The following is a 574,321-nucleotide window of genomic DNA, read 5'->3' as shown; positions in this document are numbered from 1 at the left end:
ACCCAAGCGCTCACACCCTGCAAGCCCCTCGGGGCAGCCAGCAGCAAAGCCTGCCCCAAGCGCTCACACCCTGCAAGCCCCTCGGGGGCAGCCAGCAGCAAAGCCTGCCCCAAGCGCTCACACCCTGCAAGCCCCTCGGGGGCAGCCAGCAGCAAAGCCTGCCCCAAGCGTTCACACCCCTGCAAGCCCCTCGGGGCAGCCAGCAGCAAAGCCTGCCCCAAGCGTTCACACCCCTGCAAGCCCCTCGGGGCAGCCAGCAGCAAAGCCTGCCCCAAGCGCTCACACCCTGCAAGCCCCTCGGGGCAGCCAGCAGCAAAGCCTGCCCCAAGCGCTCACACCCTGCAAGCCCCTCGGGGGCAGCCAGCAGCAAAGCCTGCCCCAAGCGCTCACACCCTGCAAGCCCCTCGGGGCAGCCAGCAGCAAAGCCTGCCCCAAGCGCTCACACCCCTGCAAGCCCCTCGGGGCAGCCAGCAGCAAAGCCTGCCCCAAGCGCTCACACCCTGCAAGCCCCTCGGGGGCAGCCAGCAGCAAAGCCTGCCCCAAGCGCTCACACCCTGCAAGCCCCTCGGGGCAGCCAGCAGCAAAGCCTGCCCCAAGCGCTCACACCCCTGCAAGCCCCTCGGGGGCAGCCAGCAGCAAAGCCTGCCCCAAGCGCTCACACCCTGCAAGCCCCTCGGGGCAGCCAGCAGCAAAGCCTGCCCCAAGCGCTCACACCCCTGCAAGCCCCTCGGGGCAGCCAGCAGCAAAGCCTGCCCCAAGCGCTCACACCCTGCAAGCCCCTCGGGGCAGCCAGCAGCAAAGCCTGCCCCAAGCGCTCACACCCCTGCAAGCCCCTCGGGGGCAGCCAGCAGCAAAGCCTGCCCCAAGCGCTCACACCCCTGCAAGCCCCTCGGGGCAGCCAGCAGCAAAGCCTGCCCCAAGCGCTCACACCCTGCAAGCCCCTCGGGGAAGCCAGCAGCAAAGCCTGCCCCAAGCGCTCACACCCCTGCAAGCCCCTCGGGGGCAGCCAGCAGCAAAGCCTGCCCCAAGCGCTCACACCCTGCAAGCCCCTCAGGGGCAGCCAGCAGCAAAGCCTGCCCCAAGCGCTCACACCCTGCAAGCCCCTCGGGGGCAGCCAGCAGCAAAGCCTGCCCCAAGCGCTCACACCCTGCAAGCCCCTCGGGGCAGCCAGCAGCAAAGCCTGCCCCAAGCGCTCACACCCTGCAAGCCCCTCGGGGGCAGCCAGCAGCAAAGCCTGCCCCAAGCGCTCACACCCCTGCAAGCCCCTCGGGGGCAGCCAGCAGCAAAGCCTGCCCCAAGCGTTCACACCCTGCAAGCCCCTCGGGGGCAGCCAGCAGCAAAGCCTGCCCCAAGCGCTCACACCCTGCAAGCCCCTCGGGGCAGCCAGCAGCAAAGCCTGCCCCAAGCGCTCACACCCCTGCAAGCCCCTCGGGGGCAGCCAGCAGCAAAGCCTGCCCCAAGCGTTCACACCCTGCAAGCCCCTCGGGGGCAGCCAGCAGCAAAGCCTGCCCCAAGCGCTCACACCCTGCAAGCCCCTCGGGGGCAGCCAGCAGCAAAGCCTGCCCCAAGCGTTCACACCCTGCAAGCCCCTCGGGGGCAGCCAGCAGCAAAGCCTGCCCCAAGCGCTCACACCCTGCAAGCCCCTCGGGGCAGCCAGCAGCAAAGCCTGCCCCAAGCGCTCACACCCCTGCAAGCCCCTCGGGGCAGCCAGCAGCAAAGCCTGCCCCAAGCGCTCACACCCTGCAAGCCCCTCGGGGGCAGCCAGCAGCAAAGCCTGCCCCAAGCGCTCACACCCTGCAAGCCCCTCGGGGCAGCCAGCAGCAAAGCCTGCCCCAAGCGCTCACACCCTGCAAGCCCCTCGGGGCAGCCAGCAGGAAAGCCTGCCCCAAGCGCTCACACCCTGCAAGCCCCTCGGGGCAGCCAGCAGCAAAGCCTGCCCCAAGCGCTCACACCCCTGCAAGCCCCTCGGGGGCAGCCAGCAGCAAAGCCTGCCCCAAGCGCTCACACCCTGCAAGCCCCTCGGGGCAGCCAGCAGCAAAGCCTGCCCCAAGCGCTCACACCCCTGCAAGCCCCTCGGGGCAGCCAGCAGCAAAGCCTGCCCCAAGCGCTCACACCCTGCAAGCCCCTCGGGGCAGCCAGCAGCAAAGCCTGCCCCAAGCGCTCACACCCCTGCAAGCCCCTCGGGGGCAGCCAGCAGCAAAGCCTGCCCCAAGCGCTCACACCCCTGCAAGCCCCTCGGGGCAGCCAGCAGCAAAGCCTGCCCCAAGCGCTCACACCCTGCAAGCCCCTCGGGGCAGCCAGCAGCAAAGCCTGCCCCAAGCGCTCACACCCCTGCAAGCCCCTCGGGGGCAGCCAGCAGCAAAGCCTGCCCCAAGCGCTCACACCCTGCAAGCCCCTCGGGGGCAGCCAGCAGCAAAGCCTGCCCCAAGCGCTCACACCCTGCAAGCCCCTCGGGGCAGCCAGCAGCAAAGCCTGCCCCAAGCGCTCACACCCTGCAAGCCCCTCGGGGCAGCCAGCAGCAAAGCCTGCCCCAAGCGCTCACACCCTGCAAGCCCCTCGGGGCAGCCAGCAGCAAAGCCTGCCCCAAGCGCTCACACCCTGCAAGCCCCTCGGGGGCAGCCAGCAGTAAAGCCTGCCCCAAGCGCTCACACCCTGCAAGCCCCTCGGGGGCAGCCAGCAGCAAAGCCTGCCCCAAGCGCTCACACCCTGCAAGCCCCTCGGGGCAGCCAGCAGCAAAGCCTGCCCCTGTCACGTTGCTGAATTGGAGGGAAGCAGCCAGATCGCTGCTGCACCCCTAGGTGGGGGTGTTGGCCCCAGAAATTGGTGTGGGAGGAGCCATGTGGGGTATTGAATGGGAGATTATTGTTTGTTGATCTTATGTACACTATTTATGTGAGTGTATAATGTCTGTGTGTGTAGGTAGGAATCTGTAATCTGTGTGGAAGCTGAATATTTCTGTGAATGTCGTTAAGCATTGCTATGGACAGGCTGAGTAGCAAAGCCCTGTGGAACAATGACTCTCAATTGGGTGTGTCCATAGCCTAAGAATGGGATTTGTCACCTGAGGGCAGCCAGCAGGAAACATAGAGATTGGCCTCTGACCAGGTGACTTGCTGCATACAAGAAGAGGCCAGGAAGGAGTATAAAGAGGCCATGTGGTCAATGCCATTTTGTTCTCAGCTCAGCACTTCATCCCAGAGGCAGCATTGCAGGGATTGAAGAGCCCGGAAGACCTGTGAACCCATCCTGATCGTAGGATGTGCAATAAGAACTTTTAAACCAGCAGCTGCAACATCTCTGCTAGAGCCTGCATCGAGAACTGGGAGATTCGGTGCATGTAACGTACTGTACTTTAATAACCTTACTCTCAGGCTTTTCTTTCTTGTCATAATAAACCTTTAGATATAGATTCTAAAGGATTGGCCCAGCGTGATTTGTGGGTAAGGTCCAGAGGGTAAATTGACCAGGGATCTGTGGCTGGTTTCTTGGAACCGGACAGAACTTGTTCGGGGTAGGTGGGATTGGGTGCTAGGACCCCCCACCTGTGTATAGGCCCGGGGCCATCTGGGGCACGGATATTGCTGGGGTGTCGGAGGGGTTTTGCTCGGGAGGCTTCAGGCAGGCAGCTGAAGCGCTCTGTGAGACTGGTTTGTGGCCTGTGTGGAGAGGTCGCCAGTCAGGGGGACTGTAAAGAGCCCCGGATTTGAGCAATTCGCCCTGAGCGGACGCCCTAAGCTGTGCCCAGACACGGCCGGTCTGTCACACCCAAGCGCTCACACCCTGCAAGCCCCTCGGGGCAGCCAGCAGCAAAGCCTGCCCCAAGCGCTCACACCCTGCAAGCCCCTCGGGGGCAGCCAGCAGCAAAGCCTGCCCCAAGCGCTCACACCCTGCAAGCCCCTCGGGGCAGCCAGCAGCAAAGCCTGCCCCAAGCGCTCACACCCCTGCAAGCCCCTCGGGGGCAGCCAGCAGCAAAGCCTGCCCCAAGCGCTCACACCCCTGCAAGCCCCTCGGGGGCAGCCAGCAGCAAAGCCTGCCCCAAGCGCTCACACCCTGCAAGCCCCTCGGGGCAGCCAGCAGCAAAGCCTGCCCCAAGCGCTCACACCCTGCAAGCCCCTCGGGGGCAGCCAGCAGCAAAGCCTGCCCCAAGCGCTCACACCCTGCAAGCCCCTCAGGGCAGCCAGCAGCAAAGCCTGCCCCAAGCGCTCACACCCTGCAAGCCCCTCAGGGCAGCCAGCAGCAAAGCCTGCCCCAAGCGCTCACACCCTGCAAGCCCCTCGGGGGCAGCCAGCAGCAAAGCCTGCCCCAAGCGCTCACACCCTGCAAGCCCCTCGGGGCAGCCAGCAGCAAAGCCTGCCCCAAGCGTTCACACCCTGCAAGCCCCTCGGGGCAGCCAGCAGCAAAGCCTGCCCCAAGCGTTCACACCCCTGCAAGCCCCTCGGGGCAGCCAGCAGCAAAGCCTGCCCCAAGCGCTCACACCCTGCAAGCCCCTCGGGGGCAGCCAGCAGCAAAGCCTGCCCCAAGCGCTCACACCCTGCAAGCCCCTCGGGGGCAGCCAGCAGCAAAGCCTGCCCCAAGCGCTCACACCCTGCAAGCCCCTCGGGGCAGCCAGCAGCAAAGCCTGCCCCAAGCGCTCACACCCCTGCAAGCCCCTCGGGGGCAGCCAGCAGCAAAGCCTGCCCCAAGCGCTCACACCCCTGCAAGCCCCTCGGGGCAGCCAGCAGCAAAGCCTGCCCCAAGCGCTCACACCCTGCAAGCCCCTCGGGGCAGCCAGCAGCAAAGCCTGCCCCAAGCGCTCACACCCTGCAAGCCCCTCGGGGGCAGCCAGCAGCAAAGCCTGCCCCAAGCGCTCACACCCTGCAAGCCCCTCGGGGGCAGCCAGCAGCAAAGCCTGCCCCAAGCGCTCACACCCCTGCAAGCCCCTCGGGGGCAGCCAGCAGCAAAGCCTGCCCCAAGCGCTCACACCCCTGCAAGCCCCTCGGGGGCAGCCAGCAGCAAAGCCTGCCCCAAGCGCTCACACCCCTGCAAGCCCCTCGGGGCAGCCAGCAGCAAAGCCTGCCCCAAGCGCTCACACCCTGCAAGCCCCTCGGGGGCAGCCAGCAGCAAAGCCTGCCCCAAGCGCTCACACCCTGCAAGCCCCTCGGGGCAGCCAGCAGCAAAGCCTGCCCCAAGCGCTCACACCCTGCAAGCCCCTCGGGGCAGCCAGCAGCAAAGCCTGCCCCAAGCGCTCACACCCTGCAAGCCCCTCGGGGCAGCCAGCAGCAAAGCCTGCCCCAAGCGCTCACACCCTGCAAGCCCCTCGGGGCAGCCAGCAGCAAAGCCTGCCCCAAGCGCTCACACCCTGCAAGCCCCTCAGGGCAGCCAGCAGCAAAGGGCCTGGACTTAGGAGCAGACCAGCAAGTTCTTCCTCTTGTCCGTCATTTCTTACCATCCCCTGGGCCTCTGCTGCCTTCATGAGCTGGCTGCCTCTCCCAGCAGCCCTGCGGGGGCTAGGCAGCCTGGGACACGTCCCTCCAGCCACAGCTCTGCAGGATGGACTGTGCCAACCCAGGCCAGGCAGGGAGCCCTTAGGCAGCCAGCCACTAGATCCCTGCTGAGCGGCAGCGGGTTCCCATCCGGCTGGCATGACCCTCAGAACAGCCCTAGGGGGAGTGCCCTGCTGGAGCACACAGAGGCTGGGAGATGGTTCTAGAGGTCAGACGAATCTGCCTGGCAAGGTGGGACCAAGGCTCGCTGGTTTCTCCCGGCCGGGGCTCAGAGGTCGTGGTGCACAGGAACCGCAATGGGAAGGTGCTAAGGAGAGCAGGTGGCTCTTTGGTCTTGTCGGCACAGGCAGGGTGGAGCCAAATTCCAACTAGAAAGAAGGTTCCGATTATTCGGAGTTTTTCATTAACCCTGGGACCAGTTCACTGGGGCTGAGACGGAGTCTCCGTGACGTGACGTCTGCCATCAGCTCAGGCAGCAGGTGGGAGAGCTTCAAGGGGAGGTGGCCAGGCTGAGGAGCATTCGAAGCCATGAGGAATTCCTGGACAGTATTCCTGTGGAGTCCACGGAGGTCACTGTCCTAGGATGTGGGACTGTTGACCAGCCACTTATGGAGGAGGCAGTGGTGCAGGGTGAGCACTGGCAGCTGGTTACTTCCGGCGGCGGGCAGTGTTCCACCCCTGCTCCTAACCCTCCCACTGTGTTGTTACATGACCGTTACACTTTACTTTCTGCAGGAGACAAGGAGTCACCCCCCACAGTGGAGGAGACCAGGCCTTGCACCACCAAGGCTGAGCAGTCTCCTGCCACCACTGCGAGGAGGAAACGTAGGGTAATGGTGGTTGGAGACTCTCTTCTGAGGGGAACGGAGGCACCCATCTGTCGCCCTGACAGCTCATCTCGAGAGGTATGCTGTCTGCCAGGGGCCCGTATCCGAGATGTTACGGAGGCATTGTCGAGGATTATCCGGCCCTCTGACTACTACCCCATGCTACTCATCCACGTGGGCACAAATGATACTGCCAGGTGTGACACTGAGTGGATCAAGCGTGACTACAGGGCTTTGGGAGTACGGGTGAAGGAGTTTGGAGCGCAGGTGGTATTCTCTTCTATCCTTCCTGTCAAAGGTAGGGGCCCGGGCAGAGAGAGGTGCATCCTGGAGGTGAATGCCTGGCTGCGACGATGGTGTCGCCAGGAGGGATTCGGCTTCCTTGATCACGGGGGGCTCTTCCAGGAAGGACTGCTTGGCGGAGATGGAGTTCATCTTTCCAGGAGCGGGAAGGCCTTGTTTGGACACAGACTGGCTAACCTTGTGAGGAGGACTTTAAACTAGGTTTGACGGGGACAGCTGAGCAAAGCCCACAGGTAAGTGCTGCATGTGCGGGACTGGGAGATGGGTTGGAAATGGGGGGGACTACGGCCTATAATGGGAAGGAGAAAGGAGGGTCAGGGCACAACAGGGAGGCAAGATCAAATCAGTATCTTAGATGCCTATATACAACTGCAAGAAGTATGGGTAATAAGCAGGAAGAACTGGAATTGCTAACCAATAAATACAACTATGATATCATTGGTATTACAGAAACCTGGTGGGATGGGACACATGATTGGAATGTTGGTATGGAAGGGTACGGCTTGCTCAGGAAGGACAGACAGGGAAAAAAGGGAGGAGGGGTTGCCTTGTATATTAAAAATCTACACACTTGGACTGAAGTGGAGATGAACGTAGGAGATAGCTGTGTAGAGAATCTCTGGGTTAAGCTAAAAGGGGTAAAAAATGAGGGTGATGTCATGCTAGGAGTCTACTACAGGCCACCTAGCCAGGTGGAAGAGGTGGATGAGGCCTTTTTTAAACAATTAACAAAACTATCCAAAGCCCAAGATTTGGTGGTGATGGGGGACTTCAACTATCCAGACATATGTTGGGAAACTAACACAGCGAGGCACAGGCTATCCAATAAGTTTCTGGACTGCATTGGAGACAACTTTCTGTTTCAGAAGGTTGAAAAAGCTACCAGAGGAGAAGCTGTTCTGGATTTGGTTTTAACAAATAGGGAGGAACTAGTTGAGAACTTGAAAGTGGAAGACAGTATAGGGGACAGTGATCACGAAATAATAGAGTTCATGATCTTAAGGAAAGGTAGGAGGGAGACCAGCATAATTGAGGGAATGGATTTCAGGAAGGCAGATTTTGATAAGCTCAGAGAACTTGTAGGTAAGGTCCCATGGGAAGCAAGACTGAAGGGAAAAACAACTGAGGAGAGTTGGAAGTATTTCAAAGGGACGTTGTTAAGGGCCCAAAAGCAAACAATTCCGCTGTGCAGGAAAGACAGAAAATATGGCAAAAGACCAGCTTGGCTTAACAAGGAGATCTTGCATGATCTCAAAATAAAAAAGGAGTCATATAAAAAATGGAAACTAGGGCTATGTCTAGACTGCAGGCTTCTTTCGAAAGAGGCTCTTTCGAAAGCATCTTTCGAAAGAGCCTCTTTCGAAAGAGAGCGTCTAGACTGCACGGAGAAATTTCGAAAAAGCGGCTTGCTTTTTCGAAAGAAAGCATCCAGTGAATCTGGATGCTGTCTTTCGAAGAAGCCCTATTTACATTGAAGAACGCCTTCTTTCGAAAGAGGAACTTTCGAAAGAAGGCGTTCTTCCTCGTAAATTGAGGTTTACCGCCATCGAAAGAAAAGCCGCGTTCTTTCGAATTAATTTCGAAAGAACGCGGCTTGAGTCTGGACGCAGGGGAAGTTTTTTCGAAAAAGGGCTACTTTTTTCGAAAAAACCCCTGAGTCTGGACACAGCCTAGGACAACTAACAAAGGATGAATATAGGCAAGCAACACGGGAATGCAGGGGCAAGATTAGAAAGGCAAAGGCACAAAATGAGATCAAACTAGCTACAGGCATAAAGGGAAACAAGAAGACCTTTTATAAATACAATAGAAGCAAGAGGAAGACCAAGGACAGGGTAGGCCCACTGCTCAGTGAGGAGGGAGAAGCAGTAACAGGAAACTTGGAAATAGCAGAGATGCTCAATGACTTCTTTGTTTCGGTCTTCACCGAGAAGTCTGGAGGTGTGCCTAACGTAGTGAATACAAGCAGAGAGAGGGTAAGTTTAGAAGATAGGATACACAAAGAACAAGTTAAAAATCACTTAGGAAAGTTAGATGTCGGCAAGTCACCAGGTCCTGATGAAATGCATCCCAGGATACTCAAGGAGCTGATAGAAGAGGTATCTGAGCCTTTAGCTATGATCTTTGAAAAATCATGGCAGACAGGGGAGATTCCAGAAGACTGGAAAAGGGCAAATATTGTGCCCATCTATAAAAAGGGGAATAAGAACGACCCAGGAAACTACAGACCGGTCAGTTTAACGTCTGTCCCAGGGAAGATAATGGAGCAGGTAATTAAGGAAATCATATGCAAACACTTGGAAGGTAATAAAGTGATAGGGAATAGCCAGCATGGGTTTGTGAAGAACAAGTCATGCCAAACTAATCTGATAGCTTTCTTTGATAGGATAACGAGCCTTGTGGATAAGGGAGAAGCGGTGGATGTCGTATACCTAGACTTTAGTAAGGCATTTGATACGGTCTCGCATGATATTCTTATTGATAAACTAGGCAAATATAACTTAGATAGGGCCACGATAAGGTGGGTGCATAATTGGCTGGATAACCATAGTCAGAGAGTTGTTGTTAACAGTGCTAAATCCTGCTGGAAAGGGATAACAAGTGGAGTTCCGCAAGGGTCTGTTTTGGGACCCGTACTGTTCAATATCTTCATCAATGATGTAGATATTGGGATAGAGAGTACGCTTATTAAGTTTGCAGATGAAATGCAAAGTGCTCCACTTAGGAAGGAACAATCAGTTCCATACATACAAGATGGGAAGCGACTGTCTAGGAAGGAGCGTGGCGGAAAGGGATCTAGGGGTCATAGTGGACCACAAGTTGAATATGAGTCAACAGTGTGATGCTGTTGCAAAAAAAGCAAATATGATTCTAGGTTGTATCAACAGGTGTGTTGTAAGCAAAACTCGTGAAGTCATTCTGCCGCTCTACTCTGCACTAGTTAGGCCTCAGCTGGAGTACTGTGTCCAGTTCTGGGCGCCACATTTCAAGAAAGATGTGGAGAAATTGGAAAGGGTACAGAGAAGAGCGACAAGAATGATTAAAGGTTTAGAGAACATGACGTATGAAGCCAGGCTTCATGAACTGGGCTTGTTTAGTTTGGAAAAAAGAAGATTAAGGGGGGACATGATAGCGGTTTTCAAATATCTAAAAGGGTGTCACAAGGAGGAAGGAGAAAATTTGTTCCTCTTGGTTTCTAAGGACAGGACAAGGAGTAATGGGCTTAAAGTGCAGCAGGGGAGGTTTAGATTGGACATTAGGAAAAAATTCCTAACTGTCAGGGTGGTCAAATATTGGAATAAATTGCCAAGGGAGGTGGTGGAATCTCCCTCTCTGGAGATATTTAAGAACAGGTTAGATAGACATCTGTCAGGGATGGTGTAGACGGAGCTTGGTCCTGCCTTGAGGGCGGGGGGCAGGACTCGATGACCTCTCGAGGTCCCTTCCAGTCCTATTATTCTATGATTCTATGATTCTAATATTCTAAGAGGGATTTAAAAATGGCGGCCGGATGGGACCATGCAAATAAAGCCCAGGATATTTAAATCCCGGGCTTCATTTGCAACCCCGGTTCCCTGATTTGCCTACCTATCTTGAATTAACGAGCTAGTGTAGACATACTCTTAGAGAGGAATTGAAGGTAGCTGTAAATATATATATATATATATATGACAAATGAAAGAGGAGAGTTTGCTAGTAATTAATATCAATAAGAAGTTAGGAATTATAGAAAATTGATAAGGGAAGCCAAAGAACACAAGACAACGTCTATAGTCAGCAGAGTTAGGACGACCATATGAAAGAGTTTTTAAAATATATTAGAAAGAAAAAGAACCCTGACAGTGATATTGAATCATAGAACCACAGGGACCACAAGGGTCATATAGTCTAACCCTCAAATAAGATGCAGAATTTGTTGTGTCTAGACCATCCAAGAAGGATGGCTATTCATCAATGAGCTGGAAGAAAACTTTTCTAAAGTAACACTGAAAGTTTGCAGGTGACACAACATTTGGGGGAGTGGTAATTAATTAAAAGGACAGGGTGATTTGGACCACTTAGTAAACTGGGTGTAGGCAAGCAATAAATGTTTGAATGTGGCTATACACAAAAGCACACATGTAGGAACGAAGACCGGAGGGCACACTTACAGGAGAGGGGCGCTCTATCCTGAGAATCAACGACTCTGAAACAGATATGGGAGTTAGCTGAAGGTGAGTTTGCAGTGTAATGCAGTGGCCAAAAGGGTGTAGAACATGGGGGGATCTCGTGTTGAAGAAGAGAAGTTATGTTACCCATATATTTGGCACAGGAATCCTGTGTCCCGTTCTGGTGCCCACAGCTGAAGAAGGATGTTGATGATAAATTGAAGATAGCTCAGAGAAGAGCCAAGAAAATGACTAAATGAGGAACCTGCCTATAGTGCTAGCCCCAAGCACTCAAGGGATTTAACTCACCAAAGAAGCTGTGAAGCAGTGATGATTCCTGTCCATGAGGCTTGGTCTACACTAAAAACTTAACTGCCTTGTCCAGGGAGTGGCAAGTCCACACCCCTGAGCAGTAAGTGAAGCGCCTGAGCCCAGTACAGACAGCACTGGGTTGGCGGAAGAATTCTTCCATCCACCTGTCACATTACCGAATTGGAGGGAAGCAGCCAGATCGCTGCTGCACCCCTAGGTGGGGGTGTTGGCCCCAGAAATTGGTATAAAAGGGAGCCATGTGGGGTATTGAATGGGAGCTTATTGTTTGTTAATCTTATGTACGCTATTTATGTGAGTGTATAATGTCTGTGTGTGTAGGTAGGAATCTGTAATCTGTGTGGAAGCTGAATATTTCTCTGAATGTGGTTAAGCATTGCTATGGACAGGCTGATTAGCCAGGCCCTGTGGGACAATGGCCCTTGATGGGCCAAAGACACACCTAAAGAATGGGGGCTGTCACCTGAGAGTAGCCAGCAGGAAACATAGAGATTGGCCTCTGTCTAGGTGACTTGCTGCATACAAGAAGAGGCCAGGAAGGGGTATAAAGAGGCCATGTGGTCGATGCCATTTTGGTTCTCAGCTCAGCACTTCATCCCAGAGGCAGCACTGCAGGGATTGAAGAGCCCGGAAGACCTGTGAACCCATCCTGGTCGTAGGATGTGCAATAAGAACTTTTAAACCAGCAGCTGCAACACCTCTGCTAGAGCCTGCATCGAGGACTGGGAGATTCGGTGCATGTATTGTACTATAATAACCTCACTGTCAGGCTTTTCTTTCTTGTGATAATAAACCTTTAGATATAGATTCTAAAGGATTGGCCCAGCGTGATTTGTGGGTAAGGTCCAGAGGGTAAATTGACCAGGGATCTGTGGCTGGTTTCTTGGAACCGGACAGGACTTGTTCGGGGTAGGTGGGATTGGGTGCTAGGACCCCCCCCCCCCACCCGTGTATGGGCCCGGGGCCATCTGGGGCACGGATATTGGTGGGGTGTCGGAGGGGTTTTGCTCGGGAGGCTTCAGGCAGGCAGCTGAAGCACTCTGTGAGACTGGTTAGTGGCCTGTTCGGAGAGGTCACCAGTCTGGGGGCTGTAAGGAGCCCCGGATTTGAGCAATTCACCCTGAGCGGACGCCCTCAGCTGTGCCCAGACACGGCCCGGTCCCTCACACCCGGTCTGTCACACCACCTAACTCAGTGCGCTGGGTTATCCACACTGAGTGGAGAACCCCTTCTGCTGGCTGGGCCGCTGGGCCACTGGGGAAACGGGGTGGGGAAGGAGGGCTGGCCCGCCCGACAGGAGCTGCTGCAGTGAAGGGGGTTGGGGTGCAAGGGCTTTCCCTGCCCATCCAGGGCCAGAGGGTGGGACCATCCCCCAGAAGGAGCACTGGGCGGGCAGAGTGGGGCGGGGCACGGGGATGCCCATTATTCCAGGGACCCCCCCATTGGTCCCAGTGGCTGCTCCACCACTGTGCGGTGCAGGATGGTCAGATGGGACCGTCTGGCCTAGGAATCTGCAAAACCCCGGCAGTCCCTGGGCCAAATGGCCCAGCAGTTGAAGGAACGTCCAAAGAGCATGAGCCATGATCCCGTTGTTCTAACTACCCAGTAGCATCTTTCGTCTTCCCTGTGACAGGGCCATGCCAATTTTCCTGCCTCGAATGCTAAAGTACCAAGGGAGTCTCCCTGGGCAGCCCAGCAAGCCACCGGGCAGCTGCTCTGCCAGCCAGTGGCTGCTGAGAGAGACCCAGGCTCACTGCCCGCGTGCGTGTCACTCTCTGGTGTGTCACTCGCTCCAGCGGACAAGAAGCAACGAAGTTTCCCTCCAAGGAGCTTTTCCAACAGTGCCCCCCCGGCGGGCAGCAGGAGGCAAATCCGGAGCGAAGGGAGGGGCCGAGTGTCCAGTTGAGCCCAAATTAGCGTATGGATTTCTGAGCACTTGGAATACTCAACTTTTAACCCGCACACAAGTCCCAGACTTCCCTCCAGCGGAGCTGCTGCGGTGCTATAATTAAACCTGGCTCAGGAGCACGGACATGTGACCCCAGGCACGCTCTCGGAGCTGCACAAGCCCCAGTGAAGCCGAGCACTCTCCTGGAACAGACAGAGGCATGACTAGCTGGGCTCCCGCTGCACCCCACAAACTACCCCAGGCCCAGCATAAAACCCCTCCCCCACAAAACACCCTGGCTAAACTGCCAGCAGCGCCAGACGGCCTTCGCCAAGGGCCATGGCGTGTGGCTGGCTCGGCCACGAAGGCCCCAAATGCCCAGAGAAGTAGGCTCCATCAGCCACTGTGTCACATGGGGCCTTCCCAGTCCTCGGCGCACAGAGGCCATGGCCCATCTGACCTGTACCGGGAGGAGCCAGTGGCCCGTGGCTGCTTCATGCCAGGCAGCAGCTGGGCAGCGAACATGCTTCACACAAAGAGGGACGGTCAGGCATTTTTGAATCAGTCGGGCTGAATGGCAGGAGGCCTCTGCCAAGGGAGGACAGGCAGCAGCCCCCAGTGCAAAAGGACACAGCATTTATTGCAAAATCACCTCCATGTTACAATGCAGGGCCAGTGACACGGTGCCACCACAGGGTACCACTATACAGCCTGTGGAGCAGGCCGGCCAGGCTGGCAAGGGTGGGATGGCGGGCGTGGGGTGGCAGGGCGCAGAAGGGCTGGCTTTGGCTCAGGTGAGTGTGAAAGGCAAAGCTGTCATGGGCTGGGGCAGGAAGGGATGGCACCAGCATGGATGTGATGGGCAGGCCCATCACGCACAGGGCAGGGCTGTCACAGGAGAGGCTGTCACAGGCAGAGCAGAGCTGTCACAGGTGCGGCTGTCACGGGCAGGGCAGGGCTGTCACAGGAGGGGCTGTTACAGGCAGGGCAGAGCTGTCGCAGGCAGGGCAGGGCTGTCACAGGAGCGGCTGTTGCAGGCAGGGCAGAGCTGTCACATGAGCGGCTGTTGCAGGCAGGGCAGGGCTGTCACAGGAGCGACTGTCACAGGCAGAGCAGGGCTGTCACAGGAGCAACTGTCACAGGAAGGGCAGGGCTGTCACAGGCAGGGCAGAGCTGTCACAGGAGCGACTGTCACAGGCAGGGCAGGGCTGTCACAGAAGAGGCAGTCGCAGGCAGAGCAGGGCTGTCACAGGAGTGACTGTCACAGGCAGGGCAGAGCTGTCACAGGAGCGACTGTCACAGGCAGAGCAGGGATGTCAGAGGAGCGACTGTCGCAGGCAGGGCAGGGCTGTCACAGGAGCGACTGTCACAGGCAGAGCAGGGATGTCAGAGGAGCAGCTGTCACAGGCAGAGCAGGGATGTCACAGGAGCGACTGTCACAGGCAGGGCAGGGCTGTCACAGGCAGGGCAGAGCTGTCACAGGAGCGGCTGTTGCAGGCAGGGCAGAGCTGTCACAGGCAGGGCAGGGCTGTCACAGGAGAGGCAGTCACAGGCAGAGCAGGGCTGTCACAGGAGCGACTGTCACAGGCAGAGCAGGGCTGTCACAGGAGAGGCCAGTCACAGGAAAGCAGGGCTGTTACAGGTGCAGCTGTCACAGGCAGGGCAGTCACAGGAGAGGCTGTCACAGGTGCGGCTGTCACAGGCAGAGCAGGGCTGTCATAGGAGCAGCTGTCGCAGGCAGGGCAGAGCTGTCACAGGAGCGACTGTCACAGACAGGGCAGAGCTGTCACAGGAGCGACTGTCACAGGAAGGGCAGGGCTGTCATAGGCAGAGCAGGGCTGTCACAGGAGCGACTGTCACAGGAAGGGCAGGGCTGTCACAGGCAGGGCAGAGCTGTCACAGGAGCGACTGTCACAGGCAGGGCAGGGCTGTCACAGAAGAGGCAGTCGCAGGCACAGAGCAGGGCTGTCACAGGAGCGACTGTCACAGGCAGGGCAGGAGCTGTCACAGGAGCGACTGTCACAGGCAGAGCAGGGATGTCAGAGGAGCGACTGTCGCAGGCAGGGCAGGGCTGTCACAGGAGCGACTGTCACAGGCAGAGCAGGGATGTCAGAGGAGCAGCTGTCACAGGCAGAGCAGGGATGTCACAGGAGCGACTGTCACAGGCAGGGCAGAGCTGTCACAGGTGCGGCTGTCACAGGCAGGGCAGAGCTTGTCACAGGTGCGGTTGTCACAGGGCAGGGCAGGGCTGTCACAGGAGCGGCTGTTGCAGGCAGGGCAGAGCTGTCGCAGGCAGGGCAGGGCAGGGCTGTCACAGGTGCGGTTGTCACAGGCAGGGCAGAGCTGTCATAGGAGCAGCTGTCGCAGGCAGGGCAGGGCTGTCACAGGAGAGGCTGTCACAGGAGAGGCTGTCACAGGCAGGGCAGGGCTGTCACAGGTGCGACTGTCACAGGAAGGGCAGGGCTGTCACAGGCAGAGCAGGGCTGTCACAGGTGTTGCTGTCACAGCTAGGGCAGGGCTGTCACAGGTGCGGCTGTCACAGGCAGAGCAGGGCTGTCACAGGTGCGGCTGTCACAGGCAGAGCAGGGCTGTCACAGGTGCGGTTGTCACAGGCAGGGCAGAGCTGTCATAGGAGCAGCTGTCGCAGGCAGGGTAGGGCTGTCACAGGCAGAGCAGGGCTGTCACAGGTGCGGCTGTCACAGGCAGGGCAGGGCTGCCACAGGTGCGACTGTCACAGACAGGGCAGAGCTGTCACAGGTGCGGCTGTCACAGCTAGGGCAGGGCTGTCACAGGCAGAGCAGGGCTGTCACAGGTGTGGCTGTCACAGGCAGGGCAGGGCTGTCACAGGTGCGACTGTCACAGACAGGGCAGAGCTGTCACAGGTGCGGCTGTCACAGGAAGGGCAGGGCTGTCACAGGCAGAGCAGGGCTGTCACAGGAGCGACTGTCACAGGAGGGCAGGGCTGTCACAGGCAGAGCAAGGGCTGTCACAGGAGCGACTGTCACAGGCAGGGCAGAGCTGTCCACAGGAGCAACCGTCACAGGCAGAGCAGCGATGTCAGAGGAGCAGCTGTCGCAGGCAGGGCAGGGCTGTCACAGGAGCGACTGTCAGACAGGGCAGAGCTGTCACTGGCAGGGCAGAGCTGTCACAGGTGCGGTTGTCCACAGGAAGGGCAGGGCTGTCGCAGGCAGGGCAGGGCTGTCACAGGAGCGACTGTTCACAGGCAGAGCCGGGCTGTCACAGGAGCGACTGTCACAGGCAGGGCAGGGCTGTCACAGGAGCGACTGTCACAGCAGAGCCGGGGCTGTCACAGGAGCGACTGTCACAGGCAGAGCCGGGCTGTCACAGGTGCGACTGTCACTGCAGGGCAGAGCTGTCACAGGTGCGTTTGTCACAGGCAGGGCAGAGCTGTCACAGGAGCGACTGTCACAGGCAGGGCAGGGCTGTCACAGGAGCGACTGTCACAGGCAGGGCAGGGCTGTCACAGGAGCGCCTGTCACAGGCAGAGCCGGGCTGTCACAGGAGCGACTGTCACAGGCAGGGGCAGGGCTGTCACAGGAGTGCCTGTCACAGGCAGAGCCGGGCTGTCACAGGAGCGCCTGTCACAGGCAGAGCCGGGCTGTCACAGGCAGAGCATAAGAAGTCAAAGAAATAAAGAAGAGGCTGCAGAGGTTTGCCAATCCGGAGCTCCGGGCTCTAGTACACAGCGTCCTGGAAGCTGAGCAGCAGGAACTGGCGCAGGGAGGACGGCAGGGGCAGGGCAGGTAAGGCCTGCAGCAGGCGGCCCTCCAGGCAGTTTCGGAGCACACAGCGGGCCAGGTGCTGCAGGCTGCGGGGCCCCTGCCCCAGGGAGAAGAGCGACTTATAGAAATCTGGGTGCTTCTGTTGGGAGAGAGGCGAGAGGTCAGCTGGGCCGGCGCCCTGACCCCGTGGCATGTGGCAATAGCAAGTCACGGGCAGAGAACCGGGCCCCTGTTAGCACAAAGATCACGGGCGTCTCAGGCAGCTGCTTGGAGCTTCTCCCCAGCCCCTTCCGGCCCCCTTGGCTCTTCAGAGGGTCCTTCCGGGACCTGCCCAGCCCGCCAGGCCCTGAAGGCTCTGGGTTCTCTCACCTGCACGATCTCCGCCGGCACGGCCTCTGCCCACTCCTCAGTGACGCGCACGCGTTCGTAGCTGTTGAGCAGCACCTCGATGGTGCGAGGCGAGGAGCAGCAGTAGCGCAGCACCTGCAGCCGAGGGGACGGGAGAACGGTTGCATGCACCAGACACCGCACACTGCCTCTGGATTCTCTGCTCTGCTACTGCCTCCCAGTGGCCCTGGCCAAGTCCTGTAACTTGTGTCTTGCCCAGTCTGGGTACCCCAGGGGGCGGACAGAGGAGCTGTGCTGCGTAGAGCTGCGGGAGGTTGCATGGGGGTGGATTTCCTTCCCATCCCTTGACTCCCACTCCCAGGGCCCAGGCCATCAGTAGCTGTCAGAGCCTATTCCAGCTGCACTGAGCCTCATTATCTGGTGTTAATAGGAGATTAATTAGTGTTAATTGTTGATTTTCCTGTATTTTCCCAAAGGGGAGAGCAATCTGCCGATCTCCAGGCTGGGTAATTATTGCACTGCTCGGAATTGAGGCAGATCGTTAACCCTGCGCTTGCTGGGACTCGCGCAGGGATGTGGCAGGCGTTACGGCCCAAGGCCTGTGACCGGTGCCTCCTATGGCCAGCGACAGAGGGCGCTGACCCCGAAGAGGGGCAGAGCCTGGTGGGAGGGGCTGAGTGCTCAGCCCCTGGGAGGGCAAGAGACCCCTACGGAGAAATATCACGTCAACCCCCTCTATACACTCCCCTCTACAGCTCGCCCGGCCGCCCGGCCATGCCTACCCTCAGCGCCCCCCCCCCCCCCCGGCAATCTCTGTGCATCTGGCTTGCTGCAGGCCCCCCCCACCCTCAGCGCCCCCCCCCCGGCAATCTCTGTGCATCTGGCTTGCTGCAGGCCCCCCCCCGCCCTCAGCGCCCCCCCCGGCAATCTCTGTGCATCTGGCTTGCTGCAGGCCCCCCCCCCGCCCTCAGCGCCCCCCCCCGGCAATCTCTGTGCATCTGGCTTGCTGCAGGCCCCCCCCCCCGCCCTCAGCGCCCCCCCCCCCGGCAATCTCTGTGCATCTGGCTTGCTGCAGGCCCCCCCCCCCCCGCCCTCAGCGCCCCCCCCGGCAATCTCTGTGCATCTGGCTTGCTGCAGGCCCCCCCCCCCGCCCTCAGCGCCCCCCCCGGCAATCTCTGTGCATCTGGCTTGCTGCAGGCCCCCCCCCGCCCTCAGCGCCCCCCCCGGCAATCTCTGTGCATCTGGCTTGCTGCAGGCCCCCCCCCGCCCTCAGCGCCCCCCCCCCGGCAATCTCTGTGCATCTGGCTTGCTGCAGGCCCCCCCCCCGCCCTCAGCGCCCCCCCCCCCCGGCAATCTCTGTGCATCTGGCTTGCTGCAGGCCCCCCCCCCCGCCCTCAGCGCCCTCCCCCGGCAATCTCTGTGCATCTGGCTTGCTGCAGGCCCCCCCCCGCCCTCAGCGCCCCCCCCCGGCAATCTCTGTGCATCTGGCTTGCTGCAGGCCCGCCCCCCCCCGCCCTCAGCGCCCCCCCCCCCCCGGCAATCTCTGTGCATCTGGCTTGCTGCAGGCCCCCCCCGCCCTCAGCGCCCCCCCCCGGCAATCTCTGTGCATCTGGCTTGCTGCAGGCCCCCCCCCCGCCCTCAGCGCCCCGCCCCCCCGGCAATCTCTGTGCATCTGGCTTGCTGCAGGCCCCCCCCCCGCCCTCAGCGCCCCCCCCCCCCCGGCAATCTCTGTGCATCTGGCTTGCTGCAGGCCCCCCCGCCCTCAGCGCCCCCCCCCCGGCAATCTCTGTGCATCTGGCTTGCTGCAGGCCCCCCCCCGCCCTCAGCGCCCCCCCGGCAATCTCTGTGCATCTGGCTTGCTGCATGCCCCCCCCCCGCCCTCAGCGCCCCCCCCCCCCCGGCAATCTCTGTGCATCTGGCTTGCTGCAGGCCCCCCCGCCCTCAGCGCCCCCCCCCGGCAATCTCTGTGCATCTGGCTTGCTGCAGGCCCCCCCCCCCCCGCCCTCAGCGCCCCCCCCGGCAATCTCTGTGCATCTGGCTTGCTGCAGGCCCCCCCCCCCGCCCTCAGCGCCCCCCCCGGCAATCTCTGTGCATCTGGCTTGCTGCAGGCCCCCCTGCCCTCAGCGCCCCCCCCCCCCGGCAATCTCTGTGCATCTGGCTTGCTGCATGCCCCCCCCCCCGCCCTCAGTGCCCCCCCCGGCAATCTCTGTGCATCTGCTTGCTGCATGCCCCCCCGGCCCTCAGCGCCCCCCCCGGCAATCTCTGTGCATCTGGCTTGCTGCAGGCCCCCCCCCCCGCCCTCAGCGCCCTCCCCGGCAATCTCTGTATGTCTAGCCTGCTGCAGCCCCCTCGGAGACGGAGAGCATCTGCACGGCAGGGTGTGCCGTAGTGGGGGTACCTGGCTGGTTTCTATGCGGGCTCTCTGGTAACCCCACTGGCTGCTGTCGGTACCACGGCCCAGCAGGGCAGGGGTGAGTCATTATGCAAAGGGGGGCTCCAAACCTGTCTGACCAGCTACCCCCCAAGGAGAGAAACAAAGGAAGGTGGATGCTGCCCTGGCCGGGGCGGGGCGGGGGGGGGGGGGAGCAGGGCTGGAGGAGAGTGAGTTAGTTAGTTTCTGTCTGGGAGCATGAAGGAGACAGCCTAGGGAGGGGGCTGGAATTTAGGGACCCAGTCTCCAGATATCAAGGGGGGCTGAGGCATCCTAGGCCCTGGAACCAAATTCCCTCTGTGCTGGGCTGTGTCCTGGAGAAGCAATAAACTCCCTCTGTTCTACTGGCTGGGGGAGTCCGTTCGTGCCACTGCGGGGTGCAGGAGTCGGGGGAACCCCAACGCGCTGTCACACAGGTGCCTGAGAGTCATGGGCACTGTCCCTCCCCAGTGCTGACGGTGGCAGGGCTCGGAGCTCCCACCTTCACAGCCCCTCAGCAACCTCCCTGTGGCACGAAAGGCACAGCCTGGGCCCCTCAGCCAGCAGCCCAGCCCAGGGGAAGGCATCTGGGGCCAGCAGGGCGCCAAGAGCTGGGCAGCAAGAGGGAACACAAGCCCTGAGCCAGCAGGACGCCCTTGTAGCCAAGCAGGCTAACGGCGCATTAGGAGGCATTAGGCGGAGCATTGCCGGCAGCTCTAGGACAGTGATTAATCCCCTTTATTCCGCACTGGGGAGGCCCTGTCTGGAGTTCTGGGCCCCGCCCCACAGGACGGATGTGGGCGCAGTGGGGAGGGACTAGCGGGGGGCGACCGAAATGCTGAGGAGAGGCTGAGGGAGCTGGGTCGGTTCAGTCTGTGGAAGAGGCAGAGCGGGGGGGGGGGGGATTTGAGAGCAGCCTGCACCTCCCTGCAGGGGTTCCAGAGAGGACGGAGAGGCTGAGGGAGCTGGGTCGGTTCAGTCTGTGGAAGAGCAGAGCGGGGGGGGGGGGGGGGGATTTGAGAGCAGCCTGCACCTCCCTGCAGGGGTTCCAGAGAGGACGGAGAGGCTGAGGGAGCTGGGTCGGTTCAGTCTGTGGAAGAGCAGAGCGGGGGGGGGGGGGATTTGAGAGCAGCCTGCACCTCCCTGCAGGGGTTCCAGAGAGGACGGAGAGGCTGAGGGAGCTGGGTCGGTTCAGTCTGTGGAAGAGCAGAGCGGGGGGGGGGGGGGGAATTTGAGAGCAGCCTGCACCTCCCTGCAGGGGTTCCAGAGAGGACGGAGAGGCTGAGGGAGCTGGGTCGGTTCAGTCTATGGAAGAGCAGAGCGGGGGGGGGGGGGGATTTGAGAGCAGCCTGCACCTCCCTGCAGGGTTCCAGAGAGGACGGAGAGGCTGAGGGGAGCTGGGTCGGTTCAGTCTGCGGAAGAGCAGAGCGGGGGGGGGGGGGGTTGAGAGCAGCCTGCACCTCCCTGCAGGGTTCCAGAGAGGACGGAGAGGCTGAGGGAGCTGGGTCGGTTCAGTCTGCGGAAGAGCAGAGCGAGGGGGGTGGGGGTTTGAGAGCAGCCTGCACCTCCCTGCAGGGTTCCAGAGAGGACGGAGAGGCTGAGGGAGCTGGGTCGGTCAGTCTGCGGAAGAGCAGAGCGAGGGGGGGGGGGATTTGAGAGCAGCCTGCACCTCCCTGCAGGGGTTCCAGAGAGGACGGAGAGGCTGAGGGAGCTGGGTCGGTTCAGTCTGTGGAAGAGCAGAGCGAGGGGGGGGATTTGAGAGCAGCCTGCACCTCCCTGCAGGGGTTCCAGAGAGGACGGAGAGGCTGAGGGAGCTGGGTCGGTTCAGTCTAGGAAGAGCAGAGCGGGGGGGGGGGGGGATTTGAGAGCAGCCTGCACCTCCCTGCAGGGTTCCAGAGAGGACGGAGAGGCTGAGGGAGCTGGGTCGGTACAGTCTGTGGAAGAGCAGAGCGGGGGGGGGGGGGGGGGGATTTGAGAGCAGCCTGCACCTCCCTGCAGGGGTTCCAGAGAGGACGGAGAGGCTGAGGGAGCTGGGTCGGTTCAGTCTGCGGAAGAGCAGAGCGGGGGGGGGGAGATTTGAGAGCAGCCTGCACCTCCCTGCAGGGGGTTCCAGAGAGGACGGAGAGGCTGAGGAGCTGGGTCGGTTCAGTCTATGGAGGAGCAGAGCGGGGGGGGGGGGGATTTGAGAGCAGCCTGCACCTCCCTGCAGGGGGTTCCAGAGAGGACGGAGAGGCTGAGGGAGCTGGGTCGGTTCAGTCTGCGGAAGAGCAGAGCTGGGGGGGGGGGGATTTGAGAGCAGCCTGCACCTCCCTGCAGGGGTTCCAGAGAGGACGGAGAGGCTGAGGGAGCTGGGTCGGTTCAGTCTGCGGAAGAGCAGAGCGAGGGGGGGGGGGAGATTTGAGAGCAGCCTGCACCTCCTGCAGGGGTTCCAGAGAGGACGGAGAGGCTGAGGAGCTGGGTCGGTTCAGTCTGCGGAAGAGCAGAGAGAGGGGGGGGGGGTTTGAGAGCAGCCTGCACCTCCCTGCAGGGGTTCCAGAGAGGACGGAGAGGCTGAGGGAGCTGGGTCGGTTCAGTCTGTGGAAGAGCAGAGCGAGGGGGGGGGGGGAGATTTGAGAGCAGCCTGCACCTCCCTGCAGGGGTTTCCAGAGAGGACGGAGAGGCTGAGGGAGCTGGGTTGGTTCAGTCTGCGGAAGAGGAGAGCGAGGGGGGGGGGGGATTTGAGAGCAGCCTGCACCTCCCTGCAGGGGTCCAGAGAGGACGGAGAGGCTGAGGGAGCTGGGTCGGTTCAGTCTGTGGAAGAGCAGAGCGAGTGGGGGGGGAGATTTGAGAGCAGCCTGCACCTCCCTGCAGGGGTTCCAGAGAGGACGGAGAGGCTGAGGGAGCTGGTTGGTTCAGTCTATGGAAGAGCAGAGCGGGAGGGGGGGGGGAGATTTGAGAGCAGCCTGCACCTCCCTGCAGGGGGTTCCAGAGAGGACGGAGAGGCTGAGGGAGCTGGGTCGGTTCAGTCTATGAAGAGCAGAGCGGGGGGCGGGGGGGATTTGAGAGCAGCCTGCACCTCCCTGAAGGGGGTTCCAGAGAGGACGGAGAGGCTGAGGGAGCTGGGGTCGGTTCAGTCTGCGGAAGAGCAGAGCGGGGGGGGGGGGGGTTGAGAGCAGCCTGCACCTCCCTGCAGGGGGTCCCAGAGAGGACGGAGAGGCTGAGGGAGCTGGGTCGGTTCAGTCTGCGGAAGAGCAGAGCGGGGGGGTGGGGGGGATTTGAGAGCAGCCTGCACCTCCCTGCAGGGGTTCCCAGAGAGGACGGAGAGGCTGAGGGGAGCTGGGGTTGGTTCAGTCTGTGGAAGAGCAGAGCGAGGGGGGGGATTTGAGAGCAGCCTGCACCTCCCTGCAGGGGTTCCAGAGAGGACGGAGAGGCTGAGGGAGCTGGGTCGGTTCAGTCTGTGGAAGAGCAGAGCGAGGGGGGGGATTTGAGAGCCAGCCTGCACCTCCCTGCAGGGGTTCCAGAGAGGACGGAGAGGCTGAGGAGCCTGGGTCGGTTCAGTCTGTGGAAGAGCAGAGCGAGGGGGGGGATTTGAGAGCAGCCTGCACCTCCCTGCAGGGGTTCCAGAGAGGATGGAGAGGCTGAGGGAGCTGGGTCGTTCAGTCTGTGGAAGAGCAGAGCGAGGGGGGGGATTTGAGAGCAGCCTGCACCTCCCTGCAGGGGTTCCAGAGAGGACGGAGAGGCTGAGGGAGCTGGGTCGGTTCAGTCTGCGGAAGAGCAGAGCGAGGGGGGGGGGGATTTGAGAGCAGCCTGCACCTCCCTGCAGGGGTTCCAGAGAGGACGGAGAGGCTGAGGGAGCTGGGTCGGTTCAGTCTGCGAAGAGCAGAGCGAGGGGGGGGGGGGATTGAGAGCAGCCTGCACCTCCCTGCAGGGGTTCCAGAGAGGACGGAGAGGCTGAGGGAGCTGGGTCGGTTCAGTCTGTGGAAGAGCAGAGCGAGGGGGGGGATTTGAGAGCAGCCTGCACCTCCCTGCAGGGGTTCCAGAGAGGACGGAGAGGCTGAGGGAGCTGGGTCGGTTCAGTCTGTGGGAAGAGCAGAGCGAGGGGGGGGATTTGAGAGCAGCCTGCACCTCCCTGCAGGGGTTCCAGAGAGGACGGAGAGGCTGAGGGAGCTGGGGTCGGTTCAGTCTGCGGAAGAGCAGAGCGAGGGGGGGGGGGATTTGAGAGCAGCCTGCACCTCCCTGCAGGGGGTTCCAGAGAGGACGGAGAGGGTGAGGGAGCTGGGTCGGTTCAGTCTGCGGAAGAGGAGAGCGAGGGGGGGGGGGATTTGAGAGCAGCCTGCACCTCCCTGCAGGGGGTTCCAGAGAGGACGGAGAGGGTGAGGGAGCTGGGTTGGTTCAGTCTGCGGAAGAGGAGAGCGAGGGGGGGGGATTTGAGAGCAGCCTGCACCTCCCTGCAGGGGGTTCCAGAGAGACGGAGAGGCTGAGGGAGCTGGGTCGGTTCAGTCTATGGAAGAGCAGAGCGGGGGGCGGGGGGGATTTTGAGAGCAGCCTGCACCTCCCTGCAGGGGGTTCCAGAGAGGACGGAGAGGCTGAGGGAGCTGGGTCGGTTCAGTCTGCGAAAGAGCAGAGCGAGGGGGGGGGGGATTTGAGAGCAGCCTGCACCTCCCTGCAGGGGTTCCAGAGAGGACGGAGAGGCTGAGGGAGCTGGGTTGGTTCAGTCTGCGGAAGAGGAGAGCGAGGGGGGGGGGATTTGAGAGCAGCCTGCACCTCCCTGCAGGGGGTTCCAGAGAGGACGGAGAGGCTGAGGGAGCTGGGTCGGTTCAGTCTATGGAAGAGCAGAGCGGGGGGCGGGGGGGATTTGAGAGCAGCCTGCACCTCCCTGCAGGGGGTTCCAGAGAGGACGGAGAGGCTGAGGGAGCTGGGTCGGTTCAGTCTGCGAAAGAGCAGAGCGAGGGGGGGGGGGAATTGAGAGCAGCCTGCACCTCCCTGCAGGGGTTCCAGAGAGGACGGAGAGGCTGAGGGAGCTGGTCGGTCAGTCTGTGGAAGAGCAGAGCGGCGGGGGGGGGGATTTGAGAGCAGCCTGCACCTCCCTGCAGGGGTCCCAGAGAGGACGGAGAGGCTGAGGGAGCTGGGTCGGTTCAGTCTGCGGAAGAGCAGAGCGAGGGGGGGGTGGGGATTTGAGAGCAGCCTGCACCTCCCTGCAGGGGTTCCAGAGAGGACGGAGAGGCTGAGGGAGCAGGGTCGGTTCAGTCTGCGGAAGAGCAGAGCGAGGGGGGGGGGGATTTGAGAGCAGCCTGCACCTCCCTGCAGGGGTTCCAGAGAGGACGGAGAGGCTGAGGGAGCTGGGTCGGTTCAGTCTATGGAAGAGCAGAGCGAGGGGGGGGGGTTTGAGAGCAGCCTGCACCTCCCTGCAGGGGTTCCAGAGAGGACGGAGAGGCTGAGGGAGCTGGGTCGGTTCAGTCTGCGGAAGAGCAGAGCGAGGGGGGGGGGATTTGAGAGCAGCCTGCACCTCCCTGCAGGGTTCCAGAGAGGACGGAGAGGCTGAGGGAAGCTGGGTCGGTTCAGTCTGCGGAAGAGCAGAGTGAGGGGGGGGGGATTTGAGAGCAGCCTGCACCTCCCTGCAGGGTTCCAGAGAGGACGGAGAGGCTGGTCTCGTGGGGGCGGGTGCAGAACGAGGAGCAAGGGGCTCCCGTTGCAGGGGGGTGTCTAGGGCTGGAGATTAGGGAAACTCTTTCCCTAGGGGGGTGGGACGTGCTGGGCTGGGTTCCCTGGGGAGTAGGCGGAATCGCCATCCATCAAGGTGGTAAGGTCTAGGCCTGGCCAAGCCCTCGCTGGGCTGGTGGAGTCAGGGCTGGTCCTGCTTGGGCAGGGGGCCAGGACCTCGGTGTCTCCTGCGCTCTCTGCCCGCCCTGGGCTTCTAGGATTCTCGGTGCTTGTCTGGGGGTCCCTGTCTGCCGGCGAGGAGCTAACTCTTGGGGGGGGGGCACTCAACACAGCCACGCAGCTTCCACATAGCCACACCTTGACGAGGGCCCCAGGCCAGACGCGTATGGAGCCGTGGTTGAGCAGCGCCTGCACCACACGCTCCGGCCGGTGCCCCAGCTTGTAGGCCGCCACCTGCAGGATGTTGTGCATGGCCGTGTTTGCCGCTGTAGGCTCATGACGTTGACGTTGGGCGCCATGGGCCAGCAGCAGCTCCACCACGTGGCGTTGGCGTTCCTGCAGGCGTGGTGCAGCGGGCGCTGCTGGTCTCGGTCGGCAGCGTCGACGCTGGCACCGCCCTGCACCAGCTGCTGGCAGACGCGGTAGTAGCGCTCCATGTCCTGGGCGGGGTGCGCCTGGGCGCAGGCGCTGACCAGCGGGGTCTGCCCCTCCTCGTTCTCGGCCTCCAGCGCCGCGCCACGGAGCAGGAACAGCTGGACATGCTCTTCCAGGCCGTTCCGGGCCGCCACGTGCAGCGCCGTGTCCTGCTCCTCCTCCGTCCGGCTGTTCACGCTGGCGCCATGCTCCAGCAGCAACCGGCACACCTGCACGGCACAGGGGACCACGGTAACGCGCACCACCGCCCCGCCCCACACACCCCCCCACGGTACAGGGCACCTCGGTAACGCGCACCCCGCCCCGCCCCACGCACACTCCCATGGCACAGGGCACCTCGGTAACGCGCACCGCCCCCGTCCCACACACACCCCCACGGCACAGGGCACCTCGGTAACGCGCACCCGCCCCGCCCCACACACACCCCCCACGGCACAGGGCACCTCGGTAACTCGCACCCGCCCCGCCCCACACACACCCCCACGGCACAGGGCACCTCGGTAACGCGCACCCGCCCCGCCCCACACACACCCCCACGGCACAGGGCACCTCGGTAACTCGCACCCGCCCCGCCCCGCCCACACACTACACCCCCACGGCACAGGGCACCTCGGTAACTCGCACCCGCCCCGCCCCGCCCCACACACACCCCCACGGCACAGGGCACCTCGGTAACGCGCACCCAGCCCCACCCACACACACCCCCACGGCACAGGGCACCTCGGTAACTCGCACCCGCCCGCCCCACACACACCCCCACGGCACAGGGCACCTCGGTAACTCGCACCCGCCCCGCCCCACTCACACCCCCACGGCACAGGGCACCTCGGTAACTCGCACCCGCCCCGCCCCGCCCCAAACACACCCCCACGGCACAGGGCACCTCGGTAACTCGCACCCGCCCCGCCCCGCCCCACGCACACCCCCATGGCACAGAGCACCTCGGTAACACGCACCTGCCCGCCCCGCCCACACACACACCCCCATGGCACAGGGCACCTCGGTAACTCGCACACCGCCCCGCCCCACGCACACCCCCACGGCACAGAGCACCTCGGTAACGCGCACCGCCCTGCCCCACACACACCCCCATGGTACAGGGGCACCTCGGTAATGCGCAGCCGCCCCGCCCCACACACCACCCCCACGGCACAGGGCACCTCGGTAACCACGCACCCCGCCCCGCCCCACCCCCACACACCCCCACGGCACAGGGACCCTCGGTAACGCGCCCCCGCCCCGCCCCCACACACCCCACCGCACAGGGCATGTCGGTAACGAGCACCCGCCCCGCCCGCCCTGCCCCACTACCCACCGCCATGGCACAGGGCATCTCGGTAACGAGCACCCACCCGCCCCACCCCCACCCCCACAGCACAGCACACTTCGGTAACGCGCACCCTCCCCGCCCCACACACACCCCCACGGTACAGGGCACCTCGGTAACGAGCACCCACCCCCACCCCAGACCCACCCCCACAGCACAGGGCACTTCGGTAACGAGCACCCTCCCCCACCCCAGACCCACCCCCACAGCACAGGCACTTCGGTAACGAGCACCCTCCCCGCCCCACACCCACCCCGATGACACGAAGCGGACAGGGGACTGCAGACAGGAGAGTTGAAGAGGGAGTTGAGCAGAGGGAGTGACTGATGGTGATGAAGACCCGAAGCGCGTGTGCCAGTACTTCTCCTGTCTCCTCCACCTGTGCCTGTATCCAGACGGAGAACCTGAGCATGGATGCCTCTACCCAGGTCCTGGTGTGGTCTTGCTGTATTTGTGGCTTGCAATTCCCACTGAGTGATCTCCAGGCTGAGGGAGACAACCGTTGTGAAAGGTGCCTGCTGGTGGAATCTCTCAGGCAGCAGGTGGGAGAGCTACAGGAGGAGGTGGCCAGGCTGAGGAGCATTCGAAGCCATGAGGAATTCCTGGACAGTATTCCTGTGGAGTCCACGGAGGTCACTGTCCTAGGATGTGGGACTGTTGACCAGCCACTTATGGAGGAGGCAGTGGTGCAGGGTGAGCACTGGCAGCTGGTTACTTCCGGCAGCAGGCAGTGTTCCACCCCTGCTCCTAACCCTCCCACTGTGTTGTCACATAACCGTTACACTTTACTTTCAGCAGGAGACAAGGAGTCACCCCCCACAGTGGAGGAGACCAGGCCTTGCACCACCAAGGTTGAGCAGTCTCCTGCCACCACTGCGAGGAGGAAACGTAGGGTAATGGTGGTTGGAGACTCTCTTCTGAGGGGAACGGAGGCACCCATCTGTCGCCCTGACAGCTCATCTCGAGAGGTATGCTGTCTGCCAGGGGCCCGTATCCGAGATGTTACGGAGGCATTGTCGAGGATTATCCGGCCCTCTGACTACTACCCCATGCTACTCATCCACGTGGGCACAAATGATACTGCCAGGTGTGACACTGAGCGGATCAAGTGTGACTACAGGGCTTTGGGAGTACGGGTGAGGGAGTTTGGGGGCGCAGGTGGTATTCTCTTCTATCCTTCCTGTCAAAGGTAGGGGCCCGGGCAGAGAGAGGTGCATCCTGGAGGTGAATGCCTGGCTGCGAGGATGGTGTCGCCAGGACGGCTTTGGCTTCCTTGATCACGGGGGGCTCTTCCAGGAAGGACTGCTTGGCGGAGATGGAGTTCACCTTTCCAGGAGCAGGAAGGCCTTGTTTGGACACAGACTGGCTAACCTTGTGAGGAGGGCTTTAAACTAGGTTTGACGGGGACAGCTGAGCAAAGCCCACAGGTAAGTGCTGCATGTGCGGGACTGGGAGATGGGTTGGAAATGGGGGGGACTACGGCCTATAATGGCAAGGAGAAAGGAGGGTCAGGGCACAACAGGGAGGCAAGATCAAATCAGTATCTTAGATGCCTATATACAAATGCGAGAAGTATGGGTAATAAGCAGGAAGAACTGGAATTGCTAACCAATAAATACAACTATGATATCATTGGTATTACAGAAACCTGGTGGGATGGGACACATGATTGGAATGTTGGTATGGAAGGGTACGGCTTGCTCAGGAAGGACAGACAGGGAAAAAAGGGAGGAGGGGTTGCCTTGTATATTAAAAATGTACACGCTTGAACTGAAGTGGAGATGAACGTAGGAGATAGCTGTGTAGAGAGTCTCTGGGTTAAGCTAAAAGGGGTAAAAAACGAGGGTGATATCATGCTAGGAGTCTACTACAGGCCACCTAGCCAGGTGGAAGAGGTGGATGAGGCCTTTTTTAAACAATTAACAAAACTATCTGTCACGTTGCTGAATTGGAGGGAAGCAGCCAGATCGCTGCTGCACCCCTAGGTGGGGGTGCTGGCCCCAGAAATTGGTGTGGGGGGAGCCATGTGGGGTATTGAATGGGAGATTATTGTTTGTTGATCTTATGTACGCTATTTACGTGAGTGTATAATGTCTGTGTGTGTAGGTAGGAATCTGTAATCTGTGTGGAAGCTGAATATTTCTGTGAATGTGGTTAAGCATGGCTATGGACAGGCTGAGTAGCAAAGCCTTGTGGAACAATGGCTCTCAATAGGCTATGGACACACCCAAAGAATGGGATTTGTCACCTGAGGGCAGCCAGCAGGAAATATAGAGATTGGCCTATGACCAGGTGACTTGCTGCAGACTAGAAGAGGCCAGGAAGGAGTATAAAGAGGCCATGTGGTCGATGCCATTTTGTTCTCAGCTCAGCACTTCATCCCAGAGGCAGCACTGCAGGGATTGAAGAGCCCAGAAGACCTGGGAACCCATCCTGATCGTAGGATGTGCAATAAGGACTTTTAACCAGCAGCTGCAACATCTCTGCTAGAGCCTGCATCGAGAACTGGGAGATTCGGTGCATGTAACATACTGCACTTTAATAACCTTACTCTCAGGCTTTTCTTTCTTGTAATAATAAACCTTTAGATATAGATTCTAAAGGATTGGCCCAGCGTGATTTGTGGTAAGGTCCAGAGGGTAAATTGACCAGGGATCTGTGGCTGGTTTCTTGGAACCGGACAGAACTTGTTCGGGGTAGGTGGGATTGGGTGCTAGGACCCCCCACCTGTGTATAGGCCCGGGGCCATCTGGGGCACGGATATTGCTGGGGGTGTCGGAGGGGTTTTGCTCGGGAGGCTTCAGGCAGGCTGCTGAAGCGCTCTGTGAGGCTGGTTTGTGGCCTGTTTGGAGAGGTCGCCGGTCAGGGGGACTGTAAAGAGCCCCGGATTTGAGCAATTCGCCCTGAGCGGACGCCCTAAGCTGTGCCCAGACACGGCCCGGTCTGTCACACTATCCAAAGCCCAAGATTTGGTAGTGATGGGGGACTTCAACTATCCAGACATATGTTGGGAAACTAACACAGCGAGGCACAGGCTATCCAATAAGTTTCTGGACTGCATTGGAGACAACTTTCTGTTTCAGAAGGTTGAAAAAGCTACCAGAGGAGAAGCTGTTCTGGATTTGGTTTTAACAAATAGGGAGGAACTAGTTGAGAACTTGAAAGTGGAAGACAGTATAGGGGACAGTGATCACGAAATAATAGAGTTCATGATCTTAAGGAAAGGTAGGAGGGAGACCAGCACAATTGAGGGAATGGATTTCAGGAAGGCAGATTTTGATAAGCTCAGAGAACTTGTAGGTAAGGTCCCATGGGAAGCAAGACTGAAGGGAAAAACAACTGAGGAGAGTTGGAAGTATTTCAAAGGGACGTTGTTAAGGGCCCAAAAGCAAACAATTCCGCTGTGTAGGAAAGACAGAAAATATGGCAAAAGACCAGCTTGGCTTAACAAGGAGATCTTGCATGATCTCAAAATAAAAAAGGAGTCATATAAAAAATGGAAACTAGGGCTATGTCTAGACTGCAGGCTTCTTTCGAAAGAGGCTCTTTCGAAAGCATCTTTCGAAAGAGCCTCTTTCGAAAGAGAGCGTCTAGACTGCACGGAGAAATTTCGAAAAAGCGGCTTGCTTTTTCGAAAGAAAGCATCCAGTGAGTCTGGATGCTCTCTTTCGAAGAAGCCCTATTTACATTGAAGAACGCCTTCTTTCGAAAGAGGAACTTTCGAAAGAAGGCGTTCTTCCTCGTAAATTGAGGTTTACCGCCATCGAAAGAAAAGCCGCGTTCTTTCGAATTAATTTCGAAAGAACGCGGCTTGAGTCTGGACGCAGGGGAAGTTTTTTCGAAAAAGGGCTACTTTTTTCGAAAAAACCCCTGAGTCTGGACACAGCCTAGGACAACTAACAAAGGATGAATATAGGCAAGCAACACGGGAATGCAGGGGCAAGATTAGAAAGGCAAAGGCACAAAATGAGATCAAACTAGCTACAGGCATAAAGGGAAACAAGAAGACCTTTTATAAATACAATAGAAGCAAGAGGAAGACCAAGGACAGGGTAGGCCCACTGCTTAGTGAGGAGGGAGAAGCAGTAACAGGAAACTTGGAAATGGCGGAGATGCTCAATGACTTCTTTGTTTCGGTCTTCACCGAGAAGTCTGGAGGTGTGCCTAACGTAGTGAATACAAGCAGAGAGAGGGTAAGTTTAGAAGATAGGATACACAAAGAACAAGTTAAAAATCACTTAGGAAAGTTAGATGTCGGCAAGTCACCAGGTCCTGATGAAATGCATCCCAGGATACTCAAGGAGCTGATAGAGGAGGTATCTGAGCCTTTAGCTATGATCTTTGAAAAATCATGGCAGACAGGGGAGATTCCAGAAGACTGGAAAAGGGCAAATATTGTGCCCATCTATAAAAAGGGGATAAGAACAACCCAGGAAACTACAGACCAGTCAGTTTAACGTCTGTCCCAGGGAAGATAATGGAGCAGGTAATTAAGGAAATCATATGCAAACACTTGGAAGGTAATAAAGTGATAGGGAATAGCCAGCATGGGTTTGTGAAGAACAAGTCATGCCAAACTAATCTGATAGCTTTCTTTGATAGGATAACGAGCCTTGTGGATAAGGGAGAAGCGGTGGATGTCGTATACCTAGACTTTAGTAAGGCATTTGATACGGTCTCGCATGATATTCTTATTGATAAACTAGGCAAATATAACTTAGATAGGGCCACGATAAGGTGGGTGCATAATTGGCTGGATAACCGTAGTCAGAGAGGAGTTGTTAACGGTGCTAAATCCTGCTGGAAAGGGATAACAAGTGGAGTTCCTCAAGGGTCTGTTTTGGGACCCGTACTGTTCAATATCTTCATCAATGATGTAGATATTGGGATAGAGAGTACGCTTATTAAGTTTGCAGATGATACCAAACTGGGTGGGGTTGCGACTTCTTTGGAGGATAGGGACATAATTCAAAATGACCTTAGCAAGTTAGAGAAATGGTCAGAGGTAAACAGGATGAGGTTTAATAAAGAGAAATGCAAAGTGCTCCACTTAGGAAGGAACAATCAGTTCCATACATACAAGATGGGAAGCGACTGTCTAGGAAGGAGCATGGCAGAAAGGGATCTAGGGGTCATAGTGGACCACAAGTTGAATATGAGTCAACAGTGTGATGCTGTTGCAAAAAAAGCAAATATGATTCTAGGTTGTATCAACAGGTGTGTTGTAAGCAAAACTCGTGAAGTCATTCTGCCGCTCTACTCTGCACTAGTTAGGCCTCAGCTGGAGTACTGTGTCCAGTTCTGGGCGCCACATTTCAAGAAAGATGTGGAGAAATTGGAAAGGGTACAGAGAAGAGCGACAAGAATGATTAAAGGTCTAGAGAACATGACGTATGAAGCCAGGCTTCATGAACTGGGCTTGTTTAGTTTGGAAAAAAGAAGATTAAGGGGGGACATGATAGCGGTTTTCAAATATCTAAAAGGGTGTCACAAGGAGGAAGGAGAAAATTTGTTCCTCTTGGTTTCTGAGGACAGGACAAGGAGTAATGGGCTTAAAGTGCAGCAGGGGAGGTTTAGATTGGACATTAGGAAAAAATTCCTAACTGTCAGGGGTGGTCAAATATTGGAATAAATTGCCAAGGGAGGTGGTGGAATCTCCCTCTCTGGAGATATTTAAGAACAGGTTGGATAGACATCTGTCAGGGATGGTGTAGACGGAGCTTGGTCCTGCCTTAAGGGCGGGGGGCTGGACTGGATGACCTCTCGAGGTCCCTTCCAGTCCTATGATTCTATGACACAGGGCACCTCGGTAACGAGCACCCACCCCCACCCCAGACCCACCCCCACAGCACAGGGCACTTCGGTAATGAGCACCCACCCCCACCCCAGACCCACCCCCACAGCACAGGGCACTTCGGTAACGAGCACCCCCCCCCGCCCCACACCCACCCCCACGGCAAAGAGCACCTTGGTAAAGAGCACCCACCCCGCCCCACACCCAACCCCATGGCACAGGGCACCTTGGTAAAGAGCACCCACCCCGCCCCACACCCACCCCAACGGCACAGCGCACTTCGGTAATGAGCACCCACCCCACACCCACCCCCACGGCACAGGGCACCTCGGTAACGAGCACCCTCCCCCGCCCCACCCCCACCTCCACAGCACAGGCACCTCAGTAACGAGCACCCTCCCCGCCCCACACCCACACCCCACGGCACAGCGCACTATGGTAATGAGCACCCACCCCGCCCTATCCCCACCCCCACGGCACAGGGTACTTCGGTAACGAGCACCCAATCCCACCCCACACCCACCCCCACGGCACAGGGCAACTCGGTAAAGAGCACCCGCCCCACCCCACACACCCACCCCCACGGCACAGGTACCTCGGTAACGAGCACCCTCCCCCGCCCCACCCCCACCCCCACGGCACAGGCACCTCGGTAACGAGCACCCTCCCCGGCCCACCCCCACAGCACAGGCACCTCGGTAACGAGCACCCTCCCCCGCCCCACACCCACTCGCAGGACACAGGGCACTTTGGTAACGAGCACCCACCCCGCCCCACCCCCACCCCCACCCCCACGGCACAGGGCATCTCGGTAACGAGCACCCGTCCCGCCCCACACCCACCCCCACGGCACAGGGCATCTCGGTAACGAGCACCCTCCCCGCCCCACACACCACCCCCACGACACAGGGCACCTCGGTAAAGTGAACCCTCCCCCGCCCCACACCCACTCGCATGACACAGGGCACTTCGGTAACGAGCACCCTCCCCGCCCCACACCCACCCCCACGACACAGGGCACCTTGGTAAAGTGAACCCTCCCCCGCCCCACACCCACTCGCATGACACAGGGCACTTCGGTAACGAGCACCCTCCCCGCCCCACACACACCCCCACGACAGAGGGTACTTCGGTAACGAGCACCCACCCCCGCCCCACACCCACCCCATGACACAGGGCACCTTGGTAATGAGCACCCTCCCTCGCCCCACACCCGCCCCCATTGCATAGGGCACCTCAGTAACGAGCAGCCTTCCCCGCCCCACACCCACCCCCACGGCACAGGGCACCTCGGCAACGAGCACCCTCCCCTGCCCCACCCCCATCCCCTCGGCCCCTTCCTCATCTGCCATTCCATCCACCTGCTGCGTGCTGCCCATACGTCCGCCTGTCCCTCAGCCATAACCCCCCCACCCCTCAGCCGGCCCCCACACATCCACCACCCACCCCTCAGCCATAACCCCCCCACCCCTCAGCCGGCCCCCACACATCCACCACCCACCCCTCAGCCATAACCCCCCACCCCTCAGCCCACCCCCACACATCCACCGCCCACCCCTCAGCCGTAACCCCCCCACCCCTCAGCCCACCCCCACACATCCACCACCCACCCCTAACCCCTCATCCGGCCCCCACACATCCACCACCCACCCCTCAGCCCTAACCCCCCACCCCTCAGCCCACCCCCACACATCCATCACCCACCCCTAACCCCTCATCCGGCCCCCACACATCCACCACCCACCCCTCAGCCCTAACCCCCCCACCCCTCAGCCCACCCCCACACATCCATCACCCACCCCTAACCCCTCATCCGGCCCCCACACATCCACCACCCACCCCTCAGCCATAACCCCCCCACCCCTCAGCCCACCCCCACACATCCATCACCCACCTCTAACCCCTCATCCGGCCCCCACACATCCACCACCCGCCCCTCAGCCCTAACCCCCCCACCCCTCAGCCGGCCCCCACACATCTGTCACCCACACCTAACTCCTCAGCTGGCCCCCACACATCCACCACCCACCCGTCAGCCATAACCCCCCCACCCCTCAGCCCACCCCCACACATCCATCACCCACCCCTAACCCCTCATCCGGCCCCCACACATCCACCGCCTACCCCTTAGCCATAACCCCCCCACCCCTCAGCCGGCCCCCACACATCCATCGCCCACCCCTCAGCCATAACCCCCCCACCCCTCAGCCGGCCCCCACACATCCACCGCCTACCCCTTAGCCATAACCCCCCCACCCCTCAGCTGGCCCCCCCACATCCACTGCCTACCCCTCAGCTGTAACCCCCCCACCCCACAGCTGGCCCCCCCACATCCACTGCCTACCCCTCAGCCATAACCCCCTGTCACGTTACCGGAGTTTAAGGGAAGCAGCCAGGTCACTGCTGCACCCATGGGGTGTGTTCGCCCCAAAAGTTGGTACGAAGGGGGCATGTGAGGTGTCAAACAAAAGTGTCTATTGTTTCTGTGTCTGCCCTTCATATGCCTGTGTAATGTCGGGGTGTGGAGTTCTGAATACGGACTCTCTGTGGAGACTGGAAGTGTCTCTGTATGTGGTTGAGCGATGGGCTCGGCCTATGGACATGCCAATTAGCAAGGCTCCAGGGACAGTAGGTTTCCTAAGTACCAGAGACCCACCTGGGCAGGGATCTAGGTGCCTGGTCAGAGACCATGTGACTCTCTCCAGCTTGGAAGAAGCCGGGGTGGGAGATAAATAGGCCATGTGGCCGACTCCACCTTGGTCTTCAGATCTGTCCCTGACCCCGGATGCAGCCTTGCAGGGATCAACGAACCAGGAAGAACTGTGGACCCATCCTGACATGGGATGTGACCAAGGACTTTTAAGCCAGCGGCTGTAACACCTCTGCTAGAGCCTGCACCGAGGACTGGGAGATTCGGTGCATGTAACGTATGATACTTTAACAACCTCACTCTCAGGCTTCTGCTTCTTGTAGTAATAAACCTTTAGATTTTAGATTCTAAACTCTTGTGGGTGCAATCCAGAGTGTAAAGTGACCTGGGGTCTGTGGCTGGTTTCTTGGAATCGGACAGAACTTGTTTGAGGTAGGTGAGATTGGGCTCTAAGATCCCCCACCTGTGGGCAGCCCCAGGGCTGATCGGGGCACAGGGAGAGCTGGGGTGTCCGAGGGGTTTTGCTCGTGAGGTTTCTGGCTGGCCAGGCCTCTGGAGCGCTCGGTGCGGCTGGTTTGTGGCCTGTTTGGGAAGGTCTCCAGTCTGGGGCTGTAAGGAGCCCCGAGTGTGAGCGATTCGCCCTGAGCGGACGCTCTCAGCTGTGCCCAGACACGGCCTGGCCCGTCACATCCCCCCACCCCTCAGCCATCACCCCCGCTCCATTGCCACACCCCCAACCCTCAGCCAGCTCCAGTCCCACCCCCCTAGTGTCCAGTAGCCCCTGAGTCCCCCACCTGCCTGTCATTCACCCCCTATGCCTCCACCCTGCTGTTCCCCCACCTCCCCCGTGGCCCCAGGCTCCCAGGGCCCTGTGCAGCGCTGTGCAGAGACCAGTGGGTTCCAGCAAACAGGACAGGGCTGGGCAGCAGGACTCGTGGATGCCTGCAGCTCTGCCCGGCCTTGCTGCGTGCCTGGGCCTGCCCCAGAGCCTGTGACAAGCCCGTCTGAGCCGGCCCCATGCTCAGCAGCTGCAGCCTTGGGACTGGAGCCTGCAACCAGCTCCCAGAGTCTGCGCACGCCAGCCGGCCGGGCAGACACTTGCCGGGGCAGCCCCAGCGGCCGGGGTGAAAGCAGCCTCTGCCCAGGCGGGCTGGGCGCGGCGGAGGTGACTCACTGGATGGAGGCTGTGCTCTGGCAGAGGTGCAGGGGCTGGTGGCCAGCCTCAGAGACCGCCGCGGGGTCGGCCCCGAAGGAGAGCAGCAGGCGCACGCAGCCTGTCCTGGCTGCCGCGCAGGCCTCGTGCAGGGCCGTCTTGCCGCCAGGCGCCAAGTCCACGGCCGCTCCCCGGAGCAGCAGGTGCCGGAGGCAGTCCAGGTAGCCCCGCCCGGCTGTGATGTGCAAGGGGGTGGTGAGCTCCTGCTCGTAGGCCAGCGACCAGAGTCCTGCCGCGGGAGAAGGGCCGTGAGCGCCAAACGTACATGCAGCTGCAGCCCGCCCCGCCCGCCCCTGAACAGCCTCCCCCCTCTCGCCCCCCCATGGCTCCCCTGGCCCCCCGGGCCCTCGCCCCCCCTTCTCCCCACCCAGCCATCTCCCACAGAGCAGGCCCCCCCACGGCTCCCCTGCCCCCCCGGGCCCTCGCCCCCCCTTCTCCCCACCCAGCCATCTCCCACAGAGCAGGCCCCCCCCACGGCTCCCTTGCCCCCCCTGTGGCCCTCGCCCCCCTTCTCCCCACCCAGCCATCTCCCACAGAGCAGGCCCCCCCACGGCTCCCCTGTCCCCCCGGGCCCTCGCCCCCCCTTCTCCCCACCCAGGCATCTCCCAAAGAGCAGGCCCCCCCCCACGGCTCCCCTGCCCCCCCTTCTCCCCACCCAGGCATCTCCCACAGAGCAGGCCCCCCCACGGCTCCCCTGCCCCCCCGGGCCCCTCGCCCCCCCTTCTCCCCACCCAGCCATCTCCCACAGAGCAGGCCCCCCCACGGCTCCCCGCCCCCCCGGGCCCTCGCCCCCCCTTCTCCCCACCCAGCCATCTCCCACAGAGCAGGCCCCCCCCACGGCTCCCTTGCCCCCCCTGTGGCCCTCGCCCCCCTTCTCCCCACCCAGCCATCTCCCACAGAGCAGGCCCCCCCACGGCTCCCCTGTCCCCCCGGGCCCTCGCCCCCCCTTCTCCCCACCCAGGCATCTCCCACAGAGCAGGCCCCCCCCACGGCTCCCCTGCCCCCCCGGGCCCTCGCCCCCCCTTCTCCCCACCCAGGCATCTCCCAAAGAGCAGGCCCCCCCCCACGGCTCCCCTGCCCCCCCTTCTCCCCACCCAGGCATCTCCCACAGAGCAGGCCCCCCCCACGGCTCCCCTGCCCCCCCGGGCCCTCGCCCCCCCTTCTCCCCACCCAGGCATCTCCCAAAGAGCAGGCCCCCCCCCACGGCTCCCCTGCCCCCCCTTCTCCCCACCCAGGCATCTCCCACAGAGCAGGCCCCCCCCACGGCTCCCCTGCCCCCCCGGGCCCTCGCCCCCCCTTCTCCCCACCCAGCCATCTCCCACAGAGCAGGCCCCCCCACGGCTCCCCGCCCCCCCGGGCCCTCGCCCCCCCCTTCTCCCCACCCAGCCATCTCCCACAGAGCAGGCCCCCCCACGGCTCCTCTGCCCCCCCGGGCCCTCGCCCCCCCTTCTCCCCACCCAGGCATCTCCCACAGAGCAGGCACCCCCCACGGCTCCCCTGCCCCCCCGGGCCCTCGCCCCCCCTTCTCCCCACCCAGCCATCTCCCACAGAGCAGGCCCCCCCCCACGGCTCCCTTGCCCCCCCTGTGGCCCTCGCCCCCCTTCTTGCCACCCAGCCATCTCCCACAGAGCAGGCCCCCCCCCACGGCTCCCCTGTCCCCCCGGGCCCTCGCCCCCCCTTCTCCCCACCCAGCCATCTCCCACAGAGCAGGCCCCCCCCACGGCTCCCCGCCCCCCCACGGCTCCCCTGCCCCCCCTTCTCCCCACCCAGGCATCTCCCACAGAGCAGGCCCCCCCCACGGCTCCCCTGTCCCCCCGGGCCCTCGCCCCCCCTTCTCCCCACCCAGACATCTCCCACAGAGCAGGCCCCCCCCAGGGCTCCCCTGCCCCCCGGGCCCTCGCCCCCCCTTCTCTCCACCCAGGCATCTCCCACAGAGCAGGCCCCCCCCACGGCTCCCCTGCCCCCCCGGGCCCTCGCCCCCCCTTCTCCCCACCCAGGCATCTCCCAAAGAGCAGCCCCCCCCCAAGGCTCCCCTGCCCCCCCCAGGCCCTCGCCCCCCCTTCTCCCCACCCAGGCATCTCCCACAGAGCAGGCCCACCCCACGGCTCCCCTGCCCCCCCGGGCCCTCGCCCCCCCTTCTCCCCACCCAGCCATCTCCCACAGAGCAGGCCCACCCCACGGCTCCCCTGCCCCCCCGGGCCCTCGCCCCCCCTTCTCCCCACCCAGGCATCTCCCAAAGAGCAGCCCCCCCCCCAAGGCTCCCCTGCCCCCCCCAGGCCCTCGCCCCCCCTTCTCCCCACCCAGGCATCTCCCACAGAGCAGGCCCACCCCACGGCTCCCCTGCCCCCCCGGGCCCTCGCCCCCCCTTCTCCCCACCCAGGCATCTCCCACAGAGCAGGCCCCCCCCACGGCTCCCCTGCCCCCCCGGGCCCTCGCCCCCCCTTCTCCCCACCCAGGCATCTCCCACAGAGCAGACCCCCCCCACGGCTCCCCTGTCCCCCCGGGCCCTCGCCCCCCCTTCTCCCCACCCAGGCATCTCCCACAGAGCAGGCCCCCCCCACGGCTCCCCTGCCCCCCCCGGGCCCTCGCCCCCCCTTCTCCCCACCCAGCCATCTCCCACAGAGCAGGCCCCCCCCACGGCTCCTCTGCCCCCCCGGGCCCTCGCCCCCCCTTCTCCCCACCCAGGCATCTCCCACAGAGCAGGCCCCCCCCACGGCTCCCCTGCCCCCCCGGGCCCTCGCCCCCCCTTCTCCCCACCCAGGCATCTCCCACAGAGCAGGCCCCCCCCACGGCTCCCCTGTCCCCCCGGGCCCTCGCCCCCCCTTCTCCCCACCCAGCCATCTCCCACAGAGCAGGCCCCCCCCACGGCTCCCCTGCCCCCCCGGGCCCTCGCCCCCCCTTCTCCCCACCCAGGCATTTCCCACAGAGCAGGCCCCCCCCACGGCTCCCCTGCCCCCCCGGGCCCTCGCCCCCCCTTCTCCCCACCCAGGCATCTCCCACAGAGCAGGCCCCCCCCACGGCTCCCCTGCCCCCCCGGGCCCTCGCCCCCCCTTCTCCCCACCCAGCCATCTCCCACAGAGCAGGCCCCCCCCACGGCTCCCCTGCCCCCCCGGGCCCTCGCCCCCCCTTCTCCCACCCAGGCATCTCCCACAGAGCAGGCCCCCCCCACGGCTCCCCTGCCCCCCTGGGCCCTCGCCCCCCCTTCTCCCCACCCAGGCATCTCCCACAGAGCAGGCCCCCCCCCACGGCTCCCCTGCCCCCCCTTCTCCCCACCCAGCCATCTCCCACAGAGCAGGCCCCCGCCACGGCTCCCCTGCCCCCCCGTGGCCCTCGCCCCCCCTTCTCCCCACCCAGCCATCTCCCACAGAGGAGGCCCCCGCCACGGCTCCCCTGCCCCCCCCGTGGCCCTCGCCCCCCCTTCTCCCCACCCAGCCATCTCCCACAGAGCAGGCCCCCCCCACGGCTCCCCTGCCCCCCCGTGGCCCTCGCCCCCCCTTCTCCCCACCCAGGCATCTCCCACAGAGCAGGCCCCCCCACGGCTCCCCTGCCCCCCGGGCCCTCGCCCCCCCTTCTCCCCACCCAGGCATCTCCCACAGAGCAGGCCCCCCCCCACGGCTCCCCTGCCCCACCCAGGCCCTCGCCCCCCCTTCTCCCCACCCAGGCATCTCCCACAGAGCAGGCCCCCCCCACGGCTCCCCTGCCCCCCCGGGCCCTCGCCCCCCCTTCTCCCCACCCAGGCATCTCCCACAGAGCAGGCCCCCCCCACGGCTCCCCTGCCCCCCCCGGGCCCTCGCCCCCCTTCTCCCCACCCAGCCATCTCCCACAGAGCAGGCCCCCCCCACGGCTCCCCTGCCCCCGCCGGGCCCTCGCCCCCCCTTCTCCCCACCCAGCCATCTCCCACAGAGCAGGCCCCCCCCACGGCTCCCCTGCCCCCGCCGGGCCCTCGCCCCCCCTTCTCCCCACCCAGCCATCTCCCACAGAGCAGGCCCCCCCCCACGGCTCCCCTGCCCCCCCGGGCCCTCGCCCCCCCTTCTCCCCACCCAGCCATCTCCCACAGAGCAGGCCCCCCCCCACGGCTCCCCTGCCCCCGCGGGCCCTCGCCCCCCTTCTCCCCACCCAGCCATCTCCCACAGAGCAGGCCCCCCCCCATGGCTCCCCTGCCCCCCCTTCTCCCCACCCAGCCATCTCCCACAGAGCAGGCCCCCGCCACGGCTCCCCTGCCCCCCCGTGGCCCTCGCCCCCCTTCTCCCCCACCCAGCCATCTCCCACAGAGCAGGCCCCCGCCACCGGCTCCCCTGCCCCCCCGTGGCCCTCGCCCCCCTTCTCCCCACCCAGCCATCTCCCACAGAGCAGGCCCCCCCCATGGCTCCCCTGCCCCCCCTTCTCCCCACCCAGGCATCTCCCACAGAGCAGGCCCCCCCCACGGCTCCCCTGTCCCCCCGGGCCCTCGCCCCCCCTTCTCCCCACCCAGCCATCTCCCACAGAGCAGGCCCCCCCCACGGCTCCCCTGCCCCCCCGGGCCCTCGCCCCCCCTTCTCCCCACCCAGGCATTTCCCACAGAGCAGGCCCCCCCCACGGCTCCCCTGCCCCCCCGGGCCCTCGCCCCCCCTTCTCCCCACCCAGGCATCTCCCACAGAGCAGGCCCCCCCCACGGCTCCCCTGCCCCCCCGGGCCCTCGCCCCCCCCTTCTCCCCACCCAGCCATCTCCCACAGAGCAGGCCCCCCCCACGGCTCCCCTGCCCCCCCGGGCCCTCGCCCCCCCTTCTCCCCACCCAGGCATCTCCCACAGAGCAGGCCCCCCCCACGGCTCCCCTGCCCCCCCGGGCCCTCGCCCCCCCTTCTCCCACACCCAGGCATCTCCACAGAGCAGGCCCCCCCCACGGCTCCCCTGCCCCCCCTTCTCCCCACCCAGCCATCTCCCACAGAGCAGGCCCCCGCCACGGCTCCCCTGCCCCCCGTGGCCCTCGCCCCCCCTTCTCCCCACCCAGCCATCTCCCACAGAGGAGGCCCCCGCCACGGCTCCCCTGCCCCCCCGTGGCCCTCGCCCCCCCTTCTCCCCACCCAGCCATCTCCCACAGAGCAGGCCCCCCCCACGGCTCCCCTGCCCCCCCGTGGCCCTCGCCCCCCCTTCTCCCCACCCAGGCATCTCCCACAGAGCAGGCCCCCCCCACGGCTCCCCTGCCCCCCGGGCCCTCGCCCCCCCTTCTCCCCACCCAGGCATCTCCCACAGAGCAGGCCCCCCCCCACGGCTCCCCTGCCCCACCCAGGCCCTCGCCCCCCCTTCTCCCCACCCAGGCATCTCCCACAGAGCAGGCCCCCCCCACGGCTCCCCTGCCCCCCCGGGCCCTCGCCCCCCCTTCTCCCCACCCAGGCATCTCCCACAGAGCAGGCCCCCCCCACGGCTCCCCTGCCCCCCCCGGGCCCTCGCCCCCCCTTCTCCCCACCCAGCCATCTCCCACAGAGCAGGCCCCCCCACACGGCTCCCCTGCCCCCGCCGGGCCCTCGCCCCCCCTTCTCCCCACCCAGCCATCTCCCACAGAGCAGGCCCCCCCCCACGGCTCCCCTGCCCCCGCCGGGCCCTCGCCCCCCCTTCTCCCCACCCAGCCATCTCCCACAGAGCAGGCCCCCCCCCACGGCTCCCCTGCCCCCCCGGGCCCTCGCCCCCCCTTCTCCCCACCCAGCCATCTCCCACAGAGCAGGCCCCCCCCACGGCTCCCCTGCCCCCGCGGGCCCTCGCCCCCCTTCTCCCCACCCAGCCATCTCCCACAGAGCAGGCCCCCCCCCCATGGCTCCCCTGCCCCCCCCTTCTCCCCACCCAGCCATCTCCCACAGAGCAGGCCCCCGCCACGGCTCCCCTGCCCCCCCCGTGGCCCTCGCCCCCCTTCTCCCCACCCAGCCATCTCCCACAGAGCAGGCCCCCGCCACGGCTCCCCTGCCCCCCCGTGGCCCTCGCCCCCCCTTCTCCCCACCCAGCCATCTCCCACAGAGCAGGCCCCCCCCCATGGCTCCCCTGCCCCCCCCTTCTCCCCACCCAGCCATCTCCCACAGAGCAGGCCCCCCCCACGGCTCCCCTGCCCCCCCCAGGCCCTCACCCCCCCCTTCTCCCCACCCAGCCATCTCCCACAGAGCAGACCCCCCCCACGGATCCCCTGCCCCCCCGTGGCCCTCGCCCCCCTTCTTGCCACCCAGCCATCTCCCACAGAGCAGGCCCCCCCCACGGCTCCCCTGCCCCCCCCTTCTCCCCACCCAGCCATCTCCCACAGAGCAGGCCCCCCCTCACGGCTCCCCTGCCCCCCCGGGCCCTTGCCCCCCCTTCTCCCCACCCAGCCATCTCCCACAGAGCAGGCCCCCCCCACGGCTCCCTTGCCCCCCCTGTGGCCCTCACCCCCCTTCTTGCCACCCAGCCATCTCCCACAGAGCAGGCCCCCCCACGGCTCCCCTGCCCCCCCGTGGCCCTCGCCCCCCCTTCTCCCCACCCAGCCATCTCCCACAGAGCAGTCCCCCCCCCCACGGGTCCCCTGCCCCCCCGTGGCCCTCGCCCCCCCTTCTCCCCACCCAGCCATCTCCCACAGAGCAGGCCCCCCCCCACGGCTCCCCTGCCCCCCCGTAGCCCTCGCCCCCCCTTCTCCCCACCCAGCCATCTCCCACAGAGCAGGCCCCCCCCCATAGCTCCCCTGCCCCCCCGTGGCCCTCACCCCCCTTTTTGCCACCCAGCCATCTCCCAGAGAACAGGCCCCCCCCCCATAGCTCCCCTGCCCCCCGCCCTCCCTGCGGCTCTCGCCCCCCCTTCTCCCCATCCAGAGATGGGCAGCTGGAGAGCAGCATCTGCTGAGTGAGCCCAGCGGGTAGCAATACCATACCAGGCCATCCTTCGGCTGCCTTCAGACCGGCTCCCGGCCAGCAGCCCCTGCTCCCTGGCTGCCCGGCTCCAAGGCAGTGCCAGCCACCAGCAGCAGCGCAGAAGGAAGGGTAGCAATACCGTACCAGGCCATCCTTCGGCTGCCTTCAGACCGGCTCCCGGCCAGCAGCCCCTGCTCCCTGGCTGCCCGGCTCCAAGGCAGTGCCAGCCACCAGCAGCAGCGCAGGAGGAAGGGTAGCAGTGCTACAATTGCCTTTATGATAAACTTGAGACACCCCCACAACAGCTTTCTGGGTCAGGACCCTACAATTACACCACCCCGACATTTCAGATTGAAATAGCTGCAATCATGAAAACGAGGATTATTGTAACATCCCGTAATGGTGAACTTAACCAATATGGACTGACGTTGGTAGGGCCCTACGTAGAGTCTGTTAAGCCCCTCTCCGAAAGGTGCTGGCTTTTCATTCTGTTGCTGGGTGTCCCACACCAGCTCCACCCCTGCCCTCAGGCCCTGCCCCCTCTCTGCCCCAGAGCTCTGCCCCCATTCCATCTCTTCCAGCCCGCACTTCCCACGCAAGGTTCTCCCTGGTTAAGGAATGAGCGGGAGGGCAGAGGGAGCCCCACAGAACCGCTGAAGGATGGAGCTGCCCCTGCAGAGCTGCTGGGAGTGTGGGGACAGTCACTGAAAAGGGAAAAGGGGATTTTTGCCAGCTCCAGGGGTGCCCCTGCGCTCCTAGGACCTCCACCCCCACCAGCCCTTGAGTGGCTTCTCTCAGAGCACAATAGCACTGGGCACACTGGGCACCAGCGCAATGACCAGGAACGTAAGCGGGGTCGGAACCCAGGCCCACCCAGCCCAGGGTCCTGTCTGCCCAGTGGCCAGGGCTGGGTGCCCCACAGGGACTGAACAGAGCAGGGAACCATCCCCTGTGACCCAGCCCCTGAGACACAGGCCAGGGACCCACCCCTGCCCAGCCTGGCTACCCGCCACTGATGGACCAGCCCCATGGATGTATCTAGCCCTGCCCAGCCTGGCTACCCGCCACTGATGGACCAGCCCCATGGATGTATCTAGCCCTGCCCAGCCTGGCTACCCGCCACTGATGGACCAGCCCCATGGATGTATCTAGCCCTGCCCAGCCTGGCTACCTGCCACTGATGGACCAGCCCCATGGATGTATCTAGCCCTGCCCAGCCTGGCTACCTGCCACTGATAGACCAGCCCCATGGATGTATCTAGCCCTGCCCAGCCTGGCTACCCACCATTGATAGACCAGCCCCATGGATGTATCTAGCCCTGCCCAGCCTGGCTACCCGCAATTGATGGACCAGCCCCATGGATGTATCTAGCCCTGCCCAGCCTGGCTACCCGCCATTGATAGACCAGCCCCATGGATATATCTAGCCCTGCCCAGCCTGGCTACCCGCCATTGATGGACCAGCCCCATGGATGTATCTAGCCCTGCCCAGCCTGGCTACCCGCCACTGATAGACCAGCCCCATGGATGTATCTAGCCCTGCCCAGCCTGGCTACCCGCAATTGATGGACCAGCCCCATGGATGTATCTAGCCCTGCCCAGCCTGGCTACCCGCCATTGATAGACCAGCCCCATGGATATATCTAGCCCTGCCCAGCCTGGCTACCCGCCATTGATGGACCAGCCCCATGGATGTATCTAGCCCTGCCCAGCCTGGCTACCTGCCACTGATGGACCAGCCCCATGGAGGTATCTAGCCCTGCCCAGCCTGGCTACCCGCCATTGATAGACCAGCCCCATGGAGGTATCTAGCCCTGCCCAGCCTGGCTACCCGCCATTGATAGACCAGCCCCATGGATGTATCTAGCCCTGCCCAGCCTGGCTACCCGCCATTGATGGACCAGCCCCATGGATGTATCTAGCCCTGCCCAGCCTGGCTACCCGCCATTGATGGACCAGCCCCATGGATGTATCTAGCCCTGCCCAGCCTGGCTACCTGCCACTGATGGACCAGCCCCATGGATGTATCTAGCCCTGCCCAGCCTGGCTACCCGGCATTCATGGACCAGCCCCATGGATGTATCTAGCCCTGCCCAGCCTGGCTACCCGTCATTGATGGACCAGCCCCATGGATGTATCTAGCCCTGCCCAGCCTGGCTACCCGCCACTGATGGACCAGCCCCATGGATGTATCTAGCCCTGCCCAGCCTGGCTACCCGCAATTGATGGACCAGCCCCATGGATGTATCTAGCCCTGCCCAGCCTGGCTACCCGCCATTGATAGAACAGCCCCATGGATATATCTAGCCCTGCCCAGCCTGGCTACCCGCCATTGATAGACCAGCCCCATGGATGTATCTAGCCCTGCCCAGCCTGGCTACCCGCCATTGATGGACCAGCCACATGGATGTATCTAGCCCTGCCCAGCCTGGCTACCTGCCACTGATGGGCCAGCCACATGGATGTATCTAGCCCTGCCCAGCCTGGCTACCCACCACTGATAGACCAGCCCCATGGATGTATCTAGCCCTGCCCAGCCTGGCTACCCACCATTGATGGACCAGCCCCATGGATGTATCTAGCCCTGCCCAGCCTGGCTACCCGCCACTGATAGACCAGCCCCATGGATGTATCTAGCCCTGCCCAGCCTGGCTACCCGCCATTGATGGACCAGCCCCATGGATGTATCTAGCCCTGTCCAGCCTGGCTACCCGCCATTGATGGACCAGCCCCATGGATGTATCTAGCCCTGCCCAGCCTGGCTACCCGCCATTGATGGACCAGCCCCATAGATGTATCTAACCCTGCCCAGCCTGGCTACCCGCCATTGATGGACCAGCCCCATGGATGTATCTAGCCCTGCCCAGCCTGGCTACCCGCCATTGATGGACCAGCCCCATGGATGTATCTAGCCCTGCCCAGCCTGGCTACCCGCCATTGATGGACCAGCCCCATGGATGTATCTAGCCCTGCCCAGCCTGGCTACCCGCCACTGATAGACCAGCCCCATGGATGTATCTAGCCCTGCCCAGCCTCATGGATGTATCTAGCCCTGCCCAGCCTGGCTACCCGCCATTGATGGACCAGCCCCATGGATGTATCTAGCCCTGCCAAGGCTGAGCTGTGCCCAGTATGAACCTGAGACTGCTGGGCACCTCTCAGCAAGGCTCATGCAGGCCTGGGCTGCCGCCCGCCCTGCCCCCCACAGCAACTGGCACGACGCAGCTACGGGTGGGCGCTCACAGGCAGGGAGCTGGCGCCTGCCCTGTGGCATGGAGCCCGGCCCGCAGGCTGGATGTGAAACTCCCCAGAACTCCCTCCTCACCCACTTGCAAATGAAGCCCGGGATTTGAATTTCCCGGGCTTCATTTGCATAAGCCGGGCGCTGCCATTTTTAAGTCCCGGCTTGTTCGAACCCCGTGTCGCGCGGCTACACACGGCACCGAGTAGCTAGTTCGGATTAGGCTTCCTAATCCAAACTAGCTGTACTCCTCATTCCACGAGACATACAGCTAGTTCGGATTAGGAAGCCTAATCCGAACTAGCTACTCCGTGCCGCGTGTAGCCGCGCGGCACGGGGTTCGAACTAGCTGGGATTTAAAAATGACGGCGCCCGGCTTATGCAAATGAAGCCCGGGAAATTCAAATCCCGGGCTTCATTTGCAAGTGCGGTATGCCTACATTACCCTCCTAGTTCGAATTAGCGGGGTAGTGTAGACATACCCACAGAGAGAGCTGCAAGGGGGGAACTGAGGTACCCCCACACACACTACAGCACCCCCCACGTCATCACATCTCTCCCCCCCTCAAGAGCAAACTGAGTGGGATGACTCTGGTTGGACCCCTGGTCTGTGAGGACTCCTGGGGAATCCCACCCTGCTGAAAAGGGCCAGCAGCGCGTCTGCCACTGTGTCTGCCTCGCTAGAGGGGAGCCACGGCCCCAGGGCAGCGGGTAGCCAAATCCACCACTACCAGGATGTATTTGTTCCCAGTCTGGGTCGCCCAGCCGACAGCCCCCACTGCCTCTATTGCTGCCTTCCGGAACGGCTCCTCCACGATGGGCCGGCGCCCAAGGCAGCTTTTCCCCCCTCTTGGACTTTCCGTGCCCCCTGGCAGGAGTCACAGGCCCAGTGGTATCGCTGCACGGCCACAAATATCCCCGGCCAGTAAAAGGCCTGAAGCAGCCTCAGCCGGGTGCACCGGATCCCCCAGTGCCCCGTGAATGGGATGTCATGGGCCAGGTACAGCAGCTCGGGCGATATTTCTGGGGAACCACCAGCTGCCGCTGGAGCCCCCACGTCCCCCCTCCCCTACGGGGAACCATTCCTGGTACAGGAATCCCCTTTCCCACAGGAATCTCTCCCAGCAGCCTCTCCCCGGGGCTGAGCTGCACTTGGGTCAGCCCAGTCCCTTAGGGTCTGCAAGGAGGGATCTGCCTGCATCTCTGCCTGGAATTCAGCCGCTGGGGCAGGGATCAGGACCTGTTCCCCCCACCTGCCCGGGTCCGGAGTCCCAGGCCTGCTGGGCCCCGTGTCCACTGGGATGGGGCCCTGCGTCTCCTGCAGGGAGCCCTCCCCTGGCTCTGGCTACAGGTGGTGACCAGGGCTCTGTGGGATCCGTCTGCCCTCGCCTCTAGGTTCCCCCTGTGACGTAGTGAGGGCGTGCTGTCTGCTCTAGAGCCCAGTGTGGTATGGGGGGTCCTTGCTGGTTGCTGGGCTTGGGCTGCGGGTGACCTCCCCTGGCAAAGGGAGGAAGGCAGAGACCAACCCTGGTTGGGGGGCAGGGCTGGAAGTGGGGCAGTTTCTGTCTGGGAGCATGGAGGAGACAGCCTAGGGAAGGGGCTGGGATTTAGGGGCCCAGTCTCCCCCATCTCAAAGGGGGCTGAGGCATCCTAGGCCTGCCCTGGACCCAGATTGCATCTGTGCTGGGCTGTATCCTGGAGAAGCAATAAACTCCCCTGTTCTACTGGTTGGGGGAGTCTGTCTATGCCACTATGGGGGGTACAGGAGTCGGGGAACACCGATGTGCCATCACACCTCCCCATCAGCACCTCTGTAGGCAAGTGCTGGTGCACCCCCACTTCCTTGGGGCCCTCCTTAGCCCCCCCATTTCAGAGGCTCCCTGGCTACTGGCACCTTGAATGCGGTCCCATCTATGTCCCTCGGGGTCAGCTGGGTGTTGGGCACCATACGGTCTGGGGACACGACCTCGGGCTGGGCCAGCGTCACCTCCGCCCCGGCGTCCCAGAAGCCAGTCATGGGGCACGAGGCTCTCACTCCCTGCCCCCACCCAGTACATGGAGAGACCTGCCTCCGGAGCATCAGGTCTTCTGGAGGAGCTGGCCCGAACGGACCCCAGGAAGTCTCAGGTTGTGGGGCCTGTCCTGGTACCTGGGGCACTGAGCCTGTTTGTGGCCCTTTTGCCCACAGCAACGGCAGGTCAGGTTCAGCGGGTCCCCTTGGGCCAGCTCCGTCCAGGCCCTGGCTGTTTCTCTGGGGGGCGGATGGCTGGCCCCTGTGTCTTGGGCTCACCCTGTAGGTGACTCCATCGCTCAGCCGAGGTCCCGTCTCTCCGGGACTCCCGCTCTCTCCGGGACTCCCGCTCTCTCCGGGACTCCCTTTCACACTTGGACTGGCTGTCTGTGAACTCATCCGCCAGCCTCCCCACACTATGGGGGCTCTCTGGCCTCCGGTCCTTGAGCCACAGTGTCAGGCTGGGTGTGCAAGCTTCATAGAACTGCTCCAGCATCAGCAGCTTAAGCAGGTCCTCTGCGGTCTGGGCCCCCACCCCGAGCACCCACTTGTGGCACGATTGCGCCAGGCAGGAGCCAGATCCACATAGATCTCCCCCAGTCCCTTCAGCACCCCCCAGAACTTCTTCCTGTACGTCTTGGGGGTCAGCTTGAACTTGTGCAGCTGGGCCTCTTTGACCAGTTCGTAGTTCCCTGGCTGCAGCTTCTCCAGCTGGCTGAGTACCCTTGCAGCCTTGTGATCCAGCAAGGGGGTGAGCTGCTGGAGCCAGTCGGCTGGGGGGACCTGGTACAGCTCGCAGGCTCACTCAAAGGAACTAAGAAACCCGTCCATGTCCCCTTCGTCCTTACATTAGGGCTGTGTCTACACTGGTGCTCTCTTGCGCAAAAACATGCCGCCTGTCTACACTGGCCGCGCGTTCTTGTGCAAGTAAAGTGACATTGTACTGTAGAAAATCACGGCTTCTTGCACGAGAACTCTGACGCTCCCCCTCAGGAAGAAGCCCTCTTGTGCAAGAGCTCTTCCAGCAGAGGCCACTGTAGACAGGCACCAGGAATTTCTTGTGCAAGAAGCCCCGGTGGTTAAAACGGCCATGGGAGCTTTCTTGCGTAAGAGCACGTCCACAGTATCATGGGTGCTCTTGCGCAATACAGTGGCCAGTGTAGACGCTCTCTTGTGGAGGAGTTTCTGTGCAAGAAGCTGCCAGTGTGGGATCGATGCTAACACAGGAGCCAGGGCAAACAGCCTAGTCCTCTTGGGAGAAAGGGGTTCACAGGCCCCTGAAGCCCCCTGTACTGGACTTAGTCTGCGCCCTTCATACTTCCCTCCTCCAAGACTAAAGCAAGTGGCCCCTGAGCCCCCAGGGCACTCCGCCTCCTCCATTGTCCTGGTCCCAGACCAAAGGGGAATCTTCTGTCACCTGGGCCCAGGAGCTGAGAGACTGACACACTTCCCCAGTGAGTCCTGCCTGGCCTCTTCCCCTCATGCAGAGAGAGCTGCAAGGGGGAGGGGAAACAGAGGTACACCCCCCCCACACACACTACAACACCCCCCACTATGTCACACCCTGCCCCTCGACTCCCCTGCCCCGCACTTCCCTCTTGCACCCTCTCAACTTCCCCCCCAATTAGTACTCCCAGCACTTCCTCCTGGATTCCCCCCACCTGTACCCCCCTCGAGTTCTCCCCAATTAGTACCCCCAGCACTTCCTCCTGGATTCCCCCCACCTGTACCCCCGAGTTCTCCCCAATTAGTACCCCCAGCACTTCCTCCTGGATTCCCCCCACCTGTACCCCTCTCGAGTTCTCCCCAATTAGTACCCCCAGCACTTCCCCCTGGATTCCCCCCACCTGTACCCCTCTCGAGTTCTCCCCAATTAGTACCCCCAGCACTTCCCCCTGGATTCCCCCCACCTGTACCCCCCTCGAGTTCTCCCCATTTGGCACCCCAAGCACTGCCCCCCCACCTGTGCCCTCCTTGACTCCCTCCCTTTTAGCACCCCCCACCCCCCGTGCTCGCCCTCACCAAACTTCTGGCTGGTCCACCGCAGCTCATCCCCCTTGGACTCGATGACGAGGTTGACGGCCGCGCTCTCCGTGAAATGCTTCCGCACGGCCTCCAGGTCCCCGGTGAAGAGCGCGTTCTGCACCAGCACATCCCGGCACTCGATGGGCTCCACGCGGCTGCTGCGGAAGCCAGGTACCCCAGGCATCGGGGCTGCCCAGCCTGGGGCTGGGCGCCTGGTGTGCATCCAGCTGCCCGACAGCTCCGCACTGGGCTGCAGGGCAGGGCTGCAGGGGCAGCGGTAGGGGGGCAACGGCCACAGAGAGGGGCAGCTGGCTGCTGCAGCCCCCAAGCTCCTAGCACAGTGACATGCCCTTGGGGGCTGCTCCCGGGCACAGGCCTTACTCAGCCTCTATAAATAGCACCTTGGCAGCGTCCAGCGCCAGCGGCTGTTTACCCTGCACGGCTGGGTGGCGGATCACTCCTGCTCCTGGCTGGCATGGGGCAGTGTGCTCTCTGCCCTAGGGGCCTGCCCGTGGCTCCAGACACGGCACCCAGAGCAGGGCCGGGAGAAATCTGCTCTTCGGCACCCACCACCCACGGGGCCGGGGGTGCCAGCGGGGGCAGGGGGTGAGTGACAAGGCCGGGGGCACCTAGTGAGAGACGCCCCCGCAGGAAATACCAGGGCAAGTGCTGTGAAAGCACCTCCCCCACCGAGGGGCGTGGGGCTGGGCAGGAAACACAGGGACTGTGGAAGGCAGCAGAGGGACCCTCGTGTCACGTTACTGGATTTTAAGGGGAGCAGCCGGATCACTGCTGCACCCATGGGGGGGTTGCCCCAAAAGCGGCACAAAGGGGGTCGTGGGAGGTGGCACACGAAAGCTTCTGTCCTACTGGTTCTGTGTGTGCGATTCGTGGAATTGTACGAGTGCAAGGGGTGCTCAGCCAGTGGCCATGCTCATTAGCATGACTCCAGGGACAAAAGATCTCTAAGGGCCAGAGACACACCTGAGGAATGGCTGATACCTGCAAGCAGGCCAGGGTAATGGTTACTGACGGGGACACAAGGATAGGTTGATGGACCATGTGACCGTCTATGGCCAGGACTCCATTTTTGTTGTCAGTTCTGCTCCGAATCCCAGCTGCAGCCTTGCAGGGAACAATGAGCCAGGAACAACCGTGGACCCGTCCTGACATGGGATGTAACCAGAGACTGTTAAGCCAGCGGCTGTAACATCTCTGCTAGAGCCTGCATCGAGAACGGGGAGATTCAATGCATGTCTGGGCTGTAGTGGGGGGGGGGGGTCTGCTCTGTGCCCGGGTCCCCCTGGGCTGGGCTGTGCGATTCCCACTGACTCACTGGGCCGTAGTGTGTGGGAGGGGAAGGGGGGGGGGGCTGTTCTGTACCCGGGTCCCCCTGGGCTGGGCTGTGCGATTCCCACTGACTCACTGGGCCGTAGTGGGGGGGGGTCTGCTCTGTACCTGGGTCCCCCTGGGCTGGGCTGTGCGATTCCCACTGACTCACTGGGCCGTAGTGTGTGGGAGGGGGAGGGGGGGCTGCTCTGTACCCGGGTCCCCCTGGGCTGGGCTGTGCGATTCCCACTGACTCACTGGGCCGTGGGGGGGGGGGGGTGACGTAGTGGGGGGTAACCTGCTAACTCTCTGGCTGCTGTCTGTAGTTCCATGGAGCAGACAAGCGATGAGTCACTATGCAAAGAGGGTATCCCAACTGGTTTGGCCAGCTGACCCCATGGAGAGGAACAAAGGGAGGTGGATGCTGCCCTGGCTGGGGGGCAGGGCTGGTGGAGGGTTAGTTAGTTGCTGGCTGGAAGGCAGGGAATAAGGAGCTGGGGAGGGGGCTGGGATTCCCCTATCTCAAGGGGGGGGCACTGAGGCCTCTTAGCCCCCAGTTCCTGTAACCAGATTACATCTGTGCTGCACTGTGCTGGAGGAGCAATAAACCACCCTCAGTTCTACTGGCTGGTGCAGTCTGTTTGTGCCATTTCGGGGTGCAGGAGACGGGGGACCCCAACGCGCCGTCACACTGGTGTCAGGGGTGGGATCCACTGCACCCCGTGGATGGAGCTCCCAGCGGCAAGCGACAAGGCGCCGTAGAAGAAAGGTCCCTGGAGCCAGGCGTGCTGGAGACAGAGCAAAGTGGTTCCTGGGAATCGTGGGACGCTGCAGCACTAGACTGGTGAGTCTGCACTGAGGGGCCCAACGGGCGGATGGCCTACGCCCGACTCTTGAAGGCAGAGCTGGTGGGGCTGTGCAGAGAGAGGGGCTTGCCTGTGCAGAAAGCAACCAAGGCCCAGCTGATTGCCCAGCTGGAAGAGAATGACCAGCCATAGGGCCAGGATCTTGTCCCCAGGGGGAGCAGCCAGACCCCTCCTGAGAGTGTGTCAGGCTCAGAGAGGGGGAGGAGCGCTGGAACCCAACGGAGAGATGAGACAGCGTCTCCCGGGAGGCCTGCAAGCCGAAGCCCATCTAGGGCAGGGGCCAGCCCAGCGGAGCTGCGGCGGCTGGAGATCCAGCTGCGGATAAAGGAATTGGAAGCAGAGGACCGAGAGAGGGACCGCCTGGACTGAGAGAAGGAACGCCAAGATCGAGAAAGGGACCGCCAGGACCGAGAGAGGCAGCGACAGCATGAGCTGGCCATGGCAGAGCGGAGAACCGGCGGGGCACCGGCTGCGCCAAGTGCGGATGGGCCCCAGGGTCCCAGGACTGCCAGATGTTTGGAGAGGCTCGTGGTGGCCCAATTGAAGGACATGGGCGACATAGACGGGTTCCTCAGCTCCTTTGAGAGGGCCTGTGGACTGCAACGGGTCCCCCCAGCTGACTGGCTGCAGGAGCTCGTCCCCGCAGTGATCCAGGAAGCGGCCGGAGTGCTCAGTCAACTGGAGGACCTACAGCCAGGGGATTACAACCGAGTCAAGGAGGCCCTGCTGCACAAGTTCGGGCTGACCCCCGAGATGTACAGGAAGAAGTTCCGGGGGGGGGGGGGTACAGAAAGGGCCACGGGAGACCTATGTGGATCTGGCCTCCCGCCTGGCGCAATACTGCCGCAAGTGGTGTCTGGAGTCGGAGCCCAGACCACAGAGGAGCTACTCAAGCTGGTCATGATGGAACAGTTCTATGAAGCATGCCCACCCAAACTGAGGCTGTGGCTCAAGGACCGGAGACCAGAGAACCCCCAGGAGGCCGGGAGGCTGGCAGATGAGTTCACGGAGAGCTGGTCCGGGTATGAACGGGAATCCCGGAGAGAAAGGGAATCGCGCAGAGACCGGATCTCGGCTGAGCGATGGAGGGAGTCAACTACGGGGCGAGACCAAGGAACAGGTCGTCTGCGCCCCATAGAACCAGCCAGGGCCTGGACAGAGACAGCCCAAAGCCTAACTTGCCATCGCTGTGGGCAAAAAGGCCACAAGAGGACTCAGTGCACCAGGTCCCAGGACCGGGGACTTTCCAGGGTTAACTGGCTGGGGCGGGAGGAAGGGCAGGCTGCCCCAGAGGCAGGGGCTGGCAGGCAACCCTCAGCTCAGAGAGAAGGGAAGGATGCTCAGTGCATCCCCCCGGGAGGTCTGACCCTCGGGAGGCGGATTTCTCCGTGTACCAGGTGGGGGCAGGACGGCCCCTGCGGAGTGAGTGCCTCATACCCCTGGAGGTGGATGGTAGGAAGAGAATGGTAGGAGGTTTCTGGGACACGGGGGCGGAGGTGACGCTGGCCCGATCCGATATACTGGCCCCAGACTGGATACTACCCCACACGCAGCTGACCCTGAAGGGCATAGACGGGTCCCCGTTTAAGGTGCCTGTAGCCAGGGTGCATCTGAAATGGGGGGCGAAGGAAGGTGTCAAGGAACTGGGGGTGCACCCGCACTTGCCCACCGAGGTGCTGATGGGGAATGACCTAGAGGAATGGCCCCATGAATCCCAGCGGGCTCTAGTCACTACCCGGAGCCAGAACCAGCGGGGGGCCGGCAACCTGGATCCAGGGAAGGACTCCCGGCAGAGTCCTCATGGTCCCATCCCAGCGGACACGGGGTCCAACCAGGCTGGGACTCTAGACCTAGGTAGAGGTGGGAAACAGGTCCCGATCCCTGCCTCAGCAGCTGAATTCCAGGCTGAGGTGCAGGCAGACCCCTCCTTGCAGAGGCTGAGGGACCAGGCTGGCCTCCGTGCAGCTCAGCCCCTGGGGAGAGGTGGCCAGCAGAGATTCCTGTGGGAGCATGGACTCCTGTTCCGGGAATGGCTTCCCCCCAGGAAGGTGAGGGCATGGGGGGTCCAGCGGCAGCTGGTCGTCCCCCGAAAGTATCGCCTCAAGCTGCTGTATTTGGCCCACGACGTCCCCGTGGCGGTCCACCAGGGGATCCGGAGCACCCGGCTGAGGCTGCTCCAACAATTCTACTGTCCGGGGATGTTTGCGGCGGTGCAGCGGTACTGCCAGTCCTGTGACTCCTGCCAGAGGGGCGGGAAGGCCCAAGACAGGAGGAAAGCAGCTTGGGGGTCTCTACCCCAGATAGAGGACCCCCTGGGCTCGCTGAGAGAGTTATGGGAGGGGAAGACCCCCCTGGATGGAGCGTCGGGGGTGGAAGCCGCCCTGGCTGTCCAGAGAAGGCTCGCTGGGCTCATGGCCCCGGCCCGAGAGATCCTGGCCAGAGATCAAGGCCAGCGGAAGGGCCTTGCCAGTCCCCCCGGAGCGGTGCGGCGAGTGGACAGAGGGAAGCCAATTCATGTGGGGCCTCACCGCGGCCGGCATGAGTCAAGGGGAGCACCCATGTCCCCAGGGCGGGTTCCCACGCAGAGGACCCGAACTTCCCTAGGTCACGAGCGGAGTGACCCTGCTCAGTTCGCTCTCGGAGCGGGGAGAACTGTGACGTAGTGGGGGGTAACCTGCTAACTCTCTGGCTGCTGTCTGTAGTTCCACCGAGCAGACAAGCGATGAGTCACTATGCAAAGAGGGTATCCCAACTGGTTTGGCCAGCTGACCCCCATGGAGAGGAACAAAGGGAGGTGGATGCTGCCCTGGCTGGGGGGCAGGGCTGGAGGAGAGGGAGAGAGTTCCTGGCTGGAAAGCAGGAGAGAAGGAGCTGGGGAGGGGGCTGGGATCCCCCCATCTCAAAGGGGGCACTGAGGCCTCTTAGCCCCAGTTCCTGTAACCTGATGACATCTGTGCTATGCTGTATCCTGGAGGAGCAATAAACCACCCTCAATTCTACTGGCTGGTGCAGTCTGTTTGTGCCATTTTGGGGTGCAGGAGACGGGGGACCCCCAACGCGCCGTCACAGGGGGTCTGCTCTGTACCCGGGTCCCCTGCGCTGGGCTGTGCGATTCCCACGGACTCACTGGGCCGTAGTGGGGGAGGAGGGGGGCTGCTCTGTGCCTGGGTCCCCCTGCGCTGGGCTGTGCGATTCCCACTGACTCACTGGGCCGTAGTGGGGGGGGGTGTCTGCTCTGTACGCGGGTCCCCCTGGGCTGGGCTGTGTGATTCCCACTGACTCACTGGGCCATAGTGGGGGGGTGGGGGGGTGGCTGCTCTGTACCCGGGTCTCCCTGGGCTGGGCTGGGCTGTGCGATTCCCACTGACTCACTGGGCCGTAGTGGGGGGGGGCTGCTCTGTACCCGGGTCCCCCTGGGCTGGGCTGTGCGATTCCCACTGACTCACTGGGCCGTAGTGGGGGAGGGGGGGTCTGCTCTGTACCCGGGTCCCCCTGGGCTGGGCGATTCCAACTGACTCACTGGGCCGTAGTGGGGGAGGGGGGGTCTGCTCTGTGCCCGGGTCCCCCTGGGCTGGGCTGAGCGATTCCCACTGACTCACTGGGCCGGGGGGGGGGGGTCTGCTCTGTACCCGGGTCCCCTGCGCTGGGCTGTGCGATTCCCACGGACTCACTGGGCCGGGGGGGGGGGGTCTGCTCTGTACCCGGGTCCCCTGCGCTGGGCTGTGCGATTCCCATGGACTCACTGGGCCGGGGGGGGGGGTCTGCTCTGTACCCAGGTCCCCCTGTGCTGGGCTGTGCGATTCCCACGGACTCACTGGGCCGGGGGGGGGGTCTGCTCTGTACCCGGGTCCCCTGCGCTGGGCTGTGCGATTCCCACTGACTCACTGGGCCGTAGGGGGGGGGGGGTCTGCTCTGTACCCGGGTCCCCTGCGCTGGGCTGTGCGATTCCCACAGACTCACTGGGCCGTAGTGGGGGGGGGGGGGGGGGGGTCTGCTCTGTATCCGGGTCCCCTGTGCTGGGCTGTGCGATTCCCAGGGACTCACTGGGCTGGGGCGGGGGGGGGGGGGTCTGCTCTGTACCCGGGTCCCCTGCGCTGGGCTGTGCGATTCCCACTGACTCACTGGGCCGTAGGGGGGGGGGGTCTGCTCTGTACCCGGGTCCCCTGCGCTGGGCTGTGCGATTCCCACGGACTCACTGGGCCGGGGGGGGGGGGGGGTCTGCTCTGTATCCGGGTCCCCTGTGCTGGGCTGTGCGATTCCCACGGACTCACTGGGCCGTAGTGGGGGGGGGTCTGCTCTGTATCCGGGTCCCCTGTGCTGGGCTGTGCGATTCCCACGGACTCACTGGGCCGGGGGGGGGGGGGGGTCTGCTCTGTACCCGGGTCCCCTGCGCTGGGCTGTGCGATTCCCACGGACTCACCCACACGGGGATTGGCCCAGACACCCCGTCCCAGCCTGGGGTTCCCCCTCCTCCTGCACCCCCGCAGTGGCATGCACAGACTCCCCCAGCCGGTAGAACAGAGGAAGTTTATTGCCTCTCCAGGATATAGCACAGCACAGATGCAATCTGGTCACAGGAACTGGGGCTAAGAGGCCTCAGTGCCCCCCTAGAGATGGGGGTGGCTGGGCCCTACAATCGCAGCCCCCTCCCCAGCTCCTTCTCTCCTGCTTCCCAGACAGAAACTAACTAATCCTTCTCCAGCCCTGCCCCCACCCAGGGCGGCATTCCCTTCCTTTGTTTCTCTCCCTGGGGGGTGGCTGGTCAGACAGGTTTGGAGCCCCCTTTGCATAGTGACTCCCCCCCTGCCCTGCTGGGTGGTGCTACAGACAGCAAAGGTCGCCCACAGACCCAGCAAGGAACCCCCACTACGTCACAGCAGGGAACAAGGCTCTTCCCGGGGCAGACAAAGGGAGGGAGGGGGACGGCCCCTGGCTGGGGGGCAGGGTCGGAGAGCGAGGCAGTGGCTGGCTGGAAACCATGAAGGGAAGAGCCTAAGCTGAGACCTGAGGGTCATAGAATCATAGAATAATAGGACTGGAAGGGACCTCGAGAGGTCATCGAGTCCAGCCCCCCGCCCTCAAGGCAGGATCAAGCTCCGTCTACACCATCCCTGACAGATGTCTATCTAACCTGTTCTTAAATATCTCCAGAGAGGGAGATTCCACCACCTCCCTTGGCAATTTATTCCAATATTTGACCACCCTGACAGTTAGGAATTTTTTCCTAATGTCCAATCTAAACCTCCCCTGATGCACTTTAAGCCCATTACTCCTTGTCCTGTCCTCAGAAACCAAGAGGAACAAATTTTCGCCTTCCTCCTTGTGACACCCTTTTAGATATTTGAAAACCGCTATCATGTCCCCCCTTAATCTTCTTTTTTCCAAACTAAACAAGCCCAGTTCATGAAGCCTGGCTTCATAGGTCATGTTCTCTAAACCTTTAATCATTCTTGTCGCTCTTCTCTGTACCCTTTCCAATTTCTCCACATCTTTCTTGAAATGTGGCGCCCAGAACTGGACACAGTACTCCAGCTGAGGCCTAACTAGTGCAGAGTAGAGCGGCAGAATGACTTCACGAGTTTTGCTTATAACACACCTGTTGATACAACCTAGAATCATATTTGCTTTTTTTGCAACAGCATCACACTGTTGACTCATATTCAACTTGTGGTCCACTATGACCCCTAGATCCCTTTCCGCCATGCTCCTTCCTAGACAGTCGCTTCCCATCTTGTATGTATGGAACTGATTGTTCCTTCCTAAGTGGAGCACTTCGCATTTCTCTTTATTAAACCTCATCCTGTTTACCTCTGACCATTTCTCTAACTTGCTAAGGTCATTTTGAATTATGTCCCTATCCTCCAAAGAAGTTGCAACCCCACCCAGTTTGGTATCATCTGCAAACTTAATAAGCGTACTCTCTATCCCAATATCTACATCGTTGATGAAGATATTGAACAGTACGGGTCCCAAAACAGACCCTTGAGGAACTCCACTTGTTATCCCTTTCCAGCAGGATTTAAAACAGTTAACAACAACTCTCTGACTACGGTTATCCAGCCAATTATGCACCCACCTTATCGTGGCCCTATCTAAGTTATATTTGCCTAGTTTATCAATAAGAATATCATGCGAGACCGTATCAAATGCCTTACTAAAGTCTAGGTATATAACATCCACCGCTTCTCCCTTATCCACAAGGCTCGTTATCTTATCAAAGAAAGCTATCAGATTAGTTTGGCATGACTTGTTCTTCACAAACCCATGCTGGCTATTCCCTATCACTTTATTACCTTCCAAGTGTTTGCATATGATTTCCTTAATTACCTGCTCCATTATCTTCCCTGGGACAGACGTTAAACTGACCGGTCTGGAGTTTCCTGGGTTGTTCTTATTCCCCTTTTTATAGATGGGCACAATATTTGCCCTTTTCCAGTCTTCTGGAATCTCCCCTGTCTGCCATGATTTTTCAAGGATCATAGCTAAAGGCTCAGATACCTCCTCTATCAGCTCCTTGAGTATCCTGGGATGCATTTCATCAGGACCTGGTGACTTGCTGACATCTAACTTTCCTAAGTGATTTTTAACTTGTTCTTTGTGTATCCTATCTTCTAAACTTACCCTCTCTCTGCTTGTATTCACTACGTTAGGCACACCTCCAGACTTCTCGGTGAAGACCGAAACAAAAAAGTCATTGAGCATCTCCGCCATTTCCAAGTTCCCTGTTACTGCTTCTCCCTCCTCACTAACCAGTGGGCCTACCCTGTCCTTGGTCTTCCTCTTGCTTTTAATGTATTTATAAAAGGTCTTCTTGTTTCCCTTTATGCCTGTAGCTAGTTTGAGCTCATTTTGTGCCTTTGCCTTTCTAATCTTGCCCCTGCATTCCCGTGTTGCTTGCCTATATTCATCCTTTGTTAGTTGCCCTAGTTTCCATTTTTTATATGACTCCTTTTTTATTTTGAGATCATGCAAGATCTCCTTGTTAAGCCAAGCTGGTCTTTTGCCATATTTTCTATCTTTCCTACACAGCGGAATTGTTTGCTTTTGGGCCCTTAACAACGTCCCTTTGAAATACTTCCAACTCTCCTCAGTTGTTTTTCCCTTCAGTCTTGCTTCCCATGGGACCTTACCTACAAGTTCTCTGAGCTTATCAAAATCTGCCTTCCTGAAATCCATTCCCTCAATTGTGCTGGTCTCCCTCCTACCTTTCCTTAAGATCATGAACTCTATTATTTCGTGATCACTGTCCCCTATACTGTCTTCCACTTTCAAGTTCTCAACTAGTTCCTCCCTAGTTGTTAAAACCAAATCCAGAACAGCTTCTCCTCTGGTAGCTTTTTCAACCTTCTGAAACAGAAAGTTGTCTCCAATGCAGTCCAGAAACTTATTGGATAGCCTGTGCCTCGCTGTGTTAGTTTCCCAACATATGTCTGGATAGTTGAAGTCCCCCATCACCACCAAATCTTGGGCTTTGGCTAGTTTTGTTAATTGTTTAAAAAAGGCCTCATCCACCTCTTCCACCTGGCTAGGTGGCCTGTAGTAGACTCCTAGCATGATATCACCCTCGTTTTTTACCCCTTTTAGCTTAACCCAGAGACTCTCTACACAGCTATCTCCTACGTTCATCTCCACTTCAGTCCAAGTGTGCACATTTTTAATATACAAGGCAACTCCTCCTCCCTTTTTTCCCTGTCTGTCCTTCCTGAGCAAGCCGTACCCTTCCATACCAATATTCCAATCATGCGTCCCATCCCACCAGGTTTCTGTAATACCAATGATATCATAGTTGTATTTATTGGTTAGCAATTCCAGTTCTTCCTGCTTATTACCCATACTTCTCGCATTTGTATATAGGCATCTAAGATACTGATTTGATCTTGCCTCTCTGTTGTGCCCTGACCCTCCTTTCTCCTTGCCATTATAGGCCGTAGTCCCCCCCATTTCCAACCCATCTCCCAGTCCCGCACATGCAGCACTTACCTGTGGGCTTTGCTCACCTGCCCCCGACAAACCTAGTTTAAAGCCCTCCTCACAAGGTTAGCCAGTCTGTGTCCAAACAAGGCCTTCCCGCTCCTGGAAAGGTGAACTCCATCTCCGCCAAGCAGTCCTTCCTGGAAGAGCACCCCGTGATCAAGGAAGCCGAATCCCTCCTGGTGACACCATCGTCGCAGCCAGGCATTCACCTCCAGGATGCACCTCTCTCTGCCCGGGCCCCTACCTTTGACAGGAAGGATAGAAGAGAATACCACCTGCGCTCCAAACTCCTTCACCCGTACTCCCAAAGCCCTGTAGTCACACTTGATCCGCTCAGTGTCACACCTGGCAGTATCATTTGTGCCCACGTGGATGAGTAGCATGGGGTAGTAGTCAGAGGGCCGGATAATCATGGGGGGATCCCCCTTCCCCAAGGGGCCTGAGGATCCTGCCCCTGACTCCTGGAGCCACACACGTCTGTGCTGGGCTGTACCCGGAGGAGCGATAAACCCCCCTGTTCTACCGGCCGGCGGGGTCTGTTCTGGCTGCTCCGGGGGTGCAGGATTGGGGGGACCCCAACGCACAGCCCCCCTCAGCACAGAGCCTCCTCGCCAGCCCTGCCGCGTGCCCACAGCACTGAAAGCGAGACTGGCCCGAACACTCCCCCTGTGCAGAAGGGCCCGGTGTGGCCTGGAAGCCTCTCTCCCCACCAAAACTGCACCCATGAAAAGACAGCCCTGCCCCCCTGAAGCCCACGGAAAAGACTCTGCCAGGCGGGTATGAGCCGGCGACATGGAGCGGCGCTCACAAGCCCAGCGCTCCTGCTGCCCGAGCGCCGCGCCGTCCCTGCTGTGGACCGGAGTGAGCTCAAGCAGATTTCTGGAGGATGAGCTGATTTTACCCAAACTTGAACAAATCAGGGCTCACCAAGGGGCGGTGAGCCCCGCTCACCAGCCGCGCGGTTTCCCGCGGTTCTGCGCTCTGTGCATGCGCGGATCGCTCTGCGCCGGCTCCTCCGGGCCGTACCCTGCTCGCCATGGGCACGCAGATTACATTATTTGTCGAGTCCTGAACAGAATACTAATGAAAAATGCACCGTGGGGCCACTCTCTGGCTGGCACAGCCGAGCGCAAGGGGAGCAGGCTGGGAACAACTGCAGAGAGCCAGGGAAAGTGCGGCAGATAGACGCTGACCTCACTGGGCACTGCCCCGCAGGCCTGGAGACACCGGGTCTCCACCCGGCTCCCTCCCTGCTGCTCCCTGGGCAGTGCCGGCAGGGGGCCAAGGCGCAAGCCACCGCCCTGCAGAGAGCGTGCTGAGCCCTCCTTGCATGCTGCTGTGGCTGGGATTTGGCCAGAAGAGGCCTCTGACCCCCTATTTCCTGCAAATCCCAAGCTACCCGGGACTGGGCAGAGCAACGGGGCTGCCCCCATGGCCTATGGTGCAAGCCAGTGACCAGCAGGGCCTGCCGTTTCCCCTTTTCCCGGTCAGAGCCCCTGGGCTATACTAAGCTCCCTTTGGACCTTACCCACAAATCACGCTGGGCCAATCCTTTAGCATCTAACAACTAAAGGTTTATTATTACAATAAAGAAAAGCATGAGAGTGAGGTTGTTAAAGGATAGTACGTTACATGCACCGAATCTCCCAGTCCTCGATGCAGGCTCTAGCAGAGATGTTACAGCTGCTGGTTTAAAAGTTCTTATTGCACATCCTAGGATCAGGATGGGTTCACAGGTCTTCCGGGCTCTTCGATCCCTGTATTGCTGCCTCTGGGATGAAGTGCTGAGCTGAGAACAAAATGGCATCGACCACATGGCCTCTGTATACCTCCTGCCTGGCCTCTCCTTGGCCGTAGCCGGTCACCTGGCCCTCAGCCTCTCTCTGCTGGCAGCTCTTAGGTCTCCGCCCTCATGCTTTAGGTGTGTCCTTGGCCCATTGAGTGCCATTGTCCCACAGGGCCTCGCTAATTAGCATGTCCATAGGTCAGGCTCTGCCCAATGCTCAACCACATGCAGAGAAATATTCAGCTTCCACACAGATTACAGATTCCTACCTACTCACACAGACATTATACACTCACATAAATAGCGTACACAGGATTAGCAGACAGTAAGCTTCTATTCAATACCTCACATGGCCCCCTTCTATACCATTTTTGGGGCCAACACCCTCACCTATGGGTGCATCAGTGATCTGGCTGCTCCCCTCAAGATCCAGTAACGTGACACACCCAACGCAAAATTGATGCAGGAAGTGATGTTAGCAACATCACTGAGGGCATCACAGGTCTCCCCATGCTTTGGCTCTGTGTCATCACGTATTCTAACCCAATGTTAGAAACAACAGTACAGAGCTAGATCAGTGTATGAGAACCCAGTTCGCCAAAAATAGGCTTCATTACTGCAAGGTCTGTCATAGCGACAACCACATCCTTGCATTGTGTTAGAATCCCAAGGTAAAACTTGGTAAGACCCAGAATTAATTGGATCTGCCTTTGTAGCATGATCCCCATGTATGTCAGGTGATTTTGCCCAGAGCTGAAGAAAGTAGTGAATTTATCCGGGCCAGCTCTGGCAACTCTCTGAACCACAATTAACATTGTGTGAATGCAGGTATTCTCATCCCAAATAGTGTAGGCATTTTTGCACTTATCCACGAAAACAAAATGGTGGCGTGCCTCAGTTTCCCTTTTCACACAGGACCTTCTGGCTGGAACCTTTTTGTCCTGTAAGAAGTTCCTGGACCAGTTACAATCATTAACCATGAAATATCAACATCACAATGTCCTTTTATGTACATTCTGTCACTGGGCACATTCCCTGACAAGTTACAAGGTATTTCCATAAGATCATGCACATTGTATATCTTTACGATTCTCTGCAACAATAATACATTGGTTACAAGAATTAACATCAGTAACAAGAACAATCCTATCTCAGGTGTATATTGACATTCTCCATCAGGCCCCTTCTCTGGCCCCACACCATTGCAGTTTTGGCCCTTCAGGTTTAAACTGCAAATCTTCTTGGCCAAAGCAAGTCCTGCCCCTCCTCCTTGTCCTGTGGGCTCCAGGCCTGAAACCTCTGGCCAGACTAAGACAAAGGGCTGGCTGGGTGTGACTCCCTGACTCACAATGGCCCTGGAGTTCTCCCCCTTCCCCCACTCAGGGTATGTCTACACTACCCTCCTAATTCGAACTAGGAGGGTAATGTAGGCATACCGCAATTGCAAATGAAGCCTGGGATTTGAATTTCCCGGGCTTCATTTGCATAAGCGGGGAGCCGCCATTTTTAAATCCCCGCTCGTTCGAACCCTGTGCCGTGCGGCTACACGGGGCACGAACTAGGTAGTTCAAACTAGGCTTCCTAGTTCGAACTACCGTTACTCCTCATTCCACGAGGAGTAACGGTAGTTCGAACTAGGAAGCCTACTTCGAACTACCTAGTTTGTGCCCCGTGTAGCCGCACGGCACAGGGTTCGAACGAGCGGGGATTTTAAAATGGCGGCTCCCCGCTTATGCAAATGAAGCCCGGGAAATTCAAATCCCGGGCTTCATTTGCAATTGCGGTATGCCTACATTACCCTCCTAGTTCGAATTAGGAGGGTAGTGTAGACATACCCTGAGTGGGGTAACAGCAGTGAGCTGTAGACTCCCAAGTCTCTCCTCTGTCCACCTCCAACCTCTGTTTCCACATGGAACCAGATATCAAACTCCCTGATTGATTATGAGTGTCCACCGTGTCCAGAGATGGGAGCGTAACTGCCATCTCCTGCATCCTAGGGAGAGTGACCACACAGCCGTTCTGCTCTGCATACTTAGCTACACAGTCCTTCTCCTGAATCTGAGACACTAACTTCCCACTCTCCTCATCCACCTGGGAACAATCCTGTCCCACACACACTGACTTCCCAGCAAGCTGGTCACATACAGTCACTGGGTTAGCAGCCTGCTCCAATTCTCTGGAAGTTCCTGCCTCATCTGGAACAACCCTCAGTCCCTCCGAGACTTCTCCAACACCATCCACACTGGGTTTCCCTAAACCCAAGTGTGACGGCGGGTTGGGGGTCCCCCGTCTCCTGCACCCCAAAATGGCACAAACAGACTGCACCAGCCGGTGGAATAGAGGAAGTTTATTGCCTCTCCAGGATACAGCACAGCACAGATGGAATCTGGTCACAGAGCTGGGCTAGGATGCCTCAGGCCCCCTTGAGATGGGGGAGACTGGGCCCCTAAACTCCAGCCTCTGTCCCTAGGCTGTCTCCTCCATGCTCTCAGACAGCAACTCTAACTCTCTTCCAGCCCTGCCCCCCAGCCAGGGCAGCATCCACCTTCCTTTGTTCCTCTCCATGGGGGGTGTCTAGCCACTGGTTTGCATAGTGACTCATCCTGTTTTGCTGGGTCGTGGTACCCACGGCAGCCAGTGGGGATTACCCCAGAGCCAGCAGCATAGAAACCAGCCAGGTACCCCACTACATCACACCAAGTCAGTGGAGTCACTGTTAACAGACAAGTTCTGTCCGTCAGGCACCACAACAAGTGCTTCACACAAGAGGCTGCTGCCTTTTCAGGCAGAGCTTTCCCCTGAATGCCTCCTCCAAGCCAGGCATCGTCACATCTCCCTGTTACTGCAAACTGCTTGCTACAAGCACTGCCAGGACTCCCCTCCTTATGAGCTTCCTTAAGCAGCAGTTCACCCTCCTCTGGCTCCACAGCAGCATTACCCTGCTGAACCCCAACCAACTCCTCCTGCAATCCCCTTACTCCCTGAGGGTATGTCTACACTACCCCCCTAGTTCGAACTAGGGGGGTAGTGTAGACATACCCTGAGTTCTCTGGCCCCTCAGGCGGATTCACAGACAATCCCCTCTCAGGCACACAGACAGACTCACAAGATACAGGGTCAGAGGCACCTTCTCTCCCTTTGCAGCCCTCCAGATGGCTGTAAACTTCCTCACCATCATTAGGCTCCAGAGTTATCATAGCCTCATTCTCTCCTTGTGCCCGGGCTAAGGGGTCTCCCTGCTCCCACAGAGTCGCTCCCCCCTCTTCCAGCAACACAGCAGCATCAGGCACAACATCGGGGTCGCCACTGTCTGGTCTCTGGGGTTCTGGCAAGACACTGCCTGGATCTACCCAAGTCACAGCATCCTCCTCCCCAGCAGACACAAACTTAGAGACACCTCCTTTCTGGGCCTTCTTTGTACCCAGACCCAACTCTGGGACAACAGCCCTGCTCTCAGCCAACACAGGCTGTGGGGCACCTTCCTTAGACAAAGGAAGAAACTCTTCCCCACACACAGACAGACAACCAGAGACAGCTTCTCCCTTGTCCCAACACCCCTGGCTAATTTCAGGCATACAGCTAGCCACTGGGACAGCTTCCTTTACTGCCCCACTGCTACTTCCACCTGCCAAATTGCCAGCTTGCACACACTGTGCTTCACACAACTCATTCCCAGCTTGTGCCGGTCCAATTTCACAAACCTCACCAGCCAACAACTCCTGAACTAAAACTCCTCTCTGGCCAGCCACTCCAGGCTGCCCCAGAGAAACATTTCCCTGACTTCTGGGCCCTTCTTGCCCTGTTTCTGATTCCAGCCTCACCTCTGAGGCATCGGACAGGCCCTTGGATCCCTCACCCACAGGCTCACTGCCCCCCTGCACAGACACACAGCCATCTGCCACAGGCACACATGTAGAGACACTTTCCCCTTGGTCACAGTAAAACTGGCCAGCCCCAGAAAACTCTCTCTGATTTCTGGGCTTTTTCCGCCCTGGTGTTGATTTCAGCCTCGCCTCTGAGGCACTAGACAGGCCCTTGGAAGCCTCACTCACAGATTCATGGCTACCTGCCACAGGCAAACATTTAGAGACACTTTTCTTTCGGTTACAATAAGGTTGACTAGCCCCAGAAAGCTTCCCAGAGTTACCTGTACCCCCCTCACAAGCCCCACACATGCTTCAGGGCTGGGCTACAACATTACCCCACATGCCCACACACCGAACTTTCAGGAGGACACAGTTCCTTTTGATCTTTGCCCTCTTAAGCTGAAGTTCAAGGCTTGCCATTCTCTTTGCGTGTTCTGCCATTCTCTCTGCGTGCTCTCGGTCTCGCCTCTGTAGTCTCTGTTGTGATAGCAGACGAAACTCCTCCACTTCTCGTTTACTTCTAAGTTGCATTCTCCTTACTGGATCCTGCTGTCTTAGGGTATGTCTACACTACCCCCCTAGTTCGAACTAGGGGGGGGTAATGTAGTCACACAGAGTTGCAAATGAAGCCCGGGATTTGAATTTCCCAGGCTTCATATGCATAAAGCCAGCCGGCGCCATTTTTAAATGCCGGCTAGTTCGGACTGCGTGCCGCTCATGGGCCGTCTCTCCGGCTGCAGCCCCGCTCCCCCCAGGGCCCCGCTGCCGGGCCGTGTCTCCGGCTGCAGCCCCGCTCCCCCCAGGGCCCCGCTCCTGCCCGCTCCCCCCAGGGCCCCGCTGCCGGGCCGCCTCTCCGGCTGCAGCCCCGCTCCCCCCGGGGCCCCGCTGCCGGGCCGCCTCTCCGGCTGCAGCCCCGCTCCCCCCGGGGCCCCGCTGCCGGGCCGCCTCTCCGGCTGCAGCCCCGCTCCCCCCGGGGCCCCGCTCCTGGGCCGTCTCTCCGGCTGCAGCCCCGCTCCCCCCGGGGCCCCGCTGCCGGGCCGCCTCTCCGGCTGCAGCCCCGCTCCCGGGCCGTCTCTCCGGCTGCAGCCCCGCTCCCCCCGGGGCCCCGCTCCCGGGCCGTCTCTCCGGCTGCAGCCCCGCTCCCCCCAGGGCCCCGCTCCCGGGCCGTCTCTCCGGCTGCAGCCCCGCTCCCCCCGGGGCCCCGCTCCTGGGCCGTCTCTCCGGCTGCAGCCCCGCTCCCCCCAGGGCCCCGCTCCCGGGCCGCCTCTCCGGCTGCAGCCCCGCTCCCCCCGGGGCCCCGCTCCTGGGCCGTCTCTCCGGCTGCAGCCCCGCTCCCCCCGGGGCCCCGCTGCCGGGCCGCCTCTCCGGCTGCAGCCCCGCTCCCCCCGGGGCCCCGCTCCTGGGCCGTCTCTCCGGCTGCAGCCCCGCTCCCCCCGGGGCCCCGCTGCCGGGCCGCCTCTCCGGCTGCAGCCCCGCTCCCCCCGGGGCCCCGCTCCTGGGCCGTCTCTCCGGCTGCAGCCCCGCTCCCCCCGGGGCCCCGCTGCCGGGCCGCCTCTCCGGCTGCAGCCCCGCTCCCGGGCCGTCTCTCCGGCTGCAGCCCCGCTCCCCCCAGGGCCCCGGTGCCGGGCCGCCTCTCCGGCTGCAGCCCCGCTCCCCCCGGGGCCCCGCTCCTGCCCGCTCCCCCCAGGGCCCCGCTCCCCCCGGGGCCCCGCTGCCGGGCCGCCTCTCCGGCTGCAGCCCCGCTCCCCCCGGGGCCCCGCTCCCGGGCCGTCTCTCCGGCTGCAGCCCCGCTCCCCCCGGGGCCCCGCTCCCGGGCCGTGTCTCCGGCTGCAGCCCCGCTCCCCCCGGGGCCCCGCTGCCGGGCCGTCTCTCCGGCTGCAGCCCCGCTCCCCCCGGGGCCCCGCTGCCGGGCCGCCTCTCCGGCTGCAGCCCCGCTCCCCCCGGGGCCCCGCTCCCGGGCCGTCTCTCCGGCTGCAGCCCCGCTCCCCCCAGGGCCCCGCTCCTGCCCGCTCCCCCCAGGGCCCCGCTCCTGGGCCGTCTCTCCGGCTGCAGCCCCGCTCCCCCCGGGGCCCCGCTGCCGGGCCGTCTCTCCGGCTGCAGCCCCGCTCCCCCCGGGGCCCCGCTGCCGGGCCGTCTCTCCGGCTGCAGCCCCGCTCCCCCCAGGGCCCCGCTGCCGGGCCGTCTCTCCGGCTGCAGCCCCGCTCCCCCCAGGGCCCCGCTCCCGGGCCGTCTCTCCGGCTGCAGCCCCGCTCCCCCCAGGGCCCCGCTCCCGGGCCGTCTCTCCGGCTGCAGTGGCCCCTCCCAGGTCAGCCCAGGCCCATCTTGTCTCCTTAGCTCGCCCCCTTCCCTGGCCTGACCCAGCCACCCCAGCTCACACAGGAGCACAGAGGATGGGACTCGCTCCAGCCTCCTTGCTCCCTCATTGGCCTGCCTCTCTGTCAATCAGGCTCACTCGGGTTCCCTCTCAGGGCTGCAGGGGGGCCAGGCCCCACGCCGGCCAGCTGCCCCCTGTGTGCCGCTTGCCCTTCTAGGGGTGTTGGGAGCATGGCCCCTTGGCTCTGCCACAACCCACATGCAACCCTCCCGCTCACCCTGTGTGCATGCACAACCCCCAGCGCACAGCCACATGTGCCTACACACACACACACACAGACATTCACAGTGTCCCAGGCTCTCCCCCCCACACACAGACATTCACAGTGTCCCAGGCTCTCCCCCCCACACAGACATTCACAGTGTCCCAGGCTCTCCCCCCCACACAGACATTCACAGTGTCCCAGGCTCTCCCCCCGCCACACAGACATTCACAGTGTCCCAGGCTCTCCCCCCCCACACAGACATTCACAGTGTCCCAGGCTCTCCCCCCCCACACAGACATTCAGTGTCCCAGGCACTCCCCCCCCACACAGACATTCACAGTGTCCCAGGCTCTCCCCCCCCACACAGACATTCAGTGTCCCAGGCACTCCCCCCCCACACAGACATTCACAGTGTCCCAGGCTCTCCCCCCCCCACAGACATTCACAGTGTCCCAGGCTCTCCCCCCCCCCCACACACAGACATTCACAGTGTCCCAGGCTCTCCCCCCCCACACACACACAGACATTCACAGTGTCCCAGGCTCTCCCCCCCACATACACACAGACATTCACAGTGTCCCAGGCTCTCCCCCCCCACACACACACATTCACAGTGTCCCAGGCTCTCCCCCCCCACACACACACATTCACAGTGTCCCAGGCTCTCCCCCCCCTACACACACAGACATTCACAGTGTCCCAGGCTCTCCCCCCCCCACACACACATTCACAGTGTCCCAGGCTCTCCCCCCCCACACACACACATTCACAGTATCCCAGGCTCTCCCCCCCCACACAGACATTCACAGTGTCCCAGGTTCTCCCCCCCACACACACACAGACATTCACAATGCCCCAGGCTTACCCCCCCCCCACACACACACAGTCACAGTACCGCAGGCTCACTCCACATGCATACACACAGGACATACATTCACAATGCTCCAGGCTTACCCCCCCCCCACACACACATTCACAGTACCGCAGGCTCACCCCACATGCATACACACAGGACATACATTCACAATGCCCCAGGCTTACCCCCCCCCCCCCACACACACACTCACAGTACCACAGGCTCACCCCACATGCATACACACAGGACACACATTCACAATGCCCCAGGCTTACCCCCCTCACACACACAGTCACAGTACCGCAGGCTCACCCCACATGCATACACACAGGACACACATTCACAATGCCCCAGGCTTACCCCCCCACACACACATTCACAGTACCGCAGGCTCACCCCACATGCATACACACAGGACATACATTCACAATGCCCCAGGCTTACCCCCCCACACACACACATTCACAGTACCGCAGGCTCACCCCACATGCATACACACAGGACATACATTCACAATGCCCCATGCTTACTCCCCCCACACACACATTCACAGTACTGCAGGCTCACCCCACATGCATACACACAGGACATACTTTCACAATGCCCCAGGCTTACCCCCCTCACACACACATTCACAATACCGCAGGCTCACCCCACATGCATACACACAGGACATACATTCACAATGCCCCAGGCTTACCCCCCCACACACACATACATTCACAGTACCGCAGGCTCACCCCACATGCATACACACAGGACATACATTCACAATGCCCCAGGCTTACCCCCCCCCACACACACATTCACAGTACCGCAGGCTCACCCCACATGCATACACACAGGACACACATTCACAATGCCCCAGGCTTACCCCCCTCACACACACAGTCACAGTACCGCAGGCTCACCCTACATGCATACACACAGGACATACATTCACAATGCCCCAGGTTTACCCCCCCACACACACACACATTCACAGTATCGCAGGCTCACTCCACATGCATACACACAGGACATACATTCACAATGCCCCAGGCTTACCCCCCCACACACACACACATTCACAGTACCGCAGGCTCACCCCACATGCATACACACAGGACACACATTCACAATGCCCCAGGCTTACCCCCCAGACACACACACATTCACAGTACCGCAGGCTCACCCCACATGCATACACACAGGACATACATTCACAATGCCCCAGGCTTACCCCCCTCACACACACACATTCACAGTACCGCAGGCTCACCCCACATGCATACACACAGGACATACATTCACAATGCCCCAGGCTTACCCCTCCCACACACATTCACAGTACCGCAGGCTCACCCCACATGCATACACACAGGACACACATTCACAATGCCCCAGGCTTACCCCCCAGACACACACACATTCACAGTACCGCAGGCTCACCCCACATGCATACACACAGGACATACATTCACAATGCCCCAGGCTTACCCCCCTCACACACACACATTCACAGTACCGCAGGCTCACCCCACATGCATACACACAGGACATACATTCACAATGCCCCAGGCTTACCCCTCCCACACACATTCACAGTACCGCAGGCTCACCCCACATGCATACACACAGGACATACATTCACAATGCCCCAGGCTTACCCCCCCACACACACATTCACAGTACCGCAGGCTCACCCCACATGCATACACACAGGACATACATTCACAATGCCCCAGGCTTACCCCCCCACACACACATTCACAGTACCGCAGGCTCACCCCACATGCATACACACAGGACATACATTCACAATGCCCCAGGCTGACCCCCACACACACACATTCACAGTACCACAGGCTCACCCCACATGCATACACACAGGACATACATTCACAATGCCCCAGGCTGACCCCCACACACACACATTCACAGTACCGCAGGCTCACCCTACATGCATACACACAGGACATACATTCACAATGCCCCAGGCTTACCCCCCCACACACACATACATTCACAGTACCGCAGGCTCACCCCACATGCATACACACAGGACATACATTCACAATGCCCCAGGCTGACCCCCCCACACACACATTCACAATGCCCCAGGCTTACCCCCCCACACACACACATTCACAGTACCACAGGCTCACCCCACATGCATACACACAGGACATACATTCACAATGCCCCAGGCTGACCCCCACACACACACATTCACAATGCCCCAGGCTTACCCCCCCACACACACACATTCACAGTACCACAGGCTCACCCCACATGCATACACACAGGACATACATTCACAATGCCCCAGGCTGACCCCCCCACACACACATTCACAGTACCGCAGGCTCACCCTACATGCATACACACAGGACATACATTCACAATGCCCCAGGCTTACCCCCCCACACACACATTCACAGTACCACAGGCTCACCCCACATGCATACACACAGGACATACATTCACAATGCCCCAGGCTGACCCCCCCACACACACATTCACAGTACCGCAGGCTCACCCTACATGCATACACACAGGACATACATTCACAATGCCCCAGGCTTACCCCCACACACACACATTCACAGTACCACAGGCTCACCCCACATGCATACACACAGGACATACATTCACAATGCCCCAGGCTGACCCCCCCACACACACATTCACAGTACCGCAGGCTCACCCCACATGCATACACACAGGACATACATTCACAATGCCCCAGGCTTACCCCCCCACACACACATTCACAGTACCGCAGGCTCACCCTACATGCATACACACAGGACATACATTCACAATGCCCCAGGCTTACCCCCCCACACACACATTCACAGTACCGCAGGCTCACCCCACATGCATACACACAGGACATACATTCACAATGCCCCAGGCTGACCCCCTGTGACGTAGTGGGGGTACTTGCTGGGCTGTGGTGACCCCTGCTGTCTGGAGCAAGACCCAGCAGGGAAAACCTCGCTAGGCAGAGGTAAGGCCAAACTGGTTGAACCAGTGGCCAGACACCCCCCATGGAGAGGAACAAAGGAAGGTGGAATGCTGCCCTGACTGGGGGGGCAGGGCTGCAAGGGAATTTAGTTAGTTGGTTGGTGGCTGTCTGTGAGGATGGATGAGACAGCCTAGGGAGAGGAGCTGGAGTTTTAGGGGCCCAGTCTCCCCCATCTCAAGGGGGCCTGAGGCATCCTAGCCCAGTTCCTGTAACCAGATTACATCTGTGCTGCGCTGTGCTGGAGGAGCAATAAACCACCCTCAATTCCACTGGCTGGTACAGTCTGTTTGTGCCATTTCGGGGTGCAGGAGACGGGGAACCCCCAACGTGCCGTCACACCCCCCCACACACACATTCACAGTACCGCAGGCTCACCCTACATGCATACACACAGGACATACATTCACAATGCCCCAGGCTGACCCCCCCACACACACATTCACAGTACCGCAGGCTCACCCCACATGCATACACACAGGACATACATTCACAATGCCCCAGGCTGACCCCCCCACACACACATTCACAGTACCGCAGGCTCACCCCACATGCATACACACAGGACATACATTCACAATGCCCCAGGCTTACCCCCACACACACACATTCACAGTGCCGCAGGCTCACCCCACATGCATACACACAGGACATACATTCACAATGCCCCAGGCTTACCCCCACACACACACATTCACAGTGCCGCAGGCTCACCCCACATGCATACACACAGGACATACATTCACAATGCCCCAGGCTTACCCCCACACACACACATTCACAGTGCCGCAGGCTCACCCCACATGCATACACACAGGACATACATTCACAATGCCCCAGGCTTACCCCCACACACACACATTCACAGTGCCGCAGGCTCACCCCACATGTGTGCACGCACACACAACACACACCATATATTCACAATGCCTCAGGTTCACGCCCCAACACACAGACAGAAGCGGGACATACGTGCACCACGCCCCCCAGCTCACACCCAGCTGAGCATACCCCATTCTTTCTGCAAGAATAAGCCAGTTTATGGGGCTGACGAGCACAGAGGCGGGGGGACGACACAGGGCCCGTCAGCTGAACTATTTCTTCCCTTTCTTCCCTTTCTTGTCCTTCCCCTTCGCCTCCTTCCCTTCTTCTCTCTCTTGTGCTGCCTTCAGTCGCTTCTTGCCCAGCGGCGTCTTTGTGTACCAGTCCTGCCAGGCGGGTGCAGAGCAGCAGGTGAGCTCGGTGCAGAGCTGAGGCAGGGGTGGGTGGGCATCAGTCTGCCCACAGCAGTGACACTAACATGGAGGGCAGGGACCATGTGGTGGGGTAGGGAGCTGGGGAATGGGCCACCTCTGCCTGCCCCTAGGGGTGACAGTAGCAGGGGGCCCACGGGCCAGGCTGGCACGGGGGGAGGATCGGCCGCCTGTGCCTGCCCCTAGGGGTGACAGTAGCACGGGGGCCATGGGGCAGGCTGGCGCGGGGGGAGGACCGGCCGCCTGTGCCTGCCCCTAGGGGTGACAGTAGCACGGGGGCCATGGGGCAGGCTGGCGCGGGGGGAGGACCGGCCGCCTGTGCCTGCCCCTACGGGTGACAGTAGCAGGGGGCCATGGGGCAGGCTGGCGCGGGGGGAGGACCGGCCGCCTGTGCCTGCCCCTAGGGGTGACAGTAGCAGGGGGCCCACGGGCCAGGCTGGCGCGGGGGGAGGACCGGCCGCCTGTGCCTGCCCCTAGGGGTGACAGTAGCACGGGGGGCCACGGGCCAGGCTGGCATGGGGGGAGGACCGGCCGCCTGTGCCTGCCCCTAGGGGTGACAGTAGCACGGGGGGCCACGGGCCAGGCTGGCATGGGGGGAGGACCGGCCGCCTGTGCCTGCCCCTAGGGGTGACAGTAGCAGGGGGCCACGGCCCAGGCTGGCGCGGGGGGAGGACCGGCCGCCTGTGCCTGCCCCTAGGGGTGACAGTAGCAGGGGGGCCACGGGCCAGGCTGGCGCGGGGGGAGGACCGGCCGCCTGTGCCTGCCCCTAGGGGTGACAGTAGCAGGGGGCCACGGGCCAGGCTGGCGCGGGGGGAGGACCAGCCGCCTGTGCCTGCCCCTACGGGTGACAGTAGCACGGGGGCCATGGGGCAGGCTGGCGCGGGGGGAGGACCGGCCGCCTGTGCCTGCCCCTAGGGGTGACAGTAGCAGGGGGCCACGGCCCAGGCTGGCGCGGGGGGGAGGACCGGCCGCCTGTGCCTGCCCCTAGGGGTGACAGTAGCAGGGGATCACGGCCCAGGCTGGCGCGGGGGGAGGACCGGCCGCCTGTGCCTGCCCCTAGGGGTGACAGTAGCAGGGGGGCCACGGGCCAGGCTGGCGCGGGGGGAGGACCAGCCGCCTGTGCCTGCCCCTAGGGGTGACAGTAGCAGGGGGCCACGGGCCAGGCTGGCGCGGGGGGAGGACCGGCCGCCTGTGCCTGCCCCTAGGGGTGACAGTAGCACGGGGGCCACGGGCCAGGCTGGCGCGGGGGGAGGACCGGCCGCCTGTGCCTGCCCCTAGGGGTGACAGTAGCAGGGGGTCACGGCCCAGGCTGGCGCGGGGGGAGGACCGGCCGCCTGTGCCTGCCCCTAGGGGTGACAGTAGCAGGGGGCCACGGGCCAGGCTGGCGCGGGGGGAGGACCGGCCGCCTGTGCCTGCCCCTAGGGGTGACAGTAGCAGGGGGCCACGGGCCAGGCTGGCGCGGGGGGAGGACCGGCCGCCTGTGCCTGCCCCTAGGGGTGACAGTAGCAGGGGGCCACGGGCCAGGCTGGCGCGGGGGGAGGACCGGCCGCCTGTGCCTGCCCCTAGGGGTGACAGTAGCAGGGGGCCACGGGCCAGGCTGGCGCGGGGGGAGGACCGGCCGCCTGTGCCTGCCCCTAGGGGTGACAGTAGCAGGGGGCCACGGGCCAGGCTGGCGCGGGGGGAGGACCAGCCGCCTGTGCCTGCCCCTAGGGGTGACAGTAGCAGGGGGCCACGGGCCAGGCTGGCGCGGGGGGAGGACCAGCCGCCTGTGCCTGCCCCTACGGGTGACAGTAGCACGGGGGCCACGGGCCAGGCTGGCGTGGGGGGAGGACCGGCCGCCCCTGCCTGCCCCAGAAATGTTGTATCCCAGGGGCTTGGCCGGGCACCTGCAGGGTCTTCTCCTCCTCGCTGTAAATGGGATCGGCCTTGGCCAGCACCTGCAGGAACTCGCCTGCCCTCAGCGGTTTCTTGGGCATCTGCAGGAGGCGCCGCTCGGTCAGCACCAGCTGCACGGCCTGTGCGATGCACCCCTGGCTGTAGCCGTCCGAGAGCTTGGCCAGGGCGCTGGCGTCCAGGGCAGGGCTGATGGTGCCGCCGTGTTTCTTGATCAGGCGCTGCCAGGTCACTGCGGGGCAAAGGGGCCATTGCGGGCAGTGAGGCAGCCTGGGGGCTCGGGGAGGGGAAGTAAAAGGGAATTCCACCAATCCCCTCGTTCCGGACCCCCCCTCCGCGAGGCCATGGCCGGGGACGTGTGCGCGCTGGACCGTGTGCCTGGTGCTGGGCTCCGCTAGCTCACGCGCCGCGGCTCCTTGTGGCAGCTGGCAGGGGTGCTGGAGGCAAGTCCTTGTCCCTGTCTTACCTGGACTGCATGTGCTGATTTCAGAGCGACTCGGGCGCGCCACCTCGCCTTGCCCTCCCAAGCGCCTGCCCTGCCCCTCTGTTAACCAAGCCAGACCCGGGGCCCCCCAGGTGCCGCCTCCTAGGCTGCCAGCAGCCATGGACAACAGCTCTGTGACCCCAGCCAGCGGTGCACCCCTGGCAACGGCTCCGGTGGCGTGCGGGGCTGTGGCAAAGCCTGGGCGGTCGGGATGGCTCAGGCCCCCGGCGTGGCCAGTACGCGGACGGACGCCATTGCCTGGCTGCAGTCTGGCCGGCTGCTGGAGCCCCGCTCCCCCGGGAACAAGTCCCCAGAGCCCCGGAACATGAACCCCCAGCGCCGGCAGCACGGCGCCTGAGGGCTGGAGCACCTCCGGGGGCTGGAGAGCCTTCGCCCCCAGGGCGCTTCCCCCAGGCACGGGCCCGAGGGCAAGGCCAGCCCCGCTTGCTGGGCCGCCGGCTTGGCCCTACCGTAGCGGGACGCATAGTCGGGCCGGGGGACGAGGAGGATCCGCTCGTAGGCCTTGCACAGCGTCTTCACGTCGGCCTCGTAGGGCTTGTCCGACGTGCCCAGCAGCAGCACCCGGTCCTCAGGCTTCAGCAGCTTCAGGGCTTTGGGCAAGTCCCTCTTCAGCCTCTTGGGGTCAGCCTGGGGGGGCCGCAAAGGGCATCATGGGCTCAGGCCCCTCCGGTGGGGGGGGAGTTACAGGAGTCAGGCCGAGCCCGCGGGTGGGGGGAGGGGTCACTGGGGTCGGGTGGGGCCCACGGGTGGCGGGCAGAGTCTCGGGGAGCAGAGCAAGGGGCCTGGCACAGGTCAGGGCACTACCAGCTCCTGGGGCACATTCCCAGTTGCCCTGCCCCTAGGCATGAGCTGGGGCCCGGGCTATGTGGCTCATGCGTGTGGCTGGGGCGGAGCTGCGGTACACAGGTGCCCTGCTGTGCGGTTCATGCGTGTGGCTCATGTGGAGCTGCGGTACACAGGTGCCCTGCTGTGCGGTTCATGCGTGTGGCTCATGTGGAGCTGCGGTACACAGGTGCCCTGCTGTGTGGTTCATGCGTGTGGCTGGTGCGGAGCTGCGGTACACAGGTGCCCTGCTGTGTGGTTCATGCGTGTGGCTGGTGCGGAGCTGCGGTACACAGGTGCCCTGCTGTGCGGTTCGTGCGTGCGGCTCATGTGGAGCTGCGGTACATGGGTGTCCTGTTGTGTGGTTCGTGCGTGCAGCTCATGTGGAGCTGCGGTACATGGGTGTCCTGTTGTGTGGTTCGTGCGTGCAGCTCGTGTGGAGCTGCGGTACACGGGTGTCCTGTTGTGTGGTTCGTGCGTGCGGCTCATGTGGAGCTGCGGTACACAGGTGCCCTGTTGTGTGGTTCGTGCGTGCAGCTCGTGTGGAGCTGTGGTACACGGGTGTCCTGTTGTGTGGTTCGTGCGTGCGGCTCATGTGGAGCTGCGGTACACGGGTGTCCTGTTGTGTGGTTCGTGCGTGTGGCTCATGTGGAGCTGCGGTACACTGGTGCCCCGCTGTGTGGTTCATGCGTGTGGCTGGTGCGGAGCTGCGGTACACAGGTGCCCTGCTGTGTGGTTCGTGCGTGTGGCTCGTGTGGAGCTGCGGTACACAGGTGCCCTGCTGTGTGGTTCATGCGTGTGGCTGGTGCGGAGCTGCGGTACACAGGTGCCCTGCTGTGTGGTTCATGCGTGTGGCTGGTGCGGAGCTGCGGTACACAGGTGCCCTGCTGTGCGGTTCGTGCGTGTGGCTCATGTGGAGCTGCGGTACACGGGTGTCCTGTTGTGTGGTTCGTGCGTGCGGCTCATGTGGAGCTGCGGTACACTGGTGCCCTGCTGTGCGGTTCGTGCGTGTGGCTCGTGTGGAGCTGCGGTACACGGGTGTCCTGTTGTGTGGTTCGTGCGTGTGGCTCGTGTGGAGCTGCGGTACACGGGTGTCCTGTTGTGTGGTTCGTGCGTGTGGCTCGTGCGGAGCTGTGTACACAGGTGTCCTGTTGTGTGGTTCGTGCGGAGCTGTGTACACGGGTGTCCTGTTGTGCGGTTCGTGCGTGTGGCTCGTGCGGAGCTGCGGTACACGGGTGTCCTGTTGTGCGGTTCGTGCGTGCAGCTCGTGTGGAGCTGCGATACACGGGTGCCCCGCTGTGTGGTTCGTGCGTGCGGTTCGTGCGTGTAGCTCATGTGGAGCTGCGGTACACGGGTGCCCCGCTATGTGGTTCGTGCGTGTGGCTCGTGCGGAGCTGCGTACACGGGTGTCCTGTTGTGCGGTTCGTGCGTGCAGCTCGTGTGGAGCTGCGATACACGGGTGCCCTGCTGTGTGGTTCGTGCATGCGGTTCCTGCGGAGCTGCGGTACACTGGTGCCCCGCTGTGTGGTTCGTGCGTGTGGCTCGTGCGGAGCTGCGGTACACAGGTGCCCCGCTGTGTGGTTCGTGCGTTCGGCTCGTGCAGAGCTGCGGTACACGGGTGCCGTGCTGCGCGGTTCATGCATGCGGTTCGTGCATGCGGCTCGTGCGGAGCTGCAGTACAGGGGTGCTCTGCTGCGTGGTTCGTGTGTGCGGTTCGTGCGGAGCTGCAGTACAGGGGTGCTCTGCTGCGTGGTTCGTGCATGCGGCTCGTGCGGAGCTGCAGTACAGGGGTGCTCTGCTGCGTGGTTCGTGTGTGCGGTTCGTGCGGAGCTGCAGTACAGGGGTGCTCTGCTGCGTGGTTCGTGCGTGCGGTTCGTGCGGAGCTGCAGTACAGGGGTGCTCTGCTGCGTGGTTCGTGTGTGCGGTTCGTGCGGAGCTGCAGTACAGGGGTGCTCTGCTGCGTGGTTCGTGCGTGCGGTTCGTGCGGAGCTGCAGTACAGGGGTGCTCTGCTGTGTGGTTCGTGTGTGCGGCTCGTGCGGAGCTGCGGTACACGGGTGCCATGCTGCATGGCTCGTGCGTGCGGTTCGTGCATGCGGCTCGTGCGGAGCTGCAGTACAGGGGTGCTCTGCTGCGTGGTTCGTGTGTGCGGTTCGTGCGGAGCTGCGGTACACGGGTGCCATGCTGCATGGTTCGTGCGTGCGGTTCGTGCATGCGGCTCGTGTGGAGCTGCAGTACAGGGGTGCTCTGCTGCGTGGTTCGTGCGTGCGGTTCGTGCGGAGCTGCAGTACAGGGGTGCTCTGCTGCGTGGTTCGTGCGTGCGGTTCGTGCGGAGCTGCAGTAGAGGGGTGCTCTGCTGCGTGGTTCGTGCGTGCGGTTCGTGCGGAGCTGCAGTACAGGGGTGCTCTGCTGCGTGGTTCGTGCGTGTGGCTCGTGCGGAGCTGCGGTACACGGGTGCCCCGCTGTGTGGTTCGTGCGTGTGGCTCATGCGGAGCTGCGGTGCACGGGTGCCCCGCTGTGTGGTTCGTGCGTGTGGCTCATGTGGAGCTGCGGTACACGGGTGCCCCGCTGTGTGGTTCGTGCGTGTGGCTCGTGTGGAGCTGCGGTACACAGGTGCCCCGCTGTGTGGTTCGTGCGTGTGGCTCGTGCAGAGCTGCGGTACACGGGTGCCCACACGACTGTATAGTTCGTGCGTTCGGCTCGTGCAGAGCTGCGGTACACGGGTGCCACGCTGCATGGTTTGTGCGTGCGGTTCGTGTGTGCGGTTCGTGCGGAGCTGCAGTACAGGGGTGCTCTGCTGCGTGGTTCGTGCATGCGGCTCGTGCGGAGCTGCAGTACAGGGGTGCTCTGCTGCGTGGTTCGTGCGTGCGGTTCGTGCGGAGCTGCAGTACAGGGGTGCTCTGCTGCGTGGTTCGTGCGTGCGGTTCGTGCGGAGCTGCAGTACAGGGGTGCTCTGCTGCATGGTTCGTGTGTGCGGTTCGTGCGGAGCTGCAGTACAGGGGTGCTCTGCTGCGTGGTTCGTGTGTGCGGTTCGTGCGGAGCTGCAGTACAGGAGTGCTCTGCTGCGTGGTTCGTGCATGCGGCTCGTGCCCGCACGGCTGTGAGGAAGTGCTGCCCGGGAGGACACACCGGAAGGATGCCGTTTTGGCGCTTTTGAAGTAACGACCCAGCTCGGGGACAAACCCTGGGGACCACGGAGCAGGCATAGCCCCAGCACACACCTCTGGGGAAGGGGGAGCCGAGCTGCATTCAGAACTACGGATGCCGGGGTTTTCGGGAGTGAGGCGCACAACAGAGTGGGGCCAGGGGAAACCAAGTCACGGCCTCGGTAGCAGCCGATGGGGCGGGGCCAGTACACGCTTCCCGGCGCCTGCGTGGGCCAGGGCTGGCACAGCCCCTGGGTGCCGATGCCCCGGGTGTTGCTTGTACTCTCCTGTGCTCCGCACGGGCACGCAGAAGAGCTGTAGCTTGCTGAGCTCCGTGCCTTGCGGCTGTGCGTGGCCCGGGCGCCCAGCGCCAGCAGGCGTGGGGCTCTCGTCCCGAGGGTCTGCGCTGTGCTTGGCTGCACAGCGGCATCTACCACTCCAGGGCGGCGGGGGGCAGGAGCCCCTGCCCTGCGCCGTCCAGGCCCCCAGGCCACGGGCTGCGGACCAGGATGCCCTGCCCGCAGCCCTAGCGTGTGGGCATCCTCCCCCTGCTGCTAGCCCCGGCCCCTCCCAACAGCTCCCAGGCCCCTCTCACCTGCTTCTCTTCTTTCGGCACCTTCTTGTAAAACGTCTTCTCCGCGTTGCCAACCCAGATCACCGACGGCTGCATCAGCCTGGCCACCTAGAGCGGCCGGAGAGGGGCTCAGCGCCTCCCCCAGCCACGGGTACCCGCCAGCCCCCCCCACCATGCTGCCCTGGGCCCTGCCCCGTCCCGTCGCTGCCCAGCGCCCTGGCCCGGCCAGTACCTTGAACACCAAGTGTATCAGCATGCTGAGGCCAGCCTTGCCCGGGTACTTGCCCACCAGGTTGTCTGGGGACAGGTCGAAGAGGTTGGCGCCCGTCTCGGTGCACACAGCATGGACCAGCAGCTTCTTCCCCGTTCCGGCCGGCCCGGCGAGCAGGACCGACTTCACCAGCGGGGCCAGCTCGTGCAGCGTGGGTGAGCCTGGGGCAGCGGGGGGAGAAGGTTCCTGCACCAACCGCCCAGCCAGCAGAGCCTCCCACGGAGATGAACTCCCCACAGGCATGTCCGTCCCCTCCCCACAGGAACACGGGGCCCTGCCCGACCCCCGAGGGACTGCTGGGACACGCCTGACCCCCCACAGGCATGTCCGTCCCCTCCCCACAGGAACACGGGGCCCTGCCCGACCCCCGAGGGATTGCTGGGACACGCCTGACCCCCACCTCCCCACAGGCATGTCCGTCCCGTCCCCACAGGAACACGGGGCCCTGCCCGACCCCCGAGGGACTGCTGGGACACGCCTGACCCCCCACAGGCATGTCCGTCCCCTCCCCACAGGAACACGGGGCCCTGCCCGACCCCCGAGGGACTGCTGGGACACACCTGACCCCCCACAGGCATGTCCGTCCCGTCCCCACAGGAACACGGGGCCCTGCCAGACCCCCGAGGGACTGCTGGGACACGCCTGACCCCCCACAGGCATGTCCATCCCCTCCCCACAGGAACACGGGGCCCTCCCCAACCCCCGAGGGACTGCTGGGACACGCCTGACCCCCCACAGGCATGTCCGTCCCGTCCCCACAGGAACACGGGGCCCTGCCCGACCCCCGAGGGACTGCTGGGACACGCCTGACCCCCACCTCCCCACAGGCATGTCCGTCCCGTCCCCACAGGAACACGGGGCCCTGCCCGACCCCCGAGGGACTGCTGGGACACGCCTGACCCCCACCTCCCCACAGGCATGTCCGTCCCCTCCCCACAGGAACACGGGGCCCTGCCCGACCCCCGAGGGACTGCTGGGACACGCCTGACCCCCACCTCCCCACAGGCATGTCCGTCCCGTCCCCACAGGAACACGGGGCCCTGCCCGACCCCCGAGGGACTGCTGGGACACACCTGACCCCCACCTCCCCACAGGCATGTCCGTCCCGTCCCCACAGGAACACGGGGCCCTGCCCGACCCCCGAGGGACTGCTGGGACACACCTGACCCCCCACAGGCATGTCCGTCCCGTCCCCACAGGAACACGGCGCCCTGCCCGACCCCCGAGGGACTGCTGGGACACGCCTGACCCCCACCTCCCCACAGGCATGTCCGTCCCGTCCCCACAGGAACACGGGGCCCTGCCCAACCCCCGAGGGACTGCTGGGACACACCTGACCCCCACCTCCCCACAGGCATGTCCGTCCCCTCCCCACAGGAACACGGGGCCCTGCCCGACCCCCGAGGGAATGCTGGGACACACCTGACCCCCACCTCCCCACAGGCATGTCCGTCCCGTCCCCACAGGAACACGGGGCCCTGCCCGACCCCCGAGGGACTGCTGGGACACACCTGACCCCCACCTCCCCACAGGCATGTCCGTCCCGTCCCCACAGGAACACGGGGCCCTGCCCGACCCCCGAGGGACTGCTGGGACACGCCTGACCCCCCACCTCCCCACAGGCATGTCCGTCCCCTCCCCACAGGAACACGGGGCCCTGCCCGACCCCCGAGGGACTGCTGGGACACGCCTGACCCCCACCTCCCCACAGGCATGTCCGTCCCGTCCCCACAGGAACACAGGGCCCTGCCCGACCCCCGAGGGACTGCTGGGACACGCCTGACCCCCACCTCCCCACAGGCATGTCCGTCCCGTCCCCACAGGAACACGGGGCCCTGCCCGACCCCCGAGGGACTGCTGGGACACACCTGACCCCCACCTCCCCACAGGCATGTCCGTCCCGTCCCCACAGGAACACGGGGCCCTGCCCGACCCCCGAGGGACTGCTGGGACACGCCTGACCCCCCACCTCCCCACAGGCATGTCCGTCCCCTCCCCACAGGAACACGGGGCCCTGCCCGACCCCCGAGGGACTGCTGGGACACGCCTGACCCCCACCTCCCCACAGGCATGTCCGTCCCGTCCCCACAGGAACACAGGGCCCTGCCCGACCCCCGAGGGACTGCTGGGACACGCCTGACCCCCACCTCCCCACAGGCATGTCCGTCCCGTCCCCACAGGAACACGGGGCCCTGCCTGAACCCCGAGGGACTGCTGGGACATGCCTGACCCCCACCTCCCCACAGGCATGTCCGTCCCGTCCCCACAGGAACACGGGGCCCTGCCCGACCCCCGAGGGACTGTTGGGACACACCTGACCCCCCACAGGCATGTCCGTCCCCTCCCAACAGGAACACGGGGCCCTCCCCAACCCCCGAGGGACTGCTGGGACACGCCTGACCCCCCACAGGCATGTCCGTCCCCTCCCAACAGGAACACGGGGCCCTCCTCAACCGCCGAGGGACTGCTGGGACACGCCTGACCCCCCACAGGCATGTCCGTCCCCTCCCCACAGGAACACGGGGCCCTGCCCGACCCCCGAGGGACTGCTGGGACACGCCTGACCCCCACCTTCCCACAGGCATGTCCGTCCCCTCCCGACAGGAACACGGGGCCCTGCCAGACCCCCGAGGGAATGCTGGGACACGTCTGACCCCCCACAGGCATGTCCGTCCCCTCCCCACAGGAACACGGGGCCCTGCCCGACCCCCGAGGGACTGCTGGGACACGCCTGACCCCCCACAGGCATGTCCGTCCCCTCCCCACAGGAACACGGGGCCCTCCCCAACCCCCGAGGGACTGCTGGGACACGCCTGACCCGCCACAGGCATGTCCGTCCCCTCCCCACAGGAACACGGGGCCCTGTCCGACCCCCGAGGGAATGCTGGGACACGCCTGACCCCCACCTCCCCACAGGCATGTCCGTCCCCTCCCCACAGGAACACGGGGCCCTGCCCGACCCCCGAGGGACTGCTGGGACACGCCTGACCCCTACCTCCCCACAGGCATGTCCGTCCCCTCCCCACAGGAACATGGGGCCCTGCCCGACCCCCAACCTCCAAGGGAATGCTGGGACACACCTGACCCCCCACCATCCAACAGGCATGTCCGTCCCCTCCCCTGCCCAACCCCCTTCCTCACCAATGTTCCCTCTAATCTTTTCCAGCTGTTTGTGAACTTTTCCAATCCATCTGCAGACTAAATTTTTTACATGCACCGATCCATGTACACTGTGCACCACCAATAGAAATGCAACCCAAGGCTATGCGGATCAGCATTTCCAACTTTCCAGAGCGACTGCACAAGCACCCAGCTTGCAGAAACATGGTTATCTGCCATTGAGAAACTGACCCATGCCCGACCCCACCACAGGAACGCCATGCCGTACCCTTCGCTCTTCTCCCCGCAAGAATGCCAGGCCGTGTTGTTCCCCTCTTCTCCCCACAGGAACGCCAGGCCGTACCCTTCCCCTCTTCTCCCCACAGGAACGCCAGGCCGTACCCTTCCCCTCTTCTCCCCACAGGAACGCCAGGCCGTACCCTTCCCCTCTTCTCCCCACAGGAACGCCAGGCCGTACCCTTCCCCTCTACTCCCGACAGGAATGCCAGGCCGTGTCCATCCCTCTTCTCCCCACAGGAACGCCAGACCGTACCCTTCCCCTCTTCTCCCCACAGGAACGCCAGGCCGTACCCTTCCCCTCTTCTCCCCACAGGAACGCCAGGCCGTGTCCTTCCCTCTTCTCCCCACAGGAACGCCAGGCCGTACCCTTCCCTCTTCTCCCCACAGGAACGCCAGGCCGTACCCTTCCCCTCTTCTCCCCACAGGAACGCCATGCCGTACCCTTCGCTCTTCTCCCCACAGGAACGCCAGACCGTGTCCTTCCCCTCTACTCCCCACAGGAACGCCAGGCCGTACCCTTCCCCTCTTCTCCCCACAGGAACGCCAGACCGTGTCCTTCCCCTCTACTCCCCACAGGAACGCCAGGCCGTACCCTTCCCCTCTTCTCCCCACAGGAACGCCATGCCGTACCCTTCGCTCTTCTCCCCACAGGAACGCCAGACCGTGTCCTTCCCCTCTACTCCCCACAGGAACGCCAGGCCGTACCCTTCCCCTCTTCTCCCCACAGGAACGCCAGGCCGTACCCTTCCCCTCTTCTCCCCACAGGAACGCCAGGCCGTGTCCTTCCCTCTTCTCCCCACAGGAACGCCAGGCCGTGTCCTTCCTCTCTTCTCCCCAAAGGAACGCCAGGCCGTACCCTTCCCCTCTTCTCCCCACAGGAACGCCAGGCCGTACCCTTCCCCTCTACTCCCGACAGGAATGCCAGGCCGTGTCCATCCCTCTTCTCCCCACAGGAACGCCAGGCCGTACCCTTCCCTCTTCTCCCCACAGGAACGCCAGGCCGTACCCTTCCCCTCTTCTCCCCACAGGAACGCCAGGCCGTACCCTTCCTCTCTTCTCCCCACAGGAACGCCAGGCCGTACCCTTCCCCTCTTCTCCCCACAGGAACGCCAGGCCGTACCCTTCGCTCTTCTCCCCACAGGAACGCCAGGCCGTACCCTTCCCCTCTTCTCCCCACAGGAACGCCAGGCCATACCCTTCCCCTCTTCTCCCCACAGGAACGCCAGGCCGTACCCTTCCCCTCTACTCCCCACAGGAATGCCAGGCCGTGTCCATCCCTCTTCTCCCCACAGGAACGCCAGGCCGTACCCTTCCCCTCTTCTCCCCACAGGAACGCCAGGCCGTACCCTTCCCCTCTTCTCCACACAGGAACGCCATGCCGTACCCTTCGCTCTTCTCCCCACAGGAACGCCAGACCGTGTCCTTCCCCTCTACTCCCCACAGGAACGCCAGGCCGTACCCTTCCCCTCTTCTCCCCACAGGAACGCCATGCCGTACCCTTCGCTCTTCTCCCCACAGGAACGCCAGACCGTGTCCTTCCCCTCTACTCCCCACAGGAACGCCAGGCCGTACCCTTCCCCTCTTCTCCCCACAGGAACGCCAGGCCGTACCCTTCCCCTCTTCTCCCCACAGGAACGCCAGGCCGTGTCCTTCCCTCTTCTCCCCACAGGAACGCCAGGCCGTGTCCTTCCTCTCTTCTCCCCAAAGGAACGCCAGGCCGTACCCTTCCCCTCTTCTCCCCACAGGAACACCAGGCCGTACCCTTCCCCTCTTCTCCCCACAGGAACGCCAGGCCGGACCCTTCCCCTCTACTCCCGACAGGAATGCCAGGCCGTGTCCATCCCTCTTCTCCCCACAGGAACGCCAGGCCGTACCCTTCCCTCTTCTCCCCACAGGAACGCCAGGCCGTACCCTTCCCCTCTTCTCCCCACAGGAACGCCAGGCCGTACCCTTCCTCTCTTCTCCCCACAGGAACGCCAGGCCGTACCCTTCCCCTCTTCTCCCCACAGGAACGCCAGGCCGTACCCTTCGCTCTTCTCCCCACAGGAACGCCAGGCCGTACCCTTCCCCTCTTCTCCCCACAGGAACGCCAGGCCATACCCTTCCCCTCTTCTCCCCACAGGAACGCCAGGCCGTACCCTTCCCCTCTACTCCCCACAGGAATGCCAGGCCGTGTCCATCCCTCTTCTCCCCACAGGAACGCCAGGCCGTACCCTTCCCCTCTTCTCCCCACAGGAACGCCAGGCCGTACCCTTCCCCTCTTCTCCACACAGGAAGGCCAGACCGTACCCTTCCCCTCTTCTCCCCACAGGAACGCCAGGCCGTACCCTTCCCCTCTTCTCCCCACAGGAACGCCAGGCCGTACCCTTCCCCTCTTCTCCCCACAGGAACGCCATGCCGTACCCTTCGCTCTTCTCCCCACAGGAACGCCAGGCCTGTCCTTCCCTCTTCTCCCCACAGGAACGCCAGGCCGTACCCTTCCTCTCTTCTCCCCACAGGAACGCCAGACCGTACCCTTCCCCTCTTCTCCCCACAGGAACGCCAGGCCGTACCCTTCCCCTCTTCTCCCCACAGGAACGCCAGGCCGTACCCTTCCCCTCTACTCCCCACAGGAACGCCAGGCCGTGTCCTTCCCTCTTCTCCCCACAGGAACGCCAGGCCGTACCCTTCCCCTCTACTCCCCACAGGAATGCCAGGCCGTGTCCATCCCTCTTCTCCCCACAGGAACGCCAGGCCGTACCCTTCCCCTCTTCTCCCCACAGGAACGCCAGGCCGTACCCTTCCCCTCTTCTCCCCACAGGAACGCCAGACCGTACCCTTCCCCTCTTCTCCCCACAGGAACGCCAGGCCGTACCCTTCCCCTCTTCTCCCCACAGGAACGCCAGGCCGTACCCTTCCCCTCTTCTCCCCACAGGAACGCCATGCCGTACCCTTCGCTCTTCTCCCCACAGGAACGCCAGGCCGTGTCCTTCCCCTCTACTCCCCACAGGAACGCCAGGCCGTGTCCTTCCCTCTTCTCCCCACAGGAACGCCAGGCCGTACCCTTCCCCTCTTCTCCCCACAGGAACGCCAGGCCGTACCCTTCCCCTCTTCTCCCCACAGGAACGCCAGGCCGTGTCCTTCCCTCTTCTCCCCACAGGAACGCCAGGCCGTACCCTTCCTCTCTTCTCCCCACAGGAACGCCAGACCGTACCCTTCCCCTCTTCTCCCCACAGGAACGCCAGGCCGTACCCTTCCCCTCTACTCCCCACAGGAACGCCAGGCCGTGTCCTTCCCTCTTCTCCCCACAGGAACGCCAGGCCGTGTCCTTCCCTCTTCTCCCCACAGGAACGCCAGGCCGTACCCTTCCCCTCTTCTCCCCACAGGAACGCCAGGCCGTACCCTTCCCCTCTTCTCCCCACATGAACGCCAGGCCGTGTCCTTCCCTCTTCTCCCCACAGGAACGCCAGGCCGTGTCCTTCCTCTCTTCTCCCCACAGGAACGCCAGACCGTACCCTTCCCCTCTTCTCCCCACAGGAACGCCAGGCCGTACCCTTCCCCTCTTCTCCCCACAGGAATGCTATGCCGTACCCTTCCCTCTTCTCCCCACAGGAACGCCATGCCGTACCCTTCCCCTCTACTCCCCACAGGAACGCCAGGCCGTACCCTTCCCCTCTTCTCCCCACAGGAACGCCAGGCCGTACCCTTCCCCTCTTCTCCCCACAGGAACGCCATGCCGTACCCTTCGCTCTTCTCCCCACAGGAACGCCAGGCCGTGTCCTTCCCCTCTACTCCCCACAGGAACGCCAGGCCGTGTCCTTCCCCTCTTCTCCCCACAGGAACGCCATGCCGTACCCTTCCTTCTTCTCCCCACAGGAACACCAGGCCGTACCCTTCCCCTCTTCTCCCCACAGGAAGACCAGGCCTTACCCTTCCCCTCTACTCCCCACAGGAACGCCAGGCCGTACCCTTCCCCTGTTATCCCCACAGGAACACCAGACCGTACCCTTCCCCTCTTCTCCCCACAGGAACGCCAGGCCGTGTCCTTCCCTCTTCTCCCCACAGGAACGCCAGGCCGTACCCTTCCCTCTTCTCCCCACAGGAATGCCAGGCCGTACTCTTCCCCTGTTATCCCCACAGGAACACCAGACCGTACCCTTCCCCTCTTATCCCCACAGGAACGCCAGGCCGTACCCTTCCCTCTTCTCCCCGCAGGAACGCCATGCTGTATCCTTCCCTCTTCTCCCCACAGGAACGCCAGGCCGTACCCTTCCCCTCTTCTCCCCACAGGAACGCCATGCCGTACCCTTCCCCTCTACTCCCCACAGGAACGCCAGGCCGTACCCTTCCCCTCTTCTCCCCACAGGAACGCCATGCCGTACCCTTCCCTCTTCTCCCCACAGGAACACCAGGCCGTACCCTTCCCCTCTTCTCCCCACAGGAAGACCAGGCCGTACCCTTCCCCTCTTCTCCCCACAGGAACGCCAGGCCGTACCCTTCCCCTGTTATCCCCACAGGAACACCAGACCGTACCCTTCCCCTCTTCTCCCCACAGGAACGCCAGGCCGTGTCCTTCCCTCTTCTCCCCACAGGAACGCCATGCCGTACCCTTCCCTCTTCTCCCCACAGGAATTCCAGGCCGTACTCTTCCCCTGTTATCCCCACAGGAACACCAGACCGTACCCTTCCCCTCTTATCCCCACAGGAACGCCAGGCCGTACCCTTCCCTCTTCTCCCCGTAGGAACGCCATGCCGTACCCTTCCCTCTTCTCCCCACAGGAACGCCATGCCGTACCCTTCCCTCTTCTCCCCACAGGAATGCCAGGCCGTACCCTTCCCCTCTTCTCCCCACAGGAACGCCAGGCCGTGTCCTTCCCCTCTTCTCCCCACAGGAACGCCAGGCCATACCCTACCCCTCTTATCCCCACAGGAACACCAGACCGTACCCTTCCCCTCTTATCCCCACAGGAATGCCAGGCCGTACCCTTCCCCTCTTCTCTCCACAGGAACGCCAGGCCGTACCCTTCCCTCTTCTCCCCACAGGAAAGCCAGGCCGTACCCTTCCCCTCTTCTCCCCACAGGAACGCCAGGCCGTGTCCTTCCCTCTTCTCCCCACAGGAACGCCATGCCGTGTCCTTCCTCTCTTTTCCCCACAGGAACGCCATGCCGTGTCCTTCCTCTCTTCTCCCCACAGGAACGCCAGGCCGTACCCTTCCCTCTTCTCCCCACAGGAACGCCAGGCCGTACCCTTCCCCTCTTCTCCCCACAGGAACGCCATGCCGTACCCTTCCCCTCTTCTCCCCACAGGAACGCCAGGCCGTACCCTTCCCCTCTTCTCCCCACAGGAACGCCAGGCCGTACCCTTCCCCTCTTCTCCCCACAGGAACGCCAGGCCGTACCCTTCCCCTCTTCTCCCCACAGGAACGCCAGGCCGTGTCCTTCCTCTCTTTTCCCCACAGGAACGCCAGGCCGTACCCTTCCCTCTTCTCCCCACAGGAACGCCAGGCCGTACTCTTCCCCTCTTCTCCCCACAGGAACGCCATGCCGTACCCTTCCCCTCTTCTCCCCACAGGAACGCCAGGCCGTGTCCTTCCCTCTTCTCCCCACAGGAACGCCAGGCCGTGTCCTTCCCTCTTCTCCCCACAGGAATGCCAGGCCGTACCCTTCCCCTCTTCTCCCCACAGGAACGCCAGGCTGTGTCCTTCCCTCTTCTCCCCACAGGAACGCCATGCCGTACCCTTCCCCACTTCTCCCCTCAGGAACGCCAGGCCGTGTCCTTCCCTCTTCTCCCCACAGGAACGCCATGCCGTGTCCTTCCTCTCTTTTCCCCACAGGAACACCAGGCCGTACCCTTCCCCTCTTCTCCCCACAGGAACGCCAGGCCGTACCCTTCCCCTCTTCTCCCCACAGGAACGCCAGGCCGTGTCCTTCCCTCTTCTCCCCAGAGGAACGCCAGGCCGTACCCTTCCTCTCTTCTCCCCACAGGAACGCCAGGCCGTACCCTTCCCCTCTTCTCCCCACAGGAACGCCAGGCCGTACCCTTCCCCTCTTCTCCCCACAGGAACGCCAGGCCGTGTCCTTCCCTCTTCTCCCCACAGGAACGCCAGGCCGTACCCTTCCCCTCTTCTCCCCACAGGAACGCCAGGCCGTGTCCTTCCCTCTTCTCCCCACAGGAACGCCAGGCCGTACCCTTCCCCTCTTCTCCCCACAGGAACGCCAGGCCGTACCCTTCCCTCTTCTCCCCACAGGAACACCAGGCCGTACCCTTCCCCTCTTCTCCCCACAGGAACGCCAGGCCGTACCCTTCCCATCTTCTCCCCACAGGAACACCAAGCCGTACCCTTCCCCTCTTCTCCCCACAGGAACACCATGCCGTACCCTTCCCTCTTCTCCCCACAGGAACACCAGGCCGTACCCTTCCCCTCTTCTCCCCACAGGAACACCAGGCCGTACCCTTCCCCTCTTCTCCCCACAGGAACGCCATGCCGTACCCTTCCCTCTTCTCCCCACAGGAACACCAGGCCGTACCCTTCCCCTCTTCTCCCCACAGGAAGACCAGGCCTTACCCTTCCCCTCTACTCCCCACAGGAACGCCAGGCCGTACCCTTCCCCTGTTATCCCCACAGGAACACCAGACCGTACCCTTCCCCTCTTCTCCCCACAGGAACGCCAGGCCGTGTCCTTCCCTCTTCTCCCCACAGGAACGCCAGGCCGTACCCTTCCCTCTTCTCCCCACAGGAATGCCAGGCCGTACTCTTCCCCTGTTATCCCCACAGGAACACCAGACCGTACCCTTCCCCTCTTATCCCCACAGGAACGCCAGGCCGTACCCTTCCCTCTTCTCCCCGCAGGAACGCCATGCTGTATCATTCCCTCTTCTCCCCACAGGAACGCCAGGCCGTACCCTTCCCCTCTTCTCCCCACAGGAACGCCATGCCGTACCCTTCCCCTCTACTCCCCACAGGAACGCCAGGCCGTACCCTTCCCCTCTTCTCCCCACAGGAACGCCATGCCGTACCCTTCCCTCTTCTCCCCACAGGAACACCAGGCCGTACCCTTCCCCTCTTCTCCCCACAGGAAGACCAGGCCGTACCCTTCCCCTCTTCTCCCCACAGGAACGCCAGGCCGTACCCTTCCCCTGTTATCCCCACAGGAACACCAGACCGTACCCTTCCCCTCTTCTCCCCACAGGAACGCCAGGCCGTGTCCTTCCCTCTTCTCCCCACAGGAACGCCATGCCGTACCCTTCCCTCTTCTCCCCACAGGAATGCCAGGCCGTACTCTTCCCCTGTTATCCCCACAGGAACACCAGACCGTACCCTTCCCCTCTTATCCCCACAGGAACGCCAGGCCGTACCCTTCCCTCTTCTCCCCGTAGGAACGCCATGCCGTACCCTTCCCTCTTCTCCCCACAGGAACGCCATGCCGTACCCTTCCCTCTTCTCCCCACAGGAACGCCAGGCCGTACCCTTCCCCTCTTCTCCCCACAGGAACGCCAGGCCGTACCCTTCCCTCTTCTCCCCACAGGAACGCCAGGCCGTACTCTTCCCCTCTTCTCCCCACAGGAACGCCATGCCGTACCCTTCCCCTCTTCTCCCCACAGGAACGCCAGGCCGTGTCCTTCCCTCTTCTCCCCACAGGAACGCCAGGCCGTGTCCTTCCCTCTTCTCCCCACAGGAACGCCAGGCCGTACCCTTCCCCTCTTCTCCCCACAGGAACGCCAGGCTGTGTCCTTCCCTCTTCTCCCCACAGGAACGCCATGCCGTGCCCTTCCCCACTTCTCCCCTCAGGAACGCCAGGCCGTGTCCTTCCCTCTTCTCCCCACAGGAACGCCATGCCGTGTCCTTCCTCTCTTTTCCCCACAGGAACGCCAGGCCGTACCCTTCCCCTCTTCTCCCCACAGGAACGCCAGGCCGTACCCTTCCCCTCTTCTCCCCACAGGAACGCCAGGCCGTGTCCTTCCCTCTTCTCCCCAGAGGAACGCCAGGCCGTACCCTTCCTCTCTTCTCCCCACAGGAACGCCAGGCCGTACCCTTCCCCTCTTCTCCCCACAGGAACGCCAGGCCGTACCCTTCCCCTCTTCTCCCCACAGGAACGCCAGGCCGTGTCCTTCCCTCTTCTCCCCACAGGAACGCCAGGCCGTACCCTTCCCCTCTTCTCCCCACAGGAACGCCAGGCCGTGTCCTTCCCTCTTCTCCCCACAGGAACGCCAGGCCGTACCCTTCCCCTCTTCTCCCCACAGGAACGCCAGGCCGTACCCTTCCCTCTTCTCCCCACAGGAACACCAGGCCGTACCCTTCCCCTCTTCTCCCCACAGGAACGCCAGGCCGTACCCTTCCCATCTTCTCCCCACAGGAACACCAAGCCGTACCCTTCCCCTCTTCTCCCCACAGGAACACCATGCCGTACCCTTCCCTCTTCTCCCCACAGGAACACCAGGCCGTACCCTTCCCCTCTTCTCCCCACAGGAACACCAGGCCGTACCCTTCCCCTCTTCTCCCCACAGGAACACCAGGCCGTACCCTTCCCCTCTTCTCCCCACAGGAACACCAGGCCGTACCCTTCCCCTCTTCTCCCCACAGGAACACCAGGCCGTGTCCTTCCCTCTTCTCCCCAGAGGAACACCAGGCCGTACCCTTCCCCTCTTCTCCCCACAGGAACGCCAGACCGTACCCTTCCCCTCTTCTCCCCACAGGAACACCAGGCCGTACCCTTCCCCTCTTCTCCCCACAGGAACGCCAGGCCGTACCCTTCCCTCTTCTCCCCACAGGAACGCCAGGCCGTACCCTTCCCCTCTTCTCCCCACAGGAACGCCAGGCTGTACCCTTCCCCTCTTCTCCCCACAGGAACACCAGGCCGTACCCTTCCCCTCTTCTCCCCACAGGAACACCAGGCCGTACCCTTCCCCTCTTCTCCCCACAGGATCGCCAGGCCGTGTCCTTCCCTCTTCTCCCCACAGGAACACGAGACCGTGTCCTTCCCCTCTTCTCCCCACAGGAACACCAGGCCGTACCCTTCCCCTCTTCTCTCCACAGGTGGTTCCCCAGTTCCAGGGGCGGCGGGCGCTTTCCCAGGCGCAGGGGTGGCGGCCACTTCCCCAGGCGCAGGGGCGGCGGGCGCTTCCCCAGGCGCAGGGGCGGCGGGCGTTTCCCCAGGCGCAGGGGCGGCGGGCGTTTCCCCAGGCGCAGGGGCGACGGGCGCTTCCCCAGGCGCAGGGGCGGCGGGCGTTTCCCCAGGCGCAGGGGCGGCGGGCGCTTCCCCAGGCCCAGGGGCGGCGGGCGCTTCCCCAGGCGCAGGGGGTGGCGGGCGTTTCCCCAGGCGCAGGGGCGGCGGGCGCTTCCCCGGGCGCAGGGGTGGCGGGCGTTTCCCCAGGCGCAGGGGAGGCGGGCGCTTCCCCAGGCGCAGGGGCGGCGGGCGTTTCCCCAGGCGCAGGGGAGGCGGGCGTTTCCCCAGGCGCAGGGGCGGCGGGCGCTTCCCCAGGCGCAGGGGCGACGGGCACTTCCCCGGGCCCAGGGGCGGCGGGCGTTTCCCCAGGCGCAGGGGCGGCGGGCGCTTCCCCGGTCCCAGGTCGGTGGCCACTTCCCCAGACCCAGGGGCGGCGGGCGCTTCCCCAGACCCAGGTCGGTGGCCACTTCCCCGGGCCCAGGGGCAGCGGGCGTTTCCCCAGGCGCAGGGGCGGCGGGCGCTTCCCCAGGCGCAGGGGCGGCGGGCGCTTCCCCGGTCCCAGGTCGGTGGCCACTTCCCCAGACCCAGGGGCTGTGGGCGCTTCCCCGGTCCCAGGTCGGTGGCCACTTCCCCAGACCCAGGGACGGCGGGCGCTTCCCCAGGTGCAGGGGCGGCGGGCGCTTCCCCAGGCGCAGGGGCGGCGGGCGCTTCCCCAGACCCAGGGGCGGCGGGCGCTTCCCCAGGTGCAGGGGCGATGGGCGTTTCCCCAGGCGCAGGGTCGGCGGGCGCTTCCCCAGACCCAGGGGCGGCGGGCGCTTCCCCATGCGTAGGGGCGGCGGGCGCTTCCCCAGGCGCAGGGGAGGCGGGCGCTTCCCCAGGCGCAGGGGCGGCGGGCGCTTCCCCAGGCGCAGGGGCGGCGGGCGCTTCCCCAGGCGCAGGGGCGGCGGGCGCTTCCCCAGGCGCAGGGGCGGCGGGCGCTTCCCCGGTCCCAGGTCGGCGGCCACTTCCCCGGGCCCAGGGGCGGCGGGCACTTCCCCGGGCCCAGGGGCGGCGGGCACTTCCCCGGGCCCAGGGGCGACGGGCGCTTCCCCGGTCCCAGGTCGGTGGCCGCTTCCCCAGACCCAGGGGCGGCGGGTGCTTCCCCAGACCCAGGGGCGGCGGGCGCTTCCCCAGGCGCAGGGGCGGCGGGCGCTTCCCCAGGCGCAGGGGCGGCGGGCGCTTCCCCAGGCGCAGGGGCGGCGGGCGCTTCCCCAGACCCAGGGGCGATGGGCGTTTCCCCAGGCGCAGGGGCGGCGGGCGCTTCCCCAGACCCAGGGGCGGCGGGCGCTTCCCCAGGCGCAGGGGCGGCGGGCGCTTCCCCAGGCGCAGGGGAGGCGGGCGCTTCCCCAGGCGCAGGGGCGGCGGGCGCTTCCCCAGGCGCAGGGGCGGCGGGCGCTTCCCCAGGCGCAGGGGCGGCGGGCGCTTCCCCAGGCGCAGGGGCGGCGGGCGCTTCCCCAGGCGCAGGGGCGGCGGGCGCTTCCCCGGTCCCAGGTCGGCGGCCACTTCCCCGGGCCCAGGGGCGGCGGGCACTTCCCCGGGCCCAGGGGCGGCGGGCACTTCCCCGGGCCCAGGGGCGACGGGCGCTTCCCCGGTCCCAGGTCGGTGGCCACTTCCCCAGACCCAGGGGCGGCGGGTGCTTCCCCAGACCCAGGGGCGGCGGGCGCTTCCCCAGGCGCAGGGGCGGCGGGCGCTTCCCCAGGCGCAGGGGAGGCGGGCGCTTCCCCAGGCCCAGGGGCGGCGGGCGCTTCCCCAGGCGCAGGGGCGGCGGGCGCTTCCCCAGGCGCAGGGGAGGCGGGCGCTTCCCCAGGCGCAGGGGCGGCGGGCGCTTCCCCAGACCCAGGGATGGCGGGCGCTTCCCCGGGCCCAGGGGCGGCGGGCACTTCCCCGGGCCCAGGGGCGGCTGGCGCTTCCCCAGGCCCAGGGGCGGCAGGCACTTACCCAGACGCAGGATGGCATACAGGGCGATGTTCTGCCTGATGTCCGTCACCGAGGGCGTGGGTTCGATGCCCGCCATGCGCAAGGCAGAGCCCAGGTAACAGAAATCGCCTGCCAGAGAGTCAGGCGTGAGTGGCAGGGAAGAGGGGGACAGCGTCAGTCTCCCTCCCATCCCCCCCAGTGATGAGACCCCGGCTGAGCTAGGCCTCCACCTCCCCCTCTCGACCTCCTCTGCCTATGGGGGCATGAAGCGAGGTCTCCTGCCCCCTTTGCAGCCCGTGCCCCACCCCCGAGAGCCCTTCCTACGCCTGGGGCCCTGGCAGACTCACCCGTGTAGTCAGCCAGCTGGACGTGCGGCGCCTGCTTGAGGATTCCCTGCAGCACCAGCTCCTCGTACAGAGAATCCAGGGTCCTGGGGGGGAGCAGGGCTGAGGAGCCCGGTCCTGGCCATGCTTCCCCCCACAGGGCTGGGGCCCGTGCACTCTGTGCAGACAGGGATGTTCCCTGGGCCAGGCTGGCAGGGACTGGACAGGGCACGTGGGGGCCTGGAGAGGTCAGGCCATACCGGGGTGCTGGGGGCCTGGAGAGGTCAGGCCATACCAGGGTGCTGGGGGCCTGGAGAGGTCAGGCCATACCGGGGTGCTGGGGGCCTGGAGAGGTCAGGCCATACCAGGGTGCTGGGGGCCTGGAGACGTCAGGCCATACCAGGGTGCTGGGGGCCTGGAGAGATCAGGCCATACCAGGGTGCTGGGGGCCTGGAGAGGTCAGGCCATACCGGGGTGCTGGGGGCCTGGAGAGGTCAGGCCATACCGGGGTGCTGGGGGCCTGGAGAGGTCAGGCCATACCGGGGTGCTGGGGGCCTGGAGAGGTCAGGCCATACCGGGGTGCTGGGGGCCTGGAGAGGTCAGGCCATACCGGGGTGCTGGGGGCCTGGAGAGGTCAGGCCATACCGGGGTGCTGGGGGCCTGGAGAGGTCAGGCCATACCGGGGTGCTGGGAGCCTGGAGAGGTCAGACCATACCGGGGTGCTGGGGGCCTGGAGAGGTCAGGCCATACCAGGGTGCTGGGGGCCTGGAGAGGTCAGGCCATACCGGGGTGCTGGGGGCTCCCCCACAGGGAGGGGAGTCATGGGGAGCAGGAGCAGGGTGTGCCCAGCCCATGGGAGCGCATGCGGGGTCAGGGCAGCCGGGAGGGGCTCGCCACGTGCAGGGGGTCTGGGCCGGTACCTGTCCGGGGTTAAATCTTTCTCCTTCTTTTTCCCACCTTTCTTCCCCTTCGGCTGCTTGGAAAAAACAACAAACCTTCATCTCAGAGCAGAAATCCAGCAGCCCCAGCCCCCAGGCCCCTCCCGTCTCTGTCTCCAGGGCCAGCTCCCCCCCCTTGGATCCAGGAACAGCGCTCTCCCCACTCACTGCGGTGCCCCTGGGCTGTCCCTGGCCGGGCGCCCCTTTGCCTGCAGGAGGCCTGGGGTGCAGAATGTCTCTGACCTTGCTGCTCTTCTTTGCCTTGAGAGATTTCCCCTCCTCGCGATCCACAGCCAGCTTCAGTCGCTGCAATTCCTCTCGCATCAGCTCATCCACCTGAGTGGGGAGTGCCCCCAAAACAGCAGCTGGGGCCAGGCAACATCCCTCTGCCCCACATCTTCTCTCCTCTCAGGCTCCCGCTCCCCCCCCCCACCTTCTGCTTGGGATGCATGGGGACCAGCAGCCGGTCAGCCTCGACCGCTTCTGTCCCACTGCGCATGAGGGGAACCAACGCTGGCCTCTCTAGGGGCAGCCCCACAGCCCCCACAAGGGCTACCGGGGCCTGGCTGCCATCTTGAGCAAGAGCAGCCTTGGGCCTCAGTCCACAGCAATTCTAAAAACCCACCCAACCTTGAGCCAGCGCCCAGCTCGCGCTGGAGCCCGGGGAGCCCCTGGACAACAGGCAATAATTACCCGTCAGCCCGGGCACCCTCAGCGCCCCTGAACCAGGCAAGCTCAGAACCCTGGCTCCCCTAAAGCAGACAGCTCCCCGCCCCCTGGACAACAGGCAATTACCCCTCAGACCGGGGAGCCCCCCGCACCCTCAGCACCCAACCCAGGTGAGCTCAGAACCCTGGCTCCCCTAAAGCAGACAGCTCCCCGCCCCCTGGACAACAGGCAATTACCCCTCAGACCAGGGAGCCCCCCACACCCTCACCTCCCGACCCAGGCGAGCTCAGAACCCCCCCCCCAGGAGGGGTCCCTGGGCAGTGACTGCTCAGACACCGAGGCTCCTGGTGCCCCAGCATGGCTGGGCTCCTGCTCCTCACTTGCAGGCGCAGCTCCGTCTCAACCTCCTTCCTCTGCTGGGCTTTCATCAGCTCTAGCTCGTAATGAGGCTCCAAGTTGTCCAACTCATCCTGATTGCCCCAGACAGCTGCAGAGAAGGAGGCAGGTCAGGCGCTGCTTTTGCCCCTCCCAGATCTGCTGGCCTGTCTCTCCCCCTGGGGAACTGGGGGCTTTCCCAGAAGGCTCCCTCGTCTCACAGAGTAGACCATGTTATCACAGAGAGTCTCTCGCAGAGCAACTTTAAAAAGAGCTCTAGCGGGGACCCTGGCAATTACAGTCCGGTCAGGCTGTACAGTAACGTCAGTACTGGGCAAAGTGGCTGAAACGATAGGAAAGAATAAAATTGCCAGTCACATGGATGAACACAATTTGTCGGGGGAAAGTCGACATGGTTTCGAAATCCTGCCTTACAAATCTGCTCGAGTTCTTTGAGGGGATCAACACACATGTGGACAAGGGGGATCCAGTGACTTAGAAGTCTAGCAAGCCTTTCACAAGGTCCTTCACCAAAGGCTCTTAAGCAAAATAAGGTGTCATGGGATAAGAGGGAAGGTCCTTTCATGGACTGGTACCTGGTTAAAAGACAGGAAACAAAGGGTAGGAATAAATGGTCAGTTTTCAGAGTGGAGAGAGGTAACTAGTGGGGTCCCTCAAGGGTCTGTCCTGGGACCAATCCTATAAACTTATTTATAAATGATGAGGAAAAAGGGGTAAACAGGGAGGTGGCAAAATTTGCCAATGATACCAAACTGCTCAAGATAGTTCAGACCAAAGCAGACTGTGAAGAGCTTCAAACAGATCTCACAAAACTGAGTGATTGGGCAACAAAATGGCAAATTAAATTGAATGTTGATAAATGTGAAGTAATGCAAATTGGAAAAAATAAACCCAACTATACATACAATATGATGGGGACTAATTTACTATAACTACTTGTGACGGCACGTTGGGGGTCCCCCGTCTCCTGCACCCCGAAATGGCACAAACAGACTGCACCAGCCAGCGGAATAGAGGAAGTTTATTGCCTCTCCAGGATACAGCACAGCACAGATGTAATCTGGTCACAGAGCTGGGCTAGGATGCCTCAGGCCCCCTTGAGATGGGGGAGACTGGGCCCCTAAACTCCAGCCCCTTTCCCTAGGCTGTCTCCTCCATGCTCCCAGCCAGCAACTAAACTCACTCTCTTCCAGCCCTGCCCCCCAGCCAGGGTAGCCTCTACCTTCCTTTGTTCCTCTCCATGGGGGGTGTCTGGCCACTGGTTTGCATAGTGACTCATCCTGTTTTGCTGGGTCCTGGTACCCACGGCAGCCAGTGGGGGTTACCCCAGAGCCAGCAGCATAGAAACCAGCCAGGTACCCCCACTACGTCACACTACTCAAGAGAGAGATCTTGGAGCAATTGTGGATAATTCCCTGAAAACATCCACTTGGTGTGCAGTGGAAATCAAAAAACCAACAGAATGTTAGGAATCATTTGAAAAGGGACAGAGAATAAAACAGAAAACATCTTATTGCCCCTGTATAAAACCATGGGACGCCCACATCCTGAATACTGGGTACAGATGTGGTCTTCTTACCTCAAAAAAGATCTATGGGCACAGGAAAAGGTTCAGAAAAGGGCAACAGAAATGATGAGGGGTCTGGAACAGGTCCCATATGAAGAGAGATTAAAAAGACTAGGAGATAGAGAACCCTAAAACACTAGAACTGGAAGGGATCTTGAGAGGTCGTCAAGTCCAATCCCTTGCCCACATGGCAGGACCAAGCACCATCTAGATCAGGGGTGGGCAATAATTTTTGGCCAGAGGCCACTTCAAAAATGGTAAGTTTTTAATAATTTTTGGCTGGGGGCCACCCCAGAAGGGGCACGGCCTAAACCAGAAGGGGCGGGTCCAGGATGCTTCTGGGCTACCCCACCCCCAGACCATGATTGGTCGGGGGTAGGGAGCCCCTTTGCCCCCCCTTCCCACTAGGCACCCATTCCCCTGGCAGGGCAGGAAGAGGCTTCTCACGCTCCTCCACCCCAGGCCCTGAGGGCACGAGGAGCCTCCTCCTGCCCTGTGAGGAGCACATGGCGCTTCAAAGTATGACACACCCCTTGCAGGGCAGGAGGAGACCTTACAGGCTCCCCACCCGCAAGCCGACTGGCCTCTGGGCAGGGGGAGCACGCGAAGCCTCCCACCCTGCAAGGAGCATGTGGCACTTTGAAGTGCTGGGTGCACCTCACAAGGAAGGAGGAAGTTTTGAGCTGTCCCCTGCCCCCAGGCCTTAATTGAGCAGCAGGGCCTCCGTGGGCCGGATCAATCCTCTTGGTGGGCCGAATCCAGCCTGCAGAGGCCCTTTTGCCCACCCCTGGTCTAGACCATCCCGGATAAGTGTCTGTCTGACCTGCAATTAAATATCTCCAGAGACGGAGCTTCCACAACCTCCCTGGGCAATTTATTCCAGTGTCTGACCACCCTGACAGGCAGGAACTTTTTCCTAATGTCCAACCTGAACCTCCATTGCTGCAGTTTAAGCCCATTGCTGCTTGTTCTATCCTCAGAGGCCAAGGACAACAATTTGTCTCCCTCCTCTTTGTGACACCCTTTTAGATACTTGAAAACGACTCTCATGTCCCCTCTCAGTCTTCTCCTTTCTAAACTAAACAAGCCCGATTCTTTCAGCCTTCCTCATAGCTCATGTTTTCTAGACCTTCAGTCATTCTTGTTGCTCTTCTCTGGACCTTCTCCAGTTTCTCCACATCTTTCGTGAAATGTGGTGCTCAGAACTGGACACAATATTCCAACTGAGGCCTAACCAGCGCAGAGTAGAGCGGAAGAATGACTTTTCGCATTTTGCTCATGACACACCTGTTAATGCATCCCAGAATCATGTTTGCTTTTCTTGCCACAGTGTGACAAGGAGTCCTGTGGCACCTTAGGGTACGTCTAAACTACATGACTGTGTCGACGGAGCCATGTAGATTTGTTGTTTGGCAAAAGTAAATGAAGCCGCAATTTCAATGATCGCGGCTTCATTTACATTTACATGGCTGCCGTGCTGAGCCGACAAAGAGCTGATCAGCTGTTTGTCCACTCAGCGCGCTAGTCTGGACGCTCCCCTGCCGACATCAAAGCCCTTTGTCGGCAGCCCCGGTAAACCTCATCCCATGAGGAATAACAGGGCTGCCGACAAAGGGCTTTGATGTCGGCAGGGGAGCGTCCAGACTAGCGCGCTGAGCGGACAAACAGCTGATCAGCTGTTTGTCGGCTCAGCGCAGCAGCCATGTAAATGTAAATGAAGCCGCGATCATTTAAATCGCGGCTTCATTTGCCTTTGCCTATGTGTCTAATCTACATGCCTCTGACGACAGAGGCATGTAGTCTAGACACAGCCTTATAGCCTAACAGATGCATTGGAGCATAAGGTTTCGTGGGTAAAGACCCACTTCATCAGATGCAAAAACCCACTTCACCAGACTAACACAGCTACCCCTCTGATACTTGCCACAGTGTGACACTGTTGACTCATATTTAGCTTGTGGTCCACTCTGACCCCTAGATCCCTTTCTGCCGTACTCCTTTCTAGACAGTCGCTTCCCATTCTGTGTGTGTGAGACTGATTGTTCCTTCCTAAGTGGAGCACTTTGCATTGGTCCTTATCGAACTTCGTCCTGTTTACCTCAGCCAATTTCTCCCGATCATTTTGAATTCTGCCCCTCTCCTCTAAAGCACTCGCAGCCCCTCCCAGCTTGGGATCATCCGGAAACTTAAGAAGCGTCCTCTCTGTGCTGATATCTAAATCGCTGATGAAGACACTGAACAGCTGGTCCCAGAACAGACCCCCGTGGAACCCCACTTGTGCCTGTCTAGCACGCCTGTGAACCGTTAATAACTACTCTCTGGCTACATCTAAACTACACCCCTCTGTTTTGAATGTGCAAATGAAGTGGGGATTTAAATATCCCGTGCTTCATTTGCATAATCGCGTTCTGGCACCATTTCGAAACTGAAACAGCAGTTTAGGAGAAGTATAGGATCTTTCAATAAAGCGCCCTGTTTTAAAAAAAAAATGTGTCTAAAAAAACTGTATAAAAAAACCCGCGTCTAAACTGTGGTTTCAGTTTCGAAATGGCACTTGTTTGAAACAGCTCCAGAACACGATTATACAAATGAAGCGTGGGATATTTAAATCCCCGCTTCACTTGCATTTTCAAAACGTCTAATTTACATCCCTCTGCTGACAGAGGGGCAGTAGTTTAGACAAGGCCTCTGAGAACGGTTATCCAGCCAGTTATGCACCCACCTTATAGTAGCCCCATCTAAGTTGTAGTTGCCTAGTGTATTGATAAAACTATCATGCGAGACCGTTTCAAATGCCTTGCTAAAGTGTAGGTATCCCACGACCACTGCTTCTCCCTTATTCACAAGACTCATTAGCCTATCAAAGAAAGCTAGCAGATTGGTTTGACGTGATTTGTTCTTTACAAATCCATGTTGGCTGATACCTAACACCTTATTATCTTCCAAGTGTTTGCAGATGATTCCTTAATTATTTGCTCCATTATCTTTCCTGGCATAAAAGTTAAACTGACTGCTCTATAGTTTCTTGGGTTGTTCTTATTTCCCTTTTTATAGATGGGCACTAGATTTGCCCTTTTCCAGTCTTCTGGAATCTCTCCCAACTTCCATGATTTTTCAAATATGATAGCTAAAGGCTCAGATACCTCCTCTATCATTCTAGATGAGTTTTCAGCTTAGAAAAGAGGAGACTAAGGAGGGATAAGATAGAGGTCTATAAAAGCATGATGGGGGTGGAAAAAGTGAATAAGTAAACGTTATTTACTTGTTCTCATAACATAGGAACTAGGGCTCATCAAATGAAATTAATAGGCAGCAGGTTTAAAAAAAAACAAAGGAAATTTTTCTTCATTCAGTGCGCAGTCAACCTGTGGAACTCCTTGCCATAGGATGTTGCAAAGACAAGGACTTTAACAGGCTTCAAGAAAGAGCTGGACAGATTCATGGAGGTTGTGTCCATCAATGGCTGTTAGCCAGGATGGGTAGGAATGGTGTCCTTAGCCTCGGTTTCTTTGGTGGTGGGTGTGACGTAGTGGGGGTATCTGGCTGGTTTCTATGCTGCTGGCTCTGGGGTAACCCCCACGGGCTGCAGTTGGTACCATGGCCCAGCAAAACAGGATGAGTCATTATGCAAAGGGTGTCTCAACCTGTCTGACCAGCCACCCCCCATGGGGAGGAACAAAGGAAGGTGGATGCTACCCTGGCTGGGGGGCAGGGCTGGAGGAGAATGAGTTAGTTTTCTGTCTGGGAGCATGGAGGAAGCAGCCTCAGCAACAGGCTGGGGGGTTAAGAAGCCGAGACCCCTGCCCTATATCAAGGGGGGCTGAGGCATCCTAGGCCTGCCCTGTAACCTGATGACATCTGTGCTGTGCTATATCCTGGAGAAGCAATAAACCACCTCTATTCTACTGGCTGGTGGTGTCTGTTTGTGCCATTTCGGGGGTGCAGGAGACGGGGAACCCCCAACACGCCGTCACACTGGTGTCAGAAGTGAGATGCACTGCACCCCGTGAATGGAGCTTCCAGCGGTGAGCGACAAGGCGCAGTAAAGCTAGAGCCCGGTAGCCAGGCATGCTGGAGACAGAGCGAAGCGGTTCCTGGGAATCGTGGGGCGCTGCAGCACTAGACTGGTGAGTCTGCACCGAGGGACCCAGCGGGCAGATGGCCTACGCCCGACTCTTGAAGGCAGAGCTGGTGAAGCTGTGCAGAGAGAGGGGCTTGCCTGTGCGGAAAGCAACCAAGGCCCAGCTGATTGCCCGGCTGGAAGAGAATGACCAGCCACAGGGCCAGGATCTTGTCCCCAGGGGGAGCAGCCAGACCCCTCCTGAGAGTGTGTCAGGCTCAGAGGGGGGGAGGAGCACTGGAACCCACCAGAGAGATGAGACAGCTTCCCCCAGGAGGCCTGCAAGCTGTAGCCCATCTAGGGCAGGGGCCAGCCCAGCGGAGCTGCGGCGGCTGGAGATCCAGCTGCGGATGAAGGAATTGGAAGTAGAGGACCGAGAGAGGGAGCGCCAGGACCGAGAGAGGGACCGCCAGGACCGAGAGAGGCGGCAACAGCATGAGTTGGCCATGGCAGAGCGGAGAACTGGCGGGGCACCGGCTGCACCAAGAGTGGATGGGCACCAGGGTCCCGGGACTGCCAGGTGCTTGCAGAGGCTTGTGGTGGCCCAGTTGAAGGACAACGGCGACATAGACGGGTTCCTCAGCTCCTTTGAGAGGGCCTGTGGACTGCAACGGGTTCCCCCAGCTGACTGGCTGCAGGAGCTCATCCCCGCAGTGAGCCAGGAGGTGGCCGGAGTGCTCAGTCAGCTGGAGGACCTACAGCCAGGGGATTACAACCGAGTCAAGGAGGCCCTGCTGCACAACTTCGGGCTGACCCCCGAGATGTACAGGAAGAAGTTCCGGGGGGTACAGAAAGGGCCACGGGAGACCTATGTGGACCTGGCCTCCCGCCTGGCGCAATACTGCCGCAAGTGGGTGTCTGGAGTCGGAGCCCAGACCGCAGAGGAGCTGCTCAAGCTGGTCATGATGGAGCAGTTCTATGAAGCGTGCCCACCCAAACTGAGGCTGTGGCTCAAGGACCGGAGACCAGAGAACCCCCAAGAGGCCGGGAGACTGGCAGATGAGTTCATGGGGAGCCGGTCCGGGTGTGAACGGGAGTCCCGGAGAGAAAGGGAATCTCGCAGAGACCGGATCTCGGCTGAGCGATGGAGGGAGTCAAGTATGAGGCGAGCCCAAGGAACAGGTCGTCTGTGCCCCAGAGAACCAGCCAGGGCTTGGACAGAGACAGCCCAAAGCCCAACTTGGCATCGCTGTGGGCAAAAAGGCCACACGAGGGCTCAGTGCACCAGGTCCCAGGACCGGGGACTTTCCAGGGTTAACTGGCTGGGGCGGGAGGAAGGACAGGCTGCCCCAGAGGCAGGGGCTGGCAGGCAAACCTCAGCTCAGAGAGAGGGGAAGGATGCTCAGTGCACCTCCCCTGGGAGGTCTGATTCTCAGGAGGCGGATTTCTCCGTGTACCGGGTGGGGGCAGGACGGCCCCTGCGGAGCGAGTGCCTCATACCCTGGAGGTGGATGGTAAGAAGGTGATGGGCTTCTGGGACACGGGGGTGGAGGTGACTCTGGCCCGATCCGACATAGTGGCCCCAGACCGGATACTACCCCACACCCAGCTGACCCTGAAGGGCATAGATGGGTCCCCGTTTAAGGTGCCTGTAGCCAGGGTGCATCTGAAATGGGGGGCGAAGTAAAGCCTCAAGGAAGTGGGGGTGCACCCGCACTTGCCCACCGAGGTGCTGATGGGGGGTGACCTAGATGAGTGGCCCCATGAATCCCAGCGGGCTCTAGTCACTACCCGGAGCCAGAGCCAACGAGGGGCTGGAAACATGGGTCCAGGGAAGGACTCCCGGCAGAGTCCTCAGGGTCCCATCCCAGTGGACACGGGGTCCAGCCAGACTGGGACTCCGGACCTAGGTAAAGGTGGGGGACAAGTCCCGATCCCTGCCTCAGCAGCTGAATTCCAGGCTGAGGTGCAGGCAGACCAGGCTGGCCTCCGTGCAGCTCAGCCCCTGGGGAGAGGTGGCCAGGAGAGATTCCTGTGGGAGCAGGGATTCCTGTTCCGTGAATGGCTTCCCCCCAGGAATGTGAGGGCATGGGGGGTCCAGCGGTAGCTGGTCGTTCCCCAAAAGCATCGCCTCAAGCTGCTGTATTTGGCCCACGACGTCCCTGTTGCGGGCCACCGGGGATCCGGAGCACCCGGCTGAGGCTGCTCCAACACTTCTACTGTCCGTGGATGTTTGCAGCGGTGCAGCGGTACTGCCGGTCCTGTGACTCCTGCCAGAGGGGCGGGAAGGCCCAAGACAGGAGGAAAGCTGCTTGGGGGTCCCTACCCCATATAGAGGACCCCCTGGGCTCGCTGAGAGAGTTATGGGAGGGGAAGACCCCCCTGGATGGATCGTCGGGTGTGGAAGCTTCCCTGGCTGCCCAGAGAAGGCTCGCTGGGCTCATGGCCCCGGCCCGAGAGACCCTGGCCAGAGATCAAGGCCAGCGGAAGGGTGGGTGTGACCCCCGAGGACAGGCCTGTGCCAGTCGTCCTGGAGCGGTGCGGCGAGTGGACAGAGGGAAGCCAATTCATGTGGGGCCTCGCCACGGCCGGCCCGAGTCAAGGGGAGCACACATGTCCCCAGGGCGGGTTCCCACGCAGAGGACCCGAACTTCCCTAGGTCACGAGCGGAGTGACCCTGCTCAGTTCGCTCTCGGAGGGGGGAGAACTGTGACGTAGTGGGGGTACCTGGCTGGTTTCTATGCTGCTGGCTCTGGGGTAACCCCCACGGGCTGCCGTGGGTACCACGACCCAGCAAAACAGGATGAGTCACTATGCAAAGGGACCTCTCAACCGGTATGGCCAGACACCCCCCATGGAGAGGAACAAAGGAAGGTGGATGCTGCCCTGGCTGGGGGGCAGGGCTGGAGGAGAGTGAGTTAGTTTTCTGTCTGGGAGCATGGAGGAAGCAGCCTCAGCAAAGGCTGGGGGGTTTAGAAGCCGAGACCCCTGCCCCATATCAAGGGGGGCTGAGGCCTCCTAGGCCTGCCTTGTAACCTGATGACATCTGTGCTGTGCTGTATCCTGGAGAAGCAATAAACTCCCTCTATTCTACTGGCTGGTGGAGTCTGTTCATGCCATTTCAGGGGTGCAGGAGATGGGGGAACCCCAACCCGTCATCACAGTGGGTGACAGGGGAGGGACCACGTGAGGATTACCTGTTGTGATCCCTTCCTTTGGGGCACCTGGCATTGGCCTCTATGGGCACACAGGACATGGAGCTCGATGGACCTTTGGTCTAACCCAGTTTGGCCGTTCTTATATTCTAACTTCCCCCTCCTCAATCACCACCCTGCCCCCCAATTACAACCACACAATAACCAGGGGCATTTCTAGCTCCACTTCATGGGGAAATCCTGTTAGGCCAGACTTCAGTGCCCAGTTCTGTGCGTGCCCCGGCAGCAGCGAGCTGTGCCCTGCAGGCACCTGCGGACTGTCTAACGCCCCGTGACAGCGCGGCTCTGAGCAGAGAGGTCCCAGGAGCTCAGAGCAGCCTGCCTGGGCTTGGCGACACAGCAGCCCTGTAGCGACTCGTGCCCAAACAAGGGCAGAGCAGCTCCCCAGCGTGAACACGTGAGTGACCTGGGACACGCCCCCGGCTGGGCAGGGAAGGCATGCGCTGGCGTGCGAGCTCTGTGCTAGTCATTCCCTGCTCGTGCATGCGCTTCCCCTGCCCACAGAGTGGAGGGGTCAGGGGCTGAGGGGCACAGGAGGGCCGTACAGGGGATGAGTTGGCTTGGCCCAACACAGCAAGGCCCAGGCAAATGTGACTAGACTCCAGTGACCGGGCCAGGCTGGACAATCCCACCAGGACAAGTCACAAGTGCACCCTCACGCCAGGTAAGAGGGGCAGGGCCGGGTCTCACTGCTAGTCCTGCCCTAACCGGCTCCCAGCCCCTGGGTGTGTACAGGGCAGAGCAGCTCCACCCCCCACGGCCCCAGCTCAGATCCCCCTCACTCTGATACTCGGCGGAGCCCTCGCTGATCATGGGCAGGAACTTGGACTCAGCCAGCTTCAAACTTTCCTCTTCTCCCTGGAAAACGGCAAAGCAGCGATGACTCAGATGAACTGGGCGGCCCTTGGGGCACAGCGAATGCGTGTGCCTGGTCCTGCCCAGAGCTATCCTGCAGGAGCCTCCATCATGGTCCCCCCACCCCTCCACGTAGTGCCTGGTCCTGCCCAGAGCTATCCTGCAGGAGCCTCCATCACGGTCCCCCCACCCCTCCACGTAGTGCCTGGTCCTGCCCAGAGCTATCCTGCAGGACCCTCCATCACGGTCCCCCCACCCCTCCACGTAGTGCCTGGTCCTGCCCAGAGCTATCCTGCAGGACCCTCCATCACGGTCCCCCCACCCCTCCACGTAGTGCCTGGTCCTGCCCAGAGCTATCCTGCAGGACCCTCCATCATGGTCCCCCCACCCCTCCACGTAGTGCCTGGTCCTGCCCAGAGCTATCCTGCAGGACCCTCCATCACGGTCCCCCCACCCCTCCACGTAGTGCCTGGTCCTGCCCAGAGCAGGACCCTCCATCACGGTCCCCCCACCCCTCCGCGTAGTGCCTGGTCCTGCCCAGAGCTATCCTGCAGGAGCCTCCATCATGGTCCCCCCACCCCTCCACGTAGTGCCTGGTCCTGCCCAGAGCTATCCTGCAGGACCCTCCATCACGGTCCCCCCACCCCTCCACGTAGTGCCTGGTCCTGCCCAGAGCTATCCTGCAGGAGCCTCCATCATGGTCCCCCCACCCCTCCACGTAGTGCCTGGTCCTGCCCAGAGCTATCCTGCAGGACCCTCCATCACGGTCCCCCCACCCCTCCGCGTAGTGCCTGGTCCTGCCCAGAGCTATCCTGCAGGACCCTCCATCACGGTCCCCCCACCCCTCCGCGTAGTGCCTGGTCCTGCCCAGAGCTATCCTGCAGGACCCTCCATCACGGTCCCCCCACCCCTCCACGTAGTGCCTGGTCCTGCCCAGAGCTATCCTGCAGGACCCTCCATCACGGTCCCCCCACCCCTCCGCGTAGTGCCTGGTCCTGCCCAGAGCTATCCTGCAGGACCCTCCATCACGGTCCCCCCACCCCTCCGCGTAGTGCCTGGTCCTGCCCAGAGCTATCCTGCAGGACCCTCCATCATGGTCCCCCCACCCCTCCACGTAGTGCCTGGTCCTGCCCAGAGCTATCCTGCAGGACCCTCCATCACGGTCCCCCCACCCCTCCACGTAGTGCCTGGTCCTGCCCAGAGCAGGACCCTCCATCACGGTCCCCCCACCCCTCCGCGTAGTGCCTGGTCCTGCCCAGAGCTATCCTGCAGGAGCCTCCATCATGGTCCCCCCACCCCTCCACGTAGTGCCTGGTCCTGCCCAGAGCTATCCTGCAGGAGCCTCCATCATGGTCCCCCCACCCCTCCACGTAGTGCCTGGTCCTGCCCAGAGCTATCCTGCAGGACCCTCCATCACGGTCCCCCCACCCCTCCGCGTAGTGCCTGGTCCTGCCCAGAGCTATCCTGCAGGACCCTCCATCACGGTCCCCCCACCCCTCCGCGTAGTGCCTGGTCCTGCCCAGAGCTATCCTGCAGGACCCTCCATCACGGTCCCCCCACCCCTCCACGTAGTGCCTGGTCCTGCCCAGAGCTATCCTGCAGGACCCTCCATCACGGTCCCCCCACCCCTCCGCGTAGTGCCTGGTCCTGCCCAGAGCTATCCTGCAGGACCCTCCATCACGGTCCCCCCACCCCTCCGCGTAGTGCCTGGTCCTGCCCAGAGCTATCCTGCAGGACCCTCCATCACGGTCCCCCCACCCCTCCACGTAGTGCCTGGTCCTGCCCAGAGCTATCCTGCAGGACCCTCCATCACGGTCCCCCCACCCCTCCACGTAGTGCCTGGTCCTGCCCAGAGCTATCCTGCAGGACCCTCCATCACGGTCCCCCCACCCCTCCGCATAGTGCCTGGTCCTGCCCAGAGCTATCCTGCAGGACCCTCCATCACGGTCCCCCCACCCCTCCACGTAGTGCCTGGTCCTGCCCAGAGCTATCCTGCAGGACCCTCCATCACGGTCCCCCCACCCCTCCACGTAGTGCCTGGTCCTGCCCAGAGCAGGAGCCTCCATCACGGTCCCCCCACCCCTCCACGTAGTGCCTGGTCCCGCCCAGAGCTATCCTGCAGGACCCTCCATCACGGTCCCCCCACCCCTCCACGTAGTGCCTGGTCCTGCCCAGAGCTATCCTGCAGGACCCTCCATCACGGTCCCCCCACCCCTCCACGTAGTGCCTGGTCCTGCCCAGAGCTATCCTGCAGGACCCTCCATCACGGTCCCCCCACCCCTCCACGTAGTGCCTGGTCCTGCCCAGAGCTATCCTGCAGGACCCTCCATCACGGTCCCCCCACCCCTCCACGTAGTGCCTGGTCCCGCCCAGAGCTATCCTGCAGGACCCTCCATCACGGTCCCCCCACCCCTCCACGTAGTGCCTGGTCCCGCCCAGAGCTATCCTGCAGGACCCTCCATCACGGTCCCCCCACCCCTCCACGTAGTGCCTGGTCCTGCCCAGAGCTATCCTGCAGGACCCTCCATCACGGTCCCCCCACCCCTCCACGTAGTGCCTGGTCCTGCCCAGAGCTATCCTGCAGGACCCTCCATCACGGTCCCCCCACCCCTCCATGTAGTGCCTGGTCCTGCCCAGAGCTATCCTGCAGGACCCTCCATCACGGTCCCCCCACCCCTCCACGTAGTGCCTGGTCCTGCCCAGAGCTATCCTGCAGGAGCCTCCATCACGGTCCCCCCACCCCTCCACGTAGTGCCTGGTCCTGCCCAGAGCAGGAGCCTCCATCACGGTCCCCCCACCCCTCCACGTAGTGCCTGGTCCTGCCCAGAGCTATCCTGCAGGACCCTCCATCACGGTCCCCCCACCCCTCCGCGTAGTGCCTGGTCCTGCCCAGAGCTATCCTGCAGGACCCTCCATCACGGTCCCCCCACCCCTCCACGTAGTGCCTGGTCCTGCCCAGAGCTATCCTGCAGGACCCTCCATCACGGTCCCCCCACCCCTCCGCGTAGTGCCTGGTCCTGCCCAGAGCTATCCTGCAGGACCCTCCATCACGGTCCCCCCACCCCTCCACGTAGTGCCTGGTCCTGCCCAGAGCTATCCTGCAGGACCCTCCATCACGGTCCCCCCACCCCTCCACGTAGTGCCTGGTCCTGCCCAGAGCTATCCTGCAGGACCCTCCATCACGGTCCCCCCACCCCTCCACGTAGTGCCTGGTCCTGCCCAGAGCAGGAGCCTCCATCACGGTCCCCCCACCCCTCCACGTAGTGCCTGGTCCCGCCCAGAGCTATCCTGCAGGACCCTCCATCACGGTCCCCCCACCCCTCCACGTAGTGCCTGGTCCTGCCCAGAGCTATCCTGCAGGACCCTCCATCACGGTCCCCCCACCCCTCCACGTAGTGCCTGGTCCTGCCCAGAGCTATCCTGCAGGAGCCTCCATCATGGTCCCCCCACCCCTCCACGTAGTGCCTGGTCCTGCCCAGAGCTATCCTGCAGGACCCTCCATCACGGTCCCCCCACCCCTCCACGTAGTGCCTGGTCCTGCCCAGAGCTATCCTGCAGGAGCCTCCATCACGGTCCTCCCACCCCTCCACGTAGTGCCTGGTCCTGCCCAGAGCTATCCTGCAGGACCCTCCATCACGGTCCCCCCACCCCTCCACGTAGTGCCTGGTCCTGCCCAGAGCAGGACCCTCCATCATGGTCCCCCCACCCCTCCGCGTAGTGCCTGGTCCTGCCCAGAGCTATCCTGCAGGACCCTCCATCACGGTCCCCCCACCCCTCCACGTAGTGCCTGGTCCTGCCCAGAGCTATCCTGCAGGACCCTCCATCACGGTCCCCCCACCCCTCCACGTAGTGCCTGGTCCTGCCCAGAGCAGGACCCTCCATCATGGTCCCCCCACCCCTCCGCGTAGTGCCTGGTCCTGCCCAGAGCTATCCTGCAGGACCCTCCATCACGGTCCCCCCACCCCTCCACGTAGTGCCTGGTCCTGCCCAGAGCTATCCTGCAGGACCCTCCATCATGGTCCCCCCACCCCTCCGCGTAGTGCCTGGTCCTGCCCAGAGCTATCCTGCAGGACCCTCCATCATGGTCCTCCCACCCCTCCACGTAGTGCCTGGTCCTGCCCAGAGCTATCCTGCAGGACCCTCCATCATGGTCCCCCCACCCCTCCATGTAGTGCCTGGTCCTGCCCAGAGCTATCCTGCAGGACCCTCCATCACGGTCCCCCCACCCCTCCACGTAGTGCCTGGTCCTGCCCAGAGCTATCCTGCAGGACCCTCCATCACGGTCCCCCCACCCCTCCACGTAGTGCCTGGTCCTGCCCAGAGCTATCCTGCAGGACCCTCCATCACGGTCCCCCCACCCCTCCACGTAGTGCCTGGTCCTGCCCAGAGCTATCCTGCAGGACCCTCCATCACGGTCCCCCCACCCCTCCACGTAGTGCCTGGTCCTGCCCAGAGCAGGAGCCTCCATCACGGTCCTCCCACCCCTCCACGTAGTGCCTGGTCCTGCCCAGAGCAGGAGCCTCCATCACGGTCCCCCCACCCCTCCACGTAGTGCCTGGTCCTGCCCAGAGCTATCCTGCAGGACCCTCCATCATGGTCCCCCCACCCCTCCGCGTAGTGCCTGGTCCTGCCCAGAGCAAGAGCCTCCATCACGGTCCTCGCTCCCTGCCTCTCACCTGTTTCTTGTCCTTGCCTTTCTTCGCCTTCCCTTCCTTGCTCTTCTCTTTCTCCGCCGTCTTCTCCTTCTTCTTCTGGCCCTCGGTTTCCTGCAGCTCCAGCTCTTCTTGGACCTGTGGGGCCAGTCCTCAGTGCCAGGGAGGGGGCAGAAGGCAGAGGCTGGGGCAGAGCTGGGACCTCGGAGTGGTGAAAGGCCCATAGGCCATGCACTGTTCACTGGAGCCAGTGACCTGGATCCCGTTCCCCTCAGCCTGGCGGCACTGGAGCCATGCCCCCGAGGGAGGAAAGGCCCCACTCTGCTGAGGCTCAGCAGCCTCCACCCCCAGTTCGGGTCCTGCCCTCCTACCTGCTCAGGCGTCTTTTCTGCAAAGAGGATGCTGGAGCCTCCAAGCTCCTCATCGGGGAATTCAGGGAAGCGGCCGGTCAGGTCACTGGGGAAGGAAAACACACATCAGCACTCAGCCATGAGCCCGCCCAGCAGCAAAGCCAGGCGCTGGTTCAGTAGCAGACCACTACCAGCTGGACTCTGGGGCTCTGGGCCAGGCGGGAGGGAGCCCAGGGAGGGACGGGCAGGCTGGGAAGGGTGCATGGATGGGAGAGGTCAGTGCCACAGGGAGACCCAGGAGTCAGCAGGTGGGCTGCAGAGCAATGGGGTGGGGAAGGGGAGATTGGGGCAGTCGGGCAGCAGGGGCATTCAGGAGCGGGTGAGGCACTGGAGGGGCAGGGAATGGGCCCAAGCAGCAGAACACACTCACTGGCACTCAATGAACCACTGCCGGAGCTGCTCCTTCATCTCCTCCTTCATGTCAGGTCCCTCCACCTCAAAGAGCCCTTCCCGGATGCTCACCAGAGCCTGCTGGTACTCGGCTTCGTAGTCAGCCTGCCTCAGGCGCCGGAACTCCTCCCCGAGCTGCGCCCGCAGCATGGCAGCCGGGAGGCCAAAGGCCTTGGGGTCTGGGACCTGCAGGGGAGGACCAGAAAGAGGGGGGGCTGGAACATAGGGACACCCCTGCACTGACCTAGAGGGACCAGACATTGGGACAGCCTGGTAGTAACAAAGGGGCCTCGGAGAGCAGAGGTCTGGAGCACGGACATGGCCATGGGAGGGGCACTGGAACAGGGGCACTGCCTGCTGCTGGCTGGGGAGGGGGCGGGGCACTGGAACACAGGCACTGCCTGCTGCTGGCTGGGGAGGGGGCGGGGCACTGGAACACGGGCACTGCCTGCTGCTGGCCGGGGTAGGGGGCGGGGCACTGGAACACGGGCACTGCCTGCTGCTGGCTGGGGAGGGGGCGGGGCACTGAAACACGGGCACTGCCTGCTGCTGGCCGGAAGAGGGGGAGGGTGTGACGGCGCGTTGGGGGTCCCCCGTCTCCTGCACCCCGAAAAAGCACAAACAGACTGCACCAGCCGGTGGAATAGAGGAAGTTTATTGCCTCTCCAGGATACAGCACAGCACAGATGTAATCTGGTCACAGAGCTGGGCTAGGATGCCTCAGGCCCCCTTGAGATGGGGGAGACTGGGCCCCTAAACTCCAGCCCCTTCCCCTAGGCTGTCTCCTCCATGCTTCCAGCCAGCAACTAACTAACTCCCTTCCAGCCCTGCCCCCCAGCCAGGGCAGCATTCCACCTTCCTTTGTTCCTCTCCATGGGAGGTGTCTGGCCATACTGGTTTGCATAGTGACTCATCCTGTTTTGCTGGGTCGTGGTACCCACGGCAGCCACTGGGGGTTACCCCAGAGCCAGCAGCATAGAAACCAGCTGGGCACCCCCACTACGTCACAGTTCTCCCCCCTCCGAGAGCGAACTGAGCAGGGTCACTCCGCTCGTGACCTAGGAAAGTTCGGGTCCTCTGCGTGGGAACCCGCCCTGGGGACATGGGTGCTCCCCTTGACTCAGGCTGGCCGTGGGGAGGCCCCACATGAGCTGGCTTCCCTCTGTCCACTCGCCGCCCCGCTCCAGGGCGACTGGCACAGGCCTGTCCTCGGGGGTCACACCCACCCTTCCGCTGGCCTTGACCTCTGGCCAGGGTCTCTCGGGCCGGGGCCATGAGCCCAGCGAGCCTTCTCTGGACAGCCAGGGCGGCTTCCACCCCCGACGCTCCATCCAGGGAGGTCTTCCCCTCCCATAACTCTCTCAGCAAGCCCAGAGGGTCCTCTATCTGGGGTAGAGACCCCCAAGCTGCTTTCCTACTGTCTTGGGCCTTCCCACCCCTCTGGCAGGAGTCACAGGACCGGCAGTACCGCTGCACAGCTGTAAAGATTCCCGGCCAATAGAAGTGCTGGAGCAGCCTCAGCCGGGTACTCCGGATCCCCCGGTAGCCCCCAACGGGGACGTCGTGGGCCAAATACAGCAGCTTGAGGCGATACTTTCGGGGGATGACTAGCTGCCGCTGGACCCCCCATGCCCTCGCCTTCCTGGGGGGAAGCCATTCCCGGAACAGGAGTCCACGCTCCCGCAGGAATCTCTCCTGGCCACCTCTCCCCCAGGCCTGAGCTGCACGGAGGCCAGCCTGGTCCCTCAGCCTCTGCAAGGAGGGGTCTGCCTGCACCTCAGCCTGGAATTCAGCTGCTGAGGCAGGGATCGGGACCTGTCCCCCACCTCTGCCTAGGTCCGGAGTCCCAGCCTGGCTGGACCTCGTGTCCGCTGGGATGGGACCCTGAGGACGCTGCCAGGAGTCCTTCCCTGGACCCACGTTGTCAGACCCCCGCTGGCTCTGGCTCTGGGTAGTGACTAGAGCCCACTGGGATTCATGGGGCCACTCCTCTAGGTCATTCCCCATCAGCACCTTGGTGGGCAAGTGCGGGTGCACCCCCACTTCCTTGAGGCCTTCCTTCGCCCCCCATTTCAGATGCACCCGGGCTACAGGCACCTTAAACGGGGACCCATCTATGCCCTTCAGGGTCAGCTGGGTGTGGGGTAGTATCTGGTCTGGGGCCACTATGTCGGATCGGGCCAGAGTCACCTCCGCCCCCGTGTCCCAGAAGCCCGTCACCTTCCTACCATCCACCTCCAGGGGTATGAGGCACTCGCTCCGCAGGGGCCGTCCTGCCCCCACCCGGTACACGGAGAAATCCGCCTCCTGAGAATCAGACCTCCCAGGGGAGGTGCACTGAGCATCCTTCCCCTCTCTCTGAGCTGAGGTTTGCCTGCCAGCCCCTGCCTCTGGGACAGCCTGCCCTTCCTCCCGCCCCAGCCAGTTAACCCTGGAAAGTCCCCGGTCCTGGGACCTGGTGCACTGAGCCCTCTTGTGGCCTTTTTGCCCACAGCGCTGGCAAGTTAGGCTTTGGGCTGTCTCTGTCCAGGGCCTGGCTGGTTCTCTGGGGTATCGATGACTGGTCCTGGTCCCTGGGGCTCGTCTCGGAGGTGTCTCTCTCCGTTGCTCCACCAAGAACCGGTCTCTGCGCGATTCTCTTTCTCTCCGGGACTCCCGTTCACCCCCGGACCGGCTCTCCACGAACTCATCCGCCAGTCTCCCGGCCTCCTGGGGGGTCTCTGGTCTTCGGTCCTTGAGCCACAGCCTCAGTTTGGGTGGGCACGCTTCATAGAGCTGCTCCATCATGACCAGCTTGAGCAGCTCCTCTGCTGTCTGGGCTCCGACTCCAGACACCCACTTGCGGCAGTATTGCGCCAGGCGGGAGGCCAGGTCCACATAGGTCTCCCGTGGCCCTTTCTGCACCCCCCGGAACTTCTTCCTGTACATCTCGGGGGTCAGCCCGAAGTTGTGCAGCAGGGCCTCCTTGACTCGGTTGTAATCCCCTGGCTGTAGGTCCTCCAGCTGACTGAGCACTCCGGCCGCCTCCTGGCTCACTGCGGGGATGAGCTCCTGCAGCCAGTCAGCTGGGGGAACCCGTTGCAGTCCACAGGCCCTCTCAAAGGCTCTGAGGAACCTGTCTATGTCGCCCATGTCCTTCAATTGGGCCACCACGAGCCTCTCCAAGCGTCTGGCAGTCCTGGGACCTTGGGGCCCATCCGCACTTGGCGCAGCCAGTGCCCCGCCGGTTCTCCGCTCTGCCATGGCCAGCTCATGCTGTCGCTGCCTCTCTCGATCTTGGCGCTCCTTCTCTCGGTCCTCTACTTCCAATTCCTTGATCCGCAGCTGGATCTCCAGCCGCCGCAGCTCCGCTGGGCTGGCCCCTGCCCTAGATGGGCTATTACTTGCAGGCCTTCCGGGAGACGCTGTCTCATCTCTCCGGTGGGTTCCAGCGCTACTCCCCCTCTCTGAGCCTGACACACTCTCAGGGGGGGTCTGGCTGCTTCCCCTGGGGACAAGATCCTGGCCCTGTGGCTGGTCATTCTCCTCCAGCTGGGCAATCAGCTGGGCCTTGGTTGCTTTCCGCACAGGCAAGCCCCTCTCTCTGCACAGCCCCACCAGCTCTGCCTTCAAGAGTCGGGCGTAGGCCATGTGCCCGCTGGGTCCCTCGGTGCAGACTCACCAGTCTAGTGCTGCAGCGCCCCACGATTCCCAGGAACCGCTTCGCTCTGTCTCCAGCACGCCTGGCTCCAGGGCTCTTGCTTCTACGGCGCCTTGTCGCTCGCCGCTGGGAGCTTCATCCACGGGGTGCAGTGCATCCCACTTCTGACACCAGTGTGACGGCGCGTTGGGGTCCCCCGTCTCCTGCACCCCGAAATGGCACAAACAGACCGCACCAGCCGGTGGAGTAGAGGAAGTTTATTGCCTCTCCAGGATACAGCATAGCACAGATGTAATCTGGTCACAGAGCTGGGCTAGGATGCCTCAGGCCCCCTTGAGTTGGGGGGAGACTGGGCCCCTAAACTCCAGCTCCTCTCCCTAGGCTGTCTTCTCTATGCTCTCAGACAGCAACTCTAACTCTCTTCCAGCCCTGCCCCCCAGCCAGGGCAGCATCCACCTTCCTTTGTTCCTCTCCAAGGGGGGTGTCTGGCCACTGGTTTGCATAGTGACTCATCCTGTTTTGCTGGGTCATGGTACCCACGGCAGCCAGTGGGGGTTACCCCAGAGCCAGCAGCATAGAAACCAGCCAGGTACCCCCACTACGTCACAGAGGGGCACTGGAACAGGGGCACTGCCTGCTGATGGCCGGGGGAGGGGTCAGGCTGGGGACTCGTGAGGGGCTGTCAGAGCCATTGGCACCTGCTGGACTTGTCCCCCAGCCTCATCTCCCACCATGGCAGTGGGCACCAGCCCTGCTCTGGGCGTGCCCTGCCCTGTCTCTGCTCCGCGCCACCCTGGTCGGTAGCAGCCAGCCGAGGGAGCGTGCGATGGGGCAGGGCCATTAGCAGCATCAGGGAGAAATTGTGTGCGAAGGCGAGAGTGGGCGTGCGAATTACCCGTAATGAGTTTGTAATATGCATGTGCGGTGCTTCCTGCACGGCGTCATCACAATCACACAGGCACTTTCCTGCCTCATTGCCTCCCAAATGGATTTTAAATATCATTCCGAGGACACAATTATTTAAAACGCTGAACTAAACAGTCGCTAATGGGGAAGTGGCCCACACCAGCCCTCCCCCACAAGGGCTGCTCCCCCATGGCCTGGCCCCCTCCTGCTCTGCCCCAGGCCACTCGGCTCCCCTCTCCCATGGCACAGGCCGAGACAGGAAACTTTTCCAGGCACTGAGAAAACTCCTGCCATGCTGCAGCACCCGCTTTCCCTACAGCCACCCCCCCACACACTGCACCACACCCCAGCTGTGCAGCCCGGTCCTCTCCGCCCCACCAGAGGGGGGCTCCAAGCCAGGGGGTGCAGTAGCCCCCCAACAGCCAGGCACGTCCCTGCCCCTGCCTGCCCCACAGCAGAGATCAGAGAGCTGCAGGAAGAGCAGAGGGTGAGGAATGTTGCAAAGAGCCAGGCTGGGGCCTGAGGAGCCAGAGCCAAGGCAGGGAGCAGGGGCTAAGGCAGAGCTGCGCCCCAGGGCAGTGATCCTGATGGACAAAGGGGCAGGCTGGGTCCTCCCAGGGCCAGGGAGTGGTGCCGGGTTGCACACGGCCAGTGGGAATCGCTCGACGGGATGAGAGGAGCCTGTGGCCACCCCGCCCTAGCAGCCCACACGCAGGTTCGGAAAAGGCACCGGCCTTCCCAGGGGAGGTGGATTGTGGCACCTGTGGCAATGACTGGGCCTACGGATGCAGCCCGAGTGAGAGCTCCACGGTGGAAAGTGGGGGACCGCGCCCCAACAACCCGGAAAGAAAGATGAAAGCGGCCTCCTAGCACAGTGCAGCGGCTGGGCCAGAGCCGGCCTGCTCCCCATGGGCAATGGGCCCGGGAAGCAACGTCCCAGGACAGGTGAGAGATGACCGGTCCCTGCTCTCTGGGTCCTAAGGACGGAGAGGAGCCTCTGGGGACAGAGCAGACTGGCCCAGCCAGGGAGGAGCTGCTCCCGGAGCCTGGAATCCAGCAGGGCCTCATTGGCTCTTCCCACTCCAGACCCGAGACACGTTCTGGGCCAGCGACTGGGACCCGGATGACAACACCACCTCCGCTAGCTGTGGCTAAATCCCAAACACCCTCCAGGGCCGGAGCCTCTGTCACTCCTCACCCCAGCGGCTCTTTTTCCTGCCCTCTGGCTTGCTGAGTCCCTCGTCTCCAGGAGCCTGGCCTGGCCAGCCACCATGTGTTCGGCGACAGGGCCCAGAGGCAGCTCAAATCAGTGGCCTGACCAGTGCGGCAGTGGATCACACCACGGGCCGTGCCTGTTGCCTTTCCAGCAGAGAGGGTGCAAATGAGAATCACTCCATCGAGAGAAGCTGCCTTCTGTCTCTTCGCGTCACTGCTTTGCCCTCTGGGAACCAGGGTTAGCCCTTAACGATAACAGCCCCTCGCCAGCCCATTTCCACTAGCTGCTCTGCTCCCAGGGACCGGAGTGGCTGACTTCAACGCCACTGCGGAGGCTCAGACACAGGCAGGTTCCCCCAGCTAAAGGCAACGGGCTGGCGCTGAAACAACAGCCTTACTTCCCGCTCTGCATTTCACGCTCTCCCCAGAGACGATGAGCGGCTCCACAGCACGAAGAGACGAACAAGTGGAGATGGTGCCATGAGCGTGATGGGCACAGCCCTCTGGATACATACGCTCGTTAGCCTCTAAAGTGCTTCAGGGCCACTCGGCTTCCAAATTACCGACTAACACGGCCCCCCTCCCCCCGGAGACGTCTGTGTCTTTACTAAAGGGTTAAAGGCTTTGCCATGGCACCAAGCAGGCCAGTCTGCATGCCAAAGCCTGACCTTCGGTAACACTGATGCCGGACAGTGACTGGGTTGGTGGTGCCCCTTTATTCCATCTAAATTAATACAACGGGGCCTCAGCCACACCTGCCCCCATGCCTGTATCACCTGCTCCTGCTCTGCCACCAGTCCCTGTCCAGAGGCACTGACTCTGCGTGTGGTGAAAGCCGAGTGTGACTCTCACCAGAGACAGCATGAGCCTGTGATCCCCTTCTGTGAGCGCTCCCACGCCTGGGAAAGGCTGGTGGAGGACAGCCTGGCTGCTTGGGTCCAGTCATAGGCGGGCCCCAGCTGAAGCTCACCATTTGGATGCCTTGCTGTGCAGTTACCAGCTGGGTCAGTGCTGTCTGCACCTTGGCCTCTTTACCCTGCTTTGCTTCTACATGCTGCAGCACCATCCACCAGGGCCACCCCCGGGGCCAGAGGTGAGAAGGCACAAAAGGGTTAGAAAGTGGGAGTTAAACCTGAGTGAGGAGAACTGAAAGGAGCAAACGCTGGCCAGTCAAGCGTGGGAGTAGCACACGCAAGCCAGAGAGAATGTGATGAGTAACAGGAGACACAAAGACTAACAGCAAACAGCCCAAGCAGGAACCCTGCTAGCAATCAGTAGGTGACTGAGGGGCTAAAGGAGCACTAGAGCATGGCAAGGCCACTGTGGAGAAGCCAAACAAAATCTTTGCATCAGACTTCACTGCAAAAAGTGTGGGGGAGATTCCCAAACCTGAGCCATGCCTGTTAGGTGTCAACTCTGAGGAACGGTCCCAGATGTGACCTGTAGCCTATAGCTTAAATCAGCTTCTGTACCAAATAATCCGAAGGCAGCTAGGGTATGTCTAGACTACAGGCTTTTGTCGACAGAGATACTGTCGCCAAAGAGCATCTAGACTACATCCAGTTCTGTCGACAAAGCAAGCCGCTTTGTCGACATGAGAGTGTAAACGCAAAGGACAGTGTAGATGCAATAACGCCTTCTGGCGACAGAACTCCATTGACAAAAGGCGTTATTCCTTGTAGGATGAGGTTTACCACCGTCAACAAAACTACCGAGTTCTGTTGACGTTATGTCGACAGAACTCGGCGGTAGTGTAGACGCAGGTATAGTTTTGTTGACAAAAGTCCACTTTTGTCAACAAAACCCTGTAGTCTAGACACACCCCTAGGCTGTGTCTACACTGGCATGAATTTCCGGAAATGTTTAAAATGGAATACTATTCCGTTTTCAGTTTTTCCGAAAAAGGAGCGTCTACATTGGCAGGCTGCTTTTCCGGAAAAGCCCTTTTTCCGGAAAAGTGTCTGTGGCCAATGTAGACGTGCTTTTCCGGAAAAGAGCCCCGATAGCCATTTTCGCGATCAGGGCTTTTTTCTGGAAAAGACTACTGGGTTGTCTACACTGGCCCTTTTCTGGAACAGTGTTCCGGAATAAGGACTTATGCCCGAGCGGGAGCAGAATAGTTTTTCCGGAATAGCAGCTGATTTTGTACAGTAGAGCACCGTTGCTTTTCCGGAAATTCAAGGGCCAGTGTAGACAGCTTGCAGCTTATTCCGGAAAAGCGGCTGATTTTCTGGAATAAGTGGCCCAGTGTAGACACAGCCCTAGTGTGATGCTAATTTTTTTCAAAAGCTTCCTAAGGCAATCCCAGCAATTACAGGCTGGTAACTTCAGTACTAGGAAAATAAGTTAAAACTATAGGAAAGTACAGAATTACCAGACACATAAATGAACACAATTTGCTGGGGAAGTGCCAACACAGCTGTTGTAAAGGGAAATCCTGCAACACCAATCTATTAAAATCATTTGAGTGGGCTCAAGAAATGTGGAAAAGGATGATCCATAGGTTATAGTATACTTGGTCTTCATAAAGCCTTTGGCAAGGTCCCTCATCAAAGGCTCCTAAGCAAGGAAGCTGTCATGGGATATGAGGGAAGGTCATTTCATAGAGAAGTAAAAGACAGGAAGCACAGGGTAAGAATAAATGGCCAGTTTTTAGAATGGAGAGAGGGTCCCACAGGGATCTGAACTGGGACCAGCACTATTCAACATATTCATAAATGATCTGGAAAAGAGGATGAGCAACGAGGTAGCAAAGTTTGCATATGCTACAAAATTACTCAAAATACTTTGCAAAACAGGGTAACTGGGCAACAAAATGGCAAATTAAGTGTAATATTGATAAATGCAAAGTCATGCGCACTGGAAAACATCATCCCGAGTGTACAGACAGAATCGTGGTGTCTACATGAGCGGTTCCCAGGCAAGAAAGAGATTTTGATGTGACTGAGGCTAGTTCTCTGAAATCATCCACTCGAAGTGCGGCAGCAGTTCAGAAAGCAAACAGAACATTAGGCACCATTAGGAAAGCTTCTCTGGAGGTCATACCAATGAGCCTTTGGTGACTAATAAAACAGCAACAATGATAATGCCATAATATAAAGCCATGCAATGACCATATCTCAAATCCTGCACGCAGTTCTCATGATCCAGCCTCAAAAAAGATGTAGTAGAACTGGCAGGTTAAAGAGAAGAGAGATTCAAGATGTGGAGAGAGATTTAAATGACTGGGACATAAGAACATAAGAACATAACATAAGAACGGCCGTACTGGGTCAGACCAAAGGTCCATCTAGCCCAGTAGCCTGTCTGCCCACAGTGGCCAGCACCAGGTGCCCCAGAGAGGGTGGACCGAAGACAATGATCAAGCGATTTGTCTCCTGCCATCCCTCTCCAGCCTCTGACAAACAGAGGCCAAGGACACCATTTTATCCCCTGGCTAATAGCCTTTTATGGACCTAACCTCCATGAAATTATCTAGCTTCTCTTTAAACTCTATTATAGTCCTAGCCTTCACAGCCTCCTCTGGCAAGGAGTTCCACAGGTTGACTACGCGCTGTGTGAAGAAGAACTTTCTCTTATTAGTTTTAAACCTGCTACCTATTAATTTCATTTGGTGAATTTCTAGTTCTTCTATTATGGGAACTAATAAATAACTTTTCTTTATCAGCCCTCTCCACTCCACTCATGATTTTATATACCTCTATCATATCCCCCCAGTCTCCTCTTTTCTAAACTGAAAAGTCCCTTTAGCCTCTCTTCATATGGGACCCGTTCCAAACCCCTAATCATTTTAGTTGCCCTTTTCTGAACCCTTTCCAAGGCCAAAATATCTTTCTGAGTTGAGGAGATCACATCTGTACACAGTATTCAAGATGTGGGCGTACCATAGTTTTATACAGGGGCAGTAAGATATTCTGGGTCTTATTTTCTATCCCTTTCCTAATAATTCCTAGCATCCTATTTGCCTTTCTGTCCGCCGCTGCACACTGTGTGGAAGTTTTCAAAGAACTGTCCACAATAACTCCAAGCTCTCTTTCCTGATTTGTCGTAGCCAAATTAGCCCCCATCATACTGTACGTATAGTTGGGGTTATTTTTCCCAATGTGCATTAGTTTACACTTATCCACATTAAATTTAATTTGCCATTTTGTTGCCCAATCACTCAGTTTGGTGAGATCTTCTTGGAGTCCCTCACAGTCTGCTTCTGTCTGGACTATCCTAAACAGTTTGGTATCATCTGTAAACTTTCCCACCTCTCTGCTTACCCCTTTCTCCAGATCATTTATGAATAAGTTGAAAAGGATTGGTCCCAGGACTGACCCTTGGGGGACACCACTAGTTACCCCTCTCCATTCTGAAAATTTACCATTTATTCCTACCCTTTGTTTCCTGTCTTTTAACCAGTTCTCAATCCAAGAAAGGACCTTCCCTCTTAGCCCATGGCCATGTAATTTACACAAGAGCCTTTGGTGAGGGACCTTGTCAAAGGCTTTCTGAAAATCCAAGTATACTATATCTACTGGATCCCCCTTGTCCGCATGTTTGTTAACCCCTTCAAAGAACTCTAAGGGTCCGTCTACACTGCATCCCTAGTTCGAACTAGGGATGCAAATGGAGACAACCGAAGTAGTTAATGAAGCGCGGCTTTAAATATCCCGTGCTCCATTAACATGATCTCGCCGGCGCGCTAGTTCGAATCACGGCTGATTCGAACCAGGAAGTGCGCGCCGGGACGCGTTAGTTCGGACTAAAGCCCTTAGTCCGAACTAATGTTACTCCTCACTGCAGTGTAGACGGACCCTTATAGACTAACAGATGTAGTGGAGCATAAGCTTTCGTGGGTAAAGACGCACTTTGTCAGATGCAGGACAAAGAATTATTTAGTCCTTCCCATAATATGAGAATTAGGGATCACCAAATGAAATTACTAGATAGCGTATTTAAAAAAAGCCAACTAAAATATTTCTTCATGCAACACACACTCAATCTATGGAACTCCTTGCTAGAGGATGTTGTGAAGTCAAAGATTATAACAGGGTTAAAAAAAGAGCTAGATGAATTCATGGCAGATAGGTCCCATCAGTGCCTATTAGCCAGGATAGGTAGGAATGGTGTTCCTGGCCTCTGTTTGCCAGAAGCTGGGAATGGGTGACAGAGGAGGGATCACTGGATGATTCCCTGTTCTGTTCCCTCCCTCTGCCACTGTGGGCAGACAGGACACTAGGAAGGATGGACCATCAGCCTGACCCGGAGTGGCTCTTCTTACGCTCTTCATGGGGTCAGGGATGCAACCCCGGCTTTGGGGGGGTCCCTAAGCTGCGTGAGTGCCAGATGCAGGCACTGGACAACAAGAGACCGATCTCTTGACAATTGTCCTTTCCTGGACATGCCCTCTGGGGCGCCGTGGCCTGGCCACAGTGGGGCTGGATGGACTACTGGTCTGACCCAATAAGGCAATTTACATGGGATAGCCTCCCCCAGCACAGAGCACCACGGCCATCCTCAGCCCGGGGGGAGACAGGCTGGAGGAGTTCTGCCTGGCTCCTGGGCCAAACCAGCCCTCACACTAGCAGCATGGGTGGAGGGTCTGGAGGCAGGGAAAGGCCTTGCCTTCCAAACCCACCAGCCTGGCCTTGCCTACACTCTGCCCCCAGGGCTCCTGGCCAGGGTGGCTGGAGCCACAAGCCGCCTGCCATCCCCATCCTGTGCTCTGGGACTGTGGAGGCTGAGGCCATGTGCAGCCTGGGGAGGAGGGAGCCACCCTCGGGGCTGGGGCTGCACACTGCCCACTTTCCTCCCCTCCCCGTGGGGGGCGGGGCAGGGAAGCAGCTTGGCTCCTGTGGGGGCGGGGCCTCTGCAGAAGGGGCAGGGCTTGCCTCCCCAGCCCTACCTTCACGGCTCGCCCATGTCCAGAGCACATCAGTGGGGGGCAAGGTCACCCTTGGCAGTCTGTGTCGCCTGCCCTGCACGGGGCTCAAGCCAGGGCGCTGCTGGAGAGCCCCAGCGGGCTGGGGGGCCGGCCTGAGGGGTGAGGCTGCCGGTGACAGCTGAGCAGGATCAGTTCGCTCCACAGGGACACTCCCCTGGCACCGCGTCTGGAAGCCCCACACGCTCACCAGCCAGGGTCTCCCTTCCAGCCCTGGGGAGTGCTGCGTGGTGGAGCCGCGCCTGGCGGTACGGCAGCTCGGCCCGTCCCTCCTCCAGCCGACGATCCTGACGCCTGCAGAGCCGGACCTGGCGGGTGGCCCGGGGCAGGCTGCAATCCGCATCCTGCTCTCGCCTCGGCCATGCCCAGGCGCCTGGGCTACCGATCCCCAGCCCACCGGGCCTACCGGAGAGATTCTTTGGCCTGGGCTGCGCAGGGAGCCATTAGTTCAAAGTCAGGTCGCCTGGGCCGCGTCACACAGCTGAGGCCAGGGTTCGCCTCAGCCCCCTCCTGACTCCACGGGCCAGAGGAGTTTCCCAGGGCCAGAGTAACCCTGATCTCATTCTGTCCCAGCTGCTGCAAGCCCAGGCCCAGCGGCAGGCCAGGGAGACAACGGGCCAGCTCAGACCGGGGGCTTGAGGATGGCAGAGCCATGCCAGGCATCCACGAGGAGACGTCATAAAGTGGAGCGGAGCCTGGGGCTGCTGCCCCCACGGCCGCACGGAGCCCAAAGAGCCTGGGTTTGGCAGAAACCTGCCTTTGCTCCACCCGTCCGAGCTGGGCCTGCCAGGCCACACGGCACCGGGCCTGGTCATGCAGGTCCCCCAGAAAACCAGCACCAGTGGCGGCAGCATCCAGCCCGGTCGGGCTGTGGCTACGCTCTCGGAGGGAGGGGAGCAAACTGCAACCCACGAGGCGCGGGCCTTTCCCCGCTCGTTTTTCAGAAGAGGCTTTTCTGACATTGGGCCTGTCTACATGGGCCAAATGTGGGGAACCTTCCTCTTTCGGAAGAGCCCTTGTCACCATCAAACGAGGCAGATTGGGCTTCCGAAAGAACGTGCCCGCTCTTCAGAAACTGATCCGAGAAAGCAGACGCCTTCCCTTTTCCAGGATACCTCCAGTGCCCCGAGAACCCTGTGGTGTAGACATAGCCAGTGGGACCCTGGCAGGTGGGCTAGGCCCTTGTGGCCCCCGCACAGCCGATGTAAGACCCAGAAGGGAAAAGCCCCCCAAGAGAGGGAGCAGGCACCAGAGGCGGGTCAGGCCGAGCTTGCTCCAGGGCCCTAGCAGGGAGCACATCTGACAGCGGCTGTAGCAAGCAGAGGGGCTGGAGTCATTGCCATGTCTTGTGAGTCCTGGACGGGAACAACCCTTCAGTGTGAACACAGGGGTGGGGCCTAGAGTCCTACACCAGCAGGCTGCTCCCCATCCCCGCCCCCCGGCAGAATCCTAGACCTGGCACCATCTAGCCCCTCCCTGACAGGTGTCTGTCAGCCTGCTCTGCAATAGCCACAACCCCCCAGGCAACTTATCCCAGTGTTCACCCCGCCAGGCAGGCCCTGTTTCCTAATGTGCGACCCCAACCTCCCCTGCTGCAGTTTACATCCCCTCCTCCCTGTGACACGCGTGTCCATACCCGAGCACTGCTAGCCAGGCCCCTCTCAGGGCATGCAGATAGGGGAGAAACAGAGGCAAGGGGGGTACGTGATATTCACGGGGGCTCCAGACACGGAGGGACTCCAGGGATCCCTCAGACACTCAGGTCCGTCCTGGTACTAAAGGCGCTGAAGAGAAGCCAAAACTCCTTAGACATGGGGGTGCATCCCAGCCTGAGGGACCTGCTCCAAGCTGGGAGGGAGAGAAGAGATCTCCTAACCCCTCACACCAGGGCCGGTCCCCGAGCCGTCGGTAAGGGGCAGGGCAGGGCAGGCTCATCTCCTGCCCTGCTGGGCCGTGCTGCAGCCAGTGGGGGTCACGCACAACCCACTGCCCAGCATAGCAACCAGCAAGGTACCCCCCACTACGTCACAGCCCTCACACCAGGGCCGGTCCCCAGCCGTCAGCAAGGGGTGGGGCAGGGCAGATGAGCCCAGCCCATTGCCGACACCAGCGTGAGCATCTGTGAGGCCTGGGGTGACGCTGGCTTGTCTGCAGAACTCCCAGGAGCCAGGAAGCCATGGAGGTCGGTGCCCCTCGTCTGGGGGTGGCAGCCTGGCCCAGGCAGCACTAGCAAGGCTGCGGAGTGCAAGGGGCAAGCCGGGCCCTGAGGCAGCTGAGCAGGAGGCGGCTGTGGAAGTCTCTCCGTCTCCCTCACCACAGGCAGTGGAGCCGCGGCTGCACTTCATTAGGGGTTCGTATTCCACCCTAATGGCTTTCTGCGCACAGGAGCATCCATCACCAGCTCCTTCCCTGCACGCGCCTTACTGCTCCCGCCTGCGCCACGCGGAACGGTCTCTAACGCCGCACTAGAGCAGCAGCCCGGCAGCACCACGGCCTCTGGAGCCAGCCCCGGCCAAGCCCCACGAGCAATGGCCCCAGGGTGCGGCTGCAGAGCCAGTCCCGGGAACAGGCCAGTCCAGCCCTCGGTGTTCCCGCAGTGGGGGGAGAGGGGGGGCAGGGCGCCCGTCCCTCAGCGTTCCTGCAGTGGGGGGAGAGGGGGTGCAGGGCACCCGTCCCTCGGCGTTCCCGCAGTGGGGGAAGAGGGGTGCAGGGCGCCCGTCCCTCAGCGTTCCCGCAGTGGGGGGAGAGGGGGGACAGGGCACCCGTCCCTCAGCGTTCCCGCAGTGAGGGGAGAGGGGGGACAGGGCGCCCATCCCTCAGCATTCCCGCAGTGAGGGGAGAGGGGGGGCAGGGCGCCCATCCCTCAGCGTTCCCGCAGTGGGGGGAGAGGGGGTGCAGGGCGCCCGTCCCTCAGCGTTCCCGCAGTGGGGGGAGAGGGGGAGCAGGGCGCCCATGCCTCAGCGTTCCCGCAGTGGGGGGAGAGGGGGGACAGGGCGCCCATCCCTCAGCGTTCCCGCAATGGGGGGAGAGGGGGGCAGGGCGCCCGTCCCTCAGCGTTCCCGCAGTGGGGGGAGAGGGGGGCAGGGCACCCGTCCCTCAGCTTTCCCACATGGGGGGGCGCCCGTCCCTCAGCGTTCCCGCAGTGAGGGGAGAGGGGGGACAGGGCGCCCGTCCCTCAGCGTTCCCGCAGTGAGGGGAGAGGGGGGCAGGGCGCCCATCCCTCAGCGTTCCAGCAGTGGGGGGAGAGGGGGGACAGGGCGCCCATCCCTCAGCGTTCCCGCAGTGGGGGGAGAGGGGGGGCAGGGCACCCATCCCTCAGCGTTCCCGCAGTGGGGGGAGAGGGGGGCAGGGCGCCCGTCCCTCAGCGTTCCCGCAGTGGGGGGAGAGGGGGGCAGGGCGCCTGTCCCTCAGCGTTCCCGCAGTGGGGGGAGAGGGGGGCAGGGCGCCCGTCCCTCAGCGTTCCCGCAGTGGGGGGAGAGGGGGGCAGGGCGCCTGTCCCTCAGCGTTCCCGCAGTGGGGGGAGAGGGGGGCAGGGCGCCTGTCCCTCAGCAATCCCACATGGGGGGGCAGGCGACCCAAACCCTGGAAGGTAAAGTTCGGCCAATTAAGACTGAAGAGGAGCTGTCACTTTTTGTCAGACGCTGGCAGACTGGAACCGTCCCGGGGCCGGGGCCAAGGCGGCTGCTTCCAGAGCGCAGTGGAAACCCAGCGGCGCCGTGATCCGAGCGCTGCTCTGGGAAGGCGCGTGGCCGGTCTCTGGCCGCATCACACGGGCCGTCGGGCTGGACGGTCGCCAGGATCCCACAACGGCCTCCGAATCGATGAAGCTCTAGGTCACGAGAGCAGCAGCACCCTGGTCTGCCCCACCTGGAACCATCTAGAACCAGGACCCGGTGGGGCCAGGCGGAGCCGCTTCCATGGCCCCGGAGCCAGCTCTGTGCTGAGGGGAGAGGCAGGGCCTTGGGGAAAGGAGTGGGACCAGTGGAACCCAGCCCCCAGCGCTGCCCATGCTACCCCCCCAGCGCCGCCCACGCAGCCCCCCCAGCGCCGCCCACGCTGCCCCCCCAGCGCCGCCCACGCAGCCCCCCCAGCGCCGCCCACGCTGCCCCCCCAGCGCCGCCCACGCTGCCCCCCCAGCACCGCCTATGCTACCCCCCCCCGCACTGCCCACGCAGCCCCCCCAGCGCTGCCCCCTCTACCCCCCCCGCACTGCCCACGCTACCCCCCCAGCGCTGCCCACGCTGCCCCCCCAGCGCTGCCTATGCTACCCCCCCCCGCACTGCCCACGCAGCCCCCCAGCGCTGCCTATGCTACCCCCCCGCACTGCCCACACAGCCCCCCAGCGCCACCCACGCTGCCCCCCCAGCGCCACCCACGCTGCCCCCCCCAGCACCGCCTATGCTACCCCCCCCGCACTGCCCACGCAGCCCCCCCAGCGCTGCCCCCTCTACCCCCCCCCGCACTGCCCACGCTACCCCCCCAGCGCCGCCCACGCTGCCCCCCCAGCGCCGCCCACACAGCCCCCCCAGCGCCGCCCACGCTGCCCCCCCAGCACCGCCTATGCTACCCCCCCCGCACTGCCCACGCAGCCCCCCCAGCGCTGCCCCCTCTACCCCCCCCCGCACTGCCCACGCTACCCCCCCAGCGCTGCCCACGCTGCCCCCCCAGCGCTGCCTATGCTACCCCCCCCGCACTGCCCACGCAGCCCCCCCAGCGCTGCCTATGCTACCCCCCCGCACTGCCCACACAGCCCCCCAGCGCCGCCCACGCTGCCCCCCCAGCACCGCCTATGCTACCCCCCCCGCACTGCCCATGCAGCCCCCCCAGCGCTGCCTATGCTACCCCCCCGTGCTGCCCACACAGCCCCCCAGCGCCGCCCACGCTGCCCCCCCAGCACCGCCTATGCTACCCCCCCCGCACTGCCCACGCAGCCCCCCCAGCGCCGCCCACGCTGCCCTCCCACCCCAGCGCTGCCCCCTCTACCCCCCCCGCACTGCCCACGCTACCCCCCCAGCGCTGCCCACGCTGCCCTCCCACCCCAGCGCTGCCCCCTCTACCCCCCCCGCACTGCCCACGCTACCCCCCCAGCGCTGCCCACGCTGCCCCCCCACCCCAGCGCCGCCCACGCTGCCCCCCCAGCGCTGCCGACACAGCCCCCCCAGCGCTGCCTATGCTACCCCCCTGCGCCGCCCACGATGCCCCCCCAGCGCCGCCCACGCAGCCCCCCCAGCGCCGCCCACGCTGCCCCCCAGCGCCGCCCACGCTGCCCCCCAGCGCCGCCCACGATGCCCCCCCAGCACCGCCCACGATGCCCCCCCAGCGCCGCCCACGCTGCCCCCCCACCCCAGCGCTGCCCACGCTACCCCCCAGTGCTGCCCACGCTACCCCCTCCACCCTCAGCGCTGCCCACGCTACCCCCTCCGCCCTCAGCGCTGCCCACTCTACCCCCCCCAGCGCCGCCCACGCTGCCCCCCCACCCCAGCGCTGCCCACGCTACCCCCCAGTGCTGCCCACGCTACCCCCTCCACCCTCAGCGCTGCCCACGCTACCCCCCTCCGCCCTCAGCGCCGCCCACGCTACACCCCCAGCGCCGCCCACGATGCCCCCCCAGCGCCGCCCACGCTGCCCCCCCACCCCAGCGCTGCCCACTCTACCCCCCAGTGCTGCCCACGCTACCCCCTCCACCCTCAGCGCTGCCCACTCTACCCCCCCCCGGGCCGCCCACGCTGCCCCCCCAGCGCCGCCCACGCTACACCCCCAGCGCCGCCCACGCTGCCCCCCCGCGCTGCCCACGCTGCCCCCCCCAGCGCCGCCCACGCTACCCCCCCGCGCTGCCCACGCTGCCCACGCTGCCCCCCCAGCTCCGCCCATGCTGCCCCCCCAGCGCCGCCCACGCTGCCCCTCCGTGCAGCCCACGCTACCCCCCCAGCGCCGCCCACGCTGCCCCCAGTGCTGCCCACGCTACCCCCCAGCGCTGCCCACACTGCCCTCCCACCCCAGTGCTGCCCACGCTACCCCCCCAGTGCCGCCCACGCTACCCCCCAGCGCTGCCCACACTGCCCTCCCACCCCAGCGCTGCCCACGCTGCCCTCCCACCCCAGTGCTGCCCACGCTACCCCCTCCGCCCTCAGCGCTGCCCACGTTACCCCCCAGTGCTGCCCACGTTACCCCCCGTCCGCAGCGCTGCCCACGCTACCCCCCACCCTCAGCACTGCCCATGATACCCCCCCACCCGCCATCAGCACTCCCCATGCTACTGTCACATTACCGAATTGGAGGGGAGCAGCCAGATCGCTGCTGCACCCCTGGCGGGGGGGGGGGTTGGCCCCAGAAATTGGTATAAAAGGGAGCCATGTGGGGTATTGAGTGGGAGCTTGTTGTTTGCTGACCTTATGTACGCTATTTATGTGAGTGTATAATGTCTGTGTGTGTAGGTAGGAATCTGTAATCTGTGTGGAAGCTGAATATTTCTCTGCATGTGGTTGAGCATTGCTATGGACAGGCTGAGTAGCAAAGCCCTGTGGAACAATGGCCCTTGATGGCCCAAAGACACACCTAAAGCAGGAGGGCGGAGACCCAAGAGCTGCCAGCAGAGAGAGGCTGAGGACCAGGTGACCGGCTGAGACCAGAAGAGGCCAGGAAGGAGTATAAAGAGGCCATGTGGTCGATGCCATTTTGTTCTCAGCTCAGCACTTCATCCCAGAGGCAGCACTGCAGGGATTGAAGAGCCCGGAAGACCTGTGAACCCATCCTGATCGTAGGATGTGCAATAAGAACTTTTAAACCAGCAGCTGCAACATCTCTGCTAGAGCCTGCATCGAGGACTGGGAGATTCGGTGCATGTAACGTACTGTACTTTAATAACCTTACTCTCAGGCTTTTCTTTCTTATGTTAATAAACCTTTAGTTGTTAGATTCTAAAGGATTGGCCCAGCGTGATTTGTGGGTAAGGTCCAGAGGGTAAATTGACCAGGGATCTGTGGCTGGTTTCTTGGAACTGGACAGAACTTGTTCGGGGTAGGTGGGATTGGGTGCTAGGACCCCCCACCCGTGTATAGGCCCGGGGCCATCTGGGGCACGGATATTGATGGGGCGTCGGAGGGGTTTTGCTCGGGAGGCTTCAGGCAGGCAGCTGAAGCGCTCTGTGGGACTGGTTTGTGGCCTGTTCGGAGAGGTCACTAGTCGGGGGCTGTAAGGAGCCCCGGATTTGAGCAATTCGCCCTGAGCGGACGCCCGCAGCTGTGCCCAGACACGGCCCGGTCCGTCACAGCTACCCCCCCAGCGCTGCCCATGCTACCCCCCCACCCGCCATCAGCACTGCCCACGCTACCCCCTCCCCCACACCCTCAGCGCTGCCCACATTCAGTGCTCCCCCCCAGCCCTGAGAACTGCATGTAGCGCACGGTGCTCTGGCGGTGGTTTAAAGTGCCAGGACTCCAGCCAGTGCTACTGTCCCTGTTGCTCCCTCTCTGTCGGCAACCTGGCCATGGCACTGAGCTCAAAGCACCGCTAGCACTGAGGCTCTGCCCACCCCAGAGCAACCTGCATTTCTGGTGGGTACAATAAACCAACAGCCGCAGGGATCTGAGAGTTGGAACTGCTACTGGGGTTGGGAGAGCATCAGGTAGTGTGTGTGGTTTGGGGGGGTGGAGCATCAGGCGGTGGGCATGGGTCGGGGGGCAGAGCGTCAGGTGGTGCGTGTGGTTTGGGGGGAGAGCATCAGGCAGTGGGCATGGGTCGGGGGGCAGAGCATCAGGTGGTGCGTGTGGTTGGGGGGGTGGAGCATCAGGCGGTGGGCATGGGTCGGGGGGCAGAGCGTCAGGTGGTGCGTGTGGTTTGGGGGGAGAGCATCAGGCGGTGGGCATGGGTCGGGGGGCAGAGCGTCAGGTGGTGCGTGTGGTTTGGGGGGAGAGCATCAGGCGGTGGGCATGGGTCGGGGGGCAGAGCGTCAGGTGGTGCGTGTGGTTTGGGGGGAGAGCATCAGGCGGTGGGCATGGGTCGGGGGGCAGAGCGTCAGGTGGTGCGTGTGGTTTGGGGGGAGAGCATCAGGCGGTGGGCATGGGTCGGGGGGCAGAGCGTCAGGTGGTGCATGTGGTTTGGGGGGAGAGCATCAGGCGGTGGGCATGGGTGGGGGGGCAGAGCGTCAGGTGGTGCGTGTGGTTTGGGGGGAGAGCCTCAGGCGGTGGTCATGGGTCGGGGGGCAGAGCATCAGGTGGTGCGTGTGGTTGGGGGGGTGGAGCATCAGGCAGTGGGCATGGGTCGGGGGGCGGAGCATCAGGTGGTGCGCGCGGGTGGGGGCGCGGAGTGTCAGGCGGTGGGCGTGGAGGGGGCGTGGAGCTTCAGGCGGTGCACACAGGTGGGGGGGCGGAGCATCAGGCAGTAGGCGCAGGTGCAGGCACAGAGCGTCAGACGCTGCACACAGGTGGGGCGCGGAGTATCAGGCAGTGCACATGGGTGGGGGAGCGGAGCCTCAGGTGGTGGGTGCGGGTGGGGGCAAAGCCTCAGGCAGTGGAGGCAGGTGGGGCGGAGCCTCAGGTGGTGGGGGCGGAGCCTCAGGTGGTGGGGGCGGAGCCTCAGGCGGTGGACACGAGTGGGGCGGTGCCTCAGGCGGTGGGGGCGGCGCCTCAGGCGATGGGGGCGGGTGGGGGTGGAGCCTCAGGCAGTGGACATGGTGGGGGGAGGAGCTCACGTCCAGACACTGCTGCTGGTGAGGCAGGGACACATGGGCTATGCGGCCAGGGCCATGCCGAGGGCTGGGGAGGGACTCACCATGCCGATAAAGGCCATCTCCCTCTCTCTCTCCAGCTTGGTGCATCTGCGTTGCAGGCAGCCTTTCCAGACCTATGGGAAGAAGGCCCACCGGGATGTGAGATCCAGGGCACAGAGCCCCTCCCCCTGGCACCATGCTGCCAGCCCCCACCAGGGTCCGTGCACAAGGCCCTCAACCTGGCTCGGATGGGCTCTGTGGCGCCCTGTGTGTCCCTCACCCTTAAGAGCCTCAACCTGATGCCATGTGACTTCTCTCTCTCTTTCATTAAAAGTTTCTTTTCTACGCTCAGACTCTGTGCGTGTGTGACAGCGCATTGGGGTTCCCCGTCTCCTGCACCCCGAAATGGCACGAACAGACTCCACCAGCCAGTGGAATTGAGGGTGGTTTATTGCTCCTCCAGGATACAGCACAGCACAGATGTAATCTGGTTACAGGAACTGGGGCTAAGAGGCCTCAGTGCCCCCCTTGAGATGGGGGAGTCCCAGCCCCCTCCCCAGCTCCTTCTCCCCTGCTTTCCAGACAGGAACTAACTCTACCTCTCCCAGCCCTGCCCCCAGCCAGGGCAGCATCCACCTCCCTTTGTTTCTCCCCATGGGGGGAAGGCTGGTTCAACAGGTATGGTACCTTTGCATAGTGAGGTTTTCCCTGCCGGGTCTTGCTCCAGACTGCAGGGGTCACCACAGCCCAGCAAGTCCCCCCACTACGTCACAGTGTGCGAGTGGGGAAGCATCGCCTCTCAGAGGCGCCCGCCCAGGCTACTGGGTAGGAGCTCGAGCCAGTTCTGTGCGAGATGGACCCCTAGATACTGAACCCAGCCCTGCCTGCTGCTGGCACTACCCAGCAGAAGAGCTACATTTCCTTCCACAGCTCTCTGCAATATGTAGGGGGACACTGTGTGATCATGGTAGACTTCAATTTGAGTGACATATGCCAGAGGTTTCAGGCTGGCAATATTACAATATCCAATTCAAAAAGTGTTGCAGTCAACACAAGGGAATTCTTGATTTTAAACTTTGTCCTAACAAACAAAGAGAATCTGATTACAGAACTAAAAATGAATTACAACAGTTACAAGGCTCATGATTAGCTCACATTTGTAATGTGCCAACAGACTAGACTCCACACCAATAATCTATATAGTTGGTCATTTAATAGGGGCAGTTTCACAAAGCTGAAAACAATCATGAGCCAAATCAACTGTGAGGAAGAATTAAATCAGAAAAAAAGTGAATTATCATTTGGGACTCATGACCCAAAAGTCAATAATCTCACAACTGAGGAAGTAGTCTGTGCTGGTTTAAAACAAACAAACAAACGAACAAAAACAAAAACAAACCTGCCTGATTTAGAAGAGAAATGAAGCCAACTATAAAAAAATGTAACAAATGGAAGAGAGGCGACGTTGATAGTAATAAAGATAAGGAAGAAGCTAGGCCTTGTAGAAAAGTGATAAGGGAAGCAAAGTGACACAAGGAGGACTCTATGACTGGAAGAGTTAAGAACTGTAATGAGGCATTTTAAAAATATATTAGGACACCAGGAGATGCCTAACAATAGTATTGGTTCATTACAAGATGGAAACGGCTGAGCTATCAGTATTAATGCAGAAAAGGCAGAGGTAGTCAATGAATATTTCTGTTCCCTAGATGGCGGGTAGAATAGGCCAGGGAAGACTAAGACTTCCTTTGCACAGCTGCTGCCACTCAACCCCGGGAGGCAGGTTTTTGCTTATTTATGCACTATGCAAGTCACGGATGTCCCTGGTCCCTGGTCCCTGATCCCCTCCCCAGGCTCCACCCTGTCCCTCCTCTTCCTGCCCCATCCTGTTTCCAGTCTACCCAGTCCCTCAAATCCTGCCCCCCTCTTCCTGCCCACATTACCCCCTCCCCTGAGCTTGGCAAGCCAGGGAATTACGGGGGGCCTAGCGTGGGGGGGCAGCAGGGTCGGGCCCCCTGCACTCACAGAGCGGTGGGAGCCCAGGAAGTGGCGTGACGCGCCCAGCAGCTTGTGCCATGCCGCCACCCTCTCCAAGCCAGGTCGCTCCAGTTCCCCATGGACGGAAAGCGGAGCACCCCGACCCCCCCATCCCACTCAGCGCCCCACAGTGCGCAGGGCTCCGGAGGGCACAGTGCAGTGGGCTGCCTGCTGCTGCAGTGAAGCAACGCAACCTGGCTGGGAGAGGCACAGGCTGCTGGGTCTGTGTCTGCACCTGCCAGGCTCCCGCTGCCCAGTGATGAGTAGGAGGGAACCCCCTTGCTGCCCCCCACATAATCCCACAGGCCACCTTCAGTCCCACGGGCTCCCACCAATATGGGGGCGCACCCATAGACAGTTGGGGCAGCCTCCATGGGGGCCCCAAAGCACAAGGTGGCCACCTGGCCTGTGCGCGGATGGGACGGCTCGGGGGCAGCTGGGGAGGCGATGCCTGCTGTCCAGTGTTCCAGGCTCATCAGCCATGGCCCAGATGCCGGAGAGATCACTGATGAGCAAGGGAAGCGGAGAAGCTGCCCAGCCCATGCCTCCTCTTGGTGCGGGGAGGGGCACCCTTTCCCCAGTCTCTGGCCGGGGACTGAGAACTCCACCCACGTGTCCAGCGACAGCCTCTCTCTCGCCAATTCAGCAAGGAGGCGGCTAGCGGGGGGCTGGACTACAGTTCAGAAGCAGGCCCGTGCGCAGAAATGTCGGGGGAGGGGTGCTTTTTTGGTAAATGTGGACGCCTGTTTTTAATATCTTGGAGTTCAAAATGGTCATGCAAGAGTCGTACTTAGGAGAGGGCAATTAAAAACGTGAGCGGGAAGAGTGACTGGTAACATGATTTTGTTAGAACTCAATTAAACACGTCAAGGGTTGTAGCAATTGCCTTCTGGGAGCTTGCTGTACTCTCACAAGTGAAAAAGCAAGGTTCCAGAGGGGATGGAGAGGGGCTGTTCTCAGTGGGGCAGGTGGCAGAACAAGGAGCAGTGGGCTCCAGTTACAGTGCGGGAGGTCCAGGCTGGAGATTAGAAAACACGCTTTCCCTAGGCGGGTGGGGAAGCGCTGGGCTGGGTTCCCCAGGGAGGGGGTGGAATCTCCATCCCTAGAGGTGTCCAGTCCTGGCTGGGCAAGGCCCGGGCTGGATTGATTTAGTTGGGGTTGATCCTGCTTTGGGCAGGGGGCTGGACACGACTCCTGAGGTCTCTTTCTGCCCTGGATTCAATAATATTCCAAAAAGTGCCCAGTTGCCCGGGAGGGCTGGGGCAGAATCTCCCAGGAGGTAGGAGGGGCTGGTGGCTGCCCTGCTCCTGCTACATGGCCCAACCCCACCCCTGGCTTCACTTCTGCGGAGAGGGCAAGAATCAGCCCCCGTCATTTCCCGGCCAGCTGGAGCACAGGGGAGGGAGGCTGGAGCAACAAACCGCCCCAGCCTTCCCCAGCTCATCTGGAATTGGCCCTGCGAGGGCCCCTGGGGAGCCATGGGGGGTGTTTGCAGCCTCTGCACCCCTGCGGACAGGCCTGAGATGTAGCTACGCGGGGAGAGATCGTCAGTCATGGGCTGCCCAGTCAAGCAGAGAAAGTCAAACACTGAGCCTTGAAGCCAGACTGGAACTAAGGGGCATGGCTTTGACAGGGAGGGGCCTTAACCCTTGGAGCTGTTTCCCAAGGGCCATAATGGACACGTGTTCAGCCCAAGATGCGCTGCTCTGAGGGTGCTTTGGGGCAGGTCTCTGGCCGGGATTTCCCAGGTCAGATTAGGGATCGCGTGGGTTCTGGAGGGGAGTCCTTCAGCTCAGACATCCCCGGGGGGGGGGGGGTTCCAGGCTCAATGCAAGTGGCCTCCCAGATGCACGACTTCTCCACGCCCGGGGCTTGGCTCAGAGGCGAATGGGAGTTGCTGGGACACACAGGTTAGGGGTTGTTGTTGGCCCCAGGAGCCAGCATTATCCAGGGGCTGAAGCACATGGCTGGGTCCCCAGTTGTGGGAGTATGTTTTACAGGAGGGCAGCCTGGCTCAGGATGGCATCACGAGCTGCTGCTGGGTCTCTCTCGGCCTTTTCCCTGCCTGGCGAGGATCATGCAGCCCTGGAACTGGAAGGGACCCGCCCGCGAAGTCATTCAGGCCGGCCCCTGAGGGCGGCTTTGGACTATTTTGCCACTATTTTGCAAGTGGCTAAAGTCCATAGTAAGCACAGGAAAGGGCAGCTGAGCAGCGGCGAGATGGTGGTGCTCATGGGATCACAGACGAGCAAAGGGGGTGCGTGAGTATTTCAGACATTTACATGCGGCTGCGAGGAGTATGAAGAGCAGGAAGAACTAGAAGTACCAGCACACAAGCTACACTGGGAGCTAATTGACACGACAGGCTTGGTGGAAAACATCTGGTGAGTGGAATATTGGCTTAGAAGCTGCAATATCACCATCAAGCCGATACACACCTGGGGCTCGTCTACATTGGCCCCTTTTCCGGAAGGGGCATGTTAATTTCACAAGTCGTAATAGGGAAATCCGCGGGGGATTTAAATATCCCCCGCGGCATTTAAATAAAAATGTCCGCCGCTTTTTTCCGGCTTTTAGAAAAGCCGGAAAAGAGCGTCTACACTGGCCCCGATCCTCCGGAAAAAGCGCCCTTATTCCTACTTCCCCGGGAAGCAATGGGGGACTTGGCCTGCCTGTTGCAGAAGCAATATGGTGAAATGCGCGTTTTCCTGAGTTCCTGGAACACCCAGGGGACAGTTTGCTTCCGAAAGTGGAGGAAGTAACCAGGGGAACAGCCCATTTGGACTCGATTCGGATGAGCAGGGAGGAATTGGTTGCTTGGTGACTCCGGCTTTGGTCAGCAAGCACAGGCCGCAGCAGGGGCAGCCTCACCACTGCGCAGGAAGCGGGGAGGAGCCGCACTCTGCCCCAACACCTCTCCCGCTCTCTGCCCTGCCCCCTCGATCTGTGCGGGCCCACTGGAGCTGGCAGCTGTGTTCCCTGGGGCAAACACCCCACACAGCCTAACACGAGGCAGGGACCGGGGCCTCAGCACCGCTGCCTGCAGGGCACCAAGCCCCCTCGCTCCCCACGCCGCAGGTGAGCCCCGTGCCGTGGCCTGGCCGGCGTGCCACCCCATGCAGGCCAGCAGCAACAGGCTGCATGCCAGAGCCAGGCTGACTCGCAGGCTGTGCTGGGCATCCGACAGGGGAGAAGTCCCAGCGGAAGAAGGGCGAGGGAGCCTGCTGGCTCTGAGCAGCTGGCAATGCAGAGGTGTCTGTCCTCAGACAGTCCAAGACAGCCACTGCCAGGGCTGAGGCAGAACTGCAGCCACGAGACAGTGCCCCCCCCCCCCCCCCCCACAGGTACATCTCAGCCTGGGGACTGGACGCAGGCAGTGGGGGAGGGCAGAGAGAGAGGTGGGAGTCACAGGGTGTGACAAGGGCGGTTTTCATTCACCTTGTTATGTCACATGTCAGTTCTACCGTGCTGTAGTAATGCCGTGTGCGTGCCTCAGTTTCCCGGGGCCCTGCCCCAGTCCCTAGCTGGGGATGGCAATCCCAGGGGTGACTCCCACTGAGAGTGGCTCCCCCAGCCCAGCTCGTGCACACAGGCCCATGCCCCTCATGACCTAAGCCAAGCAGGGATGGCGAGGTGACCCCTTTCTGCCTGGAAGCAAACCAAACGCCGGGAGGAGGTGCCAGAACCAGACTTCTGCATGGGGCTTAGTTTGGCTGGCTTGGGGGGCAGGGCCCTGGCTTGGGGGCAGAGAGGGCAGGGCCCTGGCTCTGGGCCCCCTCATCCCAAGAGGGATGGTGCTGGCTGCTCCTGGTCCCTGTGCTGACAAGCCAGTGCTATGCTGCGTCCCTGGGAGCTAACGAGCCACCAGGCGGAGTTGGGGTGCAGGCCCAGAGACTCCCCACCCAGTGACACAGAGCGGGGGCAGAACCGCTCAGACCTGACTTCGAGCACCCGGAGTGCTGGGGACCCTGCGCCCCCCGAGCCCTGGGCCACACCTTCTGGATGCAGAGGGCGGCCTGCTCACGGTCAGGCTCCTTGGCTCCACTATCCCGAGCCCGCCTCTCTCGCTCCTCATCCCGCCGGATCTCCCGCATGAACTTGGCACGCAGGCGGCTCTGGCGCATCCGCTCCGCCATCTGCACCAGCTGCACGGCCTCGTCCCGCAGCATGGCCACCCGGGACGGCTGTGGGAGAGGATCACAGTGAGGGCTGGGAATCGGACCACCCGCCACCGCGCCAATCCAGAAACTGCCCACTGCATGGGCGGCTCACGGAGAACGGAGCCGCCCGCACGCCCCACGGCCAGCCCCAGCCAGGGCCCCACAGAGAGCAGAGCCGCCCGCACGCCCCACGGCCAGCCCCAGCCAGGGCCCCAGAGAGAGCGGAGCCGCCCGCACGCCCCACGGCCAGCCCCAGCCAGGGCCCCACAGAGAGCAGAGCCGCCCGCACGCCCCACGGCCAGCCCCAGCCAGGGCCCCACAGAGAGCAGGGCCGCCCGCACGCCCCACGGCCAGCCCCAGCCAGGGCCCCACAGAGAGCAGGGCCGCCCGCACGCCCCACGGCCAGCCCCAGCCAGGGCCCCACAGAGAGCAGAGCCGCCCGCACGCCCCACGGCCAGCCCCAGCCAGGGCCCCACAGAGAGCAGAGCCGCCCGCACGCCCCACGGCCAGCCCCAGCCAGGGCCCCACAGAGAGCAGAGCCGCCCGCACGCCCCACGGCCAGCCCCAGCCAGGGCCCCACAGAGAGCAGAGCCGCCCGCACGCCCCACGGCCAGCCCCAGCCAGGGCCCCACAGAGAGCGGAGCCGCCCGCACGCCCCACGGCCAGCCCCAGCCAGGGCCCCACAGAGAGCAGAGCCGCCCGCACGCCCCACGGCCAGCCCCAGCCAGGGCCCCACAGAGAGCAGAGCCACCCGCACGCCCCACGGCCAGCCCCAGCCAGGGCCCCACAGAGAGCGGAGCCGCCCGCACGCCCCACGGCCAGCCCCAGCCAGGGCCCCACAGAGAGCGGAGCCGCCCGCACGCCCCACGGCCAGCCCCAGCCAGGGCCCCACAGAGAGCGGAGCCGCCCGCACGCCCCACGGCCAGCCCCAGCCAGGGCCCCACAGAGAGCGGAGCCGCCCGCACGCCCCACGGCCAGCCCCAGCCAGGGCCCCACAGAGAGCAGAGCCACCCGCACGCCCCACGGCCAGCCCCAGCCAGGGCCCCACAGAGAGCAGAGCCGCCCGCACGCCCCACGGCCAGTCCCAGCCAGGGCCCCAGAGAGAGCGGAGCCGCCCGCACGCCCCACGGCCAGCCCCAGCCAGGGCCCCACACTGAACAGAGCCGCCTGCACGCCCCACGGCCAGCCCCAGCCAGGGCCCCACAGAGAGCAGAGCCGCCCACACGCCCCACGGCCAGCCCCAGCCAGGGCCCCACAGAGAGCAGAGCCGCCCGCACGCCCCACGGCCAGCCCCAGCCAGGGCCCCACAGAGAGCAGAGCCGCCTACACGCCCCACGGCCAGCCCTAGCCAGGGCCCCAGAGAGAGCAGAGCTGCCCTCACGCCCCACGGCCAGCCCCAGCCAGGGCCCCACAGAGAGCAGAGCCGCCCTCATGCCCCACATCCAGCCCCAGCCAGGGCCCCACAGAGAGCAGAGCCGCCCGCACGCCCCACGGCCAGCCCCAGCCAGGGCCCCACAGAGAGCAGAGCCGCCCACACGCCCCACGGCCAGCCCCAGCCAGGGCCCCAGAGAGAGCAGAGACGCCCGCACGCCCCACGGCCAGCCCCAGCCAGGGCCCCAGAGAGAGCAGAGCCGCCCACACGCCCCACGGCCAGCCCCAGCCAGGGCCCCACAGAGAGCAGAGCCGCCTGCACAGCAGCTTGAGCACTTACCCCAGCGGGCATGCTGGGTTCCAGCCGCGCCAGGATCTGCGACAGCACCTGCTGACGCTCCTTCAGGGCCTTGGCTCTCTGGCTCACAAAGTACTTGGGAATGGGCACCTCCATGTCTGCCTGAGAGAGAACAGCATCCTCCCGTTAACGTCGCTGCCCTGCCCGACTCCCTCTCGCCCACACCGCCCGCGCTTGGGTTTGGGTCCAAGGATGGCGGAGCCTCCTTGCGCTCCCCTGCCAGGCTCCAGCTCCCGGCACGGCTCAGGCTGGCGCTCGGCGCTGGCCCGGCCGCGAGGCCAAAGTGGGGGGGCGCCACTGGGACCCAGAGTGGAACATTGTGTCTGCTGCTGGGGCAGCGAGGGGCTTAGCGGGCGTCATTTGAGTTCCCCGGCTCCGGGGCCCTGCTGGCTCTGCCCTCCCCTCGCTGGCCTTGTGGGCAACGGTGTGCAAAGAGCCGCTCTGCTCTCCCCCCCTCCTGTGAGCAACAGCCCAGGGTGTATCCCACTCCCCCACGCCACCCTCCAGACCTGGGGACCCCTGGGGATTGGGCAGGAGCAGCAGAGGGGGGGCTGCAGGGGCTGAGCTGATGGGGGGGTGTGGGGGCAGGATGAGGAGCTGGGAAGTGAGGGTCTGTCTACACTAGCCCCCAGTTCGAACTGGGTGGTTAATGTAGGCATTCGAAGTTGCACATGAAGCCTGGGATTTAAATATCCCGGGCTTCATTTGCATCTTGCTGGGCGCCGCCATTTTTAAATCCCCCTTAGTGCGGACTCTATGCCCACGGCTACACGAGGTGTAACGGTATTTCGAAGGAGAAAGCCTAATTCGAACTACCTACTCCGTGCCGCGTGGAGCCGCGTGGAGCCGCGGGCACAGAGTCCGCACTAACGGGGATTTAAAAATGGCGGCGCCCGGCAAGATGCAAATGAAGCCTGGGATATTTAAATCCCAGGCTTCATTTGCAACTTCGATTGATACTTTAACCACCCTAGTTCGAACTAGGGGGCTAGTGTAGACAGACCCTCAGAGTCCCTGCAGCAGGGCCCAACTGGGGAGAGCGGGGAACGCTGACTAGGGGACCCCCATCCCGACCAGAACAGCAACGTCCAATCTTTTAAAATCTGGTGATGGTTTTCTCTCTCGTGAGTGGGGATCCTGCAAGCCAAAGGCAGGACAGCCCAGCCAGGGCCTGCGTTAGCCCTCCCCTCGTCCCTGCTCCTTCAGCAGGGCCAGGTCCACAGGCCCATAGAGAAGGGCGCCCCTCCCTCGCCCCAGGATGGAGAGCGCTGAGTACAGCCCTCACTCCCCACTGCAGCCTCCGTCATGAGAACGTCAGAAGAACGGCCAGACTGGGTCGTCTAACCCAGGGTATGTCTAGACTCCATGCCCCTGCCGACAGAGGCATGTAAACTAGGCCACCCGACATAGTCAAAGAAGCCGGGATTTAAATATCCCCGGCTCCATTCAAATAAACATGGCCGTGTGCTGTGCCGGCTCAGCTGATCATCGGCACAGCGCGCGAGTCAGGACGCGGATCAGTCAACACGGGAAGCCTTTGTCGACGGCTCCTGCAAACCTTGTTTCACGAGGCGTAACGGAGCGGTCGACAGAGGCTTCCCTTGTCGACCGATCCGCGTCTTGACTGACGCGCTGTGTCGATGATCAGCTGAGCCGGCACAGCGCAGCGGCCATGTTTATTTTAATGAAGCTGGGAATATTTAAATCCCGTCTTCTTTGACTATATCAGGTGGCCTAGTTTACATGCCTCTGTCGGCAGGGGCATGGAGTCTAGACATACCCCCAGTGTCTTGTCTGCTGACAGTGGCCAATGCCAGGTGCCCCAGAGGGAGGGAAAACAACAGGGAATCCTCACAACAGGTGATCCCTCCCCTGTCACCCACCTCCAGAGAAAGAGAGGCTAGGGACACCATTCCTACCCATCCTGGCTAACAGCCATTGATGGAGCCAACCTCCATGAATCTATCCAGCTCTTTCTTGAACCCTGTTAAAGTCCTGGTCTTCACCACGTCCTCTGGCAAAGAGTTCCACAGGCTGATTGTGCACTGAGTGAACAAAAACTTCCTTCTGTTTGTTTTAAACCTGATGCCTATTAATTTCATTTGTGGACCCCTAGTTCTTATATTGTGGGAATAAGTAAATCATTTTCCTTATTCACTTTTTTCACATCAGTCATGATTTTAGAGACCTCTATCATATTCCCCCTGAGTCTCCTCTTCTCTAACATGAAAAGTCCAAGTCTTTTTAATCTCTCTTCATATGGGACCTGTTCCAAACCACAGATCATGTTGTTGCCCTTTGCTGAACCTTTTCCGATGCCAATAGATCTTTTTTGAGCTGAGGCGACCACATCTGTGCCAGTATTCAAGATGTGGACTGTGGTTTTATATAAAGGCAATAAGATATTTTCTGTCTTATTCTCTATCCCTTTTCATGATGCCTAACATTCTGGTTGCTTTTTTGATGCCACTGCACACTGCGTGGATGCTGTCAGAGAACTATCCACAGAGACTCCAAGATCTCTCTTTTGAGTAGTTGTATCAAAATTAGCCCCCATCATACTGTACGTCTAGTTGGGGTTATTTTTTCCAATGTGCGTTACTTTACATTTATCAACATTCAATTTCATTTGCCATTTTGTTGCCCAGTCACTCAGTTTTGTGAGATCTTTTTGAAGCTCTTCACAGTCTGTTTTGGTCTTAACTATCTTGAGTATTATGGGATCATCGGCAAATTTTGCCACCTCCCTGTTTACCCCTTTCTCCAGATCGATTATAAATAAGTCATCTAAACTGCTGCCCCTCCCCACAGCATCTGTCTCCAGCTGCGTCTTGCTTTGCTCTTGCTGGTCCCTCCCACTGCCCCGCTGCAGACAGGAAACCCGAAGGGCAGCAAACCCTGTCCCCATGGGCACATCTGCACTGGGATATTATTTCAAAATAACTGAGTTTGAAACAACAGCTCCTGAAATAACAAAACTGAAATAGTGCATCCCCTCTATGGGGGAGCCTCAAAATTGGTCCAAGGCAGGGTCCGGTAATGTGGATGCACTACCTCAGTTTAGAGTCCCAGGAAGCACTGGGGAGTGATTACTTCAAATTACTCTGGGGAGTCGTTATTTCGAAATAGCAGCAGGGGAGCGTCCGCACTGATGCTATTTCAAAATGAGTGTCACTCCCTGAGGAAAGTGGGACGCAATGGGGGTGCTGGCTGCGTTCTCAAAGTTTCCCTATTTCGACTCCCTCAGCCCAGGGATCAACTCTGGGCCCCTCAATCCTAATGTATAGCCATGGGCACCTGCAGGCTTTCACAGGGAAAAGGTATCACACATTCCCAGGCCTCCCCAGCCAGCCCAGGCCACATCCAGAATGCTCCAAGTTAGAGACCAGGGCCCCTCCGCTTCTCCGATCTGCCATAGCCCGCTCATGCTGCCGCTGTCTCTCCCGTTCCTGGTGCTCTTCCCTACAGTCTTTGCGCTCCTTCTCTTTCGCCTGCAAATTCCTTTAGCCACAGATCGGTAGCCAGCTATCGCAGCTCTGACGAGGGGAGACCCCACCTGGACGAGCCGCTGCTGGCAGAGCATGGCCTGGTGGGCACCGCGTCTGTCTGGTGGACTCCAGCCCTCCTCCGGTCTGAGACGCTCTCGGGCTGTCTGGCTGCTCCCCGCTGGGACAGGATCCCGGCCCCTGAACGGGCCACTCTCTTCCAGACGGGCAATCAGCTGGACCTTGGTTGCTTTTCCTGTGGGCAGGCCCCTCTCTTTGCACCACCCCACAAGGTCTGCCCTCAGGAGTCGGGGGTAGGTCATCTCCCTGCCATTCCCAGGGTGCAGACTCACCGGCCAATTCTGCAACGTCCCAGGAACCACTTCGCTCTGCCTCCAGCACGCCTGGCTCGTGCAAGCCCCCTTTCTTCTCCTGTACCCCATCACTTGCTGCTGGAAGCTCCATCCACGGGCACAGTGGATCCCACTTCTGACACCACTGTGACAGGGCATCAGGGAGCCCCCGACCCTGCACCCCCCTTCGCAGCCAGATGTGACTCTCAGCCGGCCAGTGGAGTAGAAGGTTTTATTGCTTCTCAGAGATACAGCACAGCACGGACTCGATATTGACACAGGAGCCAGGGCAGACAGCCTAGTCCTCTGGGGGGGAAGGGGCATCACCCCCTTCCTTGGTCTAAAATATCCTCCCTCCCCCTAGCCCAGCCGAGACTGACTCAACTCCCCGGCCCTACCCCCCAGCCTGGGGACAGTCCCCGCCTCTCTTCTTTTATCTCACTCTCTGGGAACAGGGCTGTTATCTGCTCAGGTCTGGGCCAATGCACATGTGGAGTGAGTCACTGGGAATCACAGCCCAGCGCAGCCAGGCGGGAGCACCCCCACTATGTCACAGAAAGCAGGAGCACAGATTCCAAATAACCAGCCTGTTATTTCGAAATAACGGGTTAGGCAGTGTGGACACTCTGCTTATTATTTCAAACTGATTCCCTAGTGTAGACCAGGGCTAAGGGTCCTCCTCCTGCAAGGGCAGCAAGACGACTCCTCAGCGTGCTGAGAGGCAGGCCGAGAAGGAATTCTTCAGGAGAGCCAGGCAGTACGGGAGTGTCACATTACCGAATTGGAGGGAAGCAGCCAGATCGCTGCTGCACCCCTAGGTGGGGGTGTTGGCCTCAGAAATCTGTATGAAAGGGAGCCATGGGGGGTATTGAGTGGGAGCTTGTTGTTTTCTGATCCTGTGTACACTGTTTATGTGAGTATATAATGTCTGTGTGTGTAGATCTGTAATCTGTGTGGAAACTGAAGATTTCCCTGCATGTGGTTAAGCATTGGGCAGGGCCGAGCCTGTGGAGCCTGTAGACATGCTAATTACCTGTGGAACAATGGTTCTCAATGGGCCAAAGACACACCCAAAGAATGGGGGCTGTCCTGAGAGCAGCCAGCAGGGAACACAGAGAGGCTGAGGACCAGGTGACCTGCTACATACTAGAAGAGGCCAGGAAGGGGATAAAAGAGGCCATGTGGTCGATGCCATTTTGTTCTCAGCTCAGCACTTCATCCCAGAGGCAGCACTGCAGGGATTGAAGAGCCCGGAAGACCTGTGAACCCATCCTGATCGTAGGATGTGCAATAAGGACTTTTAACCAGCAGCTGCAACATCTCTGCTAGAGCCTGCATCGAGAACTGGGAGATTCGGTGCATGTAACGTACTGTACTTTAATAACCTTACTCTCAGGCTTTTCTTTCTTGTAATAATAAACCTTTAGATATAGATTCTAAAGGATTGGCCCAGCGTGATTTGTGGGTAAGATCCAGAGGGTAAATTGACCAGGGATCTGTGGCTGGTTTCTTGGAACCGGACAGAACTTGTTCAGGGTAGGTGGGATTGGGTGCTAGGACCCCCCACCCGTGTATAGGCCCGGGGCCATCTGGGGCACGGATATTGCTTGGGTGTCGGAGGGGTTTTGCTCGGGAGGCTTCAGGCAGGCAGCTGAAGCGCTCTGTGAGACTGGTTTGTGACCTGTGTGGAGAGGTCACCAGTCAAGGGGGCTGTAAGAAGCCCCGGATTTGAGCAATTCGCCCTGAGCGGATGCCCTCAGCTGTGCCCAGACACGGCCCGGTCCGTCACAGGGAGGCCGACAGGAACAGGGACACATGGAGGTGACAGCCTGTTTAGCCCCGTCTCTGGGCTGCACTGGCTACGTGAGCACACCGCTAGCCGCACAGCCGTGGCTCAGTTGTCAAACCCTGGGAAATGGGGCAGCAACCTTCTGTCCTACCTAGATCCTTGGCTTGGCTTTTGGCTTCTTCTAAAACAGGCCCGAGCCCAGCCCAGCCAGTTCACCCACTGCCAGTGCTCCAGACACATTCCTCTCACCTCTGTTCTCCAGGGACACCCCAAACTGCCCTCCCTAGTCCAGCTCCTCACTGCGGCCAGCCATGGGTTCACATTTCCTTCCGCTCCCCAGACCCATGAGGGACATCCACTCCATGCCAGCTCCCCATGCACAGGTGTGTGAGACCTGCCAATTAGCCACTTGTTAATCCATTTAACGGGTGACAGGTTGGTTTTGTATTGTGATGTGACCTTGATCATTGTTACAACCACTGTTCTACATTCGCCACTCATCTTGTACCCAGGCTGATCTTGCTAGAGACATCCTGATCTGCGGGCTATGATGGTGCCATTTGTGGGAATGTTTCCTCCTTGCGCTGGGAGAGCTGAGCATCCGCCGGCTCTGTGTGTCATACGTCAGCCCCTGGAGTGCCCCACAGAGCAGCAGCCTGTCACGGAGGGCTCGTCAAGCTGATTGGCCCACTGAGAAACAGTCAATAGACAATGGAGCTGGGCGGCACCAACTGGTCTGACTGGACTGTCCTGGAAACCCCCAATGTGGACTGTGGGCCTGCAAAGAACTGAGTCCTGCCTGGACAGTTGACAAATTTCCCCTAGTAGCCAACGGGATCCTCTCCCCATGGTCGAAAGTATAAGAGGCTCGATGACCTCCTGAGGTCTCTTCCAGCGCTATGATTCTAAAGTGAATAAGGAAAATTATGTATTTATTCCCACAATACAAGAACTAGGGGCACCAAATGAAGTTAATAGGCAGGAGGTTTAAAACAAACCAAAGGAAGTTTTTACTTCACTCAGTGCACAGTCAACCTGTGGAACTCCTTGCCAAGAGGATGTTGTAAAGACGAGGACTTAAGCAGGGTTCAAAAATGAACTAGGTAAATTCATGGAGGTAAGTCCATCAATGGCTATTAGCCAGGATGGGTAGGAATGGTGTCCCCAGCCTCTGTTTCTCTAGAGGTGGGTGATGGGGGAGGGATCACGTGATGATCATCTGTTGTGGTCCCTCCCTCTGGGGCACCTGGCATTGGTCACTGTCAGCAGACAGGACACTGGGCTAGAGTGACAGTTGGTCTGACCCAGCATGGCCGTTCTTATGTTCTTTTGATTGAATGACCCATCCAATATGGGTCTGATCCAGAGACTTGACTGAAGCCAGAAGATTGTTCCATCCCTGCTACAAGCCTGTATCAAGAACTTTGCAATTGCTATGCAGATTGGATTTATTTCACCATTAACTTTCTTTCTCTTCCAATCAACTTGCTGATTTGAGAGTCAAAGCGTGCTTTTGGGGTAAGAGTCTCAGGTATAAATTGACCTGGGAACGAGGTTTGTCCTCTGGGATTGGAGTAACCGGTTCAGGTTTGGTGCGATTGGTTTTCATAACTTCTCTTTGTCTAAGGAGTATTATTGGTGGTGACTCAGGAGAACTGGAGTGTGGGGGGAGGAGGGTGTTGCTTGTGGGATTTCTTGTTAGCCAGTGCTGTGAAGCAGAAGTGCTCTTTGATTGGTCTGGTACGCTGTAAGGAAGGACCCCCGGCTTGGGAAGTCAGCAGTCCTGTCTCTAAGCAGTTCGCCCCGATTTAACCCTCTCAGCAGCATCCCCAGGCCCTCTTGTTACAATCATTCTGGTTTTCAATCACTTCCAGCCATTGGTTTTTGCTCTGCCTTCCTCCACGATCTTAAAGAGTCCTTCTGTAACGCAGGCATCCCTCAGTGTTCCCTCTAGCATTTGACATCCTGGAACGGGTTGACATTTCTTATGTACAACACCAACACTGATGTTGTGTGTGGCTGTGCACCCCCAGCACAAAAAAATACCCGTTTAAACATGTATTAGTATTACGACCTTCTGTGGCAAAGCTCACTTCCGCATGTGTGTTTGTTAGTCTCAGGTGATACAGAACTACCCTTCTCAAGTTACAGACTAACATCTACTCCTCTGAGGCTTTTAGATGGAAACATGCATTGTAAACAGTTCATAGGTATGGACAGAGAAAACTATTAGAAGAAGGGATAATTAACGAGGAACAAAGCTTACGAGGTTTCTGTCTAATCATCCTTTCTACCAACTCAGGCTAGTAAACACACCCAAAATGGAGCGTACTGAAAACAGCAATATAGTCAAAGTAAGTAAAAAGCATAAAAATATGCTCCAGGGCCCCACGTCGATAACCTGCTCCTATAGCAGTGTTCCCTCTAAGCTGTGTGGCAGCACAGCGTCACAGATGATCAGTCAGACCCGCCAAGCCAGAGACTCAGCTGCCACATGGCTTAGTGGGAACACTGTCCCACAGACACTACATCTTCAGAATCCCCACTAAAGCTGCTCAAAAAACAAAGCATCTGCCAAAATACTAGCATGCTACTGACGTTTGCAGTTCACAGAACTATTCCTCTTGCATGCATATTATCCACACATAGAATCATAGAATCATAGGACTGGAAGGGACCTCGAGAGGTCATCGAGTCCAGCCCCCCGCCCTCAAGGCAGGATCAAGCTCCGTCTACACCATCCCTGACAGATGTCTATCTAACCTGTTCTTAAATATCTCCAGAGAGGGAGATTCCACCACCTCCCTTGGCAATTTATTCCAATATTTGACCACCCTGACAGTTAGGAATTTTTTCCTAATGTCCAATCTAAACCTCCCCTGTACATAAGTACAGCTTTAAGGCATCAGCCTCTGTAGATAGGGGAGGTGAGTTTGAGTCCCACCCTGGTGAGGAGTGAGGCACCTGCCCAGTGCTGGAGCGCCTGCCAGGCTGAAAGTGGACAGGATAAGGCATCCACAGAAGGTGGTGTGGCTCTTCAGGTGGCCCAACAGATAAAGAGCAGCCTTCTGAAGCCAAGGGTGCTGGGTTCAAATCCAGCATTAAGATGCTAAGCACATCTATGAGTCAACTGAAAATAGTCATGCTCTCCTTGTACCTAATATTCACTGGCACTGGAAAGTAAAAGGCATTCACTCAGTCTTATACCATTTTTCTGGAGATCAACACTTAATTTGCTTAATAGTACGCAAACATAGAACACTTCATAAAGCAACACAGACAACAAACAAAGCCACAAACAATCATAGAATCATAGAATAATAGGACTGGAAGGGACCTCAAGAGGTCATCGAGTCCAGCCCCCCGCCCTCAAGGCAGGACCAAGCTCCGTCTACACCATCCCTGACAGATGTCTATCTAACCTGTTCTTAATATCTCCAGAGAGGGAGATTCCACCACCTCCCTTGGCAATTTATTCCAATATTTGACCACCCTGACAGTTAGGAATTTTTTCCTAATGTCCAATCTAAACCTCCCCTGCTGCACTTTAAGCCCATTACTCCTTGTCCTGTCCTCAGAAACCAAGAGGAACAAATTTTCTCCTTCCTCCTTGTGACACCCTTTTAGATATTTGAAAACCGCTATCATGTCCCCCCTTAATCTTCTTTTTTCCAAAATAAACAAGCCCAGTTCATGAAGCCTGGCTTCATAGGTCATGTTCTCTAAACCTTTAATCATTCTTGTCGCTCTTCTCTGTACCCTTTCCAATTTCTCCACATCTTTCTTGAAATGTGGCGCCCAGAACTGGACACAGTACTCCAGCTGAGGCCTAACTAGTGCAGAGTAGAGCGGCAGAATGACTTCACGAGTTTTGCTTACAACACACCTGTTGATACAACCTAGAATCATATTTGCTTTTTTTGCAACAGCATCACACTGTTGACTCATATTCAACTTGTGGTCCACTATGACCCCTAGATCCCTTTCTGCCATGCTCCTTCCTAGACAGTCGCTTCCCATCTTGTATGTATGGAACTGATTGTTCCTTCCTAAGTGGAGCACTTTGCATTTCTCTTTATTAAACCTCATCCTGTTTACCTCTGACCATTTCTCTAACTTGCTAAGGTCATTTTGAATTATGTCCCTATCCTACAAAGAAGTCGCAACCCCACCCAGTTTGGTATCATCCGCAAACTTAATAAGCGTACTCTCTATCCCAATATCTACATCATTGACGAAGATATTGAACAGTACGGGTCCCAAAACAGACCCTTGAGGAACTCCACTTGTTATCCCTTTCCAGCAGGATTTAGAACCGTTAACAACTCTCTGACTACGGTTATCCAGCCAATTATGCACCCACCTTATCGTGGCCCTATCTAAGTTATATTTGCCTAGTTTATCAATAAGAATATCATGCGAGACCGTATCAAATGCCTTACTAAAGTCTAGGTATATGACATCCACCGCTTCTCCCTTATCCACAAGGCTCGTTATCTTATCAAAGAAATGACAGCACGGAAAATAGGAAGGGAAGTAAAATATCAGGTGGTTGGTTATAGGTATTTTAAATGAATGTTTAGGATGCATGCTATGCTAGTGACCTGTGTGATGTAGTGGGGGTACCTTGCTAGGGCTGTGGGCGACCTCTGCTGTCTGTAGCAAGACCCAGCAGGGAAGGGGGGAGTCATTATGCAAAGGTGGCTCCAAACTGGTCAGACCAGCCACCCCCCATGGGGAGAAACAAAGGAAGGTGGAAGGCTGCCCTGGCTGGGGGCAGGGCTGGAGGAGAGGTGGTTAGTTCCCGTCTGGAAAGCAGGGGAGAAGGAGCTGGGGAGGGGGGCTGGGACTCCCCCATCTCAAGGGGGGCACTGAGGCCTCTTAGCCCCAGTTCCTGTAACCAGATTACATCTGTGCTGTGCTGTATCCTGGAGAAGCAATAAACTACCTCCAGTCTACTGGCTGGGGGAGTCTGTTCGTGCCATTTCAGGGTGCAGGAGACGGGGGACCCCCAACGCGCCGTCACACTGGTGTCAGGGGTGGGATGCACTGCACCCCGTGGATGGAGCTGCCAACGGCGAGCGACAAGGCGCAGTTGAAGAAAGAGCCCTGGAGCCAGGCGTGCTGGAGACAGAGCGAAGCGGTTCCTGAGAATCGTGGGGTGCTGCAGCACTAGACTGGTGAGGCTGCACTGAGGGGACCAGCGGGCAGATGGCCTACGCCCGACTCTTGAAGGCAGAGCTGGTGAAGCTGTGCAGAGAGAGGGGCTTGCCTGTGCGGAAAGCAACCAAGGCCCAGCTGATTGCCCGGTTGGAAGAGAATGACCAGCCACAGGGCCAGGATCTTGTCCCCAGGGGAAACAGCCAGACCCCCGCTGAGAGTGTGTCAGGCTCTGAGAGGGGGAGGAGCGCTGGAACCCACCAGAGAGATGAGACAGCTTCCTGCAGGAGGCCTGCAAGCCGTAGCCCATCTAGGGCAGGGGCCAGCCCAGCGGAGCTGCGGCGGCTGGAGATCCAGCTGCGGATCAAGGAATTGGAAGTAGAAGATCGAGAGAGGGACTGCCAGGACTGAGAGAAGGAGCGCCAAGATCGAGAAAGGGACCGCCAGGACCGAGAGAGGCAGCGACAGCATGAGTTGGCCATGGCAGAGCGGAGAACCGGCGGGGCACCGGCTGTGCCAAGAGTGGATGGGCCACAGGGTCCCGGGACTGCCAGACACTTGGAGAGGCTCGTGGTGGCCCAACTGAAGGACGTGGGCGACATAGACGGGTTCCTCAGCTCCTTTGAGAGGGCCTGTGGACTGCAACGGGTCCCCCCAGCTGACTGGCTGCAGGAGCTCATCCCCGCACTGACCCAGGACGCGGCCGGAGTGCTCAGTCAGCTGGAGGACCTACAGCCAGGGGATTACATCTGAGTCAAGGAGGCCCTGCTGCACAAGTTTGGGCTGACCCCCGAGATGTACAGGAAGAGGTTCCGGGGGGTACAGAAAGGGCCACAGGAGACCTATGTGGATCTGGCCTCCCGCCTGTCGCAATACGGCCGCAAGTGGGTGTCTGGAGTCGGAGCCCAGACCGCAGAGGAGCTGCTCAAGCTGGTCATGATGGAGCAGTTCTATGAAGCGTGCCCACCCAAACTGAGGCTGTGGCTCAAGGACCGAAGACCAGAGAACCCCCAGGAGGCCGGGAGACTGCGGATGAGTTCATGGAGAGCCAGTCCGGGTGTAAACGGGAGTCCCGGAGAGAAAGGGAATCACGCAGAGACCGGATCTCGGCTGAGCGACGGAGAGAGACACCTCTGAGGCGAGCCCCAGGGACCAGGACCAGTCATTGATACCCCAGAAAACCAGCCAGGGCCCAGGCAGAGCTGACCCAAAAGGACCTGCAGAACCTAACTTGCCATCGCTGTGGGCAACGAGGCCACAAGAGGGCTCAATGCACCAGGCGCAAGAACAGGTCCCATGACCTGGGACTTTCCAGGGTTAACTGGCTGGGGCGGGAGGAAGGGCAGGCTGCCCCAGAGGCAGGGGCTGGCTGGCAAACCTCAGCTCGGGGTGGGGGGGGAGGATGCTCAGTGCACCTCCCCTGGGAGGTCTGACCCTCGGGAGGCGGATTTCTCCGTGCACCGGGTGGGGGCAGGACGGCCCCTACGGAGGGACTGCCTCATACCCCTGGAGGTGGATGGTAGGAAGGTGACGGGTTTCTGGGACATGGGGGCGGAGGTGACGCTGGCCCGACCCTACATAGTGGCCCCAGACCGTATGCTACCCGACACTCAGCTGACACTGAGGGGCATAGGCGGCACCCCATTTAAGATACCCGTAGCCAGGGTGCATCTGAAGTGGGAGGCCGAGGGCCCCAAGGAAGTGGGGGTGCACCCGCACTTGCCCACTGAGGTGCTGATGGGGAGTGACCTGGAGGAGTGGCCAGACGGACCCCACAGGACACTGGTCACCACCTGTAGCCAGAGCAAGCGAGGGGCTGGCGGCCCGGAACTCGAGGAGGTTCCCCAACAGGGGGCCCAGGGCCCTATCCCAGCAGACCTAGAGTTGGACTTAGGCAGTGGGGGGAACCACGGCCCTTTCCCAGCCCCAGCCACCGAATTCCAGGCGGAGGTGCGGGCGGATCCCTCCCTGCAGGCCCTGAGGGACCGGGCTGACCTGGGTGCAGCTCAACCCCTAGGAGGAGATTGCCAGGAGAAGTTCCGGTGGGAGAGGGGATTTCTGTACCGGGAATGGCTTCCTCCCGGGAAGGTAGGGTAGTGGGGGCTCCAGCAGCAGCTGGTGGTCCCCCAAAGGTATCGCCGCAAGCTGCTACACCTGGCCCATGACATCCCGTTCTCGGGACACCAGGGGATCCGGCGCACGCGGCTGAGGCTGCTCCAAAACTTCTACTGGCCGGGGATGTTTGCCGCTGTACAGCGGTACTGCCGGTCCTGCGACTCCTGCCAGCGAGTGGGGAAGGCCCAAGACAGGAGGAAAGCTTCGTTGAGACCCCTGCCCATCATAGAGGAGCCCTTCCAGAAGGTGGTGATGGGTATTGTGGGGCCCTTTAACAGAGCGACCCAGACGGGGAAGAAATACATCCTGGTGGTGGTGGACTTTGCCACCCGCTGCCCTGAGGCCATGGACCTGCCCTCTATCAAGGCAGACACGGTGGCAGATGCCCTGCTGACCATTTTCAGCAGGGTGGGGTTCCCCCAGGAGGTTCTCACGGACCAGGGATCCAACTTCATGTCAGCCCTGCTCCGGTGCTTATGGGAGAAGAGTGGGGTGCAGCACACCTGGGCCTCGGCGTGTCACCCCCAGACCAACGGGCTGGTGGAGAGGTTCAATGGGACTTTGAAGCAGATGCTACGGACCTTCATGCACAAACACCCGCAGGACTGGGACAAGTACCTACCCCACCTGCTGTTTGCGTACAGGGAGGTGCCCCAGGAGTCCACGGGGTTCTCGCCGTTCGAGCTGTTATATGGGAGGTGAGTGAGGGACCTCCTGGACTTACTGAAAGACGAGTGGGAGGGGAAGGTCTCCCCGGAGGGTGAGCCGGTCGTGGAATACGTCCTGACGTTCCGGGAAAGACTCGTTGAGCTCATGGGCCTGGCCAGAGAGAACCTGAGCAGGGCCCAAAGGAAGCAGAAGGTCTGATACGACCACAATGCCCGGGCCCGCACCTACGCTACCGGGGACCAGGTGATGGTCCTGATTCCCATGAGGAAGAACAAGCTGCAAGCCGTCTGGGACAGCCCCTTCGAGGTTATTAAGCAGCTGAACGAGGTGAACTACGTAGTGGAGCTGACTGGCCGGACGCGCGGCCGGCGGGTGTATCACGTGAACATGATGAAGCCGTACTGGGACAGGGAGAACTTGGTGCTGGCTGTGTGTAAGCCCTGGGAGGAGCTGGGGGAGGATCCCCTGGTGGGCCTGTTCCCTGGGACCGGAGAGGACTCGTCGCTGGAGTCAATTTCACTCTCGGACCAGCTCACCCCGGACCAGCAGGCCGAGATCCGAGAGGTGCTGCGCTCCCGCCAGCAGCTGTTCTCCGACAAGCCGGGTCTCACCAGCCTGGCTGTCCACCGGGTGCAGACGGGCACTCACCCCCCGGTGCGCTGCTCCCCATTCAGGGTCATGGGGAAAACAGCCCAGGACCTGGAGAGAGAGGTCCAGGACATGTTGGCCCTGGGGGTGATCCCGCCGTCCTCCAGCCCCTGGGCCTCTCCCGTGGTGCTGGTTCCCAAGAAGGACGGGTCGATCTGGTTCTGCGTGGACTACTGGAAGCTCAACGCCATCACGGTGTCCGACGCCTACCCGATCCCAAGGCCCGACGAGCTCCTGGACAAGCAGGGGGAGCTCGCTACCTCACCACCCTGGACCTCACCAAGGGCTACTGGCAGGTGCCGCTAGACCAGGAGGCCAGACTGAAGTTGGCTTTCATCACACCGCTGGGGCTCTATCAGTTCCTGGTCCTGCCCTTCGGCCTCAAAGGGGCGCCGGCCACCTTCCAGCGTCTGGTGGACCAGCTGCTGCAGGGAATGGAGAACTGTGCCCTAGTGTACATAGTTGACATCTGCATCTTCAGCCAGTCCTGGGAGGACCACGTGGCCCAGGTCAGCCAGGTACTGGATCAGCTGAGGGAGGCTGGGCTGACTGTAAAGACTGGGAAGTGCAAGGTTGGAATGGCCGAGGTGTCCTACCTGGGCCATAAGGTGGGGAACGGCTGCTTGAAGCCAGAGCCGGCCAAAGTGGAGGCCATCCGAGACTGGCCTGTACCCCAGACCAAGAAGCAGGTCCAGGCTTTCATTGGGATGGCGGGGTACTACCGGAGGTTTGTGCCCAACTTCAGCTCCATCGCTGCCCCGATCACAGAGCTGTGCAGGAAGGGGAGGCCAGACAGGGTGGTCTGGACGGAGCAGTGCCAGAGGGCTCTCTGTGCACTGAAGGAAGCCCTGGCCAAGGCCCCAGTGTTGGTAAACCCAGACTTCGACAAGCCCTTTATCGTGTTTACGGATGCCTCGGACACTGGGCTGGGGGCGGTGCTGATGCAAGCGGATGAGAAAGGGGAACGTCACCCCATCGTGTACCTGAGCAGGAAACTGCTGCCCCGGGAGCAGAGCTACGTGACTGTATCATAGAATCATAGAATAATAGGACTGGAAGGGACCTCAAGAGGTCATCAAGTCCAGCCCCCCGCCCTCAAGGCAGGACCAAGCTCCGTCTACACCATCCCTGACAGATGTCTGTCTAACCTGTTCTTAAATATCTCCAGAGAGGGAAGATTCCACCACCTCCCTTGGCAATTTATTCCAATATTTGACCACCCTGACAGTTAGGAATTTTTTCCTAATGTCCAATCTAAACCTCCCCTGCTGCACTTTAAGCCCATTACTCCTTGTCCTGTCCTCAGAAACCAAGAGGAACAAATTTTCTCCTTCCTCCTTGTGACACCCTTTTAGATATTTGAAAACCGCTATCATGTCCCCCCTTAATCTGTTCTGTGCTATATCCTGGAGAAGCAATAAACTACCTCCATTCTACTGTCTGGGGGAGTCTGTTCGTGCCATTTGGGGGTGCAGGAGACGGGGAACCCCAACGCGCCGTCACAACCTGTAAAACAGATATAAGTTCTCCTGGTTTGAAACTTTCACACTGTGTGTCACCAACTCAGAACAGAAGCCTCCGGGCCCATTAACACAGGGCTTCAGAGTTTGTAGGTAGATCCATACTTCAAGGAGCTTGCAAAAAAAGTCTTCATCCAACAAAACAACTAGCATCACACCTGGTGCTTGTTTCTTCTGAGTATGCCCATTCACTGGTAAGAGCCAGAATGCTACCAGATAGCCAAGACCTGACCTTAATGCCAATACCCTTCCCAAAACAAATTGTAAAACTTAATGAAAATCACTTGTCTAGAATTCAACTGTAATTTAAAAGCCAAACAAATAGGATCTATGGTAAATTTCTTCGAGTTTTAACAAATTATCATGTATTAATTAGAATCACAGGATTAGTAACCCACAATTTTTAAAAAATTATTAAGATCAGTTTTCAGATATCTTGAACACTCCAAAAAAATTCTGTAAAAATAATCCTTTTCTTTCTTACCTTAAGCCACTAACACCTGTGTAAACTTTGTTTGAAATGTAATCATGCAAATATCATAAGCTACGCCTTTTGCTTCTCTTTTCATTCACTAAAGCCTTAATCCTTATCTATAAAAGCAGCCTTTGCTTTACAATAGAAAAACAACAATACAAGTGAAGTCAGATCCAGCATTAAGATCTGCTAATGCAGACTTAAACCCTTCTCTCGAAATAACTCTGCTACATGGGGCGTTTTATTTTGCAATAACGCGATTTCAAAATGGCACCCGGACGCGAATATGTTAATTAAGCGTGGGATATTTAAATCCTGAGCTTCATTAGCAATTTTGGTACACTACATTTGCATTTCTATCTCAAGATAGGGAGCATGTGTAGATGTACCCAATCTGACTCCCTCCAAAAAAAACATTACATTTTAGCGTAGGCTTTATCATCCCTGGGCAGATGACCACCTGTTAACACATTCAACATGCCTAAAGGCAAGTTTTTTTATCTTTCCCTCCTGATACTAGATGAAAAATATTTGAATCCAGAACTGGAGAGGATTCGTTTTTTTGTATTTGCTCTGTACGTCTTTCAGTGGAAAATAGCAGGCTGCTGCATTGTTCTTCCCCCCAGCCTATTTCAGATCTTGTCATTATGTCACCAATCAGTAGGTAATTAATACAGCCCCTCCTCACTCCAGCCTCAACAATCGGAAGATGGACTTGGACTAAGCGCCCTCTGTTGCAATAATGCGACAATGGAGTTTCCTCAGTAGCACCCGCTCTCCCATGTAGGTACATGCCCCACCATAACCCACCTAAAATGTTGGCAACCCCCAATGCAGCCTGCGCTCCACCACCAACCCGCAGCCCAGGAGTCCTGTACCTCTCCCCTGAATGGGTTTGACTCTTGCTGCAGCCCAGATGGGAGTCAGGATGCCTCAAACAAGCTTCTCATCCACATCTCACCACGCACCCTCCCCCTCTGACCCCCATCTCCTTCCCCCCCCCCCCATCAGGAGCTTGGAGACAGTCCTGCCTCTGAGTTGCAGGCACCAGCCATTGCAGCCCAGCTGGGAGTCAGAGAACATGCTGCAAACCAACTCCCCACCTACCAACACTGGCACCTACCCCCTATTTCTCTATGGGCTCGATGACCTCGAGGTCTCTTCCAACCCTATGATTTCCCCCACCTACCCCATGCAGGCTGCTCCCCCACCCAGCTCAGCCTCGGGCAAAGAGAGAGGACTTGGGCTCTCATCGGAATAGCGTCTCTCCTCTCCCTGCTGGGAGACAGGACACCCTCAACTCAACACTCCTCCCTGCCCCCATCACTTACTCCTCATTCCTCTTCATGTCCCCTCCCAGCCAGCTGGGAGATGCTCTCCTCTGTCCCCAACAGGGAGATGCTGCAGCTCAGGGAGGGGGCCCCTCCTCAAGCCAGTCCCTTCCCTGCACAGTCGCCCTGAGCCCTGGGGAGGGCTCATTAAGCAGCTGCGGGGCCGTGCAGCTTCGAGGGAACTTTGCGCTCAGTCTCTGTGGCTATGGTGGATTGCTGGTTCTGCTACAGTTCAGGTTACTAACGCCTTTCTGCTAAGGGTCAGTCATAGAATTAGAAGGGGCCTTGAGAGGTCATGTAGTCCAGTCTCCTACACTTATGGCAGGACCAAGCACCATCAAGACCATCCCTGACAGGTGTCTGTCCAACATGCTCTTAAATATCTCCAGGGATGGAGATTCTACAACCCCCCTGGGCAATTTATTCCAGTGTCTGACCACCCTGACAGGCAGGAAGTTTTTCCTAATGTCCAACCTAAACCTCCCTGGCTGCAATTTAAAATCATTACTTTTTGTCCTGTCGTCAGAAGTTAAAGAGAACAATTTACCTCCCTGCTCCTTGTAACAGCCATTTATGTGCTTGAAAACTGCTATCATGTCCCCCCTCGGTTTTCCCATCTCTAGACCAAAGGTCACATTTTCTAGACTTGAATCATTTGTTTCTCTTCTCTAGACTTTACCAATTTGTTCACAGCGCTCCTGAAATGCGGTGTCCCAAACTGGACTCAACACGCCAGTTGAGGTCTAATCAGCACAGAATAGAGCTGAAGATTTACTCCTCATTCTCTTTTTTTTTTTCCTTTTCCCTTTTTGGCAAGAGCATTACACTGATGACTCATATTTAGCTTGTGTTCCATTATGATTCCCAGATCCTATTCTGCTGTACTGCTTCCTAGCCAGTCATCTCCTGTTTTGTATGCATGTTCCTTTAAGTGGAGCACTTTGCATTTGTCCTCATTGAGCTTCATCCTATTGACCTGAGTCCACTTCTTCAGTTTGTCCAGATCACTTTCTATTTTAATCCTGTTCTCCACAGCTCTTGCAGCTCCTCCCAGCTTGGCACTGTCTGCAAACTTTGTAAGTTTTCTTTTTATGCCATTATGCAACTCATCAATGAAGATATTGAACAGAACCAGCCCCAGAACTGACAGGGATTCCCCCCCCCTCCCCCATGGGGGTGAATACCCCCCCCCCCTCCAGTTTTGTGAATTAGTTACATACCAATTTAGTGATTGTTTGGAAATTTGAATTGACATTGAAACATTAATACACACTTTAAAAGCATAGACAGTGTATGATAGGAGATGCGTATCTGAACAAGTATAACAGATTTGAAAAGTATGAACATAGACTAGCTTCCTTATACAGCTGTTGTTTTTTATGACAATGTCAGTGCATTCATTTTGGGGATGTTGGCCAACCTAATCATTTCAAATTATGATTTGTAAGCAAAGTCAAAATGAGCTCTCCCTGACAGCTAGTGATGAGCTGGGGACTGGAGGGAAAAACGTCAGGACCAGATTGTATTTACGTTCACACCTAATCTTCCTGGGTATCCAGCAAACAGAGCTGTGTTGCGCAAGGGGTTCTTTGAAGGGGTTAACAAACATGCAGACAAGGCGGATCCAGTAGATATAGTATACTTAGATTTTCAGAAAGCTGCAGCCGTACCTGTTTGGCCGGCGTGTAAATTACATGGCCAAAGGCTCTTGTGTAAATTACATGGCCATGATATAAGAGGGAAGGTCCTTTTTGGATTGAGAACTGGTAAAAAGACAGGAAACAAAGGGTAGGAATAAATGGTAAATTTTCAGAATGGAGAGGGGTAAATAGTGGTGTCCCCCAAGGGTCAGTCCTGGGACCAATCCTTTTCAACTTATTCATAAATGATCTGGCGAAAGGGGTAAGCAGTGAGGTAGTAAAGTTTGCGGATGATACCAAACTGTTTAGGATAGTCAAGACAGAAGCAGACTGAGGGATTCCAAAAAGATTTTACCAAACTGAGTGATTGGGCAATAAAATGGCAAATGAAATTTAATGTGGATAAGTGTAAAGTAATGCACATCGGGAAAAATAACCCCAACTATACGTACAGTATGATGGGGGCTAATTTGGCTACGACAAATCAGGAAAGAGATCTTGGAGTTATCGTGGATAGTTCTCTGAAAACTTCCAGACAGTGTGCAGCGGCGGTCAAAAAGGCAAACAGGATGCTAGGAATTATTAAGAAAGGGATAGAAAATAAGACACAGAATATCTTACTGCCCCTGTATAAAACTATGGTACGCCCACATCTTGAATACTGTGTACAGATGTGGTCTCCTCACCTCAAAAAAGATATTTTGGCCTTGGAAAGGGTTCAGAAAAGGGCAACTAAAATGATTAGGGGTTTGGAATGGGTCCCATATGAAGAGAGGTTAAAGCGACTGGGACTTTTCAGTTTAGAAAAGAGAAGACTGAGGGGGGATATGATAGAGGTATATAAAATCATGAGTGGTGTGGAGAGGGCCGATAAAGAAAAGTTATTTATTAATTCCCATAATAGAAGAACTAGAGGACACCAAATGAAATTAATGGGTAGCAGATTTAAAACTAATAAAAGAAAGTTCTTCTTCACACAACATGTAGTCAACCTGTGGAACTCCTTGCCAGAGGAGGCTGTGAAGGCTAGGATTATAACAGAGTTTAAAGAGAAGCTAGATAATTTCATGGAGGTTAGGTCCATAAAAGGCTATTAGCCAGGGGATAAAATGGTGTCCTTGGCCTCTGTTTGTCAGAGGCTGGAGAGGGATGGCAGGAGACAAATCGCTTGATCATTGTCTTCGGTCCACCCTCTCTGGGGCACCTGGGGCTAGCCACTGTGGGCAGACAGGCTACTGGGCTAGATGGACCTTTGGTCTGACCCAGCACGGCCATTCTTATGTTCTAAGTGATAGATTTTGGCTGGGGTTGGGTTACAAATCATTTGAATGCGGGGGTGGAGGGGGTAATGAAATGTTGTTGCTCTCATTGTATGAGTAAAGGGCAGTAGAACAGTACTTAACCTGTACTGATTGAGGGCATCAAGAGAGAGGGTGGGGACAGGTGTTTTGCTGGATGGTCTGAGTCACAAGTACTATTTGACCTGCCTCTCTCCACTGTTTAAAGACAGAGCTGATTAGGCTCCATATCTAGTCTTTTGTTTTGTTAAGTGACCACTACAGCTGAAATCACTGCTAATCAGGTCTGAGTGCTTAGGTCTGCTGTGGGGACAGTGTTCCTGTGGGTCTTTGTGTAAGAGACAGCCCAGGCTCCACTAGCAGCGAGGTTCCCCCATTGAGAGCTCAGCTGAAGTCACTGAGAGCTGGGTGGAACCAACTCGCAGAGGTCACAGTGGCAGGTGGCAGCTGAAAGGGACAGCTCAGGGCCATTGGCAACAGAGCGGTGGAGTGAACGGTGACACAACGAACAACAGCAGCCAGAGCAAACAGTGAGGAGCTGGAGGAACAAGCAAGGTGCTTTCTTGCCCCCCATCTGGGAGGTGCACTCACGTGAAAGCACCTTGGAACTCGGAGTCTCCACTGACCAAGCACAACACCAGCGAGTGGGGTGAGGTGGAGGGGAAATGAGGGGCACGTTAAACATTTGTTTGTTGGACTCTATTCTAGTGACTGTCAAGTAACTGGATTTTGAGGGGAGCAGCCAGGTCACTGCTGCACCCAGAGGTAGGGGTGTTGGCCCCCGAAAATGGTATAAAAGGGGGGTCATGCGGGGTGTTGAATAGAAGCTCACTGTCTGCTAATACTATGTACGCTGTTCATGTGTTTGTATAATGTCTGTGTGTGCAATTATAAGCATGTACTTGTATGGACACTGAATATTTCCCTGCATGTGGTTGAGCATTGGGCAGGGCCTGGCCTATGGACATGCTAATTAGCAAGGCCCTGTGGGACAATGGCACTCAATGGGCCAAGGACACACCTAAAGAATGAGTGGTGACTCATACCTAAGGGCTACCAGCAGGGAACACAGGAATAAGGTGGACCAGGTGACCCGCTGTAGCCAAGGAGAGACCAGGAAGGAGGGATAAATAGGCCATGTGGTGGACTCCATTTTTATCTTCAGCTCAGCACTTCATCCCAGAGGCAGCATTGCAGGGATCGAAGAGCCGGAAAGACCTGTGAACCCATCCTGATTCTAGGATGTGCAACAAGGACGTTGTTAAGGGCCCAAAAGCAAACAATTCCGCTGTGTAGGAAAGATAGAAAATACGGCAAAAGACCAGCTTGGCTTAACAAGGAGATCTTGCATGATCTCAAAATAAAAAAGGAGTCATATAAAAAATGGAAACTAGGGCAACTAACAAAGGATGAATATAGGCAAGCAACACGGGAATGCAGGGGCAAGATTAGAAAGGCAAAGGCACAAAATGAGATCAAACTAGCTACAGGCATAAAGGGAAACAAGAAGACCTTTTATAAATACATTAAAAGCAAGAGGAAGACCAAGGACAGGGTAGGCCCACTGCTTAGTGAGGAGGGAGAAGCAGTAACAGGAAACTTGGAAATGGCAGAGATGCTCAATGACTTCTTTGTTTCGGTCTTCACCGAGAAGTCTGGAGGTGTGCCTAACGTAGTGAATACAAGCAGAGAGAGGGTAAGTTTAGAAGATAGGATACACAAAGAACAAGTTAAAAATCACTTAGGAAAGTTAGATGTCAGCAAGTCACCAGGTCCTGATGAAATGCATCCCAGGATACTCAAGGAGCTGATAGAGGAGGTATCTGAGCCTTTAGCTATGATCCTTGAAAAATCATGGCAGACAGGGGAGATTCCAGAAGACTGGAAAAGGGCAAATATTGTGCCCATCTATAAAAAGGGGAATAAGAACAACCCAGGAAACTACAGACCGGTCAGTTTAACTTCTGTCCCAGGGAAGATAATGGAGCAGGTAATTAAGGAAATCATATGCAAACACTTGGAAGGTAATAAAGTGATAGGGAATAGCCAGCATGGGTTTGTGAAGAACAAGTCATGCCAAACTAATCTGATAGCTTTCTTTGATAGGATAACGAGCCTTGAGGATAAGGGAGAAGCGGTGGATGTCATATACCTAGACTTTAGTAAGGCATTTGATACGGTCTCGCATGATATTCTTATTGATAAACTAGGCAAATATAACTTAGATAGGGCCACAATAAGGTGGGTGCATAATTGGCTGGATAACCGTACTCAGAGAGTTGTTGTTAACGGTTCTAAATCCTGCTGGAAAGGGATAACAAGTGGAGTTCCTCAAGGGTCTGTTTTGGGACCCGTACTGTTCAATATCTTCATCAACGATGTAGATATTGGGATAGAGAGTATGCTTATTAAGTTTGCAGATGATACCAAACTGGGTGGGGTTGCAACTTCTTTGGAGGATAGGGACATAATTCAAAATGACCTTAGCAAGTTAGAGAAATGGTCAGAGGTAAACAGGATGAGGTTTAATAAAGAGAAATGCAAAGTGCTCCACTTAGGAAGGAACAATCAGTTCCATACATACAAGATGGGAAGCGACTGTCTAGGAAGGAGCATGGCGGAAAGGGATCTAGGGGTCATAGTGGACCACAAGTTGAATATGAGTCAACAGTGTGATGCTGTTGCAAAAAAAGCAAATATGATTCTAGGTTGTATCAACAGGTGTGTTGTAAGCAAAACTCGTGAAGTCATTCTGCCGCTCTACTCTGCACTAGTTAGGCCTCAGCTGGAGTACTGTGTCCAGTTCTGGGCGCCACATTTCAAGAAAGATGTGGAGAAATTGGAAAGGGTACAGAGAAGAGCGACAAGAATGATTAAAGGTCTAGAGAACATGACCTATGAAGCCAGGCTTCATGAACTGGGCTTGTTTATTTTGGAAAAAAGAAGATTAAGGGGGGACATGATAGCGGTTTTCAAATATCTAAAAGGGTGTCACAAGGAGGAAGGAGAAAATTTGTTCCTCTTGGTTTCTGAGGACAGGACAAGGAGTAATGGGCTTAAAGTGCAGCAAGGGAGGTTTAGATTGGACATTAGGAAAAAATTCCTAACTGTCAGGGTGGTCAGATATTGGAAAAAATTGCCAAGGGAGGTAGTGGAATCTCCCTCTCTGGAGATATTTAAGAACAGGTTAGATAGACATCTGTCAGGGATGGTGTAGACGGAGCTTGGTCCTGCCTTGAGGGCGGGGGGCTGGACTCGATGACCTCTCAAGGTCCCTTCCAGTCCTATTATTCTATGATTCTATCTCTGCTAGAGCCTGCATCGAGAACTGGGAGATTCGATGCATGTAATGTATGATTCTTTAGCAACCTCACTCTCATGCTTTTCTTGCTTGTGATAATAAACCTTTACATTTAGATGCTAAAGGATTGGCCCAGCGTGATTTGTGGGTAAGGTCCAAAGGGTAAATTGACCAGGGATCTGTGGCTGGTTTCTTGGAACCGGACAGAACTTGTTCGGGGTAGGTGGGATTGGGTGCTAGGACCCCCCACCTGTGTATGAGGCCTGGAGCCATCTGGGGCACGGATATTGCTGGGGTGTCGGAGGGGTTTTGCTCATGAGGCTTCAGGCAGGCTGATGAAGCGCTCTGTGGGACTGGTTTGTGGCCTGGTTGGAGAGGTCACCAGTCTGGGGACTGTAACGAGCCCCGAGTTTGAGCAATTCGCCTTGAGCGGACGCCCTCAGCAGTGCCCAGACACGGCCCGGTCCGTCAGTGACTTTGCTCCAGAATGCTAGATTTGTGACTGGGAATGGAAACTTATAGAAATGTGTTTCCTAGTAGGCCAAGATTTTTAAAATGCATTATTTGCTAAGGTTGTTATCTCATATCGTTGCTATCTTGAGAGGTCATTATGTTGGGGAGTTTCTGTACTAAACATTTTATTATAATTAATTTTTACATAAGAATGGTCATACTGGGTCAGACCAGTGGTCCATATAGCCCAGTATCCTGTCCGCTGACAGTGGTCAAGGCCAGGTGCTTCAGAGGGAATGAACAGAACAAGTAATCAAGTCATCCATCCCCTGTTGTCCATTCAGTTGAAAAAGTGAAGAACTCTCTCAACACATTCAAAAAATTTGCATACATGGCTGGTGAATGCATTGATGCAAATGGGCATCAAATATTAAGTCATTGTGTACTTTATCTTGATGTCCGTGGTAGGCCAGTAGATGCATTTCTAGATGTTCAAGTTATAGAAAACACATCGGCTGCATCTGACAACCCACATCTTAGAAGAGTTAAATGCTTTTCAATTGGACCCCAAACAGATGGTTGCTTGTGCATTTGATGGAGCTGCAAAATTCTCTGGAAGACATGGTGGAGTACAAACTTTGCTGAGAGATAAGTGTAACCCTAATCTCTCCTATACACACTGCAGAGGCCATCTACTCCAACTAGCACTAGTACGAGCTGCAGAATCTTCAAAAGACATTTAAAAAGCTATAAATTTAATTTCTTCATTATATTCTTTTTTCAGTATGCGTCCAAAAAGATTGAATATCTTGGAAAACATAGAAGATACACTAGGACTGAAGTTCAAATTAGTCCAACCTGGGAAAACCCGCTGGCTTTCTCATGAGCGATCCTTGGCTATTATCTGAAAATTGCTCCAGCCATTATTACTGGCTTTGGAAAGTATCTACCAAGATGGGATGGATCTAAGTAGTGAGGCTGGTGGATTACATTTGCTACTACGTTCAGAGAAGACTACTGTATTGTCATTCTCTCTCTCGTAAATCTATTGTTGAAACCACTTGGGTCATTAAACAATGCCATCCAGGCATCTGCTACAACATCTGCTATCTTTGTCCAGCAATAGAAGCTACATTTGGATCAGAGAGCTATCCATTGAAAAAGTACTGGAAGAAGCAAAGATTTCAGTCCAGAAGTTGACTGATGAAGGCATTTATATTGAATCCTTAAGTGAAGAGGACAAGAAGTGTTTAAGACAACTACAAAGGACACAGACTTGATTCTTTAAAATCTACAACAGCGACTTCTAGATTCTACTCAACCTCTACGTAGCACTTACAGATGCCTGTCCTATAAAACACCTACAGTTGAGTGGAATGAGGTACTACCAGCAATGGGGCTGCCACGTGCTCAGGACAGAATAGAGAATTTGAACACAGAGTGGAATATCATATGACGAATGAAGATTTGACTTCAACTTCTTTTTTATCATCACTACTGGCTTGACTGGATCTTTGTGCTGTGTTTCCTGGGATGAAAGAAGTAGGAATTTCTCTCTTGCTACTCCCAGTCACAACAGCTAAGGATCAATGCCATGTGGTGGACTCCATTTTTGTCTTCAGCTCAGCACTTCATCCCAGAGGCAGCAGTGTAGGGATCGAAGAGCCAGAAAGACCTGTGAACCCATCCTGATTCTAGGATGTGCAACAAGGACTTTTATACCAGCAGCTGTAACATCTCTGCTAGAGCCTGCATCGAGAACTGGGAGATTTGATGCATGTAATGTATGATTCTTTAGCAACCTTACTCTCATGCTTTTCTTTCTTGTAATAATAAACCTTTAGTTGTTAGATGCTAAAGGACTGGCCCAGCGTGATTTGTGGGTAAGGTCCAAAGGGTAAATTGACCAGGGATATTCACCAAAGGATCAATGCCCACAAAACAGATATCAGACAGGATCACAAAGAAAAACCAGTTTCTTGCCATTTCAACCAGAAAAGACATTGTCTCAACAACTTGATTACCTGCATCCTGCTTCAAAGACCTTTTAAGACTGCATTTCAAAGAGAATCCTCTGAACTGTCATTCATGCTTAAATTCGACACTTTACACTCAAATTTGAATAAAGGCACTAATTATCTTACCCATTACAAAGATAGCTTCCCCAATTACCACCACTAATATCATTAGCTCACAGACCTTTACCTCCCCCCCCTTTCCCCTCCTCCATCCTGCTTCTGTTCTGCAATGTGATTTGTCCTTTTCATATTTGTTCATTTTTTTTAATTGTATTCTTTGGTATATATGGTTGTGACAATTTTCTTCCACTATTTGATCTGAGGAAGTGGGTCTGGCCCACAAAAGCTCATCACCTATTAAACCATCTTGTTAGTCTTTAAAGTGCTACACAGTCCTATTTTTTGTTTCCGATACAGTTGAGCGTTTTCTCATCATGGAATAGAATTCTGTGTTCTGAAAGAAGTCGCCTTCTGCCTGATCATGTGAATGAACTAATGAGCATATCAACTGAAGGAATGGAAGTGCCAGACACACGAGAAACCACCGAAGATGAACACATTGCATTCGAGACGTTCATTAACAGAGTTGTGCAAAATTATAACAAGAAGCCAGGAAGGATGTAGACGTAGTGCTTCAGAGAAGGCTTGAGTAGCCAACTTTAATTTGTGTGATTTTAAAACATGAGTTAAATCTAATAAAATGGTCATGAAACATTTTTCAGTTTTTACTGTGGTGCCATACAGCCCACCTTCACCCTCACGGTCTCACCCCTCATTGGCCCCGACACCCCCCCTAATTTCAATTCATGAAGAAAACACTGAGAACTGATCTTTGTGGGACCCTACTCATTATGCCCTTCCAGCTTGACTAAACCACTGAAAACTACTTGCTGGGAATATTTTTTCAACCAGCTCTGAACCTACCTCATAGTAGTTCCATCTAACTTGTATTTCCTTAGTTTGTTCAGGACTCATGTGAGATTATATCAAAAGCCTTACTAAAATCAAGTTATTCCACAACTACTACTTCTCTCCATTGACAAGGCTTGTTACCCTGTCACAGAAAGCACTGATGCTGGTTTTACATGATTTGTGCTTCGTGTGTTACATGAGTGTTACTTATCACCCCTTCATCTTCTAGGTGTCTGCAAATGATTTGCTTCGTTAGTTGCTCCATTACCTTTCCAGATGCCAAAGTTAAGCTGACTGGGCTATAATGCCTCATTTCTCCTTTCATAGCTAGGCACTGTAATTGCCCCTTTTCCAGGCCTCTTGCATTTCTCCCTCCCGTCTTCCATGGTTTCTGAAGAGAATTGCTAATGGCTGTGATAGCCATGGAGAGGCCGGGAAGATAATGGCCACGGACATTTGGCACCTAACAATTAGCAACCATAGATGGCAGCAGCATGTGACTGGCTGGAGAACAAAGGGCTAAGGAGGCAGCCAGGGTGACCAGCTGCCACCTCCGTCCATGTTTCTGGCAGACAGACAGTGGAAGATGCTCTTAAACTGGAATTAAAGAGGGGCCAGAGGAATCTATGACTGACCCAGATAGCAGAAAGCTACAGCATAGTCTCTTTATGTTAATTAAGGATTCCCCACTGTTCCAGATATCTGGTGAGCCCCCTCTGCTTTTACACCAATGAGGGTATGTCTACAGTGGCAGCTTCTTGTGCAAGAACAGCCATTCTTGGGCAAAAAGTTGCCAGCTGTCTACACTGGCTGCTTGAATTTCCGCAAGAACACTGACAATCTCATGTAAGAAATCAGTGCTTCTCGCAGAAATACTATCCTGAACGGGAGCAGCAAAGAGTCCTTTTGCGCAAAAGGGCCAGTGTAGACAGCTCAGATTTGTTTTGCGCAAAAAAGCCCCGATCATGAAAATGGCAATCAGGGCTTTTTTGCGCAAAAGCGTGTCTAGATTGGCATGGACGCTTTTCCGCAAAAAGTGCTTTTGCGGAAAAGTGTCCGTGCCAATCTAGACGCTCTTCTCTGCAAATGCTTTTAACGGAAAACTTTTCCATTAAAAGCATTTGCGGAAAATCATGCCAGTCTAGACTTAGCCGAAGAGTTATTCCTCTCCCCACGAGGAATAAGCCCTCTTTTGCAAGAGCTCTTCCACAAGAGGCCAGTGTAGACAGGCAACATGAATTTCTTGCGCAAGAAGCCCCTATGGTTAAAATGGCCAACAGAGCTTTCTTGCGCAAGAGAGTGTCCACACTGCCATGGATGCTCTTGTGCAAAAGCACATGCCAGCATAGACGTGCGCTTGGGGAAGACTTTTTGCACAAGAACTCTTCTGCAAAATAGTTCTTGCGCAAGAAGCTGCCAGCGTAGACATAACGGCTGTGTCTACACTGGCAAGTTTTTCCCGGAAAATCATCTGATTTTCTGGAAAAACTTGCCAGCTGTCTACACTGGCCGCTTGAATTTCCGGAAAAGCACTGACGATCTAATGTAAAATCATCAGTGCTTTTCCAGAAAAACTATGCTGCTCCCGTTTGGGCAAAAGTCTTTTTCCGAAAGACTTTTGCCCGAAAGGGCCAGTGTAGATAGCATAGTTCTGTTTTCCACAAAAAAGCCCCGATCGCGAAAATAGCCAGCGGGGCTTTTTTGCGGAAAGGCGCATCTAGATTGGCCACGGACGCTTTTCCGGAAAAAAGTGCTTTTCTGGAAAAGCGTCCTGCCAATCTAGACACGCTTTTCCAAAAATGCTTTTAACAGAAAAGTTTTCCGTTAAAAGCATTTCTGGAAAATCATGCCAGTGTAGACGTAGCCAACCTGACTGAGTCACCAGGGAGTGAGAAGGTGGGGGTGCATTGCTCCCTGTAGGGGTATAGGTCTCCATGAGCTCTCCAGCTCAGGTGGGTGAGCTGAAGGGAGCTTCGGGCACGAAGGCAGGGTGCAGAAGCAGGTTTAGGCCCAGGAGGTGGTAAAGCTAAGAGCTTTGCCCTGTGAAAGAGCATGGCCCTGGGACTCTTCCAGAGCACTGGGCCTCTGGACATTTGAAAACCTGCATTCCTGGATGACTAACTTTGCATTTGATTACCCTATATTAAAGCGGACTTTGTTTGAATGGGTCCAACTTGCCAAGCAGTCTAGGGTTCTGTGCATGACTTTCCTTTCCTTGTTGTTTTAACAGTGATCAGCTGAGTCTTGCTCCCTTCAGAATCCCCTCGAAACACTCACACTCAGCTCTCTCCCTCCCCCCCGATAAGTTTGAGATCTGTCCGTTTCCCAGCTCACAATCCACTTACTGCCACTTTGCCTTGTCGGGGCTAGTGCAGCCTGACGATAGACACATCACTTCCAGGTGGCATCAGCTAGGGCTACTTGTCATCAGTTGATCACCACTAGAGTGGCGCTCTGCTCGCAGGTGTTGGTATGCGTGCCCATCTGAGCAGTGAGCCAGCACTGCAGACTGAGAGTGCCCTCACCTCCCCCCCAATCAAACAGGGGCAAAGGCCCTCAGCCGGGCTTATTTCCAAATGAAGCACAGACTCCAGCTCCCTGGGGCAGTGTCCACGTCTCTGCTAGTACAGGAGTGTCCCTGACAGTCGGCCACTTCAATCAGGGGTAGGATTTTCCGCTGCCCCCGTGGCAGGATGAGGGCAACCCCCAAACCATGTTTTTACACTCAAGCAAGTTGTATCAGGGCACCATCCTCTGGCCAAACTAGGTGCTACCCATTACATTGTACATGGCAGGTTGATCAAAACATCCTGGACAACAGGCTGTCATCCCAGACCTTATCCTGAACCCAGGTTGGTACATCCCTGTTACCTACAAGGAGTGGGTTTGTACCAAGCTATTTCCTAAGGGGGTGTTCTGGCACCACCTTTCCAGAGCGTGTGTGCATGCGTGGCCTGCATCTAGTACTGCGGACGCTTGAGTTTCTGCAAGGTCAGTCCCTGTTGGACAGGTGGCAGGGCGAACATCAACCTGTCTGTACATCATACTTCAGCCATGGGTTTTCCTTCCATTTACTGCCAAGGCAGGCACAGAAACCCAAGGGCCCTTCTAAATCTTCCCCCACAGCAGCAAAGAGTCTATGAATGTCAGGGAGAGATACCATGGCAGGCCAGGGCCCTTGGGAAGCTTGGTAAGGATGTTCAGATGAGGTTAATTGACTCAGCGACTAGCCTTTCACCCTCACTCTGTGGTTGCTGCTGCACATTTATCCCCATTGACAAGTGGGTTTGTGGCCATCTGACAGCGGGCCAGTCACCATGCTCCTGTTTCAGACACTTTGTCCCTCACAGAGAGGGAACAGGCCCTATTGGCTCTCAGCCAACCCCCTCCACCCCGCCTCCCAACAGGGAATGGGGATGTTCAGCAGAGCACCACCCACAGACACCCAAATGCCCCCCCCCCCCCATCAGCCCACTAGCCACAGCTCCCAGCCCAGCCTCCGCCCCTCCCCCTCCCGCATACCCAGACTCAGCCCAACACCTCCCCCCAGAACTGTCCCAGCCATTCACTCTGATGTCTCCCTGGCTCGGGAGCAGTCTGGCTGCCCAGCAATGCCCACCTGTACCCCAAGAAAAGGGGGTCACACGCTGGCACACAGGAGGGCAGCCCCACTCAGACAGGGCCCAGCAAGCTGCTTCTCCATCCTGATGAAGGGCCAAACCCAAGTGGCACTGAACCAAGCACACTGGGTGCAACGCCTCACTCCAGCTCGGCCCTGTTGCCCCATCCCGATGGAGCCGTCGTGCAAGGCCCAAGCAGCGTTGCAGCCTCCCCCATTCACATTTGGCTCTGTCACCCCTCCAGCCTCATGGAGGGGCAGAGGTTAACTGGAATGGTGCTAGAACCCCATGCCCAGGGGGATGGGCCAGAGCACCGCTCCCTGCCGCATTGAAGGTGCGGGAGTTGCTCTCCGGACAGCTCCACCCTGGATCATCAGCCTGGGGTGGTTTACCCAGGCCCCTGCTTGCAGTGCGCTTGTAGGCAGTCAATGCAGCTGTCCGGAAGGAGCCGTGAGTAACCCAGCAACACTGCTCCACTCTGTGTCAGTCGAGTCCACCCCACTGCTCCCATGCCGCTGCCCCACACCAGTCCAGTACCCCCCAGCAACACTGACTCCCACTGCTCCATCTCCACTGCAAGAAATGCAGCCCCCGCCCAGCTCGCTGCAGCCCACAGGCACCCCCATGCCCCTCTCACTGGGGTGAGCTTGAGGTCCTGAAGCACATCATCCATGTAGTGATACTCCGAGAGCTCCATCTCCACCATCTCGTTCTTGAGCTCCAGCACCCGGCCCATCACCCCCTCAAGCACGCGCCGGAGCACCAAGCGCTTCTGCGGATGCACCATCTGGTCATAGCAGGTCTCCAGGCAGCGCAGGATCTGCACGTAGCGCAGGAACAGGGTGGCCACCATCTGGAAGAACAGCCGCTGGCTCTTCTCCGGCTGCAGGGGCTGGGACGGCAGCTCCTGGCCCAGCAGCTCGTTTAGGGCAGCCTGGGACTCGAGCCACAACCTGGTGTAGGCACTGGAGAGAGAACGCAGCAAGTCCTGGGATGGGGGCTGCAGGTGTGGCCACCCACCACCGACAACACTGGGCCAAAGTGCCCCCATCTCCCGCTAAGCAACGACCCCCCAGCAGCAGGTGTGGCCACCCACCACGCTGGGCCTAAGTGCCCCCATCTCCCGCTAAGCAACGACCCCCCAGCAGCAGGTGTGGCCACCCACCACCGACAACACTGGGCCAAAGTGCCCCCATCTCCCGCTAAGCAACGACCCCCCAGCAGCAGGTGTGGCCACCCACCACCGACAACACTGGGCCAAAGTGCCCCCATCTCCTGCTAAGCAACGACCCCCCAGCAGCAGGTGTGGCCACCCACCACCCAGGGCCTAAGTGCCCCCGTCTCCCGCTAAGCAACGACCCCCCAGCAGCAGGTGTGGCCACCCACCACCCAGGGCCTAAGTGCCCCCGTCTCCCGCTAAGCAACGACCCCCCAGCAGCAGGTGTGGCCACCCACCACCCAGGGCCTAAGTGCCCCTGTCTCCCGCTAAGCAATGACCCCCCAGCAGCAGGTGTGGCCACCCACCACCCACCACCCAGGGCCTAAGTGCCCCTGTCTCCCGCTAAGCAATGACCCCCCAGCAGCAGGTGTGGCCACCCACCACCCACCACCCAGGGCCTAAGTGCCCCCATCTCCCGCTAAGCAACGACCCTCCAGCAGCAGGTGTGGCCACCCACCACGCTGGGCCTAAGTGCCCCCATCTCCCGCTAAGCAATGACCCCCCAGCAGCAGGTGTGGCCACCCACCACGCTGGGCCAAAGTGCCCCCATCTCCCGCTAAGCAACGACCCCCCAGCAGCAGGTGTGGCCACCCACCACCCAGGGCCTAAGTGCCCCCGTCTCCCGCTAAGCAACGACCCCCCAGCAGCAGGTGTGGCCACCCACCACCCAGGGCCTAAGTGCCCCCATCTCCCGCTAAGCAACGACCCCCCAGCAGCAGGTGTGGCCACCCACCACCCAGGGCCTAAGTGCCCCCGTCTCCCGCTAAGCAATGACCCCCCAGCAGCAGGTGTGGCCACCCACCACCCAGGGCCTAAGTGCCCCCGTCTCCCGCTAAGCAACGACCCCCCAGCAGCAGGTGTGGCCACCCACCACCCAGGGCCTAAGTGCCCCCATCTCCCGCTAAGCAACGACCCTCCAGCAGCAGGTGTGGCCACCCACCACCCAGGGCCTAAGTGCCCCCATCTCCCGCTAAGCAACGACCCCCCAGCAGCAGGTGTGGCCACCCACCACCCAGGGCCTAAGTGCCCCCGTCTCCCGCTAAGCAATGACCCCCCAGCAGCAGGTGTGGCCACCCACCACCCAGGGCCTAAGTGCCCCTGTCTCCCGCTAAGCAACGACCCCCCAGCAGCAGACACCCTCCCTGGAGCCCACGAGCAGGTTGCACAAGAACGACATGGAAACGCAGCAGGTTTAATTGGCCCCCTCCATGGACAGGCATCATCCTGCCTCATGCTCCACCCCCTCCCTCCAGTCAGGCAACCAAGCGGATGCATTGACTGCCCCTTTGTGACCTTCACTGGCCCCCTACCTCATCCCCCAGTACCCACACGCTGTCCCCAGGCTCACATGCACCACAGTACCCCTGCGCCTCTCAACCCACCCCCACTGCCTGCACCACACTACCCCTGCCCCACAGTCACCCCCCATGCTGCTCCTCAGACTCCCCACTGCCCGCCCCCTGCCCCACAATGCCCTCGTACCTGCTCAGATCCCCCAGTGCCCACACCCACCCACTGCACTGACCCCACCCCACAATACCCCTGTGCCCCTCGGACTGCTCATTGCTCCCTGCCCCTCCCACCAAGGGCAGCCTAGGCAGTCGCATGCCTCACCGGCTGGACATGGCCCCACACACGCCCCGTTCACGCTCAGGTGGAGGATTGTCCTGTCACCCTGGTGACCAAACCCCGCCCCCCATTGAGCAGGTGGCTCCCATGGAGACCATGGAACGTGGACCAGTTGCAGGCAGAACCGGCCTTGCCCCCCAGTGGTGTGGGGCCCTGCAGCTGGCAGGGAGGGCCAGGCACAGCAGTGATCAGTGGCAGAATCGCTTACTGCCCCCGGCCCCCCGAGAGTCACTGCGCCATGTTCAAGGATGCAGGTTTTATTCCTGTGGATTAGGACAGATTCAGCCTCTCCTCAGCCCCTCCCCCCCCCCCCACCCCTGTGCGGGTCACTTGCTGCTGGTGTACTTGGTGACAGCTTTGGTGCCCTCCGACACGGCGTGCTTGGCCAGTTCCCCCGGCAGCAGCAGGCGCACGGCCGTCTGCACCTCACGGCTGGTGATGGTGGAGCGCTTGTTGTACTGCGCCAGGCGCGAGGCCTCCGTGGCGATGCGCTCAAAGACGTCGTTCACAAAGGAGTTCATGATGCTCATGGCTTTCGAGGAGATGCCAGTGTCAGGGTGAACCTGGCAGGCAAGAGAAGTGTGGGAGGAGGGGTAATGGTCACGCTCCTGCCCCCCCCCCCCATCCCGCCCTGGGGCCAGCCTCCGTCCCTTGCCCTGTGCCGGGGGGCTGCAGGAAGGGGCGGGACAGCATGCCACCGCAGGCAGAAGGGACGTTTCTGGGCCCACGAGGGAGCAGAAATTAGGGCCTCTGAACCTAAGCCCACGTTCCAGCTGGATTGGCCATAGGCAGCCTCGGCCTGTCATCCAGTCGGCATTGCAGCCATATCCAGAGGCTCATTTAGGGCCTGCAGGCAGCATCTGGCCCGGAGCGCACCCCTCCTGGGAACAGAGGCTGCGGGCAGGTGGCCCCTAGTGTTTCCATAGCTACTCTGCACACATGTGCAGCCCCTGAGCAGGGTGGAAAGCCAGCGCAGGCATCAGCACCCTCTAGATACGGGGGAGCTGCTCCCTACTTCCCCCAGGCTGCGGCCAGAGAGCAGAGCTGTCAAGCAGGACTCAGCCATGGGAACCCAGCAGGTCAATAGAGGCCAACTCCCTCCCCCAGCACCTACGTAGAACAGAGGTGCAAGCCAGCCCATGCGCCCGGCCCCCTGCTCCAGCAAGAGCCGGCCAGCCGGGGCACACCTATGCAGGAGGCGCAGCACGCTCCCAGCTGGGCTCCTGGGATGGCTTTCGGCTAAGGAGCAGGCAGGTTAAAGGGGTCAGCAGGGGGTGCGCTCCCCCACTGGACTAGGACTGCCCCAGCCCCAAGCCCATCCCCAGGGCACCATTTACAGAGGAAAGGGGGCTGAAGCCCCCCCACCCGAGATTCCCATGGAGAGGCTGCCTGCTGTTCCCCTGCCCTCAGGGAGCGGGCGCACACAGCCAGGCTGCCCCAGGGATAGGCCCGGCTCCTGCATTAGGAAGGCAGGATAAGGGACCTACTGAAGGTAGGGAGGTGGCACGGGGTCTCCAGTGAACTCAGGAATAGGGCATCAGGCTCTGGAGCACAGGGTGGGGGGGCTCAGTCCTACCCCCCTTCTGCCCATCCAGACAGCAGCCAGGCCCCAACACCAGCTGCCCCGGGATGGAGCTGGATCCCCAGTAGGAAGGCAGGATAAGGGACCCCCTGTGAAAGGGGGCAGGAGTGACCGACCAACACTGAGCTTCCCTATTGCTGCCCAGACGGGTGACGGGGAACAGCAGGCAGCATCCTGGAGCTAAGGGGGTGAGCCCCTACCTTCCTTAACTAGACCCTTGTCCCCACACGCCTCAGCACTGGGCCCCCCACCCCAGCACTGGTGCTTCCTGCTCTGGCAGTACAGGCACCTCACAGGCTGGGCCGGGGGCAGCCCTGGTCTCAGAGACACTAACCTAGGGACCCTGCAGTCACGTGTGGCCCACGGATTTCAGAGCCACTGGCTGGCTGGAGGAGCTCGTGGGCTGCCCCAGGACCGGGTGCTGCTGGCAAGAGCGGATGGAGCCCAGAAGGGAGTGGAGTTTGCATGGACACCAGAGGCATAGGCCGAAGCGGGATAGCGGGGCATGGGGGAAGGAGGCTAATGCTGAGCCTCAGAAGAAGCTTCCTGGCCTGGCCCCATTGCACACAGGAGGCGCAGAGGGAAAGCCATGGGGATGGAGCCCAGAAGGGAGTGGAGTTTGCATGGACACCAGAGGCATAGGCCGAAGCGGGATAGCGGGGCATGGGGGAAGGAGGCTAATGCTGAGCCTCAGAAGAAGCTTCCTGGCCTGGCCCCATTGCACACAGGAGGCGCAGAGGGAAAGCCATGGGAAGGAGCTGCCAGCAACAGCCCGGTCCTAGGTCCCAGGCCAGGACTAGGGCCAGCCCAGGGTCTTGCAGAGCCCATGCCCCTCGCCAGCACCTCCCCACAGTTAGCAACACCCAGAGACCCCAGAAGGCTGGAGTCACACACTGTGCCCAGAAGCAGACACACGTCAAGTCCCATCCCCCAACCATAATCTCCCTCTGGAAACAACAGCAAAAGGTCTAGAATGGAGTCAGTGCTCAGAGTCACAGGGCAGGGGGGGGGCACTTTGCTCACCTGCTTCAGCACTTTGTAGATATAGACTGAATAGGTCTCCTTCCGCTTCACCTTCCGCTTGGACTTCTTGTCCCCAGAGGCTGGGGTTGGGGCTCTGCCTCGCCTCTTCCCAGCTTCTGCACTCATTCCTGAGAGCGTGACAGCAACCCCCTGCCCCACTGCTAGAGATGGCTTTATAATGAGGGCCGCACCTACCACAGGTGAGACCACTAAGGAGGGGAGGAGCTCCCAGGAGTGGATCCAGCCAACAATTCTTCCTCAGGGAGAGCCCCACCTGCCCAGACAGCAACGTAGAGGAACCCAGTTTGGTTAAAGGACATTTTATTGTCTTAGCAATCAGTCAACACCTCCCAAAGACAGAGCCCTGAGTCCCCCCTGCCCAGCAAAGGGCCAGGATATGTCTGCACTGGGTACTGGAGAGTTGTCTCCTAGGGCTACCCCTGCACAGTGGGAACACTGCAAATCTAACAGGGGGACCAAGCAACCTTCCCGCAGGAGCTGCTGACACTAGCTGGTGCAGAAGTATGTGGGTGCAGGGGGGCATAACAGGCACTGCTGCCCCCTGGTGCTTAGCAGCATGAAGGAAACATGGTCCAGCTTCAGGATCAGCGGCAGGGAGGTAACTGTTGCAAGCCAATGTGACCCCATCCTCAGCCCAAACTAGCCCAGGTTCCTCAGGGAAGTCACATTCGACTTGCACAAAGGAGACTGGGGCGAAGTCTGTGGCAATAGTGGGCATGCCTGCTCCCTGGTGTCAGTGTGAATCCCTTCACCAGAAGGGGCGATGAAGGGCTGACATACGGGATGAGCCTCAAGTTCTCCTGGTCCACCCTGTGACCACAAACTAGTGGTAGAAACCAGGAGGCACAAAGCAAAGTCTTCACTCAGTGCAGAGTGACTGTGCAGCCAATGCAATGGAGAAGAGACTGAGGTGCTCTGTACCCACTGTCCCCTCAGCTGATGAAGAGTCACAAAAGACATCTCCTAAAAGGGTAAGTGAAATCTGTCTGCCCCTGGTTGCTGGAGCTAGGAGAAAGCCCTATGTCAGAGAGCCCACAGTTCCAGCTGAGGAAACGAAGACAATCACTAGACATGGGGTTATATCCCACACATGGGCTACGTCTAGACTGCCAGGATTTTCCGCAAATGCTTTTAACGGAAAAGTTTTTTCGTTAAAAGCATTTGCAGAAAAGAGCATCTAAATTGGCACGGACGCTTTTGCGCTAAAGCACTTTTTGTGGAAAAGCATCTGTGCCAATCTAGACACGATTTTGCGCAAGAAAGCCCTGATTGCCATTTTCGCCATCAGGGCTTTTTTGCGCAAAACGGTTCTCAGTTGTCTACACTGGCCCTCTTACGCAAAAGCATTTGCGCAAGAGGGCTTTTTCCCGAATGGGAGCAGCATTGTATTTGCACAAGAACACTGACGATCATACATTAGATCATCAGTGTTCTTGCGCAAATTCAAGCGGCCAGTGTAGACACCTGGCAAGTTTTTCCACAAAAGTAGCCACTTTTGCGGAAAAACTTGCCAGTCTAGACGCAGCTATGGTGTCTGACCCCATCCTGGGAGAGTCCCAGACACCTCTGACTGGGAGCAGGCTAAGGGGTGCCTGGCTCTTCCTTTCCCTTTGGCAGACCTTGTACAGCTTGTCTCTCCAACAGCAACTCACTGACTTGTATTTTATTCCTGGCCCGTCCCCAGGAAGAAGGCTCAGAGTGCATGTCCATAGGGAATTACAAGCATCCATCACCATGTAGGAGTGGGGGCACAAAGTGTCTGAGAGGCTCGTTCTGTGAGCACAGAAAACCCAAACACTAATGAATGTTCTGAGAACTTGCCACTTGCTCCAGTCCTGTGTCTGACTTCTCATGTGCCCCTGGCTGCAGGGGTCAGTCTCCATGGACAGTGATGGGAAAGGGGCAGGAAGCACACGAGAGCCTGGCTCTAGCAATGAGCAAAGACATTGGTGCCAGACCCCATGTCTGCTGGGGAGGGGAGAGGCTGGTCAGTCACAGCCTGGTCTTAGGGCTCAAAGTAGTCCATCAGCATTGGGTCTTGTATCCGCCCACACCGAGATTAGGGCACAGTCAGTGTCAGAGGCTACATGGGGATAAGATGTAACTTGCTCCCCTGTGTCACAGGGTTACATTACAGCTTGCATGCTGCTGATAAATGTTACCATTTGTAAGGCACATCACTGGGTACCACAGGCCATCCTGATGCAAAAACAGACGAAATGGATCTAAAACAGGCAAAGTGGCAGATCTCAAAATGTAGCTAAACGGGGAATCATCTTTCAGCAGGTGTGTTTCTACTAATGTGTCTTGCAGGGATCAGTTCTTGGCCCGAAACTCTTTAACACTGTTAACAGTGACCTGGAAGAAAACAAAATCATTCTAGAGCTAGATAGATTCATGGAGTTAGGTTCATCAATGGCTATTAGCCAGGATGGGCAAAAATGGTGTCCCCAGCCTCTGTTTGTCTGGAAATGGATGACAGAGGAGGGATCACGTGAGGATTACCTGTTGTGATCCCTCTCTCTGGGGCACCTGGCATTGGCCACTGTGGGCAGACAGGACACCGGGCTGGATGGACCTTTGGTCTGACCCCGTGTGACGGCGCGTTGGGGGTTCCCCGTCTCCTGCACCCCGAAATGGCATGAACAGACTGCACCAGCCGGTGGAATAGAGGAAGTTTATTGCCTCTCCAGGATACAGCACAGCACAGATGTAATCTGGTCACAGAGCTGGGCTAGGATGTCTCAGGCCCCCTTGAGATGGGGGAGACTGGGCCCCTAAACTCCAGCCCCTTTCCCTAGCCTGTCTCCTCCATGCTCCCGGACAGCCAGCGACCAACCAACCCTCTTCCAGCCCTGCCCCCCAGCCAGGGCAGCATTCCACCTTCTTTTGTTCCTCTCCAAGGGGGGTGGCTGGCCACTGGTTTGCATAGTGACTCATCCTGTTTTGCTGGGTCGTGGTACCCCCGGCAGCCAGTGGGGGTTACCCCAGAGCCAGCAGCATAGAAACCAGCCAGGTACCCCCACTACGTCACAGTTCTCCCCCCTCCGAGAGCGAACTGAGCAGGGTCACTCCGCTCGTGACCTAGGGAAGTTCGGGTCCTCTGCGTGGGAACCCGCCCTGGGGACATGGGTGCTCCCCTTGACTCAGGCCGGCCGTGGGGAGGCCCCACATGAGCTGGCTTCCCTCTGTCCACTCGCCGCCCCGCTCCAGGGCGACTGGCACAGGCCTGTCCTCGGGGGTCACACCCACCCTTCCGCTGGCCTTGACCTCTGGCCAGGGTCTCTCGGGCCGGGGCCATGAGCCCAGTGAGCCTTCTCTGGACAGCCAGGGCGGCTTCCATCCCCGATGCTCCATCCAGGGAGGTCTTCCCCTCCCATAACTCTCTCAGCAAGCCCAGAGGGTCCTTTATCTGGGGTAGAGACCCCCAAGCCGCTTTCCTACTGTCTTGGGCCTTCCCGCCCCTCTGGCAGGAGTCACAGGACCGGCAGTACCGCTGCACGGCTGTAAAGATTCCCGGCCAATAGAAGTGCTGGAGCAGCCTCAGCCGGGTGCTCCGGATCCCCCGGTGGCCCCCAACGGGGACGTCGTGGGCCAAATACAGCAGCTTGAGGCGATACTTTCGGGGGACAACCAGCTGCCGCTGGACCCTCCATGCCCTCGCCTTCCTGGGGGGAAGCCATTCACGGAACAGGAGTCCACGCCCCCGCAGGAATCTCTCCTGGCCACCTCTCCCCCAGGGCTGAGTTGCACGGAGGCCAGTCTGGTCCCTCAGCCTCTGCAAGGAGGGGTCTGCCTGCACCTCAGCCTGGAATTCAGCTGCTGAGGCAGGGATCGGGACCTGTTCCCCACCTTTGCCTAGGTCCGGAGTCCCAGCCTGGCTGGACCCCGTGTCCACTGGGATGGGACCCTGAGGACGCTGCCAGGAGTCCTTCCCTGGACCCACGTTGTCAGCCCCCCGCTGGCTCTGGCTCCGGGTAGTGACTAGAGCCCGCTGGGATTCATGGGGCCACTCCTCTAGGTCATTCCCCATCAGCACCTCGGTGGGCAAGTGCGGGTGCACCCCCACTTCCTTGAGGCCTTCCTTCGCCCCCCATTTCAGATGCACCCGGGCTACAGGCACCTTAAACGGGGACCTGTCTATGCCCTTCAGGGTCAACTGGGTGTGGGGTAGTATCCGGTCTGGGGCCACTATATCGGATCGGGCCAGAGTCACCTCCGCCCCCGTGTCCCAGAAGCCCGTCACCTTCCTACCATCCACCTCCAGGGGTATGAGGCACTCGCTCCGCAGGGGCCGTCCTGCCCCCACCCGGTACACGGAGAAATCCGCCTCCTGAGAATCAGACCTCCCAGAGGAGGTGCACTGAGCATCCTTCCCCTCTCTCTGAGCTGAGGTTTGCCTGCCAGTCCCTGCCTCTGGGGCAGCCTGCCCTTCCTCCAGCCCCAGCCAGTTAACCCTGGAAAGTCCCCGGTCCTGGGACCTGGTGCATTGAGCCCTCTTGTGGCCTTTTTGCCCACAGCGATGGCAAGTTAGGCTTTGGGCTGTCTCTGTCCAGGGCCTGGCTGGTTCTCTGGGGCGCAGACGACCTGTTCCTTGGGCTCGCCTCATACTTGACTCCCTCCGTCACTCAGCCGAGATCCGGTCTCTGCACGATTCCCTTCTGTCCGAGACTCCCGTTCACACCCGGACCGGCTCTCCGTGAACTCGTCCGCCAGCCTCCCAGCTTCCTGGGGGTTCTCTGGTCTCCGGTCCTTGAGCCACAGCCTCAGTTTGGGTGGGCACGCTTCATAGAACTGCTCCATCAGGACCAGCTTGAGCAGCTCCTCTGCGGTCTGGGCTCCGACTCCAGACACCCATTTGCGGCCGTATTGCGACAGGCGGGAGGCCAGATCCACATAGGTCTCCTGTGGCCCTTTCTGTACCCCCCGGAACTTCTTCCTGTACATCTCGGGGGTCAGCCCGAACTTGTGCAGCAGGGCCTCCTTGACTCGGCTGTAATCCCCTGGCTGTAGGTCCTCCAGCTGACTGAGAACTCCGGCCGCCTCCTGGTTCAGTGCGGGGACGAGCTCCTGCAGCCAGTCAGCTGGGGGAACCCGTTGCAGTCCACAGGCCCTCTCAAAGGAGCTGAGGAACCTGTCTATGTCGCCCACATCCTTCAATTGGGCCACCACGAGCCTCTCCAAGCGTCTGGCATCCCCGGGACCCTGGGGCCCATCCACTCTTGGCACAGCCGGTGCCCCGCCGGTTCTCCGCTCTGCCATGGCCAGCTCATGCTGTCGCTGCCTCTCTCGGTCCTGGCGGTCCCTCTCTCGATCTTGGCGCTCCTTCTCTCGGTCCTGGCGGTCCCTCTCTCGGTCCTCTGCTTCCAATTCCTTGATCCGCAGCTGGATCTCCAGCCGCCGTAGCTCCGCTGGGCTGGCCTCTGTCCTAGATGGGCTATGACTTGCAGGCCTCCCGGGAGATGCTGTCTCATCTCTCCGGTGGGTTCCAGCGCTCCTCCCCCTCTCTGAGCCTGACACACTCTCAGGGGGGGTCTGGCTGCTTCCCCTGGGGACAAGATCCTGGCCCTGTGGCTGGTCATTCTCTTCCAGCTGGGCAATCAGCTGGGCCTTGGTTGCTTTCCGCACAGGCAAGCCCCTCTCTCTGCACAGCCCCACCAGCTCTGCCTTCAAGAGTCGGGTGTAGGCCATCGGCCCGCTGGGCCCCTCGGTGCAGACTCACCAGTCTAGTGCTGCAGCGCCCCAAGATTCCCAGGAACCGCTTCGCTCTGTCTCCAGCACGCCTGGCTCCAGGGCTCTTGCTTCTACAGCGCCTTGTCGCTCGCCGCTGGAAGCTCCATCCACGGGGTGCAGTGCATCCCACCCCTGACACCAGTGTGATGGCGCGTTGGGGGTTCCCCATCTCCTGCACCCCGAAATGGCATGAACAGACTGCACCAGCCGGTGGAATAGAGGAAGTTTATTGCCTCTCCAGGATACAGCACAGCACAGATGTAATCTGGTCACAGAGCTAGGCTAGGATGTCTCAGGCCCCCTTGAGATGGGGGAGACTGGGCCCCTAAACTCCAGCCCCTTTCCCTAGCCTGTCTCCTCCATGCTCCCAGACAGCCAGCGACCAACTAACCCTCTTCCAGCCCTGCCCCCCAGCCAGGGCAGCATTCCACCTTCCTTTGTTCCTCTCCATGGGGGGTGTCTGGCCACTGGTTTGCATAGTGTCTCATCCTGTTTTGCTGGGTTGTGGTACCCCCCGGCAGCCAGTGGGGGTTACCCCAGAGCCAGCAGCATAGAAACCAGCCAGGTACCCCCACTACGTCAGACCCCGTCTGGGCTGTTCTTATATTCTTATTCCTGGTTAAGTTGGCAGATGACACAAACACTGAGGAAGAGGTAAATAACGAAGAGGAGAGGACACTTGTAAACAGGCACAAGCAAACAATGTGTGTTTTAATTGGCCAAATGTCCTTCCCCAGCTAGAAACAAAGAATGAAGAACATACTTTAAGGCTGTGTCTAGACTGGCAAGTTTTTCCGCAAAATCATCTGCTTTTGTGGAAAAACTTGCCAGCTGTCTACACTGCCCGCTTGAATTTCCGCAAAAGCACTGACGATCTCATGTAAGATTGTCAGTGCTTTTACGGAAATACTATGCTGCTCCCGTTCGGGCAAAAGTCTTTTTTCGAAAGACTTTTGCGCAAAAGGGCCAGTGTAGACAGCAGAGATTTCTTTTCTGCAAAAAAGCCCTGATCGCAAAAATGGTGATCGGGGCTTTTTTGCGGAAAAGCGCGTCTAGATCGGCCACAGACGCTTTTCCGCAAAAAGTGCTTTTGCGGAAAAGTGTCCTACCAATCTAGACGCACTTTTCCGAAAATGCTTTTAACGGAAAACTTTTCAGTTAAAAGCATTTCCGGAAAATCATGCCAGTGTAGACGTAGCCTAAGAGTGGCAGGTTCTCTCCTGGAAACAGCAGTGACTCTGGAAAGGACTTGGGTTCTGATAATTCATTGAGTGAACATAAGCCCCCAGCCACCACTGTGCACAAAAGGTCTCTCGCGATCCCTGGAGGTATAAATGGGATTATTGAATAAAAGCAGCAAGGTTACATTCTCTGGTGCTACCACAGCTGCAATGCTGCCTCCAGTTCTTGCATCCATAATATAAGAAGGATGGTGATAAATTGGGAAGGGTTCAGAGAAGAGCCTAGCCAACGATTAAAGGATTGAAAGCCTGCCTGGTAGCGACAGACTCAAGGACCACGATCCACAACAGTAGTTAGGCACCTAAACTCCAAACTCATGCCTAACCCTTACCCTAACCCTAACCTTTCACCACCCATAATGTTTCTACCTTGCAGCACGGGAGGTGCTACGGCATCCCTGGTTCCCACCTTAATTCCCAGAGCAATTCACAAACCAGGGGAAGACAAGTATCAGAGGGGTAGCCGTGTTAGTCTGAATCTGCAAAAGCGACGAGGAGTCCTGTGGCACCTTATAGACTAACTGAAGTGTAGGAGCATAAGCTTTCGTGGGCAAAGACCCACTTCGTCAGATGCATGGTACTTGTCTTCAGGGGAAGACAAGTTACCTTCAAGTCACATGCAAGGCCCAATCCAGCAGACGTGCTCAGAGCATGCCAAAATCCAGAGCAGAGAAAATCCACGAGGAGGAAGAGGTTGTCACATTACTAGATTTTAAGAGGAGCAGCCAGATCACTGCTGCACCCATGTGGGGGAGGGGGCATTTGCCCCAAAGTGTATACAAAGGGGACCATGTGAGGTGTCAAATGAGAGCTTATGTTCTACTGATTCTGTATATGCTATTCATGTACTTGTATGATATATGTGAGTGGAGTTATAAATATGTGCTCTTTGTTGATGCTGGAAAATTCTCTGTCTGAGGCAATGTGCCAGGAATATCTGTTCAATGGCTATGCTGATGAGTGAGGCTCCAGGGACAATAGATCTCTAAAGGCCAAAGACACACCTGGGGAATGAATCTGGATGCCTGCAAACCAGCCAGAATAATGGTTGCTGACTTGGGACACAAGGATAGGTCAATGGACCATGTGACCTGCAGTGACCTCTTCTGGCCAGGAAGATGCCCGGGGAGGTGTATAAGTGCCATGTGGCACCCTCCATCTGGTCTTCAGTTTTGCTCCTGATCCGTGGACCCATCCTGACATAGGATGGTACCAAAGACTTTTAAGATAGCAGTTTGTAACATCTCTGCTGAGAGCCTGCATCGAGAACTGGGAGATTCGGTGCATGTAATGTATGATACTTTAACAACCTCACTCTCAGGCTTTTCTTTCTCTTAGTAATAAACCTTTAGATGTTAGATGCTGAAGGATCGACTCAGCGTGCTCTTTCATTTCATAGACTTTCATAGACTTTAAGGTCAGAAGGGACCATTATGATCATCTAGTCTGACCCCCTGCACAGCGCAGGCCACAGAATCTCGCCCACCCCTCTTAGAATAATCTTCTCACCTATATCAAAGATATTGAAGCATTCAAATACTTTGAAGGACCCAACATGCAGAGAGTCCTTCAGCTGTGATCTGTGCCCAATGCTACAGAGGAAGGCGAAAAACCTCCAGGGCCTCTGCCAATCTACCCTGGAGGAAAATTCCTTCCCGACCCCAAATAACTTGTGGGTACGATCCAGAGTGTAAACTGACCTGGGAACTGTGGCTGGTTTCTTGGGACCAGAAGAACCCATTCAGGGTAGGTGAATTTGGGTTCTAACACCCCTCACCTGTGTTAGGCCCGGGGCTGACTGGGGCACAGGGAGAGCTGTGGTGTCCGAGGGGTTTTGCTCATGAGGTTTCTGGCTGGCCAGGCAGGCCACTGGAGTGCTCGGTGTGGCTGGTTTGTAGCCTCTTTCGGAAGGTCTCCAGTCTGGAGCTGTAAGGAGCCCTAGTTTGAGCAATCCACCCTACGCAGACGCCCTCAGCTGTGCCCAGACCTGGCCCGGTCCGTCACAGAGGTGGTGATAGTCCTAGAGCACTGTGGAGAAATAAGGCCACAGAGTGAATGCTTCTGTAGTCCAGCGGTTAGGGCAGTGATGGGCAACCCAGGCTAGTGAGTGGGCCACGAGTGGTCCTCCTTCATCTCCATGAGGTGCAACAACGACCATCTCTAAGGATAGCGCTGCATTATTCTGAGGTTCCAGTCTCTCCCCGCCCATCACATAACCCAGGCTTTGGGGATTGCAGTGTTGTTCCAGTGATTCCCTAGGCCCTGTGACACAGCACTGCAATGCCCAAGCCCCACTGTGCATATCACCCAAGGAGCTCAAACTATCTAGTTTAGCAAGAGAGAAATTCAAGGTATGACGATCAAAGTCTATAAGTACTTGCAAGGACAGAGATTTGACAAAGGGCTCTTCAATCAAGCAAGGATACAAGATCTAGCTGAAGCTAGACGGATCATACTAACAATAAGGTGCACATTTTTAACAGCACGGTTCATTAACCATTGGAACAACTTGCCAAGGGAATTCTATCACACAGAAATGTTTAAATCAAGTGGCTGCTTTTCTAGAAGAAATGCTCTAATCCAAACTGGAATTAATGCCAGGAAGTCGTGAATGGTCGCCTTGGTATCCTTGGCCAAGAGAGATGGGCTAGGAGACCTCTTGAGGTCCTTCCTAGGGCCTGTATGATGCAGCTGGCCAGACTGGATGAGCATGGTGATGCTTTCCAGCTTTGTAATCTATGCCTAATGCAGGGGTGGGCAATAATTTTAGATGGAGCCACTTCAGAAATTTTTTAAATGGCCCTGGCAGGGGCGTGGCCTTGGGCAGAAGGGGTGTGACCAGGACACTTCAGTGCTCCTGGCCCACAGACCCTGACTAGCCTGGGGGTGGAGGGAGTACTTCTAGTCTTTGCCCCGTCACAAACGCCAGCTGTTCTGAACAGCTGGTGGTTCCCTCTAGGTGCCTGCACCCCTGGTGGCAGGAGACTTCGCGTGCTCCCCCAGGTCAACCACTGCCTGGGGGCAGAGGGAGCACGGGCAGTCTCTTGCTCCCTGCCCAGCAAGGGGCACCATGCAGAGCTAAGCAACCACTTGACTCTAAGCACCGCACCCCTTTGCGGGGTGGAAGGAGATTTTGCGTGCTCTCCCTGCCCCCAGGTCAATTAGTGCCCGGGCAGGGAGAACATAAGAACGGCCATACTGGGTCAGACCAAAGGTCCATCTAGCCCAGTAGCCTGTCTGACGACAGTGGCCAGCACCAGATGCCCCAAAGAGGGTGGACCGAAGACAATGATCAAGTGATTTGTCTCCTGCCATCCTTCTCCAGCCTCTGACAGACAGAGGCCAGGGACACCATTTTATCCCCTGGCTAATAGCCTTTTATGGACCTAACCTCCAGGAAATTATCTAGCTTCTCTTTAAACTCTGTTATAGTCCTAGCCTTCACAGCCTCCTCTGGCAAGGAGTTCCACAGGTTGACTACATGCTGTGTGAAGAAGAACTTTCTTTTATTAGTTTTAAACCTGCTACCCATTAATTTCATTTGGTGTCCTCTAGTTCTTCTATTATGGGAACTAATAAATAACTTTTCTTTATCAGCCCTCTCCACACCACTCATGATTTTATATACCTCTATTATATCCCCCCCTCAGTCTTCTCTTTTCTAAACCGAAGAGTCCCAGTCACTTTAACCTCTCTTCATATGGGACCCATTCCAAACCCCTAATCATTTTAGTTGCCCTTTTCTGAACCCTTTCCAAGGCCAAAATATCTTTTTTGAGGTGAGGAGACCACATCTGTACATGGTATTCAAGATGTGGGCGTACCATAGTTTTATACAGGGGCAATAAGATATTCTGTGTCTTATTTTCTATCCCTTTCCTAGTAATTCCTAGCATCCTATTTGCCTTTCTGTCCGCCGCTGAACACTGTGTGGAAGTTTTCAGAGAACTGTCCACAATAACTCCAAGATCTCTTTCCTGATTTGTCGTAGCCAAATTAGCCCCCATCATACTGTACGTATAGTTGGGGTTATTCTTCCTGATGTGCATTACTTTACACTTATCCACATTAAATTTAATTTGCCATTTTATTGCCCAATCACTCAGTTTGGTGAGATCTTTTTGGAATCCCTCACAGTCTGCTTCTGTCTTGACTATCCTAAACAGTTTGGTATCATCCGCAAACTTTATCACCTCACTCCTTACCCCTTTCTCCAGATCATTTATGAATAAGTTGAAAAGGATTGGTCCCAGGACTGACCCTTGGGGTACACTACTAGTTACCCCTCTCCATTCTGAAAATTTACCATTTATTCCTACCCTTTGTTTCCTGTCTTTTAACCAGTTCTCAATCCAAGAAAGGACCTTCCCTCTTAGCCCATGGCCATGTAATTTACACAAGAGCCTTTGGTGAGGGACCTTGTCAAAGGCTTTCTGAAAATCTAAGTATACTATATCTACTGGATCCGCCTTGTCTGCATGTTTGTTAACCCCTTCAAAGAACTCTAATATATTAGTAAGACATGATTTCCCTTTACAGAAACCATGTTGACTTTTGTCCAACAAATTATGTTCTTCTACATGCCTCACAATTTTATACTTTACTATTGTTTCGACTAATTTGCCCGGTACTGAAGTTAGGCTTACTGGTCTGTAATTGCCAGGATCACCTCTAGAGCCCTTTTTAAATATTGGTGTCACATTGGCTACCTTAGGTACGGAAGCCGATTTAAAGGATAGGTTACAAATCACAGATAATAGCTCAGCAATTTCCCATTTGAGTTCTTTTAGAACCCTTGGATGAATGCCATCCGGTCCCGGAGATTTGTTAACATTAAGTTTTTCTATTTGTTCCAAAACCGCCTCTGACGACACTTCAATCCAGGACAGTTCCTCAGATACATCATTCACAAAGGACGGTGCAGATTTGGGAATCTCCCCAATGTCCTCAGCCGTGAAGACTGAAGCAAAGAAATCATTTAGTTTCTCCACAATGGCTTTATCGTCCTTGATTGCTCCTTTTATATCTCAATCGTCTAGGGGACTCACAGGTTTTTTAGCAGGCTTCCTGTTTCTAATGTACTTAAACATTTTGCTATTTCTTTTTGAGTTTTTGGCTAGCTGTTCCTCAAAATCTTTTTTTGCTTGTCTTATTACATTTTTATACTTGATTTGACAGTGTTTATGTTCCTTTCTATTTATCTCACTAGGATTGGACTTCCACTTCTTAAAAGATAACTTTTTGTCCCTCACGGCTTCTTTTACATGGTGGTTAAGCCACGGTGACTCTTTTTTAGGTCTCTTGCTATGTTTTTTAATTTGGGGTATACATTTAAGTTGGGCCTCTATTATGGTGTCTTTAAAAAGTTTCCATGCAGCTTGCAGGGATTTGGCTCTAGTCACTGTGCCTTTTAATTTCTGTTTAACTAACCTCATTTTTGTGTAATTCCCCTTTTTGAAATTAAATGCCAGGGTGCTGGACTGCTGAGGTGTTCTTCCCTCCACAGGAATGTTAAATGTTATTACATTATGGTCACTATTCCCAAGTGGTCCTGTAACGGTTCTCTGCTGGACCTGATCCTGCGCTCCACTCAGGACTAAATCGAGAATTGCCTCTCCCATTGTGGGTTCCTGCACAAGCTGCTCTAAGAAGCAGTCATTTAAGCCATTGAGAAATTTTCTCTCTGCTTCTCTTCCTGAGGTGACATGTATCCAGTCAATATGGGGATAATTAAAATCCCCCATTATTATAGAGTTCTCTATTTTGGTAGCCTCTCTAATCTCCCTCAGCATTTCAATGTCAGTATCGCTGTCCTGGTCAGGTGGTCGGTAATATATCCCTACTGCTAATTTCTTATTATTGGAGCATGGAATTACTATCCATAGTGATTCTATGGAACATGTTGATTCATTTAATATTTTTATTTCATTTGATTCTACATTATCTTTCACATACAGTGCCACTGCTCTATCCTTTCTATATATGTTATATCCCAGTATGATTGTGTCCCACAGATTTTCCTCATTCCAGCAGGTTTCAGTGATGCCTATTATGTCAATCTCCTCATTTAATACGAGGTACTCTAGTTCACCCATCTTATTAGTCAGACTCCTAGCATTCATGTAGAAGCACTTTAAAAATTTGCCACTGCTTATTTGTCTGCCCTTCCCTGATGCATTGGATTCCTTTGTATGCGGTTGTTTGTCTGCTCTGGCCCATGGTTTGCCCTCCCCCCTCCTCTCTTTCCGACTACAGCTTAGAGAATCTCTATCAATGGAGCATGCACAAAGTCGCCTCTCGCCCTGCCCCCATCATGCAAGGGGCACCCAGTGCTCAGAGCCAAGCAGTTGACTATAAGCGCCCCATGCCCCTGGTGGGGGAGGAGACTTTACGCGCTGATTGGCCTCGGGGCAGGGGAGTGGCAGAGCATCTGTGGGCCAGCTCCAGCCCGTGGAAGCCTTTTTGCCCACCCCAGCCTAGGGCAACAAGAAGCCCAGTTTTTAAAGGGACAGTCATATATTTAAGCCCTCCTGCAGGTATCCCTCCCTGGTTTTTTAAGGGCAAATTGTCCCATATTTTCTGCCTCTTCCATCCAGTCAGTACTGGCAGGTCCTACTACTGGTTGGATCCTTGCTTGCCTGCCACCACTCACCAGTGGTGAGGGGGAGGTGGTCCAGTGGCCAATGATGGGGGTGAGTGCAGGGCTGATGGTCAGGCAGAGCTGCAGCATATGGGGCCAGCCACCCCCCTGCTGGTCCACCAGTGCAGTTCCTGCTGCGTGCCAGCTCCTGGCCGGCAGGTTCTCCACCCAACACATGCCTCCCCCCTTCCAGCTGCTGCAGTGGTTGGTTACATGTTACCTCTGCTGCCCACCCCCATCAGCCCCTTACATGCTTCCCATCTCACTGTCCTTCCTTTGCTGAGCCCATTCATACCCCGCCCCCCAGTTCCCTGCTTCTCTCTATTCCCTCTGGCAGGGCATGTGCTGTTCCCAGCACTGTGCGGAGAACCAGCCCCTGGTCAGATCATTCGGCTCACCAACAGCCTGGCTGGCACCCAGGCACAGCTTAAGTCCCTCTGGCTTGGGGTGCTGCCCAGGAGGGGCCAAGACCTGCATGTGCCAAAGTCCCACATAGCCCTGGCATATGGAACATAGTCACCCACTGTTACGCTTTGGAATGGAGAGAGGAAGCTTTTTTCAGACTGTTTGCACCCCAGCTCTGCAGGTCCCCAAGCAGGGCTGCTTTGCTGCCCCCTGCCCCAGGGCAAGTGCAGGGCTGCTCCGTTCCCTAGACACCCATCCCTTGCTAAGCCACGGCTCTGGCTAGGGGTCACTGAAGCCCCTGCAGTCAGGCTCTCTAGTGCACAAGGAAGCCTTAGGGCTCAACACTTCCTGCCCACGCTATAGCCAGTGGACAGGTGGTGGCTAGGTTCTGTTGGAAGTGTTAGCTGCCATTCTACACTGTGCAAGCAGGAAGGAACAAGCTGCTGCTAGCCGTAAAGGGCTGTGTCTACACTGGCATGAATTTCCGGAAATGCTTAAAACAGAATACTATTCCGTTTTCAGTTTTTCCAGAAAAGGAGCGTCTACATTGGCAGACTACTTTTCCGGAAAAGCCCTTTTTCCAGAAAAGCGTCTGTGGCCAATGTAGACGCGCTTTTCCGGAAAAGACTACTGGGCTGTCTACTCTGGCCCTTTTCCGGAACAGTGTTCCGGAATAAGGACTTATGCCCGAGCAGGAGCAGAATAGTTTTTCCGGAATAGCGGCTGATTTTGTACAGTAGAGCATTGTTGCTTTTCTGGAAATTCAAGGGCCAGTGTAGACAGCTCGCAGCTTATTCCGGAAAAGCGGCTGATTTTCCAGAATAAGTGGCCCAGTGTAGACACAGCCAAGGAGCGTGTGTGGGTGGCAGGATGGCAGAGAAGAGAGATCTGGAAACACACAGACCAGGTCACCCCTACTCCTACCCCCATAGCTGGAAGCAACTCCCATCCCTCCCTCCCAGTGACCCCAACAGAAATCTGGTGAGGGGATAGTTGTGACTGTGCATGCTCCCCCCACACTGCCTGCAGAAGACGCAGCACCAGGTGCTAGGAGAGGTGGATCTGCCCTGAAGGCCTAGCCAGGCATGGAGGGCAGAGAGGGTTGGGTCAAGTCCAACAGTCACACCCCTCCCAAGCTGCGAGGGGTGTATGGGAGCACGTGCATCTCACCCTGCCCTGTTCGAACCTTCACCATAACAGGGAAATAGACTCCAGCAAGGTGGTATTTTTAATGGGCTCATTCAACTTGATGTTAATCTGAGCATTTGTACTGCACCTTTGACTGATTGCCATTGAATTCACTTGAACATGGGCAAGTTTACCAGGCAGCCTGTGTTCAGCATAGGGAAATATGGCCACCCTGCCTCTACTCCTTGCTTTAGCAAACTCTTAACCCAGAGGGCCAGGGCTGATGCTGCTGGGCAGTGGTCAAAGGGGGTAATAAGGGATGTGCCTTCCCTTTGCTCCTGGCAAGAATGAGCATCAAATGCCTGCCACACAGGGGCTTGCGGGCACTACAGTCTGTGATGCTCAACTGCCCAAAGCAGCACTGAGCTATTAGGTGGTGCTTTTCCCTAGAGGGAATGCTTACACATTGCCTGAGCACCAACTGATATGACCATCACAAATGAGCTGAGCGGCTGCTCACCCTCTGAGCGTAATCAATCACAATACAGCTAGCACACAGGCAATGAGTCCGACTCATTTAGTCAGATTTGGACATTGTTATTGTTAATTAAAAGCATTCTAACCCCCCCCCCCGCCCCTTCCCACTGCACCTGCTCTGCAAAGCCCAGTGCCAGCCTTCTGGAGAGGGGTGTTCAGATGACAAACTACTGAACACAGAGTCACATTTAATTCTAGGGTAATGGCTCAAGTGACCATTCTGACCAGCCAGACTGGTAGCCTGAGACATCCAGGGAAGAGACCTTAGCCAGAGACTCCTGCATCCCACCAAGACCAGCTAGTTGACTACAGCAAGTCTACCCGTTGAGACTCTTATGTAACAGAGAATCCACCCGAGGCCCTAGCAAAGATCTTCTAATGCTTAGTTTCCTTTCCTGGTAATAATTAGTCTTGCTTCAGCGGCCTGCCCTTGGATCTAGCAGACAAAGGGAGAATGAGATCCAAGAGGAATCTGCTCCTAGAAATCTCTTTCCCCAGCTGGATATTTGTAGACCATGATCAAGTAACCTCTGAAATCTCTCTTACAATAATTAAAAAAAAAGAGAAAAGAGGTTCTGAACTCTCGCACCAGCAGAGGCGTTTTCCAGCCCTGAAGTCATTCGTGAACTTGTTTGAAAACTTTTCAATTCAACTTTGTCTTCAACCCCACAGCATCCCCGCTGAACCCCCTTCCAGAGACTCTTCTCTCCAAGATAATGAACGGGGAGTGTTAAGTGTCATGTAAATGCCTTTGGGCCTGCCATAGTACCTTGCATTTGGCTACATAGCAACACAGATCAGATACTCAGCTTTCTGTGTACCTCAAATAATGCTGCACAATTGTCACCTATTACCACCCCACAGATCTTTGCCATCTGCAAGTTTGGCTAGCAGTAATTTTGTGTTTTCTTCTAGATCACTGATAAAAGCTATTGACTAGCTCATTGAGAACAGCTCAGCGCAGGCCAGTACTAGATAATGACTCCCCATTTACAGCTACTTAGCTGTTATCCTGTTTGGTTTTAGGGTGTACCCTACTGATAGTGTACAATGCTAATTTTTAGTCCCATATGACATTCTGATATAGGAGATACCAACAGTTACCTCTATCAAAAACAAATTTACAACCTTCTTGCCTTCCACAGCAAACCGCTCAGGTGCCAAATAACTTGCAAACCAAACAGCAAGAAGAAAGTAGCCTTTGCAGGAGTATGGTTTAATTTCTTCACTGCTTAGGCTGAGGACATATAAGCACCGATTCTCTTCCAAAAAACTATAAAATGAGACCAAAGACTAGATTTTGGCATCCTTTCAGCCCAAATAATAAAGGAGAATTGCCTAGACCAAGAAACATGATCTTGACTTGCTGAAAGAGCTGCATTCTGTTATTTAGCTAAATCAAGCAGAAGATAAAGGCCATTAAGTATCCTGAATTGTATTTTTTATTTACCATTTATTATTTATTGCACCCCTCCTACTACAAATGTTACCACTATACTGACTCTGCTCAATGGCTCTGCAGTTCAGTTACCAATAGCTGCCTCATCACCCCATTGCACTCCTTTGTAATGAAAGATTCAGACCCCATACTAAGAGGGGGCATTGTGTGCCATCAGGAAAGACAGCAGTATTTCCCTCCATCCATGGTGCTGAGGGGGCCCTGTATCATGCACTGAACCCAAGAAACTCAGCACCAGTTGAGACGGCACCTCGCAGGAGGCAGGAAAGCAGGAGACGGTTCTTCCCTCTTTATTGACTGATGGATTCCCAGGCAGATCTGGTAAATTACACTGTTAAATAATCATTAAAAACAAACCAAGGCCTGAGGAGTCTGAAGTGAAGTTTCTAAACTGAAGCGAAGTTGGTGAAGGGCAAGAAGCTGGGCAAGGGTCTCCACCTGTGCATCACTGCAAATCAGCTTCCCCGTGGCTATCAACCACGACTCCAGCCTGTTGCAAGGGAAGCTCCGGTGTAGGGACCCGTCCAGTGTGGGTATAGATTTGCCTGAGAGCAGCTTGTCCAGATGCTGCGATACAGGGAGGGCTGAGGAGAAGCGATACTGAGGCAACATTAAAAGAGAACCAGAGATAGCAGCAGAGTCCAATTCCAGTCAGGGGAGGGCAGGTCAGGTTGGCCGCTGTGTCAGTCTTGAGGGAGAGCACCTGACCGACCCCTCCAGCACTCACACGTTGTGGGTCTTTTTGGTGAGCTGGGGTTCCTCATCCACTAGTTTTGACTTGAGATGTTCTTTGTAAGCAAGAATGTCGCCCTGCCACTTGGTGATTGTCTGCTTCTCACAAACCCAGATCTCTTGGGCAACCTGGGAACACAGGAAGGTGGTCCTTAGTGCAGCTCTGCTAGAGGGGCCACCCCACACGGGGGCCCAGGATCCTTTGCCCCTTTTAGATAGGCAAGCAGGCGATGTTTTGGAGCAGCCAGCAGTTTCCTAACACAGCAACGTAGCTGTTCTGCCAGATTAGCAACGTTTGCCAGGCCACACGAGGTCCCTGAGGAATTCGTGCATCTCGCTGGCCATGCTGAATCTGGCAGAGAAGCGCCCACCGCTCCCAACTTACTGAGCAAAGCCCTTGGAAAGCCCCTTTCCCCTTTTACCTGCTGGATCAGCCTGAAGTCATGGCTGACAAGCATCATTCCCCCCTCAAACTCGTTGATGGCGTCTGCCAGAGCGTCTATTGTTTCTATGTCCAAGTGGTTGGTGGGTTCGTCCAGGAAGAGCATGTGGGGATTCTGCCAGGCCAGCCACGCAAAGCACACACGGCACTTCTGACCATCAGAGAGGTTCCGGATGGGGCTCACCTGCCAAACAAAGACCCTTCTTACAGCTCTGCCAAGGCACAGACTGTACTAGTTTCCAGAGACCGGTCCTCCCCACAAGAGTCAGGGTGGAGTTCTGCATGCTAGAACTTTAATTCTCCAGGGGCAACACCTCTACTGCTGCCTTGACTAACCCTTTCTCCACCACTGCACTGGGGTTCTGCAGAGTTCTGAAGCAGGAACAGGGATCAGTCAAAGATGCTGCCCATACTGGAAATCCCAGACACAGAATTAAGGTCACTAAGGGTGTTACTCACATCCTACCCATAAACCTACATTTTGCCCTCAGTTTCTGGATGTTTCTCCTAGAATGACAAGCAAGGAAAAAGTTAATTCCACAAAACTCAAAATAATTAATCACCAAGTCAGCTGGGAGGCAGAATCTCCCTCTCTGGAGATATTTAAGAACAGGTTAGATAGACATCTGTCAGGGATGGTGTAGACAGAGCTTGGTCCTGCCTTGAGGGCGGGGGGCTGGACTCGATGACCTCTCAAGGTCCCTTCCAGTCCTAGGATTCTATGATTTAAACCAGAAAAATGTGAATGATAACTAGGGATCATTTAAGAACACCTTAGTAGGTGCCCCAAAAGCCATAATCGCACCACTGAGAAAGGCAGCCAAGATGGTTTAAAACCTAACTGTGGTTTGGGGAGGGGGAAATGAAGGCAGCCATTTGGAAAAAAAAATATCAGGCTACTAGAATACATGGAACTGGAAGAGGTCAAGTTCAGCCCCCTGCCCTTACAGCAGGATCTAACACCATCTTAGATCATCTCTGACAGATGTCTGTCCAACCTGCTCCTTCCATATCTCCAGTGAGGGAGATTTCCAAACTCCCCCAGGCAACATATTACAGTGTTTAGGAAAAATTTCCTACCTGTCAGGGTGGTTAATGTTCAACCCAAACCTCCTTGGTGCAGTTTAAGCCCATTGCTTCTTATCCTATCCTCAGACACCAAGGAGAACAATTTCTCTCCCTCCTCCTTGTAACACCCTTTTAGATACATAAAGACTGCTATCATGTCCCCTCTCTCAGTCTTTACCTTTCCAATCTAGACAAGCCCAATTATTTCAGTCTTCCTTCATAGGTCATGTTTTCTAGGCCTTGAATCATTTTTGTTGCTCTTCTCCGGACCTTCTCCAATTTCTCCACATCTTTCTTGAAATGTGGTGCCCAAAACTGGACACAAGACTCCAAGTGATGCTAATCAGAGCAGAGCAGAGCTGAAGAATGACTTCTCGTTTCTTGCTCACAACACTCCTGTTAATGCATCCCAGAATCATGTTTGCTTTTTGCAACAGCGTCACATTGTTGACTCATATTTAGCTTGTGGTCCACTATGACTCCTCGATCCCTTTCTACAGGACTCCTTGCTAGACAGTTGCTTCCCATTCTGTGTGTGAGAAATGGACTTTTTCTTCCTAAGTGGAGCACTTTGCATTTGTCCTTATTAAACGTCATCCTATTTACCTCAAACCATTTCTCCATATCATTTTGAATTTTGATCCAATTCTCTAAAGTACTTACAACCCCTCCCAGCTTGGTATCACCTGCAAACATAATAAGTGTACGCTCTATGCCAATATCTAAATTGTTGATGAAGATATTGAGCAGAACCAGTCCCAAAACAGATCCCTGCGGAATTCCACTTGTTATACCTTTCCAGCAGGATTGTGAACCATTAACTCCTCTCTGAAAACGGTTATCCAGCAAGTTATGCACCCACCTTATAGTAGCCCCATCTAGGTTGTGTTTCCCTAATTTATTGACAAGCTCATGTGAGACCATCTCAAATACCTTACTAAAGCCTAGGTATACCACGTCCACCGCTTCTCCTTTATCCACAAGGCTTGTTATCCTATCAAAGAAAGCTATCAGATTGGTTTGACATGATTTGTTCTTTACAAATCCATGCTGGCTGTTCCCTATCACCTTATTATCTTCCAGATGTTTGCAGATGATTCCTTAATTACTTGTTCCATTATCTTTCCAGGCACAGAAGTTAAACTGACTGCTCTGTAGCTTCTTGGGTTGTTCTTATTTCCCTTTTTATAGATGGGCATTAGATTTGCCCTTTGCCAGTCTTCTGGAATCTCTCCTGTCTTCCTTGATTTTTCAAAGATGATAGCTAAAGGCTCAGATACGCAAGGAGCTAATAGAGAAGGTATTCTAGGATGTATTTCATCAGGCCCTGGTGACTTGCAGACATCTAACTTTTCCAAGTGATTTTTAACTTGTTCTTTTTCTATTTTATCTTGTAAACCTACCCCCTTCCCAATAGCATTCACTATCTTAGGCATTCCTTCATCAGACTTCTTGGTAGTGTTAATTTTTTTTTGATTTCATATTAAATAATCGTAAGCATTGTTCCTTGTTAATTATTCCTTGTTTTAATATATTTTCTTCCGTGCCTATGGACTATTTAAAATATAGATTTATATCATAGAATCCCAGGGCTGGAAGAGACCTCAGGAGGCTACTGAGTCCAGCTCCCTGCCCAATGCAGAACCCACCCCAACTAAACCATCCCAGCCAGGGCTTTGCCAAGCTAGGACTTAAAAGCCTCAAGGGACGGAGATTCCACTCCCTCGGTAGGCAATCCATTCCAGCACTTAGACACCCTCCTAGTGAAATTGTTTTTCCTAATATCCAACCTAGAGTTGAGAAGCCTCTCTCCATCCTCATTGGAACCTCCCTTCAGGAAGCTGAAGGCTGCTCTCAAATTCCCCCTCACTCTTCTCTTCTGCAGACTAAAGCCCAAATCCCTCAGCCTCTCCTCATAGGTCATGTGCTCCAGCCCCCTCATCATTTTGATTGCCCTCTGCTGGATAGTAATATATGGAGATATACCATCTCATAGAACTGGAAGGGACATTGAGAAGTCATTGAGTCCAGTCCCTGCCTGCATGGCAGGACTAAGTACCATCCCTGACAGATTTGCCCCAGATCCCTAGATGGCCCCTCAAGGATTGAACTCACAACCCTGGGTTTAGCAGGCCAATGCTCAAACCACTGAGCTATCCCTCCCCCACTCCTCTTTAAGGTGTCTACATCCTTTCTGTAGTGGGGTCTCTCCTACACCCTGTCTCTTGGTGCTGTCCCCTTTTTTCTCCTGCCCTGTCCCCCTGTTCCATCAGCACAAGACCCTCTCTCACCTCACCTTAGTTCTCACCTTGCCCCTTCCTTCACCTTCTGCCTTCCATGTGGAAAGCAGTTTAGGGGGCTGGAGCCAGGCTGCAGCCCTATTTTTAGTACCATGGTCTGGCCCTAGAAGCCCCAGCTGCTCCAGGGGCACAATCACATGCCAAGTCTGCAGCAGAGGTCACCTGTGGTGCTATTTTTTTAGTACCACAGTCCCGTCCCAGTGAGGCTGCCCCAAATGGAATGCGCCTCATGCAGCTGCCACTTCATTCCAGCAGAGCCGGGGCCACCTGCAGGAACCCAGACCACAGTACTAAAAACAGCCTTGTGGGCGATCTCCGCTCCAGTCCTGATACTTGCCGAGCCCAAGCATGCCCTGCCCTGCTCCTGCTGGGCCCCCCAAGCTGGCCCAGAGGAGGAGGCAGTGCTACTGGTCCAGGACCCAAGCAGCAGAGGCGGTGCTGTGGGGAGAAGGAGGGTAGGACAGAAGGAGGGGCGCATGCCACTGGAAGCTATCCTGGAGGCCCTACGCACCCTGCTGGGGGAGGGAAGGTGGTGTTGCACTGCGCCAGTGTCCCCATCAAGTAGTGAAATGTCCGGTGAGGTTTTCCGGGACATTTCACTACTTGATGGGGCACCTGGAGAGAGTATTTAAATTTAGGAGAGTCCCGGAAAAGTCAGGACGTATGGTCAGCATAACTATAGACCCCCAAATCAGGAAAGGAAGGTAGATGAAATGCTTCTGGAACAAGCAGAAGTCTCCAAGACACAAGAGTGGGTAGTTATGTACCCACATATTTGCTGGAAAAGTAAAATGACAAAATACACCATATCCATGGAATGTAATGGGGACAAATCTTTTGAGTTTGAGTTTGAGTGAGAAAGTAGCATTTTTAGACTTGATTCTGACCAGCAGAGAGGAACTAGTAGCAAGTCTGAAAACGAAAGGCAATTTGGAGGACAGAAATCATAAAATTGGAAGGAAAGGAAGGAAGAACAGCAGAATAAGGACAATGGACTTTACAAAAAGCAGACTTTAAATGAACTAGTAGAAAAGGCCTCATAGGAAGAAAACATCTGAGAAAAAAAAGTTCAGGAGATCCAAAACTCTCTCAAGCAGCAAGAGTAAAAAGACAGAACTATAAAATTATCTGCATGCAAAGGAAAGATAGGAAGACTAGTAAGATGCTAATGTGGGCTCCATCAGGAGCTTTTAATGACCTGGAAAATTAACAAGGAATCCTGCAAAAAGTGTAAACATGAACAAATTGCTAAAAAGAAACCAAAAAAACTAGCATAAGAGCATAAGGACAGCTAGTGAACGGAAGTGGCTAACTGGGCTGTTTTGCAATGGTGAGTGTGGCAGCTAGATATATTTAAGTGTTAAACTTGAACCCCAAAACACTGCCGTAAAAAACAAAATATAAAGGAATAAGCTTCAAGAGTAAAATGAGAATGCAGACAGAAGTCCAGCAGAAAAGTGGGGGGTTGCATAGACTATTCACTTAATCGATAAGGGTGCCTCCATCTTTAAATGTAGCTGCACTCAAGCAGTCTCCCACTAGCCCTGTGCTCCCTGCGGCGTTTCCAAATGGCAGCGCCGCATGAAGCCCAGAGTCAGGCTCCCCGCGGCATTTCCAAGTGGCAGTGCCACATGGTGGTTTGAAGTGCACCCTCTTCTTCCCTCTCCCCTTGCTGTCCAATAAGCCTATGCGATGAGCATTGGCTTATTGGACAGTGGACTAGTTGTTCACATCCCTACTGACAGCCTCCGTGTTCTGATGAGGATGGAAGTCTCAGGGAAGAAAAATATCCAACTGGAGCAGGGGGAAATGATCATAGTTGAGATCCCTCTTCCAGATGATGGAATTTTGTCCTCTCGCACCGAGAGTACCTCTCTCCAGGAAAGGGAAATCCAGTTATAAGGAAGAGAAGTATCAGAGGGGTAGCCGTGTTAGTCTGAATCTGCAAAAGCGATGAAGAGTCCCCTGGCACCTTACAGACTAACAGATTTATTGGAGCATAAGCACAAAAACACAATGGAATGAGGGTAATCAATGGAACAGTAATATCACAGTACAAAATATATCAGGACAGAACAGGTTGTGCTGGGGGGAGGGGAGCAGCACCATGTGAAAAAGCATAGAAGCAAGTGAAATAAAAATCTTAGAGCTAAACTGTACCCCAGAATCTCTATGGATAATAATTCCATGTTCTAAAAATAATATAGCAGTAGGGATAAGCAGGATAATGCTAGTGACGTGAAATGCTCAGGAAAATTACAGAGAGGCTGTGTCTACACTGGCATGAATTTCCAGAAATGCTTAAAACGGAATACTATTCCGTTTTCAGTTTTTCCGGAAAAGGAGCGTCTACATTGGCAGGCTGCTTTTCCGGAAAAGCATTTGTGGCCAATATAGACGTGCTTTTCCGGAAAAGAGCCCCGATCGCCATTTTCGTGATCGGGGCTTTTTTCCGGAAAAGACTACTGGGCTGTCTACACTGGCCCTTTTCCGGAACAGTGTTCCGGAATAAGGACTTATGCCTGAGCGGGAGCAGAATAGTTTTTCCGGAATAGCGGCTGATTTTGTACAGTAGAGCATCGTTGCTTTTCCAGAAATTCAAGGGCCAGTGTAGACAGCTCACAGCTTATTCCGGAAAAGCGGCTGATTTTCCGGAATAAGTGGCCCAGTGTAGACACAGCCAGAGGCTATAAAATAAAAAGCTCAATAATAATACGGGATTTCAGCTAATCTCAGGACGGGATGCAGCGATAAAGATTCTTGACACCTTAAATGACTGCTTCTTGGAGCATCTGGTTCGGGAACCCTCAAGGGGAGAGAGAATGTTTGATGCAGTCCAAAATGGAGCACAGGATCTGGTCTAAGATGTGAATGTACCTGGACCACTTGGAAATACTGACCATACTTTAAAGGAGAAACAACACAAAAACAAGGAGTTGGTTAAATTAAAAGCTACCCTCAAATTAAAAAACAAGAGAACCAAAGAAGTGTCACAGCGGCTAAACAAAGCAAAAGCAGCAGTGAGAGGCAAATGGGCATCCCTTTAGCCAGGGGTGGGAAACCTCCGGACGGGGGCTGGATGTGGCACCCAGCTTGCTTGGATCTAGCCCCTACGGCGCCACATTGGTGAGCCCATGCTGAAGCTCCAACCACCCACCTGCAGGGCTGGAGCACACAATCTACTAGTCTGGGCCCCCCAGGCTTTGACATGCGATGGGAATGTGGGGAGTTGTCTCTCTCCTTTTCAGTCAGGGGCCTCTCACTTTGCTTCTCACTTGCATGTGGCCCCCAACTGATTTTTCTGTGGGTCAGCAGCCTTTGACCCAAGAAAGGTTCCCCCCCTCTGCTTTAAGGAGTGGAAGTTAAATTCTAGTGAGGAAAAGAGAAAGGAGCATAAACTGTGGCAAATGCAGCGTAAAAACATAGTTAGGAAGGCCAAAGCAAGAATGTGAAGAACAACTAGCCACAATAATAGCAATTTTTTGTAATTATCTCAGAAACGGGAAGGCTGGCAAACCATCAGCGGGGCCACTGGACAATCTAGATGTTAAAGGAGCACTCGAGGATGATAAGGTCATTTCTGAGAAACTATACAAGTTCTTTCCATCAGTCTTCACGGTTGAGGATTTGAGGCAAATCGCAAAACCTGAGCCATGGTGCAGATCTGAGGAACTGTCCCAGGCTGAGACATCATTAGAGGAGGTTACGGAAACAACTGAGACATTAAACAGTAGTAGAGGACATTAAACATAAAATGGTAAGAGTCCAGAGGAGGGCAACAAGTATGATAAGGTCTAGAAAATCTGACCCAAGAGACAAGGTTTAGTCTTGAGAAGACAACAACAACAGAGGACTTAATCCACTGTTCACATCCATTAAAGGCAGGATAAGTAGTAACGACAATGGGATAGGAACTCTGGAAACAGCTGTTGAATCTCTATCATTGGAGGCTGATAAGCTGGCATTGGAGTAACATGCCAGAGACTCAGATTCCAAGGCCAGAAAGGCCCATCTTTTAGTTTGATGTCCTGTGTAACCAGCCATAGAACTGCCCCGAAGTAATGCCTGAGCAGATCTTTTGGGAAAACATCCAAGCGTGATTTTAAAAGTGGCCAGCAATGGAGAATCAGCTATGACCCTGGTAAATTGTTTGAATGATCAATTACCCACATTGGCAACATTTTCACCATGTTCTCCTGCCATGGGATCACATTCAACCTCTCTCTCCTTCACCAAAGACTCCAATTACTAAATATTTGTTCTCCTGGTAGCTATGTATGGATGAATCAAATCGCCATGTAACCTTTGTCAAACCAAATCAAGAGAGCTCTTTCACAAGGCCTGTTGAAAACAGCCTTTTTCAAATACCGAGAAGACTGCCAGACACAGGGGTTTGTGGCCTCCAAGCTACAAAGTGGTAGAGGGCTTGCACCTACATTCCCCAGTGTAGCATGCTGCCCAGTAACTTCAGCCGGCTGGCACGTGAGCAAAATTATTAGGGTGGCTCTGCACCCCTAATATCACACCAAAAGCAGGCCTGACGGAATAGATGCCAACTGCAGTCCACACCTACCTGCTGCTTCCCTGTCAGTCCATATCTGCCAATAATCTTCCTCATTTCCTCTTTTTCCTTGATCTCTGGGTAACACTTCATCATGTACTCCAGGGGCGAAAGATCCAAGTCCAACTGATCTTGCAAGTGCTAGGCAAAGAGAAGAGCAACTCCAGACCAGCACAAGTAGAGATCCCAGTCACTTGCTGGGAGCAAGTTCCTAGCCAGCAAGCCTCTCCCAGACCCCTCAACTTCTTTGCCTCTGTGGGTACCCCCTGGGGAGTGAGACACAGAACTGGAGATGCAACTCCTTCTCCAGATCATAGTGACCCTTAGTCACCAGCACCTCACAAGGTGTAAGGAAGCAGCCTTCAAATTTCAAGTTCTGCTGGAGAACAGTATGCTGTGTGCTGGACTACTCCAAGGGGCCAGAGACAAGACAGGCCCAGAGCAGCACGGTCACACCTCCTACACCTCCTAGCGGAAGCAGGGGTTGCCACCCAGCCACACCCAGGAGGAGGAGACAGGAGCTAGAGGGAAGTCCAGAGCCCTTTCACCGAGCAGCTGCTCTCCCCCATGTGTCACGGAGCAACACAGGGCTTGGAATGAGGCACCTCTTCCCCTGACGGCAGTAAACTAGAGACAGTTAGGTCAGGCTTGGGGGAGGAGTCTGGGGAAAAAACAGAAAGGAGACCCCTCTGTTCCCAGGTAGCTACCCCCAAGCAGCCTGTACCATTCCTCACTGCCCCTGCAGGGAATACCTGGTGGTATCGGCCGATTTTCACATGCGAGTGTTTACGAATCATCCCATCTGTGGGTAGGAGCTGGAAAGGAAAAAAAAGGCATTTCACAAAGGAATGGCAACCTATCCAATTGTCCCGCGTTCTCACTCACCCCAGCAGGTGGGAGACAATCAGGACTGCAGGTCTGCGTGGACCCAACACACTGACCTTGTTGCTTCATCCCTTCCCCAATCCTATTTTACAGAGATGATGCTTCTTGGGGTCAGTAAATGGATCATGTGTTCCAATAAATGGGTCTATACATGTATTCTAATTGTAAGCTCAACTTTGGGAAGTGGATACAAGTTTATACAATGTCACAACCTATCTAGAACAGAAAGTGTTGTTTGGATGAATTCAGTTGTGTCCCATCATGGCCAAACTGTAAACAAGAGAAGTGTGGAACTTAAAAAAAAAATAAAAAAAAATCAGCAAACCAAATTTGGTGTCAAATTAGGTCTCATTAGTGGGCAAAGCGCTATTCTACCCACCCCTTCACTTTTTGGAGTCTTTAAAAGAAAAGACGTTGGGGAGAAAATCAGATTACCACAATGGTGGTAGACTGAAAAACTCTCTATTCTTGGATCTGGACTTTTAATACTCCGGTCACCTGCAGAAGTGGGCTGTGTCCACGAAAGCTCATGATCCCATTGACATGTTTTAGTCTTTAAAGTGCTACCAGACCATTAATTGAAAAACTAGAGAAAGGCAAGGGGCCAGCTTCACCATCATGGCTGTGACTCCTGATATCTCCTGGGACCCTGCACCTTCATCATCCTAACCCTCAGTTACCCTGACAGGGTGAGACCAGAGACCTCACCAGTTCCACCAGAGCTCCAGCTAAATCCTAAATACCACTTGGGATGCGAGACTGTCATCACCCTCTCCCTTGTGCTCTTTTCCTCTTCCACCTTTTCTTATCCCTCCCCTTTTCCCCCTTCTGTTAAATACAAGGCTGAATAGTTTGCAACCTTGCTGTGAACTTAGACAAGGAAAAGGTAGCTAAGTGCAGTGCCCTGCGTAACCTGATGTTGGTACAAGTTTGATAAGTCTGGGGCAGCTGATCAGACCACAAGTTACAAGTGTAGAGACAGAAGCTGCACTTTTATCTTTGCTGTTCTTTTCTTCCCCCTTCTGTATGTGTCTTGTTTGGTTTTTAGGAAGTGGGGTTGGACTTTGAAATGTCACTTAACTACTTTCCTCTCTGGGGAAAGGTATAACCCACTTTAAAACCCATCTACAAGACTTGATATTTTAAATGCTCTGGGTCTTTTACCTACATCTTTAATCAAAAGATTAAAAGACATTAATCTGAGTGACACAGTACTAAGCAGGCTGAAACCTCTGTATACAAACCCCCAACCTTAGTTGAAACTGTTGATACTGAGCAATGACTGGGTCATGCTCACATCTTTGACTCTTTGGACCCACGTAGCATTGTAGATGGAACACAAAAGAGGTTCTGCACCAGAAAGTATTTCAGGCACTGCCCACCCCTGCAGGTGACACCAGGGCAGCAGACGAGAACAGGGAGAAAGCCATGCGGGACGCATACCTCTCCTGTGAGCAGTTTCAGCAGCGTTGACTTCCCAGCACCATTGGGTCCCACGAGTGCTACACGCGTGTCCAAGTCAATCCCAAATTCCAGGTTGTTATAGATGCAGGGCTGCAATCCACAGGGGAGAGCATGAGAGGAGTCACCCTGCTCCAAAGCATCTGTGAAGTTGTGATGAGCAGGCCTAGCTAGGGCACTTCGGATAAGTCTCACCTACAAGAGCTGAATCCCCTCTTCCCCCGCCCCCCCACCCCGTGCTACCAGCAGACTGGGAAGCTGGGCCAGTGACCTCAGGGCCCAAACAAGAGGCGGGAGGAATCCTCATGGGACTCAGGCAGGCACATGTGGGGAATACTTACCCCGTCCTTCGTGTACTTAAAGCTGACATTCTGAACCATGATGACAGGAGGGGGGATTTTCCCACATGATGGGAAGTAAAACGACAGAGTCTGGGAACAAAACACAACCCCACGTCAAGTGCCTGCAGTTTCAGCATAACTTGGCTTCCAAGCGTAAAGGAGCAGCCGCTTGCCTCCCTGGAGCCTGGACAGCACCCTGATACCAGGGAGCCGCAGGCACCAGGTCAAGCTCCTGCTTTCCCATTCTGCTTCCTGTGTGGGACGGGTGAGCTCATGTCTCTGCCCCACTGAAAACCTCTGGTGGAAGGGAGGGGGCTACCCCCAGCCACTCAGCACTCCTTGCTTTGCTTTGGGCCCCTGGCTTTTGACAAGCCTCCTCCCCCTCATTGGGAAAAGCAGCCCCCATGAACTCTCCTTTGGTCAATCTTCTGCCTGAGCTGCCTGCCCATTTACTGCACCTCTCCCGCCACTCCTTTTTCTGGGACGGATTATTTTTCCCAGCTGCGGCTCATTTACTTCTCCAGCCATAATGGACGGTCCTGCTTCCCCATCTTACCTTATCATTCACCACTCTCTCGGTTAGGCCGGAAGCCATCATTTTCTGAAGGGTCTTCTCTTTGCTTTGAGCCTGCCTGGCCAGCTTGGCACTGCCATGACCAAATCGTGCAATGTAATTCTGTAACGAGACAAGGGATTACCTTCTGGTAGCTGCAACAATGGGGTGCATGTGGGAGAAGATAGAGACCTGCAGTCCTGCCACATAGATACCTTCATGTGGGCAATCTGATCCTGCTCCCAGTGGAAACGCTTCATCTGATTTTCTTCCAGCTCCAGCCGTGTCTTCACGTACTGATCATAGTTCCCCTGAAGGGGGAGACCACAGATTGTGAGCCAGCTCTCAAAAGCTACACCCTTCCTGCACACAGCTGGCCAAGACTCTTGCAAGCAGGCGCTCTGTAGACTGCCCATCCTAGCAAGGGTTGTGTCTAGGATGGAGCCGGTGGCCTGAACAGGAGTTTCCTCCTCCCCTGGCCCAGGACTCGGGGCCAGGGTGTGACACCCACTCACCGTGTAGTACTTCAGTTTGCGGTTGTGCATGTGGATGATGTTGGTGCAGACACCGTTCAGGAAGTCCTGAGAGTGTGAGATCAGCACAAGGATCCGTTTGAACCTGCAGCATTACACAGAGTTATTAGTGGCCCGACTGGGATGAGACTCTTAGGCTGGAAATCCTGCCAGCGACGTGAAGGGGTTCATGTACACCAGAGGTCTCCAACCTTTACACACCCAAGATCGCTTTTTAAATCTCCGAACAGGCAAAGATCTACCACCCCGCCCCTTCCTTGAAGCCCCGCCCTCTCCATTCTCCTCCTGTCCATCACTTGCTATCTCCAGCCCTTACTTCACACTCTGATAAACAGTTTATTTTTAAATTATGCGATGTATAAAATTAAAATCACGTGTTTATAGTGCTGAAAGAAATGGTCTTTTTTATTCATGCTATTTCCATCTAAAATGAAGCATTTATAATTATACATTTTGTGGGGACAGAGTTCTGCGGCTGGGGGCAGGGGAGAGGGAACAGGGTGCTGGGAGGGCAGAGGACAGGGTTCTGCAGCAGGGGACAGAGTGCCAGTGGGGACAGGTTTCTGCAGATGGGGACAGGGGAGTGGGAACAGAATTCTGTGGCTGGGGACAGGGGAGTGGGGACAGAGTTCGGGGGCTGGGGACAGGAGAGTGGGGACAGAGCTAGGGGAGTGGGGTGCCAGTGGAGGCAGAGAGTCCCCTTTATCTGCCTCCTCCCAGGATTCCTCCTCCCCAGAGGGAAACCAGCACGTGCCTCCCCCACCCGCGGCACAAGGAAGCCCCCCGCACTCACGCGCCTGCCCCAGGACCGAACCCCCCCCCCCCCCCCCGGCGCAGGGAAACCCCACACACGCCTGCCCCCGGACCGACCCCCCCCCCCCCCCCCGGCACAGGGAAACCCCACACACGCCTGCCCCAGGACCGACCCCCCCCCCCCCCCGGCGCAGGGAAACCCCACACACGCCTGCCCCAGGACCGACCCCCCCCCCCCGGCGCAGGGAAACCCCACACACGCCTGCCCCAGGACCGACCCCCCCAGCGCAAGGAAACCCCACACACGCCTGCCCCAGGGCCGACACCCCCCGGCGCAGGGAAACCCCACCTGCGCCTGCCCCAGGGCCGACCCCCACCCCGCCCGACACAGGGAAACCGCGTGCGCGCGCGCGCCTCCCCCGGGGCCGACTCACCCCTCCCGTGCGGTGCAGGGAGCCGATGCTCCCTCCCGCAGTACACCCGGCAGAGCAGCTAGCGCACTTCCGGAATCGCCAGACGTGGCACTAAGCTGCGGGACTTCTGTCCATCCCCGGGAAGCCTACACTACCTCCATTTTCGTTGGAGGTAGGTAGTGGGGCTTCTCGGGGGTGGGAGGGAAATGGGAGCGGGGCGGACAGGACGCCTCGCGATTGACCGGTCGATTGCGATTGACCTGTTGGTGACCGCGGATGTACACTAAGAACCACTCTGGATTTCTTCCCACTGCAGACAAGGTGCTGCTGGGCCCAATCCCAGAAAGAACATGAGGACATAAGACCAGACATACTGGGTCAGACCAAAGGTCGATCTAGCCCATGAGTGGACAAAAGGGCCCCCATGGGCCAAATCCGGCCCACCAAGCAGGTGGATCCAGCGACTTCTTTGGAGGATAGGGACATAATTCAAAATGACCTTAGCAAGTTAGAGAAATGGTCAGAGGTAAACAGGATGAGGTTTAATAAAGAGAAATGCAAAGTGCTCCACTTAGGAAGGAACAATCAGTTCCATACATACAAGATGGGAAGCGACTGTCTAGGAAGGAGCATGGCAGAAAGGGATCTAGGGGTCATAGTGGACCACAAGTTGAATATGAGTCAACAGTGTGATGCTGTTGCAAAAAAAGCAAATATGATTCTAGGTTGTATCAACAGGTGTGTTGTAAGCAAAACTCGTGAAGTCATTCTGCCGCTCTACTCTGCACTAGTTAGGCCTCAGCTGGAGTACTGTGTCCAGTTCTGGGCGCCATATTTCAAGAAAGATGTGGAGAAATTGGAAAGGGTACAGAGAAGAGCGACAAGAATGATTAAAGGTCTAGAGAACATGACCTATGAAGCCAGGCTTCATGAACTGGGCTTGTTTAGTTTGGAAAAAAGAAGATTAAGGGGGGACATGAGAGCGGTTTTCAAATATCTAAAAGGGTGTCACAAGGAGGAAGGAGAAAATTTGTTCCTCTTGGTTTCTGAGGACAGGACAAGGAGTAATGGGCTTAAAGTGCAGCAGGGGAGGTTTAGATTGGACATTAGGAAAAAATTCCTAACTGTCAGGGTGGTCAAATATTGGAATAAATTGCCAAGGGAGGTGGTGGAATCTCCCTCTCTGGAGATATTTAAGAACAGGTTGGATAGACATCTGTCAGGGATGGTGTAGACGGAGCTTGGTCCTGCCTTGAGGGCGGGGGGCTGGACTCGATGACCTCTCGAGGTCCCTTCCAGTCCTATTATTCTATGATTCTATGAAGACCCTGCTGCTCCCCTGCCTCCATGCCAATCAGGGCCAATCATGCCAATCAGGGCCTGGGGGCAGGGGAAGATGCTTGAAGCTTCCTTTGCCCTGCCCTGGCCCTCGAGGAGCCTGCGGCACTTTGAAGTGCCGCACGCTGCTCCCAGGGCGGAAGCAGAGCAGAGGAGGCTCCCTGCGCTCCCCTGTCCCCAGACCCTGATTGGCCTGGGGGTAGGGGAGTGTGCCAAGCCTCTTCCAGGGCACGGGTGCCTAGTGGGATGGGAGGGCAAAGGGGCACCCCCAGCCCCAGACCAATTATGGTCTGGGGATGAGTAGCCCCATCCCTTCCTGTTTAGGCCCTGCCCCTTCCAGGGTGGCCCATGGCCACTTCACAAATTTTTGAAGTGGCCCCTGGGTAAAAATTATTGCCTACCCATGATCTAGCCCAATATCACGTCTGCCAACAGTGGCCAATGCCAGGTGCCCCAGGGGGAGAGAACACAACAGATAATCCTCACATGGTGCCTCTCCTGTCATCCACCTCCAGAGAAACAGAGGGATACCATTCCTACCCATCCTGGTTAATAGCCATCGATGGACCTAAGCTCTGTGAAACCATCTAGGTCTTTTTTGAACCATGTTAAAGTCCTAGCCTTCGCCACATCCTCTGGCAAGGAGTTCTACAGGTTGACTGTGCACTGAGTGGAAAAAAAAAAAAATCTTCCTTTGGTTTGTTTTAAACCTGCTGCCTATTAACTTCATTTGGTGACCCCTAGTTCTTTTATTGTGGAAATAAGTGAATAACTTTTCCTTATTCACCTTTTTCCATACCTGTCATGATTTTATCGACCTCTAGTATACCCTCCCTTAGTCTTCTCTTTTCTAAGCTGAAAAGTCCAAGATTTTTAATCTCTCTTTATATGGGACCCATTCCAAACTGCTAATCATTTTGTTGCCCTTTTCTGAACCTTTTCCAATGCCAATATATCTTTTTTGAGCTGAGGCGACCACATCTGCATGCAGTATTCAAGATGAGGGCATATCAGGGATTTATACAGAGGCAAGATATTTTGTCTTATTCTCTATCCCTTTTTTAAATGGCTACTAACATTGTTTGCTTTTTAGACTGCTGCTGCACACTGAGTGGATGTTTTCAGAGAACTATCCACAATGACTTTCCTGAGTAGTTGTATCAAAATTAGCCCCCATCATATTGTATGTATAGTTGGGATTATGTTTTCCACTGTGCATTATTTTACATTTATCAAACTTTCAATTTCATCTGCCATTTTGTTGCCCAACCACTTAGTTTTGTGAGATCTTTTTGAAGCTCTTCAGTCTGTTTTGGTATACAGGCAGTGACTGAGTTACACGGATCCGACTTATGTCGGATCCGCAGTTACGAACGGGGCTTTTCTCGCCCCAGAGGACGGGAGCGGCAGGACGCCCAGATGCGCCGCGGTCCGCCGCCCCCGTCCTCTGGGGCGAGAAAAGCTGCTCCCCGTCTCTCTGGTCTGCAGGGAGACGGGGAGCAAAGCCTTGGAGCACGCCCGCAGTGGGACAGCTGCGGCGCACGTGGACTGTCCCGCTGCCCGCTTGCTCTGCGGCTTTGCTCCGTGTCTCCCAGGTCAGCAGACCAGAGAGACGGAGCAAAGCCGTGGAGGACTTGGGCGGTCCCGCCACCCCCGTCTCCCTGGTCTGCTGGGGTGCAGCTAGTGCCCCCCCCAGCAGACCAGGCTTTTCTTGCCTACCCCTGGGGTAGAGCAGCTGGGGACTGCCGGGTTGGTCCCGCAGCGCCACTCCAGACCAACCCGGCAGCACCCCAGCTGCTCTGCCCCAGGCGTCCTGATTCCGCCGCTGCTGGTCAGTTTCAGCAGCGACTGAATCAGGACGCCTGGGGCAGAGCAGCTGGGGTGCTGCTGGGTTGCTCCAGTAGCGCCGAGGAGCCGCGCTACTGGAGCAACCCAGCAGCACCCCAGCAGCTCTGCCCCAGGCGTCCCCAAGTCAGCCGCTGCTGAAACTGATCAGCGGCTGACTACAGGAAGCCCGAGGCAGAGTTGCTCTGCCCCAGGCTTCCTGGAATCAGCCACTGATCAGTTTCAGCAGCAGCTGACTTGGGGACGCCTGGGTTTCTTAAGTTGAATCTGTATGTAAGTCAGAACTGGCGTCCAGATTCAGCCGCGATTGAAACTGATCAGTTTCAGCAGCGGCTGACGCCAGTTCCGACTTACATACAGATTCAACTTAAGAACAAACCTACAGTTCCTATCTTGTACATAACCCGGGGACTGCCTGTAATCTGCAAATTTTGCCACCTCCCTGTTTACCCCTTTCTCCAGTTCATATATAAATGGGTTGAATAGGATTGGTCCCAGGACAGCCCCTTGGGGGACCCCACTAGTTACCTCTTTCTTCTAGGAAACTTACCATTTATTCTTACCCTTTGTTTCTTGTCTTTGAACCAGTTATCAGGCCACGAAAGGACCTTCCCTTTTATCCCATGACAACTTAAAGGAGGATCCCTCACCACGACCCCACCACACACTTTGTGGAGGGAGGGCCTAGTCTGCTCCATGGGAAACACTAATTCAGTAATGCCTCCCAGTGAAAGCCCTTTTGGGCAGCGACTTTCCTACTGTTCATGCAGCAGCCAGCACTGGGGGCATCGGTGCAACTGCAAAGCAAACAGGTATGCTCGCAGGTGGCATGTACAGAACAGCTGTAAGGCCGTGATTGCTCTTGGGAGCAAGCTGCATTGGCATGCCTCAGCAGGTGTGCACAGACAGCAGAGCACAGCTGCCTCCAGCCACACTTACGTTTTCAGCTCCTCTTCCAGCCACACACAGGCATCCAAGTCCAGGTGGTTTGTGGGCTCATCCAGCAGCAGCATGAACGGTCGAATGAAGAGGGCTCTGCAGAGGCCAGAAGGAGAGAGGTAATGAAGGAAGATTTCTCCAAGCCCAATCTGGTCACTAGAGGTCCAGAAAGCAATTCCCACTACCTCCCCAGGGATTTGTGAATCCACTCTAACAGCCTGGAAGAGAAGAGGGGATCCCCAGGGAGGGAACACTTAATATAGCACTCACCTGGCAAGAGCCACCCTCATTCGCCAGCCCCCACTAAAATCTTTCAACTTCTTCCTCTGCATGGCCGGAGTGAAGCCCAAACCATACAGGATCCGTGAGGCCCGCACCTCTGCCTTATCAGCATCTAGCTCCTCCAGACGCTCATACAGTTCCATCAGCTTCTCACACTCCGCTGCAAGAGAAGACTCTGTCACTTAGTATTTGTGCCAGCGTTCCACCAATCCAAGTCCCCACCACGCTCTCACTCTCCACCCACATCCCTCATTACAGCTGCTGGGGACTACTTCTCTGTCCCCTGCCCCAATGAGGTGCAAGCTCCATTCTGGTTTGAATGCAAAGAGCCATGGTGTCACTGAAGAAGGAGCAGCGCTACCCAACAATCTTCAGCTAGAGCTGGGCAGGAAAGTCAGTCTTCATGCCCTGCGAAAGCTTTGGTGAAAAGCCTGAGAAAGAGGCTCTTTCCCGAGGGACCCCCCCATGGACCCCTCCCCAGAGCATTACCGTCCTCATGAGCCAGGCGCTCTGCCTCTCGCTCTAGCATGGCCCTCTCTGTATCCACCTCCATCACACACTGCAGCGGTGTCTTCTCGCTAGGGGGCATCTCCCGGGTCAGGTGATAGATGTCAATGTGCTCTGGGATTGGCACTTCACGCTTCCCGATAGCGGACAGCAGCATGGACTTTCCTAGGTATTAGCAGACAGGCAGACAAACACCTTCCTGTTATAGCTCGCACTGGAAGGGAGGGCAGGTTTCCCATGTGAATTACCAGAGCATCTAGGAGCCCTACTGTGCTAGGTGATATACAAACAGAACAGATAAACAGTTGTCCTGAGGGGCTCACAATTAGAGTGTACAGACAGGGGAGTAACAAGGGAATAAGGGGACACTACTGGCCAGCATGACAGACAGCGCTCTCCGCACACTAGTGGCCTTTCAAATTTTATGTAGACATCAGGGGAGAGTGTCACACTGGCTAATGAATATACATAATTCAAAGACGCTTTATGCAAAACAGGTTATGTAACATAAGAACGGCTAGACTGGGTCAGACCAAACGTCCATCTAGCCAAGTGTCCTGTCTGCCAACAGTGGCCAATACCAGATGCCCCAGAGGAAACATAGCAATCTACTGAATCTGTATATCTTCTTGTGCATGTATGTGAAGTCATAGGTATAAAGTGTGGCTCTGTTTACAATTCTAAAGGAGTTAATGAGGCCATCACTGATGCTCCAGAAACGTAACTCAGTACTCAAACTTGGTGAATAACTGTTTGTCATGTAAGCTCAAACTGTGCGAGGTCCTAGAAAGGCATGTGACTGCACTACCTAAAATCTATTTTGAATCTGATATTTTTCCATGGGGGTGCCGAACAAATGGGGAAAGCCTTCGGTCCTTTGTCTTCAGCTGGCCTTTGACACTGCTTGGCCCACCCTAAGAGGATACTTGGCAATGAAGAACTCTGAAAAGCTGTGGACACAGGCCAGAGTAAAGATCAATTCTGACTTGAAGCGCTTCACATAAGAACAGTTGTTTAGGATATGAATTTGCATGCAACAAGTTTCTTAGATTAGAACTAGCTGAATGGGTTTTTTTGTTCTTTTTAATTTATAACTTACTTTGATCTGTTTTCACTCGCCTCCACTTAAAAATGTTTTAAATATAAAAGTGGGATTTATTATCAAGCCATATGTAAATAATTGTTACCTGGGGGAGAGGGAGAAGCAACCACTGTGCATCTCACTTCCATCGATAAACTGTGTGGACATTATGAGCTTTCACTGAGTAAGAAGGATTTCTTTGGTGTTTTAGCCCCTTTTGGGGATGGGTTTCCGGATGATGAGCCCTCCTGGAATTGAACTCGGTCAGTGTCGCTCTGCAAAGGGGTGATAACTCCAAATCTGTGCCTTGTTTGGGGGAGACCAGAGGATCTGGTCCAGCAGGACAGGGTGGTAGGAGCCTCAGAGGGCGGAAAAGCAGGTTTCAGTTGCATGATCAGCAAGTCAGGGGACAACCCGAGGGGGACTTCTGTGATTGAACATGTCAGAGTCTGGAAAGTAACCAAGGAGATAGTTCTGCAGATATATACAGTACCACATGGGGAATTATTGGTTAAATTGGAAAAGATAGGGATTAATATGAAAGTTGAGAGGTGGATAAGCAACTGGTTAAAGGGGAGACTACAGCGGGTCATACTGAAAGGTGAACTGACAGGTTGGAGGAAGGTTACTAGCGGAGTTCCTCAGGGATCAGTTTTGGGGCCAATTTTATTTAATCTTTTTATTGCTGATCTTGGCACCAAAAGTGGAAGTGTCCTAATAAAATTTGCGGATGACACAAAGTTGGGAGCTATTGCCAATTCAGAAAAGGATCGGGATATCATACAGGAAGATCTTGTAAATTGGAGTGATAGCTGTGACGTAGTGGGGGTACCTGGCTGGTTTCTATGCTGCTGGCTCTGGGGTAACCCCCACTGGCTGCCGTGGGTACCAGGACCCAGCAAAACAGGATGAGTTACTATGCAAACCAGTATGGCCAGACACCCCCCATGGAGAGGAACAAAGGAAGGTGGAATGCTGCCCTGGCTGGGGGGCAGGGCTGGAAGAGAGTGAGTGGAGTGGCTGTCTGGGAGCATGGAGAAGACAGCCTAGGGAAAGGGGCTGGAGTTTAGGGGCCCAGTCTCCCCCCATCTCAAGGGGGCCTGAGGCATCCTAGCCCAGCTCTGGGACCAGATTACATCTGCGCTGTGCTGTATCCTGGAGAGGCAATAAACGTCCTCTATTCCACCGGCTGGTGCAGTCTATTTGTGCCATTTCGGGGTGCAGGAGACGGGGGACCCCCAACGCGCCGTCACAATAGCAATAGGATGAAATGTAATAGTGAGAAGTGTAAGGTTATGCATTTAGGGATTAACAACAAGAATTTTAGTTATAAGCTGGGGACACATCAGTTGGAAGTAACGGAGGAGGAGAAGGACCTCGGAGTCCTGGTTGATTATAGAATGACTATGAGTCGCCATTGTGACATGGCCGTGAAAAAGGCTAATATGGTCTTGGGATGTATTAGGCGAGGTATTTCCAGTAGCCATAAGAAGGTGTTAGTGCCATTATACAAGGCATTGGTGAGACCCCATTTGGAATACTGAGTGCAGTTCTGGTCTCCCATGTTTAAGAAGGATGAATTCAAACTGGAACAGGTACAAAGAAGGGCCATTAGGATGATCTGAGGAATAGAAAACCTGTCTTATGAAAGGAGACTCAAGGAACTTGGCTTGTTTACCTTAACCAAAAGAAGGCTGAGGGGGGACATGATTGCTCTCTTTAAATATATTAGAGGGATAAATACCAGGGAGGGAGAGGAATTATTTAAGCTTAATACCAATGTGGACACAAGAACAAATGGATATAAGCTGGCTAGTAGGAAGTTTAGACTTGAGATTAGACGAAGGTTTCTAACCATTAGAGGAGTGAGGTTCTGGAACTGCCTTCCAAGGGAAGTAGTGGGGGCAAAAGATCTAGCTGGCTTCAAGATTAAACTAGATGGGTTTATGAAGGGGATGGTTTGATGAGATAACATGATCTTGGTAATTAATTGACCATTCATTATCAGTGGTAAATAGGTCAATGGAGGGATGATAGGAGTTACTATGGAGAACTTTCTGGGTGTCTGGCTGATGAGTCTTGCCCACATGCTCAGGGTTTAGCTGATCGCCATATTTGGGGTCGGGAAGGAATTTTCCTCCAGGGTAGATTGGCAGAGGCCCTGGAGATTTTTCGCCTTCCTCTGTAGCATGGGGTACAGATCACAGCTAGAGGATTCTCTGCATCTTGGGGTCTTCAAAGTATTTGAAGGCTTCAATATCTGAGATATAGGTGAGGATTATTCTAGGAGGGGTGGGTGAGATTTTGTGGCCTGCACTGAGCAGGGGGTCAGACTAGATGATCATAATGGTCCCTTCTGACCTTAAAGTCTATGAGTCTATTTACAAGGAGTGTATCCCAAGCACGTGAGGAAGCTTAGGAGAAAGCACAAAGGTGGTAAAAAAATGTAAGTGGGCACTGAAAGGGTCATCAATTAATCAGAGGCAAACATCAAACAGAGAAATGATAGGTATGGCTGAGTTAAACGATGAACCTGGAAAGTGAAGACAAGCAGTTTATGTGAAAGATAATGGAGAGTGGGGAACCAGTGAACAGATTCAACAAGAGGACTGATGCAGACAAAATGATTGGCTTGGAAAGTTATAGGCTAGGGAAACTATCTTCGTAGCAGTAGCTTGAATGGGTATGAGTGAGGGCAAGATTGAATTTGTCAAGACCAGAGAGCCAGATGCGCCAGTAATCAAGGAGCAAGATGCGGGTTTGGAAGAGAATTGTAGTTGTGTGGACGAATAGACAGTATGTAGAAAGAAACCGACATTTAGATACAGCCTGTACATAAACACCTGAAGTAAGGTCCAGCCTGAATGTGATTCTCAGATTATGGGCATTAGTGACAGGCACGGGGTGGTGCTGTCCGTTGTGATCAGAAAAGACAGGTGATTAGGAGCGCTGTTTTGCTCATGTTAAGCTCAAGGTGATGGCTAGACATGCCCAAGGAGATGTCACAGAGAAAGACTGAGTTTTTGGCTCAGACAGAGGGAGAAGAGCCTGGAGTAGAGAGGTGAATCCGCCACAAAGACAGCAGCTGAATTTGTGTTTGCATATGGAATGAGGTGAGGGGCGAGAAGAGGGACCAAGAACAGAGTTCTGTGGAAACCCAGAATCACTGGAAGGCCAATGAGGTGAATCCTCTATTAAAGAGGCAGGCATAGCATCAGGAGAGGACAGAGTCACAGAAGCGAAGAATTTCAAAAAGGAAACCATGGTCATCATCATCTTTCGGCCCTGGGACACAGACGCTGCTAAATACACAACCCAAAGCTGCAGTGCAAATACATCTTGCTCCCTTCTCTGTTTTACTTCCCCATGTATCTCCCTGGGGTGTAGGCAGATGCCTGATGTGTTTTGCTGCACTGCCTAAATTGAGACTCAACTGGGTTTTACTTGCCAGAGAGAGGAGCCCCCCGAGTATCACTGAGGTTTTGCATATTGCTGCTCCCCATCAATCCACTGTTCCCCAGGAGTGTCATTTCCCCAAGCCAGCACCAAGAAGCTCTCTCCCTTATGCACACAGCACCCCCGCAATCTCACCTATCCCATTGAGCCCGATAAGTCCATAGCGACGCCCTGAGTTCAGCTCGAGTTTGGTGTCGCTCAGTAGCTCCTGGCCGTGGAAGGTCAGCGAGAGGTTAATGATGTGCACATCGGTGCTGTTGGGGTGGGAGGCCAGCACCCCAGTGACAGCACGGGCAGCTGCTTTCTTCAGCTCAAAGTCTTCCAGCTCCTTTGTTAAAGCATCTAATTCTGCGTGAGGAGACAACCAGAAGACAAGAAGTAACCCTGACCTTGACCATAGCAGCCCTTGACCTCCCCCACAATTATATGGGGCTCTGCCCCAGCACTGTTACCCAAGATAGGAAGCAGCTCGATTGCCCAGCTAAGCAGGCAGAGTCACCACAATTAGTGCAGTTTCAATTGCTGAAATAATTCATCCAATGGGACTGAAGCAAGCAAATAAATTGGCATGAGTGAGTAATAAGTGATGTCCCAGTGAGCCTCTGCCTGAAGCACCATAGGGGCAGTGTGTGTAGTCGATTAATCAATAAGCAAAAACTTATAGGTAAAATGCTATAGATTACATGCATCCCACCCCGCCAGAAATTTTTTTAGCAGGCTAGCCAGCAGCCCAGCTTAGTCCTGGCTCACACTAGGTCCAGGACCTACCCCCACTGCAGCTCTGCATTCAAAGCATATTAGGAGCCAGGCATGCAAGCAGCCTGGCTCAGTTCCAGCTCATGCTGGGTCGGGGAGCTCAGCCCTCCCGCACTGCTGGCCTCTGTATCAGAGGGAGCAGTGCGGGGCAACAGGCAGCCAGTCTGTGATGCAAACGACTAGTCGCCTATCCAATAAGCAAATGCTTATCAGATCAACTAGCCAACTAGCACGTAGACTTTTCCCACCCCTTCCTGCCTCTATTAGAAAGAGGCAGCAAGGGGAGGGAGAAAGAGGAGGGGGAACTTCAAAGCAGCAGTGTTGCACCGTAACCCAAGATTCCATGTGGCACTGAGGGCAATTGATAGGGCAGCTCTGCCTTTGAATAGTCAATGCAAATTGCATCCAGTATTCAATTAGCAAATTAATCAAAATTTTACATCTTATCTGTGAGGGGAGCTAGTTTTTAAACTGGCTCCCATCGCAGCCCAGCTCCTGCCTGGAGCCCTGTGCTGCTGCCTCTCATTGGCAGCAGCATGGAGTGGCAGAGGGCGGGTCGGAGCGGAGTGGCTGCCAGCCCCACCCCCGGGGGACTACAGAATAGCTGAGTAAGCAATAAGAATTCATGAGGTTAATTGACTATTCAATTAACCAATATTTAACATCCCTATTGTGTGGATATCAGGCTTTTCTAATGTTCCAGTTTTTCAACTGTCAGCAAAATCAGTAGGGCCTTCCCATTGGCACCCAGAACATTCCCTGAAGTTTTGGAATGATCAGATGTGGTCTTCAAAGTTACCACATTCCAGACAGACATGCACCATCAAGCATTAGGTTTCATTTTGCTTGGTCAATCAGTCAGAGAAAAGGTGGGAGGAGGAAGAGACTGGAGAGGAAGTAACTTGCCCAAGATCATAGCGTAAGTCAGTGCCAGAGTTAGTAATATAACCCAAGTCTCTCATGCCCTAGTTTAATACCCTGGTACCTCTAACAGATTTATTTCCCCAGAATCTCTTTGCCTGGTACACAGATGTTGGACTATCCTAGACAGCTATACAGAAAAGTTGAATCCTTTACAAGTAGAACATTACTCCAGGGGATTCCAGCCCTGAGGAACCACAACAGTCTAGCACACAGAACTGTAGTTAGGTCATTTTAATGCCTGGGGTGAGCAAGCACACTTGTGCCCCCTGCCATTTTTTCTGTCATTTTCCTGCCCCTACAGCTTTGCACCCTGGGCAGTTGCCCTGCCAATCCTACCATGGTTACAGCCCTGCTGGCATGCCACCTCTAGAACAATCCTGTTTCCCCCTGGTCCACCACCCACTGTAAAGACAACACATTACAGCAAAGTCAGGAATTTCCCTCAGAGAGGAAACAGGGCAATACCAGACCAATGATTCCTATTAGAAGGGTTTCCAGCATCAAAAAATTCACTAGTCATAGTGTGCTAGGTATGTCCCAGAAAAAGAGTCACACACCCCTCAGGTGTACGCCAACAGAGTGAAAATAAGGCGGTTCCAATAGTGGCAGAGAATGCTTAGGCAGCAGTGTGCTATGCAAGGCTACAATATATCTGCTTCTCTGGCATGCTGCCACAACAGCACCACTGACTGCTATTCTGCTAGGTTTTAAGGGCAGAGAACGGTCATACTAGGACAGGGCAGGAGGAGTTGTAGCTTTGCTTGTGAGTGACACGTCCACGTACTGCACCCTGCTCACTGTCCTAGGGAATGGGGGACTCTCTCCCGGCCCCGGATGGTGGTTGGGGTATTACTCAGGGTGCAGCACGAGCCGAGGATCAGAGAGATTCTCACGGAGGGGTCTAACCTAGCCCAGCGCCTTTGCTATCTAGCGGCCTGCGCCGCTGGGGATGCCCCCGAGACAGACACGCGTGGGGCACACAGGACACAGCGCGGGGGGGCTCTGCCCGTCCCCCGCCCCCGGGGCCTGCGCCGCTGGGGATGCCCCCGAGACAGACACGCGTGGGGCACACAGGACACAGCGCGGGGGGGCTCTGCCCGCCCCCCGCCCCCGGGGCCTGCGCCGCTGGGGATGCCCCCGAGACAGACACGCGTGGGGCACACAGGACACAGCGCGGGGGGGCTCTGCCCGTCCCCCGCCCCCGGGGCCTGCGCCGCTGGGGATGCCCCCGAGACAGACACGCGTGGGGCGCACAGGACACAGCGCGGGGGGGCTCTGCCCGTCCCCCGCCCCCGGGGCCTGCGCCGCTGGGGATGCCCCCGAGACAGACACGCGTGGGGCACACAGGACACAGCGCGGGGGGGCTCTGCCCGTCCCCCGCCCCCGGGGCCTGCGCCGCTGGGGATGCCCCCGAGACAGACACGCGTGGGGCACACAGGACACAGCGCGGGGGGGCTCTGCCCGCCCCCCACCCCCGGGGCCTGCGCCGCTGGGGATGCCCCCGAGACAGACACGCGTGGGGCACACAGGACACAGCGCGGGGGGGCTCTGCCCGTCCCCCGCCCCCGGGGCCTGCGCCGCTGGGGATGCCCCCGAGACAGACACGCGTGGGGCGCACAGGACACAGCGCGGGGGGGCTCTGCCCGTCCCCCGCCCCCGGGGCCTGCGCCGCTGGGGATGCCCCCGGGACAGACACGCGTGGGGCGCACAGGACACAGCGCGGGGGGGCTCTGCCCGTCCCCCGCCCCCGGGGCCTGCGCCGCTGGGGATGCCCCCGGGACAGACACGCGTGGGGCGCACAGAACACAGCGCGGGGGGGCTCTGCCCGTCCCCCGCCCCCGGGGCCTGCGCCGCTGGGGATGCCCCCGGGACAGACACGCGTGGGGCACACAGGACACAGCGCGGGGGGGCTCTGCCCGCCCCCCGCCCCCGGGACCTGCGCCGCTGGGGATGCCCCCGAGACAGACACGCGTGGGGCACACAGGACACAGCGCGGGGGGGCTCTGCCCGTCCCCCGCCCCCGGGGCCTGCGCCGCTGGGGATGCCCCCGAGACAGACACGCGTGGGGCACACAGGACACAGCGCGGGGGGGCTCTGCCCGTCCCCCGCCCCCGGGGCCTGCGCCGCTGGGGATGCCCCCGGGACAGACACGCGTGGGGCGCACAGGACACAGCGCGGGGGGGCTCTGCCCGCCCCCCGCCCCCGGGGCCTGAGCCAGCGGCCGGGAGAGCCCGGGCGGCGCGGCCCCTGCGCAGACCAGACACGCGGGGGGGGGCCCTCTCCTCACCGGAGCCCTCCGTCCCGTTGAGCTCCTCGCTCCGCGCCTCCCGCGGCTCCGCCTCGGCATCGCCGTTCTCCTCCGGGCCCCGCCGCGGCCGCTGCCGCGCCTTGGCCGCCTCCTTCTTCTTCGCCGCCTTCTTCTTGGCCAGGTCGGAGGGCATGGCGCTGCGGGGAGAGCGCAGGCGCGTCAGCCGGGGGGCCCCGGGCCCGCGCGCCCCCCGGGCCCCGCCCCCCGCAGCCTCAGGCCCCGCCCCCCGCGCCCCCCAGCCTCCGGCCCCCGCGCACCCCCCCAACCCCCGGCCCCCGCCGCCTCCGGCCCCGCCCCCCGCGCGCCCCCCAGCGTCCGGCCCCGCCCCCCGCGCGCCCCCCAGCCTCCGGCCGCCGCGCGCCCCTCACCACCGCCGCCAACCGCCCGGCTCCTCCGCGCTTTTCCGGCTGTCGCAACAGAACAGCTGCTACCGCGTGCGCATGCTCCGCCCCCTCCGCCCTCCCGCCAATCGCCACGCGAAACGTCACACTCGCCGGGTCCCACGGCACTCTGGGAAACGCAGCCGGGGCTCGCTGTCGCCGAAGATACTCCCAGCAAGCACCGCGCCGAGCCCCAAGCGCCCCTGGGAAATAGAGTTCGTTAGCCAGCCCTGGGCCAGGCGGACCACGCGCCCGAGCCCCTCCCCCGGGCGGGGCGCTGCTCTTCCCCCTGGGGCCCAAACCGGATCCCAGCGGCTTCGGGTCCGACCCCCAGGCGCCCCCGGCCGGGCGGCAGCGCGCTCAGACCCCGACAAGGGAAGTTTTGGTCCCCCCCTGTCGACTGGGGACAGACCACGTGTCTCCAAGAACTGCCACGCATGCTCAGACTGGCACTCTGCCTCTGGGGCTGAACAAAGAGCCCAACTACCTCACCCATTGCAAAGACAGCTTCCCCACGCATGCTCAGACTGACACTCTGCCTCTGGGGCTGAACAAAGAGCCCAACTACCTCACCCATTGCAAAGACAGCTTCCCCACGCATGCTCAGACTGACACTCTGCCTCTGGGGCTGAACAAAGAGCCCAACTACCTTACCCATGGCAAAGACAGCTTCCCCACGCATGCTCAGACTGACACTCTGCCTCTGGGGCTGAACAAAGAGCCCAACTACCTCACCCATTGCAAAGACAGCTTCCCCACGCATGCTCAGACTGGCACTCTGCCTCTGGGGCTGAACAAAGAGCCCAACTACCTCACCCATTGCAAAGACAGCTTCCCCACGCATGCTCAGACTGGCACTCTGCCTCTGGGGCTGAACAAAGAGCCCAACTACCTCACCCATGGCAAAGACAGCTTCCCCACTCATGCTCAGACTGACACTCTGCCTCTGGGGCTGAACAAAGAGCCCAACTACCTTACCCATGGCAAAGACAGCTTCCCCACTCATGCTCAGACTGGCACTCTGCCTCTGGGGCTGAACAAAGAGCCCAACTACCTTACCCATGGCAAAGACAGCTTCTCCACGCATGCTCAGACTGACACTCTGCCTCTGGGGCTGAACAAAGAGCCCAACTACCTCACCCATTGCAAAGACAGCTTCCCCACTCATGCTCAGACTGACACTCTGCCTCTGGGGCTGAACAAAGAGCCCAACTACCTTACCCATGGCAAAGACAGCTTCCCCACGCATGCTCAGACTGGCACTCTGCCTCTGGGGCTGAACAAAGAGCCCAACTACCTCACCCATTGCAAAGAAAGCTTCCCCACTCATGCTCAGACTGGCACTCTGCCTCTGGGGCTGAACAAAGAGCCCAACTACCTCACCCATTGCAAAGACAGCTTCCCCACTCATGCTCAGACTGGCACTCTGCCTCTGGGGCTGAACAAAGAGCCCAACTACCTCACCCATTGCAAAGACAGCTTCCCCACGCATGCTCAGACTGGCACTCTGCCTCTGGGGCTGAACAAAGAGCCCAACTACCTCACCCATTGCAAAGACAGCTTCCCCACGCATGCTCAGACTGACACTCTGCCTCTGGGGCTGAACAAAGAGCCCAACTACCTCACCCATTGCAAAGACAGCTTCCCCACGCATGCTCAGACTGGCACTCTGCCTCTGGGGCTGAACAAAGAGCCCAACTACCTCACCCATTGTAAAGACAGCTTCCCCACTCATGCTCAGACTGACACTCTGCCTCTGGGGCTGAACAAAGAGCCCAACTACCTCACCCATTGCAAAGACAGCTTCCCCACGCATGCTCAGACTGGCACTCTGCCTCTGGGGCTGAACAAAGAGCCCAACTACCTCACCCATTGCAAAGACAGCTTCCCCACTCATGCTCAGACTGACACTCTGCCTCTGGGGCTGAACAAAGAGCCCAACTACCTTACCCATTGCAAAGACAGCTTCCCCACGCATGCTCAGACTGGCACTCTGCCTCTGGGGCTGAACAAAGAGCCCAACTACCTTACCCATTGCAAAGACAGCTTCCCCACGCATGCTCAGACTGACACTCTGCCTCTGGGGCTGAACAAAGAGCCCAACTACCTCACCCATTGCAAAGACAGCTTCCCCACTCATGCTCAGACTGGCACTCTGCCTCTGGGGCTGAACAAAGAGCCCAACTACCTCACCCATTGCAAAGACAGCTTCCCCACGCATGCTCAGACTGGCACTCTGCCTCTGGGGCTGAACAAAGAGCCCAACTACCTCACCCATTGCAAAGACAGCTTCCCCACTCATGCTCAGACTGGCACTCTGCCTCTGGGGCTGAACAAAGAGCCCAACTACCTCACCCATTGCAAAGACAGCTTCCCCACTCATGCTCAGACTGGCACTCTGCCTCTGGGGCTGAACAAAGAGCCCAACTACCTCACCCATTGCAAAGACAGCTTCCCCACTCATGCTCAGACTGGCACTCTGCCTCTGGGGCTGAACAAAGAGCCCAACTACCTCACCCATTGCAAAGACAGCTTCCCCACTCATGCTCAGACTGGCACTCTGCCTCTGGGGCTGAACAAAGAGCCCAACTACCTTACCCATTGCAAAGACAGCTTCCCCACTCATGCTCAGACTGACACTCTGCCTCTGGGGCTGAACAAAGAGCCCAACTACCTTACCCATTGCAAAGACAGCTTCCCCAGTTGTCACCATTCGCTCACAGACATCTACCTCCTCCCCTCCTGTTCCTCAATGTGATTTGTCCTTTCCATACCTGTTCATTTTTTTAATTGTATCCTTTTGTATATATGGTTGTGACTATTTTCTTCCACTATTTGATCTGAGGAAGTGGGTCTGGCCCACGAAAGCTCATCATCTAATAAACCATCTTGTTAGTCTTTAAGGTGCTACATAGTCCTGTTTTTCGTTTCAGCTACACCAGACTAACATGGCTACATTTCTATCCCTATTCCAAGAAAAAACTTCACCATCTGTAAATAGTGCAACGTTGAGATAAATCCGTTAGGTTTTATTATTTTATGGTTTGGGAATGGGAATCTGATGTCTGTGCATTTAAAAATGGGGTTTCCTCTCCTTTGTAACGTAAGTTTTGGCCCATGGGAACCCCCCATGAGTGTATTAAGTGGTGACTTTTCCATCTTGTCATTATGCTTGAAACAGGAGTATTGTTCTGATAATAAATTTCTTTCTTTTTTATTACTGTACCTGGTATTGGTTCATTTCTGTGTCCTGGAACATCTGTCTATGGGATCTGCATGCGTCTGATTCAGGGGCAGCAACCACAGATGGCAACTTGTATTTTCTCGTTTCTTTTCAAGCTCTTTTGAGGAAAGAGCTTGCGGTGCCCCTGGGGTTGGTTTCAAGTGTCCACCCCTGGTTGTGGGTTCAAAAGCACTTGAAGGTGGCAGCAGATTTTTTCCCTCCCAATATCTAGGGTTTTTAGTATTTTGGGGGAAAGTTTTATGCCAAAGCTTGGAAAGATAAGGTTTTGGGGTGTTTTTGTGGGCCCCCACTTCTGCATTCATCGTTCTGGAGTGGGGAATCAGCCTTGACAGGCACACAGGGTGGCCGGAGGTGGATTATAGAGAGGGTGGAGTGGACGGTGTCGGGGACTCGAACCCACATGGCTTCAGTTCATTGTCTGACCACAAAGAGACAGGCAACACCAGCAAGGTCCAATCACAAAGCTCTTTATTGAAGAGTGCACACGACAATAGAGTGCAGCCCATCTCTACTGAGAACCAGCCGCCCGATTTTTCTAACAAGTGGGGTTATATAGAGAGTTCCGTCGCATCATAGACTATTCACTTAAGCAACCCACTCCCCTTTGTTAGTTAGAAATGTCTAGCATGGACACATACCTTGCTAACTATACAATGTGGCCTTGATACATCAGCAATGTAGAAGCTGTAGAAACCATTTTCATATTTAGCTAGAAGCCATCTTGTATATCAGAAACCATTTCAGCTTTTCTCTCAAGCACGTAGACCAGAGTGAACTTTCTGTCACCCCGTGAGAAGAGGCCTACAGGATGGGCTATTGGTATGTGTTAATTGGGCTGGTTGAGACAGGAGATGTACTCCCTCGCACCTGTCCGCCATCTTGTTGATAAGGCTTTGTTTTTCCAAATTTAATTAAGGATTTCTGTAATTGGATGCCCTGACGTCAGACTGTTTAGTTAAAGGTATAAAGATACCAGGATTGATTGTATTAGCAGCCTTACTAGGTCTAGCTCTGCTGTGACCACGTTTAGCTCATGCTGTGCTTTATTAATTAATAAAGCTGTTTGTTAGCTGCCTAAACACAGAGGAGCGTGTTTTTGCTTCGACAGCAACTTCTTATTAAGACAGAAGGCAAGTACCAGACAACGAGGAGATGGAGTTTTCTTATCAGTTCCTTAAGCAAGCTGTTCAGCTCAGCAAGTACAAAAATGCAGCTGTTCGCTTATCTCATTTTTTGTAGCTTAGGCAGGCATTTGAAGTACGGCCTTGCTCAACTCATGTCTCAAATTTTGTTCAGGGACTACTCAGAACCCTCTGCTGGACTCTTCTCAGTCTGTCTTAGCATCACCACCCTAAGCCCAATTTTCTGTGACCTAACAATGGGGTTCGGCGAGCAGAGTGGCTGGAGGCGGACCATAGAGAGCGCAGAGCAGACAGGGTTCGGCATACAAAGCAGCTGGAGGCAGACCATAGAGAGCACGGAGCAGTTGGGGTTCAGGGTGCAGAGCGTCCGGAGGTGGACCATAGAGAGGGAGGAGTGCAGAGTGGCATGAGGCGGACCATAGACAGAGCGGGAGCGCGGAGAGGCTGGAGGTGGACAGGGCCGGCTTTAGGAAGTGCGGGGCCCAATTCGAACCGTTTTGGTGGGCCCCACCCCCACCCCGGATTTTTGGTTCAGCAAAAAAAAAAAAAAAAAAAAACACAACCACACACAAATATCACATCAAGTAGATCTTATCAAAATCATATCTATATAATTGAACATTTTCCAAAAAAATGCCATCCTTCATTATGCAAAATTTTACACAAAATTAAGTGTAGGTCAAATATTTTCAATTGCAAACTATCCAATTTTTTTCAATAAAGTTTAAAATTTGATTTTTAAAAAGTTACCAGAGAGTGTTGCAGTTTTCTGTTACATTGATTTACTTTTTAAATAGCAAAAATGGAGTCTTTGTTAAGAAAGTGTCAATTCTGTGGTCAAATTCCAGTCCTTAGTGATTTCAGCACCAATGATTTCACTAGGTAATAAACCCTAACCCTAACCTTAACCCTCCTTGCACTGCCCTTCAACACATTGCCTGCATGTTGAGTCCAAGGTCAGTCTACACAAGATTTTATCAATGATTTTTGCTCAAGCGATCACTGAGACAAGACAAGGACTCTCAATTGATTCTAGTCAGCTCTGCCTTTAAACACTGGGGCTGTGTCTAGACTGGCAAGTTTTTCCGCAAAATCATCTGATTTTGTGGAAAAACTTGCCAGCTGTCTACACTGGCTGTTTGAATTTCCTCAAGAACACTGATGATCTCATGTAAGATTGTCAGTATTCTTGCGGAAATACTATGCTGCTCCCGTTCGGGCAAAAGCCCTCTTGCGCAAATCATTTGCACAAGAGGGCCAGTGTAGACAGCACAGTACTGTTTTCCGTAAAAAAGCCCCGATCGCGAAAATGGTGATCGGGGCTTTTTTGCGGAAAAGCGTGTCTAGATTGGCCACGGATACTTTTCTGCAAAAAGTGCTTTTGCGGAAAAGCATCCTGCCAATCTAGACGTGCTTTTCCGAAAATGCTTTTAACGGAAAACTTCCGTTAAAAGCATTTTCAGAAAATCATGCCAGTGTAGACGTAGCCCCTATGTAAAGTGTCAGATATAATCGAGGACTCCCAAATAGACTCTACACCATCAGAAATAAACCCTGTTTCCGTCTTTTGTGACTTTCAGTTAGATGTGACTCACTATCCTCTGCTTAGTGTTCAAGTTACGGTAGACCCTAAGCCAGGTCATATTAAGTTCAGGTCTTTTAATCATACAATATAGATAACAACATTTCATTCTCCCAGCTCCAAGTCTTAAGTGAATTTCAACCCAAGAGAGACAAAATTGATCACCTTGACACAGCAAGTGTGTCTGCTGATCTCTGTGGCAAAGTAAGTTGTCTGTATAAATAAGGTCTGCTAGTGAAGCATTTTCCTACAGTTGATTAACAGATGGCAGTAGATAGCTCATTCAGACCACTGGCTGATAATAGTTAGTCACCCTGACCAGTCATTAACCATAGTCATGGACTCACCCTACTCTCCATTGTCTCTATGAGTGTCTGATGACCTGTGACAAAAAAGGAGGGTGAAAAGGGAAACTGAAGGGAGAGACCTCTCTAAATTCACCAAAGAGCAGTATTGCCAACCCAAAAAATCACAAGGAATGCCTATACAAAGTTATGAGAATGGTCTACAAATCATAAGATATTTTAAAATATAACATGTTGGATTTTTATTGGCCTTTTGTTTCTTGAGTATTTAAGGTTCATGTTTTAAAGCTTTCCTCCTTAGCTGTAAGGCCCAGAAGTATAGGGAACTTTTTTTAAATAAAAGCTGAGATTCCTACATAATCAATTGACTCCAAGCCTTTAGAAAAACACCGAGGCTGCGTCTAGATTGACATGATTTTCCAGAAATGCTTTTAACGGAAAAGTTTTCTGTTAAAAGCATTTACAGAACAGAGCATCTAGATTGGCACGGACGCTTTTCCGCAAAAGCACTTTTTGCAGAAAAGCATCCGTGCCACTCTAGACGGGTTTTTTCGCAAAAAAGCCCCGATAGCCATTTTCGCGATTGGGGCTTTTTTGCGGAAAACAAATATGAGCTGTCTACACTGGCCCTTTTGCGCAAAAGCTTTGCGCAAAAGGGACTTTTTCCTGAACAGGAGCAGAATAGTATTTCCACACGAAACACTGATTTCTTACAGTAGGAAGTCAATGCTTTTGCGGAAATTCAAGCGGCCAGTGTAGACAGCTGGCAAGTTTTTCCGGAAAAGCGGCTGATTTTCCGGAAAAACTGGCCAGTCTAGACACAGCCCAAATGTTTTGATACTCATGGTAAAACAATGGAGGAAATCTTTTGAGCCCATGGTTTGCCCACAGTATAAATTAAAAAAAAATCTTTTCCACTAAACATCCTAATGAGATACTGCAAATGGTAAACTGAATTCAACAGCTCCTGATATGAACAGGTATCAACCTAGTTTTTCATATTTGAGATGGGTTACCAGGAATCATACATGACAATATGAAATCTTTCCACTCTCAAGTCAGCATATTCAAAAAACACCTATAATTTTGATCCATGCATTTATTGGATAGTGAAAGAGAAAGGAGGGGAATTAGTGTAGATAAATGTTTAAATTAAAAAAAAAAAGGGTGAGGAATTAGGACTGGGCTCCTACATCTCACGTTCAGAACTGACTAGGACACTTATGACCAGATTTTCAAAGGAGTGTAAAGATCAGATAGATATATTTGAAGATCCGAGTTGGCAACTGTCTCTTTAGGAGCTTAATTACGTTTGAAAATCTGAGCTTAGATTTCCAAGTCCAATTTTCAAAAATGACTTTAGTCACTCAAGTGCCTTTGAAAATTTTAACTGGGGGCCTAAAGAGACAAAAATAGACAAAAGGCCAGAGATACAGTATTCCTTTTAAAAACGTGTGCCATCTATTTTTAGCTAAATTTTATATTATTTTTCTCCCAGGGGCAACTGATCCCTCCGGCCCCCTCACTAAACCACTGCTCCCCTTCCTGAAGATCTATCATCTTACACATGTGCAAGATCTGCCACATTCACCTCTAAAGAGGGGGCTTCCCAAATCAGGCCCTTGCTGCTGACCCCTAAGGCATCCACAGGTCCAGTCTCCTTTCAATGGGCCCACTTCCCAGGGCTCATTCATCTTGGATCTGGCTTCCATCCCTTCTCCAAGCCCCATCAGAACTACTGTGCCCTCCTTAGGAAAAGAATAAACAGGAGAATTGGAATTTAATCCACCCAGTCTCACATCCCCTAGGCAGGGAATGAGCCATCTACATTAGGCCCCAGCTGGAGTATCATGTCCAGTTCTAGGCGCCACATTTCAGGAGATGTGGAGAAACTGGAGAAAGTCCAGAGAAGATCAACACAAATGATGAAAGGTCTAGAGAACATGAGATATGAGGCACAGCTGAAGAAATTGGCCTTGTTTACCTTGGAAAAGAGAAGACCGAAAAGGGACATGAGAGCAGCTTTCAAGTATCTAAAAGAGTATCATAAGGAGGAGGAAGAAAAATTGTTCTGCTTGGCCTCTGAGGTTAGGATGAGACACAATGGGCTTAAATTGCAGATATTTAAGACCAGGTTAGACAGACACCTGTCAGGGATGAGCTAGGGCAACTCAACTTTGGAAGCCCCAGGGGCCACACTGATACTTACAGAACATGCTGAGGGCCTCAACTTAAGTGTGGTTGCATATGCAAGCAAATACATACAAATAGCTTCTCTCACACTTACAGGCATGAATACAAAGATTAAGGCAAGACTACACAACACACAGGCCCCATTTAAGACAGTTCTGCTGATATTAATAAAATGCACTGACACCTCCCCTCCTGCCCTTTTCCTGATTGTACTTGGCCTCCTACCACCCTGTCTCTTGGTACCTTCCCCTTTCTTCCTCCCCCCCTTCCGCACAAGCCTCTTCCTCTCTCCCTCCTATCCCCCATACAAGCCCCTCCCCCTCTGCACAAGCCTCTTCCTCTCTCCCCCTTCCCTCCGTACAAGCCTCTTCCTCCCCCCTCAATTCAAGGCCCTTCCTTTCAAACCCCATCCAAGCCCGTCCCGCTCCTGCTCCCCTACCTTCTGCTGTCTGCCGAGCCGGACTGTGAACTGCGTGCGCCACAGCCACGGCCGCGTGGCACTTTTAAGTTTTAAAATCTCCCCGCCCACCTGCAAACTGAACGCACAGCAGGAGCAGCCGGCAGCATGCGCAGGTAAGGGCGACAAGGAGCCGAGCCGAGGGAGCAACTTCCAGGTGCAGGGGCATGGGGCCCCCTTAGGCATGGGGCCCGATTCGGCCGAATCAGCTGAATCAGCTTAAGGCCGGCCCTGCATAGAGAGGACAGAGCACAGATTTTCAGAAAGCCTTTGACAAGGTCCCTCACCAAAGGCTCTTGTGTAAATTACATGGCCATGGGATAAGAGGGAAGGTCCTTTCTTGGACTGAGAACTGGTTAAAAGAAAGGAAACAAAGGGTAGGAATAAATGGTAAATTTTCAGAATGGAGAGGGGTAACTAGTGGTGTCCCCAAGGGTCAGTCCTGGGACCAATCCTTTTCAACTTATTCATAAATGATCTGGAGAAAGGGGTAAGCAGTGAGGTGGTAAAGTTTGCGGATGATACCAAACTGCTTAGGATAGTCAAGACAGAAGCAGACTGTGAGGGATTCCAAAAAGATCTCACCAAACTGAGTGATTGGGCAACAAAATGGCAAATGAAATTTAATGTGGATAAGTGTAAAATAATGCACATTGGGAAAAATAACACCAACTATACGTACAGTATGATGGGGGCTAATTTGGCTACGACAAATCAGGAAAGAGAGCTTGGAGTTATCGTGGACAGTTCTCTGAAAACTTCCACGCAGTGTGCAGCGGCGGTCATAAAAAGCAAATAGGATGCTAGGAATTATTAAGAAAGGATAGAAAATAAGACCCAGAATATCTTACTGCCCCTGTATAAAACTATGGTACACCCACATCTTGAATACGGTGTACAGATGTGGTCTCCTCACCTCAAAAAAGATATTTTGGCTTTGGAAAGGGTTCAGAAAAGGGCAACTAAAATGATTAGGGGTTTGGAACGGGTCCCATATGAGGAGAGGTTAAAGTGACTGGGACTTTTCAGTTTAGAAAAGAGGAGACCGAGGGGGGATATGATAGAGGTCTATAAAATCATGAGTGGTGTGGAGAGGGCCAATAAAGAAAAGTTATTTATTAGTTCCCATAATAGAAGAACTAGAGGACACCACATGAAATTAATGGGTAGCAGGTTTAAAACTAATAAAAGAAAGTTCTTCTTCACACAGTGTGTAGTCAACCTGTGGAACTCCTTGCCAGAGGAGGCTGTGAAGGCTAGGACTATAATAGAGTTTAAAGAGAAGCTAGATAATTTCATGGAGGTTAGGTCCATAAAAGGCTATTAGTCGGGATAAAATGGTGTGCTTTGTGACGGCGCGTTGGGGGTCCCCCATCTCCTGCACCCCGAAATGGCACAGACTCCACCAGCCAGTGGAATTGAGGGTGGTTCATTGCTCCTCCAGGATACAGCATAGCACAGATGTAATCTGGTTACAGGAACTGGGGGCTAAAAGGCCTCAGTGCCCCCTTGAGATGGGGGGATCCGAGCCCCTCCCCAGTTCCTTCTTCCCTGCTTTCCGGACAGGAACTAACTCTACCTCTCCAAGCCCTGCCCCTCAGCCAGGGCAGCCTTCCACCTCCCTTTGTTTCTCCCAATGGGGGGTAGGCTGGTTCAACCGGTATGGTACCTTTGCATAATAAGGTTTTCCCTGATGGGTCTTGCTCCAGACAGCAGAGGTCACCACAGCCCAGCAAGTACCCCCACTACGTCACATGTTTGGCCTCTGTTTGTAAGAGGCTGGAGAGGGATTGCAGGAGACAAATCGTTTCATCATTGTGTTCGATCCACCCTCTCTGGAGCACCTGGTGCTGGCCACTGTCGGCAGACAGGATACTGGGCTAGATGGACCTTTGGTCTGACCCAGCATGGCCGTTCTTATGTTCTTATGTAAGAGCGGCAGGAGGCAGATCATAGAGAGTGTGTAGCGCTCAGCAGCCGGAGGCGGACCATAGAGAGCACAGAGCAGACAGGGTTCGGCATACAAAGCGGCCGGAGGTGGACCACAGAGAGGGAGGAGTGCAGAGTGGTATAAGGCAGACCACAGAGAGCACGGGAGCGTAGAGAGGCCGGAGGCAGACCATAGAGAGTGCACAGCGCGGGACAGAGTGGCCAGAGGTGGACCATAGAGAGAACTGAGTGCAGAGAGGCAGGGGGTGGACCATAGAGAGGACGGAACGCAGAGCAGCAGGAGGCGGACCATAGAGAGTGCGCAGCACGGAACAGAGTGGCCAGAGGAGGACCATAGAGAGGGCGGGAGCGCGGAGAGGCTGGAGGTGGACCATAGAAAGTGCACAGCGCAGAGCAGAGCGGCCGGAGGAGGACCATAGAGAGGGCGGGAACGCAGAGAGGCCGGAGGTGGACCATAGAGAGGAAGCAGCGCAGAGCGGAAGGAGGTGGACCATAGGGAGGTCGGAGCGCAAAGCGGCAAGAGGCGGACCATAGAGTGCTCAGCCTGGAGGGCCGGAGGTGGCTGGAGCGGCTGGAGGCAGACCATAGGGAGTGCGCAGCATGGAGCAGAGTGGCCGGAGGAGGACCATAGAGAGGACGGAGTGCAGAGCGGCAGGAGGCGGACATAGAGAGGACAGAGCGCAGAGCGGCAGGAGGCGGACCATAGAGAGGACGGAGCGCAGAGCGGCAGAAAGTGAACCATAGAGAGGACGGAGCTCAGAGTGGCCAGAGGCAGACGATAGAGAGCACGGAGCGCAGAGTGGCCAGAGGCAGACTATAGAGAGGACGGAGCATAGAGCGGCAGGAGGCGGACCGTAGAGAGGACAAAGTGCAGAGCAGCAGGAGTCGGACCATAAAGAGGATGGAACACAGAGCGGCAGGAGGCGGACCGTAGAGAGGACAAAGTGCAGAGCAGCAGGAGGCGGACCATAGAGAGGATGGAACACAGAGCGGCAGGAGGCGGACCATAGAGAGGATGGAGCGCAGAGCGGCAGGAGTCGGACCATAGAGAGCACGGAGTGCAGAGCGACCAGAGGCAGACTATAGAGAGGACAAAGTGCAGAGCAGCAGGAGTCGGACCATAAAGAGGACGGAACACAGAGCGGCAGGAGGCGGACCATAGAGAGGACGAAGCGTAGAGCGGCAGGAGGCGGACCGTAGACAGGTCGGACCGCAGAGCGGCAGGAGGAAGACCATTAGAGAGAACAGAGTGCAGAGCGGCCAGAGGCGGACCACAGAGTGGACAAAGTGCAGAGCAGGAGGAGGCAGACCATAGAGAGGACGGAGCGCGGAGCCGCTGGAGGCGGACCATAGCAAGCGCACATCGTGGAGCAGAGCGGCTGGGTGAGGACAATAGAGAGAGCGGGAGCATGGAGAGGCCGGAGGTGGACAATAGAGAGGATGGAGCGCGGAGCGGCAGGAGGCGGACCATAGAGAGGATGGAGCGCGGAGCGGCAGGAGGCGGACCATAGAGAGGATGGAGCGCAGAGCGACAGGAGTCGAACCATAGAGAGGATGGAGCGCAGAGCAGCAGGAGTCGGACCATAGAGAGGATGGAGCGCAGAGCAGCAGGAGTCGGACCATAGAGAGGATGGAGCGCAGAGCGGCAGGAATCGGACCATAGAGAGGATGGAGCGCAGAGCGGCAGGAGTCGGACCATAGAGAGGATGGAGCGCAGAGCGACAGGAGTCGGACCATAGAGAGGATGGAGCGCCGAGCGACAGGAGTCGGACCATAGAGAGGATGGAGCGCGGAGCGGCAGGAGTCGGACCATAGAGAGGATGGAGCGCGGAGCGGCAGGAGGCGGACCATAGAGAGGATGGAGCGCGGAGCGGCAGGAGGCGGACCATAGAGAGGATGGAGCGCGGAGCGGCAGGAGGCGGACCATAGAGAGGATGGAGCGCGGAGCGGCAGGAGGCGGACCATAGAGAGGATGGAGCGCCGAGCGGCAGGAGGCGGACCATAGAGAGGATGGAGCGCCGAGCGACAGGAGGCGGACCATAGAGAGGATGGAGCGCAGAGCGGCAGGAGTCGGACCATAGAGAGGATGGAGCGCAGAGCGGCAGGAGTCGGACCATAGAGAGGATGGAGCGCGGAGCGGCAGGAGGCGGACCATAGAGAGCACGGAGTGCAGAGCGACCAGAGGCAGACTATAGAGAGGACAAAGTGCAGAGCAGCAGGAGTCGGACCATAAAGAGGACGGAACACAGAGCGGCAGGAGGCGGACCATAGAGAGGACGAAGCGTAGAGCGGCAGGAGGCGTACCGTAGACAGGTCGGACCGCAGAGCGACAGGAGGAAGACCATTAGAGAGAACAGAGCGCAGAGCGGCCAGAGGCGGACCACAGAGTGGACAAAGTGCAGAGCAGGAGGAGGCAGACCATAGAGAGGACGGAGCGCGGAGCCGCTGGAGGCGGACCATAGCAAGCGCACATCGTGGAGCAGAGCGGCTGGGTGAGGACAATAGAGAGAGCGGGAGCATGGAGAGGCCGGAGGTGGACAATAGAGAGGATGGAGCGCAGAGCGACAGGAGTCGGACCATAGAGAGGATGGAGCGCGGAGCGGCAGGAGTCGGACCATAGAGAGGATGGAGCGCGGAGCGGCAGGAGTCGGACCATAGAGATGATGGAGCACGGAGCGGCAGGAGGCGGACCATAGAGAGGATGGAGCGCGGAGCGGCAGGAGTCGGACCATAGAGAGGATGGAGCGCGGAGCGGCAGGAGGCGGACCATAGAGAGGATGGAGCGCAGAGCGACAGGAGTCGGACCATAGAGAGGATGGAGCGCAGAGCGGCAGGAGTCGGACCATAGAGAGGATGGAGCGCAGAGCGACAGGAGTCGGACCATAGAGAGGATGGAGCGCAGAGCGGCAGGAGTCGGACCATAGAGAGGATGGAGCGCCGAGCAACAGGAGTCGGACCATAGAGAGGATGGAGCGCCGAGCGACAGGAGGCGGACCATAGAGAGGATGGAGCGCAGAGCGGCAGGAGTCGGACCATAGAGAGGATGGAGCGCGGAGCGGCAGGAGGCGGACCATAGAGAGGATGGAGCGCGGAGCGGCAGGAGGCGGACCATAGAGAGGATGGAGCGCAGAGCGACAGGAGTCGAACCATAGAGAGGATGGAGCGCCGAGCAACAGGAGTCGGACCATAGAGAGGATGGAGCGCCGAGCGACAGGAGGCGGACCATAGAGAGGATGGAGCGCGGAGCGGCAGGAGGCGGACCATAGAGAGGATGGAGCGCAGAGCGACAGGAGTCGAACCATAGAGAGGATGGAGCGCCGAGCGGCAGGAGTCGGACCATAGAGAGGATGGAGCGCCGAGCGACAGGAGGCGGACCATAGAGAGGATGGAGCGCAGAGCGGCAGGAGTCGGACCATAGAGAGGATGGAGCGCCGAGCGACAGGAGTCGGACCATAGAGAGGATGGAGCGCGGAGCGGCAGGAGTCGGACCATAGAGAGGATGGAGCGCGGAGCGGCAGGAGTCGGACCATAGAGAGGATGGAGCGCGGAGCGGCAGGAGTCGGACCGTAGAGAGCACGGAGTGCAGAGCGTTAGGCGGCGTATCATAGAGAGGACGGAACACAGAGCGGCAGGAGGGGGACCCTAGAGAGGACGGAGCGCGGAGCAGCCGGAAGCAGACCACAGAGAGGACAAAGTGCAGAGCGGCCGTATGAAGACCATAGAGAGACGGAGCGCAGAGCGGCCAGAGGCGGACCGTAGAGAGCACAGAGCGGCCGGAAGCGGAGCCTAGAGAGGACGGAGCACAGAGCGGAAGGAGGAAGACTATAGAGAGCTCGAAGCGGCCGGAAGCGGACCATAGAGAGCGCGGAGCGGCCGGAAGCGGAGCCTAGAGAGGACGGAGCGCAGAGCGGAAGGAGGAAGACTATAGAGAGCTCGAAGCGGCCGGAAGCGGACCATAGAGAGCACAGAGCGGCCGGAAGCGGAGCCTAGAGAGGACGGAGCACAGAGCGGAAGGAGGAAGACTATAGAGAGCTCGAAGCGGCCGGAAGCGGACCATAGAGAGCGCGGAGCGGCCGGAAGCGGAGCCTAGAGAGGACGGAGCACAGAGCGGAAGGAGGAAGACTATAGTGAGCTCGAAGCGGCCGGAAGCGGACCATAGAGAGCACAGAGCGGCCGGAAGCGGAGCCTAGAGAGGACGCTCAGGGGCGGGCTCAGGCCGGCCCAGGGAGGAAGAGGAAGTCGCAGGACGGCGAGGGCTGGCATGAGGTGGCAGCTGCTGGAGCCCTGGCCGGACGCGCGGAGCCAGCCCCCGGCCGCCCAGCGCCCGCGTGAGGCGAGACGCGCCGGGAGGCGGAGCCGGGCTGGGCGGCTGCCGGGGGAGCGTCTGGCTGGTGCGTGGGGCGGCGCCGGGGGCCAGGCCAGGGCCGGGGGCGTCGCGCTGGGCCCGCGGGCGGGGCGCTTTCCCCGGCGCGCTCAGCCCGTGGGCGACGCTTTTGCGCTGAGCTCTGCGCCCAAGGAGCGAGCCGGGCGCTGGGCCTAAGGGGGGGGGGAATCCTCTTTGAGTCGCTGACCGCTGTGTGCTCAGGCAGGGGCCTGGGCCTCCAGCCGAGAAAGAGAGACCGTCAGCTCACCCGTGTGAGTCAGGGCCCCAGAGTCCCCCTCACGCTTCAGCCCCATGGTGGGCCAAGGCTCAGGCCTTTTCCCCAGGGCTGGAATAACTTTTCTAGAGGCCTGGGGCTAATAGATTCTGTTGCCCTCAGGCTCTGGGGTGGGACCAAAAATGAGGGATTTAATGTGTCAGAGAGGGTTACTGGGGAGAGAGCTAGGGGTGTAGGCTCTGGGGAGGAGGTGAGCTGCAGGAGTGGCCTGAGAATGAGAGTGCAGGAGTGGGATGGAGGTGTAGGGTCAGGAAGGGAAAGTGCAGGAGTGGGCTGGGGATGTGGGAGGGCACGTCCTTTCTCAGCTCCATGTGGGGCATGGAGGTGGCTCTGGACCACCCTGCACTGGTGAGTACAGATTTCTACTGCTGGGATTCCAGGCCACTGGGAGCATGGAGGGTGGAGCCTCTAAGCCAGTGGTCCCCAACCTTTTGGGGATGCCGGGGGTGGGGTCACACATGTGCCCAGGGCCCGAGGTGCAAGAATGACTCGGGCTGGCCCTGGTCACTAGGTGAGTGGACATAAATGCCCCAGGGGGTGCCATGGTGCCCGCGGGCACCGCGTTGGAGGACCACTGCTCTAAGCAGTGCAGGGGACAGTGTTGCTCTGTGCTGTTTTTCTCAGTGCAGAACCTCTTCCTCCCCACATAGCTGTTCCAGTGCAGAGCTGCTTCTTCCGTAATCCTAGGCAGAGCCTGCAAACTGGATGTGGACCATGATTGCCTGTATCAGGCCTGTGATGCTTGGGGCTCTTTCCCTGCCCTCTCTGCCCCACCCCCCAGCAGGAAGCTGGCTCTAGTGCACCAGCCACATAGTGGGGTGCTGAACCTTTGTGCGCCCTAGCATGGCGGGTGCACTACCTCGCTCCATCCTGTGGGGGATCCCCAAATCTCAGGGGACAAATCAAGGTTCTCTAACCCTGCCTTAGTTGTAAAAAGCCAAATATCCTTATCTAGGCAGTCCTCCCAATCTGGGGTTGTAATAGAACTTGTATCTTAAAGAGAAACTCATGTAGCCCCAGTCTCTTCTCCACCTCTAAGGCTCTCTGCTTCCCCAGTGCAAGAAGCACTGGCCAATCTCCCTGGCATTGTCTTAGAAGTGGATCTCTCTTCTAGCAAGAGGTGAATGGTAATCCCAGCTCTGGAGTCTGAGAACACCATGTATTCTGATTCAAATTAAAGTTAGGATGTCACTGATGCAAATTCAATCTTGTAATTCTAGCTGTTGAGTTTCCCTCTCTCTAAGTAGCCTGGATGGGACCATCAGAAGTGCAGCAGAAGGGCAACAGGAAACAAGCAGGTGGGACAGGCTCTCATGCAGGCTGTTAGCCTGAGACACTGTCCACCAGCTGCAAAGGGTCAGTGTTTCATTTTTCCAGATGTTGTTCCAGAGAACCTGAGCATTGTTTTTTTGTTTGTTTTTTCTCCTTCTGTTCCTAAAGCTCCTGTACTTGGAGGTTTGTGAAAGTTTCTGAGTCCATTCCATATGAGAAGTCACTTGGAGTTCCTGGAGCTGATTGGATTTACAGGTCTCCGGGCTGGAGCCCTCTCTGCCTTAACTGTCAAGGAGCTGGGAATGACTTGCCATGTCCCCAGATGTGGACACTACCTGGAGCTCATTTAATTCTCTTTCCAACATGAACCATATTGCCAAATTCTCTGAACTTTGTGACTTGTCTCTGACACTGTTATATACCCATGATTGGGCTAGATCTGAGGTCTACTATTGCTTTTAAGTGGGAAATTGTGCCTCTCATGCTTCTGGATCACTGTTTTCTAGTTTTCTCAAGTTCTGGTGCATTTTTAGATTTTCCTTTGTCAAGATTTTTCATAATTCTAGACACTTCCTTGTTGAAGATCCTGCATATTGTTTCATGATAGCTTTGCCATGCGTCTGGCTACTCTTCTTGCCTTTCTGCGGCCTGCACTGCCACTCATTCTGGGCCTCTCCTTGGGATGCAGTCTAAGCCTGCTGCGTGTCTCCTGGATCCAGAGTGATGGAGAGGATACTTGCATGGACACAGGGGTAAACAATGGGCTGTTTGCAGGGAAAATGCAGCAGGACTCTGTTGCTGGAGGAGGACCAGGACGGAATGAGGACTTCAAGCCCAGGATTGTTCCCTACTACCGAGACCCCAACAAACCTTACAAGAAAGTGCTCAGGTAGGAGACATTCCTTTTGAGCAGGTCATCGTGAGGTGAAGGTGACCTCCTAGAACTAACGTGGGGCTGAAACTAACATCTACTCTTATGGGCTAAACAGGGTTAGACTGGGTTAGTTGGTTGAAAATGTAACTAAATATAGTATTCTAAAACATCTGGAAGATTATGATGTGGCAGGGTATAACCAACACAGTTTTGCTAAGGGAAAAATGTCTTCCACTAATCTATTAGAATTGTTTGAATGTGGCAAAGAAGCAGATAAAGGAGAAGCAACTTTGTTGAACTTTGAAAATGGCTTTGGTAAGATGTTTTACAGGAGCCTGTTAAAGAAATTCAGTAGTCCATGGGTGAGAGACAAAGTCGTCTTGTGGATCACCTGCTGGCTAGGAAAAAGAAAATGAAACAGGAATAAGTAGTCCGTCCTTACCATGACAATCTAATAGTCAGTGCCTCAAGGTTCCATTGTAGGATCTGAATTGTTTAGTATATTAATGATCTGGAAAGGAGGGTTTGCAGAAGAGTGCGCTCACTGCAGGCATTCCCCTACATCAGTCGGTGTGGTGTTTGTAGAAATCTTCCCTACTTGGTGGTCCCTATGGATAATGGCTCAGCAGTGTCTGTCTTCCTATAACTCAGCCCTCTGAACAGGCCACAATTTAGGGTACCAAAAAACTCAACAAATAAAATGTCCAATCTCTCTATCTAGTCTGTTGCAGTTGATTTTGGTCCCAGTGGTTCATAAGCCCTTTCCTCAGGACTTACAGACATCTTTTCCCTTCTTACAGGCTTCACAAGTGGTTGTAGAGGAACCCAGGTCTATTTATATAGTGGGTTCCAGGTAGGCAAGTCAATCCCTCAGACTTCTTGCTGCCATTTCCCTTGACTCATACTAAGCCTGTAAGGAGGCCTGTCCCACAACCTCTCTGAGTTTGCCCTACTCACAGGGCTAAGACTCAGTATTCTCTCCTGGAATCCCCCAATAAATCCCAGAGTAAAGTGTAAGCTTAAACCCCCTTCTACCATCTTTAGGCTCAGTCTTTTATTCCTACTTTAGTCGTCAGTTGAATGTCTCCCATGGCTATTTCCATTTTCTGATCCCAGAGAGCAACTGCAGAGTTCCTACCTGTCTTATGCTTTATGGCGAAGCAGACTTATCTGCTGAGAACAGCCATCACTTATATTCCCCATACAGCTATGCCAATAAATTCTTACCCTGCTATGTATCCTTATAAATGTAGTAGAGCTTTTTAAATTTTATCTCAAGACTAAGACCCTGATACTAAATTCAGCTGTCACCTTTTCTGTTACAGACTTCCTCTGTTTATATTGATTCATTATTCCTCTCCTCATTAAGATTAATTGGTCATGACTGGCCCACATTGCAGGTGTGGCCAAGCACTTTTTATTGATCTCCTAAACTCCAATTTTAATCCTTTTTCATTAGTGTTGAGTAGGCACCTCCCACCCCACAGGGATGAGCCATAATGTACCAACATTTGCATATGACATAGTTATTTTGATTAGTCTAGATCAGAGCAGACCATGAAAAACTTCTGGGACTGTATCAAGCTGCATGAATGGGCAACATAATGGTACATTGAATTCAGTGATACAAACTGCAAAGCAGTATGCACTGGAGGGGGAAAAGTAATCTACTTATACTTTATATGTTTCAAAATCAACTAAGGAAAGCGACCTGGTGTCTTTATAGACAGCTGCGTGGAAATACCTGTTCAGTCTGCAGATAAGGTCAAAAAAAGCAAACAAGATGTTTGGTTACACTAAGAATAGAAAGCAGAATAATAAGCAAAAAAATAACATTTCTATAAGTCAGTGGTTTGGCCTCATCTGGGTACTGCATGCAGCACATTGTAGAAGAGAGTGGGTTCAGAGAGGGAGAACAAGAAAGATTAGGTGATGGAAAAATATCGTACTTCAGAAAAGAAACAAGGGAAGATGATTAAGTATATCAAATAATGAGGGGTTACAGAGAGATTAGCAACTAATCTTCCTAGCTCAAACACAAGAAAAAAGGGGACATTCAATTAAATTGAAAGGTGGGAAATTCAAAACTTGTCAAAGGAAATGCTTTTTATTCAGTGCCACAGGGAGTCAAGGCTGAATTTATAGACTCATAAAATACTAGAACTGGAAGGGACCTCAAGAGGTCATCAAGTCCAGTCCTCTGCCCTCACGGCAGGACCAAGCACCATCTAGATCATCCCTGACAGATGTCTATACAACCTGTGCTTAAGTATCTCCAGTGATGGAGATTCCACAATCTCCCTAAGCTAGTGTTTCCCAAATGGCATTCCACGGAACCTTGGGGTTCTGCGAAGTGAAAATAAGGGTTCTGCAAGAAAATGCCATTACAATAACATTTTATGATTTAAAAAAATTATATTTAAGCATTTATACATTTTAATGAAAACAGTTTTCATTTGTGTTGATCTTATGACCTTGTTTAGCATTTGTTTGTTGTTATCCTTACTTATTTGTGGTCTACTTTTTCAGCTCCATATATAAGATTGTTATTAGGGGTTTTGCAAAATTCTTTCGAGTTAAAAAGGGTTCCATGGCCAAATAAAATTGGGAAACACTGCCCTAAGCAATTTATTCTAAGGATGTTCAGTAGCAAGTAAATGGCTAATCATGTACATGATACAATTTGTATCAAGTACATGATTAGTCAAAAAGGGCTGCTGAGGCTCTGCAGTTCAAATGTAGTAGAAGCTGGGTGCGTAGGCATCCCAGCTCCTACTCCATTTTAAACTGCAAAGTTGCAGCAGGTGTAGGTTTGGGGCCCAGGACGAGCCGGAACTGAAGCAATGCCAGTTCATGCTGGGTCCAGACTGCTACAGCTTTGCCTTTTAATTGTAGTAAGAGCTGTCTACCTCTTAGTACATTTAAAAACAGCACTGCTGTGCTTCTGCCTCCTTTTGCCCGCCCCTACCACACCGTGGAGATGGTGCTGAGTGGAACTGGCTTTTAAGCTGGCTCCCCTCAGTACTGGCTCCTGCTCCCTCCCCTCTTGCAGTGGGAGAGTGGGGGAAATTTGAGTAATCAACTAATGGACTACTCTTTCACATCCCTAATTTATTCCAGTGTTTCACCACCCTGACAGGTAGGAAGTTTTTCCTAATGTCCAACCTAAATCTCTCTTGCTGCAGTTTAAGTCCATTGTTTCTTGTCCTATCCTCAGAGGCCAAGGAGAACAAATTTTCTCCCTTCTCCTTGTAACACCCTTTTAAATATGTGAAAACTGCTATCATGTCCTCTCTGTCTTCTCTTTTCTAAAATAAACAAGCCTAATTCTTTCAGTCTTTCCTCATAGGTCAAGTTTTCTAAACCTTCAGTCGTTGTTGTTGCCCTTCTCAGGACCTTCTCCAATTTCTCCATCTTTCTTGAAATGTTATGTCCAGAACTGAACGCAATACTGTAGTTAAGGCCTAATCTGCACAGAGTAGAGCAGAAGAATGACTTCTGAAGTCTTGCTCACGATGCTCCTGTTAATGTATTCCAAAATCATGTTTGCTTTTTTGCAAGTGTCATACTGTTGACTCATGTTTGCCTTGTGGTCCACTTTCTGCAGTGCTTCTTCCTAGACAGTCACTTCCCATTCTGTATGTGCGAAACTGATTGTTCCTTCCTAAGTGGAGCACTTTGCATTTGTCTTAAACAGGATGAAGTTCAATAATCTCAGACCATTTCTCTAGTTTGTCCAGATCATTTTGAATTATGACCTTGTCCTCTAAAGCAGTTGCAAACATTCTCCCCCCAGCTTGGTATCATCTGCAAACTTAGTAAGCATACTCTCTCTGCCAATAAGAACATAAGGACAGCCCTACTGGGTCAGACTAATGGTCCATCTGGCCCACTATCCTGTCTGCCAATAGTGGTCAATACCAGATGCCCCAGAGGGAGGGAACACAACAGGTAATCCTCACATGATCCCTCCCCTGTTGATGAAGATAAATTGTTGATGAAGATATTGAACAGAATTGGTCCCAAAACAGACCCCTGTGCATCCTCACTTGTTATGCCCTTCCCACATGACTGTGAACCATTAATAAGTACTCTCTGAAAACGGTTATCCATCCAGTTATGCACCCATCTTATAGTAGCCCCATCTAGGTTGTATTTCCCTAGTTTATTGCTAAGACTTATAATAGTGCTAGTATAAATTTTGGAAGAAGTATTTAACCTCATGCTTCTGGGTATGAACCAGTTTAACTACAAAAGATTAGAAGATTTCTTGAAGCTTCTTTTAAAACATGTGGTGCTGACTATTATTAGAAACAGGATAACGGATCTCAGTTCTGATCCAGTCTGGCAATTTCTGTGTTCCTAGTGCTTGGAGAAGAGACAGAGGCTGGAGGGAGCAGTGTGGGCGCTTGGTGGGGACTGTACTCCCATTTTAGTCAGTGCTGATCCTAATGCTGTCATAGCACTATGGGGTGTTACACAGCTGGTTGGATAGATTTCTTAAGGTCAGTTTCCCCTCTGAGACAGTGCTACCAGACTGCTATCTTTCAGACAAGATATAAGATCAAGTTCCTGATCATTTGTGGCACTTCTGCAGAAGTTGAGATGTGATCTCCAGGGTGTCCCATGATCTCTCATTTTTTCATTTTGCCCCCTTCAACTCCCCTCCCCCACAATTTCTGTTGAATGCTCTACACTTCTTCCCATTAACCAGGGCTGGGGAACCTCAGGCCCGGGGTCTGGATGCAGCCCCTGAGGCTTAGGGGGCCCCCCACTTTAAGTCTGGAGCACACACAATCTATTAGCATTCCCCTCGCCTCTCCCCCTGGGCTCAGGTGTGTGAGGTTGAATGCAGGGAGTGTCTTTCACCTCAGTCAGGGGCCATGTCAGTAGGGGGTGGTTTGTTTCTCACTTGTATGCAGCCACCAACTGACTTTTCTGTAGATCAGCAGCCCCTGACCCAAAAAAGGTTCTAAATTCCTATTCTAAATTGTTGTTCAGCATTACTGAGTGGCTGTTAAACCACTGCTAAATCCCAGCCCACAGGGGGCAGTCTTTCATTAGTGGATGATGCCATCTCTCTCTCTAGTTGGGTGCAAGTGTTAGAATGCTTATTGGTTTGGGTTTCTGTGAAGAGGGAAGGAGCTTTAAAACGTGAGACTTAGTAATGGGTCCACATAGCTAAGCCCTAAATCAGCTTTGAAAGGAATTGGACTATTTGAAACATCAGCTGTGGGTGTAGGTGCCCCTTCTGCCTCTGATCCAACTACGAGCTCAGATCTGTTTCCCTTCTCACAGCTGCTTGTGTTGTAACTGTAATTGTGTTTTCCCTGCAGGACTCGCTATATTCAGACAGAGCTGGGCTTCCATGAACGGCTCTTTGTGGCTGTGCTCACGTCCAAGGCAACCATGAACACACTGGCTGTGGCAGTGAACAAGACAGTGGCCCATCACTTCCCGCACCTGCTATATTTTACAGGGTTGCGCAGTGCCAAGGTGCCACATGGCATGGTGCTGGTGTCACATGGGGATGAACGTCCAGTCTGGCTGATGTATGAGACCATGCGCTACATCCACCAGCACTTTGGGGGTGACTATGACTGGTTCTATGTCATGCAGGATGACACCTATGTCCAGGCTGAGCAGATTAAAGCCCTTGTGACACACCTAAGCATTAACCAGGATGTCTACCTAGGACGGGCTGAGGAGTTCATTGGGGGGGATGAACAAGCCCGCTACTGCCATGGTGGCTTTGGCTACTTGCTTTCCCGAAGCCTGCTGCTCAAGCTGCATCGGCACCTGGACAGCTGCCGTAATGAGATTCTCAGCGTGCGCCCGGATGAGTGGCTAGGACGCTGCATCATTGACTTCCTTGGCATTAGTTGTGTCTCCCAGCACCAGGTATTGTCTCTCCAGGGGCTAGGGCACAGCCTTAACCCAATAGATTCCACATCCTCACAACCTTATTCCATAGGGCAAAGGGGAGAGGGCCACAAAACCTATGCTGTGAAGTACTGGAAGTAAGAAGATGCAAGAGGGGGAATAATTGTTTATGGGAGGCCACTCCAAGATTTTGGTAAATGTTAAAGGGGCTGCACTTCTATGGAGGGGGTGTGAAGTCTGGGATGGAAGTTGGGTTCAGATGGGAGCTTGGGGTAAGGGACTGAAGTGCAGTAGAGTTTGTGGGCTCTGAGAGGGAGTTTGGGTGAAGGAGGGTGGTGTGATCTGGGACAGAAGTTTCAGATGCAGGGTCCAGCAGTGGGTATGGGTGCTGGAGAGGATTCTGACCTGGGAGAGGGGCTCTAGGAGGGGATGCAGGGTCTGGGAGGGAGTTGTGACCTGGGAGAAAGGTGAAAAGAGGGTTCAGAGGATTTGGGTGATGACCTATGGCAGGCGAATGGTGTACAAGTTCAGGGAGAGGTTATGGGTGGAGGAGAGGATTCTGGTCTGGGGGAGGAGCATAGGAAGGGGTGCAGGATCTAGGAGGGAGTTGTGACCTGGAGAAAATAGAGAGAGGGAGCCCAGAGGGTTTGGGTGGTGACCTGGAGAAGGAGGAGGTGGTAGCCTGGGGCATGTAGTTGGGGAAAGAAGGGGAGAGAGGGTGCCGGAGGCAGGCCATAGCTGGGAAGCACTTACCTAGGCAAGTCCCACCCAGCAGGCCTGCAAGAACCTGAGGCAGGCTCTCTGCCTGTCTGCTGCAGTCCCAGGCTGCTCTCCATGTGGCTCTGCTCCAGGAATGGGGGTGGGAAGGAGGCTTTGAGTGCAGCCCCTATCCCCAGCAAAATTTCTCAGTTTCTATTGGCTGGAAACTAGCCAATAAGAGATGAGAGATTTTGCTGGGGTTAGGGGCAGTGTGCAAAACCTCCCAGCGTCCAAAGCAGAGAGCAGCCAGCTGTTTAAAGCATGAGCTGATCTGTGCCTAAGGGTCCCAGTCGAGTGGATGTGGACCAGATCCGGGGACTTGGCAGTCCATATCTAGCCTTTGGGCTGCATCTTGCCCACCCCTGGGCAAGAGCCTAGTTGTCACCTTCAACACTTGGGTAGTGGAGCTACTTGTCAGATCTCATCCACATCCTCCTGGGAAATTGCACTGTTTTTCAAGAAGGTGGGAAGCGGCCTAAGATAGAATGTAAAAACAACTAGACTGGGTGAGACCAAAGGTCCATCTAGCCCAGTATCCTGTTTTCCGACAGTGGCCAATGCCAGGTGCCTGAGAGGTAATGAACAGAGCAGGAAATGGTGAAGTGATCCACCCTGTTCACCATTCCCAGCTGCTGACACACAGAGGCTATGACACCATTCCTGCCCATCCTGGTTAATAGCCATTGATGGACCTATCCTCCATGAATTTATCTATTTCTGTTTTGAACCCCTTTAAAGTTTTGGCCTTAATAACATCCTCTGGCAAATAATTCCACAGTTTGACTTTGCATTGAAGAAATACTTTTGTTGTTAATCCTGCTACCTAAGAATTTCATTTGGTGACTCTTGGTTCTTGTGTTGTGGAAGCAAGCAAATAACTTTTCATTATTTACTTTATAAAATCATGATTGATATGAAGAGACTTGTATCATATCTTCCCCCCGCCCTTGTCTCCTCTTTTTTTCTAAGGTGAAAAGTCCCTGTCTTATTAATTTCTCCTCATATGGCTGCCGTTCCATACCCTTAATCATTTTTGTTGCCCTTTTCTGAACTCTTTCCAATGCCAAGATACCTTTTTTGAGATGAGGTGACCACATGTGGACGCAGTATTCAAGATGTGGGTGTACCGTAGATTTATATAGATTCAGTAAGATACTGTTTTATTCTCTTTCCCTCTCTTAGTGATTCCTAACATTCTGTTGCCTTTTTGATTGTTGTGGCACATTGAGTGGATGTTTTCAGAGAACTATGCACAATGACTCCATCATCTCTCTTGAGTGGTAACAGTGAAATTATTCCCCATGATTTTATACGTATATAGGTTAAACCTCTCTAGTCTAGCACCCTCAGGACCTGACCGGTTAAACCAGAGAATTTGCTGGACCACTAGAAGTCAGCATTGTCTAGTGGTATTACCAAAACTGCCACTGCTTCCTGGGTTCTTAGAAGACATTTAGAGCTAAATAGCAGCACAGAACACTGAGAGCAAGGACTGGTGGCTGTGAACAAACTTTGAGTTCGCGGGAAATTTGGCCACACTCATGATATGTGGACATCCAGCTAATTAAAATCATGCCAGATGATGGATGTTGCCCGACAAGAGGTTCACCCTGAAGTTGAGTTTGTTTTCCAATTGCAAATCTTTGCATTTATCAACATTAAAATTCAGCTGCCATTTTGTTGCCCAATCACCTGGTTTTGTGAGATCTTTTTGAAGCTCTTCACAGTCTGCTTTGGACTTAACTATCTTGAGCAGTTTGGTATCATCAGCAGATTTTGCCACCTCGCTGGTTACCCCTCTCTCCAGATTGTTTATGACTGTTAGATGGGATTGGTGCCCTTAGGGGACATGACTAGTTACCTCTCTCCATTCTGAAAACTGATAATTTATTCCGACCTCTTGTTTCCTGTCTTTTACCAATCCGTGATAGGACTTCCCTTTTATCCCATTACAGCTTATTTTGCTTTAAGAGCCTTTTGTAAGAAACCTTGTCAGAGGCTTATGGGAAATCGAAGTGCACTATATGCACTGGATCTCCTTTATCCACGTTTGTTTGACCTCCTCAAACAGTTATCGTAGATTGGCAAGGCATGATTTTCCTTTACAAAAACCATGTTGACTTCCCCCAACAAATAATGTTCATCCATGTCTCACAATTCTGTTGTTTAGTTTCAACCAGTTTGCCAGGTACTGAAGTTAGACTTACCTGGGATTGCCAGGATCACATGTAGAACCCTTTTTAAAAATTGGCATCACATTAGCTATCCTCTAGTTATTTGGTACAGAAGATGATTTAAAGGGTAGGTTACAAACCATAGTTGGTAGTTCTGCAGTTTCACGTATGAGTTCTTTCAGAACTTTTGGGTGAATGCTATCGGTCCTGGTGACTTGTTACTGTTTAGTTTGTTCCAAAATCTCCTCTAAGACCTCCAATATGGGATAGTTCCTCTGTTTTGTCTCCTAAAAGGAATGGGTCGGGTTTGGGATTCTTGTGAAGATCTAAGCGCTCCTTTAGCATCTCAATTGTCCAGTGGCCTCCTTGGTTGTTTAGCAGGCTTCTTGCTTCTGATATACAGTAAAACTCCAATTGTCCGGCATCCAGTGGTCCGGCACTCCTGATAGTCCGGCACCAACTGGAACCCGGAAGTGCTCCAGCCAGCCAGCCGGACAATTGGAGCTCCTGTGAGCCCCACGCACGCTCATGGGCCGGGAAAGGGGAGGGGAGGAGAGGGGAAGGAAATTATACCCCTGTGACAAGTCGGCTGGGACCCGCGCTGCGGCCGGCGGGGTCAGCGGGGAATGGTATGGCGAGGGGGCGAACCCTTCACGGTTTTGCAGGGAGCCAGGGGAAAGCCCTGCGTAGCTGCCTGCTGCTGGCCAGCTGGGGCTGCAAGTAGCGGCGGAGGAGAGGGAGCGAGGCGAGGGGCGGCGCTGCAGGACCAATCCAGCAGCACCCCAGCTGCTCCCCCAAGTCCACCATTCATCAGTTTCAGCAGCGGCGCGGCAGAGCAGCTGGGGTGCTGCTGGGTTTGTCCTGCAGCGCCGCCCCTCACCTGAGTGGTTCTGTGGGACCAACCGAGCAGCACCCCAGCTGCTCTGCCCCGCTGCTTCCCCAAGTCCACTGCTGCTGCTTGTAACCTCAGCTGGCCTGTCGCTGGCAGCTGCGCGGGGCTTCCCCCGACTCCCTGCAAAATGGCGGGGGGTTCGCACTGTTCCCCGCCAACCCCCCTCCATCTCCTGCAGACTTGTCACAGCCCCCCCGCCAGAGTACCTCCTGATACTCCGGCATATCTGATAATCCGGCACCCTCTGGGTCCCAAAGGTGCCGGATTATCAGAAGTCTACTGTACTTGAAAATTTGCTATTAACTTTTGAATTTTTGGCTAGCTGTTCTTCAGATTGTTTTTTGGCCTTCCTAGTTATCTTTTTACCCTTCATTTGACATAGTTTACGCTTCTTTCTATTTTCCTCACTAGGATTTAACTTCCGCTTTTTAAACAATGCTTCTTTATCTCTCCCTGCTTCTTTTACTTGTTTAAGCCATGGTGGCACTTTTTTGGTTCTCCTACTGCTGTGATCACCAACAGGTCGATTGCGAGGCCTTGACCAGTCGATTGCGAGGCGTCCTGTCCGCCCCACCCCCATTTCCCTCCCACCCCCGAGAAGCCCCACTACCTACCTCAAGTGAAAATGGAGGTAGTGTCGGCATCCCAGGGATGGGCAGAAGTCCTGCAGCTTAGCTCCACTTCCGGCGATTCCGCAAGTGCGCTAGCTGCTCTGCCGGGTGTACTGTGGGAGGGAGCATCAGCTCCCTGCACCGCACAGGAGGGGTGAATCAGCCCCGGGGGAGGCGCGTGCGCGGGGGGTCGGCCCTGGGGCAGGCGTGCGCAGGGCTTCCCTGCGCCCGGGGGGGGAGGGGGTTGGTGCTGGGGCAAGGGCGCGCGTGGGGCTTCCTTGCGCCAGCGGAGGAGTTTGGTGCTGGGGCAGGCATGCACAGGGCTTCCCTGCGCCGGGGGGGGGGGTTGCTGTCGGGGCAAGCGCGCGCGGGGGGCTTCCCTGTGTCGGGGGGGAGGGGCGGTTGGCCCTGGTGCAGGCGTGCGCGTGCGGGACTTCCCTGCGGCGGAGGCGGGGAGTCAGCCCCGGGGCAGGCGCACGCGGGGCTTCCCTGTGCCTCGGCGGGGGGTCGGCGCGGGGCAGGCGCATGCTGGTTTCCTTCGGGGGCAGGAGAATCCTGGGAGGAGGCAGATGCAGGGGACTCTCTGCATCCACTGGTACCTCAGCCCCCACTCCCCAGCCACAGAACTCTGTCTCCACTCCCCTGTCCCCAGCCACAGAACTCTGTCCCCACTCCCCTGTCCCCAGCCACAGAACTCTGTCCCCACTCTCCTGTCCCCAGCCACAGAACTCTGTCCCTATTCCCGTCCCCACTCCCTGAACTCTGTCCCCACGGGCACCCTGTCACCAGCTGCAGAACCCTGTCCTCTGCCCTCCCAGCACCCTGCCCCCTCTCCCCTGCCCCCAGCCACAGAACTCTGTCCCCACAAAATGTATAGTTATAAATGCTTCATTTTAGATTGAAATAGCATGAATAAAAACGGACCATTTATTTCATAACTATAAACACGTGATTTTAATTTTATATATCGCATAATTTAAAAATAAACTGTTTATTAGAATGTGTAAGTAAGGGCTGGGGATAGCAAGTGATGGACAGGAGGAGAATAGAGAGGGCGGGGCTTCAAGGAAGGGGCGGGGTTTCAAGGAAAGGGCAGGATGGTAGATCTCCGCCTGTTCTGAGATTTAAAAAGTGATCTTGGGTGTAAAAAGGTTGGAGACCATTGTCCTACTGTGTTTTTTAATTGGAAATATACATTTAAGTTGAGTCTTAATTATCGTGTCTTTAAAAAGTTTCCATGCAGCTTGCAGGGATTTTATTTTTGGCACTGTGCCTTTTAATTTCTGTTTAACTTCCTCATTTTGTTGTAGTTCCCATTTCTGAAATTAAACTCTACAGTGTTGGACAGCTTTGGTGTTTTTCCTGCCACCGTGATGTTACGTTTTATTACGTTATGGTCACTATTTCCAAGTGGTCCAGCTCTATTCATCTCTTAGATCAGATCCTGTACTCCACTTAGAACTAAATTAAGAGGAGAAGCAATTCTTGTGGGTTCCAGAACCAGTTGCTCCAAAAAGGAGTCATTTAAGGTGTCAAGAAACTTTATCTCTGCATCCCATCCTGAGGTGATGAGTGCCGAGTGAAACTGGGGATATTTGAAATCTCCCATTGTTGTTGATTTAAAAAAAAATGTTATAGCCTCTCTATCTCCCTAAGCATTTCACAGTCACTAACACCATCCTGGTCAGATGGTAGGTAATATATTCCTACTGCTATATTCATATTATTAGAGCATAGAATTTACTAGCCATTAAGATTTTATGGAACAGTTTGGTTCATTTACAAGTTTTGTGCCACTCCCCCACCAGCATGACCTGTTCTGTCCTTCCCTGATATTGTGTACCTTGTTATGACTCTCCATTGATTATTCTCATTCCACCAGGTTTCTGTGATGCCTGTTATAGCAATATCCTCATGTGATATGAGGCTCTTTAGTTCACCCATCTTTATTATTTAGATTTCTAGCATTTGCAGATCCCTCACTGCTTCTTTTCGTTTAAAAACTCGTCATTATTTGCCTGCCTGCCATTACCTGCTGTGATTGAATGGGACTCTTTTTCATTTCCTTGTTTCTCATCTGATCTTACTCTTATTTGATCATCTTCCATCCTCTTCTCTTTACTAGGACATAGAGACTCTCTAATAATAGCCCTCTCCTAGGGATGTCTCTGTCCAATCCATGTGCTCCTCCACACCTGTCAGCTTTCCCTCAGCCCTTAGTTTAAAAACTGCTGTACAACCTTTTTAATTTTAAGTGCCATCAATCTGGTTCAATTTTGGCTTACATGGGCTCCCACAGCTCCTAATAAAACTAAACTCTCCTCCCTATACCATCATCTCATCCACACATTGAGACCCTGTAGATTGGCCTGTCTACCTGGCCCTACATGTATAACTGGAAACATTTCAGAGAATGTTATCAAGGAGGTCCCAGATTTGAAAATCTTACTTAGCAGCCTAAAAAGTGACCAATGAGAGCTGAGGGGTGGGACAGTGTGTAAAGCCTCCCCCTTCCTTCCCCAGCATCTAGATCAGAGATAACATCCATCTGGCTGTTTAAAGCATGAGCTGCTCTGTGCTGAAGGGTTCTGGTGAAGGAGCTGTGGGCTAGATCGGATGACTTGGCAGGCTGGATGTGGTCTGCTGGCCACATCTTGCCCACCCCTGGCATAGAGGCTGTCTGAGTGGGGCTGGGACTGTTCTTCTGTGTCCTTGGAAGTCTCCTCTATGTACCTCTCACGGGTGTTACAAGGCATTTATTTGGGTAAATGTGTAACCACAGAAATTTTCAGCAGCTACAGGTTTACACATTGGGGTGGAAGTTGGCTCCCTGTGCATTCTGGCACCTGCTTGTCCTCTCCATCCCCACTGCTGCCTCTGATAGAGAGGTGGGGGGGGGGCAGGAAGTGGGTGATGAGGATTAAAATCTGACTCCCTGTGCATACCAGCTCCTGCTTGCTCCCCCCCCCTCCCCCCCAGTGTTGCTGGGGAGGGGGATGTATGTAATCCTGAAGCCTAACTGATGAGCTCCTCCAGTTCTACAATCCTGGTCTCCAAAGTCTGTATGCAATCTCTGAGGACCAGGAGCTCCTTGCACCGAATGCACACACATGCCATCTCTCCAAGGGCAGGCAATGGTCCATGCTACATTGGGTGCAAGAGACTGGATAGCCCCCACTCTGCTGCTGGGCTTCTGCCTGCATTCTCTTTGTACTCCTGGAGCTAATTAGCTTCTTGATAGTGGTTTTTTATTGTTATTATTATTATCAGGTGATTTGGGTTTTAGTTTAGTTTAAAGACTGTCAATTATATTTAGCACCCTTCAAACTTCCCCTCTAAACTCCCTTGCGAAAATTGTTCCTGTTCTCTAGCTTGAAAGAAAAACTAAAGAGACTGAATCCTCTCTGATATATCAAGCGAGTTGAGGAGAGTGAAACCTACTCCCAGTGACCAAGTGTTTCTCCTTTGGCTCTTGTCCCCCTTCAGAGTGAGTGGTTGTGGAGGTGGGACCCAGTGTGAGTCCCAGAGTTCCTGACCAGTTTCCCTGACTCTTATTCATTTCAGGGCCAGCATTACCGCTCCTATGAACTGGCCAAAAATGCAGACCCAGAGAAGGAGGAGGGTGAGGACTTCCAGGAGGCACTCACTGTGCACCCTGTTTCTGAGGGGACCCTAATGTACCGACTGCACAAGCATTTCAGCAGGATCCAGCTGGACAAAGCCTACCAGGAGATCCAGCAACTCCAGGTATCTGTGTGGGGGAACACTGGCAGGGAACCCGTGAGGCAAAGATGGAGTGTGAAGTCAGACAAGAGCTGTCTCTTCCCCTCCCCCACCCCCAAAGTCTGTAGGGAAGAGACTCTAACAGCCAGGCAGTGGCATACTCCTCTGTGGAAGTAGCGCCTGCACAAAGAGGGTGTGGTTTCAGAATCATTCTGTCCTGTACCTCAAAAGATTCAGGAAGCTCTAGGTAGGTAGGAGGGATCAGGCCATTTGCCCCTCTGGGACTAGAGAGGGGGACAGGACAAGACAAGGGACCAGTCCATTTGCTTCTCCAGGAGAAGAGCATCTTCAAACACTGATTCACCAACCTAGTAAGAGGAGCTTTAAACTAGTATCAAAGGGGGAATGTGACAAAAGCCCACAGATAGGTATTAAAAGGCGACCTTAACAGAGGCCTTGATGTTCGGAGCAGGGGATGGAAAATTACAGTAGGGTTATAGGAACAAGAGGAAAAACTGCTCAGCATTATAGATGAATATACCCAAAAGCAGGGAGTATGGAGAATAAATGGGAAGAACTGGATGTAATGGTAACTTGTGTATGACTTAACTGGTATCAGACTAGGCTTGGGGGTGTAGATCGCATGATTGAAATATTGGTGTAGAGAAATATAGCTTTTTCTGGAAGGACAGATGTGTGGGAAAAGGAGGAAGTACTGCATTACACATTGAGACTACATGGGCTGATAAATTGAAACCATCTGGATGAAAATAAAGGGGGGCGAGCATCAAGGTAGTGTTTGAGACAGGAAAGAGTCTAATGAGGTATAACTGACTGGGTTTAAGTATTGCTGACAAGCATCTAAGGATTTAGTGGATTATAAATTCAATATAGGCCAACAATGAGAAGCAGTTGTGTGAAAGGCTCGTGCTCTCTGATAGTAATAGGAGTGTCACGTGGGCGATGTGACACTGGTGAGGCCTCTGCTGGAGTAGCAACTAGGGATGTGAACAGGTAACGGTTAGGTGGAGGGCAGCTCCAGTTCTGCAGGGTGTCGTCAGCCTCGTGGCAAGTGGGGGAGTCTGCAGCTTTGCTGTGTCTGTGTGGCGGGGGGTGGGGAGTGTCCCTCCCTGCTGCTACTTCTAGCACTTCTCCCCCCCACTCTGGCCCTGACTCCCAACCCATGAGCCCACATAGAGCTGGAGCAGCCCCCTCCCTCTTCTAATCAGTTAACAATTAAATGTTAACTAATTAAATCGGACTTTACATCCTTAGTAGTGACCAGTTTTGGGTGCCTTGGCCCCCCTCCTGCACTGCAAACCCCTCATGCCCAGTCAGAACCGTTGCACCCCAACCCTTTGCCCTAGCCCTGAGTCCCTTGACTCCAGTTCCACCCTATAGCCTGTACCCCCAGCCAGAATTGCACACTCTTGTACTCTAATCTCTGCCCCACTCCTGAGCCTGCTCCCACGTTCAGAATCCCTTGGCTCCACCCTGTGAATTTTGTTACGTGCACGAATATGAAGGGGATGTGTGTCACATCCCCTTCATATTGGTGCACAGAAGAAAATTCATTCTGCTCAGAAGTGGGGGAAAAATAGAGGGAACACTGATGAGGCGAGGGGGGACCCGATAACTGCCTGCAAACATGGTGTTATCAAGAGCAGGGGGATCAGTTTTTCTCCATGGACACTGTCAGTAGAACAAGAAGCAACGGGCTTAATATCTGCAGCAAGGAGATTTAGGTTTGAGGTTAGAAAAAACTTTGACTCTAAGCTTCGTTAATGTCTGGATCAGGCTTCCACGGAAGGTGGTGGAATCCCCATCATTGGACCCATTTAAGAATACATTGGACAAACGCGTGGTAGGGATGGTCTAGGCCCATGATCACCAATCTGTCGATCGTGATCTACTGGTCAATCTTGGGGGCCCGACCAGTCGATCACGAGGCTTTTGAGGGGCCCCCCTCACTGCCCCCACCCCCCAAGATGAATGCCGCGCCAATGCTACCTCCAGGAACAACGGAGGGAGTGTAGGCTTCCAGCGGGGTGGGGAGAGTTCTGCAGCCGCGTGCTTGGTACTGGAAGTGCGCAGGCTGCTCTTCCTCCCCCCTGAACAGCCGGCATGGTACCAAAAATGCCGGTCTATCGCGTGCTGGGGACTTTGTTCCCCTGCTGCCTTCCTGCGCCTGGGGAACGGGTTGGGTGTCCCGGACTGCGCTGGCTCTGGCTGCTCAGGCAGCGCGTGCTGCCGCGGGGAGGGGAGGGAAGGAGTAAGGCGCAAGCTTCCTGAGCAGTTGCCGTTGGCAAGTTCTGGGACTCCCCCTTCCCCCGCAGGTAGGCAGCAGGGGAATAAAGTCCCCAGCACGCCGGCTCCAGCTGCTCGGGCAGCGCGCGCTGTCCAAGAAGTTGGGGCTGGCATGGTCTGGGACTCCCCGTTCCCACTGCCCGAGCAGCTTTATTCCCTGGCACAGTCTGGGACTCCCCCTAAAGGCAGAGAGGAATAAAGTCTCCAGCGCGGTCCCGGACTCTCTCTCCCCCCCCTCCCCCATTCCCATCCTGCACAGGAAGGCATCAGGCACACGACGAACCAGGGTTTCAGGTACCATGCTACTGTTTAGGGCTCGGGGGAGCAGCCCACGCACTTCCTGGGCCTTGGCCTGCAGCTGCAAAATCCCCAGGTACTGGTCCCTGTCCCCTCCCCCTACCCAGACCCCCACAAGTACACTGCCCCACCGGCACCCTGACCTCTGCCCCAGGCCCTTGCCCCAGCACCCACTGGCCCCCTGTCCCGGTACTCCCTGGCACCCTTCCCCAATACTATGTCCCCTGCTCTCACCAGCACAGTTGGGGCCACATTAGTGAGGCTTGTGGGGGTTTTGGAGGAGTTTTTATTTTGCATCTCACTTGTGTGGCCCCAACTGATTTTTCTGTGGGTCAGTGACCCCTGATTCAAAACAGGTTCCCTGCCCTTCTCATAAATAAAGACAATGCAGACGCTTTTTGTGTTTGACATAGTATTTTATTTAAAAATGAAGCCTGGCCAACAAACCCCCAATTGGGGCCAAGCCCCCATCTGCCCACAGCATCGTAACACTTCTGCACTCCCCCTTCCCCCAGACCCTAGATCTGAACCTATCATACACTGGAACCCCATGCCCTGAGCCCCTCATATACTCCAACCCAAATTCCTGCACCCTCATATCCACAAGCCTGTGGCTTGCTTAGTACCCCAACACTGCCTGGCCTGAAGCCCCCTCCCCGACCCAGCATCCCCTTCTCCACCTCCTCCTGCATCCAGATTTCCTCCCAGAGCTTGCACCTCTCACCCCTTCCCATACCCAAATCCCTCATTACCACCCCAGAGCCTACACATCCTGCCTCAACCCAGCGAGGGTACAGCTAGACTGCAGGAGTTTTTCAGGATTCCGGAGATAACCCAGAAAAGCTCTTCTGCATCCAGGGATGTGTTTGTTGTTCTGCTTTTTTTAGTGGAAGAGCAAACGTGCTCTTTCGGTAACCCCTATATTCCTCTTTCCACAGGGAATAATGGGCTTCCAAAAGAAAGGGTTTTTCTTACATTTGGTCCAGTCTAGACAGGCCAAATGTTGGAAAAACCTCTTCCTACAGAAGAATTGGGGGGAGAAGGGGGAAGCATCAGTATAAGGGTTGGGGATAGCAGGAGAATAGAGAGGAAGGGGCGGGGTGGTAGATCTTGGCTTGTTCTGTCATTTAAAAAGTGATCTTGGGTGTGTAAAGGTTGGAGACCACTGGTCTAGGCATACCTGATTCTGCCGTGTGGGGGCTGGATTAGGTTACTTCAAGCCCCTTTCCAGCCGTACATCTATGAATCCATAAACAGGTGTGTACTTTCTTCACAGATGCAGATCAGGAACTTGACATCGCTGACACCAGCAGGTGAGGGGGGGCTGACATGGCCCATAGGCATCAATGCCCCTTTTGTTCCCAAATCCCGCTTTGAGGTGATCAGCTGGGACTACTTCACAGAGCAGCATCTCTTCTCCTGTGCTGATGGCTCCCCCAAATGTGAGCTGGCTGGAGCCAGCAAGGCAGATGTTAGTGACATCATTGAGGCGGCACTGCAGCAGCTCAACAGCCGTTACCAGCCCCAGCTTCGTTTCTACAAGCAACAGTTGCTGAATGGCTACCGGCGCTTTGACCCTACACGGGGCATGGAGTACATGCTGGACCTCTTGCTGGAGGCTGTCACCCAGAAGGGCCACAGCCTTGTTCTCGCTAAGCGAGTGAGTCTAGTGCGGCCTCTCAGCAAGCTGGAGATCATCCCCATGCCATATGTGACAGAGGCCACACGTGTGCAGGTGGTGCTGCCCCTGACCGTGCAGGAGCTGGACTTTGTCAGCAACTTCCTGGACATGTTTGCTATGAACACACTGGACACACATGACAATGCCCTGCTAACACTGCTCTTCATCTACCAGCCTTATGATGCCCAGCGGGTCAGCCAGCTGGATGTCTTTGCTGGGGTCAAAGCTATGGTGGGAGAGCTGGAAAAGCGCTACAGAGAGGTGAAAATCCCCTGGATCAGCGTCAAAACTGAGGTGCCATCCCAGGTGAAGCTCATGGACATAGTGTCAAAGAAGCACCCAGTGGACACTCTCTTCTTCTTGGCCAGCGTTTGGACAGAGGTTAACACAGAGTTCCTGAATCGCTGCCGCATGAACACCATCAGTAACTGGCAGGTCTTCTTTCCAATGCACTTCCAGGAGTTCAACCCAGTGCTGATGTACCATGGGGAGCAGGCCGCCTCCTCCAGCACTGACTTCCTGAGGGATGGGCACTTTGACCGTCACGCCTTTGCTGAGGCTTGCTTCTACAACTCTGACTACATGGCAGCACGCACCAAGTTGGCAGCTGACATTTTGGACCGGGATGAAGTGCTGGAGAGCATGGAAGTATTTGATGTCTTCCTTCGCTACTCTGGCCTGCATCTGTTCCGGGCTGTGGAGCCAGGGCTGGTGCAGAAATACATGCTCCGGAGCTGCAACCCCCGACTGAGTGAGGAACTCTATCACCGCTGTGTGCTTAGTAACCTGGAGGGACTCTCCTCCCGCTCGCACCTCGCCATGGCCCTTTTTGAGCAGGAACAGGCCAATAGCACCTGAAGGACCAGTTGCTACCAATGGTTCCCAGCACCTTAACATTTGCACCTTCCACCCTTCTTCCCAGCCCCAACTGTGTCCTTGGAAAGATGGGGGTACGAGGCCCCGGGGTGGGCAGGGCAGTTGAAAGATTTGGTTTCATAAGAAAAGTGATTAAAGTTTCTTCTCATGCAACTTACTTTGTGAGAAACTAACATCACAAGTCTCTTCTCATTCACAACTATCCAGCTGGTACAGTGACACTCACAAAGTGGGCTGTGGGCGTAAGGGGGAGGAAGCTATAATATTATGGCCAGTCTACTCTGAGCCACATAATTCACCCAAAGCACTATACAGAGGAAGTAAATAGATCTAAATCAGAACAAGAATGCCTTGATTGCATATTAATGTATGCACTGCTCCCATTCTCTGACGCTTGGATCCCCTGAGGTGTTCACTGCTGCATTCACACAAACACCTCTTGAATCCTGACTTGTTAGTACTGTACTGTGCTTTCCTCTTGGGATTCCTGTTCTTCCACTCTATTAAAATGCAGCTTCCCTAACCCAATGCCAAACATTCACTTTAGAGCCCAGAGGAGGGAAAAATTGCCAGCTGCCCTCCCCAGAGGGCAACCCTATTTAAATGTAAACAAAATGTAAATGTTCAAATGCAGCATAGTTGTATCTGACAGTCCCAAGGTACATGAGAGAGAGAAGGTGGGTGAGGTAATCTTTTATTGGACCAACTTCATAAATGATCTGGAAAAAGAAAATGAGAAGGCACAATTTGCAGATTATGCAAAGTTACACAGGATAGGCAGATTGCTAAAAGCTACAAAAGGATCTTACAAAACTGAGTGAACAAAAGGAAAAGCTATGTAGCACTTTAAAGACTAACAAGATGGTTTAATAGGTGATGAAGTTTCTCTCTAATCTGGTGTTAAAGTCTCTTTGAAGTAAGATGCATGTAGTACGGTCGTTAGGACTATGTTGAAATGAAAGGTTGAAATGAAAAGCAACTGGGTTTTTCCTTGGGAAGATGTCTGGTGTCTGATTTGTGGGCATTAATTCTTTGGCGAAGTGTCTGAGAAGTCTGTCCAATATACATAGCAGAAGGACATGAAGACTTCTCAGACTCTTCGCCAAAGAATTAATGCCCACAAATCAGACATCTTCACAAGGAAAAACCAGTTGCTTTTCATTTCAACCTACGTGGATATAGTCTTAATGACCTTACTACATGCATCTTACTTCAAAGAGACTTTAACACCAGATTACGGAGAGAAACTTCAGAACTTTCTTTCATGCTTAAATTTGATACTACGAATGGGCCTTAACAAAGATGCTAATTACCTTAACCATTACAAAGATAGCTTCTCTACTTATCACCCCGCTTAGCCATTCATTGACTCATAAATAGCTATGTTTAAGTTGATGACTTAAATTAGCTGTTACCACTCAGAGAGAGAGAGAGAGAGAGAGAGAGAGAGAGATCTTGGAGTTACTGTGGATAGTTCTGAAAACATTCACTTGGTGTACAGCCAGTCAAAACAAATAGAATGTTGGGAATCATTAAGAAAGGGATGGAGAATAAGACATTATCATATTGCTTTTATGTAAATCTGTTGTATCCACAGCTTCTTTTTTCAGATGCATCCACCATATTTTGGAATTGGAAAAAGTTCAGAAAGGCAACACAAATTACTATGAGTATAGAACAGCTCTCTGATGAGGAGAGATTAGTCATGCTGCGATTTTCAGCTGGGAAAAAAGATGACCAAGGGGGGAATATGATGGAAGTCTATAAAATCATGACTGGTGTTGATAAAGTAGAGGAAGGTGCTATTTTTTTGCATTTTCAAGATCTAAGGGGTGACCAAATGAAATAGGCAGCAGGTTTAAAATGAACCAAAAGAAGTATTTTTTCCATACAATACACAGTCAACTGGAATTTCTTACCACAGGATGTTGAAAGCCAAGACTAACAGGGTTCAAAAAGAGAGCTAGACAGATTCAGGGGGAATAGGTTCATCAATGGCAGTTAGCCAGGATGTATAAGGATCGTGTCCCTAGCATGTTTGCCAGAAGCTGGGGATGAGCATGAAGCTAGACAAATTCAGATGGGAAATGTTAACATTTAACCATGATAGTTATTAACTATTGGAACAACTTACCAAAGTCATAGTAGAGTCACCATCACTGGTTCTACATCTCACATCTTTGAGAGCGATCTACATAGCCAGCTGTAGTGAACCTCCCAGCCCAGGTCAACAGAGTGTAGACAGCAAGTTGTGACTTAGTCTGGAGCTTGGAAGCTGAAGCCCATTCTTCCTTCAATTTCAGGGCCCAAGCCACAATGTCCTCATAGCTGTTAATTGTGTACCCAAGTCTTGACCCAGGGTGGGAGGCTCACTGCCATATACTGTGTAGCTATAGCCGTAGGTCTCCACTGAGGAATCTATTAGGATTGGTGGCTCCCTCCACTGTGGATTTACCCAAATCCTACTTTTGGGGCATCTACACAGATTCCCTTTCCAGAACCCATACTTTTTTTATGGAGAATCTTCCAGTAGGGTGATGGTTTCATATATTATTGCATCCTGGTTCTTTTGCACACCCTGAAACCTTTTCCTATAAGCCTCAAGGGTCACTTCAAACTTAGACTCTACTACTTAACTATTTATAGTGCCCTGGATAAACGTTATCATCTGACTATACATTTATTGTTTTGTGACCCTATAAGGAAGCGAGACAATGGTGCTGATTTGCAGGATCAACCTTATTCCAATCTCAAGCCTTCTTAAATTCACTTAAATCCCTCACTAGATCTTTTCAAATTGAAGCAACAATTTTATATCTAGGCTCCCTGCAGAATTGGCTTCATGTGGTCTTACCCCACTTATCCGTCTACGGAACCTTTTACTGTTCTGCTTCTTTCAGTATGCAGTCCATGCTGATGGTGCTTTTTCACAGGTTTTCTATCTTTGCTGCATTTCTGTATGTTTTTGCTGCTTCCTGTGGTCAGCCCTTTCACAGTCTGTGAATCTCTGTTGCTCCTGACTGTGGAATCTTTTTGTTCACTTTCACCTGAGAATCTCATGAAGATGAGAGAAAAACAATAAAAAAGACTCCACAGCAGCTGGATGAAGTGCTGGTTTGGGTAGGATGGTCTGTCTTTTGCTTATGAGTATTAACCCAAGAAGTTCCTACTGCGGCATTCCAGTTGACTAATAAACCCTGCTCTGTTTGGAAAAGGCTGTTGGGTGTCACCTCAAATACTTGCTGAGATTGGTTCAGAGTAAAAGTCTCTCAATGAGTCTACCTCAGTTGGACTCGCTGGGCAGAGCTTGCACACAAGAGCAAACTATTCCACTGTGTAGGAAAGGTAGGAAGTATGGCAAGAGATTACCCAGGCTTACCTAGGAAATCCTGAATGATCTAAAAATCAAGGAGTCCTTCAAAAATTGAAAACTAAGCCAAAATTAAAAAGGATTAATATAAACAAACAAGTATGCAGGGAGAAAATTTGAACAGACAAAATGCAAGACTAGCTCAGACTGGCTAGAGACATAAAGGGTAACAAGAATACATTCTACAAATACATTAGGAGCAAGAGGAATACCAAGGATAATGTGTGACTGTTACTCAATGAAGAGGGAACAACTAACAAAAAATGTGGAAATAGCAAAGGTGCTTAATGACTTTGATTTTCTCCAAAAAGGTTGGTGGTGTTTGGAGACCTAATATAATGAACGTCAGTGAAAATGGGATAGGTTCAGAAGCTAAAATAGGAAAAGAACTAGTTAAAAATTACTTAGACAAGTTAGATTTTTTTTAAAATCATCAGGGTCTGATGAAATGCTTCCTAGAATACTGAAGGATATGATTGAGGAGATATCTGAGCCATTAGCTATTATCTGTGAAAAGCTGTGGACTCTCCTGCATTCGATAATATTAGAAAGGGCAAATACAGTGCCCATCTATAAAAAGGAAAATAAGGACCCAGAGAATTATAGCTTACTAAGGCATTTAATACAGTCTTGCATGATCTCATTAATAAACTAGGGAACTCTATAACCTAGATGGGCTACTATAAGGTGCGTGCATAACTGATTGGCTAACCATTGACAGAGTAGTTTTCAAGGGTTCACAGTCATGCTAGAAGAAGGGTTCCACAGAGGTCAGTTCTTAGACCGATTCTGTCAAATATGAGTCAGTGTAACAATGTTGCAAAAACAAATATTATTTTGGGATATATTAACAGGAGTGTTGTAAGCAAGACTCAAGAAGTCATTTTTTTGCTTTACTCTGCACTGATTAGGCCTCTGTTGGAGTATTATGTCCCAATTCCAGATGTCACATCAGGAAAGCTGCAGACAAATTGGTAAAAGTCCAGAGAAGAGAATATTGATTAAAAGGTCTAGAAAACATGACTTACGAGGGAAGACTGAAAGAAATGGGTTTGTTTAGTCTAGAAAAGAGAAGACCAGGAGAAGGAAATAATAGCTTTCAAGTAGCTAAAAGGTTGTAATATGGAGGAGGGAGGAAAATCATTTTCATTAACCTCTGATGATAGGATAAGTAGTAATGTGCTTAAATTACAGCAAGGGAAGTTAAGGTTGAACATTAGGAAAAACTTCCTGATTGGTAGGGTGGTTAAAATTGCCTTGAAGATTGTCAAATCTCCATCATTGGAGATTTTTAAGAGCAAGTTAGACAAATACCTGTCAGAGATGTCTAGATGCTGCTTGGACCTGCCATGACTGCAGGAGGCTGGACTTGAACAGTCAAGGTTCCTTCTAGTTCTATGATTCTGTAGTATACAGCAGTGGTAGGCAACCTGCAGTCCATCGGTGTTCTGTGTGTGACCCATGAGACATTTTGTTTATCATTGCCCGCTAAGGCTAGGTCTACACAGCAACATTATTTTCAAATAATTGTCGTTATTTTGAAATAATATAGTCTGCGTCTACACGGCCAGCAGTTATTTCGACATAATGCTGAAATACTGTCAAGATGGAGGATTTCTTATTCTGACTCCGGTAACTCGCGTTTTGAGGAGTAAGGGAAGTTGGAGGAAGAGTGCTCTGTTTCGAAATAAGTTCTATGTAGGCAGCTCCAAAACTCAAAATAAGCTATGCAATTGACATAGCTTAATTTGTGTAGCTTATTTTGAGTTCAGCCTTGCTGTATAGCTGTGCCTTCAAAGGGTTCATATTCACACTTGCTCCTTCTGTTGGTGGTGCGTGCCCTCACCAGGAGCACTTCCACTGCCTAAGGGGTGGGCATTGTGGTACACTGAGAGCTGGATCCCAGCAGGCCTATATGAGGCTCAGCTGCCCCAGTGCTCACAGCCCAAGCTATGAGTCATGTGGAGACTTACATCTGGGCTTCCCACCAATCCCATTCCAGTGCTGACAGCCCAAACTGTCAGCTGGACAATGGCTCACAGATGCCCCTCTCATGGACTCACAGGTCTTGCCCACAGTTGGCCCGTACAGTCCCCAAGGGGAACCCCTTTCAGTGCAACAGCCCTCCTTGGAGGTCCACTCTCTCTCAGGAGTTAAGCCCCTCCTCCTGGCATTGCACCTAAGCCTTCAGCACATGTCTCTCACTATGGCCCCCATCAGGGAGTTCACTTGTTCTGGACCCCTCGAGCCTCCACTCCCAGAGAGAATAAGGCAGCACTGATTGCTAGATAGGAGCAATTCTCACCCAGAACAAAATGAGGGTTTATCGAGCATCCAAATACAGCATAGGGATGTTAAATACTGGTTAATTGAATAGTCAATATCATGAATTCTTATTGGTTAGTTGTCAATTCTGTAGTCTCTGGGGGTGGGGGTGGCAGCCAGTGTGCTCCACTCCTGGGGAACCCCCTGCCATTCGGTGCTACTGCCTCTCTATCAGATGCCACAGCATGGGGTGGCAGGTGGGAGCTGGTCTACAAGAGGAGCCAGTTTAAAAACCAGTTTCCCTTGCGGACCTGCTGCCCACCACCCTGCGCTGCTGCCTCTGTATCAGAGGTAGCAGCATGGAGTGGCAGCAGCTCCTGTCCTGGGGTGGGAGGGGTGTGTGTGCTGAGCTCCTGGACCTGGCATGAGCCAGAATTGAGTTGGGGTACCTGCCCACTTAGCTCCTAATACACTTTAAATACAGAGCTGTAGTGGGAGTAGGTCCCAGACCCAGTGGAAGCTGGAACTGAGCCAGGCTGGTGGCCAGCCTGCTAAAAAATTTACTGGTGGGGTGGGGGAGAGGGGGAATTTGTATAGTCTGTGGCACTAACCTATAAGCATTTGCTTTATCATTTCATTGACTATACTTACACTGACCATCCATCCTGGATTTTCTGGGACAGTCCCAATTTTTAATGCCCTGTCCCAGTGTCCTTATGCAGTAGTGAAATGTCCCAGAAAGTCCCAGGGCTCCAAAAATGGCTGTGAACTGCTAATTCCCCTCCCCTTCCCTTAGATGGGGGAAAAGGAGCCTGGCAGGACACTTCCTGAAGCCTTTCGCTGCTGCTGGAAATCCAGCCAATAGGAGGTGCTTCCTGTTGGAGTACGCAAAAGCTAGTAAGCGGCTGGGGGGAGGGAAAGGCAGGGAACCAGACGGCTGTTCAGCTTGGTTGGGGAAGGGAGGTGTGGGTGGCCTGCAGTTCACCTGGGTTCCTGGGGGAAAGGTGAAGACAGCCTGCGGTTTAGCATGATTACCGGGTGGGGTAGGGACAGGCAGCGCACAGTTCAGCTGGGTTGCTCCAGTGGAGGTGCGGGCGGATCAGCTGGGCTGTGGGAGGTGCTGGGAACCAGCATGCAGTACAGCTCAGTTGCTGTGGGGGAAAAGTACAGGTGGTGCACGGTTCACCTAGGTTGCAGGAAGGGTGGTATGGGTGGCCTGCTGCAAGGATGGGGAGGTGCTGGGAACAGGCATGCATGGTTCAGCTGGGCTGTGAGAAGCGGGTGCTGGGAACTGGTTCCTGGCTCAGCTAGGCTATGGGGGGGGGGGGGGCAGGGAACAGGTGCCCTTCAGCTGGGCTGAAGGGGATGAACAAAACCAACTGGCTGGGGGGGAGTGCAGGGAGTGACACGCCACTCAGCTGGGCTGCAGGGGTGGAGAAGCCAGGTGGTCCGGGTGTGGTACAGCCTCAAGGGGCTTCAAATTACCTCCCTTGGTCTGGAAAAATCCCTCATCCAGGACCAGTCAGGTCCCGAGTGTGCCAGGCCAGGGTTGTCCAACCTCTACCCCAGGGGTACCTTCTGCACCCACCCTACTGGCCAGACACCTTCCCTCTTGCCCAGACACTTCCCCCAGTCCGCTCCTGCATCCTCCCTCATGGCCAGACACCCTGTCATGATCATGAGGATTATGCAGCAGCTTGGGCACTAAGGGGTTAACCTTAACTAAGCCAGATGGAGTGGCCAATAGGAATGTAGGTAGGAATTTTAAACGGGAACAAAGGAATTTTTGTTTTTTTTTCCCTCCTTTGACCTGGGCAGTTCCTCTCCAGCTACTGACAGAGACAGACATGTCTCTCTCGCCAAGAAACCATTCTTCACTTTCTGTAAGTGGGGTAAAGTTACATAAGAACATAAGAATGGCCATACTGGGTCAGACCAAAGGTCCATCTAGCCCAGCAGCCTGTCTGCCGACAGTGGCCAGTACCAGGTGCCCCAGAGAGGGTGGACCGAAGACAATGATCAAGCGATTTGTCTCCTGCCATCCCTCTCCAGCCTCTGACAAACAGAGGCCAAGGACACCATTTTATCCCCTGACTAATAGCCTTTTATGGACCTAACCTCCATGAAATTATCTAGCTTCTCTTTAAACTCTATTATAGTCCTAGCCTTCACAGCCTCCTCTGGCAAGGAGTTCCATAGGTTGACTATGCGCTGTGTGAAGAACTTTCTTTTATTAGTTTTAAACTTGCTACCCATTAATTTCATTTGGTGTCCTCTAGTTCTTCTATTATGGGAACTAATAAATAACTTTTCTTTATCCGCCCTCTCCACAACACTCATGATTTTATATACCTCTATCATATCCCCCCCTAAGTCTCCTCTTTTCTGAACTGAAAAGTCCCAGTCGCTTTAACCTCCCCTCATATAGGACCCGTTCCAAACCCCTGATCATTTTAGTTGCCCTTTTCTGAACCCTTTCTAAGGCCAAAATATCTTTCTGAGGTGAGGAGACCACATCTGTACACAGTATTCAAGATGTGGGCGTACCATAGTTTTATACAGAGGCAGTAAGATATTCTGGGTCTTATTTTCTATCCCTTTCTTATTAATTCCTAGCATCCTATTTGCCTTTTTGACCACCGCTGCACACTGTGTGGAAGATTTCAGAGAACTGTCCACGATAACGCCAAGATCTCTTTCCTGATTTGTCGTAGCCAAATTAGCCCCCATCATACTGTATATATATATTTGGTGTTATTTTTTCCAATGTGCATTACTTTACACTTATCCGCGTTAAATTTCATTTGCCATTTTGTTGCCCAATCACTCAGTTTGGTGAGATCTTTTTGGAATCCCTCACAGTCTGCTTCTGTCTTGACTATCCTAAACAGGTTGATATCATCTGCAAACTTTACCACCTCCCTGCTCACCCCTTTCTCCAGATCATTTATGAATAAGTTGAAAAGGACTGGTCCCAGGACTGACCCTTGGGGGACACCAATAGTTACCCCTCTCCAGTCTGAAAATGTACCATTTATTCCTACCCTTTGTTTCCTGACTTTTAACCAGTTCTCAATCCAATAAAGGACCTTCCCTCTTATCCCATGGCCATGTAATTTACACAAGAGCCTTTGGTGAGGGACCTTGTCAAAGGCTTTCTGAAAATCTAAGTATACTATATCTACTGGATCCCCCTTGTCCGCATGTTTGTTAACCCTTTCAAAGAACTCTAATAGATTAGTAAGACAGGATTTCCCTTTACAGAAACCATGTTGACTTCTGTCCAACAAATTATGTTCTTCTACATGCCTTACAATTTTATACTTTACTATTGCTTCGATTAATTTGCCCGGTACTGAAGTTAGACTTACCGGTCTGTAATTGCCAGGATCACCTCTGGAGACCTTTTTAAATATTGGTGTCACGTTGGCTACCTTCCAGTCATTAGGTACGGAAGCCGATTTAAGGGATAGGTTACAAACCACAGATAATAGTTCAGCAATTTCCCATTTGAGTTCTTTTAGAACCCTTGGATGAATGCCATCCGGTCCCAGAGATTTGTTAACATTAAGTTTTTCTATTTGTTCCAAAACCTCCTCTAATGACACTTCAATCCGGGACAGTTCCTCAGATTCATCACCCACAAAGGACAGTGCAGATTTGGGAATCTCCCCAATGTCCTCAGCCGTGAAGACTGAAGCAAAGAAATCATTTAGTTTATCCGTAATGGCTTTATCGTCCTTGATTGCTCCTTTTATATCTCGATCGTCTAGGGGACTCACTTGTTTTTTAGCAGGCTTCCTGCTTCTAATGTACTTAAAAAACATTTTGTTATTTCTTTTTGAGGTTTTGGCTAGCTGTCCCTCAAAATCTTTTTTTGCTTTTCTTATTACATTTTTTTTCACTTCCCCTTTGCCCTCCCCCTACCCTTCATGGAGTGTGTGCTGTGATTGGCAGGTGGAAACTGTTGGCTTCTAATTAAAGTTTGAATTCTAGAAGTCTCTGCTGATTGGGTGAGCCTTGGTAGGGAGAGGGACTTTCAGGCACTCCAGGGCTTTATAAGGCAGTGGGCAAGTGATCAAGGAGCTTGTGAACAGGTGAGTGCTAACAGGGAGTTTAGAGAGGGAGTTTGGAAGGGGAAAGGGAAGGGAGCGATTTCTCTTGCCTTTCTTTTTAAATCCCTTCTCCAGGACAGCAGCGATGGATGGTGATGGGTCTACTGTTGTTACCTGCACAGCGTGTGCCATGTTTGTCTTCCTCCCAGAAGAAAGAACGGATTTGATCTGCACTAAGTGCAAGCTGGTCGCCATTTTGGAAGAGAAAATTAGAGGACTGGAGGCCCAAGTGTCAACCCTACTCTCGATCAGAGAAGATGAAGACTTCCTCGATAGAAGACAGCGTTTAATCCTTCAAGCACGGCAGGCGGAAGAGCCAGAGAGGGCAGTACGGGACCAGGAAGAGAGCTGGCAGCATGTAACTTCTAGGAGGGGAAAAAGGCCAGCATGGTAATCCCCCAATACTATAGAGGTACGTAATCGCTTTCAGGCTCTCTCCACAGGCTCTGCAGTGCTGAATGTTTTGGAAGGGACCTCACAAGGGAGAAACCGGAAGGGAACACCATATACTGGAAGGCACGGGATGCGTAGTCCTAGGGATGGGGGTTCCATGGCCACCACCCCCAAAAGAAAACAGTGGGTGGTGGTGGTCGGGGAGTCCCTCCTAAGAGGGACTGAGCCATCCATCTGCCATCCGGACCTGGAATCTCGAGAGGTGTGATGCTTACCGGGAGCTCGCATTCAGGATGTGACTGAGAGGCTACCAAACTGATCAAACCTTTGGATTGCTACCCTTTCCTGCTTCTCCACGTGGGAACTAACAATACAGCCAAGAATGACCTTGAGTGGGTTACTGTGGATTATGTAGCACTGGGAAGAAGGATCCAAGAATTCAGAGCGCAAGTGGTGTTCTTGTCCATCCTTTCTGTTGAAGGGAAAGGACTGGGCAGGGATCGTCAAATTGAGGACGTAAATGCGTGGTTGCGCAGGTGGTGTCGCAGAGAGGGCTTTGGTTTCTTTGACCATTGGACTCTGTTCCGGGCACAAGGATGGTTAGGAAGAGATGGGATCCATCTAACGAAGAGAGGAAGGAGCATCTTCATGGGGAGGCTTGCAAACCTAGTGAGGAGGGCTTTAAACTAGGTTCATCAGGGGACGGTGACCAAAACCCTGAGGGGAGTGGAAAAGTCGGATACTGGGAAGAAATGCAGAGAGGAACAAGGAAGAAAGGAGGACCCCTGATTCGAATGGAGAAGATAGGGCAATCAACTGGTTACCTGAGGTGTTTGTACACTAATGCGAGAAGCCTTGGCAACAAACAGGAAGAACTGGAGGCCCTGGCCCAGTCCAAGAAATATGATTTAACTGGGATAACAGAGACGTGGTGGGATGAGTCGCATGACTGGAGCGCTGTCATAGAAGGGTATAGACTGTTCAGGAAGAACAGGCAGGGGAGAAAAGGAGGAGGAGTTGCACTATATGGAGGAGAGCACCATGATTGCTCTGAACTCCAGTATAAAGAGGGAGAAAAACCTGTTGAGAGTCTATGGGTTAAGTTTAAAGGAGCAAACAACAGCAGTGATGTTGTGGTTGGTGTCTGCTACAGGCCACCGAATCAGGTGGATGGGGTAGATGAGGCTTTCTTCGGACAACTGAGAGAAGCTTCCAGATTGCAGGCCCTGGTTTTCGTGGGGGACTTTAATCCCCCTGACATCTGTTGGGAAATCAATACGGCAGTACACAGGCAATCCAGGAAGTTTTTGGAGAATGTTGGGGATAACTTCTTGAAACAAGTGTTGAAGGATCCAACCAGGGGCCGTGCGCAGCTTGACCTTCTGCTCACAAACAGGGAGGAACTACAGACAGTCCCCGGGTTACATGGATCCGACTTATGTTGGATCCCTACTTACGAACGGGGTGAGGGAACCCTGCACTAGCTGCGCCCCTTCCTCCCCCCCAGCAGACCGCCGAGATGCGCCACGGAGATCCCGCCCCCTGCGTCTCCCTGGTCTGCTGGGGGGGGGCGCAGCTAGTGCGCCCCCCCCCCCCCCTCCAGCAGACCAGGCTTTTCTTGCCGCTGGTCAGTTTCAGCAGCGGCTGAATCAGATCGCCTGGGGTAGAGCAGCTGGGGGGCTGCCGGGTTGGTCCCACAGCGCCGAGGTGCGGCGCTACTGGACCAACCCAGCAGCACCCCAGCTGCTCTGCCCCAGGCGTCCCCAAGTCAGCCGCTGCTGAAACTGACCAGCGGCTGACTACAGGAAGCCCGAGGCAGAGCTGCTTTGCCCCGGGCTTCCTGGAATCAGCCACTGGTCAGTTTCAGCAGCAGCTGAATCAGGGACACCTGGGGTACAATATGTACCAGTTCCGACTTACATACAAATTCAACTTAAGAACAAACCTACAGTCCCTATCTTGTACGTAACCCGGGGACTGCCTGTAATAGGGGAAGTGGAGGTGGGTGACAACCTGGGAAGCAGTGTTCATGAGATGGTAGATTTCAGGATCCTGACCAAAGGAAGAAAAGAGAGTAGTAAAATACACACCTTGGACTTAAAGAAAGCAGATTTTGACTCCCTCAGAGACCTGATGGGCAGAATCCCCTGGGATGCTAACATGAAGGGGAAAGGAGTCCAGGACAGCTGGCAGTATTTTAAAGAAGCCTTATTGAAGGCACAGAAAGTAACCATTCCGAAGCGTAGCAAAAGAGGCAAACATGGTAGGAGACCAGATTGGCTTTCAGGGGAAATCCTTGGTGAACTTAAGCACAAAAAAGAAGCTTACAAAGAGTGGAAACTTGGACAAATGACCAGGGAGGGATTTAAATGTATAGCTCGAGAATGCCGGGGGGTTATCAGGAACGCGAAAGAGCAAATGGAATTGCGACTGGCTAAGGATATTAAGCATAACAAGAAAGGTTTCTACAGGCATGTTAACAAGAAGGTTGTGATCAGAGAGGGTGTGGGGCCCCTACTGAATGAAGGAGGTAACCTAGTGACAGATGATGTGGGGAAAGCTGAAGTACTCAATGCTTTCTTTGCCTCTGTATTCACGGACAAGGTCGGCTCCTGGACTTCTGCGCTAAGTGACGCAAGATGGGATGAAGATGGACAGCCCTTGGTGGGTAAAGAACAGGTTAGGAACTATTTAGAAAAGCTAAACGTACACAAATCCATGGGTCCAGACTTAATGCATCCGAGGGTACTGAGGGAGTTGGCAAATGTCATTGAGGAGTCTTTGGCCATTATCTCTGAAAAGTCGTGGAGATTGGGAGAAATCCCAGATGATTGAAAAAAGGCAAATGTAGTGCCCATCTTCAAAAAAGGGAAGAAGGACGATCCAGGGAACTATAGGCTGGTCAATCTTACCTCAGTTCCTGGAAAAATCATTGAAGGGATCCTTAAAGAATCCATTTTGAGGCACTTGGAAGAGAGGAAAGTGATTAGGAATAGTCAGCATGGATTCACAAAGGGCAAGTCGTGCCTGACCAATCTGATTAGCTTCTATGATGAGGTAACTGGCTCGGTGGACGTGGGAAAGTCAGTGGATAGGATATACCTTGACTTTAGCAAGGCTTTTGATACAGTCTCCCACAATATTCTTGCCAGCAAGTTAAGGGAATATGGATTGGATAAATGGACAGTAAGATGGATAGAAAGCTGGCTAGAAGGCTGGGCCCAGTGAGTAGCAATCAACGGCTCGATGTCAGGATGGCGGTCGGTTTCTAGCAGAGTGCCCCTAGGTTCGGTTCTAAGACCGGTTTTGTTCAATATCTTTATTAATGACTTGGATGAGGGGATGGATTGCACCCTCAGCAAGTTTGCGGATGATACTAAGCTGGGGGGAGAGGTAGACACGTTTAAGGGCAGAGATGGGGTCCAGAGTGACTCAGACAAATTGGAAGATTGGGCCACAAGAAATCTGATGGGGATTAACAAGGACAAGGGCAGAGTCCTGCACTTGGGACGGAAGAATCCCAAGCATAGTTACAAGCTGGGGACCAACCAGTTAAGTAGCAGTTCTGCAGACAGGGACCTGGGGGTTACAGTGGATGAGAAGCTGGATATGAGTCAACAGGGCGCCCTTGTAGCCAAGAAGGCTAATGGCATATTAGGTTGCATTAAGAGGAGCATTGCCAGCAGATCCAGAGATGTCATTATTCCCCTTTATTCAGCTTTGGTGAGGCCACATCTGGAGTATTGTGTCCAGTTCTGGGCCCCCCACTACAAAAAGGATGTGGCCGCATTGAAGAGGGTCCAGCGGAGGGCAACCAAAATGATTAGGGGGCTGGAGCATATGACTTATGAGGAGAGGCTGAGGGAGTTGGGTCTGTTTAGTCTGCAGAAGCTAAGAAGAGTGAGGGGGGATTTGATAGCAGCCTTCAACTTCCTGAAGGGAGGTTCCAAAGAGGATGGAGAAAGGCTGTTCTCAGTAGTGACAGATGGCAGAACAAGGAGCAATGGTCTCAAGTTGTGGTTGGAGAGGTCCAGGTTGGATATTAGGAAAAACTATTTCACTAGGGGTGTGTCTAGACTACATGCCTCCTTCGACGGAGGCATGTAGATTAGCCAGATCGGAAGAGGGAAATGAAGCCGCGATTAAAATAATCGCGGCTTCATTTAAATTTAAATGGCTGCCCCGATCTGCCGATCAGCTGTTTGTCGGCAGATCGGGGGAGTCTGGACGAGATGCGCCGACAAAGAAGCCTTTCTTCATCGGCACAGGTAAGCCTCGTGAAACCAGGTTTACCTGTGCCGATGAAGAAAGGCTTCTTTGTCGGCGCATCGCGTCCAGACTCCCCCGATCTGCCGACAAACAGCTGATCGGCAGATCGGGGCAGCCATTTAAATTTAAATGAAGCCGCGATTATTTTAATCGCGGCTTCATTTCCCTCTTCCGATCTGGCTAATCTACATGCCTCCGTCGAAGGAGGCATGTAGTCTAGACACACCCTAGGAGGGTAGTGAAGCACTGGAATGGGTTACCTAGGGAAGTAGTGGAGTCTCTGTTCCTAGCGGTGTTTAAGTCTCGGCTTGACAAAGCCCTGGCTGGGTTGATTTAGTTGGGATTGGTCCTGCCTAGAGCAGGGGGCTGGACTTGATGACCTTCTGAGGTCTCTTCCAGCTCTATGGTTCTATGAGCCTATGATTTTTACACTTGATTTGACAGTGTTTATGTTCTTTTCTGTTTCTCACTAGGATTGGACTTGCACTTCTTAAAAGATGCCTTTCTGTCCCTCTGCTTCTTTTACATGGTGCTTAAGTTATGGTGACTCTCTTTTAGGTCTCTTGCTATGTTTTTTAATTTGGGGTATACATTTAAGATGGGCCTCTATTATGGGGTCTTTAAAAAGTTTCCATGCAGCTTGCAGGGATTTGGCTCTAGTCATTGTGCCTTTTAATTTCTGTTGAACTAACCTCCTCATTTTTGTGTAATTCCCCTTTTTGAAATTAAATGCCAGAGTGCTGGACTGCTGAGGTGTTTTTCCGACCACAGGAATGTTAAATGTTGTTATATTATGGTCACTATTCCCAAGCGGTCCTATAACGGTTATCTCTTGGACCTGATCCTGTGCTCTACTCAGGACTAAATAGAGAATTGCCTCTCTCCTTGTGGGTTCCTGTACCAGCTGCTCCAAGAAGCAGTCATTTAAGCCCTTGAGAAATTTTATCTCTGCTTCTCTTCCTGAGGTGACATGTATCCAGTCAATATGGGGATAATTAAAATCCCCCATTATTATAGAGTTCTTTATTTTGGTAGCCTCTCTAATCTCCCTTAGCATTTCAATGTCAGTATCGCTGTCCTGGTCAGGTGGTTGGTAATATATCCCTACTGCTAATTTCTTATTATTGGAGCATGGAATTACTATCCATAGCGATTCTATGGAACATGTTGATTCATTTAATATTTTTATTTCATTTGATTCTACATTATCTTTCACATACAGTGCCACTGCTCTATCCTTTCTATATATTTTATATCCCAGTATGATTGTGTCCCACAGATTTTCCTCATTCCACCAGGTTTCAGTGATGCCTATTTTGTCAATCTCCTCCTTTAATACGAGGTACTCTAGTTCACCCATCTTATTAGTCAGACTCCTAGCATTTGAGTAGAAGCACTTTAAAAATTTGCCACTGCTTATTTGTCTGCCCTTCCCTGATGCATTGAATTCCTTTATATGCGGTTGTTTGTCTGCTCTAGCCCATGGTTTGTCCTTTTCCCCTCCTCTTTCTGACTACAGCTTAGAGAATCTCTATCAATGGATTCTCCTGTAAGAGAAGTCTCTATCCGAATTATGTGCATTTCCACACCAATCGGTTTTCCCCCATCTCTTAGTTTAAAAACTGCTCTACGGCCTTTTTAATGTTTAGTGCCAGCAGACTGGTTCCACCCTGGTTTAGGTGGAGACCTTCCTTCCTGTATAGGCTCCCCCTCTCCTAAAAGTGTCCCCAGTTCCTAATAAAGGCAAACCCCTCTTCCCTACACCATTGTTTCATCCACGCATTGAGACTCTGAAGCTCTGCCTGCCTCCTTTGCCCTGCACATGGAACTGGAAGCATTCCGAGAATGCCACTATAGAGGTCCTGGATTTCAGTCTCTTTCCTAGCAACCTAAATTTGGCCTCCAGGACATCTCTCCTGCCCTTCCCTACGTCATTGGTACCTACATGTACCACGACCACCGGCTCCTCCCCAGCACTAAACATAAGTCTATCTAGATGCCTCAAGAGATCCACAACCTTCGCACCAGGCAGGCAAGTGACCCTACAGTTCTCCCGGTCATCACAACCCAACTATCTATGTTTCTAATGATCGAATCACCCACTACTAACACCCGTTCTGCCAAGTCCTGGACCAGCTGTTTTTGCTGCTTCTGGTGTTGAGTGGAGAGCTGTTGGATGAGGAGGGTCTATTGTTGTTGGTGCTGCCTTTGGGTTTCCATCAGCCACTCGAGCACCTTTGCAGGCTCCATTTCCCTGCTCCATGAGGCAAAAATAGGAAAAAAAAACCGGGGGAGGGCAGATGCCGTAGCTCAACCTACGTCCCTCCGCGTCCTTCCTATTCTCCCCCCCCCCCCGGCCCAGGCCCCTGCTGCAGGGTGTATCGTAGTACCCATGTTCACCACCATCTTGTAAACAAGTCCACCATGGGGGGGGGGTCCTTGGAAGTCCCAGGCTCCCCACTCGTGTGTCTCTGTCTTTTTATAATTGACCTCAAATGGCCCCTTTCACCTCTCTCGTACCTATACTGCGCTCTGGCTGCGTGACCGTCATGCCCCACGACGGGGAGAGGGGGTCCGGGCCCGCCCCCTCTCTCGGACCCCAGCCCAGGGCCCTAAGGACGTGGACTCAGCTGCGCTCCGGTCCGGCTGGCGCGGCTTCCCGCCGTAACGCGCCAGCCCATGGGCTTCCTTCGTCCACCCTGGGCTGCTTTCTCTCCCTGACACTGGCCGTCCCGCCCTAAGGCAGTCTCGACCTGACAGGCTGCTCCAGCTTACCAGCGGTCCGGTCCCCTGGCAGTCTCCTCTCCGGGGAGGGCTCTTCCGCCGCCCTCTACCCCTTTTGCGGCCTGGGCTGCGTTTAAATTTCCCTGCGGGTGGCTGCTCAACAGGGGCTCCGCCCTCCTCCTGGCCCCACCCTTCTGGAACACCAGCGTCCATCTCCCATGTGGCGGCGCCCCGCCTCTGAGACACTCCGGGGCTGCTGCGGAGCAGCTGCTGCACCACCGGTACTCCCTCTTAGGGTACGTCTAGACTACATGCCTCTGTCGCCAGAGGCATGTAGATTAGGCTACCAGACATAGGAAAATGAAGCGGCAATTTAAATAATCGCCGCTTCATTTAAATTCACATGGCTGCCGCACTGAGCCGACAAACAGCTGATCAGCTGTTTGTTGGCTCAGCGCGATAGTCTGGATGCGTGGGTGTCGACATCAAAGGTATTTGTCGACCACCCAGGTAAACCTCATCCCAGGAGGCATACCTGGGTGGTCGACAAATATCTTTGATGTCAACACCCGCGCATCCAGACTATCGCGCTGAGCCAACAAACAGCTCATCAGCTGTTTGTCGGCTCAGTGCGGCAGCCATGTGAATTTAAATGAAGCGGCGATTATTTAAATCGCCGCTTCATTTTCCTATGTCTGGTAGCCTAATCTACATGCCTCTGGCAACAGAGGCATGTAGTCTAGACGTACCCAGAGATGCTGCTAGACAGGCAGTGATCGAGGGAGTATGGATCCGGGGCATTTCCTCCCCATCACACACACCAAGGACTGACCACCTTTTTCCCATACTGTGTTGCCTAGTGCATTTGTCTGGGAGCTGGCCTTGTCTGTGAAGACAGAGGCAAAGAAAGCATTGAATACTTCAGCTTTTCCCACATCATCTGTCACTAGGGTACCTCCCTCATCCAGTAAGGGCCCCACACCCTCTCTGATCACCCTCTTATTGCTAACATGCCTGTAGAAACCTTTCTTTTTGCCCTTCACATCTCTTGCCAGCTGCAATTCCAATTTCGCTTTCGCCTTCCTGATAATTCCCCTGCATTCTTGAGCAATATATTTATATTCCTCCCTAGTCATCTGTCCAAGTTTCCACTTTTTATAAGCTTCTTTTTTGTGTTTAAGCTCACCAAGGATGTCCCCGGAAAGCCAATCTGGTCACCTACTATATTTGCTTTTCTTGCTGCACATCGGGATGGTCTCCTGCACTCCTTTCCACATCATGTAAGCATCCCAGGAAATCCTGTCCATCAGTTCTCTTAAGGAGTCAAAGTCTGCTCTTCTGAAGTCCAAGGTGTGTATTTTGCTACTCTCCTTTCTTCCTTTGGTCAGGATCCTGAAATCGACCATCTCATGATCACTGCTTCCCAGGTTGTCACCCACCTCTACTTCCCCTACTAGTTCCTCCCTGTTTGTGAGCAGCAGGTTAAGCTGCCCATGGCCCCTGGTCAGTTCCTTCAGCACTTGTACCAAGAAGTTATCCCCAACATTCTCCAAAAACGTCCTGGATTGTCTGTGTACTGCTGGATTGGTCTCCCAACAGATGTCAGGGTGATTAAAGTCGCCCCTGAGAACCAAGGCCTGCGATCTGGAAGCTTCTCTCAGTTGTCCAAAGAAAGCTTTGTCTACCTCATCCACCTTATCTGGAGATCTATAGCAGACACCAATGACAACATCACTCCTGTTGCTTCCACCTCTAAATTTAACCCATAGACTAAATTGCGCTGCGGGCCGCATGTTGAATAGCTCTGGTCTACACATTAACATCCCTACTCTGCCTGCTCTCTCTGTCCAGTCCAGAAGACATCTGCTTCCGGCAGAATCTCCAATATCCCTCCCCAGCAGCTCCTTTTCTGTCCTTTGTCTTCTGTCCAGCTAACCAGGCTGCCTTGGACCCTCTGTTCTCCGCCTCTCCCCATCCATCCTTTGTCCCCTCCCCCCCCCATTTGGGAGCCAGCTGGTCAGGTGAACAGGATCCTCCCTCTACAATCCATTGTCCTCCTACTGGCCAGAACCAGCTGTGCCATCCATGCTGGGTCTCCCAGTCACCAGGTGCTGGGGATGCCATTCTCCAGGCCCCTGGTCAGGGTCCCATGTTCTGTGCTGATTCTTGTAACAACAAATTTCCTCTCCCCTCACCTCATTAAACCAGTAACACCCAGGGCCCCCCCTTCGGCATGCAACCCCTTGAGAAACCCAGTAAATCCCTTACTTTGTCTCACTCGTGAATCTGGTACCTGAGGATCCATGTCCTGACAATGACAGCCTGAGCTGTAAGCCCGGTGCCATTGAGCCCTGGCTGAGGGAGGCAGAGTGTGTGGGCGAGAGAGGGGTGCCAGTGCCCAGCTGAGGGAGGCAAAGCAGAAGGTGTGCCGGGGAAGGGTGTCAACTCCCAGCTGAGGGGGGCTAGGGCAGGGGAGAGGTGTCAGTGCCTTGCTGGAGGGGGGGGCTGGTGTGGAGCGGGGTGTCAGTGCCTGGCTGAGGAGGACTGGGGCGGGGTGTCTGCGCACAGCGGGATGGGGCAGGATGTCAGTGCCCAGGTGGAGGGAGGAGGGCTGGTGGAGGGCAGGGTGTCAGTGCCTGGCTGAGGGGGGTGGGGAGAATGTCAGTGCCCCTGGGGAGAGCAGGGGATGGTGTGTCTGCCTGGCTGGGGACGGGGTGTCAGTGCCCAGCTGAAGGCGGACGGGGGGGGGGGTCTCAGTGCCCGGCTGGAGGGTCGGGGGGGGACCTCAGTGCCTGGGTAAGGGGGGATGTCAGTGCTTGGCTGAAGGCAGACGGGGGGGTCTCAGTGCCTGACTGGAGGGTGTGTGGGGGATGTCAGCGCCCAGCTGAAGGCGGACAGGGGGTCTCAGTGCTCGGCTTGGAGGTCAGGAGGGGGTCTTAGTGCCCGGCTGAGGCGGACAGGGGGTGTCAGTGCCTGGCTTGGAGCAGGGGGGTTTGTGCCCCACTGGGGGATGTGTGTTACTGCCCGGATGGGGGGTGTCAGTGCCCGGCTGAAGGCGGACGGGGGGGGGGGGGTCAGTACTCAGCTGAGGGGGGGGGTTTCAGTGCCCAGCTTGGAGTAGGGGGGTGTCAGTGCCCGGCTGAAGGCGGACGGACGGGGGGTCAGTACTCAGCTGGGGGGGGGGGTTCAGTGCCCAGCTTGGAGTAGGGGGGTGTCAGTGCCCGGCTGAAGGCGGACGGGGGGGGGGTCAGTACCCAGCTGAGGGAGGGGGTTTCAGTGCCCAGCTTGGAGTAGGGGGGTGTCAGTGCCCGGCTGAAGGCGGACGTGGAGTGTCAGTGCCCGGCTGAGGGGTCAGGGGGTTTCAGTGCCCAGCTGAAGGCGGACGGGGGGGAGGGTCTCAGTGCCCGGCTGAGGGGTGTGTTAGTGCCCGGCTTGGAGCAGGAGGGGGAGGGTGTCAGTGCCCGGCTCAGAGTGGGGGGGTGTCTGTGCCCAGCTGAGGAGGGGGGTCTCAGTGCTTGGCTTGGAGCGGGGGGTGTTAGTGCTTGGCTGAGGCGGACGGGGGTTGGGTGTGTCAGTGCCCAGCTGAGCGGTCGGCGGGAGGTGTCAGTGCCCGGGGCACAGTGGGGGGGCCTCGGTGCCCAGCTCAGAATGGGGGGCGGTGTCAGTGCTCAGCTAGGAGCGAGGGGATCTCAGTGCCCAGCTGAAGGGAGGGTGTCAGTGCCCCGCTCAGAGTGGAAGGGGTGTCAGTGCCAAGCTCGGAGGGGGGTATATCAGTGCCTGGCTGAGGAGCATACGTCCGGCTGAGGGGCGGGGTGCCAGTGCCCGGCTGGGGGGGAGGGTCTCAGTGCTCGGCTCGGAGTGGGTGGGGGGTGTCAGTGTCCGGCTGAGGGGCGGGGTGTTCCCATCCAGCTGGGGGGGTGTCAGTGCCCAGCTCAGAGCTGGGGGGGGCTCTATCAGTGCCCGGCTCGGAGCGGGGCAGGTGTCTCTCAATGCCCGGCTGACGGGGGGGGGTGTCCACGCCTGGCTGGGGGGAGCAGGGTCAGTGCCCGGCTGGGGGGGGGGTTCTCAGTGCCCGGCTCGGAGCGGAGGGGGGATCTCAGCGCCCGGCTGTGGGGAGGGGGTTCTCAGTGCCCGGCTCGGAGCGGAGGGGGTGTCTCAGTGCCCGGCTGGGGGGGGTTCCACGCCCGGCTGAGGGGGGGAGTCAGTGCCCGGCTGGGGGGGGTTCCGCGCCCGGCTGAGGGGGGGGTCTCAGTGCCCGGCTCGGGGGGGTTCCCTGCCCGGCTGGGGGGGGGGGGTTCCACGCCCAGCTGAGGGGGGGGTATCAGTGCCCGGCTGGGGGGGGGGGGGTTCCACGCCCGGCTCCCGCTCGCGCCCCGTGCGGGGGGAGGCGCGTGTCGCTCCCGAACGGCCCCCGCTCTCCGCAGCGCCGCGCAGGCGCCCCGCGCGCGGGAAGGAGCCGCGGCCCCGGTGCGGGAGCGGGAGACCCGGGACCGCGGGGAGGAGCATGGACGTGAGGTGAGCGGCCCCCGGCCCCCCCCGACCCCGCCCCCCGCGGGCACTGCCTCCCCCCGGAGACCGACCCCCCCCGCTCCGACCCGGGGGGGACCGACCCCCGTCCAGGCTCTGCCCCCTCCTAGCTATCCCGGGGAGACCGACCCCCCCGCTCCGACCCCGGGGGGGGGACCGACCCCCGTCCAGGCTCTGCCCCCTCCTAGCTACCCCGGGGAGACCGACCCCCCCGCTCCGACCCGGGGGGGACCGACCCCCGTCCAGGCTCTGCCCCCTCCTAGCTACCCCGGGGAGACCGACCCCCCCGCTCTGACCCGGGGGGGGACCGACCCCCGTCCAGGCTCTGCCCCCTCCTAGCTACCCCGGGGAGACCGACCCCCAGCTCCGACCCGGGGGGGACCGACCCCCGTCCAGGCTCTGCCCCCTCCTAGCTACCCCGGGGAGACCGACCCCCCCGCTCCGACCCGGGGGGGGGACCGACCCCCGTCCAGGCTCTGCCCCCTCCTAGCTACCCCGGGGAGACCGACCCCCCCGCTCTGACCCGGGGGGGGACCGACCCCCGTCCAGGCTCTGCCCCCTCCTAGCTATCCCGGGGAGACTGACCCCCCCGCTCTGACCCGGGGGGGGACCGACCCCCGTCCAGGCTCTGCCCCCTCCTGCCTACCCCGGGGAGACCGACCCCCCCGCTCCGACCCGGGGGGGGACCGACCCCCGTCCAGGCTCTGCCCCCTCCTGCCTACCCCGGGGAGACCGACCCCCAGCTCCGACCCGGGGGGGGGACCGACCCCCGTCCAGGCTCTGCCCCCTCCTAGCTACCCCGGGGAGACTGACCCCCCCGCTCTGACCCGGGGGGGGACCGACCCCCGTCCAGGCTCTGCCCCCTCCTAGCTACCCCGGGGAGACCGACCCCCCGCTCCGACCCGGGGGGGACCGACCCCCGTCCTGGCTCTGCCCCCTCCTGGCTACCCCGGGGAGACTGACCCCCAGCTCCGACCCGGGGGGGACCGACCCCCGTCCTGGCTCTGCCCCCTCCTGGCTACCCCGGGGAAACTGACCCCCCGCTCTGACCCGGGGGGGGACCGACCCCCGTCCAGGCTCTGTCCCCTCCTGCCTACTCTGGGGAGACCGACCCCCAGCTCCGACCCGGGGTGGGGACCGACCCCCGTCCAGGCTCTGCCCCCTCCTGCCTACTCCGGGGAGACCGACCCCCAGCTCCGACCCGGGGGGGACCGACCCCCGTCCAGGCTCTGCCCCCTCCTACCTACCCCGGGGAGACCGACCCCCCCGCTCCGACCCGGGGGGGACCGACCCCCATCCAGGCTCTGCCCCCTCCTGCCTACTCCGGGGAGACCGACCCCCAGCTCCGACCCGGGGGGGACCGACCCCCGTCCAGGCTCTGCCCCCTCCTAGCTACCCCGGGGAGACCGACCCCCGCTCCGACCCGGGGGGGACCGACCCCCGTCCAGGCTCTGTCCCCTCCTGCCTACTCCGGGGAGACTGACCCCCCGCTCCGACCCGGGGGGGACCGACCCCCGTCCAGGCTCTGCCCCCTCCTAGCTATCCCGGGGAGACTGACCCCCAGCTCCGACCCGGGGGGGACCGACCCCCGTCCTGGCTCTGCCCCCTCCTGGCTACCCCGGGGAAACTGACCCCCCGCTCTGACCCGGGGGGGGACCGACCCCCGTCCAGGCTCTGCCCCCTCCTGCCTACTCCGGGGAGACCGACCCCCCCGCTCCGACCCGGGGGGGGGACCGACCCCCGTCCAGGCTCTGCCCCCTCCTGCCTACTCCGGGGAGACCGACCCCCAGCTCCGACCCGGGGGGGACCGACCCCCGTCCAGGCTCTGCCCCCTCCTACCTACCCCGGGGAGACCGACCCCCCCGCTCTGACCCGGGGGGGACCGACCCCCATCCAGGCTCTGCCCCCTCCTGCCTACTCCGGGGAGACCGACCCCCAGCTCCGACCCGGGGGGGACCGACCCCCGTCCAGGCTCTGCCCCCTCCTAGCTACCCCGGGGAGACCGACCCCCGCTCCGACCCGGGGGGGACCGACCCCCGTCCAGGCTCTGTCCCCTCCTGCCTACTCCGGGGAGACTGACCCCCCGCTCCGACCCGGGGGGGACCGACCCCCGTCCAGGCTCTGCCCCCTCCTAGCTACCCCGGGGAGACCGACCCCCCGCTCCGACCCCGGGGGGGGGACCGACCCCCGTCCAGGCTCTGCCCCCTCCTAGCTATCCCGGGGAGACTGACCCCCCCGCTCCGACCCCGGGGGGGGGGACCGACCCCCGTCCAGGCTCTGCCCCCTCCTGGCTACTCCGGGGAGACTGACCCCCAGCTCCGACCCGGGGGGGACCGACCCCCGTCCAGGCTCTGCCCCCTCCTGGCTACCCCGGGGAGACTGACCCCCAGCTCCGACCCGGGGGGGGGGGACCGACCCCCGTCCAGGCTCTGCCCCCTCCTAGCTACCCCGGGGAGACCGACCCCTCCCGCTCCGACCCGGGGGGGGACTGACCCCCGTCCAGGCTCTGCCCCCTCCTGCCTACCCCAGGGAGACCGACCCCTCCCGCTCCGACCCGGGGGGGGACTGACCCCCGTCCAGGCTCTGCCCCCTCCTAGCTACTCCGGGGAGACCGACCCCCCCCCCCGCTCCGACCCCGGGGGGGGACCGACCCCCGTCCTGGCTCTGCCCCCTCCTAGCTACCCCGGGGAGACCGACCCCCCCGCTCTGACCCGGGGGGGGGGGGACCGACCCCAGTCCAGGCTCTGCCCCCTCCTGCCTACTCCGGGGAGACCGACCCCCCCGCTCCGACCCGGGGGGGGACCGACCCCCGTCCAGGCTCTGCCCCCTCCTGCCTACTCCGGGGAGACCGACCCCCCTGCTCCGACCCGGGGGGGGGGGACCGACCCCCGTCCAGGCTCTGCCCCCTCCTGCCTACTCCGGGGAGACCGACCCCCAGCTCCGACTCCGGGGGGGGGACCGACCCCCGTCCAGGCTCTGCCCCCTCCTAGCTATCCCGGGGAGACTGACCCCCAGCTCCGACCTCTGCCCCCAGCCGGGCGCTGTTCCTTTCTCTGCTGCCTGGACGTGGCAGACTGACCCCCACGTGCTTATTTCTGCCACACTGCTGGGGTAGACTGACCTCCAGACACTCCTCCCTTCTGCCATGGGAGCCTGACCCCCTCAGTTCCTTCCCAGGGGGGACTGGCCTCCCAGCTCCTTCCCCTGCTCTTAACGGTGGTGGGGACTGGTCCCCTATTCCTGGAAAGGGAAGACTGAACTCTCAGCCCCTTCCTCTGTCCTGACCCCCAGCCCAGGCACTGCCCCCTCCCATTACCCTAGGAAGTGGGTCTGGCCCACGAAAGCTCATCATCTAATAAACCATCTTGTTAGTCTTTAAAGTGCTACATTGTCCTGCATTTTGCTTCAATTACCCTACCAGAGAGACGAATCTAGTCAATCCCCAGCCACTTCTCCTGGCAGGGGGAGACCGATCCCCCCAGCCTGGGCACTGCCCATTCCCTTGCCAGGGAGAAAGTGACTCCCCAGCCCATCACTGCCTTCTCCCCTGCTCTCACCGGGGAGACCAACCCCCCAACCTCTTCCCCTATCCCAGGTATCGTCCCTTTCCCCACCGAAGGGAGACCAGCCCTCCAGCTCCTTCCTCTGTCCCCAGCCCTGGGCTTTGCCCCTTCCTCTGCCTGGGAGATTGCCCTCAGCCCTAGCCCCTTCTTCTGTAAGAGGGTGGCCAACTCCTCCCAGACCCGTCCACTGTCCTCTAAGAGAGTCTGACCCCCCCCCCTTCCCGAGTCCCTTTCCTTATTCCCAATCCTGGGTACTGCCCTTTCCTGTGTCCTCCATCAGCGTAGACTGATCCCAAAGCCCAGGCACTGTGCTACTTCCCTCCGGTGAGAACAGGTGCTACCTACTAGTAAAGTCCTGTATGGATACAAAATGTGTACAGTATCGACATCCATATCAGCAAAAATGAGCTGTAGCTATCCGCATCCATGGATGTGGATTAGGGATGAGAACGTGTGCCTGTGTACACAGTTAATTGATGAGCCTGGGCTCATTGGTGAACATGCATGGTTACATGCAAGGCCTCTAACCTCCTGTGCTGCTGCCTTTGTATTAGAGGTAACAGTGCAGGGCAAGGAGGTGGGAGCTGGTACGCGCAGGGAGCCAACTTTTAAGCTGACTCCTCACGTGTGCCAGCGGGGGCCTCAGGCAGGAGCCAGTGCTTGTGGGAGCTGGCTTAAAAGCTGGCTTCCCATGAGCACTGGCTCTTGGGGAGCTGCCTGCCCCTGGATACAGAGGCAGCAGTGTGGGGGGTATGGTTGTGTGCAGGGGCGGATATAGGGCAGGGCAAGCGGGGCAGCCGCCCCGGGCCCCACGCTTCAAGAAGCCCCGTGTATGCGCCATGGCCAAGGGGAGCACCGCAAAATGGTCATCTGCCCCGGTTGTGTGCAGGGACTGGAGCCTCTCCCCCTCGTCATGTGTAAACATGTAACCGTTGACATTTCAGTGGTTACATGTTTACATAAATGAATACATTTTAACATCCCTAATGCAGATACCTGCGGATTTGAAGTGACTATATGTGGATTTGTAGGGCTTCACCTACTCTTTCCTGCTGGGCAGAGCTGGCCCAAGCTACGGGCTGACCAGACTACCGCCCAGGGCACCCCATTGTAGGGGGCGCTGCGCGGGGCTGCAGGGCAGGGCCACATTATGACTTTCGTGGGCCCTGGGCACTTTTGCCTTCGTGGGCCCCTTCCACCATAATAATATCCAGAACTCGACAAATAATGCAATCTACTCACCCGTGGCAAGTAGATTGCAACCCGGAAGAGCCAGGTTCATGCAATCTGCGCATGCGCAGATCGCCAGACAGCGTGGCTGGCGAGCGGGGCTCGCTGCAGTTCGGTGAGCCCTGAAATATCAATATTAAAAATTATTTTTGATATAACTTTAAATACTTCAACATTTTATTTTTTTTCTGTTTTAGGCAAAATTTAATAATTTTCGTGGGCCCTAAAAGTTTCATTTTTTTTGATGTGAGAAAAAAATTAAAACATTTTCTTTGACCCTAAAAGTTCATTTTTTTTCTTCTGATTTTAAAAGAAATTAAAATTTTTTGTGGGCCTCTAAAAGTATCGTGGGTCCTAGGCACTGTGCCTACTGTGCCTAATGGATAAGTCGGCCCTGCGGCTGGGCTGGGCTGGGTGGGGGCGGCACCACGCATGCTCCGCGCGCCCGGGACGGGGCTGTGCTGCGCATGTGCCGGGCGCCTGGGGCAGGGCCATGCATGTGCTGCGCGTCTGGGGCGGGGCCGTGCATGCATCGCACTCCCGGGGTCGGTGCCACTCTCCCAGGGCCTGGGGTGCACGAATGGCTCAGGCCGGCCCTGCTGCTGGGACAAATGAACTGTCCCCTGCTGAGGGAGAGATCCAACCCTACTTCCTCAGTCCCAGCTGTGCCTTTGGAAGAGACCCTCATGCTTAGCATTGCTCCCCATTTCTGCGTTATATCATCTCCAACATGACCATGTTTCCTGCCCCTTTGACACACATTGGGGACTGGGTCTATCTTCACCTCGTGATAGATTCATTCTCCTGCCCCTGCTCAGTCTGGTACACTGCTCCCATCCCCCCTGGAAGAGAGACATGCCAGGTACTGCCCCCACCTGCCCTGGGAGACAAAGACTCTTCTGCTCCCTCGACCTCTGTCCAGCACTGCCCTCTGCCCTTGGAGAGAGACTCCCTCCTCAGAATTTCCCTCAGCTTGACACTGCCCTTAGCCCTAGGAGACAGACCTATCCCAGCATTGTCCTCAGCAGGGCACTGCTGCCCTTCCCTGGGAGAGACCCCAGCACTGTCATCAGTCCAGTGCTGTACTTCTGTTGTGAGAGACTTCTAGTTCTGCTCTCAGACTAGCACTCACTCCTGCCTTCCAAAAGACAATCAGCACAGCTTCCTGTTTTTTGCCATGGCCTCCCTTGCCTAGCACTACCCACACTATCCCATATCACCCTTCCACTTCCCCCTTCTTGGCTCTGTCCAGCAGCAGCTTTGACATACTGTGCCTCTGATCTGATATTGCTGCTCACTCATTTCAGAATGACACTGCATAGTGTATACCTTGGTCTGTCCATCTTCATTTCTGCCTATTTGCCAAAATGAGGTTCAGACACTGCTAGATCTAGACCAAGGATGATTTTCTGCCCTGGAAGAGTTGGTTCTGTACCTTTGCCATGATAGAGCAGGCTGAACACCACTGCTCTGCTCATCTGACTTAGCACTGCTATGTGAGCATCCTTCCCTCTCGGTCAATCTACTCTTCAGACATCAGGATCCGCAGCTCCCCGCTGCCCTAGACACAGCTGGGTAATAATCTACCATTCCTATGAGCACAGCTGTGTTTTCTCTCTCCACCTGTTGTGATACATCCTCCCATTACTGCATGACTTGCAGAATCAGCATCATGTGTCACCATACTTCCATAGGCATAGATCAATTGTCCCACTCTTCCCAAGGAGCAGCTGTATTGATACCCTCTTTTCTATGGACAGAACTGTATCTGCATCCCTTTCCCTAGGAACAGAAGGACTTGCTCTGGACTTGCCCCTGGAAGAGGTGAAGGTGACTCTGCACCCACTCATGCTGTCCATGTGCCCTGGCAGCAGCTGGATCAACAGGTCCATTCCAGCCTACCTACCTTTGGCTATTTGGATCTTACCCTACCCCCCTTAGGCATTTGTATTTACACCTGCCTTAGTACAGCTAGTTCCGCACCTTCCGTGTCCTGGTACAGCTGCGGTAACAGTGTCTCTGCTCAAATATCATACTTTACAGTCTGTCTTTATAGCCTTTCTTTATGTGCTGGCACAAACACTGTTACAGCTTCTGAACTAGCTCTTTCCAAGCTATAGCCAGAATCCAGATGTGTCCAGCAGGAGGAATATAGCCTGAAACAACAATAGTAGTAAATGCTTTCCACCCTTTCTTCAAACTCTGGGACTGATAGCCTGTCTATCTTTTTCTTCTTACATCTTGCAAAGATATGTCTTGAGTCAGTGCTGACCCAGCAAGTTCACAGTGGTGTGTTGTGTTCAGCTCTTCCCTTCTACTCACTGCCTACCTTCTCCTTTCAGAGCTGGATTCGAATGTGTCCTGGGTTTGCTGAGTTACAGCAGTTCCTGCTTCACTTAGATCAGAATCTTCCCTGCTAATTCATCATGACATAACCAACCAGCCACCTCCCACTACACATGTGGATAAACTTCTTGTTTCCCATTGTTCCAGGCACATGTGACTTAAGGCCTTCATCATCCACCTAGTCTGGTACAGGTAGGTTTAACCGTTTGGAAAGTGGATTGTTTCTGGTGGGAAGAAGGATGTATATGGTTTGCATGGGAGGTAGGGAGAATATCTGGGTTTGGGGATCTTGGGCATATTAGAACTGTTGTCTGGAGTCAGACCTAGTTCTGAGCTGTTCCTTCAATACTGGATAACTTAACTGGTGCTTTGATTAGCTAAGATTGAAATATACTGGGATAGATAGGCTGGAACGGAGTTGTTGATCTTCATCATAACTGGTAGAGGGGGAATTGATGTGGCAAAACAGGGAGACTGGCTTGGAGAGAAAAGGGCATCTGTTAAGAACAAACGAGTGCCTGCTGTAGGGGAGAAGGGAAGAAGAGGATCTTAAGGTGTTCATTCACAGTAACTCTTCCATTCATTAAGGGTGATTGATGCTTGCCAGGCTGTCACTGACTTGCATAGGTATCATGTTCATCCTTGCACCATTCATAAATCAACATTTTTTGAGTTCTCTTTTCCTTCATATAGGGTCACACAATGAATTCTTCTTTGCCTGCTATTCCTCCCTCCCTGGTCTCCATGGATACTGATTTAAGAGCAGGTTAGATAGAGGTCTATCAGGGATGGTCTAGAGGGTCTTGGATCCTGCCATGAGGGCAGGGGATTGGACTAGATGACCTTTCGAGATCCCTTCCAGTTCCAGTGTTCTATGATTCTATGATTGGTCAGCTCCATATTTACGCCAACATACTGGCTTCCACAGTTCAATTCTTTTGTCTTTAGTATCAATTCCACTGCCTTATGTCACTTTCGCAGGAGGATTTTCCAATGGGTCATACAGTCCCTTGTGATTTGATCACTTCTTTATAGTCTCTGTAACTGGTTTTCTCTTTTCCATTGTTGGATCAGTGCCAATGTTCTTTCTAATCTTTTCCATCCATGTTCAGGCTAAATTTTTTGTGCACCAAGGCATATGTGAATCTGCATTACCAGTAGAAACAAAAAGCCTAACTGTTGGCACTACATTGATCAGCGGAGCAGGCATCTGAATCTCTTCGGAGCAGCCGTACAAGCATTGGATTTACAGGGGACAATTTACAGGGGTCCTTTTCCTTGCTTAGACTTGCAAAGTTCACTTTGGTGGTCATTGGTAATAAGAGTAGTGGAAGAACACAGTGTTACCATAGCTCCACTCCTTCCTATGTAGTCATTTCCTATTTTGTATGTGTGCAACTGATTGTTCTTTCCTAAGTGGCATATTTTACATTTGTCCTTATTGAATTTCATTCTATTTATCTCAGATCGTTTCTCCAGTTTGTCCAGATCATTTGGTAAGTAGTCAGGGGCTGCAATTTGTATGACATTAATGGAATGGGTGAAGGGTCTGAGAGGGATTTTGGCTACAGGAGGGAGCTCTGAGTAAAGAGTTAGGAGGTGTGGGTTCTGGGAGGGAGTTTGGGTGCTGTAGCAGGTTGCAACCTGGGGCAGGGTGTAGGAGGGCTTCAGAGGGTTGGCTACAGGAAGAGGTTGTGATCTCGGGCAGGGGTGATTGGGGTACAGTAGAGGATAGGGTGCCTAGTGCAGGCTGTAGCCAGGAGGTGCTTACCATAGTCTGCTCCCGCCTGGCAGCCCAGCTGGATGCTGAGACAGGCTCCCTTGTTGCTGCGGCTCCACATGGCGTTCAAAGTGGCCAGATGCTGGGGGCAACATGTGTGTATGCACAGCACACCTTTGGGGGAAAGAGGGGCAGCTGGTCTTTTTGTGCTGCCTGTGCCAACAAGCACTATTTTTGCAGCTCCCATTGTCCAGTTTCTAGGCAATGGGATGCTGTGAGGATGGTGCTCAGGGTGAGGACAGGGCATGGAGACCCTCTGACCCCCAACAGCCATGCTGCACATACACACTGGCCAAGCAGCCAGCGGCTTTGCACGTTGTGTAGGGCGGTGGCAGCCAGGGCACCTGCAGGAGGTTTGCAGTGGGCCAGATTAAAATGTTTGGTGGGCCAAATGCAGCCTGCCTCAACCTAGATTGTGTTTCTCTAGTTTATTAATGAGAAGGTCATATGAGACTGTATCATATGCTTTACTAAAGTCTATATATGCTACATCTACCACTTCCCCATTATCCACCAGGCTTGTTACCCTGTCAAATAAAGCTATTAGGATGGTTTGACACAATTTGTTCTTGACATATCCATGTGGACTGTTACTTATCACCTTCTTATCTTCATTTTCATAATCCTCCTGGACTGTCATTTTCACTGTCATTTTGTTTTAGTCTCTCTGCTGGCTCCATCTCCAGGGTATCAGACACAAACTTCCTGTCCTTATCTTGAAGGTCTTTCATAATGTATTCCTGCCCTATTTATCTCTCCTGATATCAGCATTGATCCCCCCCCCCTTTGCCATGGGTAGGTTTTAAGGGCCAGGGATAGATGTCCTCTTACTCATTTTTCTATAAATCTCACATCTGTTAAAAAAAAGGGGGGGACACCCTATAGTTGAAGTTGCAGAGGTGTATGTATTTATAAAGGGGTCATTTCCCCATATTTTTTACTTTATCATCTTTTACTCATTGCTTTGAAATTTGTCATATTCCATGGGAATGACATTTTTGTATGTCTTTAGTAAGAGTGGTTCAGCTGTTTTCAAGAACCAAGAGAGTGGTGAAGAAATACAGTTTTGCAATTATAAAAATGCATTGTGCCCCTTTTTTATGTTTCTTTGCTCAGCTCTAGTGCCTCCCTGGAAAATGGTATAAACATGCATTTGGCACATATTTGCATACAGTCCTTAGATTACAGTGTGCCTTTTAGTGGGCTGATGGAAATTGGACTTGATTTGGGAAAATTACAAGGGTTGTAAAAAAACACTCAGTGCATGTTGAGTGCTCTTAAACAATAAAACAATTTGTTACTGTTTCCTCTGGCAGCACAAGTGCCATGTGAAAATTGTGTACAATTCTTTAATTACAAGGGATATCATGGTGCAGAGGTGGAGTTAAATTTGTAAATATCAGGGAGTTCAGTGGGAATGACTTCGAAGTGACCCATAGATCAATTTTTGGGGAAAAAAAAGGCTTGTGCCATCTTCTTTTTCTTTATATGGTAGAAAATGAAGAGCTGGAAGTGTTTTGGGGGGTTGTTTGTTTTTCCCTTTAAAAATACATAGGTCCAAATCAGACTCTAAGGACAGCTTCCTGAACTGTCAATGTCCATCATCAGCTGCTACAAATGGAGATCCAAGAAACCTTGCAGTAAATGATTATTCATAGAGTTTAAGGCCAGAGGGCCATCTAGTCTGACCTTCTTGATAGCATAGGACAGATAATTTCATTAGTTACTCCTGTGACTAAAACATAAACTTGGAGTTTGGCTAAGCCATATCTATTGGATTTCATGACAATCGTTGTGTTGTTTTGCTAAGGACATAAAAATGTGTGTTTATTGCTACAGTGACTTAATTTAACTAAGCTTACTTTACAAGGGTCTGAAGTGATGTAGAGAAGGTTTTGGTTTTGTGGAATTCTGGTTCACCTTCTGTTGGAAGAGGGGTCTGTATACTTGGGATGGCCTCCACTTATGGAGTAGGGGGAACCAATCTTCTAGATCAGTGGTTCCCAACCTTTTTTGTACCAGGATTGGCAGACCCATTCACAAACTTTTGGTAGACCAGAAACATTTTATTTGCATGTGGCAGCCCCCCCCCCCCCCACCAACACGCGGCCATGGCAGATCCTGTCCCCCCGACACATGGCAGACCCTGGTTTCCCTCCCCCGCCATACAGCCGGGGTAGGTCCTGGCCCCTCTACCTGCCACATGGCCGTCCCTCTCCCCGCAGCACCGCAGCCACTCGCCATGCAGCCCTGCCAGCAGCAGCAAACCGGCTATGAGAGCTGGAAGTGGGGCCATGATGAGGCTGCCCCAATAGGGACAGCCTCACCACTGCCCTGGCTCCAGCTGCAGCACACCTGGTTGCCAGCCTCCCCATTCACCCTACTGCTGCATGGAGAAGTAGTTGGGAAGAAAATTCCTTTATGGGGAACTCCAGCGGGCTGGGGCTAATTAAAAACTAGGAGCAGCCTGGCAGGCAGGGATTCATGGGGAACCTCTGTGCTAGGTGGCTAGAGTGGTTAGGAGGATGTTAAACTAATAAAAGGGGAGGATTACAAAGAGGAAAGATACAAGACCTCAATGCAGAATTGAGATCTTGGAAACAAATTGAAGGATATGGAGGGGAGCCTGGGTAATGCAAAGTTGGGAGCCTGGGTAATGCAAAAGAGATTTTGGGATTACTAATTTAAGAGCATAACATTTGATTTTATTATGGACTCTGAAACTTCCTTGCAACGCAGTCCACTTCTGATAATAAAAATTACTACATGACTCCTGGAAGGGAGAGCGAAGCCGGAACCCATTGCCATGGTCAGAAGCAGTAACCCAAACACTTTAAAAAGGCCAGTTTCATAAAGCAGAAAATGATTGATTAGGTGATTCATAAAGGTAATAATGCTGATTTAATAGACTTTTGCAAGGCATTTGACTTGATACCATTTGACATTTGATTAAAAACTAGAATTATATAGAATTAACATGATACATGTTAAATGGACTTAAAGTTGCCTGACAGGCCTCAAAATCTTCAGGGGGTAGCCGAGTTAATCTGTTACAGAAAAAAACAACAAATGGTCTGGTAGCACATTATTGACTAACAAAATATGTAGATGGTATCATGAGCTTTTGTGGACACAGCCCACATTTTTAGATGACTGGAGTTATGAGTTTGGGATGTGTACACTCAAAATAAATAGGAGAGGGGAAATGAAGAGGGCAGGGAAGAAAAAGGGAGGGAGGTGGGAGACAGAGCATCAGTAAGTATCTGGAGAATGGGTACTTAAACTGAAGCAGATAAAAATCAAAGTCAATAGATCGATTCCCATGTCAGGAAGGATACTCCTTAGAGAGCTGTTAGCACCTTCAATAATTGTTAAATTGGTAGTGTCCCAACCAACTTCCATCACGAATGAGTCTATTATCATGTGAATTGAATTTGCGGATGAACTGTTATTCCAATGTTTCCCTGTGGATCTGGCTTGTAGAGCTGCTTTGTGATAAGACAGCTACTTGGAGATCTGTCAGAGTGTGATTTTGAAGGTTACAATTACAAAATATAATTGTAAATGAAGACTCATTATCAAATAGAAGCTATACAGTTTAACATTTTTATCAATGGCCTGGAAGAAAGTTTGAAGATGATACACATTGTGGGAGGGGTGACGAAGAGAGGTCACCGATACAGAAGAATCTGAATTTCTTGGTAAGCTGAGTGAAAGCAAACAGTATGTTTTAATATGGTGAAATATATGCATCCAGGAACAAAGAATGTAGGCAAAACTTATAGGATGAGTGACTCTATCATGGGAAGTAATGACTCTGAAACAGATTTGGGGTAGTGGTGGATAATCAGATGAACATGAGCTACTAGCACTGCGGTGTGCCCAGTGCAATCCTTGGATGTAGGCATTAAGACGTTATTCTATATATCTGGCATTAGTGCAAGTGATGCTGGAATATGTGTCCAATTCTGAGGTCTACAATTCAAGGATGATGATGTTTGGAGACCAAGCAGTCATGAGTATGATTAATGGATTAGAAAACATGCCTTACAGCAGAGGTGGACAAAATATAGCCCGTGGTATGGATTCATCCTGCCAAACTGCTGGACCTAGCCTGCCACCATTTTACTGCCCAGTGGGAGCCTCGAGCAGGCTCCCTTCCTGCTGCACCCCCACGTGCTGCTCAAAGCGGCTGGCTGCAAGGGCCATGTGCTTCATGCTCCCAGAAACTGGCCAGTGGGAGCTGCCTGGGCTTTGCTTGCCAGAGAGTCTTCTTCTGGTGTGCACATGGCCCTTGCAGCCAGCCACTTTGAGCAGTGTGTGGGGGTTCAGCAGTCAGGCAGCATGCCCGAGGGCCAGGATGGGCTACTGGACAGGAGCCGCCTCAGGTAAGCACTTCCTGACCAGAGCCTGCACTTGGCACCTCAATTCATTCTCCCCTCAACTCTCTGGTCACCCTCCTGCACCCCTGCTCCAGGTTAGGACTGTGAAAGTGTAACCGTGAACACTGTTAACCAACGAGCCTTGGCTCACCGGTTGACCTTCACGGTTACACACAGGCTCCTGGTACACGTGGGAAGCCTGCTTAAAAGCCAGCTCCCTGCGTGCACCAGCACCTGGGGAACCGACTGCCACCGCCACATGTAACCATTGAAATTTTCAGCAGTTATACAGTTACTTAAATATGTTTTAATATTCTTATCCCTAACCCATACCCACTCCCAGGCCCTGTACCCCAATCCCCTGCCCCAGATCACAGCCCCCTCCTGACCTAAGTCACAACCAAGCCCTCACATTCTCTCCTCCACTCCTACCCCAGGTCACAGCCCCCTCCAAGATCCTGCACCCACTCTTATAGCCCTCCTCCAGGTCAGAAATGCTTCCCTCTTCTGGACTGACACTCTTTCTGCAAATTGGGATCAGAAGAAAATATAAAATCTGGAAGAATTCAATAATGATCTGGAAGAAAATATAAAATCAATGCCAGCAAAATATGCAGATGGTGGAGTGGTAAGTAATGATAGGGTTATGTCAGTTACATAGACCAATCTGGTTTGCTTGGTAACATGTATAATTTGAATGCCAGGTATTTTAATATAGCAATGCCATACATTTTGAAACAAAGAATGAATATCACATTTGCAAGATGGACTGCTGTATCCTACAATGTAGAGACACTGAAAAGAACTTAGGGTTCTTTCTTGGAGTGTCATGCTGTAGCTAAGGGGACAAAAGCAATCCTTTGATGTATAAGCAAGGGACTACTGAACAGGAACAGGTTGGTATGACATTAGTGAGCCCATTACTGAATAGTACATCCAATTCTGGTGTCCACACTTAAAAAGGATATTGAAAAATTGGAAAGGGATCAGAGAACAGTTACAAGGATGATTTAAGGTCTGAAAAACCTGCTTTAATAGTTAGTCTGTCTAAGCTCAATCTATTTAGTTTAGCCAAAAGAAGAGTGAGGGATGAATTGGTCACATTCTGTAAATATCCACAGGGAAGACATTTACATTGATAGGAGATGGCCTTAAATCCAGCAGAAGAAGGAGAATGTGCTTCAACGGGTGGATGCTGAAGTTAGACAAATTCAGATTAGAAATAAGGTACACATTTTTTACTGGAATTGTAATTAATAAAAGTTTGCCCAAGGATATGGTGGATTCTCTATTACTTTAAACTTGTATATCAAGTCTGGGTTTATTTCTAACTGACATGTTGTATCTTAAACCAAACTTATGGCTTTGATGCAGAAACTACTGGATAAGGATTAGGGATGTAAAAGCTTGTGAACAGGGGCTGTTAACAGGGAGTTTGGAGAGGGAGTTGGGAAGGGGGTGAGAGACACTTGCCATTCTTTAACATCTTTTCACTACACTCCTGCCCTTGAAGGAGGCATTTAATAACAACTGAGGAATCTTTCAGAAGGAAGCCAGGTATGGATGGCGATAAGTCTGCTGTTGCTACCTGCACAGCATGTGTCATGTTTGTCTTTGTAGTGGGGTGGAGTGGCCACCCACAGAGCCAGAGGAGGAGGAACCCTCCAGATGCCATGTTGGGCTGAGGCTAACCCCACCCTGTCACCTGACCGGAAGCCAGGGAGTAGGCCCAGGACTATAAAAGCCCAGGCAGCAGCCTCAGTCAGGGCTGAGCCTGCCAAGAGGCTAGAGGCCTCTCCTGGACTCCCAGCCTGGGGAGTGGGCACCAAGGCCTGGCCAGGGCCCCCTACCTGCCGGGGCCCAGAGGCAGACTACTGGCTCCCTGCCTGGGAGGCGGAGGCCCAGCGTAGCCAGCCTACCTTCCCAGAAGCAACGGAGGAGCCACAGGGCCAGCCCGAGCCAGTGCTCCAGCACCTGCCCCGGAACCAGGAGAAGTGGCCCCAGCTACAGCCCCGGCTACCTCGACCGGAGGCACCGCCGGAGACTTCCATGGACCCTGACTCTGAGGCCTGGGCCAATTGCCTGACCCCGCCTGCACCCGGAGCCCAGCTGAGCCCCCATGACCTGCAAGTGGCAACCGACTGGACCGGGCTGTCCCAGTGGGATGAGACCCTCCTGGACTCTCTGCCTCCACCGCCCGACACCTAGGTACCGCCCGAGGGGGGGAGAACGGAAGTGGCCCAGGGATAGTGGGGGCTGTTAAAGGCCCCTAGGCTGGCGTGTTTTGGGCTGGAGCCTCCACTGAGCTGAAGCAGTCTGCACTGCTGCCCTAGGGCCCTGAGCCGGGGCGCAGTGGAGTGGGTGGGCCTACGCAGTGGGTACGCCCCACCCTGCCACCCACCTATTGGGTAGCAGTCTCCCCCCTCGCCACTGCCACAGGTGATCCGCCTGCACCCCTCCTGAACAAGGAGCTTCCTGACTTTGTGTGTTCGCTGCCCTTCCCTGAACCAAGGGCCGGGCTACTGCTTATGAACTGACTGTGCTTGTGTGTTGCCACTCCCTGAACTGAGGGCCTGGCCACCAGTTATAAACTAACTGGGTTGGTTTGCTGCCACACCCTGCACCGAGGGCCGGGCCACCCCTTATAAACTGACGGGGGTGGTTTGTGGCTGTCACACCCTGAACTAAGGGCCGGACTGCTCCCTGGGAACTAACGGGGCTGGCCTTAAAGGGACTGGCCGCCCACTGAGCCGGAGGAGGAGGAACCCCTCCGGGCAGGCAGACCGACTACAGTCTTCCTCCCAGAAGAAACGAGGGATTTCATCTGCACTAAGTGCAAGCTGGTCACCATTTTGGAAGAAAAAATTAGAGGACTTGAGGCCCAAGTATCAACCCTACGTTCTATCAGAGAGGATGGAGACTTCCTCTATAGAAGGCAGCGTTTAATCCTGCAGGCACCGCAGGCTGAAGAGCCAGTCAGGGCAGTACAGGACAAGGAAGAGAACTGGCAGCATGTAACCTCTAGAAGGAGAAGGCCAACTCAGGTATCCCCCATTCCTGTAGAGATAAGTAACCGCTACCAGGCTCTCTGCACAGGCACTGCGGTGGAGAATGCTTTGGCAGGGACTTCTCAGGCTGTGTTTAGACTCAGGGTTTTTTTAGAAAAAAGTAGCCTTTTTTTTTAAGAAAACTTCACTTGCGTCTAGACTGCAGCCACAGTCTTTCGAAATTAAATCGAAAGAATGCGGCTTTTCTTTCGACGGCGGTAAACCTCATTTCATGAGGAAGAACGCCTTTTTTCGAAAGTGCTCTTTCGAAAAAAGGTGTTCTTGAATGCCAACAGGGCTTTTTAGAAAGAGAGCATCCAGACTCACTCACTGCTTTCTTTCGAAAAAGCGGCTTGCTTTTTTGAAAGTACTGCTTGCAGTCTAGACGCTCTTTTTCGAAAGAGGCTTGCAGTCTAGACATAGCCTCAGGGAAGAAATCAGAAGGGAACACCACCTACCGGAAGGCATGTGATGCGTAATCCTAGGAATGGGGGTTCCACGACCCCCCCCAAAGATGAAGACAGGAGATGGTGGTCGGGGACTCCCTCCTAAGAGGGACTGAGTCATCCATCTGCCATCCAGACCTGGAATGTCGAGAAGTGTGCTGCTTACCAGGAGCTCGCATTCAGGATGTGACCGAGAGTCTTCCGAAAGTGATCAAACCTTCGGATCACTACCCCTTCCTGCTTCTCCATGTAGGAACTAATGATACAGCCAAGAATGACCTTGAGAGGGTCACAGCAGATTATGTAGCACTGGGAAGAAGGATCAAGTAATTTGAAGCGCAAGTGGTGTTCTCGTCCATCCTTCCGGTTGAAGGAAAAGGTCCAGGTTGGGATAGTCAAATTGAGGAAGTAAATGCAAGGTTGCGCAGGTGGTGTCGGAGAGAGGGCTTTGGTTTCTTCGACCATGGGAGTCTGTTCCGGGCAAAAGGATTGTTAGGAAGAGATGGGATCCACCTCAATGGACACAAATCGGATATATGTAAAGAAAATACTCTGAAGCCAGTGGCAGAACATTTCTGTTCACCTAACCATAATCTCACAGATCTGAAGGTGGTGGTCTTGTCACAGGCCAGTTCCTCAAGCGAAATCCAAAGGGAAAGCTTGGAATCACAATACATATGCAAATTCAATTCAATTAATTATGGACTTAATCAAGATATGGAGTGGTGGAACCTTTATCAATGAAGGTGCTAACTACTTTCTGAAGTACTTTCTGACTATTTGATCTGAGGAAGTGGGTCTGGCCCACGAAAGCTCATCATCTAATAAACCATCTTGTTAGTCTTTAAAGTGCTACATTGTCCTGCATTTTACTTTCTGAATGGTATCCTTCCTGCCTTATCCATTCACTGACTTTGATCTTATCTACTCAGGTTTAGCACCCTTTCTCCTGATACTTTATTCATAGAGGTAGGGGGGTGGGTGACAGAACATCTTTCTCCCCCGCCCCCTTCCCTTCTCCTATTTATTTTGAATTTTCTTATCCTCTAATCATAACTCTGGTCATCTGAAGAAGTGGGCTGTGCCCACGAAAGCTCCTGATACCATCTACATGTTTTGTTAGTCTATAAAGTGCTACCAGACCATATGCTTGCTGTTTTTTTTCAAGAGAGGAAAGAGCGTCTTCGCAGGCAGGCTTGCCAACCTAGTGAGGAGGGCTTTAAACTAGGTTCGTTGGGGGACGGTGATCAAAGCCCTGAGGTAAGTGAGGAAGTCGGATACCAGGAAGAAACACAAGGAGGAATGAGCAACAAGGGAGGACCCCTAACTCAGATGGAGAAGGTAGGGCGATCAACTGGTTATCTGAGGTGTTTATACACAAATGCGAGAAGCCTGGGAAACAAACAGGAAGAATTAGAAGCCCTGCCTAGTTAAAGAACTATGATTTGATTGGAATAACAGAGACTTGGTGGGATGACTCACATGACTGGAGCGCTGTCATGGAAGGGTATAAACTGTTTAGGAAGAACAGGTGGGGGGAAAAGGAGGAGGAATTGCATTGTATGTAAGAGAGCAGTTTGATTGCTCAGAGCTCCAGTATTCAGAGGGAGAAAAGCCTGTTGAGAGTCTATGGGTTAAGTTTAGAGGTGGAAGCAACAGGGGTGATGATGTGATTGGGGTTTGCTATGGACCACCGGATCAGATGGATGAGGTAGATGAGACTTTCTTTGGACAAATGAGAGAAGCTTCCAGATCGCAGGCCCTGGTTTTCATGGGCGACTTTAATCACCTTGATTAAACACAGGGCACACAGACAATCCAGGAAGTTTTTGGAGAATGTTGGGGATAACTTCTTGGTACGAGTGCTAAAGGAACTGACAAGGGACCATGTGCAGCTTGACCATCTGCTCGCAAACAGGGAGGAACTAGTAGGGGAAGTAGAGGTGGGTGACAACCTGGGAAGCAGTGATCATGAGACGGTCGATTTCAGGATCCTGACCAAAGGAAGAAAGGAGAGTAGCAAAATACACACCTTGGACTTCAGAAGAGCAGACTTTGACTCCTTAAGAGAACTGATGGACAGGATTTCCTGGGATGCTTACATGATGTGGAAAGGAGTGCAGGAGAGCTGGCAGTATTTTAAAGAAGCCTTATTAAAAGCACAGGAAGAAACCATCCCGATGTGCAGCAAGAAAAGCAAATATAGTAGGTGACCAGATTGGCTTTCCGGGGACATCCTTGGTGAGCTTAAACACAAAAAAGAAGCTTACAAGAAGTGGAAACTTGGACAGATGACTAGGGAGGAGTATAAATATATTGCTCAAGAATGCAGGGGAGTTATCAGGAAGGTGAAAGCACAATTGGAATTGCAGCTGGCAAGGGATGTGAAGGATAACAAGAAAGGTTTCTACAGGCATATTAGCAATAAGAGGGTGATCAAAAAGGGTGTGGGGCCCCTACTAGATGAGGGAGGTAACCTAGTGACAGATGATGTGGGAAAAGCTGAAGTATTCAATGCTTTCTTTGCCTCTGTCTTCACGGACAAGGTCCGCTCCTATACAAATGCACTAGGCAACGCAGTATGGGAAGGAGGTGGACAGGCCTTGGTGGGAAAGTAACAAGTTAGGAACTATTTAGAAAAGCGAAACAATACACAAATCCATGGGCCCAGATTTAATGCATCCGAGGGTACCGAGGGAGTTGGCAAATGTTATCGCGGAGCCTTTGGCCATTATCTTTGAAAACTCGTGGAGATCGGGAGAGATCTCGGAAGATTGGAAAAAGGCAAATGTAGTGCCCATCTTTAAAAAAGGGAAGAAGGACAATCCAGGGAACTACAGACCTATCAGCCTTACCTCAGTCCCTAGAAAAATCGTGGAGAGGATCCTCAAGGAATCCATTTTGAAGCACTGGGAAGAGGGGACAGTGATCAGGAATAGTCAACATGGATTCATGAAGGGCAAGTGGTGCCTGACCAGACTCATAAACTCATAGACTTTAAGGTCAGAAGGGACCATTATGATCATCTAGTCTGACCCCCTGCACAATGCAGGCCACAGAATCTCACCCACCCACTCCTGGAATAATCTTCTTGCCTATATCTCAGATATTGAAGTCCTCAAATGATGGTTTAAAGACCCCAAGATGCAGAGAATCCTCCAGCAAGTGATCCGTGTCCCATGCTACAGAGGAAGACGAAAAACCTCCAGGGCCTCAGCCAATCTACCCTGGAGGAAAATTCCTTCCCGACCCCAAATATGGCGATCAGCTGAACCCTGAGCATGTGGGCAAGACTCACCAGCCAGACATCCAGGAAAAAGTTCTCTATAGTAACTCCTATCACTCCACTATAGGCCTATTTACCACTGATAGTGAAAGGTCACTTAGTTGCCAAGATCCCCTTCATAAACCCATCTAGCTTAATCTTGAAGCCAGATAGATCTTTTGCCCCCACTACTTCCCTTGGAAGGCTGTTCCAAAACTTCACTCCTCTAATGATTAGAAACCTTTGTCTAATTTCAAGTCTAAACTTCCTGATAGCCAGTTTATATCCATTTTTTCTTGTGCCCACATTGATACTGAGCTTAAATAATTCCTCTCCCTCCCTGGTATTTATCCCTCTAATATATTTAAAGAGAGCAATCATGTCTCCCCTCAGCCTTCTTTTGGTTAAGGTAAACAAGCCAAGCTCCTTGAGTCTCCTTTCATAAGACAGGTTTTCCATTTCTCGGATCATCCTAGTGGCCCTTCTTTGTGCCTGTTCCAGTTTGAATTCATCCTTCTTAAACGTGGGAGACCAGAACTGCACACAGTATTCCAAATGAGGTCTCAACAATGCCTTGTATAACGACACTAACACCTCCTTATCTCTACTGGAAATACCTCGCCTAATGCATCCCAAGACCGTATTAGCCTTTTTCACAGCCATGTCACATTTATACAATTTATAACTAAAATTCTTGTTATTAATCCCTAAATGCATAACCTTACACTTCTCACTATTAAATTTTATCCTAATGCTATTACTCCAATTTACAAGATCATCCAGATCTTCCTGTATGATATCCCAATCCTTTACTGAATTGGCAATACCTCCCAACTTTGTGTCATCCACAGACTTTATTAGCACACTCCCACTTTTGGTGCCAAGGTCAGTAATAAAAAGATTAAATAAGATTGGTCCCAAAACTGATACCTGAGGAACTCCGCTAGTAACCTTCCTCCAACCTGACACTTCACCTTTCGGTATGACCCGCTGTAGTCTCCCCTTTAACCAGTTGCTTATCCACCTCTCAATTTTCATATTGATCCCCATCTTTTAAAATTTAACCAATAATTTCCCATGTGGTACTGTATCAAATGCCTTACTGAAATCGAGGTAGATTAGATCCACTGCATTACCTTTATTTAAAAAATCTGTTACTTTCTCAAAGAAGATCAGGTTGGTTTGGCACGATCTTCCTTTTATAAAACCATGTTGTAATTTATCCCAATTGTCATTAACCTCAATGTCTCTAACTACTTTCTCCTTAAAATTTTTTTCCAAGACCTTGCATACTACAGATTTCAAACTAACAGGCCTGTAGTTACCCGGGTCACTTTTTTCCCTTTCTTAAAAATAGGAACTATATTAGCAATTCTCCAGTCAAATGGTACAACCCCTGAGTTTAGAGATTCATTAAAATTTTTTGCTAATGGACTTGCAATTTCGTGTGCCAGTTCCTTTAATATTCTTGGATGAAGATTATCTGGGCCCCCCGATTTACTCCCATTAAGCTGTTCGAGTTTGTCTTTTACCTCGGATATGGTAATATCTACCTCCATATCCTTATTCGCATTTGTTATATTGCCATTACCCCTAAGATCCTCATTAGCCTCATTAAAGACTGAAGCAAAGTATTTGTTTAAATATTGGGCCATTCCTAGATTATCCTTAACCTCCACTCCATCCTCAGTGATTAGCGGTCCCACTTCTTCTTTTTTTGTTTTTTTCCTATTTATATGTCTATAAAACTTTTACTATTGGTTTTAATTCCCTTTGCAAGGTCCAACTCTACATGACTTTTAGCCTTTCTCACTTTGTCCCTACATGCTCTAACCTCAATAAGGTAGCTTTCTTTGCTGGTCCCTCCCATCTTCCACTCCTTATATGCTTTCTGCTTTTTCTTAATCACCTCTTTGAGATGCTTGCTCATCCATCTTGGTCTAAAACACCTGCCTATAATTTTTTTCCCCTTGGGATACAGGCTTCTGATAGCTTCTGCAACTTTAACTTAAAATAATCCCAGGCCTCCTCCGCCTTTAGATCCATAAATTCTTTAGTCCAATCCACTTCCCTAACTAATTTCCTTAATTTATTAAAGTTAGCCCTTTTGAGGTCAAAAACCCTAGTCTCAGATTTATTTTTGTTTATCCTACCATTTAGTTTGAACTGAATTAGCTCATGATCATTTGAGCCAAGGTTGTCCCCTAAAACCATTTGCAATCTGATTAGCTTCTAACTGGCTCTGTGGATATGGGAAAGTCAGTGGATGTGATATACCTTGACTTTAGCAAAGCTTTTGTTACGGTCTCCCACAATATTCTTGCCAGCAAGTTAAGGGAATATGGATTGGCGAAATGGACTGTAAGATTGATATAGAGCTGGCTAGACTGTCGGGCCCAACGGGTAGTAATCAATGGCTCAATGTCAAGACGGCGGTCAGTTTCTAGTGGAGTACCCCAAGGATCTGTTCTTGGACCGGTTTTGTTCAACATCTTTATTAATGACCTGGGTGAGGGGATGGATTTCACCCTCAGCAAGTTTGCAGATGACACTAAGCTAGGGGGAGAGGTAGATACGCTGGAGGGCAGGGATAGGGTCCAGAGTGACCTGGACAGGTTAGAGGATTGGGTCAAAAGAAATCTGATGAGGTTCAACAAAGACAAGAATAGTCCTGCACTTGGGACGGAAGAATCCCAAGCATTGTTACAGGCTGGGGACCGAATGGCTAAGTAGCAGTTGCGCAGAAAAGGACCTGGGGGTTACAGTGGATGAGAAGCTGGATATGAGTCAACAGTGTGCCCTTGTAGCCAAGAAGGCTAATGGCATATTGGGGTGCATTAGGAGGAGCATTGCCACCAGATCCAGAGAAGTGATTATTCCCTTTTATTCGGCTCTGGTGTGGCCACATCTGGAATATTGTGTCCAGTTCTGGGCCCCCCACTATAGAAAGGATGTGGACGCATTGGAGAGAGTCCAGCGGAGGATGAACAAAATGACTAAGGAGCTGGAGCGCATGACGTATGAGGAGAGACTGAGGGATTTGGGTTTGTTTAGTCTACAGAAAAGAAGAGTGAGGAGGGATTTGATAGCAGCCTTCAACTTCCTGAAGGGAGGTTCCAAAGAGGATGGAGAAAGGCTGTTCACAGCAGTGACGGATGGTAGAACAAGGAGCAATGGTTTCAAGTTACAGTGGGAGAGGTCTAGGTTGGATATTAGGAAAAACTATTTCCCTAGGAGGGTGGGGAAGCACTGGGATGGGTTCCCTAGGGAGGGGTTGGAAACTCCGTCCCTAGAGGTTTTTAAGTTTCGGCTTGACAAAGCCCTGGCTCGGTTGATTTAGTTGGGATTGGTCCTGCCTTGTGTAGGGGGCTGGACTCGATGACCTCCTGAGGTCTCTTCCAGCTCTATAATTCTATGATTCTAGTTAACCTGTTAAACATTAAATTAAGTGATTAAATGGGGGTGGGTGCTGGGGCTGGAAGCAGCTGGCCTGGAGCCGTGTGGGGCTGCTTCAGCCTAACTGATTTTGGCCCCATATAAGGCCAGCATAGCTGATGGCCTGTGTGGGCTGGGAGCTGACAGCCATATGCAGAGGGCCTGGTAGGGTTGGAGCAGGCCTCCACCTGTGCCTGAGAGCAGGTGGAGGGCTGCTTCCAGGTACTAGTTAACCATTACCTTAAAAGAATCACCTGTTAAGGGTGGTGCTTACCGGGTAATTGATTAATTGATTATCTGTTATCATCTGGGGGAGGGATTGCTCAGTGGTTTGAGTATTGGCCTACTAAACCCAGGGTTGTGAGTTCAGTCCTTGAGGGGGGGCTATTTAGGGTTCTAGGGCAAATTTGTCAGGGATGGTACTTGGTCCTGCCTGAGGGCAGGGGACTGTATTCAATAACCACTCAAGGTCCCTTCCGGTTCTGTGAGATAGGTATATCTCCATATATATCGCTATTAAGGAAGCTTGGCCTAAGTTACGGAGCATGTCCGATTAGGTAATCCTAGTGGTCACTTCTAGTTTTAAAATGTATGAAAACCCTGGGTTGGCCAGAGTCCAAAATATATTGGTAACCCCTCCACAGTCCTCTAAACAGGACAGGAAATAGATGACCTAGTAATCACACTAACCACAGCCAACTGGCCTTCGGACACCAATGTGCCTGCTCTGTTCCCACTTCCAAGGTCTCCATGGTTCAGGGATGAGCAGTGACATGAGAGGCATGAAGGAAGACCTGGGAATTACAATGGATGAGAAGTTGGATATGAGGCAAGAGTGTGCCCTTGTAGCCAAGAAGGCTAGTGGCATATTGGGATGCATTAGGATGAGTTTTGCCAGCAGATCTAGAGCAATGATTATTCCCCTTTATTTTGGCACTGGTGAGGCCACATCTGGAGTATTGAGTCCAGTTAGCCACCCACTATAGAAAGGATGTGGACATATTGGACAGGGTGCAACGGAGGGCAACTAAAATGATGAGGGGCTGGAGCACATGATCTATGAGGAGAGGCTGAGGGATTTGGGCTTATTTAGTCTGTAGAAGAGAAGAGTGAGGGGGGATTTGATAGTAGCCTTTATCTTCCTAAAGAGAGGTTCCAAAGAGAATGGAGAAAGGCTGTTCTCAGTAGTGACGGGTGGCAGAACAAGGAGCAATGGTCTCAAGTTACAGTGGGAGAGGTCTAGGTTGGATATTAGGAAAAACTATTTCACTAGGAGGGTGGTGAAGCACTGGGATGGGTAACCTAGGGAAGGGGTGGAATCTCCATCCCTAGAGGTTTTTAAGTCCTGGCTTGACCAGGTCCTGACTGGGATGGTTTAGTTGGGGTTGGTCCTGCTTTGGGCAGGGGGTTGGACTCAATGACCTCCTGAGGTCTCTGTCAGCCTTAGGATTCTATGATTCTAAGACTTGTTTGTTGGAAAATATGTACCATCCCCCACCATTTTTTGTGGCTTTACAATTTTACTTTAAAATATTTTCCCTTCCATTTGTACACAAGAGTGAGTGACTGACTCTGCTGGGGGTAGACATCTTGTCAGCTTGCTCTGCCTAGGGTAGGTGACACCAGGCCAACCATTCAGGTCTGCAGAAAATGCAGGGTAATGCCAAATTTCCTACAGTTTTGGTTAGTGAGAGTGTTAATGGAAGGCATTTTTAGAGAGGCGTTTTTTAAATTGGAGCGTATTATTACATTTAAGTACCTAAAATAGCTGTAGGGAATAATCTGGCATGGTTACTGAAGTTCTCAAAATTGGAGCTGTAGTAATAGAGATGGGGGTATTCTCCCTGTGTAGTTAGGTAGTGTTGATCTGTCAATGTAAAATGCCTTCCAAGCATTAGGCACTCTGAGGTCCTCAATACCCTGAAATGTTCTTAGGACAATGTCCTCAGGTCTCAGAAAGCAATGACTGCATCTCCTAAGCAACAGGAAAGGCACAGATCTGTTCCCATGGAAATACATTGAAAAGCACTCCAATGGGAAGCCTCCGTATGGAAGCTAACAGCCCAAGCTCTTTGTTTGACTTGCCTGACTATAAAGAGACTCTCTGGTGCAATGAAACGCCTACAGCTGGCTTATGTCATTTGACTTGTGCTATGGGGGACACACAATAGCAGATTTAAAGGCAGCCATCCTGCAGCAAAAAAACTTCAGGACCAGACTTCAGAGAAACTGCTGAGCTGCAGTTCATCTGCAAATTTGACACCATCAGCTCAGGATTAAACAAAGACTGTGAATGGCTAGCCAATTACAAAAGCAGTTTCTCTTCTCTTGATGTTCACACCTCCAGATCAGCTACTAGAAGTGGGCCTCATCCTCCCTGATGGAATTTACCTCGTTATCTCTAGCCTGATTCTTGCCTGCATATTTATACTTGCCTCTGGAAATTTCCAGTACATGCATCTGACGAAGTGGGTCTTTGCCCACGAAAGCTTATGCTCTAATACATGTGTTAGTCTATAAGGTGCTATAGGACTCCTTGTCGCGTTTGCAGATCCAGACTAACACAGGTAGTGTGTTAAATACTGATACTTAAAACCGCTTTACTAATTCGACATTGAAACCTCAGTACAAACTTAATCAAACTCACCCTAAAACCTCTTTTCCAGCTGCCACTCTAAACCAGGGCTCTCTTCCCCACCCCGGGGTCTCAGGCTCCTTCCTTCAGGTGCAGCCCAGCCAAAAGACCTAGCCTCTGCTTTCCTATTCCTTTTGTTAAGGAGTTGAGGCCACTCCCTACCAACCACTGCTCAGACTTAAGGACAAAAGATTGTTTAACAGTGGCTCATCTAGAAGTTGCAGATAACACCCCCATGTCTCCCATTTACACATTTGAAACTCACCGAGTATTCCTCACTCCATGTGTCTAATTTTCTACACACAAATGATACATACAACAGAGTAAGATAAACAGAACCAGCAGATCATGACATGAAGATCTATGGGTTACATGAAATAATTCGCTCAAACCACCTTTGAGTTATGTTATATTCATGTCCATGAGTGCACTTCAAAAAGCATGGGCGGAGGTGGGGTCCGTCACAGTAGGCTTGCCAGGTGTCCGGTATTTTCACCTCCTAGCAGGGAAAAAAACCCAGAAAATATAGGACATTGTAAGTGTCTGGTATTTTCTGATTTTTTTTTTTACCGGACAGGAGGCGAAAATACCAGACTGTCCGGGTCAATACCAGACACCTGGCAACCCTAATCCCAGGTACCAGCAGCAGTGAAGCTAGGACAGCATGGGTTAGTTGCCCAATTATGTACCCAGATTTCCTGATGTGCTTGGGCTTGGTGGCTAGATCATTCTGCTACAGCTTCACTGCTTTTGGTACCAGCACAACCTAGATTATTGCCATGTTAGCATAGGCGTGCGCAGCACATTTCATTAGGGTGTGCACCCAAAGAATTTTTTAAAAATGCACTTTGACCCCCCTCATTAGCCACACACCTGACCCCTGTTAACCACGCCCCTGACCTCCATTAGCCATGCCCCTGGAGGTAACCCTCTCTGGGCAAGATGGGCACATGACCAAAAGTAAAAGGTGTCATGTGACCCCCGACCCAAGGACTTTTCCCACCATCCTCCTACCAATAGGGATTAGTTTGGCCCCCACCAACACCCCCCCCATGCAACTATCCTGCAATTGCATTAATCCAATGTGTGTGACATTAATACTGGGGTGGAAAGGCTGGGGGGGGGGGGAAGAAAGTGTTCCCTCTAAGAGTTTCCTCCCATGAGTAGAATGAATTTTGTGTTGTGCACCAGTACCGAATTAATGTGGCTTGTTTGGATGTGCCATTGTGGAACCCAAGTTATTAATAAATATATACCTTTCCCCTCTGCTGCCATGTCTCCTCCCCTTGCTCCATCAACTCCTCTGGTACCTGCTGCCCCCCAACACCTCACCCTCCTCTGCTGTCCTGACTTCTGCCCTTCTCACTGCCCTCAGCCTTCCTGAGACCTGCCCCTCCTCCACCAGCCCTTCTCTCTCCCCTGTGCCCACTCCTCCAGTAGCCCCACTCTGATCATGTGAGCTACCCCTCCTCATCCCATCGTCTAACACCTCCCTCACCTAACACCTCCCTCACCTCTCTCCTCTGGTGCTGGTCCCTCCCCTGCAGGTGTCTGCCCTTCTGCTTCACCCCCAGAATCCCCTGGCACCCACACCTTCCCTTACCTCTGCACCCTCCTGGTGCCTCCCCCTTCCCTCACCACTCTCTGCCCCCATTCCCCTCATGCCCCTGTGCCCTCACACATGACTTGCTCCAACCCCACTTTCCTCATGCCTACCCCTTCTGTCAAGCCAGCCCGAGACATTAGGGTATGCCTGGGCACACCTGATGGCTACGTCTACACTGGCCCCTTTTCCGGAAGGGGCATGTAAATTTCAGCAGTCGTCGTAGGGAAATCCGCGGGGGATTTAAATATGCCCCGCGGCATTTAAATAAAAATGTCTGCCGCTTTTTTCCGGCTTTTAAAAAAGCCGGAAAAGAGCGTCTAGACTGGCCCCGATCCTCCGGAAAAAGTGCCCTTTTCCGGAGGCTCTTATTCCTACTTCAAAGGAATAAGAGCCTCCGGAAAAGGACACTTTTTCCGGAGGATCGGGGCCAGTCTAGACGCTCTTTTCCGGCTTTTTTAAAAGCCGGAAAAAAGCGGCGGACATTTTTATTTAAATGTCGCGGGGCATATTTAAATCCCCCGCGGATTTCCCTACGACGACTGCTGAAATTTACATGCCCCTTCCGGAAAAGGGGCCAGTGTAGACGTAGCCGATGCGCATGCCAATGCATGTTAGCATTAATTTCACACCTCATTACTATTGTGTAGACATGTTTGGTTGCAACTTCTTAAAGAAGATGGTATTTCTGCAACATTGAGAGTCAGGGAGAAGCCAGAGAGATAACCAGGGAATCTGTCGTTTAGTTCAGCAGTATCCAATCACTGGGCCTTAGTGGCTTTGGGAGTTGAACTCACAACCCTGCCCTCCTAAGGAAAGTGCCCTAAGCCACTTAAGACCCCACCCTAGCTCTGCTGATGATGCTGATGGGAGAGGCATGTCCTGCCCCGCCTGTCAGCCAAGTAGTGCTGTGCAGGGGCAAGGTCTCCTCCTAGATGCAGAAGAACAGTTTGCTGTGCGGTAGGAGGGCCTCACGAAGCCTGGCTCGGCAGTCTTAGAACAGCCATGACCCAGGCAGCTGGGAGGCAGTGCAGGGCTAGGAGAGGGAGCCAGGACAGGAACTGAGAGCTTTGGGATCAGGGCTAGTGCTGGGGAACTCTGGGGATCTCTAAGAAGTGTGGGGCGCTAAGAGGTGGAGAGCTGACACTGGGGGGCACTGGGGCATCCAGATTGGGGAGCTAGCACTGAGGGCGGATAGTAGTAAGGGGTGCTACAAGGGCAGGGCTGGCACAGGGCTAGTATTGGGGATCGGGGCTGTTTGTAGTGGCTCTGGGGGCCAGGGCTTTTGGTGGACCAGTCACACGTTGTCAGCATATTTGCATATTCATTATTTAGACAATGAATATGCAAATAAAATGTTATTGGCCCTCCAAAAGTTTGTGAAAGGGTTTGCCAGTCCTTGGTATAAAAAAGGTTAGGAATCACTAGTTTGGTGGAATCCTTTTCTCTGCTTAAGTGAGATACATTGCATCCTAGCTAATGAGACTCTTTGATAATACTTTTGATAAACAAAGGGGGGAAAACATCTCTCAGGCCTGCAGCTCACAGTAAGCAAAACTAGACTTAGGATACGTCTATGATACGTCTATGATACGTCTACACTGCATCCCTCTTGCACAAAAGCCTCTGTAAATGAAGCATGGATTAGCATATTGCTGCGCTTCATTTGCATGATTAATTAGGGGCTGTTTTTGCACAAAAAAACCCTCTTGCACAAGAGCTGTTCTTCCTCACTTTTTCAGGAAAAATGGCTTTTGTGCAGGAGAGGGTTTTGTGCAAAAAGGAGCTGTGTAAATTGCTCCTTTTTGTGCAAAAGCCTCTTGTGCAAAAATGGCCCTAATTAATTATGCAAATGAAGCGTGGCAATATGCTAATCCATGATTCATTTGCGTAGGCTTTTGCACAAGAGGGATGCAGCATAGACGTAGCCTTTAGAGAAGTAACAGTGAGTAGATCTGGGATGTAAGAGCATGTTTATCTATTCTGAAGTGGTGGAGGAAAGGGGAGCTGGTGGAGAGATTGAAAAAAGACATGTGCAATCAAAACAAAGGGCAAGGCAGATGATTTTAACAACAGCATTTTGTACTGACTGCAGGATGATAATGTGGTTTTAGAGGAGTTAGGAGAGCAGGTGGTTAATGGGGCAGTGGTTTTTGAAGTCTTTTTATCACTTCTGAGTTGGCTGCCTTTTTAATTTAGTTGACTATCCCCTTGTTCCTCTGTTATGAGAGAGTAAATAGAAATGCTTGATTTTCTTTCATTTTCCCCTTCATTATCTTGAATTCCTCTATGCCCACTTATTCATCTCCTTTCTAAGGTAAACAATCCTAATCTTTTCAATTCCCCCTAAATCAGAAGTCTCACCAATTTTTAATCCTATTTTTCACTCATCTCTGAATGCCCTAACTCTGTTGAATATTTTTAGAGATGGGGTGACCAGAATTGAATTCAGTATACCAGCTGAGGGCAGGTCATTGATATATATAATGGCGTTAGTTCTGAATATAGTTCTCCATGTCATTCCTTTTGCATCCTAACATTTTGTTTGTTTTCCTGTCCAGTGCTGCATATTTAAGCCAGGTTTCATTGAGCTGCCCATGATGATGCTCCGCTCTCTTTCTTGAATGGATAGGTTGCCTTAGAATTCAGAAATGTGTATGCACATTGCACAAGGCAAGACCCTGGGTTTGATAGTTTGGGATCGGGTTAGCCTGTTACTCTAGGAGCAGAGAGGGACTCTTAGGACACACCAATATGTGCCTTGAGTGGGTCTCTGTGCTTCTTGTTTTGGAGATTGAGAGAGTCTTGAGGAACTTCAGTCATTTTAGCATCTGAAGGACAGTGCCTTATAGAATCATAGAATTATAGGACTGGAAGGGACTGTGGAAGAAAACATTGTCCTCACTCTGAGTTTGTAAGCAACAAGTAGCCAGAGGCATTTTTATTACGAGCTGTAGCAAGGGAAAAACTGGTTCGGACGGGGGCGGGGGGGGGGGGGGGGGGGGAGGGAGTCCCCCCCCCCTCACCGAGGCAGATCTTCGAATACAAGCAATTATGAAGCAGTTTATATACTGTCTATTAAATATAATAACAATAACAATTAGTCTCCTTCCCATTACAAACACCAATGGCTAACAGTTATTTAGTTCCACCCAGATGCTCCCTATCTCAAGGTCCCTACCAGAGTCAGCATTCTATCCTTATCTCCGTATGGAGGCGAGAGGCGAAGGCAGCGTTGTTGTACCAATAAAAGCAAGCAGGATCTTATGAGGGGGATAAGGCAAAAAGCCACATTTATTGTAAAGATAATAATTAAAAAAATAAAGAAAAGATAGAAGCAAACAACATTGTTTAACTATTTATTCCTAACACTACTTAACCCTTATACACTTTATATATATATATATATATATATATATATATATATATAACCATTCATTCATACATCCATTCATTCAAGTTCTGTGTATAGTTACCAGCCTGGAAGTTGCTTGTGACAGAAAACTGGCCAGGTACTCTGTACACAAGTTATGGTAGTGGGGAGCAAAGTCCTGATCAGATGCGCATCTGAAGCTCCTGGTAGGCTGGCAGCAGAACCTTGGACTCTGACTCCATAGTTTTTTAGTCCAGTTCTTATAGGAATTTCTTCCCATGCCAGTCTATGGAAATTGCTGCATCATGCTGATGTCTCCAGGGTGGCTGCCAGGTGCTCGTCAGTGATCTCATCGGGTGGATCTCCAGTACTTGGTTTTCTCCACTTGACACCTTTTGGTTGCACTGGCACCTGACGCCTTCTTCAGCCCTTTGTTGCTGTATTCTCAGGCTGGCACCTCTCAGAACCATTCATTCATCGTCCAAGCACTCTCTCATACATTCATACAGTATTTTGTATAATAATAAAAGTTGTAGTTACAAAAGTTTCTGGGTGGTATTGCTTAAAACATTCTCTGAGTGCTGAGTAAAGTTACAATGTTTTAAAGAGAACAAGCGTCAATTATGTAACAATGCCCATAGTGAATTACAGGGCTTGGCTCCCATAGCAGAGTTAGTGGCTTGACAATGCATTATTACAATGTATCTCTGCAATGTCACTTTCAAGCAGCCCCTTGCACAAGCTTGAGCATGCCCTGGAGCACGGGGGGGGGGGGGGGGGGGGGGGCTGTTTCTGGCTACATAGGATTATATTCTTAACAGTTCTAAGTTACATGACCTAATACATTATATTCTAAAGGGGCAATAATAATAATAAATCTAAACATTTAACAATCTTAACAAATAATAATAATAATAATAAGAATTAATAATAAATCTAAACACTTTAAGTTGTGGGGAACAAATTATGGGGAGTCACTTCCATTTGGGGGAATCATTTTCAATACATTAATATGTTATCCCTACAGTGTCTAATTACAGATCTCGCATTGTCAGGCCACAGACTTAGCCTGACTCTTGCTCTCTTGTTAACAAGACCAAGATGGCTGCACACAAATTCCCTTATTCCCTTTTCCTGCCTCCACAATCCCCCCTTTTGTGCTTACAGCACAACTACCTTTCTAAACCTTTATTTTCATTAAACATTACATAATTAGTACAAACATTAAAGCTATTTCTATTACTACATCTTTTACAACAACAATCAAATATGAAACTTTTAATAAGCAAAAGCAATATAATCATTAATATCCCCAATATAATTCTATGATGGGGCTGTTCTATAATTTTAGTAACATCATACAAGATATCATAATTAGTAAACAAATTAGGGAGGGCAGGTACATGCTGATGGTACCTGTCCATAAGCACAGAGTCCAGATCAAAGGGAGAAACCCAAACCACTCCCACAAGTTTCTCCTTGGCAATATACAATACTTCGCTTCTTTCACCAAGGTCAGTTCTTAATGTCCTTTTGTAGTCAGAAATCTTTGGGCTTTGGCGGTGTCAGAGGAGCGGACTTTTCCTTTTTTTTTCTTGAAACAGTCGTGGTTCAGCATCATGCAGGGGAGAGGTTACCAGCACATCACCCTGTAATATTTTGGTTCTTCTGGTGTCCAGCAGGTAGGAAAGCAGGACCAGAAGAGAGAGGCTTATCAGCAATCAGGGTAGGATCATTTCGAGATGGAGGGATCTTTTTGCAGTGAGAAGCATTGGCCAACAGTCAGTTCTTGGCACTTCACAGCGGTGTTGGTGGTTAGCAAAACTTGGTAAAGGTCTTTCTAGAGCGGTCTTTTGCTGATGGACATACGAGTCTCTATTCTCTGAGCTAAAAGCCAGCTGGCTCCTTTGGAACCAAGGTTATTTCCTAGGAATAAAGCAAACCATAAAAACAATCCCGCGTGGTTGTTTGGTTGTTTGGTACCAGCCTTATCAAAGTGAGGCTCTTTTGGAATGTGGTTGCCAGGGGAACTAGGGTCACAGTAACTGTTGAACTGTTTTACTTCCCAAGCTGGCCTAATACTTTGAGTTTGTCAGTTCTCAGCAAGATACCATAGATTGCCTCAGTTTACTCCTATAGTTCCTTTCTCTTGACTTTGGGGTTCTCCTTAACCCACCAGGTTAAATACAATTTAAGGGGTTTTAATTTACTCTGGGAGTGCCAGTACAGCACCAGCATTATTATAAATGTTAAAATGAAAACTTCCCACATAATTTGGCAAACACTATTTAAATCCATCTTTAAGATATTTCATCGCCTTACTGGCGCTGCCCATGATTATAGGTTTGACCTCTACTGCCTGGTCGAGTTCCTCAGAGGTAGGTGTTTGGCATGGTCCATGGTGTTTTCCTATCTGTGTGTACCTCAGACGGCCAGCCCCGACATATCTTTGGGCATTGGCCACCAACTCCTCGATCTTCGCCTGCAGGGCCAGTAAACCCTCCTCTAGGTACTTACTTCTGCCATGCCACTCAGAATCTCAGGTTAGGTTACTCATCACTGCCGAAGTGCGATAGAGCCACATTCCATCAACGGTAAGGATCATCCGGCGAGGGGCTGTTATGCACACAGACGGATATGTAGAGGGGCAGGATGGAGCGATCTGTCTGGGTAGTCAAACACTAGTAGGTACCATTTATTTGGACCAGCTCGATGTTTTTGTTTCTCTGAGACAACCACATCAAACCTAGGCAAATTCGTCATGATGTTAAATGGGCAGGTACATAAAATATCCTTATCAAAGTGGGTGCAACAATCCCTGGGTATAGGAAGGCTCCCACACCTTCAGAATAAGCGATGCCCTCGATCTATCTATATGCACCTGCTTTAGTACAGGCAGGGAGGTTACCATTCTGGTCTGATCTGAGTGAGGAATCCCCAGAGGGGCCAAAAACAAACTTATACTATGCCCTGTCCAGGTGGGCCTTTGGGTCCTCATGGATTCTCTACTTCCCCACTCCCATGGGTAGGCACGGGGGAGATGGGGACTCACCCCCATAAGGGCTGGGTGGTCAAAGATATCCTATTCTTCAATACTGGCCTTCTAATACCTTTAATTTAGTTCCATTAATTAACAATCCAATTAATCTCTGGTCCAAATATCTGGTTAGGTTTAGTGAAATGGACACAGAGCTGGACAGATCCTTCAAACTATTCAGGATCAATCGGTTGGCTTGGCTGGTGTCTAGGCCTTTACAGGCACTGGATATTACTGTATCTACCAGCCTGGATTCTCATACAATTTCTGGGCTATGACATAAGTGTTGCTGACAGAGTTTCCAGGCCCAAACCAATCTGTGATGGTATCTGCTAAGCCCCTTCGTTGCCTAATCAGGCACTTGCCAATTTGATTAGCCAGTCTAGCACACAGCTGGTCTATACCAGTGTGGAACATCACCAGGGTAAGGACCAGTGACAGTTGTCCTGTTTCTGGGACAGGTCTGTTCAGGACATGATGCACAATTGGGAGGCTCTATTTTGTCCTTAAGGACCTGGTTAATAATATCCAAATGAGGGCAAGTTAGCAATGGCCATTGTTTAACAAATGACAGCCGTGCCTCAGGGGTTACCTTTGTCTGGGCTTTAAGTGGTAAGCCCCAGTGGGAGTCAGTAGGTCCAACTTCAGTAGCCTAATGTTAGTGTTTAGCTTCTTTCCCACAATATTCCATACAAACTTTAACTTGGAGGACTGTGTATTCTTTGTCCTGGTAGTGTTCATGTTGTTATAATAAACAAAATAATTCTGTGTGAATGAGGGGAGGCCCAAGGCCGTGTATTCCCCATTGCTATTAGCATGTATTTGTTCTATGTATGTGACTTGAAGGAGGTTACATTGACTAGAGTCACTGTTTCTCTTATAGGACCAAGCATGGTTCACAGATGTTTAATTGTTAATAGGAACCCATGCAATTCCATAATTCTTGAGGCCTTTTAAGGCATCAGGCACCAATGAGTAGCAGGGCAAGTAGCTGTTATTGCAATGGTGAGGTTACTAGTTTCCTCATTGTTGTGGGCATCTTTACTTAAATATGCTGATGTCCCACTTGCCCGTGTTGTTACTTATAAATTTCTTATTATTCAAACCGCTTTTATGGTTGGTGTGCAAATTTGCAGAAGCTAAATATTTCATTTGTGTAGCCATTAAAGCAAAACCAATCCGGTGGGGGAGGGGCTGGTACCCCACTCCCAGTCCTTCTGTTCACGTGATGCACCCCTTGCTTCTTTCCAGTTCCTTTTTTGTTCACCTGTGGAGACATTGTTAACATTCTCCTAGCCTAAACAATTTCCAAACTATTATCCTTTTACTGAATTTTAAAGTTGCCAATTGATTCGGCCCAATTATTAATTTTGATGGTTTAAATTAATGCTTCTGCTTTACTCAAATTATCCTTTCATTAAAACAATATCCTACACACAACAATATTTGCAATACGTATTACAATTAAGACACACAAGACAAACTTGGACAGAACACAAACTTATTGTGTCATGACACAGAACCATGGTTTTTTGTTGTTTGTTTGTTTTTCTTCAGCTGGCACCAGCGCTTTCTGATGATCTGAAAGACAAGAAAACATTTCTACCCCCGTCGGGGTGGCCCATTATAACTTAAAATACTGCCTAAGATCTGTTAGGGGAACTGGTTACAGCTAGTTCCTTACCACTTCCATGGGCGAGTGAGCTATAACTTTACGAGAACAAGGGCGCTTCATCGGTACTCGTGACCTTCCACTCCCTGGAATTACCTCTACAGTTGCTAGCCCTCCCCAACAGTGGCATGCCTCAGTTTCCCTCTTGTACCACAGATCAGGCTTAATGTGTGAAGCTATAATGCTTCTCCTTAGCACAAGGTGTTGGTTAGTTATTGTTCCAGCAAGCAAAAAGCTTTTCTTTTCCTGAAAAGAATCATATACAGTGTTACTTATTAAGACTATAGTAATAATAATATTGACATTACATTTTTTTTTAAATGGGTGCTTATAAATATTTTGTTTGTATTTGGACAATTTACTTGAGGGGACAGGTGTTTTATATTCCTTTGAAATAGCCAGGCACCCTGTATTCACATATAGGGCTCGTCTACATTGGCCCCTTTTCCGGAAGGGGCATTTTAATTTCACAAGTCGTAATAGGGAAATCCGCGGGGGATTTAAATATCCCCCGCGGCATTTAAATAAAAATGTCCGCCGCTTTTTTCCGGCTTTTAGAAAAGCCGGAAAAGAGCGTCTACACTGGCCCCGATCCTCCGGAAAAAAAGCCCTTTTCCGGAGGATCTTATTCCTACTTCAAGCTAATTATAACAGTGTGTGAGGGAAAGGTTTTAACTGTTTTTTTTTCTGGACGGCCCCCACTTGTGCATTGAGAAACATCCTTGGGTAGCCTGCGATTCCAGCCAGAGAGGCTGTAGTTATCTATTCTCCAACAAGGGCTTGAGAATCTCCTAAAGTTGCTTGGCAGCCCTTTCCTACTCCTGCGTTGTGTTCCGTGTATATGTTTCCAACCAAAATGCCTAGGGCCAATATGGCTTGATGGTCGGCAGGCATTCCTTCCTTGAGAATTTGGAGGAATACTTCCCACAAGCTGTTAAGTCTCTTCCAAAACTCAGTGTTTTGCTTTGGATCGGACAGATTTGTAACTAGAGCCCGTTCTTCCAAAGGGAAGATCTGACACCTTTCAATTATCTTCTGTGCCTCCTTTCTATCTTCAGTAATGTGTGGTAGGGGCCCATAAAGGGCTGGGCATAGAGAGGAGTAGAGGGGATAATGTTGGGCCAAATTCCCCCCTAAGCTTGGGAGAGGCTGTGCACTTGCGTGTAAGTTACATTTCTCACTGCAGGGTGGATTTTTGCTTTTCTGAGCTTCAATCTCATCCCTCAGGGCTTTAATTTCTTTCTCTGTCAATCTGTCAAATGCTTACAGGTCCTTGGACCATGATGCACGTACATGTAGTACGCAGGTGTGCCTTTCAGCAGTCTGGCGGGGTATGCTTAGACTGATCCCCATCCATTTTAGTCATTCAGGGGAGCATCCTGTCCACTCCCCGTCTGTTCAGTGGCTTATAGGAAACTAAATCTACACACTCCAAAGAAGGGGTCTGCTGGGTCTAGAGTGTCAGACCTTATCAGCAGCTCATGAAATAAGGGGAGTCGTCACTCCCTCACATATCTGCTCGGTCTCGAGGTTCGGCTGACCCCCCTTTTGTTCAGAACTCCCTTGTGGGAGAGCCCTGGTGCGGCTGGAATCAGCTTACTTTTCAGAGACCTGGGTAGCGGCATTCACAGTCCACTCATTACATTCACACTCAGCATGCTATTCACACAGAAATTTTCCCACTTTTAGATGCATCTCTCATTATGGATCTCGTCCATATTTGGGGTGGCAAACAACACGTTTCCCCCCAGAACCACAGCAGTTCCCAGCACTGCATAAACCTAGGTGCCTTATGTCCGGACGCAATACAACCTTCTTCCCGTACCCGGGGCGGCACCACCAATACCACAGCAGTTCCCAGCACTGCATAAACTTAGGCCTACTCGCGGATAACAAAACAACCTCCCCGGAACCGTTTTGCATCTGACCTTGTTGCAGATTGAAGAAGTTCGGCTGGCGTGAGCTCATAAGAAGCAGACGACCCTACAGGCAGTCCTCCTCCACACCCCAGTAGAGATTTCAAAAGGTCTCTTACCTCTCGTTTGGCCCCATGGGGGCAAAGGGGGACGGTCTGCAGCCGCTGTCGCTGTCTTCAATCGGGCGTTGCCATCCGAGTCACGGCACCAAATTGTGGAAGAAAACATTGTCCTCACTCTGAGTTTGTAAGCAACAAGTAGCCAGAGGCAGTTTTATTACGAGCTGCAGCAAGGAAAAAACTGGTTCAGACGGGGGGGGGGGAGTCCCCCCCTCACCGAGGCAGATCTTTGAATACAAGCAATTATGAAGCAGTTTATATACTGTCTATTAAATATAATAACAATAACAATTAGTCTCCTTCCCATTACAAACACCAATGGCTAACAGTTATTTAGTTCCACCCAGATGCTCCTTATCTCAAGGTCCCTACCAGAGTCAGCATTCTATCCTTATCTCCGTATGGAGGCGAGAGGCGAAGGCAGCGTCTAATTACAGATCTCGCGTTGTCAGGCCACAGACTTAGCCTGACTCTTGCTCTCTTGTTAACAAGACCAAGATGGCTGCACACAAATTCCCTTATTCCCTTTTCCTGTCTCCACAGGACCTCGAGAGGTCATCGAATCCAGCCCCCTGCCCTCAAGGCAGGACCAAGCTCCATCTACACCATCCCGGACAGATGTCTATCTAACCTGTTCTTAAATATCTCCAGAGAGGGAGATTCCACCACCTCCCTTGGCAATTTATTCCAATATTTGACCACCCTGACAGTTAGGAATTTTTTCCTAATGTCCAATCTAAACCTCCCTTGCTGCACTTTAAGCCCATTACTCCTTGTCCTGTCCTCAGAAACCAAGAGGAACAAATTTTCTCCTTCCTCCTTGTGACACCCTTTTAGATATTTGAAAACCGCTATCATGTCCCCCCTTAATCTTCTTTTTTCCAAACTAAACAAGCCCAGTTCATGAAGCCTGGCTTCATAGGTCATGTTCTCTAGACCTTTAATCATTCTTGTCGCTCTTCTCTGTACCTTTTCCAATTTCTCCACATCTTTCTTGAAATGTGGCGCCCAGAACTGGACACAGTACTCCAGCTGCGGCCTAACTAGTGCAGAGTAGAGCGGCAGAATGACTTCACGAGTTTTGCTTACAACACACCTGTTGATACAACCTAGAATCATATTTGCTGTTTTTGAAACAGCATCACACTGTTGACTCATATTCAACTTGTGGTCCACTATGACCCCTAGATCCCTTTCCGCCACGCTCCTTCCTAGACAGTCGCTTCCCATCTTGTATGTATGGAACTGATTGTTCCTTCCTAAGTGGAGCACTTTGCATTTCTTTTTATTAAACTTCATCCTGTTTACCTCTGACCATTTCTCTAACTTGCTAAGGTCATTTTGAATTATGTCCCTATCCTGCAAAGAAGTCGCAACCCCACCCAGTTTGGTATCATCTGCAAACTTAATAAGCGTACTCTCTATCCCAATATCTACATCATTGATGAAGATATTGAACAATACGGGTCCCAAAACAGACCCTTGCGGAACTCCACTTGTTATCCCTTTCCAGCAGGATTTAGCACCGTTAACAACAACTCTCTGACTATTGTTATCCAGCCAATTATGCACCCACCTTATCGTGGCCCTATGTAAGTTATATTTGCCTAGTTTATCAATAAGAATATCATGCGAGACCGTATCAAATGCCTTACTAAAGTCTAGGTATATGACATCCACCGCTTCTCCCTTATCCACAAGGCTCGTTATCCTATCAAAGAAAGCTATCAGATTAGTTTGGCATGACTTGTTCTTCACAAACCCATGCTGGCTATTCCCTATCACTTTATTACCTTCCAAGTGTTTGCATATGATTTCCTTAATTACCTGCTCCATTATCTTCCCTGGGACAGACGTTAAACTGACCGGTCTGTAGTTTCCTGGGTTGTTCTTATTCCCCTTTTTATAGATGGGCACAATATTTGCCCTTTTCCAGTCTTCTGGAATCTCCCCTGTCTTCCATGATTTTTCAAAGATCATAGCTAAAGGCTCAGATACCTCCTCTATCAGCTCCTTGAGTATCCTGGGATGCATTTCATCAGGACCTGGTGACTTGCTGACATCTAACTTTCCTAAGTGATTTTTAACTTGTTCTTTGTGTATCCTATCTTCTAAACTTACCCTCTCTCTGCTTGTATTCACTACCTTAGGCACACCTCCAGACTTCTCGGTGAAGACCGAAACAAAGAAGTCAATGAGCATCTCCGCCATTTCCAAGTTTCCTGTTACTGCTTCTCCCTCCTCACTAAGCAGTGGGCCTACCCTGTCCTTGGTCTTCCTCTTGCTTTTAATGTATTTATAAAAGGTCTTCTTGTTTCCCTTTATGCCTGTAGCTAGTTTGATCTCATTTTGTGCCTTTGCCTTTCTAATCTTGCCCCTGCATTCCCGTGTTGCTTGCCTATATTCATCCTTTGTTATTTGTCCTAGTTTCCATTTTTTATATGACTCCTTTTTTATTTTGAGATCATGCAAGATTTCCTTGTTAAGCCAAGCTGGTCTTTTGCCATATTTTCTATCTTTCCTACACAGCGGAATTGTTTGCTTTTGGGCCCTTAACAACGTCCCTTTGAAATACTTCCAACTCTCCTCAGTTGTTTTTCCCTTCAGTCTTGCTTCCCATGGGACCTTACCTACAAGTTCTCTGAGCTTATCAAAATCTGCCTTCCTGAAATCCATTCCCTCAATTGTGCTGGTCTCCCTCCTACCTTTCCTTAAGATCATGAACTCTATTATTTCATGATCACTGTCCCCCATACTGTCTTCCACTTTCAAGTTCTCAATGAGTTCCTCCCTATTTGTTAAAATCAAATCCAGAACAGCTTCTCCTCTGGTAGCTTTTTCAACCTTCTGAAACAGAAAGTTGTCTCCAATGCAGTCCAGAAACTTATTGGATAGCCTGTGCCCCGCTATGTTAGTTTCCCAACATATGTCTGGATAGTTGAAGTTAAAATGGTACAGACATTTTAATTTTTTTAGTTTTTAGACTGTGGGTTGGGATCCCATTTTAATGGAGCATGCAGGAGCTCCTGGACTCATTGCTGTGTGGGAAGAGGAATCTGTTCAAGCAGAACAAGAAAGTATCAAAAGAAATGTTGATATCTATGCCAAGATTGCATAAGGCATGGTGGGGAAAAAAGAGCATCCAGCAATGCTGCGTGAAAATAAAGGAGACCAGAGAGGTGTACCAGAAGACAAAGGAGGCAAACAGATGGTCTGGGTCAGCACCACAAACATAATGATTCTATGAGCAGCTGCATGGGATTCTGGGAGGACATGGCTACTGTTCAAACCCAGTAGGAAGTTTTTCCTAATGTCCAACCTAAACCTCCCTTGCTGCAGTTTAAACCCATTGCTTCTTATTCTATCCTCAGAGGCCAAGGAGAACAATTTTTCTCCCTCCTCCTTGTAACACCCTTTTAGATACTTGAAAACCGCTATCATGTCCCCTCTCAGTCGTCTCTTTTCCACATTAAACAAGCCCAGTTCTTTCAGTCTTTTCTCATAGGTCAAGTTTTCTAGAATTTTAATCATTATTGTCAGGGTTCGACAAATTATGGAAAACCCTACTCGCCAGACAAAAAAGGGACTTGCCACCCCCCCAAGTGTCTTTTTAATCGCATAAATTCCTAATAAGAATAAGAACAGTAATTACTAATAAGTTATTAATAAATATCACCCAAATTATTAATAAATATCTTAGAAACCTCTACCTTTTCCCTCTGCTGCCATGTCTCCTCCCCTTGCTCCATCAGCTCCCCTGGTGCCTGCTGCCCCCCAACCCCTCACCCTCCTCTGCTGTCCTGACTCCTGCCCTTCTCACTGCCTTCAGCCTTCCTGAGACCTGCCCCCCTCTTCCAGCCATTCTCTCCCCCCTGTGCCCACTCCTCCAGTAGCCCCACTCTGATCATGTGAGCTACCCCTCCTCATCCCCTCTCCTAACACAATGTATATATTCATCAATGATGCAGTTCAGGGCTGGGCAAAATACGGTCCATGGGCCGAATCTGGCCCGCCAAGCCACTGGACCTGGCCCACGGAGGTTGTGGGGAGCCCCAGGCAGGCTCTCGTGCTTGCCTCACAGCCCCATGCGCCATGCAGAAATGAGGCTGCTGGGCTCCATTTCTGTTTCAAAACTAGAGGGTGGGGAGGAAGCTTTAGGAGCCACCCCCTCCCCCAGCACAATCCCATTGGCCGATTTATGGCCAGAAACCAACTAATGGGAGCTGCTTCTTTGAATAACAGGCAGCCAGGAAGAACCACGCCACTTCTACTTGGCTCAGTTATACAGTGAAGCACATGCCCAGGCAAGCAGTCTGACTGGCTGGCTGGGAAACATTTTAAACTCTGCAAGCCTTAGCTCTGCAGATAGGCAGGCTGTTTTGGCTGCTGCCTGGTAAGTCTCCTGGACACAGTCCCTCTCCCACCCTAACTCTGTGCCTCCCCACTCAACATACCCAAACCTTCTGTTCCCCTCTTGCACCCGTACCCCCGTCCACCTCTGGCACCCCAATCTCCTGCCCCAGATCACAATCCCCTTCTATTCTAGGTCACATCCCAAATCCCTGCACTCCAGTCCCTTTCTACCCTAGGTCACAACCACCTCCTTCAGTCAAACTCCCTCCCGGACACCAGTCTCCCTCCTGCACCCCAATCCCTTACCCCAAGCTCCCCTCTGTACCCAGCCTCCATCCCAGACCCCACAACTCCTCCATTAATTTCATGGAAGAGTGCAGCCCTCAACCACTTTCCAAAATCCCCCATCAAAAATTATTGCCCAGCCCTGATGTAGATGATGGCATAGAGCAGGGGTAGGGAACCTTTTTTGGGTCAGGGGTAAAACAGCAAAAGCAAAAGAAGTCCTCACTGATGTGGCCCCTGACTTAGAAGGAGAAAGACACTCCTCACATTCCCCTCGCATATCAGAGCCTAGGAAAGCCCCATGGTGGGATGGCGGGGAGAGCTGGAGCACCAGCACAGGCTTCCCAATGCTAGTGGGAGTCCTGACCTTTGGGAGCTGGATCCAGGCAAGCTGGGGGCTGCTTCTGGCCCCCGGGCCTGAGGTTCCCCACCCCTGGCTTAGAGAGGAGGCTTATTAAGTTTGCAGATGCTACCAAGCTGGGAGGGGTTGCAAGTACTTTGGAGGATAGGATCATAATTCAAAATGATCTGGACAAACTAGAGAAATTGTCTGAGGTAAACAGAATGAAGTTTAATAAGGGAAAATGCAGAGTACTCTACTTAGGAAGGAATAATCAGTTGCACACACAGAGAATGGGAAATGATTGTCTAGCAAGAAGTTCATGATTCTTAGGAATTATAGAGTTCATGATTCTAAGGAATGGTAGAAGGGAGAACAGTAATGTAGACACAATGGATTTCAGGAAAGCAGATTTTGGTAAGCTCAGAGAGCTGTTAGGTAAGATCTCATGGGAAGCAAGATTAAGGGGGAAAACAACTGAAGAGAGTTGGCAGTTTTTCGGAGGGACATTATTAAGGGCCCAAAACAAGCTATTCCGCTGCATAGGAAAGACAGAAAGTATGGCAAAAGATTGCTTTAGCTTAACCAGGAGATCTTGCAAGATTTAAAAATCAAAAAGGAGTCGTATAAAAAGTGGAAATTAGGACAAATTACAAAGGATGAATATCAAACACTACCGATATGCAGGGGCAAGATTAGAAAGGCAAAGGCACAAAATGAGCTCAAACAAGCTACAGACATAAAGAGAAACAAGACTTTCTATAAATAAATCAGAAGCAAGAGCAAGACCAAGGACAGGGTAGGCCCATTGCTCAGTGAGAAGGGAGAAACAGTAACAGGAAACTTGGAAATGGCCGAGATGATTAATGACTTCTTTGTTTCAGTCTTCACCAAGAAGTCTGATGATGAAGGAATGCCTAACATAGTGAATGCTAGTGGGACTAGGCTAGGTTTAGAAATTAAAATTAAAAAAGAACAAGTTAAAAATCACCGAACATAAGAACGGCCGTACTGGGTCAGACCAAACGTCCATCTAGCCCAGTAGCCTGTCTGCCGACAGTGGCCAGCACCAGGTGCCCCAGAGAGGGTGGACCGAAGACAATGATCAAGTGATTTGTTTCCTGCCATCCTTCTCCAGCCTCTGACAAACAAAGGCCAGTGACACCATTTCTGTCCCTTGGCTAATAGCCTTTTATGGACCTAACCTCCATGAAATTATCTAGCTTCTCTTTAAACTCTGTTATAGTCCTAGCCTTCACAGCCTCCTCTGGCAAGGAGTTCCACAGGTTGACTACGCGCTGTGTGAAGAAGAACTTTCTCTTATTAGTTTTAAACCTGCTACCTATTAATTTCATTTGGTGTCCTCTAGTTCTTCTATTATGGGAACTAATAAATAACTTTTCTTTATCCGCCCTCTCCACAACACTCATGATTTTATATACCTCTATCATATCCCTCCTCAGTCTCTTCTTTTCTAAACTGAAAAGTCCTAGTCGCTTTAGCCTCTCTTCATATGGGACCCGTTCCAAGCCCCTAATCATTTTAGTTGCCCTTTTCTGAACCCTTTCCAAAGCCAAAATATCTTTTTTGAGGTGAGGAGACCACATCTGTACACAGTATTCAAGATGTGGGCGTACCATAGTTTTATACAGGGGCAGTAAGATATTCTGTGTCTTATTTTCTATCCCTTTCTTAATAATTCCTAGCATCCTATTTGCCTTTTTGACCGCCGCTGCACACTGTGTGGAAGTTTTCAGAGAACTGTCCACGATAACTCCAAGCTCTCTTTCCTGATTTGTCATAGCCAAATTAGCCCCCATCATACTGTACGTATAGTTGGGGTTGTTTTTTCCAATGTGCATTACTTTACACTTATCCACATAAAATTTCATTTGCCATTTTGTTGCCCAGTCACTCAGTTTGGTGAGAACTTTTTGGAGTCCCTCACAGTCTGCTTCTGTCTTGCCTATCCTAAACAGTTTGGTGTCATCTGCAAACGTTACCACCTCACTGCTTACCCCTTTATCCAGATCATTTATGAATAAGTTGAAAAGGATTGGTCCCAGGACTGACCCTTGGGGTACACCACTAGTTACCCCTCTCCAATCTGAAAATTTACCATTTATTCCTACCCTTTGTTTCCTGTCTTTTAATCAGTTCTCAATCCAAGAAAGGACCCTTGGACCTCTTATCCCATGGCCATGTAATTTATACAAGAGCCTTTGGTGAGGGACCTTGTCAAAGGCTTTCTGAAAATCTAAGTATACTATATCTACTGGATCCGCCTTGTCTGCATGTTTGTTAACCCCTTCAAAGAACTCTAATATATTAGTAAGACATGATTTCCCTTTACAGAAACCATGTTGACATTTGTCTAACAAATTATGTTCTTCTTCATGCCTCACAATTTTATTCTTTACTATTGTTTTGACTTATTTGCCCGGTACTGAAGTTAGACTGACCGGTCTGTAATTGGCAAGATCGCCTCTAGAGCCCTTTTTAAATATTGGTGTCACGTTGGCTACCTTCCAGTCATTAGGTACGGAAGCAGATTTAAAAGGATAGGTTACAAACCACAGATAATAGTTCAGCAATTTCCCATTTGAGTTCTTATAGAACCCTTGCATGAATGCCATCCGGTCCCGGTGATTTGTTAACATTAAGTTTTTCTATTTGTTCCAAAGCCTCTTCTAATGACACTTCAATCCGGGACACTTAGAAAAGTTAGATGTCTGCAAGTCACCAGGGCCTGATGAAATGCTTCCTGGAATACTCAAGGAGCTGATAGAGGAGGTATCTGAGTGTTTAGCTATCATCTTTGAAAAATCATGGAAAACCAGAGAGATTCCAGAAGTCTGGAAAAGGGCAAATATAGTGCCCATCTATAAAAAGGGAAATAAGAACAACTCAGGAAACTACAGACCAGTCAGTTTAACTTCTGTGCCAGGAAAGATAGTGGAGCAAGTAATTAAGGAATTCATCTGCAAACACATGGAAGATAATAAGGAGACAGGTAACAGCCAGCATGGATTTGTAAAGAACAAATCATGTCAAACCAATCTGATAGTTTTCTTTGATAGGATAACTAGTCTTGTGGATAAGGGAGAAGCGGTGAATGTGGTATTCCTAGACTTTAGTAAGGCATTTGATACAGTCTTACGTGATATTTTTGACAATAATCTAGGGAAATAGAACTTAGATGGGACTACTACAAGGCGGGTGCATACTGGCTGGATAATCATTCTCAGAGAGTACTTATTAATGGTTCACAATCCTGCTGGAAGGGCATTACAAGTGGGTTTCCACAGGAGTCTGTTTTGGGACTGGTTCTGTTAAATAGCTTCATCAACAATTTAGATATTGGCATAGAGAGTACACTTATTAAATTTTCAGATGATACCAAGAGGTGTTGCAAGTGCTTTGGAGGACCGACTGGCTAAGCAGCAGTTCAGCAGAAAAGGACCTGGAGATTACAGTGGATAAGAAGCTGGATATGAGTCAACAGTATGCCCTTGTAGCTAAGAAGACTAATGGTATATTAGGGTGCATTAGGAGAAGCATTGCAGATATAGAAAATTAATTATTCCTCTTTATTTGGCACTGGTGAGGCCACACATGGAGTATTGCAACCAGTTATGGGCCCCCTGCTAGAGAAAAGATGTCGATACATTGGAGAGGGTCCAGTGGAGGGCAACCAAAATGATTAGATGGCTGGAGTACATGGCCTAAGAGGAGAGGCTGAGGATTTGGGTGTATTTAGTCTGCAGAAGAGACGAATGAGGGGGGATTTGAGAGCAGCCTTCAACTTCCTGAAGGGAGGTTCCAAAGAGGATGGAGAGAGGCTATTCTCAGTAGTGATGGATGGCAGAACAAGGAGCAATGGTCTCAAATTATAATGAGGTTGGCTAGGTTGGATTTTAGGAAAAACTTTCACTAGGAGGGTGGTGAACTACTGGAATGGGTTACCTAGGAAAGTGGTGGAATCTCCATCACTAGAGGTTTTTAAGTCTTGGCTTGACAAAGTCCTGATTGGGATGATTTAGGATGTGCAGACCCAAAACTCCTGAACTCAAAACTCTGATCATCTGAAGAAGTGGGCTGTGCCTACGAAAGCTCACCCTATCATCTACATGTTTTCTTAGTCTATAAAGTGCTACCAGACAATTTGATCTTTTTCAAGTTTATCCTGTACAGGCTAACTCGGCTACTCCCTGAAGCTTCTGGGATGATTTAATTAGGGTTAGTCCAGCTTTGGGCCGGGGGCTGGACTTGATGACTTCCTGAGGTTGCTTCCAGCCCAATGATACTATGATTCTATGAAAATGATCTGGATAAATGGTCTGAGGTAAATAGGATAAAGTTTAATAAGGTCAAATGCAAAGTACTCCAGTTAGGAAGGAACAGTCAGTCTCACACATACAGAATGGGAAGCGACTGTCTAGGAAGGAGTACGTCAGAAAGGGATCTAGGGGTCATAGTGGACCACAAGTTGAATATGAGTCAACAGTGTGATGCTGTTGCAAAAAAAGCAAACATGATTCTGGGATGCATTAACAGGAGTCTTGTGAGCAAGACAGGAAAAGTCATTCTTCTGCTGTACTCTGTGCTGATTAGGCCTCGATTGGAATGCTGTGTCCAGTTCTGGGCACCACGTTTCAAGAAAGATGTGGAGATTTTGGAGAGGGTCCAGAGAAAGGCAACAAGAATGATTAAAGGTCTAGAGCAGTGTTTCTCAACCAGTGGTACGAGTACCCATAGGGGTACTCGAGAGAAGTCTGGGGGGTATGTCAACACAACTGAAATTTGGAGAAAACTGAATTTTTGTTTTAAGTTTTACAGCGTTTTATTATTTTAGTACTCTTTACACGAAAACATTTCATCACCTACCTGGCTACGATTAAGTTGTTTAAGCAAATGTGTTGCGATGGTAGAAAAAAAATTGTGTGTCTGAAAACTGTAGGTGCTGGGGGTACTTATAATTTTTTTTTAAAAGGGTACTTTGTAAAAAAAGGTAGAGAAACACTGACCTAGAGAACATGAGCTGTGAGGTAAGACTGAAAGAATGGAAAGGAGAAGACTACACTACAAGATTTTTGCAGAAAAACAACCATTTTTGTGCAAAAACTGGAGGAGCGTCCACACCCCCAGTGTGTTTTTGTGCAATAAAATGTACAGTAAAACAGCAGAACAGAGGGCTTTTTGCGGTAGAGTTATTATTCTCCCCACGAGGAATAACTACTTTTTGCGCTACAGCTGTTGCACAAAAAGGCATGCATGGATGCTCCTGAGGGGTTTTTGCTCAAGAACTGGCCGCCTGGAAAAAACATAGGTGGCCTCTTGGATGCTGCATAGCAGGCAATCACAACTCTCTTGTTCCTGTCTGCTGGCCCCTCTTAAAGCTGCAGGCACCCTGCACAGCCATTGTGGCAGGAAGTTTGCTCAGAGCAGGTGCCTTCACTGCGCAGCTCTGAACAACTTTAGCTGTTGCAGCAGGAGGATGTGTGAGACCACCCTGGCCCTGCCAGGGAGCAGCCACAGGACCCCCCCCCCCCCAGGGGCAACAAATGACATACCCCAGCCTGGTCTAGCGCAGAAATCGCAACCCTCCTTAAGTTGTGGAGGAGGAGTCGCTGCAAGAACCCAGGGCAAAGAGGTGCAACGCTGAAATCTCCCGCGTGTCCACGTCCCTGATGGAGCGAGGTCACCCTGCCCGGACCATGGAACAAGTCCAGGCCAAGGTGAAGGAGTTCCGTCAGGGATATGTCAGAGCGACGGAGTGGAGGGGGCACTCAGGGGCAGGACCTCACACCTGCCCCTACTATAGGTAGCTCCACCACATCCTGGGGGGGAACCCTCTTCCGCCTCCATCATGGTGGACTCAGGGCTGGAGCAGCCCATACTCCTGCACCCGGAGCCTGTCCCCGAGGAGGAGGAGATGGAGGGGCAGGTCCAGCCCCCGACGAGGGAGGAGGAGGACCAGGATAGTGGGACCATCACCCTGTCCCTGGAGCCAGTTCCTGCCAGCCTGGACATCTCCCAGGCCTCCAAGGAGTCTTGGGAGGGATCTTCAGGTACGTTTGCACACACTCACACAGGGTGCGGGAGGTGCGTGCAGAAGGGGTAGGGGGCACAGTGTCGCACGGGCTGCTCAGCCAGCACCTGCTGCTGCAGTCTGTGCACATGCAACCAAATGCAGCGGGAGGGTATAGCATGCAGCCACAGCAGCCAGCCCCGCAACATGCCCAGGAGCCTGCTGCCAGCTTCATGCGTGACCACACAAGTCCTGCCCACGGGGGAAAGAGGGCGCACCCCACTTCAAGCAGGCTAGTCACAAGGGCACAGGTACGACCCCACGCATACCCTGGAGCACTGCACGCAGCACACAGGCATGCTTCCACATGCGAGGAAGCAGCTGCTCACACACACAGCACAGCGAGCTGCAGCTGTGTGCACACCCAGGGAGTGGCAGTTAACACATGGCCTTGCACCAGGGATATCCCCCTCCTGCAGGCCGCAGACTGGTGTGATCACCGCTCACACAGGAGGGCACAGCCACAGGGAATGTGTATGCAGGAATGACTGACTGCCCCTCCCTCTTGTATATTCTCCACAGTCTTACCAGCTGGGACAGATGGCCATGCCGCGCTACTGCAGCCACCTGCCACAGTCCGGGTGACCTGCAGACGAGCCAGGCTTGGCGATGAGCTCCTGCACCAGCACTTCGGCGTCATACACGACATCCATGCCACCCTGTCGCGCAGGCTGAACGCTGACCAGGAGTGGCGGCAGCAGGCCTGGTTGGACTTGATGGTGCACTGCGACACCATGTGCGGCATCCTGTCCCGCATGGGGGAACAGCCACCTGCTGCTCCCGCCTTTCACCCTCCTGCCCGCCCTCCTATGCCCATGGCCCACCTGCCTGTTCACCCTGCCATGCCTCTGCTCCCTCCCTTCCCCATGGCCATGCCTACGGCCCCTCCTCATGCCCCCCCTGCCGACCCTGACCCTGCTCCAGCCGCCCCTCTTGTCCATCCCTATGGGGTCCCCAGACACAGCCAATCCTGACGAGGTCCCCACACCCAAGCTGCCCCACAACTCTTCCCAGTCCTGATCCCCTCTCCCAGTTCAGACAGACCGCCTCCCCCTGCCCATTCTCATTTATGTTTAATAAAAAAAGAGTCATTTTGCTTTAAAACCAAGCAGGTGTGTTTATTGGGAGGTCAGGGTTGGGGCAAGGGGGAAGGGAGAGAGAAGAAAGGCTGAAGCCTCTGCTGAGGAACCTCGGGAGAGTTACTGTGGTTCCTGAGAGAACCTCTACCTCAGGGCCTCCTGCATGTGCACCCCGGATGTGCACTTCTGCAAAAAGCTTCTTGCGCAAAAACCCTGTAGTGTAGACAAAGCCTGAGAGGGGACACGAGAGCAGTTTTCAAGTATCTAAAAGGGTGTCACAAGGAGGGGGGAGAAAATTGTTCTCTTGGACTCTGATGACAGGACAAGAAGCAATGGGCTTAAACTGCAGCAAGGGAGGTTTAGATTGGACTTTAGGGAACACTTCCTAACTGTCAGGGTGGTTAAACACTGGAATAAATTGTCTAGAAAGGTTGTGGAATCTCCATCTCTGGAGATAGTTAAGAGTAGGTTAGATAGACATCTATCAGGGATAGTCTGGACAGTGCTTGGTCCTGCTGTAAGGCCTTGGACTCAATAACCTCTCGAGGTCCCTTCCAGTTCTAGTATTCTATGAATTTCTAAAATCTTGCTCAGAATCTTCCCTCCAGTTGCCAGACTTGCTGCACCATGGCTACGTCTACACTGTAGCTTTTTTGTGGAAAAACATATGCAAATGAGGCTAAATGTGGAATATTGCAGACTCATTTGCATAATTAATGAGCACCTGTTTTTGTGCAACAGGCTTTTGCACAAAAACAAGCAGTGTAGATGGCTTCTTTTTGCGCAAAAACTCCTTCTTGCATAAGCCGTTCTTTTTTCTCCACAAAAAGGCTACAGTGTAGACATATCTCAGCTTGGTTCTTTCTGTGCTAAATAAGTACTTTTTGAACCATTAGTGGCTTACTCTCCCATTTATTTATGAAGGTCATCTTCTTGGTGGCCATCACTTTGGCTTGAAGGGTAGGGTATTGTGGCCAATCCACCATACATTGTATTCCATAAGGCTTAGGTGTCACTGAAACTACACCCTGCACATCTTAAATATGAGTTATCAATGCGAGGCTGTTGCAAAAAAAGCAAATGCAGTGTTAGGTTGCATTTATTGAGGCATAGCATGCAGGGCATGGGAGGTGATACTATTTCTCGACTTGGTTCTGGTTAGGCCTCAGCTGGAGTTCTGTGTCCATTTTCGTTCACGAATTAATAGAAAGGATGTAGTGAAATTGGAAAAGATCCAGAGATGAGCAACAAAGATGATTAAAAGGATGAAATGCAGCCTTATGACCAAAAGCTGAAGGAACTAGGTGGCTGTGTATAGACTGGCAAGTTTTTCCGCAAAATCATCTGCTTTTGCGGAAAAACTTGCCAGCTGTCTACACTGGCCGCTTGAATTTCCACAAAAGCACTGACGATCTCATGTAAGATTGTCAGTGCTTTTGCGGAAATATTATGCTGCTCCCATTTGGGCAAAAGTCTTTTTCCGAAAAACTTTTGTGCAAAAGGGCCAGTGTAGACAGCAGAGATTTGTTTTCTGCAAAAAAGCTCCGATCGCGAAAATGGCGATCGGGGCTTTTTTGCGGAAAAGCATGTCTAGATTGGCCATGGATGCTTTTCCGCAAAAAGTGCTTTTGCGGAAAAGCGTCCTGCCAATCTAGACACGCTTTTCTGAAAATGCTTTTAATGGAAAACTTTTCCGTTAAAAGCATTTCCGGAAAATCATGCCAGTGTAGACGTAGCCGGTATGTTTAGTTTGGAAAAGAAGAGATTAAGGGGTGACAGGATAACAATCTTCAAATATTTAAAAGGTTGCCATAATAAAAGATGGAGAAAACTGCCTTGGATACTTTAGACATAACAAATCCTGCATTTTGTCAGGGGGATAGATTTAGGTGGCCTTATGGTCCTTTCTAACCCATGATTCTATGATCTTATAAATATGACATTCTTTTTTAAAACTCTTTGTAAGTTATCCAGACCTATTGATTTAAAAATATCTAATTTTAATAGCTGTTGTTTAACATCCTTCTCAGATACTACTGAAGTAGAAAATGTATCATTGTAATCATCTGGTATGACTAACTATATCATGTTTTACCCCAAATACAGACTAGAAATATGTATTCAATATTTCTGTTGCTATGACCTTAACTATGATCTTTGGCTTTTAGGTAGCAATAACCATGTTTATAGTACAAGTATATTCAATCTTGGTTAGATCAAGAATGTGTGTCTGTACGTAGTCCAGGAATATATATATATTGTGACTAGTAATTCATAGTGGTATCCCAAATCTGCTTAGTTCAAGGAGAAAGTCTACCCTGAAGAGCTTGCATTCTAAGAATGCACATATCATGAATGGAGAGTTTATCATAAAGTATCACCTATCTAGTTCTACCTGTATGTAATTACTGTATATACTCATTCATAAGCCAACTTTTTTTGAACAAACGGGTTCTTCCCATGCAGCACAAAGCAATATGTTCTGAAGGACTTGCTAACTGCTAGCATGGAGTTTCTCAGCTGAGAGACACTTAACTGATAACACTCTTAACCAATTCAGAGGGGAGCCCAGTTAATGTGTAACTCAGTGGTCTCCAACCTTCTTAAACCCAAGGGCTGCGTCTAGACTGGCAAGTTTTTCCGCAGAAAAACTTGCCAGCTGTCTACACTGTCCGCTTGAATTTCCACAAGAACATTGACTTCCTACTGTCTGAAATCAGTGCTTCTTGCGGAAATACTATGCTGCTCCTGTTCGGGCAAAAGTTCTGTTGCACAAAGCTTTTGCGCAAAAGGGCCAGTGTAGACAGCTCAGATTTGTTTTGCGCAAAAAAGCCCCGATCGCGAAAATTGTGATTGGGGCTTTTTTGCGGAAAAGCGCGTCTAGATTGGCACGGACGCTTTTCCGCAAAAAGTGCTTTTGTGGAAAAGCTTCCGTGCCAATCTAGACGCTCTTTTCTGCAAATGCTTTTAACGGAAAACTTTTCCGTTAAAAGCATTTGCGGAAAATCATGCCAGTCTAGACGTAGCCAAGATCTCTTTTTAACTGTCAGGGCAAGCCAAGATCTATCCCGTCCCTTCCCCAAAACCCCACCCCTTCCTTGAGGCCCCACAGTCTCCATTCCCCTTGCTGTTCCCAGACCTTCCTCACCCTCACTGGGTTGAGACAGGACTTGCGGGCTCTGTGGTGGTAATGAAAGATTTGGGTGAGTAAAGGGGTGAGAAGTGCAAGTTCTAGGAGGGAATTTGGGTGGAGGTGGAGAATGGGTTACTGGCTCAGAGAGGGGGCTTCAGGCTAGAGATTGTTGGGGCCAGGTGGAGGGTTGGAATGCTGGAGCAAACTGCAGGCTTGTGGATGTGGGGGTGCAGGAGTTTGGTTTGGGGTATATGAGGGGCTCAGGGCAGGAGGTGTTGGGTGTATGATGGGCTCAGGGTACAGGTTTGTGGCGTGTTGTGGCACAAGACTGGGGATGTGGGTGGTGCAAGAGTTTGGGGATGTGAGAGCCTCAGGGCAGGGGGTTTAGGTGTATGATAGGCTCAGGGTTGGGGGTTGTGGGAGATGCAGGAGTGTCATGATGCTCCAGCCCGATGTGGGATTGGCCCCAATTGGAAGCTTGTTGGCCAGACTTCATTTTTAAATAAAATATTATGTTCAACACAAAACGTTTCAGTGGTGTCTTTATTTATGAGAGGGGTGAGGAACCTGTTTTGGGTCAGGGGCCACTGACCCACAGAAAAATCAATCAGAGACCATACAAGTGATGCAAAAAAATAACCCTTCCAAAATCCCCAAGTCTCAGATGTGGCCCCAACTGAAACACCTCACTCCCCTGGCATTCCAGCCCCATGGGGTAAGTAGGAATGAGATTCAAGGCCTCAGACCAGATTAACTTTTATGGGGTTCCAGGGTTGGTGGAAGTTGTGGGCCCCTCTACACTCTGAGGTAGGGCCAAAAATGAGGGATCCAGTGTGTCGGACAGAGCTGCTAGTGAGTGGGCTAGGGATGGGGATGCAGAATCTGGGTGGGAAGTAGGGTACAGAAGGAAGCTGGGGGTAGGTGTCTTACCAGGAGGGAAGGGGCAGGAGCAGGGTGCTAGTGGATGTCTGGCTAGGAGGAGGGGGAAGGGTGCTGGTGGTGGTCTGGCCAGGGGGTAGAGCCAGGGTGCTGGCAGGGATCTGGCAAGGGGACAAGGTGCTAAATTGTGTCTGGACTGGGGACAGAGTGCTGGTGGGAGTCTGTCCAGGGGCTATGTGACAGGGTGCTCATGGGGATTTGGCCAGGAGCAAAGGGAAGGGTCCTGGTGGGTGTATGGCCTAGGGCTAGGGTGCTGGTGGGTGTCTGGCCAGGGGGCAGGAGCAGGATGCGGGTGGGGGGTCTGGCCAGGGACCAGCTGCAGGGTCCTGATAGGAGTCTGGCCAGGGGGAGGACCAGGGTGCTGGTGAGGTTCTGGCCAGGGGACAAGTGACAGGGTGCTGATGGGAGTCTGGCCATGGGGAGGGCCAGAGTGCTGGTGGTGGTCTAGCCAGGGAGCAACAATAGGATCCTGGTGGGCATCTGGCCTGGGGCCAGGGTACTGGATAGTCGTGTCTGGCCGGGGACAGGGTGCTGGTGGGGGTCTGGCCAAGGAGCAGGAGCAGGGTGCTGGTGGGGGTTTTGACCAAGGGCAGGGGTTAGGGTGCTGGTGGGGTTTCGGGCCAGGGAGGAGGGGGCAGAAGCAGCTCAGCTGGTAACCAGGGGTCTCCAGGGAAGAGGATCTCTGGGGTAGGATCTGCAGGCAGCACTGGAAGAAGCACAGGTGAGGCTCCTTTAAAAAAATCCAGCTGCTCTGGTTCCTGCACTGCCCCCTTCCCTCTGCCTTCTCAGAGCATGAGGAAGGAAGGGGAGACAAGAAAGCTTGCATGCTGTTGTGGGCAGGCAAGGAGCACATGCTTTCTTGTCTTCCCTTCCTTCCCAGTGCTGCTTTCCTTTCTATGGAGGGGGGGAGTCCCAAGGCTCCACACCAGATCTGGCTCTGGATCTGGCACAGAGCCATGGAACTCCCCCCCCCCCCCATGCTACTGGAAGCTGGAGCTAGCTCTGTTTTTGTGGGAGACTGTAGTGTCAATGCAGACTCTTCGGAGGTGGGAAGGAACAAAGGGGCCTGGAAACACTGCCTCGTGATTGACTGGCAGTACCCCCCCCGATTGACTGGTTGGTGACCATGGCTGTTACTGGAAAAACTTAAAAAATGCAGCACCTTAGAGACTAATAAAACATGTAGATGGTATCATGAGCTTTCCTGGGCACAACCTACTTCTTTAGATGAATTTAACTCTTAACTTCACTTGTAGTCTTGAACGTGCTTCTGGACTATTCATTGTTTTTTAAGTTTTTTCCTGTTACAGACTCACTCAGCTACCACTCTGAAGCTTTTGAACATGCAAGGCACTGCATTCAGCCATATGGAGTGGAAATCCATCAACTACACAAAGAAAATCGCACAGATCCAAACAGACACTTGTGATGTAGTGTGGGTACCTTGCTGGTTGCTAAGCTTGGGCTGTGGGTGACCCCCACTGGCTGCTATCTGTACCATGTTCCAGCCGAGTAGCTGATGGGACAGGGAGAGGAACAAAGGAAGGTGGAATGCCACCCTATCGTGTACCTGAGCAGGAAACTGCTGCCCCGGGAGCGGAGCTACATGACCGTAGAGAGGGAATGCCTAGCGATGGTGTGGGCCCTTCAAATGCTGCAGCCATATCTGTTTGGCCGGTGTTTCACAGTGTATACCAACCACTGCCCCCGACCTGGCTGCACCAGATGAAGGGGACCAACGCCAAGCTGCTGAGGTGGAGCCTGCTCCTGCAGGACTACGACATGGAAGTGATCCATCCACGTCAAGGGGAGTGCCAACATCATCGCCGACGCGCTGTCCCATAGCGAGGGGCCCAAACTTCCCTAGGTCACGAGCGGAGTGACCCTGCTCAGTTCGCTCTCGGAGGGGGGAGAACTGTGACGTAGTGTGGGTACCTTGCTGGTTGCTAAGCTTGAGCTGTAGGCTTGGGCTGTGGGTGACCCCCACTGGCTGCTGTCTTCAGGAGTCAGGCATAGGCCATCTCCCCGCCAGTCCCCTTGGTGCAGACTCACCGGCCAAGTGCTGTAGCGCCCATGATTCCCAGGAACCCCTTCGCTCTGTCTCCAGCATGCCTGGCTCCATGGCTCTTGCTTCTACTGCGCCTTGTCACTCGCTGCTGGGAGTTCCATCCATGGGGTGCAGTGCATCCCACCCCTGACACCAGTGTGACGGTGCGTTGGGGTTTCCCCTTCTCCTGCATCTCCGTAGTGGCACGAACAGACTCCACCAGCCAGTAGAATAGAGGGAGTTTATTGCTTCTCCAGGATACAGCACAGCACAGATGTCATCTGGTCACAGGGCAGGCCTACGATGCCTCAATCCCCCTTGAGATTTGGAAGACTGGGCCCCTAAATTCCAGCCCCTTTCCTAGGCTGTCTCCTCCATGATCCCAGACCGACACTAACTAACCATCTCTTCCAGCCCTGCCCCCCAGCCAGGGGCGGCATTCCACTTTCCTTTGTTCCTTTCCCTGGGAGGTAACCGGTAGAACAGGTCACCTCTCTGTCCCATCAGCTACTCGGCTGGGCCGTGGTACAGACAATAACCAGTGGGGGTCACCCACAGCCCAAGCCTACAGCCCAAGCCTAGCAACCACCAAGGTACCCACACTACATCACAACACCATCTTCCTTTCCAAGTGCAAACAGATGAACATCATGCCTAAGGGACTGATGGTGAAAAGCCACTGCATTCTGTGTATCCCACAGATAGAGATTATGCCACACTCCTGCAAAGAAACTCAGGAACCATCTTAGCATTCTATACAACAAACAGAAAATAAAAGGGGAGTTCTCAACATTAGAAAGTCTCATAAAAACCAAGCTTACACACACGTCATCTTCTCCAGACTTTACTAAAATTCAACAAACCACCTACAAGGATCACTTCTTCTCCCTTCAGAAGAAAAAGGATAATAAACTATCCAAACCCCTACACACTGCAGGATCTCTCATTCCCAATACTTTCAACTCACTTAGCAACATTTATGGGGCTACCTCTAGACTACCCTTGCCTTCCGAAAGAAGCTATGCAAATTAGGCATGAATTTGCATATCTTCTTTTGATCCCTTTTTCGGAAGAGGTTTTTTCAAAGAAAAGCAGTCTAGATGGGGGTTTTCGCACAACCCCCCCCCTTTTTGAAAGAACCCTGTAAACCTCATTTTTTGAGGAATAAAGGGTTCTTTCAAAAAAAGGGGGAGAGAGTTTTGCACGAAAAACCCCCATCTAGACTGCTTTTTTTTTTTTAAACCTCTTCTGAAAAAGGGAGCAGAAGAAGATATGCAAATTCACACCTAATTTGCATATCTTCTTTCGGAAGCCGAGGGTAGTCTAGACGTAGCCTGGCTGACCTTGAATAATGTTTCCTCAGCTCTCACCCTCTAGCACCTTTACTCTATCTATGCTACACTGAAAACATCTTCATCATATGGACCCATGGGAAAGAGACCCTTGAGAAATTTCACAGGAATTTCAACAACTTCCACACCACCATCAACCTCAGTCTGGATCAACCCTCAAGAGAGACTTCTTTGATACTACAGTACAATTAAATGATGGACAAATTTCCACCACCCTATACTAGAAACCCACAGACTGCTACACTTACCTTCATGTCTCTAGCTTCAGACACATTTCTCAATCTATTGTATACAGCCAAGTCCTAAGATACAAATGGATTTGCTCCAATCCCACAGACAGACACAAACACCTACAGGATCTATATAGAGCATTTTTAGAACTGAAATATCCACCTGAAGAAATGAAAAAACAGATCGATAGAGCAAAAAGAGTATCCAGACATGAACTACTTCAAGATAGGCCAGAAAGAGAAAACAACAGAATTCCACTTGTCATCACCTACAGCCCACAACTCAAACCCTTCCAACGCATTATCAACAATCTACAGCCTCTTGTACAACCTACAAGACTTTCTGGGACACTGTAGTACTGTCCCACCTCCAGTCTGAAAGCCCCAGTGCTCTTAAGGAGGATGAAAGTCTCAAGGGAACAGGGCATTCAATGGGAGCAGAGGGTAACCATCCATAGTTGGGACCCTCCTTCCAAAGGATGTTGCGGTATCCTCTCGCACTGAGGATACCTCTGAGGGGGAGGGAACGCTAGTTGTTAGGAAGAGGCAGGTGTTAGTAGTGGGTGATTCGATCATTAGAAACATAGATAGTTGGGTTTGTGATGACCGAGAGAACCGTATGGTCACTTGCCTCCCTGGTGCGAAGGTTGCGGATCTCTCGAGGCATCTAGACAGACTTATGTGTAGTGCTGGCGAGGAGCCGGTGGTCGTGGTACATGTAGGTACCAATGATGTAGGGAAGGGTAGGAGAGATGTCCTGGAGGCCAAATTTAGGTTGCTAGGAAAGAGACTGAAATCCAGGACCTCTATGGTGGCATTCTCGGAAATGTTTCCAGTTCCACGCTCAGGGCCAGGTAGGCAGGCAGAGCTTCAGAGTCTCAATGCGTGGATGAGACGATGGAGTAGGGAAGAAGGGTTTGGATTTATAAGGAACTGGGGACACTTTTGGGAGAGGGGGAACCTATATAGGAAGGATGGGCTCCACCTAAACCAGGGAGGAACCAGACTGCTGGCACTAAACATTAAAAAGGCCGTAGAGCAGTTTTTAAACTAAGAGATGGGGAAAAGCCAATTGGTGCGGAGAAGCACGTAAATCGGTTGGAGACATCTCTTACAGGAGAATCCATTGATAGAGATTCTCTAAGCTGTAGTCAGAAAGAGAGGAAGGGAGAGGACAAACCATGGGCCAGAGCAGACAAACAACCGCATATAAAGGAATCCAATGCATCAGGGAAGGGCAGACAAATAAACAGTGGCAAATTTTTAAAATGCTTCTACACAAATGCTAGGAGTCTGACTAATAAAATGGGTGAACTAGAGTACCTCGTATTAAAGGAGGAGATTGACATAATAGGCATCACTGAAACCTGGTGGAATGAGGAAAATTTGTGGGTTATAATCATACCGGGTCACAATCATATCGGGATATAAAATATATCAGAAGGATAGAGCAGGCCGTATGGGTGGCGGAGTGGCACTGTATGTGAAAGATAATGTAGGATCAAATTAAATAAAAATATTAAATGAATCAACATGTTCAATAGAATCGCTATGGATCGTAATTCCATGCTCCAATAATAAGAATTTAGCAATAGGGATATACTATTGCTAACCAACCCTAACCACCTGACCAGGTCAGCGATACTGACATTGAAATGCTAAGGGAGATTAGAGAGGCTACCAAAATAAAAAACTCTATAATAATGGGGGATTTTAATTATCCCCATATTGACTGGATACATGTCACCTCAGAAAGAGAAGCAGATCAAATTTCTCAATGGCTTTAAATGACTGCTTCTTAGAGCAGCTTGTACAGGAACCCATAAGGGGAGAGGCAATTCTCAATTTAGTCCTGAGTGGAGTGCAGGATCAGGTCCAGGAGATAACCATTACAGGACCATTTGGGAATAGTGACCATAATATAATAACATTTAACATTCCTGGGGTGGGAAGAACACCTCAGCAGTCCAGCACTATGACATTTAATTTAAAAAAGGGGAATTACACAAAAATGAGGAGGTTACTTAAACAGAAATAATAAAGGCCCAACTTAAATGTATACCCCAAATTAAAAAACACAGGAAGAGACCTAAAAAAGCGTCATCGTGGCTTAACCACCATGTAAAAGAAGCAGTGAGAGACAAAAAGGCATCTTTCAAGAAGTGGAAGTCCAATCCTAGTGAGATAAATAGAAAGGAACATAAACATTGTCAAATCAAGTGTAAAAATGTAATAAGAAAAGCAAAAAAAGATTTTGAGGAACAGCTAGCCAAAAACTCAAAAAGAAATAACAAAATGTTTTTTAAGTACATTAGAAGCAGGAAGCCTGCTAAAAACCCTGTGGGTCCCCTAGACGATCAAGATATAAAAGGAACAATCAAGGACGATACAGCTGTTACGGAGATACTAAATGATTTCTTGCTTCAGTCTTCACGGCTGAGGATGTTAGGGAGATTCCCAAATCTGCACCGTCCCTTGTGGGTGATGAATCTGAGGAGCTATCCTAGACTGAAGTGTCATTAGAGGAGGTTTTGGAACAAGTAGAAAAACTTAATGTTAACAAATCACCGGGACCGGATGGCATTCACCCAAGAGATCTAAAAGAACTCAATGGGAAATTGCTGAACTATTTATCTGTGGTGTGTAATCTATCCTTTAAATCGGTTTCTGTACCTAATGACTGGAAGGTAGCTAACGTGACACCAACATTTAAAAAGGGCTCTAGAGGTGATCCTGGCAATTACAGACCGGTAAGTCTAACTTCAGTACCGGGCAAATAAGTCAAAACAATAGTAAAGTATAAAATTGTGAGGCACGTAGAAGAACATAATTTGTTGGACAAAAGTCAACATGGTTTCTGTAAAGGGAAATCATGTCTTACTAATCTATTAGGGTATGTCTACACTACCCCGCTAATTCGAACTAGCGGGGTAATGTAGGCATACCGCACTTGCAAATGAAGCCCGGGATTTGAATTTCCCGGGCTTCATTTGCATAAGCCGGGCGCCGCCATTTTTAAATCCCGGCTAGTTCGAACCCCCGTGCCGCGCGGCTACACGCGGCACGGAGTAGCTAGTTCGGATTAGGCTTCCTAATCCGAATGAGGAGTACAGCTAGTTCGGATTAGGAAGCCTAATCCGAACTAGCTACTCCGTGCCGCGTGTAGCCGCGCGGCACGGGGGTTCGAACTAGCCGGGATTTAAAAATGACGGCGCCCGGCTTATGCAAATGAAGCCCGGGAAATTCAAATCCCGGGCTTCATTTGCAAGTGCGGTATGCCTACATTACCCCGCTAGTTTGAATTAGCGGGGTAGTGTAGACATACCCTTAGAGTTCTTTGAAGAGGTTAACAAACATGCAGATAAGGGGGATCCGGTAGATATAGTATACTTATATTTTTCAGAAAGCCTTTGACAAGGTCCCTCACCAAAGGCTCTTGTGTAAATTACATTGTCATGGGATAAAAGGGAAGAGCCTTTCACGGATTGAGAACTGATTAAAAGACAGGAAATAAAGGGTAGGAATAAATGGTAAATTTTCAGAATGGAGAGGGGTAACTAGTGGTGGCCCCCAAGGGTCAGTCCTGGGACCAATCCTTTTCAACTTATTCATAAATGATCTGGAGAAAGGGGTAAGCAGTTTGCTGATGACAGTTAGTCAAGACAGAAGCAGACTGTGAAGAACTTCAAAAAGATCTCACCAAACTGAGCGATTAGGCAACAAAATGGCAAATGAAATTTAATGTGGATAAGTGTAAAGTAATGCACATTGGAAAAAACAACCCCAACTATACGTACAGTATGATGGGGGCTAATTTGACTATGACAAATCAGGAAAGAAAGCTTGGAGTTATTGTGGACAGTTCTCTGAAAACTTCCACACAGTGTGCAGCGGCGGTCAAAAAGGCAAATAGGATGTTAGCAATTATTAAGAAAGGGATAGAAAATAAGACACAGAATATCTTACTGCCCCTGTATAGAGATATGGTACACCCACATCTTGAATAATGTGTACAGATGTGGTCTCCTCACCTCAAAAAAGATATTTTGGCTTTGGAAAGGGTTCAGAAAAGGGCAACTAAAATGATTAGGGGCTTGGAACGGGTCCCATATGAAGAGAGGTTAAAGCGACTGGGACTTTTCAGTTTAGAAAAGAGGAGACTAAGGGGGGATATGATAGAGGTATATAAATCATGAGTGTTGTGGAGAGGGCGGATAAAGAAAAGTTATTTATTAGTTCCCAAAATAGAAGAACTAGAGGACACCAAATGAAATTAATAGGTAGCAGGTTTAAAACTCAGAAAAGAAAGTTCTTCTTCACACAGCGCGTAGTCAACCTGTGGAACTCCTTGCCAGAGGAGGCTGTGAAGGCTAGGACTATAACAGAGTTTAAAGAGAAGCTAGATAATTTCATGGAGGTTAGGTCTATAAAAGGCTATTAGCCAGGGGATAGAAATTGTGTCCCTGGCCTCTGTCAGAGGCTGGAGAAGGATGGCAGGAGACAAATCGCTTGTGCATTGTCTTCCATCCACCCCCTCTGAGGCACCTGGTGGTGGCCACTGTCGGCAGACAGGCTAGTGGGCTAGATGGACCTTTGGTCTGACCCAGTATGGCTGTTCTTATGTTCTATCCGGGAAAATGACCCCTCACTCTCAGAGGCCTTGGGGGAGACACCAGTCCTCACTTACAGACAACCCCCTAACCTCAACCAAGTTCTTTCCAGTAATCATGCAACACACCTCCATTATAACCATCCAGGAATCCACCCCTGCAATCAGCCCCAGTGCCAACGCTGCCCACACATGTACACAAGTGATTTCATCTCTGGATCCAACATCAGCCACTTCATCAGAGACTCATTTAACTTCACATCCACTAATGTGATCTATACCACCAAATGCCAGCAATGCCCCTCTGCCATGTATATTGGCCAAATTGGACAGTGTCTACGGGAAAGAATTATTGGACACAAGTCTGATATCCGTAAAGGCAATACACAGAAACCTCTTGGAGGTCACGTTAAGGGCACTTATTAATGGACATCCAAGTCACTGTGTTGTTTCAGGCCAATTCCACAAGCCAAATACACAGGGAAGGTTTGGAACTTAACTTCCTTTACAAGTTTAATTCTTATGAGAATGGAATGAACGGAGACATCGGCTGGCTCGCATGCTACCTTCCACATCCTAATGATTTAACCAACCTATCAATGGTGGTGCTAATTGTTCTTATCAGCCTCTTGTAACTACTTGAACTATTTACTCACTGTCTCTTTTTTTTCCCTTCCCTTCTTCCCCCTCCTCCATCTTATTTATTCTTCAATCTGGACTTCTAATACTCCAGTCATCTGAAGAAGTGGGTTTTGTCCACAAAAGCTCATGATACCATCTACATGTTTTGTTAGACTTTAAGGTGTGTGACAGTCAGGCTGGTGGATTACAGCAGATAGAGAGAAAGGCAGCAACAGCCCTGAACAATTAGTGGCAAAGGAGATAAGGCTGCTGCAAATTAAGCAGAGCCAACCGATCTCACCTGAGGCTGCCATTGAACCTCTTAAAAGGATGCCCTCCTGGCAGGAAGGGGGAAGGAGTGTGAGAGATAATGCAGACCAGACCAAGGAAAGCAACACAGCATTGCCAGAGATAGCTAAGTGGTGGAGGGTGAGGTGCCCCAGACCAGGGTTGTTAGGCCCTCCTTCAGCTGGCAGCCTGAAAGCCCATCTGGAGAGCTGGACAGAACTGTTTTCGCAGCCCAGGCTGACCCTGGGGCATTAGCCCAAAACCTTTTGTGACTGAGAGACTGGAGTTGGAATCCTGCCAAGGGCAAATAGTGCAGGAGTGAGACTGCCTGAGGTAGGCCTGAGCGGGGTATCGGGACCCAGGAATGAGGCCACCCTTCCACACATGCTACTAGACTATTTATTACTTTACTATTTACTTTAACAATGAGCTTTTAACACTTCCTGGCAGCCAGCAAATCCTCCAGCCTGCATTGTTTCCCATGGGTATAGAAGTGTTAAAAGCTCAGTGTTAAAATGTGAAATGCTTAAAAACTCAGCTGAGAGCCTCCATGCTGACACTGACCCTGAGGAGCTGGGACAGGAATTCTGGAATTCTCCCCACCAATGAGTCAAAATTGTTAGCCAAATGACAGGGCCCGTTCTGCGCAATCAGGAAAATTGGAGAAGTAGACTATGAGATCCAATTACAAGGAAAGCAGGAAGGGAAGCAGATCTACCAAGTTAATCTTTTAAAGTGATGGATCCTGCAAGAGACCCTGTGGATCAAACCCGAGCAGTCAGATGTGGAATTCGGCCCATGGGGAAGTGCCGAAATAAAGGCCGAGGAGATCCAGATGGGAGAGGAACTCACAGAACCCCAGCAGGCGGAACTACAAGAGGTCATGGAACAATTTCAACAGGTACTGACAAGTCGGCCAGGGAGAACAAACCAGATATACCACTCCATCATCACCGAACCAGGGAAGATGGTCCGTGATGCCATCCGACTCCTACCCCATAAGTTGTGGGACACCGTGCAGGACGAGTTACAGTCGATATTGGAATGGGGGGTAATAGAGGAATCCTATAGCGAATGGAGGAGCCCTATCATATTGGTTCCCAAGCCCAATGGGTCTATGAAGTTCTGCATTGACTTTCAGAGGTCAATGCTATTTCCCGTTTCAACACCTACTCCATCCCCCGCATTGATGAGCTCTTAGCTTGCTTGGGGCGGGCCAGCTACCTCTCCACAATAGACCTAACAAAAGGCAGATCCCGGTGTCACCTGAATCTAGAGAGAAAACTGCCTTTGCCACACTGTTTGGACTTTATCAGTTCGTGCATATGCCTTTCAGCCTACATGGAGCAGCAGCCACCTTCCAGAGGCTGATTAACAGAATCCTGAGAGATCATCAAAGCTATTTGGCGGCCTACATTGACAACATCATGATATTCAGCGAATCCTGGGAACAACATCTGCATCACATCAAGGCCGTCCTAGGAGCCTTGGTTCAGGCTGGGCTAACAGCTAATCCACGAAAATGTTGTTTCGGTAAGCTCGAAGTTTCCTACTTAGGATACGTCGTGGGACAAGGAAAAACAAAATCCCTGGTGGATGAGGTTCAGGCAGTCCGGGACTACCCACTCCCAGCAACCAAGAGGCAGGTACGTCAGTTTTTGGGATTGGCAGGGTATTACCGACAATTTGTCGCCCATTTCACTTTGGAGGTGGCACCTCTGACTGATCTTACATGAAAAGACCAACCTCAGAAGGTGAGGTGGATGGAACAAAGTATCCACGCCTTTGAAACTCTGAAAAGGAGTCTAGTTAACGTGCCAGTATTAATCCAACCAGATTTCTCTCAACCCTTCATATTACAAACAGATGCCTCAGAGGTAGGATTGGGGGCCGTCCTAGCTCAGGAGATCGGAGGAGAGGAACATCCGGTGGTGTATTTGAGTCGTAAACTGTTCCCGCGGGAAAGGGGCTATGCAACAGTGGAAAAAGAGGCATTGGCGATTAAATGGGCAGTGGACGCTCTGCGTTATTTACTTTTAGGGGACTGCTTCACTCTGGCCACCGATCACGCCCCCTTGAAGTGGATCCACACAATGAAAGACACAAACCCCTGGATCCTTAGGTGGTACTTGAGCCTACAACCTTACCAATTCCAGGTAGTATTCCGCCCAGGGAAGGACTATCTAAACGCGGACTGCCTCTTGCGGATGCTGGAACACTACACCAGAGGAAAGACTAGTAAGGGGGAAGACTTAAGGGGGGAGGTGTGTGACGGGGCGCCATTGCCCTGTACTTGGGGTAACCACAGCCGGGGACTCTGAGGGGAAGTGCCCTGAAACGGGAGGGGCGTTGGAGCGGCTAGGACAGAGGGTGGCACGGGCCGTCTGAACGCCGGAGACGCTAGCCTCGATGTAGATAGCAATCATATGCGTATCTAGATGTACCCTTGCTGTACCTAGGGTGTTGGGTCACAAATTAAGTTGACTACTGTTGTAAAGCAGGCTTTTGCTGTCCATAGCCTTCGCGTATAGCCCATCCTGCCACACAAGGCCCCTCACACAAAACCCAGATACTCAGAGGAGCATGGGCAGCACAATGCAGTTTTGTGAATGGAATTTGATCTTATAGGCATTCTGGGACTCACAGGCGCCAAAAAAACAGGGAGGTGAGCATGACTAGATAGTGCTTACAGATAAGCCTCATTTGACCGTAGCTTGACCAGTCTTAGGGGCAAGGGAAAAAGTAAACATAGGGTAATAAAACACAATTGTCTAACACTAACTATGCCCCATCTGGTCCTGTCCACGAGGGGATCACGCATACATCACGAAAATTTCTATAGGGCAGTATTGTTATACTACCTCATCACTAGCCTATCAGGCCCTGCCAAATGCAGACCCTAGCATGGCACAGACACCGAAGTTTTGTATAAAAGACCTTCAATCCCTTTGTTTGACGGAGGTTCCGTGTACTGAGGGCACGTGTCTTTTTTTTGCCCGGCTAAAGGATTGATCACCCTGAGGCTGCCTCTCCACCCTTCGAATCAAACATAGGGGTGCACGAGTCCTGAGCATGCTCCGAGTTCTAGTGTGTCTTTGTGTTGTTATCGTTTCTGGATTTGTAAGTATTGCTTAAATTTATTAATTGGTGGTTTAGTTAATAGTTAAGTTGTATTAATTATATCCTATAATCCTGTGAAGTATAAGTAAGTCATATTAATTGTATTGTATAGATAGTGTGATTTTGTGCTATGTGAAAGGGTTAAGCTTTAGCCCAGGTATTAGTGTTAGGAGAAAAACCTTTGAGTTGTCAACTTGTAACAGTAAAAAATCAATGACTAACTCCACCAGCTGTCCTAAAGTGACATTGGAGGGATTGGCTGTGGGTGGTTCTTTTATTATCATTATTTTGGCTTTGTTTTTTGTATTTTTCATTTGTATGCTACGTTGTCTTAGGCGAATTAGGGATAGTGATTTGATATAAGTGAATTGTAATCAAAGAATTGTAATCAGTTGGGTATAATTGTGCCCAAGCTTTTCTATGCTGTAAAAGTACTAAGCAATTGCTAGTTTAAACACCTACTTGTTAATTGCTGGTTTTGACCACTTAATAAATATCATTTGTTTCACCATCATCCAGTAGTTTTCACTGGGTAGTCGGCTTTAACCCTTGAGGCTCCCATCACATCACCGAACCAAGGTGTAACAACTACAATAAGCAAAATACCACTCCATCTGCTGAATATCTGACAGATATAAGCAGAACAGGAGCAAACTTTACATAGACATACCCAGGGACTTTCCCCACGTCCAGCTACCTTTAAGGGATGCATTCCTTCAGGTCCTGCTTACATATAGTTGGGATTGTTTTCCAATATGCATTACTTTGCATTTATCAACATTAACATTCAGAAGGAGTTGCACTGTATGTAAGAGAGCAGTAGGATTGCTCAGAGCTCCAGGATATAGAGGGGGAAAAAAAGCCTGTTGTAAGTCTTTGGGTTAAGCTTAGAGGTGTGTCGAAGCAAAAGCCTCACTCAGTTTTAGGCGGCTAAACAGACAGCTTTATTGATCAGTAAAGCCAAGTGAGTCAAACGTGGTCCCAGCAGAGCCCGGCCCAGTAAGGCTGCTAATACAATCAATCCTAGTATCTTTATACCCTTAGCCAAACAGTCTGATGTCAGGGCATCCCATTACAGAAATCCTCAATTACACTAGGAAAAACAAAGCCTTATCAACAAGATGACGGACAGGTACGAGGGAGTACATCTCCTGTTCCAACCAGCCCAATTAACACATACCAATAGCCCATCCTATAGGCCTCTTCTCCCGGGGTGACAAAGTTCACTCTGGTCTATGTGCCAAAGAGAAAAGCTGAAATGGTTTCTGTTATACAAGATGGCTTCTAGCTAAATATGAAATGGTTTCTACAGGTGGGAGCAACAGGGATGATGTTGTGGTCAGTGTCTGTTATAGACCTCCATATCAGGTGGATGAGGTAGATAAGGCTTTCTTCAGACAACTAAGAGAAGCTTTAAGGTAACAGAGCCTGGTTTTTTATGTGGACTTTAATTACCCTAACATCAGTTGGGAGACCAATATAATAATAGATAAACAACCCAGGACATTTTTGGAGTGTTGGGGACAACTTCCTGGTACAAGTGCCGAGGGAACCAACCAGGGGCTTTGCACAGCTTGACCTGCTCACAAACAGGGAGGAACTAGTAGGGGAGGTAGAGGTGGGTGGCAACCTGGGCAGCAGTGATCATGAGATGGTCGATTTCAGGATCCTGACCAAAGGAAGAAAGGGGAGCAGCAAAATACACACCCTGGACTTCAGACAAGCAGACTGACTCCTTCAGAGAACTGACGGGCAGGATTCCTGGGATGCTAACATGAAGGGGAAAAGTCCAGGAGAGCTGGCTGTTTTTTAAAGAAGCCTTATTAAAGACACAGGAACAAACTATCCTGATGCACAGTAAAGAAAAGAAAATGTGGTAGGTGACCATTTGGCTTAGCAGTGAAATTCTTGGTGAGTTTAAACACAAAAGTGGAAACTTAGACGGATGACCAGGGAAGAGTATAAATATATTGCTTGAGAATGCAGGGAAGTAATGAGGAAGGAGAAAGTGCATTTGGAATTGCAGCTAACAAGGGATGTGAAGGGTAACAAGAAAGGTTTCTACAGGCATGTTAGCAATAAGAGGCTAATCAGAGAGGGTGTGGGGCCCTTACTGGATGAGGGAGGTAACCTAGTGACAGATGATGTGGGAAAAACTGAAGTACTCAATGCTTTCTTGACTCTGTCTTCACAGACAAGGTCGGCTTTCAGACTATGCACTAGACAACACAGTATGGGAAGGAGGTAAGCAGCCCTCGATTGAGAAAGAACAGGTTAAGAACTATTTAGAAAAGCTGGACATACACAAATCCATGGGTCTGGATTTAATGCATCCAAGGGTGCTGAGGGAATTGCAGATGCCATTACAGAGACTTTGGGCATTATCTTTGAAAACATGTGGGCTGTGTCTAGACTGGCAAGTTTTTCCGAAAAATCAGCAGCTTTTCCGGAAAAACGTGCCAGCTGTCTACACTGTCCGCTTAATTTTCCACAAAAGCACTGACGATCTACTGTGCGAAATCAGTGCTTTTTCCGGAAAAGCTTTGCCGCTCCCGTTCAGGCAAAAGTTCTTTTTGTGAAAAACTGTTGCCGAAAGGGGCCAGTTTAGACAGCTAGCTAAGACTTGCGCAAAAGCAGGCTAAACGGGAAAAAGCAGTTTGGACGCCGGGAGACCCCATAGGAGCCTCGGACTTCCTGATAACCCGAGCTCTTAAAGCATACGCAGGCTGCTGAGTGCATGTGGCAGGAGCGTGCCCCAGACCTCCGGCCTGAGGTCTGCCATGGTGCCCCTGCCCTGCCCAGCAGCCACATCTGAGCAGCCACATCTGAGCCAGCCATGGCAGCTCCGGGCGCTGAGCCACCTGCACCCCCAGCGCAGGAGGCCCCCAGGGGCTGCAAACGATGGGCCCCCTCGTGGTCTCCCAGGGAGCTGGAGACCCTCCTAGACCTGTGGCAGGAGGAGGAGGGCCTCCACGACACCAGGTCCCGGTGCCGCAACACTGACATCTTCGGCCGCATGGCCCTGGCGCTAACCCAGCAGGGACATCCAGCCCGGAACCTCGAACAGGTCCGGGCTAAAGTTAAAGAGCTGCGCCTGGGCTACGTGTGGGCCAGTGAGGGCAGGGGGGCAGGACCAGACACCTGCCCCCACTACGACCGGCTGCACGCCATCCTCGGCCAGCCAGCCCTGCAAGCCCTGGACGTGCCGGTCGACACCTGCATGCGCCCCCCCCCATCACCCGGACCACCGAGGCGGGGGAAGGAGACAGCACTGATTCGGAGGAGGAGGCCAGCATCGCCACCCACCCGCCCCTCCAAGGCTGGGGAAGGATCCACCGGTGAGTCTTGCACTTTGCACTCACAAGGGCGGGGGCTGGGAGGGGGAGCCAGGCGCCCGGAGTGGGGAGGGGGAGAGCATGTCACTCAGGCCACGTGAGCTGCACGCTGTGTAGCATTAGGCAGCAAGCAGCACGTGCAACCATGTGCAGCCTGGTGACCGAGCGGCACGTGGCTGCGGCAGGCAGCTGCAGGGCCCGCCTGGGACCGTGCTGCTCACACACATTCGGCGGGACCAGGGGGAAGGGTGGGTGCCGGCTGGAATCAGCCAGGGCCCCAGGGACTCAGCCCAGAGCCCGCACCTCTGCCAAGGGTGCAGCACGGAGAGCGGCACACTGTCCCATGCCTGGGTGTGAGGTACAGCCAGCTGCTCTTGGGTAAACTGGAGCGTCACAGCCCTGTGAACGTGGCCCCCACCGAGCCCCTTGCCTGCTCCCGGTGCCTTGGCTGGCTCCCCGAGGGAAGTCCCCACTACGGCCACACGTCCCTGGGCTATATGTGTGAGGGATAGTGGGAAGGAGGAGGGGGGGAAGCGCTTGGGCTGCCCTTAGGGCCACCTGAGTTTTGCTGCAAGGATGGGACACCCTCCCCCCCCAGTTACTCTTCTGGTTCCGTCCAGGAGATATCCCACACAATGGGGATCTGAGAGCCCAGACCACCTCTGCCAGATGTGCTCCCAGGCACTGTGTGGGGATGCATCTCGCTCCCTGTCAAATACCAGTGATTAGCCTGAAGCCTCACAGCCTCCACCGGCAGGGAGTTCCACAGGTTAACGCAACATAAGCGCCCTCCTGCCCTCCACGGGGCCAGGACACAGACCGGTGGTTACAATACATGGAGGAGGACCCTACTCCAGGGGCAGTCCTCCTTGCAAACATACAACATGGGGAGCAGGGGGGGAATCAAGTGGGCCCAAGCCACACTACTGTGGGGTCACCTGGGCTCAGGGGTGGAGGGCATGAGGTGTGGGGACAATGGCCGGCCTGCCTGACTGACCCATCCTTTCTTCTCTTCCCTGCAGCGGGACCAAGCACAAGCCGAGGACCCTCCAGTCTGGCAGCAGCGGCACCCCCAGCTGCCCAACCACAAGGCACAGGCTCCACCACCGGGACCAGCTCCTTTGCCGGCACGTGCAGGCCATTGAGCGAATCGAGGCCTCGATTCACGAGCGTGTCCAGGGGGACCTGCAGTGGCGCCAGGAGGTCTGGGCCACCTTCCAGGCCCAGTGCATGCGCATGGCTGACTCCATCGCCAGCCACACTGCTCACATAGCCCATGCCATCCATTAAGGCATGGCCTCACCCCATGCCCCCGCCATCCCTCCCCTAGCACTGCTCATGCCCCCTCCTGACCCTCCAATGCCCCCTCCTCCTGTCGCCCCTGCAGTGCCCCGCCCTGATGCGGCCTGCCCCCCATGTCTAGGTGCGCCCCCGCAGGAGCGCTCGCAGGGGCCACCCCTCCCAGGAGTAACTCCTCCCCCTCCCCATCCCAGTTGAAGGTCTCCTCCTCCTCCCGCTCCCCCTTGTAAATAAAAATAGACAATTATTCAGTTGAAAACAAAGCTGTGTTGGTTATTGTGTTACTCAAGGTAACTGTAATAAATGATTTGAGATGCCAATTAGCCAACTAAATTTAAGAGGATTACAAAATGCGGACACCATATTCTGTATCTATCACCGGTCGTCCCTTTAAGTGGTCATTGGTTTGTGGCGCATAAATAAATACTGACACTTTTAAGTAAAATTTAAACCACAACTATATTAACATAGATAACAAGCAAGAAAGGTTAAAAGACGCACACAAAAGAATATGTAACATAGTCTAGACGCAGGGGACGATTGTAGTGTTGCTGGCAACCTCAATCCTTTGGTCCTTCTGGGCCTCGGGAGAGGAACAGCCAGGAGATCCCTCGACGGAAGATGACGGCGAAGCTGGCAACCTCAATCCTTTGGTCCTTCCGGGCCTCGGGAGAGGAACAGCCAGGAGATCCCTCGAAGACAACTGGAATCGGGTACGCTGACTCGAGCCTTCCGCACAAACCACGAATCCTCTTCCTGTTCTTCGGGACAGTTCAGACAGGCAATGGTGGCCTAAACCCTAGCCTAAACTAAAAAGAAAATCCCTAGCTACGTCCAACGCACCCGACAAACATTCACGATGACGGCCAATGTGCTTGGAACCGACGCTTTACAATTGGGGGGAGATAAAGGGGGGGAAGGGTAGGGGATGGGATGGGAGGGAGTCGAATGGGGAGACCCAGGTGACCCTACTATGGGGCTTGTGCAAACATGTCCGTCAGGGCCTCTCTGATACGCACCCCATCCTGGTGTGTCTGGCGGACAGCAGCTGCGTGGGGCTGTTTGAACATCTGTGCCTCGGCTGCCATCCATGCAGGGAGGAAGGCCTCCCCACTCCGCTCCACAATGTTGTGGAGCATGCAGCACGTGGCCAGTACCTCCGATGCATTCCACTCACCCATCTCGAGATGGGTGAGCAAACAACTGAAGCGGGCTTTTTAGCGGCCGAAGGTGAGCTCTACCTGATTTTGGGCCCGGTTGAGGCGGTCGTTGAATCAGGACCAGTTCTGGTCTGGCCGCCCCGTGTAGGGCTGTATTAGCCAGGGCAGCAGGGCGTAGGCCGTGTCCCCGATGACGCAGATGGGCATAGGCACATCCCCGACAGTCAACTCCCACCGGGGGAAGTAGGTGCCCACCTCCAGCCTGCGAAAGAGTCCGGAGTTGTGGAGGATGCGGGCGTCGTGTGCCCTGCCGGACTAGCCCGCGTAGATGTCCAGAAAGTGGCCCCGGTGGTCCACGAGGGCCTGGAGAACAATCGAGCAGTACCCCTTCCTGTTCATGAAATGGGCTGCTCGATGCTCCGGGGCCCGGACGGGGATGTGGGTTGCATCCAGGGCTCCCCCGCAGCTGGGGAACACGAGGGCAGCGAAGCCAGCCAGCATAGCGTCCACGTCGCGCAGGCGGATGACTCTCGGTAGCAGGACATCATTGATGGAGTGGACGAGCTGCAGAAGGGTGCAGAGAAACACAAGGGAACACATCACATAAGGCAGGGGTGAGTGTGCGTTCCTTTGGCCCCCCCCCGTGATTCCCTCTGTTCTCGTGCACGCGCACACACACACACATCAGGGCCCCCTCACCCCACGGCCCCCCCACCACCAGCAGGCCTGTGCAAGGGAGGGATGGCCCGAACCCCTGGGTGACCCAGCCTGGAGTATTGGCTGCCCCTGGGCATGGAGTGCAGCACCCTCCACCCATCCCACTCCCCCTGGGACTTACCTCCATCACGACGACACCGACAGTGAATCTTCCCACCCCGAATTGCTGTGCCACCGAGCGGTAGCTGTCCGGGGTGGCCAGCTTCCATAGCGTGATGGTGACCCTCTTGTTGACAGGGATGGGTGCACGCAGCCGGGTGGTGGCTCTCTGGAGCGCAGGGGTGAGCCAGGCACACAGCTCCAGGAACGTCCGCTTTCGCATGTGGAAATTCCGGAGCCATTGCTGGTCGTCCCATTGCCCAAGGACCAGCCGGTCCCACCAGTCCGTACTGGTGTCCAGTCTCCAGAGTGGCCTCTCCACCCTGGGGTGCTGATGCCACAGGGACACCATGGCCTCCCTGGTGAGGGAATCGAAGGCGATCTCTGCCTCCTGGTCCTGAAAGACGAGGACACCGGCCTGGAGCACCAGCTGCAGGCACTCAAAAATGGGCAACAGGGGCCAGAGCAGGCACATGGCCATCCACGGCTCCATGGCAGACAGAGCAGGGCACAAGAAAGCAAAATCAGGAAAAAGCAGTAGGGGGCAAAAGGATGGTGTCCCCAAAAGTCAGAGGGCAACCACCAAACCTGCTATGGCTGTCAGTCCCTGCCAGAGGTCCTAATGCACGGAGCAGGAGACAAACGGCTGTCCGGCCAGACCCCTTTAAGCACGTGTCAGAACGGAGCTCCACCCCCACCTCCAGAAAGGTCTGGTGGCCTTTTGCCGTCTTCAAAATGGTTCCGGGCTTCTGCTTTTGCGCAAAAGCGCACCGTCAATCTAGACGCGCTTTTCCGCAAAAGTGCATCGTTATAACTATAACTCCGGGACCAATCTAGACGCTCTTTTGCAGAAATACTTTTAAAGGAAAACCTTTTCTGTTAAAAGTATTTCCAGAAAATCATGCCAGTCTAGACGTAGCCGTGGAGATTGGGAGAAGTCCCAGATGATTGGAAAAAGGCAAATGTAGTTCCCATCTTTAAAAAAGGGAAGTCGGACAATCCAGTCAGCTTCACCTCAGACCCTGAAAAAAATCATGGAGGGAATCCTCAAGGAATCCATTTTGCAGCACTTGGAAGAAGGGGAAAGTGATCAGGAATAGTCAACATGGATTCACGAAGGGCAAGTCATGCCTGACCAACCTGATTAGCTTCTATGATGCAGTAACTGGCTCTGTGGATATGGGGAAGTCAGTGGATGTGATGCACCTTTACTTTAGTCAAGCTTTTGATACGTTCTCCCACAATATTCTTGCCTATAAGTTAAGGAAGTATGGATTGGATAAATGGACTGTAAGGTGACTGGAAAGCTGGCTAGATTGTGATGCTCAAGTGGTAGTGATCAATGACTCAATGTGTGGTTGGTGGTTGGTTTCAAGCAGAGTGCCCGAAGGATCTGACCTAGGATGGGTTTTGTTCAACATATTTATTAATGACCTGGCTGAGGGGATGGACTGCACCCTCAGCAAGTTTGGGGATGACACTACGCTAGGGGGAGAGGTAGATACATTAGAGTGTAGGGATACCGTCCAGAGTGACCTAGACAAGTTTTAGGATTGGGCCGAATTAAATCTGATGAGGTTCAAGAAGGACAAGTGCAGAGTCCTGCACTTGGGTTGAAAAAATTTCAAGCAGTGTTATGGGCTGGGGACCAACTGACTAAGTAGCAGTTCAGCAGAAAAGGACCTGTGGATTGCAGTGGATGAGAAGCTCGATATAAGTCAACAGTGTGCCCTTGTAGCCAAGAAGGCTAATGGCATATTAAGGTGCATTAGGAGGAGCATTGCCAGCAGTTCTAGAGAAGTGATTATTCCCCTTTATTCAGCTCTGGTGAGGCCACATCTGGAGTACTGCGTCCAATTCTGGGGCCCTCACTATAGAAAAGATGTGGGCGCAGTGGAGAGGGTCCAGTGGAAGGCATCCAAAATGATTAGGGCCTGGAGCATATGACCTGTGAGAGAGGCTGAGGGATTTGGGCTTATTTAGTCTGCAGAAAAGAAGAGTGAGGGGAGATTTGATAGCACTCTTCAATTTCCTGAAGGGAGGTTCCAAAGAGGAGAGAGAGGCTGTTCTCATTAGTGACAGATGGAAGAACAAGGAGCAATGCTCTCACGTTACAGGGGGTGGGTTTATGTTTCATATTAGGAAAAACTATTTCACTAGGAGGGTTGTGAAGCACTGGGATGGGTTCCCTAGGGAGATGGTGGAATCTCCATCCCTAGAGGTTTTAAAATCTCAGTTTGACAAGCACTGGGCGGGATGATAGAGTTAGGGCTGGTTCTGCTTTACGCAGAGGGTGGACTCAATGACCTCCTGAGCTCCCTTTCAGCTCTAGGAGCCTATGATTCTTGAGCAAGTTAGTATGATCTGGAAATTTTGCCACCTCTCTGTTTACCTTTTTTTCCAAATAATTTATGAATATGCTGAATAGGATTGGTTCCATTACAGATTAGTAATTTCTCTCCATTCCAAAAACTATTTATTCCCACCCTTTGTTTCCTTTCTTTTAGCCAGTTCTCAGTCCATGAGAGGCCCTTCCCTGTTATTCCATGACAGCTTATTTTGCTTAAGAACCTGTGGTGAGGGACATTGTCAAAGGCTTCTTGGAAATCTACATGCACTGTGTCTACTGGATCCTGTATGTTCACATGCCTGTTGACCCTCTCAAAGAATTCTAGTAGATTGGTGAGGCATGATTCTTCTTCGAGGAGTGTCCCTGTGAGTGCTCCACCTTAGGTGTTTGGGTGCTGCAGCGCACCCGGCCGGAAGATTCCAACAGCAGTGCTAGTGACAGGTGGTTCATGCATGTGCAGCGCACCCCACACGGGGGCAGCTAATGCACATGCATGGGCTACAATCCCTTCATTTCCTTCTCTGCTGCCACCGGAGTCTGTTGGAACCTGCAGTTCTCTCTGCATTGAGCTCCTCAGAGAGTTAGCTAGCCCTTTTACCACAGATTTTAATCAGTTTTAGCCTTAAAATCACCTACCTTTCACTCTAAAGAAGAAAACAAATTCTTTTTACGATCAGCTGCGGCACCGCAGATAAGCCGAGGTTCCCTGCCTCCTGCTTTCCCCTTGCGAGGCTCGCCCCACAGGGGCTCTCCCCTCCGCATTCATTGATTTTATTTGTTTTACTCTAAGGAAAAGCTTTTCCACAGAAACCTCCTCACAACGCTCTTCCCCCTCCCCCAGCGTATACTAAAGCGGGCTGAGTTCAAGCGCCATCTATTTGCTGCGTGTATATTTCACGCCCAGAAGGGTGTTCATGTATCTCTGCTGCCTGGGGGAGCATCACAGTGTGATTCACCGCGCTCATCAGAGACCCGACAGCCGGCGCACACAAAGTGAGAGAGCTAAAACTGAAACCAGTCTTGCTTTGATGGCACTCTGACCAGTCTTAGACCCTGCATCCCCGCTTAAACCCTCACAGCGGCGATGTCAGAGAAGGTGGCTTCAACTGCCTAAGCTGCAAGCTCTGCAACCTCTAAACAATGTAAGAGGGCACATGCAGATGCTAGCAGGGAATCCCCTTCACCCAGACAGGGCAAACCCACAAATCCAAGCCAGTTCCGTCCCCTGTGGGGGCTCCAGACAAGAGCTTGCTGGGGCTGCGATCACCCACTGTGCCCTGAGGATCCCAGGACCTAGCAACAATGCCAAGACAGGCTAGCAAGCCTAAGCCCCCTGTGGCACAAAAATCCCCTGTGGCACAAAAAAAAATCCCCTGTGGCACAAAAATCCCCCTGTGGCACAATTCTGTGTTGCACATATTCCTGCGCATCCAGAAATATAATTTATACTATCATGTGCCAAAAGTGTCCGTCTGCTATGTAAGTTGGATAAACGTCTCAGACACTTTGCCAAAGGATCAATGCCCACAAAACAGATATTAGACAGGATCACAAAGAAAAAACAGTTTCTTGCCATTTCAACCAGAAAGGACAGTGTCTCAACCACTTAATTACCTGCATCCTGCTTCAAAAGCCTTTTAAGACTGCACTTGAAAGAGAATCCTCTGAACTGTTATTCATGCTAAAATTCGACACTTTACGCCGGGGTCTTAACAAAGACTCTAGTTACCTTACCCATTACAAAGATAGCTTCCCTAATTATCACCTCTAATATCATTAGCTCACAGACATTTACCTCCCCTCCCCTCCCCCCCCGCATCCCCCTTCTGTTCTGAAATGTGATTTGTCCTTTTCATATGTGTTCATTTTTTTTAATTGTATCCTTTGGTATATATGGTTGTGACTATTTTCTTCCACTATTTGATCTGAGGAAGTGGGTCTGGCCCACGAAAGCTCATCATCTAATAAACCATCTTGTTAGTCTTTAAAGTGCTACATAGTCCTGTATTTTTTTTCTCGAAGAAGAAGAGAGGGTTACTCGCCCTCTGCAGTAACTGAGGTTCTTTAAGATGGGTGTCCCTGTGGGTACTTCACCACCCAACCTTCCTCCCGTCTGCTTTGGTGCATCACCATCACGCATCCTTACCGGGGCAGAGAAGGAACTGAAGAGATCATAGCCTGTACATGAGCATTAGCTGCCCTGCATGTAGAGTGTACTGTGCATGTGTAAACTACCTGTCACTAGCACTGCTCTTGAAATCTTCCGGCCAGGCGTGCTGTGGCGCCCAAACATCTACGGTGGAGCACCCATAGGGACACCCGTCTCGAAGAATGTCAGTTACTGCAGAGGGTGATTAACCTTCTCTTTCTCTTTATAGAAACCATTTTGAGTTTGCCCCAACAAATTATGTCTATGTGTTTGACAAATCTGTACTTTACTATTATTTCAACCAATTTGCCTGTCTTGAAATTAGACTTACTGGCCTGTAATTGCCAGGATCATCTCTGGAGCCCTTTTAAAAACTTAGCGCCACATTAGCCATCCTCCAGTCATTTGGTACAGAAGTTGATTTAAAGGATAGGTTGCAAACCACAGTTCATAGTTCCATAATTTCACATTTGAGTTCTTTCAGAGGCCAAAGTTGAGGGCAGCAATGGGCAACCTATGCTAGTGAGTGGGCCACAAGAGTGACCTTCCTCAATCTCAGTGGGCTGCAAGCCAGGCTCCCAGGATAGGGTAGTTTTGCTACTGAATTTGCACGGTGTTCCAGTTGAACAATAGCAGTGCTTTGATTGGATTTAGAGGGAATAGACAGCTCTTGCAATCAGCACACACCTCACTTCACATACCCTTGCTTTACATGTGTGTCACATTAGTAACACTGCTGGGAAAAAAATTACATGGATGGAAATTAACAGAAGCTGACAACCAGCATGTGAGCAATGGTAAAATATTTCATGGGCCACACATAGAACCCTGATAAACTGCAGGAGGTCCTCAGGCCGCAGGATGCCCACCACTAGTCTAGGCACTTGTGACTCTAGAAAAGACTGGGCTCTGGGAAGGTGGAGGGAGGGAGGGAATAATCTATCTCTGTTACTGCTCCTCAAACTATTAAAATGCTTTTTTGCACAGGGGCCAAAAAGTGATTAGTGAAAAAGAACTAGAGAACAAGGGAGGAGAATGCTTATTTGGTCTGTGTGCCCCCCAAGCAAGCCAGGTCTCTCCCTGTATCACTGGAGGTAGGTCTATTCTGCAATGCTATTTCGGGATACTGGAGTATCCCGAAATAGCTATCCTGTGTCCTCACAGCAAGCCCATTATTTCAGGCTCACCATTCTGACATCCCTGTAAACCTCATTCTACGAGAAGGAAGGGACATTTTGGAATAGTGCTTTATTTCGAAATTTGGCGTTCTGTAGACAGTGCCAAATGACGAAATAAGCTATTTCAAAATAACATTGAAATAAGATATGCAATTTGCGTAGTTCAAATTGCATATCTTATTTCAAGTTACGATGCAGTGTAGATATATCCACAGAGAACACTGGGGAAAAAGAGTCTCTCTCTCCCTTAGAGAATATAGCAGGAATTCTATGCAAAAGTGGGGATTGTGTTAGGCTGTTCACTTTGTTATGTTGCATGTGATGTCTACTGTACTGTAGCAACCCCATGTATGTGCCTCAGTTTCCCTGGACACTACACCAATAGTGAGATGGTGGTAGGAATTTCTGGTGTGATAACCTTTCCCATGTACACAATGGCTGATGCTTTTTGTAACCTGAAACTGGGAGGGGGAGTGTGCCCAGAGGACACCTTTTTCAGGGGAAGCTGCACAAAGGCTGGAGGTGGGGCTGGCAGCAGGGGGAGATAGGGCTGCTGGGTGTGTGAGTGTTGCTAGCTTGGGGTCCAGGGCTGGGGGGTCAGGGCCCTTGGCTCTGAGCCCCCTCTCCCCAAGATGGATTGTTCTGGCTGCTTCTGCTTTCTGTGCTGACAAGTCTGCAACCAACCCTGTAAACTAATAATCCTGCTGTTCCCCCTGCTGGCTGAGAGTCACCTCTCTCTGCGGATGGCTCCTCACGCCTACTTCTCCGATAAGGGGGTGAGGTCCTCCTCCCTCCTGCCCTGAACCGAGGACACTGCAGCTTTCTTTGTGTGCCTCTGCAGGGAACACTTCAGGCCTCCAGCTTTTGTCCGAGGGTGAATGGTTTCTCTGTTGCTGGGTGCTGAAACCCTGCACCTCCTCCTTCAGGTCCCACGCTGTGGAAACTGGGCTGTTCAGAGCATCCTCCTGGGCTGCTGCACACAAGGAGGGTAGGCCATTGCGAGGTACACCATCCATCTTTTCCGGGACAGAAGGAGTTAACCTTCCCAGTCCAGCCTCCCCCCTCCCCCTCAGCTGCTGCCTTTTGAGTCCTGAAGCTAGGCCACAGGCTGACCTTCACACAGCCAGGCTGCTCACTGGGCATGCTCGCTTCCTGCTCCAGGGACCTGTGCTCACAGGCAGCCCTGCTGGGAAGGAACGTCCGCAGCACAGGCCAGGACCCCAGCCTGCCTTTGTGCTCCAGCTGTGGGACCACAGCGCCCTGCCTCTCCCTGCCTGCACTGCTGGGAGAAGAGTTGCCATTTGGTGCTGTTGGTGCTTCAGTGACTGAAGGAGAGATGGGGGGACATTAAGGGGGATTCCTGTTTTGACTGCTGCAGCAACCAGCACTGGCTGAGACAAGGCATTGCCCTACACTAAAAGACACTCCTTTTGCACATTCATTGCTCAAACACTTGTGGGGAATGGGGGGAGGGATGGGAGGGATTTATAGTACATACATTTGGGTGAGGCTCTGCTTTTTGTGGCAGAGGGGTGAAAGTGTATCAATAAGCTGGGAACAGGGAGCACAATAACCATTTGAAATGGAGGAGCTAAATAATAAATGCCTTTTCTTACATTAGCTAGGCTGATTCTGGAGAGCTGCGAGTTTGCAACCTCATCTTGCCATGAGGATGAGTTTAATATTCTCTGTGTGGGTTTACTCTGTATCTGCATGCATGTGTGTCTATAAATTATGTATTTATTGGATGGGGATATATCTGATTATATAAAGGGAGACTATGCTAAAAGCAGAACAAAGGGCTTGAAAGAATGGTACATGCATTTCATTGTGCTTTTGAGACCTAAAAGGGGGCTGTGACAGAAAAGATATGATCCAGATGCTGCCTCACCAAAAATGGAGGAGACACACAGTAGCCAGGAATTAGATTACAAGTGCCTTTTCTCAGGCCAGGTCTACACTACAGCTGAAGGTTGGCTTACGGTAACATAAGAAATGTAGCTGGAGTCAACATACCTTAAGCCGAGCTTCAACACCATCCTCACAGCAGGAGGTCGACAGGAGAAATGTTCCTGCTGATTTCCCTTATTCCTTGTGAGGAGTAGGGTTCTGTCATTGATGGGGGTGCCCTCAGTGTGCAATGTAGTGGTGCTGTACTAGGCCCACTAAATTGAATGCTAGACGATTGACTGCTGCAGCACTGACCTTCTCTGTAATCTAGACATGGCCTCAGTAACTCAGGAATGGGTGAAGAAGTAGTACTGGCCTGTGGGCAGGTTTCTTCTGATACAGCTAGCTTCCTAGCATTTCTGGTATTCATGCAGTGATCCCTGCATATTAGTGCTTGGGTTAGAGTGTGAGTGATTTTGGGAGTTGATACATTAGATGCTCAGTGCCAGCTTATTCAACATTTCCTCTGTGGGTTTGGTTTTCTGTACAATGGTCAAAGCAGTGATTTATCTGAAATCAGGTCATTTTTCTACTCCTAGTCTGACCAGACAATTTCTAGCCCCTAGACAAGAATAGGATACACCCCTCGTAACCTGGCAACATCTCCTATATTGCTGTGATAGGCAAACAGTGAAATGTCAGCTCCTCACAAGCTGCGCACAAGAAGCTGTCAGTAAGCAGATTGCTGCCCCAAGCCACCACTGTCCATTCTAACATTATGGAAGAGTCAGCCCTGCTGAGTACGGCTGCTATGTTTGTCTCCAGTCACTGCATCGTCAGTGTCTAATTCATTTGCTTGGTGAAGTCTTAAGACATCTGCCTTATGAAATGGCTGTAAAATCTATATTGCCTCATCCACCTTATCACTCTAATAACCTGGGACTGACATTGCTACAACAAAATGTAAAATCCATACTAAATGTCTCTTTTCTTTACCCATCTCTTTCTCTTCCACTTAGTTGGGCGTGGCAGGTTTGCTCCATGTTTTCTGGGGAAGGCAGTTTTATTTCCCTGGGAAGACATGCTTTCTGGTTTACATTAGGCTTTTTGTTACACCTGGCTAGATATTTACACCTAATGGCACCCACTGTGTTATTGTCTGTGCCTATCAATCTCCTTTGAGGTGTCTGTCACTATCTATGTAAGCATAAAGGCAGGTCGCCCTGGCAAGGTTATGGGGGTATTGTAGAAGAATAGCAAATCAAGCAGCATGCCCCAGTCACTAGCTTTATGCTACTGACTCCTTTTTCACAAATACCCCTTCTCTGTGCCCTTTTTCTGCTCTCTCTGTTTTCTCAGCCTGCTCTTTCTCTCTCCTGTCCAAAGAGCTTAGTTCTCAGTCTCATTTGCTGGAAATGCTGCCAGTGAATGTTTGTGTGCACTGCCTGCCAGGTCTCTGGGGAAAAGGCCTGGAAATACAGTGCAGGGGGAGTAATGGGACCAGGAGGAAGCCATTGTTTCCTCACTGCTTGCCTGGTGCGTTTTCCAACTGAAAAAAGCTCTCTGTGAGGCACTGAGCTTAATGTCATTGCTGAAACCTTGCCCCGCCATCCCATTGCTCAGAATCTGCCATCCGCTTTATGCAGAGGAGGAGAGGCTGCAGTACTGCTACTCAAAAGCTCAGACGTGTTTTCAGTTTGCCTCCTGCTTATCTCTGTTGTTTGGACAGAGAGGTTTAAAAAGCTGGATTTTCTGTCCCTGCAGAGTAAACACAGAGAACCCGGCAGCACAAACTATTTCTGGCTTATCAGTTGAGGAATGTAGCAGCTGAGGATTAGCGTGAGTGGGCCGTCAGGAAAGCCCTGAAGGGGCCCCCTCCCCCACTCAGCTCTATTAGAAGTGTGAGAGCCCAGCAGGACTCAGAGGGGAGAGTTGGAGAAAAAGGCAGAAAAGGGAAAGAAAGAGGAAGAGAGAGAGTGAGAGAGGCTGAGCAGACCCTGATGGCTACAGACGAAGTTGCAGGAGGGGCTCGCAAAGCTACGAAAAGCAAACTTTTTGAGTTTCTGGTCCATGGGGTGGTGAGTCGGGAAAGTTAGTGAGCTGGCTTGGTCTGAATAGAGGAGTGAGTGGAAATTGGAGGCTCTGTGCTGGGCTGAAAACAGCCCCTACAATATCTTCTGGGGGCTTCTGAGAAATGCTGTACAGCTAGAACACAGGGCTCTATGAAGCTCCCAGAACATGCACTGAGTCATTGGTAATACAGAAATGTTTGGAGGAATGTATGCTGCAATTTCTGCTCTTGGCTCTCCATGAATGGTGAATGGTTTGCTTTTGAACCTGATCACAGTGCAGATCTGACACTAATGGGTTCATTGGACACTCATTGGTTCTGTTATCAAACTTTGTGTGTGTGTTTGCTTAATTCTGATGAAAGTGCAGTGAAGCCTTGAATGGTGCTGCCTGTAGTAGTTCTTTTTAGAATTGGGTCTCCTCTATCTTCTGGCTACCTAACAGGTGGCTTTGGGAGGGAGGGGGGCCTCTCAGAGATTAGCTCTGCAGGACCTTAGAAGTCTGTACGCAGTCATAGGTTAGGGAGTGAGCACTATGCTTTAAGGAATCATTACATTACTGTAAGTAAGATTAATACAGTGTTTGGAGACCTCCTGACACTGGAGCTCCCCATTTGTAGGAAATTGCAAACCCCATCCCACTGTCATTGGAGAGCATGTTCTTTAGCTGCTCCAGCCAGTGTCATTGGGATTTCTTAAAGGAGACTTTAAATTTAGCAAATAGCAGAGTATTGGAAAGTCCTAGGAGTACAAATATGGAATGAATTTCGATGATCATTTCCAAGTCATTAGCTGAGGGTTTTCATACCTATCAAGATCACAGGAATCTTAAGCGGTCACTTTTCAGATTTCCTAAGTGTTTCCATATTCAGGACATGCCAATACTGGCTGCTTAGAGTGTAACTTATAATTTAGAGGAATTCGACACGGTGAGATCTGCAAGGCTAGGGACATCTAAGTGGCATGCTGTTTGTGTGAGAACTGTGAGATGATGACCATTGTCCTTGTGTTCTACAGAACTAGATAAGGAATATATTGTGACATTAACCCTGCTATGTATGGGGTAGCCTGACAGTGCATGTGTGGGTGGACATGTAAATGTGGCCTGGTGGTACATGCGTGGGAATACAAGAGGTGAGTGGAATTGTGAGAACAGCTTGCCAGGTAAGAGCAGCGTGGCAGCAGGGCAAGGAATCCTGTGGGGACAGCCAGGAAGCAGATGGCTGGGAGCCCATGTGAGTGGGCAAGCAGGCATACGGGGTGGCTTGCTGACACGTGCATTGTCATGTGGAGGCAGACTGGTGGGCTGGCAGCCTGTCACTCAAGGGTGATCTGAGAGCAGATAGGTGTGACCTAGTAGTGGGAGGCCTGGAAGTGGTTGGATGGGCTCACAAGGATGACTGGGTGGAAGGCAAGTTGATGGATAGATAACTTTGTAAAAGTGTCTAAGGGTTATTTTTGTAATACTGGACTAATTAACTTTTCTCTGGTACCAGGAAGATAAAGAATGTAATAATAGCCACACTGGGTCAGACAACAGTCTCTGACAGCAACTGGTGCCAGAGGCTTCAGGGGGAATGAACAGAACCAGACAGTTGTCGAGTGAGTCATCCCCTGTCGTCCAGTCTCAGCTTCTGGCATTTAGAGGATTAGGGACACCTGTTTGGCTGAAGTGGTATTGTACAATACCTAGATTCACATGGTGTGATAGAGAAGAATTGGCTTCTGTAAAGGAGAATTGGGTTTTCTTAATGTTTGACATTTTGGAGGACATCGACAAAACGGTAGTTATAAGGGAACCAATTTCCATTTTTTATTGGGAGTTTCAAAGAGCCATTAGTGCGGTTTGTCAAAACACAATAGACTACGTCTAGACTGGCATGATTTTCCGCAAATGCTTTTAACGGAAGAGTTTTTCCATTAAAAGCATTTGCGGAAAAGTGTTTAGATTGGCATGGACACATTTGCGCAAAAGTACTTTTTGCGGAAAAGCATCCATGCCAATCTAGACGTGGTTTTGCGCAAGAAAACTCCGATCGCCATTTTCGCCATCGGGGCTTTTTTGCACAAAACACTTTTTAGCTGTCTACACTGGCCCTCTTGCACAAATACATTTGTGCAAGAGGGCTTTTTCCCGAACGGGAGCAGCATAGTATTTGCACAAGAACACTGACAATCTTACATTAGATCGTCAGTGTTCTTGCGGAAATTCAAGCAGCCAGTGTAGACAGCTGGCAAGTTTTTCCGCAAAAGCACCTGCTTTTGCGGAAAAACTTGCCAGTCTAGATGCAGCCTATAATACATTATAAAGAAATTATTTTCTTGTCTGCACTGGGATTTCAGCTATCAAATTGTGTAGCTATAGTTGTGCAAACCCCTGGTGTAGATATTGTTTCATTGGTGCACTGTGACTTGTTTTAGTGCAGCTTTTCTCTGGCTTCAAGATCTGACAGGACCGCTTCTGCTTCCTATACCTCTTTATTCCCCACTCCATTAATGAAGCTGTGGCTTTTTTTTCTTTTCTTCTCTAACTTGTACACCTGCCCCAGTGACCCAATTGCTACCTGCTTGTTTATCTCCCTCACCTTCACTCTCATCTCCTTCCTTCCTTCCTTCCTTCCTTCCTTGTTCTTCTGAATTCACTTTCCCTTGGCATCATAAGCACAGTTTAGTCTTCCCTATCATAAAAAGTAGGTCTAGTTCTTACCTGCCTCCTCAACCATTATCCCATCTCCCTGTCTTCACCTACATACGTGAATGTGCTATTTGCAATTGTTGCCTTGATCTCTGCCAGTCTCAGCGGTTTATTATCGCCATAGTATTTGAGTCCCATCCATGTAAAACCAATGGCAATAAGAAAGTATCTCGCCTTCGATTGGGGTAAAAGCTCTTGCTGGGATGTTTTTTTCTTTTATTTTGTTTGCTTGCTTTGTTAGTCTGGGTGGTGTTTGAGTATGTGAAGGTATCAATATTCTGAGTGTCCTTCTTGCTATAGTAAAACGCTTTTTTGAAGAGGAAGGTTTTGCAGTGTTTCCTGAAGATTGTCAGACTTTCCATTCACCTGATCTTGTTTGAACATATGCTCCAGAGCTAGAGCCCCTCAAATGAGAGAGCTTTGCTCCACACACTTTTACACACTGTGTCCTCAGCTTCCCCACTCACCCTGTTCTTGACCGTCTTCCAATCTGGCTTCTACCCTGGCCACTCCACCCAAATTACTTTCACTAATTTCCTCTTCTTGGCCAATCTCAAGGCCTGTACTCCATCTTCATCTCCCTTGACTACTTGCTGGTCTTTGACATCAATGATCACACTCTGCCAGGGGCAGCCCATCCTTATAAGCGAACTAGGCGGTCGCTTAGAGTGCCAAGTTAAATGGGGAGACAAATGGTGGCGCAATATCATTGAGGGGTTTGGAGGTGGGGGCGCCGATTGCATGGTTCGCCTAGGGCACCGGTTGCTGGCAGCTAGTCTAGAGCTGCCCCTGCTGACTTTGCTTCTTTAAATTGGGTCATTCACAGACTTTCTGTCTCCTATCTTACAGTTCTCTCTCTCCATATTTTTTTCAATGTCCTATTTGGTGAGTCCTCTTCTGTCCTTCTCTGTGTGCATCTCCCAAGACTTTATTGCTGTTCCTCTCCTTTTCTCTCTCTACACACTATTTCTGGGTGCTCTTATGCATAAGCATGGCCTTAATTACCATCTTTGTGCTGATCATCTTCTCTAGTGATCAGCCATCTGTGGTGGGGAGAGGGCAGGGCAGGGGTGGGAAGGGTGGGACTAGGGCAACGGGAATGGACAGGCTCCCTCCTCCCACCCAATTTCCCCCGGCCTGGTACTCTCAGGTCAGATTGAGCAACTGCTTTGTCCGGGGATAACATGCAGGCCTGTAGTTTGAGAACCCTAATCTAACTCTAGCCAATTCTTGTACGGCCTCTCAAAGATCCAGCTTTTTTTGCTGGTACATCCTGCCAAAGTTCTTGTCAAAGCAACTGTCATGTAACATTTGATTTCTGTAATCTCTTCCTTTCTGGCCTTGATGCTGACAACCCAGTTCTCATTATGTTAATTCAAAATGCTGCTGAGAGGTTTATCTTCATGTCCTATTGTTCTCACCTATTCACCCTCTTTTTGTGTGTGTCCCCCTTCATTGGTTCCCCCTTGTCCACCTCTTCAAACACAACTGTCTTCTGATTATTTACTATTTGAATGATTGTAGCATCTAACCCTAACCACACTGTGCTAGGTGCTGCATGGCTCAATACAACAGGGTGCCTCTGTCCCAAGAAGTTGATAATGTCAGTGTAGGACAAGAGAGAAAAGATGGATGCAGATAGATGGAGGAGTACAAGGAACCAATTAAATAATATTGGTGATAAGCAGTGGTAGGGATGTAAAAGGTGAATCAGTTACCTGGGAGCATTATGCTGACCGGAATGCTTACTGTGTAACAATTGGACAGCCAATGGAGACAGGCTGGAACAATCCTGGGCTGAGTCCAGCCAGTAGGGAGGGCCACTCTTCTGTTGGGCCAGCGGGATGCTGACTGCGTGGGAGAACGGGGCAAGGCCAAAGCCACTCTGACTCAGCCCAGGTGGGTTGGCAGGGGCCCAGCCCCTGCTGCCTGCCAACGATTAACCAGTTAAAACATTATAATTTTAGTTGTTTAACCAGTTAACTATTTAAACAGTTATTTACATCCTTAGGAAGCAGCCACAGCACACCAAGTTCTTTTGTCAGCATCAAGGCAAATGATGTTGTTTTATGTAAGCCTGACCCTCATTGGACTCCTCCCTCTCCATCAAATCAAATTACTTATTGCAATGTTATTGATACAGCTTTGATTATCTGCTTTTCTCATAAGGATCTTTGTGTTTTTTGCCATGCTGTGCATGGAAGCTCTCCACATTAACATTTGTAAGTCCACCTCCTTTCCCTCCTTAGAGTCCTCCTTAAAATGTGTTCCTGCTATGATGCCTTTTAATCATTACTAGTGTCCGGTTTTGGCTAGGCACAGAGACTGTTAATTTATGCAAACATATCCATCTGTTATCTTGTTCCCTTGACCAACTTCCACACCATATATGTCTGCTTATCAGTATGTCATAAAATTAGGTTTTCAGTGCTCTGGGGGCAAGGATTCTTTATTTCATTCATCTGTACAGTAGCTAGCACAATGTACCAGAGTCTCCAGTCACGACTACTATATAAATAAATAAGAAGGATAACTAAAGGCTAACAATAGAGTGTGGTGTTAGAAGGATTTGTATAAGGAGGGGGATGTTTAATATATTAATCTGGAAAAGGAGGTGAGCCCTGCTTTTTCTAATCTGCAGATTTTGCCACAGAATTCTACATATAATGTTGGGTTCTAAATTAACTGAAAGAACCATTCAGGAAAAAGGCCTGGATATCACAAAATACCCCACAAAGATAGAATGTTAGCATGGGTAAGACCTGGAATGAAGGATTAATGGCATGCTCTCACCTGGAATATGGTGTTTGGTTTTGGTTATCCTGCCTACAAAAAAGGAGCAGAAAGAGAGGAGGCTCAGAGATAGGTGTTAACAATGAGAAGCCTGAAAAACTTCTCTGTGAATAGAATGAAAAGATGAGGACTGTTTATGCAGAATGTGAAATAAAGGGAACAAGACAAGGATATAGAATCATAGAAGCGTGGGACTGTAAGGGCCCTCAATAAGATCATCTAGTTCAGTCTCCTGCAGGATAACAAACCGTACATGGAAGTAAATCAGGCATGATTCTTACCTTTTCTCATAGTATAGGTCAATAAAACTGAAAGGCAATAGGTTTAAAACTGAGACCAATCAATCATTTTCTCCAGCATGGAACTCTCCTGTGGAACTCACTGCCACAGTATGTCATTTAGCCTAAGAGCATAATAGAGTTTTTAAAAGGATGTGACATTTACACAGTTAATGAGAATATAAAACTACGTTCAATAGGGCAATCTTTTTTACAAAGGATATACATTTTCCTTCAGAAGATAAGCCAACCTCAGACTCGCAGAGGCTATGAAGAAACTTCCCCTTTGGATAAATTATTTCATATCTCCAATGCAGCACACCTTGCGTCTTCCCTGAAACATTAGATCTCAACCACTCTCAGAGATAGGATGTTTGAGAGGATGGATCACTGCTTTGCTCTTTATGGCAATTCCTGAACTGGGTTACTAGACAAACAGAAACTCAGGGTACATACTAGGCAAGTCAAGAAAAACTATAAACAAAACTGTTTGGGAGAAACCAAAGTAGTTTAAAAAAAAAAAAAAAAAAAAAGAGAGAGTGAAAATTGGGAGCTCTTATAAAGAGATTAGTAGATGGCCAAAACCCCAGGGCTACTTCTACACTGGCAGCTTCTTGCACAATAATTGTTTTGTGGAAGAGTTCTTGCGCAAAAAGTCTTCACCAAGAGCGCGTCTACACTGGCATGTGCTTTTGCGCAGGAGCGTCTATGGCAGCGCGGATGCTCTCTTGCACAAGAGAGCTCTGATAGCCATTTTAGTCATATGAATTTCTTGCACAAGAAATTCATGTTGCCTGTCTACACTGCCCTCTTGCGCAAGAGCTCAAGAGCTCTTGTGCAAGAGGGCTTATTCCTCGTGGGGAGAGGAATAACTCTTCCGGAAGAAGCCCTGTTTTCCGACACTAGACTGTGAATTTACTTGCGCAAGAACATGCGTGCAGTGTAGACACCCATCAAGTTTTTGCGCAAGAACAGCTGTTCTTGTGCAAGAAGCTGCCAGTGTAGACATAGCCCATGAATCCACAAGCAAGCAAGAACAACTTTGGCTAAAAGCCCGTTCTGTTCAATTGTGAATTGAAGGCAGTAATTAGAAATTAAACAAATATAGAAGATTACAAATGGGAACAATGGGGAAAATACATAGAAATCACCAGAACTTATAAAGTATAGAAAATTGATTAAGATGAGGGCAGAAGGGAAAAATCCATGGCTGGCAGGCTTAAGGACAATAAGAATGAGAAGTCCTGTGGTACCTTATAGACTAACAGATTTATTGGAGCAGAAGCTTTCATGGGCAAAGACCCACTTCGTCAGATGCATGTAGTGGAAATTCCAGAAGCAGGTATAAATATACAGGCATAAGAAAAGAGTTCCAATCAAGAGTAAGTTTAGAGATAATAAGGTCACTTCAGTCAGGGAGTATGAGGCCCACTTCTAGCAGCTAGTGTGGAGGTGTGAATACCAGGAGAGGAGAAACTGCTTTTGTAGTTGGCTAGCCATTCACACTCTTTGTTTAATCCTAAAATGATAGATACTGTCAAATTTGCAGATGAATTGTAGCTCTGCAGTTTCTCCTTGAAGTCTGTTTTTAAAGTTTTTTCTTGTTGTAGGATGGCCACTTTTAAATCTGCTACTGTGTCCAGGGAGACTGAAGTGTTCTCCTACAGGTTTTTGGAGAACTGATATCTGATTTGTGTCCTTTAATTCTCTTACGTAGGGACAGTCTAGTTTTGCTGATGCCTGTGGCAGAGGGGCATTGCTGGCACATGGTGGCATATATTACATTGGTAGATGTGCAGGTGAATGAACCCATGATGGTGTGGCTGATCTGGTTAGGTCCTGTAATGGTGTTGCCGCTGGTGTAGATATGCGGGCAGAGTTGGCACCAAGGTTTGTTGCAGGGATTGGTTCCTGAGTTAGAGTTACTGTGATGTGATGTATAGTTGCTGGTGAGAATTTGCTTCAGGTTGGCAGGTTGTCTGTGGGCAAGGACTGGCCTACCTCCCAAGGTCTGTGGAAAGTGAGGGGTCATTGTCCAGGATGGGTTGTAGATCATTGATGATACATTGGAGAGGTTTTAGCTGGGGACTGTAGGTGATTGACAGTGGTGTTCTGTTATTTTCTTTGTTGGGCTTGTCTTGTGGGGTCCTAGAGGAAATTTGGGTAAAGGAAGTGGTTGTGATCTGGGGCAGGGGATTGGGGTGCAGGGTCCAGGAGGGGTTATGGGTGCAGGAGAAGATTCTGCCCTGGGGGAGGGGATGCAGGGAGTTGTGACCTGGGAAAAAGGGGTGCAGAGGTTTTGGGTGGTGGCTTGGAGTAGGGGAATGAGGTGCAGGGTTGGGGAGGGGCTTATAGGTGGAGGAGGGGCATGTAGGAGGTAGTGCAGGATCTGTGAGGAAGTTGTGACTTGGAGAAAGAAGGAAGAGGGGGTACAGAGAGTTTGGGTGGTGACCCGGAGTAGGAGGAGGTGGTGGCTTGGGAGAGGTAGTTGGGGAGAGAGTGAGAGTGGGGTGCTAGAGGCTGGGTCTGGCTGGGAGGCACTTACTTAGGTGGCTTCCAGCCTGCAGAAACTGGAGGCAGGCTTTCTGCCTGTCTGCTGCAATCCCAGTCTATTCCACATGGCCCTGCTCCGGGCATGGGAGAGGGAGTGAGGCTTCATGCACTGCCCCTGCTCCCAGCAATATTTCTTGGCTCCTATTGGCTGGGAACTGGCCAATGATAGCTGAGAGGTTTTGCTGGGGGTGGGGGCAGTGCACAAAGCCTCCTCCTCCCTCCCCAACATCCAGAGCAGAGAGCAGCAAGCCGCTTCAATTGTGAGCTGCTCTGTGCCTAAAAGTCCTGGTGGGGCAGCTGTGGGCTAGATCTGGGGACTTGGTGGGCTGGATTCGGTCCGCAGGCTGCATCTTGCCCACCCCTGGACTAGATGATCTGTTGGTTCTTTCTTGCCTTAAAGTGTATGAATAAAATTGAGAAGTAGGATATGTCTAGACTGTAGAGCTTTTCTGGGATACCTCTGGGAAATGTCCGCTTTTTCTGAACAATTTCCAAAAAAGCGGATGCATTCTTTTGCCATCCCGTAATCCTCATTGTATGAGGATGAAGGGATGCGGTAAAAGAGGAGGTTTTTCTGAAATTTGGCCCTGTATAGATGGGCCACATTTTGGAAAAGCCTCTCTGACTTTTCTTTGCAGTCTAGACATAGCCGTAGAATTGGCACTGGGCCCTTCAATTATGGGGACTTGAGCTATGTGAATAATTCTGTCATAATCCACAGAAATGCAGTAGCTCACCAACATTTCAGTTTCAACAGACATTATTATTAGTAGTAGTTGAGGTGTTATTAGAGGAGGTTTTGGAACAAATTGATAAACTTAACAGTAACAAGTCACCGGGACCAGATGGCATTCACCCAAGACTTCTGAAAGAACTCAGATATGAAATTGCAAAACTATTAACTGGTTTGAAACCTATCCTTTAAATGAGCTTCTGTACTTAATGACTGCGGGATAGCTAATGTGGTGCCAAATTTTCAAAAGGGCTCTAGAGGTGATCCTGGCAATTACAAACCAGTAAGTCTAATGACAGTACGAGGCAAATTAGTTGAAACTATAGTAAAAATAAAATTGTCAGACACACAGATGAAGATAATTTGTTGGGGGAAAGTCATCATGGTTTGTGTAACGAGAAATCATGCCTTAGGAATCTACTAGAGTTCTGTGAGGAGATCAATAAACATGTTGACTAGGGGAAGCCAGTGGATATAGTGTACTTAGATTTCCAGAAAACCTTTGACAGGGTCCCTCACCAAAGTCTCTAAAGTAAGTTGTCCTGTGATAAGAGGGAAGGTCCTTTTATGGATTGATAACTGGTTAAAAGTTAGTGATAGAGATGTAGCCGTGTTAGTCTGGGGTAGCTGAAGCAAAATGCAGGACAATGTAGCACTTTAAAGACTAACAAGATGGTTTATTAGATGATGAGCTTTCGTGGGCCAGACCCACTTCCTCAGATCAAATAGTGGAAGAAAGTAGTCACAACCATATATACCAAAGGATACAATTAAAAAAATGAACAAATATGAAAAGGACAAATCACATTGCAGAACAAGAGGGGGATGCGGGGGGGGGGGGGGGGAGGAAGGAAGGTAAGTGTCTGTGAATTGATGATATTAGAGGTAGGGAGAGTGGGATGTTTGTGAGTTAATGGTATTAGAGGTGATAATTGGGGAAACTATTTTGGTAATGGGTGAGATAGTTCAAATGTTTGTTGAGTCCTTTTTGGAAAGTGTCGAATTTTTAACATGAATGACAGTTCAGAGGATTCCCTTTCAAGTGCAGATGTAAAAGGTCTTTGTAGCAGAATGCAGGTGGTTAAGTCATTGAGAGAGTGTCCTTTCTGGTTAAAATGGCAAGAAACTGTTTTCTCTTTGTGATCTTGTCTGATATCTGTTTTGTGGGCATTAACACAACACATTATCAATAAACTACAGCCTATATTGGAATAGGATACCATACTCAAAGAGGCTCTGGGAGACAGACCCATAGTCTCCTATAGACAACCACCTAACCTCAAGATGATTCTTACCAACCACCACAGGACATACCACGCTAATACCAACCCTGGTACCTTCCCTTGCAACAAACCCCGTTGCCAGCTTTGTCCACATATTCATTCTGCTGATACCATTATTGGACCTAACCAAGTGAGTTATAAGATCAAGAACACATATTCCTGCGCATCCAGAAATATAATCTATGCTATCATGTGCCGAAAGTGTCCGTCTGCTATGTACATTGGACAAACATCTCAGACACTCGCCAAAGGATTAATGCCCACAAAACAGATATCAGACAAGATCACAAAGAGAAAACAGTTTCTTGCCATTTTAACCAGAAAGGACACTCTCTCAATGACTTAACCACCTGCATTCTGCTACAAAGACCTTTTACATCTGCACTTGAAAGGGAATCCTCTGAACTGTCATTCATGTTAAAATTCGACACTTTCCAAAAAGGACTCAACAAACATTTGAACTATCTCACCCATTACCAAAATAGTTTCCCCAATTATCACCTCTAATACCATTAACTCACAAACATCCCACTCTCCCTACCTCTAATATCATCAATTCACAGACACTTACCTTCCTTCCTCCCCCCCACCCTGCATCCCTCTCCTGTTCTGCAATGTGATTTGTCCTTTTCATATTTGTTCATTTTTTTTAATTGTATCCTTTGGTATATATGGTTGTGACTACTTTCTTCCACTATTTGATCTGAGGAAGTGGGTCTGGCCCACGAAAGCTCATCATCTAATAAACCATCTTGTTAGTCTTTAAAGTGCTACATTGTCCTGCATTTTGGTTAAAAGTTAGGAAACAAAGAGTAGGAATACATGGTCAGTTTTCAGAATGGAGAGAGGTAACAAGTAGTGTCTTCCAAGGCCTATGCTAGGACTAATTCTGTTCAGTTTATATATAAATGATCTGGAGAAAGGGGTAAACAGTGAGGTGGCATAATTTTCAGATGATACGAAACTGCTCAAGATAGTTAAGACCAAAGCAGACTGTGACGAGCATCAAAAAGATCTCACCAAACTAAGTGATTGGGCAACAAAATGGCAAATGAAATTTAATGTTGATAAATGTAAAGTAATGCACATTGGAAAAAATAAACCCAACTATACATACAATGTGATTCGGACTAATTTGTCTACAACTACTCAAGAGGGAGATCTTGGAGTCATTGTGACTAGTTTTCTGAATACATCCACTCAGTGTGCAGTATCAGTCAAAAAAGCAATAGAATGTTAGGAATCATTAAAAAAGGGATAGAGAATAAGACATGGAATATCTTATTGCCTCTGTATATAACCATTATACACCCACATCTTGAATACTGTGTAAAGATGTGGTCGCATCATCTCAAAAAAGGTATATTGACATTTGAAAAAGGGTCAACAAAAATGATGAGGGGTTTGGAAAGGGTCCCATATGAAGAGAGGTTAAAAAGACTTGGACTTTTCAGCTTAGAAAAAGAGGAGTTATGGGGGATATGATAGAGGTCTATAAAATCATGACTGGTGTGGAAAATGTGAATAAGGAAAAGTTATTTACTTGTTTCCATAACCTAAGAACTAGGAGTCATCAAATGAAATTAATAGGCAGCAGGTTTAAAACACACAAAAGGAAGTTTTTCTTTACACAACACACAGTCAACCTGTGGAACTCCCTGATGTTGTGAAGACCACGACTTTAACAGGGTTTAAAAAAGAACTAGATAAATGTATGGAGATTAGGTCCATCAATGGCTATTAGCCTGAATGTGTAGGAATGGTGTCCCTAGCTTCTGTTTGTCAGAGGCTGGAAAAGGATGACAGAAGAGGGATCACATGATGATTACCTGTTCTGTTCACTCCCCCTGGGACATCTGGCAGAGGCCACTCTTGGGAAGATAGGATACTGGGCAAGATGAACCTTTAGACTGACCCAGTATTGCCCTTCTTATGTTCTTATGTAGTTTAGTCACTCTGAGGTGCTAGGAGCTGTTGTATCTGATGTCCTTCTGAGTAGGCAGACAGGCAGTATGTTAATTGCTCACTGTTTTGTTGTGCTGATTTTCTTTGTAATGCTAAGAGCTCTTATATATGAATTGTTGTATCACTAACAGGCTCCCCATTAAAGAGTTGGGGTACCATTACATTAGGCACTGTACACACACATCACAAAAGATGGTCACTTCCTCAAAAAGTGTTCTGTCTAGGGATCCACTTACAATCCTATAAACAGTGTTTTTATGCATGGAAGATTTTAGCTTGTGCTGCCCAATATGCACTGATGGGTGGAGTCTGCAGCAAATACCACAGCTGTGGAATCCTGGAATACTTGATCCCTGATTCTAGGGCATGGGATAGTGCAGGGAACTGAAGTACTAGCTGCTTTCTGGAAATCAGTGAAGTGAGATACGCTAAAGAGTAGGAGTTGAAGCATTGAAATGTCTTCTTGTCAGCTCTGTCCTAGACATTAGAGAAGGTAATATCTGTTAGGTGACATTTATAGTCACCTGGAAGGAGAGAAGAGGCTGTAAACGATTATTTACAGTAATTTTTCCTGTACTTGTTCCAGGCCAATTTTAAATGTTTCTGTAAATTGGGTTTTCATCGCTTCCTTAGGAGATGTTGCACTGACAGATACATCTTAACAAAAGTCAGGATTCCCTAATATACAGTTTAAATTTACATTCTTAATGTCATCCTATTACTTCCAGGGATACCATTGCATCTCACCCAAGAACACTGATTTTCTAACTTTTTTTTTTTTTTCTCGTGACCCAGTTGAAGAAAATTGTTGATGCCTCTGTCCCAACATAATTTGACCAGAGTGTTGGTTCTGGGGTAGGGCTGAGGATGATAGCTTTGGAGTGTAGGAGGGGGCTCTGGCTTTGGGGGTGTCAGCGCTGTGTCAGGAGGGGCTTACCTTGAGTGGCTCCCAGTCAGCAGTGTAACACGGGTGTTAAGGCAGGCTTCCTGCTTCTCTTGGCACCGCAGACCATGCTGCACCCCAGAAATAGCCAGCAGCAGTGGGAGTACAGAACTAGTGTTTGGGGCAGAGGCAGTGCACGGAATAGGGATGTTAAGAAGCATGTAATTTGTTAATCATGTAGTCTGCAAACATTTTGTCATCTACATGATTATTTGATAAGGGTTAGCACTGCAAGCACTTGCTCCTGGCTTGTGCCTGGTCTAGCAACTACCTCCACTACGGCATTCAAAATAGAATAATAAAATATTAGGACTGGAAGGGACCTTGAGAGGTCATCGAGTCCAGTCCCCTGCCCTCATTGCAGGACCCAGTACTATCTAGACCATCCCTGATAGACATTTATCTAACCTGCTCTTAAATATCTCCAGAGATGGAGATTCCACAACTTCCCTAGGCAACTTAGTCCAGTGTTTAACCACCTTGACAGTTAGGAAGTTTTTTCAAATGTCCAACCTAAACTTCCCTTGCTGCAGTTTAAGCCCATTGCTTCTTGTTTTATTTTGCGTGATTGCCTATGTCCATTTGAATGAGGTGTGCACGCACCATGTGCACGGTATCCCAGAGCATTTTTTCCCTAGTGGTACCCATCAGGCTGGCAGGTCACCCCTGGAATGGCGCCGCTATAGCAGAGCATAAATACCCCTGCTGGTACTTCCCCTCCTCACTTCCTTGTTACCGCCTGTGACCGCTGCTCTCATGCAGTTCCTAGTGCATGTTGTTTGTTCGCCTGTTAGCAGTTCTTTTATTGTTTTTCAAGTAGTTGTAATTGTTAGGTACTTAGTTAAGTGTTTGTAGTTCTTATCTCTCCCCTTTGGGGGAGGGGAATGCCAGGCCCGTGCGGCTTTAAACCTTGTGCATCCTGTGCAAAACCAACGCCTAAGGGAGACCCCCACGATGCTTCCCACCTCGCAGACTCTTGTAAAATTTGTAGAAGTTTTAAGCCGTGTACTAAGCGGGAAAGAGATTCCCACTTAAAACTGCTGCTCATGGAGTCGGCTCTCCAACCAGCACTGTCTCGAGAGGTCATGGTGCGCAGTGCACCAATGTTGTTGCGGGAAGTACAACCGGGCCCCTCCTGTACCGGGGCACCGAAGACGGCAGCACCGAGGCACCGGTCACAGTCCCCAGCTCCGAAGAGGAAGAAGGACTGTAGGGGAAGGTCATTGGGTCGTAAGACCCATGTAGGCTGGCACCATCTACATTCCCTGTGCCCAGACTTCTCCAGAGCAAGTCGTGTCGGTGCACAGAGGAGGAGTGATGACCTGCCTTGTGCTCAGAGCCCGGGTCCAATCCCCACATACTGGCCATCCACTCCGCAGCCCACAAGCTCATTGAGCTGACGGCCTTGCCGCTGTCGCCCCTGCACTCAGAGGGGTCTTCGCCTTTGGCACTGGGGGCCATGGTGGCACCGGTTGTGGTGCCTACGCCAGTAGCCTGGTTGGCACCAGCAACTTTGACGGCACCAGCATTGATGCCAACGCCAACATTGGTCAAAGCGTCGACACCTGCAGTGGGGGCATCGGCAGATCCCCAGGACGTGCGAGGGGATCACATGGCACCGGTAGTTGTTGCCTGTTCTCAGGGCGCACGTCTGGTGCCAGTATTGTGTGTCTTGTCAGCACCGCAGGCCCTGGCACTGCTGCCGGCACCGCCAGCACTGGTGCAATTTGCAGCCCCCACTCCCAGTTGGGTGCAGCAGCTGCCCGGCATCGGAGTTCCAGCACCACTGTTAATGTTCCAGCACCACCGTTCCCAGACAAACCCATGTAGGGAAGCCGGAGTCCATGTCTAGATATAGGCCTAGTCTTCCTTCCAGGCACTCCTCCATGGCACCGCCCTGGTCTGCTTTGGACTATTCCTCTGAGTCTGAAGCAGAGTCGCTGTGCTTGGGGGGGCTCATCTAGGATTTTGTCCCGGTACCACTCATATTCTCAGCACCGACTGGTGCCGAAAGATTTTCAGCAGACGTGGCCCCTGCAGGCTCAACCACCCTCGCCGTTTTAGACGCCCTGGGAATATCATCAGTGGCAGGGCCCAATGCCGCCCTCTTGAGCATCCAGTGTCTCCCATTGGAGGAGCACTCCGTCTGCCTTGATGTCGAGAGCTCCTCCGTCCTCTAGGGTAGACACTCCACAGAGGCAGGAGGCATTAGGGGAAGTACCCCCACTGGCTACCCTGCAACCCACTTGTGCGGAACCCCCGCAGGTGACCCACTCTCCAGAGGTGGTGGAAGACCCTGGGTCCATTAGGGAATCCTCATCGTCATCCCTCCTTGATGAGGCCCTGGCAGACCCAGCCCCGTCCATGCCAGTGATGGACGCTAGGACGCATCAAGAGTTGCTCTGTAGGCTGGCAGCTAATCTGGGGGTACCAGCGGAGCCAGTGGCCAAGGACTCTGATCCAATGGTCGACAACCTCATTGCGGATGCCCCTGCTAAGTAGGCCCCACCTCTAAATAAGACAGTGGCTAAGATCACAAATGCCTTGTGGCAAACTCCAGGGTCTATAACCTCCACCCTTAAGGGGGTTGAGAAGAGATACTTTGTTCCGCAGTCGGGGCATGAGCACCTCTACTCTCATCCAGTTCCAGGTTTGCTGGTGGTCCAGGCAGCCGCTCAGAAGTAGAGGCAGGGGCAGCCTGGACCTATGCCTAAGGCCAGGGAGCCCAAGCGCCTTGACTTGCTGGGCGCAAGGTCTATGCGCCAGTTGCACATTGCCAACTAGCAGGCGATGCTCAGTCACTATGCCTATAACACATCTCAGGCGATGGATAAGTTCCGGGACAGGCTGCTCACGGATGCTAGGCAGGAGTTTGCGGCTATGACTACAGATGGGAGGACCATAGTGTGTACGGCCCTACAAGCCTCCCTGGATGCGATGGATTCGGCAGCCACGACCATGGCCTCTGGTGTGGTCATGCATCAGAGCGCCTGGTTGCAGGTGTCAGGGATACTGCCGGATGTGCAGTCTAAGACCTGCCCTTTGATGGGAAAGCCCTTTTTTCCGAACACATGGACTCCAAGCTGCATAGTCTGAAGGACACAAGGGCTATGCTTAGGTCACTAGGTATTCACACTCCAGCACCTCCAAGGAGGCAGCTACCTATTAGGCAGCCGGGGAGGTCACAGTTCCAGCCTTCTTGGCCGGACCAGTTGAGGCGTCGTCCTTGCGGTTCGAGTGGGGGTATAAGTAATGTGGCAGGTATCACTTCCACCCATAATAGGTGACGTCGCCTGCGGGCTGACGCAGATAGGAGCGCCAGTCAGCCCTCTACCCAGCAGTCTAAGCAGCTATTTTGAAAGTGCGCCCGAGGACCGTGTACCAGCCCCCGATATCACCCCATCTTTTGGGGACAGGTTGTTCCATTTTTCCTGAGCCTGGGCACACATCACGTCCGACAAGTGGGTGCTGGGCTTGGTAAGGATGGGTTACTCCATCCCCTTTCTGAGCTCCCCACCTTCCCTTCCCCTCTCCCAGTCCCTTTTCAGGGCCCCAGCTCATGAGGCCCTCCTCCATCAGGAGGTCCTCTTGCTCATGGAAAAGGGAGCGGTGGAAAGGGTCCCGTCCCATTGGGAGGGCAGGGGGTTCTATTCCCATTATTTTATTATCCCCAAGCCCAAGGGAGAACTTTGTCCTATCCTGGACCTCGGAAACCTCAATAAAGCTATAAAAAAGGCAAGGTTCAGGATGGTGACCCTGGCCTCCATTATTCTGGCTCTAGAAATAGGGGATTGGTATGCGGTCCTCGACTTGAAGGACATTTATTTTCACGTGGCCATACGGCCAAGTCACAGGAGATTTCTCCTTTTTTTTTTTTTTAAGTGGCCCACAGCCACTATCCGTTCACTGTGCTCCCCTTTGGACTCTCCACTGCCCCCAGAGTCTTTACAAAATGAATGGCGGTGATGGTGGCCTTTCTCAGGAGGCATGGGGTCCAAGTATTTCTATACCTAGATGATTGGCTCATTCATGGGCGGTCCAGGGAACAAGTTGTAGCGCATATAGTCTTTACAAGGACCATCTTCGGAAAGCTCAGGCTTATGTTAAACGAGGAGAAGTCGCTGCTAACCCCCTCGCAGGACATAGAGTTTGTCGGGGCCTACATAGATGCCAAAAAGGGGCAAGCGTATTTCCCCAGGGCCAGTTTCCAAACTATGGCTGCCATGGTGTGCGTCCTAACGCTGTCCCCACTCACAATGACTGGGAATTGCATGAAACTTCTTGGACATATGGAAGCCTGCCAGGTTGAGTCTCAGAGTGCTGCAGGGTTGGCTGGCAACATCTTTCAACCAGTCCAGAGCACATTGGGACACCATCCTGACAGTGCCTCCAGAAGTGATTGCCTCCCTGCAATGGTGGCCTTGGGAGGACAAAGTGTGCAAAGGGGTGCCTTTTCGGGTGGAGATTCCCTTGGTCAGACTAATAACCGATGCCTCCAACGAGGGTTGGGGGTGCACATTTGGAGCGCCACAGGACACAAGAGTTATGGGCTCCCCACGAGAAGGCCCTACATATAAATGTCAGGGAATTGAGGGCTGTCAGGATGGCGGGCAAGGTCTTCCTGACTACTCTCTGAGGGAAATCTGTATTGGTGTTGCTAGACAACATGGCAGCAGTGTTTTATATAAACAAGTGTGGGGGGAGGGGCTCGGTCTTCTCCCTTTGCCACGAAGTGGTTCTCTTGGAGATTTGCATAGCCCACAATATTCAGCTCCAGGCGGCATACTTGCCAGGTTGCAAGAACACGCTGGCAGACTCACTGAGCAGGTCCTTCAGAGCCCACGAGTGGTGCTTGAAGGATGCCACCCTTCTACCTCTCTTCCAGAAGTGGGGTCATCCCCAGATGGACCTGTTTGCCACAGAGGCGATAGGAAGTGTCCCCAATACATCTCATTCCTGGGCCTAGGAGTGGAGTTGAAAGGGGATGCCTTGGTCGCTCCTTGGCCGTGGGGCCTAGTGTATGCTTGTTCCCCGGGCTCTAAACAAGATCAGGCAGTCCAAATCTTGGGTCATCCTGATAGCCCCCCCGTGTGAGCTCTTAGCCACGTGTCCACTTAAGTACCTGTTGTTTAAGGTGGCATTCATAGTAGCCATTACCTCAGCGCGCAGGGTGTTGGAGCTTTTGGCTCTGACCGTGGAACCGTCCTATTTAGTGTTTTCAGCCGATACGGTCAGACTATGCCCCCACCCAGCATTCCTCCCCAAGGTGGTGTCATCATTCCACATGTCCCAGGACATTTATTTACCTGTTTTCTTCCCAAAACCTCACCACTCCTCTAGGGAGTAGACCCTGCATTCTCTCGACGCAAAAAGAGCCTTGGCTTTTTATTTAAACAGAACAAAGCATTTTCACAAATCTTCTCAGCTGTTTATTTCTTTTGCGGAAAGGATGAAGGGGTTTCTAGTGTCGGCCCAAAGGCTGTCCACTTGGATCTCCTCATGTATCAGGGAGTGTTACGTTATGGCACACAAAGAGCTGCCCCAGATCAGGGCGCACTCTACTAGAGCGCAGGCGTCCTCTGTAGCTTCTGTGGTGCAGGTGTCGATCATTGATATTTGTAGAGCGGCCATGTGGTCCTCCTTCTACACGTTTGGTGCACATTATGCCATTACCCAGCAAGCCAGAAGTGACACTGCCCTGGAATCTGCGGTACTCAGTTCAGTTCTGTAAATAGGACAATAAGGGGAGAAGGTTTATGCATGTGTGGGCAATGTTGCTACCTCAGTTGAGTACTTTGCGTTCAATAAAGTTAGATGGTTATGTTGCTTATCTACTAGTGACTTGTTTCTCTCAGGAATGTCTGTGACCCCGCCTTCTTTGGGTTCAGCTGGGGAATCACCTCATTCGAATCACTCGAAGAAAAAACTGTTACTTACCTGTAACTGTTGTTCTTCAAGATGTGTTGCTCATGTCCATTCATTTTCCCCCCCCACCCCCCCTTCATCGGAGTCTCCGGCAAGAAAGAACTGAGGAGGAGGAGGAGCGCCGGCAGGGGTATTTCTGCTCCACTATTGCGGTGCCACTCCAAGGAGTGACCTGCCGGCCCGATGGGTACTGCTAGGGGAAAAAAAGCTCCGGGATACCGTGCACATAACGTGTGCACACCTCATTCTAATAGACATGAGCAACACATATCGAAGAACAACAATTATAGGTAAATAACCATTTTTTCTATCCTCAGAGGCCAAGAACAACAATTTTTCTCCCTCCTCCTTGTGACACCCGTTTAGATACTTGAAAACGACTATCATGTCCCCCCTCAGTCTTCTCCTTTCCAAACTAAACAAGCCCAGTTTTTTCATTCTTCCTTCATAGGTCATGTTCTCTAGACCTTTAATCATTCTTGTTGCTCTTCTCTGGACCTTCTCCAGTTTCTCCACATCTTTCTTGAAATATGGTGCCCAGAACTGGACACAATACTCCAACTGAGGCCTACTCAGCACAGAGCAGAGCAGAAGAATGACCGGCTCAGTAGCTCCAGGACCTGGCACAAGATAGGACTGAGCCAGGCTGCCTGCCTGCAAGCTCCTAAATTACTTTTTCATGCAGAGCTTCAGTGAGGGTAGCTCCCCAGACCCGGTGCGAGCGAGGAATGAGCCAGGTTGCTGGCCAGCCCTCTGAAAAATGTAGTGGCAGAGCTATGGGGGATGAGTTGGGGAGGGGATGTGTGTAGTGTGTAGCATTAATGGATAAGCTTTTGCTTATCAGTTAATTGTTTAACCAACTACACTATTACATCCTTAGCTTGGAGGGGGCAGTACAGTACAAGGAAGAGAACTGGCAGCATGTAACCTCTAGAAGAAGAAGGCCAACTCAGGTATCCCCTATTCCTCTAGAGGTAAGTAACTGCTTTCAGGCTTTCTTCACAGGCACTGCGGTGGAGAATGCTTTGGCAGGGACCTCTCAGGGAAGACATCAGAAGGGAACACCGTCTACGGGAAGGCATGGGATGTGTAGTCCTAGGGATGGGGGTTCCACAAGTCCTCCCACCCCCCCAAATAAGAAGACGGGTGGTGGTGGTCAGGGACTCCCTCCTAAGAGGGACTGAGTCATCCATCTGCCATCCAGACCTGGAATGTCGAGAAGTGTGCTGCTTACCAGGAGCTCGAATTCAGGATGTGACCGAGAGTCTTCCGAAAGTGATTAAACCTTTGGATCACTTACCCCTTCCTGCTTCTCCATGTAGGAACTAACAATATGGCCAAGAATGACCTTGAGCAGGTCACTGCAGATTATATAGCACTGAGAAGAAGGATCAAGGAATTTGAAGCGCAAGTGGTGTACTCGTCCATCCTCCCTGTTGAAGGAAAAGGTCCAGGTTGGGATCGTCAAATTGAGGAAGTAAATGCGTGGTTGCACAGGTGGTGTCGGAGAGAGGGCTTTGGTTTCTTCGACCATGGGACTCTGTTCCTGGCACAAGGATTATTAGGAAGAGATGGGATCCATCTAACCATGAGAGGAAAGAGCATCTTTGCGGGCAGGCTTGCAAACCTAGTGAGGAGGGCTTTAAACTAGGTTCATTGGGGGACTGTGATCAAAGCCCTGAGGGAAGTTGGGAAGTCAGATACCGGGAAGAAACACAAGGAGGAACAAGCAATAAAGGAGGATCCCTGATTTGAATGGAGAAGATAGGCAATCAACTGGTTATTTAAGGTGTTTGTACACAAATGCAAGAAGCCTGGGAAACAAACAGGAAGAATTAGAAGCTCTGGCCCAGTCAAAGAACTATGATTTGATTGGAATAACGGAGACTTGGTGGGATGACTCGCATGACTGGAGCACTATCATGGAAGGGTATAAACTCTTCAGAAAGAACAGGCGGGGGAGAAAAGGAGGAGTTGCATTGTATGTAAGAGAGCAGAGTGATTGCTCGGAGCTCCAGTATATAGAGGGAGAAAACCCTATTGAGAGTCTATGGGTTAATTTTAGAGGTGTAAGCAACAGGGGTAATGTTGTGGTTGGTGTCTGTTATAGACCACCGGATTAGATGGATGAAGTAGATGAGGCTTTCTTCAGACAACTGAGAGAACCTTCCAGATCACAGGCCCTGGTTCTCATGGGGGACTTTAATCACACTGACATTTGTTGGGAGACCAATACAACAGGACACAGACAATCCAGGAAGTTTTTGGAGAATGTTGGGGATAACTTCTTGGTACAAATGCTGAAGGAACCGACTAGGGGCCATGCGCAACTTGACCTATTGCTCACAAACAGGGAGGAATTAGTAGGAGAAGCAGAGGTGGGTGACAACCTGGGAAGCAGTGATCATAATATGGTAGATTTCAGGATCCTGACCAAAGGAAGAAAGGAGAGTAGCAAAATACATACCCTGCACTTCAGAAAAGCAGACTTCGACATCCTCAGAGAACTGATGGGCAGGATTCTCTGGGATGCTTACATGAAGGGAGAAAGGAGTCCAGGAGAGCTGTCAGTATTTTAAAGAAGCCTTAATAAACGCACAGGAAGAAACCACCCTGATGCTCAGTAAGAAAAGCAGATATGGTAGGCGACCAGATTAAGCTCACCAAGGACTTCCCTGGTAAGCCAAACACAAAAAGGAAGCTTACCAGAAGTGGAAACTTAGACAGATGACTAGGGAGGAGTATAAATATATTGCTTGAGAATGCAGGGGAGTTATCAGGAAGGCGAAATTCAAAATGATTTGGACAAATTGGAGAAATGGTCCGACGTAAACACGACGAAGTTTAATAATGACAAATGCAGAGTGCTCCACTTAGGAAGGAACAATCAGTTTCACACGTACAGAATGAGAAGCAACTGTCTAGGAAGGAGTACAGCAGAAAGGGATGTAGGGTTTATAGTGGACCACAAGCTAAATACAAGTCAACAGTGTGATGCTGTTGCAAAAAAAGCAAACATGATTTAGGATGCATTAACAGGTGTGTTGCGAGCAAGACACGAGAACTCATTCTCCTGCTATACTCTGTGCTGATTAGGGCCTCTGTTGGAGTATTGTGTCCAGTTCTGGGTACCACATCTCAAGAAAGATGTGGAGAAATTGGAGGAGGTCCAGAGAAGAGCAACAAGAAAGATTAAAGGTCTAGAGAACATGACCTATGAAGGAAGACTGAAAGAATTGGGCTTGTTTAGTTCGGAAAAGAGAAGATTGAGAGGGGACATGATAGCGGTTTTCAGGTATCTAAAAGGGTGTTAGAAGGAGGAGGGAGAAAAATTGTTCTTCCAGGCCTCTGAGGATAGAACAAGAAGAAATGAGCTTAAACTGCAGCAAGGGAGGTTTAGGTTGGACATTAGAAAAAAGTTTCTAACTGTCAGGGTGGTTAAACACTGGAATAAATTGCCAAGGGAGGTTGTGGAATCTCCATCTCTGGAGATATTTAAGAGTAGGTTAGATAAATATCGACCAGGGATGGTCTGGACAGTACTGGATCCTGCCACAAGAGGTCTATGACTCGATGACCTCTCGAGGTCCCTTCCAGTCCTAGTATTCTATGAAAGTGCAATTGAAATTGCAGCTAGCAAAGGATGTGAATCAATCATAGAACCATAGAGCTGGAAGAGACCTCAGAAGGACATCAAGTCCAGCCCCCTGCCCGAGGCAGTACAATCCCAACTAAATCAACCCAGCCAGGGTTTTGTCAAGCCGAGACTTAAAAATCTCTAAGGATGGAGACTCCACTACTTCCCTAGGTAACCCATTCCAGTGCTTCATCACCCTCCTAGTGAAATAGTTTTTCCTAATATCCAACCTGGACTCTCCCACCACAACTTGAGATCATTGTTCCTTCTTCTGCTATCCGCCACTACTGAGAACAGCCTTTCTTGTGTAAATTACATGGCCATGAGATAAGAGGGAAGGTCCTTTCTTGGATTGAGAACTGGTTAAAAGACAGGAAACAAAGGGTAGGAATAAATGGTAAATTTTCAGAGTGGAGAGGGGTAACTAGTGGTATACCCCAAGGGTCAGTCCTGGGACCAATCCTTTTCAACTAATTCATAAATGATCTGGAGAAAGGGGTAAGGAGTGAGGTAGTAAAGTTTGCAGATGATACAAAACTGTTTAGGATGGTCAAGACAGAAGCAGACTGTGAGGGACTCCAAGAAGATCTCACCAAACTGAGTGATTGGGCAACAAAATGGCAAATGAAATATAATGTGGATAAGTGTAAAGTAATGCACATCGGGAAAAATAACCCCAAGTATACGTACAGTATGATGGGGGCTAATTTGGCTACGACAAATCAGGAAAGAGATCTTGGAGTTATCATGGACAGTTCTCTGAAAACTTCCACACAGTGTGCAGCGGCGGTCAAAAAGGCAAATAGGATGCTAGGAATTATTAGGAAAGGGATAGAAAATAAGACACAGAATATCTTACTGCCCCTGTATAAAACTATGGTACGCCCACGTCTTGAATACTGTGTTCAGATGTGGTCTCCTCACCTCAAAAAAGATATTTTGGCCTTGGAAAGGGTTCAGAAAAGGGCAACTAAAATGATTAGGGGTTTCGAACGGGTCCCATATGAGGAGAGGTTAAAGCGACTGGACTTTTCAGTTTAGAAAAGAGGAGACTGAGGGGGGATATGATAGAGGTATATAAAATCATGAGTGGTGTGGAGAGGGCGGATAAAGAAAAGTTATTTATTAGTTCCCTAAATAGAAGAACTAGAGGACACCAAATGAAATTAATTGGGAGCAGGTTTAAAACTAATAAAAGAAAGTTCTTCACACAGCATGTAGTCAACCTGTGGAACTCCTTGCCAGAGGAGGCTGTGAAGGCTAGGACTATAAGGGTATGTCTACACTACCCCGCTAGTTCGAACTAGCGGGGTAATGTAGGCATACCGCACTTGCAAATGAAGCCCGGGATTTGAATTTCCCGGGCTTCATTTGCATAAGCGGGGAGCCGCCATTTTTAAATCCCCGCTGCTTCGAACCCCGTGCAGCGCGGCTACACGGGGCTCGAACTAGGTAGTTCGGACTAGGGTGCCTATTCCGAACTACCGGTACACCTCATTTCACGAGGAGTAACGGTAGTTCGGAATAGGAACCTAGTCCGAACTACCTAGTTCGAGCCCCGTGTAGCCGCGCTGCACGGGGTTCGAAGCAGCGGGGATTTAAAAATGGCGGCTCCCCGCTTATGCAAATGAAGCCCGGGAAATTCAAATCCCGGGCTTCATTTGCAAGTGCGGTATGCCTACATTACCCTCCTAGTTCGAACTAGGAGGGTAGTGTAGACATACCCTAATAGAGTTTAAAGAGAAGCTAGATAATTTCATGGAGGTTAGGTCCATAAAAGGCTATTAGCCAGGGGATAAAATGGTGTCCTTGGCCTCTGTCTGTCAGAGGCTGGAGCGGGATGGCAGGAGACAAATCGCTTGATCGTTGTCTTCAGTCCACCCTCTCGGGGGCACCTGGTGCTGGCCACTGTCGGCAGACAGGATACTGGGCTAGATGGACCTTTGGTCTGACCCAGTACGGCCGTTCTCATGTTCTTATGTTCTCCAGCCTCTTTGGGACCTCCCTTCAGGAAGTTGAAGGCTGTTATCAAATCCCCCCTCACTCTTCTTAGCTTCTGCAGACTAAACAGACCCAACTCCCTCAGTCTCTTTTCGTAGGTCATATGCTCCAGCCCCCTAATAATTTTCGTTGCCCTCCACTGGACCCTCTCCAATGTGTCCACATTCTTTTTGAGTGGGGGGCCCAGAACTGCACACAATACTCCAGATGTTGCCTCACAAGAGCCCAATAAAGAGGAATAATCACATCGCTGAATCTGCTGGCAATGCTCCTCGTAATGCAACCTAATATGCCATTAGCCTTCTTGGCTACAAGGACACACTGTTGACTCATATCCAGCTTCTCATCCACTGTAATCCCCAGATTTTCTGCAGAACTACTACTTAGCTGGTTGGTCCCCAGCCTGTAACAATGCTTGGGATTCTTCCATCCCATGTGCAGGACTCTGCACTTGTCCTTATTGAACCTCATCAGATTTCTTGTGGCCCAATCCTCCAATTTGTCTAAGTCACTCTGGAACCTATCTCTGCCCTCGAGTGTATCTACCTCTCCCCTTAGCTTAGTGTCATCTGCAAACTTGCTGAGGGTGCAATCTATCCCCTTATCCAGGTCATTAATAAAGATATTGAACAAAACCAGTCCTAGAACCGAACGTTGGGGCACTCCGCTAGAAACCGACCGCCATCCTGACATCAAGTCGTTGATCACTACCCGCTGGTCCCGACCTTCTAGCCATCTTTCTATCCATCTTACTGTCCATTTATCCTTAACTTGCTGGCAAGAATATTGTGGGAGGCTGTATCAAAAGCCTTGCTAAAGTCAAGGTATATCACAACCAGTAACTCACCCATGTCTACAGAGCCAGTTACCTCATCATAGAAGCTAATGAGATTGGTCAGGTACGACTTGCCCTTCATGAATCCATGCTAACTATTCTTGATCACTTTCCCCTTTTCCTAGTGCCTCAAAATGGATTCCTGAAGGATCCCTTTCATGATTTTTCTGGGGACTGAGGTAAAGTTGACTGGCCTATAGTTCCCTGGATCGTCCTTCTTCCCTTTTTTGAAAATAGGCACTACATTTGCCTTTTTCAAAGCATCTGGGATCTCTCCAGATCTCCAAGACTTTTCAAAGATAATTGCCAAAGGCTCCTCAATGACACTTGCCAACTCTCTCAGTACCCTTGGATGCATTAAGTCCGGACCCATGGATTTGTGTTCTAACCTGTTCTGTACCCACCATGGGCTGTTCATCTTCATCCCATCTTGTATCACTTAGCGCATTAGTCTGGGAGCAGATCTTGTCCATGAAGACAGAGGTAAAGAAAGCATTGAGTACTTCAGCTTTCCCCTCATCATCTGTCACTAGGTTACCTCCTTCATCGAGTGGGGGCCCCACACCCTCTCTGATCACATTCTTTTTGCTAATATGCCTGTAGAAACCTTTCTTTTTATTCTTCACATCTGTTGCCAGTCACAATTCCCATTGCACTTTCACCTTCCTGATAACCCCCCGGCATTCTCGAGCTATACATTTATAGCTCTCTATGGTCATTTGTCCAAGGTTCCGCTTTTTGTAAGCTCCCTTTTTGTGCTTAAATTCACCAAGGATTCCCCCTGTAAGCCAATTAGTCTCCTACCATGTTTGCTTCTCTTACTACACATCGGGATGGTTTATTTCTGTGCCTTCAATAAGGCTTCTTTAAAATACTGCCATCTCTCCTGGACTCCTTTTCCCTTCATGTAAGCATCTCAGGGGATTCTACCCATTAGGTCTCTGAGGGAGTCAAAGTCTGCTTTTCTGAAGTCCAAGGTGTGTATTTTACTACTCTCTTTTCTTCCTTTGGTTAGGATCCTGATATCTACCATCTCATGATCACTGCTTCCCAGGTTGTCTTGAAGGAGAACAAGATAGGTTTCTATAGCCATGTTAGCAATAAGAGAGTGATCAAAGAGTGTGTGGGGCTCTTTCTGGATGAGGGAGGTACCCTAGTGACAGATGATGTGGGAAAAGTTGAAATACTCAATGCTTTCTTTGCCTCTGTCTTCACAGACAAGATCAGCTCCCAGAGTAATGCACTAGGCAACGCAGTATGGGAAGGAGGTGGGCAGCCTTTGGTGGAGAAAGAACAGGCTAAGAACTATTTAGAAAAGCTAAACAATACACAGATCCATTGTTCCGGATTTAATGAATCTGAGGTTACTAAGGGAGTTGGCAAATGTCATTGTAGTGCCTTTGGCCATTATCTTTGAGATGATTGGGAAAAGGCAAATGTAGTGTCACCTTTAAAAAAGGGAAGAAGAACAGTCTAGGGAACTACAGACCAGTCAACCTTACCTCCGTCCCCAGAAAAATCATGGAGGGGACCTTCAAGGATTCCATTTTGGAGCCCTTGGAAGAGGGGAACGTGATCAGGAATATTCCGCATAGATTCACCAAGGGCAAGTTATGCCTGACCAATCTGATTAGCTTCTATGATGAGGTAACTGGCTCTGTGGATATGGGAAAGTCAGTGGATGTGAAACACCTTGACTTTAGCAAACTTTTGATACAGTCTCCCAATCCATACTCCCTTAAATTGGCCAGCAAGTTAAGGGAGTATGGATTGGATAAATAGACTGTAAGTTGGATAAAAAACTGGCTAGACTGTTGGGCCCAAGAGGTCCCAACAATGGCTCGATGTCAGGTTGGCGGTCGGTTTCTAGTGGAGTGCCTCTAGGATCAGTTCTAGGACCCGATTTATTCAACATCTTTATTAATGACCTGGATGTGAGGATGGATTGCACCCTCAGCAAGTTTGCAGATGACACTAAGCTAGACTGAGAGGGAGAGACGCTGGAGGGCAGGGTTTGGGTCCCGAGTGACCTAGACAGATTAAGCCATGAGGAATCCTGTGGCACCTTATAGACTAACAGATTTATTGGAGCATAAACTTTCGTGGGCAAAGACCTACTTCATCAGATGCATCTGACGAAGTGGGTCTTTGCCCACGAAAGCTTATGCTCCAATAAATCTGTTAGTCTATAAGGTGCCATAGGACTCCTCGTCGCTTTTTCAGATTCAGACTAACATGGCTACCCCTCTGATACTAGACAGATTAGAGGATTGGGCCAAAAGAAATCTGATGAGGTTCAATAAGGACAAGTGCAGAGTCCTGCACATGGGACAGAAGAATCCCAAGCATTGTTATAGGTTGGGGACCGACTGGCTAAGTAGCAGTTGTGCAGAAAAGAACCTGGGGATTACAGTGGATGAGAAGCTGGATATGAGTCAGCAGGGTGCCCTTGTAGCCAAAAAGGCTAATTGTATATTAGGTTGCATTAGGAGGAGCATTGCCAGTAGATCTAGAGAAGTGATTATTCCCCTTTATTCGGGTCTGGCAAGGCCACATGTGGAGTATTGTGTCCACTTCTGTGGTAAGAATGCAAAAAGAAGCACAATCACGTTAAAGCCAGAATATGTACAGTCTTGTTCTGTCTTTCATCTGTACTATGTGACGGGAGGAAACTGCGTGAGAAAAGGGGAGGAGGAGGCATTCTGAGGAGGTGAGAGGATGGGATTAGAAGAGAGGGGAGGGCGAGAAAAGCTGTAAAATACAAGAAAGGAGTCTGCAAAGGATGAAGGCAAGAAGCACCTCATGGCAATACAGAGTATGCTGCTGCTATTGCCTGTCTGGAGGGGCTTATGGCACTGACAAAGTGCTCCCCACCAGCAGCACAGAGAAGACCAGATGCACTGGGGTACCCTGAAGGTGGTTAGAATAGCGTTGCTGTCCTTTGGTAATTCGGGCCCTACCCAATTCATGGTCTGTTTTGGTCAATTTCATGGTCATAGGATTTCAAAAAATATCAAATGTCACTATTTTAGCTATTTAAATGTGCAGTTTCATGGTGTTATAATTCTAAGAGTCGTGACCCAAAAAGGAATTGTAGAAGTGTTGTAAGGCAGGTGGGTTGTGGTACTGCTACTGTTACTGGTATCAGCGCTGTCTTCAGAGCTGGGCAGCTGAGTAATAGTGGCTGCTGACTGGGAGCCCAGCAGTAAGGGTGGCATGGTATGGTATTGCCCCCTTGACTCCTCTGCTGCTATCTGCAAGGTAGGCCCTCAGCAGCCTCCACTCCAGCTGCCCAGCCCTGAAGGCATCAGCACAGAAGTGAGTGTGGCATGGCATGCTATTGCCACCCTTACTTCTGCAAAGCCACTGGTACAATACTGCATTCAGAGCTGAGTGCTGGCCCACACCTGCCACCCTCCAGCTCCACAGTTCTGAAAGCAATGCAGAAATAAGGGTGGTAGAACCATGACTCCCCTAAAATAATGCCCCTTGAAACGCCTCTCCGACTCCCTTTTCAGGTCAGGAGCCCCAATTTGAGAAATGATGTCTTCGTGAAATTTATATAGTATTGGGTAAAAGCACATAATAGACCAGATTTCACAGTCTGTGATGTGCTTTTCATAGCAGTGAACTCAGTAGGGCCTTGTCGATAATGAAAAGGCATTTCACCCATATGGTATGTGGGGCTTTTGAGGGTATTGCAGTGGAGGAGAAGGGTGCAGTCCCTTGTACTGGGAATAAAGAGTTTGTTGCACATCTAAGCACCTCATAGAAAAAGGTACAGAAGTGGGGGTGGAAGAAGGAAAGTAATTAGGCAAAGCAGGGAGGAGCAAGATTAGGGATCATCAGAATTTAAATGGAAGACAAAACACTATTTGTACCTCTGCTGTTTTAATGCCCATCAAGGAAAAAAATGGCAATGACAGGAAGTTAGAGAAATAGCACATAGGTCAGTAACTTGGCTGGTCCACTCAACTTTGCAGTTCTAGCCATAATTTGTCCTTTGAAAATGCAGATAGCTGGGTCTACAGTCTTGTCTCTTTTGGCCAGGCAGTTTCCAAGAGAGAGCAAGACAAGACACGGGGTAGCGGAGCTCAAGTCCCATCTCTTCTAAATGGTAATCAAGTATCATGGGTGATTGACAACCAACAGCAGGGTTCAGAGTCCAGCTTCTTCTTTCTGGAAGGCAGCCATAGTTTGTGGATTGACAGGCAACAGGAAATTCTAAATACAAGATTTAGTGTGAAGTATTTTTGTTCCATTTCCTTTTGTGACTGCTGAGTTGGGGGGGGGGGGGGGGGCGAGAGAGTGTGGTGGTGGAGAGAGCCACATTTTCCAAGGAGTTGTCGTAACCATATTTGTGGCTCTGCCAGCAGGTGAAAAAGTTCTCAGCTCTATACAAAGGCTTCTCTTTTATTAGTTATTGCCCTTCCCTTACCCAGTTTCAGCTCCCACAATCCATCTCCATTATCTGCACTTACTAGTCTCTCCTCCTCCTATTAACAATGCAAGTAAGGGTTGTCTCTGCCTCTGCCCTGAAGCCCTCCTCTAATTTTCTGTTAATATCCACGCTAGGAATGTGGTAGTTGTGACAGGGTCAGAACAGAAGGCTACAACCAAGTACTGGAGGAGCAACATATAAGCCTCTGACTGAGGAGTCCCTGCTCCAAGAGTAGCAGGGAGAGGCTGGTTTAGAACCAGCAGGGGCAGTGGAACACCTGGGGCTAACTGACCAGGCCTGCAGAGTCAGGCCAATTAGGACACCTAGGAGGTAATTAAAACCACTTCAGACTTGCTGCAGTTGTAGGGTGCGTGCAGCTGGGAGAAAGGAGGAGAGCGAAATCACAACTAGGAGGATGAACTGGAGAGAAGGAAGGTGCTGGGGAAGTAGCCCGGGGTCTTGGAGTTGTAGTCTAGCAAATGTCAGGGATTCACATGAGCAGTTACTGTCACAGAGCCCGGGCTGGAATCTGGAGTAGAGGGTTCCCCCCAACACCCACCTCCCCATTTTCAGGACTGTGGAGTTTATTCTCTGTTTTACCATATGCTAGCCAATCATGAGAAGAGCTCAGCAAATTAAAGCCCGGGGTGTGGTGCGGTGCCTAAAACTGGGGGCTGCTGTGAGTCCCTGTGCCAGGAAGCACAGGACCTATCAAGTTTTTGTAGGAGCTTTGTCAAAACTGGTGTCAGGAGTGGGATTAGTGTTCAGCACGGTGGAAAGAAAAAAGGGGGAAAAAAACCCACCTGACCCACCAACCTTTGTCACATAGTATAAACAGTTAATCAATGGGCATGGACTCATTGGTGAATCTTCATGGTTACATGCAGCTGCCCACCCTCCACACTGCTGCCTCTGTATCAGAGGTAGCAGCATGGTGGAGCGGGGAATGCAGGTGGGAGCCAGTACTCAGGGGGAGCCGGCTGTTATGCAGGCTCCCCACTACCACAGGGGAGCTGCCTCCTCCCATGCTGCTGTAGCACGGGCGAGAGGAGCTAGCTCCCCATGTGTACCAGCTCTTCGCCCCCATGTGTAAACATGTACCCGTTGAAAATTTCAGCAGGTACATGTTTACCAAAATAAACTAATTTTAACATCCCTAATCCATGCTGTCTCTATCTTCACTCTTTCTGCTGTGTCTCTAATGCAGCCAGCCTTTTGGCATCTAAGGAATAGCTGTTTTCTGAGGCTTATGAGGAGCAAGGAGCCTGGTAAGGTTTGGGGTTGGAGTGATATGGTATAATAATTCGTTAGTCTGGAGGTGGTGACTAAGTTGCTGGCTTTGCTGATGTTCACTTGGACTGTTATTTTAAACTCTTGCTTGCTACTTGCAGCTGGAGTTGGTGCTTTATGTGATCGATATATCACTTGCACATTGCACTAAGCAGCCATCAAAGAACTTATTAGTTCATTCACCGTGCTCTGTAAAGAGTGACAGTGTCGTTGACATCATAATAAGTAAGGGTAATAACTTGATGTGCCCAAGAGTTGGGCTTGAGTTTTTAAAATGAGATTCGCCTTAGTGATTGGTTCACTGGAAGCTCTTTAGGGCTGTAAGCTCTTTAGGGTTAGGACTAACTTTATTCTGTGTCTTTTATGGCACTGATCTCATGGTCTGATCCTGATGTCGATGAAGATGTCAAGGGACTTTAGTATTGAGAAGGAAATGTAATCAAACTCTCATGTCCCCCTGTTATAAGGGGATGCTGATCAAAAAGATGACTCTTTCCTGTAGCTGTAGCTTCTCTCTTTATAGACTTGTTCTGTTCCCTGATGATAGTGTATCCAGAAGTGGAAAGCCTTTGATGGAGAACTCACTGCCCCCAGCGGTTTAATGTTTTACCTATGACTTACAGCTAAAATGCCCCTGGTGATCACAGCAGCCCAATCAGTATAAAGTGAGGATCACGGATGTGATAGGGTGTCATTATCAGTCTTGATTAACATGTAGATCACAACATTTTGGACCAGAAACAGCTTCTACATGACCTTCAAGTCAGCCCAAAAGAGAGTGCTGTAGCAATCTGGCTTGGATCTGTCACCATCACTAATGCACCCACTCAACCCCGGCCTTTTTCCTTATTCTCCCCCAGTCTATTCTCTTATCAGATTCTTACTCTGTTACTTTGCCTGTTGCGCTGGTTGCTTATCAGAATGGTCAAAGCTTGGATATTGGAGCTAGTTGCTACTTTCATTCTAACCCCTTTGCTGCTGCATTAACTGTGATCAAAGTGACATTTATTTCTGTTTTGCTTCCTCCTTAGCGCCCTGGGATGCCATCAGGTGCTCGAATGCCCCATCAGGGGGCTCCAATGGGTCCCCCTGGCTCACCATATGTTGGAAGCCCCTCAGTCCGCCCTGGAATGCCCCAAACAGCGATGGAGCCATCACGAAAGCGTGCAGCGCCTCAGCAGGTCCAGCAACAGCAGGTGCCGCAACAGCAGGTACAGCCGCAGCAGCAAGCAACTCAGACCCGAAGCCGGAGGTGAGTGCATGGGAAGAGAAGAATGGGAGGGTAATTGGGAGAGGTAGAACCATCCGTCTTTGTGAATGTGTGACAATCTTAAACATGTAGGCAACATAAATCATAAGATTTACTGGTTGTCTGCTGCTTGGAGCTGGGACTGTGACAATGCAAAATTCATTGAATACTTTTTCATTTGGGAACTGCCGCTGAACCAGACCTTGATTTCTATTAATTTTCTTGTTGTTTGGAGGTATTAGAATGTTTATTGCATATTTCAATTTAGTCAAGAGTGTTTGCTAGCTACTTATTTTGACTTGGTCTTTAACTTTCTTTTCATGGGTTATGATTGATCATCTATTTTGCATAATAATACCTCTGCTCCCTGATTGGTTAACTGAATATTTTATAAACACGAGCAGACAAATCAGAGATTTCAGCTTGCTGATGTGAATACTTTATACCATCAGCTCTAGTGGAAAAATGCATTTGCACAAGTATTCATGAGATTTTCACCATCTACAAACATTCACTAGTGAAATACACTAATGACATTCACAGAAAGTAACTAACTAGAACTGGAGGGGGAATTTCTGACGTATATGTAATTTTTCTGGTAGAATTTGCATTGTTTAATCTTGTACAATACCCAGTGCACTCTTGGCAACTAAGTAATAATTATAATTGATATTTAAGAAGCAGAAATTATTAGAACTCATCAGATTCTGAATTTGCAAAGTCTGAACCAACTCCTCCAGACTGGATTTATGGCTGATAAATGCTTGAGAGTCACATTCACATGCAGAGTTTGTAGGGCAAACAATATGGGTACTTGCAGTCTCAGGCAGTGCATTAGTGGTGTAATTACATCTGGTTTCATGTAATATCTGCTTCTGTAGGTCTGGTGCATTGGGAGCTCCCATGAGTCCAAAGTGTTTGCACTGGTGCATCTACAAACTTTAGGAATATGTACTGGCACTGCCCACACATCTTGGGTGCACCCTAGCAGGCCCTAGAAGGAATAGTTAGAGGCTTAAGAATGAGCGTAGTTCCCAAGGATCATCACATGGAAGCTAGTCTGTTTCATGCCCCAATTGCAGGAGGAAATACCTTCTGATCCTCACATTTTTGTCCAGAGTGAAAGCCGGTTGTAGCTGAAGCCCTGTAGCAGACACCAAAAAGCTTCCTGTGTTTCCTCCTTTATGTCTGCTCTTATGGGGCTTACTGTATTCTTTATCCTGGTTTTCTTCTCTACTCCTGTCCTTTTCTCAGAGGTTCCTCTGCTTTCCCTGCATTTCCTCCAGTACCATCTCTGTCAGGCTCAGGGGATAGGGCAAATTCCTTGCCATGAGAGGCTAGGTGTAGGAAGAGAGGAGATTAATTCCCAGGTCTCGGTCAGACTCTTGGGGGTATGGATGGGGTGTAATTCCTCTTCAGTTTTACTGGGTGCTCCAAGTGCACAATCCCATTTGCTTTCGGCTCTGCCTCACCCAGTTGTCACTGTTTTTCGCCTGCAATTATTGTGGCATCCCCCCCTTGTCATTTCAGGGGTGGCCTTTTTTCCCTCCTCTAGCTGGTGAGAGTCACTAACCCCCCTCCCCTCCCATCCAGGCCAGGAGCACTAGCTCCTCCCTACCCCAGCCCTCTCCCCCCATCTCGCACATCAACTGCCATGGAATGTTTCCGCTCCAGTATGACCAGCAGATGAGTTTGTAGATACTCTGGGCCAAATCCAGAGCTGGGCTGGAGGGAAAGAGGGAAGGTCAGTTACATTCCCCCACCCCAAAAGTGTCTTAGTCTGGCCCCAAGAAGAGCAGAGAGCCTGGTGTCCCAGGCCCCCCCCAGGAAGAAGGCGGCACATCAGTAGTGAGCATGGGAAGGGCGTGTTCCACCCCTGGAAACTGGTGAAAACATTGTTCCTGGGGAGATCGAAATTAAGGGGGCCTCTCCAGAGCAATGGGAAAGGGGAAGGAGGGCGGGAGAACCCCAGAGCATGAGCAGGTGGGGGAGAGGTTTCCAGGGATGGAAGCAACACTTCCTTGAGCAGAAGGGAAGCCAAGTTTCTCCTCTTTCTGTACTGCTAAGGCTGTAAGGAAACAGCTTGATGGGCACCAACAGCGTGTATGGTTTAAAGTCAAATCCAGGGAAATTGTCCTTGCTTGTTTCCTATTTCATCACCGTCCCTCATGCGCACATACATACATGCCTCCTAGAAAGAGGCGTGTGAGTGTGTACGTATCCAAAGACATGCCTGTGTTTGGAACTTGGATGCATCATATTTGTATTTATACCATACAGGTACACACTGACCTAGAGATACAGATATTCAAATGTTCTTGTGTAAATAATATGTACATACACTACCTGTATCTGTGTAATCACACAAACACCCACCACCACCACCACCACACACACAAACAGAGACATGCATGGACACAAATATCTGTTTCAAAAGTCATTCAGTAGCTGTGCACACCATCAAGTATGCATATATATGTACATATACACTTGAGTGTGTATACATATGGCTGCACGCACGTTCCTACATAAATGCTCTCTCACTGACTCCCATATTTATAATGTGTTCATAGAGCGTGAGATGGAGAGCTGACACACACAGGCATGCACAATCATACATTGCTGCCCCATACTATCACAAAACTTTAAGACTTTTTTTCCAAGATCTGTGACAGAAAGCCCTGAATTTTTTCTTAGCTCCCAAAGAGACCGAGAGAGAGGGTCCTAGGTATTGGGTCTGGGTGAGACCCTTTTGCCAATACATGCACAGCTGTGCACCAGCATGTGGAGATGTCAGGATAATTTAGCAGGTGGCCTCGTTACTCCTAGATCTGTCACCATGGTAACGTGTTTTTTTCTTTAAAAAATGTACAGTGCCAAGAGGAGGAAGATGGCTGACAAAATTCTCCCTCAGAGGGTGAGTCACTTTCATTTCCTATTCACTTCACAGTCTGCTCAGCACCTTTGTTTATTCAGATGGATTTTAACACGTACGTTCACTTTTTGTTTTAAAGATCTATAATTAAGAAGTAAGTAGCCTGCTGGGTGAAAGTCTAGAGAGTGAGGCCAATGCTGGGGCTGGGAGTGTGGAGCAGAGCTCGGCCTGTGTCCGCCTTGTGCGAGGGGTTTGCCCTGCTGACACTGCTGCAAACAGGGAGGGCTGCAGGGTTGGGCTACAAAGGACACAGTTGGGCACTTGTGCCCTCTTACATTATAGTGGCCCAGCAGTTCATTCAGTTCCTCATTTTCAACCATATTCTCTTGCAAATAAACTGGCTTAATCAATGTCTACTACAGAGATAAAAGGGTCTGGATTGTTCAGAGAATTAACTGATGTGCCCCTGAGAATTAGTCTAGCTGTCTTTGTGTGACCCTCTATGGTCACTTGATTTGTCTGACTTCCTCCTATTACTTAAACTTTCCAACTTCCTTTTACGAGCCCTTAGCTCTTTCTCTGTGCTGGCATCCTCTTACTTCTAAGATAGCATGCTGACCCCATAATAAGTGTCCTGACTTGAATCACTCCCACCTTGTCTTGGAGCAGAACCCTCACATCACCTCATTTCTGATCATCCTCCCAATACCCACATGTCCCCCCTCCAAGCAACCATCTGGTCCCAAAAGACAAAACTATCGCCTTTGTGACAAGCAACTTTATATCAATCACTTGATACTAGCCTCTCTTCCACTGCCACTCTCACTCGAGATGTCAGTGCCCCTTTGATAGACACTCAAAACCCTCCCGCAACGTCAGCCCTTTTCTACTGTTTATTCCCAGTTCTACTGTTCCCTTTTCTACTGTTTATTCCCAGCTTCCAAGCCCTTGGTTTATCCTCCATCAATACATGGGACCAACCACTCCAACATGTTAATGCTCCTTTGGCTCCCATAAGGTGCAGGTATCTTGTCTCACAACTGTGAACCCTGTCTCTGCAGCCTTCCTGTCTGAAAGATTCAGGCCTAACCTTCTAGTCCTTAGAACATACCAAGTTTCCAAGTGTTGCTGGTTTAAAAATTTGATTGCTGTTAAATCCAGGAACTTCACAATACTCACATTCTCCTAATTTTTTCAATTTAGAGCAGTATCTCTGCTCCTCAGGGAGCTTGTCCTTTCCCAGAATGGGTGATCAGGCTCTGTATTCTTTCAGTTTGACATCTTTTACACACTGGTCCCCTGCAGATCTGTGGCGCAGTGGGGGTGGGGGCTGACTGCTCTGTGACCCTGGGTCCCCCTGTGCTGTGATGTGTGATTCCCACTGACTCACCCAAATGTGTATTAACCCAGACACCTGGGATCAGCCTGAGGAGATAACAGGGGATTCCAAGGGAGAGAGACAGAGACCAAAAGGAGGCTTTGGGGGAAAGGTCAGTTGCTGGTGGGGAAACAGGAGGGAGTGAGCCTAAACTGGGGGCTGGAGGTCTAGGGGGGTGATACACCACCCTAACCCAAGGGATCTGAGGCATCCTGGCCCAAACTTCTGTAGTAACATCTGTGCTGTATCCTGGAGAATCACTAAACCCTCTATTCTACAGGCTGGTGGAGTCTGTTCTTGCTGCAGATGGGGTGCAGGATTTGGGGGGAACCCTGACTGCACCATCACACCATCTTAGACTGATAGATCATAAAGCCAGAAGGGACCATTGTGGTCATCTGGTCCTGGCCACAGAATTTTCCTGAATCAATTCCCATTGGAACTATTGGGGATGGGGGTGGGAATCCAACCTTGAGTTAAAAATTTGCAGTGAGAGAAAAATCACCACCTAGAAAATTATTCCGGTGGCTAATTACCTTCACTGTTAAAAAATTTGGTTTTATTTCTAGTCTGAATTAGTGTCTCTTCTATTTACTGCCATTGGCTCTTGTTGTACCTTTGTCTGCTACACTGAAGAGCCTTCTATTATCAAATGTCTGTTTCCCATGTAGGTACTTGTAGTCTATGATCAAGTCACCCCTTCACCTTCTATTCAATAAAGTAAACAAATTGAGCTCCCTGAATATTTCATTATAAGGCAAGTTGTCCAATCCTTTAATCATTCTAATTACCCTCTGAATCCACTACAATTTATCAACATCCTTCTGGACTACAGAACTGGACACATTATTCCAGAAGAAATCGCACAACTGCCATATAGAAAGATCTTTGAGAGAGACCTTTCTACGTTGTGTATTGGAAGTTATGAATGGAAGTTCATACTCAAACTGGCTACAGACATAAAGGGAAACAAGAAGACTTTCTATAAATATTGGAAGCAAGAGGAAGACTAAGGACAGGGTAGGCCCATTGCTCAGTGAGGAGGGAGAAAAAGTAACAGGAAACTTGGAAATGGCAGCAGCGGGTAGTTGAGTTAGTTTGTAAAAGATAAATTCCAGTCATCTGAAGAAGTGGGCTGTGCTCATGATACCATCTACATGTTTTGTTATTCTATAAAATGCTACCAGACCATTTGTTGTTTGTTTATCCTGTACAGACTGACTCAGCTACCCCCTGAAGCTTAAAAAACAACAAATGGTCTGGTAGCACTTTAAAGACCAACAAAACATGTAGATGGTATCATGAGCTTTGATGGGCACAGTCCACTTCTTCAGAAGACCAGAATGTTGGGTATCGAGAACTAAAATAAATATGGGAAGGAGGCGGCCGGAGGGGGGGCAGAAGAGGGGCAGGGAGGGAAGGAAGAAAAAAATGGGAAGGGGAGGAGAAACAAGAAGAGGCAGTGGGTATAAAAATATCAGAGAGAAAGCTGAGCTGGAATGTAACATGAAAAACAAATGGTCTATAAGCACCTGAAGACTGGATAGTCAAAAATGGCAGATAAGAACCATTGGTAGACAATTAGAGAGGAAAAGTACTAACACCAGATACTAAACAGACAAAGAATCATTGCCACCTTCATTGGTGCCAAGCAGACGTGCTTAATGACTTCTTTGTTTCAGTCTTCACCAAGAAGTCTGATGATGAAGGAATGCCTAACATAGTGAATACTAGCAGGAATGGGGTAGATTTAGAAGTTAAAATCATAGAATCATAGAATAATAGGACTGGAAGGGACCTCGAGAGGTCATCGAGTCCAGCCCCCCGCCCTTAAGGCAGGACCAAGCTCCGTCTACACCATCCCTGACAGATGTCTATCTAACCTGTTCTTAAATATCTCCAGAGAGGGAGATTCCACCACCTCCCTTGGCAATTTATTCCAATATTTGACCACCCTGACAGTTAGGAATTTTTTCCTAATGTCCAATCTAAACCTCCCCTGCTGCACTTTCAGCCCATTACTCCTTGTCCTGTCCTCAGAAACCAAGAGGAACAAATTTTCTCCTTCCTCCTTGTGACACCCTTTTAGATATTTGAAAACCGCTATCATGTCCCCCCTTAATCTTCTTTTTTCCAAACTAAACAAGCCCAGTTCATGAAGCCTGGCTTCATAGGTCATGTTCTGTAAACCTTTAATCATTCTTGTCGCTCTTCTCTGTACCCTTTCCAATTTCTCCACATCTTTCTTGGAATGTGGCGCCCAGAACTGGACACAGTACTCCAGCTGCGGCCTAACTAGTGCAGAGTAGAGCGGCAGAATGACTTCACGAGTTTTGCTTACAACACACCTGTTGATACAACCTAAAATAAAAAGTTAAAAATCATTTAGAAAAGTTAGATGTCTGCAAGGCACCAGGGAATGATGAAATGCATCCTAGAATACTCAAGGAGCTGATAGAGGAGGTATTTGAGCTTTTAGCTATCATCTTTGGAAAATCAAGGAAGACAGGAGAGATTTCAGAAGACTGGCAAAGGGCAAATCTAGTGCCCATCTATAAAAAGGGAAATAAGAACAACCCAGGAAACTACAGACCAGTCAGTTTAATTTCTGTGCCAGGAAAGATAATGGAAAGTAATTAAGGAATTCATCTGCAACAACCTGGAAGGTGATAGGAAACAGCCAGCATGGATTTGTAAAGAACAAATCATGTCAAACCAATCTGATAGCTTTCTTTGATAGGATAACGAGCTTTATGGATAAGGGAGAAGCGGTAGATGTGGTATACCTAGGCTTTAGCAAGGTATTTTATATGGTTTCGCATGATCTTCTTATCAATAAACTAGGGAAATACAACTTACTATAAGGTGGGTGCATAACTAGCTGGGTAACCGTTCTCAGAGAGTAGTTATTAACGGTTCACAATCCTGCTGAAGGGGTATAACAAGTGGGGTTCCACAGGGGTTCTGTTCAATGTCTTCATCCACGATTTAGATATTGGCATAGAGAGTATGCTTATTAACAGGGCTCGACAAACGCGCTCGCCCGTGGCGAGTAGATTTTTCCAGTTGGCAAGTGCAGGGGCGGACTGGCCCAGTGGGCCGTTGTGATGGGCTGGCCGAAGCCCACACTACGGGTGGCGCAGCCCCATCCGATCTGCCCCGTCTGATCTGCCGGCTGGCAGAGGAGCACAGCGCCGCTGGGAAGGGGGAAGCGTGGCGATTCTTCCCACAGAGCTGCCTGCATGCAGCTCCGGCGCGAGGAGGTGGGACAGGATGCCAGGACGCTGGCGTGACCTGGCCTCACTGATCTCAAAGGGCCGTGGCAGCTCGGCTTTGACCGTGTGTCCCTGGGAGCTGGCTGCGGCGCGCAGCACAGCCAGGCTCCGCCCCGCCGGCTCCAGTCCTGCCACGGCCCCAGCCCCCCTTTGTCTCCGTGCCGCCTGTTCCCCACGCCTCCCCTGCACCCCAGCCCCCCGCTCTCCCTCTTCCCTGCGACCCTTTGGCTCTGCACCGCCCTTACACCCTGCTCCCCCCGATCCCTGCCCCCCCAGCTCTGTGCTGCCCATTCCCTGCACTGCCCCTAGACCCCGATCCCTCTGCCCCTCCTGTTCCCCACGTCCCATTCTCCGTGCTTCCACCGCACCCTGCTACCCCTGCATCCCTCTGGCTTTGTGCCTCCCGTTCCCGTGCCACCCCTGTACTCCCCCACTGTTCCCTGCACCCCTCTGGCTCTGTGCTGTCCCTGCACTCTGCTCCCCCTGTGGGTCTGGAGTGAGGGGTGCTTGCCCATAGGGAGGGGCTGGACAGGGCAGGGAAAAGGCTGCTGTGACCCAGCAGCCAGTGAAAGGAGGAGTTCACTTGAAAGGCCTTTTCCTTTATGGAAAAAAAGAATGAAAATGCTATTTGCTATTTATAGAGCTAAAATGCCAGAACAAAAAAGAAAACAAACAAAAAAAAAACCCATTGCAAAATGCAAACGTGTAAAAGACAACAACAGACGGGGGAGGAGGGGGGCAGCAAAAAACCTAGAGCTGGCTCCTGGGGAGGGGAAGGGGCTGGGCTGTGGGGAGGGGAGGGGAGGGGAAAAATATGGGGAAGGGAATTGTGCTGAGGGGAGGAGGTCAGGAGAAGACGACGACAGGGGAAGGCACCAAGGGTCAGGGGGCAGGAGAGACAAATGCCAGGGGGCCAAGTGCAGACAATGAGGAAAAGGGCAAGAGGGGAGGTGTCAGAGGGAGGGGGGGACAGGGTGATGCTGGGAGAGAAGAGGGCAAGGGTACTGGGGGCTAGAAGGGGAGGGGAAGGTGCTGGGACAAGGCTTGAAAGAAGGGGTGAGCATAAGGAAGGCGGGGATGGAGCAAAGCATCTGAGCGGGCACAGGGGCATGAGGGAAGGGGGAGGCACCAGGAGGGTGCAGGGGCCAAGAGATTCTGGGGGTGAAGCAGAAAGGCAGACACCTGCAGGAGAGGGACCAGCACCAGAGGAGAGAGGCAGGGCAGGGGTGTAGAGGGAGGTCTTAGGAAAGGGGATGAGGAGGGGTAGCTCACACGATCAGAGTGGGGCTACTGGAGGAGTGGGCACAGGGCGGAGAGAAGGGCTGGCGGAGGGGGGCAGGTCTCAGGAAGGCTGAGGGCAGTGAGAAGGGCAGGAGTCAGGACAGCAGAGGGTGAGGGGTTGGGGGGGCAGCAGGCACCAGGGGAGCTGATGGAGCAAGGGGAGGAGACATGGCAGCAGAAAAGGTAAAGGTTTATAAGATATTTATTAATAACTTATTAGTAATTACTGTTCTTATTCTTATTAGGAATTTATGCCATTTAAAAAACACTTTTTGTGGGGGAGGGTGGCGAGTCCCTTTTTTGTCTGGTGAGTAGGGTTTTCCATAATTTGTCGACCCCTGCTTATTAATTTTGCAGATGCTACAAAGCTAGGAAGGGTTGCAACTGCTTTGGAGGATAGGGTCATAATTCAAAATGATCTTGACAAACTGGAGAAATTATCTGAAGTAAATAGGATGAAGTTTAATAAGGACAAATGCAAAGTACTTTTAGGAAGGAATAATCAGTTTCACACATACAGAATGGGAAGCGACTGTCTAGGAAGGAGTAATGCAGAAAGGGATCTAGGGGTCATAGTTGACCACAAGCTAAATATGAGTCAACAGTGTGATGTTGTTGCAAAAAAAGGAAACATGATTCTGGGATGCATTAGCAGGAGTGTTGTGAACAGGACACGAGAAGTCATTCTTCCTCTCTACTCTGCGCTGATTAGGCCTCAGTTGGAATATTGTGTCCAGTTCTGGGCACCATATTTCAAGAAAGATGTGGAGAAATTGGAGGTCAAGAGAAGAGCAATAAGAATTATTAAAGATCTAGAGAACATGACCTATGAAGGAAGACTGAAAGAACTGGGCTTCTTTAGTTTGGAAAGGAGAAGACTGAGAGAGGAGACATCATAGTGGTTTTCTGGTATCTAAAAGGGTGTCAGAAGGAGGAGGGAGAAAAATTGTTCTTCTTGGCCACTGAAGATAGGACAAGAAGCAATGGGCTTAAACTGCAGCAAGGGAGGTTTAGGTTGGACATTAGGAAAAACTTCCTAACTGTCAGGATGGTTAAACACTGGAATAAATTGCCTAGGAAGGTTGTGGAATCTACATCTCTGGAGATATTTAAGAGCAAGTTAGTTAGACATCTATCAGGGATGGTCTAGACCAGGACTACTTAACTTTGGAAGCCCCACGGGGCCACAAATGATACTCACAATACATGCCAAGGGCCACAACTTAAGCGTGGTTGCATGTATATGCAAATATATGCAAGTATTTATGCAAATATATATTCAAAAAGCTTCTTTCATACTGATGGGCATGAATACAAAGATTAAGGCAAGACTACACAACTTGCAGACCTCATTTAAGTCAGTTCTGCTGATATTAATAAAATTCAATATTTACCCAATTTCCACCCATATGAGAGCACTTTTAATGAGCACTGACAGTTCAGCAATTCAACTACTAAAACATACATCAACAGAAAACCATTATATTGACTACTTTTTTGTTTTGGCTTCACAATTTTAACAAATCAAACTAATTGCAAATAGCCCCTCTCCTGCCCCAGAGCCAGACACCTCAGCCTACTGCTTTATCCCGATGCTTCCATTCTTCCCCCAGAGCCAGGTGCCCCCAGTCCTCCCCAACCAAATCCCCCTCTCGCAGAGCCAGGCTCTGGAGGTATGGGACGGGTAACCCTACTTTTAAAGTGGCCGTTCCCGCCGCTCGGCCCGGCTGCCTCAACCTAACTGCCGTTTGCACAAGGAGCGAGCACGTGACTGCCAGCTCCTGGCTTGCTGCAATGTGTGGGCCTGTGTGCTCCAGTCCAGCCCCCCCCCCCCCGCTCAAACCCAGTGCACCCCCAACCCTCTCCCCCTCCCCTGCAACCAAATCCCCCTTCTGCAGAGCCAGGCACCAGAGGTACAGAACACCCTATCTTGGAAGTGATTGCTCCTGCTCAGCCCAGTTGCCTCAGAGGCTTGATTGCAGTTTGCACAGGGAGCATATGGCTCATCAGCTGCTCCCGGCTCACCACATTGCCTGGGGCTGTGCGCTGAACTCCCATTCCAGCCTGGCACTCTCCTAGCGTGGCACCTGGGGGCAACTGCCTCCCCCTCACTACGCCTCTCCCCGTGCATGCACCAGTGTGGCGCTGCTGCTGTGGCAGACGTGGCAGGCGTGCTCTTCGTCTTTTGCCACTCCCCTCTCCCTGTTGGCCGGCAGCTCCTGAGCATGCGGCCTGGCTCAAAGTCGCACAGCTTAGTGCTGCAGCTGGAGCCCCAGCAGTGAGGCAGGCAGGCGGCCTGGGAAGCGGCTCAAGGCTCTGCAGGCCGCATGTGGCCCATGGGCTGTGTTCAGTAGCCCTGGTCTAGGTCTGGTACTGGGTCTGCCGGGAGGGCAGGGGACTGGACTCGATGACCTCTCAAGATCCCTTCCAGTTCTGCTGTTCTATGATTCCATGATTCTAAGTTATTCCCCTGTTAAAGGCTGCAATTTCCTTCCTTCCCAAAACAAAAGCATGTAGCTCCTGCAAATGGAACTGACTCCACTGGCAGCAAAAAACCCATTTCTTTGTTTATTATATTGCTGGTAACTCAGCGGTGCTTAAGGCCTTTTCTACACTGGGGAATTTTACCCAAAAGCTGTGCTAGTGATAGCACCTGGGATGCCTTAGTGTAGACAAAATGTGGCATTTGCAGTTTTTACCATTGTGCCAGCTAAATCACTGATATGGTGATTAAACCCCTCAAAGTTGCAAGAATCTTATCTGCAGTCGATTTTTCACTGGTGCAGTTGAGCTTGTGGTAGCACCACTGGGATGTAATTTAATCTTCCGCAGAATTCCTCTCTCCTCTTATCTCTCCCTCCCTTCTGTGGTAGGTAAATAGCATAAATGCCACTTCTGCCAGAACTGGAAAAGCTGTGGCTTTTGGGAGCATGCACAGTTCATGATTCCAAATATGAAAGCTTTCTGTCCAATCAGTAACTGGATATCAACACTGCTGCTCCAGCTCCTCCACATAACTATAATATGTGACAAATATTTTTCCGTCATCCCCAGCCTTTTTGTTGCCTTTTCTAGTGTTTCCTGGAGTTTGAGGTAGTCGCAAAACAAACTGTACTCATTCTTAAAAGGATCTTGTTCTCTGCGAATGGAGCGGGAGAAGTATTGACAGTGAGTTGTATCGTCAGTTTCAGCTATTGGTTCCGCATACGCATGCATGAACACACATTGCTGCCCCATACTATAGAGGGTCTGTGGTCACAGAACTTCAAGACGTTTTTTCCTGCCTTGGCAGAGAGGCTGGAGAAAGGGCAAATGCTTCGCACCCACCTCGTCACACAGCTGCTCTGATTAAGCTTGCACTGCAACCAGTCAGTGTTGGAATTTGATGTTGCTTTTTGCTGAGAGCCAGCACAGCTGCTATCATTGTTAGCTGTTTGAACTGTGCTTAATTTTGTATATATTTAATTGTACATAGCCAGCTCAGCCTAGTGTAATACATAAGCAGCTATGTTGCAATATTACAAGGCTGATAGCTTAGTGGGTCAGCAACCTTAACTTTGAAATATGTTTTTCCCTCTTTCGTCACTCTTGTGATCTTTTCTTTTCAAATCTTATACCCGTCCCACCTACTCCATGCCCTCTTTCCTTGTCTACTCCTGTTCTCTCTGAATGCCAGTTCCATCTAAAAATGATCACAGCCATGAATGACCTCTTCATCATCTATTCCCTTTGGTCTTTTGGCTCTCAAGACCTGGATTCCCCATCAGACAACAGCCTCTATAGGCTCTCTTTTTATGGTGACTTCTCTTAAAGTCCCTGTCTTGAATTGTGGTTGGGTGTCATGCTCCCTCCCTTGCTTCCAGCCCTTCATGCCTTCTCTCCCGAGCAGTGCTCATCTGACTCTTCCATCCTCCCTCCTTTTTCCCTTCTCCATCTGCCCAGCTTCTTCTACATCCACCTTCTCTGACCCTGATTTCTGTCCATCTTTGTCGTCACATTTTGCAAGATCCAGCCATGATGACTTCATATTTTGGGGTTGACAACTCATTAGATGTGTTAGGTACCTCTTTCCTTTACTGTGACATGCTCACCATAATCGCTACTCACTTTATTTGCTCTTCACCAAGTACAACTTTCTGATCTTTATTGCAGAGTTTGCCTTCTACAAACAGAGACTTATCTGTTTCAATATCACCATTGTCCCCTACCCTCTTTTTCTGAGACTTCCAGTCCCATTAGTGTTAATGAAGTTTCTTCTTCTCTGTGCTCTACTCACTCTAATTCATGATTCCCTCCAGTCTGTATTTGCTACCATCCTTGATTGCTGCAGTCCTGTTCCACAGGTCTGTCCTGGGAAGCCCTGTCTTTGGCTCTCCCCCACCATCAGCTTCCTCTGCTGCTGCTGCAATATTGCTGAGTTTCTTTGATGGATGTCCCACTCACTTTCTTTGCTACAAACTGTTCTCTTTTCCTGCAGATCTTCTATCTTCATGGCCAAACTTTCTTTCTCCACACTAATGGACTGTCATCAGAGGTGTAGCGAGGGTGTTATGCACCCGGGGGCAAAGGAAAAATTTGCACCCCCCCCCCTCCATGTGGCACGGCCCTGGAGCTGGTGCTCAGCTGAGGGGAACTTGTACCGCATCTTCCCCCCACCCCATACAGTTTGGGGCCAGGCTCCCACATGCACTAACCCGCCAGTGGAGATGGAGCAGGGTTGGGCTCGGAGCAGAGAGGCAGGGAGGAGGCTCCAGCTGCCGGTGGCAGGCGGAGTAGGAGCACGGGAGCTAAAGGGATAATGGGGGGAGCAGAATGGGATTAAATTGGAGCCTCCCTAGCATGGTGCCCTGGGGCAACTGACCCCTCCGGCCCCCTCGCTACGCTACTGCCCCCCCTTCTGCAGATCTATCATCTTATGCATGTGCAAGATCTGTGAGAGCCGTCCCGTGAATCTGCAGTTAGTGTCTGTGGCGCCGGCTTCTGGGTGGTGTCTCAATGCTGCCATATTCAGCTCCAAAGAGGGGGATTCCCAAAGCAGGCCCTTGCTGCTGACCCCCAAGGCATCCATAGGTCCAGTCTCCTTTCAATGGGCCCACTTCCCAGGGCTCATTGATCTTGGATCTGGCTTCCATCCCCTCTCCAACCCTTGCAACTGCCCTGAGGTGCTCACCTTCCGCCTTATCCATTCCCACCTCATTTGCCCCACAAGGACAGTCTCTGCCTCACTTGTCCTAGGGACTATTCTACCAAGATGTAATACAAAGTTTCCATGTAAGAGGACTCAATACAAAGCTAAAAACTTCAGTGAGGGAATGATTAATACAGAAACGTCTCCCCACAGCAGATGTAGACACACCTCCACCCCTCTCCCCCAGAGTCTACAGCCCCATTGCAAAGCGGGGGAGGGGAAGAAAAGAGGCTGAGGCCCATCCAACGGGACTGAAGCAGTCATGAGCAAGCCATGCCCGGGAGCCATTCTCCTCTCCATTGCTGGTGGTGTGTTGCTTCAGGCACGCTGAAATGCAGTCACCTCTAGGATGGGCTGGACAGCTGTTTAACACCTGCACAAGGTTTCAGGCAGGGGGGAAGTGCGGGCTGCCTTCCTGCAGAGCCCCCATCAGAACTACTGTGCCCTCCTGGCTTAGGAAAAGAATAAACAGGAGGATTGGAAATTAACCTGCCCAGTCTCACGTCCCTTAGGCAGGGAATGAGCCATCTACATTAGGCCCCAGCTGGAGTATCATGTCCAGTTCTGGGCGCCACATTTCAGGAAACATGGAGAAACTGGAGAAAGTCCAGAGAAGATCAACACAAATGATGAAAGGTCTAGAGAACATGAGATATGAGGCAAGACTGAAGGAATTGGCCTTGTTTACTTTGGAAAAGAGAAGACCGAAAAGGGACATGAGAGCAGCTTTTCAGTATCTAAGGGTATGTCTACACTGCCACCCTAGTTTAAATATCCCGGCAGGAGGAATAATGGTAGTTCGAATTAGGAGCTTTAATTCGAATTACCTAGTCCATGCCGCATGTAGCCGCGGCCAGGTAGTTCGAACTACGGGGCATTTAAAAATGGCAGCGCCCAGGAACATGCAGATATTTGAATCCCGGGCTTCATTTGCAAGTTCGAATGCCTACATTAGCCACCTTAGTTCGAACTAGGGTGGCAGTGTAGACATACCCAAAAAGAGTATCATAGGGAAGAGGAAGAAAAATTGTTCTCCTGGGCCTCTGAGGTTAGGATGAGAAGCAGTGGGCTTAAATTGCACCAAGGGAGGTATAGGTTGGACATTAGGAAAAACTTCCTGCCTATCAGGGTCGTTAAACACTGGAATAAATTGCCTAGGGAGATTGTGGAATCTCCATAACTGGAGATATTTAAGACCAGGTTAGACAGACACCTGTCAGGGATGAGCTAGGGCAACTCAACTTTGGAAGCCCCAGGGGCCACACTGATACTTACAGAACATGCTGAGGGCCTCAACTTAAGTGTGGTTGCATATGCAAGCAAATACATACAAATAGCTTCTCTGACACTGACACGCATGAATACAAATGTTAAGGCAAGACTACACAACACACAGGCCCTATTTAAGTCAGTTCTGCTGATATTAATAAAATGCAATATTTATCCGATTTCTACCCATGTGACAGCACTTTTCATGAGCAATGACAGTCCAAGAATTTAACTGCTAAAACGCATATCAACAGAAGATCATTACACTGACTACTTTTTTGTTTTGGCTCCCACTCGCCGGCCATGTGTTGATCCCTACATAAACCCAAACTGCACCGTGGGGTGCAAACAAACTGGCCATGGGCAGCATACCAAGTTATTAATAAAAATTTTTAAACCTTTACCTTTTCTCTCTGCTGCCATGTCTCCTCTCCTTGCTCCATCATCTCCCCTGGTGCCTGCTGCCCCCCAGTTCCTCACCCTCCTCTGCTGTCCTGACTCCTGCCTTCTCACTGCCCTCAGCCCTCCTGCAACCTGCCCCCTCCACCAGCCCTTCTCTCCCTCCTGTGCCCACTCCTCCAGTAGCCCCACTCTAATCAGATGAGCTACCCCTTCTCATCCCCTCTAACACCTCCCTCTACACACCTGCCCTGCCTCTCTCCTCTGGTGCTGGTCCCTCCCCTGCAGGTGTCTGCCCTTCTTCTTGACACCCAGAATCCCCTGGCACCTGCACCTTCCCTTAGCCCTGCAACCTTCTGGTGCCTCCCCCTTCCATCACTGCCTCTGCCCCCTTTGCCCTCTTTTTCTCTGATGCCTACCCCCTCACCACTCTCTGCCCCCATTCCCTCATGCCCCTCTCTGCCCTCACACATGACTTGCTCCATCCCCACCTTTCTTATGCCCACCCTTCCTTTCAAGCCTTCTCCCAGCACCTCCCCCTCTAGACCCTAATGCCCTTCCCCTCTCCTCTCCTATCCCAGCATCACCCTTTCCCCCTTCCCACTGACACCTCCCCTCCTGCCCTTTTCCTCATTGTCTGTACTTGGCCCCCTGGCATTTGTATCTTCCCTTTCCCCTTCCCCTCTGTGCAAGTCCCTTCCTCCCCACCCCTTTCCCCTAGTTTTCCCCCTGCCCTGCCGTATCTTTTGCATTCCACTTTGTGGAGCCGGACTCTGCACTTGGGCTTCAGAAGTCCCCAGACTCCGAACTGGAAGCTAGGCCGCACGGCACCACGCAGCACCGAACACTTTTAAAGTCCCGGGCCGTGATGTCACGTCACGCCCGGGCGTCTCCCCGGTCACCTGGAAGCGATGCGTATGGTGGCAGCAGCAGCCAGCAGCATGCACAGGCAAGGGGGAGCTGACTGAACACTGCTCACAGCAGGGATGGCCCGGGGCCGGGGGGGGGAAGGGGCGGGGGTGGGATGGCCATATAAGTCACCACCCATGCCAGGTGAGTCTGCGCAGCATGCACTCCCTCTCATCCCGGCCTGGTGCCCCCTAGCGTTGCCCCCTCCTGCCTCCTCTTCGCTACGCCTCTGACTGTCATTGTCAGTCCACTTTGCCACTTTTGACTAGATCTTAGAGCCCTTCTTCTCCTTGCTGTTGATGCAGAAATTGGCAAGATTCTGCAGAGAAAAAAAATCAACAAAATCTCAGTATATATAGTTTAGTTGAGAGCAGGTTAAGAGTTGTCTTGATGACAGTCTTTACATACCAAATGAGGAGACAATTTCTGATAAGAAAGTGCTCTTTGATCCAAGGGACTAAAACACAATGAGACCTACTGGTTGGAAGCTTGAAGCTAAACAGATTCAGACTAGAAATACGACACAATTTTTTTTATCAGTGAGAGAACTACCACTGGAACAACTGACCTTTGGATAAGGTGGATTCTTAGTTATTTGGAATTTGAAAATCATACCTGAGCATCCTCTCAGTGAGGAGGGAGAAACAGTAACAGGAAACTTGGAAATGGCAGAGATGCTTAATGACTTCTTTGTTTCGGTCTTCACCGAGAAATCTGATGAAGGATTTCTAACACAGTGAATGCTAAAGTGAAGGGGGTAGGTTTAGAAGCTAAAATAAAAAAAGAACAAGTTAAAAATCACCTAGAAAAGTTAGATGTCTTCAAGGCACCAGGGCCTGATGAAATACATCCTAGAATACTCAAGGAGCTGAAAGAGGAGGTATCCCAGTCTTTAGCTATCATCTTTGGAAAATCATTGAAGACAGGAGAGATTTCAGAAGACTGGCAAAGGGCAAATCTAGTGCCCATCTATAAAAAGGGAAATAAGAACAACCTAGGAAACTACAGACCAGTTAGTTTAACTTCTGTGCCAGGAAAGATAATGGAGCAAGTAATTAAGGAATTCATCTGCAAATATCTGGAAGAAAATAAGGAGATAGGTAACAGCCAGCATGGATTTGTAAACAATAAGTCATGTCAAACCAATCTGATAGCTTTCTTTGATAGGATAACAAGTCTTGTGGATCAAGGAAAAGTAGTGGACATGGTATAATTAGACTTTAGTAAGGCATTTGATACATTCTTGCATGATCTTCTTATCAATAAACTAGGCAAATACAACTTAGATGAGGCTACTGTAAGGTGGGTGCATAATTGCCTGGATGACCGTTCTCAGAAAGTAGTTATTAACGGTTCACAATCCTGCTGGAAACATATAACAAGTGGGGTTCCACAGGGGTCAGTTTTGGGACCGGTTCTGTTCAATGTCTTCATCAACGATTTAGATATTGGCATAGAGAGTACACCAAATGATACCAAACTGGGAGGGGTCATAATTCAAAATGATCTGGACAAATTGGAGAAATGGTCTGAGGTAAACAGGATGAAGTTTAGGACCAGTGCAAAGTATTCCACTGAGGAAGGAACAATCAGTTTCACACATATAGAATGGGAAGTGACTGTCTAGGAAGGAGTACATTTAAAGTGGGGATCTAGGGGTCATAGTGGACCACAAGTTAAATATGAGTCAACAATGTGATGATGTTGCAAAAAAAGCTAACATGATTCTGGGATGCATTAACAGGTGTGTTGTGAGCAAGACACGAGAAGTCGTCATTCTGCTCTACTCTGCACTGATTAGGCCTCAGTTGGAGTCTTGTGTCCAGTTCTGGGTACCACATTTGAAGAAAGATGTGGAGAAATTAGAGAAGGTCCAGAGAAAAGCAACAAGAATGATTAAAAGTCTAGAGAACATGACCTATGAAGGAAGACTGAAAAAATTGGGCTTGTTTAAGTTTGGAAAAGAGAAGACTGAGAGGGGACATAATAGTCATTTTCAGGTATCTAAAAGGGTGTCACAAGAAGGAGGGAGAAAAATTGTTGTACTTGGCCTCTAATGATAGGACAAGAAACAATGGGCTTAAATTGCAGCAAGAGAGGTTTAGGTTGGACATTAGGAAAAAAGTTCCTAACTGTCAGGGTGGTTAAACACTGGAATAAATTGCCTAGGGAGACTGTGGAAACTCCATCTCTAGAGATACTTAAGAGCAGGTTAGATAACTGTCTATCAGTTATGGTCTAGATAGTACTGGGTCCTGCCATGAGAGCAGGGGACTGGACTCGATGACCTCTCAAGGTCCCTTCCAGTTCTAGTGTTCTGTGATGCCCTCTAGTTCAGCTGGAAGTGATGGACAGGATAAAGGTTTGTGTTGAGATTATCAAAACTGTGTTATGCATGAGGTTCAGGGGTAGCTGAGTTAGTCTGTACGGGATAAACTTAAAAAACAACAAATCATCAGGTAGCACTTTATAGACTAACAAAACATGTAGCTGGTATCATGAGTGGGCTGTGCCCACGAAAGCTCATGATACCAACTACATGTTATGCATGAGGTCAGGTGAGATAATCATTACAGTTTCTATACGTCCTTCTGAATCTGTGAAGAAGCCTAATGTGACCTCTTCCCTCCCCCTTTTGCTTGTCACCGACTCTGAGACGATTTCCTTGCACTCCACCTCTAATCCTTCCAGCTGTCTCAGTAACCCCTATTTCCTCCCGTCTATTGACTGTTCTTATTCTACCCTCAACTCACACTTCCTTCAGGTTTCTCGCCTCAATGTACAAATACAGTAGAATCTCAGAGATATGAAAAACATGGGAATGGTGACTATATTTGTAACTCCAAAGAAAATATTATGGTGGGTCTTTCAAAAGTTTGCAACTGAATGTTGACTTAATACAGCATTGGAACTTTATTATGCAGAATAATTGCTGCTTTTAACCATCTTCATTTAAATTAAACTAACACAAACAATCTTCTTACCTTTTCAAGTGTTTTTAAAACTGTCTCTCTATTTTTTTAGTAGTTTAACACAGTACTGTAGTGTATTTGCTTTTTTTAGGTTGTGAGGGGTGAGGCATCTTTGCTGCTATCTGCTTGTGAACTTCTGTTTATCATAGAATCATAGAGCTGGAAGAGACCTCAGGAGGTCATCAAGTCCAGCCCCCTGCCCAAAGCAGGCCCAATCCCAATTCATTCATCCCAGCCAGGGCTTTGTCAAGCCGATACTTAAAAATCGAGAGAGAGAGAGATTCCACCACCTCCCTAGGTAACCCATTCCAGTTCTTTACCATCCTCCTAGTGAAATAGTCTTTCCTACTATCCAACCTAGACCTTACCCACTGTAACTTGAGATCATTGCTCTTTGTTCTGCCATCCATCACTACTGAGACCAGCCTCTCACCATCCCCTTTGGAACCTCCCTTCAGGAAATTGAAGGCTGCTATCAAATCCCTCCTCACTCTTCTCTTCTGTAGACTAAATAAGCCCAAATCTCTCAGCCTCTCCTTGTCAGTCAAGTGCTCCAGCCCCCTCATCATTTTGGTTGCCCTCCACTGGACCCTCTCCAATGCGTCCACAACCTTTCTATAGTGGGGGCCCCCAGAATTGGACGCAGTACTCCAGATGTGACCTCACCAGTTCTGAATAAAGGGGAATAATCACTTCTCTAGAATTGCTGGCAGTGCACATCACTCTACCAGGAAGAGGACAACTCTCAAGATCCCATGGATTCGCTGTAGAGGCAAGCTGTTGCATTGATGGAAATGCAATTGACAATCTGTTGGACTGCCAGTTCTGGTTCTGTGAGACAATCACAGACTGGTGGAATCGTATAGTGCTTCAGATATAGGATGATCAACATTGGCTGCAAAACTTCCACATGTGCAAGGCCACTTCTATGGAACTTTGCAAATGGCTTTCCCCTGCCCTGAAGCACAGACACACCTGAATGAAGCCTGCTCTGACCATGGAGAAGTGCATGGTAATTGGCCTGTGGAAGCTTGCAACACCAGACCGCTACTGGTCAGTTGAGAATCAATTCAGAGTCGGGAAATCTATTGTTGGGGCTGTTATACAACTAGTCAAAGCAATCAATACTATTCTACTATGGAGGATAATGACTCTGGGAAATGCGGCCATCCTGGCAGATGGTTTTGCCATGATCATAGAATCATAGAATACTAGGACTGGAAGGGACCTCCAGAGGTCATCGAGTCCAGTCCCCTGCCCTCATGGCAGGATCAAATACTGTCTAGACTATCCCTGATTGGACATATTTAAGAGTAGGTTAGATAAATTGACATATTTAAGAGTAGGTTAGATAAATGTCTGAGATGGAGATTCCACAACCTCCCTGGGCAATTTATTCCAGTGTTTGACTACCCTGACAGTTAGGAACTTTTTCCTAATGTCCAACTAAAACCTCCCTTGCTGCAGTTTAAGCCCATTGCTTCTTGTTCTATCCCCAGAGGCCAAGATGAACAAGTTTTCTCCCTCTTCCTTATGACACCCTTTTAGATACCTGAAAACTACTATCATGTCCCCCCTCAATCTTCTCTTTTCTAAACTAAACAAACCCAGTTCCTTCAGTCTTCCCTCATAGGTCATGTTCTCTAGACCTTTAATCATTCTTGTTGCTCTTCTCTGGACCCTCTCCAATTTCTCCACATCCTTCTTGAAATGCATTGCCCAGAACTGAACACAGGCCTAACTAGTACAGAGTAGAGCGGAAGAATGAGGCCTAACTAGTACAGAGTAGAGCGGAAGAATGACTCCTTGTGTCTTGCTCACAACACCCCTATTAATGCATCCCAGAATCATGTTTGTTTTTTTTGTAACAGCATCACACTGCTGACTCATATTCAACTTGTGGTCCACTATAACCCCTAGATTCCTTTCTGCCGTACTCCTTCCTAGACAGTCACTTCCCATTCTGTGTGTGTGAAACTGATTGTTCCTTCCTAAGTGGAGCACTTTGCATTTGTCTTTAGTGAGGTTCCATAACTGCCGTGGGATGATAGACGAAACACAAATCCCCATCTTGGTCCCTGACCACCTTGCTAAGGAGTACATAAACTGGAAGGGATACTTCTTGATGACGCTGCAGGTGCTGGTGGATCATAAGGGCCATTTCCCTGACATCAATATGCGATGGTTGGAAAAGGTGCGCGATATGTGCATAAGAACATAACATAAGAATGGCCATACTGGGGCAGACCAACAGTCCATCCAGTCCAGTGTCCTGTCTGCTGACAGTGGCCAATCCCAGGTGCCCAGAGGGAGGGAAAACAACAGGTAATCCTCATGTGATCCCTCTCCTGTCACCCACCTCCAGAGAAACAGAGGCTACATAAGAATGGCAGTAATGGGTCAGACCAAAGGTCCATCTAGCCCAGTAGCCTGTCTGCCAACAGTGGCCAGCACCAGGTGCCCCAGAGAAGGCGGACCGAAGACAGTGATCAAGCGATTTGTCTCCTGCCATCCCTCTCCAGCCTCTGACAAACAGAGTCACCATCCCTTATCCCCTGGATAATAGCCTTTTATGGACCTAACCTCCATGAAATTATCTAGCTTCTCTTTAAACTCTGTTATAGTCCTAGCCTTCACAGCCTCCTCTGGCAAGGAGTTCCACAGGTTGACTACATGCTGTGTGAAGAAGAACTTTCTTTTATTAGAAGAACTTTCTTTTATTAGTTTTAAACCTGCTCCCCGTTAATTTCATTTGGTGTCCTCTAGTTCTTCTATTTAGGGTACTAATAAATAACTTTTCTTTATCAGCCCTCTCCACACCACTCATGATTTTATATACCTCTATCATATCCCCCCTCCGTCTCCTCTTTTCTAAACTGAAAAGTCCCAGTCACTTTAACCTTTCCTCATATGGGACCCGTTCCAAACCCCTAATCATTTTAGTTGCCCTTTTCTGAACCCTTTCCAAGGCCAAAATATCTTTTTTGAGGTGAGGAGACCACATCTGTACACAGTATTCAAGATGTGGGCATACCATAGTTTTATACAGGGGCAGTAAGATATTCTGGGTCTTATTTTCTATCCCTTTCTTAATAATGCCTAGCATTTTATTTGCCTTTTTGACCGCCGCTGCACACTGTGTGGAAGTTTTCAGAGAACTGTCCACAATAACTCCAAGCTCTCTTTCCTGATTTGTCGTAGCCAAATTAGCCCCCATCATACTGTACGTATAGTTGGGTTTATTTTTCCCGATGTGCATTACTTTACACTTATCCACATTAAATTTCATTTGCCATTTTGTTGCCCAATCACTCAGTTTGGTGAGATCTTCTTGGAGTCCCTCACAGTCTGCTTCTGTCTTGACTATCCTAAACAGTTTGGTATCATCCGCAAACTTTATCACCTCACTCCTTACCCCTTTCTCCAGATCATTTATGAATAAGTTGAAAAGGATTGGTCCCAGGACTGACCCTTGGGGGACACCACTAGCTACCCCTCTCCAATCTGAAAATTTACCATTTATTCCTACCCTTTGTTTCCTGTCTTTTAACCAGTTCTCAATCCAAGAAAGGACCTTCCCTCTTATCCCATGGCCATGTAATTTACACAAGAGCCTTTGGTGAGGGACCTTGTCAAAGGCTTTCCGAAAATCCAAGTATACTATATCTACTGGATCTCCCTTGTCCGCATGTTTGTTAACCCCTTCAAAGAACTCTAATAGATTAGTAAGACAGGATTTCCCTTTACAGAAACCATGTTGACTTTGGTCCAACAAATTATGTTCTTTTACATGCTTTCTTTGATAGGATAACGAGCCTTGTGGATAAGGGAGAAGCGGTGGATGTCATATACCTAGACTTTAGTAAGGCATTTTATACGGTCTTGCATGATATTCTTTTTGATAAACTAGGCAAATATAACTTAGATAGGGCCACGATAAGGTGGGTGCATAATTGGCTGGATAACCGTACTCAGAGTGTAATTATTAATGGTGCACAATCCTGCTGGAAAGGCATAACAAGTGGGGTTCCGCAGGGGTCTGTTTTGGGACCGGCTCTGTTCAATATCTTCATCAACAATTTAGATATTGGCATAGAAAGTACGCTTATTAAGTTTGCAGATACCACCAAACTGGGTTGGGTTGCAACTTCTTTGGAGGATAGGGACATAATTCAAAATGACCTTAGCAAGTTAGAGAAATGGTCAGAGGTAAACAGGATGAAGTTTAATAAAGAGAAATGCAAAGTGCTCCACTTAGGAAGGAACAATCAGTTCCATACATATAAGATGGGAAGCGACTGTCTAGGAAGGAGCATGGCGGAAAGGGATCTAGGGGTCATAGTGGACCACAAGTTGAATATGAGTCAACAGTGTGATGCTGTTGCAAAAAAAGCAAATATGATTCTAGGTTGTATCAACAGGTGTGTTGTAAGCAAAACTCGTGAAGTCATTCTGCCTCTCTACTCTGCACTAGTTAGGCCGCAGCTGGAGTACTGTGTCCAGTTCTGGGCGCCATATTTCAAGAAAGATGTGGAGAAATTGGAAAGGGTACAGAGAAGAGCGACAAGAATGATTAAAGGTTTAGAGAACATGACCTATGAAGCCAGGCTTCATGAACTGGGCTTGTTTAGTTTGGAAAAAAGAAGATTAAGGGGGGACATGATAGCGGTTTTCAAATATCTAAAAGGGTGTCACAAGGAGGAAGGAGAAAATTTGTTCCTCTTGGTTTCTGGGGACAGGACAAGGAGTAATGGGCTTAAAGTGCAGCAGGGGAGGTTTAGATTGGACATTAGGAAAAAATTCCTAACTGTCAGGGTGGTCAAATATTGGAATAAATTGCCAAGGGAGGTGGTGGAATCTCCCTTTCTGGAGATATTTAAGAACAGGTTAGATAGACATCTGTCAGGGATGGTGTAGACGGAGCTTGGTCCTGCCTTGAGGGCGGGGGGCTGGACTCGATGACCTCTCAAGGTCCCTTCCAGTCCTATTATTCTATGATTCTATGAAGAAGAGATTTGGTGGTTATATATTGCTAAAGTTAATCTTGCAGGTGTGTAATATCAACTCATCATACTTCTATTCCCCGATCTTCAGTTTTTGCACACCCAATGGTATAAAGATATTTAAGAAATCTTAAATGTATTTTCATTTGTTTGCAAATTTTCATCACCATGAGCTCAAATTGTACACCCACAAAAACTCTGGAATGAGTTTATGGAGATACTTCAGCATATTTCCAGGTTCATCTCCTTGTGAAGCATATTGCACAAACAGTGATGCTTCTTAAACAATGTTTTACATGGTGAACATAGTATTGCATCCTAAATTCCTGACCAAGATTTCCATTAGCTTCCCAGAAGAAGGAACTCCAGTTATTAGGGAAAGACAGGTGTTAGTACTGTAATGGGGGGATTGTTCATTGGAAACAGACTGCTGGGTTTGCGATAACTGGGAGAGCTGTATGGTGACATGTCTGCCTGGTGCAAAAGTTGCAGATCTCTCAAGACAGATTGATGACCTTCTGAAGTCTCTTCCAGCTCTATGATTTTATGATAAGCTTACGTGTAGTATGAGGGAGGATATGGTGATTGTAATACATGTAGGAACCAGTGACATAGGGAAGGGGGAAGACAGGTCCTGGAGGACAAATTTAGGCTGCTAGGAAAGAGATTAAAATCCAGGACTTCAATGGTAGCGTTCTCTGAACTGCTTTCAGTTTCACATGTAGGGCCAGATAGATAGTCAGAACTGCAAGGTCTCAATGCGTGGATGTAGGGTGCAGGGAGAAGTGGGTTAGATTTATTAGGAACTGGGGAAGCTTTTGGGAAAGGGGGAAGATTGCTAGCACTTAAAATGAAAAAGGTCGTAAAGCAATTTAAGGAAAGCTGACAGGTGTGAGGAGCGCATGGATCAAACAAAGAAATCTCTTAGGGAAGGCTCTAATAGTAGAGATTCTCTATGTCCTAGTAAAGAGAAGAGGATGGAATCTGGTAAAATATGGGTATGAATGAGGATATTGATATATCAGGCATCACAGAAACTTGGTGGAATGAGGATAATCAATGGGACACAGTAATCCCAGAATACAAAATATATTGGGAGGACAGAACAGGTTGTGCTGGTGCGGGAGTGGTACTATATTTGAAGAACGCATAGAATCAAATGAAGTAAAAATCATAAATGAATTGAACTGTTCCATGGAATCCTTTATGGATAATAATTCCATGCTGTAATAATATGAATTTAGCAATAGGGATATATTACCAACCACCAGACCAGGATGGTGATAGTGACTGTGAAATGTTTAGGGAGATTACAGAAGCTATAAAAATATAACATTCAATAATAATGGGAGATTTCAACTATCCCCATTGGGACTGGTTACACATCGCCAAAGGACGGAATGTAAAGATAAAGTTTCTTGACACCTTAAGTGACTGCTGCTTGAAGCAGCTGGTTTTGTAACCCACAAGAGGGGAGTCAATTCTTGATTTATTCCTAAGAGTGCAGGATCTGGTCCATGAGATGAAGATAGCTGGACCACCTGGAAATTGTGACCATAATATAATAATATTTAACATCCCTGTGGTGAGAACAACACAGCAGGCCATCACTATGGCATTCAATTTCAGAAATGGGAACTTCACAAAAATGAGGATATTTGTTAAACAGAAATTAAAAGGAATAGTGCCAAAAGTAAACTCCCTGCAAGCTGTATGGAAACTTTTCAGACACCATCACAGAGGTTTATCTTAAATGTATACCTTACATTAAAAAACACAGTAAGAGAAACAAAAAAGTGCCACCGTGGCTTACCAACTAAGTAAAAGAAGCAGTGAGAAATAAAAAGGCATCATGTAGTGCTGGGAAGAAGGATCAAGAAATTTGAAACACAAGTGGTGTTCTTGTCCATCCTTCCGTTTGAAGGAAAAGGTCCGGTTAGGGATCGTTGAATTGAGAAAGTAAATGCGTGGTTGCACAGGTGGTGTTAGAGAGAGGGCTTTTGTTTCTTCAACCATGGGACCTAGGGTATGTCTACACTACCACCCTAGTTCGAACTAGGGTGGTAATGTAGGCATACCGCACTTGCAAATGAAGCCCGGGATTTGAATTTCCCGGGCTTCATTTGCATAAGCCGGCTGGCGCCATTTTTAAATGCCGGCTTGTTCGAACCCTGTGCCGCGCGGCTACATGCGGCACGGGCTAGTTAGTTCGAACTAGCAAGCCATTCCGCACTATCTGTACACCTCGTTCCACGTTCCAACGAGGTGTACCGGTAGTTCGGAATAGGAATCCTAGTTCGAACTACCTAGTTTGAGCCCCGTGTAGCCGCGCTGCACGGGGTTCGAACCAGCGGGGTTTTAAAAATGGCGGCTCCCCGCTTATGCAAATGAAGCCCGGGAAATTCAAATCCTGGGCTTCATTTGCAAGTGCGGTATGCCTACATTGCCCTCCTAGTTCGAACTAGGAGGGTAGTGTAGACATACCCCTATAGACCTCCAGATAAGGTGGATGAGGTAGACAAAGCTTTCTTTGGATAACTGAGAGAAGCCTCTGGTTCGCAGGCCTTGGTTCTCAGGAGAGACTTTAATCACCCTGATATCTGTTGGGAGACCAATCCAGCAGTACACAGACAATCCAGGACGTTTTTGGAGAATGTTGGGGATAACTTCTTGGTACAAGTGCTGAAGGAACCAACCAGGGGACATGCGCAGCTTCACCTGCTGCTCTTAAACAGGGAGGAACTAGTAGGGGAAGTAGAGGTGGGTGACAACCTGAGCACCGGTGATCATGACATGGTAGATTTCAGGATCCTGACCAAAGGAAGAAAGGGGAGTCGCAAAATACACACCCTGGACTTCAGAAAAGCAGACTTTGACTCCCTCAGAGAACTGATGGGCAGGATTCCCTGGGATGCTTACATGAAGGGGGAAAGAGTCCAGGAGTGCTGGTAGTATTTTAAAGAAGCCTTATTAAAGGAATACGAAGAAATCATCCCGATGCACAGTCAGAAAAGCAAATATGGTAGGCGACCAGATTGGCTTACCGGGGGCATCCATGGTGAGCTTAAACACAAAAAGGAAGCTTATAAGAAGTGGAAACTTGGACAGATGACTAGGGAGGAGTATAAATATATTGCTCGAGAATGCAGGGGAGTTATCAGAAAGGCAAAAGCGCAATTGGAATTGCAGCTGGCAACGGATGTGAAGGAGAACAAGAAAGGTTTCTACGGGTATGTTAGCAATAAGAGAGTGATCAGAGAGGGTGTGGGACCCTTACCGGATAAGGGAGGTAACCTAGTGACAGATGATGTGGGAAAAGCTGAAGTACTCAATGCTTTCTTTGCCTCTGTATTCACGGACAAGGTCAGCTCCCAGAGTAATGCACTAGGCAACGCAGTATGGGAAAGAGGTGGACAGCCCTTAGTGGGGAAAGAACAAGTTAGGAACTATTTAGAAAAGCTAACCATACACAAACCCATGGGCCCTGATTTAATGCATCCGAGGGTACTGTGGGAGTTGGCAAATGTCATTGCAGAGCCTTTGGCCATTATCTTTGAAAACTCGTGGAGATCGGGAGAGATCCTGGATGATTGGAAAAAGGCAAATGTAGTACTCATCTTTAAAAAAGGGAAGAAGGACAATCCAGGAAACTACGGACCAGTCAGTCTTACCTCAGTCCCTGGAAAAATCATGGAGGGGATCCTCAAGGAATCTGTTTTGAAGCACTTGGAAGAGAAGAAAGTGATCAGGAATTGTTAACATGGATTCACGAAGAGCAAGTCGTGCCTGACCAATCTGATTAGCTTCTATGATGAGGTAACTGGCTGTGTGGACATGAGAAAGTCAGTGGATGTGATATACCTTGACTTTAGCAAAGCTTTTGATACAGTCTCCCACAATATTCTTGCCAGCAAGTTAAGGGAATATGGATTGGATAAATGGACTGTAAGATGGATAGAAAGCTGGCTAGTCTGTCGGGCCCAACGGGTAGTACCCAACAGCTTGATGCTAGGTTGGTGGTTGGTTTCTAGCGGAGTGCCCCAAGGATCGGTTCTTGGACCGGTTTTGTTCAACATCCTCATTAATGACCTGGATGAGGGGATGGATTACACCCTCAGCAAGTTTGCAGATGACACTAAGCTATGGGGAGAGGTAGATACGCTGGAGGGCAGCGATTGGATCCAGAGTGACCTGGACAGATTAGAGGATTGGACCAAGAGAAATCTGATGAAGTTCAACAAGGACAAGTGTAGAGTCCTGCACTTGGACGGAAGAATCCCAAGCATTGTTACGGTCTGTGGACTGAATGGCTAAGTAGCAGTTCAGCAGAAAAAGACCTGGGGATTACAGTGGATGAGAAACTGGATATGAGTCAACAGTGTGCCCTTGTAGCCAAGAAGGCGAATGGCATATTAGGGTGCATTAGGAGGAGCATTGCCAGCAGATGCAGAGACGTGATTATTCCCCTTTATTCAGCTCTGGTGAGGCCACATCTGGAATATTCTGTCTAGTTCTGGGCCCCCCACTATAGAAAGTATATGGATGCATTGGAGAGGGTCCAGTAGAGCGTGACCAAAATGATTAGGGGGCTGGAGTGCATGACCTATGAGGAGAGGCTGAAGGATTTGTTTGTTTAGTCTGCAGAAGAGAAGGTTGAGGGGGGATTTGATAGCAGCCTTCAACTTCCTGAAGGAAGGTTCCAAAGGGGATGGAGAAAGGCTGTTCACAGTAGTGATGGATGGCAGAACAAGGAGCAATAGTCTCAGGTTACAGTGGGGGAGGTCTAGACTGGATATTAGGAAAAACTATTTCCCTAGAAGGGTGGTGAAGTACTGGAATGGGTTCCTGAGGGAGGGGATGGAATCTCCATCCCTAGAGGTGTTTAAGTCTTGACTTAACAAAGCCCTGGCTCGTTGATTTAGTTGGGATTGGTCCTGCTTTGGGCAGGGGGCTGGACTTGATGACCTCCTAACTAAAATAATTAGGGGTTTGTAATGGGTCCCATATGAGGAGAGGCTAAAGCGACTGGCACTTTTCATTTTAGAAAAGAGGAGACTGAGGAGGAATATGATAGAGGTATATCAAATCATGAGTGGTGTGGAGAGGGCGAATAAAGAAAAGTTATTTATTAGTTCCCATAATAGAAGAACTAGAGGACACCAAATGAAGTTAATGGGTAGCAAGTTTAAAACTAATAAAAGAAAGTTCTTCTTCACATAGCATGTAGTCAACCTGTGGAACTCCTTGCCAGAGGAGGCTGTGAAGGCTTGGACTATAACAGAGTTTAAAGAGAAGCTAGATAATTTCATGGAGGTTAGAGCCATACAAGGCTATTAGCCAGGGGATTGAAATGGTGTCTCTGGCCTCTGTTTGTCAGAGGCTGGAGAAGGATGTCAGGAAAGAAATTGCTTCATCATTGTCATCTGTCCACCCTCTCTGGGGCACTTGGTGCTGGCCACTGTTGAGAGACAGGCTACTGGGCTAGATGGACCTTTGGTCTTACCCAGTACGGCCGTTCTTATGTTCTTATGTCTCTTCCAGCTCTATGGTTCTATGATTCTAAGAAGGGAAAGTTAAATCCTAGTGAGGAAAATAGAAAGGAGCATGAACTCTGTCAAATGAAGTGTGTGTCTATATATAATTAGGAAGTGTCAGGGCTGATCCCATCTCTGGCACTCCGAGTATAGGTGGGGGCCCGCAAGGGAACTTAAAAATACTTTGCCTCTACAGGCTCTGCTTACAAAAACTCTCCGGAGTCACAGATTCACAGACTTTGGAGGAGGGGGGGGGAATAGCTGCCACCATCAAGTGATTTATTCCTAAAAACAGGGGGAACCCTTGAATTCTCACCTAGGGATACCCGAAGATATTTTACCTTGAAAGAACTTGAAAAACAAGAGAAGAAGAAAACAAACTGCAATCTCTGGTAGCTGACCTCTAGTTTGAGGCATGCTGACAGACACAGACAGACCTGCTGTTACCATCCAGGTCTCAAGAATCAAATCACACAGAGAAAACAGGGAAAGTATCTTATACAGTTCAAATTTCAGCACTCTATTCCCATTGGTTCTTCTGGCTCCCAGATGACAAGCTTGCTAGCTACCTGATTTTAACCCCTCAGATAAACCCCAGTTGCTGGCCAGCACTCCTCCTGTCCATCACAGAAGGCCAAAAAGGAAATTGAAGAATAGCTCTGGTTAGGGACATATGGTTTCTGTAGCCCACAAAGACATTGGCTTTTTTTGGGCCACTTTCCACACAGCTTCCTCATATGGGTAGATGGATTGGGCTCCTAGGGTTCAGTCCTCACAGTAGACACAGTGCAAGAGGTACCAGGTATTGCTCTCAGTATCAGACACGGGGTAGAGGATTGATTCGGGATGTCCCAGGCTCTATTTCTCCTTTGTTATTGGATATAATGTTGAGGGGCTGAAATAGAAGATCTCTTCCCATGTTAGAGGGATCAGTTCTAAAGCCAGAAGAAATCACTGTGATCATGTAATCTGCCTTTCTGCAAAACACAGACCATAGAATTTCCACAAAATTATTCCTCTTTGAACTAGAGCATATATTTTAGAAAAATATCCAGTGTTGATTTAAGTCCACATGATATGGATTTATGATGTCAGGCTCCGGTCTCATGGAATGTGATAGTGTTAGCTAGTTGGAGAGACCTCAAGAGGCTGGACCTCTAGTCTACTGCCCTGCACTCATAACAAAATTAAATAATATCTAGATTGGGGTAGGCAAATGATGAGCCACAGGCTGCGTCTGACCCATTGAACTTTTCATCTGACCATTGATATCCCACCAGGTATTGGTTGCGGACCTGCTCTGCTTTCTGCCTATGCTCATATGGTCCAGTGGCTAATCCACCACTGGGAGGAGATCAGGCAAATGAGTATTTATGGTCTGCCATACAATTTGCTTACTCAGGTCTGAAAGTTTGCCTGCCCCGATATAGATTAACTCGAAGATGATAAAATATGGATAGGATCTGATGAAAAATAGTCAAATCAAATGTGGCCCATTCAGTTTCATCATATAATGGCAGATAGCTAAAAAGTGATAGGATTTTAAAGTGCTTATCCAGAAATGCTAGAAGTCTAAAGAATAAAGTGGGTAAACTAGAGTGCCTCATTAAGTGAGAATCATATATATAGTAGCCCAATGTCTGTGACTCTGTAACGGTGTAGCATTACGAGTCACCTCTGGGGGGGGAGGGAGCACTGTTGCCTTGCGCCGTGGCACTCGGCTGAGTTCTGTGCTGCTCAGCTGGGCCACCGCGGGGGAGCAAACAACACAAGTGGCCGTTTGGGCTCTGTGGTCCCCATGCAGCACCCCTGTGTTACATCGAGAGTGCGGGGCACAAACGGCAGCTTGCGCCACTTGCTCCCCTGAGGTGGCCCCGCTGAGCGGCGCAGAACTCAGACGAGCTCCATGGTGGGAGGGAAAAGGGGTGGGGCGGTGACATACACAGCCCCGCCCCCTGGCTGTATACATCACTAGGGTACGGTAAAAAAAAAACGGACACACTTAATCTGGAGTGGGAGGGGGGAGGGACCGGCTGGGAAAGGAGCAGGGCTGGCTGGGAGGGGTGGGGGTGAGAAGCAGAGCTGGGGGGGTCAGAGGCAGCGTAGCTGGCCAGGGGAGAATGGGGGAGGGGCGGCCAGCGGGAAGGAAAGCTGGTTGGAGGTGGGGGTCGGAGGCCATGGGGCTGGCTGTGGGAAATCGGGAGGAGGAACTGGCGGGTGGGGAGAGGGAATTGGCTGACAGGGAGCCGGACTCACCCGGGCACATGCAGATCCCAGGGTGCTGCCCGCCCCGCTCATGGTCCCAGCGAAGCAAGTCCAGCTGTGACTCCAGCACGTGCTGGAACAGCACTCAGGAGCAGGGACAGAGCTTCCCTTACTTCCCAGAGGCAACTAGAGGCTCCCAGTGCTGATCGCGCCCCGCCTCTCAGCCACTCCTCCACCCCCACCAGGCTTCTGTCTGGCACCCAGCTGGAGAGCCAGAAAATACCGGACATTGTACATGTCTGGTATTTTCTGATTTGTTTTATCGGACAAAGGGCCCGAAAACCGGACTGTCTGGTAAAAAACCGGACACCTGGCAACCCTATACATCACTGTCCTGTCCCCCTTTGCCTCCTGCCATGGTGCTTGGCTGAGTTCTCAGCCGAGCTCCACGGCGGGAAGCAAAGGGGGGTGGGGCGGTGACATACACACCCAGGGGGCGGAGCCTGGACCAGTGTGCATCCCCGACAGACAGAGGAGAGCGGAGAGAGAGAGAGGCAGAAGGGGGAGAAGAGAAAGAGAGAGATGGAGTGGAGAGAGAGTGAGAGGCAGGAGGAGGAGGAGAAGAGAAAGGGAGAGTGAGAGGCAGGAGGGGGAGAAGAGAAAGAGAGAGACAGAGAGAGAGGCAGAAGGCGGGGGAGAGCTGAGAGAGAGAGGGGGAAGCAGCAGGAGGAGGGGGGAGAGAGAGAGATGGAGCGAGAGATAGATAGCTGCAGCGGCACAGGAGCCAGCAAACAGTGCTGTAAACAGGGGAGTTTGAGTGGGAGTTCTGTTGGAGGAGAAGTTTGTATTTGGTTTTGTATTTGTATTGTTTGTATGCGTAGAGGCTTGTAGGGGTAGTGTGCTGGGAGAGAAGCTGAGCCCTGATTAGGGGGCGGGGCTTCACTGATTAGGGGTCCTATCAAGGTAGCCTTCTAGTCAGGCAGTGGCATAGATAGCTGCAGCAGCACAGGAGCCAGCAAACAGAGCTGTAAACAGGGGAGATTGAGTGGGAGTTTGTAAAGGGAGTTTGGATATTGGGACTTGTTTGGGGTTTGTTTTTGCTGTGGAGGGGGTGTTTTGGTTTGTTTTTGTGTTCACCGGACTAATAGGATTTTGGTGAGAAAGTAGATAAAACATAGAGGCAGTAGTGGCCATGGCCCAAGTAGTAGAAAACACAAGGAGAATGATTGGATGTGGTAGCTGCGGTATGTACATGATTCTGGAGGGGGTAACTGAAAGGAGTTTTGTTTGCATGAAGTGCCGCCTGATAGAGCTGATGGAAGAAAAGATCTGAGGACTGGAGATGCAAGTGGAAACTCTGGTCGAGTTTAGAAGGGGGTTTGAGCAGATGATGGAGCAAAGGCATGACGTGGCTGAACGGGAAAGCTTAGACATGCAGATAGAAGCAGGTTCAAGGGCCTCAGAGGGGGGACTGCTGGGCGAAGAAACTGGACAGTGGAAGCATGTGACTAAGAGAACCAGGCAGAGGAAAAGATGGGTCAGTGAAGGAAAAATAGAGCTCAAGAACAGGTATGTGGAGCCTGAGAATGAAGAAGGGGTACAGCATGTGGATAATGAAGATGGAAGGGTAAGGAAGAAGAGAAGAGTGGTCAGTCCCATAGATAAAGGGGAAGAGTTAATGGAGACAACACCAATAATGAGCATTAGGAGGATACAGGATGGGTTAAAAAGGATTACAAGGGAAAACAGGAATGGCAAGGACTTGCAGCCAGAGAAAGCAAGAGATAGACCAGAGAATCGCACTGTCACTAGGAAAAGGCAGGTCTACGTGATTGGGGACTCCTTATTGAGAAGAATAGATAGGCCTGTAACCAGAGCTGATCCAGAGAATAGAAGGGTGTGCTGTCTGCCAGGTGCTAAGATACGGGATGTGGAACTGAGGTTGAAGAGGATTATTAAGGGAGCAGGAAGGAATCCATTGATCATCCTTCATGTAGGAACAAATGATACGGCTAGATTCTCGCTGGAACGAATTAAGGAAGACTGTGCTAGGCTGGGGAGGACGCTCAAGGAAATTGAGGCTCAGGTGATCTTTAGTGGGATTCTGCCTGTTCCTAGAGAAGGGCAACTAAGATGTGACAGGATTATGATGATCAATAGATGGCTTAGGCAGTGGTGCTATAAGGAGGGCTTTGGGATGTATGGTCACTGGGGGGCTTTTATGGACAGAGGACTGTTCTCTCGGGATGGACTTGACCTAAGTAGGGAGGGAAATAGACTTCTAGGATGGAGGCTGGCTCAACTGATTAAGAGAGCTTTAAACTAGGAATTTGGGGGAGACGGTTGGGAGATGTCCAGGTAATCTCTACGCCGGATTTTAACGCTGAGGGGGAGGAAAACAAAGTAAGAAAGGATATAGCTGGGGGTAGGAGAATGTACATGAGGAAGGGTAGGGTGGATACCAGTCTAATAGGTTATACTGGAGGTACAACATCCATGCCAAATTGGGTAAAGAATGTGAGTGAGGCCAAACAGCAAAAATTAAGATGTTTGTACACCAATGTGAGGAGCCTAGGTAACAAAATGGAGGAACTAGAGCTATTGGTCCAGGAAGTGAAACAAGATATTATATGAATAACAGAAACATGGTGGAATACTAGGTATGACTGGAGTACAGGTATTGAAGGGTATGTGCTGTTTAGGAAAGACAGAAATAAGGTCCCTTCCAGTCCTAGTATTCTATGATTCTATGAGGGGGACAGACAACATGTCTCTCTCCAAGAAAAGACTCTTCACCATCTGTAAGTAGGGCAAAGCTTAGATAAATCCGTTAGGTTTTATTGTTTTATGGTTTGGGAGTGGAAATCTGATTTCTGTGCATTTAGAAATGGGGTTTGCTCTCTTTTGTAACTAAGTTTTGGCCCATGGGAGACTCCCATGAGTATATTAATTGGTGACTTTTCCATCTAGTCATTATGCTTGAAACAGGAGTATTGTTTTGATAATAAAAGTTCTTTCTTTTTTATTAACCTGGTATTGATTCAGTTGTGTGTTCTGGAAAATCTGTCTGTGGATATCTGCATGCCTCTGACTAGAGAGCAGCAACCACAGACTGCAGTTTATATTTTCTCTCTCTTTTTCAAGCTCTTTGGACGAAAGAGCTTAGGTTTCCCTGGGGTTGGTTTCAAGTGTCCACCTCTGTTTGTGGGTTCAAAAGCACTTGATGCTGGTAGCGGATTTTATCCCCAAAATCTGTGTTTAAGATTTTGGGGGGAAGTTTTGTACCAAAGCCTGGAGAGATCAGGTTTTGGGCTTACTTTTGCGAGCCCCTACTTCTGCATTCATCGTGCCAGAGTGGGAAATCAGTCTTGACGCCCAACCATCTGAATGTGGTCATGGTAAGCTCTACATGAGCCCTGACCAGTGCTTCGGAAGGCCCTTGACCAACCAGTCGTCCAGGTAGGGTAAGACCTGAACCCTTCTGTGGTGCAAGAATGCCTCCATCGCCGCCATTCACTTTGTAAAAACCCTCGGCATGGCAAAGAGACAGAAAGGCAGCACCCAGGACTGATAGTGGGAACCATCCTCCGTGACATGAAGGAACTATGGCCACATGAAAGTAGGCATCCTTGAGATCAAGGGCAACATACCAATCTCCTGGATCCAGTGAAGGGATAATTGAGGCCATGGAATTTTAACTTCTTGAGGTATCTGTTTAGACCGTGTAAGTCCAAAATGGGGTAAGGAAATAATGGAAATAGAACCCTGTGCCCCTGAACTGCTCTACTGCTCCTACATCAAGCAGCATCTGCACCTCCTGCCCCAGGAGCTGCTCATAAGAGGAGTCCCTGAAAAGGGATGGAACAGGGGAATGGGAAGATGGGGTAGTTAGAAACTGAATGGAATATCCCAACCCTTGCATTTAGGGGTAAGATCCAAGGGAGGAAAGGATACATTGCCCTTGGGCACACCTTCTAAAGTTCTTCCTAGGACCTGGTGACTGCCTAGAAGAATGGGCCTGGTTATTAGCAGCCCCACTCCCAGTACTTTTCACATGTGGAAGGTGACAGCAACTTTGCCTACTACCCTTCACCTACCCGTCTATTCTGCTCCTGTCTCTGACAGAGAGGATAGTATCTAGGCAGTGGAGTTGGCTTGAAATGCCTCTGCTATTAAGGACTTTAACGTAGCCCTTGTGTCCTTCAAACTGTGCAGTCTGGAATCTGTTTGCTCTGCAAACAAGCTGGAGCCAACAAAAGGAAAATCCTGTATCGTACTCTGGACCTCTGGAGGGATCCCAGACACCTGGAGCCAAGAGTTCTGCCTCATAACTGTGCCTATTGACATAGACCTGACTGCAGAGTCCGCGGCACCAAGAGCTGCCTGAAGGGAGGTTCAGGAAATTACTCTTCCTTTCTTACAAGGGCCACAAACTCAGACCTAGAGTCTGATGGGAGGAGCTCTTTAAACTTGTCCATGAACAACCATATATTAAAATTGTAGTGGGCCAACACTTCCTGTTGGTTAGCCACTTTCAATTGAAGGCAATCTGATGAGTATACTTTTCTCGCCAACAGGTCTAGCCCCTTAGAAATCTTGGACTTGGGAGTGGGGCCCTGGTGATCCTAGTGTTCCTTAGCATTAGTCACATCCACCACCAGAGTGCCAGGTTGCAGGTGTGTATGCAAGTACTCATACCCCTTCAAAAAGGTAAAGTACCACCACTCCACCCCTTTAGCGGTTGGGGAGAGGGAAGCAGGGGTCTTCCAGAGGGTTTTCATAGTGGAGAAAATAGTCTTGATAAAAGGGGATAGCAACCCTGGATGTTTCCTCCTGGAGACAAAATGTCCAGCATAGGCTCTGTATCCTCCACCACCTTCTCTATTTGCAGACATGTACTCTGGGCTATACACCTCAAGAGGTCTTGATGCACCCTATTGTCCATAGTGGATAGTGACCTACCGCCTCATCAGGTGACGACAAGGACAAAGGGTCCCACAGCTTCCCTTCTTCCTGTTCCACATCTGGTACCAGGCCCGGTACTGAAGGTGCATGCCCCTGGACACCAGCACCAGAGTGCTGTGAAACAGGTGACACCAGATGCAGTGACATCCCTGGAACCTGGTACCGTTGGTCCTCCACAGACTGAGAAGCCAATGCAAGTCCTGACTGGGAACTCAGTACCAAACAGGACTGCAAGGGTGCCCCGAATGGCTGCATAGCAGGTATCTGCAACCCTGACACGATTTACTGAGACAAGTACACCCCTACGGCAGGGCTTCTACCTATGGCTGCTGAGGGAGTGCCACTACTGATAGAAGTGACTGAGACTGACCGGGAACCCCAAGCTTGTGTCTGGTGGTAGGCCCAAGGAGTCCAGAATGGCCACTGAGGCAAGGCCTGCCATGGAGGAGGCCAATGTAACTCTGGCCTGCACTTTGGAAGCTCCTGTGCCGAACAAGGCCTCCTCTTAGAATCATGAATCTTAGGGCTGGAAGAGACCTCAGGAGGACATCAAATCAAGCCCCCTGCCCAATGCCAACTCAATTGTCTTAGCCAGGGCTTTGTCAAACCAAGACTTAAAAACATCTAGCGATGGAGATTTCATCACCTAACTAGGTAACCCATTCCAGTGCTTCATGATCCTCCTCGTGAAATAGTTTCTCCTAATATCCAACCTAGTTCTCCCCCAATGTAACTAGAGACCATTGCTCCTTGTTCTGCCATCCATCACTACTGAGACCATCCTCTTTGGAACCTTCCTTCAGGAAGTGAAAGGCTGCTATTAAATCCCTCCTCACTCTTCCCTTCTGCAGACTAAATAAGCCCAAATCCCTCAGCCTCTACTCAAAGGTCAAGTGCTCCAGGCCCCTCATCATTTTGGTTGCCCTCTGCTGGACCCTCTCCAATGTGTCCACATCCTTTCTGCAGTGGGGGACCCAGAATTGGATGCAGTACTCCAGACATGGCCACATCAGTGCTAAATAAAGCAGAATAATCACTTCTCTAGATCTGCTGGCAACGCTCCTCTTAACGCATCCCAGTACGCCATCAACCTTCTTGGCTACAAAGGCACCTTGTTGACTCATATCCAGCTTCTCATCCACTGTAACCCCCAGGTCCTTTTCTGCTCAACTGCTACCTAGCCAGTCGGTCCCCAGCCTGTAACAATGCTTAGGATTCTTCTGTACAAGTGCAGAACTCTACACTTGTCCTTGCTGAACCTCATCAGATTTCTTTTGGCCCAATCCTCTAATTTGTCTAGGTCACTCTGGACTAGGGATGTAATAGTGTAGTCAATTAATAAGTAAAATCTTATAGGTTAATACTATAAATTACACACATTTCCCTCCCGCCACCCTTGCCAGTAAATTTTTAGCAGACTGGCCAGCGGCCTGGCTCAGTTCTGGCTCCCGCTGGGCCCAGAACATACCCCTGATATGGTTCTACATTTAAAGTGTATTAGGAACCAGGTGGGCAGGCCACCCAGCTCAGTTCCAGCTCACACCAGATCTAGAGGCTTAGACACGCCTTCCTCCCCTTAGACAGGGCCTATTGTCACCCCACTCTGCTGTCTCTTTATCAGAGGCAGCAGCATTGGGCGACAGGCAGCCGGTCCACAAGGGGAGCTAGTTTTTAAATTGGCACGCCTCATAAACCCGCTCCTGCCTGGCACCTCGTGCTGCTGCCTCTGGTACACAGGCTGCCGGCCCCACCCTTGGGGACTATAAAATAGTCAACCAACCAATAAAAATTCATGAGGTTACTCAACTATTAAATTAACTGATATTTAACATCCCTATTCTGGACCCTATTCCTGCCCTCCAACATATCTACCTCTCCCCCTAGCTTAGTGTCATCCGCAAACTTGCTGAGAGTGCAATCCATCTCCTCATCCAGGTCATTAATGAAGATGTTGAACAAAACCGTCCCTAAAACCAATCCTTGGGGCACTCTGTTAGAAACCAACTGCCAAGCAGACATCAAGCTGTTGATCATTACCCATTGGGCTCGACAATCTAGGCAGCTTTCTATCTGCCTTACAGTTCATTTATCCAATTCATATTTTCTTAACTTGCTGGGAAGAATATTGTGGGAAACCGTATCAGAAGCTTTGCTAACATCCACTGATTTCCCCATGTCCACAGAGCCAGTTTCCTCATCATAGAAGCTAATCCGCTTGGTCAGGCATGACTTGCCCTTGGTGAATCCATGTTGACTATTCCTGATCACATTCCCCTCTTACAAGTGCTTCAAAATGGATTCCTTGAGGGATCCCCTCCATGGTTTTTCCAGGGACTGATCTTCCTGGACAGGTGGCTAGTAATATATCCTTACTGCTATATTCATATTATTATAGCATGGAATTACTATCTATATAGAGTCTATGGTACAGTTTGGCTCATTTAAGATTTCTACTTCATTTGATTCTATGTTTTCTTTCATGGGTAGAACCACTTCCCCACCAGGACGACCTGTTCTGTCCTTCCGATATATTTTGTATCCTGGTATTACTGTGTCCCACTGACTACCCTCATTCAGCCAGATTTCTGTGATGCCTTTCATATCAATACTAGCAAATTACCCCTTAATAAGATGGGATTTTCAGGTCTCTCCTCCACATCGGTCTTCTCTTCTGAGCCTCCGGTCTCTCATAGACTTATAGACTTTCAGGTCAGAAGGGACCATTATGATCATCTAGTCTGACCCCCTGCTCAGTGCAGGCCACAGAATCCCACCCACCCCCTCCTAGAATAATCCTCACCTATATCTCAGATATTGAAGCCTTCAAATACTTTGAAGGCCCCAAGATACAGAGAATCCTCCAGCTGTGACCTGTGCCCCATGTTACAGAGGAAGGCGAAAAACCTCCAGGGCCTCTGCCAATCTACCCTGGAGGAAAATTCCTTCCTGACCCCAAATATGGCGATCTGCTAAACCCTGAGCATGTAGGCAAGACTCACCAGCCAGACACCCAGAAAGTTCTCTATAGTAACTCCTATCATCCCTCCATTGACCTATTTACCACTGATAATGAATGGTCAATTAATTACCAAGATCATGTTATCTCATCAAACCATCCCCTTCATAAACCCATCTAGTTTAATCTTGAAGCCAGATAGATCTTTTGCCCCCACTACTTCCCTTGGAAGGCTGTTCCAGAAACTCACTCCTCTAATGGTTAGAAACCTTCGTCTAATCTCAAGTCTAAACTTCCTACTAGCCAGCTTATATCCACATTGTTCTTGTACCCACATTGGTATTAAGCTTAAATAATTCCTCTCCCTCCCTGGTATTTATCCCTCTAATACAGGGGTGTCCAAACTTTTTTCAAGGAGGGCCAGATTTGAAGAAGTGAACATGCGTGAGGGCCGTCCCCGCACTCTCAGCCCCAAGGCGGAGGGCCCGCAGGGTCGGAGGCGGGCGGAGAGCGCAGGGCACGGCGGCCTCACGGCGGCCCGGGGGCAGGGCGAACCCGCAGCTGAGCGGGGGAGCGGGGCTGCGGACGTGCCCTACAGGGCACGCTCTAGGACCGCGGAGGCCATGGGTGGCGGCGGTGGCGGCGTGGCCGGAAGCGGCGCACTGGGCGCGCCAGTTCAAAAGAGCGCCGGGGAGCCAGGAGGGAGGGAGGAAGCGGGGGCCGTATTAAATCGGAACACGGGCCGCAATTGGCCCGCGGGCCGGACTTTGGACATGCCTGCTCTAATATATTTAAAGAGTGCAATCATGTCCCCCCTCAGCCTTCTTTTGGTTAAGGTAAACAAGCCAAGTTCCTTGAGTCTCCTTTCATAAGGCAGGTTTTCCATTCCTCAGATCATCCTAGTGGCCCTTCTTTGTACCTGTTCCAGTTTGAATTCTCCTTCTTAAACATGGGAGACCAGAACTGCACACAGTATTCCAAATGGGGTCTCACCAATGCCTTGTATAATGGCACTAACACCTCCTTATCCCTTATCCTTATCCATTTAATGCCCCTCATCCCTAACTGAGATTAACAACTAGGCATGTTAAATTGTGTTTAATCAGCTAATAGAGTAGTTGATGAAATTTCCATTGACTACTCAATTAGTCCATAAGAGGGAAAAACTGCAGAGCAGCAGCGGGGTTTGTCTGGCAGCTCTTAATACCTTTAAAGGCAGAGGCGCAGTGGGAGGGACCAGGCATAAGACGGGAATCAACTGATTCCCAGTACATGCCTGGTCTACCCACTCTGCTTCTGCCTTCCCTGCTCCTCCATGGAGACTGTGCTGGGGGGAGCTGGCTACTGTTGGGTAGTAGGAAGCCTTCTTCATGGGTCAAGTGGAAGAGATTTGCCTTATGGGCTTTACAGAGTGGCACCCAACCATTGCAGGCTTCAGTTCCATTTATTTTAGAGTACCTTGTGGAGTTGAAACAACAGAGGTTTGCCATTTCGTCCATTAAGGAAAACTTGGCCGTAATATTGGAGTTCCATCCCAGTTCAGGAAACGGTTTGGTATTTGCGGACTGCTTGCTCACTGCCTCAGTTCATAATGCTGGGTTCCTCCAGCTTCAAAAAGTGCTCGCAGTGCCATGATGCGATGCCAGCATCAGACGGGCACTCTCTGTGTGTGAAGTGCTTGGTCGAGGGGCATGTACCGGATAAATGCCCACACTACTTGAAATTGACCGGCCGAGCTAGATGGGACCGTGAGATGCGGCTGAAGCTGCTGCTATACAGCAAGGCACTTCAGCTGGAAGATACTCGGCTGCCGTGGCAGTCTGTTCATAGGACTTCGGCATCAGCAAAAACCCCGACTCTCCCCTCTGTGTCATCTAAGAGAGGGAGTCATAAGCCAACCAGGCTACCTCAGCAGGATGAGCGGCAAGGGAAGAGCCGCAGTGTTTCTGAGCCAAGCCCCACCTCTAGTAGGGGGGCGGATCAGACAATGGCTGTGCCACCAAGACCGGAATCTGCACCAGCTTCAGTACAAAGGTACACTCAGACACCTGTGGCTGCGGGTTCCCCAGTGCTGGCAGCTCCAACATCGGCCCCAGCACCAGCGGCACTGATCCTGCCAATGTCAGCTCCGGCTGCCTCGGTGCTGGCTACTAAGGCACCGATCCCTTCAGCGCCAGCTGCCTCGGTGCGGGGTTCAAACTCCTTCTGTCCGGTACCGTCACCGGCGCTGAGATCATCATCACCCTCTTCGTTGGCACCGACTCCACCGCTGGAAAATAGCAAGTGCCGAAGCGCTAGTGAACCAGCCTCCAGGGCTGCACTGTGTCGGCTTACAGAGAACACACCGGCACCGCAACATCAGGGCTCCCCCCAGGGTTGAACCAGTCACCACTGCAGGCAGGGGTTAATCATACATGGGCACAAGGTTACTCTCTTCACCAAGCCCTGAACAAACAGTTTTCTCTCCACAGCCTCGATCACCTTCTTCTGCCTTCTCTGAGCCTCACACACGAGGTTCATGCTATCACTCTCTCGCGAAGACATTCTCAACAATACTCACTATCGCCTCGTCGTTACCGCAGATGTTCTCGATCACCATTGTACACCAGATGCAGATCTCACTTACCTAAATTGCCTACACGCTCATCTTCATCTCGATATCATCACAATTACAGATGATGATACTCACCTGCATATTCATCGTCTCGTTACTATTGTGATCATCTTCGCTACCGTAGTGATTATCATAAGGAATGACGATGCTCTTCTGGGCACTCTTTCTCCCAGTCTTCACGACGTTACCGGTATCACTCTCGCAACAGCTCCAGGCTTCCCACGCCACCATGCGCTTCCATTCAACCTTCCACACTGTCTGCAAATGTGCCTCTCCCTCAAGCACAGTCAGAACCAGTACAAGTAGTAGCACTGGAAAAGGCACAACCACAGGAGCAATCCTCAGTGGACCACTCTGTTGCTTCTTCCTCTCTGGATGATGTGGTGTTCCCTGGTGACTCTTCTCCAGTAGACGACACTCGTCAATTCCAGGAGCTTTTTAAAAGAGTGGCAGAATCCCAGGACCTGCATGTGGTAGAGGTTCAACAAAAGCAACATAAGCTTTTGAAGAACCTGCAGAAATCTCAGAAATCCCAAATGGCATTACCCTTTGATGACACAATCCTAGAAATTGCTGATGATATATGGCAAACACCTGCATCCTCTCAGCCCACTCACAAGAGGGCAGACAAAATATTTCATTCCCCCGAAGGGGGTGGCATTTCTGTTCATGCACCGTCAGCCGAATTCGTTGGTGGTGGATGCAGCTCAGCAAAAATCCAAGATGCCATAACATAGGAATGCTGCTGCTGATAAAGAATCCAAACGGTTAGACCTTTTTGGACGAAAGGTTTATTCTTCCGCCACACTCATACTAAGAATGGCGAATTATATTGCTCATCTGTCTAACCATAGCTTTGATAATTATTCAAAGATGGTAGCAATTTTAGAGCACTTGCCTAACGAAAAATGGCAGCTCTTATTCAGTTATCCAGGAAGGCTATACGGCCTCAACAATGGCCTTGCAAATTTCCCTGGATATTGCTTGATGCAGCGGCATGGGCCATGGCAATGTCAGTGGTCATGAGACGGTCTTCGTGGCTACAGATGGCGTCAGTACCCAAGGACTTATAATCAAAGATAGAAGACTTGCCCTTTGACAGACAGAGTCTATTTGCAGAGAAAACAGATCAAGTCTTGCATTCTGGGAAAGATTCTAGAACTACCCTGAGAATGTTAGGGATGTACACACCCCGTAGCATCACAAACGGTATACTACTTACTTCCGACAGAGGCCTTTCTCGTATGGGGTGCCCAGATTTAGACGACAGGACCACAACAACAGCAACTCCCCAGATCATGCCAGCAAAAACTAAGACCACAAACTGGCTGAAACCCCAATTCCCAGAACAACAGACAGCAAGTTTGATGGTCCGATCGAGGGACTGAGAACCATCCCATTAACGTACTACCCAGGTGCACAGAAGTTATTCCATCATCGATTGAGACTGTACCAGCACAGATGGTTTGCCATCACCACAGATCACTGGGTCTGGGAGTTAATAACATCAGGATACTCCATCCCTCTTCTTTCCCTTCCCCCCACTTCTCCTCCATCCCTGTCTTTTTTCAGGGACCCATCTCATGAGGACCTCGTAATGCAAGAGGTTCTCCATCTCATAGAGATTGGTGTGGTGGAGGCAGTACCTGATCATTTCTGGGGCAAGGGATTCTACTCCCACTGTTTTCTCACCGAAAAGAAATCAGGAGGATGGAGACCTATTTTGGACCTTCAAAATCTCAATCGGTATTTCAAGAAACAGAGATTCAGGATGGTGACTTTAACTTCTACATGCAAGATTCTACATTCCCAGCATTGAACAAAGGGGATTGGTTCACGTCTCTCAATTTACAAGATGCGTATTTCCATGTAATGATACACCCGGCACACAGATGTTTCCTGAGGTTCGTCGTAGGCACACAGCATTTTCAGTACAAAGTTCTTCCGTTAGGTCTGTCGTCCGCACCCAGGGCTTTCTTGAAGACCCTCATGGTGGTGGCAGCATATCTTCATTGTCAAGGCATCATGATCTTCCCATATCTAGACGATTGTCTGATCAAGGCTCATACGTTCGAACGTGCACTGACGGCCACGCAGGTCACAAGAGGCTTGTTCACGGATCCGGGTCTTGGGTTGAACATCCCGAAGTCCTTGCTCGTACCACAAAGATCCCTCATGTTCATTGGCGCATGGTTAGAGTCTACAGCGGCCAAGGTCTATCTTCCTACAGAGAGATTCCACAGAATACAGAGCCTCAAGCAGACACTGTCCCTCAGCCCAAGAGTGTGAATACTTACCCGTCTGCAACTCTTGGGGCACATGGCGATGATGACATACGTGGTACAGCACGCCAGACTACGCCTCAGGTGCCTGCAACATTGGCTGGCATCCATATATCACCCGGGCAATTGCGATCTACACAGGCTAGTAACATTGCCATTGACAGTGAAATGATACCTCACGTGGTAGACGTCTCCGACCAACTTGCTCGCCAGAGTCCCTTTCCACCGTCCGCATCCCACTGTCCAGGTTACTTCAGATGCCTCTCTCCTAGGATGGGGAGCCCACTGCAAGGGCAAATTCGCTCAAGGCCAATGGAATGCTCAGGAAGCCCTTCAACACATCAATTTTCTGGAACTCAGGACGGTATTCAACGCATGCAAGACATTCCTTACGAGGATCTGTGGTCAGATGGTTCAAGTCTTCTCCAACAACAACACCATGGTGTCCTACATCAACTGACAAGGCAGAGCCCGATCCAGATCCCTGTGTGCAGAAGCCATGAAACTATGGAATTGGTGTATCAGTCTCAGAATTACTATTATAGCAACATACCTACCCGGCAAAAACAATTCTATTGCAGATGCCTTGAGCAGACACCTGTTTCCTCAACACGAGTGGGAACTCAATCTGGAAGTGGCTCTCTCGCTATTCCAACGCTGGGGACACCCCACTATAGACTTGTTTGCCCCGCATCTCAATGCAAAATGTCCCAAATACTGTTCCAGAGCCAGTCTGGGCCCGAAGTCTCTGGGGGATGTGTTTCTGATAGGCCGGACTCATCATCTTCTCTACGCTTTTCCTCCTGCCCCACCTTTCCTGAGAGTGCTGGAGAAGATGATCAACGACAGGGCCATGGTGATACTGATAGCTCTGTTCTGGCCCAGGCAGACGTGGCTCCCTCTTCTACTACAAATGTCTCGCCGACCACCATATCAGCTACCCAAACGACCAGATTTGCTCATGCAGCCGGGGATGTTCATGCCACAATCACAAATCGACCAAATGCACCTCACGGCATGGCTCCTAGCTGGTTCTGTAGCACAGAAGCGCTTTGTTTGCAAGAGGTGAAACAAATATTACTTCACAGCAGATGTGATTCCACCCAAAGACTTACCTTTATAAGTGGCACCGGTTCCATTCGTGGTGCATAGCCAATGATTTCGATGCAATGTCCACTCCAATTCATCGCATTCTGGACTATGTCCTCCACTTACACCATTCTAAATTAGGCCTTTCGTCTATTAAGGTCCATCTCTCGGTGATTTCTTCATTCAATCAGTTGAGGGTTTTTCAGTTATTTCTCACCCGATGACTAAGAGCTTCCTGAAGGGTTTAATGAACTTACACCCTCCGCACAGGAAACCACCTGTTCCGTGGGATCTTGAGTTCGTTCTGAACACTCTCACATACCCACCCTTTGAGTCTCTAGCCACCTGTGACATTCAGACTCTTACCATGAAGGTGGTATTCCTTCTAGCTATAACGTTGGCCAGACGAGTTGGGGAATTGGCAGCTCTTTCGGCCGCTCCTCCATATACTTTGTTCACCCACCAAGGGGTAATACTTCGATCTCACCCAAAATTTCTGACAAAGGTGTATTCGGAATTCCATATCAACGAACTGATGGTACTCTCAATATTTTACCCCAAACCGAATGTAACGACTTAAGAAGCCCGTCTACATACCTTAGACATCTGCAGGGCACTCGCCTTTTATCTGGAATGGACTCGCCCATTTCGACCATCCCAGCAGTTTTTCCTATGCTCTGATGGAAGATCCAAGGGCCAAGCATTGTCTTCACAGCATATATCTAAAATAATCGTGAAATGTATTACCACATGCTATACTTTACTAAATAAGTCCATATCTACGCCTATTATGGCTCATTCTACTAGAGCAACTTCTACTTCCCTAGCTTTTCTTAAAGGAGTCTCAATCCAAGACATTCTCCGCACGGTGACATGGTCTTCGGACATAACTTGCTAAACACTAGGCCATTAACCCAATTGCCCGAGAATCAGCACTGGCCTCTGCAGTGCTCTCCATAGCAGACAGATCTTGACTCCGATCCCACCTCCGCAGATGAGGCTACTGCTCTGTACTCACCTCAAGTGGAGCACCCACAGAGAATAAGAGGAAGTTACTCACCCTGTGCAGTAACGACATTTCTTTGAGATTTGTTCCCCCGGGGGTGCTCCACGACCTGCTCTCCTTCCTTCTTCGGAGTTTCTTCCTTATGTTTTTCAGGAGTGATCCGCCAGTTCTTCCTAACCAAGAAGCCAGACTGCACGCAAGTTAGCAACCAGTGCAAACAGCACGCACCCCATGCATGCGTGGTCCCACGGCTGATGACTCTCCGACCTGTGGCACTGGGACGAGTTCGACACGTCAAGTGGAGTATCCACGGGGGGACACACCTCGAAGAAACATCATTACTGCACAGGGTGAGTAATTTCCTCTTCAGACTGCAGTTTGCCCCTGTGGAAGGGGCTAGATGAAGACTGGCAGTGGGTCACGGAGACAGGTGGATGTTTGCTTTACATTCACATAGAATGGAGCAAACACAGTGACATCACTCGAAAAAGAGAAGGTTACTCACCATGTGCAATAACTGAAGTTCTTCAAAATGTGTTCTGCTGTGGGTGTTCCACTATCCACTCTCTCCACTTCAGATTTTAAATGGTAACAGGTGGCGCACATTTGCTAAATTACCTTTACTACAGTAGTACAGAAATATTTTAGCTGTTTAATATATTTGGTCTGTTGTTGAGAGCTGAGGTGAGTATTAGAAATGGAGAAGGAGATTCAAGAGAGTAGGTGAGGCTTCTCTACTTTGGAGTCTGATTCAGAGGATTCTATGGTGGGGAAGGAACTGAGAGTGTCAGGATGTGAGCGCTCTAAACCAACTCCTACAATGCTACAAGACACCAACTATGCACACACATCTCGACCAAGCACATCTACCAAAGATCTCCGATCATCGGTGCAGGGATACGCCATCACCTGGAGTGGAGCACCCACAGAGACACACATCTCAAAGAACCTCAGTTACAGTACAAAGTGAGTAACCTTCTCTTCTCCTTTCTTCTTGTGATAGCATTTTATGTGCTTGAAAACTGTTATCATGTTCCCTCTGAGTCTTCTTTTTTCCAGAGTAAACAAACCCATTTTCAGCCTTCTTTCATAGGTCATGTTTCATATTCGGCAAAGCACTGCAATCTCTCCTATTTTGATATCGTCTACAAACTTTATAAACAGGGCTCGACAAATAATACAATCTGCTCGCCCGTGGCAGATTGTAACACAGTTTGGCGAGCCCTGTTTATAAGTGTACTGTCTATGTCATGATCTAAATAATTGATGAAACGTCTAGGTGTTTCCAGTGCCATATGTGCTGCTGATGTAGTGGGTTTGGCTCATCAGAATGTTCATGTTTAGTTATTATTTAGGTGTTGCTAACATTTTCCTGAAGAATGTGAGATAAGCGAAGGGCAATTTTAAGTATTTTGTATCACAGCTAAACAAAAATGGAGTTTAATGGGCTAAAGTAAATATATTTCTCTGGCTCTAGGTCTTGCTCCCTGTTGAATTTCAAAACATGGAGTTCCTTGAGCTCTTCAGAAAAAAAATGCAAGAATTATTGATAGTGGAAAGTGTTAGGCAACCTAAGTGGTCATTGTTCACATCATATACAGTGCAGGGAAATGAAATAGGGGCTCAGGGATCAGTCCCAAACAAACAATTGGCATGGGATGGATGAGGGATACCACCGTTTGTCTACATTGCATGATCTAGACTGGCGAGCTGGTCTGGAACTAGAGGAACGACAGAAATGATTATTTAGGCAGGGTTAAGGGCACACTCCAGTCTTTACTGTGGAATTTCTGTAACAACAACTGATTGGAAGTGTGAATGGAACTAATTTCCTATGAAGTGAATCTGTTTGTACCAGGTATGTTGTATACTGAAACACCTGTCAGAAAGTGCAGTAGCTGTAAACACCCCTGGAGAAGTTGGCTTGGTAGAAATGTCTTTTAGGCTCAAACTGTCTATTTCCCATCTATCTGTGCAATGTATTGAATGTAACCCATAGACACCAGATTATAAATAACAGGTGGCAAATATTTGCCAAGTTAGCTTTATTGCAGTAATACAGAAATATTTTAGCTGTTAAATATGTTTGCTGCTTAGTTAAGAGCTGGGGTGAGTATTAGAAATGGATAAGGAGACAAGAGAATAGGCTAGGAATTGTTTGTACCCCCATTTCCTCTTTGAGCTTGTCTGTACATGGATTTGTTCCTGAATAATTATTACTAATTAACTCCATGTCTAGACCCACTTATTCAAAAATAAGGGTGCCGTGTTCCTGTTTAGCTTTACCCAGATAGTCAGGCACAGTTAATCAGGAACAACTTCAGGTGTAGCCAGGTCTTAAAATGCCACCTGCCTCACAGTTATTCACAAATTAGGTATTGCCAGGAATAAATAGCCTGTGACCAAAATCTAAGATTTCTACACTGGGAAAATACATCATATTAGAAAATGTTCTGACAATGTGATGTTTAACACAATTTGAAGGGCCAGTCAAGTTTACGAAAATATTAGTTGTTCATGGTTAACCATAGGGTCCAGTGAATACATTTTAAAACATGACTCATCCTAGTCTACACTAGTTGCTAGTGATGTTTAACAGCATGTTAGATTATGCATTTTCTGACTTTTCCAGGGCAGAACATATCTCAGAAGGCAAATCATGTGCCTCTGAGTCAGGTTCTTCTCATCAAGTTGGGAGGCTGGATGTGGGGTGTTGCATACTCCATCAATTCCATGGAGTCTCAGTGCGGTAGCAGAAAATGGAGCCATCTGCAAACAGGGAGGGGGAGCTGCTTCAAGAATTCTGCTGAAGGACATGTGGAACCAGTTTGAATTACAGGCGAACCCCGCACTTACGGCCTAATTAGTTCCTGGAGAGCCGTCGTAAGTCGAGCCATTGTATAGGTGCAATGTTGTAAATGGTGGTTCTGATCCTGGAAATCAATTTCATACCCTAAAAATACCAAAATTGACTATGGAAATGGAGGAAAATAAAACTAAATAGTTCAAATAATGCACAAATATAACTAAAAGTGAAGACTGATGTGGTGGAGACGCGTGCAGTTCAAGTAGCAGCTGCAGACTGGCGAGTCTGACTGTCTTTGTACGTTTCCTGTTTTGGGATGATGCATGGAGTCTGCGTCATAAATGCGAGATGTGGACATAAATTGGGGGTTTTTAGGAGCTATCTTGCATGAAAAATATGGCTGTAAATGCGGGGGGGTTGTAAGTTGGGCGGTTGTAAGTCAGGGATCGCCTGTATTGGCTGCACACCCTAAAGGGAGCATTAGGAGATTTGAAATTCAGACCTGCCTGTTACGGCCTATATTTTAAGAATTTAGGTGCATTCTTACGTGAATATAAAATAGGATTGCCAGGTGTCCAGTATTTGCACTCTTTGTCCGGTAAAAAAAAATCAGAGAATACCGGACATGTGCAATGTCTGATATTCTCTGATTTTTCTGGCTGCGCACCAGACATAAGCCTGGCATGAGCGGGGGGAGTGGCTGGAAGGCGGGGCCATGATCAGTGCTGGGAGCCTGTGATTGCGCAGAAGCCTCGGGGGGAGGGTGCAGGGGGAGTGGCTGGGACTCCCAGCCACTCCCTCCGCCCCCGCCAGTCTTCTGCACAATCACAAGCTCCCAGCACCAATGGCGGCCCCGCCTCCCAGCCTGGGAGTCCCGGCTGGTAGGCATGGCTGCAATCGCTGCTCTGGGCACTTCAGAAGCCTAGCTGTGGTGGGGGGAGTGGCTGGGAGTCGCAGCCACTCCCCTCGCCCCCGCAAGGCTTCTGCGTATTCACAGGCTCCCAGCACCGATCGTGGCCCCACCTCCCAGCCTGGGAGTCCCAGCTGGGAGATGGGGTTGTGATCACTGCTCTGGGTGCCCCAGAATGGGGGGAGGGGACTTGTTGTCCTGCGTTCCTTTCCCCCTCCCCCCCTTGACTAAAAAATACTGCGTGTCCGGTATTTTTTGGGAGACCATCTGGCAACCCTAGTATAAAAACAAATAATCAAAACCACCGTCTGCCTATATATGATAATCTGAGGCCTTGTTTTTAAGCTAAGGCTTTTGGCTATGCAGCAGGGGTATCCATAAGATAGGAAACATACAGTCATGTCCTGACATATCCCAAACCAGTCACATTGAAATAAGGAAATTTGGGCTGTTAAGAAATTCAGTCTGTCATCTCCAGATAAAAAGAAGAGTCTAGAAGATTTAAAGAAAACTTAGGTTGAGAGCTTTCTGCCTGGCAAGGACTATTTATCAATAGTTGGGGTTGTAAAATCCTCATTTCTTTATTGTTTTGTCATTATGCTCCCCATCTCTGTATTGTTTATCTATATTGCCTCTGTCTGCTTTGATTTTTTTTTCTGGGTGTAAAGCAGTTAAGCTGGTGGGATGTAATTGGTTATATAATCAGTGCTACAGTATATTAGAACTGGGTAGTTAAATTTCAATAGAATCATGGTTAACGTATAGCTGAGAATATTACTATATAAGTTGGAGACAAACAGGAAGTAAGTTGGAAAAAAACAAGGCAAAAAGTAAAGGAAACTGGTTTCATACTTGCTGGAAGCTAACCTCAATTAAACACTGAATTGTTACATCTCCAGACTTTGGGGACTGCTGTTCTCTGATCACCTGGGAAGGCCCAGGGAAGTGGGAGGGTGAGGGGCTAAGCCTTCTAACAGGGAGAATCCCTGACAAGCATCTAGCTCATTTGTTTAAATCTCGCTCTTCTCTTTCTCTTTTCTTGTGTCTCTTTTCCCTGTCTCCCTTTCTTCCTACCCAGTACCAGCTCCTCTTAGAACTTTTCTAGTCTAGGAAAAGAGCTGGTTTGAAAATATGTTAAAATATATAGCTAGCCCTATTTTAGACAGGACAGGTTGCATGTTAACACTTGTTAGCTGATCACCGGAAGACACCAGGGGAGCCTAGGGTTCATCTCAGCCGGCAACACATTAACGTACAACTTGCCATGTAAATACCAGGGTTGTAAAAGGTAACACACCTGTTTTTAAAAATGCCTTTTTTCTAGTATAAAGACCCTTGGTTTCCAAGTTTAAACTAGGACAAACCTAAAATACTTCGTATAGCTTAGAGACAATTATTTCTGCTAAGCAACCATCTAAAGGCTGGACAGCTATGAGAATTATGCTCCTGGAATATGATGAATTCCTTGCTTCCAGTGTTCGGATATTCCCTGCTTCCTCCTCAGATCCGGGAGTTGGTTCCTGAATCCCAAGCCTACATGGACCTGTTAGCCTTTGAACGCAAATTGGACCAGACCATTATGAGGAAGCGGGTGGACATTCAGGAAGCTCTGAAGAGACCAATGAAGGTATGACATGGAGAATGATACTATTGACTGAATAAGGAAAAACATCCTTGAGTGAGTTATTGAGCTGTGGAGCCATCTCACTGGAGAACTAGAGGAAGGCTCCATTGATAGGAAAAGATGGCTAAGGCACTTGAGAATATATGGTTCAGTTCAGGAGCTCTCATCCATCTCTGATTTATGTGAATCTTTATGATAAAAAGTAATCATCTCTTTCATTTACAAATGTTATTCCTTGAGATTTTTAAGCAAAAAGGGGAGGAAAAGGAGATAGGACAGTAGACATGCTACATTGGATAGACATTAAATATTTTGTTTGAGATTGGAGAAAATAAGAAATAAAATGATAAATTTTAGTAAGCAATCATATACTCCCAGATCCTGCAAAAACTTAAACATATACTTAGTCCCATATTGGACAACTCATGTGAGTGAAATTACATATGTGTAAAATTGTCTGAAGGATCAGACCGAAAGATAAGACTGTTTTCCAAATCCTCAAGCACTGCTCTTGTTCTATATGTTATTTTTTTCCTACATTTGCCAGGTCATTCTGTTCATTACATAATTCTGCAATGCTTAATTTGCTCCCTGCTTTCCAGTTCCATAGAGTACTACTTATGGTCACTGCAGATGCTGCTTGCCATAGGTGAATTACTTATATGGATAGAAACCCCCCTTGCATCAATGTAAGGAGCATCTGTGCTATAGCTGTGCCACTGTGTCCTAGACACATTCTTGAGCAGTCACAAAAGAAATTTGGGGCAAAGCCAAGAATTGAGCCTAGGTCGGAACCTTAGTCCACCGGCTTGGAGGTCCACCCTTACTCCAATTAAAAATGGCTTTGTCTACACTTCACAGCTTTTAGAGATTGATGTGTCACTTAGGCAGTGTAAACTCTGACATTTGCACTCATAAAATCATAGAATCCTAGTATACTAGAACTGGAAGGGACTTTGAGAGGTCATGAAATCCAGTCCCCTACCCCCATGACAGGACCAAGCACCATCTATATGAGAGGTTGGCAACCTTTTTAAACCAAAGAGCCAAACTACATCAAAACTCAGAACAAGTGGATGGAGATTCCACAACCTCCCTGGGCAATTTATTCCAGTGTTTAAACCACCCTGACAGGAAGTTTTTCCTATTGTCCAGCCTAAACCTCCCTTGCTGCAACTTAAGCACATTGCTTCTTGCCCAATCAGAAATCAAGGAGAACAATTTTTCTCCCTCCTCCTTGTAACACCCTTTTAGATACTTGAAAACTGCTATCATGTCCCCTCTGTCTTCTTTTCTAAATTAAACAAACCAAATTCTTTCAGTCTTCCCTCACAGGTCATGTTTTCTAGACCCTTAATCAGTTTTGTTGCTCTTCTATGGACCTTCTCCATGTGGTGAGAAGGTCCATAGAATGTGGTGCCCAGAGCTGCATACAATACTCCATGAGGCCTAATTAATGCAGAGTAGAGTGGAAGAATAAGAACGGCCATACTGAGTGAGACCAAAGATCCCATCTAGCCCACTATCCTGTCTGCCAACAGTGGCCAATATCAGATGCCCCAGAGAGAGGGAACACAACAGGTAATCCTCACATGATCCCTCCTCTGTCACCCACCACCAGAGAAACAGAGGCTAGGGATACCATTCCTACCCATCCTGGCTAATAGTCCTAACCTCCATGAATCTATCTAGCTCTATCATGTCTTGTTCACAACACTCCTCTTAATGCATCCCAGAATCATGGTGGGTTTTTTGTTGTTGTTTTTTGGGGGGGAGTTTGGGTTGTTGGGTTTTTTTTTGTAAGAGTCACACTGCTGACTCATATATAGCTTGTGGTCCACTATGATCCCTAGATCCCTTTCTGCAGTACTCCTTCCTAGACAGTCACTTCCCATTCTGTATGTGTGAAATGGATTGTTCCTTCCTAAGTAGAGCACTTTGTATTTGTTAAACTTCATGCTATTTACTCCAGACCATTTCTCCAATTTGTCCAGATAATTTTGAATTACGACTCTATCCTCCAAAGCACTTGCAACCCTCCCAGCTTGGTATCATCTGCAAACATCATAAGCGTACTCTTTATGCCATCATCTAAATTGTTGATGAACAGAACTGGTCCCAAACCTGCAGAACCCTACTTATGCCCTTCCAGCAGGATTGTGAACCATTAATAACTACTCTCTGAGAATGGTTATCCAGCCAGTTATGCACCCACCTTATAGTAGCCCCATCTAGGTTGTATTTTCCTAGTTTATTGATAAGAAGGTCATGCGGGACTGTATTAAATGCTTTACTAAAGTCTAGGTATACCACATCCACTGCTTTCCCCTTATCCACCGGACTTGTTATCATAGCAAAGAAAGCTATCAAATTGGTTTGATATGATTTGTTCATCTAATTGTCTTCCTTAATTATTTGCTTTATTATCTTTCCTGGCACAGAAGGTAAGCTGACTGGTCTGTAGTTTTCCACATTGTTCTTATTTCCCTTAGAGATGGGCACTATATTTGTCCTGTTCCAGTCTTCTGGAATCTCTCTTGCCTTCCATGGATTTCCAAAGTTGATAGCTAATGGCTCAGATTTCTTCTTTATCAGGTCCTTGAGTATTGTAGGATGCATTTCATCAGGTTTTGGGGACTTGAAGACATCTAACTTTTCTAAGTAATTTTTAACTTATACTTTTTTTATTTTAACTTCTAAATCTACCCCATTTTCACTAGCATTCACTATGTTAAGCATCCATTCACCATCAGTCTTCTTGGTAAAAACCAAAACAAATAAGTTGTTAAGCACCTCTGCCATTTTCAAATTTCCTATTGTTTTTCCCTCTTCACTGAGCAATGGGCCTACCTTGTCCTTGGTCTCCCTCTTGCTTCTAATATAATTGTAGAATGTCTTCTCGTTACCCTTCATGTCTCTAGTTATTCCTACAAACTGTGCCACTCCTACAAACTGTGTTTGCTTTATCAGCAGGAGAGCACTGCTGATGACAAAACACTGTTTACATTAGCACTTGATGTGTGTAGTTGGGGCAAGGAGTTAGCACCTGTGAGTGGTAAAAGTTTTGTAGCTCAATTGCCAGTGCAGAGAAAGCCAATGACATGTTAGCAGTGTTGACAGTTAATGTAAAACCCAGTGATACTGTTTAACATCTCACAATGCTGTTGTTTCAGGCTCTCTGCAGATTTAGGAAGGCAAACTTTAGTGACTTACAAGTTTATGGGCAGAAAGAACTTAAGATTCTTTTCACGTGGTGAGCTAAATTGTTAATTAGTATAAATTAGCATAGCTTCATTGATATTTTGAAGCTATGCCATTTTACATCAGGGTATGGTTCCATTAAAGAAAATGGAAAACATATATTCTCTTTGACTGTTTGACAAATTTAAAATAATGGGTGGATTTTGTGGCAAATTCCTCAACCATGAAACTGAGAAATATTGAAAGCTTGTTTGCAGAACTTTTATAAGATCTGGAACAGGAAAATATATCTAAACTCTAGAACTCTGAGATTTCATATATCAGTCTAATTTCTCTTTGCTCATGTAGCTGCAGTTAGATTCCAAAAGGAACAATCAAACATGTTTCTAATTTACCTCCAGCTCATGAATGATTGTTCAAATGCAGCAGTCATGAAATTCAAAATCTGTCTGAACAAAACTGAGATCAGGTACTTTCTCCTTGGTTGGAAGTATTCTTTTTTATTTATTTTTATTATTGCTGAAGCCTTGGTGACAGCAATTGTGAATGGTCCCCAGCATTTCCATCGTTAGCTAAATGCCTGCTTTGAATCACTTGGAACCTTGAAATAGTTGCCAGAGGAACCGCCATTTTCTCAGACCTTCTCTCTGCCTGAAGGTGAATTATTTTGAAGTTTGAGAAAAATGGTTTAAGGATTTTTGAATGAGAGGAGACTGGAACATAGACGCTTACTTTGGCCTTTGTGAGCAGCTGTAGTGCTGAAAAAAATGGCAGCTGTTTGGATAGCTCAAATGGCAGGGGGCAGATCAGGGTTGGGTGGGGAATGCAAGCACTGATTCATCTGCCAGCTCACACTACTGCTGGCAGCAATCCCAATCAGCTGTTGTCTTCTCCAGCCCTGATCCTGCCTCCTGTCATTTCTTTTTTTGTCTCTTGCTATTTGCATGCTATATACCATGTCCATCACCGTATTGTCAGCAGTGCCTCATCTAGCAGGACAACCTTCATGGAAGGCCACTTCTCTTAATTCTTTTATAAACTATCAGTATGACTATCACAGGCCCTTGGGCCTCTGGCTGCATGTTTGCTTGGTGGCATGCCAGTAATAGCCAGGGACAGATTTCCAATTAGGCACAGTAGGCATATTTCTAGGGATGGCTTATCTCTCTTAAACTGTGTGCCACAGGAAGGTCAGGTAGAGGTGGCGTGGGATGTGTCATGAGTAAATCCAGCCCTGGTAATATCCCTTTAAATGTTTTAGCTCTAGTGGCAGTTCTGTGACTAGGGCGAAGCCTATGACCAACACAAAACCATTTACAAGGCTTTCTGCCTCCTACACAGGGATAGTGGGAAGGAGAGTTCTAGTATGACTCTTTACATAGCAGGCAGAAAGGGTATGGACTTTTCACTTTTTCTTCTTGGGGTCATGTTTTCTAGACCTTTAATCATTTTTGTTGCTCTTCTTTGGACCTTCTCCAATTTCTCCACATCTTCCCTGAAATGTGATGCCCAAAACTGGACACAATACTCCAGTTGAGGCCCAATCAGTGGAGAGTATAGGGGAAGAGTGACTTCTTGTGTCTTGCTCACAACAGTCCTGTTAATGCATCCTAGAAAGATAGTTGGTTTTTTTTTTTGCAAGTGTCACACTGTTGACTCATATTTAGTTTGTGGTCCACTATGACCCCTATATCCCTTTCTGCAGTACTCCTTCCTAGACAGTTGCTTCCCGTTCTATATGTGTAAGACTGATTGCCTTAGACCATTTCTCCAATTTATCCAGATCATTTTAAATCACGACCCTATCCTCCAAAGCAGTTGCAACCCCTCCCAACTTGGTATCATCTGCAAACTTAATAAGCGTACTTTCAATGCCAATATCTAAATCGTTGATGAAGATATTGAAGAGAGCCGGGCCCACAACAGACCCCTGCGGAACCCCACTTGTTATACCTTTCTAGCAGGATTGTGAACCATTAATAACTACTCTCTGAGAACGGTTATCCAGCCTGTTATGCACCCACCTTATAGTAGCCCCATCTGAGTTGTATTTGCCTAGTTTATTGATAAGAATATCATGCGAGGCCGTATCAAACGCCTTACTAAAGTCTAGGTATACTATGTCCACCGCTTCTCCCTTATCCACAAGAAAGCTATCAGATTGTTTTGGCATGATTTGTTTTTTTACAAATCCATACTGACTGTTCTCTATCACTTTATTATCTTCCAGGTGATGATACATTTTTAATATATCAGGCAACACCTTCTCCCTTTTTTCCTGCCTATCCTTCCTGAGCAAGCTGTACCTTTCTATACCAATCGTGTATTATCCCATCAAGTGTCTGTGATGCCAACTATAACAGAGTTATGTTTATTTACTAGCATTACAAAATCTTCCTACTTATTCCCCATATTTCTTGCATTTGTATATAGACAGTTAAGATACTGATTTTATTTTGGCCCCCAGTTCTGCCCTGTCCCCCTTTATCTATGCAGTGTTAGTGCTTCCTCCCTCCAGTTTCTAACCCATCTCCCAGATCTCTGTTTTTCACTGACCTGTGGGATTTAGTCACATGCCCCCATCAAACTTAGTTTAAATTACTCCTCTGTACGACAGCCAGTCTGCATTATACATTTTATGATATACTAGAAAAAATATTTCAAGACACCTTTGACTTATTTTTCACCTTTGAATTTGCTGCCTTTCAGTTTTTCTGAATCTGAATTATTCATGCATTATGGATTCGGAATCTATGATCTCCCTATCTACATTCTCGAGCAGAGGCACCGGGAACTGAACACAATATGCCAGTCAGCATGGAGTAGAGTGGAAGAATTTCATTTGTTTCTTACTTATAACATTCCTACTGATACATCTGAGAGTGATGTTTGCTTCTTTTGCAACAGTGTCATTATTGACTCATATTTATCTTGTGGGCCACTACTACTCCCTTGGTTCCTTTCTGCAGTACAGGCAGTCCCCGAGTTACGTGGATCCGACTTATGTCGGATCCGCAGTTACGAACGGGGCTTTTCTCGCCCCGGAGGACGCGAGCGGCGGGACGCCCAGAAGCGCCGCGGTTCCGCCGCCCGTGTCCTCCAGGGCAAGAAAAGCTGCTCCGCATCTCCCTGGTCTGCTGGTGGGAAGCCCCCCCCAGCAGACCAGGGAGACGTGGAGCAAAGTCGCAGAGTACGCGGGCAGCGGGACAGCCCAGACGCGCCGCAGCTGTCCCGCTGCCGGCGTCCTCCGAGGCTTTGCTCCCCATCTCCCTGGTCTGCTGGGGGGAGCCACCCCCCAGCAGACCAGGGAGACGCGGAGCAAAGTCGCAGAGCACGTGGGCAGCGGGACAGCCCAGACGCGCCGCAGCTGTCCCACTGCCAGCATCCTCCGAGGCTTTGCTCCCCGTCTCCCTGGTCTGCTGTCCCACTGCCCGCGTGCTCCGCGTCTTTGCTCCGCATCTCCCTGGTCTGCTGGGGGGAGTCCCCCCAGCAGACCACGGAGATGCGGAGCAAAGCCCCGGAGGATGCGGGTGGGACCGCAGCACGTCTCGGTGGTCCCGCCACCCGCGTCTCCCTGGTCTGCGGGGGGGGGGGGGCGGAGAGGCTGAGGTGCAGCGCTGCGGGGACCTACCCGGCAGCGCCCCAGCTGCTCTGTCCCAGGCGTCCAAATTCAGCCACTGTTGAAACTGATCAGCGGCTGATTCCAGGAAGCCCAGGGCAGAGCAACTCTGCCTCGGGCTTCCTGTAGTCAGCCGCTGGTCAGTTTCAGCAGCGGCTGAATTTGGACGCCAGTTCCGACTTACATATACAAATTCAACTTAAGAACAAACCTACAGTCCCTATCTTGTACGTAACCCGGGGACTGCCTGTACTCCATTTTAGGCAGTCATTTCTAATTTTGTATGTGTGTAACTGATTGTTATTTCCTAAGTCGAGTACTTTGCATTTATTTCTTATTAAATTTCATCCTTTTTACCTCAGACCACTTCTTTGTCCAGATAATTTTAAATTATAATTCTATCCTCTGATGTACTTGCATCCTTTCAAAGCCTCTTCCAGCATGATTCTAAATCATTGATAACTACTGTCTGGGAAAGATTATCCAGTCAGTTATGCACTCACCTTATAGTAGTTCCATTTAGGTTCTGTTTCCCTAGTTTGTTAATGAGAAGACCATGTGAGACTGTATAAAAAGCCTTACTAAAGTCTAGATCTACCACTTCTATCATTTTCCCCCTTATCCACAAGGCTTGTTAGCCTGTCAAAGAAACCTATCAAATTGCTTTGACATGATTAATTTTGACAAATCCATGCTATTTCTTACCACCTCATCTTCTAGAGGTTTGCAAATGGATTCCATAATTATTTGCTGCATTATCTTGCCTGGTACAGAAGGTAAACTGACTGTAATTACCTGAATTGTCCTTATTTTTCTTTTTATAGATGGGCACTATATTTACCTTTTTCCAGACTCCTAGAATCTCTCCTCTCTTCGATGACTTTTCAAAGATCTTTTTCTAAGACTTTTCAAGATCTCATGGCTCAGATATCAACTCTTGGAGCATTCTAGGATGCTTTTCATCAGGCCCTGGTGACTTAAAGCTGTCTAACTACCCTAAGTAATTTTAACTTGTTCTTTTCCTATTTTAGCTTCTGATCCTACCCCATTTTCACTGGCATTCATAGAATCATAGAACTGGAAGAGACCTCAGAAGGTCATCAAGTCCAGCCCCCTGCTCTAGGCAGGACCAATTCCAACTAAATCAACCCGGCCAGAGCTTTGTCAAGCCGAGACTTAAACACCTCTAGGGATGGAGACTCCACTACTTCCCTAGGTAAACCATTCCAGTGCTTCACCACCCCCCTAGTGAAATACTTTTTCCTAATATCCAACCTGGACCTCTCCCATCACAACTTGAGACCATTGCTCTTTGTTCTGCCATCTGTCACTACTGAGAACAGCCTCTCTCCATCCTTTTTGGAACCTCCCTTCAGGAAGTTGAAGGCTGCTATCAAATCCCCCCTCACTCTTCTTAGCTTCTGCAGACTAAACAGACCCAACTCCCTCAGCCTCTCCTCGTAGGTCATATGCTCCAGCCCCCTAATAATTTTGGTTGCCCTCCACTGTACCCTCTCCAATTCGTCCACATCCTTTTTGTAGTGGGGGGTCCAGAACTAGACACAATACTCCAGATGTGGCCTCACCAAAGCCGAATAAAGGGGAATAATGACATCTCTGGATCTGCTGGCAATGCTCCTCTTAATGCAACCTAATATGCCATTAGCCTTCTTGGCTACAAGGGCACACTGTTGACTCATATCCAGCTTCTCATCCACTGTAACTCCCAGGTCCTTTTCTGCAGAACTACTACTTAACTGGTTGGTCCCCAGCTTGTAACTATGCTTGGGATTCTTCCGTCCCAAGTGCAGGACTCTACACTTGTCCTTGTTGAACCTCATCATATTTCTTGTGGCCCAATCCTCCAATTTGTCTGAGTCATTCTGGACCCTATCTCTGCCCTTAAGGGTATCTACCTCTCCCGCCAGCTTAGTGTCATCCGCAAACTTGCTGAGGGTGCAATCCATCCCCTCATCCAGGTCATTAATAAAGATATTGAACAAAACCGGTCCTAGAACCAAACCTTGGGGCACTCCACTAGAAACTGACCGCCATCCTGACATTGAGCCGTTGATCACTACCCGCTGGGCCCGGCCTTGTAGCCATCTTTCTATCCATCTTACCGTCCATTTATCCAATCCACATTCCCTTAACTTGCTGGCAAGAATATTGTGGGAGACCGTATCAAAAGCCTTGCTAAAGTCAAGGTATATCACATCCACTGACTTTCCCATGTCCACCGAATCAGTTACCTCATCATAGAAGCTAATCAGATTGGTCAGGCACGACTTGCTCTTTGTGAATCCATGCTGACTATTCCTAATCACTTTCCTCTCATCCAAGTGCCACAATATGGATTCTTTAAGGATCCCTTCCAGGATTTTTCCAGGAACCGAGGTAAGACTGACCGGCCTATAGTTCCCTGGATCATCCTTCTTCCCTTTTTTGAAGATGGGCACTACATTTGCCTTTTTCCAATCATCTGGGATTTCTCCCGATCTCTACGACTTATCAAAGATAATAGCCAAAGGCTCCACAATGACATTTGCCAAATCCCTCAGTACCCTCGGATGCATTAAATCTGGGCCCATGGATTTGTGTACATTTAGCTTTTCTAAATAGTTCCTAACTTGTTCTTTACCCACCACGGGCTGTCCATCTTCATCCCATCTTGCGTCACTTAGCGCAGAAGTCCAGGAGCCGACCTTGTCCCTGAATACAGAGGCAAAGAAAGCATTGAGTACTTCAGCTTTCCCCACATCATCTGTCACTAGGTTACCTCCTTCATCCATTAGGGGCCGCACACCCTCTCTGATCACCTTCTTCTTGTTAACATGCCTGTAGAAACCTTTCTTGTTATCCTTCACATCTTTAGCCAGTCGTAATTCCATTTGCGCTTTCGCCTTCCTGATAACCCCCCGGCATTCTCGAGTGATAATTTTAAACTCCTCCCTGGTCATTTGTCCAAGTTTCCACTTTTTGTAAGCTTCCTTTTTGTGCTTAAGTTCACCAAGGATTTCCCCAGTAAGCCAATCCGGTCTCCTACCATGTTTGCCTCTCTTGCTACACATGTCACTGTGTTAAATGTCCAGTCACTACCAAGCTTCTTGGTGAAAACTGAATCAAAGAAGTCATTAAACACCTCCGCCATTTCCACATTTTTTGTTATCGTTTTTTCCTTTTTCGTTGAGTAATGGCCCTACACTGGCTTTGGCCTTCCTCTTGCTTCTAAGGGATTTGTAAATTGTCATTGACAATTTGAAATAATATATATATTTATCTGCTCCAGGAATTATTTTGGAGATGTTCTGTGGTCTCAGTTAAATAGGAGACAGACCTGATCATCACAGTGGTCCCTTCTGGCTTTGGAATTTATGAATCTATGAGCAGCATAGAAGTCTATATGTGACATCTATAGATAGATCTGTACACAGTGTTGTATTTAAACCTGCAGTTAGAAAAAGTTCTGTGCCTTCAGCAGGTTTGTAGTTCCTCCTCTGGTATCTTTTGTAACTTGCATGAGATTCCCTAGCAGAGCTTACCATATCCTGGAAGCATCCAACAGAGATTCTAATCTTCACTGAACTCTCCGGCAATTTACAATCACCTTAAGGCAGCCAGTGGAAATTGTAATTTATACAGGACAACTTACAGAAGTCCCAGTCTCTTTTCAGACACTTCTTGAAGATGATCACTTCAATAGAGGACCTTGTGGAAGTGCAAAAGTTAAGAATGTATGCATTGTGAACTACTGTTAGTTTTCTAAACAGATTTGGCTGATTTCTAGGACTGCTGCTTATATAATCAAACTTATGAGCTTCACTGGTTATTGGGAATCTGATACCTGAAGAACTCAGAGATAGAAACAGCTATTGTACATTGGGTTACAAGATCTGTTTTCCCAGGCTATGTCTACACTGCAGTGCTATTTCCGGATAGCTTAGTATCCCGATAGCTATTATGCATCCTTTGAGCGCACATGTTATTTCAAAATATAATGGGCTTGCTATTCTGATGTCTCTGTAAACCTCATTCTACAAGAAGTAAGGGATGTTTTGGAATCGCAATTTATTTCTAAATGAGTGCTATGTAGACAACACTAAATTTCAAAATAAGCTATTTTGAAATAACATTGAAATAAGATATGCAATTTACGTAGTTCTTTTTGTGTTCAATATGTTCATCAATGATTTAGATGATGGCATAGAGAGCACGCTTATTAAGTTTGCAGATGATACCAAGCTGGGAAGGTTTGCAAGTGCTTTTGAGGATAGGGCATAATTCAAAATGATCTGGACATGAAAAATCATGGAAAACTGGAGAAATTCCAAAAGCGACGTCGCTTTTGCAGATTCCTCGTCGCTTTTGCAGATTCAGACTAACACGGCTACCCCTCTGATACTGGAGAAATTCCAGAAGACTGGAAAAGGGCAAATCTAGTGCCCATCTATAAAAAGGGAAATAGGACAACCCAGGAAACTACAGACCAGTCAGTTTAACTTCTGTGCCAGGAAAGATAATAGAGCAAGTAATTAAAGAATTCATCTGCAAATATCTGGAAGAAAATAAGGTGATAGGTAACAGCCAGACATGAATTTGTAAACAGCAAATAATGTCAAACCAATCCGATAGCTTTCTTTGGTAGGATAACAAGCCTTGTGGATAAAGGAGAAGCAGTGGACATGGTATAATTAGACTTTAGTAAGGCATTTTATACATTCTTGCATGATCTTCTTATCAATAAACTAGGCAAATACAACTTAGATGATGTATTAGGCTACTGTAAGGTGGGTGCATAATTGTCTGGATAACCATTCTCAGAGAGTAGTTTGTTAGAGAAGCAGGGGACCCAGGAACAGATGGGGTAAACGGAACTGCTTTATTGCCCATACACGTTTATCTCAGACAATCAACACAATGTCCAAATGGCAACAATTTGGCACCAATTACACCCTTTTATCTATTTTAGTATGTTAGTTCACGTGTCTGTCACTATTTTCCATAAAACCATATTTAGAGTGTTAACTCCCATACAATTAATATTAACAGATAGGTGATGAATATTGCTATACCCGCCCCTAATTACTATTTACAAAATTTCTAATTAAATCAACACTTTTCTACACTGCAAACTTTCCAAATCAATAGGTTACAGAGATTGCAAGAGATATAACCCTGAAAACATCTTATACAGCACCAGTGAGGGTAAGTAAAAGAGACAACAAAGAAGAGCAGCTGCATATGTATCTATTTTTCTAGGCTACAGAAATGAAGGGAAAGAGCATGTTTATACATCAGGAAGGATAATTCCTGTTTTTGCCAGACTCTTAATGTATCTTTCCAGACTGTAGTAACAAAAGGAAAAAACATGTTCAAGGGTAATGCCTACTGTGACTGAACTCCTTAACCACCAGTGTACAGCCGTCATGGACCCCTCTTATTTTTTTACATATCCCAGTATAGTTATTAACGGTTCACAAGCCTGCTGGAAGGGCATAACAAGTGGGGTTCCGCAGGGTCTGTTTTGGGACCGGTTCTGTTCAGTATTTTCATCAGCAATTTAAATATTGGCATAGAGAGGACGCTTATTAATTTTACAGATGATACCAAACTTGGAGGAGTTGCAAGTGCTTTGGCGGATAGTGTCATAATTCAAACTAATCTGAACAAACTGGAGAAAGGGTCTGAGGGAAACAGGATGAAGTTTAAGAAGGACAAATGCAAAGTGCTCCACTGAGGAAGTAACAGTCAGTTTCATACATACAGAACGAGACGTGATTGTCTAGGAAGGAATACTGTGGAATGAGATTTAGGGTCATAGTGGACCACAAGCTAACTGAGAGTCAGCAGTCTGATACTGTTGCAAAAAAAGCAAACATGATTCTGGGACGCATTAACAGGAGTGATGTGAGCAAAACATGGCAAGTCATTCTTCTGCTCTACTCTGCACTGATTAGGCCTCAATTGGAGTATTGAATCCAGTTTTGGGCACCACATTTCAAGAAAGATGTGGAGAAACTGGAGAAGGTCCAGAGAAGAGCAACAAGAATGATTAAAGGTCTAGAGAACATGAGATGTGAGGGAAGACTGAAAGAATTGGGTTTGTTTAGTTCTGCGCGGCAGCCCGGCTGAGCGGTGCAGAAGTCAGCCAAGCGTCATGGCGGGAGGCAACAGCGCCACCGAGAGGGAACAGCCAGGGGGTGGGGCCTGGACGAGCATACGTCTCTGACGTCAGGAAAGGGTGCTGGATTCAAAAGGAGGAAAGCGGAGCAGACACAGAGGAGACAGAGAGGAGAAAGGAGGAGGCAGAGGACAGTGAGAGAGAGAGTGAGAGAGATGCAGCAGGAGGAGGAGAAGAGAAACACAGAGTGAGAGGTAGGAGGGGGAGAACAGAAAGAGAGAGGCAGGAGGCAGACGAGAGCTGAGAGAGAGAGGGCGAGGCAGTAGGAGGAAAAGAGAGAGAGAGGCCGTTTGTGCTGCTTGCTCCCGTGCGGCGGCCTGGCTGAGCGGCGCAGAAGTCACCCGAGCGCCACGGTGGGAGGCGAAGTGGGGCGGGGCTGTGACGTACATGCCTAGGGGGCAGGGCCTGGGCAAGCGTGCATCCCCAACGGAGACAGAGGAGAGTGGAGAGAGAGTGAGAGGCCTCTGATGATAAAACAAGAAGCAATAGGCTTAAATTGTGGCAAGGAGGAGGTTTAGGCTGGATACTAGGAAAAACTTCCTAACTGCAAGGTGGTTAAACATTGGAATAAGTTGCCTTGGGAGGTTGTGGAATCTCCATCTCTGGAGATATTTAAGAGCAGGTTAGGTAGACATCAGGGTGGGTCTAGACAGTGCTTGGTCCTGCCGTGAGGGCAGGGGACTGGACTCAATGACCTCTCAAGGTCCCTCCAGTTCTAGTATTCTATGATTATGATCTTGGTGCTTGAGTTTTTATTCCTCTGCCTTCATCCAGCATAGAATTTTAGAAAACCAAGATCTGCATGGCCAATGAGGAAGGAAGTGTCTCTGTGGGGGCCATCAAGGGATGTCGCTACACAGCAAAGTGATTTCGAAATAACGTCTGTTATTCTGCAGTAACTATGCGAGCGTCTACCCAGCAATTCCGTTACTTCAGAATAATTTCAGAATAAAATGGCTTATTCGAACTCCTGTAAACCTCATTCTATGAAGAATAATGTCTATTCCAAAATAGATATTTCGGCATAGGGGTTGTGTAGACAGGGTAAAAGCTGTTATTTCGAAATAGGGGACCTTTAGACTTTCCCAGGGTGCCCTGCTGACTGCTCTGTCCACACTCAGCCAAAATCTATTCCCATGGCTGGGCCCCTGTGAGCCTCATGCATGCTCATGGCCCGCGCCATTCCGCTAACGGCCCCCCAGCACACTACATCATATCCTGCACGTGCAGGCCGGGTTGCACGCAGCATCCCAGCCTGCATGTGCTAGCAGTCGGCTGCTGAGCCAGGTAATGGCAGTGGCTCCGGGCTTGGTGGCAGCGCCAGCAGCGGCTCCGGGACCTGGGCATAAGGTTAGTGGGGGAGGGGGATTGGGTTAGAGTGGGGAGGGGAGGTGTGTGGCTCTGGGGAAGGGGAAGGTGGGAGTGCCCACAGCATGTCAGCTGCTCAGCGCACGTGCCCCAGTGTCTGGAGGGAGATGCGTGGTTGTAGTGGCAGCTCTACCTCCAGGACCCAAGAATTAGGTTGGGGGGGGGGAGTAGGGTGATTGGTATAGAGGGGAGCCGGTGCCTGGCTCTGGGTGGGGGGATTGGGTTAGGAGAGTGTGTGCCTGGCTCTGGGGAAGGGGAGGGGGATTGAGTTAGAGGTGTGTGTGTGTGTGTGTGTGTGTGTGTGTGTGTGTGTGTGTGTGTGTGTGTGTGCGCGCCTGGCTCTGGGGAAGGGGAGGGAGATTGGGTGGGGGGGGGGGTGTGTGCCTGGCTCTGGGGAAAGGGAGGAGGATTGGGTTAGAGGGGTGTGTGTGTGTGTATGCCTGGCTCTGGGGAAGGGGAGGAGGATTGGGTGGGGGGGGGGTATGCCTGGCTCTGGGGAAGGGGAGGAGGATTGGGTTAGAGGGTGTGTGTGTATGCCTGGCTCTGGGGAAGGGGAGGGAGATTGGGTTGGGGGGGGGTGTATGCCTGGCTCTGGGGAAAGGGAGGAGGATTGGGTTAGAGGGTGTGTGTGTGTGTGTGTGCCTGGCTCTGGGGAAGGGGAGGAGGATTGGGTTAGAGGGTGTGTGTGTGTGTGTATGCATGGCTCTGGGGAAGGGGAGGGAGATTGGGTTGGGGGGGGTGTATGCCTGGCTCTGGAGAAGGGGAGGAGGATTGGGTTAGAGGGTGTGTGTGTGTGTGTGTGTGCCTGGCTCTGGGGAAGGGGAGGGAGATTGGGTTAGAGGGTGTGTGTGTGGGTGTGGGTGTGTGTGTGTATATGCCTGGCTCTGGGGAAGGGGAGAAGGATTGGGTTGGGGGGGGGGTGTGCCTGGCTCTGGGGAAGGGGAGGAGGATTGGATTGGGGGGGGGGGTGTATGCCTGGCTCTGGGGAAGGGGAGGAGTAATGGGTTAGAGGGGTGTGTGTGTGTATATGCCTGGCTCTGGGGAAGGGGAGGAGGATTGGATTAGAGGGGGGGGTGTATGCCTGGCTCTGGGGAAGGGGAGGAGGATTGGGTTAGAGCACGGGGGGTGCCCGAGGGAGAGGAGGGGAAGAGCAGCCAGCGCACTTCCTGAGATCCGGGATCCCCAGGTACTGGCCCCACTTGTCTCTGTCCCCTCCTCCTGGCCAGACCTCTCCATGAGTATCCTGCCCCAGCACCCTGTCTCCTGCCCCTATCAGCACAATTGGGGCCACATTAGTGAGGCTTGGGGGGGTTTGAAGCGGTAGTGTTTTTGCATCCCACTTGTGTGGCCCCAACTGACTTTTCTGTGGGTCAGTGACCCCTGACTCAAAACAGGTTCCCCGCCCCTCTCATAAAGAAAGACAAGGCTGAAACATTTTGTTGTTGACATAATATTTTAAATAAAAATAAAGCCTGGTCAACAAGCCCACAATTTGGAAAAGGCCTCCATCTGGCCGCAGCATCATAACACTCCTGCACCCCCGCTGGCCGCAATCCTGAGCCTATCATACATTGGAACCCCTGTTCTGAGCCTCTCACATCCCCAAACTCCTGCACCCCCACATCCCCAGTCTTCTGCCACAACCCTCCTGCACCATCCACACACTGCAAATCTGTGTCCTGAGCCCATCATACTCCCAGCCTCCCTGCCCTGAGCCCCTCTTGCACTCCAGCCCAAACTCCTGCACCCCACATCCCCAGTCTTCTGCCACAACACTCCTGCACTATCCACACACTGCAAATCTGTGTCCTGAGCCCATCATACTCCCAGCCTCCCTGCCCTGAGCCCCTCATGCACTCCAGCCCAAACTCCTGCACCCCACATCCCCAGTCTTCTGCCACAACACTCCTGCACTATCCACACACTGCAAATCTGTGTCCTGAGCCCATCATACTCGCAGCCTCCCTGCCCTGAGCCCCTCATGCACCCCAGCCCAAACTCCTGCACCCTCACAGCCACAAGCCTGTGGCTTGCTCAGCACCCCAATCCTCCACCTGACCTCAACACTCTCCAGCCTGGAGCCCCCTCCCTGAGTCAGCATCCTCTTCTCTATTTCCTCCTGCACCCAAATTCCCTCCCAGAGTTTGCACCTCTCACCCCTTCCCAGTGCTTTTTTTTCTGAGCCATAATAGCAGTGGAGACAGCATGAAGAGCCGGGGCAAAGTTGTTGAGGGCCCCCCTCTCCCCCAAAAAAAGTTCCCTGGGATGGATGTAGCAGCACCTATTGCCCCCAGTGCGGCACTTTTTTTTTTTCTTCTCAACAACTTTGCCCCGGCTCTTCATGCTGTCTTCATTGCTATTGTGGCTTTTCGTCTGGAACGGGTTGGCCACCTCTGCCTTAAATCTTCAGCCTGTGCAGAACGGGCTTGTGGCACGCAGGAGGCCCTGACAGCCCTGAGCCACCCTGCAGCTGGACCTTCCTTGCTTTTCCCCCAATATGAGCCAGTTTGCTGCTCCCACCCAGTGGTCCATTTCTCCCAGGGAGCTATCAGACAGCTCTCAGAAGCCTTCCAGGGGCTGAAAAAGATGTGCTCTTTCCTAGTCTGGTGCGGAGATCCTGGACCTTAATTGGCGTGACGAGACTAACCTCCACATCTCCAGACCAAACACAGGAATGCCGATGTCTATGGCCAGATGGCCGAGAGCCTGCCCGACAAAAGGCACATCCACACACAGGAGCAGGTGTGGATGAAGATAAAAGCCCTGCCAGGCAGATGCCAGGGCAACTCCTGCTCCGGGGCAGAACCCCAAACCTGTCCTTATTTTAAAGACCTGGACTGCATCCTAGGGGTGGGGCAGTCCCTTTCCCTCCTGGTTGTGGACTCTGGGCTCAAGATGCCCGTCGTCATTCTCGTGGGGGGAGAGAGACGAGGAGGAGGAGGTGGTGAAGGAAGAGCAGGAGCCAGACGAGGCCAGCATTAGCACCCTCCTGACCCTGGATCCAGTACCCTTCCGTGTGGACGTGTCCCAGGTATCATCCGAGGCTGTGGAAGGAACAGCATGTGAGTGCCATCACTTTCCCTTCTCACATGGGGTGGAGGGGATGGGCACTCCTCATTTGGCCCTTGCTTCCCGGGGATCGTGCAGCAGCCTATGCAAATGGGAGCATGTGTCACTACTTCTGGCCACACAGCCCCACGAGGCTGCCACGGGGGACCTTTGTGCTATTGGCCATGGAGTATGTGGAGAAGCCTGCCATGCTCGTGACCCCAGGGTGGGACGCGCTCCCTCCCCCCCCCCAGGGTGGGACACCCTCCCTCCACAAGCCACTTCTAGAAGGAGGCTGGGGACGTCAACACACGCACACACACGCACGCACACACACACACTCTCTCTCTCTCTCTCACTCTCACTCACTCAGCAGTCCTGCACATGGGCATGCCCACACTCTTGGGGCAGCACCCACTCCCGGGGTCATCTGGGCTCACTGGCCAGAGAGCACATGGCCTTGCTCCAAGCACATCGCCTGCGACTTAGCCTAGTACTGTCTCTCTCGGCTCACAGATGAGGGCTAGGTTTCAAGCACAGTGTCTCCTGGGATGACTGACCATCTCTCTGTATTTTCCACAGCCGGACCAGCTGTGAGAGGGGGGCAGTCAACACTACCTGGGACAGCCTCCTGAACCCGAGGCATCCGCAGGAACCACAGACCCATGGGCAAGTTCCAGAGGCAGCACCTCGTGGCACTCTGATCCCTGGAGCAGACCTTTGACCACAGGCTCCAGGAGGACATCCATCTGCGTCATGAGACCTGGCTGGAGCTGCTGGAGCAGGACCTCTCTCTGTGCGCAGATGTGCACTCCCTCATTGTAAGAATGATGCCTGCTCCTGCTCCTGCTTCCACCTACCTGCTGTTGCTGTAAATCCTCCTCTCGCTCCGCCTCCCACTTCTCCCCCAACATTCTCCCCACCCCACCCTGTGGACACTGAGGCCCCCGCACCTGTGGCAGTGGGATGAGCAGAGCCAGGTGCCACTCCCACCTCAGCCCTGCGACTCTCCTCACCCCTCCCAGCTCCCTCCTCCTTCCTCCAAGGTTCTCATTCCCCCACCTCCCCACTCTCTCCTCTCCTCTTCCAGGTTCTCTCCCCAGTTTCTTTGACCCCAAATAAAAAAATAGAATTTGTTTTTCAAAAACAAATGTGTGGCTTATTTTGTCACCGGGGTGGGGGTGGAGGGTAGGGAGGGGTTAATGGAGGAAAGGTAGTGAGAGGTAAAGCAGAAGCCCCCACTGGCTCAGGATAGAGTGTCACTGGACCCCCAGGGAGAAACTCTCCCTTAGTGCCTCCTGGATGTGCATGGCCCCCTGATGGGCCTGCTGGATGGCAGCAGTGTGCAGTTGTTTGTAGGCCTTGCCAATGTGGTCAGCCTCTACCACCCCACCCTGACAGGAATGCCTCTCCCTTTTGCTCACACACATTGTGGAGTACACAACATGCAGTCACCACATGCAGAATGTTGTGCTCCCCAAGGTCCCGCCTCCTCCCAGGGTGAGGAAGCATCTGAATCGTGCCTTCAAATGGCTGAAGGTACCCTCCACAACCATGCTCAGCTGGCATTGTACCATTCATGAGAGGGGTTGAGGTGGCCAGGGAATGGCTTCATGAGCCAAGACTGGAGAGGATAGGCTGCGTCCCCCACCAGGCAGATGGGCATGTCCACGTCCCCAACCCTGATGGTGCGGTTGGGGAAGAAAATTCCGGCACATGCTAGAGTTGCTAAATACACGTGTGTTATGCGCCTTCTCCGACCACCCAACATAGATATCGGTGAACTGGTCCCGGTGATCCATCATGACCTGCAGGACCATTGAAAAGTATCCCTTACGGTTGATATACAGAGATGCCTAGTAGTTGGGGACTTGTATGGGGATGTGGGTCCCATTGATAGTCCCCTGCAGATGGGGAAGCCCATATCAGCAAACCAGGCGATGATGTCATCCACGTCTCCAAGGCTGATGGATGACTGTGCTCAGCAGGATGGTGTTGATGGCCGTGACCACCTGTAGGAGGAGACAGAGAATCACAGGTGTATCAGGGTACCTTAGAGTTCCCCCAGTCCACCCTCCTGGTCCCCCTCCTTCTTCTTCGAGTAGTGTCCCCTTGGGTGCTCCACTGTAGGTGTCGGGCTGGTCCCAGTGCCACAGATCGGAGATTCACCAGCAGTGGTCTAGCCAGACTGTGCATGCGTGCCGACCCTCGCGCCATTCACGCCCTTTCTGCTGCCTGGTCCAGCTCCCGCTACTTCCTCCTGACTGTCCTCGGGTCGCAGACGGAGTGAACAGCTTTTCCTCAGACAACCTGAAGAGAAAGAAATAAAACATACTTGTTAGTTATAGTTCATGATTAGTTAGCATTTCAAGTTCATAGTTAATATAGTAGTATAGTTCATAGTTTAAAAAAAAGAGAGGAGGATTTTTCTTAGCTATGCCTTTCAATATGCCACGGTCTCCCAGCTTCAAGAAGTGTTCTGCATGCCGGGACGCTATGCCTGCCTCGGACAGGCACTCAAGACATATAAAATGTTTAGGGGAAGGCCACAATCCTCAAAAATGTCTGCACTGCTCGAAGCAAACAACATGAGCAAGACGCAACAGGGACATGCGGCTGAAGATGCTTCTGTTCAACAAGGCCCTACAACCCGTTGGGCAAGGCTCCTCCGATGAGCCTCTGGCAGCAACTAAGTGAATGAGTGCTCATATAAAGAAAGCCGTGTCGCCTCGATTTCTACCACTGACACAGGTGAACTCAGCAGATAGGCCGGGAACCTCAGGCACAGCTTCTAGCCGCCATCCCGAGAAGCAGAAAACAAGCCACAGCACGTCAGCACCTAGTCCGTCCCGTTTTAGGTAACTGTCAACAGGCTCCTCTTTGGCGCCGAGATCGCAATAGGCACTGGCACCGACAAGGCTGCCGCTGATGCCGGCACCGCCACTACTGGCACCACGATCTTCAGTGGTACAGGACAGCACTTCGGCACTAACAGCTTCAGCGCCGATATGCCCGACAGTGGCACTGATGATTTCGGCACCGCCAGCTCCGGCACCACCAGCTCTGGCACCAACAGCTCTGGCACTGACAGCTTCAGCACCACGAGGCCTCCCCAATACTATCTTCAAGGGAGCCATCCCCAGTATCGATGAAAGTGAAACACACATCAAGGAGAATCATTACTCCTTCAAGCCTAGAACCTCCCCCTTTCTCTCCAGAGCCCTTATCTCCAGAACCAATCCGTTCCAGTGATGCGCGACATCACGGTCTCACCAGATCGTATCACCGCTCACCGCACTACTTCCCTTCCCCACAACGTTGCTATTGACATCAGTCACCACTGTCACCCAGTTATCGGCATAGCAGATCACAATCACCCAGGTCGCCTACGCTTTCAACTTGTTCTCACTACCACTATGGCGGCAGGAGTAGGTACTCTCCAAGGTACCACTGCTCTCGGCGGCATGAGCACAGATACACGGTCCCACGTTGTTACTCTGTGGAACGAGTTCGGTCATGCTCACCACACTCTCACCAATCACACGAGATGCATGGTGCTGCCTTGCCTACTCCCTCGGGCACAAGACCTCCCACCCCTACTGGGGAGATACCAGCTCCTATTCGGGGTACCCAAGTACACGAGGAACACACATCGGAGGATGAACAGCCACAGGGAATCTCCTCGACGGATCAATCCTGTCCTTCCCCCGATGACACGGTGTTCCCTGGAGACTCCTCGCCCACGGACGATGTTCAGCTGTTCCAAGAATTATTCAAATGTGTTGCTGAGAGCCAGGAGGTGCAGCTTACTGAGGTGCAACAGAAGCTACATTGCCTGCTGAAGAATCTGCAACCGTCCCAAAAAGATAAAGTGGCTTTACCGCTTAACGAGGCCATCCTTGAGATTTCTAATGATATCTTGCAAACACCCGCGTCCGCCCCTGCCACTAATAAAAAGGCAGACAAGAAGTACTTTGGGCATGGACTTCTTGTTTACCCATCCCCAGCCAAATTCCCTGATGATGGATGCAGCGCAGCAGAGGGCCAAAGCCCCTCAGAATAAAAATAACGGTAATGATAAGGATAGCAAACGTCTAGATCTCTTTGGCAGAAAGGTGTACTCTTCGGCCACTCTCACCTTAAGAATGGCCGACTATGTTGCACTCCTCGCTAATCATAATTTTGACAATTACACCAAGCTAGTGACACTCCTAGAACATTTACCAGATAGTAAATGCCAGATATTGAAGTCTGTGGTTCAAGAGGGGTATACTGCCTTGCACACGGCACTGCAAATTGCCCTTGATATTGCTGATGCTGCCACGAGAACAACTGCCACTTCGGTGGTTATGAGTAGAGCATCGTGGCTGCAACTTGCAGCGGTCCCCATGGTGCTGCAGTCCAAGGTAGAAGATCTATCCTTTGACATGCAGAGTCTCTTTGCCAAAAAGACGGATCAAGTTTTACACTCCGGTAAAGACTCCTGCATGACGCTTAGGACCCTGGACATGTACACCCCACTGTATCGCCGAAAGCGATACATTCCCTACCAGAGGCAGAGGCCTTTCTCTTATGCACCATCTCACTATAGGCAGTACAACTGGCAACGCCCTAGACAACACCCACAGAAATGACAACAGCAAAACAACAGAACGCCCAATCAACCAAACAGCCATCCGCAGGTTTGATACATCGGTTGAGGGCCTGCAAACTATTCCTCTTGTACATCACCCTAGCGAATCATCAAGGCTGTTCCACCATCTATTCAGGCCTTACCAACACCCATGGGCCTCAGTTACAATCGATCGATGGGTTTTAGAGCTAGTGAGATCTGGCTACGCAATCCCCTTCACATCATTGCCCCCTCCCTTCCCCCCCTCCCGTCCCACTTCAGGGACACCTCTCACGAGACTCTCCTAAAGCAGGAGGTTCAGCGTCTCATCGACATCGGAGCCGTAGAGAGAGTGCCTGACCAGTTCAGGAGCAGAGAGTTCTACTCCCATTATTTCTTGACAGAGGAAAAAATCAGGAGGTTGGAGACCCATTCTGGATCTCCACCGGCTCAATCGCTACCTCGGTAAGAACAGATTCAAAATGGTAACACTAGCATCCATTATTCCAGCTCTCAACACCAGGGATTGGTTTGCATCCCTTGACCTCCAGGATGCTTACTTTCATGTGACTATCCATCCGGCTCACAGACGATTTTTGAGATTTATAGTGGGCACAAATCATTACCAATACAGGGTTCTACCCTTCGGCCTCTCCTCAGCACCCAGGGTATTTTCAAAAACGCTAGCGGTAGTCGTGGCATTTCTTCGCTGACTAAGCATCACCATATTGCTGTATTTGGATGATTGCCTAATCAAGGCCCCCTCTTTCGATGAGACATTACAGGCAATCAATACGACAGAGTTGGTATTCGAAGCCCTCAGTCTCATAATCAATTCTTCCAAGTCCGCGATGAGTCCACAACAATCCCTCGAGTTTACCGGTGCTCGACTGGATTCCACGACGGCCAGGGCCTATCTTCCGCTGAACAGATTCCACATCATTCAAGACCTTGTACAAGTCCTTTTGGTGAGTCCCAAGCTTCCCATACTTACCTGCTTACAACTAATAAGGCACATGGCAGCCTCCACATACGTTGTAACGCATGCAAAGCTACACCTCAGATGCCTTCAACATTGGATAGCCACAATCTACCACCCAGGCAGCTGCGACGTCCACAGGATGGTCTCCATTCCGACTCCATTAAAAGATTTGTTAAAATGGTGGACGTCACCTGCCAATATGTCTCAGGCATTCCCTTTCATTGCCCCCGGCCTACTGTGCAGATTACTACAAATGCATCCCTGTTTGGTTGAGGGGCTCACATACAACTCGCCAGGGGTCAAGGCCAATGGAACGCCCCAGAGTCATTGCAATACATCAATTTTCTCAAACTGAGAGCAGTAGTCAATGCATGCAGACATTTCCTGAACGTTATTCGCGGTTGCACCATCCAAATTCTCATGGACAATATAACTACCGTTGACTACATCAATCGGCAAGGGGGAGCCAGGTCATGCTCTCTATGTGCAGAAGCAACACGACTATGGACATGGTGCATATGCCGCGGTATCCCTGTTACGGCAGCATGCCTTCCTGGGAAGGACAACATACTTGCAGAATCTCTCAGCAGATACTTCACCCCGCAGCACAAGTGGGAGTTGGACCATGTGGTGGTACAAGATCTTTTCCAATGCTGGCGGTACCCAACTATAGACCTCTTTGCCACACGTGACAACACAAAATGTTGACTTTATTGTTTCAGCGCAGCCACCGAACCAGCGTCTATGGGAGACGCCTTCCTCATCAGCTGGAGTCGTCATCTGCTATACGCCTTTCCTCCAGTCCCACTCCTCCCAAGGGTGCTGGAGAAAATATGTACAGACAATGCTACAGTAATACTCATAGCCCCGTTTTGGCCACAACCACCAAGGCTGCCCCTGCTACTTTGCATGTCCATTTGACGACCGTACTGCCTACCAAACCAACACAACTTCCTGACTCAACATTGCAACGGTGTCGTCCACCCTCAACTTAACCACCTGCACCTCACGGCATGGCTCCTAGCTGGCTACATTAAGCCAAATTCACCTGTTCCCAAGAAGTGAGGCGCATCCTGATTCATAGTAGGCAAGATGCTACCCGGGATACTTACATGTAGAAATGGTGATGATTCCGATCATGGAGCTCTCTCAACAATGTAGATCCATTCTCAGCTCCCATTCACCATATCCTCGTGTCGTACCTCGGTGTTTTCGTACCTCGGTACCTTCGGTGGTCTGGACTGTCAAGGTTTGAAATTAATCGAGCAGGTTTATTGTCAAATGCAAAGCTCTACCAGTTGGTAACAGAGATCAGTACAGTGTTACACCACTGGGCACTATGGCCCACGTTGACAAGGTACCAACACCAGGGAGGCCTATTGCCATATATCAGATATTAACAGCAGTTAGTCAAAGTTAAGTTACTGTGCATTCTTTAAGTTTAGGCAATGACACCTGCCGTTCAGGCGCCTAGTGCGCCCCCCCCCCCCCCCAAGGTCGGCCGGAGAGCACCCTCTGTGGTGTCCTTTTATAGACACGTACAAACAACTTACATCATTTCTTTACGTACCAGGTTACCACCCTCTGTTGCCTAGTTACCACCCTTCACCTTATGGAAGGGGGGCTTACTTACTATCCTTCATGCTGTCAATTTTGACCCGGTCCTGAACCTCGGTCGGTATGTGCATTAGTTTTTAGGGAGTCTTTGTACCAAGACATTTCTTATTAAGATGTTCCATTACTCTCCTTTGGCTTACAGTCTGTACCCAGTGCCTCCCTGTGTCCTTCCATGCTCGATCTAACTTACACAATCACACAATTATCAATAGGGCTTCTTTCTTGGCTCCTGTTACTGAACTGAAGTCTTACTAACTAGATTGCAGGCCTGTTGCTGTTTCCATGTTACAGGCCTTAGACCTGCTGACTCCATATTACTGACCCTCAACTTACTACACCTCGATTACGTCCTCCACTTGAAATGGTCGGGTCTTGCGATGTCTTCAGTCACGGTCCACCTAGTGGCGATTTTCTCTCTCTGGGATCGCGTAGATGGTTATATGATGTTTGCCCACCCACTCACCACGAGATTTCTCAAGGGGTTATCGAATCTCTACCCTCAATGAAGAGAGCCCCCTATCCATGGGACTTGGAACTAGTTCTGCAAGCACTAACACAACCCTCCTTTGAATCCTTGGCCATGTGAGACTTAATGATGCTGACAATGAAGGTCACTTTCCTTCTAGCAATTACATCAGCATGTAGAGTGGGGGAATTAGCAGCGCTATCAGTAACACCACCCTACACATTCTTCACTCCCCATGGGGTTATATTGAGGCCCCAGCCAACCTGTATACCAAAAGTAAATTCAGAGTTTCATATTAATGAGCCCAGAGTCCTCCCGACCTTCTATCCTAAGCCATACTTGTCACCCCAGGAAGCCCGGTGGCATACGCTAAACTTCCACCGTGCCCTAGCTTTCTATATTGATAGAACACGGAACTTTCAAAAATTACGGCATCTACTTGAACGCTCAAAGGGCCAACCATTGTGAGCACAGTGCATCTCCAAGCTGACAGTGGCATGCATTGTTCAGTGCTACTCACTACAGAAAAGACCACTTCTACACACATACGCAGCCCATTCCACTAGGGTGGTGGTGACCTCTACTGCTTTCCGGAGGGGGTTTCCCTGCAAGACATCAGTCGGGCCGCTACATGGTCATCCAGCTTTACCTCTGCAAGGCACTATGCCATCACGAACATCATACTGCAAGATTCTGCAGTTGTCTCCACAATACTTTCTACAGTGGGACATTTATAGCTCTGAATCCCACCACCAAGAGTCAGGTTACTGTTGTAAAGTCACCTACCCACGGGGACACTACTCGAAGAAGAAGAGGAAGTTACTCACCTTGTGCAGTAACGAGAGTTTTTTGAGAAGTGTGTCCCCGTGGGTGCTCCATGACCCGCCCTCCTCCCCTCTTTTGAGTCTCTCCTTATAAGTCTTTCAGATATTCTCCGCTTAGGAGGAACTGGCGGGAGCCGGACCACGCAGCAGAAAGGGCGCGAACGGTGCAAGGGTTGGCACGCATGCGCAGTCCGGCTAGACTGCTGCTGGCAAATCTCGGATCTGTGGCACCAGAACCAGCCTGACACCTACAGTGGAGCACCCACGGGGACACACATCTTGAAGAACTCTCGTTACTGCACAAGGTGAGTAAGTTCCTCTTCCCACTCACCAGGAGCAACACCCCCAATTACCCCATCCTCTGGCAGGGTTTTGGGAGGGCGGAACTGAAAATAGCTTCCCAGGAAAAGGACTTGCACCACCCTCAGCCCCCCTTTCTCTAGGGAAGCCCATTCCTTTATTCCACCACCCTCCTGGGACAATAGCCCGAGAATGCCAGATCTGCATGACCAGGGCCCCAATGGTTGATCTCCTCATGCCGAACTGGTTCCCCACAGATTGGTAGCTATCTGGTGCAAAGAGCTTCCAGAGGGCGATGGTGACATGCTTTTGGAGGGGGATGGCAGGTCTCATATGAGTGTCCTGTCATCTGAGGGCAGGGGCGAGCCACTCTCAGAGCTCCGTGAAAGTGTCCTTCCTCATTCTGAAGTTCTGGAGCCTTTGCTGCTCCATGACAATCCGGTCCCACCAGTCTGCACTGGTGTCCAGACTCCAGAGGTGGTGGGGCACGGTGTCCAGGGGAGGACAGGCGGGATCCAGCTGCATGAGCCATGCCCACAGATATCCAAGGAGGGTTTTCCAGAAGAGCTGGGTTTGGGTTCCTGCAGAGCATTGGAGGCATCATGCTGAAACTGCTGTGTGACTTGCAGCACTAGCTGCAATAGCTGAAGACTGCCTGGAGGCAGCTCTGGCTCCATAGCAGAGAGTGCTATGGTGTCCAGAAGCAGGGCAACCAGAGCATAGAGTGGAAATGCATTGCTATCCCTCAGAGAGGTAGGCAAGCAAGCAGAAAAACCTGAGAAATGGCTGTCTTGGGGGTCCCTTTAAGCCTCAAGCAGCAGCCACACGAAGTAACTACTGACCTTATGCCCTACCTTAACTGGTTCTAGGTTGCCTTAAATGCGATTCAGTGTCCAGTCACTGTGGATGCTCTATTTCGAAATAGCTAAGTGTTATTTCGATGTGCATTTTTGTGTGTAGATGCCCTATTTCGAAATAAGTTATTCTGGAAAATCTCTTCCAGAATAGCTTATTCCAAAATAAATGTGCAGTGTAGATATAACCATGGTGATAGTCAAGGTTTGAGTATGAGGGTAATGATTCTTCAGATCCTCAATTTCATGACCTATTAATGGAGTGGTGAAGTCCTTTAGCATGTTTTAGAATTTGACAAAGTCCATTAGTCTGCATTGACTAATCAGAATTTGTGGGTCTTTCTTGTTGCATTAACAATAAGTCCCGTGGCACCTTATAGACTAACAAATTTATTGGAGCATAAGCTTTTGTGGGCAAAGACCCACTTCGTCAGATGCATGTAGTGGAACGCATCTGATGAAGTGGGTCTTTTCCCACAAAAGCTTTTGCTCCAATAAATCTGTTAGTCTTTAAGGTGCCACAGGACTTCTCATTGTTTTTTCAGATTCAGACTAACACTGCTCCCCTTCTGATTCTTGTTGCACTGGAGTTGGGAGAGCTCTGCTCACTGCTTTACTGAGGTGATGGTCTTTTCTGAGACCATGGCTAGTTTGTAATATCCTCTATATGAACAGCTGGTTTGAAGAACAGCTTGCAGATGTGAGTTACACAGTCTGCTTGTTTCTCCAGGTATCTTTGAGTCCACCACTTATTAGTTATTATTTGTGTAGCACACATGCATACAGATAGACTGTCCTGGCCCAGGGAAGCAGCTTTTGGGTGTGTCTACACTGCTGTAAAAACCAACCTCTGTTAGCTGACTTAGGCTCATGTGAAGCTTGGGCTGTGAGGCTATGAAATTGCAGTGTAGCAGTGAACTTGGGTTGGAGTACAGGTTCTGGCAACCCATGAGTAGTGAGGGTCTCAGAGCCTGAACTCCAGCCTTAGCCTAAATCTTTACATTGAAGTTTTATGGCTCTCCAGCTTGAGCCCCAAAAGCTGGAGTGAGCTAACATGAGCCAGTCATAGTTATTTTTCTGCAACATAAACAGATTATTTGAGTGCACCATGTTAGACCTGAAGATTTTATGATCTAAAAGCAAAATGCATAGAATACAGGACACACCAGGAAATCCGTAGGTAGGCTTCATTTAGAGTTGTTATTCATAATTGTTCTACAATTTTTCCTTGTGGCACAATAAGATACAAGTTCTGATAGGTAAGGTGCAGCTGACTTGTGCAAGAACATGAGAGAAGTATGAAAAGCTTAAAATTGATGTGCTAGGCAAGGGGGGACCAAAAGAGGGTTACAAAAAGAGGTGGCATGTAGTCTAGTTGATGGTGATGAAAGATAATTGTACCTGTCTTATTTTGAATGGACTCGAGTGGGCAATTTAGATATCCTAGACATCAGAGTGGAAAAACTAGCAGCAAAGAGAGAGAAACAGCAGGGCATAAACAAGTGGCTCTTTGGACCATGTCATTGGAGATGAAGGGTCAAATTTTTGTTACATTGAGGAAGGAAGAAGAAACAGACGTATTTGGATACAGCCTGAAAATGAGAGGAAGGAGTTGAAGAAAGCCTCCAGGTTGCAAGTCAGGGTAACTGGGAAGATGCTGATGTTATCCATGGTAATCAAGTAAGTGGAGAGGGTTTAAGAAGTCAAATAAGAAGGTCAGTTTGAGTCATGATAAGTTGGAATAGTTAATGAGCCTTGCAGGAAGAATTATTGAGTGTGGGGCAGGTCAAACAGTGATGTGGGTTTGTGAGTCATCCAATAAGGTATCAGAGGGGTAGCTGTGTTAGTCTATAACTTTAAAAAACAAAGAGTAGCCCCGTGGCATCTCAGAGACTAATAATATAGTAATATAGATAGCATCATGAACTTTCCTGGGCAAAACCCACTTCTTCAGATGAGCATGAGACCAGAATGTATGATATTTATGGAGATTATAAAGTCTGTATGCAGAGTAATTGTAGCTACAGAGTACTCTGTAGTTATTACAGAGACTAGGTGGGTGAGCTAATATCTTTTACTGGAACAGCCACTAGTGACAGAAACAAGCTTGTGAGCTACACAGAGCTCTTCTTCAGCTTGTCTCTTTTACTATTGTAAGGTCTGATAGTTTACTAAAGCAGCTTGTGTGTTTCATACCTAGGAGTATACCACACTGGTAGCCAAAAGAATATTATGAGTGATCCAAGCACTGGAGAGATGGGGGAAATAGCTGTGCTGGGAGTAGAGGAATGTGATGGGGATCCTGGAGTGCATGTGATATACGGGCCATTTGGACTGGCAGCAGCTTGTGCAGGAGATAGAGTAGTGTGTGGGTAGACCATACAAGTAAAGCTATGCAGGATAGGGAAATATGGTGAGTGGGGTGGAACTGCTAGTGCATCTAGTTTCAAGTTCAGATACTTCAAAAATGTGTGCCAGTATAACAGAGGTATCCAAACTTACTGAGCCTCTGTGCCACATACAACAGTCTTCAAAAGTTCAAGAGCCAAGGCATGCATCTCAGGGCTTGGAGCAGAGTAGTGAGGTTATAGAGAGAGGGTCTCAGGTCTTCAGCCCAACAGGAGGTGCATGGAGGGGCTCAGGGCTTCAGCCCTATGGGAAGCTAGGGTTCTTGGAGTTTCAACACCACTCTTGCTGTAGCCCTGAACCCTGGCTGGCGTTCCCTGAGACCACCCCTTCCTGATGGGCAGAGCCAGAGACCATGCAGGGAGCTTATGGGTTCATAAGCTCCCCCAGATTTTTGCCAGAATTTGCTAGCCACTTTCCATCACATGGTACCACTGGGCCCCCTCCCTATATGGAAGCAGCTGCATCTGGCAAATTCTGAGCTGAGACCATGGTGAGAAGCTACAGCAAATCTCTGGGAGTTGCAGGAAGACCCATAGAGGGTAAGAGTAAAGGTGTGACTAAAGTTTTTTTTGGGAAAAACCTTTAATTTGGGCCTCCTCTCTCTCAGCAGATTCTAGTTGTCTCTGGCAGAAGACCTGAATTCCTCCACAAAGTCTGTAGGTGGAGAATTGGTGGGGGGAGGGGTGCTCTAGTGTAGGGGGTTACATGTGCCATGCTTTAGCTGTGGGTTGCATGTGGCTTGTGAGCCACAGTTTGGCCACCCCCGCAATATAAAAATCTGGATTGAGTCATCCATGAAGGACATTAATATGGCAAGAGCTTTGCCTTTGGGTATGTCTAGACTACATCCCTCTGTCGCCAGAGGGATGTAAATTAGACATACCATAATTGCTAATGAAGTGGGGATTTAAATATCCCACACTTCATTAGAATAAAAACGGTCGCTGCTTTTTGCTGCCGCAGCACTTTGCCAACAACAAGCGGCAGTCTAGACGGGGGTCGGTCTACAAGGAAAGCCTTTTCCGACTGATCCCTTATGTGCCTCATGGAACGAGGTTTACAGGATCGGTTGGAAAAGGCTTTCCTTGTTGACCGATCCCCATCTAGACTGCTGCTTGTTGTTGGCAAAGTGCCGCGGCAGCAAAAAGCGGCGACCATTTTTATTCTAATGAAGTGTGGGATATTTAAATCCCCACTTCATTAGCAATTTTGGTATGTCTAATTTGCATCCCTCTAGCGACAGAGGGATGTAGTCTAGACATACCCTTTGTATACTCAACAACAGAGTCTGGAACTGAGAGGCAAAATGTGATTGTTTTAATGCTTCTGTGTTAATCTTTTTACAATAAATAGTTTTCAAAAAGTCTGTAAAAACAGAAGGGCATAGTTTCCACTGCTGGGTGGTGTGCACAGTACCCTTCTTTCTTCCTTGGTTTATGAGCGGAATTTTGAGGCCCAGCATTTCCGTAAGTTTTGTTATATACTAAGGATGTTAAATTGTGTTTAATTGACTAATCAAGTAGTTGATGGAATTTCCATTGCTTACTTGATTAGTTGATAAGGGGGGAAACTGCAGAGCCACGGCAGGGTTAGCTTCCAGCCCAGGAGCTAACCCTGCTGCAGCTCTGCTTTTTAAATGTAGTAAGAGCTGGGCAGCAGAGGTTCAGGCTCTGGGATCAGGCATAAGCTGGGACAGCTGAGTTTTGGCTTGCGCCCAGTTCCCCTCTGCGCCTTTGCCTCCTTCTCTCCCTCTCCCCCCTCCCCCCCAGCATTGGCTCCTGCTTCTCCCCTCTAATAGAGGTGGCAATGGGGGAAAGAAACGACTAGTAGAATAGTAGACTACTCATCTAGTTGCTTACATCCCTGTTATATACCCAGGAACAAATGTAGACCTGAAATAAGCTGGTGCAATTCCACTGAGCACTCAGAGTCTACAGTGATAGGAAGTCATATAAATACTTAGATACATCTGTATCCAGGGTTGCCACATGCCCCGAATATGCCCTTTGCCTGTAATTTTCTATTTTTGTTTATTTAACAGCAAAAACGGAAATTGAGGCTTTACATCTCCAACACCTTCAACCCTGCAAAGTCAGATGCTGATGACTCTGATGGCAGCATTGCATCCTGGGAGCTGCGAGTGGAAGGGAAGCTCTTGGATGATGTAAGACTTAGTTACATTTCTCTCTGCGTTAGAGTTCAGAAGGATCTGTAAGTTCCCGTTGTGTTCTCTAGGATGTTGGGCTGTCGCAGAGAATGCCAGTGTAAGAAAGGATGTCTCCATGTAAGAGTGGGAGGGCCATTGCTGCTGTGGAAGCATTAATATCTAGCAGAAGCACCAGTATAAATGCGATTCTGTGGCATGTGGGCAAAAAGGGAGGAGAGTGGGCATGATACTGACAGAAGAAAAGAAAGAGGGGAAGAAGATGGGGTAAGGACTGCACTGGGGTCAAATTCACTCCATTTTTAGGCATAAGTTGGATTTGGGCCATACCTTATGGGACAGGTCACATCTGGGGAAGTCTAAGCTTCAGTGTTTCCAGATGGTGTGCCCTGAGCAGGACAGGCTTCATTGTTAGGTGGGGTAAGCTAGAAGGGGAAGAAGTGGATTAGAATGATACATGTTCATAGGAAGTGTAAGATAGCATATGTAGTGGGTCAGAACCAGGTTGGAACAGGATTATAATTTTTATTGCAGTAATGTCCAATGCTTCGAGTCAGGATTTTAGACCCTTTCTGCTAAGAGCAGCACTCATATGTATAGTAAAGACAGTCTGTCATATTCTAGGATGCAATCCAGACCAGGGAGGGGTTGTCACTGCCTGCCGTGAAACTTTGGGTAACTCTTAGTCTATGTCTACACTGGCGGGTTCTTGCGCAAGAATGGCTGTTCTTCTGCAGAGCAGCCACACTGCCCACCCGCTCTTGTGCAAGAAGATTTACAGTAAAGCGTGGTAAGAGAGGGATTCTTGTGCAAGAGCTACGCTCTTTTCTAACAAGTGTAAGCTCTCTTGCGCAAGAGGGCAGTGTGGACGCACGACAGGGGCTTCTTGCGCAAGAAAGCCCTATGGAGAAAATGGCCATCAGAGCATTCTTGCTCAAGAGGGCATCCACACTGCCACGGATGTTCTTGCACAAAAGCACATGGCAGCATGGACATGTTCTTGCGCAAGAGTTCTTGCACAAGAACCCATGTGCAAGATGTTCTTGCGCAAGAACCTGCCAGCGTAGACATAGCCTAAGTGTTTTGCTGTTATTGTTCCTTGCCTGTTTGGGTGCATGCAAACAGTCTAAAAGCATGCAGGTTCCATGTCTGTGTATAGCTGCAACCCTGGTCCAGCAGCTTTGACCCCAGCATCCTACCAGACAACCCCATTCACACTCTGGCTTCCACCAGCCTTGGTTACTACTTGCAGGGTGACCCCACCACACTCCCAGACCTGAATTTTCTTCAGACATGTATTCTGCGCTATCCAGCCCTTTCGTGGAAGGTTCAAATGTTAAAGGTCCATTGTTCCTGTAAAGGGTCAATATTCAACAACTTGCTACTTTAATTGGAATTACCAAACAGTTCAACACAACACTGAACTGGTTTAAAAGAAAAAAATCAAGCTTATTAATAAAAGATGGCATTATGAGCAAAATAAAGTATTAGTTATTATTTTCAGAAATGGTTACAAAAGAAATTAAGGTAAAACACTTTCTGTAACTGAAAAAATGAGAATATAAGAATGGCTATACTGGGTCAGACCAAAGGTCCACCTAGCACAATGTCCTGTCTTCCAACAGTGGCCCCAGAGGGAGTGAACAGATCAGTTAGCAATCAAGTGATCCATTCCCTGTCACCCCTTCCCAGCTTCTGGCAGAGAGGCTAGGGACATGATCCCTGCCCTTCCTGGCTGATAGCTAATGATGGATTTACTATCCGTTAATTTATCTAGGTCTTTTTTTTAATCCAGTTCTAATCTTGGCCTTCCCAATATCCTCTGGCAAAGAGTTTTAATAATTTTAATAATGGAGATTGCCTATCTCCTAGAACTGGAAGGAACCTTGAAAGGTCATCGAGTCCAGTCCCCTGCCTTCACAGCAGGACCAACTACCACCCCTGATGAATTTTTGCCCCAAATCCCTAACTGGCCTCCACAAGGATTGAAGTCACAACCCTGGGTTTAGCTCAAACCACTGAGCTATCCCTCAGTTCTATTGGTTGACTGTCCGTTCTGTGAAGAAATGCTTCCTTTTGTTTGTTTAGCGTTGCCTATTAATTTATTTGATGACCCCTCATTGTGTTATGAGGAGTAAATAACGCCTACTGGCTGTACACCAGTCATGATTGTATAGACCTGTATTGTATCCTGCCCTTAGTTGTCTCTTTTCCAAGATGAATAGTCCCAGTTTTATTAATTTATCTTCCTACAGAAGCTGTTCAGTACCCCAGTAATTTTTGCTCCCTTTTTCTGAACCTTTTCCAATTTCAGAGTTTCTTTTTTGAGATGGGGCCATCACATATTCATGCAGTAGTGAAGATGTGGCTGTACCATGGATTTATACAGAGGCAATATAGTATTTTCTATCTTCTCTATCCCTTTCTTAATGATTCCAAACATTCAGTTCACTTTTCTGACTGCTGCTCCACACTGGGTGGAAGTTTTCAGAGAACTATCTACAAAGATCCCAAAATCCCTTTCCTGAGAGGGAACAACTAATTTAGACCCCATCATTTTATATGTGTAGTTGGGATTATACTTTCCAATGTGCACTGCTTTGCATTTAGCAGTATTAAATTTCATCTGCCATTTTGTGCCCCAGTAATCCAGTTTTATGAGACCCTTTTGTAACTCTTCACAGGCTGGCTGGTACTTAACTGTCTTAAGTAGTTTATTTTCTGCAAATTTTGCCACGTCATTGTTTACTCCCTTTTCCAGATCATTTATGAATATGTTAAATAGGATTGGTCTGAGTATGGACCCCCGGGAGATACCACTATTTACCTCTCTCCATTTTGAAAACCAACCATTAATTCCTACCCTTTCTTTCCTATCTTTTAACCAACTACCAAACCATGGGACGATCTTCCCGCTTGCCCCATGACAGCTTATTTTGCTTAAAAACCTTTGGTGAAGGATCTTTCCAAAGGCTTTCTGAAAATCTAAGTACACTATATCCACAGGATCCCGTGCCCACATGCGTGTCAACCCCCTGAAAGAAATGAAGTAAATTTATCAAACGTGATTTCCTTTTCAAAAACCATGTTCATCATAATTTGTTGGAGAAGACTCATTGATATGTCTGACAATTTTGTTCTTTACTCTAGTTTCATCCAGTTTAGCCAGTACTGAAGTCAGATTTACTGGGTAAATTGCTGGGATCTTCTCCAGAGCCCTTTTTAAAAATTGGCGTCACAATAGCTATCTTCCATTCATTTGATATAGAAACTGATTTAAATGATAGGTTTCAGACTACAGGCAGTCCCCGACTTACGCGGATCCGACTTATGTCGGATCCGCACTTACGAACGGGGCTTTCTCGCCCCGGAGGTCGGGGCGAGAAAGCCCCGTTCGTAAGCTGCTCCGGTGCCCCTGGTCTTCTGGAGACCGTCTCCAGCAGACCAGGGGCACCGGGCGAGTTCCCGCGCTTCTGAGGCTTTGCCAGAGCAAAGCCTCAGAAGCGCGGGGAACCGCCGCTGCTGCCGCTTCAGTGTGGGTGCCTGTGGTCTTTGCCTGTGATCTTTGCTCTGGCAAAGCCTCAGAGGCGCGGGACCCCCCCGCGGCTGCGGCTTCAGTCTGGGTGCCTGTGGTCTGCTGGGGACCGCCCCCAGCAGACCACAGGCACCGGGACTGAAGCGGCAGCAGTGGTGGTTCCCCGCGCCTCTGAGGTTTTGCCAGAGCAAAGCCTCAGAGGCGCGGCACCCCGCTGCTGCTGCGGCTCTGCTCCCCGTGTCCCTGGTCTGCTGGGGGGGGGGGGCGCAGCTAGTGTGCCCCCCCCCCAGCAGACAAGGCTTTTGTTTTGGACCCTGGGGTAGAGCAGCTGGGGCGCTGCCGATTGGTCCTGCAGCGCCGCTCTGGGCACTACTGGACCAACCCGGCAGCACCCCAGCTGCTCTGCCCCAGGTCCTGATTCAGCCGCTGCTGGTCAGTTTCAGCAGCGGCTGAATCAGGACGCCTGGGGCAGAGCAGATGGGGTGCTGCTGGGTTGGTCCAGTAGCACCGAGGAGCGGCGCTACTGGAGCAACCCAGCAGCACCCCAGCTGCTCTGCCCCAGGCGTCCCCAAGTCAGCTTCTGCTGAAACTGACCAGCGCTGACTACAGGAAGCCCGAGGCAGAGTTGCTCTGCTCCGGGCTTCCTGGAATCAGCTGCTGATCAGTTTCAGCAGCAGCTGACTTGGGGACGCTTGGGGTTCTTAAGTTGATTCTGTATGTAAGTCAGAACTGGCGGTCAGTTTCAGCAGCGGCTGAATCTGGACGCCAGTTCCAACTTACATACAGATTCAACTTAAGAACAAACCTACAGTCCCTATCTTGTACGTAACCCGGGGACTGCCTGTACAGGTAATTGTTCTGCAATTTCACATTTGAGTTCCTTCAGAACCCTTGGGTGAATACCATCTGGTTCTAGTGGCTTATTACTGTTTAATTTATCTATTTGTTCCACAACCATCTCTAATGACACCTCAGCCTGGGACAATTCCTCAGATTTGTCACCTACAAAGAATGGCTGAGGTGTGGGAATCTCCCTCACATCCTCAGCCAGGAAGACTGATGCAAATAACTCATTTAGTTTCTCAGAAATGGCTTTATCGTCCTTGAGCTCTCCTTTAGCATCATGGGGTTGGTCCTTCTTCAAGCAGGAAGGTGGACTAAATGACCTCCTGATGTCTCTTCTAAACCTGTTCTTCTAGGGTTCTGTGATCATCCAGTGGCCCGCTGGTTATTTAGCAGGATTCCTGCTTATGATGTACTTTAAAAAATAGCTGTTACTTTCTGAGTCTTTGGCTAGCTGTTCTTCATTTTTTTCCTTCCTAAATATATTTTTACTCTTAATTTGCCAGAGTTTATGCTCTGTTCTCTTTTTCTCACTACGATTTAACTTTCACTTTCTAAACGATGTTTTTTTGTCTCTTGATGCTTCTTTTATCTTGTGTTTATCCATGGTGGCACTTTGGTGGTTCTCTTATGTTTTTTAATTTGGGGCATACATCAAAGTTGAACGTCTATTATGGTGTCTTTACAAGTTTTCATGCAGCTTGCAGAGATTTCCACTTTCAGTGCTGTGCAGTACCTTTTAATTTCTGTTTAACTTCATTTTTATGTAGTTCGCCTTTCTGAAATTAAATGCTACAGTGTTGGGCTGCTGTGGTACTTTCTCTGCCACATGGATGTTTAATTATATTATATAGTAATAGAGAGGTAGCCGTGTTAGTCTGATCTTGCTTAAAAAAAAGGAAAAACTATATAGCACTTTAAAGACTAACAAGATGGTTTAATAGGTGTTGAGATTTCGTGGGCCAGACCCACTTCCTCAGATCACATTCTGGAAGAGAATTGGCATGACCATATATACCAAAGGAATACAATGAAAAAAGTGAACACATTATTAAACTGACAAATCAGATGTGTTCGCTTTTTTCATTGTATTCCTTTGGTATATATGGTCATGCCAATTCTCTTCCAGAATATGATCTGAGGAAGTGGGTCTGGCCCACGAAATCTCATCACCTATTAAACCATCTTGTTAGGCTTTAAAGTGCTACATAGTTTTTCCTTTAATTATATTACAGTTACTATTACCAACCAGTCTAGCTATATTGACCTCTTGGACCAGGTCCTGTGCTCCACTTACGACAAAAATCCAGAATTGCCTCCCCTTTTGTAGGTTCCAGAACCAGCTGTTCCAAGAAGCAGTCATTTAAGATGTCAACAAAATTTATCTCTGCATCTTGTCCTGGGGTGATGCATATCCAGTCAATATGGGGATAGTTAGAATCCCCCCATTATTACTGAGGTTTTTATTTGAATAGCCTCTCTAACCTCTCTGAGCATTTCACAGTCACAATCACCATCTTTATGAGGTGGTTAGTAAGACTATTTTAGAGCTTGAAATTACTGTCTATAAAGGTTTTTATGGTACAGTTTGGTTCATTTAAGATTTTTACTTCATTTGATTTTGTACTTTCTTTCACATATCGTACTTCTTTCATATATAGTACTACTCCCACACCAGAACATATTTTGACCTTCTTATATATTTGGATCCTGGTATTACTGTGTTCCATTCATTATCATTCCACCAAATTTCTGTAATACCTATTATAGCTATATCTTCATTTAATACGAGGCAGTCTAATTCACCCATTTTACTCTTTCGATTTCTAGCATTGGTATATAAGAGCACTTTTATTGGTATACTAGCCAATTAGCCCGTCATAAGATGGGATTTTCAGGTCTCTCCTCCACTTCGGTCTTCTCTCCTGAGCCTCTGGTCTCTCGCTCCATGTCTCTCTCTCTTTCCTTCTCCTGTCTCCCCCCCCTCTCTCAGCTCTCCTCCGCCTTCTACCTCTCCCTCAGTCTCTCTCTTTCTCTTCCCCCCCTCCCGCCTCACACTCTCTCTCGACTCTCCTCTGTCTCCCTCGGGGTTGCACGCTCGTCCAGGCCCCGCCCCCTGGGCGTGTACGTCACTGCCCCGCCCCTTCACCTCCCGCCGTGGCGCTCGGCTGACTTTTGTGCCGTGCAGGAGCAAGCAACACAAACGGCCTCTCTCTCTCTTCTCCTTCTACTGCCTCACCCTCTCTCTCTCTCAGCTCTCGTCCGTCTCCTGCCTCTCTCTCCTCTCTCTCTTTCTCTTCTCCCCTCCCACCTCTCTCTCTGTGTCTCTCTCTCTCTCTCTCTCTCTCGCTGTCCTCCACCTCCTCTCTGTCTCCTCCGTGTCCGCTCTGCTTTCCTCCTTTTGAATCTGGAGCCCTTTCCTGTCCCCGCCCCCTGGCTGTTCCCTCTGGGCAGCACTGCTGCCTCCTGCCATGGCGCTCGGCTGACTTCTGTGCCACTCAGCCGGGCCGCCGCACGGGAGCAAGCAGCACCAGCGGCCGTTTGGGCCCTGCGCTCCCCATGCAGCACCCCCATCCAGGCCCCACCCCCGGACGTGTACATCACTGCCCCACCCCTGTGCTGCATGGGGAGCGTGGGCCCCAAACAGCCGCTTGCGCTGCTTGCTCCTGCGCAGCGGCCCCGCTGAGCAGCGCAGAAGTCAACTGAGTGCCACAGCCAGCATTTCAGCATTACAGAGTCACAGACATTGGGTTACTATATATATGATAAGCACCTTGTCACTTTTTAGCTGTGATTGAATGGGACTCTTTTTTCATTTGGCTGTTTCTGATCAGATCATAGGTGTATTTTATCATTTTTCCTCCTTTCCTCTTTACTAGGACATAGAGAATCTCCATTAATAGATCCTCACTGTAGGTATGTTTCTATCCAAACCATGTGCTTTTCCACACCTGGTGGCTTACTTCCAGGCCTTAGTTTAAAAACGGAACAAACTTTGAGTTGGTTCAATGTAACATCCTTACCACATGTTCCCAACAACATGGCTGACCACTTTCTTAGGTTAGGATCTCCCTTGAAAGTCAAAAGGCTGGTTCCTTTTCTTTTCCTAAATAGAAGAGTGATATTTGGGGTGTTTTGCCTCTCACGTTTATAGTCCAGTCACCCGTTGAATTGGCTCCCTCTGAAGATTATTCTTCCAAGCAAAGTTTATTCAAAGAGTAAAGAAGGTGACCTGGAGCTGGTGCTGAAGGAGGCTCCAAGCTCTTTCTTTTCACCTCTTTATTCTGAAATGCAGATTTGCTATTTCCCCTTTACTGTCCTGATGACCGTGTTTACTATGTATATACACTAGGGCTGTCAATTGACCTACATTAATGCCTGAGGTTAAGGCAGGACAGGATGTTAATTTTTTTTAACACAGGTGTTAATGCTGCGCTGCCCTTTTGAAATGTTGCTCTAGCACTTCAAAGGGGCTTTGCAATGTGGAGCTGGGGATGAGCTGGAGTGCCCAGCAAAGTCCCATTGAAGTGCTGCTCCGGCACTTCAAAGGGGCTTTACAACAGCAGAGCCGGGAATCAGCTGGACTGCCCAGCTGATCCCAGACTCCTAATGTGCCATCACACTTGACACTTGGAAATGTCACCAGCAGAGCCAGGGAGCTGCTGGAGTGCACCAGCTGATCCTGGGCTTCAGCAATGCTGCCCCATTGAAACGCCACCAGGGCATTTCAAAGGGAAGGTGCGTGCAATTAAATTTTTTAATCACGTGATTAATTGTGATTAAATTTTTTTAATCACTTGACAGCCCTAATATACACATTTAGATGAACACTCATTCCTCTGTTTAGATTGACCTGTTTAACAACTTTTGCCTAGTCATGGCAGCATGGTTTTGAAAATGTGAGATCTTCGTACAAGGAGACTTCATAATTTTAAATATATGTGGTTAAATACATTTCACCATTGTATCACCTGCCAGTTATTAATTTTCAAATGATTCTTCACAGAACATATTCTGTACAAAGATTACTACAGTAGTGTGTAGGTTGTGAATATATGGATGCTTTCAGTCAGAGTCCCTGTTCCTAAAGAACTTGCAGTCTAAGATGTGATGAGAGACAACAGGTGGAAAACACTAGCAAATGTGTGGAGTAGGTAATAGTGAAACAATCATGATTAGTATGATAAGCAGCAGATGTTTCATGGCAACTGTCAAACCATGGCATGTTTCTGGCAGGGACAGGATGAGACTCAGACATGGTGACCAGCAATGCATTAAAATGGCAACATTTAAATATGACAAAAGGAAATATTTTTGTACTGTGTGGTTAACCTGTGGTGCACCCAGCCACAAGTTTGAGGCCTTGTGCTTTATTTATTTATTTTTTTTAAATCTGAAAAAGAGTATCCAACCTTACAATAGATTGGATAAACTGTTTTTCTCCATGGTACAAGCTAAGGTTTTCTGACAGGTTTAGGGGGAATCTTCCCCCATGTGCAGGTTATTCCATAGTTGCTCACTATCAGGTTTATTGCACCTTCCTCTAACTGATCACTCTGAGGCAGGAGACTGGGAATTCGTGTTCCAAAGAGGGAGATCACACAAGGTTACTAGTAAATCCAGGATGAGGTGTGTGCTTGGAAATTTCTCTGTTTTCTGATTTTACAGCTCAGCAAACAGAAGCGGAAGTTTTCCTCATTTTTTAAAAGTTTGGTCATTGAGCTGGACAAAGATCTTTATGGACCTGACAATCATCTGGTGGAGGTAGGAGGGTCATGCAACCATGCCACACAAGCTTGCTGCTACTGTAGCTCAACAACTTTGTACACTCTTAATTCTTCCTCCCATGTTTATTTTCATGACCTCTTTCTTGCTGGAATGTTAATGGCCTCAGAAGTGTATTCTCAGATTACCATGTTGGGAACAGCGAGTAAGGTGTGATGATATATGTTCGCTATTAGTGATATGAAAGAGGTAGTGTTTTGTGACTGTAGTGTTTAAATAATCATCAATCTGGCATCACAAGCAACAAAGCCCTGGCTTTGAAAAAGACAACATTGCTATTGAAATTTTATTGATGCTCAGTCTGATTCCCTCTTATGAGGATTCAGTCAGTGTGGGTCTTTCATCTTTACTATGATTTCTGGATGAAGAAATTTACATGATATATTGGCTAATCAAGAGAAATACTTAAAAGTTTAAGCATTCACTTAAAAATAATAGTATTGTAAGTGCCATGTTTTATTTTTACATTAATCACTGTGCAAATTCCTTCCTAGAAATATTATATATATATTGATATAGCTATTGTAATAGGGTCAGGCCAGATGGTTACAAGAAAGTAGCAAAAAGCAAATATATTGCCCCCAAAGTTAAAAAGTTTCCCTGGTAATGAAAAAGTCTGGTCTAGGTTAATTAAGACACCTGAAGCCATTCAAGGACCTGCTAGAACCAACTGAGACAGGTTGATTGGGTCAGCTGGAACATAAGAACAGCTGTACTGGGTCAGACCAAAGGTCCATCTAGCCCAGTAACCTGTCTGCTGACAGTGGCCAGCACCAGGTGCCCCAGGGAGGGTGGACCGAAGACAATGATCAAGCGATTTGTCTCCTGCCATCCTTCTCCAGCCTCTGACAAACAGAGGCCAGGGACACCATTTCTATCCCCTGGCTCATAGAAGACAATGTTATTAGAAAACAAATTGACTAAAGCCCTTTTTTATTAAAGCATGGCAAATGATAAGAGATTATAGGGATGAAGAAAAATACACTTGATGGAATTCCTATTTTTTTAAAATTAGGAAAAATATGTAGGCAAACTTTAACAATCCCTTTTTAAAGAAATCAAAAATAAAAATTAATTGCAATAAAAACAACACTATACTTTTATTGAAATTATTGGATTTTTTTTAAGCATGTATATTTTCCTTTTATTTTCCAAAACATAAAAATGAGTTAAAGACCCAAGCAACGCCAGGTAACTCTGCTAGACTATGTGCATGTGTGCGTGGGGACAAGGAAGGGTGTTCCCATTCCTGCCATTTATTTAGCCACCCTCATCATTGGCCTGCATGGGAGAAAGGGAGGAGAATAAGCCTCATAGTCTCTGCTGCCTTTCCAGCTGGGTTAGGGACAGGACAGATCTCTTTTCGAAGTAGTCTTTCCCTTCTGGTGAATGGCCATCAGAGATTTCTTGCGCAAGAGTGACCATGCAGTGTGGATGCTCTCTTGCGCAAAAGCACATCGCTTTTGCAATGTGCTTTGAGGTGTGGATGTGCTCTTGTGCAAGAAGTTTTTGCACAAAAACTCTTGCACAAAAGGCTTCTTGCAAGTGTCTTAATTAGCCAGCTTGCCTTAATTGGTTCCAGCCAGTTCTTGAATGATTCCACGTAACTTAATTGCTTTGCAGTAATCCCTGTTAGTTTACCACGGAAAAAAGGGACCTGTTTAATCTGGGTATTTTCCAAAGATATATAGATGATCAAGTCAGGTCTCAGAGGTGTAGCCGTGTTAGTGTGTAACTGAAAAAACTTGCAGCACCTTAGAGACTAATAGAATTTGTAGATGGTATCATGAAGTGGGTTGTGCCCACGAAAGCTCATGATACCATCTACACATTTGGTTAGTCTCTAAGGTGCTGCAAGACTGTTTGTTATTTTTTAAGTTTTTTCAAGTCAGATCTGTTAGTCTAGAAGCATTTTAACCATTCAGTAGCTGAGGGAAGGGCATTTTGAAAGTCCATGAAGGAATTAGGCAGTCCAGGCTGCTGGGTGCAGCCTACAAGTATGTGGATATCCTATATCTTTTAACTGGTCACAACAGCAAAAGGGGGAGTCACAAAGGTAGCATATTTGAGCACTTTGGAACTTTGCTCAATGGCATAGAAGGGGGGAGGGGTTTCAAAACCTTTGGCTGTACTATTGGTTCTGTCGTGTGGCACTGGTATGTTTGAAGCTTGTCCTTGCCATCTAGTACACCACCTGGAGGTGACACTGAGAATTCATAGAGAAATTGAGCTGAAATCATAGTGTGATGGATTAAAACATTTTTCAACAGGAGTACATGTAGTACTGTGGTGTCCAACACACTATCCACATGTGACTATTTGGCCAGTACAGTGTGGCTAGTTCGCTATAGCAAAAGCCACCAGGTACATCAACATGCAGTCCACTACACAATTAACCGATAAGCCATGGGTTATCAGTTGATCTTATCAGCTACATGCACTCCCCACCCCTTGCTGACTTTGTATCAGAGACAGAAAGGGAGGGGAGTGGGAGCCGGTGCCTTCGAGGAGCTGGCTTTAAACAGGCTCACCAGGAGCACCAGATCCACCTGCTCCATGCCCCGCACTGCTGCCTCTGATAGAAAAAGCCAGTTCCCCCCAGCACCTGCTCTGCTGTGCTGCCTGCCTCTTTCTTCCTCGCACCCCCAAGGGATATGCTATCACTTCTGGGAGCCACACAGGAAGCCTGCCTTGGCCCCTCTGCACTGCTGGGTCAGCACTGCTGACTAAAGCTTCCACTGTATTTTTTTGACCTAACATTCTGATTAAAAACTGGATGCCTGGCAACCCTACTGGGAGCGTGTGATTTCAGAACCCTACTGTTGAACTAGTGATATACTTTGTGTAAAATACTGTGTATTTTTCTCCTCTGGCAGTGGCATAGAACTCCCACTACCCAGGAGACTGATGGCTTCCAGGTGAAGAGGCCCGGTGATGTGAGTGTGCGGTGCACGCTTCTCCTCATGTTGGATTACCAGGTCAGTGTATTATATTTGGCCTGGTTGTGGCTGACACAGAACACAAACATTAGGATACAATATATCACATGGGAGTTTCTCATACACCAAGAAATCATCTCCAGGTGTCATTTCTGTGGTTCTGAAATGGAATTTTTATAAAGGATGCCTTTTGCAAAGAAAACTCTATTTCTTTTTCAGTTGGTGGAGAAGATAAATGTACAAGTTCAAATTTCATATATCTAGATTTGTAGATGACAGAGTTGGAAGGGACCACTGGGATCTTCTATTTTAGTGTCCATAAGACAACTTAGAATTAATTCCTGTAGTCTGTCTTTTTATAAAAACATCTCATTTCGATTTAAAAATTGCCAGTGGTAGAAAATCCTTACTAAATTTAGTTACCCTCCCTGTTAAAAATGGATGACTCATTTCCAGTTTGAATTTGTCTAGCTTCAACTTCCAACCTTTGAATCATATTATAATTGTATTTGATAGACTGAGGAGCCTGCTATAAAGTATTTCTTTCCCATGTAGGTACATACAGATATCGATCATGACATCCCTTAAACTTTTCTTTCTTAAGCTAAACAGAACTCTCTTAGTCTGTCACTATAAAGTATCAGAGGGGTAGCTGCATTAGTCTGTAATTGGAAAAACTTAAAAAACAACTAATAGTCTAGCAGCACCTTAAAGACTAACAAAACATGTAGATGGTATCATGAGTACAACCCACTTTTTCAGATGAATGGAGTATTAAAAGTCCAGTTCCAAAATAAATAGGGGATGGGGGGAGAGGGGAAAAAATAGTGAATTAGAGTGTTCATGTTTCAAGAAGCTGATAGAAAAGGTGCAAATTGTTCTTTAGTACCCATTGTCAGGTTGGCTAAGTCATTAGGATGTGGAAGGTAGTGTGCTAGCCAGGTAACATCTTTATTCATACCTTTGTGATGGCTCCCAAACTTGTAAATGAAGTTAAGTTCCAGCCCTTCCCTGTGTATTTGGCTTGTGGAATTGGCCTTAAACAACACAGTGACTTTGAGATCCATTAATGAGTGCCCGGGCAGGATAAAGTGTTCTCCAACGGGTTTCTGTGTGTTGCCTTTTCGGAGATCTGATTTGTGTTCATTAATCCTTTCCCATGGAGACTGTCTAGTTTGGCCAATATACATGGCAGAGGTGTATTTCTGGCATTTGATTGCATAGACCACATTAGTGGATGTGCAGTTAAATGAGCCCCTGATGTTGTGGCTGATGTAATTGGGTCAAGTGATGAAATCGCTTGTGTAGGTATGTGAACAGAGTTGGCACCGGGGCTGATTGCGGGGGTGGGTTCCTGGATGATTATGATGGTGTGCTGTTTGGTTACTGGAAAGAATTTGTTTGAGCAGTGCCCCTCTGCCATGTACATTGGCCAAACTGCATTTCCCTAGATTATTGTTAAAAAGGTCATGTGATACTGTGCCCTACTAAAGTGTAGGTATGCCATGTCCACCACTTCTCCCTTATCCACAAGGCTTGATATCCTGTCAAAGAAAGCTATCAGGTTGGTTTGACATGATTTGTTCTTTACAATTCCATGCTGGCTCATACCTGTCACCTTCTTATTTTCTAGATGTTTGCAGATGAATTCCTTAATTACTTGCTCCATTATCTTCCCTAGCACAGAAGTTAAATTGACTGGTCTGTAGTTTCCTGGGTCATTCTTATATCCCTTTTTATAGATGGCACTATATTTACCCTTTGCCAGTCTTCTGGAATCTCTCCCGTCTTCCATGATTTTTCAAAGATGATAGCTAAATGCTCAGATACTTCCTCTATCAGCTCCTTGAGTGGGCTAAGATGCATTTCAGCAGGTCCTCCTGATTTAAAGCCATCTGACTTATCTAAGGAATTTTTAACTTGTTCTTGTTTTATTTTATCTTCTAAACCTTGTACCTTCTCACTAGCATTCACTATGGGTATGTCTACACTACAATGTTAGTTCGAACTAACGGATGTTAGTTCGAACTAACATTCATAGCCGCTACACTAGCGCTCCGCTAGTTCGAATTTGAATCGAACTAGCGGAGCGCTTAGTTCGAACTAGGAAAACCTCATTTTATGAGGATTAAGCCTAGTTCGAACTTACTAGTTCGAATTAAGCGGTGTGTAGCCCCTTAATTCGAACTAGTGGGAGGCTAGCCCTCCCCAGGTTTCCCTGGTAGCCACTCTGGCCAACACCAGGGAAACTCTATGCCCCCCTCCCGGCCCCGGACCCCTTAAAGGGGCACGGGCTGGCTACGGTGCCCGTGCCAGGTGCAAGCCTGCCAGGACCCAGCCAGCAGACCCTGCACCTGGCATGGCACAGAGCCACCCACCCGATGTCCCCCAGCCCACCCCCTCTTCCCGGGACCAGGCTGGCGGCTCCCGGGAGCTTGCCCTGGACCGCAAGAGGCGGGCACCTTCCTGGGCTAGTGCGGACATCGTGGACCTCGTCCACGATCTCCGCACTAGGCACAGGAAAGTGGCTGTCTAGGGCAGGAGAGCTGCCAGCCTGGCCACCCAGGAGCAGGTGTGCATGAAAATCAAGGGGGTCCACTGAGACCCCCGACCCTGAGCCCTGAGCTTACAATGGCCGTCCTGGGTCAGACCAAAGGTCCATCTAGCCCAGTAGCCTGTCTGCCGACAGCGGCCAACCCTAGGGACCCTGGAGGGGATGGACCGAAGACAGTGACCAAGCCATTTGTCTCGTGCCATCCCTCTCCAGTCTTCCACAAACTTTGGGCAGGGACACCACTCCTACCCCCTGGCTAAGACTACTCCATGGACCCAACCTCCGTGACTTGATCTCACTTCCCTTTAAACTCTGTTCTAGTTGTAGCCTTCACAGCCTCCTGCAGCAAGGAGTTCCACAGGTTGACTATTTGCTTTGTCAAGAACAACTTTCTCTTACTAGTTTCAAGCCTGCTACCCATTCCTTTCCTTTGGTGTCCTCTAGTCCTTCTTTATGGGAACTAATGAAGAACTTTTCTGAATGCACCCTCTCCACCCAACCCCTGCTTTTAGAGACCTCTATCCTGTCCCCGCTCCATCTCCTCTTTTCTAAGCTGAACAGTCCCAGTCTCTGTAGCCTCTCTTCATATGGGACCTGTTCCCAACCCCTGATCATGTTAGTTGCCCTCCCCTCTCCCAGCCTTTCTCTTCCCCTCTCCCACCTCCTTTTCCCAGTCTCCCCCAGTTTTGTTCAATAAAGACAGAGTCAATGTTGGAAGAAACGTTATCTTTATTTTGTACATCAATAAGAAGGGGGGCTATGGAAGGGTAAGTGGAAGCAGGTGAGGGAGGAATGGGGTACGAGCCCCCGATGGGGAGGACTGGGTTGGCTCTGCAGGCTTCTGGGGGTGGAAGCTCTCCTGCAGCCCCCCGATTGTCCCCTCTCCCCAGATGGCAGCCTGCGGCAAGTGCAGCCGGGCTGATGGCCGAGTGGTGTGATGTGCCCAGTGTGGGTACTCCGGGCAATCCAAGCCAGGACTGCTTTGCAAGCGGGGCACCCCTTAGAACTGTCTGTCCGGGGTGGGGGTCGGGACCCTTTAAGCGCAGCCCTCGGCTAGCCTGAGACAGCATCTCCACACTCTAAGTCCTCCTCTGATGCCCTGCCGGCACTGCTTCCGGCCATCCTTAAGCCCTGTTCAGAGTCCACTCAATGTGGACTTGCTAGTTCGAATTAGCAAAACGCTAATTCGAACTAGTTTTTAGTTCTAGACGCGTTAGTTCGAATTAGCTTAGTTCGAATTAACTAATTCGAACTAAGTTAGTTCGAATTAGCGCTGTAGTGTAGACATACCCTATGTTAGGGATTCTTTCATCAGACTTCTCGGTGAAGACCAAAACAAAGAAGTCATTAAGCATCTCTGCCATTTTATTTTAACTTCTAAACCTACCCCATTTTCACTGGCATTCACTATGTTAGGCATCTGATCACCATCAATCTTCTTGGTGAAAACTGAAACAATGAAGTCAGTAAGCACCTCTGCCATTTCCAAGTTTGCTGTTACTGTTTCTCCCTCCTCACTGAGCAATGGCCCTACCCTGTCATTGGTCTTCCTCTTGCTTCAACTATATTTATAGAAAGTTGTCTTGTTTCCCTTTATGTCTGTAGCTAGATTGAGCTCGTTTTGTGCCTTTCTAATCTTATCCCTGCATACCTGTGCTCTTTGCTTCTGTTCATCCTTTGTAATTTGTCCTAATTTCCACTTTTTATATGACTTTTTTTTATTTTTAGATCATGCAAGATCTCCTGGTTAAGCCAAGGCGGTCTTTTGTCATACTCTCTATCTTTCCTACGCAGCAGAATAGCTTTCTTTTGGACCCTCAATAATGCCGCTTTGAAAAAAAAATGCCAATTCTCTTCAGTTGTTTTTCTCTTCAGTTGTTTTGCTTCACATGGGACCATACCTATCAGCTCTCTGAGCTTAACAAAATCTGCCTTCCTGAAATCCACTGTCTCTATTTTGCTGTTCTTCCTTCTACCATTCCTTACAATCATGAACTCTATGATTTCATGATCAGTTTCACCCAAACTGCCTTCCACTCTCAAATTTTCAACCAGTTCCTCCCTATTTGTTAAAATCAAATCAAGAACAGCTCCTCTTCCCCTCCCCTCCCCCTCTCCGGTATCTTTCTCAACCTTTCTAAAATAAAAAATTGTCTCCAGTGCAGTCCAAGATCTAGTTGGATAATCTGTTCCCCGCTGTGTTACTTTCCCAACATATGTCTGGACTGTTGAAGTCCCCCATCACCACCAAATCCTGCACTTTGGATGATTTTGTTAGTTGCTTAAAAAGGTCTTATCCACTTCTTCTGCCTGTTTAGGTGGTCTGTAATAGACTGCTAGCATGACATCATCCTTGTTTTTTTTACCCCTTGTAGCCTAACCCAGGGTATGTCTACACTAGAAAGTTAGTTCGAACTAACGGACGTTAGTTCGAACTAACTTTCCTATGCGCTACACTAGCGCTCCGCTAGTTCGAATTTAAATCGAACTAGCGGAGCGCTTAGTTCGAACTAGGTAAACCTCATTTTACGAGGACTAACGCCTAGTTCGAACTAGCTAGTTCGAACTAAGGGCTGTGTAGCCCTTTAGTTCGAACTAGTGGGAGGCTAGCCCTCCCCAGGTTTCCCTGGTGGCCACTCTGGCCAACACCAGGGAAACTCTATGCCCCCCTCCCGGCCCCGGACCCCTTAAAGGGGCACGGGCTGGCTACGGTGCCCGTGCCAGGTGCAAGCCTGCCAGCACCCAGCTAGCAGACCCTGCACCTGGCACGGCACAGAGCCACCCACCCGATGCCCCCCAGCCCACCCCCTCTTGCCGGGACCAGGCTGGCGGCTCCCGGGAGCTTGCCCTGGACCGCAAGAGGCGGGCACCTTCCTGGGCTAGTGCGGACATCGTGGACCTCGTCCACGATCTCCGCACTAGGCACAGGAAAGTGGCCGTCTAGGGCAGGAGAGCTGCCAGCCTGGCCACCCAGGACCAGGTGTGCATGAAAATCAAGGGGGTCCACTGAGACCCCCGACACTGAGCCCTGAGCTTACAATGGCCGTCCTGGGTCAGACCAAAGGTCCATCTAGCCCAGTAGCCTGTCTGCCCACAGCGGCCAACCCTAGGGACCCTGGAGGGGATGGACCGAAGACAATGACCAAGCCATTTGTCTCGTGCCATCCCTCTCCAGCCTTCCACAAACTTTGGGCAGGGACACCACTCCTACCCTCTGGCTAATAGGACTCCATGGACCCAACCTCCATGACTTGATCTCACTTCCCTTTAAACTCTGTTCTAGTTCTAGCCTTCACAGCCTCCTGCAGCAAGGAGTTCCACAGGTTAACTATTTGCTTTGTCAAGAACAACTTTCTCTTACTAGTTTCAAGCCTGCTACCCATTCCTTTCCTTTGGTGTCCTCTAGTCCTTCTTTATGGGAACTCATGAAGAACTTTTCTGAATGCACCCTCTCCACCCAACCCCTGCTTTTAGAGACCTCTATCCTGTCCCCCCTCCGTCTCCTCTTTTCTAAGCTGAACAGTCCCAGTCTCTGTAGCCTCTCTTCATCTGGGACCTGTTCCCAACCCCTGATCATGTTAGTTGCCCTCCCCTCTCCCAGCCTTTCTCTTCCCCTCTCCCACCTCCTTTTCCCAGTCTCCCCCAGTTTTTTTCAATAAAGACAGAGTCAATGTTGGAAGAAACGTTATCTTTATTTTGTACATCAAGAAGAAGGGGGGCTAGGGAAGGGCAAGTGGAAGGAGGTGAGGGAGGAATGGGGTACGAGCCCCCGATGGGGAGGACTGGGCTGGCTCTGCGGGCTTCTGGGGGTGGAAGCTCTCCTGCAGCCCCCCAATTACTCCCTCTCCCCAGATGGCAGCCTGCGGCAAGTGCAGCCGGGCTGATGGCCGAGTGGTGTGATGTGCCCAGTGTGGGCACTCAGGGCACTCCAAGCCAGAACTTCTTTGCAAGCGGGGCACCCCTTAGAACTGTGTGTCCGGGGTGGGGGTCGGGACCCTTTAAGCGCAGCCCTCGGCTAGCCTGAGACAGTATCTCCATGCTCTAAGTCCTCCTTTTATGCCCTGCCGGCACTGCTTCCGGCCATCCTTAAGCCCTGTTCAGAGTCCACTCAATGTGGACTTACTAGTTCGAACTAGCAAAACGCTAGTTCGAACTAGTTTTTAGTTCTAGATGCGTTAGTTCGAACTAGCTTAGTTCGAATTAACTAATTCGAACTAAGTTAGTTCGAACTAGCGCTGTAGTGTAGACGTACCCCCAGAGACTCTCAACGAGTATGTCTCCTATGTCCATCTCCACCTCAGTTCAAGTGTATAATTTTTAATATATAAGGCCACACCTCTTTTTTCCCCTGCTTCTCCTTCCTGAGAAAGGTGTTCCCATCTATATCAATATTCCAGTTGTGTATATTATCCCACTAAGTCTCTGTGATACCAACTATGTCGTAGTTGTATTTATTTATTAGCACTTCAAGTTCTTTCTACTTATTCTCCATATTCTTGCATTTCTATACAGGCATCTAAGATACTGATTGGATTTTGCCCCTCAGTTCTGCCTTGCCCCACCTTTATCTCTGCTATTATTGCCCAAGCTCCCTCCCATTTCTGAGCCATCTCGCAGGTCTCCATGTTTCTCATTTACCTGTGGGCTTTGGTCACCTGCCCCCATCGAACCTAGTTTAAAGCCCTTCACACAAGGTTAGCCAGTCTGTGTCCTAATACTCTCTTCCCCTTCCTTGAAAGGTGAATCCCATCCCTGCTTAGCATTCCTTCTTGGAACAGCATCCCGTGGTCGAGGAAGCCAAAGCCCTCCTGGCGACACCATCTTTGCAACCAGGCATTCACCTCCAAGATGCACCTGTCTCCGCCTGAGCCCTTACCTTTGACAGGAAGGACTGATGAGAACCCCACCTGCACTCCAGTCTCCTTCACCTGTACTCTGAGAGACTTATAGTCTCTGTTCATCTGCTCAAGGGCTGTCAGCCGACAGTCAGGGCAGTGTGTGTGTATATGCTTCCGAGAAAAGGTTTAACGTCTGTGTCTTTACTGCTAGGACCGGGGTCCCATCGCAGAGGGTGGCCAGCAGGCCAACAGACGCCCCGTTATATAGGAAGAGCTTATTACACCTTAGATTTTAGTTGCTAGAACACAAAGTTCCTTCGCAGCGGGCAGCCTAGGAAAGGCTGAAAAGGTGCCCTAACGGATCTTGTCACCTGGGAGTGACACCGATCCAAACGCCCAAGCTCTCTTTATGTCTGTCCTTTTTATGACCAGCTGAAGTTCTTTTAAATTGTGCTTGGTTCTGTTACAGCAACTGAAGGAGTCAGGTTAAAGCTTACACAGTTACAGGTTTATTAAAAGACTTATAAAAGCATATGGTTACAATGGCTATTGCTCTATTTCTTAAATGCTAGCAAATATAAATATAGATTTTAAAAATGGTTACAGGGAAAAGGTAAAGATAGAAAATAGAAATAATGGTACCAAGTGACAGCTTAATCTTTAAAGAGCTCTAACACTATGTATATATATACTTAAACAAAGGACCACATCCAGGTACAATTTTTACCCCTTTCTGTGCCTCTCGACTCCAGCGTGTCAGGCCAGGGCCGGTCTCTCAATTCCTAGGAAAGACGAATACGAGGTGGGCGTCCCCTCTGGAACCTCGGGAGATCAAACACCTAACCCGACCAGCAGATAGATGGTAGATTGACACTCAGAGAAAATATGCTGCTGGACCCATCTATATACCCCTGGGGGCCCGTATCCTCTTTCTTATCTAAGATGCCGAATTCTACTGGTCCATTTTGTGGCGCCAGTTCTTACAAGCAAGTTTCAAGTTAATTTACACTTGCAAGAGAGATAACTAAATTGTGAATACTAGACATTTTTTTTACTGGGCGAGAGATTCCTCCCCCCCGCGGATGGATGTGTGTTCGTATCAATATGGGTTTGAGTCAAGGGCACTCCTTGGCAGCCTCTTGGTCAGCAATTGGCGTATCTCTGTTTACAGCCATTCACGGTCACAGCAGACTGGGCCTTCTGCTCTGTGTGCCCTGTATGCTCCAGGCAAGCAAAAATGGATGTTACAAGGGGGGTTCCTGTCTGGCTACAAGGGCACACCTTGCAGTATGATTTGTGCCCACGTGGGGGTAGGAGTCAGAGGGCCCGATAATCCTTGACATTGCCTCCGTAACATCTTGGATACAGGCCCCTGGTGGGCAGCATACCTCCTGAAATGATATGTCAGGGCAACAGATGGGTACTTCCATCACTCTCAGAAGAGAGTCTCCAACCACCACTACCCTATGTTTCCACCTCGCAGTGGTGGTTGCAGACCTCCCAGCCTTGGGGTATAAGGCCTCTTCTCTTCTGCTTTAGGGGGTGATTCCTTATCCCCCATATCCAGAACAGTGTAATGGTTTCCCAGAACCACGGTGGGAGGATTGGGAGCAGGGGTGGCTCATTGCCTGCTTCCAGAAATGACCAGCTACCAGTGTGGTCCCTGAGTCTGAGCCATCTCCTCCTCCACCTCTTCCTCCACCAGTGGTGTGTCAGCAGTCTTTTGTAATGGGATAGCTTCCTCAACCTCAGTGCTCTCCACATGAATACTCTCAAGGAAATCCTTATGGACTCAGCCTAGCCACCTCCTCCTGTAGCTCTCCCACCTGCTGCCTGAGAGATTCCATCAGCAAGCACCTTGCACATTGGATTGTCTCCTCCGCCTGGATTTCAGTAAGTGGGAATTGTAAGCCACAGTCTCTGCAAAACCACACCAGGATCTGGGTAGAGGCATCCATGGTCAGGCAGTTTGTCTGGCTACAGGCGCAGGTGAAGGAGACAAAAGTAGTGCTGGCACAGGTGTTGTGGGTCTTCCTAACCATATTAGGACTCCTGTCAAACTTCCCTATCTGCAGCCCTGTCCACTTTGCTCCCCTGGTAGCTCTGCCTCTGGCTTTTGAAGCCTGCTCACCTATGTGAGGCCTACCCCCTCGTTAGTCACACTGTGGGAGGCTGATTCCAAGGCTGAGTGAGGCTGATCGAAAGTAATCAAGGGAACAAAACATCAAACACTCCCAGTCACACAATCCCAATCGCCACAGCAATTGAAATCACCTGCAACAGAACAGAAACAAAAGGAAAACAAATAGTTGAGCAAACTCACTCGCTCACACCTCAAAGATAATACACTTTCCTGGTGGCCTGTTCAGTGGCAGGATCTCTTGTGCTCCGTCTCAAACTGTGCTATCTGCAGCTCCCTGTCTGCTTCAGGATTTAATTAGGATCCTGTTACCTGAGCCACTGTCTGGAAATTCGGTGGTGTGGGCAGCTGGATAGAAATAGAAAGAACAGCTGGATGCAGTCTGTGGGCCGGATTAAATTGGCTGCACCTTGCCCCTGGGCTGGGTCTTACCCAGTCCTGGACTAGCGGATAACTAATGTGATGCCAACTTTTTTAAAGGGCTCCAGATATGATCATAGAATCCTAGGGCTGGAAGAGACGTCAGGAAGTCATCAAGTCCAGCCCCCTGCGCAAGGCAGGACCAGTCCCAACTAAATCAACCCAGCCAGGGCTTTTGACAAGCCAAGACATAAAAACCTCTAAGGATGGAGATTCCACCCCCTCCCTAGATAACCCATTCCAGTGCTTCACCACCCTCCTAGTGAAATAGTTTTTCCTAATATCCAACCTAGAACTCCCCCACTGTAACTTGAAACCATTGCTCATTGTTCTGCCATCTGCCGCCACTGGGAACATCCTCTCTCCAGCCTCTTTGGAAACTCCCTTCAGGAAATTGCAGGCTGCTATCAAATCCCTCCTTACTCTTCTCTTCTGCAGACTAAATAAGCCCAAATCCCTCAGCCTCTCCTCGTAGGTCATGTGCTCCAGCCCCCTCATCATTTTGGTTGCCCTCTGCTGGACCCTCTCCAATGCTTCTACATCCTTTCTATAGTGGGGGACCCAGAACTAGACACAATACTCCAGATGTGGCCTCACCAGAGCTGAATAAAGAGGAATAATCACTTGTCTAGATCTGCTGGCAGTGCTCCTAATGCAACCTAAAATTACATTCGCCTTCTTGACTACAAGGGCGCACTGTTGACTCATATCCAGCTTCTCATCCACTGCAATCCCCAGGTCCTTTTCTGCCGAACTGCTACTTAGCCATTCGGTCCACAGCTTGTAACAATGCTTGGGATTCTTCTGTCCCAAGTGCAGGACTCTACACTTGTCCTTGTTGAACTTCATCAGAATTCTTTTGGCCCAATCCTCTAATCTGTCCGGACCCGATCCCTGCCCTTCAACATCTCTACCGCTTCCCCTAGCTTAGTGTCATCCGCAAACTTGCTAAGGGTGCAATCCGACCCCTCATCAAGGTTATTAATAAAGAATGTTGAACAAAATCAGCCCTAGAACCGATCCTTGGGACACTCCACTAGAAACAGACAGCCAACCTGACACCGAGCCGTTAATACCCATTAGGCTCTACAGTCTAGACAGTTTTCTATCTATCTTATTCTCTATCCATTTATGCAATCCATACTCTCTTAACTTGCTGGCAAGAATATTGTGGGAGACCGTATCAAAAGCTTTGCTAAAGTCAACGTATATCACATCCACCGACTTTCCCATATCCACAGAGCCAGTTACCTCATCAAAGACGCTAATCAGATTGGTCAGGCACAACTTGCCCTTGGTGAATCCATGTTGACTATTCCTGATCACTTTCCCCTCTTCCAAGTGCTTCAAAGTGGATTCCTTGAGGATCCCCTCCATGATTTTTCCAGGGACTGAGGTAAGGCTGACTGGTCTGTAGCTCCCTGGATTGTCCTCCTCCCCTTTTTTGAAGATGGGCATTACATTTGCCTTTTTGCAATCATCTGGGATCTCTCCCGATCTCCATGAGTTTTCAAAGATAATGGCCAAAGGCTCTGCAATGACATTTGCCAACTTTCTCAGTACCCTTGGATGCATTAAATCCAGACACATGGATTTGTGTATGTCTAGCTTTTCTAAATAGTTCTTAGCCTGTTCTTTCTCCACCAAGGGCTGCCTACCTCCTTCCCATACTATGTTGCTTAGTGCAGTAGTCTGGGAGCTGGCAATTATAGCTGATAAGTCTAACGTCAGTATTAGGCAAACTGGTTGAAACTACAGTAAAGGACAAATCTGTCAGACATATAGGTGAGTATAATTTTGGGGGGAAAAAGTCAACATGGTATTTATTAAGGGAAACTAACTCTCTGGATCATTACCTTGTTGTGGTGAGTGGGCTTGCTCATTATAGTGAACCCAAGAGCAATGCTGTAGGGGGGTCTTGTATTCCCGGAAGGTTCACCCATGACGGCAAGGTCAAGGGGGAGGGACTAATTGAAGAACAATCCTAGAAGTCCTCAACAGCAGAACAGGTGGAGGATACCAAAGGTTATGCTACAATGGCTATGAAGGCAGATAAAGGCTGTAGTGGACAGGAGACTCCCAATCATTGTGGAGTTCATGCTATTGGACCCGGGCCTTCTATCCATCAAGGATCGTGTGGTGGCTGCAATGCAACAGTCCCCCCACGTTAAAAGAAGTCGTGCACGGGCATCTTCCTATGCGCACTAGTCTCCTAAGCTTAAGCCCTATGGTGACTGGCAAATGGTGATGGGAGCAGGATTGTGACATCTGGAAGCTTTTAATCATGGACCAGCACGTAGGCAGTGGATGCGTGTATCAGTCATTCCATTTTAAGGACCGAGGTGGTAGAACGGTCTGGCAGCTGCATCCACAACTGAGCAGCCCTATTTAGGATCCACTCTGCTCACCCTACATTGGGAGGGGGCTAGAAAAGGTGCCCTAAACATAGTCACCTCAACCCCTTGACTAGATGACCGCTTCCAGTGCTTCACCTCTATGCAGTCAAAATCGAAGGTTATATTTTGGAACATGGAATATTCAGACTTTAATGGACAATCCAGACAGTGAAAGACCTGAACAATGCACAGCAATTATCGCCTGTGAGCTCCGACGATTTAACATCAACATAGCTTCCCTGGCAGAAACACATAGACCAGAATCAGAATAGCTAAGAGAAAAAAGCAGAGGATACACTTTTTTCTGGAAAGGAACCCCAAAGGAAAAAAAACAAATTCATGAAGTAGGATTTGCCATCAAGAACAAACTGACAAAAATCCTATCTGAAGTCCTTGTTGTCATCGATGAGTGTCTCATGACTCTCTGCTTGAATCTTGCCAAAAACCAACAGGCAACTGTCATGAGTGCTTAAGCACCAACTTTAGATGCCAAAGATGATGTGAAGAAGAAGTTTTACACCCAGTTGGACACAGTCTTGAAAGACATCCCCAAAGAATCATAGAATAATAGGACTGGAAGGGACCTCGAGAGGTCATCGAGTCCAGCCCCCCGCCCTCAAGGCAGGATCAAGCTCCGTCTACACCATCCCTGACAGATGTCTATCTAACCTGTTCTTAAATATCTCCAGAGAGGGAGATTCCACCACCTCCCTTGGCAATTTATTCCAATATTTGACCACCCTGACAGTTAGGAATTTTTTCCTAATGTCCAATCTAAACCTCCCCTGCTGCACTTTAAGCCCATTACTCCTTGTCCTGTCCTCAGAAACCAAGAGGAACAAATTTTCTCCTTCCTCCTTGTGACACCCTTTTAGATAGTTGAAAACCGCTATCATGTCCCCCCTTAATCTTCTTTTTTCCAAACTAAACAAGCCCAGTTCATGAAGCCTGGCTTCATAGGTCATGTTCTGTAAACCTTTAATCATTCTTGTCGCTCTTCTCTGTACCCTTTCCAATTTCTCCACATCTTTCTTGAAATGTGGCGCCCAGAACTGGACACAGTACTCCAGCTGAGGCCTAACTAGTGCAGAGTAGAGTGGCAGAATGACTTCACGAGTTTTGCTTACAACACACCTGTTGATACAACCTAGAATCATATTTGCATTTTTTGCAACAGCATCACACTGTTGGCTCATATTCAACTTGTGGTCCACTATGACCCCTAGATCCCTTTCCGCCATGCTCCTTCCTAGACAGTCGCTTCCCATCTTGTATGTATGGAACTGATTGTTCCTTCCTAAGTGGAGCACTTTGCATTTCTCTTTATTAAACCTCATCCTGTTTACCTCTGACCATTTCTCTAACTTGCTAAGGTCATTTTGAATTATGTCCCTATCCTCCAAAGAAGTTGCAACCCCACCCAGTTTGGTATCATCTGCAAACTTAATAAGCGTACTCTCTATCCCAATATCTACATCATTGATGAAGATATTGAACAGTACGGGTCCCAAAACAGACCCTTGAGGAACTCCACTTGTTATCCCTTTCCAGCAGGATTTAGAACCATTAACAACAACTCTCTGACTACGGTTATCCAGCCAATTATGCACCCACCTTATCGTGGCCCTATCTAAGTTATATTTGCCTAGTTTATCAATAAGAATATCATGCGAGACCGTATCAAATGCCTTACTAAAGTCTAGGTATATGACATCCACCGCTTCTCCCTTATCCACAAGGCTCGTTATCTTATCAAAGAAAGCTATCAGATTAGTTTGGCATGACTTGTTCTTCACAAACCCATGCTGGCTATTCCCTATCACTTTATTACCTTCCAAGTGTTTGCATATGATTTCCTTAATTACCTGCTCCATTATCTTCCCTGGGACAGACGTTAAACTGACCGGTCTGTAGTTTCCTGGGTTGTTCTTATTCCCCTTTTTATAGATGGGCACAATATTTGCCCTTTTCCAGTCTTCTGGAATCTCCCCTGTCTGCCATGATTTTTCAAAGATCATAGCTAAAGGCTCAGATACCTCCTCTATCAGCTCCTTGAGTATCCTGGGATGCATTTCATCAGGACCTGGTGACTTGCTGAAATCTAACTTTCCTACGTGATTTTTAACTTGTTCTTTGTGTATCCTATCTTCTAAACTTACCCTCTCTCTGCTTGTATTCACTACGTTAGGCACACCTCCAGACTTCTCGGTGAAGACCGAAACAAAGAAGTCATTGAGCATCTCCGCCATTTCCAAGTTCCCTGTTACTGCTTCTCCCTCCTCACTAAGCAGTGGGCCTACCCTGTCCTTGGTCTTCCTCTTGCTTTTAATGTATTTATAAAAGGTCTTCTTGTTTCCCTTTATGCCTGTAGCTAGTTTGATCTCATTTTGTGCCTTTGCCTTTCTAATCTTGCCCCTGCATTCCCGTGTTGCTTGCCTATATTCCTCCTTTGTTAGTTGTCCTAGTTTCCATTTTTTATATGACTCCTTTTTTATTTTGAGATCGTGCAAGATCTCCTTGTTAAGCCAAGCTGGTCTTTTGCCATATTTTCTATCTTTCCTACACAGCGGAATTGTTTGCTTTTGGGCCCTTAACAACGTCCCTTTGAAATACTTCCAACTCTCCTCAGTTGTTTTTCCCTTCAGTCTTGCTTCCCATGGGACCTTACCTACAAGTTCTCTGAGCTTATCAAAATCTGCCTTCCTGAAATCCATTCCCTCAATTGTGCTGGTCTCCCTTCTACCTTTCCTTAAGATCATGAACTCTATTATTTCGTGATCACTGTCCCCTATACTGTCTTCCACTTTCAAGTTCTCAACTAGTTCCTCCCTATTTGTTAAAACCAAATCCAGAACAGCTTCTCCTCTGGTAGCTTTTTCAACCTTCTGAAACAGAAAGTTGTCTCCAATGCAGTCCAGAAACTTATTGGATAGCCTGTGCCTCGCTGTGTTAGTTTCCCAACATATGTCTGGATAGTTGAAGTCCCCCATCACCACCAAATCTTGGGCTTTGGATAGTTTTGTTAATTGTTTAAAAAAGGCCTCATCCACCTCTTCCACCTGGCTAGGTGGCCTGTAGTAGACTCCTAGCATGATATCACCCTCGTTTTTTACCCCTTTTAGCTTAACCCAGAGACTCTCTACACAGCTATCTCCTACGTTCATCTCCACTTCAGTCCAAGTGTGTACATTTTTAATATACAAGGCAACCCCTCCTCCCTTTTTTCCCTGTCTGTCCTTCCTGAGCAAGCCGTACCCTTCCATACCAACATTCCAATCATGCGTCCCATCCCACCAGGTTTCTGTAATACCAATGATATCATAGTTGTATTTATTGGTTAGCAATTCCAGTTCTTCCTGCTTATTACCCATACTTCTCGCATTTGTATATAGGCATCTAAGATACTGATTTGATCTTGCCTCCCTGTTGTGCCCTGACCCTCCTTTCTCCTTGCCATTATAGGCCGTAGTCCCCCCCATTTCCAACCCATCTCCCAGTCCCGCACATGCAGCACTTACCTGTGGGCTTTGTTCACCTGCCCCCGACAAACCTAGTTTAAAGCCCTCCTCACAAGGTTAGCCAGTCTGTGTCCAAACAAGGCCTTCCCGCTCCTGGAAAAGTGAACTCCATCTCCGCCAAGCAGTCCTTCCTGGAAGAGCACCCCGTGATCAAGGAAGCCGAATCCCTCCTGGCGACACCATCATCGCAGCCAGGCATTCACCTCCAGGATGCACCTCTCTCTGCCCGGGCCCCTACCTTTGACAGGAAGGATAGAAGAGAATACCACCTGCGCTCCAAACTCCTTCACCCGTACTCCCAAAGCCCTGTAGTCACACTTGATCCGCTCAGTGTCACACCTGGCAGTATCATTTGTGCCCACGTGGATGAGTAGCATGGGGTAGTAGTCAGAGGGCCGGATAATCCTCGACAATGCCTCCGTAACATCTCGGATACGGGCCCCTGGCAGACAGCATACCTCTCGAGATGAGCTGTCAGGGCGACAGATGGGTGCCTCCGTTCCCCTCAGAAGAGAGTCTCCAACCACCACTACCCTACGCTTCCTCCTCGCAGTGGTGGCAGGAGACTGCTCAACCTTGGTGGTGCAAGGCCTGGTCTCCTCCACTGTGGGGGGTGACTCCTTGTCTCCTGCTGAAAGTAAAGTGTAACGGTTATGTAACAACACAGTGGGAGGGTTAGGAGCAGGGGTGGAACACTGCCTGCTGCCGGAAGTAACCAGCTGCCAGTTCTCACCCTGCACCACCGCCTCCTCCATAAGTGGCTGGTCAACAGTCCCACATCCTAGGACAGTGACCTCCGTGGACTCCACAGGAATACTGTCCAGGAATTCCTCATGGCTTCGAATGCTCCTCAGCCTGGCCACCTCCTCCTGTAGCTCTCCCACCTGCTGCCTGAGAGATTCCACCAGCAGGCACCTTTCACAACGGTTGTCTCCCCCAGCCTGGAGATCACTCAGTGGGAATTGCAAGCCACAACTACAGCAAGACCACACCAGGACCTGGGTAGAGGCATCCATGCTCAGGTTCTCTGTCTGGATACAGGCACAGGTGGAGGAGACAGGAGAAGTACTGGCACAAGCGCTTCGGGTCTTCATCACCATCAGTCACTCCCTCTGCCCAACTCCCTCTTCAACTCCCCTGTCTGCAGTCCCCTGTCCGCTTCGCTCCCCTGGTCGCACTGCTCTGGCTTTTTAAAGCCTGCTTGCCTAGGTCAGGATTATTCTTTTGGGAGACTTCAGTGCCAGGGTCGGAAGAGATGAAGACCTCTGGCAGACCCCTATTGGAAAAGGAGTCGGCAATAGCAACTCCAATGGAGTGCTCCTTTTTATGAAGTGCATGGAACATGAGCTTGTCATCACAAACACCCTCTTCTGCCAAAAGAATAATGCTGATGACCAATCACTACCTCATCCAATCGACGATGGCGATTAGGATTGTCACCAAAAGGAGAACTCAGAAGAAACTGATCCAATGAAAGATCAACATACAAGGCTCGAAGGATCCCTCCAGACAAAGTCACTTCCAGATAGCACTCCAAAAGAAGCTGCCAACAGTACACCCTGAGGATGTGACGAATACTGGTCAATTGAAAAAATGCCATCATTGGAGCTTGTGAAGAAACCACTGGCTACCAGTCCAGGAAGCATCAGGACTGGTTTGATGAGAAACTGATGTGGAAACTGTACATCTGATTGAGGTAAAAAGGCAAAGCGACATCAGTTGCACAACAAAGGGAGAAGTATATGCCAAAGCAGAAGTCCAATGCAAAACAAGGACTCTGAAAAATCAATGGTGGACCAAGAGGGCACAAGAACTCCAGCATCTCACAGATATAAACGATACGAGAGGTTTCTTCAATGCCACCTAAGCTGTTTATGGACCGAGACACCATGGCATTAATCCCCTGAGATCAAAGGATGGTACCCAACTCTTAAAAGACAATGAAGCTATTGCTTCTCACTGGAGGGAGCACTTTTACACGCTCCTGAACTGCCCCTCCACCATAGTCGCAGAATCTCTCAACAACTGCCTAGGGATGATCTTGCAATATTTCCTACTCTGAATGAGGTCCAAGCTGTCATCAAAGCGATGAAGAGCAACAAGGTAACTGGACTAGATGGAATCCCTGCCAAAGTCTTCGAAGAAGGTGGGCCAGAGCTCTACAAATAACTCCATTTTCTGATTCTCAAGATCTGGAATAGGAAGCAGATACCACCAGAATTCAGAGACACACTGATAGTCTTTTCAAGAAGGGTAACAAATTGGACTATGGAAACTATTGTGGCATCTCCTTTCTGGCAACGGCTGGGAAAATCTTAGCTCGGATCCTTGCCAATCGACTCCTGCCACTCTCAGAAGAAATTATTCCAGAGTCCCAATGTGGCTTCCAACCATTCCAAGGAACAGTGGACATGATCTTCACCATTCGGCAATTGCAAGAAAAATGTCATGAACAAAAATCAAACCTTATACATGAATTTCATTGACTTGACCAAGGCGTTCGATTCAATCAATCGTAGCACCCTGTGTACCATCCTCTCAAAGATTGATTGCCTCCAAAAATTCATCATCATCCTGAGGCTGCTTCATGACAATATGACTGCCACAGTGCTGAGTAACCATGGATCCTGAAGCAACCCCTTTGAGGTCAAAATGGGAGTCAAACAAGGCTGCATCATTGCCCCACCGCTGTTCTGCATCTTCATGGCCATGACCCTCTATCTCCTTGATGGCAAGCTTCCAGATGGTATGAAGATTGTTGACAGAACAAATGGGAAGCTTTTCAACCTCAGAAGACTGAAGGGCAGAAGCAAGACCTCCACAACTTGGATCATGGAGCTCCAGTACACAGATGACAATATAGTCGCTGTTCTTTCCCCCATAGTTCTTCAGACCATCTTAAGCACCTTCACTGAAGCATATGAGAATCTCAGCCTCACACCGAACATCAAAAAGATCAAGGTGCTCCATCAACCCTTGCTGATGGGACAATTTAAGTATCATCTATTAAAGTCAAAGGAGAACTGCTGGAAAACGTGGAACATTTCCCGTATCTTGGAAGTCATCTCTCGGCCAAAGTCAACATTGACGTGGAAATTTAACATTGCCTGAGCTGTGCGACCTCTGCTTTTGCCCGCCTGAGATGAAGAGTCTTGAAGAACTGGGACATCAGTGCCAAGACAAAGCTCCTTGTGTACTGCACAGTGGTTGTTCCAACACTGCTGTATGAATGTGAAACCTGGACAGCATATAAGCGTCACCTGAAGGCACTTGAACAATATCAACAACGCTGCCTCCGGAGAATCCTAAATATCCCTTAGGAGGACAGGCGCATGAACACTAGCATCCTGGAAGAGTCAAACATGACCAGCATTGAAGCTATCATCATCTACCAACAACTTTGGTGGACTGGTCACATGGTCAGGATGCCTGATCAGCACCTCTCAAAACAGATTCTGAGCTGAAGGAAGGATGGAGGAGCAATGGGGGCCAGAGGAAGCAATTTAAGGACATGTTGAAGGCAAACATGAAAAAGTACAGCATCAGTGTTGACACTTGGGAGAACTTTGCCCAGCACCATGTCCAGTGGAGAGCGGTAATCCAGGAGAGGATGGCACAATTTGAGAGGTCCCACTGCAGTGCAGATCGGAGAGGCAGAGAAGGAGAAAAGAGCAGCAAAAACTGCCCCGCGTCCCTCCAATATTCACCAGCATCTGCCCCTTCTGTGATAAGACCTGTGGCCCCAAAATTGGGCTGGTCAGCCATCTATGGATCCACAAATAAGGTTACAGGAAGACGTCCTACTTGGTATCGAGTGACCACTGAGAGAGAATATTAAGGGAAATTGTGCCCCACCAATCTACTGGATTCTTTGACAGGGTCATCCAGCATGTGGACAAGTGAGATCCTGTGGATACAGTGTACTTAGATTTTCAGAAAGCTTTTGACAAGGTCCCTCACCAAAGACTCTTAAGCAGAGTAAGGTGCCCTGGGGTTAACAGGGAATATCCTCTCATGGATTGGTAACCGATTAAAAGATAGGATACAAAGAATAGGAAATAATGGTCAGTTTTCAAAATAGAGAAACATAAATAGTGGTGTCCCCTAAGGGTCTATATACTGGAACCAGTCCTAGTCAACATATTCATAAATGATCTGGAAAAACAGGTAATTAGCGAGGTGGCAAAATTTGTAGATGACAAAAATGACTCAAGATTCTTTTAATCCACAGCCGATTACAGAGAGCATCAAAAGAATCTCGCAAAACTGGGTGAGCAGGCACCAAAATTGCAGATGGAATTTAGTGTTGATAAATGCAAACTAGTGCATATTGGAAAACATAATCCCAACTATGCATAGTGGATCAGAATGGCCAGAGATGGTGTCATAAGAACGGCCACACTGGGTTAAATATGAGTCAGCAGCATTGTGACGTGGCGAGGTCACAGAAGATCCCTTTGGGGTGCTTCTTGGGGTGCTGACAAGACCACTGCCACTCGCCTTCCTGTTCTCTGGGGCTTCTTGCTACCCTGTTCCACTGGGCCTACTCCCTGGTCTCCCCTAGCTGAGGCACAGAGCTGAGACCACTGCTCCTCCCCTTCCCCCTTCTCCCTCAGGAGCAGTACAGATATTAAAACTCTTCAGTTCCAAGGAAAATGCAGTTTGGGGCCCAGCTTCCCAGGATACCACTCCCCAAATGGGAGCAGAACCCCAAATTATTTAGATAAGTCCCCTTTAACAATGACAGGAGGATATACACAAATATTGCTTCCCCGGTAACAATTATTTACACTGGGCTTGATAGTAAAAAAAAAAGTGATTTTATTAAGTACAAGCAGTAGGATTTAAGTGGTTACAAGTGAGACTAGACAGAGCAAAGTACATTACAAACTTCAAATAACAGAAAATGCTTAGCTAATTCTGACACTAAAACCTCAGGACAAACTTATTACAAACTCACCCTAAAACTGTTCTTGCTCCAGGTAAGTCTTCAAAACCAGGGAAGTTCCCTCTCCCTGGGTCTTTGGTTCCTTCCCTTGGGTGTGTCACACCAGACAAAGACAAAGACCTGCTAAGCTTCCCATTGTTTTATGGATTCCCCTTTACATGGGAGGTTACTTGGCCAGTGCCTATGGGTTAGGGAGGTCATGTGACTTCCTAGGACCAACCACTAATAATGCCTAAAGGAGAAAAGGAGCTGTTTACATAGGACTGCCCAGACATTAAGGTGTCCCAACACTGGAAACACCCTTGACGGCTTTCATTTGCACATTTATAAACCATGAAACATTCCATACTCCATATCTCTAATCTTACATAGAAGAGTGATACAATACACCAAAATAAGATCTACAGATCCAGCAGATTATGACATTAAAATTGATAGGCTACATGTGGCAATTTGTCCCAATCATCTTTGAGTTATATATATTTGTGTCCATAAGTCCATTTCATAAAGCATGGGGTGCGGGGAGTCTGTCACAAGTATAACACTAGCAAACAAACGAAAAAAACAAGCAAACATCATTTTTGGACGAATTAGCAGGGGTATTGTAAAAAAGACATGAGGAGTAAATTGTTCCTCTCTACTTCATACTGATTAGGTCTCATCTGGAGTATTGTAGCCAGTTCTGGGTACTACATTTCATGGAAGATACGGACAAATTGGAGAAAGTTCAGAGAAGAAACACAAAAATGATAAACAATCTAGAAAACATGACTTAAGAGGAAAGATTGAAAAAATTGTTTTAGTTTAGTCTGGAGAAGAGAATACAGAATGGACATAAGACTTTTCAAGCACCTAAAAGACTATTACAAGGAGAAGGGAGAAAAATTGTTCTCCTTAACCTCTGAGACGAGAAGCAGCAGCAGTGGTCTTAAATTGTCGCAAAGGCAGTTTAGGATGGACATTTGAAAAGACTTCCTAACTGTCAGGATGGTTAAGCACTGGAATGAATTGCCTAGGGAGATTATGGAATTGCCATCATTGATGGTTTTTAAGAGCAGGTTAGACAAAACCCTGTCAGGGATGATCCAAGTAATAAGAACATGAGAATAGCTGTACTGGGTCAAACCAAAGGTCCATCTAGCCCAGTAGCCTGTCTACTGACAGTGGCCAGCACCAGGTGCCCCAGAGAGGGTGGACCGAAGACAATGATCAAGTAATTTGTCTCCAGCCATCCCTCTCCAGCCTCTGACAGACAGAGGCCAAGGACACCATTTTATCCCCTGGCTAATAGTCTTTTATGGACCTAACCTCCATGAAATTATCTAGCTTCTCTTTAAACTCTATTATAGTCCTAGCCTTCAAAGCCTCCTCTGGCAAGGAGTTCCACAGGTTGACTACACGCTGTGTGAAGAAGAACTTTCTTTTATTAGTTTTAAACCTGCTACCCATTAATTTCATTTGGTGTCCTCTAGTTCTTCTATTTAGGGAACTAATAAATAACTTTTCCTTATCGGCCCTCTCCACACCACTCATGATTTTATAGACCTCTATCATATCCCCCCTCAGTCTCCTCTTTTCTAAACTGAAAAGTCTGAGTCTCTTGAACCTCTCCTCATATGGGACCCGTTCCAAACCCCTAATCATTTTAGTTGCCCTTTTCTGAACCCTTTCCAAGGCCAAAATATCTTTTTTGAGGTGAGGAGACCACATCTGTACACAGTATTCAAGATGTGGGCGTACCATGGTTTTATACAGGGGCAGTAAGATATTCTGGGTCCTATTTTCTATCTCTTTCCTAATAATTCCTAGCATCCTATTTGCCTTTTTGACCGCTGCTGCACACTGCGTGGAAGTTTTCAGAGAACTGTCCACGATAACTCCAAGATCTCTTTCCTGATTTGTCGTAGCCAAATTAGCCCCCATCATACTGTACGTATAGTTGGGGTTTTTTCTCCCGATGTGCATTACTTTACACTTATCCACATTAAATTTCATTTGCCATTTTGTTGCCCAATCACTCAGTTTGGTGAGATCTTCTTGGAGTCCCTCACAGTCTGCTTCTGTCTGGACTATCCTAAACAGTTTGGTATCATCTGCAAACTTTACTACCTCACTGCTTACCCCTTTCTCCAGATCATTTATGAATAAGTTGAAAAGGATTGGTCCCAGGACTGACCCTTGGGGTACACTACTAGTTACCCTCTCCAATCTGAAAATTTACCATTTATTCCTACCCTTTGTTTCCTGTCTTTTAACCAGTTCTCAATCCAAGAAAGGACCTTCCCTCTTATCCCATGGCCATGTAATTTACACAAGCGCCTTTGGTGAGGGACCTTGTCAAAGGCTTTCTGAAAATCCAAGTATACTATATCTACTGGATTCCCCCTTGTCCGCATGTTTGTTAACCCCTTCAAAGAACTCTAACAGATTAGGAAGACATGATTTCCCTTTACAGAAACCATGCTGACTTTTGTCCAACAAATTATGTTCTTCTACATGCTTCACAATTTTATTCTTTACTATTGTTTCTACTAACTTGCCCAGTACTGACGTTAGCCTGACCAGTCTGCAATTGCCAGGATCGCCTCTAGAGCCCTTTTTAAATATTGGTGTCATGTTGGTTACCTTCTAGTCATTAGGTACGGAAGCCGATTTAAAGGATAGGCTACAAAATACAGATTCAACCTCTTTAGTCTGGCACTCGCTGGTTTGACATGATTTTAGTTAACAGGATATCCACTTATTATGAGTGTGGCCAAGTTTTTTATTCTCATAAAGTTTGTTTACAGCCATCAGTCCTGGTCCTCAGTGTTCCATACTGTTGTTTAGCTCTAATTTACCCCAAATGTCTAAGAGCCTAGTAAGCAGTGGAAATCTTGGTAATGCTGCTAGATTATATTGACTCCCCATGGTCCGGTAAATTCTCTGGTTCAGCACCAGTCAGATCCTGAGGGAGCCAGACTAGAGAAGTTTAACCTGTAGTTAATCCTGTCATGAGCATAGGAGTGGGAAGTAGGAGGGGGAATGGGGTGCTGCAGCACCCTGAGGTTTTGCATCTAGCATGGTCCCTTGAGGTCCCAGGCACCAGCCTACACCCAGGAATCCCTGAGCCTCCCAGAATCCCAGCTACCAGCCCTGGGGGCTCTGCCATTGGTCCTGGGATCCTGGCTGTTGGCCCAGGGTTCTTTATCTGCCCCCAGATGTGGCCCCAGCCTGGGGTGCTGAGAGGCATGAACGGGGTAAAGGAGTGCCTAACCCTAACCCCAAGGTCATGGGTGCAGGGACTGGATTAGATGACCTCTCTGTCCTGCAGTTCTATGATTGCAAGATGTATGTATGGATAACAGTTAAGGAATAATGTATGTATATTGAAAGTGTGCTTTATGCACATGGAGTAGAAATCGGTCATTAGGAAGTAATGTGTCTTTGGGATAACCCATTCAGGGAAGAGGGAGATGTCACCCCTTTCTAGTCAGCCAGTGAAGTAATGCAAGGTTCTATGATTTACTTTTGCTACATCCCTGAACAATCAATGGAAAACCATCAGACACAACAACAAACTATAGAAACCACTTAGAGGTAGAAAAGGAACTACAGCAGGGTGGCAATTTGCCCTGCCTGTTAATATTAACAAAAGTCTGTTTTCAGTATAAAAAAAGTTTGGGAAAGGCACTCTGAATTCATCTACTAAAGAGAACCCTGGGCAGCTGGTGGTAGCCATCTTTGCTAGAGATTGAAATTTGAAGGCAAATCTACTTTATTAGATAGAAAAGATAACTATTGAAAAGTGAGACGCAGGTTCAAAGTTTTATAGTTTTATTATAACCAGTTGTTTCTACCATTCACGCTTGTTTCTATTGAAATCTGTAGTCTTTCTTAAACAAACCTTATTTTGTTGTATGTGCTCACAAGTGCTATATGGTTTAAGGTAAAACTGGTGAACAGGGCAGGCTGTACCTTTGGGTGCAGAGACTGGAAATTCTGTGAGTAGCCTGTGTCAGGAGCTGGATATGAGAAGGAACAATTCAAAGCATAATACTTGAATATTCAGATTTCTCGCTGCCTGATATAGATGAGTGATTTGAATCCATATCCTCTACCTCTCAGGTGAGCGTATTAATCGCCAGATCATCCTGTCATTTTCTCTCTCTCTCTCTGATCCAATTAACATTTAGCTATTTATACCAAGTAGAACAGCATCAAGCAGAGCAGTTGAGAGAAAAATAGCCTATAGCAGGGGTGGGGAATCTAAGGCCTGGGGGCCAGATGCGGCCCCCAGCTTCTCTGGATCTGGTCTCCGAGGCTTAGGGCTCCCCCCTGTCCCCCCCAGCATTGCGGAGCCTGTGCTGGCACTCCAGCCTTCCTGCTTCCCCACCGCAGGGGGACACAAAATGTATTAGCCAGGGCCCTCCTAGGCTCTGGTGTGAGAGAAATGTGGGGAATGTCTTTCTGCTTCTCAGTTGGGGGCCATGTCAATGAGGGTTTGTTTGTTTGTTCTCACTTGTGTGCCCCCCCCAACTAATCGTTCTGTGGGTCAGTGGCCCCAACCCAAAAAGTTTCCCCACCCCTTGGCCTATAGCATGGTGACTGGATCAGTCACCTGGGAGGGAGGAGAGGTGATTTCAAGTCTGTCCTCTGCTCCACAACTCCAGTGCATTGCATAGAATTTATCAGAGTAGTTCTCAACTCCACTTGAAATAGAACCTCCTCTTCAAGACTTGGCTCCAGACCTCATCTCAGGCCTGTGAGCTCACTCGTACACACTGCTTACACATGCCTGAGACCGTAGGGCCACATAGCAGCATGTACTTATGTAGCCCAGCATGCCAGACTATGCCTCAGACCCATCAGCCTGTGTCCCCATCTGGCATAGCATGGACTGGGTGGTCAGAATTCTGGACAGCGTACTGTCTTCTCATCTGGATCCAAGATCCCATGTCAGTGCTGGAAGGATTTGTTTTGTTCTGAGGAGTTTTCTTCGCAGCTTTGGCCTCATTGATGACCCTTGTCTCTGACTCCTAAATCCTGGGATGGGGAGCCTACTGGGGCAATCACAGTACTAAAGGCTGTTGGCCCAATAACGATCATTCCCAGTGCATCAACCTCAGTTCAGTCCAATTAGCCTCTCTTGCCTTTCTGCTTCACAGAGAAGGCCTGGTGGGTCTGGTCCTGACAGATGCCATGGCTTTCACTGTCAATGGACAGGGTGGAACCACATTGTCTGCCCTCTGCCAGGAAGCCCTCTGGCTCTGGAATTTTTGTCTGCAGCAACAGCTGCTTCTTAGCCACTCGTTTTCTAGGGGCCAAGAAAACTTTGGCACATTGCCTCAGCAGGACATTCTCATCTCACCACAAGTGATCTCTTCATCTGGAGATGGTCAGTTCCATTCCCCACATGGAGAGCACCCCAGATGGGCCTATTCGCATCCAGGCAGAACAGAAAATGCTCCATAATCTGCTTTTTCCAGGGTAATAACAGAGGATCTGTGTTGGATGCCTTCCTGCTCCCATGGTCTGGGGCTCTGATGTTAGGTGTTCCCCCTCATACTATTGGTGCTGAGGGTCCTCATGAAGATCAAATAGGACAGGGTGAGGGTCATCCTCATAGCCCCGGCTTGGCCATGCCAACACTGATTCAGCATCCTGACACACAGGAAGTTTTTCCTAATGTCCAATTTAAACCTCCCGTGCTGCAATTCAAGCCCATTGCTTCTTGTCCTGTCCTCAGAGGCCACGAGAAGGGGGCCACTGTGCACAGGCACTGCCCCCACAGTTCCCATTGGCCATGGCTTCTGGGAGCAGTGCTGCACTGCATGGCCAGTCTATCAGTTTGGCTTCAGGATCAAGGGTTCAACCCTAACATTAGCCCTAAGCCTGATTCTAGGGGGCTCCCAATGAAATCAAGATGGTTAGAAAGCCTATATCCAATATTCAGGCACTCACTTCGGAGCTGCTATACCTGGTCTTCTATAAGAACAAGGTCCAGCTAAGGCAGCACCTAGTTTTGCTTCCCAAGGTGGTCTCAGTTTCATTTGAGCCAGGCCATTTATTTAATGGTTGTCTTTCCAAAGCCACATAAGTGGGAGTTAGAACTCAGGCTTCATGCCCTGGATTTCAGGAGGGCTCTGGACTTCTACGTTGACAGGACTATGCTGTTCCGTAAGTTAATCACAATTATTTATTGCTGTGGCCAAACAGAATGATGAGCCACCTGGTATCTACTCAAAGAATTTCTTCTTGGTTCACTACCTGCATTCACTTCTTGTATGATCAAGCAAAGGTGCCTTCCCCGACAGTCGTCACTGCCCACTTTTACCAGGGTACAGGTCTCTTTGGCAACCTTTTTAGCCCACATGACTATCCAGGACATCTGCAGAGTAGACACCTGGGTCATCTGTCCATACTACGCACTGACCCTGTAGGCCCTGGATGAGACTTGTTTCAGTAGAAAAGTACTGTGAACTCCAAGCCAACCTTTGCGGATACTGCTAGTGACTCATTTAAAGTGGAATTGACATGAGCAAGCACTTGAAGAAAAACAGTTAACTACCTTTCATTTGTCAGCTGAATAAGTGGGTTGTGTCCATGAAAGCTCGTGATACTATTTATATATATTTTTGTTAGCCTCCAAGGTGCTATAGGACGATTGTTTAAGTTTTTCTACCTTTCATAATTATTCTTCAAGATGTGTTTCTCATGTTCATTCCATATCCTACCCTCCCACCCCTTTTTTGGAGTTGCCAGCAAGAAGGAACTGATCTGATGGCATGTGGTATACCATCACATGAGATCACCACTCCAGAGTGTGCCACAGCCAGCTCTACAGATACCATTACACACCTAAAATGGAATGAACATGAGCAACAAATCTCTAAGAGCAACAGAAGCTCCCTTGGCTCGTCCCCCCTGGTGTGCTGATAAGAACGTAAGAATGGCCATACTGGGTCAGACCAAAGGTCCATCTAGGCCAGTAACCTATCCACCGACAGTGGTCAGTGTCAGGTGCCCCAGAGGGGGTGGAACGAAGACAGTGATCAAGCAATTTGTCTCCTGCCATCCCTCTCCAGCCTTTGACAAACAGAGGCCAGGGTCACCATTCCTTATCCCCTGGCTAATAGCCTTTTATGGACCTAACCTCCATGAATTTATCTAGCTTTTTTTTAAACTCTGTTAGGGTATGTCTACACTTGCACCCTAGTTCGAACTAGGGGTGCAAATGCAGGCATTTGAAATAGTAAATGAAGCGGGGATTTAAATATCCTGCGCTTCATTAGCATGATCTTGCCGGCATGTTACTCCCGATCAACAGCTGTTTTTATTAAGCGTAAAAAGTAGGATTTAAGTGGTTGCAAGTGAAAACAAGTAGATCAAAATAAACTATTAAATTAAAAGGACTAAAACATGCTTAGCGAGTTCTAATCCTCTAATAAATTTGTTACATGCAAATTCTTATCCTAAACAGTTGGTCTTATCTCAGCTAAAATGATTCAGAGTGAGAGTTGATCTTTTCTCTGGTCACAGGTCTACAACTTCAAAGTTCTTTGTATTGTTTTTAGAGTGTGCAACACAATTTCAAAAACTAAAGACTGATTGCTCTCCATTGCTTAAATAGTCTTTTCAGGACAGGAATCCTTTGTTTGGCATCCACCATCCCAATGGAGAAATACCAGGTTCAAGATGGACTCCACTACCCAGTGGCACAGTCACATGTCTTTCTAGGACCAACCACAGTTTGAGTTTACAAGACAAAAACAACCATTCACAAGCCGATGGTTTGAGAACTGATTCATAGAGTACCTGAAGTGTAACTAATGGTCCTCATTAGCATATTTGGAACTACAGGAAGATCCATGCTTCATATTTCTAATTTCACATACAGGAATAATACATGCACAAAAATGGGAAATACAGATCCATCAGATTGTAACTATAAAATAAGATATGTTACATGACCTGTTTTGCATAAAGCATCTTTGAGTTATGCACATTCATAAGCCAATTTTCATAAAGCATGGGCCAGTTTTCATAAACTGTCACAGGTAAGTAACCATTTTTCTGTTGTAGCATGTGGATTTAAATGTGGGTCTCCCAGATCCTATGCTTATGCCCTAATACCGGACTAAAGGGCATATGGGAGGGATAGACAGATACTTCCAATGTGCTGATAAATTCTGGGGAAAAAAATTGAAAATAAGCCTAATCTTTTTTTGGTTTTGTTTTTGTTTTGTTTGCCAGGTGAACCAAAAAATCAGTTCTATGCCTTACTTTATTTATAACTCATTTTAGCCAGGAGAATATGTTGGATTACTGCTAATGAGACTTTCTAGATCAGGGGTGGCCAACCCATGGCTCTCGAGCCGCATGTGGCTCTTTGATTAAAAAAAAATGCGACTCCTGCTGCTTCTGAGCTATGTGCCCTGACTACTCAAAGCGAGCAGCTCTGGGTACAGCACCCCAACACGTGCTCACAGCGCCCCAGCCCCTGGAGGGAGAAGCATGTGGTGGCAGTGTGGGCTCTGGGACCCAGGCATTAGGTTAGAGCTGGGGGGGGGTGCCTGGCTCTAGGAGTGGGGAGGGGGATTGGGTTGGGGAGGCGGGAAATGCCTGACACGGGGGGAGAGGGAGGGCATTGGGTTAGAGCAGGGGGGCTGGGAATGCCTGGCTCTGGGGGAGGGGAAGAGGAGAGGCATTGGGTTGGGGGGGTGGGGCTGAAGCACTTTAAACTCAAAGTCTTCATGGATGCAGAATAAGGCAGCCAACACAGATGTCATATTTAAATTCCAGGGCAAAAAATGAGTCAGCATGTACCTGGTTTAGACTGTTTCTGTCAAACAAATTCAAAGGCTATTGTTTGCCTGGCTGAAGCAATTATTCTGAGAGATGAGTCTCTCCCTTATTGTTTTTGAACCTCACATATTTGCAGTCTGGGACACACTTCAAATTGTGCTAATTTACTTCTCAGTTCAGTTTAATTTTTAAAAACTCACAGGACATAATAGGGCAGTAGTGTTAAATTTAAAATACATGCTGGGGATGGTGGTTTTTTGTTTTTTGTTTTTTTTAGTGAGAATATTATTGTATTTCAACAGGGATTTTTTTTTTTAATTTGATGTTTGTTCCTTGTCAAATTCTCTGAAGATCTATGGACTGGCCATGAATTTAAGTGACTAGAGACTTTTTTATTGGTTTTTGTTTGAAATGTCCTGTAATGTTATTTTTATCACTACATTTTGTGTACTATACCTATCTATCTATATATAGATATATAAAAATAAATATATAATACATGGCTCTTCGCACTCTATCTACTGCTATTTTGGCTCTTTGTCTCTAACTGGTTGGCCACCCCTGTTCTAGATCATAGATCACAGATTCAAATTGAGTCTGTATCAATAGACAGGGCTAGCCGAGCCGTGGTGAGCCCTGCTCGGCAGCCGCGCTGTCCGGTGTTCTGCGCATACGCAGATCGCCCAAACCCGGCTCTTCTGGGATATAATCTACTTACCATGGGCGAGTAGATTACATAGATTGTCGAGCCCTGTCAATAGTGATGGAGAGTTGTTACCCTCTGATGGCAGTTTAGTGGCCTGCTTATATGAATTAATATGGTGAATCTCAGTTTGATTTCTTGTTCCCTTGTTACAAAAGCCATGATCACAATTGGTACTGACAGGTTCCCTTGTTAGTAGGCTCAACAGATAGGCCAAGAATTCCACAGAAACTGAACTTTCCTTTCACCCTTGAATAATGTTCTGCTAGAGCAGGGTTGAGGAACACATCATAGGCAGCATGCACTTTTGCTGCCTTTATTTCTTGAGTGCCACCTGCTATAAGGAACAAATTCACTTAAAAAAAACACCCCTCTCCTCAACACTGTGCATCTTTCTGTTTCTCTCTCTCTCTCTCTCTCTGCTGCAGCCTCCACAGTTTAAACTGGACCCACGACTGGCTCGTTTGTTGGGAATACACACACAGACCCGATCAGCAATTATCCAGGCCCTTTGGCAGTACATCAAAACAAACAAACTGCAAGACTCCCATGATAAAGAATACATCAACTGTGACAAATACTTCCAGCAGGTAACTCCCTATTGGGAACAAGATCTTATCAGAGCTTGGGACTAGCACCTGTCTATTTCTTCAATTCCACATGCTTGTCAGCTGGCACTATCACTAGTGAGGGAGATGCTATTCACATACTTTTTTTTTATTTAAGTGTAGACATACCCTGTAGAATCATATACCCACATAGTTCTCCCTCCTACTTCTCAGGCTACATCTGCACTGCAGAGTTTTTGCACAAAAGCAGCCGTTTTTGCACAAAAACTCATGGAGCATCCACACCTCAAGTGTGTTTCTGCACAAGAAAATTTACAGTAAATCGACAGAAGAGAGGGGGTTTTGCATTATAGGAATTCCTCTTTCTACAAGGAATAACTCCTTTTTGCACAAGAGCTCTTGCGCAAAAAGGTGTGTATGGACAGGCAGCAGGGGATTTTGCACAAAAAGAGCCTATCGAAAGAAGCACAGATACCCCGATGGCCATTCTGTTAATGGCAATCAGAGCTTTCTTGCGAGACAGCGTCCATGCAGTGTGGATGTCCTCTTGCACAAGAAGTTTTTATGCGCAAGAAGCCTGCAATCTGGACGTAGCCTCAGTGTTGGAAGGAATTTGTCTTGCTGTTCTGTATTCTATTTTAATTGCTTTGCATAAATCTGACTTATGAATGAAAGCTTTTTTGTTTACCATTTTATACAATCTGCTAATTCTGAAAGGTGGATTATACAGACAAAATGAGTGAGGTAATAAATTCTGGTGGTGAAAGAGACAAGCATTTAAGCTACATAGCTCTTCAGTTTAGTTGTACACAGACTCATCTCCTTTTGTAATACACAGACATATGCCATATGTCTCTTGAAGGGAAATTTCCTGGTAGATTTACAGTAACTTTTAAGAGTTCACCTGTGATCTCTATGTAATGATTTGAGCAGTTATCTTCTCAAGACCCACTTCTGCCATGACATCCACCTGAAATTAACCAACCAAGCCATCCATTAAAAAGAAGCATCATACTCTTCTCTCCACCACCATGCAATATGCTCATTTAGTAATGTTGTTTTATGTGTGTTAATGCCAACTCTGGCCGCCCTCTTTGATTCTGTCTAGTTACATCATGTTTAACTTAGTTTGTAAGCACCTCAGAGGAGGGGACTTTTTGTCTTTGTTACCTATTAATATTAATTATTTCTCCTGTGACTAAATATTTAGTCTTACTTCCTTTCTAACCCTCCATTTTGAATTGCTCATCATTCTTTTCCAACTGAAGTGACTCAGCCCAAAGAGGACTTTTTGAACAAAATTGTTTCAGTTATTTAAAATTATTTGAACATGAAAGGCACATTTGTCTTTGTCCCACTATGCCCCAGTCAGAAGTTTAACATTTCTGTAACCCAAACATTTAAATGTTTAGGTACATTGAATTTAGCCTTTTTTTCCCCAGAGATAATGGTTACAATTTTCAATAGCACTTAAGTCCCTTTTTAAAAGTTACTTGAAGTCTGAATCCCACTGAAACTTAGTGGGACTTCCTCCTGAGACATAGGCCACTTGTGAACATTTTACCTCTTACCTAATGCTAAAGATACATTTCTTAACTTGGTTCTGCATTTTTAAAGGTCTGAGGATATGGTTTTAATTTACACTATGGTCTTTTTGCACCAATCTTAAATGTTCCCTTTAAATCAATTATTGAATATTCAGGGAAGTTAAAATATTCTGATATTTGAACCTTCTTAGATATTCAATGATGGTTTAAAAGTTGCCATTCTTCTACAAAAAATGTTGTCACTTGATTACAGAGGGAGACTGCTGGACTGGAGTTCATTTATAAGTTCAACACTGTCAACTTAGGCTTCAATAAAGATCTTAACTGGTTAATGCACTAATTTCCCTGCCTTTGATATTCTCATTTTCACATCAAATTCTATAAATGAGACACACTCGGCCTTACTTATTTAGCTTCATTAACACTGGTCCTACAACTGACAGGTAATTTCTTGTACTGTTATATATAATTTTCCACTCCAACTCATCTGGTGAAGATATTTCACCCATGAAAGCTCATGACCTAATAAATTTGTTTGTATGAAAGGTGCCACAGGACTACCCATTATTTTTAGAGTTACAGACTAACATGACTACCACTCTGAAACATTGATTTCATCTCAGTTTCCCTCCCTCCTTTCCTTGCTAGCAACATGTGTATTTAGGTTTTGTTTTGAACTGTGGCAATGTAGAAGTGTTGGTTTGATGAAGGTGTTATTTCAGGAGAGCATGGGTGAAGAGGTGGGATTGGTGGCCATTCTTATTTCATATGGCAGTGAGTTACACAGTCTTGGTCTGGTTTCTAGGATGGTTCTGTCTCTTTCAGTCATGAGTCTTCCCCAAATAATCTCTGGTTCCATAGTTTTGTTGGAGGATAGCAGTGGTATGAGTCAAGGGTCGTGGAGAAAGAGAGATACCTCAGGGAGCTGGGGCCAGTTCCATGTATGTCTTTGAATATAAAGGCAGAGACCTGGAATTGGACACTGTTTAATGACTAGTCATTGCAGAGGAAACAGCTGCTGTGGGTGAATGTTCATGGAGTGCTGTGCTACTGAGAGTGTCATGAGCAGCTGGGCAACTTATTCCAGTGTTTAACCACCCTGACAGTTAGGAAGTTTTTCCTTATGTCCAACCTAAACCTCCCTTGCGGCAGTTTAAGCCCATTGCTTCTTGTTCTATCCTCAGAGGCCAAGAAGAACAATTTTTCTCCCTCCTCCTTGTGACACCCTTTTAGATACCTGAAAATGGCTATCCTGTCCCCTCTGAGTCTTCTCTTTTCCAAACTAAACAAACCCAATTCTTTCCGTCTTCATTCATAGGTCATGTTCTCTAGACATTTAATCATTCTTGTTGCTCTTCTCTGGACCTTCTCCAATTTCTCCATATCTTTCTTGAAATGTGGTGCCCAGAACTGGACACACTACTCCAACTGAGGCCTAATCAGCACAGGGTAGAGTGGAAGAATGATTTCTCGGCTATGTCTACATTGCGCATTCTTGCGCAAAAAGATATGCAAATGAGGCATGGTGATGAATATCACTGTGCCTCATTTGCATACCTAATGAGCTACCATTTTGCGCAAGGGGCTTTTGCGCAAGAGCCGTTCTGCCTGAAAATAAGCGGCAGAACGGCTCTTGCACAAGAGGGGGGGTTTGCGCAAGAAGAAGCAGTGTAGACTGCTCTTTCTTGCGCAAAAGCCCCTTGCGCAAAAATGGTAGATCGTTAGGTATGCAAATGAGGCATGGTGATATTCATCAGCACAGCTCATTTGCATATCTTCTTGTGCAAGAATGCACAATGTAGACATAGCCTGTGTGTCTTGCTCACAATGCACCTGTTAATGCGTCCCAGAATCATGTGTGCTTATTTTGCAACATCATCACACTGTTGACTCATATTTAGCTTGTGGTCCACTGTGACCCCTAGATCCCTTTCTGCAGTACTCCTTCCTAGACAGTCGCTTCCCATTCTGTATGTGTGAGACTGACTGTTCCTTTCTAAGTGGAGCACTTTGCATTTGTCCTCATTAAACTTCATCCTGTTTACCTCAGACCATTTCTCCAATTTGTCAAGATCATTTTGAATTCTTCTTCGAGTGGCCCCGTGGGTGCTCCACTCCAGGTGTCGGGTCCCGTCCCGGCGCCGCGAATCGGAGAGCTATCAGAGCCGTGGTCCGCCGGACCGCGCATGCGTGACTGCCCGAGGCGGCGTTCGCGCCTTTGATGTGTTGTGCGCGGTCCGGCTTGCTCAGTTCCTCTCAGCCGCCCTCGGTCGCGGACGAGAGCTCCTACTTGTCAGTTTCACTTCGCAACAGCTTTTTCAAAGAAGCCTTCACATTTGTAAATAGTTCAGAGCCTGATTAGTTAATTAGTTCTTGTTGGTTTTTACTTAAAAAAAAAAAAAAAAAAAAGAAGAAGAAGAAGAAAAACGGACTGGATCTCACAGCCAGTTGAGGGGACAAGTGGAGGAGAGTACTCAATTTCTCCCTCCTCCTTAATTCACTATGCCGGGATCCCCCGGTTTTAAAAAATGCTCCGTCTGTCAGGACCCTATGCCGATATCAGACGGTCATGATTCTTGTGTGAGGTGCCTGGGTGAGACGCATGTCCCCCAGAAGTGCACTCACTGTAGCAAGTTAACGGCGAGGGCTCGTAAGGACCGAGACTTGCGCCTCAAACTTATTCTTTATGGCAAGGCGCTGGAGTCCGATGCCATACCCGCCTCTGGCATAGCAGCCCAGAAACGGCGGGCAACGTCTCCCAGGACAGCCGTTACAAAAAAGGCTAAGGCGTCCCCAGCTCGATCGCTGCCAGACACCACTAAAACAAGATGCCCTGACGAGGCATCTGGGTCAGCAGTCCCAGGGCAGAAACGGGCTCCTGGTCAGACGAGACCGGCACCGGCTCCAAAAACCGCGCAGAAACCAGCATCGGCAGGAGCGCGAAAGCCGGCACCGCCAACTGCCGCCCAAGCGGCGCCGGCGGCGGAGATTTTAAACCCCTCGGTGCCGAGCCGCCAAGTCTCTCAGGCGGCACCGCTGGCTGATCTGCCGGCACCGGGCTCTTCGTCGGCACGGTCAACGCTGCCCCCATGTGGCGATACAGAGGCATTACAGCCGCGTGCGGCACCGAGCTCTCCACCAGCAGGAGAAATTGACAAGGCTTCACTGCATTGCAAAGCCGCAGAGAGAGAAACTTACAGGGCGCTTTCCCCATCGCCTACCTTCTCTCCAGGACCGTCTCCTTCTCCACCCAGGTACCGAAGGCACCGGGACTATAGTCTTTCTCCATCTTATCAAGTGCTAAGAGGACCTTCCCATGGGGACACGGTCTATATAGAAACAAGACGCCCCCCATCACGTTCTCGCTCCCCAAGGAGTTCATCAAGGCATAGATCACCTAGGCGGTCGCCACGACGGATCTACTATATTCGCAGTTCAAGATCCTCCAGATACTCTTCACCAGCACGTTCTGACCGTTACTATGATCGCTACCATAGGGCTGAATATGATCGCCCCCACCCTGGTCGCGCTACCCTATCTTATAGGAGTTCTTCACGTAACTGTCTATCACCCAGTGCGCAGCACTTACCAGAGCGTCCACAAAGATTGTTTTCATCACCTCCATCAGAAAGCTTAACCATCCATCAGGATCACTCAGAACCAGAAGAGGGCCAACTGTCCGAGACAGAAGATCCTCGGCCACACGTTTCTCCAACTGACTGTCCTTCGTCGTCACCGGATGAAGCAATGATTCCAGATGATGCCTCTCCCTTGGATGACCTGAAGCACTTCCAGGACCTATTCAAAAGGGTTGCAAACACACAGGAAATACAGTTAACAGACGTTCCCATGAAGAAACATTGTCTTTTAAAGAATTTGCGACAGCAACAACGGGCAAGAATCGCCCTCCCTATCGATGAGGCCATCATGGAAGTGGCAGACGAAATATGGCAAACCCCTACATCGGCTGCCCCAACTAGTAAGAGGGTTGATAGAAAGTATTTCGTACCTGCTAAAGGACTGGATTTCCTTTTCAACCACCCCCAACCCAACTCTCTTGTAGTTGAGGCGGTACAGCGGAGGGCTAAGGCTCCTCAATATAAGAATACAATCCAAGACAAGGATAATAAAAAATTGGATGTGTTTGGAAGAAAGGTTTACTCTTCGGCTACGTTATTGTTACGAATCGCAAATTATACAGCCCACCTTTCTAACCACAATTTTGATAATTACTCAAAGCTTACAGAGCTACTACAATATCTACCTGATGCCAAGAAACCCTTACTGAAAGCCATAGTCCAAGAAGGATATATAGCCTGTAATACTACTTTGCAGATGGCCATGGATGTGGCCGACACAGCTGCACGGGCCACAGCTACGGGGGTCGCAATGAGGCGGTCTTCCTGGTTATTATCTGCTGGAACTCCACGGGAGCTTCAGAATAAAGTAGAAGATCTACCCTTTGATAAACAGAAGCTTTTCGCTAGTAACACCGACGAAGTTCTTCATTCTGGCAAAGACTCCCGTACCACTTTACGTACCTTGGGAATGTACACACCTCCCTATAAACGTAAACGTTACTATCCTTACCAACGGAGGTACGATTATGCATTCAATAAGAATCAATCACGTCCCCAAAACAGTCAGCGCTTCCGGCAGCGTCCTCAACGTAAAAGATCTCAAACGAACCGTTCATCCAATCAACCTGCACCTAAGCAGCAAATTTGACTTTCCCGTCGAGGATGCAAGCACGACCCCCACGTTCAACGTACCACAGGACTCTTTACACATGTTTCACCATCGATTAAAACGGTACCTCCCTCACTGGTCCAGTATCACCACGGACAAGTGGGTTCTGGAGGTGGTACAATTTGGTCTCTCCATCCCCTTTCTATCCATTCCCCCCACCATCCCTCCTACCCCGTCCCTTTTCAGGGACCCCTCTCACGAACATTTGCTGAAACAGGAAGTTCAGCGCCTACTGAATATCGGTGCTATAGAGAGGGTACCAAGTCAGTTCCAGGGAAAAGGTTTTTATTCCCGGTACTTCCTTACCCCAAAGAAGACAGGAGGGTGGAGACCCATTTTGGACCTACGCAAGCTAAACCGCTACCTCAGGAAACATCGCTTCAAGATGGTGACCCTAAATGCCATCATTCCGTCGTTGAACAAGGGAGACTGGTTTGCAGTCCTCGACCTCCAAGACGCCTATTTCCACATAGCGATCCATGTGGCACACAGGCGTTTTCTCCGCTTCCAGCTAAGTCAAGAACATTTCCAGTACAAAGTACTACCCTTCGGCTTGGCATGTGCACCCAGAGTTTTCACCAAAACTTTAGCGGTAGTGGCTGCCCACTTGCGCAGACTGGGAGTGACAATTTTCCCATACTTGGACGATTGCCTCCTAAGAGGTCAAACATATTCAGAGGCCAAACACATGGTGACAACAGCCTCTCAGGTTTTTCACTCTCTGGGTCTACTCATAAACATGCAGAAATCCTCGCCAGAACCTACACAAGATCTGGTCTTCATAGGAGCGAGGCTCGATTCGAGAACAGCGCGCGCTTATTTACCTGCCGAACGTTTTGCCGCCATTCAAGATCTTGTTCACACCCTGACGTATGCTCCAACGATCCCCGTCAGAGTACCGTTACAACTACTGGGACACATGGCCGCCTCAACAACTATTGTTCAAAACGCAAGGTTACATTTTCGCTGCCTTCAACACTGGCTGAGTACAGTATACACTCCGATGAAGGACAGCATTCACAAGGTGGTGGCGATACCGTCACATGTACAACAATCCCTACAGTGGTGGACCAAGCCGACCAATGTTATGGCGGGCATTCCTTTTCACCGTCCGCAACCGTCGAAGCAAATAACAACAGATGCGTCCCTTACTGGCTGGGGAGCGCACATGGACGACATGACGGTTCAAGGTCGCTGGTCCCCGCAGGAGATGCTCTTACATATCAACATTCTCGAGTTACGAGCAATACGTCATGCATGTCAGCATTTTCAGTCCCATATAAGGAACACGACTGTCAGAATCCTTACGGACAATATTGCCACCATGTATTATGTAAACAGACAGGGAGGGGCTCGATCCCGATCTCTCTGTATAGAAGCGATGCACTTGTGGAACTGGTGTACCCGCATCAATACCATCCTAACAGCTTCCTATTTGCCGGGTGTCCAGAATACTATTGCGGACTCACTCAGCAGGCTGTTTCCCCACGACCACGAGTGGGAACTTCGCACGGACATTCTACACGGTATTTTCGCCCAATGGGGGTTTCCCTCAATAGATCTGTTCGCTACTGCTGCCAATGCCAAGTGCCCCTATTATTGCTCCAGGGCAGGGATCGGACATCGCTCCTTGGGAGACGCTTTTCTCCACAATTGGGGAACGGCACTGCTATACGCCTTTCCCCCGATCGTCCTAGTTCCCAGGATCCTGGAAAAGATCACTGTAGAAAGGGCTCGAGTAATTCTCATAGCCCCAGCGTGGCCACGGCAGCCTTGGTATTCAGTACTCCACCAGATGTCCATCAGGACACCGTATACCCTTCCTCTGCTTCCGGATCTCTTGACTCAGGACAACGGCTCCCTTTCCCATCCGAAACCCGAAACATTACACCTCACGGCGTGGATGCTCGCTGGTTCAATCCAATCGAACGATCATGTTCGCAGAGAGTCAAGGAAGTATTAGTACACAGCAGAAAAGATTCCACTCGAAAGACCTACCTCGCCAAGTGGGCCAGATTTGAAACGTGGTGTAGCACTGATGGTAGGGATGCTTACGTCGCAGGAATATCCCAGATACTTGATTACATTTTACACCTCCACGACACGGGCCTTGCGATAGCCTCGCTGCGAGTGCATCTAGCAGCAATTAGTGCTTTTCATCAAGGTCAGGATGGGTTTTCTGTATTTGCTCATCCCATCACAAGGAGGTTCCTAAAAGGACTTACAAATCTCAACCCACCACGGCGACCACCACCACCTTCCTGGAATTTAGACTTTGTTCTGGATTCCTTGACACGCCCCCCCTTTGAGCCCTTGGCTACGATACCGTTGCAACTTCTAACTACCAAGTTGCTTTTTCTGCTTGCCATTACATCAGCTCGCAGAGTGAGTGAAATAGCGGCATTCATGTCATCACCGCCTTACACGGTGTTTACTAAAGAGTCGGTAACGTTGAGATCTCATCCAGCTTTTGTTCCAAAAATTTGTTCGGATTTTCACATCAACGAGCCAGTTGTTCTCCCCTGTTTCTATCCCAAGCCTCATACTTCAAGGGAAGATGCACGATTGCACACGCTCGATGTGAGGAGGGCATTAGCCTTTTATATCGAAAGAACGCGACACTTTAGGAAATCGGACCGTCTAATAGTGTCATTAGCAGATCGAACCAAGGGACAACCCATCACTTCCCAACGGATTGCGAGGTTAATAGTGTCGTGTATTACAACCTGCTACTCTATACATAACAAACCTCTTGCGGGTACTCCTAAGGCCCATTCTACGAGAGCAGTAGCCACGACTACAGCTTTTCTTAGAGGTGTTCCTTTCCGAGACATTTGTCGAGCAGCAACATGGTCATCGCATTCTACCTTTATGAGGCATTACGCTGTAGTAAACCAATTTGCTGCCGATTCCTCCGTGGCTACAGCAGTACTTTCGCATAGCCATAAACCTTAGTCCCGGAGCGCTCAAGTGTTCGAGTACTGCTCTGAAGTCACCTGGAGTGGAGCACCCACGGGGCCACTCGAAGAAGAAGAAGAAGTTACTCACCCTGTGAAGTAACGATTGTTCTTCGAGATGTGCCCCGTGGGTGCTCCACGACCCGCCCTTCCTCCCCGCTCCGGTATTTTCATTTTATCGTTTCAGGGAGCGGCTGAGAGGAATTGAGCAAGCCGGACCGCGCACAACACATCAAAGGCGCGAACGCCGCCTCGGGCAGTCACGCATGCGCGGTCCGGCGGACCACGGCTCTGATAGCTCTCCGATTCGCGGCGCCGGGACGGGACCCGACACCTGGAGTGGAGCACCCACGGGGCACATCTCGAAGAACAATCGTTACTTCACAGGGTGAGTAACTTCTTCTTATGACCCTATCCTCCAAAGCAGTTGCAACCTTTCCCAGCTTGGTATCATCTGCAAACTTAATAAGTGTACTCTCTATGCCAGTATCTAAATCATTGATGAAGATATTGAACAGAACCGGTCCCAAAACAGACCCCTGCGTCACCCCACTTGTTATGTGCTTCCAGCAGGCTTGTGAACCATTAATAACTACTTTCTGAGAATGGTTATCCAGCAAGTTATGCACCCACCTTATAGTAGCCCCATCTAAGTTGTATTTGCCTAGTTTATTGATAAGAATATCATGCAAGACCATATCAAATGCCTTACTAAAATCTAGGTATACCACATCCACCACTTCTCCCTTATCCACAAAACACGTTATTTTATCAAATGGTGGGGTCTAAAATAGTTGCTGCCTTTCAAGAAAGATCTTAATATCATGGATACTTCTTTGAAAACAATGTGCAGCAACAGTCAAGAAATCTAGTTGAATGATAGGAGCCATAAAGAAACAAATAGCTAATACAACAGAAAATATCATAATGTTATTATATAAATTCATGTTACACCCACACCCTGAATATTGTGTGCAATTCTGGCTACCCCAATACCAGAATGATATATTGTGATTGGAAAAGGTTCTGAGAAATAGTATAACAGCTTTCGTATAAGGAGCGATTAAAAGACTGAGACTGTTCAGCTTAGAAAAGAGGCAACTAAGGGGGGGATGTTTCCATTTTGAATTTGTCTAGTTTTAAGTTCCGGCTGTTGGATCATGTTACATGTTTGCTTGATTGGTTATCCCATTATCAAATATTGGTTCCATGTGCAGATAATTATAGACTATAATCTAGTCACACCTTAATCTTCTAACATTATAATGAGCAGTTCCTTCTAAAGCAGGGATGTTACTCACCCCAGTAGCATCTGGCCATCCCAAATTGTTAAGTGCCTTTGGAGTTTGAGGAAAGCAGTTTTAATATAAAGAGTGCCAAGGGAACATAACTATAGATAAGCTTTCAGAATTACCTGACTTTTGAGCCCTTGATTTCTCACCTTCCTGTTCAATTGCAAGGTAGGTTACACCCCTCCCCCCCCCCCCCCCCCCCCGAGATATTAACAAACCTTTTACCTTGTTTAGATCTTCGACTGTCCACGGCTAAAGTTTTCTGAAATTCCTCAGAGACTCACTAACCTGTTGCTGCCTCCAGACCCCATAGTTATAAATCACATCATCAGGTAAGTATACCATCCATCCCAGCACTGCCTGGGTTTTCTACCACAAAGGAAGTGTGAGCCATTTCCCTCTTTGCCCTGCAGATGTTGCCAAACAGTCCTCCATTTTCTGTCAAGCCAAGACCCTGATAATTTGTATTTGTGATACTTTCACAGCCCCCATTATTCTAGTATCTGGGTGCTTCATGAACTTTCATGTATTTATCCTCACAACCCCCTTTAAGGAAATGTTGTTATCCCTTTGGTGCAGATGGGAAGTTGAAGTACAGAAAGACTTAACTGTTTTGTCCAAAGTCAAAGAAGAGGTAAGTAGTAGAGCAAATAATCTGTCTGTCTCTCACTAGTCCTCAGTCCTAAACACTGGACCAACTCTTCTTTCTAAAAAGGTACCTGCCTCTATCCCCTGGAACAGATCCTGCCGGAATATTGAGCTTTCCCCCAGGCCAGCACTCCTGTGAAAAGACTAGCATCACTTGAAGCTCCCATTGTGCCCTGCTCCCTATAGTGCCTCCAACTAGGAGATGTTGGGACTGTAGATTCTGAGTGTGCCACAGAAGACGCTCTATTATGCCCATTCTTTTCTAGTTAAGTCTGGAAGAAGTTTCAGCAGATTCTGCTAAAAGCATGGACTGACATGAGCCTAACATTTAAAGTACAATTCAGGGTTCTGTTGCTGTCTTCTCCATAGTGTTGACCCCAATGACCAAAAGAAGACAGCTTGTTATGACATAGACGTGGAAGTTGAAGATCCCTTAAAAGGACAAATGAGCAGTTTTCTCCTCTCAACAGCCAACCAGCAGGAGATCACAGCGCTGGATAACAAGGTACTGGCACAAGAGTGAAGTATTGAAAGTATCATAGAGCATAGTATATGTGAATATTTAGAATGTGGAGCATGGAGTCACATGCTATACTCTGGGGCTGTGTCTACATTGGCACCCCTTTCCGGAAAAGGGATGCTAATGTAGACTTCGGAATTGCAAATTCCGCGGGGGATTTAAATATCCCCCGCGGCATTTGCATTTACATGGCTGCTGCTTTTTTCCGTCTTGGGGATAAGCCAGAGAAAAGCGCCAGTCTAGACATGATTCTCCGGAAAATAAGCCCTTTTCCGGAGGATTTCTTATTCCTACTTTCCTCCTACTTTCAAATAGGAATAAGAAATCCTCCGGAAAATGGCTTATTTTCCGGAGAATCACGTCTAGACTGGCGCTTTTCTCCGGCTTATCCACAAGCCGGAAAAAAGCGGCAGCCATGTAAATGCAAATGCCACGGGGGATATTTAAATCCCCCGTGGAATTTGCAATTCCGAAGTCTACATTAGCATCCCTTTTCCGGAAAGGGGTGCCAATGTAGACACAGCCTGGGTGTGTTTAGACTACACCTCTCTGCCAACAGAGAGAGATAGATTAGGCACATCGAAATTGCTAATGAAGCGTGGATTTAAATATCCCATGCTTCATTAGCATAAAAATGGCTGCCACTTTTTTTTCAGCACGGAGCTTTGTCGGAGAATAGCAGCAGTCTAGAGGCTGATCTTTCCAAAAATAAAGCCTTTTTCGAAAGATCCTGTAAACCTTATTTCATGAGGGATAAGGGATCTTTCAACAAAGGCTTTATTTTTGGAAAGATCAGCCTCTAGACTGCCGCTTTTCTCCAACAAAGCTCCGTGCCAAAAAAAAGCAGCGGACTTTTTATGCTAATGAAGTGTGGGATATTTAAATCCCCGCTTCATTAGCAATTTCGATGTGCCTAGTCTACATCTCTCTGTTGGCAGAGAGGTGTAGTCTAGACACACCCTCTGAGAGTACAGTCTGAGGTGGGTATGTTTTCACAGGACATGCTCCATGGGTGTGGATATTCATAGTTTTTAAGGCCAGAAGGGACTACCTAGAGATTGAGGTCCTATTTAACACAGGTCATAGAACTTCACTCAGTTACCTTTATATTGAGCCCAATAATGTATATGATGAAAAATACTGTCTACAAAGGCATCAACTCTTGATTTAAGAACATCAGGAGATAGAGATTCCGTCACTTCCCTTGCTGATTTGTTCCAGTGTTTAATCACTCTCCCATGAAAACTTGATTTTGTCTGGTTTTAACTTCTAGCTATTCATTCTGCTTTCTCCACTAGCAAAAGAGACCTTTACTATCTGGTATTGTCTCAACATGTAGGTACTCATATACCATGATCAAGTCCACTTTTGATTTTCTTTTTTAAGATTGAGCTCTTTAAAGCTCTCATGTAAAACAAGTTTTTTTCCAGTCCTCAAATAATTTTGTGGCTCTTTTCTGTGCCCTCTCCAGTTTTACACTTTTTTTAAAAATGTGGATATGAGAACTAGATACAGTAATGACATCCTCACTCTGTTCATTTCTCACTATTTATACATCCTGAGATTGCTTTGGTTCTTTTTTGCAGAGTACTGAATTAGGTACTCATGTTGAAGAATTTGTCCTTTATGACCACTAGATATTTCAGTCATTGTAGTCCAATGTACAGCCCCCCATTCTATAGGAATGGCCTATGTTCTTTTGTTCCCAGATGTATAACCTTATATATGATTGCAGTAGAATACATTTGTATTAATAGGACCAGCTTACCAAATTATTCAGATTGTTCTGTATGACCGCCCTATTTTTGTAATTATCAGTCAACCAATCTTTTTGTTGTCTACAAATTTAATCAGTGATTTTATAAAATAAATAATTCCAAATCACCTGTTTTTTTAGATCTATCCACTAGTTCTTAATTGTGCTATACCAGGGGTGTGCACTAATTTTTGATGGGGGGCCACTCCCAAGATTTTAGAAAGTGTTTGAGGCTGCACTCTTCCCTGGTATTAATGGAGAAGGTGCAGGGTCTGGGATGGAGGTTGGATGCAGAAAGGAGCTTGGGGCAAGGTATTGGGGTGCAGGAGGGAGAATAGAGTCTTGGAGGGAGCTTGGGCAAAGGAGACATTTGTGACTTAGGGCAGGGAATTGGGGTGTAGGGTTTTGGGATGGGACCTAGGGTAGGAGGGGATTGTGATCTCAGGCAGGAGATTGGGATTCCAGATCTGGGAGGGGGTATGGGTGCATGTGGAGTTGCAGAGCAGGACTGGGGGGCAGAGGGTTGAGGAAAGGAGGGGCTGAGGTGCCAGAGGCAGGTTCTCACCAGGAGACTTACGAGCCTGCCTGCAGAGTTAAAGGCTTGCAGAGTTTAAAATGTTTTTGCCTGCTCGGCCATGTGCTTGAGTGAGTAAGCAGGAGGGTTGTGTGTTGTGGCTGCCTGTTATTCAAACAAGCTGCACCCATTGCCCATTGTCTGTCCAGAACCCGGCCAATGAGATTGTGCTGGGGGCAGGAACAGCATCCAAATCTTCCCCTCTCCCCTCCGGACTCAAAGAGAAAGCGCCCAGCATCTGTGTTTGATTGGCATGCAGGGCTGTGGGGCAAGCAATGGAGCCTGCCTGGGGTTCCCACTGCCTCCATGGGCCAGATCCGGTGGCTTGGCAGTTTGGATATAGCCCACAAGCTGTATTTTGCCCAAGCCTATGCTATGCTAACTGAATCACCTTACAAAAGTCTCAGTATATTACATCTATCCAGTTACCATTATCAGCCAACTTGCAATCTCATAAAAAATGAAGTCAGGATTGTTTGTCATGATTTATTTTCTACAAAACCATACTGATTAACATTAATTATGTTCCCCTTTTTATATAAATTGAATCCTATATCAGTTTTCCCACTCTTACCTGCGATTGATGCCAAGCTTAACTTTCTTAATTACCTGGGTCATCTCACTTGTGTTTTTGAGTATTGTCAAGATATCAGCATTCTTCCAATCTTCTGGAATTTCCCTCAATATTTCAAGATTTATTGAAAATTAGCATTAGGGGCCAGAGATCAGCTCCGACAACTCTTTTAGGACTTCTGGATGCAAGTGATCTGTGCCAGTTGATTTTAAAATTGTTTATTCCTAGTAGATATTGTTTAATATCCTCCCTAGTTACTAATGGACTGAAAGATAGTTCATCTTCCCATAATATGAGATCATTCTGCTTCTTTCCAGATGTGAAACAGAAGTAAGGGACCAGCTTGTTTTTTAACTTTAACATCAGGAATTTCAAGACAGACTTCTCTGATTTTACTTGAGGACTTTGAGAAAAGGAGGGTGTTTAAGTGTTTATCTACACATAAAAAACTTTACCACTTTAACTGTATTGGTGTAGATATAGAAGTAAAACTGCAGAGGGAGAATGTAGTTACATCTGCAAAACTTTGCTAATTCTCATAAACTAGTCCAGTGTAAGCACCTTTATGTGAGGAAAATGGTGCCATACTATAGTATGTACCAATTTAGCTATTTCACCATAAAATCACATCACTAATCAAAACAGTTTAAATTGTTACAAAAACTGTATGCACATAATCCACATTCACTGAATCATTAGAATAGTTGGGATATTGAATGTTTAACAGCAAAGTCATTTGCTAAATATTTTAGTCGTTTCAATTGAATAGGTGGTAACAATTACCAAAAAGGGGGGCTAAGCCTTATGACTTAGGCTAAGTCTACGCTGCAAGTTTTTGCCAGTATAGCAGTCTTGGTTACTGGTATGATTTTTTTATGACATTTTAATCCTGTTGGAAGTCCTAGTGTAGATGCATTTGTACTGGCATAAAAGTGCTTTTTCTGGTACAAATTATTTTCTCTACTAACTTAATATGAGTTACACGGGCAAAATCTCTTTTTTGCTTTTATAAATTACATCTACATAGGAGAGTTTTACTGAAATTTTCAAGCACAGATTAGCTTTTGTATCTGAGTTTGCAGTCTCTAAAACCAGGATGACAGCACTTCTCTATCTTCCATGGATGTTATGAGGACACTGATGCAACAGTGAGTGGGGCTGTGTACCTGTGATTGAATGATCGATGGATGTGGGGGGTTTTGGTTCATGCTGAATTACTCCAATACTTCCTATTGCAGGCTCATCCCCCTACCTTTTCATCACACTCTTCCCTGCAGTGTTCTATAGCCCGAACAGTTATTGCCATTATAAAATTATTGATTAGGGTGTAACATGAACGTGTCACACACGAATTCTTTCAAGCAGTTACTTTAGAGTTAATTAAGAAGATGAAATTGATGAAACATACTTTATTAGCTTTAGTTACTGCAGGCAAGTATAATCGAAATCATAGGAAAAATATAGAGAAGAATAAGGTAGGTACAGTAAAATGGTTTCCTGCCTTGTTCATGCTTACAATCTGATATTGGGCATGCTTATAAATTTTATGGAAACCATTTGAAAACAAAGATGGAAAGAAAAGTAAGGGAGATTACCCCCAGAAAAGGGATCTGGGCTGGACTCCCTACCTGCTTCTTCCATGTCATCCCCTGGTATCCCAACAACAGGTGGGATAACTTTTTTTTGTTTTTTTTGTACACCTTTTCCTGCTCCACTCATACATCCGGGATCAGATTGGATAAGATTTTGTCCCCTGCCTAGGCATACCAGCTAACAACATGTGGTATTCTGGTCAATCATAGTTAAATTTCCAACTATTGATATTAACAGGTTATGCCCCATTAGCTAACTCCAAAGTTACCTTTTGATTCTGACATATTCATTTGTGATTTACATATATCACACACCACACATTGCCAAATTATTTCAAGACTAGCCAATTAGCCCGACATAAAACTGGATTTTCAGGTCTCTCCTCCACGTCGGCCTTCTCTCCTGAGCCTTCGGTCTCTCGCTCCGTCTCGCTCTCTGTCTCCTCTTTCTACTGCCTCCCCCCTCCCGCCCTCTCAGCTCTCCCTGCCTCTCTCTCTCTCTCTCTCTCTCTTTCTCTTCTCCTCCCCCTCCTGCCTCTCACTCTCTTTCTCTTCTCCTCCCCCTCCTGCCTCTCGGGGGACCGCGGAGCCCAAACGGCTGTTTGGGCTCCATGCTCCCCGTGCTGAATGGGGAGGCCGGAGCCCAAATGGTTGCTTGCGCCACTTGCTCCCCCACGGCGGCCTGGCTGAGTGGCACAGAAGTCAGACGAGCGCCATGGCAGGAGGCGAAGGGGGGGCAGGGCGATGACGTTCACAGCCAGGGGGCGGAGTCTGGAGCCACTGTCATGCTGCACGTCACGTCACCGCCCCGCCCCCCTTCGCCTCCCGCCGTGGCACTTGGCTGACTTCTGTGCCGCTCAGCCAGGCCACTGCTGGGGCGCAAGTGGCCGTTTGGGCCCTGCGCTCCCCATGCAGCACAGGGCTGCTGCATGGGGACCACAGCGCCCAAATGGCCTCTTGTGCCGCTTGCTCCCCTGCAGCGGCCCGGCTGAGTGACATAGAAGTCAGCCGAGCGCCACGGTGGGAGGCGAAGGACGTGACTCAGGCAACAGCGCCGCCCAGAGGCAACAGCCAGCATTTCAGCGTTACAGAGTCACAGACATTGGGCCACACTGATACTGTGGCAAGATCCTGGTCCATGCCCCTCACCCAGGGGCCCCTTCTTGGGCCACAAATCAACTGGAGATCCTTTCTCATGCAATCACCCGTTCCTTTTTTTTCCCGTGCCAATTTCCCACCACATTCTATTTTCAGAACTTTGTTCGTTTCTGCAGCAAACTCCGCTAGCCTCTCCAGCTGGCTGGGGAGCACACTCAGCCATTCTCTGGCTCCTCCCATTCCATTCCCCCCCAACTGCCCTCTGACTAATGAGGCCCACGTCTGTTTTCCATTAGCCCTTCACTCATGGGCTTGCTCAGCTGGCTTCAACTGCCCTTTTTGGCCAGGATGGAGTGGCAGAACTCTGGCTTAGCCAGCAGCCTGTCACAATACATATAGTTAAATTAATAACTTCAGGAAAAACACAAAGGACTCATGTTAGCTAATACCAACTGCCTACTTCTAGTATGCCTCAATCTAAGCTCTTAATATATAAAGCTTATAGAAGGGGTGGGGAACCTCAGGCCTGGGGGCTGCATCCTGCCCCCAGCTTGATTGGATCCGGCCTGAGGGACTCAGGCCCCCCTCCCTCCCCCTCCCAACACTGGGGAGCCAGTGCTGGTGCTCCAACCCTCACCCCCTTGCTGCCCCACCACAGGGGTGGAGCCCACACAAAATCTACTAGGCTGGGCCCCCTTGGCTCTGGTGTGGAAGGGGAATGTGGGAAGTGTCTTTCTCCTTTTCAGAGACCATATCAGTAAGGGGTTTGGGGGTGTTTCTTCCTCACATGTGTGTCCTCTGATTTTTTTGTGGATCAGTGGCCCCTGACAAAAGGTTCCCCACCCTGGCTTATAGTCAAGTCTATTTTTAATACATATAGTGTAGTTCTACTTGCTGTAACAATCTTAGTACCTTACATTATTATTTCTATATAGAGAAAAGGTTGGAGGAGACCTCATGAGATCAACAAGCAGGACCAATCCCAACTAAATCATCCCAGCCAGGACTTAAAAGCCTATAGGGATGGAGATTCCATAGGGAACCCATCCCAGTGCTTTCCCACCTTCCTCAGGAAATAGTTTTGTTTCCTAATATCCAATCTAGACCTCTCCCACTGCAACTTAAACCATTGCTACTTGGTCTGAGAGCAGCCTCTTTCCATCCTCTTGAAATTCCCCTTCAGGTAGTTGAAGGCTGCTATCAAATCTCCCCTCACTCTTCTGTAGACTAAATAAGCCCAAATCTCTCAGCCTCTCCTCATAAATCAAGAGCTCTAGTCCCCTATTCATTTTTGTTGCCCTACGCTGAACTCTCTCCAGTGCATCCACATCCTTTCTGTAATGGGGGCCCCAGAACTGGACACAGTACTCCAGTTGGGCCCTCACCAGTGCCGAATAAAGGAGACTGTGATGGGATGCGACCACAGGTGACCCCTCAGGGGTGCCTCCCAGGGTGCTGACACAGCCACTGCCACTCACCTTTCTGCTCTCTGGGAGTATGTCTACACTAGCCCCCTAGTTCGAACTAGGGAGGCTAATGTAGGCATTCGAAGTTGCAAATGAAGCCTGGGATTTAAATATCCCGGGCTTCATTTGCATCTTCCCGGGCGCCGCCATTTTTAAATGTCCCTTAGTCCGAACTCCGTGCCCGCGGCTACAAGTGGCATGGAGTAGGTAGTTCGAATTAGGATCTCTAATTCGAACTACCGGTACACCTCATTCCACTTATTAAGTAGTAATAAGTGAGAACAGGCAGAGCAAAGTAAGTTACAAATCAAAAGAAACAAAAACGCTTGGCTAATTCTACACTGAAACCTCAGTACAAAATCTTCACACTCACCCTAAAACCTCTTTTCCAGTTGCCCCTCCAAACCAGGGCTGTCTCCCCCACCTTAGGCTCCTTCCTTCAGGTGCAGCCCAGCCAAAAGACCAAGGCCTCTGTTTTCCTATTCTTTTTGTTAAGGAATTGGGACCACTCCCTACTAACCACTGCTCAGACTTCAGGGCAAAAGAGATTGACATCTGCTCATCAAGACTTTGACGGTAACACCTTCCACGTCTCTCCTTCACACATTTAAACCTCACAAAGTATTCCTCGCTCCCCGTGTCTAATTTTACACCCAAAAATGATACATACGCCAAAGTAAGATAAACAGAACCAGCAGATCATGACATGAAGATTGGTGGGTTACACAAAATAATTTGCTCAAAGCACTTTTGAGTTATGTAAATTCATGTCCGGGGGGGAAGGGGCGGTGAGGTGTCTGTCACAGGGAATAATCACTTCTTTAGATCTGCTGGCAATGCTCCTATTAATGCACCTGACTATGCCATTAGCCTTCTTGGCAACAAGAGCACATTGTTGACTCGTATCCAATTTCTCATCCACTGTAATCCCCAAGTCCTTGTTGAACCTCAGATTTCTTTTGGCCCAATCCTCGAATTTGTCCAGGTCACTCTGGACCTTCTCCCTGCTCTCCAGCATAGCTACCTCTCCCCCTAGCTTAGTGTCATCTGCGAACTTGCTGAAAATGCAATCCATCCCCTCATCCAGATCATTGATAAAGATGAACAAAACTGGACCCAGAACCAGCTCTTGGTGCACTCCACTTGATACCTATCACCAGCCAGACATCAGGATGCTGAATACTACCCATTGAGCCTAACAGTCTAGCCAGCTTTCTATCCACCTTACAGTTCATTCAGCCAATCCACACTTTAAAACTTACTGGCAAGAATACTGTGGGAGACTGTATCAAACTTTGCTAAAGTCAAGGTATATCATGTTCACTACCTTCCCTATATCCATATCCCCATATCCAGTGCACCCACTGACCACAATTTAGCCAATGGACGCAGTGGGGAAAGCTTCCAGGCAATGTGTCTGTACTCTGCCATTTCCCTGGAGGCTTTCTCTCCCCACCAGGATGCTGCCACTGGTGCTCCAATCTCTGGTGGGAGAGGGCCCGGGGAGGCTGTCATAGAAGGCAGTCATGCTTATCAAATAGATTACATTTTAGCCAAAGCCATATACCCTCAAAGATCAGGTCAGGTGTTAACAGGCAACAGTTTCCCCTCTTCTGACCCCTGCTGACTCCCTTACCACTTCTCTAACTGCTTTATTTCCTACAACGTTCCCTTCAATGCCTATTGCTTTGAATCCCTTCTTACGTGCTCCTAGTACATGATCCCTCTCCTTCCCCACCATGTTGGCTACATCTACTCTGAGTTTTCTTGGCAAAAAATATGCTGAGGGAGTAATTTGCATGAGTCATGATCTCATTTGCATATTTTCTGCCGATCTGTTTTTGTGCTGGGGTTTTTGCGCACAAACAAGCAATGTGGACATTTTGTGATAGAGTAGGTGTGATAGAGCAGGTTAAAGGGGTTGGTGGAAGGGGAGCGAGGCAGCTCTTGTAGAAAGAGGCAGCAAACCTGGCTAATTAGGGGCAGATGAGACAGGGCGGCTGCAAATCAATTAAGGTCTAGGTGAAGCTGATTGTGGCTGCCACAAGGCCTCTGTGAAAACACTCCCTGAGGGTGGAGGGGGAGAGAGAGTTGAGAAGGAGTTTGGAGCATTGACAAGGAGTTTGCAGAGTGAAGGAGAGGTTTGGAGTGTGGAGAAAGACAACTGATAAGGGGACCGGAGGAGCCAAGTAGAACAGCAGCAGCCCTGATAAAGGCTGCAGGGAGATGCCAAACACCAAAACAAGGCGAGTGAATCTTATACTGGAACTCCTAAATTGTGGGACAGTGGCCTGACCGGGGCCAGAGGCCCAGAAGTGGGATTGACTCAGCCACAGTTTTCTTTCAGCACAAAAACCCCTTTTTCTGCAGGTCGATCTTGGGGGAAAAGGGGGTTTTGTGCAAAAAGAAAACATCCACACTGCTTGTTTGTGCGCAAAAACCCCAGCACAAAAATTGATCGGCAGAAAATATGTAAATGCGATTGACTCATGCAAATAAGTCCCTCACTAGCATATTTTTTGCCAAGAAAACTCGTAGAGTAGAATCATAGAATCATAGAATAATAGGACTGGAAGGGACCTCGAGAGGTCATCGAGTCCAGCCCCCCGCCCTCAAGGCAGGATCAAGCTCCGTCTACACCATCCCTGACAGATGTCTATCTAACCTGTTCTTAAATATCTCCAGAGAGGGAGATTCCACCACCTCCCTTGGCAATTTATTCCAATATTTGACCACCCTGACAGTTAGGAATTTTTTCCTAATGTCCAATCTAAACCTCCCCTGCTGCACTTTAAGCCCATTACTCCTTGTCCTGTCCTCAGAAACCAAGAGGAACAAATTTTCTCCTTCCTCCTTGTGACACCCTTTTAGATATTTGAAAACCGCTATCATGTCCCCCCTTAATCTTCTTTTTTCCAAACTAAACAAGCCCAGTTCATGAAGCCTGGCTTCATAGGTCATGTTCTCTAGACCTTTAATCATTCTTGTCGCTCTTCTCTGTACCCTTTCCAATTTCTCCACATCTTTCTTGAAATGTGGCGCCCAGAACTGGACACAGTACTCCAACTGAGGCCTAACTAGTGCAGAGTAGAGCGGCAGAATGACTTCACGAGTTTTGCTTACAACACACCTGTTGATACAACCTAGAATCATATTTGCTTTTTTGGCAACAGCATCACACTGTTGACTCATATTCAACTTGTGGTCCACTATGACCCCTAGATCCCTTTCCGCCATGCTCCTTCCTAGACAGTCGCTTCCCATCTTGTATGTATGGAACTGATTGTTCCTTCCTAAGTGGAGCACTTTGCATTTCTCCTTATTAAACCTCATCCTGTTTACCTCTGACCATTTCTCTAACTTGCTAAGGTCATTTTGAATTATGTCCCTATCCTCCAAAGAAGTTGCAACCCCACCCAGTTTGGTATCATCTGCAAACTTAATAAGCGTACTCTCTATCCCAATATCTACATCATTGATGAAGATATTGAACAGTACGGGTCCCAAAACAGACCCTTGAGGAACTCCACTTGTTATCCCTTTCCAGCAGGATTTAGAACCGTTAACAACAACTCTCTGACTACGGTTATCCAGCCAATTATGCACCCACCTTATCGTGGCCCTATCTAAGTTATATTTGCCTAGTTTATCAATAAGAATATCATGCGAGACCGTATCAAATGCCTTACTAAAGTCTAGGTATATGACATCCACCGCTTCTCCCTTATCCACAAGGCTCGTTATCTTATCAAAGAAAGCTATCAGATTAGTTTGGCATGACTTGTTCTTCACAAACCCATGCTGGCTATTCCCTATCACTTTATTACCTTCCAAGTGTTTGCATATGATTTCCTTAATTACCTGCTCCATTATCTTCCCTGGGACAGACGTTAAACTGACCGGTCTGTAGTTTCCTGGGTTGTTCTTATTCCCCTTTTTATAGATGGGCACAATATTTGCCCTTTTCCAGTCTTCTGGAATTTCCCCTGTCTGCCATGATTTTTCAAAGATCATAGCTAAAGGCTCAGATACCTCCTCTATCAGCTCCTTGAGTATCCTGGGATGCATTTCATCAGGACCTGGTGACTTGCTGACATCTAACTTTCCTACGTGATTTTTAACTTGTTCTTTGTGTATCCTATCTTCTAAACTTACCCTCTCTCTGCTTGTATTCACTACGTTAGGCACACCTCCAGACTTCTCGGTGAAGACCGAAACAAAGAAGTCATTGAGCATCTCCGCCATTTCCAAGTTCCCTGTTACTGCTTCTCCCTCCTCACTAAGCAGTGGGCCTACCCTGTCCTTGGTCTTCCTCTTGCTTTTAATGTATTTATAAAAGGTCTTCTTGTTTCCCTTTATGCCTGTAGCTAGTTTGATCTCATTTTGTGCCTTTGCCTTTCTAATCTTGCCCCTGCATTCCCGTGTTGCTTGCCTATATTCCTCCTTTGTTAGTTGTCCTAGTTTCCATTTTTTATATGACTCCTTTTTTATTTTGAGATCGTGCAAGATCTCCTTGTTAAGCCAAGCTGGTCTTTTGCCATATTTTCTATCTTTCCTACACAGCGGAATTGTTTGCTTTTGGGCCCTTAACAACGTCCCTTTGAAATACTTCCAACTCTCCTCAGTTGTTTTTCCCTTCAGTCTTGCTTCCCATGGGACCTTACCTACAAGTTCTCTGAGCTTATCAAAATCTGCCTTCCTGAAATCCATTACCTCAATTGTGCTGGTCTCCCTTCTACCTTTCCTTAAGATCATGAACTCTATTATTTCGTGATCACTGTCCCCTATACTGTCTTCCACTTTCAAGTTCTCAACTAGTTCCTCCCTATTTGTTAAAACCAAATCCAGAACAGCTTCTCCTCTGGTAGCTTTTTCAACCTTCTGAAACAGAAAGTTGTCTCCAATGCAGTCCAGAAACTTATTGGATAGCCTGTGCCTCGCTGTGTTAGTTTCCCAACATATGTCTGGATAGTTGAAGTCCCCCATCACCACCAAATCTTGGGCTTTGGATAGTTTTGTTAATTGTTTAAAAAAGGCCTCATCCACCTCTTCCACCTGGCTAGGTGGCCTGTAGTAGACTCCTAGCATGATATCACCCTCGTTTTTTACCCCTTTTAGCTTAACCCAGAGACTCTCTACACAGCTATCTCCTACGTTCATCTCCACTTCAGTCCAAGTGTGTACATTTTTAATATACAAGGCAACCCCTCCTCCCTTTTTTCCCTGTCTGTCCTTCCTGAGCAAGCCGTACCCTTCCATACCAACATTCCAATCATGCGTCCCATCCCACCAGGTTTCTGTAATACCAATGATATCATAGTTGTATTTATTGGTTAGCAATTCCAGTTCTTCCTGCTTATTACCCATACTTCTCGCATTTGTATATAGGCATCTAAGATACTGATTTGATCTTGCCTCCCTGTTGTGCCCTGACCCTCCTTTCTCCTTGCCATTGTAGGCCGTAGTCCCCCCCCATTTCCAACCCATCTCCCAGTCCCGCACATGCAGCACTTACCTGTGGGCTTTGTTCACCTGCCCCCGACAAACCTAGTTTAAAGCCCTCCTCACAAGGTTAGCCAGTCTGTGTCCAAACAAGGCCTTCCCGCTCCTGGAAAGGTGAACTCCATCTCCGCCAAGCAGTCCTTCCTGGAAGAGCACCCCGTGATCAAGGAAGCCGAATCCCTCCTGGTGACACCATCGTCGCAGCCAGGCATTCACCTCCAGGATGCACCTCTCTCTGCCCGGGCCCCTACCTTTGACAGGAAGGATAGAAGAGAATACCACCTGCGCTCCAAACTCCTTCACCCGTACTCCCAAAGCCCTGTAGTCACACTTGATCCGCTCAGTGTCACACCTGGCAGTATCATTTGTGCCCACGTGGATGAGTAGCATGGGGTAGTAGTCAGAGGGCCGGATAATCCTCGACAATGCCTCCGTAACATCTCGGATACGGGCCCCTGGCAGACAGCATACCTCTCGAGATGAGCTGTCAGGGCGACAGATGGGTGCCTCCGTTCCCCTCAGAAGAGAGTCTCCAACCACCACTACCCTACGCTTCCTCCTCGCAGTGGTGGCAGGAGACTGCTCAACCTTGGTGGTGCAAGGCCTGGTCTCCTCCACTGTGGGGGGTGACTCCTTGTCTCCTGCTGAAAGTAAAGTGTAACGGTTATGTAACAACACAGTGGGAGGGTTAGGAGCAGGGGTGGAACACTGCCTGCTGCCGGAAGTAACCAGCTGCCAGTTCTCACCCTGCACCACCGCCTCCTCCATAAGTGGCTGGTCAACAGTCCCACATCCTAGGACAGTGACCTCCGTGGACTCCACAGGAATACTGTCCAGGAATTCCTCATGGCTTCGAATGCTCCTCAGCCTGGCCACCTCCTCCTGTAGCTCTCCCACCTGCTGCCTGAGAGATTCCACCAGCAGGCACCTTTCACAACGGTTGTCTCCCCCAGCCTGGAGATCACTCAGTGGGAATTGCAAGCCACAACTACAGCAAGACCACACCAGGACCTGGGTAGAGGCATCCATGCTCAGGTTCTCTGTCTGGATACAGGCACAGGTGGAGGAGACAGGAGAAGTACTGGCACAAGCGCTTCGGGTCTTCATCACCATCAGTCACTCCCTCTGCCCAACTCCCTCTTCAACTCCCCTGTCTGCAGTCCCCTGTCCGCTTCGCTCCCCTGGTCGCACTGCTCTGGCTTTTTAAAGCCTGCTTGCCTAGGTCAGGCCTGCCCCCTTCTGAGTCACACAGGGGAAGGCTGAGCCTGAGGCTAATCAGAGGCAATCAAGGGAACAATGGCAGGCTCTCAGTCCCAACTGCCACAGAAGCTGAAACTGAATATAGACATAGCCATCGTGGCTTAACTCCATGAGCAGGGCTCGACAAATAATACAATCTATGCGCGTGTGGCAAGTAGATTGTAACCCAGAAGAGTCGGGTTCAGGAGATCTGCACATGCACAGATCGCCGGACAGCGCGGCTGGCGAGCGGGGCTCACTGTGGTTCGGCGAGCCCTGTCCATGGGCTTAACTCCCATCACTGCAACACTGGTCTGGATGGATATAAACTGTTCAGGAAGAATGGTCAGGGCAGAAACATGCAGGAGTTACACTGTATGTAAGGGTATGTCTACACTACAGCATTAATTCAAATTAGTTAATTCGAACTAAGCTAATTCGAATTAGTGCATCTAGACCTAAAAACTAATTTGAATTAGCGTTTTGCTAATTCGAACTAGCATGTCCACATTGAATGGATCCTGAACCGAAGTTAAGGCTGGCCGGAACCAGTGCCAGCAGGGCATCAGGTTAGGACATAGAGTGTGGAGCTGCTGCCGCAGGCTAGCGGAGGGCTGTACTTAAAGGGACCCAACCCCCACCCCGGACAGACAGTTCTCAGGGTTCCCCGCTTGCTTGTCTACCTCGATGAGGGACTGCAAAGCAGTCCTGGCTTGGAGTGCCCTGAGTGCCCACACTCAGCACATTACAGCACTCGGCCATCAGCCCGGCTGCACTTGCTGCAGGCTGCCATCCGGGGGTGGGGGGTCAATCGGAGTGCTGTCAGGATCCAGGAGGCCCTGCAGGAGAGCTTCCACCCTGAGGAGCCCGCAGAGCCACCCCAGTCCTCCCCATCAGGGGCTCGTGCCCCATTCCTCCCTCACCTCCTTCCACTTAACCCTCCACAGCCCCCCTTCCTGATGTAAAAAATAAAGGACATGTGTGTTCAAAAATAGAAACTCTCTTTATTTAACAAAACTGGGGGGTGGAGGCATTAACCTTTGGGGAGACTGGGAAAAGGTGGTGGGAGAGGGGAAGAGAGAGGGTGGGAGAGGGGAGGGGTAAACCTGGGAAGAGGGAGCTGGAAGGGGGAAGCCAAGGGAAGAAGGAGGAAGGGAAGTATAAAACTATGGTACGCCATATCTTCAGTACTGTGTACAGATATGGTCTCCTCACTTCAAAAAAGATATTTTGGCCTTGGAAAGGTTTCAGAAAAGGGCAACTAAAATGATTAGGGCTTTGGAACAGGTCCCATATGAAGAGAGGCTAAAGCAACTGGGACTTTTCAGTTTAGAAAAGAGGAGACGGAGGGGGGATATGATAGAAGTCTATAAAATCATGAGTGGTGTGGAGAGGGTGAATAAAGAAAAGTTCTTCATTAGTTCCCGTAATATAAGGACTAGAGCACACCAACTGAAATTAATGGGTAACAGGCTTAAAACTAATAAAAGAAAGTTCTTCTTCACATGGCGCATGGTCAACCTGTGGGACTCCTTGCCACAGGAGGCTATGAAGGCTAGAACTATAACAGAGTTTAAAGAGAAGTTAGATAAAGTCATGGAGGTTGGGTCCATGGACTGCTATTAGCCAGGGGGTAGGAATGGTGTCCCTGACCTCTGTTTGTGGAAGGCTGGAGATGGATGGCATGAGTCAAATCTCTTCATCATTGTCTTCGGTCCATCCCCTCTGGGGCACCTGGTGTTGGCCGCTGTCAGTAGACAGGCTACTGGGCTAGATGGACCTTTGGTCTGACCCAGTACAGTCATTCTTACGTTCTTATGTTCTAAGCTCAGGGTCGGGGGTCTCACTGGACCAACTTGATTTTCATGCAAACCTGCTCCTGGGTTTGCATGTGGCCTTTGGTGGCCAGGCTGGCAGCTATCCTGCCCTAGATGGCCGCTTTGCTGTTCCTAGTGCAGTGATCATGGACATTGGAGGCCTCCCCCCAAACCTCAATGAGGTCCACGATCTCCGCACTAGACCAGGCGGGCGTCCACCTCTTGCAGCCCTGGGCAGGCTCCTGTGAGGTGCCAGCCTGGTCCTGGGAAGAGGCTTGGTGGCTGCGGGTGGCTGGCTTATGCTGTGCCAGATGCAGGGTCTGCTGGCTGGGTGCTGGCAGGCTTGCAACTGGCAGAAGCACTGTAGCCAGACCGTGCCCCTTTAAGGGCTCCGGTGCCGGGAGGTAGCTAATAGCCTTTTATGGACCTAACCTCCATTAAATTATCTAGCTTCTCTTTAAACTCTGTTATAGTCCTAGCCTTCACAGCCTCCTCTGGCAAGGAGTTCCACAGGTTGACTACACGCTGTGTGAAGAAGAACTTTCTTTTATTAGTTTTTAACCTGCTACAGAGAAATAGCTTGCTTTTTCAATATCCCTTTGAAAAACTGCCAACTCTCCTCAGTTGTTTTTCCCCTCAGTTTTGAGTCCCATGGGACCTTACCTATCAGCTCTCTGAGCTTACCAAAATCCACCTACCTGAAATCCATTGTCTCTATTTTGTTGTTCTCCTTTCTACCCTTCCTTAGAATTGTGAACTCAATGATTTCATGATCACTTTTTTAAACAATTAACAAAACTATCCAAAGCCCAAGATTTGGTGGTGACGGGGGACTTCAACTATCCAGACATATGTTGGGAAACTAACACAGCGAGGCACAGGCTATCCAATAAGTTTCTGGACTGCATTGGAGACAACTTTCTGTTTCAGAAGGTTGAAAAAGCTACCAGAGGAGAAGCTGTTCTGGATTTGGTTTTAACAACTAGGGAGGAACTAGTTGAGAACTTGAAAGTGGAAGACAGTATAGGGGACAGTGATCACGAAATAATAGAGTTCATGATCTTAAGGAAAGGTAGAAGGGAGACCAGCACAATTGAGGTAATGGATTTCAGGAAGGCAGATTTTGATAAGCTCAGAGAACTTGTAGGTAAGGTCCCATGGGAAGCAAGACTGAAGGGAAAAACAACTGAGGAGAGTTGGAAGTATTTCAAAAGGACATTGTTAAGGGCCCAAAAGCAAACAATTCCGCTGTGTAGGAAAGATAGAAAATATGGCAAAAGACCAGCTTGGCTTAACAAGAAAATCTTGCACGATCTCAAAATAAAAAAGGAGTCTCATAAAAAATGGAAACTAGGACAACTAACGAAGGATGAATATAGGCAAGCAACACGGGAATGCAGGGGCGAGATTAGAAAGGCAAAGGCACACAATGAGATCAAACTAGCTACAGGCATAAAGGGAAACAAGAAGACCTTTTATAAATACATTAAAAGCAAGAGGAAGACCAAGGACAGGGTAGGCCCACTGCTTAGTGAGGAGGGAGAAGCAGTAACAGGAAACTTGGAAATGGCAGAGATGCTCAGTGACTTCTTTGTTTCGGTCTTCACCGAGAAGTCTGGAGGTGTGCCTAACGTAGTGAATACAAGCAGAGAGAGGGTAAGTTTAGAAGATAGGATACACAAAGAACAAGTTAAAAATCACTTAGGAAAGTTAGATGTCAGCAAGTCACCAGGTCCTGATGAAATGCATCCCAGGATACTCAAGGAGCTGATAGAGGAGGAATCTGAGCCTTTAGCTATGATCTTTGAAAAATCATGGCAGACAGGGGAGATTCCAGAAGACTGGAAAAGGGCAAATATTGTGCCCATCTATAAAAAGGGGAATAAGAACAACCCAGGAACTATAGACCGGTCAGTTTAACGTCTGTCCCAGGGAAGATAATGGAGCAGGTAATTAAGGAAATCATATGCAAACACTTGGAAGGTAATAAAGTGATAGGGAATAGCCAGCATGGGTTTTTGAAGAACAAGTCATGCCAAACTAATCTGATAGCTTTCTTTGATAAGATAATGAGCCTTGTGGATAAGGGAGAAGCGGTGGATGTCCTATACCTAGACTTTAGTAAGGCATTTGATACGGTCTCGCATGATATTCTTATTGATAAACTAGGCAAATATAACTTAGATAGGGCCACAATAAGGTGGGTGCATAATTGGCTGGAAAACCATAGTCAGAGAGTTGTTGTTAACGGTTCTAAATCCTGCTGGAAAGGGATAACAAGTGGAGTTCCTCAAGGGTCTGTTTTGGGACCCGTACTGTTCAATATCTTCATCAATGATGTAGATATTGGGATAGAGAGTACGCTTATTAAGTTTGCAGATGATACCAAACTGGGTGGGGTTGCGACTTCTTTGCAGGATAGGGACATAATTCAAAATGACCTTAGCAAGTTAGAGAAATGGTCAGAGGTAAACAGGATGAGGTTTAATAAAGAGAAATGCAAAGTGCTCCACTTAGGAAGGAACAATCAGTTCCATACATACAAGATGGGAAGCGACTGTCTAAGAAGGAGCATGGCAGAAAGGGATCTAGGGGTCATAGTGGACCACAAGTTGAATATGAGTCAACAGTGTGACGCTGTTGCAAAAAAAGCAAATATGATTCTAGGTTGTATCAACAGGTGTGTTGTAAGCAAAACTCGTGAAGTCATTCTGCCGCTCTACTCTGCACTAGTTAGGCCTCAGCTGGAGTACTGTGTCCAGTTCTGGGCACCGCATTTCAAGAAAGATGTGGAGAAATTGGAAAGGGTACAGAGAAGAGTGACAAGAATGATTAAAGGTCTAGCGAACATGACCTATGAAGCCAGGCTTCATGAACTGGGCTTGTTTAGTTTGGAAAAAAGAAGATTAAGAGGGGACATGATAGCGGTTTTCAAATATCTAAAAGGGTGTCACAAAGAGGAAGGCGAAAATTTGTTCCTCTTGGTGTCTGAGGACAGGACAAGGAGTAATGGGCTTAAAGTGCAGCAGGGGAGGTTTAGATTGGACATTAGGAAAAAATTCCTAACTGTCAGGGTGGTCAAATATTGGAATAAATTGCCAAGGGAGGTGGTGGAATCTCCCTCTCTGGAGATATTTAAGAACAGGTTAAATAGACATCTGTCAGGGATGGTGTAGATGGAGCTTGGTCCTGCCTTGAGGGCGGGGGGCTGGACTCGATGACCTCTCGAGGTCCCTTCCAGTCCTATTATTCTATGATTCTATGATTCAACCAAGCTGCCTTCCACTTTCAAATTCTCAACCAGTTCCTCCCTATTTGTTAAAATCAAATCTAGAACAGCTTTCCCCCGGTAGCTTTTTCAACCTTCTGCAATAAAAAGTTGTCACCAATGCAGTCCAAGAACTTATTGGATAGTCTGGATAGTTGAAGTCCCCGATCACCTCCAAACCTTGGGCTTTGGATGATTTTGTTAGTTGTTTAAAAAAAGCCTCATCCACCTCTTCCGCCTGGATAGGTGGCCTGTAGTAGACTCCTAGTATGACATCGCCCTTGTTTTTTACCTCTTTTAGCCTAACCCAGAGACTCTCAACACTTCCGTCTCCTACGTCCATCTCCATCTCAGTCGAAGTGTGTACATTTGTAATATATAAGGCAACACCTCCTCCCTTTTTTCTGTCTATCCTTCCTGAGCAAGCTGTACCCTTCCATCCCAACATTCCAATCATGTATATTATCCCACCAAGTTTCTGTGATGCTGACAACATCATAGTTTTATTTATTAGCACTTCCAGTTCTTCCTGCTTATTACCCATACTTCTTGCAATTGTATATAGGCATCTAAGATACTGATTTGATCTTGCCTCCCAGTTTTGCCCAGATCCTCCTTTCTCTCTGCCATTATAGCCCATGCTCCTTCTCATTTCCGACCCATCTCCCAGGTTTCCATGTTCTTCACTTACCTGTGGACTTTGCTAACCTGTTCCTGTCGAACCTAGTTTAAAACCCTCCTCACTAGGTAAGCCAGTCTGTGTCCAAATAGGGTCTTCCCTGTCTTCAAAAGGTGAATGCCATCTCTGCCTCGCAGTCCTTCCTGGAATAGCATCCTGTGGTCGAGGAAGCCAAAGCCCTCCTGGTGATACCATCGTCGCAGCCAGGCATTCACCTCAGGGATGCACCTGTCTCTGCCCGGACCCCTACCTTTGACAGGAAGGATCAAAGAGAATACCACCTGCGCCCCCAAACTCCTTCACCTGTACTCCCAAGCCCTATAGTCACTCTTGATCTGCTCAATGTCACACCTCGCAGTATCATTTGTGCCCACATGGATGAGTAGCATGGGGTAGTAGTCAGAGGGCCGGATAATCCTTGACAATGCCTCCGTAACATCTCGGATACGGACCCCCGGCAGACAGCATACCTCCTGAGATGAAATGTTGGGGCGACAGATGGGCGCCTTCGTCCCCCTCAGAAAAGAGTCTCCGACCACCACTACCCTACGTTTCCTATTCGCAGTGGTGGCAGCAGACCTCTCAGCCTTGGGGATATGAGGCTTCTCCTCCTCTGTTGTAGGGGGTGATTCCTTATCTCCTGTATCAAGAAGAGCATAATGGTTTCCTAGTATCATGGCGGGAGGGTTCGGAGCAGGGGTGGAGCACTGCTTGCTGCCAGAAGTAACCAGCTGCCAGTGTCCACTCTGAGTCGTCTCCTCCTCCACCAGTGATGTGTCAGCAGTCTTGTGTACTGGGACAGTAACCTCAGCTGCCTCCACATGAGCACTGTCCTGGAATTGCTCGTGGATTTGGATGCTCCTCAAACTAGCCACCTCCTCCTGTAGCTCTCCCACCTGCTGCCTGAAAGATTCCACCAGCAGGCACCTTTCACATTGGATGGTCTCCCCAGCCTGGATATCAGTAAGTGGAAATTGCTAGTCACAATCCCAGGAAAACCACACCAGGATCTGGGTAGAGGCATCCATGCTCAGGCACTCTGTCTGGCTACAGGCACAGGTGGAAGAGACAGAAGCAGTGCTGGCACAGGTGTTGCGGGTCTTCCTAACCATCGTAGACCTCCCTGTTTCAAACTCCCTCTTAAACTCCCCTGTCCGCCTTGCTCCCCTGGTCGCTCTGCCTCTGGCTTGTAAAGCCTGCTCGCCTAGGTCAGACCTGCCCCCTCGTGAGTCACACACGGGAAGGCTGACCAGAGGCAAGCAAGGGAACAAAGGTCAGGCACTCAGTCCCAACTGCCACAGCAGCTGAAACTGAAACTGAAATCATCTAGCCAAGCCTCTCAGAGAGGTCCTGAAATTATGGAGGGACCTCACAAAAGCATGCAGAGAGGTCGTCTTGCATGCCCGTCATGCACCCAGGACAATATTAATGGATGCTTTGCTTCTGGGTTGAGGAATGTGCATGGAAGACTTTAGCATACAAGGTCTATGGACTGCAATGTAAACAAAAATGCATATCAACCTTCTGGAGCTCAGAGCTGTGTTTGAAGTTTTCAGATCCATTCACCAATAAATAAAAGAATAGATAATTAAATAATGACCAATATTTTACACCAATAGAAGGATGGCATGAGGGTTTTTTCCCCCTTCTCTCTACCAGAAAGTCATAAGACTAGAAATTAGTGCTACAGATATCAAAACTTTGTATTAGCTTAACATTTACCTAGTATGTAGAACACTTTAGTGCACAATTTTAGCAGACACTTTCTGCCCCCCCCCCCCACTTGTGAATGGGAAATCAAGAATAGCATTCTTCAGAACATCTTTTCTGATGGGGCCATCTTCTAGTGGACCTGTGCATGACAAAACAAGAAGTATCGGGTCTGTTCTCATCTAGAGGTTTTCTGCTTGAGGCATTCCTAATTTCATGATTTATCGACGAAGAGTCCTGTGGCACCTTATAGACTAACTGAAGTGTAGGAGCATAAGCTTTCGTGGGCAAAGACCCACTTCGTCAGATGCATGTAGTGGAAATTTCCAGAGGCAGGAATAAATATGCAGGCCAGGATCAGGCTGGAGATGACCAGGTGGATCCAATCAAGGAGGATGAGGCCCACTTCTAGCAGCTGATCTGGAGGTGTGAATTCCAAGAGAATAGAAGCTGCTTTTGTAGTTAGCAAGCCATTCACAGTCTTTGTTTAATCCAGAGTTGATTGTGTCAAACTTAAAGATGAACTGCAGCTCAGCAGTTTCTCTTTGAAGTCTGGTCCTGAAGTTTTTTTGCTGCAGGATGGCTACTTTTAGATCTGCAATTGTGTGTCCAGGAAGATTGAAGTGTTCCCCTACAGGTTTTTGTATGTTGCCATTCCTAATATCAGATTTGTGTCCATTGATTCTTTTACGTAGGGACTGTCCTGTTTGGCCGATGTATATAGCAGTGGGGCATTGTTGGCACATGATGGCATATATTACGTTGGTGGATGTGCAGGAGAATGTACCAGTGACAGTATGGCTGATCTGGTTAGGTCCTGTGATGGTGTTGCTGGTGTATATATGTGGGCAGAGTTGGCACCGAGGTTTGTTGCAAGGATTGGTTCCTGAGTTCGAGTTATTATGGTGCGGTGTGTAGTTGCTGGTGAGAATATGCTTCAGGTTGGCGGGTTGTCTGTGGGCAAGGACCGGCCTACCTCCCAAGGCCTGTGAGAGCGAGGGATCATTGTCCAGGATGGGCTGAAGATCACTAATGATGCGTTGGAGAGGTTTTAGCTGGGGACTATAGGTGATGGCCAGTGGTGTTCTGTTGGTTTCTTTCTTGGGCTTGTCCCGTAGCAGGAGGCTTCTGGGTACACGTCTGGCTCTGTCAATCTGTCTCCTCACTTCCTCGTGTGGGTATCGCAGTTTACAGAATGCTTGTTGAAGGTCTTGTAGGTGTAGGTCTCTGTCTGAGGGGTTGGAGCATATGCGGTTGTACCTCAGTGCTTGGCTGTAAACAATGGATCGTGTGGTGTGTCCGGGATGGAAACTGGAGGCATGCAGGTAAGTATAGCGGTCGGTAGGTTTTCACCCACAACTATTTCAGATTTGGTGACAACATATACCTCCAGACCAGTGGCACTGCTATGGGCACCCGCATGGCCCCACAATACGCCAACATTTTTATGGCTGACCTGGAACAACGCTTCCTCAGCTCTCGTCCACTTACACCCCTTCTCTACCTACGCTACATCGATGACATCTTCATCATCTGGACCCATGGGAAGGAGACTCTGGAAGAATTTCACCATGATTTCAACAGCTTCCACCCCACCATCAACCTCAGCATGGACCAATCTACTCGGGAGGTCCATTTCCTGGACACCACGATACAAATAAGTGACGGTCATATCAATACCACCCTATACAGAAAACCTACCGACCGCTATACTTACCTGCATGCCTCCAGTTTCCATCCCGGACACACCACACGATCCATTGTTTACAGCCAAGCACTGAGGTACAACCGCATATGCTCCAACCCCTCAGACAGAGACCTACACCTACAAGACCTTCAACAAGCATTCTGTAAACTGCGATACCCACACGAGGAAGTGAGGAGACAGATTGACAGAGCCAGACGTGTACCCAGAAGCCTCCTGCTACGGGACAAGCCCAAGAAAGAAACCAACAGAACACCACTGGCCATCACCTATAGTCCCCAGCTAAAACCTCTCCAACGCATCATTAGTGATCTTCAGCCCATCCTGGACAATGATCCCTCGCTCTCACAGGCCTTGGGAGGTAGGCCGGTCCTTGCCCACAGACAACCCGCCAACCTGAAGCATATTCTCACCAGCAACTACACACCGCACCATAATAACTCGAACTCAGGAACCAATCCTTGCAACAAACCTCGGTGCCAACTCTGCCCACATATATACACCAGCAACACCATCACAGGACCTAACCAGATCAGCCATACTGTCACTGGTACATTCTCCTGCACATCCACCAACGTAATATATGCCATCATGTGCCAACAATGCCCCACTGCTATATACATCGGCCAAACAGGACAGTCCCTACGTAAAAGAATCAATGGACACAAATCTGATATTAGGAATGGCAACATACAAAAACCTGTAGGGGAACACTTCAATCTTCCTGGACACACAATTGCAGATCTAAAAGTAGCCATCCTGCAGCAAAAAAACTTCAGGACCAGACTTCAAAGAGAAACTGCTGAGCTGCAGTTCATCTTTAAGTTTGACACAATCAACTTTGGATTAAACAAAGACTGTGAATGGCTTGCTGACTACAAAAGCAGCTTCTATTCTCTTGGAATTCACACCTCCAGATCAGCTGCTAGAAGTGGGCCTCATCCTCCTTGATTGGATCCACCTGGTCATCTCCAGCCTGATCCTGGCCTGCATATTTATTCCTGCCTCTGGAAATTTCCACTACATGCATCTGACGAAGTGGGTCTTTGCCCACGAAAGCTTATGCTCCTACACTTCAGTTAGTCTATAAGGTGCCACAGGACTCTTCGTCGCTTTTGCAGATTCAGACTAACACGGCTACCCCTCTGAAACTTCATGATTTATGGTCATCATCATATGATTACCCTCTCTCCATGTGATTCCAAGAGTATTCCATGAGGTCTTACAGAATGATCTTCAGAGCCTGAGCCTGTATGAGAGATTTTAGATTTCCAGACATCCTGAACTTGTCACCTCCCAGATCAAGACTTTACCTCTGCTTCCCAATGTAGTACTGAAAAATAACAGAGAGATTCTGCATCCAGATGTGAGTTTCCTTCATGTCACAGTAACTCGCATATGATGAGCAGTGTGAAAGAAGTGCATTTTCAGAAATCAGAAGGGCAGTGGCTTGATAGCCCAGCGTAGGGAGAGCGGCGTTGAATGCCCTTATTACCTTTTACTTATGTTCATTCAGCCACTTTCCTATGGCCAGCCAAGTTCACTTTAAATGAATGAATCATGCTCCATGAAATTCAACTGTATCACAGCTACTGTCTTCTCTTCCTTTACTAATTTTGCTAAAACAAAAGGAAAAACTTTCAGACTAACATGGCTACCTCTCTTTTACTAATTTTGTAATTGCATCAGAAAACAATCAAGGTGATCGATCATGATGAGCTTATAAACTTCCAATGCTGCTAATTTCTGCTAGCTCCACTATTCTGATCGTCTTATGTGAGTAGCCATGTTGATTTCAGTGGGCCTGCTCATACAAGCACAGCAGACAGAAAATGGCCCATCTATATGTTTATGTAATTTTTTGCTTTCCATGGGCATGATTCAGGAAAGCAATTGGACATAGTTTTCAGAGCCATTGAAGTCAGTAGTGTTCATGGTCATGCTTAAAGTTTAACATTTGCTTAAGTGTTTTCCTGCATCTGTACCTATATTTGTTGTTTTGTTTTAATAGAGACACTTCTGATTATATATTTGTGTAGTACTTTTCATCCAGAAAGATCCCAAAATATCTTAGGGTATGTCTACACTAAAAAGTTAGTTCGAACTAACGTCTGCTGCGTTAGTTCGAATTTAACGGAGCACTTAGTTCGAACTAGGTAATCCTCATTCCATGCGGATTAAGCATTGTTCGAATTTACTAGTTCGAATTAAGGGCTGTGTAGACCTTTAATTCGAACTAGTGGGAGGCTAGCCCTCCCCAGGTTTCCCTGGTGGCCACTCTGGCCAACACCAAGGAAACTTGTCTGCCCCCCTCCCCGCCCTGGACCCATTAAAGGGGCACGGGCTGGCTACGGTGCCCATGCAAGCCTGCCAGCACCCAGCCAGCAGACCCTGCACCTGGCACGGATCGAGCTACCCACCCGATACCCCCACAGCCCTCCCCCTCTTCCCGGGACCAGGCTGGAGGCTCCCGGGAGCTTACCCGGGACCGCAAGAGGAGGGCACCCGCCTGGGCTAGGGCGGACATCGTGGACCTCGTCCATGATCTCCGCACTAGGCACAGGAAAGTGGCCGGCTAGGGCAGGAGAGCTGCCAGCCTGGCCACCCAGGAGCAGGTGTGCATGAAAATCAAGGGGGTCCACTGAGATCCCCGACCCTGAGCCCTGAGCTTACAATGGCCATCCTGGGTCAGACCAAAGGTCCATCTAGCCCAGTAGCGTGTCTGCCGACAGCGGCCAACCCTAGGGACCCTGGCGGGGATGGACTGAAGACAGTGACCAAGCCATTTGTCTCGAGCCATCCCTCTCCAGCCTTCCACAAACCTTGGGCAGGGACACCACTCCTACCCCCTGGCTAATACCACTCCATGGACCCAACCTCCATGACTTGATCTCACTTCCCTTTAAACTCTGTTCTAGTTCTAGCCTTCATAGCCTCCTGCAGCAAGGAGTTCCACAGATTGACTCTTTGCTTTGTGAAGAACAACTTTCTGTTACTAGTTTGAAGCCTGCTACCCATTCCTTTCCTTTGGTGTCCTCTAGTCCTTCTTTATGGGAACTAATGAAGAACTTTTCTGTATGCACCCTCTCCACCCAACTCCTGCTTTTAGAGACCTCTATCCTGTCCCCCCTCCGTCTCCTCTTTTCTAAGCTGAAAAGTCCCAGTCTCTTTAGCCTCTCTTCATATGGGACCTGTTCCCAACCCCTGATAATTGTAGTTGCCCTCCCCTCTCCCAGCCTCTCTCTTCCCCTCTCCCACCTCCTTTTCCCAGTCTCCCCCAGTTTTGTTCAATAAAGACAGATTCCATTTTTGAACACAATTGTCCTTTATTTTGTACATCAAGAAAAGGGGCTAGGGAAGGGTAAGTGGAAGGAGGTGAGGGAGGAATGGGGTATGCACCCCCGATGGGGAGGACTGGGGTGGCTCTGCAGGCTTCTGGGGGTGGAAGCTCTCCTGCAGCCCCCCAATTGCCCCCTCTCCCCAGATGGCAGCTTGCGGCAAGTGCAGCTGGGCTGATGGCCGAGTGCTGTGATGTGCCCAGTGTGGGTACTCCGGGGACTCCAAGCCAGGACCACTTTGCAAGCGGGGCACCCCTGAGAACTGTCTGTCCGGGGTGGGGGTCGGGACCCTTTAAGCGCAGCCCTCGGCTAGTCTGAGACAGCATCTCCATGCTCTAAGTCCTCCTCTGATGCCCTGCCAGCACTGCTTCCGGACATCCTTAAGCCCTGTTCAGGGTCCACTTAATGTGGACATGCTAGTTCGAATTAGCAAAACGCTAATTCGAACTAGTTTTTTAGTCTAGATCCATTAGTTCGAATTAGCTTAGTTCGAATTAACTAATTCGAACTAAGTTAGTTCGAATTAACGTTGTAGTGTAGACATACCCTTACAGAGTTGACAAACTAGCCCACTGTACACAGGGATCACTGCATTCTCCAATTAACTGAATTAGATCTTTTAGGGCGTGTCTAGACTACATGCCTCCGTCGATGGAGGCATGTAGATTAGACAGATTGGCAGCGGGAAATGAAGCCACGATTTAAATAATCGCGGCTTCATTTAAATGTAAATGGCTGCCCCGCTCTGCCTATCAGCTGTTTGCCGGCAGATCGGGGCAGTCTGGACGCGCCGCGGTCGACAAAGAAGCCTTTGTTGATCAGCGCAGGTAAACCTGGTTTCACGAGGCATACCTGCGCCGATCGACAAAGGCTTCTTTGTCGACTGCGGCGCATCCAGACTGCCCCGATCTGCCGACAAACAGCTGATCAGCAGAGCGGGGCAGCCATTTAAATTTAAATGAAGCCGTGATTATTTAAGTATCGGCTTCATTTCCCTCTGCTGATCTGTCTAATCTACATGCCTCCGTCGACGGAGGCATGTAGTCTAGACACACCCTTACAGTGCATATCTCACTCTATCCAACAGTTTAGGGCAGGAGAAGAATGCTGTATCTAGGTGAAGAATAGGAGTTGTCAGGGCAGCAGAACGTGGCCAAGACATCAGAGTTAATATACTTATTCTGGGGGAAGATGCCATAGGAGCCTTAAGAAAAGTAATTTGTCAAGATGACTATTTTATGTTTCATATGAATGGGCTGAAGAGGATGAACTCAGATTCAGCGTTGCTTGGAATGTAAATACAAGAATGTCCATATTATTTCTTCTACATTTCAGATTCATGAGACAATCGAATCTATAAACCAGCTAAAGATACAACGTGATTTCATGCTGAGTTTCTCCAAAGATCCCAAAGGATACATTCAAGACCTTCTCCGATCCCAGAGCAGGGATCTCAAGGTGAGCAGGGGTTCTAGGAGGGAAGAGGAAGCAGAGGAATAAGAGCCTGTGCTGTGCAGTTTCTGATTTGTAGGTTCCAAGGCCAGAAGGGACCACTCTGATCACTTAGTTTGACTTCCTCTAACATAAGCCATAGAAAGGGGTGGTGAAACTTTTTTGAGTTGGGGACCACCCACCCACAGAAAATCATTTGGAGGCCACACACAAATGAGGAGCAAAAAAACCAAAACCCTCATTGATGTGGCTGCTAACTGAGTAGGAGAAGGATTCTCCCCACATTCCCCACAGTGGCACATCCAAACAAGCCACATGAACTCAGTACTGGTGCACAACACAAAATTCGTTCTGCTCATGGGAAGAAACTCTTAGAGGGAACACTTCCCCCAGCCTCTCTGCCCCCAAGTTAATGTCACACACAGTGGGTTAATGCAATTGCAGGATAGTTGCATGAGGGAGGTTTGGTGGGGGGGCCAAACTAATCGCTATTGGTAGGAGGGTGGTGGGAAAAGTCCTTAGAGAGGGGACTTTACTTCTGGTCATGTGTCCATCAGAGAAAACATTAAGAACATTCCCACTTCCTCACAACAGGTACAACAAAATATAATATAATATATTTGATGCATAATGGAATCAACAATGGGTTCGTTCCATATTCAAAAGAGTATTAATAATGTTGATATTCTTAGGTAAATATTTTTTTCTTCCAATAGTGATATTGCGCAGTAAAGGGAAACTGTTAAACACTTATGGTTTCCAGTCCATTTTTACATTATTTAATAAAATATATATCGGCTTACAGGGTGAGTGGGCGGGCGGAGGTCTGGGGGGACTAGACCCATTCTGGGCACCACCAAAAATTATACAAACCTGCTGCCCCTGTCAATAGAGAGTACGCTTACTAAGTTTGCAGATGATAGGAAGCTGGGAGGGGTTGAAGCTCCTTTGGAGGGTAGGGTCATAATTCAAAATGATCTGGATAAACTGGAGAAATGGTCTGAGGTAAATAGGATGAAGTTTAATAAGGACCAATACAAAATACTCCACTTAGGAAGGAACAATCAGTTTCACACATATAGAATGGAAAGCGACTGTCTAGGAAGGAGTACTGCAGAGAAGGATCTAGGAGTCATAGTGAATCACAAGCTAAATATGAGTCAACAGTGTGAGGCTGTTGCAAAAAAAGTAAATGTGATTCTCGGCTGCATTAACAGGAGTGTTGTGAACAAGTCATAAGAAGTCATTCTTCCGCTCTACTCTGTGCTGATTAGGCCTCAATTGGAGTATTGTGAGCACTTGAAATCTGGGCACCATATTTCAAGAAGGGTGTGGAGAAATTGGAGAAGGTCCAGAGAAGAGCAACAAGAATGATTACAGGTCTAGAGAATATTATCTATGAAGGAAGACTGAAAGAGTTGGGCTTGGTTAGTTTGGAATGGAGAAGACTCAGAGGGGACATGATAGCAGTTTTTCAGGTATCTAAATGGGTGTCATAAAGAAGAGGGAGAAAAATTATTCTCCTTGGCCTCTAAGGATAGGACAAAAAGCAATGGACTTAAACTGCAGCAAGGGAGGTTTAGGTTTGACATTAGGAAAATCTTCCTAACTGTCACGGTGGTTAAACACTGGAATAAGTTACCTAGGGAGGTTGTGGAATCTCCGTCTCTAGAGATATTTAAGAGCAGGTTGGTTAGACATCTATCAGGGATAGTTTAGACAATACTGGGTCCTGCTGTGAGGCATGGGACTGGACTCAATGACCTCTTGAGGTCACTTCCAGTTCTAGTATCCTATGGTTCTATGATTTATTAATTGACTTACAATCTCCATAGCAGTTCTTTCCCTATTGGGAAAAGGAGTGAGCTCTGGACAGATACAGATTTTGGATAAGGACAGCACTGTTTTGGTTAAGATCCTGGCAATTTAATGTTGGTGAGGAAACCACGTATATATTGTTGGGACACTTGCACCCTACACTTTGAACTAGGGATGCAAATGTAGGTGACCAAAATTGCTAATGAAGCAGGGATTTAAATATCAAACCTTGGGGGGTTTGATTCGAACTAACACTGCCTGGAGCGCACTTCCTGATTCGAATCAGCTGGCGATCTGAATAGCGTGTGGGCGAGATTATGCTAATAAAGCGTGGGATATTTAAATCCCCGCTTCATTAGCAATTTTGGTCGCCTGCATTTGCATCCCTAGTTTGAACTAGGGTGCAAGTGTAGGCGTACCCTTTGACTCCAGGTATGTCAGAGTTTTAGATGCTGATTATGAGAGATGTGATAAGAAATCATTGCATCTTTGTCACAGGTAATGACTGATGTGGTTGGGAACCCTGAGGAAGAACGTAGAGCTGAATTTTATCATGAGCCCTGGTCCCAGGAGGCTGTGAGCAGATATTTTTACTGCAAGGTAAGGAGGAAATGTAACTTATCCTGTTTGTGTCATGCATGCTGGCTAACTGGGTATGGGGAGAGTGAATCTTTCTGATTGATAATGTGTGAAGCTGCAGAATTGTACAGACGTATAATTTTTATTCTTTCAGATCCAACAGCGCCGTCAGGAATTGGAACAGTCCCTGGGAGTGCGTAACACATAAACATTATTCACAGTCTCCCATTGGCATCATGAAACTAGAGCCAGTGGATGTCTCAGTGTTACTTAGCTCACTGTTACACATGGACTTCTTAATGACTGGACAAGAATGTGCCATCAGCAACACCAGTCACAACACCAGCTTTAGTGTGACCCCTGAAAATCCTGCGAATGTGAGTGTCTCGAACCATTCCAGGCTGGAGAATGCACAAGTTTTCTATTCCCCATATAGGTGTTCATAATAATGAGGATTTAATGTTCATTCATCTACTTGCATCACTGAGTTTTAGTAGAAAGTTTAGACACTACACCACAAACTTATTGGACTACAACATATATTCATGGGTGGGGTGATGCTAGATGTCACAGGAGACTGTAGATGTGGAGAAACAAAGGCAGTTCTCATCCTTCATGCTTTCAGCTGTGATCTGAGAGTCTCAGATGACAACTTTCTGCACTGATAATTCCCTGAAATTGGCCAAAATGCTCTCCCAGCTGTGGAATCATTCAGATACACAAACACAGCTTCCATTCCAGCTGGAACTGGCTGCTCATTCCCATGGGAGAGAAAGATGTTTGCCCATTAAATAACAAAACATCTAAAAGAAAGAGGTACAGCCATGCCATTTGTTCTGAAAAACCTTATCCTCTTGAGTAAAAGATGAAGTCCGCTTCACACTCAAGTCAAGAACTCATCAGATTTGCTGTTATGAGAGGAAAATAATTGCTTCTATGATAAGAAAGCCAGCACTGGCATCACAGAAGCTAGTAGTGGTGAGGTTGAAGCCAAAAGGAAGCATTCTTGGAAAGTGAAACTAATTTTTTGTATTACTGCATTAGTTACAGTTGGTATTACTGGAAGGCTACAGTGTAAGGTGTCTGGTTTTGTAATCTTTTGTTGTTCTGGCTGTAACATTAGGAACACTGCTCAAAAGATTTTTCTTCCTAAACACTGAAGTGCTGCAGAGTCCAAGATGTGCAACTTCATAGCATGAAAGACCATTCCAGTGACTTCTTTTCTGTGTCAGGGCTTTCACAAACTCCATGGGTGAACCCTGTATTTCAACCACAGATTTACTACCTATACCAGAAGAAACGTTTAGCTCCTTCATTTGATCTGCAGCTGTACTTCAGGATGCTACTGAGTTACAAGCATTATTTGCCCCAGGCAAGTTCCAGCAACAGAGGTTGAGAATTTTTAGGAAAAAAACAGCTTCTCTTGAGACATATGGGAGATCCAGACTGTGAAAATTAGAACATATTAAACAGCTAGGAAGGAGGAAGCAGTGACACATGCCTACCCTATCCAGCCACAAATCTATGTAGCACTGTAATAATAAACCAACATGATTCCCAGCCCAAAAAGCAGTTGCCAAAGTTGAATGAATGACATATTGATTACTGAGAGATCAAACTCCTCTCCTGGAATAGTGCTCCTTGCTTCCTTTTCTACCTTCTCATGCAAAGAAAAATAAGTTCAGGTTTGTATTTCACTCTTCTTCCCAACAGTGTAGTTTGTTTTAATATTGCTATCTCCTCCCTGTCATCTTTGCAGGTCTTCCCTGTTGGGTATTGTCCTCTTCTGGTATACTCCTGAGTTTCTTTTGTCCAGTTCTGGAAAGGGACATTCATTCTCTTCATTTAACCTCTGCTTTTGTATACCATAGCTTTCACTCTGACCATTGTGTTCAGAGATCTGTTTGGGCATTTGAATTCAGATTGTGATGATGTGATAGTCAGTACTCTATTATAAATTAATTTGGTGTGAGATGGATCCCTGCTTTGTCCTAAACAGTAAGACCTTTTATTGTGAATGAGGGAGCTTGCTTCTTAGTGCTTGGACTAGATCATTTCAATTTTAAAACCACTCGGCTATGTCTACACTGGCCCCTTCTTCGGAAGAGGCATGCTAATTTCTAACTTTGGAATAGGGAAATCCGCGGGGGATTTAAATATCCCCCGCGGGATTTAAATAAACATGGCCGCCGCTTTTTTTCCAGCTTGGGGAAAAGCCGGAAAAGAGCGTCCAGACTGGCGCGATCCTCCGGAATCCTGAAGTAGGAATAAGAGATCCTCCGGAAAAGGGAGAAATTAGCATGCCTCTTCCGAAGAAGGGGCCAGTGTAGACGTAGCCCTCCTGTTCTACTGTCTTAAGCTAAGGCTAGAGTGGGAATGGGAGCTTCCTCAGACATGAAGGATATTCAGCTTGCATTTACTCCATTAACCTGACCACAAGCTTAAGATTCAGAAGGGAAAGAGAGTGAGTTATCTGCAACTGTGCTTCCATATTTATTAGGCTGCTGTATCCATTGTGTGCATGATATCCAGTGTGTAGGCTCTTTTCTGTACCTTTAAACAGAGCAACTACATTCAGAGGATGGGTTCTGTCTCCAGGAATAAGAAATATATAAATAATATGCATTTGTGGAAGGAAAGGAAGAGCAAGATCTGGGGCATTAAGCTGTACACTTATGTGCCGGAGAACTTGAAATTAAATACATTTTACCCCTCAAGTGTCAGTTGTTCAGATGTGTGGAGATTCCAGCTGTGCTGCCTCCTCTGATAAGAGAAGTTGGAGTAGCTCGTCTTCCTTATACAAGTCTGACTGTGTCCAGAATATAATTGAACATTTCTGTTGCCCGTTATTCAGAATCTCCATGGCTACGTCTACACTGGCACCCTTTTTCGGAAATGCTTAAAACGGAACAGTTTTCCGTTATAAGTATTTCTGGAAAAAGCGCGTCTACATTGGCAGGATGCTTTTCCGGAAAAGCGTCTGTGCCAATGTAGACGCGCTTTTCCGCAAAAAAGCCTCGATCGTCATTTTCGCGATCGGGGCTTTTTTGCGGAAAACACTACTGTGCTGTCTACACTGGCCCTTTTCCGGAACAGTTTTCTGGAAAAGGACTTTTGCCCGAACGGGAGCAGCATAGTTTTTCCAGAAAAACACTGACAATTTTACATTAGATCGTCAGTGCTTTTCCGGAAATTCAAGGGGCCAGTGTAGACAGCTGGCAAGTTATTCCGGAAAAGCGGATGATTTTCTGGAATAAGTGGCCAGTGTAGACACAGCCCATTAATATTGTTGCTTCCAACTTATATATTTCTACCACTGAGCTGTGTTAATGCTACAGATTAACTAGAGATAACACTGAATACATCCAGCTACAGGTGGTATTCTGAGAGCAACACTTCAGAGAAGATTGACCCTCCAGAGGTCGATCTTCTAGCGTTCAATTTAGCAGGTTTAGTGTAGACCCCCAAATTGAACTCTGAGGCCAGCCCTTGCCAGCAAGAAGTAAGGGAAACTGATGGGAGCACACGTTCCAGTCAACCTCTCGCAGGATGGCGTACCTTAAGCCAACCTGCCTGGTCTAGTGTAGACCAGGTCTTTGAGTCTCTCCCAATGTAGCCCATAATTATATTTTCCAATGATTATTTTTAGAAATGGTTGGTGGCTGGCTATCTTCCTTGGCTAAATTGAATATGAGAGTTTGATTTTTGTCGTTGTTCAAAAATAGTCCTGCTTCTGCTCTTTTACTGAGGATGTCAAGACAGAAGCAGTCTTCTGAGCTCTGGCTGTAGAGCCAGGAGCCCGAGCCAAGACTGTAAGAAAGATAGGAAATGTATGTAGGGAGAAACAATGCAGCAGGACTGGGTAGAAGCTGAACAGCATTGTAATCATGGCAGAATTTGAGCGATAAACTATATTGAATAAATTTAATTCATGGGTAGAAGAGGTAAGGAAGGTTCAGATCATGCCTAGTGCTATGAAAAAACCTACATGGACTAAAAAAGCCTTTCTGGCTATTTTATTTGATGTCATAGGAGAACACAAATCTATGCAGAGTGCAATAAAGACATCTCACATCTCTCAGAGAAAGGGGTGTAGATAAGAGCAGATAGGTGCATATCTATCTGTATATATAGTGTAAACTAGAACCTATAGTGGATGACTGGGAAAGGTTTAGTGCAGAATCCATGGCATGCCAATGCATGGGGACAAGGAAGGCACATCTTGGAGTTGAACTGTGAAGTTGATAGGTTTGTAACGCTCTTTTTAGTCATCCCAACTTTGCACAGTGGATAATGATTCAGAGGCGGTGCTTCTTAGCAAGTACTTTATAAAAAGACCTATTTGGCCATCTGGTCATTTTCCCCAAATGGATGGTGGAATGCAGCAGTGAGAAGACTTGCAGCAAAGTACCATTAAGTCATAGCACAGACCTGTGGAATACTTTTTGGATATAGCACAGTTCATGTCATTCAATATGTGTGTATGTAAAGTATAAATATGTATGGGTAGTAACCAATATGGTAACTGTTGTGTAGGCTGGAGAATGGGTAGGGAGAAAACAGACTAATTGTCTGTCATAAACTTTGTCTGAATTATGGACATTGTAAAAAAAAGTGTCACCATTACTAACACTGGTTCAAATGAAACTCTTAGTTTTGGCAATTCTCGTTCAGAAAGCACTCCAGTTGACACAACTAATTAAAGCACCATATTGTTTAGAATTGTGCCTTGCAGCATTGGATGGCACAGTCCTGGTGTAGCTTGTGAGTCACCTACAGTAGGATGCCCTGTGTTGTTAATACTTGTTCAATCAAGTTTGTAGTTAGTTTTCTTTCTATTAAGAACTGTTCCAAAAGCTGTAGAAGCGGATTAGGGCAAAGCAGACTCTGTTTTCCTGAAGAGTGCTTCCTCCTTTCGTGTAACTGCTCTGTTGTTCAGTGAGCCACATCTGGTCCATCAGATCTTACCTTGTATGACAAACAGCTTTGCCAACATTTTTCAGGAATGGAACTCCATAACTTGTGTGTGTGTTTGTGGGTGTATGGGAAAGTAACAAGAGAGAGTGAAATTTCCTCTACTGTCACCATATCTTTGTTGTATGATGCAGAGTGATTCGTAGAAAAGCTTTTAACAATAAATAATTTGTTTCTTTGTAACCTTTGTTACATTACATCTCTCAACAAAGCATGCTTCATAGGCTCACTGTGCAACAATTGTACAGTTGTTTTCAAATTTATTAACAAACTGTAAGCAGAAGATTTCTGGAATGTCTTGCTCCTTCTGACAACTCAAAGGACTTCAGTATCTTCCTGAAGATTGCAAGCACAGCTTGAGGAGAGGAGAGGATTACAGGTTAACTGAAGGGCCAAATTGAGACATGTTTGCATAGGTCTACAATGGGGAAACTTTAAAAACAACAAATCGTCCTGCAACATCTTAGGCCGTGTCCAGACTCAGGGGTTTTTTCGGGAAAAGTAGCCTTTTCCCGAAAAAACTTCCCCTGCGTCCAGACTCAAGCCGCGTTCTTTTGAAATTATTTCGAAAGAACGCGGCTTTTCTTTCGATGGCGGTAAACCTCATTTCACGAGGAAGAAAGCCTTCTTTCGAAAGCTCCTCTTTCGAAAGAAGGCGTTCTTCAATGTAAAGAGGCCGTCTTCGAAAGAGAGCATCCAGACTCGCTGGGTGCTCTCTTTCGAAAAAGCGGATTTCTCTTTCGAAAGATCCGCCTGCAGTCTAGACGCGATCTTTCGAAAGAGGCTCTTTCGAAAGATGCTTTCGAAAGAGCCTCTTTCGAAAGAAGCCTGCAGTCTAGACATAGCCTTAGAGACTAACAAAACATGATGATGGTATCATGAGCTTTTGTGAGCACAACCCACTTCTTCAGATGAATGGAGAAAGTTTTTAAACAATGGGGAAAGTTAGTTTTTTTTTTCTTGCTGAGTCCCTGCCACCATCAGAAATATCTATCCTCATTCATCTGGGTTTCTTGTTGTCATTGGAAAAAGACTCAACACAGTTAATATTTTCTGCACAGATAGCTTTAAAGAGATTGAAAAAGGGGTGGTAAGTGTTTCCATTGGCCATGTCTGGGCTGCATCCATCTTGTCATTGCTTGTCTAATTTATGTCAATGGCAGCTTTGGGGTTGCATCACCTCCAGCTGTACCACTGAGCACACCACATACAAATCCTGAAGAATTAAATATTACCCCTGAGTATAGGCAGGTCTGCCTACTTAGTTTTGTCATTTTGCACCTTCATTTTTATTCTGTGATGGGAGTAATATCCATTCTGTGATGGGAGTAATAGGGTTAGGGCAGTGGTCTCCAACCTTTTTACACCCAAGATCACTTTTTAAATGACAGACCAAGCCAAGATCTACCACCCTGCCCCTTCCTTGATGCCCTGCCCTCTCTATTCTCCTCCTCTCCATCACTTGCTATCCCCAATCCTTATACTGCTGCTTTTTAAAAAAGGTTTTTCCAACATTTGGAAGAGGTTTTTCAACATGTGGAAGTGGTGCTCAGCCAGGGTGCACCACGCTCCACGTGGGCTGGTGCAGAGAAGACCCTGCCTGGCTAGCTGGCTGTGGCCTTCAGCCCGGAGGAGGCTGAACCGCGCTCCAGCTGATTGGGCGGCTTTCTCTCTGCACCTGCCCACATGGAGCTTGGTGCACCCTGGCTGAGCGCCATGGCCAGCTGGCCGGGAAGCCGCTTCTCTTCGTTCCTGCCCGGCTGCTCTGCGCTCAGCCCAGGAAGCTTGCTCCAGCACAGCTGGAGCTAGACGCAGCCTCCCTGGGCTGAACGCAGGGCAGCCGGGCTGGAGGGAAGAGAAGTGGCTGCCCGGCCAGCTGGCCATGGCGCTCAGCCAGGGTGCACCAAGCTCCACATCAGCAGGCGCAGAGGAGAAGCCGCCGATCAGCTGGAGCACGGGGCAGCCTCTTTCAGCTGAAAGCCACAGTCAGCTGGCTGGGGTGTTTCAGCCCTCCAGACCTCCCAGCTCCCACCATTCCTCGCAGCTACTCACCTGTGTTGTTGCTCAGTGAGTAGCTGCTCCTCAAATGAGGAAATCCAATGTAAATGTACTGTGCAGGCGCGCAGTTCAGAGAGGGCTCAAGAGCTACTCTTAGAGCCCCTGAGATCTACCAGTAGATCGCGATCTACTGGTTGGTGACCACGGGGTTAGGGATTAGAGCAAGAATAAGGGTTAGGATTATGAGGAGAGTGAGGGATGGGGGGGTAGGGTTGAGTCTTGGGGTACATCTCCATAGCACCCTAAACTCAAAATAAGATACACACTTTGTGCTACACAAATCGCATATCTTATTTTGAATATTTCAAAATAGCTTATGTTGAAATTTGGCGCATCTACACAGTGCCAGATTTTGAAATTACATGCTATTTCAAGACATCCCTTAACCGTCATGGAACGAGGTTTACTGGGATGGTGAAATAGCACCCCAATTATTTCAAAATAATGGGCAACTTGTATATGCGGGGTAACTATTTCGGGATACCTCCAGTATCCCGAAATAGCCATGCAGTGTAGACGTAACCTGGAGGAGAGGGTCTGGGGAAGGCTGAGGGTTGGGATAAGTATTAGAAGGAGGTTGAGGGTTTGTTTAGGGTTTGGGGTAGTAGGTTGGGGCAATTGGCAGGTGAGGAGGGCAGCTAGGGTTAGAGTCGGGTTAGGGTAGTGGTGAGGGATAGAGGAGGGGAGGTTGAAAAGTTTAGGGTGAGGGTAGGGATGGGGGTGAGAGATTAGGATTAATCTGAGGGTTACGGTTAGAGTTCAGTTATGGTAGAGGTTAGAATTAGAGGGAAGACAGGGATTAGGGTTAGGGTTAGAATTAGGAGTTAGTTGTTAGAGTGAGGGGTGAGGGGGTTAGGGACTGGTTTGAGGGTAGGGGTTAGCATCAGGATGAGCGTTTAGGGTTAGAATTAGGGGTAAAGAAGTGTGAGAGATTAGGATATAGGGTGTGGGGTTGGTTTAGGGTTAAGATGAGGGTGCATGTTAGGGGCCAAGTTCCCTCTAGGGGACAAAGAATTTGAATCCTGCCCACCACCTCAGCAGAGCCATGCAGCACTACTCACCTTCCTTGGATGTGGAACATAAGCTGCTGGTTGTGGGCTTGGTGGGAGAGTGAGAGGCCAGGGCCATGTGGTGGCTGCTTAGCTGCTCCTTGGGCGGTCCTGTGTGGCAGGTGGCTGCCAGAGCTGGAGCCCGGGCTATGGTGTGGCTGTTTCTGGGGCTTGGGCCAGGGCCACGGAATGGCTGTCCCCACTGGGAAGAGGGAAGACACACAAGAAAAGTTCTGAGTCTCTATGGTAGCTCTCACTGCATCACTTCCATCCTGCCAGCAGTTTGGAGCCATCC

The 574,321-nt window shown here is 51.6% G+C and overlaps 6 protein-coding genes across 30 annotated transcripts; 2 read left to right on the top strand and 4 right to left on the bottom strand.

Annotated features, from left to right (window-relative positions):
- Positions 1-15,206: 15,206 nt before the first annotated feature.
- On the bottom strand, positions 15,207-52,083 carry ASB10 (ankyrin repeat and SOCS box containing 10). Its single transcript, XM_075917561.1, is given in 6 exon segments — positions 15,207-16,861; positions 17,092-17,205; positions 25,478-25,665; positions 25,668-25,983; positions 36,716-36,987; positions 50,873-52,083. Coding segments are annotated over 6 exon segments (1,302 nt in total). The 5' UTR covers positions 51,099-52,083; the 3' UTR covers positions 15,207-16,675.
- A 22,051-nt stretch (positions 52,084-74,134) lies between these two features.
- On the bottom strand, positions 74,135-175,709 carry DRC11L (dynein regulatory complex subunit 11 like). 4 transcript variants are annotated; one of them, XM_075917567.1, is made up of 19 exons: positions 175,518-175,709; positions 173,322-173,649; positions 141,880-141,999; positions 140,004-140,192; positions 134,034-134,105; positions 113,558-113,763; positions 113,149-113,233; positions 112,802-112,915; positions 108,053-108,128; positions 98,413-98,519; positions 97,607-97,699; positions 97,346-97,401; positions 96,450-96,532; positions 96,124-96,231; positions 81,565-81,764; positions 81,354-81,440; positions 77,242-77,419; positions 76,332-76,519; positions 74,139-74,349 (listed from the first exon to the last, which is right to left on the bottom strand). In XM_075917567.1, the coding sequence occupies exons 1-19, from the start codon at positions 175,526-175,528 to the stop codon at positions 74,236-74,238; spliced, it is 2,415 nt and encodes an 804-aa protein (XP_075773682.1). In that variant the 5' UTR covers positions 175,529-175,709; the 3' UTR covers positions 74,139-74,235. The 4 variants fall into 4 exon arrangements, with proteins under 4 accessions (XP_075773683.1, XP_075773682.1, XP_075773680.1 ...); XM_075917565.1 differs by having other exon boundaries at positions 74,140-74,349; positions 76,281-76,519; XM_075917566.1 differs by having other exon boundaries at positions 74,141-74,349; positions 76,281-76,519; positions 97,346-97,398.
- A 125-nt stretch (positions 175,710-175,834) lies between these two features.
- On the bottom strand, positions 175,835-178,409 carry H2BK1 (H2B.K variant histone 1). The gene is made up of 2 exons (XM_075917569.1): positions 178,138-178,409; positions 175,835-176,095 (listed from the first exon to the last, which is right to left on the bottom strand). Exons 1-2 carry the CDS (start codon positions 178,261-178,263, stop codon positions 175,859-175,861), a joined length of 363 nt encoding a protein of 120 aa, XP_075773684.1. The 5' UTR covers positions 178,264-178,409; the 3' UTR covers positions 175,835-175,858.
- Positions 178,410-195,575: 17,166 nt separating this feature from the next.
- On the bottom strand, positions 195,576-223,285 carry ABCF2 (ATP binding cassette subfamily F member 2). The gene is made up of 15 exons (XM_075917564.1): positions 223,148-223,285; positions 222,759-222,916; positions 218,927-219,139; positions 214,237-214,419; positions 213,736-213,907; positions 213,466-213,561; positions 208,160-208,262; positions 207,860-207,955; positions 207,648-207,767; positions 207,092-207,181; positions 206,733-206,843; positions 205,157-205,219; positions 204,417-204,545; positions 196,456-196,659; positions 195,576-196,162 (listed from the first exon to the last, which is right to left on the bottom strand). The coding sequence occupies exons 2-15, from the start codon at positions 222,910-222,912 to the stop codon at positions 196,025-196,027; spliced, it is 1,872 nt and encodes a 623-aa protein (XP_075773679.1). The 5' UTR covers positions 222,913-222,916; positions 223,148-223,285; the 3' UTR covers positions 195,576-196,024.
- A 14,414-nt stretch (positions 223,286-237,699) lies between these two features.
- CHPF2 (chondroitin polymerizing factor 2) lies at positions 237,700-263,160 on the top strand. 3 transcript variants are annotated; one of them, XM_075917571.1, is made up of 6 exons: positions 237,700-238,423; positions 239,911-239,988; positions 240,131-240,851; positions 246,173-246,737; positions 254,720-254,902; positions 258,759-263,160. In XM_075917571.1, exons 3-6 carry the CDS (start codon positions 240,577-240,579, stop codon positions 260,019-260,021), a joined length of 2,286 nt encoding a protein of 761 aa, XP_075773686.1. In that variant the 5' UTR covers positions 237,700-238,423; positions 239,911-239,988; positions 240,131-240,576; the 3' UTR covers positions 260,022-263,160. The 3 variants fall into 3 exon arrangements, with proteins under 3 accessions (XP_075773686.1, XP_075773685.1, XP_075773687.1); XM_075917570.1 differs by lacking the exon at positions 239,911-239,988; XM_075917572.1 differs by lacking the exons at positions 237,700-238,423; positions 239,911-239,988 and adding an exon at positions 238,453-239,038.
- Positions 263,161-281,555: 18,395 nt separating this feature from the next.
- On the top strand, positions 281,556-572,169 carry SMARCD3 (SWI/SNF related BAF chromatin remodeling complex subunit D3). Of its 20 annotated transcripts, XM_075917540.1 has the most exons (17): positions 281,556-281,690; positions 288,838-289,033; positions 290,308-290,337; positions 384,333-384,426; positions 396,688-396,908; positions 399,780-399,822; positions 415,224-415,479; positions 449,326-449,448; positions 480,968-481,090; positions 490,137-490,232; positions 493,130-493,231; positions 523,925-524,086; positions 534,845-534,942; positions 535,628-535,763; positions 563,432-563,554; positions 565,865-565,966; positions 566,100-572,169. In XM_075917540.1, exons 5-17 carry the CDS (start codon positions 396,758-396,760, stop codon positions 566,151-566,153), a joined length of 1,569 nt encoding a protein of 522 aa, XP_075773655.1. In that variant the 5' UTR covers positions 281,556-281,690; positions 288,838-289,033; positions 290,308-290,337; positions 384,333-384,426; positions 396,688-396,757; the 3' UTR covers positions 566,154-572,169. The 20 variants fall into 20 exon arrangements, with proteins under 20 accessions (XP_075773655.1, XP_075773656.1, XP_075773657.1 ...); XM_075917541.1 differs by lacking the exon at positions 290,308-290,337; XM_075917542.1 differs by lacking the exon at positions 384,333-384,426.
- The last annotated feature ends 2,152 nt before the right edge of the window (positions 572,170-574,321 follow it).

Source organism: Pelodiscus sinensis, unplaced genomic scaffold (genome assembly GCF_049634645.1).
Source record: "Pelodiscus sinensis isolate JC-2024 unplaced genomic scaffold, ASM4963464v1 ctg63, whole genome shotgun sequence".
Lineage (NCBI taxonomy): Eukaryota > Metazoa > Chordata > Testudines > Trionychidae > Pelodiscus > Pelodiscus sinensis.
Note: the sequence above shows the minus strand (reverse complement) of the source record. Positions and strands in the feature narration are given on the sequence as shown.

Bases quoted from the DNA above. Each gene is read 5' to 3' on its own strand.
- CHPF2 (XM_075917570.1), top strand. From the start codon at position 240,577: ATGCGTCTGGCTACTCTTCTTGCCTTTCTGCGGCCTGCACTGCCACTC. The intron at 246,738-254,719 runs GTATTGTCTCTC...TATTCATTTCAG, and splicing joins GTTGTGTCTCCCAGCACCAG to GGCCAGCATTACCGCTCCTA. The intron at 254,903-258,758 runs GTATCTGTGTGG...CTTTCTTCACAG, and splicing joins AGGAGATCCAGCAACTCCAG to ATGCAGATCAGGAACTTGAC.
- ABCF2 (XM_075917564.1), bottom strand. From the start codon at position 222,912: ATGCCCTCCGACCTGGCCAAGAAGAAGGCGGCGAAGAAGAAGGAGGCG. The intron at 208,263-213,465 runs GTAAGTGTGGCT...GTAATGCTGCAG, and splicing joins CTGGAAGAGGAGCTGAAAAC to GTTCAAACGGATCCTTGTGC. The intron at 207,182-207,647 runs GTAAGATGGGGA...TTTTGTTCCCAG, and splicing joins AGAGAGTGGTGAATGATAAG to ACTCTGTCGTTTTACTTCCC.
- SMARCD3 (XM_075917538.1), top strand. The intron at 396,909-399,779 runs GTGAGTGCATGG...AAAAATGTACAG, and splicing joins ACTCAGACCCGAAGCCGGAG to TGCCAAGAGGAGGAAGATGG. The intron at 399,823-415,223 runs GTGAGTCACTTT...ATGCATTAACAG, and splicing joins ACAAAATTCTCCCTCAGAGG to GTGTGTTGTGAGCAAGACAC.
- DRC11L (XM_075917565.1), bottom strand. The intron at 134,106-140,003 runs GTGTGGCCCAGG...TTCTTCCCATAG, and splicing joins CCGCCCTCTGCATCCAGAAG to GTCTGGAAAGGCTGCCTGCA. The intron at 77,420-81,353 runs GTGAGAGGGGCC...CGGCCCCCCCAG, and splicing joins TGCCGAAAGAAGAGAAGCAG to GCTGACCCCAAGAGGCTGAA.
- H2BK1 (XM_075917569.1), bottom strand. From the start codon at position 178,263: ATGAGTGCAGAAGCTGGGAAGAGGCGAGGCAGAGCCCCAACCCCAGCC. The intron at 176,096-178,137 runs GTGAGCAAAGTG...CTTGCCTGCCAG, and splicing joins TCTACAAAGTGCTGAAGCAG to GTTCACCCTGACACTGGCAT.